Source organism: Camelus dromedarius, chromosome 12 (genome assembly GCF_036321535.1).
Source record: "Camelus dromedarius isolate mCamDro1 chromosome 12, mCamDro1.pat, whole genome shotgun sequence".
Taxonomy (NCBI): domain Eukaryota; kingdom Metazoa; phylum Chordata; class Mammalia; order Artiodactyla; family Camelidae; genus Camelus; species Camelus dromedarius.
This window is the reverse complement of record NC_087447.1, coordinates 29,752,635-30,329,350: the sequence shown is the minus strand read 5'-3', so window position 1 is coordinate 30,329,350 and position 576,716 is coordinate 29,752,635. Positions and strand designations below refer to the sequence as shown.

At 35.9% G+C, this 576,716-nt stretch overlaps 3 protein-coding genes and 1 pseudogene across 10 annotated transcripts; 2 read left to right on the top strand and 2 right to left on the bottom strand.

Annotated features, from left to right (window-relative positions):
- Window positions 1-88,923: 88,923 nt before the first annotated feature.
- On the top strand, window positions 88,924-90,093 carry LOC105106909 (NEDD8-activating enzyme E1 regulatory subunit-like; annotated as a pseudogene).
- Window positions 90,094-168,924: 78,831 nt separating this feature from the next.
- ANO3 (anoctamin 3) lies at window positions 168,925-529,337 on the top strand. Of its 7 annotated transcripts, none has more exons than XM_064492495.1 (28): window positions 168,925-169,136; window positions 272,478-272,552; window positions 343,230-343,424; window positions 344,637-344,708; window positions 362,801-362,919; window positions 403,851-404,009; window positions 414,983-415,083; window positions 422,992-423,036; window positions 428,515-428,646; window positions 429,217-429,323; window positions 433,036-433,091; window positions 436,531-436,652; window positions 441,214-441,348; window positions 448,680-448,776; window positions 454,919-454,979; window positions 482,954-483,036; window positions 483,451-483,591; window positions 484,099-484,263; window positions 494,201-494,237; window positions 498,534-498,645; window positions 499,461-499,518; window positions 505,008-505,105; window positions 507,750-507,883; window positions 508,776-508,928; window positions 512,716-512,863; window positions 516,644-516,724; window positions 516,908-517,013; window positions 524,582-529,336. In XM_064492495.1, the coding sequence occupies exons 1-28, from the start codon at window positions 168,983-168,985 to the stop codon at window positions 524,648-524,650; spliced, it is 3,015 nt and encodes a 1,004-aa protein (XP_064348565.1). In that variant the 5' UTR covers window positions 168,925-168,982; the 3' UTR covers window positions 524,651-529,336. The 7 variants fall into 7 exon arrangements, with proteins under 7 accessions (XP_064348565.1, XP_031315724.2, XP_064348567.1 ...); XM_031459864.2 differs by having other exon boundaries at window positions 168,926-169,136; window positions 521,731-529,337; XM_064492497.1 differs by lacking the exon at window positions 168,925-169,136 and adding an exon at window positions 266,462-266,608 and having other exon boundaries at window positions 521,731-529,337.
- MUC15 (mucin 15, cell surface associated) lies at window positions 454,263-467,905 on the bottom strand. Its single transcript, XM_031459862.2, has 4 exons — window positions 467,488-467,905; window positions 460,504-461,232; window positions 458,405-458,554; window positions 454,263-456,519 (listed from the first exon to the last, which is right to left on the bottom strand). Exons 2-4 carry the CDS (start codon window positions 461,189-461,191, stop codon window positions 456,359-456,361), a joined length of 999 nt encoding a protein of 332 aa, XP_031315722.2. The 5' UTR covers window positions 461,192-461,232; window positions 467,488-467,905; the 3' UTR covers window positions 454,263-456,358.
- A 34-nt stretch (window positions 529,338-529,371) lies between the features above and the next one.
- Window positions 529,372-570,838, bottom strand: SLC5A12 (solute carrier family 5 member 12). 2 transcript variants are annotated; one of them, XM_011000198.3, is made up of 15 exons: window positions 570,174-570,838; window positions 565,573-565,638; window positions 564,327-564,378; window positions 563,157-563,224; window positions 558,316-558,470; window positions 558,057-558,197; window positions 553,095-553,224; window positions 552,028-552,116; window positions 546,362-546,474; window positions 543,982-544,049; window positions 540,463-540,549; window positions 537,851-538,017; window positions 536,320-536,423; window positions 533,940-534,067; window positions 529,372-532,066 (listed from the first exon to the last, which is right to left on the bottom strand). In XM_011000198.3, the coding sequence occupies exons 1-15, from the start codon at window positions 570,510-570,512 to the stop codon at window positions 531,914-531,916; spliced, it is 1,860 nt and encodes a 619-aa protein (XP_010998500.1). In that variant the 5' UTR covers window positions 570,513-570,838; the 3' UTR covers window positions 529,372-531,913. The 2 variants fall into 2 exon arrangements, with proteins under 2 accessions (XP_010998500.1, XP_064348572.1); XM_064492502.1 differs by lacking the exons at window positions 529,372-532,066; window positions 533,940-534,067 and having other exon boundaries at window positions 536,336-536,423; window positions 546,358-546,474.
- Between the last annotated feature and the right edge of the window lie 5,878 nt (window positions 570,839-576,716).

Genomic DNA, 576,716 nt, shown 5'->3' with positions numbered 1-576,716 from the left:
CTCAAACATAATACAAAAGGCCATCTTTTTAACATGATTTTCTGAGTAGAAACTACCTGCTAAATAGCACTTCAGCAGCAAAAAAGTCCTTTGTGGTAAAAGCAATGCTTGTAGTCTCCCTGGAATCTTCTCGACAATGAATGCAGACGCAGTTCAGTCTCTTCCCTAATCACTTCCTCTAGCAGTCATAGGCTTTTCTAGGCAGGATGTAAGCATCATTAAAATAATGAAAACATCCCAGAATTCTGTTCCCTTATAATGAGTACTAAAATGAAGCTCTCCAATGGCAAGACTCAGCTTCCTGAATAATACAATTCCCTTTAAATATGAAAATCATTGTCTATTCAGAGTTTCAACATGAACAGAAATGCATTTTTTAATGCTGCCATTGATTTTCGTTTTAAATCAGAGGAACTTCTTTTTTAGGCTTTCCACCTGATCTAATCCTGATCTCTCTCCCTTATCTAATTTCCTCAGAGATGAACACTTTCAAAAATTTGGAGTTCTGAGGTGCATACCACTAACCAAAACATTTGTGATATTGTCCCAGTCAATATGAAACTGTGGAGGAACTCCCCAGTGCTACAATTTCCAAAGTGCCTAGAAGGTAGTTGTGATTATACTTGGAAAATATATGAGAATATGTGTCATGTGTTATTCAATATGGCTTCCGTTTTTTAAGGTCAGTTACCCAAGACTGCTGTGAGAGCATCGCATCTTCACATGTTGAATGGAGATCAAATAAGAATAGAAAATCAAATAAACTGCATGGTACCATGGTGAAACAAATTAATTCCTTATTGTTAAATGAAAACAAAGGGCAAAGTGACAAGTACATAGACAAAATGAGATTCTGCAGCATAAAGATAAGGAGATTATCTTCAAACATCATTAGCCACAGATCATTTTAAAGCTTAAATAGCACTATGACAAAGCACAGTTAGTTGGCTGGACTGGAAGAGGACCATTGCTACTGTCCCATGTTTTCTCTACTGTAGTGGAATTTGAGACATCTATGCTTGTTCATGTGACCACCCAACCTTCTCTGTATGGATCTTCATTCTTCACTGGGAAAGTAATTTAACTCCTTTTATGTTTAGTGAGTACTTAAAACATATGTACCATTGTGGAATACCACTGAGCGATATTACAAAGATTACTAAGACGGTTACCTCCCTGTAGGAACTCAAGATGTGATGGTATTTGTCTGGGCACATGCAAGAATGCATGTTGTGACTTTTTTAGAGACCAAGTTAACTTCAGTTTTCTTTTTCTTTACAAAAACCAAAACCAAAAGCACAACGACATAGTACTTGGTTTTGCCAACTATCTTTCTTCTTTTTATTAAAAATCTTCATCTTTGGTAATGCCCAGAAGCCACCATGAAAACAGGTTTATTTTTTGAGACAGACGCAGAAGTGTTATATCCCCTGCCAATAAACAGACCTGAGGCAGGTGCTGGTTGTTGCTGGGGGTCCTCCTGAGAGGTCCATTTGGGCTGCCTCCTCCATTGTACTATTATTGGAAACAAATCACTGATATACTGAAAGTCAGAGTTTGGATACCAAAGCTTTAACATTTCTGATCTTTCACAAGCTGCTTTATTACCCATGTCTCAACATTTATTGCAGAAGTATTTTGTGGACAAGTTAGAATATTACTCAGTAATCTGAGTTGTTTCTAGTGTTTACCATGAACATTTCTATCTGCATTGGATGGGATTGTACACAAGGTGAGGAAATGCAGCTGTCCTGACAGAATGATGAATCTTTCAGTACTAGACATAAGGTTTAGTGCATTTCACTAAACTGAAAACATTTATCTTTTTGCTTTTATTCAGTGAATGATAGAAAAGGAATGTTTCCCAGGTCTTTCACTTCTCCTGAAACTTTTGTAGATGGTATGTTCAGAATCAACCTGAAGAGCTTATTATCTTTCAAATCCATTCTGTCCTCATTTCAATCATGATTAGCAACAGTGAATATTAAGCAAAGATTTAAAGTCAAAGCCTCATTTCATATTCTTCAATAATTTCTGAAAATATTGGCCAAGGGAAGACTGATCACTACGAAGATACAGAGGTAATACATTTCCTTCCCTAATACTGCATTAGATTTCTTTCTTTCTTCTCTTCCTTTTTCTCTCCATCAATCTAAATTTTAAATGACTTCAGTCAGTATTATCCCAGGTTCTACCTCCTCCAGGGTAGCTTCCAGCAGAAATAATGTGATTTAAAAATTGGCTCAGAGTTTTCCCTGTTCTAACTCATCCAATCAGCCTCAGGAATCAGATAGACCTTACTGAAATCTTGACTTCATTTATCACCAGCTGTGTGACTTGAGCAAGTTACTCAACTTCTCCTGTCTCACCTGAAATTTTGGCCTTCAGAGGTGCTCTGATAAGGTTTTTCTGAGATGTTTTTTATGCAAAGCACATAAAATCGTGCTTATCCTATTTATAAAATGCTCAATATATCTTAGCTGTCATCATTATCATTATCACTATCACAATTCTTAAATTTTGTCTTTATCTCTTATTATTTCTACCACTCTTTGGTTCTTTCTTGCACTATTTAATTCTCATACAGGCCTGTCTTTTCAACACAAGTATAACATCTTCAAATGAAGAAACTGGATTTTCATATTGTTACATGTCATGAATACAGAAAAAAATTATATAAACAAGTAAATGTCTGAGAAGTCACTAGGCAAGTCTTCAAGTGAATATAGAAGTCGCTCTTTCTTTAAAAGAAGAAATTTGCAAGTGCATGTGTCTACACATGTGTGTATGAGAGGGAGAGGCAAGCAGTGGGATACAGCAATTATTGAATTATCCTCTCTGGCTAAATGAATTTTATAAAGAGAAAACAATTAGTACTATAGAGGATTGTTTAAGGAAAGAGAAATAAATATAGTGATGATAAAATTTAAAGGTGGGTGCTGATGATGTTGACAAAATAGACTGAAGCCGTATTATGTGGTTGTAGTGGGGTATGTCGTGGTGGACTGCAGTGAGATGGTTCTTGAATGCTTTGGCGAAGATCATTCACAATTGAGATTGGGACTGGAGGCTCATTTCTGAGTGGACATTCAATCTGTACACTACCAGTGTGGAAATATCAATTAATTTTAATATGATAGGTTTGACTCCAAAACCCAGAGCCATTATTTATTAGTTGTGATATTCATTTACTTACTTAACTTTCTTGAATTTTATTTTTCTTAACTCTACATAAGCAATATATTATAAATGACCTCCTGTGATTTTGGTGAGGATGAAATAAAATTCAGGATTTGAAAGCACTTTAAAAAAGTAATATATAGGCTTTCAATATGCTAATAACAAAGTTATTATCTTTTGGTGCCATCAATCCTGTTATTATTAGACCATGATAATTAATCTGAGAATGAGTGAAAAGATGTATTGTACAGGATAGTAAATGGAGACAGAAAATCAGTAGAAACTCTTGGAGTTTTGTAAATGTGAAGAAAAAATGGCTTTGATTGAGTTATCAAACCTTAAAGGAGCTAGCTTGAAATTATCATGCACTTCAACTGTACCACTCCAAGATCAAATGCTCTGAAAGACACTAGCCTCATTTATATTATTAGCATATCTAAATCACAGATTTACATGTAAGAAACCAGTTAGTATTTCCAGAGTGTATAGTTCAATATCTGGAAACTTTGCAAGTCTTCAAACAAATGCAAATTAATACAGGAGTATTTATTTAGTTCTTACTTTATTCAGCAAATATTTATTGACTACTTGGTCTAGTTACACTTTGCCAAGCACTGATAGGTTCTGCAGTAAAATATACAGCAAATGCACTATCCTTGCCTGTACAAAGCCTAGAGTGTTTTGGAAGACACACATACTGTAATTAAATACCTATGCAAGTACACAATTTCAAACTATGTTAAGTTATAGAAGGAAAAGATACACGTGTTACGAACATGTATGGCATTCATGGCACATGCATGTCGTGTAGGAGGCCTGTGAAATACGAAAGTGAATAGGAGATGACCTCATGAAGAAGGCAGACAGAACAGTCTGTTGAGCCGTAGTCTAGAAAGAAAAAGAATGTGTTCAAGCAACTTAAGGAAGGTCAGAGAAGCAGTAACAGAAAGTAGAAAGTAATGTAAGATGTTTCTAAGGGACACTAAAGGAATCTTTTCTCCTAGCTTCATGTCTTTATGAAAGAAGACATCAATTAGAGTATTATGGGATAATTACGCTTGCTCTTGCAAAAGGACAAAGCAACAGGCATGAAACAACTCCTTTTGTTCTCTTTTTCTCTGAAAATTGCTCTCAGGAAGGGCACAATTTCCTGTACTCCTCCATGCTGAAAGTTTCATAAGCCAGCCTTTTTGGGGTTTGGCCTGACACTGTATAACTGAGCACATGACCAAATGGTTAAGTCTACTTCTGGAATAAAATATTTGTAAGCTCACTTGGCTAACAGATCCAAGCCATTCTGGACAATCTAGGCATTATCAATAATAAAGGTGATATTTTAATTTCCTTTGTACTTACCTCGTCTCTCTTTTAGTTGCTTTGAACCTCAGCTGAAGAAAAAAGTAGAGTGTTACATATTGACCACTCATATTCAAACAGATATAAATCAGACTGGGTGCATGTTGGGTCTTTTAGGCCACAGTAGAAATTCCAGTCTTAACTATAGTTGCAATGAAAAATGTTGACGGTTTATAAGAAACAAAATGACATGATAAGTTATTATATAATTATTAATGTTTACTCTGGATGATCTGTGGAGAACAGTTTCAGGACAAAATAAAATCAGTAACATTACAGGGTTATTAAAATAATTTTGGTAAGATATGTTTGTTGTGAACATATGTAAGAGGAGTGATATTCTAGAATTTAAGATTATATGGATACATATCAGAGTTGCCCATAATTATCATGCTTACCCATAAGGCATTTTAAATCCAGGTGAACAATGTGTGGCTCGTAGAAGGCTCTCAGTAGATACTGATGAATAAAGAAATGACAGTTGAATATCTGCTGGGAAAAGAGCAAATATATGCCATGAAATGGTCAATTTAAAAAAAATCTTTGAAAATATATTGATGTCTTTTTCATTTTTCATTCTTCATTCCATAGGATCATCCTATTTTCAGACAAAACGATCCCTAGCCTTCAGTTCCAAATTATTATTGCAACAGTGTATGAATAAATAAGTAATTAGTTTGAGAATTAACTTCCAAAATGAAAAAAACAAATCCTCAAATATTTGACAGTCCTGAAATTACAGTATTATTGAATAAGTCAAGTATTCCTGAATTTCAAAAGCTCTGTATCAAGAGCTATTTAAATGGTATAATTGCACTATAAAGAACAGTGTCGAGCAGACAGGGGGTTGGTAGAAGGAAATTCCCATCAGATAGGGAAAGGAAGTAGATGAAGTGGGAAGGAGGGGAGAAATTCGAAGGTGAGAATGCTGACAGCTTGAGAATAGATCTAATATCTTCCTCACTTCAACCTCTGTCAAAAGAGGGTTAAGATTCTTGAGACCCTGTGGGTTCTGCCTGGCAGAATTCCCACTGAGACGGAATGAATTACTCGAGACTCTGTGGAAAGTCAAGAGAGCGAGAGGGAGTCGGGGACCAACTCACAGAGCCTCTCAAACGCTCCCGTATTTATTGTGTACAATCAAAGGAAAAATCACTAACAGTTGTGTGATGGAATGCAGGAATTCAGGGAAAGACAGGATGGGATCGAGACTGTAGAAGTCACAAGGAGTATGAAGGCTTAGTTTATCTTTAGGGAAGTCATGGGGAGAGGGGAACAAGATACATTCTTTAGATATGTTAATTACAAAGCTGACCACCAGACCAGCCAGTTCCTTGTCTTGGAGATAACAGACTAAACAGCAGGCATGCCCAACCTTTATAGCTGAGGGCCTGGGTCTTTGCAAAGAGCAGAGTGCTATCTAAAACCTTAACTATGCAAGCAAGTTATTGTCTCTGCAAGGAGGCAGGAGTGCCTTCGCACAGGCATCTGCTAGCAAAGCAGTTACTAAGCACTTTTGTTCTTCTTAAAGGTGACAGGCGGCTGGGGTCTGTTACAATTTGTTAACCCAATCATGGGCTCACACAAGACCCAAATAAAATTGCTAGATGTGTTGAGAGAATCACAGACCATTCAGATACTGCACTTCCTTACTATGTTCAACATTCACAGAGCTGCAAATTTCATAACTGTGTCATGAACAATGAACATATGATCTGTTCATGTCTTGCACTGAGTAAATGATGAAGAGATACAGAGGTGCCAAAAAGACTTGGCTTGATACACCTGTGGGGTATGTGAGGGGGTCACAGAATTTACAGAATTCAAGTGTTACAGAAATGCCAGGCCAGCCAAGAAAAAAGCACCTCTTGGAGGGTTGGAGTCCTCAGGTTTATTACGCCGGTGGGCTCCGAGGGGCTATGGCTCTGGAGCTCTGAGCGCCTCCAGGAAGTGTGAGTGAGGTTTTATAGGGTGGCTTACAAGCTCGCGGTCCATCAACCAATAGGGTGAGTACAGCTAGGCAGTATGATAAAAACGGAAGCAAGGGGTCGCTTGCAGTAACCCGAAACCGATCTAGCAAGGTGAAACTTAAAATTCATGAGTTAGCCCAGCCCAGTCTTGGCCCAGCCCAACCTTTTCCTTCTCACAAGCATCTCGAGACCAAGACTAATGAGAGAAAACATAATCTCCATCCCACTGGGGCTAGCACAATGCTCCAAATGGTATGTGGGGTAAAACATAAGTTGTCAGACTTTAGCACAGGGCCACAGAGTCAGGTCACATCAATCTCTTTACTGTGGGAATGTCAAGACCCAGAGAACAGCCGCCAGAGTAAAGGTCTATACTTCTGTCTCTTGAAGGTACATAACCTACTGTGCTCATAGGACCTCACAGGCAAAGAGAAGAGAGCAAGGGGACACTTGAGATAATAGAAAAGAGCCCTGATCAGGAGTCTAGGTTTTGAATTAACTGAAAATTTACTTCATATTGACTAAACTGGCCAGAAGTTGTTTCTTTTACACCTAAAAAGTTGAGTTTACATTTCACTTTTGAGATCATTTATTTTTTCCTATGGTATTGAATAAAAAATGGGGTCCCCAGAGTTATTTAACTATTTCTTTTTTCTTCCATCTGAGGTTTAGTGACAATTATTCAACATTCATACATTCCTACAAAAAACCAAAACATGGCAGTCACAATTAAATTCATTATATGCAGATAATAAGTGTCAAGATTTCAGAAGAAAGTTCTCTATGAGATTGCACCTTGAAAGTGGGACTTGGGAGACAGAAATGAATATGCATATGCTGAGTACTATGAGTTCACAACCAGGACAGAGCTGATGGATTTTGCAAAGCTAAGAAATAGAACACTGGATATTCAGTATGCCAGTCAGTAAATCACTAAATGCCAACCTGAGAATTTTAAAGTTCATGTAATAATAAAGTGAGATTATTCATGTGGGGTGTGGGCAAGGAGTGGTGTTTCAAGTCTATTTAATGATATATTATTTGAAATATCCTTATTTATTCTTTTCACTGCCAAACTGTATACTCAAAAAGTGATTTAAACACTCCAGGAAAAGTTGACTTTTATGAATTTAAGTGAGTGTATTTCTAATTTTATTCATTTTCATATAATATTCATTTTATTTTAAAAAGATCAAATTTCCCTTTATCTTACCTTATGAAGACTTCATAAAACTTAATAAGACTTGAGATCTGAGAGGTTCAGAGGCAGTTATATTTCTTAAATTGATTTCTTAAAATAAGAGGCAACTTATTTTCCTGAGATCAGTGTTTCAAATCCCAAAAAAAGAAAAAAAAAAGTAAGGCACTGTATTTGGTGGGGGAGACCAAATGTTTGAAGTTGTCTCTTCTTCTTTAAGGATGTTTTCAGACTTAAGTGCTAGTGAGGGACGGGGCAATAGATTGCTTATAAATTAACATATAAATATTTTGACATCTGAAGTAATTTGAAGAGGAAGGATGTCTTAAGACCAGTGAGAATCTGTTATCTACTTGAATATATAAATATCATTAATGAAACATTCTACAATCATAAGAAGTTTGGCTCTTCCACAAAGTATAGAAAATATGAATCACTGAAGAAATTATGACCAATTTTCACTCTAGCACCACAAAATATCTGTCTTAGCTATAGAACTTCGCGTGGGTAATTTTATGTACTAAAGACATGGTATACTCTGGAAAGGGCAAAATCAAACAAACTATATCTAACTGACTGATTTTGGTTAGGGCATTTTCATATAGTGTAGCCTAGTAATAGCTCTTTATACAGACAAATTTGGTTGCTCTCTGATGCACTTGCTTCCTAAACTGAGAAAATTGCTTTCTTAGTCCCTCTGTTTGATTCATCTGTGGAATATGAATATTAATAACAGTACATCTCCTAATCTTGTATTAGCCTATGTAGATTGGTTACCATAATACAGTGGTTCAAAAGCATCCAAAACAGCTAGTTATTATTATTAGTAGTAGTAATTATTTAAATAATGTGTGCTAATCAAGCTAACACAAACCAAATAAAATTAATTATCCTTTGGAAATAAATAATTGGCACTCAGGTTTCTACTTCAATCTTGGTTTGGGCACAATCCCATCATATAGCACTTTGAGTTCTGCATACTATGTTCACAGACTCATCAGTTATTCTGGAAAATTAAACATAAAACTGTGATTTAAGCAGAATCTGGAAAACATAGAGATACAGTGCAGGAAATAAGAATTTTATCTCACTCCTAAATTTTCCAAGTTCATAATATTAATACATGTACTACAGTCAAAGATGTGATAGTAAAAAAATAACTTTCATCTAAAAGGAATGCATTAGCTGACTTTCAGGAGATGACTGTGTGAATTTTTAAGGATTAATCATTTCTGAATGAGAACCAGTGAGTTTTGCACAAAACCACAAACAATCTTTAACTCTGACCTTGATACTGCCCGAGAATATACTGTGGCATCTCTGCCAGGTGGGCACAAGGTGATTCATTGTAGAAATGCTGATGGGTGCATAAACTTTTTTTTGTTTTTGTCAATTTGAATTTTTTCCTGGCATAATTATTTTACTTTGTTGAAAGAACAACTTTATGTTCTCATTTTGAAGCGGGTAGAAAAAAAGATCCCAATATTTAAGGATGATTTAAGAAATCATTTTCTACAATGAACTTAATCCTCATTAGCACTGTAATTTGTCACATCCAGAAAATTCTGCAGCAGTTGGGTCATGCAAATCCAGTGAGAATAATCACAACTTATATATGTCAATGGCTACAAGGAAGTCATGCATGAGTTAATAAGAGTGACATTTTATGAAAATCCTCAGCACCATTGACAGAGTCTGCAAAAAAGTTAGTAAAACAAATAAATGAAAAAATAAATAAATAAACAACAACTCTATGGCAATAGTGAAGTAAATATACTCTAACAGAGCGGAATTATACAAATCTCCAGAGCAGTTCACATGACCCCAGACCTCAAGGGATTTTATGCCTATTTTCAAATTTAATAAGATGCCTTTGGCCACATTTTAAACATTTAGCTCTCTAGTGATCATCTTTGCCACAGAAATAGTTCTCTGTTAGAAAACTAGACATGCATTATTAAAACAGAAAACTTTTTATCTGAATGTTCATTTTGGTTACTCAAACAGAAAATGCATTTCTTCCTTCTGATGGATATTTTTAATTGTTTTATCTTGGCTTACTGACATGTTAATGCAGGCCATGCGTTTTCAATTAGGCCTATGATTTTTGTATGACTATCTCAGAAACTGGAAGACTTTGAAAGCAGTAAACGCAAATAGAAGCACACCAGCTAGAAGACATTTAGACCTGTTGGGGATGGCATTCCTGGCCACCAATTTTTGTGGCACTGTGGCTTTCAATAAGATACAATATTTGAAGGATGATTTAAATACAGGCAATAGATAAAGGTTTCTCCCTCTTCCAATCCATCTATGGTAATTATTTAGTACTTGTATTTCCTGCCAACCCCTTCCCCCCAAAGAATTTGTTTCCATCTTTCTTTGGAGAAATTACTGCTTCCATGTTGTGTTGCCTCATGGGGAGAGGTAGGGAGACCAAAGGTGCTACTCACTATACAAGTCAAGGATCTAATTTCTTGATCTCATTATCTTGTCAGAGAAAGGAGATGAGCTCCTGCTGTAAGCCTGCTTAATTCTATCCTCCCTTCCAGGAATTTAAATCTTGAAACAGAAACATGCAAACATGGAAGACGTATTTGGAATCCATTATAGCTAGTTACACAACCATAGGCAGACAATTTCTTTTATGAAGCCTTTTCTGTAATTTCTGTTTTCTGGAACTGATTTTGCTTCTGATCATTTCTCCAGCCTTTATGTTGATATTGTGAGGCCCCAATATCCTTCTACTATAGTCCTTATTGCATAAGGCGTGTTTCTCCCAAAAGTGTATTTCTCTGCTAATGTAGTAAGATGATGGGGAATTTTTGCTATCACAGAATTAGTAACAACACAAAATTCTGAAAATAAAAAGTCTGTAAGAACCTCACATTATAAAGAGACCTGTCAACATTTGCCATTTATACACTTCCCTCTGGGTTTACTGAAAAAATGAACTATCATTCTATGATCAAATAACTTTCAGTGCTTATGTCTTATAGATGTATCTAAGAAAGCTGGAGAGAAAAGAAGAGGAAAGTTAGCAGTGTCTTTGGACTGTGCAGAGACCAGGGTTCACGGTAAACAGTTCTCTCCTACTTTCCCCATGGTCCCTGCAATTCCACAAAGTGATGTAAGAAGGTACTCAAAAACATTCATTCACAGAGGTTAGACATCTGTTTTATGTGCTGAATTATTCCACCCCTGCCAAATTCATATGTTGAAGTTCTAACCACCCCCCTCAGATCCCAGGATGTGATTGTGTGTGTTTACATGAAGAGGAAATTTGGACCTAGACACATACAGAGGGAAGACGATGTGAAGACACAGGGAGAAGACAGCCATCTACAAGTCAAGGAGAGAAGCCTCAGGAAAAAAGCCAACCTGACAACACCTTGATCTCAGACCTCCCAGCCTCTAGAAGTGTGAGAAAATACATTTCTGCTGCTTAAGACATGCAGTCCGTGGTACTGTGTTACGGCAGCCTCAGAAACAGTCTGTAAGAAGGCAAAACCATCAGCCCACTCTCTAGCTGATCACTGGGTGAGCTAATAACCTGCAGGGTCACACTAGTCACGCTGCTGAAGCATCTGCATCACGCTGGGGGAGAGCTCAGATCTGATGTATCTCCAAGTTATTGTAGTCACAAATAAACATAAAGACCGAAGCCTGCTCTGCATTTGAAGTTCCTATCAGGTAGGAGACTTATAATATTAAATTACAGCATAAAAATGGTAAGAAAATGTATATATATTTGAGAGAAAGGTGCCCTTGCATGCTTCGGTCATACTCTGCAAGCCTCAGAGATTTTCACGACTCCTCCTGAGGAAGCACAAAGGTTAAGAGGAAAGTCAGAGTAGAACACTAACATCTCTCTTGGAGCTGGTATGGAGTATGTGGTTCTGGTAAGGCTAATGGTAAATACAGCTACTCTTCTTGGAATGAGTCATAAATGTTGTCAGGGAACACGGCATGTCCAAATGCCACCTCCTAGAGAAAAAGCAAACCTACCATCTACACAGGGACCATCACACCAGAATAGATTAGAGAAAGGTTAAGAACAAATGGTCTGTAACCCATCACTAGCACGTGGTAAGTTGCATAAAATAGCCTTTGTTTTTCCTATTTATCCTTTCTTCCCCCAACAAGGAAAATCTTGTTCAAAGAGAAAGAGAGGAGACATGGCCTCAGACCCATACTCTACACACACATACAATCCCAGGCGGTAGGAGTAAGTGGAAGAATAAAAGAGCACCCATTCTTTCAAAGCCCCAAAGCCTGATGGCAATAGAGAATTAGATACATGACATTTAAATTTGCTATGAGATTGGAGTTTTGGATTTCTAATACAATGTAGTAAAGGTAAAACTACAGGCTTTGTGTAGCATATTTTTAAGCAACATATAAAGGAATTCAACAAAACAAAATTGAAGGTAACAAGTTTTAGAAAATTATACTCCACCTTAATAGAATCCCAGTACCATTTCCACACAGTCCACAAGAATGATCTTTCTTTAAAAACAAAACAAAACAAACTTCATTTGTTTCTGTTACCTACAGAATAGAGCACAACGTTCTTTGAAATCTTTCTTAAGTTGTCCTCTCTACACTTATAATTCATATCCAAAGATCCACCTTACAATTTATTATTACCCAGAAATACTAACTTTAATGATGCTTTCCCACATATATACCTTTCTTTGGCCATAACAGGCATAAATTATAAATTAAAAAAATTCCACCTTGGTTCAAATTGAAGTATTCTGTAGGTCATATTGGTATTTGCAATTTTAAAAAGAATCTTGCTGATGTAAGTACTTTGAATCCTTAATGCACTAGATGGTAAGATAAAAGAAAGGCATGGTTGAAAGTTGTGACAAGAAAAGAAATGGCATATTTAATTCACATCTACAAAGGCTTGATCTCTTTTATAGTTTACCAAAATATATAAAATTTTCAAATTCTATGAGTCAAAAAGTGACAGATTTTCCAGGTATTTGATTACTGATTTCAGATTCACCAATAATAAAAAGTACCTACCAGAGAATCATCACTAAAATATATAAATTCTGATTTAAGTAATACCTACCTACCCAACTTCCACTTCCTAAGCCTTGGCATACAAACTACAAAACATGGAAAATTTCTAGCAGCCTACAATACTGTGTTGTTCAGAGTAGTTGTAGCATTTCCATATCCCTAATTTCTTTATAGAAAAGAAGTAAAGTAAAATAAAATAGAACAAAGTAGGATCTTGCCATTAGGTAGGTAAGGACTACAATGGTTACTACAAGACCAATTCATAATTACTTTTAACATAATAGGTTTTGTGAAATGCCAACAAGAATATAAAAATTGGAATAAAGGATTATACACAGATGAATGATGAACACTAATTTCTCAGGCGAAGATGAATGTTCATGTTCAGGTGGCAGTGAGTTAAACGCATCTGACCAAAAATAAAAAACCAAACAAACAAAAAGACAAGAGTCACCAAGAGATAACAGTTAAGAAGTCTGCTGAGCTGGTTAGTCCCCTGGGGTTAGAACTCAAACAAAACAGAAGCAGGGGAGGTGGAGGGGAGAAGCAAGAAACATGACATGGAGAGGAACACGCCTGCAGTTTATATGGATGACGATGAGGTCAATAATCAGGGCGGCTGGGGACTCCTTATGCTTTTCTTTGTATAGATCAGCCAAAGAAACGTTTTTTCATATACACAATTTATTGTGAAACGTAATTATGCAGAACAAACCATAAAATATATGCTTGGTTTTAAATAAGTATACAGTAAATACCAGTATAATAACCACACAGCTCAAGCAATAAACATAAACACCAGCACATCAAAAGCCCCACCTTCATGAACTCTCTCCCCAGTTATAACCCCAATTCTCCCCTGTGGTAATAACTAAATTAAACCAAAGGGATTTATAAATTCATTTTAAAATTTTACTTTAATCGAACTAGGGTATTCATATTAAAATACTCATAGCTTATCATTATAAAAATCAGTGTCCTTCCACACCACTTGGCAGAGGCATTATTAAATTTACAACAATCCCATCACTGATTCAGACAAAATCTTCCAAGTCTTAAATTCTTCACAAAACAACTCTATCAGGTAATCTGTTAGTTGTTGTTGTTGTTGTTGTTGTTGTTATTATTATTACTATTTTCCCATGGAGAAACCCTTCCCTGAATTCTTTAGCAATATAAATGATTACTCTCTAGACTGGCTGTCTACCTGAACTGGAAAAATTCTTGTCATTCTTCTTTGGGTAGGTTCCTCATTTTTAGCATTATTTTCAAGAATACTGCTGGGAAAGTGAATATTAACTCCTTGCATGCCGAAAGTACTTTTTTAAATTCTACATTTATCCTTCAAAATTAGGGGAGAATAAGCTTCTAAATTCAAAACATTGTCCCTAAAGTTTCAGGCTTCCTCATTGTATTCTAGCTTTTAATATGGATGTTAAAAAATGCAATGCCATTTGTATCCTCCATTCTTTGTATGTGAACAAAATTTTCCCTCTGGAAACATGTAGGGACTTCTCTTTATCCCTAGTTTCCAGCAGATTTTTAAGTATGTGGCTTATTGTGTGCCTTTTTGAATTCATTGACATGTATGTTTCACTCTGAAATGCATGCATGCCCTTTGGTCCTAAATTATATTCATCCATTCATTCATCCATCCATTTATTCACTCATTCAACATGCACTACTGTCATATATGGTGTGCACTGTCTTAGATATCAATAATATCTCAACAAAGAAAGCAGAAGAAACATCTAGAAATAAAGCATGATTTCTCTTATTTTTCTAATAACTTAGCTCCTGCCATTTTCTTTTTTTTTTTAATTGTTTTTATTTCAGGTCTCCCATTAAGAGAAAGCTTAAGGTTCTGACTTTATCTTCTTCTTTATTTTTTTAACATTCTTTATTGAGTTATAGTCATTTTACAGTGTTGTGTCAAATTCCAGTGTACAGCATAATTTTTCAGTTATACATGAACATACATATATTCATTGCCAAATTTTTTTTTCACTGTGAGCTACCACAAGATCTTGTATATATTTCCCTGTGCCATACAGTAAAACCTTGTTTATCTATTCTACATATGCCCATCAATATCTACAAATTTTGAACTCCCAGTCTGTCCCTTCCCACCCACTTGGCAACCACAAGTTTGTATTCTATGTCTATGAGTCTATTTCTGTTTTGTATTTATGTTCTTTTTTTTTTTTTATAGATACCACATGTGAGCGATCTCATATGATATTTTTCTTTCTCTTTCTGGCTTATTTCATTTAGAATGACATTCTCCGGGAATATCCATGTTGCTGCAAATGGCATTATGTTGTCATTTTTATGGCTGAACAGTATTCCATTGTATAAATATACCACCTCTTCTTTATCGAGTCATCTGTTGATGGACATTTACGCTGTTTCCATGTCTTGGCTATTGTAAATAGTGCTGTTATGAATATTGGGGTGCAGGTGTCTTTTTGAAGTAGGATTCCTTCTGGATATATGCCCAGGAGCGGGATTCCTGGGTCATATGGCAAGTCTATTCCTAGTCTTTTGAGGAATCTCCATATTGTTTACCACAGTGGCTGCACCAAACTACATTCCCACCAGCAGTGTAGGAGGGTTCCCTTTTCTTCACAGCCTCTCCAGCATTTGTCATTTGTGGACTTTTGAATGATGGCCATTCTGACTGGTATGAGGTGATACCTCATCATAGTTTTGATTTGCATTTCTCTAATAATTAGTGACACTGAGCATTTTTTCATGTGCCTATTGATCATTTGTATTTCTTCCTTGGAGAATTGCTTGTTTAGGTCTTCTGCCCATTTTTGGATTGGGTGGTTTGTTTTCTTCTTATTAAGTCATATGAGCTGCTTATATATTCTGCAGATCAAGCCTTTGTTGGTTTCATCGTTTGCAAAAATATTCCCCCATTCCGTAGGTTGTCTTTTTGTTTTACTTATGGTTTCCTTTGCTGTGCAGAAGTTTGTAAGGTTAATTAGGTCCCATTTGTTTATTCTTGCTTTTATTTCTATTGCTTGGGTAGACTGTTCTAGGAGAACATTTTTGAGATGTATGTGAGATAATGTTTTGCCTATATTTTCTTCTAGGAGGTTTATTGTATCTTGTCTTATGTTTAAGTCTTTGATCCATTTTGAGTTGATTTTTGTGTATGGTGTAAGGGAGTGTTCTAGCTTCACTGCTTTACATGCTGCTGTCCAGTTTTCCCAACACCATTTGCTGAAGAGGCTGTCTTTATTCCATTGTATGTTCTTGCCTCCTTTGTTGATGATTAGTTGACCAAAAGTTTGTGAGTTCATTTCTGGCTCCCTATTCTGTTCCATTGGTCTATATTTCTATTTTTGTACCAATACCATGCTGTCTTGATGACTGTAGCTCTATAGTATTGTCTGAAGTCTGGGAGAGTTATTCCTCCAGCCTCTTTCTTTTTCTTCAGTAATCCTTTGGCAATTCTAGTCTTTTGTGGTTCCATATGAATTTTATTATGATTTGTTCTAGTTCTGTGAAATATGTCCTGGGTAATTTGATAGGGTTGCATTAAATCTGTAGATTGCCTTGGGCAGTATGACCATTTTAACAATATTGATTCTTCCAATCCAGGAGCATGGGATATCTTTCCATTTTTTAAAGTCTTCTTTAATTTCCTTCATCAGTGTTTTATAGTTTCCCACATATAAGTCTTTCACCTCCTTGGTTAGATTTATTCCTAGGTATTTTACTACTCTGGGTGCTATTTTGAAGGGGATTGTTTCTTTACTTTCTTTTTCTGCTGATTCATCATTAGTGTAAAGAAATGAAATTGAATTTTGTACATTAATCTTGTAACCTGCTCCCTTGCTGAATTCTCCAATTAGTTCTAGTAGTTTTTGTGTGGACCTCTTAGGGTTCTCTATATATAGTCATGTCATCTACATATAGTGACACTTTTAACTCTTCTTTTCCAATTTGGATCCCTTTTATTTCTCTCTCTTCCCTGATTGCTGTGGCTAGGACTTCCAAGACTATGTTGAACAGGAGTGGTGATAGTAGGCAGCCTTGTCTTGTCCCAGATTTTAGTGGGAAGCTTTTGAGTTTTTCACCGTTGAGTACTATGCTGGCTGTTTGTCATATATAGCTTTTATTATGTTTAGATATGTTCCCTTTATACTCACTTTGGTGAGAGTTTTTAATCATAAATGGGTGTTGAATTTTATCAAATGCTTTTTCTGCATCTATTGAGATGATCATGTGGTTTTTGTCCTTTCTCTTGTTGATGTGTGACTTTATGTTCTTTATACAAACACAATCCTCATATCCTGAGTTTCGGGGTGGGGTATAAATTGTCTTAATAATCTTTGTAGCATAACATAGTAGTGCCTTACCCTGCTGCATACAATGTAATTGCTCAGTAAATGTAAAATTAATGAAATTATTTCCCCTGAGAAGGAGGATCCACACAGAGTACTGATAGTGATTTTGACAGACCTATAAAACAGAAATCTGCAATAAAAAAAAAAAAGGAACACTTCAAATTGCAAAGAGGAAAAAACATATAACTTAAGATGAAAATAAGCAAATGATGTAACCTAATTTTATAGAGAAATATAAATAGCCAACACACATAAAAAGATGCTTACGTTAAATAAAAGATAGTAAATGCAAATATAAAAAGCAGTGAAATTCATTTTACATTTATTATGGTAAAAATTTAAAAGTAAATATCTAATCATCATCAATAGAAATGGGACCAAAATAGTACCCTCGTACATTAAATATATAAATACTAGAAAGTATACCAACATAGAATTGTCCAAAAATTAAAAACAGGATATATATGTATATAAAATTACTCAAGTACTTAAGTACTTAAAAATTAGTTAGATAGGAGAAAACGAAGTAATTTAAATAGCACTTCTTTGATATCTGAGATAAATGACCTACAGTGTATTTGTTGTCTTTCAGTTTCAAGTGTAAATATGTGGTGGAAAAAATAATTCTGACTATTGTGACATATTTTCAACTCAAGACAATATAATTTATAAAATGGCTAGGGAAAATAATATAGAAACAAAAATATAAAGAAGTTTTATGATACAAACATTAATATAACTATGATTAATGTGTATATTAGTGTTTCTTATTTTAAATATAAAATAGGGATTGAATGAAAACACACACCATACAGACATACACAAAGATTTAACTAACATAAAAGAATGAAATATCCCAGGCAACTGCTGAGATACATTCTACCCATGTGCTTTTTCAACTTTGAAAGGTAAAACAATTAGATCAGTAAGAAAAGAATCTGCTATACAATTTTTGTCATGTAGTGGGTTTTCAGGATGTCAATAGTGGTCATAAAAAAGATAGAAAGAGGGGGAAATTTTCTTTAAAAATATGTGAGAATAGAATACTGTAATCTTTGAGATGTTTGTGTTTGTTTTCCAATTATCTTTATACTTTGATTCATAAAGTAAACCACAAGCAAAGCATTTTAGTATTAATGTAACAATTAAATCAGTGACTTTTTGAGTGACTGGGAAAGTTCATAACTCTATATCTACATGTATGGAGAGACTATAAGCGTATGTGCGCATGTGTAAGTGTATGTGTACACTTATGTATCTGGTCTGCTTTCTGTATGTCAATGAATATGTAACTGTCTATGTGTATAACTCATACGAACATACACATTAACACACAATTCTTTTTGTTTTGTGAAAATATCAGAAGCTAGTATTTGAACATGCCAAAATATTTTCAATTTGGGTCTTTATTATTTCTGGTTATGTATTTATATATTTTTATTTATATTCTTAAATAAGCATAGATCATTTCCTAAAAAGAAAAAAATGCTAAATTCATTTATAATAGCCTCAACATTATAACGCCATGTTTCTTCCTGCCATCTTTCCTTATATTGACTCTGAACTAACATCTGATTAAATCACAAAAGTGTTTACTTCAAAGTTAAGCGTATCAACTACTGGTTTCTGGTTCTGACTTAGTTCCTAATAACCTGAACTACCTTGACCTTTAAAATATATACTTAATACACTTAATATGGTGTTAACCCAGAAAGACTGCTCTGTAGGTTTATACTGTTAAACTCTGTTAAACTTTGCAGCATCATTCAAAACTAGAGGTTCAATAAACACTAGATACAAATTTGTGAAGATTTTGGTTCTGTTTGCCTGATTATAAGCACTATATAGTCTTTACAGATTTGCAGATTTCCTACAGATAGGAAACTATCACTATTTCTAACCCTTTGAAACACAGTAATGGGAAGACAAAAGTAAGATAAAAATTTCTATTAAATTTAACAGAAGACAAAAAGAAATTGAATTTCATTTAATGCTACCTAATAAGGAAGTTACCTTCCAATCTGATCTCTGTTTTTAGAGTATGTTTAGCTACAGCCAAATTTAAGCTGACTAGCACTGTCCAATTTTTTAAGAGGATTAATAAACCAGAAAATTATAAACATACTTCCATAATCATAGAAAACTGAAGATAAGTAGTGAATGCAAATGAAATATCTAGGACACTAATACATAAATGAGGACTAACAAGAGTATTAGCAACTGTGCACACAGAGAAAAGATGATTCTCCAGATAACACATGTACCCCTTAGCATCAGGAGAACTGGAACTCAGGCTTTGCTCTCAGCAAGTCCCTTTCCCTCTCTGGCCCACTGCATCTTCATCCATGTAGTAAGAAGGCTGATATGCATGTCTGCTCTCCGTTCTGACATACTACATGTGGTATCATAGAAAGATATTTGGTCTCTGTCCTTAGCTCCTGGCACAGAGCTCCTAAAACCCTTGGAATGTTCTGAGTGATAAGGGTGACAGAAGCACCTCTTATTCTAATAAGCCTGCATCTAAGAGCATCTAGATAGCTTCAGAATGAGGGCTGGTCTCCAGAAATACCAAGGCATGATTAAAGGGTTGGAACTTTCAGCTTCATCTCCTGACCTCCAGGGAGGAGAGAGAGGCTGGAGGCTGAGTTAATCATTAGTGATCATGATTTAATCAATCATGCCTGCTAAATGAAACCTCCATAGAAACTCCTGAACTTCAGGGTGCAGAAAGTTTCCATGTTGGTGAACACACTGAGATGCTGGGATGGCAGAGTACCTGGAGAGGGCATGGAAGCTCCATATTCTCCCTCTCCCCCCGTGCCTTGTCCTATGCGTCTCTTCCATATTGCTCTTCCTGAATCATATTTTTCAAAATAAACCAATACATGTAAATAAAGTGTTTCATTGAGTTCTGTGGGCATTTTAGCAAATTACTGACCCTAAGGAGGGGATTGTAGGAACCTATGATATGTAGTTGGGCAGGGCAGAAATGTGGGTGGCCTGGGCACTCTATTTGTGGATAGCATCTGAAGTAAAGGCAGTCTTATGGGACTTTGCCCTTTAACTTGTGGGGTCTGACTCTGGGTAGTGTCAGAGATGAACTGAATTGTTGGACACTTGGTGCCAGAGAACTGAAGAAGTGAAGAATAGGTGATTGGTGTCAAAAAAAAACCCACTCTAGACTATGAATCTTATACTAAGGAAAATATTTTCAGAAGAGCTATAGTCTATCTTTTAAAAAGCAGTTTCAATGAAATTGCAATTTATTTTGTTTCTTGATTCTTTTCCTTTCATATGTTTTGCTTTTTTATCCCTGTTAGTCATTTTGAGTATAGTCAATAAGGCAGCTCTGGATGACAAGCATCATACAAACTCTAAACAAGCTACAGAGAGTTTTCAAGTTTCCCAGTCATCTATCAAATATGGAGTCAACTTGTCATGACGTTCCACTCATCTTAATGGATGCACCAATGTTATAAGTAAAAATGACAAATTGAACTTAAAAAATTTTTTGTAACCAATTAGTAAATAAACACTAAAAAGAAGTTCTATATTTAGCGCTAAATTGTTAAAAGTTTAATGAATGCAAAGAGGTCAATTAACATTGAATGAAGGCAAATAAATATGCTAAGAAAATATTCACCCTTATATGTGATCCAAAAATGTTTATTAAAACAATCTTGAGTTAACAATTTTAAAATTAAAAAATACTAGCAAAGAATATAATAGCCATTGCACAAAAGCTGCAATAAAACTGAAAAGTAGGTATAGCACTATTGATATTGTAAAGTTATGTAAACTTTTCAAAACGTAAGAAGGTACTCTGTAGCGAAACCCATGAAGACATTACCCCAAGGAATTTGTTGTATGGTTATAATTCAACGATATCCAAATATTTAATGCATGCAGATGTTCATCAATGTATTGTCTACTGTTAACAGGGAAGGAAAAAACCTGGAATCACCAGAGTACACAGTATTAATAAAATGGTGCACTGTAACTTATCACCATATAGTTGATGCAGGAAAAACAGATGTGGGGCGTGAGAAGAGCCATGTCCCAGGCTTCAGTTGAGCCCCTGGGACATGCCCCACCAAGTGTGGGTCCTTGGCTTCAGGCAGGAAAGAATTCAAGAGTGAGCCACAGTTGAGTAAAGGTAGATTTATTCAGAGAAATACATTGAAAGGCAAGAGAAAGGCCATGAGGTGTGCGGGTTGGGTGCTCAGATTAAAAGTAGGAAAACAGTCCATAGACTGAATGTGAGCCATCTCTGAAGAGAGAGAGAGGCAGTGGCCGCGAGGCATGTGTTGCCAGTTTTTATGGGCTCTGTGGCTTCATATGCTAGTAAGTGGAAGGACCAGTCTAACTAGTCTGGGGAAGGGGCTTGGATTCCCAAGAAGTTGGCCATTTCCCACTCTTTGACCTTTTGTGGCTAGCCTTGGGACAGTCATGGTGCCTGTGGGCATGTTATCCACCATGTTAATATATTACAATGAGTGTATAATGAAGCTCAAGATCTACTAGAAGTCAAATCTCCCACCATCTTGAGCCTCTAGGCCTACTGGGGGTCGAGTCTTTCACCATTTTGATGTTAATTGTTGTAGCGTTCCTTGAATGGCTGTGCCTGCCCACTTCCTGTCTCATAGTCATTAAATGTGGAGTGTTATGAAAACTAAAGGTATTATCAGGGAAGAAATCATGTTTTAAATGTTACCAAAAAAATCACAAAATAATGTAATTATACAACAATCACATCTATAGAGGCTTACCGAGATCTGTTCTGAGCACTTTATGTGGATTATCCCAATTGATCCTCATAACCTGCTATCATGTCAATATTTTGTCCCTATTCGTCAGATACTAGCTATTATAGCTGTTCCTGGTGTGGACTGAACTAAGCCAATTTCCTTTTCCCAGCTGTCGGGTTCTTTTTGATCGAGATTGGTGACTTCTTATTTTTCTGCCCCCACAGCCTCACTACCATGTGGTAGGCTTTGATGAGATTTAAATCTTTCTGCCTGAATTTTGCTGCACATGGAGACATTTATCATCAACAAGGCACACATTCATACACAAATGTATATACATAAAAGTTCCATGGTCTCTTCTTGTAAAATAGGTAACATCTCAGTTCTTATTCTCATAGAAAATTTAAAAATTCCTTTTAGGTAGATATAACAAAATTATAACAGCAAGTTTAGCAAATTTTCTGGCCCAATCAGGGGAGAATCATCTCTTGGGTATAAGGACCCAGGACCAAATCTGAGCCCAGAGCTCAGAGCTCTACTGATAGTAAGGTGGTTAAGCATTTTGAAATTTCACTAGGGCATTTCTAAACAATCCACATTCCTTGACTACCAGCATTTTCTCTAAGAAAAAAATCATTTCTAATGTCACTTAGTAATTAAAAAATAGTCCAGGGAAGATCATATGGTCCAGATGGAAGCACTTTCAGTATTTCACCCTAGAGAATGCGTAACTGATTAAATAGCTTCAAATATTAACTAACTGTCCTGATGAACACAGTGGAACTAACACATATATATACATTATACTATGTATACTAAAGTGTTTGCAAGCAAATTAGAGACAGCATATTAAGACCATTGTTTTGGTTTGCAATTATTACTGTATGTACGAATATATAAGACATAATTATACAATCCAATCCTGGGTTGTTGCTGTAGGGAAAAGGGAGTGTACCGAATTGCAAAAGTAATAGAATTGTTTCTTTACAATTTATGATACTTATAAATCCCTGCTAAAAGTTTTCCTTTATTACAATTCTGACTCTGGGGAACTCCACGCACCTCCTATGGGCATTTTTAAAGAAAACTCTTTTAAGTTCCAGACTTACACAAAGCTATACAATATCTCACATGAGCTAGAGTAAGTAGAACAAGAATATACCTAGTGAGCTATTGTAGACACAGAGATTAAGATAATGAGTTGAAGGTACAAAAGATAGCCACTTCAACGAGAAATGATGCAAGAATCATAAAATTAATGGACAAGTTTTAGACAAAAGAATCTGGATGCTGTCACCTCCTAGCTATTTGCCTTTGCCGTATTTCCATATGAATTTCACCATTTCCCTTGTGAGGAAACATTTTATACAATTCTCTCATGAGGAGTATATGTAAAATGCATGCTTTCATTGACTGTAGTTCTAAAAATGCGGATTTGGCTATTCTCATGGTCCTTTACACTGATTTTAAATGTCAAGTTAAACAATTTCTTCTGCATATGAAAGATATATATTTAAATTACTGCCCATCAATGGCATCAGCATTCCTGTGACTCCAGAGACAGGTCAGTGCATTCCTTGAGGACCACTGCTATACCAACTTTCCTCCACTTTGGTTCTGCCTTTTATTACACGACTGAGCAAATAAGAATATGAACAGTGAAGCTCAACAGGCATCTTGGTGACTTGTGGGGCTTCTAAACCCTGCACGTGTTCTTTTTTCTCCTCCTCCCCTTCTGAGGTCCAGGCACCTTACTCTATTGCCAGTGAATGGAGGCACAGGGGAAACATAATAAAAAGCTGAGGTACCCCTGTGAAATACGACAGGTTAGATAAGCCTCTAAGCCTTGTCCTCATTCTCACTCATTATTATTCTGACTTGAGACTGATTTAACTAACTTGGTTAAAGAGAAAAGACTTGAGTTAATTTTGTCTTTAAAGTTTTTGTTTTTTCTCATTTATAGAGACACAATGATAATATTATTAACATTAAACAGCTCTCTGCCGTGGAAGACAGAAAAGCCATGATGTCCCAAAGATTCTGGCACCACTTACATAAGTTTGCAGATGGTTTTCCATGTTAACGGCAAGTTGCTTACTGGGCAACACAGTGCGATGTTAGGAGCAGAGGATTTGATGGTAAAGGCTGGATCTGGAATCCAGGCTCTGCCACTTACTAGTCTAGGGGAGCTATTTGTTGAGTTTTTGCCTTGATTATCATTTGTAAATTGAAGACAGCAATGATCTCTATCTCATGGGGACGTTGTTAGGATTAAATGAGCAACAATGCATGTAAATTTCTTAGCTACATAGTCATTGTTTCTAAATAATAGTTTAATGCTATTTGATTAGATTGAATACATGTTATATGTATAGCAAAATAGACATATTTTGTAGTGCTTTACTCTTTGTGCTAAAAAATACACTGTTCTAGTTTATTTACTAATGTAATTATTGTATCTAACTAGCCTTATCAGTGACATTAAGACCAAAGTGATTAATGATTTGAACTCTGTTTACAGACTGCAGAAATCCGAAGGTAACATTAAAGACTTGGTGGCAAAATGTGAAATAATGAATTAATCATCAAAATTAATTAAAAATAATTTTAGTAGGTGATATTTAATAACAATGTAAATAAAAATAATAATGATCTGTTCATGGAGATAAGTCACTGTACCTAAAATTAATGCTAACAAAACAGTTAATAATTAATGTTCCAAATGTATCTAAAAATCAATAAAAAGTAAATGCTTTACATTTTGTGTTGTTAATAGTTGTTCCTTTAGTTGGTGCAGTTGCAAAGCACATATATAATCATATTAAAGATATTGTCATTCATTTCAAAATATTTAGTGGGAAACCCTTTTTCAGTCCTTGAATCTTAACTTCAGAAAGTACAGGAGTAACGCAGAATAAAGCTTGAGTTTTCATGCCTCATTAGCATTCTTCTCAGGACAGTGCTACAACTCAAAGTGTTCTGCTCAGCAATTCCAGAAAATATGAAACTTCACCCATTTCCCATTTCAAATATAATTTGTATTTATTAATGTATTTATTTTGGATTCATATTCCATTTTCTCCAAATCAAAACTATTTGAAGCAGCTTACAAAGCAGACATGATGCAAAGTAGGACTATCAGGGACAAAGGTCTAAGGGAAAACATTGAACATGAGCTAGAGCATGGGAGGTGCTGCCAGAGCCCTTCCCGGGGACAGGCCATGATTACAGGGTTCATCACAGAAAAGCCGCCTCACAGTTTCCTGGCAGTTAAAGAAAGCAATGGGCAAAACTGGAAAATACCGTTCTAATTTCCTAAAAAAAAAACATGATTTAAGTAGGCCATTTAATACATACATACAAAAGTAGAAAACTGATCAGGTTAGGGTAGGAGTGGGGGTGTATTGCGCCCTAATGAGACTCACCCTTCTCTACCATACATTTGCTCATCTGATTTCAAGTTCATAACCTCTTATCACTGTTCTATGGCTTTAGTGATGGGGGATTATAGCAATTGTCCATTCTGCCTTTAGTATGTGTCAGAAGCTGAGTGTCACTGCATAGAGTCATACAGGGGTGTACTGCACAACATTAGAGGCACTGTTCACTTCACAGTACTATATATTTTATGTAGAATTTATTTTCCTGAAACACAGCAGGAAGACATCTTGAAAAAAGAAACCTTTCCTAATTCACACCAAAAAACACCATATTGGAAAACGGTGGCTCTGAACCATGCTTAGAATGAGAAAGACATCTATTTTGTTCTCATAGCAACCCTTTATGAAGGATTATCCTCATTACGCAGATAAAGATGTTGAGGGTTAGAAAGACTAAAATTTGTCCAAGGTCATAGAGCTAGTCACTAACAAACCCAGAAGTGAAACACAGATCTGATTCCAGAGTTAATACTTTTTTTTTTCACTTTTTCTTATCAGAAATTTTACATCTATAGAAAGTCAACACAATATCCATCACTTCAACAGCTATCAACGTTCTGCCATTCTTGTTTCATCTGTATCTTCACCCATGTCTCACCTTTACAATCAACTATTTTATAATCTTGGTTCTGTACTGAGAAGCTGAATGTTGACTGGTTATCAGTCATTTATTTATACGGCAGTGTGAATAAACATTCATGATTACATTTAAATCATACTTGAGGCACTAAATGAAGGGACTGGAGACTTGAGGAACAGTTAGCAACGTTCATAATGCTTTGTTACACATGTAGAACAGCATTATCACCAATAAAGCAGGGCTGTCAGCAAAGATAATATTATGAAGAGGTTACATTCTCAATAGAGGTCAATGTGAAAATGCATGTCATGTTTGCTTATACAAAATGATTACTTATTTTTAATTTACCTAGTTGGATTAGTCCTACAGTTCTGCTGATCAATACAATATCCACAGCATCTGTAAAGGCCAATTTTCTTAATAGAAGAACATATTTTGCTGATAGGCAAAATAGTTTTGTTGGCAGCATGCAATGCCCAATGTTTATTTTTAATGCATCTTCATTTTTATATCTTCATCTGTAATTGGCTATTTTCAACTTATATTAGCTTAGTATTGAACACCTGACGACTCAGGTTGCCAGAAAACTTTTGCAAGCACAAAGTGTGTATTTAACACCAAGAATCATCCCTAGTAAGTATAACGTATTGCCCTTGAAGATCTGTTCTTGGAGATATGAGCCCCATCATTTGTGACCTAACTGTCAAATGTACGGTGAGTATAATTTCATAATCTACTGTTCTATGGTTGTTGTATTGTGTATAAAATAAGAAATCTAATCACCTTTCCTTAAAAAAAAACAATAATCCTATTGAAAGAGCCGTAGCTATATTACACCACAGACTTGAGCACGTGTGCACACACACACAGACACGCACACACACTAACATCTACTAAGCCTCTCTGATGGTACATTTAAACTTCACAACAAATCTAGAAGCATTTTGTTATAATCATTCAATTTTACTGATGAGGAGTTAAGACTAAGAAAAACATATGACTTATTCATTGTCATACACCTATTAAATGTTAGACTCAAGAAAACAACTCAAGTCCTTCTAAAGTCAGACCTCTTTTTGTGATGCCTCCCTTCCCTTTTTTTTTCTATCTTTCATTCTTGTAGCAATTAAATTATAATATACATTGAGTTCTGAAATATACCCGTACCTGTGTACTACTATCCATTTCCATTGTAACTGTTCTACTTCAGGTCAATATCATCTTTACTTGAACTATATACATGGCATCCTAAATGGTCCCGGTGGTTCCTGTTTCTTTCCCTCCAGACTATTCTAAATATGTCCAGTTCCTAAAGTATAGCTTTGAAGGCGCCATTCGCCTCTTCAAAAAATGTCTGTCTACTCACTGCCTTTTCAGTTGTCAGTGCCACGGGTGACTGTTAGAATTAAATAGCCCCCAACAATTCTTAGTCAAGAAATGAACTTTTTAACAAATATCCCTGTTAAACACTGTCATTCTATGACATTAAAACTTTAAAAAAAAGTTTTACAATCTTTCCTTCACATACCAGAAAAACTATCCATAGTTTCGATTATCTACTTTTTCCCCCTGAACTTGCACTCAGCAAAACTCAAAAGAGACTTACAGGCATCTGATATTACCCATCCAGCAAAATGAATCTATCTATTCTTTCACTGCTCATTTCTCTTTCTCCATTTTCTTCGTGTAGAAATGTCCTGGCGAAAGGACACCATTGTATTTCAGGTATTTAATGCTCCTATCTTCAAAGACAGGCAATGAGGAGTATGGCTCTTGGCCAAAAAACCTACGTGGAACTTTTCAAGCTTGCACTACATAGTGAATTACAAAGGCTTTCCCTGGCAGGCATCGTCGGAGAAAGCGTCCCTCCCCACACCAGACTTGGTGCATAGCCACCGCATTACAGTCTTTAAGGGCAGCTGTTGTCAAGGACATTTGCATTCCTAGCCCAGATGCCTTCTATAAATATAAAACTCTGTCTTATCGCTCTTTTTTGTCCTTACCCCTCCACCATAAAACCAAACACTTCTCTTCCTGTAGCATTTATTCACTCTGATTTTTTCCGAGTACTTTTTGTACTACTCTCATAAACAGTAGTATAATATAGATTATGTCACCACCTCCTAGAAGCACACACACACACACACACACACACACACACACACACACACACACTACATGGAGCAATAAACACAATTTAAGTGTGTGAAGCTGACAGACTAGGAGACATTTTAATAGCTCATGCTCTGCCATGAAAATCATGACATCTCTTCTGCAAAAATTTAAATTCCTCAAAGCATTCTTTAAGAATGAGAATCTATCTATAAGAAAATCAGTAGTAGCTGCAATTCTATTACCATAAGCCTTCTACGGAGCTTTAAATCTCGAAATATATCACCTCTACTGCACAATACACCAAACTATTGAGGGAAAGAGTCAGTGCTCAGTGACATGTATAACTGTTAAGACTACATCAGGCCACTGAACCAAGGGATCCCTAAAAGATACAGTATTTAGTAAGGTGACCTACCAACCCACTGAGCCCTTTTTACCAGTGACATGGATGGTATGTCAAAATGCAAACCCACTTATCCTTACTGGAAATGAAAAAGAACCTAGAATCAGATGAGTGATTTCCCCGTCTAGCTTGCAGCTGTTAATGCTCTGCTTTGTTGCTTGTTAAAAGCCCGAAGCATCTTTGACAACAGACAGTCACCTCTTCTCTAAGAGATCTAATGACCGTGTGGCAGTCTCTTCAGATTTCTCCCTGCCTGACATGCTGATGTGACAGCCTGAAGATTGACGTGGAAACACAAACTCTATATGTGTACAGGACAGAAACAGAATTGAAGAAAAGCTCTGTGCTGAAGGCAAACTGAACAATAACATGAACCTTCTTCTTAAAGCACCTATCTTACCTGACAAGTGCAGCCCCCGTGAGAATCTGAAGTCTAGAATGTCTGTCCTACATTCATTCCCAAACTTGCACCTCATCCTGTATCTGTGGGGAACATTCACCCATTATTCTCTATAAACACTTGATATTCTTTGCATTGAGAGAAGATATTTTACCTGCTTCATTCTCAAGCAATATTTTCTCTAAACACTAAGTACCTCAAGGAAGTTGCCTGAATTTGAAAACGATGTGTTATTCTTGACAGATGGCCCGACTATTCCTTTGTAGTAACTGTTTTCTCCTTAAAGATAGATTGTTCCTATAGTATCTTTACGAAAAGCAGGGATGGGGGAGGAAACAATCTGATTAATTCAATCTTAAACATCTAGTAGCACATAACACCTACTTATCATGTTTTCATCACTTGAGAATGACTTGCTCTACTAATTCAGTTATTTTTGGAACACTTTCTACTTGCTAGATGCTGTTTTTTCACTGTGATCGAGTAGTAAATAAAAGAGATAACTTCTGCCCTTATGGACCTTGAGGTAGAGATAGGACTACAGAAATATGACAAATCATTTAAAAAGTAATTTGTTAGTTACAACTTTAGAAAGTTATCTGCAGAAGTCGAAGAAGCATCAAGCTTATATAATAAATTCCCATTCTAGAATCTAGAGTCAAAGAGTCTTCTGTGAGAAAGTGAAATTTAAGGAGTATGTGAGATGTACATTGGGAGCAATGACCCGAGCAGGGAAAACAATGTTAATTAAGATCCTGTGGCGAGAAGAAGCTTGAGAAAATTGAGAAATGAGTAATGCTGTGATTAGATCACAGACAGGGAAATCAGGGCAGGCAAGGGGGCCTGTGAAGCAATGTTAAAGATTTTTCACCTTCAGCAGAAAAGCCATGAGAAACTCTCAGGGCATCTAAACAAAGAATCTATGCTGTGGAGAGTGGATTGAAGGAGGATGACTATGGGAACAGAGAGACATGGTAAGAGGCTATTACAAGAAACTCAGAAGAGATGATGGTGGCTTAACCCGAGGTGACAGTGGTAGCACTGGAGAGAAACAAACACATTCAAGACATATTTAGAACTAAAATTTATTAGCTGTGATCACTGCTTAGATATGGGGATGAGAGAGACAGTACCAAAGGAAACTTCAAGGTTTCTTAGCTTGAGTGACCACTGCTGTTTAAAACCACTTGTTTCTATCTGTGTGAGAAAAAAAAAAAAAAAAAAACTAGATTGTCAAATAAGATACACAAGAATCAAAGATTTTGCTCACTATCAAGTGTTACTGTAATTAAAGAACAAAGTCACCATTTAACAGGGGGAAGTAGGTCTTCTAATTCTGTCCAGCTCCTTTCTTTTGCATCAGGGTACTCACTGCATTCACTGAACATAAGCAGTCTCTAGTAAATGCATGTTTTAAGCAAAAGTAAGCAATGCCTCATAGATTCATAGATTCAGACTTATTTACTCCACACTTAGACAGATCAGGTAAATCACGCTAAAGGACTCCCACAGTAGTAAATACCATTAGAGTTTTGTCAGAGCTATTATTCCCATGTTTGCAAGAAGATTTGACCAGGTTACATTTGTTTCCTGGGCTTCCCACAGGAATAGGAGAACATGGATTGCATTCCTTTTGTTATCCCTTTCCTTCTCACTGGGCACAGAAATGTATGCAAAGTACCTATTTTACTTTATAAAGAATATATACTGGAAAAAAAACACATTTTCTTTAAATTGTCTATGGTATCTTATAATTAGACATTTTTTAGAAATATCATCAGTAATTCTTGCAAAAGCCCTAAGAAATAGGTGGTATTTTCATTTTAAAAACAAAAGCACTGATGTCTACAGAAATTATATAACTTACCAAGAACAGTTCTGACTCAAATGTCAATATTCTTTTCCCTGGACCACCTTGTCTCCCTCAGTACTTCTTAAATGGTAACTCTGAACAAAAGCTAAATGCAAATGTAAAATTGCATACTTTCCTCCAGTTTGAAATAGATACATATGAAAGAAAAATAAGTGCTTGAATGCATGATTTAATTTTATTTTTAAGACCATTTTAAGAATCCAGAATCTGCTATTTCCTTGTGTACTGAAAGGAGCAATTATTTCAACTTTGAATCGACACTCTTATGAACTGGGCATTTATTAAGTGGGTTATTGGCAAAGGTATAAAAATAGCAAAAAAGCCGAGTGGCCATCTTATTCTGATGTATTGAGAACTACATTAGAGTGCTTTCTGCTGATAGTATCAATTGCAAAAAGACATGCAAAAAACCTGTGTTCCCCATCATTTGTAATGCCTACTGACAGGGAATTTTGAAGAATAAATACTCTCTATATACTAGTGGATATATCCCCAAACCATATGGTTTTACAACACTTTTAGGCCAATATACTGACTCACAAATTCCAGAGACAAAAGTTAATTATGGATCATGAATAAGCCCTAAATCACAGAATTCATGTAGTGTAGAGATTTGTTCTAAGACTCTGGAAGATGCCAGCGATTCTTCAATGACACAAGTGCTTTTCTCAGAAACACCTTCCCACAATACAAGGCTTTATCCATCTCCAATATCCTTAGTAATGGCAGCCCCCAGGGTTCCAAACAGAGGAAGGTGCTTAAGTGGAAAGATTCCTGTGTTCTTTACAGAAGAAAGCACAACTTGTTTTTCTTCCCTATATATCTATACATTCACTCTCTACTGTCGACCCTACCAAGCTAACAGACACGTACATACACACTTGTTCCTCCCAGTGACCCCTGTGCTCCACTTTCACACTATAAGTAAGATCATCTGTGAGGCCAGCACTACTGTCTGTGTAGTTTATTTGAGATTGTTTGACATAGTCAAGTTATATTTTTGGTAAGTACTACTATCACTATGTTCTTAACATCCAGGATTCTGGATTTTCTTCAAGTATAAGCATAGAGAATGAGAAGAAAATACCACTTTCTGCTTATATTTTTGCTCCTTATAGTATAACTCATACAACAAAATAAAACAGTTATAATCATTACTAATAGTCCCAATATTTAAATAATAAACAACAACAACAAAAAAACGCCTAAACTGAAAAGAAGCACTAGAACTCAAAATTCCTCAGTGGACTTTGAGGTAATTTCTCTTTTGATGTGAAGAATTCCCTGCAAGGATAGTTTAAATGTGATTCATTCAGTAACATTATTAATCTCTCCTTATCCGATCCCAGAGCTTCTCCTCTCTGCTTCCCTGCTCCAGAGGTTTGGAAAACACTTTACAAAAATCCACTATGGAAAAGGCTGCCATCTACCGAGGGATATACAGAGCTAGAAGGTGAGTCATCTCCCACCTTCATATGAAAAAAAGAAAAAAAAAAAGAAGAGGACTAATTTCAAATGCAGGACTTTTCTATAAGATGAATAAGGTCTGAGGATCTAATGTCTAACTTGGTGACTATAGTTGATAACACTGTCATGTATAACTGAAATTTGTTAAGAGAATAGAATTTAAAGGATCTCACAAAAAAAGAAAGAAGAGATAAATATGTGAGGTGATGGGTATATTAACTCAATGGGGGCCAAATCTTTTCAAAATGTATATGCATATCAAATCATCACATTGTACACTTTAAATATCTTACCATTTTATTTGTCAATTATATCTCAGTAAAGCTGGAAAAAAAAAGAAAATGATATGTCAAGTTGTTACTTGATTAAAGTTAAACCATTTGTATTAATTTCTTAGGGCCACCATAACAAAGAACCACAGACTGGGAGGCTAAACAAAGGACATTTGTGTTCTCACAGTTTCAGAATCTGGATGTCAAAAGATCAAAAAAGGTTTGTTTCTTTTGAAGCCTCCCCCATTGGCTCTGTTTTCACATGGTTTTCTTTGCATGTCTGCGTCCTAATTCCCTCTTTTATAAGGACTAAGGACTAATAACCTCACGTAACCTTAAATAGCTCTTTAAAGACCATATACTGAAGTCCAGGGAATTGGGACTTCAATAAATGAATTTTGAGGGTACACAGCCACCCACACGCTGCCCATAATACCATATATAACATAGGAGACCTCCTATTCATCTTGTCCTGCTATCTAACTGCTCTTTTCCATCCATGCTTTTAAAACAACAAAAGTTACATATTGTGTCTAGTGATATAAGCAAAGATGTTTAAAAGATCAGATATTTGATAATGCTGACATTAGCCTCCCTCCACCTCTGCCTCCTTCTCTCTTCTCCCTCTCCTTCTTTCTTCCTATTTGTTTTGGCATTTCAATTGGTTTGAAATAACACAAATGTCTTCTTACATATCATTTCATCTATTTTGTTCCCTTTTAAATGAGAACATGGCTGACCTATCACTTTCTTAAAAGGTATGGCCAGGTATAAAGCAATTTTCTATTTTTATAGAGCTGACGTAAAGGGCAATGCACAAGTTCATACGTTTTCCTAGATATAATTCCTCAACTGGAACAATGCCTGGAAACAGAGTTCTCCTACATCTTGTGTTAAACTGAACTCTCAATTAACTTTCTTAAAGAACAGGAGATTTTCAGATCCCACTGTTCTTTGTTCAAATAAGATGAAGTCATACGCTCATGCAGCATAATGATCATAATTAATGGTCAACTTTCAGGCCTGCTGCTTTCTCGCTGTATGATCTTAGACAATTTGCTTAACTGCTTTGGATTTCAGTTTTTATCATGAGTAAAAATCAGGATAACAATATGTAACTTTTATTATTTTAAGTGATACAAACAAAGATGTTTAAAATATTAGATATTTGACAGCCTTTAAGTTCAGCCTCCCTCTCCAATTAACAGTCATTATGTTGCATGAGGCAAAAGAGGGTTTAACATGCAGACGCACTCACACACACACACATACACACACACAGAAGGCAGAGAATAATTTAAAGATGCTGGTCTTGAAGACTGAAGAGATGAGGCCACAAGCCAAGGAATGGAGAAAGCCATGAGAAGCTGGAAAAAGCAAGGAACTGATTGTCCCTTAGAGCCTTCAGAGGGAGGTTAAACCTGAAGCACCTTGCTTTTGGCCCAGTGATACTGATTTCAGAAACTGGCTTCCAGCATTATGAGAGAATGAATTTCTGTTGTTTTAAGCCACCAAATCTGTGGCAATCTGTTATAACAACCACAAGAAGCCAACACAGGTTTCTTAAGATGATCAGATGGGCTAATCTGATATCAATGTCTTAAGAAAGGTTGGAAGGGAGTAGAAGAATAGTAAGTCTTCCTCGAGGTCAACTTTACCCAAGAAGGCTGGAAGGTTTCCGTTCTGATTCATGGCTCTGTCTTCAACACAAACATCCCATTAAGAAATGACAAGGCTGAACACAGACCTTCCCCTTTCGCCTGAACTTGCTGATAAGGTCAGGCACAGACCCTCCCGTTTCACCCCAGCTAATTCCCTATTCTTTGTCTCATGAGCAATTAACTAAAATGAGAACTCGGCCCCCTTGAAACTGGCTAATGCAGAGATAAACATGTCCTATTTAGTTAAATGAATGAGATGTCCTCTGATTGTAAAACAATCACAACTTTAATCACTACACCTACCATTTGTTACCTGTCCCTACGAAAGTTTAAGGCAAACCACTCAGCTGACACACTCCCACCTCGGACTGGCAGGCTCTCTCTATTGCAATAGCCTGAATAAAATCTATTCAATTGTCTGGTGCATTTTGTCCAACAGAAAATTTTTTAAACAAAATAACACTTGTAATTAGAAGGGTCTGTGTCAAGGGGCCCTGGGACTGAATTAATAGCTTTTAAAGATAAAGTAGATGGACTGGTTTACAGTTATTATTGGCATCTATTGGGGTTTGATTCTGTGCTTCCTGCCTATTGTCCTAACTCCGTTATTGGATTCAATCACTTTGCTCTACATTGCAAGAGAGATCAGTTAGAATTACTATGACCTTTTCCTAGCACATTTAAAAAACTTAGCATAATTATATAGAATGCATAATTGGGCAACCAGATATTATGACAGCAAGAACTATCCCTGACACATTAAAAAACAAAACACAATAAAACAAAACAAAAAACTCTGTAGTTCTCTCTGTTCATCTATTTGCAAGATGGATGGGATCTGCAGTTAAAAACAAGCACAATTTATTTCAAAGGGAAAAACTGGAATTAGGTATTCTACTGCTTAGAGTACTTTTGCAAATAAAATCAGTATTTAACAATATCACCTTTTATACATGTATCAAAAATTACTGCTTTAATATTGTGTAACTATTAAGAAAAAGTCATAAATTGGAAGATAATAGGAAGAAGGAGATTTCAAAGTGGAAAATAAGATGCTAAATGATAGCAATGACTCTGAACCAAGTTAAGAACCAACAGTGTGTTAGACTGGGGAGGAGCAGTTCATGTCAGTTCTAATAAGGATTCTTCACCAACTGCCCCAGTGACTGCAGAAAGGTCACACTTTTCTGAACCTTGATTTCCTCATTTGTAATGTGAAAGAGCTCATCTCTGATGTCTCTGGGTTGAAAATGCAATTTTATTCAACAAATATTATTGAGTGTCTGCAAGGGCAAAAGCATTTATTGGTAGGTACTGAAGTGAATACACAGATTCTTATAGCTCATGTTTTCAAATTTCTTCAATCTACTTTGAGTAGAAAAACCTTATATAGGTAGTTGAACACATAAAGTCTTACAGAAGCAAATAAAGTACATGATGATATCACGTATAATACTTGGATAAACTAAGTAACATTCAAGACACAGAGGAGGAAGCCAATGAGTATCTTGGTTAAGTGAGTCAAGGAATAATGGATCAGATTAATCTATGAGTGTGTACATTTGCACTTTGCACAATTACCTTAAACTTGCCTACAGTTTGCCATGCTTTTATTCCCCCAAATGAATATGAGTACTATTTTTAAGCTATCGATAAGATTTCTAAGATCATAAGAACACAATCACATCACTGCATGCGCTAAATCCGTATGTTACAGGAGGGTAGATGTGAAGAGTGATACTTGATGGAAAAAGCAGCCACTTCATCTAGGGACCTTAAAACTATCCATCACGCCTGCAGTCTCTGAAGACAAGGTTGCCTCTTCTTGAAAAATACTGTGGAAGTGAGAATGCTGTGTAATAAGCCAATCTTTCCAGATGACTTGATGCACTGATGCATTTTAGCCAGAGGACAATGGTATGTGGTCTCTGTAGCCAATAGAGCAGGAAATGAATGGCTTAGAGATTTTTTTAAAAAGTCAAATATCTGCCAACAATTCGTCTTATCCTGTAAATGCCACACAACAAAGACGGAGTAATAGCAAACAGGATTTTCATAAATTATTGCCAAATTCAGTTTCAATTTGAAGAAGCTGGCAGTAGTTTCTCTCCTCTGCTCTAGGACTCATTTTCTGCTCATTCTCTCCTCTCAGTCTTTCTAGACAATGCCATGCTGTTAAATAAACTCCCCCTGGTAAGAAATGAATCAGCAAGTATAACATAGGAAACTGAGCGTGAGGTCCCAGTGCTAATTAAAAGCCATTGCTGCTTTTCATTTCTTCAGTACCAAAAAAAAAAAAAAAAAAGTAAGAAATGTTTTTACTTCTCAGAGTTGAAAACATTGCAAAACCCATTTAAATCAAACATCAAAGCTCAATTTCCAAATTAAAAAGGATTGCATAATTACTTTAATTCTTGCTACACTATTGAACAATCTGAGGCTCATTCACAAAGTGGAGGAGAATGGGTTGGGGCAGGTACGCTCTTTTCTTTCTCTGTGTCACTTCACTGTTGTCATTTAAGCAATATTGCTGAGACTATCCTTCTATTTCAGAGTAATTTCAACATACGCAAAACTGAAAATTTGATATTCCCTTAAGCCTTTGTTGATCCATTTAAAGCTTTTTCCAGCTATTAAAGATAACCACAGGTAAGATCATGTTCTAAATTGCTCTGCCAGGGTTCCAGAAGTTACAGACAATATGTGGAACCCATGAATACATCTAAGACTAGGCATGTCTTTGATACCAACCTAGGAACCTTCTCCATACCTCAGATATCTTAAATGTTAATATCACTAAGCAAACTTTCTTTGAGATGAAGCTAATAACCAATAACAATCATAATGTTTTGAAAGAAGGCAACACACTTGCAAGTATCTATCACTAATCGGAGTATTCTGGATTAACTGAGACAAACCAAGAAGCAGTAGTTTTCATAACTCCCAACAGGTTTTCCACTTGCTCTCTGGGGGCTAGAAGAAGACAACAGAATTAGCTTATTTCTATTGGGAACACATAGGAGGGAACAACAGGGTTCCCGGGTTTAAGAAGACTCGTACTCTGTGCTGCTTAGCTTGGGACTGTTATGCAGAAGGCAGAGACTTGTTAAAGGAGGACTCTGCCTCAGAAAACACTTAGTCAGGGCCCAGTTCAAGGCACGTGCAATCAGAAAGTTGTGTCCTGTGTGCACCCCTCCTACACCCCTTCCCCACAGCTCTTGAAGTGATCTCTATGGAACACAAATCTTATCATACTGCTCATCTGCTTATAAGCTTCCAAAGCCCCTTCTGCATCCTATTCAGTTGTCAATACAAGTTTTGTATTTAATGTGCATCATAAAAAAGAAATAAAATTAGCATATCCAACTCAAAATGTTTCATTTTAAAATAAACATATTTAGGTAAGAATTGAGACTACAGTTTAAAATACTGCATAAATAATAGTACAGACAGTACAAAGACTTAGCAAAAATTTGATGGTGGGATATATCTTACTAAAATGGAAAACAGTGGTCTAGAATAAAAGCCCAGCTCTTCATTGGGAAGAAGGTATCACATCTATTTCCCTCTCCTTCTCACTTTCTCTTTTTTAGGGCCTCATTCCCCTGTTCCCTGCAATCTACAACCTTAACACGTCTCCAGGAGTTCCCCGGACCTGGCAGACCATTTTCTTTCTTTCTGATTTCTCTGGGATTTCTCCCTAAGCTGTGTCGTCTCTCTAGAAAGCCATTTCCTTGTTTGGAAGCTTCCCCCTTCCTTCCTGAGAGTGCATTTATACTAAAGTGTATTCTGCAGACAATTTCTCATAGTTTAATACTTCTTTTAAGGGTTACTTCCCCTAGAATGCCTTTCCTAGTCCCTCCTCCAATTCTCCCCATCCTATAAAATTGGCCAATTCTTCTGTGCCCCCACATGCACTTTGACCTTCTTTGTCATAATACTGCTATTACCTACTCCATTCAATTATTTTTACATTTATCTCCTCTGTTAAACTGTATCCCCAGAACTCAGCACTATTAATGATACATAACTCCTACACAATTATGCTGAACAAATGAATTGTGTCCATCTCTAATTAGTAACTCATGAAATGCTTCTATTCTCCCAAATAATAAGAACACTGTTAGATTTTTATCATTTTGATATTATCTTACAAGGAACAGTGAGACTTTTTTTTCACAATCCATCCCCAATACATAATATGATATTAAGTTATGTTAGCTCCTGCTGTTAATAATTTAATCCTTTTGACATATACCCACACATTCTTTGATATTCTTCTCTTTAAGAGGTGAACCTTGGAGGGAGGGCATGGTTCAGTGGTAAGAGTTCGTTGCTTGGCACGCAGGAGATCCTGGGTTCAATCCTCAGTTAAAAGGAAAAAAAAAAAACTAACTACTCTCCTACAAAATAAATAAATAAAACATTAAAAATTTTAAAAAGAGGTGAATCTTTAAATCCCCTCCTCTTGAATATGGATTGGACTCTCTTGTACTGAATAGAATATGTGAGAAAAGATGTCACATTCCCCCTCAAGATTGGGTCATGAAAAACTGAATTTTTATCTTGGGTTTGCTCTCTCTTCCTTGGATCTCATGTTTGAGCAAAAGCCATTTCAACAGAAACACATGCCAAGGAAATTAAATCTCCTGCCAACAGCCATGATGTGAGCCGGGAAGTGGATCCTCCAGACCCAGCCAAGCTTAAAATAATTGCAAACTACTTGACACCTTGATTGTAGCTTTGGGAAAAACTCAGAGCCAGAACCACACAAATAAACTGTAGCTGTTTCCAGATTCCTGCTCCTACAGAAGTCTAGAAGTAATTTTAAGCATCTATTTTTGAAGAAGAGTGTTATGTATAGACAACTAACACCAAACAGATGACCTTGGGCACATTGCTCAATCTCTTTGCACATGAATTTCCTTTCATCTAAAATTAAAATAATACAAATTTTTTAACATTTTTTTATTGATTTATAATCATTTTACAATGTTGTGTCAAAATAATACAAATTTTAAGGATTATCATGACATAAAGGGACCTCTGTGACTTAAGCAGCAAAATGCCCAGTAATATGCAGATATGTACTAAGTAAGAAGCTCCAAATGTCTTGTGGCTTCTCTTTCTAAATATATTTGTCATTAAATTAAAGACCACCAAACTATAGTGCTGTGCTGGGCATTATACAAAACAAGACAAAAGGACAAATGTAACTGTTGTGTTGAAAGTACCATCATCACTCCAAACTGGATTTTGTTTCTCAAGTCACTAGTCTATTAATAAATAATGATTCTTATGGTGAAGGTATAAATGATGGGATCCCCCATCAGCTTTGTGATGAATTTCATAACTAGCCAAGTATATAGTAGTTATATAATGGATAAAGGCTGCAGGGATAACTCCCATCTACTTATAAAAAAAAATGACCAAGTCTACGATTTTCACCAGAAAACCCATAGTTAGGAAGCCTAGTTAAGGCTTTCATTTTTTAAAATGTAAAATATCTTGGAAGAAGAAGCAGAATCACTGATGTTTGTTACACTAGAAGAGATTTGTTCATCTATATGTCTCAAATTGTGGCCCACAAACCACCCGCCTCTTAGTGTGTGTGTGTGGTGGGGTGGGGTGGACGAGGAGTGTTTTTGTTAAAAATAAAGGTTTCTGGGATCCACATAGCTCTTATTTTCATTTATTATTCCTTGCCAATGATTGGGAATATTCAATAACAAACCAATAACAACAACAAAAAACACACAAAATCTCCCCAGTGAGTCTTCTGTGCACATACATTTGAGAATCCTGATTTATAGTAGTTCACATTCAAATCTTAGGAACGTTTCAAAGCTCCAAGGTGATATTATGTTGCAGCTAGCAAAAGAACTGCTGATCTTGGGGGGAGGGTATAGCTCAGTGATAGAGTGAGTGCCTAGCATGCACAAGGCCGTGGGTTCAATCCCCAGTACCACCAATAAAATAAATAAATAAATAAATAAACTTAATTATCTCCTCCCCCCAAAACAAAACAAAAACACACACACACACACACACAAAAACTGCCAATCTGTCCTAGGAGATCCAATGAATCTAGTTCATTTTGCTCATTTGCATTATTCACTTGGCACATGAACATATTTACAACCTTTGAATTACAAACGCTACTTACACTAAAAAGTATAGTTTCTTGAAAGTAGATGGCACAGATGTCAGAACCCTTTAGTTGCAAAGAGTGGTTAGAGAGAGAGCTTCTGATTGGCATAGGTTACTAAAATGATCAGAGTGGCTTGTGGGAATTGGCAATAGGTGGAAAGTTACCAGAGAGAGGAAAATGTGCTGACAGAAGAGATTGAGTTACTTGAAAATTAAAACAAAACTCCATGATTTTATCAAGTCCTATTCTGGACAAGAAAAACAAACACTTTTTAAAGTCATTTAAATACATCAATAGCAGAGTACATAGAACTTTTAAAATATTTCCTCTCATAGGAAACATATATGATGATTTTTAAAATTATTTCCAGGTAAACAGGCCATAAAGCAAATCTTAATAACTCCCATTATCTCCTTAATTAAGTACACACCCCATAGTTTGCTATTCAGTGCCCTCCACAACCTACTTCCAAACTCTCTTCTTCCCAGCAATTCCCTGATGCATCCAATACTCTAAGGTATGTTGAATTCATTTCCCCTGTGTCTTATATTTCCTGATGTTGCATATTTGCTCACATGGTCATCATAAACTTTTAAAATACAGATCAAATGTTAAATCCTGCTTGAGGATTACATGACTTCTATTTTTCTCTGTTGAAAGTTAATATACATGAAGTCTTTAAAAAATCAATCTACTATCCCCTGAAACTGTGAAGCATTTTATGTTGATTTTTATGAACCATGTTATGTTCTATCTTGTATTATTTTTGTACATATTTACATATTTTAAATTGTAGGACAATTTCAATGGGTAATTCTTTTTGCCCTTCATCATTTTGGTGGCCAGGAAAAGAGACAGTCTTAAATGATTAAATTATTTTTGTATACTGACTTAATTTCTTTTAGCTGCAGCCTGAATTCTTCTCAAATACAATGTTTCAGCACTCTTCCAAATTTGTTACCTGCATTACAAACCTGATTTCATGTTTATTTAATGCTGTTTCTCATTTCTATGCAGAGTAGAACTGAAATATTCAGACAAAGCCCTTGAATGAAATGTTAGTAATGTTTTTAGATTGTTAAAAAACACAGAGCAAATTCTCATACTTTAAAAACCCTTACTGATGCGACTGACAAGGGATTGATTTCCAAAATACACAAACAGCTCATATAGCTTAATATAAAAAAAAATCAAAAACTGCACAGAACACCTAAACAGACATTTCTCCAAAGAAGACAGATGATTAATAAGCACATGAAAAGATACTCAACATTCCTAATTATTAGAGAAATGCAAATGAAAACTACCATAAGGTATCACCCCATACCAGTCAGAATGGCTATCATTAAAAAGTCTACAAATAATAAATGCTGGAGAGGATGTGGAGAAAAGGGAACCCTCCTATCCTCTTGGTGGGAATGTAAATTGGTGCAGCCACTATGGAGAACGGTATGGAGGTTCTTTAAAAAACTAAAAACAGACTTACCATATGATCCAGCAATCCCACTCATGGGCATATATCTGAAAAAGAGGAAAACTCTAATTCGAAATGTGCACCCCCAATGTTCATAACAGCACTATTTATGATAGCCAAGACATGGAAGCAACCTAAATATCCACTGACAGATGACTGGATAAAGAAGATGTGATATAAATGGAATATTACTCAGCCATAGAAAAAAAAAAAAGAAATAATGCCATTTTCAGCAACATGGATGGACCCAGAGATTGTAATACTAAGTGAAATAAGTTGGACACAGAAAGACAAATATCACATGATATCACTTATATGTTGAACCTAAAAAATGATACAAATGAACTTATTTACAAAACAGACACAGACTTAAAGATGTAGAAAATAAATTTATGGTTACCAGAAAGGGAAGAGGAGGGGGAAGGATAAATTAGGAGTTTGGGATTAACAGATACACACTATTATATATAAAATAAATAAATAATAAGGACCTACTATGTAGCACAGGGAACTATATTCACTATCTTGTAATAACCTACAATGGAAAATAATCTGAAAAAGAATATATATATAATTTATATATATGTTTAATATATATATATATATCTAAACTGAATCACTCTGCTGTACACCTGAAACAAATGCAACATTATAAATCAACTCTGTTTAAATAAAAAAAATTCGCTAATGTTTCATTTCAGAGCAAAACTTTCCCTTCCTTTAGTATTTGATGTCTATAATACTAGTGAGGGATATTGATACTAAAGGAGGTTATGCAAGTGTGAGCCAATAAGTTTTGGGGAACTCTCTGTATCTTCCTCTCTATTTTGCTGTGAACCTAAAACTGCTAGGAAAAAGTCTTCTAAAAAATCAATCAAATAATCCTTATTCAGCTTTTACTGGGAATACACAGTGGGACTATATTTCAAGAGAAATTACTGTTATCCTAGGATAGCAAGAGTTTACATAAAATTTCTCTGCTCATTAAAGTAGGGTTATGTCTTTTTCTTGAATCCTCAGAATAAGACATAGTGAGTGCTCACTTAAATTCTTCCAATGCAGAGAGACTACTTTATCCCCTTCATTGTGATACACACTAACTTTCACAGTCATCCTGGTGTTTCAGTAACTTTCCAAGCTGTCATTTACCATCTATAATGATATTCTGTAGAAAATACAAGATGTTATTAAAAATGCATTCTTTAAGAATCCTTTGATGTCATCACTATCATCATCAAGAAACAATCCTTCAGTTTTGTCTAGGTAAGACTGTGTACGTCATCACTGCTGGATGATCGTATCCTCAGTCTTGGCAGGTCCAGTCCTATTACAAACACAGCATGACTACTTAATTTAGTGCTCTTGCTCCTTGGGCAGAGCTGGTTTAATTATGACATCATGCTCATCAGTCGGCAAAGTTATTGAACGCTAAGGAAAAATAAATTCAGTGAATGCTAACACACTTGTGTATAAAATTTTGTTTGGAATGTACATTAGGGGGTAGAATCAGAATGTGAATTGGGCCCACTGACATGAAAACTTACCCAGGCTTGCCCAACTGTGCTATTTTCCATGCACAACTGACTTTTTTTTTTCCAAGTAACTATATACCTTAGCAGGAGTACTGGCTATGAAATTGATGTCTGTAATAAAATACAATGAGGTCTCTTAAGAAAATAATTTAAAATGAATTAATCAAAATATTCAGATAGAAGATAAAATAAAGCACCATATTTCACTAATATATTTCTTCAATTGACACATCCAAGCTGCTTAATTTGGGGTGCACACACACATGCACACATGGAAAGCTATAACTCTTTCTTTTTTTCCCCCTTTTTTAATTGAAATATAGTTGATTTACAATGTTGTATTAGTTTCTGGTGCAGAGCATAGTGACTCAGTTAAACATATATATCTATACACACACACACACACACACACACACACACACACATATATATATATATACACACACACACATACATATACACATACACACAGACACACATAGATATATATATACACGTACATATTCTTTTTCATTATGGGTTACTGCCAGTCACTTAATATAGTTCCCTCTGCTACAGAGTAGGACCTAGTTGTTTATCTATTCTATAGATAGTAGTTTGTATCTGCCAATCCCAAACTCCCAATTTATCTCTCACTTCCCCTTCTCCCCATAACTGTAAGTTTGTTTTCTATATCTGTGAATCTCTTCCTAGTTTGTAAATTTATTAAAGTTTAACTTACATCTTAGAAGGATGTACCCTCTCTCATTCATCTTTCTTTCCTTTCCTTCCTTCTGTAGGATCCATTTGTATCTTTTCTCTGAAACGTAAAAAAACAGTTAAACAGGAAATAAAAATTTATACCCTCTAATACTATAAATTATTTTCAACAATTTTGGTGTCCTCCTTTAATTCAAGAGAAAAACCAAGCTATGGCTCTGTGCTAAGTGTTGCAGGTGGATATCAGGATGGAAAAGGTGTTATACCTGTGCTCACAGTGTGACCAGTCTAATCACTATTTAGAGAAAAATAAAACATTAGGTGTTGCAAAAATGGACATGTGTAGAGTTCGATTTGTCCTGAAAGAAAAGAGATCAAATCTACTTGGAATAACAACAAAAAAAAAATGATAAGATGGGTAATTGTTTAAACATTTCTTCAATGATAGGTAGAAATTTGATTAGGCCCAGAATGGGAGAGCATTCCAAGTAAAGGGGAAAAAATAAACACATGAAGAAAGATGTAGGTAGTAGAGTCAGTTATGGGATCCAGGAACAGGAAGTCAGCCAGTTTGGTTTACAGGGTAAGAGAAGGATAGTCCTGAAAAATAATGCTACAAAACTGGGTAGGAGTTTGAGCTACTGAATTTGTACTTCAGTAATGCATAGGGAGTCTTTTAGAGGTTTTTGAGCAGAGATGTGGTTTTAGTTGGTCCCCATCCAAAGGATGTAGTAGCAGTGTGTAAGTACAATTAGAGCAGAAAAAGTAGGTTGAGCAAAACAGTAAAGCACTGTTAACAAGACAAGGTGGGTGTTGATAAAAAGCTGGAATAATATGTTTATAGGTGATGTCAAAATCTACAGAAATTGGTCACTGATATTACATTTTGAGAAAAATGTTGGAACTTGCACAATGTGGAGAATTCTGCACAAATAGAGTATCCAGGAGAAAGAGATTTTAAATGAGGATAAATTTTTTTCTGTTTGGATAAAGAATTTGAAGCATTTGAGACTCCTACATAAAGATGCGCTATTGCAGAGCAATAAAAAATAAAATTTTTAAAAAACACCACACATTAGCAAGGATCAAAAGCAGCCATTATTCTAACTAAAATCTACTGGACCACTGACATATTTCTTTCCGTAGCCCCCAAAGAACAGTTGCTCCCAGGAAGCAAAGCCAACAAGAACTCATGAGGAATAAAGACTAACGCAGAATGACAGTGTTCCCAGGCATTCAGAGCAAAAACCACAGCTGTAAGTTAAAGAATAGAATTAAATCCCAAGAACAGATAAGGGAGCAATTTTAGAATATTTTGTTGTTGTTGCTATTGTTGCTGAATAACGAGAAAACTGAATAAATAGTCCTAACTTTTCCCTATAAATTTATTACATAACCATTTATAACAGCCTAAAGGAAACTGAAAAATAAACTCCTCTATTTTTCTAGCAATAAACTGTCATCATTTCTCTGTGTTGTCTCCAAGTCTTTTATACAGTCATACACATTTACATTTTCATAGTCATAATTTTATATAACCATACTATTTTGTACTTTGTTTTTAATGTTTCCAGGTTGTCATATAAGCTCCATGTTTATACTTACTGTGTGAATAATACTCCATAGGGGGTAAGTGCACTTAAGACAATTTATAAAATTATCCCCTTGTGATGGAAAGTTTGGGCTGTTTTCAGTTTGGGTTTACTTTAGCTGATGTGTGATGATTATCAGTCTTCTTGGCACCAGTCTCTTTGATAACTAGCATCACGGGTCATTAGCCTACATAACTCACTCTCCTTATTAGCTGGGAGCCCCTACATTAAGACATTTCGCCTTTTTTCACCATTGTATGTTCTGGACCTAGTGCATATTTTGAGCTCAGTAATTTTTTGATAAATTGTTTTTCTTCTTTTGATCTTATTTCAAGACACACAATTAGGATAAAGAGAAAAATGAAAACCAGTTGCTGAGGAAAATGCATTTTTTTTAACGTTTATAACTGTGTTATGAAAATGTGTCAATTTAACTAACTCCACCCCTAGGAGTCAGTAAATCTTTATTAAGCTTCCACTCTGACAGTATTATATTTGGAACCTAGAATCAAAGACAAGGACAAACATACAAACATGATGAGTGAGCTCAAGATTCTCACAAAAACAGTCAAAGGACATCTCTTCTCATTGTTCTTTCTCCCCTCCTACCAGCAACTGATTTCCTTCTGGAGGGTAGCCTCTCCCCAGAGAGACACAGAATGGAGCATCCCACATAGAGTTTGGTGCATCACATGCCCAGCTCTACTCAACATATGGACTCAAGGGGGAGGGGGGGTGGGAAGGGACAGACTGGGAGTTCAAAACTTATAGATACTGACAGGCATATGTAGAATAGATAAACAAGATTATACTGTATAGCACAGGGAAATATATACAAGATCTTGTGGTAGCTCACAGTGAAAAAAAATGTGACAATGAATATATGTCTGTTCATGTATAACTGAAAAATTGTGCTCTACACTGGAATTTGACACAGTATTGTAAAATGACTATAACTCAATAAAAAAAAATGTTAAAAAAAAATATGGACTCAAGATATGAGTCTCCCTCCCTAGAATTTAAATCTTGACCTGAGGATGGAGTGACTAAAAATGGCTGGATATGCTCATTTAAGTACAGTTCTCTGCTACAAAACCACTCCGACCTAAATGTTCCTTGGCCTTGTGGGGTTGCTCTTTCTAGTCCATTCTCAGGCCTTTTTTCTCTCATTGTCTCTTTGATGTTGTGAACTCCCAATGTTTAGTCAATAAACTACCTGTGTTCAAGTTTACCAAAGTCAGAGTTTGTTGTTTGTAACCAGAGAGGCATAGATTAAATTAATAATTAAAAACTGAGAAATGAACACAAATGGTGGGATAAAGACTTATCCCACCTAGTGTGAAGAGGGAAAGGGAGAGGGGAAGGATGACGATAGAGTATTAAGAGGTACAAACTTGTATGTATAAAATAAATAATTTACAGGGATATATTTATTATATAGCACAGGGAATACAGCCAATGTTTTATAATAATTATAAACAGAGTACAATCTATAAAAATTCTGAATCACTGTGTTGTACACCTGAAACTAATAAATATTGTAAATCAACTATATATCAATAAAAATAAATTAATTAAAAAAATTATACTGGAAATCAAGAAGGATAACTGACTCAGCTAGGAAACCAAGAGATTAATAGTAGCCTCACCAGGATGGATAGATGGCTGATCTACTTAAAAATATTTGCTAATCATATATATTCCATAAGCACATGTATATATATACATTTACATTTAAGACTATGTGTATGTTTTAGGTATATGCATGTATGTATGTACATACACACATATGTATTTTAAGTACACATGTGTAAACTTTAATTAGCATGTCTCTGATTACTAGATATTTCTCCACTCATATGTTTACTGCTTTCTTAAAAAAATGTGCATTTTGGAAATAGCCCCCATTATCAATGGAAAGTTAGAGGCAATGAATATGCCCAGAATATAAAGAGCTATGTTTAAAGAATTCTGTGTTAGGGATGTTGAAATGAGCCTTTGCTACTTAGAAATAAGAATAATAAGAGGGTGTGATTTAATTATTTAGTGCACATGGCATAGAAAGAAATGACAAATTTCCCTCCTCCAATAGTTCGTTGAAAACTTTTTTTTAGTGTTAATCTATCAAGTAGCTGGGATCCCTAACTTGCCAGCTTATATGTTAACTCTAGTTACCTCAACCCATTTCATTTTAGGAGAAATGCAAGAATTAATGCTAACAATAAGAAGAAATTACACATCACTGCACCAGTGCATTGATCACAGCTTAACGCTCCTCCTTGGGGAAAGAAATCAGTGCCATCTGGCTTTTACAAAGTGTTTCTGCCTTTTGAGTAGAGTGATAGAGGGAGAACCATATAAGCCTAGAATGGTTAAGCATTTTAGACATTTTGCTAACTAGGCAGTGATACCAAAAACAAAATCGCATATGTTGACATATTTTATCACAATCTCCCTAGCTATGGCTGACCAGTTCTCTGCAAAGATCTCATGTCCTGATCAGCACAAAGGAATCACATAACCAAGATTTCTAGTAACACCATTTTAGGTTGAAGACTTTTGCTACAGCTATCCATGTGCAGTAAAATTCTGAGCAAATTATATCCCCTCCCTACACACAAAAATACTTTTAAGCTTGTACTATTAGATATTCACTAAGAACATGTCTTTCTTCACATCCTTTATAAGCACAATATAAAGGAGAGTTTTACTGACATTAGGATAATTTATTTCCCTGTTTCATTGCTAAGAAAAAGTATGCAAATAGGTGTTTCAGTAGTGTTCCAAACTCCCACTGGTTTATTAAATTTACTTTTACCTTTCAAATAATTAACTTCAAATAATTAACTAGACTTTCATCATGCATCAGATATAGCTACTGTGATATAAAATGCTGGATTAGACATAAACTTAGCCCTTTTCAAACTGTTCAAGAGCTAGTAAAGGAAATAAAACAGAAAAATAATCAGCATAAAATAAGTGCTGTGTCAGACATATAAAAATATTACTTTTAATAAATTTAGCTATGCAAGTTAAACTTTCCAGTTCCCTTACTAAAGAAAAGAGGTACAAAATATAGAGAAGGGACTGGAATAAACACACACACACACACACACAAACACACACATATTAACTAACAAAAAGGAATAAAAGGAAGAAACACTAACATATTACAAAAGGTGGTGGAACATATGCCAGTAGATATATCAGTATCCACAATAAATATAAATGGATTAAATATGTTAGTTCTAAGTCCGTGTTTAACTAATTGGATAGGCAAGTTAAATTCCAACAATATATCTTTGAGATATACATATGGGCAGATTGGAAGTGAGGGGGAAAATACAGGAAAAACATTAATGAAAGAATACTGGTATGGCTGTATCAATATAAGACAAAATGCATGTCTAGATAATAAAAGACATTTTTTTAGGAGAGTCACAGCACAAAGCTGAAAGGTTAATTATGAGGAAGATAAATTCTAAATGTGTGCTTAAAATAATGGTTTCAAAATATATAAACCAAATTTTACATAAATGCAGGAAAAAATTCACAAAGATGGCATTAGGTAAAATGATTTTAGTGCATGTCTTTCCAGGATTAACATGAAAAAAAATACAGTAAATATTTAGAATATTTGAATAGAACAGTTTGCTACTAGAGAGCTAAATTTATTTAGCATATATAAAATTCTGTATACAAATTAGATAATATACATTCTCCTCAAGAACTCAGGGAAGTGTAGCATACATTTGGCCATAAAAGAAGGCTCAACTTATTTTTAGGAGTTTATATCCTACAACTCATATCCTAAGATTAAAGTAGAAATAATGGGACTATTCCTCATGTATTTCTAAATGTAAAAATACACTCCTAAAAGAACTTAAATACCAAAAGGAAAACTAAATGAATTTTTAAAAATGCTCAGGTTTCAAATTTTTAAACTGTATCTATGGTAACCTGCAAAGTAAGATGCACAGCCTCAAAATGTTTATTTTTAAAAGAGAAAAAGACAAAGTAATAACATGCTGAGCATCCTGCTTAAGAAGCGGGAAAGTAAAACCAAAGACAACTGAATGTTGTTGATTATAAAGCTGAGAGGACAAATATTCAAAATAGAAGAGAAAGTTAGAATAAAGAAGACAATAAAGCAACAAGGACTGATAAAGGAAAAATGAGTTAGCACAAATAAACACTAACAGAAATGAGAACAGCACTGTAATTACACTTAGGGCAAAGTTTCAAAAGACAAAGAGAATACTCTGAAAATCTTTAAACCAATAGATTTAAAATTCTAGATAAAAAAAAATACTTAGCAATGATCACTGAAGATAAAAAGAGGAAACATAAGGCAAAGCTAAGAATGTAATTCCTTGAGAAAATTACATACAATTCAATAAATGTTGTAAAAAATAATGATTCATATTGAAATAAATTAAGACCCCCAAATAACAATATACCTTAAAATAATCTCAAATTGATTCATTGTTGACTGTGAAAGACAAGCCTACAAAATTTTGGGAAAAAAAAGTAGAACATATTTATGACATCAAAATTTTAAAAGAAACAAGCACTAACTATAAAATAGATTGAAAGATTTACTTTACTACATTAAAATTTAGAACTACTATTCATCAACTGACTTCTTAAAGAAACTAAAAAGAGACACAGACTGAGAGAAAAACAATTGCAAGTCAAAAGAGGAGTACCTTGGATTATAAAAACAACTTCTATAAATCCATAAGAAAAGGTAAGAACTCAAGACAAGGGGCATATTACATAATCAGGCATGTTCTAAAAAAAACAAACAGAAAAGTGAAAAAACTTAGGAAAAGATGTTCAATCTCATTAGTATTCATGAAAATGTATTTAAGAACATCATAAGCTACCATCAGCACCAATAAAATCAGAAAAATTAATGAGCTATATATACAACAAAAGGTGTAGGTGATGGTGTAAGGAACAGTTACACTGCCCCACTAGTAAATAATTTAAGACTGTTTTGGAAAACATGTGGGCAACAGATTATAAAATTCAATATGCATATAGTCTTGGATCCAGCCATTTGGCTTCTATGCTAGGTATACACTAGAGGATTGTGCTGTCAAAATGGTAGTCATGAGCTTCACGTGGCTTTTCTGCACTTAGAATGTGAGAAGCTTGGGTTGAGATATGCTTGCCATACAGGTAAAATACACACCATATTTCAAAGACTTAGTGCAAACAATATAATAAAAACATACCACTAGTAATTTTATAGTTTTATACTCTAAGAAAAAAATGTTCCAGACAAATTAAATAGACAAGAAAAACTTTATTCAAGACTATTTCTACAGGAAAGAGATTGAACTCAACTATGCTGAAACAAAAGAAACCGGAAAATGGAGAGATTTTAAGCCCTGGGGTGAACTAGTGGAAAGTACTGGAGGATGTAAGTGGGGAGGTTGGTCAATGTGATTACGCCATCTGTTTGCTAACTGGCACTTTGTAACACTCCCACAGAGACTGGGAGGATAGGGCACAGTTGCAAATCAAGGCATCTGCAACCAAGAAAAGTAGTATTTCTTGGATTTGAAAGCAGGCTGGATAAATTGTGTTTGAGTGGCTGCTGTATATAGTTTTAAATGGTTTATTGTACCTTAAGTTGCACTTATGTAGCAGGGGAGAATTGATAGAAATTTTTAATCAAAAAGTCACAGGACTTTCTTTCTTTTGTAACTAGAGCTAAAAAGGACTGCTCCTTGGTGGGGGCAGATGAAGGCTCAGAGGAGCCCCTTCTTTCAGAAGGGACATGTACCCTTCCTCTATTTCCTTCATTTGAGAAATGTATTAAACAACAGCTGCAGTCTACTGAAATGCTACTGAAATTTAAAAACTTGACTGTTTCTTTGTTTCTTTCTTTCTTTTTTTTTTTTTTTAAACTTACTTGCCCTTCTTTGGGAAGCTGGTTTTTAAGTAATAGCAAACAATTGTTTTGTGTGTGTTTGTGTTATCATTATTTCAAAGTGGCATGTATTATTAAATTACAAAATAATATATAAAATATTATATAATTAAGCTTTACTGCAAATGCAAAAATAAACCAACTAACGTAAAACTTATTCATATACTAAAACAAAATAATCTAGCACTCAGGATGCATAATATAATTTTTTGTAAAAATATTTAAATATGTTTATGTACATATTTGAGAGAATATATACAGAAGGAATTATTTTCATGTAGGGAGGCATTTTTGTGGGAATTTTTGTGTTCTTTTTGAGTATGTATTTGCTGCTTTCTTTTATTTCTGTAATAATATTGACAATTTTTTGTGGTTAAAGATTGCACAATTGACAATTTTGGAAATTTGCTTTTAAGTGAAAAATTATTCTTTTTGGAAGAGTCTTAAGAGATGCAGGGATAAGAGATAAAAACAATGAATCTAAAAACTAGATCTTATCTTAAAAGATCTGTGAAAATTTAGACCTGATAAAAAGAATATTTAAGGTAGAGGAATTAGTTTTTGATATAAACTAATTTTAGCCATAAAATGGAAGGGATAATAGAAAAGAGGTTGGTGGGAATGAACAAATAGTACATGTAGTGTTCTAAGCAGACAGTTTCAATAGTGGAAGGCTGTGTGATATAAAGTTGTTGATGAGTTTGGCCTATAGTCAGAGGAATGTGCATTTCACCTTTTAGGCAATGGAGAATAAAACTTGGTATCTAAAAAGTACTTTTTAAATTAGCATCACAGCCTCAGACATAATTATTCATAGATTTGCTATTTGCAACTCCAGTCACTGTCAAAAAAATTGTGTTAAAATTTAAACCACAGTTGAAAAGATTCAGAAAAAAAAGTCTTCATAGAAGTTTCTAAACTCCACTGCTAAAGTGCCTAAAAGCAGTTTAAAATTATGAGGTAAAAGTAATGTAATTAATACATTATATATTCAACAAGAGAATGACCCTATATTAATCATAAGAAATAGAATACTAATGCTTTCAAAAAATTTTGAAGATGGATATTCCTGTATTAAACTGAATTATTAACCCCTACATAATTAATGAACATTTATGAATATAATATGAAATAAATCTGTTTACATGAAAATAAGTTTAAGGAATTATTTCTAAATGTACTGCTTGTACCTAAATTGCTGTTTGTGATATTTTAAATAATTTTAAATAATTCACAGATTTTTTTATCACACATATGCGTGTGGCTGATATGCAGAAAGAGGTTCAACTGCAGTCGGCATTGGAAGAGGGAACAAATAAGTATGTTTAAAAGCCAGAAAATGAAGTTTGCTTGTAGGGAAGGGATTATACCAATTTAGAGGTGTAGACTAATACATCTGACTTTTTTAGGGAGTAGTAAAGGGCACAGTGATATTAATTACTGCTTAAGAGTTCTTACTATGTGCTCGAAAAATGTAGCTGTATTAATGCAGTTAGCTTACATCACACCTCCCTATGTTATCATGAATTAAAGATAGACTAGATCAAAGAAGTGAAGTAACTTGCCTTAAGTTATGCAGCAAGTAAATGAGAGTGAAGAGTCTACTATCCACTTTCTTTACTACTGACAAGTGAATATCAAAGATAAAGCTTTGAAAAATTAAAAGAAAAAAATCATACATATATAAATTTTTAATTACCTACATCACTTCAAATCGAACTTCCAGGAAGCACCGTATCAACTTATCTCCATAGGAAAATGGCTGATAATTACCTTTAGCTAGTCAATCCAAATGCCATATCTGAAACTGTCCTGTTAAAATTTAACTTTAGCTACTTCTGCGTCATTTTCGGAGAAATATCAAGAAATTGGTACTGTCAATAATATTCCTTCAGAAGCAGTTTCCTCATAACTTTCAGCTTCTAAATCTACATTCAATTATGTAGACATTTTCATATATGTATGAAAATATGTATAAACATACAGATAAACATGTGTATATGTGCTTCTTATCTGTGTGTGTGTATATATACATTTATACATCAATGAGAGAAAACATTATGTAGCTCTTAGAGAATACAGCAGAACAGACTTGATCCATCTGGAGGCTGGCTGAAGAGGCTTTCCAAAAGAAATGGCATTTTAACAGAGCTGGAAAGGATGACTGGTGATTACTAAGGTGAAGGGGTCCAGAGAGACACTATCAGGAAAAGAAACTAGAATCTGTAGGACTGGGGAAGGAGGGAACTTGATGTCTTAAAGAAACTCAGAGAAAGCTAGTATGTTTGTAGAAAGGGGAGGAACAGAGTAAGATCTAGTTGGAGAGAAATGCATAAATGTCTCATCATTGTCCGCCTTTTCTCTTTTACAGTTTTACACTAGCTTCTGCCTCAGCACTCTCCCAATTAAACTGAAACAGCTCAAAACTGGTCTGCATGCAACTGGCTCTGTAAGTTATCCTCTTACTTGTTCCACTTCTTGAAAGCAACAAAAAAACAACAGTCTCAGGTTTCTTCTGGCAATGTGGCCCTTAACAATTTTCTGAGTAATTTTCAATAGTAACTTACTCTTAATTCAGGTGATGTTAATAATACATATACATATACATGTAATAACGCAGTCACCAGGAATGGTTCTTGCTTTTTAGGTGGTTTGCGTAAGGTAGTTTTAAAATGTGTTCACTATTGAAATATATTATTATTTAAAATTTTTTACAAATCATAATAAAGACTCAGAGATATGAAGGGAACTGCAAAAGGACATCCAGCTGGGAAGAAAAACTGCAGTTAAGACCTAGGAATTCTGAGTTTCAATATTATATATACATTTTTCCACTAAAACATTTTGTTGTTAATTTCCAAAAGTTTCATAAATACATCATCGATTTCAACAAACAATATTTCAGAACAGGATAGTTTAAGAGTCCTCGTATGGATGATATTAAATTTTTTGAAAACACTTAGGAGGATAATATATTCAGAAGTGAGGTTTTTATTTCAAAAACAGGAAGCCAGGCATGGAATTTTTATTTCAGGAGTAATAAACCTGTTTTATATTTTATGTAGTATAGACAACAAAGTCCAAGGAAAAAATAATAAGTTTGAAAAAACTTTAAGAAAAATTACCTACTCAAGAGGCCCTAATATATCACTATAATGTATAAGGATTCAAAAATAAATCCATGTGTTCCCCATTTTTTTAAGTTCATATATATGGGAGAAAAACTAAGTTGAAACATAATATTTATGGGTAATTAAATGTTGAATAAAAGCTAAGCCATTTGATAAAGACACAAATTCATACATTGCCATAAACACAACATCTTGAACATGTCTTCTGAATGATGATGACATGAAGAAAGATTTTACCAAGGATAACATACAAAGATGCACAGTTCTCCAATAGAACTGATTATGTAAGTGAAGAATATAGTTTTGTTCTAAAACCCTCAGAGTTAGCGTCAACAAATGTGGTGTCTGAAAATAGACATAGCTATAAGTTCTCAAAGAAAATTCTAATTACAAAGAGAGAGATAAGTAATCATACTTTATTAAAAGGTAGTAAATGGAGGGAAGATATTTGCTAAAAAAATTCTTTACTTTTACAAAAAGCTCAAAAAATTGCTTGCATGGTATTAAAGTAGAGGGGCTGAGCAGTTTTCTAATTTCCATCCAAAATAAAATTCTTTACATCACTCTTTTTGTATACATCACATTAAGGCGACTGTGAAACTATTCCCACTTGCAGATTATTCAATTCATTTATGCATTTTTTATATATATATACACAAGTCAACAGAAAATGCACTGAACTCTCAAAAGGGTGTGGAACCTTGCTCATGTCATTGCTGCAGTGTGGAGATGGTAGTTAGCATAGCCGGAATCTTAAATATTCAAAAATTAAATGAGGTTTCAAATAATACTCTAGAAAAATACACTTCAGGATGAAAAAGCCTGAAGACTTGCTAAGCGTGAATATGTTAGCACGTACAGCATATCACATTGGATCAAATCAAGGTGCCGTTCTGCTCCTATTTCTGATTCTGGTAGTGGCCACAGGAAACCCCAGAATTTGGCTCAGGAAATCCTAGTATGTCAGTTTCATCCATGTGCTTGACAAAATCCTAAGCTCAGTAATGCAGTGGTTAATCAATCATTCCATAAGAATTATTGATCACCTACTATGTGTGTTTAAGCCACTCTATTAAATACTGTTGATTGAAGGGGATAAATCAGAAAGGAGAGCTTAACAAATGAATCACACAGGGTTTTTTCCTTCAAGAAACTCATTTAGTAGGAGTGGATTTCCAACTTGTATATATAATGTTACTTAAATTTCTATAAAATAGGAAAAAACTGGAAAGATTTTCAGAATTAGTGACATTGCAAATTATAGTATAACCATGTAATTATATGATATGGAAGTTTTAAAGTATGTCTAAAATAAACTAATAAAATGTGAGTTACTTCCTATAAAATGCTAATTATTATGTGATTTCTGCAAATTACTTAATTTCTCTGTGCTTCTGTTTATACATGTGAAAAATGAAGATAATTTATACTCTACATAAGTTGTGAGAGGATTAAATAAGTTCATGTAAGAGCATGAGTTTCATGTGAAAAGTCTTGTCTCTCATTAAAATGAATATAATTCCTTGATAGAATGCCTTTATAGGTGGGGTAAACTGACTAAGAAAGAAGCAGCCTTTCATATGCACATCAGAAGTTGACCATCCAGAACCATTTCCTCTTTCATTCCTTCAATTTTTATTTACTTTTTTCTAATGCATCAAACATTCATTGATCATCACTTTGATAAACATTAAAGGCACTAAAATAACTAAGACAGTTTTGACATCAAAGAGCTTGCTGTTCTGAATGAATCCCTCAGCTATAATATATTTACACATAACAGCATCACTATGAAATTTCAGAAGTGTCAATCAGTCTAACATTGGTGTGGAATATGAAAATAGACTTAACTGACAGAATATTACTACAAACAAATATCTGTTGTTGGGGGATGCTTTCAATGCACTATTTTAGTCAATCCTTTTTGTTTAATGTAAGTTCTATTATTTTACCCATTTTTAGAGATGAGCAACTGAGAGTTAAAGATTATCATGGAGTCACCTCAAAGGCCAAATCACTAGTAAGCCACAGTGAAGAGATTGAAATTAAAGTTAAATAACCCCTAAATGCTTAGTCTCACCTATCTACGTGCCTAGAATTTTTAAAAATACAGTTTATGTTAGTAAAGTTTGGGAAAGGTAGCAATGTAGGTATTTTCAAAGTTGAACACTGTTAAATAATGGTCCTGGAAAAAATTTCCCATACATTTAATATATTTCCAATAGTATTTGAGTGAGAAATAACAAAAAACTATAACTCAAGGTAGACTGAAATACTCTTAAAAGAGTCATAGTGAGAATAACTATGGAGATGAGAAGAACAGGTATACTTGGGAGCAGGAGCTTAAAACGGTCACTTTCACTTTGTGGAGTAGAGCAGGCCTCTCCTTTTGATGAATTCTTAAATATTTGAGCCATGTGTATGGAAAATTTGTTTGAAATTTGGTTAGCGATGGATCTCTTAATCATTTTTTTCCAAATCAATAGTAATTTTTAAAGAGTCATTTTGGGGATTCCTAATATTTCATTAGATATAATGATCTGCTCACCTCTACACATATTTAAAAGGAAATTGAACCCCAAATAGGTTAAATTAAGATCTCTAAGTTTTATGGAAATCCTTGTATGAAGGGTTCTATAAAATTATGAAATATTACTATTAATATTCTGAAAAATGCATATGTTAGATTTACATCCCAACTGTTACAGGTCTTAGATTTGAGTGTTTGGCACCTCAAAATATGTGGGCTGCTGATTTGTAGGTAAAATATATATCTCATGGCCAGTGGGTCACACTTGCACTGAATTTAATTGCTAGTGGCATTTGTGGGAAAAAAAAATTATGGCATGCACTTTTCTGCTGAAGGTTAAAGGAAATCATTTAATTCACCTGTCTCATGGCTCTTTTTGATTTAAATCTTAGCATGAACAAGTGGCTGAGCTGAGCTATCCTGTCATTGAAAGTCATAGCACTCCTTCATGCCTCCCCCCACCCCCAAGGAAATCTGATCCAAAATTCCAGATGTTTACATAATGACGAAGATTTATAGATACATACATTTTTGTTCATCTTTACACATCTTACATTTCAAAAACAGTTTTTGAAAACCTATACTGGTCCATTTCATGTGTTAGATACTGAAAAGCACATGGATATGCCGTTGAAAGAAACTGCCTTTGCTTGTAACTGGGGAGGGGCATTTAGCTTCATAAGAAACTGTAGGAATTCTTAGCCAAAAGTAGTTGTGCCCACTTATATTTTTATATGTATATCACATTTGTAATGTTCACATCCATTCTATTTCTCTGGAGAACCTCGACTAATACACAGTTAAAATTTAAAATTATAAAAGGAGGCAAATAGTATGGTGGTGGAGACTGAAGATAAGCAGTTGGAAGCAAAGGGGACAGGTGGGAGCCAGGGTAATAATCCATGTGATTATTTTTTTCCTGTTTACAATGCTTTTCAGTAAATGGTCAGAATTTTGAGGGTAAGAACCATAATTTGATCCTTCCACATACCTTGTAATATGCTTTCTAGTGTGACAAGAGCTAATATTTATCATTAAGACAAAATTGTTTATTGTTATAATAGCTGTTTAAGAAACGTCACATTTTGTGATCTTTATAAGAAATAAAAACATCTGTAATGAAAGCAGCTACTATGGTCTCTAGAGATGTGTTAGAAATAAGACAGCCTTGCTATTTCTTTGGCATTGACCTCATCTTCTCAAGTTGTTTACCACAGGACGAAAGTCTAAAAGAATGAGGGTAGGGGGTGGTGGAACGTGGGGAGAACGGAGCTGAATGCATAAAATGTAGGAAATATGTACACATAAACACTTTTTTTCACATCTGTCACTTTAGATTTGCTTGCTAAAGTCCTTGGTTCCCTCACCTTCATCACCCCTTTATTCTCTATAACCACACTTTGATGGTTTTCTTCATATAATCTATTATTGATTTTAATTTTAGTATATTCATATACCAATGCATAAATTATACACACTGCTTAGCATAGTCCCTAACACAGGAATGATACTCAAGATAATCTTCAATACGTGAACTTAAGTAACGCAATAGGAAAACTTTTCTAAGATGACAGCGAAAAAAGTTAAAAGCAATTTGATTTTAGAACAGGAACACAGATAAAATGGCTCTTTCTATGGGTAATTTGTAATCAACTTGGCTGACTCTTCACTTCTCTGTCACCATAGAATAGGAGGTCATGGAATCGAATGTTGTGTCGTGAGTGAAATTAGCCAGTTGGCACTGAAAAATTTAAGCATGATCCATCCCTCTTTTGCGTATGACAGTGTGACAATGAGAAGACAGCCAATGTAACAGGATTTGGAGTGTCTTGGCCCAGACCCAAATCCTATCTGGCTTTGAAACATAGACTTGAAATGCTCAGATTGGGCAGGAAGCAATGATGGTTATTGTCTCTTGAGCCAAGGACCACATCTCTATATTCATATGCTGGTCCCTCTTACTCTAATGCATATCAAAACACTGTCTATAGAGATTAAAGGTACATGCTGACTTAACTGCCTTATCTCAGTAAAGCACATTTCTTAAAAATAGAATCTAGATGCTAAAAAAAATGGATCTCTGCACTTACATTAATGGTTTTAAGCTTTTTTGTTTAGCAGATGCCACATAAGCAAAGATATATTTTAGTGCTAACTGGAATTTACGAAAAATTTTCATAAAAGAGCACCAGTCATTCCAGAGATACATATTCTCTATACCCCGTGCTTCCTTTCATATGGTGCCCCACAAGAAATAAAACACCAAAAACAAAATAGTCATTATTTTAGGGAGAGGCACAAGCGAAAATTCCATATATGTCTCTGGATACCCAAAACCAGAGGTATCTTACCCTTTAGAATTTACTTTTAGACGAAAATACAAGTGGCTACCCTATAAAGGAAATCCTTTCCCCTTCTTTAGGTAGAAATGTTCTCTTTATATTATTAATTTACACACTAGCAAGAAATGAAAACTCTATTACATAATTTATATTCTTTCACTTAATTGGAATGCCTCCTAACTCTTCAAAAGATTTTTTGAAACCAAATTACATTGCTAGACTTTTATCTTTATTTTGCTTTTATGAGAACTATGCTTTAAGACCTGAACTGATACCTTTCATAGCACCTATATACCATAGCATGACCTTCATGTGCCTAGGCTGGCTTCGGTCTATCTCCAGATCTATATCTCACCAAACCTAAATCACAGTAGCATTCTTGTTTTCTAATTATTCAGAACATTTCTCAAGCCTTGTGATCATTTTGCTATTTCCTCACAACCTCTACTTCTTCACTGATTGAAATCTTACTAAATCTTCAAAATCTAGCTCAATGTCAATATTCTTATGAAGTCTTCCTGGAATTCCAGGTACATATTAATGAATAGTTTCTTCCAAGATTGGAAAGTACTTCATCAGTTTTATCATGACACTTATTATGTCTACAAACACATCTGCCTTCTTTAATGCACTGCTGTATATTTTTAGACAGTATAGTATCTTCCCTCTTGCTCTGTTCCTCTTAGCTCCCCAGCACGGTTCTTTGCGTACATTTGCACTCAATAAACAATTTTTCCACCAGAAAAAATGTTGTTTTATTTTACTAAATGTGTCATTCAATATGGAAGATATTTTGCTTCTGAAAATAACTCTTGGACAGTTTCCCCTTGGAAAACTATATTTCAGGTTGATTTTTATGTCCCACCCAAAGTAAAATAACAGTAGTTACTGTGGGATACAATAAAAAATATCGCTAAATTTGCTTCCTGATAGGGTTGTAGGAGAGATGATTGCCCCATCATATTATTCAGTTCTGCCTGAAATTCTGTTGAAGTTTTTGTTATGAGGACAGATAGGTGAGAGATGAAGATAGAGGAATACTCATGATAATTTGTAAAGAAGAGCTAAAGGGAAAAATACAAAGGAGTATAAAGAGTACATCCTTCCACAAGGCCAAAAAGGTAATAAGAATAAAGAATATAAAAATATTTAGGTAAGAGCAGGGAAGATGTGCCATAGAGCCAACTAAGTACAAAACAAGATGCCAGTAGGAGATAACCTCAGGTAATTCTTGATAAAGAGCATTAGAGCTAAAACCTACCATGCCTATGCCACCTATTTTTATATATGAGTCAGTCATATTTAAAAGAACTAGGGTTGTCCTACACTACTGGTGGGAATGTAGTTTGGAGCAGCCATTAGGGAAAACAGTATGGAGATTCTTTAAAAAACTAAAAACAGAGTTATCATATGACCCAGCAATCTCATTCCTGGGCATATATCTGGAGGGAATTCTAATTCAAAAAGATACATGCACCCCAATGTTCACAGCAGCACTATATACAATAGCCAAGACACAGAAGCAACCTAAATGTCCACTGGCAGATGACCGGATAAAGAAATCGTGGTATACTTATACAATGGAATACTATTCTGCCATCAAAAAGAATAAAATAATTCCATTTGCAACAACATGGATGGACCTAGAGACCATCATTCTAAGTGAAGTAAGCCAGAAAGAGAAAGAAAAATACCATATGATATCACTCATAAGTGGAATCTTAAAAAAAAGGGGAGGCCACTATGAACTCATCTACAAAAGAGACAGACTCACAGACATAGTAAACAATTTTATGGTTACTGGGGAAAGGGGGTGGGAAGGGATAAATTTGGGAGTTTGAGATTTACAAATGTTAGCCACTATATACATAAAAATAGATTATTTTTTTTTTCAATGAAAGAACTAGGGATGGAAAAACAACAAAAAAAAAATACGTGAAGTAACATAAAATTTCTTATAAAATAACCACTATTTATTAAATATTTACCATGTTCAGACATGATACACAATCTTGTATAAACACTATTACAAATATTTAAGGTAGATAAAATTATCCTCATTTTATAGATAAGAAAAGTAAAGCAGTAGTAACAGCAAAAATGCTAGTGAGTATTAGTAAACACTGAAGAAGCACTTAACCTCATTTTACATGCAAGGTTTCCTGAGTGGTTACACCCCAATTTTTGAGGTAATAAAACTAGTATGTGGCAGACTAGGATTTAAACATTGGTTGAGTCAATTCAGAAATCTTTGCTTTTAGACACTGCACCAGGCACTATGAAAATATGAACAGGAAAACAAAAACAAAAACAAAAAACAGAACATGACCTTCACAAACTACTTACCATATCTGACCATCTGGATAACAGGGGAGAAGAAGATATGAGAAGTACAGAAAAGCAACATGGAATGAAATATGTAAGTTCTGTAATGAGCTTCTCCAATGAAGGTATACACACACACACACACACACACACACACACACACACACACACACACACAAAATTCCATGTAACTCAAAGTCCCTCCTTTTCCATGAAAACTTCTAATACTAACCTAGACATTACTAAACTTGGTTTTCATTGATTTCATGTTTTACTATTGCTGGGTAAACATATAGTATAAATGGTCCACACTTCCATTTGTGCACATATGATCTCCATAAGAAAATCATAAGCTGGAAAGGGGGTAGTGGGCCTAAGAGTGAGAACAAAAGTGAATTGGGACGGGGGTAAGTAGGGTGATGGGGATCAGTAAATTTTGACTGCTTAGAACAGGACCAGAATGCCTCAGGCCCCTCGAGATTGACTGCATTCCTGGCAGTTGTATGGGTACAGGGGAATCAGCTTCCTTCAAAGACTGAATGTAGAGTTAGATACTGAACATCAAAGTGCTCAGAAGTCCATAACAAACTAAATAAAATTTATTGAGTTCTGCTGTTATGATTAATACTTCTTAAATGTGTCATATCTCGATAATATTTGCATTTCAAAATTGGAGTGGGGCAACTCAAGGAAGAAAGCCCAAAGATGAGATTGCAGATGTTGGTCTGTGCTATTGTGGAAGCCATTTCTTTTTAAAAATTATCCCTTGCTTACTTGTTTGTCTTTCACCCCTGCCCAAGTCCCCCTCTATCCTACAGTGTTACCTCTCCACCACTCAGACCACATATTATCCTGCTTCTCATGGGGCCATCCTTTCATGTGAAGGCTACAAGGTTCCCAGACTTACTACAGTTCAGAAAGCTAGGATGTAGAAATCTTTTCTAATTCAATGTGGGTCTTAAAAGTACCATTCATTTGTCAACAACTCTTTTTATATTTCAAACTGCTCTTGTTGAGACAGTTAACCGAGGGAGCTCTAAGGAGCAATGCGACGTTATTTTATATTCTATTTTCTGTAGGTATGATGATAAAGTCTACATAGAAATGTCCTCCCCCAGTGTGAAAGGATAAAAGAGATCCACTTCGTTCCTGCAAGTTACTTGAGTTGCCTTGGAAACGATTCTGCAGCCTGACAAAGTTTTATCTTTAGAGAGTGATAGTATCTCTCAATACAGCAGTTATAATTTATCAAGGGGAAGAAGTAAGGCAGAAAAATGAATTATATTTTACATTCAGGAAAAGGAACAAAGCTTATATAGTAAAATTCAAATTTCCAAAGAGAGGAAGAGGATGATTATCTAAGGATGGGTTCGTGAAAATATGCTCAGCAGATACCCTGGGAGAAGGGGCTCTCAGAGGATATACCAAAGTCAAACTAGAAACTCCACTGGATACAGAGAATATGGAAGTTTTTGTTCCATTAGAGGTACCATATTAATAGTGGCAACAATTCCAGTTTTTGAGACTCCTTGGTGAATATAATAAAATTTAAGAGTCCTGCCTCCAGAAAAAAAAAAAAAAATATATATATATATATATATGTATAGTACCTAACTATAGAAACTATTATATAACCCTAAGAACTAATATGTAAATATTAGCCTTGCTTTAACATTCACAACAATTCTAAGATGTAGGTCAATCAGCCTCAGAAGGATAAAGTAACTTATCCAAGGACACACAGCTGGAACAGAGCAGTGCCAGGATTCCAACTAAGTCAATCTGGCTACTGAAAGCAAGCTCTCACTGCACTATAATCTACAGCCTTGTTGGTATCATATGCAGGGAGCCAGAATTTGCCTTAATATAAGGAAAATATTTATTTCAACTCAACTGTCTCAGCAAAGAAGGGAAACTATTTAAAAATGAATGCACCAACACTGGAAGCAGTTCAACAAGAGGCTTGATGCTCTACATCAAGATCTGGCAAGCTTGCTCTGTACAGAGCTTGGTAGTACATATTTTGGGATTTGCAGGACATGCATTTCTGTCACAGCCTTTCAGTTATACAGCTGTAGTGTAAAAGCAGCCATAGGTAATGCATAAATGAAAAAATGTGACTTTGTGCCAGTGAAACCTTATTTATGGAAACTGAAGTTAGAATTTCACATAATTTTCAGGTGTCACAAAGTATCATTCTTCTTTTGATTTCTTTCAACTACTTAAAAATGTAAAGGCAATTTTTAGCTAGAGGGACATACGAAAACAGGCAGATGGCCAGATTTCTATATCTGAAAGTTGATGCTTTTATGCTAGAGCAGAACCTCTTTTAGAAGCCGTGATTCTCATTTTTCTTGAAAGAAGAGTGAAAAAACAAAACTATGGTATGAAGCTTCTAAGTAAGGAATTTCAAAATGATGGCACTATAAAGCTATAAATAACTATAAAATATGTCAAATATGTTATATTATTTCAAACTCCATTCACTGAATGCTTACCATAAGTTACAGACTATAATAGGAATTTAACATCTGTAGGTGAATCAAATACAACTTCTACCATTTTGGACTTTACAGTCTGGTGAGGAGTGGTTGTAGGTGGGTGCCTAGACATTAAACAACACACACATGCACATACAATTACACATCAAGCTAATGCTAATAAAGAAACAGCACACCGGAAGGAAATCATTCTCTCTGTTAACTGGTTGCCTTTCTCAAATGGCTATGTCAGTGGTATGATGGTAAGCCAGTTCTGGGAAGGGAGGAAGCCTTCATTTGTAGTTTTTGCCAATTTCCTTGGTGTAAATACTCCCACCATGGTTGATGTCAATCTCCTAACATGATGTCACTGAACGCATAACTGACAGAAGAGGTGCATGCATAATCTACTTTCACTAGGAGTATGAAACCAGCTCCAGCTAACTCAGGCTATGTCCCAGTTAGTCAATGATCTTGGACAAGGGCCCTACCTGAGTCACAATTTCCTTATCTGTTAAAAATAAAAAAGTTACAGTAATCTGAACCATAAAATAACATAATTCATATCAATTTCACAAGGTAGTAGGAAAACAGTTTGTAAAATATCATTACAGTAATGGAGTTATTATTGCTTTTATTAATAATAGCAAAAACACACTTATTTGGGAGGATCAAATAGTCCTGCATTGTCTTGGCTCTACTACATACTGGTGATTTAATCTTTTTAACATTTTTTATTGATTTATAATCATTTTACAATGTTGTATCAAATTCCAGTGTAGACCACAATTTTTCAGTTATACATAAACATACATATATTCATTGTCACCTTTTTTTCTCCGTGAGCTACCATAAGATCTTGCATATATTTCCCTGTGCTATACAGTATAATCTTGTTTAAGTATTCTACAATTTTGAAATCCCAGTCTATCCCTCCCCACCCTCCGCCCCCTTGGCAACCACAAGTTTGTATTCTATGTCTATGAGCCTATTTCTGTTTTGTATTTATGCTTTGTTTGTGTGTGTTGTTTTTTTAGATTCCACATATGAGCAATCTCATATGGTATTTTTCTTTCTCTTTCTGGCTTACTTCACTTAGAATGACTTAATCTTGAGAAAATGATGTACATTGTTCTAAGTTTGGTTGCATGTTAAATGAGAAATATAAGAGCATATAACATACTGAATTATGGTACAGAAAGGGCTTTTTGAACTATATGACATTTATGTGCTTAATTAATATTAGCTATTACTATTATTTGACATATACAAAACCACAAAACTGTATCTTCAGTCTAATTTCTTGATCAGAAAAGGTAGGTAACTACTCACAGGGGTATTATGGAGATAAAACACAAACACTCTGATAACTGGGAAGCACAATGCTAAGTTAGGGAGCAATGGAGAGAATTAGAATACATTGAGTACACATTACTGAAAATTCAAAGTAAATCTTGTGACTGGCATCTGAAGTGGGGACAGTTTTTTGGGACTGAATCTTTAACTTGTGGTAATCTGATGCTAAATCCAGATGAATTAAGTGGCAGAACACTGAGCTGGTGTCTGGACTGTTGAAAAATTGTCAGTGTGAGGAAAAATCCTATACATTTGTTGTCAAAAGTGTTCTGTGGGTAAAACAGATCTCATTAGCCTCATGAGCTCATAAAATATACCCATTTTACAGATAAGAACATTGAGAGGTTGAGAGTTCGAAAACCTGCTGAAGTAACAAGGGTTTATAGGTGGCAAAGGTGAGATCTAAAATTTGATGTCTCTCTCTTCAAGTCTTGAATCTATTTGCTGTGAATTAGCTGCTATTGTTTTTAGCTGGATAGATTTTCCAGTACGAGTCTTTCCTCACATGTTGTTTAAAGAATGTAGAGCAGTTGTCATTCTGATACTTTTTATTTATAATCCTGATGATTATCTCTTTTGTCCTCATTCCAGATGTCACCCATTATTGATGGCCTTCTTTTAACAGCTGTCTCAGTGTTAAGATAATCCATGAATACAAATTGAAGATGTACTCTGTGTCTTATTCATTCAGAGGCTTAAACAAGATCCCAATGCATCTTAAGTAATCACTACTTGGGCAGGCAAGCCTAGAATTATCCTAGTAGTTTGTGCTGCCAAATACAAACCTTTTAAAAATATTACTTAATATACCATCATTTGGCAATTTATATTTTCTATGCTTAGAGCACACATACACACTCATTAAAAAAATTAAAATTTGGTGCAAAATGACCAGAAATCTCTATTATATTTCAGAAAAGGTAGGGGTCAAGGTGGATAAGTTAGGAAACAGATATAAAACAGGTGGAAGGAAGGGTAACTTAAAACACCAAGGAATTTAAATTCTGCCCATAATCCTTGAAAATATCGAAGGCTTTTAAAGATGTCTTCTTTTTCTTCTGCTTATCCTGCTTCCTTTTCCTCCCTTCCTCCTCCCCACCCCTTCTCCTAATAAGCTCAAACATATAGTAGTACCCCCCCCCCCAAAAAAGCTCTGCTTTATCCTGGACCATTTGAGAGTACAGTGCTCTGCCTTATCACCCCAAGGCAGCGAGCAAAGACTTTAGTGCAGAATTCCTATGAACAAGAGCAGATGGGTTTGATTTCTTTTTGCTTTGAATATTTATAGATACTAAAGTTAAAGCTCCTCCAGGGCAGACACACTCTTAATTTACTCATTCATTTACTTATTTGTTCAGCACATATTTATTTAGCATGCGTGTGTGTATGGAAACATCTAGAATGCTGGTAGTGCATCATTACTTGACACGGGTCCTGGTTGCATGGTTATGTTCAGTTGGTGAACAATATTCAAGCTGGATACTTACATGTGCACTTTTCGGTATGTATTTAAGTGTTCTTTTAAAAGTTCTAAAAGTGTGATACAATGAAACTGAAATCTCATATGATGGTTGTACAACAACGTTAATGTATTTAATGCCACTGAACTCTGCACTTAAAAATGGCTGCACTGGTAAATTTTAAGTTATACATGTTTTATCATGATAAAAATAAATAAATAAACCTCATGAGTGCCCTACAAAACAGAAAAACAAAGAGAGGATGATTTCCAGCTCTTCTGTGGAGCTTGTGAAAAGATGTGTAATAAGGGACAAATAACTATAGAGCTACAGTAATCAAGACAGCATGGCATTCATACAAAAACAGACATATGGACCAATGGAACAGAATAGAGAGCCCAGAAATGAACCCACAAATTTTTGGTCAACTAATCTTCGACAAAGGAGGCAAGAATATACGGTGGAATAAAGAGTCTCTTCAGCAAATGGTGTTGGGAAAACTGGACAGCAGCATGTAAAGCAATGAAGCTAGAACACTCCCTTACACCATACACAAAAATCAACTCAAAATGGATCAAAGACTTAAACATAAGACAAGATACAATAAACCTTCTAGAAGAAAATATAGGCAAAACATTATCTCACATACATCTCAAAAATGTTCTCCTAGGGCAGTCTACCCAAGCAATAGAAATAAAAGCAAGAATAAACAAATGGGACCTAATGAAACTTACAAGCTTCTGCACAGCAAAGGAAACCACAAGTAAAACAAAAAGACAACCTATGGAATGGGAGAAAAATTTTGCAAACAATGAAACTGACAAAGGCTTGATCTCCAGAATTTCTTACGACATAGTAAGAAAAAAACACACAACCCAATCCAAAAATGGGCAGAAGACCTAAACAAGCAATTCTCCAAGGAAGAAATACAAATGATCAATAGGCACATGAAAAATTGCTCAGTATCACTAATTATTATAGAAATGCAAATCAAAAACTATGATGAGGTATCACCTCACACCAGTCAGAATGGCCATCATTCAAAAGTCCACAAATGACAAATGCTGGAGAGGCTGGGCAGAAAAGGGAACCCTCCTACACTGCTGGTGGGAATGCAGTTTGGTGCAGCCACTGTGGAAAACAGTAAGGAGATTCCTCAAAAGACTAGGAATAGACTTACCATATAACCCAGGAGTCCCACTCCTGGGCATGTATCTAGAAGGAATCTACTTCAAAAAGACACCTGCACCCCAAAGTTCATAGCAGCACTATTTACAATAGCCAAGACATGGAAACAGCCTAAATGTCCATCAACAGATGACTGGATAAAGAAAAGGTGGTATATTTATATGATGGAATACTATTCAGCCATAAAAATGACAGCATAATGCCATTTGCAGCAACATGGATATTCCTGGAGAATGTCATTCTAAGTGAAGTAAGCCAGAAAGAGAAAGAAAAATACCATATGATATCGCTCATATGTGGAATCTTAAAAAAAAAAATGAATATAAATACAAAGCGGAAACAGACTTATAGACATAGAATACAAACTTGTGGTTGCCAAGCAGAAGGGGGGTGGGAAGGGACAGATTGGGAGTTCAAAATTTGTATATACTAACAGGCATATGCAGAATAGATAAACAAGATTATACTGTATAGCACAGGGAAATATATACAAGATCTTGTGGTAGCTCACAGTGAAAAAGAAAAAGAATGTGACAATGAATATACATATGTTCACGTATAACTGAAAAATTGTGCTCTACACTTAAATTTGACACAACATTGTAAAATGACTATACTCAATAAAAAAATGTTAAAAAAAAAAGGAATTCAGTTTATTCTTTAATTTTGTAGAACTAAATGAGTTATTTGTTTGGAGGCTTACCTGCTATTCCCAAGCTCTGCTTTCTGCTTTATCTTAAGGGATAGTCATGTTGTTACTTGGAAAACATCTGGAATAATTAATATATTCACAGTATATGTCAGGGATACTTCTTTGGTAAAGATATACACTATTCCTTTCATTCCTTTCTTCTTGTTTTGATTTTTTTAGTGATATTTTCAAGAAGGTAACTGAGGGACAGTCCAAAGTTTCTTCCGTAGTTAAAAGTCCATTTATTCTCATGAATGATGCCCACATTTTGGTGTTCACATGACTTTCCTGCCCTGTTACATCCAACCTCTCTCAACAATGTTTAAAGTTGAATCTCTTCTTGGAGCTAAAACTCTGTTCCAGACATTGTGTTACACTGGGACAACAAAGCTGAGCCAGACACTATTATTCTCTAGGAGTTTTTATTTGTCCAGATAATAGACAACAAGTAACTTCAGTATAGAGTGGTAGTTATAAAATGCCAGTCTTTAGTTTCTTCATTTTTTTCATTAGAGAAACAGTAGAGCAAAATGGTCAGCAGGTCCTGAAACATACCTCTTGAGTTTGACTTCCAGTCCTGCCTTTATGTAGTAGCGTGGGATCTGGGCATGTTACTAAGGTTTCTTTATCCCTAAAAAGGGTGAAAAATAGTATCTCCTAGGATTTTTGTGCGGATTGTATCGTGTAATGCATGCAGAGATCTTATATGTGGCATATTGGGCACATTCTATATATGCTAATTATTCACTCATTCATCTGTAAACGTTGAACTTTGCAGAAATTCATCTCAATTTCATTGCAGTGTCCAGCTTAGGTATGAACCTGTCACAGCAATTGTCTCAAGGGGTGAATGTTCTCTTTCTAGCATCATTCCTCTGTGTAAGAACAGGAAGATACTAAAAAGAAAAAACTAGCCTGTTTCCCATTATCTGTGAATATTTATATATACTATGATGAATCGAGCATTTTCACCTGCTGACTTTTTAACTTAAATTCTTCTCTTGGTTAAAAAGACACCTAAGTTTCTTGTGCCATTTCTATGGTTTATTCTTCTCAATCTGGAGTTTCCCGTTTACTTCTGTTGGATAGAAAAAGCTTTTCCTGTACCCTGTTAGGTTCATATTTAGAGACTGTGAATGAAACTGACAAAAACAGATTTTTTTCAAGAGAAGAGAGAAATTTAGTCAATTACATATGGAAGTTCACAGAAAAATAGGACTCAACGATGTGGTTAGAATTTGGGACTTACATACCATCTGGATAAGGGAAGAGGAGGGCAAGAAGGACACTTAAAGGCAAACAAATGACTTCTGGGAAAGATTTGGTCATTCAGGAGAATAGATGGGAGATGAGTCTGTGAGAACAGCTGTGTGGTTTATGCTTCCCATCTCCAGTGATGAGTCAACCTTCTTTGGTTTCTCCTGGGGAGGGCATTTGTAGAAACTGAATTCTTTTGAGTTCTTTTGGGAGGCTCTGCTTTTAGGCAGATGGGAAATTTCAGGAACTCAAATGCTTTCTGCTTAAAATAATTTTTGTGCCACACATATTCTGGACCCCTCCACTTGCTCGTCTAAATTTACTGACACACCACCACCTTTCTTTTTCTGGTGGTCACCCTCCCATTCCTTTATCTCTGCTCCAGTCTTGGTAAGCAGTCTCTCTAACCAGCATCTTTCTCAGTTCAAATCTCCTCTTCAGGTTGCCATTCCTTCATTACCTCCCATGTGTCTGCCCTCTGGAGCAGACCTCTCAAGCATACCTGCCTCCCTCTGCTCTTCTTTTCACAGGGAATGCAAGAGTTAGTAAGGAACTTTTTCCCCCTCAGCAGTCAGCTACTTCTTTCTGAAGGAAATTAATGGGGATTTATCATGTCAGGGGCTCTCTTTAAAAAGGCACAGGAGGGCACATCGATTTTCTTGCTCTTTCTCTTTGATCTGAAGTTGAAAGCCAGGGCCACTCACTGTCTGTCTTCTTACCTACAGGGATCTTAAGAGTTCCATCTCCCTCATATTTGTTGACTTTGTATTAATCTGAACGTTTTCCCCCAAAAATGAACGCATTAAACTAAAAATAAGAAAAGATCAAATTGACTTGACCTTCATGCCCACCTATGGGTTTTCCAGCACAACTTGAAGGTCTCTGGACAGCTGCCTTCCCACTTCCTCCGGCTTACGGAAAATAATGCTGGACTGATGCTGACACATCATAATTTTGAATTTTGCTCTGCTGTTCACCCAGGTTATGACACATCACTCAGAAGCTGATAAAAATTCATCAAATTACCAAACAAGACAGGCAATATTAGGGGACATTTTTTCTGCTTCAGTGATGATAACTAGGAACAGTACCTGCTGAGCAGGGGATCAAAAATGGGGATACCAATCATTGTTTCCCTTCAGACATTAAGAAGATGTTTTATTTTAAGGATTTTTTTGCACTCCAAAAACTTGCACATGATAATTTTTATCACTTCAGTAGGGCAGGAAAAATAGTGAAGTTATATGAAAGCAATTAAAAAATAATCTTAAGCTTCCTGCAACTGGATGTCAGGTGCATGTGATGTTTGTTTAACAGTGAAAAGCACATTGGTGATTCCAACAGAATGTATTCACTATGACCCAAATGCTGCCATCACTATAGGAGATAGGGGGCAAATGTGACCTCCAACAAGAGAGCAGACAAGGAAAGAGCACTGCTGTGGACTCGGGCCTTGGAACCCAGCTGTATAGTGAGAGATACATCATTCTAGGACGTTTCCTATGGTCTGGAGAATGGCCATCACCACCCAGAAGTATTCCTTCCTAGTTGCCCCCAGTATTAATGGGTTAGCCACCATGCCTGAGTTTCTAATGACAGTCACCAAGAGTATTTCACAGGCCAGAACTCTTGAACTCTAATTAATATAGATAAGAGCCACTGGAATATTTGTTATAAATGCAGACTCCCAGACCCCATCCTCAAAAACTGTTGACTGCGAGATAGAGCCATGCCATGACCCCAAGCCCTTGCACAGTTGAGCCCCTGCCCGACTCTATCCCTTCAACTTGCCCCAGGCTCCCCTTTCCTCTTTCTGCTCCAGCCCTTCCTTTTTGCCTGTAATGTTTCCTCCTGCCAAAAGTACTTGGTATATGCTATTCTTTGTGCCTGAAGTACATTTTCCTTCCTGTTTCACCTAGTAAATTCCTAGCTCTATCTTAGGTATTACTTAAAACTTTCCCTTCTATGGGAAGTATTCTCTGGCTTTCTAGGCTTAATTATAAATTCCCTGTCACACTGTATAGCTTCCTCCTAGTAGTGATTTTATGTGTGTTTACATAATTATTTAACTGATGTCTGACTCCTCTTTCAGATATAAACTCTATGCAAGCAAGAAGTTTACTTTCTCCAAGTTATCACCAGTGTGCCCTTGATAGAGCTTAGTACATAGTAACTGTTCAGTAAATGTTTGTGTAAATGATTAATACAGGTTTTATATCGGTTTTTTTTGGATGATTCTCTGAAAGTGGTCTATAAATAAGACTTCAAGATAAAATGTATTAAGAAAGTAGTAGGTTGCTTATAGGTTGCTCCTCTAAGAACAACCTATAAGAAAAAAACCCAATATACTTTTTCAGGAAATAATTCTACTCCCTGAGCAAATTCAGAGTCACAGACAATTAAAAACACAAGTCCAAGGTGCCTGACTGATAAGCTACACTACATAAATTAAGAAATTGGTCATCCATTATTCTGTATCCTTTGTCTTGTGTGCTCAAGTTAATCAAGACTAAATGCCTTTCCATGCAGTTTATTTCATATTGGATATTCTTCTCAGACTTCTTGTTTTATTTGAAAACCAAAGCTACTGTCATTACCAAAGGGGAAAAGTTGGGGAAGGATAAATTAGGAGTTTGGGATTAACAGAGAAACATTACTATGTATAAAATAGACAAACAAGGACCTACTATATAGCACAGGGAACTATATTCAATTTCTTGTAATAAGCTATAATGGAAAAGAATCTGAAAAAAAATGTATGTATATGTATAATGGAATCACTTTACTGTACACCTGAAATTACCACTGTAAATCAATTATATGTCAATAAAAAATAAAATTTAAAAAAGCTACTGTTGTTTTTAATAGATGATCCCACATGCTTTGACACCATCATGCCAACATGACTTTAATGATACAGTGAGACATCTTCTGGGCTCCTCACATAAGCATCGTATGTGTGCCAGAATGAGACAATAAGTCAGCTCCCTTAAGCAGTGTTTTATTCTACTCTAAGCAATATTTAATTCCTCTATTTTTAATTAACTATTAGCTCAGAAAGTATATTATTTAACTGTCTTAGAATACATTTTAGTATCCAAGTTTCACAGGCTGGGCATTTTGGTTAGGATACAGAGATTGGGCAACATCTGCAGCAAAATCCCGGGCCTCTCCAGGGCCGGATACATAATTTGCAGGACCCAGTGCAAAATGAAAATGTAGAAGCCCTTTTTAAAAAAAACGTGGAGGGGGAGGATGTCATTTAGTGGAGCATTTTCCTTTCTCCATAGTCTGCCTCTCAATGTGTCATGGTATTTTTAATTGGCTATTTAATGTTCCAAGTAAAGAAAAATAAAAATTTTAACTTACTAGCATATTTTGCTTTACTATTCATCTATATTATGCGAGGCCAGTTTTGAATGAATATAACATTTAAATTGCATTTGGAATAATTAAAATTAACAGAATTCCTATATTTTGGTTTGACCAGGGAGGGTGCCTAAAACTGGCCAGAATAACAAACACAAATCACACTCAGGAAGATTGAAAAGAGGAAGAGAGCATCCCCTGACTCACAGAGCTGGTGAAGAGAGTTCTCCTGGGCAAGTGACATTCATGAGGTAAGTGTAAACACTCAAAGGAACCAGGAGCCCCAATCTACCAAAAGCCTGAGAGTTCTAGTTCAACTTTTCCTCCAGCCGTCAGAGTGATGCGCCATGCTCTGATGGGGTGAGTCACATGTCTCTCCTTTCAATGAACCAACATTGTAACCCATGCCCCCCACCACACACACAGGGTTTTTAAACCTCTGTGGCAAGACACAGTCAGCATCTGGATTGAGGATAAGGGAGAAACTCACCACTGCCAGGAGGCTGCCTCGCTGACCACTCACCCTACATACTCCGGTGAAGTAATTCAGCAGGAACCTATGGGGCCTTCCTGGAACAGATTTCCACCCTCTCCATCCCCCAGAATGTTCACTGCCTGCCTCTTGTTTGTAGAAAAACTTTAGCCTTCTAGGCTTTCCCCGAGTTTCAAAGAGTAAATTTAATCAGAGGAGTGAGAAAAATGCATAAACAAAGGAAAACACACAAGCAAGACAAAATAATAGTTTACAGTCATTAAACAAAGTCAAGGACCTTTAGTGCCTCCTTGAGGGATATAGATAATATTCTGAGCCGAATCCTTTGAGCTGTTTGGCAGATACTGAAACCTCTACCAGGCAGAAGAAGTTAACTGTATACTGACCACAGCAAGTAGACCTCAGACTTGTAGGAACCAGAAGGTTGATGATGTGGACTCCTGATTACATCACCATCAACCAATCAGAGAAATGTCCATGAGCTGATCACACACCCTGCAGCCATCTCCCTCACACTGTCTTTAAAAATCTTTCCCTGAAAGCCATCATTGAGGAGTTTAGGCCACTTGTTCACTAGCTGCCTGGATTCCTTGTTTGGTGCCCTGCAATAAATGCTGCATTTTCCTTCACCACAACCCAGTGTCAGTAGATTGGCTTTACTGAGCATGTGTGAATGGACTTGAGTTTGGTTTGGTAACAGTTTTAACAGTGCTGCCAGTACAGAGCAGGTGCTGCTCTGTCCTCAGATACTGTGGGGCACAAGAACCAAATTTGACACTCCCCACACCTACATCCAGGCCTAACGGAATTAGATGGTGGCATCAGTCATAGGGTGGAGCTAAGAGGTGCCCAGGGTACTAGGAAGTAGGGGGTGGGAGACCCAGAACCCATGCAGTGGCAGATAGGATCTTATAGGAAACTCCAAGCCTTCTGTGCATGCTCTATTGCCCCATTAGACTTCACTTAGAAAACATAAATTCAAAGATAAAATTACTATCAATTTCAAAACAGCAACTATGGAGCACAAAATTGCAAGTGCAAGGACTTTACTGTGGGACCCTGTGTGACTGCAACAGTTAAACACTTATAAAGACAGTCCTGAATCCTTCCTCTTTAAAAATAGACAGATGCTAAAGATCATATGATGCAAGATAACAGGAAGACAGAAGCAGATCTTCAGGACAGAGGGCAGATACCTTCATGACAAACTAATTTATCCTGTTTTTCTTAATAATGTTGCTGGCATGCACTACTTATCTGAGTAGTTTATAGATTGTTTGGAAAGAGAATGAAATAGGGTAAAAAGAAAAAAAGTGTAATTCTGTCCAAACAGGAAAAAAAAAACCCTTTTGTTGGACTATAAAAGTCTTGATTAATAATTATTCAGAGGCAGGTGTGAGATATCATGGAGATTATTTTCTGTACGATTTTTTGGTTAAAAAAGGATAATAAAATCTTCAAAATTACTGGCATTCAATTTGGTTTCTGCCTTCAAGTCAATCCTGGATTCCAAAGGGATGCAATTATCATAATGCAATCAAGATCTGTAAGACTATCATTCTGCAGTATGAGACTTGGAAGTTCAGTTATGTGAGCTTAAAGAGATATAAGGCAGATCACAGATTCTTTAAATTACTTTCTACAACTTACAGTTTAAGTAATATTTTAAAATGAACCTTAACTTGTATTAGAGATCTAGATGAATTTTCCAGCCATTAATGCAACTGAGTGACATAGACTTCAGTAATTATTGCATATAGGAAGGAAACATTTGGAATCAGCCTGAGGGCCCATCTATGACATAAGTAGATGAAGAAGAATTAAAAGGGAAAAATAATTCTTGAGAAGTGGAAATAATCATCACTCAAAGAAAATTCTTAGTGTTACCTAAATATGTTATTCTATTTTCTCTACAGAAAAATAAATGTCTCTACCCTGATATGACTTTTATCTTGAAAAGACACTGATATAATCTTGTCTATCATTTCAAGGACAGTGGCACACATAGTGCCCCTATAAGGGAGAGATTTATTCAAAGGCTCTAAAGAAGGATATAGGCTGTTCAGACTCAGAGGGAAGGAAGAGAGGATATAGAAAGGTCGGGCTTGCATTTTCTGAAGCTCATTTACTTATCAAAACATTCTTGAGGAAACTTTAATTATAAGTCACATGGACAGTCCTATGCATTGTTGCCCTTAATAGGGTAGAAATCTAGTGGGTATATAAGCTTCTCACATATCTTTCCCTACTTAAAATGTTTCATAAAAATGTTTTATTAGGTTGACTATTTCTTATGTAAATTTCATATTATAATATAAATATTTGAAAAATTAAAATACACTTTTAGAATTTATAACTCTAAAAATTAAAAGACTTCTTAACTTAAAGTTCTGAGTAAGATAAGTAAACTAAAAAACATCCTGCCTTGATGTTTGTGTGTGTGTATATGTGTGTGACTCTGTGTGTTTGTGTGTGGGTTTATACATACATTCACATTAATGTGCATGAATTTTCTAGGTATCAAATTTTCCTTAATTTTTCATTGAGCACAACTTAGATGAAGGATTGAGCTTACATTTTTTTTTTATAAACAAATAGAGAATATAATAAGCACAGATTTTTGCTTATACATTTAAATATAAGACAATGTGCAATTGCAACCTATTTTGTTGATACTAAATTTTAACAATTCATAATCATTAATCCTTCATATCATTTTAGGGGGTGTGGAAATAAAGTGAGGTTTTTATGAAAGAACATAATTCACATATTGAAATACAAAAGTAAATTATTTTAAAGTCAGAAAAAGATATTTATGAAAAATAAACGTATTGAATACTTTTAGAGGAAATCTACTAGACTTTATTCAATTACCATCATATCATCAACTGAAGCAAACTTTAAGAGCATCTAAATGAAAATCCAAACATATTTTACATGAGGAAAGTGAAGTCCAATGAGTTAAATGACTTATTCCTTGGGTCACCATTCATTAGTGACAAAGCAACAGTCACAATGCTGGTTTTCTAAATTTCACTCCAGTGGTTTTTCTCTAACGAAACATGTTTTTCCAAATAATAATATTGTCAATTATTCTTTAACATTATAAATGGAAACGAAACATCCAGTTGTTCAATCTCATTTTTTTTGCAGGAAAGCAACTAAACTTTATTAAGGACCTGCCATGTACATGGTGTTTCTGTTTACACCTGTTTAAACTTTTTTGGACATAATTATAAATTTATATATAGTCCTAAGAATGACATAGAAAGATCTCATGTACTTTTGAACTATTTTACCCAAAGGTAACATCTTGCAAAACTACAGTGCAATATCAGAGCCAGGATATGAGCTCTGATAGTCAAGACTGAGAATCCCTCCATCACCGCGTGATCCTTCCTATTGCCTTTGCAAAGCCATATCCACTACCCTCTCCTACCACATTCCTGAGCCCTGGCAATCACTAAGAAGTTCTCCATTTCTACCACTTTTATCATTTCACAATTGTTATATAAATAGAATAATATAGTATGTGAACTTTGGGGGTTGGCTTTTTGAACTCAGCATAATTCCTTTGAGTTTCATCCAGGTTTTTGCATGAATAAATAGTCCACTATCATTTACTGCTGAGTAGTATTTCATAGTGTGGATGTACCACAGTTTATTTAATCATTCACTCACTGAAGGGCATATGTGTCGTTTCCAGTTTGGTATTATTACAAATAAATTTGCTACGATTTTGTATAAACATAACAAAGTTTTCATTTTTTCATGTGTATTATATAGTGTATACAGTACAGATAGCAATGCAGTATATAGTATAGTGGATATTGCATGTATATATACATATATAATATACATTGTAACACACATGTCTACATTTAATGTATGTTTTATATTGTATTAATTTCCTATTTACCACAATTTTAGTGATTTAAAACAACACAAATTTAACACTTTATATTTCTAAAGATTAGAAGTCCTAAAATAAAGGGTCTGCAGACAGGTTTCTTCTGGAAGCTCTTGGGAAAAATCTGTTTCTTCCCCTGTCCATTTTTCACAAAGCTGTCCTCAATTATCACCTCTCCCCTTTCTTCCATCATCACTTCACCTTCTCTCTTACAATGACTATTGCTTCCATCTCATAGGAACTCTTGTGATTACACTGGGTCCATCTAGGTAACCCAGGCTAATCACCCCACCTCAATATCCTTAACTAAACCACATCTACAAAGTCCCTTTTGCCACAGAAGGTAACGTATCACAAACTCCAGGGTTTAGGGGCTGTACATCTTTGTGGGAACATTATTCTGTGTACCATATATAGAATAACATATTATATGGCATATATTACATGTAATATAGCTATCTCAATCTATAGACAGATTGCAAATATATAATATGTACACATTCATACACATACTTACAGGATAATGCCTGTCTTCTTCACTGCTGTACTGCCAGATCTAAAATTATTACCTCACACTGAACCTCACTCAATAAAATAGTTGATGAATAAATAAATAAGATCCTGTATCTTCTGTAGCTGGTGGAGAATATTTACCAGCAAGTTTCCCTTATTTAAAGAAAAAGAGAACAAGAATTTTGAAATACATATATTAAAGCTTGTTTAGAGGCAAACAATAATTATGGTTTTTGGAACATCAAACATCATTAAATCTACTGCGAAAATCTTCCAGCTAAATTTACGTATCGGAAAATGTGTTGATTTTGCTTAGAGCTTTGTTTCTCCAAAAGAAAGGGAAGTAAGATGAACGAATACTGCCCCAGGTCTAACTGCAATCACTGAGGTATAACAGTCAGTAAGGTAGACAGCTGAGACCACTGACAATGGCCCTTGATCCACTGAGTGTGGTCATTATTGAAGACAAGACAACATGGTTAGATCACACATATCTCTTGGATCCTAAGTTCCTAAAAGCCAACACAGATACAAAGAATAAGAAAGGATGAAAGGGATGTTCTGACATTACTATTAAAAACTAATGCTCTCTAGCGAGGTGGTGGATGCATTAATTAACTCAATGGTAGGAATACTTTTACTATATATGTATATCAAATCATCACGTTGTATACTTTAAATACATCACAATTATATTTGGCAATTATACCTCAGTAAAACTGATGAACAAACAAACACTCTTGAGTCAACTGGGTGTCACTGAAAGAAAGGAAATAGGAATCGAGCACACTACCAAAGGCCAAAGTATTAAGCCCAAATTGTATAGCCTATTTTTCCTGCTAATATTAACTCAGGAACAGTTTATCCTGTCACTAGAATCTTTCTCTACATAATTACTTACATATAACTACCCTGCTTCCTGTATCTGCCTTGCAGTAGAAAAGGTTTGGAAACATTGATCTCTGTTACCCCTCCTTACACCCCACCTACAGTTCTCATCATCTTCTTAACCATTCAGCACTTACTGTACATTCAAGTAACCTCAAAACGTGTGCTCTCTTCTTACTTAACTGTCTTTTGCAAACTTAATTTTTTGACACAAATAATACAAGGAAGAAACTGTAAGAAAATTAGATTTGTTTTGAATTTTAATTTTTCATGAAAGCCAGTTATAGGTTCATGGGAGCAAACAGCTAGTGTCTTACTAAACAAGAGCAAGTCTGTAACACAATCCTGTTTAACAAAACTATCAAGATCTGGTGTCACGTAAGATATGAGAACAGTTTCATTATTAAACTAGTGACTGTTTGTGTTTATAGAGCAGCAGAGTGATCTCAAGAAAACAGCGTTACAATTCCTAACAAGCTTACTGGTCTGACCTCGTTTGCCAGCTTACAAATGCCTTATAATTTACTTCATCTAGGCTAGCAGTTAAAAAATTCTCAGAGCAACTTTATAAAGCAGATCTCATTGTTGCAACTTTGCAGAGAGGGAAACATAAGCTGAGAGTTTATTTGAAACTGGATCCTTACTATCTGGGATTTTTAGCTCAGAAAACATCTACTTAAAAATGTCTTTCCTCTTCAAATTATCCATCACTACGAACCTTTTTTAAATCTCCATCATATAACTCTATTCTATTTTTTGTTACAATCCTTTTATATTAGATTTAAAATTCTCATTTATATTTTTGGTCTGTCTCTACCATACAAATATATAAACTCTTTGAGAGTACAGAATGCATTTGTCCTGTCTTATGTATTCCCAGAGCCAAGAATGATAACTGTAACATAATCATCCCTCAGTATTTATTTTGGAATGATCAAGCACACAGGTCTTGTGGGCGGCAGAGATGTGATATATGCATAACAGGAAAATTCAGAAACATACATACGTTTAGAATCAAGCATTCAACTTTGCCTGATATTTCTTTTATGGGAAAATCTGATATATTTAGGGGGAATGTGTAATTTTTAAGAGACTGAATTTAAGGAATAAAAAGTTTAATAACAGTAATTTTTTTTCCTGTACTTATGTGGCAATTTTGTCTAATTGCAGAGCGAAATGCAGTAAAAATCATTGTTCCAGAAATGAAATTAGCAAGTACATCAAAATTCCTCGATCTTGTTATTTATTACATTCCAAAAATGCCACTTGTCACAAACTGCAAAATATCTTCATGTAATATGAAGACATCTTCCAGGTCATTTTTGCGAATGTGGACAAAAAAATTCATTGTTTTCCTTTTTGCTCCTCGCAACATTGGGGCTTTACAAAATGTCAGACATGGGCCAGGTTGTAATCAAATAAAAATATTTAGGCTAGACTAGATACTTTAGGTAATTTAGACTAGGCTAGATGGTTCCCCAAGCACTTTAAGTGGCTCCAATTTAGTTCTCCTAAACTGCATTGGCTCAATTTCCATCAACAGATTGGCATAGTAGAGACATTTGTCAATAGGAAAAATTTCAGAGAATCCTTTCAGACATTGACAAGATGGACGATTTGTCTTGCACGTGGGCTATGTTCATGTCCAGGTTCTTTGTGTCAAATAAACAGTCAACGCAAGTGGTTTCCTGTCAGGCAGATGCTAGTGGAAAATTTCTTTTGTCTTTTTGAGAATAGGTAATTCTATTTATTAGCTAAGCAGGAAAATATCAGGCCCATTTTTGTTTCTACACCATAGCTAACAAGTGGAGTTTTAGTAACGAGCATCGTTCTAGGGTCCTGACATAGGATACGGCCCTTTAGATTTAATAACCAGTGTCCAAGGGGGTAAAAAGTGGCATAACCACAGCCATTAGAAATGGAAAATATTTGTTTTAAAGGGATAATTTTGATTCCTTTCCAGGAAGTAACACATAAGCTTTAAAAAATAAATTTCTTCTGAAAAGTATCAGGAATTAAAGAAGCATATTAAAAATTGAGAAAACTTAGTTTTCATTTGTTTTATTCCTCAGATCTTTATTGAATACTGGCCGGATGCTATGCTCTGTATCAGACACTTTCTACTGAGTCTTTCTGAGCTACTTCTTTCCCTTCAGGCCTCAGCTGAGGCATCTTGTCCACAGAGAAACTTTCCAAGAATAGACCTTGTATTATTTAATTCCCTAGTCATATATTCCAGTATCTATCTTTATAAAGTTAATTATAAATATTATCATTATTCATTTAGGATTTGTGTCTTTCTCAATTCTCTGTAAGGTTCCAGAGATTAGGAACTGTGCTAACTGACTTTCGGTATCTATTACTGATTGATATATAATAGTTGATCCATAGTTTTGATGTACACACTCTGAATAAATGCAAATAATAAAGAGTAGAATAATAATACACAAAATGGAGATACACTAAAAGATACAACAGGAGCCCATGACTTAGAGAAACCCTGATATCTGTAAAAGTCAGGAAATTTTTCACAGGGAGAAGACAATGAGGTAAAATTGAACTCTGCAAGGAAGGTAATCAGGGCCAAGCAGACATACGGGCAGCTGAAAGGAAAAAAGGGTCGAAGCAAGCACAGAATGTATGGGAATCTACAAACTGGAGCACAGACTGTGAGGTGCAGAGTGCCAGGAAATGAATCCAGGGAAGCACCGCTGTCTAGTAGTCCAGCAGCAGTGGCGCCGGCAGCTGCTACACCAGCATCCACACATTCACACATGGTGCCGGTAAGGAAACAACGGGGCAAATGGATTTCAACAGCTTAATATTCACCAGGCAGCAGGCAACATGAGCTTTGCATTTCTTTTCCCCTGCCCCTAATTCCCACGGGGAAGACATGGAGTAGACCCAAGTGGTCAGTGCACACACAGTGGATCTACAGCACAAGCCAAGGAACCCAACCTTAGACAACCCCCCAATTTTATAAAGAAAACCTATCAACCTTTGCCTGGCAGGGATGCATTATCTTTATTATCCTGGTAAGGAGACATATCTGCCTTCTGACCAAACCTATCTCTAGTTTCCAAGGCTGTTTGCTGTGCAAACCCTCTTATGAACAAACTGTCACAAGTTACGCAGAAATGTCTTAGAGAATTGCCTCCCAACAGTTGTGAGAATACATTTTTGAAAAGGCTTCTTTATTAATGAAAGCATTCTTATTTCTATTTTTCTTTTGATGGGGAGATAATGAGGAACTGTATGTGAGTAAAAATGAGGACCATATTTCTAGATGAGAGAGTAAAAAAAAAAATGTCCTGACCATATCTCAAATATTCCAACACTACATGCCTTGGTTATCCAAACACTTTAGTCATTGGATATACCTTTTGAGATGTATGCATAGAAACTCTTAGTGGAATGTAAATTTATAGTTATGACTGGAGATTAAAACTTTTCTGGGGTTTCTTTAAAATTTCGTCTGTGTCAGTTCACAACTTTGAATTACTCTTCACATTTTATAGCACATAAAATCTTTATGGCATATAATGAGATTCTTTTGTTAACCTGATTCACATCACCTTCCGAAAAGCCAGATTTTCTTTCTTTTTCCAAATTTCATAAAAATATATATTTTTTCTCCTGGAAATGATTTATTTCAGAATGGTAACTTTTTATGGACAACAATGTCTATTACAAAGCTAAGTTTCAGAATTGCTTTACACTTAGATCTTTCTCTAGTAGAAATGTTTCCCTAATGAGGTTTTTCCCTTTGAAACACTAATAAAGCTGAGAGGGTGATGTTAGGTGCAGAAAATGAGAGCTATATTCTTCGCTTTCTAGAAAGGTATTAAATTAAAATTAATCATAAATTTAATTCACAGAAGATGGTGACTATTTGAAGGAAAATGAGAGTGAAAATGTATCTCATTTGAAATTTATTAAGTGTTTCATACAGTTGAGGCCTTCTCATACGTTTCTGTGGAATCACAAGAATAACTCTTGGTGTATACCCTCAAGGAGCTTTCAACATAGTGAGAGAAACAAAAGGAAGAAACTCTTATAAAAAAAAGCATGGAATCCTTTACAATAGGTTACTGCACACAGTGGCTTGAGAATTTTCTCCCCATGGAGTTTATATAAAGTCTTAGCAGGGAATCAGTATGACATCTTGACCTTGAGGCATGAGTCGAGATTAATAAGACAGAGTTGGAAAGAAAAGACAGAAAAAAAGGTATGTCACATTAAAGGAGATATGTGAAAGTATGTATCATTTTAAGGAAAGCTTAGAATGTGGGTGAGGTATATGGCTGGGATTACAAACTGAAGGAGTCACAGGAAGGGATGGGATATGAGGCCACAAAGTTAGGCTGGAGGAGGTCACAAATGGCCTTGGATGCCTTGCTACAGAAGAGTTTAGATTTTATTTTTTACAGGTAATATAAATCAACAAGAAATTCTTGACCCTCGTTCCAGAGAGGGTAATTCAAAAATCACGTGGGAGTGTATTGGAAGGGGACAAAACTGGATGCAAGGTAGGACTTCAGTTGAAATAAGAACATTAGAAGTGAGAACAGTGTAATAATAAGGAGTTGAGATAAATTTCCAAAATTGACATTTGGTAACTGGTTAGGTTATGGGTATGAAAATAGAAGTAAGAAAGATGATAAGATATGGAGTGCAAACCCGAAATATATTAGCAGTTTGGGGAGAATGAATATGATTTGGAGGGTAAGATAACACGAAACAGAACTGAGAGGTCATCCAGATGCCTTAATGTACTCTATGAAGTAGAAACCTTTATTTAATGTGGTTATGCATTAGTAACTTCACTGGAAGATCTGGACCTAGAAAAAACTATGGACAGTCTGCCAATGAATCTGCAAATCAACAAACTGGAATGTAAATAATCTGGCAGTTTTCTAACAGTGTCGTAAGGCTAATTATCAATAAAATCAATGGATCATATACCAGAAATATCCTATCTTGAAGCTGTGCAAAATCAAAATGACAAATAAATCACGTGTTTATTTTCTTCCCTTGTGGAGTAGGAAATGATTGGTCAATGTAACTGACATATTAATAATTAACATTCTTTGTAAAATGTAATAACAACAAATATTTATTTTCCCAGTGCTGGAAAGTGTTTTCTTTCCCAGTGCTGGATGGAGTACTATCCAGATAACAGTGTGACTTTAATAAATATTAGCATGCATCCATACAAGAAAGGATAACTCAGTTTTCCACATATTACCTGCAGCATGTAGTATGTCAATAGAACTTAAAAGTCTACACACTAGCCTTTAATAATTCAAGCTAGCCTTGTGTTAACTCTTTTAAGAACATCATAAAATTTAAGCTGATATTAAGCTTATAATCAAGTGAAAATCTTCAAAAGTGTTCAATGACTTTTTGTTTGATGTCATGTTTCCCAATAGCTGAACTTAGCCCCAGCCCAGGAGAATTCAAGGATCATAGCAGTTAGTGTGTGAGTGAAGAGACAGGTGCCCCTCTGTGAGTCTGGCACTGTCTAATCTGGGTTATAAATTAGCAAGGCTCAGAGAAAAAGTGCTTTCCTTCCTCAGACTCAAATCTACTCTGAGAATGTGCCTCTACCTTAAATATGAAAACTCCTGGTAATTTCTCACCATTAGAAGGCCAGGTTCATTCTAAACTGGTAAAACAATTTGGCATTTGGAGAGTGTGAATTAGGATGAGGGCAGATCTATAACCTTGAGTTTTGAGGTCATGATATATTGAATACTGATAAAGGATCTTGGCTCCAGAATAAGTAGATTGATTTCCATCCTGGTTCTGCCACTTACTTACTGTATAACTTTGAGCACTGTAGTATTCAAGATACTTGTTTGATGATTCCAAAATAATATTTAATGCTAATTAAGTGCTAATTATCCTTCTTGGTTCCAGGAATATGGAAAAAACAAGACAAATGTCCCCTCAAGGAGTTTACATTCTTATGGTAGAGACAGACAGCAAAAATAAATTAAAAGCTTAAATGAAACAAACAAACAAAAAAAGAGAACTGTAACAAAGACAATTGAGTTACATGATGGAGTAATACAGGAAAGGAAACATATTGAAGGAAAAGGCCGTTTTAAGTCTTTACTGCAAATGTCTACTAGGTTTACTAGGAGCAGGGCATTCAAGGAACACACCAGGACACATCAAGATAATGAGTTGGGAGGCATCTGTTAGTCCAGGGTTGCTCGAATAATCATTTACTGGAGACTAAAGATAAAATAATCTGAATGGAGTAAATTAATGAGATCTCAAGTTTAATTTTTATTGCATGCTCTTTTTCAGTTGTACATGCATATGCACAGCATTCCTGACTTGCTGACAGAACACAGCCCTGGTTTTGGACAGGACCTAGTGCTTTAGATTAAAGGTAACATTTCATCATTATTACACAGCTATGGGGAGATAAGGCAGATATACCAGTAGAAATTCAACACCACTCTGGAATACAGAACTCAACATGCCCACCATCCTGATGTAGGACACAACCTTTCCCTGTGCAGCACATAGGAAACAAACACTTAGCTATGACAACACTTAGCTATTCAGATTTTACATGCAACCAGTCTATATACCCTCTGGTTCTATTTGATATTCAATCTGGGACAGAAACCGAGGTACTAGTTTCCCCTCTATAATTTGCAAATATATTTTGATAGTTCATACTGAAATTAATTATATAAAATATTGATGGTCTTGAAGGGTGACTGAGCTGAATGGCAGTTAAATGATCTGGAGGCTGAAAATAAACCCATATGTCCTTGACTCAAGACAGTTTGTTTTTATTTTTAAGTTGCTCGAAGATGATCAGGAAAAAAAAAAAGCAACTATCTCCTTGAAGCCATTAGAGAAGAGGTTCTTTTATGGAAAATGGTATGGAGGTTTCTCAGAAAAACTAAAAACAGAACTACCATATGATCCAGCAATTCCACTCCCGGGTATATATTTGAAGAAAATGAAAACATTAACTTGAAAAGATACATGTACCCCAATGTTCATAGTGCCATTATTTACAATAGTCAAGAAAGGAAAGCAACCTAAGTGTCCATCAACAGATGAACAGATGAAGAAGATGTGATTTATACACACAACAAAATATTACTAGTCATAAAAAGAATGGAATTCTGCCATTATCAACAGCATGGGGGAGACCTAGAAGGTATTATGTTTAGTGAACTAAGACAGAGAAAGACAAATATTATATGTTATCACTTGTATGTGGAATCTAAAAAATGAAACAAACTGATAAAACAAAACAGAAAGACTTACAGATATGCAGCACAAACTAGCAGGAAGAGAAAAAGGTGAAGGGGCAACGTAGGTGTGGGGAATTTAGAGTCACAAAGTCCTACGTATAAAATAAGCTACAAGAATATATTATGCAGCATAGGGAATATAGCCATTAATTTATAAGTTTAAATGGAATGTAATCTATAAGAATACTGAATCACTGTTACGCACCTGAAACTAATAAAATACTTTAAATCAACTACGCTTTAAGGAAAACATAAAGAAAATAAAGAAAAAATTTGCATGTAAGTAAACCAATGTAATCCATGTTGTTCAAGTGTCAGCTGTAGCTAAAAAAATAAAACCAAGCATTACTCTCTCATTCTCAATTTACGGAATCAATATGGTTCAGAAAATACTGATGAACAGTCATTAATATTGCTTCTAAGATTGTAGCTATAAGAGCAGAATGAAAAATCTGACATATTTCAATATAAATCTCTCCTATTGTTCTTCCCTAGTGTGTAACTGCCAAAAGTTATCTGGAATTTTTTGCTGAACAAATCCTTTTGGCTTTTTGGGTCAATAAAGAAGTCAGTTAGTTGGAAACAGGGGAAGAATCTTCTCAGTTAAAATTGAAAGGAAAAGGACTCTTCTATATTATGTATTCATTTCACAATACTAGGAAAGAGAACACCCATATGTTTGAGGAAAACAATTCTCCTAAGAATTACAGAGCAGCAATTCTTACTGAACCTCCCAGAAGCATTTTCTGACAAACCCCTCTTAACTGTATTTTTCATTTATATATTCAACATATTTATCAAGCATTTATCTCATGACAGGCCCTATCTATAACAAAAAGGGTGAATAGAAAAATAAACAAAAGCCTGGGCCCTCACTTCAAGATTCACAGTCCAATGGGCAAGACTGATGTATCATACCAATCGTTAGCAAGTGTTATAAGATGATTTACAGAATATAAAAGATTGGCACAAAAAAAGAGAGTGAATAATCCTACTGGTAGTAGAGGTATGTGGTAGAAAAGGTTTCACAAACAAACAAACAAACAAAAAAATAAGCAAACTGGAACTTAAACAAGGGATACACTGGAATTGGTCAACATAAAACAACATGTAACAGTATCAGTCATTGACTATATTCACAGCCTAGTACTAAGTGCTTTCCATGCATTAATTACCTTATTTGTACCTCATAAAAACCCTTAAGGTAGGTGACACTGTTATTATTACTGTTATTAATACATCTCCATTTCAAGATGAAAAATTGAAAGATAAAGAGTTTGAAAATATTGTCCAAGGTCATATGGGTAAGAAGGGATGACATAGGACTTGAAGGCAAGCATCCAGCTTCCAAAATCCTGGCTCCTAACCACCACACTGTACTGTGACCCCTGCAGAATGGCATTCAGTCAGAAGTCGCATGTGCTAGGCTAGAGTGCGAAAGGTATTTTCAGAAAACTGTTTTTCAGCATGATTAGAACAGAAATCCTATTTGGGGAGCTGGCAGAGTATAGGTTTGATAGAATGAAGAGAGATCATATAAAAGATGAACACATATCCCACGAATACGGAGAGTGTAAGGGAGAAACATAATAATGAAAGTGAGAAGACCAGACATGAGGTTATCACAATATTCAAGGTGAGAGGATCATGGCAGTCTGAAGTAAAGCAGATTAATGAGGATAAAGAAACACGACATGGTTAGTAAAATGTGGAGGAAGAGCAGGCAGGGTGTTGAAGTTCAGGTTGTATGTGGTAAATAAAGCAAACTATAATGTCTCCTGTTTTATATTATGAGTTTATAATCTGGGAAACTTGGTAAACAGTAATGTCATAAAACCGTTCACAGCGAAGAGACTTGCTTTCTCAGGAATCAGAGTCCTCAAGTTTTCTGTCTTTGAAGGTTTTATCTGCATCTTTCAGAAATGCACGTGCCTACTCTACATTTATGAAAGCATCGAGTCATCAGAGACTTCTCAGAGACAGTCCACCTTTGGCAACTGTACATTATTTGATCTCTTTTTGCAGGAAAGACTCTCCCGTTATTCCGAACTCATGTAAAGCTGCAGGCATAATCTAATTTCATGGGTTTATTCTTAAGAAAGGAAAAATCCATGTGGTTTTGAAGTCATATGGCAAGTATTCTGTGAGATAATCAAATTGTCTCACAAATCTTGTATCATGAATAGTCACATCGTATCACTGAGGTAAGTCAAAGAGCAACTTTTTCTTATTTTTAATAGTAAAGAATATGATATATATATATATATATCTCAGCAAGAATCAAGCTCAAGTTTTCATGAAATTGTTACAATGAAATGACAATGTGTCTGTAAGTTTGTGGAAGAGAGTTTAGAAAACCTTATAAACAATGACTTTTCTTTTTTCTGTAGCTTTACCACTGCAGTTGCAACCAGACTCCCTGAAAGTACATTACCCCATTTAGCTAATGTCTTCTGGAATTCTCAAATCGCTCTTTTAATCTGTAGAAGATATATGGCTAGTTGGCTATAGGAGGGCTATTATAAAAGAACATCCAGTAATGGAATTTCACCCAGATAATGCATTGGAAGATCTACAACTATATAAACCATTTCCTGAGCTGAGAGAACATTCTCAGTCTTATGAATTGGATCATAAGGAGAAAAAAAGGTCCACTGCTACATTCCACTAAGATCATAGCTAAACATTTAGCACAATGGAATAGTAAAACAAATGGCTGAATTCCTAAAATGTATACAGAGAAAGAAGACTTCAGATAAGACTTAGATAAGGAATTCTAAAGGATGAAGTTGGGACTCCAGAAGATAGAGTTTTGAAGAAGCTATTAAAAATATAAACACAGCAATAAATACAACTCAGACCCCAGTCAGAACTGAAGATATAATGATGATTGCTCCATAAATATTAGCAAACAAACTCCATCTTTTTGGGTTTCAGTTTATGCTGTAAAGGTCTTTGTGGCCGACAAGGATCAAGGATACTTATGTTTTTGAGGCACAAACTCCCATATGATTGCATATTTGAGTGTGTATACAAAACTGTAAAACATTTATAGTGTTAAAGTGAAGAAAGATGCTTCTGCTATGAATGACTGTGTTGATAAAGTGCTGCAGTCCATAGGACAGGCAACAGAGGCCATTTCAGAGAAAGAATTATAATTACTCTGCAGTAATTCTTTATTTCCTCAAGTTGTTAAGATGTTGATATTTAATGGAAAAATGTGGCTTGGACACAATTAATTAGTATTTACAGTATGGCCATTCCAGATAATGAGACGATATTGTACTTAATGTTAAGGGTTGTTCATGGATTTCATAAATAACATGGTAGACATCCAGGGGTATCTAAATATTAGGTTGAAGAAAATATAAGAAAGTCTGTTGCACTAGTTTCCATTTGGAATATAGGTTATCTGTAATTGGTGAAAGATGATTAGGTCCACAGATTTTTCTGTTACAGAGCTGAATCACACATGATTACTGCTGCTCAAGAGGTTACCACCAAACATTGCCATTTTTTATAAGACATTTATATCGGCACATCACAAACCTCAGGAACTTCCTGGTTACAAAATAAGCACCCTATGCAGTATATTAATAATTGAAATTTTAATTGTCTTCAGATTGTGCTCAAGTCTATAAAATTCAAAGGGAGAACCATTAAATTGTTCTTTCTTGGTGTCCTTGGCAAGTTCCTCCTCACATTCTTGACATCAAAAAAACTGGGGTGCCCTGGGGCTTCACTCTTGGACTCTTTTCTCTCTTCTACTTACATGCACACCTTAGGTGGTATAATCCGATGGCTTTAATCTGTGTACTACCTCCAAAGGAATAAATCCAGGTGTATACTTTTAATCCATTCTGCCTCCCTGAATTCTAGGTTTACTGTGTAACTGCCTAGTATTGGTGGCTTTGTACTGTGTCAACCTGGCTAATCTGGAATATTTCCCATAATTCTCTTCTTTGTGTATTTCCAAGTTAGGGTTGATCACAGGGAAAGATAAATGAGATTTAAAAGTGAAGCCATGGCCACTAAGCACTGAATGTTGATGCAGGGTGCCTGGTGCTGTTACACCTTACACACATTTTCACTAATCTGCTAGCTCACCTTGTTAACGAGGAACATCACAGTATCTAATCCTTTCTGGCTGTCCTTACATTTTCTCTTTTCAGCTTCTCTAGTTTGGGCCAAACCCATCTGTATCTCTGTAGCAAAGCGATCCAGCTTCTTCTGCAAGCCAATCCTCATCACTGAGGCTAGAGGGAGTGAGAGATTCACAACAGTCCTCCATGCTGTTTTGGGTTTTGATTTGTATTACTCACTTTTTTTCACTGTATTTTTTCTCCCCAGCTGCCTACTCTGCTGCTGAACAGTGATTTTGGGGCTATCATAAGATGCAAAGGTTATAGCTTTCCAAAAAAAAATAAGTTCCAACAATTTTGGAAGTCTAATCTCTAGAATAAACATCTTCTTTCATAACATTGTTATCGACTCTGATTCCCTAACTGGATCCTAACTGATGCGTTATTTGACACTCAATACCTATGTGGCCTCTCAAATGCAATATATCCACAACTGAAATTCTGACATTCCTTCCATCACAAACTTGCCCTTCCCACAGTCTTCTCTAACACATTTATAGCAACTTTATCCTCTTTCTTATTAAAGCCAAAAATCTTGGTGTCACTCAATCTCTCTTTCACTCACATTCATATTCTGATTTTCAGGAAATATTTTCAGTCTACCTTTAAAATACATCCAGAATCCAACCTCTTTCTATCCTCTATCTGATACCCTCTTCTATCCCAAGTAAACCATGTCTCACTGTGATGATTATATCAGCCTCCTAATTTGCCTTCCAGCATCTATCCCTGCTCCTAAATCTATTCCCAATCCACTAGACAAAGTAATGCTGTTAGAAAACAAAACAAAAGAAAGGATAATATTACTTCTTTGTTTAGAGCCTTCTAAGGCTTCCCATCTTATTTAGAGGAAAAGCAAAAGTTCTCACTCTAATTCAAAGGCTCTAACTTATCTGGTGTCATAATTTTTCTCATCTTATTCATTATTTTTATGTCTGGCTTACCTTATCTACAGATATTGACTTCCTCACACCAGACATTCTCCTGTCTCAGGATGTTCAAGCTTGTTTTTCCCTCTGCCCTGAATGCTTTTCTACAGACAATAACATGACTTATCCTTCACTTCCTTCCAGACTTTATTTTTTCTCAAAAACTTTCAGAACAACTATGTTAAAATTACCACCCCTACTCCTTCACAAAATATCTTCACTTCCTACTATGTAGTTTTGTTCTTTGTACTTAAGCAGATTCAAATAGTATACTTACATTTTACTTGTTTATGTGCTATTCTATTAGATTGTAAATTTGATAAGGGTAAAAGTATTGGTTGTTCTGTCCAATAGTGTGACCTAAGTCCAAGTACCATATCTGCCAAATAATAGGCCCTCAACAAATATAGTTAGATGAATAAAAGAATATTAATGTTAGAATCAATACAGTGGCATAAGTCTATTAGGTCCTGGCAAACAAACAAACAAAACTACTGTCATGACACAGCTACATGAAAAGACCTGCGTCATTCTGTCTGTTCTGTTGAACTATATGAGTTTTTAAGATTTAACTCTTTGGTTTATATAAATAGAAATTCATACAGTTAGAACTGTATATGTAAAATGAGATCCTAAATAATGCAGGGCAATCTATGTAAACTGTCTATGAATAATATTAATCAGTGGTCGGCTTTGTTTTTTCCCAATGATTGTTTTACACTGCTGATAGTTTACAAATATAGTTCCCAAGTTCTAAAGTTTACATACTAAGTGGATATCAATAACTTTAATGATAAACGGGTTGCCAAATATTCAAACCCAGTCACCTGTGATTCAGGCACCCCCCTGTAATTGCATATGAGTTAAATGCTGGCATTGATATTCTAATGGTACAAAGCTTAACTCTGGCATCCATGGGCTTTTTCAGCATCATGAAAAGTGATCGTTAAATGTCCACTTTTCTTCTATTGTAGAAATATAAAAAGAAAAACAATCAACGCCATTTACTGAAGATTTTGAAATACTGAGTCCTGTTTTCATTTTCCCTTTATAGTTCACTTTTAAGTACATGTCCATTGAACAGATCAGATTACTTACTATTGAACAAAACTCCACAGTCTGTCTCTTTCATGGGGTAAAAAAGAAAGTGACAAAGATTCAGCTCTTTTACCTTTCAGTGGACAATGATTAGTAGACAGTTTGATACTCATTAAAAATATTTTTTTAAATAGCAGATTAATAGTGACATCTTCATCCTTCATTTTCAATCTATTTTAACATAAGATGTGTCCATTATATCCAATCTATTTTTTTTTTATTTGATTTTTTTTTTATTGGATTAAAGTTGATTCACAATGTTGTGTTAGTCTCTGGTGTATAGCATAGTGATTCAGTTATACATATATATATTCTTTTTCATTATAGGTTATTACAAGAATATAGTTCCCTGTGCTGAACACTGGAATTTGCTGAACACTGGAATTTGACAATCTATTTTTATGAGGGAAGGAATAAAACTTCAAGTAAGATAAACATTTTTAAAAGTGGAACATCAATGAGGAGCTCTTTGAGTCACTGAGGCAGAAGAAGAGCCTCATGGTAATTCGAGGAGGAAGTTCTAGATGGGATGTTGAATTGATAATAGAAAACAAAGAGATGATAAATGGGTGAGTAGCTGGAAAAAAAAAAAAAAACTACATGTTGATCTCCTGTGATGTGGTCAGCCAAGTATTAGTTTTTTTCCCCTGGCAAATCAATTAGGTGAGTTTTCCTATCCCCATTGTTCACCTGAATAAACTAAAGGTAGTAACTTGTCTGAGCTAGCATGTGTACTATATATATAATATGCATATTTCATATGTTTATACCTTGTCACAAAAATGATTTGAGATAATTTTAAGAAATTGCAGCTAACGAGCAATGGAAGTTAGAACACATCTCTGATATCAAAATGTTTGCCCTGTTAAGCAAATTATGTCAAATTATTTAGGCAGATGAAAATGTGTTAATGACCAACTAAACATTATGTGTTTTTCTTTTCTCTACTCAAAAGAGCTTAAATTCACTAGTTTGAAAATGTAGTCAAGGAACTAAGGCTGAAATATCTATCTTCAAAATTAAATTAATGTTAAGTCATAAAAAAGCTGTTTGAATCTCTAAGTAATCATAATTTTAGGATGACACCATTACCACTCATAAAATTCTTCACAGAGAAACATGTCTCCTCAGCATTATAATTTCTTCAATGGCAAATCTATTTCAGTATTTCACAAATTTCAGAATTCTTTATTTCATTAATTTTTGATGGAAACTTCTTACCTGACCTGGCTTGGCTACTCTAAAGACATTGCAGTGCCAAATCAGAAAGAAAATCACCTTCTCTCAGGTTTTAGCTACCGTGGTCTATGGCTGTCAGGCATTTTATAAAAAAGTCTTCTCTTTATATATTTAAATTCATACATTTGTTTTCTATAGTTATTCAAAATAAACCAAGGCCCCATCTCCCTTTAGCTGTAGGGGAGAGGGAGTCTCATGTCAAAACAGTTCTATTGACAGAGGTCTTCCTGGAATTATTTATCAAGTAGAAAGAAACCTATATAATTGCAGTTATTCATTACACATTGACTACAACATTGAATACTAAAACAGTAAGTATACATTTTAGATATTAAAATTATGTTATGAACTGATTATATCATAATTGTAAAAATAAAGTGCACTACTCTAACACATGCGTCTATTTTAAACATTTTAAACACTTGAACTATTTTAAAACTGATCATCTGCTATGAGAATGTGGTGTTGGATTTAGATTCAGTACTTAGGTTAGTGTCCTGGCTCTAGTGATTTACAGATTGGCTATTCCTGATTAAAGAACTTAAAATTTCTTAGTCTCGTTTTATTAGATAAAGGATAATGGATCTGCCAGTAATGGTTATTGTTGGTACTGAAATTTACCGACCTTGAGAGTGAAGTAGATTGCACTTGTAGTAAAGAGCATCTTGTTAATACACAGTGGACACAGTCATGACCTTCTCAAGGATATAAATTATACTTTTCTTCTCTATACTTAAGTGTAATTTGAAGTAGTTGGGCTTAAGGATATGGCAAAAGTACCCATATGGACCTGCTCTCTCTCTTGCAAGAGAAACCTGAATTATTTGAAATTGAGTAATATTGTATGAGTGAATGCGCTCTGCAAATGGCGAAGGGCTAAACATATATATTACATATTTGTACTGTTACTATCATGGTAATTTGTTTTAGAGTTCTTTCAGCAATTTGACAATGCAGCATCCCAGCTTCTGGCCAAACATTTCCCGAAGTATTTCTGGCATGACTTAAGTTCCATTTGATGTCTGTGCTTTTATTTCTCTTCTGACCTCAGCCACATCTTGCAGGGCTACCCCTGTGACCACTGGGCTCTCTGGCCAGTATCAACTGTGAAAATGGCCATAACTAGAATGTGCCCTGATGTAAATTTCCCCAGAATAACAAGTCTTCAGCCATTATCTAAGGGAAGTTGGTATGTAAATACACCAGCTTCCTCACCCCTTGGTGGCATTTATTGTTTGCTTAGTAGGATTCAACTTTATTTGTCTTTATTGCCTGCTTGAAATCATACCCTTTATTGGCTGCCATCCTTTCTTTCTCTCACTTCTTCACTCTTCATTGGTATTTCCTCCAGCCTCAAATACACTACTTGCATTTAGAGCTTTCTTAGGGTACATTTCTTAGAGGAACCTAAACTAAGATACATATCTGGCTAGATGGTCTCCACGGCCACATCCAGCTTTACTTTTAAATTTGCTAAATACCTCAAGACAAGGTGTCTGATGGTCTGACTCAAATGAATTGTCTAGTAAATGTTTTCTGAATAAATTTGTTGCCCTTGAGAGCTAACAATAGATACTTGGGGGGAAAAAAAAGCCAGTTGATACCTTCTGTAATCTTCATAGTTTGAGGTAAGCGTAGTAGACATTTAGACTTTAACTGAGTGTCCTGGTTATTTACCCACTGCCTTTTCAGTTGACCAATACACCGATACTTAGCTGTCTCTTTGTCTCCTCCATGGAACTTGCCTTCAGTAATTTGAACACTCAACACCATGCTCTATTCTTTTGCTTATTTTAGTTTGAACACTACCTACCAAATATTTATTCCCTAAATCCTTGAAATTCACCTTCCGTGCTGGGAACAAAAAGCTCTCTTTAAATTTAATAACACTGCCAGTTTTGAGTCTGCTCTATGCACTGTAGTGAACATTTTATATATTTTCCATTTTATGTTAAAGAAAGATATAGTATTATATACATTTTGGAGAATGGTAACAAACCTAGGCAATTTAATAATTTTCCATCAAATGAACCATCAAATGTTATTCAGTGACAGAGTTAGGTTTCACAAACTTAAGTATATATAACCTAGAGCCTTTTCAATAAGCCTTTCCTTAAAAATAAATATAATTATGCATATGTACACAAAGTTAAGAACAATTTATCAACACTTCATAGCAGGTATTCAGTATCAGTGGCCTTGTAAATTCTGATAAATAAATACCCAATTAAGGGGTCTCCCAGTTTTCCCAGTCACAGCTCCATTTTCCATTAGCTGTGTTATATCGAGATACTTACGTAATTTCTCCAGGTCTCAAACAAAACAAAACAAAACAAAGCAGAGGGCAAAACAGTACCCACTTAATGGCACTGGTGTAAGGATCCAATGAAACAGCAGATCTAAACTGCTTTACATGATTCCTGAAGCATAATGCATCGCCTAAATCTGGAAATAATTATTGTTAATGATCTGAGTGAAAATGGTTTAATAGCACATCAAGAAGGCTTTAAAAAGACAAAGGGTGTGAGTTATAAAGGTAAGCAGTTCTATTTCTAGAACAGAGAAATAATATACCCCTATTATCCTTGCTTAATAAAATTTAGGCTCTTGTTGGAGATATTTCTAGAAATTCTCTCATTAATACCTTTAAGGTGGTGAGTAGTATGTTGATTCAGCAAAAGCAACACTCCCTTTGGAGATGTGAACCTACAGAGAATATTGTATTATAAACAGAGGTCCTTTTCACAATTTAAATGCTGGAGCCAAGCAAACTAAAAATAGAAACAAAACCAGATTTCATAATGGAGCATGAAACAAAGTGTTATTAAGGTTAGATCTACTCTGAACTTTTTTCATTCTGGTGGCAAATGCAAATAAAATTCACAATAGTCTTTTGGTGATAACGTTAGACACTAACACTGTAACCATAAAATAAGCGCAGATAAAGCAAAAAAAAAAAAAAAAAATTTACAGAATTGTCCTTCCAGTGGAGAATCTGGGAAGGCATTTTAAGAAAAGTAAAGTTGACTTGAAACAGAAAATGGCTTCGATACTGCATTTTTAAAAATTCCTCTTGTGTTTTGGAAACATCCCAACTGGGCCCTTAGTAAAATTTACATGCACTGAACATCTGCCTGAAATCACAGAGAATAGTCTTGTCAGATGCTACTCATTCTCCCAGCATGAACAGTGAATTGGAGATGACTGAGAATATGATGTGGAAAGAAATGGCACATTAGTTTTCCTAGAGTCACTGCTGGGCTGCATGTGAATGTGACACGGGCAGGCTGGACGTGCATGCACTTCACCTCTGACTATTCAGCACCCCTTGCATGAACTGTTGTCCTGCATCTCATCCATTCAGCAGATTCTGATGGTAATACAATGTCACAGTCTGGTTGATTTTGTTAACTCAACTGAATTTAAAGTTAGTGTGTGGCAAACATCACAGTATAAGACATGGTGTCACAAGGTTGAAAATACTAACTCTGTTGTGCAAGACAGGAGGGTGCCTCAAATCTCCTTCACAAGGATCTCCACTTCCCAGGAAGTCTGCAGCAGGGGGAAATCTTTCAGTTCTATCATCTTTAGAGTTTCTGATATGTGTCTGGAAAGGGTTGGGGGAGAAGAGCTGAACTGTCCCCTCATTCCCAAGATCATATATAAATACAGAACTCTGACCTATAACCTGCAGCAATCAGCCCAAATTTGCAGCCTTTGCAACCCAAAATGGACAAAGCTAAGTCAACAATTGAAAGCTTCCCTAATCTTTGTCCCTATTCCCTTTACTTAGGAACAAATATGCGTCCCTTAACAGTCACATAGGATGCCCAGCATCTAGTTAGCTAGCCTTCAACTTCACCATACAAACAACTGCCAATCAGTGCATGTCTGAAACCTGCCCTGTTTGTCCCCCACTATAAAGCTTCCCAAGTCTCCTGCCTGCCTTTTAGTCTCTGCCAAGTGATGGTGGCTGACTCCTTTGTCAAGCAAACTCTGAATAAATAACCTTTGCTTGTTCTCATTTGGGTAGCATCCATTTATTTTCACAATTTTATTAAAAAGTCTCCTTGATTGTAGCAATCAGTCAACAAGATTTTTACCAGTGCCTAAGCTAGATAGTAAGAGAGTATTAAATTTCATTAATTCTTTCTCAAACAGTTTAATAAAATTTTGCTTTGGGATACTGACTCTCACCTCCAGACATTTTATTTAATATTCATGATATCTCCAAAAGGTAAACATTATTTACTCCATTTTATGGATGAGGAAACTGAGGCTTAGAATGTTAAGTAACTTTACTTTGGTTGATTTTTAAAAAAAGCTCGGATTTGGCAAAGCTAATATTTGAACACATTTCAAACTGACTCTAGAGCTAAGATCTAAATTAATCTGAGAAGACAATACAATGCAGTGATTAAGAGAAGCCCTCTGGAATCAGATGGCCTGGACTGAATTGTCTAGCTGTAGATACTAGAATAAGCTGCTTCCCCTCTTGGTTCTTCAGTTTTCTCATCTGTAAAGTGAGGATAACATAACTGCTATCAAAAAAGAACACTGTGATAATTGAGCTACTGCATACAAGCACTTAGAATAGTGCTTGAAAGTAGAAAGAAATCGATTTGTGTTAGTCATTATGTGGAAAGAGAAGGAATCTGAGGAGGAGGAGGAGGAGAAAAGGTAGAATAATGTTCTGCTTTCATCCTCTTCTCATGGGTAAACCTTCCACTTCATGGAGCTAGTTGTATTTCAGATTGAAAATAGATTGTTTAAAAAATCTTAGATAGGGTTATATTCGTGATGAAAAGGTTAGCCTTGGCCAAAATAAACCTGTTGATTTATATTTCATACACCAGTCATAATTCTTCCACCACCCCTGATGGCTAACTGCAGTGCCGTTTTCACGGGAAAAGTATCCTGAGGTCCACTACAAAAGCAGGAAAATGCAGCTTCTTCTCTACCTCACTCCCACTTCCTCAGCTCTAGGGAATCTCTTTGCTTCTAGGGCAGGGAGGATGCGGTTTGCAGGATTGCCCAGTGTAGGTACAACGGTTCTTTATATTCTTGAACAACCTGTTAAAAGGCTAGAGGGAAGGCTATGTTTATCTTAATCCTCAAAACTGATTCTCCCTTATGTGTTCTGCTTGGGTTGCCTACAGGGTAGATGAAAATTTAGAAGCATCTACTCTAGCACACCGTTCTGGTTTGGGATTCTTTGCAAATCTCTCAACTTACAGTAAGCTTTGAGCTTCAAAGAAAGAGGCTAGCAAAATACTTTGATTTTTCACTGTGTTTTATTGTGAAACCCCTCTGTGTTTCAGAAGCATCAGTGTTAAGAAATGACTTAAAAATAGTCTTTGTATTGTTATGGCTTATCATCTTTGGAAAATTCGTCCTTTTATATCTCCCTTACTCTGTCTTTCTTAATACCATTTCAGAAACCATCCCTTGGGAATTCCCTTCACAAATAATAAAGTCTTTAAAATATTTTTAAGGAAACAAAGAGGAAAATGTATAATTCAGTAGCGTATTTTAAAATTTAATCCAAAACCCTCAATACCTTGCCAGCAGATGTTGTAATAGGCTTTGGCCAATAAATAGAGCTCATGATCGATACATGTTCTGTAGATTTTCTGTGATAAATCCTGAGAATAGTTGTTACCTTGGCAATCTGAAATTAAAGAACTAGTGAACAACTGTTTTTCACCCATGTGATTAAAAAAACTATCTATGAATAGACAAGGAACATCTTCACTGTATTTTTTAAAAAAAGACAAATTGGGAAAAGAAAAGACTTTGATGATTGAATTTTGGCTACACTACTTGTTTGTTTTGTGACCTAGAAGAAAATATTTAAACTTCTCAATTTTAAATGGAGGAAATTAATAATTAACTTGAAACATTGTTTTTAGAATTATATGATATAATGTTCCTATCACACTTACAGAGTGTATGCCAAATGTAAGTTTCAGGAGAATGGCCGGCTACACCAGAACGACCAACTAAGTGATTAGAGGGCTGGGAATTTCAGGCTTACCCACTCCCCCATCTCCACTCTGGAGGAGACAGGAACAGGAGACTGAGCTTAAGTACATGGCTTGTGACATAACAATACCCCAACAAAACTCTGGACATCCAAAGCTCAAAAATCTTGGACGGTGAACGGTACATATTAATGAGTGTGCCTGGAGGGTGACACACCCTGGCAGGGGACCCCAGCTCTAGAATCTGCTCAGATTTTGCCCTATATGTTTCTTTCATCTGGCTGTTCCTGAGCTGTATTCTCTAGTAAAACTGGAATTGTAAGTATAGTGTTTTCCTGAGTGTTGTAAGTCATTTGATGATATTATTGAAACTGATGGGATCGTGGGAACTCCCAAATTTATAGCTGGATGTTCAGAAGTGCAAGTGGCTCTGAGACTAGTGGTTGGGGTCTGAAGTGAGAGCAGACTCCTGGATGACTTGACTTTTAAACCTGTGAAGTCTGGCACCAACTCCAGATAGTTAGTGTCAGAATTGAAATGAATTGCAGAACACCAGCTGGTGTTACAGAATTGGGATAATAATAAAATACTAATATGATACTCAATGAACTCCCCACCAAATAAAGAGTTTCTGTGTCAGAGAACATAGCCAAAGGGGAACATGTGAATCAGGTTGCTCAAAAAGACAAATCAGTGTGATTCTGGAAGAATGCATCTTACCTTACATGTATAGTTTGTCTAAGGTTTCAAGACACTGAAACTCTTTCACTTCTAAGAAATGTGACTCTACTTAGTCATGAGCTTCATTCACCAGACTTGACTCGGAATGAATTGCAATTGTTTCCAAGAACAAACTTGCACTTTAAACACAAAATTGTGCCATATTTGAGAAGATTCAAAACAATTTGCTTAAGGGGAAGCTGGAGTTTGTGGAGGGAAATGCATCTCCTAGGCATCTCTAACCAGCAGAAAATGGGGCACGGATCATTAACCTCTCCCAGATGATGAGAACAAGGCCACAGTCAACACAGGCCAGTGCTCACTGCAACTTCCAGTGTTGTGCTGGCACGTCCAGAGCAGACTGAGAGGCAGTAACTCTTGATGGAGCTCTTAATGGAGGGGTGGACAATGAGTTCATTTAGTCTCAATATAGTTTACTTCACTGTAGTTTTTCATGTGTCTCTAACCTCAAAGTCCTAAATCTGAATTAAACGAACAACTGTACAAACAGAGGAGGGTAAAGGCAGCCAGCTCAGACTGCTGGAGCGGCACCTATAGTCCTGGGAAGCACTCGGGACTTTGTGAGAATTATAAGGTAATTTCAAGTTACTACCACTTGTTAGTAGTGAGCTTTGTCTTACTAAACATTCTAAAACAATATATATTAGTGAAACACATAATATGTCTTCCTTTTAGGATTCCACAAGTGAGCCATATGTTATAATCTCTTAACAGCCCTGAAACATTTGTGAGAGCTTAGACTGAAAAGGAAATCATTTCCCAAGTGTCAGTGGGTGACAAATTCTCCCACCAACTGAATACAAATTAAATGCAAAGATGTGCTTGGTGCCACAACTCGCAACTTCAACTTGAAGACCCAAACTTAAAGTTTAACTACATTTGGAGAACGTGTAGAAGAAATCGTTACTATAGTTTCTGTGGGTAACAGCTAGTGCCAATTCGAAATGAGGCATTTGCGGGGAGAAATCGAGTTCTCATGAAAAGAACTTTACTCTGTAAGCTGAGGACATCCCATCTGTGAACGGAATAGGTTGGACTAAATGTTGTCTGAGGTCTCCTCTAGGTCTGACCATTTAGATACTATCACTTAATTAGAACCTTAGCCACAATTTTATTACCAAACACAATGACTTGTTTGTTTTAAATGAGTTATTTTGTCTTTATTATAGTCATAATGACATACTGTGAGTGAAAAAGGCCACTGGGGTCTTACTGTCAAGCTAAGTAAAACACCTAATGAAATGTCAAGCTCTTCTACAGCTCTATCATTAACACTCTTAAGTTAATCAGTCTTTCTAGTTCACAGGCTGATTAAATTACTTAGCTATATATTTTCAAGCAAGATTCACACGTTATTTAATAATTCACATACTGACAATTAAGTTAAATGATTACTTAATATAACATACCTTTATCCACCAGCCTACCTACATATTAAATCTAAGTTCCTTCCTTGCTTCTCTTCCCCTCCTTCTCTCCTACTCTTCCTTCTACTTCATTCTTTCCCAACTTAAAATAATAGTATAATTGATTATACATATTTACGTGTTACATATTTCATGTATCTTTATATGTAAATATACACACACATATATGAGCTGTCAGTATAGTGAATAAAACAGTTACATTTACAGAAAGTAGAAAGCAGTTTAATAAACTTTTTCTAGAGACCCAATTTTTCCTCTTTCAACATCACCTAGAGTATTTCTACTGGTTGTCTACTGGTTGTACAGTTGAATATGGCCAGCATCACCTGGTTACATGCCCCCGATTGGCAAGGAGAGACAAGAAGTGGATGACTAATAGCATTCTGTTAAGAACACGACTCCGAGATTGTGCCAATCATATCTGCTCAATTACAGCTGACAAAATTTAACGCATGGTAATACCCAATTGCAAGGGAGGATAGAAGGCTGATAATTGTAGTCTCTAGCTAAGTTATATATTATTTGCCCAGCTAAAACCTGGATGTTCCATTGCCAAATGGAAGACTAGGAGAATGGACACTAGTGTAAGTTTAGCTGTCACATCACCATATTTTAAAGTCAAGTGTCTGGGATTCAAGGGAAGAAAGGGATGGCAGGAAACATGTAAGCACCCTTTACAAAATTCTAAGTAGCAGTAATTTTAGAATTTTGCCTTATAATTTACTTCTTTGGGGCAATACAATATATAAAATCTTTTCTTTTTTTTAACCTTGAACCTTCTGTGCCCCTGAAATTATATCTACAGGCTTTAATTTGAGAAAAATAATTTTATTAAGCAAACATTATTTTAAGAAAAAGTATTTCATTTGTCAATTATCAATGCACTTTTTTAAACTAGAAAAATGTTATCATGCATATCAAGGCAGGGTGATCATTTTAATGAGAACCAACTTATCAGAATTAAAAATTAACACACCTCTATTTGGAGATAGAGTATTAGGTGGCATCTGGAGTCAAAAGAGGTTTGACTTCTATAACAAATCATATCCACCTACATTCCCCAGATAGAAATGAAGTAAGAAAAACATTATAAAATCAGTCTGATCTTATTTGGAGCAAAAGGCTAAGTGCAATTTAATAAAAACTCCAGAGTTGCAGCTCTTCACCATGCAATAGCAGTATACTCTTATCTAGAAAAAAAAGGATTCATGGGAAGATGGGAAGAGTAGCATTCAACATGTCAGATAATTCTTTATGTAGAAAACAAGGAATGCTTTCTTTTCCCTCAGCTGTGGTAAGAGTGAGTTCCAAACATGGACTCTGCCTGTTAAAAATCTTTATGTTATATTCACCAGAACTACAAATCATTTAAGTCCCAGTGGTAATATATGAACTGTGCTGTATGATCAGACCACCCAAGATGGCTGTTCTCTTGCTCTCTGTACATCCCCTGCTTTACCAGTGCCTTCTTCACCTACACCCTACTCACATGACTGTCCTTCCTACATACTCGCCCCAAGCCCCAGCTAGTGATTGTTCTAATCTTAAATCAGAACATATCTGCCATGATAGCTCATCAAAGGGGTGGTAAGGGGTGTGCCCATCTGTTAGTTTCCCTGGTAACCGATGAGCCAACCGGATGTCAATTCCCCATAAAATTGATAACCTGCCCTTTTCTCCAGGAGTGAAGACTGCCTGCAGTCTGCCACACATGGTGGGGTGTCACTCCAGGACCTTCCTTTAAACATGTAGGATCCCCCTATCCATTAAACCGCTGAAGTCCCTGTCACTGACTCTGGGCTCTTTCTTCAGCCTCGAGATTGGACAAGTACAGGCCTTGCAGGCCTGTGGGGTTCAGGCCAACAATGCTTATTTGTTGTCCCTGACCATTAGCCTTCAGTCCTAATACCCCAATTAGTAGTAGAGAATTGTCTCTTTCTCACTGGATACTGTCTGATAGGACCAATTAATCATAAATCCTTCCTTAACTTGTAGATCAAAAGAATAAATGATGCACAGACAAGACCAAGGATGTTCTTTTTCATATAAAAATGAAGTTGACTGGAGGTACTGTAGCTGTATTCATAGCTATACTTACACTAGACTTTATTTGACCACTCCAGAAGCTTCTTATCAACCTTTCAGTTAGGTTGCCAGCCTTCTCATCAGTTCTATGAAATCTTTACCCATACAGTGAAGTCCCTCTTACCTAGATTTAAAAAGTACAGATTCTCAAGTCCCAAGTTAGTCCTACTAAGGCAGATCATTAAAGAGATTTTAGTACTCTCAATATTACTGCATATGATAGGTGGTACACAGTCAGCCCCTGGCCACTGACCAGCATTTGGCATTTTCTCCTTAAGAGCCTCCTACTCACCTTAATATCACTTGGAAGTTTTTAGAAATTTAGAATCTGATTCCTCACCCAGGATCTACTGAATTAGAACTGCATTTTCACAAGATTCCCAGGTTCGAGAAGCAGTTTTAGGGACAAAAGTTTCAGGAAGGAAAAAAAAAAATGTTAGGGTTGGAGTAGCAAAAAGTAAATGACAAATACTATATCCAGTGCAGAATATATGGTTTTAGATATGCTCAGAGTTCCTTGGTATGTGAAATTTCCATAAAATGGCAACTTCTTTATAACTTCCATTTTTGTTTTAGTGAAAAGTTTGTTGTTGGTTAAAAAAGAGAAGAAAGAAAAAAAAGAAAAACAGAGCAAAAACTACTGAGAATTTCCCCTTGCTCAGAACTTTAAAAAATCTTGAAGTTCAAGTTTCACTGACTAAGGAACTAAAAAGCTCCATGTGATGTTGCCTTAGACATAGGTCAAAAGGGTCTTGAAATGGTTTTGAAGACCTTGTACAATAGTTCAATCTATTTAAAAAATGGCAGAAAGTTTACTTTAGTGCAGAGTTCAAAACATCACTAAGTTCCTTTAAAGTTGAAAAAAATATGTGTTTTAACCCGAGAAAGCATGGAGAGTTGTACACACATGAGGGAAAACAAGAAAAGGTGAGAACAGGAAGAAATATGGGCAAGTGTTGGACAATGACTGAACTTACATTCAAAGGAGAGGGGAAAAATGTGTTGAACCCTCTATCAGCCTTAAAAGTAAAAGAATCTGGAAGCGAAATATAGTGACTTAAATTCCCAGTATTATTTTCACTTGACAGAGCATGAGCTCTGTAGACAGGCAGCCTGGGGACAAATCCCAGCTCCAATGTTTTCTGGCTTTAGATACTGGGGAGCTACTTCACCTCTATATCTTTCGATTTCCTTATTTAAACTGTGATTTAAGAGTACTAAATGGAACTTGGGGAGGTCTTAGCCTAAACTGGGGCTTAGCATTTTATTAAAATATCTAAATGAAAGAGAACAAGGCAGAACTGACACTGAAAAAGTGCCATGGACTAAGGATTATGATTAACCAATGTAATTATGGGTAACAGTTATCTGTCCTTGCAAAGTAGAGCTTTATTGTTGTAGTTACATTTGATAGAGAAAATTCTTAGACTTATTTTCTGCATATTGAACTCTTATTGTATTAATACGGACAGGCTGCCTACACGAGTCCTTAAAGCAGATACTCACAGCATTTAGTCGGAGACTGCTAGGACAGTCTTTGCAAACAAGCTGGTCTGAAACTGTATTCAGTTATACAACCATCAAACATAACTGTCTTTGTATCATAAACAGATCACAATTTTTACACTGATAAAGGAATTTTTGAGGTATCAACCCTGTATGATTTGGCTTTCTTGTTTGTGTGCAATAAGTATAAGCTTCTCTGTTATTACTTTCAAAGGCCACCTTTTTCATGAAGCTGTCAGTGGTCACCATACCTGGATAGGATGTTGCCTCTTGACCATGTACAGCATTTTATTACATTTTATTTTATGAAGATACTTTACCAAATCTGTTTTATATTGAAGTAACCGATATGCATTTTGTAAATACTATCGTATCATGCTATATTTTATTATGTGTATAACATGTTATGTATGTAACAGGTAAATATTAATCTTGACATTCACAAAGAACAGGGATTATTTTGTATATTTTCAATTTAATAACTTTTATATTCTCCTGCAGAATCTAGAAAAGTGCTGGGGAAATACTAGGAATTCAGTATATATTTATTTTGTTAAACGTCTGAATATATAACCTTATTATATGTATATGCTAAATAAGAAATTTTAATGGAGCATCCCATAGACCACCTTTCATCTAATAAAATGTTCCCTATTTACCTATTTATTAAAATTGCTAAGCAGTTTGCCTAAAATACACAATAAGATGTGTTAAGGTAAATTTTAAATACTATATACATTATTAACCAAAGCAATCAATTAACCAGAACTTTTCAAGATTCAGAATTTATGATGGGCAAAAAATGAAATAAAGTAAATTACAGTAATAAAATTATTCACACATCTTCAACATGTCTTGGACTCAGTATGTAAGTGACTCATACTCCTACCCTTATTTTATCTGCAGGCAGGCATGAGAATCCATTTCAGAATGATGACCCTCAAGCACTCTGTCACATTATGAAATACCCCATCATCTTCACTTCAATGTATTAAATGAGACAAGAAGATAGGATAATTTACTGCAGAGATATTTACAGTCACAAGATTTGGACCAAAACTGCTTTTCTTCTTTAAACTCACTAGAGTTCTGTCTAGATCGGTGGTTAATAAACTTTTTATTTTTTCAGCCATCTCCCTTTGAGGATCTGATAAAAGCTCTTAGTTATCTCATCTGAAAAACAGACATACACAAATATAACTTTCCTTTTTATCATTTTAGGAGTTCCAGTACTCCTCTTACAACCATCTTACACTATTCACACTACTGCGAACCTCTCTTCTGTACTATAGCAAATTAGGAAAATCAGCCTTGCTGTCCAATTTCAGGCCTAGATTTCTGTGTTTCCTTGATATATGTGTGTACTAGTGGAAGAGAATGTGTTTCTGCTATGTAGTGCTAAAAGAGAGTTCTGTTTCACACACTGTGTGCAGAGGTCTGGGACCTTGTGCTATGTTTCTGGGAGGATTCTAAATCCTCACAGGATCTTAGGGTAGCAAAGTCTTTAACACTTATTCCTCTTGTCTATGGAAGGTTCATGTACTATACATGCTACTTCCCAAACTTTTTGAATATCGCTTCTAAAATTTGATAGTCCCCACAATGTTAATGCAGTATTTCCAATAAAAATTTCAAACTAACTATACCCTGCCCCCACTTTTCCAAGACCTCTTGCAACTATAGGGGAGACACAACACTGGCTTCGTTTGTCAAATGTACATCCTTACAAAATGTAGATATGAAAGTTAGTTACATGAAAAACGGTCCAGCTAGTTATCATCCATCTTGCTGGTGCACAAAGCCCTGAATGCAGTCAAAAGAAACACACTGTGCGGCCAACTCTATAGAGTTACAGCCACACAATCCCTCCAATCCCATCCCTAATTTTTGGCAACTGCTAATCTATTCTTTACCTACATAATTTTGTCATTTCAAAAAGTTACATGTACCTTTTGATATTGACTTCTTTCCATTTAGCGTAATTCCTTTCATATACACCCACATTGTTTATCAACAGTATGTTCGTTTTTCTTGCTGAATAGTATTTCACAGTATGAATGTACCCCAGTTTATTTAACCATCCACCCAATAAAGACATTTGGGTTGTTTGCAGTTTTCAGTTATTACAAATAAAGCTTCTTTGATAATTTGTGTATAAGTTTTTGTGTGAATGTAAGTCTTCATTTCTCTGGAATAAATGCCCAGTAGTATAATTGCTGGGCTGTATGGTAAGTACATAATTAGTTTTATATGAAATTGAAAAACCATTTTCCTGAGTGGCTATACCATTGTACAGTCTCACCAACAATGTATGAAAGGCCCAGGTTCTCTGCATCCTTGCCAGCACTGTAATTATCTCTTTGTATTTTTGCCCTTTAATAGGTGTCTAGTGATATCTCAACCTGCTCTTAATTTGCATTATTCAAAGGCTAATGATACCAAATATCTCTTCACATATTTATTTGTCATATGACTATTTTCTTCAATGAAACATCTGCTCATGAATTTTACCAGTTTTATAATCAGAGGATGATGATGATGACTGTCTGTTGCTGTTGATTTTTTAAGGGTTTTTATATATTCTGGAAATAAGTTTATGTTACATACGTGGTTTGCACATATTTTCTCTTAGTCTGTAGCTTTTCGTTTCAGCCTCTCACCCTGGTGGGCCTTTCACAGAGTAAATATTTTTAATTTTGATGAAATAACATTTATCACATTTTCACTTTATTTGCCATGTTCCTAATGTCATGTCTAAGGAGTCTTCACTCAATCCAATTGCTGAAGATTTTCTTTCACATTTTTTCTAAAAGTTTTTGTAGTTTTATATTTTAAATTCGAGATCTATTCTGAGCTTTTATTCTCCCCCAATCCCATATCAGTATCAATCATTGAAAGGGTATCTGAAAAGCTACCTGTCCTCCAATGAATTTTAAGAAAGCAAATACGGATTTTACACGTATGAAAAACAAGTTTAGGAGTAGAAATATTTAAAGAGAATGGTTGTGTTTGAAATGCTTGAGAGCCCTGTACTATGACAGCTAAAACCTCAGAGAACATGATATTTTTAGAATATCCTTTGGGGACAGAACCAGGTCAGACCAGAAACTTCCATTAATCAAATTAATGAAACAAAAAGAATCTTGTAATTTGTGAGCTACAGGATAGAAAATATAAAGAACAGCTGGTAGATTACATACAAGTATTTTTTTTTAAGTCAAGAGTTTTCCTAGACGTGCCACACCATCCTCAAACATTCTAAAATTACTATGGTTTAATTTATATCTAAGACTAGAATATCAATGACTTATAGGCATTTCAGATTCCCTTGGAAGATACATTATGTCACCCTAGGTATCTTTACCTTATTTTCACTAACTACTTTATGTTCTTTATGACAGAGGAAGATAAATCCTCAATAAATATTTACCTGCCCACTGCCATTTTTCATATAAGTAAGAGATTACAGCTTGGTTTAGCAGATAGAGCAAAAAGTTTGATTAAAAAGGGAATTGAGATTCAAAATTCATTAATTATTAGCTGTATATTCTTGAAGATTTCTCAAATCTCCTGCCACAAGGCAAGTTATAAATAAATAAAATAAATAAATAAGCAAGCACATTAGCTTAGGTGTGTTTATTAACTTGAGGTTACTCATTTGTACAATGGAGATAGGAAAACTTAGGTGGTAGGATTGCTATGGTGAAAGATTAGGAGTCTGGGGACCACATAATAGGTAATCAATATATTAGTTACATTTTTTAAACTGCCCATCCATTTCAGCATCCCATTTCCATTTTATCATCTCCTTTGGGTCTGGCTTCAGAGATTCCAAGGACACTTATTACTCATGTAACACTACGAAAAGAAGTCTCATTGTTCTCTTTATTTGAATACTGATTGTTTAAAATTTTTTGTTATCTGGGATAAATATACTGGTATAAATATCTGGCACAGTAAAGTAAGATAGGTAGGAAAATAAAAATGGAGGGTCATGTAGTGGTTTTGTTTTGTTTTGAAGTGTCCCTGATAGTACTGACCACTCAAGGCCAAAGTAACTATATCGCTTCTTTTTTTTTTTTTTAAATCTTATTTTCCTCTTGATTTCTGTGAAAGGAGACAAGCTGCATGATTTGGCTCAATGTGCATTTGCTGGATTTGATCAGGGGAAGATTACATAAAAAGGAATGATAATGATAGAAGACAAAAAACAAACAAAAAGAAATCTTGGCTGAGTATTTCAAAATCTTTAGTAGTTGATATCGATTTTTTCGTATTTTTATAATGATTATCTTTTCATGATGCTGCAATATCACAGTGGATTACAGAGCTTTTCTCCACTAAGTTTTCTAGTGCCATTATTTAACTTGCATATAACCCCAGAGAAGCAGCTGAATCCTGAGTAGATGGGTTCTAGGATAAGGGACAGCCTATTTTTCACTGAAGTTAAAATACTGAAATATTTAGTTTGTGGATTTCAGAATATGTAAACTGTACTTCTGAATCATCAGAAAGTCAGTGGAAAATTCAATTAGACCATCATTCTCTCATCTTAACTAGTGTGATGGTCTCTTATCTGGCTTCCTTCCATTCATTCTTATATTTATAAGTCCTCCAGATACATGCTCTACAGAGTCCTCTTTGATCTTGTTTCCATTCCTTCTAGATTACACTCACCATGCCATTCCCCCAAATAGAGCTTTTGCTTCAGTCATGTTGAAATCCTTATGATTTCCTGAAGGTACAATTTTCACACTTTCAGCTTTTTCACATCTGATTTCTGCCAGAAATGTTTTCCTTACTTTCACATGGGAGACAGCAGATTTGAGTAGACAGGGGTAAAGTTTTGGACCATGGATACCTGTGTTCAAATCCCAGTTCCACCCTCTTCCTAATTCATGTTCCAAAACACAGTTTCTTATCTTCAGAGCAGAAATAATAAGACCCACTTTGACAGCTTCTGTGTGGATGAAATATAATTTTAACATACATAAAACACTTAGAATCATGACCAGCACATGGTATGAGATTTATATTGTTAACTATTTTTATGTTTTATATTTTGGCCCATTTCAACTTCCGCTTTTTTATAAGGCCCATCTTGCCTCTTCTTTTCCTGTGAAACTTTTCCTATTACGCTTCTACTTCTACCACAAGAACTAATGGCTCCCGACGTTACTCTCATTGTCTGGCTTGTGTATATAGTATTTCAACACTGTCATGATTAGCATCATTTGTTTACGTATCAGGATTGCTTACTTGGGAGGGTGTTTTGAAGGTAGGACTTAGGGCTTATTTATATGCCAGATTTAGGCATACAGCAGTGTATAATCAATATACTGACTAAATGAATGAGTAGTACACTCCACTGGACTCTGTCAGGAAATAGCCAAGGGGGATGAAAGAGAAAGCCTCTTCTTTACTCTTCAGAAATACGCAGCCAACAAGAGCTTCCTACGAGAAATGGGCTTCTTTTTTGTGTGAATGCTCCATTTCCCTATGTTCTGAGATGAATTTTCTAGGGAGAACAGGCCTTTTTTACTCAGTTCTACCTTTGGAGAAATTTCTTTCCAACTTCCTCACTTCATGGACACAACAAAGTTAAAACTATTTTTTAGCAGAAAAAAAAAAATGATGGCTTGTAGTAGTTACACCTTAGCAGGCCTGAGCAAAGATACACATATAATGAAATATGTGTTTTTTCACTGTGTAGGCACAATTAGTGTTGACTGTACTTTGATCATTACTAGCCTGTCTTTCCTATACAATATTGATGTAATAGCTCAAGATTTCAATAGGTCTTATTTAAAACTGTATAGGAAAACTTTTATTGGATGTTTGTTTAAATATCCATATTTAAGTACCAGCACAAACTTCTCTATAGAAATGCCAATGTTAATGAATCTACACCCTTTATTTCTATCATTTTGTTACAAGTAACATTAAAATTAAAGCTATGAAAACCACATCAATATTTAATTTAAAATCAGTGAGGTTGTTATATATATGCTTTTTCTGAAAGCACATTCTCTATTGACTTTGACACATGTTAGAATTAATACTAAAACCTACATCTCTGGAGATGATCATGAGTGTAGCTTTAGGCATTTTGGAGAATCTTGAATTGGATTTCCTAGTATCTCAACACTTACTCTAAGCAATTGAAAAAAATCATCAGTAATAAATTGTGTTTACATCAGTAATAAATACTGCCCAGCACAGTGGGACCAAGAATAAAAATAGAGATCTTTTCTGATGGTTACTTATGTTGGGGAGGAAACATTTTTCCCCTACCCTTTGAGGTTCTTCTTACTGGTATAAGAGTTAAAATGGCGTGAGACAGAGTAACAGAAGGAAATCGAACAAAAGTTTAGTAACTTGTATACGTTGGAGAGACCCAGGAAAACTGAGTAACTCTCCCAAATGGCTTAAACCCTCACCTTAAATATCATTTTCAGCTAAAAACAAGAGAGGATGTTGAGGGTAGTGGCTTGAGACGCCAAAGAGGAGGAAGACAATTCACATAAAGCTGAAAAGCAAATGTTTGGTAAACACATTTTTGCTGGGCCATCTAGAGACAATGGGCACACAGAGAGGAATTTCAACAGACTTTGCCGGGTACCACTCGGTCAAGCACATCTAGCTCATACTACAGCTACCTAAGGTGACAGCTCCCTTCCTGTAACAGGCCTTCAATCTAAATTCTTTAGGCAACTAAGGGGGAAGGTCAAAATTTCTTCCTGAATCTTTTGAGTCTTAACTGTTTTCAGTTCAAAATAATCTGCCTGCCAAAGAGATATTTTGTGGTGGCAATTTTTGTTCTACACATACAAACGAATCTACAGTAGAATCTGTTTGCTGTACAGACTCCTGGGCTCCCACAATCTGAGATTCTGATATAGTAAGTGCAGGATACAGAGCTTTAGAAAAATACATCAGGGACATTTTGAAGCTAGAGATGTTAAGATCCACATTGTAGATGGTTCTCCAAAACTGGCTGATAGATAACCTGAAAAGCTATTTTGCTGTTGTTTTTTAAGTGCATGAATTAATAAACCGCAGTCAACCCTACTAAGACTCTCCAGAATGATATCTAGGATTTCTGTTTTAAAAAACTCCAAGAAGTAAAAACAATATAGCAAACAATCTCTTAAACCCTTATGAGATTTTGATTCGGGAATCAATAATATGTGACATTTTATGCTCATTAAATTTCTTTGTAGCTTCCTGTCAAGCAAAGCATAGTACGGTTTGCTTGAGGAAAGTTATAAATCCCAAGAAGTCAGTCTAAATTGTATTCTCAAGAACAAAAGGTAAATTCCATCGACAACATTCAAGTGAGTCTTTGTTTCAACCAATAACTTCAATTTCACCTGCACTGCTACTATATAGATTTATTAGTAGTAGTAATATTACAGCAGTTCCCTTGTTCTTTATAAAATAGTTTTTTGTGTTGTTTCTTTTTTTTTTTTTTTTTTTTCCCAATGGAGGCACTGGGGATTGAACCCAGCACCTCGTGCATGCTAAGCACACACTCTACCACTGAGCTGTTTCCACGCCGCCTCCTTGTTCTTTATAAATCAAACAAATAAGCATGAAGAAATCTGCACTTGCAAGATACACATAATTTGAGTAGCTACTGTGTGAAGGCAAAAAAAGTGGCTTTTTCCCCTTTAAAGAGGAAACAAAAGAATTACACACCTGCTGGCAGCATGTGGAGAGAGAATCATCCCACTTTTCCAAGTGAGAGTTTCCATGCTATTTCATGGGTAAGAGGATGGCTAAGTGACAGTTCCTCTTAGACCATCTGCAATAACGTCACCTGGGGGCTTGTTAAAAATGGAGCTGCTGCATCACTACCACATTTGGCAGGGCTGGTAGGAGAAACAGCAAATACTTCAGTGAGCACAGGGTGATAAACACAGAACTGGGGATACAGAAAACACAGGACTGAGAATTTAGATTGAGCACGTGTTATAAAGGGTATTAAACAGCAGCTAAGTGAATTCAAATGCTATTTAGGTAGTGATGCCGAGATCTGAAAGGTCTGAAATGCAGTCATCCTAGCGGTATGAGTATTATCTCACAATTCTGATGTATATTTCTCTAATGAGTAATGATGTTAAGCTTCTTTTCATGTGTTTATTAGCTATTAGTACATCTTCTTGGAGAAAAGCTTATTCAGATTCTTTGTCCAGTTTTAACTGAGTTATCCCTGTAGCATTAAGTTTTAAGAGTTCTTTATATATTCTGGATTCAAGTCCTCTATGAGATTTCTGATTTACAAATATAACAGTTTCTTTAAAGGTTAAGAAATATATCTTGAGAACAAATGGATAAGTCACTTAGAGAAGTAACGTGTAGTTAATTAAAACTTGGTTAAGGTTGGTGAGGGTTTTTTAGGGAGAATTAGAGTAAAAAATTTACAGCGATGCTTAACATTCCAGAATGAATCACCAGTATGAGAAGTTAGGCTTAAGTAGGGAGGTATTGTGTAAGTCCTACACTACACAAATTGTCTCACTGTCGAAGCCAGAGCTCCTGTCAACTCTTGTATCTCATAAACACGCTTTATTAAGGAGACTAGAAAACTTAACACAGGATATCGGAAGTAAGTCTTTCTGCACATACTGCTGCAATTTGAAAATCTTAAATATTAATTCCCTAGGACATTTCCTCCTTCATGAAACATTTTGTTTTCTCTGTTCTGAAGAAATATATTGGTCTTTTGAGGCAGCTTATTTCTGGCTTCCCTCTTTAGATGATGTCATTGAGTCTGACCTCTACTTTTATGAGGGGAATTAATGGAGACATCTGAAGTCAGAGCAATCTTACAGACATTTAGGAGTAATGAAGAATGTTTCTTTCCCAAAGGAGTACCCGTTTAACGTAAGTTTTGGAGATTGTCTATGCCATGAGAATTACTATGTTACCATCATACTTCTAAGTATGTTGAAATTTGACTTAAATTATTACTTAGGTAGTCAAAATATTTTTTGTTCAAAAATTTAGAATAAATAATGAGAAAGAATACTTACAGAACATATCTTAGCAAAGTCTCATTGTTGACAATGAGTCTCTGAGGATGCTTTTCAATGAAAAAATACTCCCACAGACACATTACAGGACTGAAGAACATCAGAAAAAAAATGCATTTCAGAGGCTATATACAATCTGCAGCAAATACAGATTTCAGAAGTCACATATTCAGCAGCTTTGAGATGGCCCATCTTTACACAACATTTTGTTTTCTGTAATTTACCAACTAAATGGGTTTCTGAAAACAGCTATCTCTTCAAGAGAAGTACTGGTTTGGTTGAAAATGCAATTACCTATTATCTTTGGCCACAGCTTCTCTGTATCATGTCATAGTTACTCTTTGCTCTTTTAATCACATGCACAGGGACAGCCACAAAAATTACCGTCAACCTATAAAATTGTTTTAAAAATAACAATAATCATTTAAATAATTATTTTAAAATAACAATGATTATTTTATATTAGGTATTTTCCCAAGAATTTTGTCTTATAATTTGTCTTATAAAATTTTGTCTATGTCTTATACTCTCATGGCTATTATTATTATCCTCATTTTACAGATGAGGATATTGAGGCAAGGAAAGGTAAATTTAATTGGCCTAAGATCACAGAAAGATTAAATACATTTGGCAAGATCAGTTCTAGAATTTGAGCCCCCAAACCCTCTATTTTAACTACTAGAATAAACTAGACTCTATAAAATGCATTACTTCCTGAACCAAGAGTCAAATTTAATTGTATTTATTCTAGGACGAATAATTTAACTACAGTGAAAATACTAAAGAGAAATGTAACCTGACTAAATATTTTAACCATCGGCCAGTAGGGACAGTCGTTATTCATTCAACAAATACCTACTTAGTAACCCCTCTGTTCCTGTGCTGGGACTGCAGTTATAGCCCTGAATGAGACAGACCCCACACAGGCTCTCAGAGAGGTCAAATTGTGGAACAGGAGGGCAATAAACAAGGAAAAAGAAATAACTATTTAACTTCAGTGCTATAAAGAAAATAAAATAGTATGACAGAGAACACCAGAGTGGAGTGGGTGATTTAACTAGTTTGTTGGAAAGGTTTCTCTGAAAAAGTGGTATTTGATTTGAGACTTTGTTTGTAAAAAGGAGCCAGACTAGGGCTAACCTAGTGAAAACACTTCAGACAGAGAGGACTACAAGTAGAGAGAAACGAAGAGTGGAAAATGCTTGGTGACAGCACTGAACTCAGGTCACAGAACCATTTTCACAGGTTGTACATTCATGATGACACAGGTTTGTCCTGCTTCTTATCCCAAAAACCAAGAAGCAGCATAAATTAGAGGTTACCACCTTTTGGTCCCATATGAATTGGAATTTAAGGCTCATAGGGAAATGTCAGATCATTTAGCTAAACTCTCCTTGAAAACCAGTTAAGAGTGACTTCTGAATTATAAATAAAAGATCTTTAAAAATTACACTATATTCTTTCTGTCTATGAAAGCAACTTTACTATAGAGTAAACAGTTAAACAATATCTATATGCATTTCTGAATATAAAAATAAGATAACATTAAAAATTAATATTCGCACCCACTGTCATCCTTACTCTGCTCTACTTTTTCGCTCTCCCATCCATCACCTTGCAATATACCAGGTAATTTACATATGATTATATGTACTTTTGTATGGACTGACTCACTGTAGAACATAAGCTACACAAGCACGGAGAGAGCGGTCTGCTTTGTTCACTGATATAGAACCTTGAACAGTGTTTAGTCTATAACATATAGAAGGCAGGGAATGAGTAATCAAATGAATGGATTAATTTTTAATTGTGTTTAATGATTGAAATTTTAAAATAAAAAATATTTTTTGGCCATTTTTTGGCATACTTTATTCCAAACTAGTCTAAGGTTGGACCAGCTCATCTCTCAAGTTATTTTTCGGCCTCATTCATCTATGATTTGAGTCAAGATCTAACTTTGAACACTGTAAAAAATGCCATATGAAGTAAATATTTTGTTAATAATTTTTTACATTAAAAGAGATGCTTTTACGTTCCATGAATCTATAAAAATTGTACAGGCATACAGGTGAGTTTTATATTTTTATTACCCTGTTTCCTCTTTGGGACCAAAGCATGTCTATGGGAATTCAGCCTTGAAAAAATAAGTTTAATTTGGCTAAATGTAGAATAAATGCTGGAAGTCTCTTCTGTGTTTATATTTACATCCACATCCACATAACTATTTCTGCAATACACAGGGGTACTTCGATAAAGGGAGATAAACATTTTCAGAGACTCTGAACTATTTAAATGTGGAAACCTGGGTTTTATATGGTTAATATACAGTTTAAGTAACAGTCTGTGTAAACTGTTCAGATCTTGACTTCAAAACCATTCACCAGGAAGGGAATATTTATTTTAGAATCATGGAATTTTTCTATTAATGTGTGATATATATATCACTATATGAAATAAAGTTTTTAACAGTTCAAGACTACATCCCTAGGATGATGACTCCAGTCCCCTTCAATTCCTGTCTTGGAAAGCTCAAGTCTGCCAAAAATAACTGCTGTCTATTTCAGTCAACATCTGAAGATAGGGCCTCTATATAACATATAGCATTATATATACTATATATATAATGTATTTTAACAGCCAACATAAAATGATTGATAGTCATAACAGGAAATGAGATAAAGCTTGTTAATTATTAAAATAAAACAGAACAAAAACAAACAATGCCAGACACCTCTGCACAAATTTATGTTGAGTTCGATTCAATGGATTCTTCTTATTGCAAGAGTCATTATTGATCAAAATCTGTCTGTAACACTTTAACTCAATGATTTTATCTTTGACAGTGAACAGAATGGTATTAGTATCTTGATTTATTCACTTCCTGTTGCACATCTGCACTTCAAAGTAAAGGACAGATTTTAACTCAAAGGAATTACTTGCTACTAGTGGAAGTGGGAGCATCAGAAACAAGCCACTATGAGAAACACTCCCTTAGGCATATCACACAGGCACCACTAACAGTTAGTTGACTTTGCCCAGTGGTCTTTGGTAGGTCATGAAGAAAGTAGGGTTTCTCTGCCAAAACGGTCTCCAATCTAACATAACAGCCTTACAGTTTAAAGTTGCTGGAAAATCCCTGCTCAAGTTTTGTAACTGCAATGCACATGGGTAAATTTTCCAAATACAAATGTCATTAAGTGACATGAGTTGTCATCAAGGGACTTGAGAGTTTATTCACTCTATAGGTCACCACCTTCCACCCCAAGCACAAATCTGATTGTTAACCATGTGAGCACCTTGATTGCAAAATTCAAAGCAAGTGTTAAACATTATGTCTGACACTGCTCACGTTGCCATGAGAAAATATCATAGACTGGGTGGCTTAAACAACAGAAATGTATTTTCTAACAGTTTTGGAGGCTGGGAAGTCCAAGATCAAGGTGTCAGCTTATTCAATTTCTGATAAGTACTCTTTCCTGGGTTACATAACAGCCATCTTCTTGTTGTGTCCTCACATAGTAGAGTGAGAGAGATTTCTCTAGCATCTCCTCTCACAAGGACACTAACTCTATTGTATCAGGACCCCACTCACTCTTACGACCTCATTTAATGTTAATTACCTCCATAGAGGCCCTATCTTCAAGCATAATCATATTGAAAATACACAATTCAGTTCATAGCTCATGGGTTTATAATTAGAAGACCCATGTGATCGGCAAAATCATAGATCTCAGCTTAATAGGAGATTTTGACATTGTGGTTAAGAGTCCATTCCTCCTCCTCCTTCCAGGTCTCTGTAATCAGACTACCTTGATTCAGTCTATAGCAATACAACTTACTTTCTGTGACAAGTGGGCAAACCACCCATCCCTGCTGTGCTTCAGTTTCCTTATTTGTAAAGACAGTTACTAATAATTTATCACAGGGGTTATTGTGTGTATCAGGTGCAATAACCTGTAGAACACTCAGAACAATGCCTGAAGTATAGAAATCAAGCAGTAAATGTTAGGTAATGATTATGATTATGATATGATGATAAGGGTGATGATAATAATAAAGATGATATCCTTTCCTTGTAGTTCCCTGTGGACTTTTCTAAACTCTTTGAGTAAAAATTCTATTTTCTAGTTAGAGAACACTATGATGGAAGTTTAACAGGCATACCAAGAGGAAAAAAAATATCTTTCAAGATTCTGCCAAGTTTTATCTTTGTGTCACAATTAACCCATTAAGATAACAAAACTGAAAGGACTAATTTCAATTAGAGACTTATAACTGTAAATGTATTTAAAGTTATGCAAACATGTAGACTCAAAAAAGAAAGAGAAAAAGAAAAAGTCTGCAAACTGCAAAGACTCAAACTTACAATCAGGTCTAAACAAATACCCATGATTTCCAGAGGTTAGGATGCATTTTGCTTGACTTACTGCAAAGGCAGTTTATGTACTAAGCAACCAAGTCCCTTCTGTGCTAAATCCAGGCAAACAATTAAATTTTACCAACTCGCATCTTTTAAAATTCTTATTACACTATTTCTATTTCCTACTGTTGTATTTATTAGATGTAATGTAAACTCTAATAAATAGTAAGTTTTATGAATTAATTACATGTTAAAAGCATTCAGTATCTTATAGATAAATGACAAACAGATTTCAACCAGTTGATCAAACAAAACTGGGACTGACTGCCTGAACTGCTGTGCTGAAAAGAAGTCCAAGGACTGAGAAATATAGAATACTATGGAGAAGTCGGCCAGAGGGACAAGGAAACCACAACTGGAAACACAAACATATGTAGCAGAAATTGATCTGAGACTTGACTTCATGGAAGGAAATAAAGCTGTGGGGAGGAAGCCTATAGTCCTCATGAACTTTTAATTGTTGAAGGCTATTTTATTTAACAAAGATCTAATAGTTGTACATGAGAAAAATGACTTACATCAATTCTTTACAAAGGAGAATTCTCATTAATTTTATTAGGGCTATTTGGTCCTTTTTTTTTTTTTTTTAAGACAGAAGTAATGTCTTTTTAACTTTCAAACCCTCAACTATTAGATGTCTAGAATAATGCCTAACATGCAGAATTTATAAAACATGTTGTTAGAAAAAGCATAGAATTTCTTTCATTTAAAAAATGGGGAAGTTGGATTCACACAGCAATCACTGTTCCATGGATATCTCTGGGTACAAGTTGCCAATCCTTGGTTAGGGCCCAGACCTACTCTGTGGCTTTTGGCTCTACCCTCTTGGCTATTGGTTCTGTTCTCTGATTCACCCTTCTTCTTTCATTAGGAATTATCAGTTTTTACTGCTGCATAGTTTCCTAACAGCTTTTCCTATCCAGCTTTCTAAGTGTATTAGATCAAGGTCCCAAAGGCCTCTTTTCACGCCTTGTAGTCTCTGTACTTTTAGGATAAGCTGGTGGTACTTCTACCAGAAACGAACAACTTTAAAAATTTTGTAAGATTTCTATGACTCTAATTTGGGTTTACTGGATTAGAGAATAGTCACGGCCACAAATCTTGTTAAGATAAATTCTCTACCTTTGCTTCCTAATGATACTGCTGTGGGACAGCATCCTTATGCTTCTCTGAAGCTTTGCTGTTAATAGAGTGGATCTGTTTGGCATGCACAATCCTTCAAGGATCCTTTTCTGTCTAAATGGTTCTATGAATGATTACCTAAGATTTCTGTGATATCTTTTTTAAAAAAGTCATAATAGTCTCAACTTGGATTTAACCAATGGCCTGAAGCTCTTCTGCTCTCAGAAGATATTGGGAATGAGAAACTTTAATTTTTGTACCCAGAATGTCCTTGCTTCATTTTAAGATCTAATTCCTTAGCACATCTTTCTCTTTTCACATTTTATCATACACAGCAGGAGGAAGCTAGATGGTACTTTCAATTATTTCAGGTCCCTTTAGCCAGGTCCATTAGGAACAATTTCTATTTTCCACATTACTTTCTTTATAGGACAGTGTTGCTAATTTTTTATCATTATATATACAAGGATTCCATTTTCTCCAGCCTTCTATCATTTTCTTGTCTCTAAGTTCAAGGTCATTTAGGCTTTCAATATCACTTTCTTCGATACCCCTAAAGGCTTCCCCACTATCCTTTCAGCTCCGCTGACGTCCACCTGCCACCTGGTCCCAAAGGTACTGCCATCTGTTTTTGGTTACTATGATGGTAGCATAAAATTCTGGGTATTAAATCTGAGTTATTTGCTGCATCACAAATCACATCAAATATTGAAGCCACTGGGTTCCATACAGAATCCTCCTTAGCCCTATAGTCTGGGGAAAAACCCAATATCCACTCTGTAATCAGAGAATCAACAATTCTGGCCAGTGCAGTTAACACCATCTCTACTTTTTGTTTTACAGACATGAGGAGCCCACAAGACCATTCCTCTATTCTGTGATGGACTCATACTCTCTTGGACATAGAGACTTCAAGCTTACTAAACCTAAGATTGTGGGGGACAGGAAAAAAAAATCCTTGTCCAAGTCTTGCATTTCTGGTCTGAGATATGCTGGTATCTTGCTTGTATTGCTCACAGGTGTAGGTCATTGCTAGCATAGAAGCATCATGGGGAATTGGGGATCCAAAATTCTATTAACCAAATGTCCTCATTCCATGTCTCAGGATCCCACTCTGACAGTGTCATTACTTTAGTGCAGAGGTCAGCAAACTTCTTCTACAAAGGGCCAGATAGTACATATTTTAGGCATTTCTGGCCTATGTTCTCTATTGCAACTGCTCAACTCTGTCATTAAAAAGCACCAATTGACAATATGCAAATCAATGGGCATGGTTGTATTACAATAAAACAAATACTTTTTTTTTTTTTTTTTTACAAAAGCTGGTGGTAGGCCAGATTTGGGCAGTAGTTTGCCTGGTTCTGCTTTACTGTATTAGATGTGTTAGGCTGAGCATTTAATTGGTGCTGCAATCTAAAAACTTATATTCAGTACTTAGGATTGATTTTCAGCCATATCAACTATTGGAGATAAAGTATTTAAAAAAATTTTTATACAGACCTTCTAATTTTTCTCTTGTTCTCTTATTTAGACATTCCAAGTTTTTTCTTTGTTCTTTTCTTTGTGTACACTCTTTAGTTTTATCAGAAACTGCAGCACATGTGTCAACCGTTTTTAATCATCATTATTAATCATAATAGTAACTACGTGCTACAGATTCTTCATTTCTCAAAACTTTGCCCTCTACTTGCAATCCATTCAGGGCTGGCTATATAATTGGTGGGGTCCAGTGCAAAATAAAAATGCAAGCCTCTGTTCAAAAAGCTGGAAAAAAGTTTTCTTTCTTCAGAGGTCTCTCTATTCACTGTTACGGAATTTTTAATTTGCTCAGGCATGGGGAAAGTTGTGGCACAAGTGCAGATGTTTACAGGTGTCTGAGGTCCTGCCCAAGGACAGAGGGGGGCACAGATATCAACTCTTCCTGAGCCAGGACCTAGGCTCCCTCTTGGGGCAGAGGGTGGCAGCAGTTACGGGGCACAGGCGGGGGAGCAGGTGGCCAAGAACCAGTCTCAGGAAGGTGGAGAGGCAGGGGAGGTAGGATTGTGCATGAGCTGAAGCTCCAAGCCCCTGGCACATGATCCATTAGCCCATTGGACTTCACTTACAAATTCTAAGATAAAATGTATTGAAAATTTCAGTGATCCCAGAGCATTAAACCCTAAGCATGGAGCCTTTGTGACTATACTGGTGGTATGCCCCTGGTGTTGGGACTGACTATATTCCATCTTTCAATACCACAACCAAGGATAATTTGAATAATGATGCTGCCACTGAAAACCATGGATTACCATTTTCTTAAATTTTCTTCACAAGTAAAATATCCATGAACTCATCAAATATATGAGCAATCCAATTCCAGATTCCCACTTGGAAGACCTGATTCCTGTCCTTTTTTTCTTACAAAAATAATAATATTAATGACAATAATAGGCGAACGAGGCACTAAAACTGAATTAATTCACAGAAATTTTTATGGCAGCAATTTGAAATGGATTGTCAAAGACAGAGTCTACAGACTCTCATATTATACCAGGCAATTTTCATAACTGTTTGGAATACAACTGCATAAAGATAAAATGTAAGAGGTTTATGAAATAAAATACCTTAGCAAAAATATTTTATCTGATACAGATTGTGACTACTTGGTAGAACAATTTATCATACTCAAAGACAATCTCAAGAATGGCCGCTTATTTTAATAACATAAATGTACATTGATTCATTAGTATTTACTCAATATTCACTGAGTGTCCAACACTGTTCTGGCCTGTCTTAAAGTATAGGGAAACTGTTATATACTTCTGCTTAAAAGCTGATTTACTGACTTTCATATTATTTAGAAAAATAACCACCTCTTTGTCAAGTCAGAATTCCTATTTGGAAATAACAGAAGCCACCACATTAGTTGAAGTGGAAAAGCAATTGATTTAAAAGGTATCTCATAAAACTTCAGGGAGCAGGGAAGGGCAACGTGTTAAGTTAAGAGGATATCCATCTAAAGAAAACTCCTAAACCACACTGCAGAAACTGGACACTGGACATGAAAACCCCAATCACTCTACTCCCAACAATAAAGATGTTCTAATCATCAACAGCACTAGAAAAAAAAATGGATTTCTTAATATCTCTATGTCTTTACATTGCTTTCTTCTGAATAGAGGTCACATGCTGGTGCCTCTGATTGGTAGACCTAGGTTTTTGCTTGTCTAGTGCAAGGAAGACTGAAAAATTGATGTTCTGGCTTCTTTCTTAAAGAGCGGATATAATACACAAGTAAAATTATGGCAAATACTCCAAACATTGGAAAGTCATTAAAAAGGGCTTCTGCATGATGAAATAATTTGGGCTAGATTTATTTCCCACTACAGAAAAATCAGAAAATAGGACACTATGTGTGAAACAATTACTTCAGATATTAAATAATAGACTTCTAAATAACCCATAGGTCAAGGAGGATACCACAAGGAAAATTATAAAACATTATTAACTGAATAAAAATGAAAGAACAATGAACCAAAATTTTTGTCTATAGTTAACACAGTTCTTACAGGGAAATTTGTAAGTTTTAAATGTTTATATTAAATAAGAAGAAAGATCTAAAATCAATGACCTAGGCTTCAACCTCTTAAAAAGCTAGAAAAACAAGAACAAAGTAAGACCAAACTAAATTGAAGAAGAAAAAGAAAAAAGAAATAAGAAATAAAAATCGTTAAAATAGGAAATAGATATATACAGAGAAAAATAATTAAAACCCAAAACAGTTTTTTTAAAGATATAAAAAAAAAAAAAACCTCTAGTGGGACTAATCAAAAATAAATAAGTAGAAGATAAAATCACCAATAACAGGAATTAAAGAAGAGCCATCACCACAAATACTACATACATTAAAAACATCAAATACATATATATTATGATAAATCCACACAAATGAATTTGACATCTTATACTAATTAGAATATTTTCTTGAAAATTGCTAATTTCAAACTTGATGCTAGAAGTCAAATTAAATCTTAACAGCCCTATATTCACTAAGGACATTGAGTTTATAATTTAAAACCTTTCCTCAAAGATCATTCCAGGCCTAGATGCAATCATTGGTCAAATCCATCAGATATTTAAGAAAGAAAAAATATCAATCCTTTACTAAGTTTTTTAGAAAAACAATGAAGAAAGAACATATCAAAACTCATTTTATGTGACAAGCATTATGATACAGAAACCAGACCAAGCTATTTCAAGGAGAAAAAACCAGACTGATATTCATCACTAATCTACACAAAAACAGGCTTTACAAAAGATTTAGCAAATAGAATCTAGCAATACAAAAAAAGTATAATACATTAGAACCACGTGAGTTTTACCAGAACTAAAACAGTGCTTTACCAATTAAAAAGTGAAGCAAGGTAATTTACCACATTAACAGAATAAAGGAGAAAAAAATATCATCTTAATAAACCATGTGATCATCTTAACAGATTTTGAAAACATTTAATAAAATTCAATAACCATTCATAACAAAAAATTCTCATAAAACAAGAACCAGGGAGAAATTCCTCAACTGTTCAGGGCACACATCAAAATCACCTATAACTTCATACTTAATGGCCAATGCTTTTGCCCTGTGATCAGAAAGAAAACAGCATGTCCACTCACCAGTTCTATTTAACATTGTATGAGAAGTGATAGCCAAGGCAGAGGGGCAGAAAATAAATGCTAGGGGTTTGGAGGAAAAGAGGGATGAAGAGGTGGAATGCAGGGAATTTTTAAGACAGTGAAACAATTCTGTACTGTAACGGTAGATGCATACCATTAGATATTTATCAAAACTGTAGGAAGTATAATGTAAAACAACTATAACAAATGTATCACACTGATGCAAGATGTTAATAACAGTGGTGAGTATATCGGGGAAGGGAGTTAGGGGGCATATGAGAACTCTCTGCTCAGTTTTTTGGTATACCCAAACTACTTTATAAAATAAAGTCTACTATTATATATACAAATAAATAAATAAATATAAATATACAATAGTGTATAAATATATATGTATGTATTTACATATATATATAAATGTAAAAATGATGGATCTAGTAAAGAGTAGAGATTGTTGCTTTATACTGCTCCACTTTTCAAAATTAGAAATTGTGAGAAATACTGAGGAATATATGAAGTCTACAAAACAATATTTAAGACTATATAAAATAAAGTCTAAATAAATTTTAAAAGAATGTATCATCTTGGAAAAAATCTAACCCTATTATATCCTTGCTTAAAATCATCACTAGCTTTCCACTCTTCCTAGGATAAACAAAACCGCTTACTAGGGTGGATGAGGCCCAGCGTGGTCCTGGAACCTGCCTCTTCTTCCTCACTACCAACCACCTACTGGCTTTCCACAGCCATCGCCTCTGCTCTCTGGGCTCTAACCATACCTAACTGTACCCTAACACATGGGAGAAAACAGCTCCCCCAAAGCTCTCCCTCCTCTTGGCCTTTGCACACGCTGCTGTTTCAAGGCCGACTAAGAGGAGCTGTGAAAGGAATTTTCATGCTGTCTCTTCTCGACTGTTTCCTATATCTCCTTTTGGAAATTTTCTCTGTCTCCCTAAGTCTGGGAACGTGTTTCCTTAGCATACTGTGCTTAGTTCCATATGGCCTTAGCACACGCTTTTGTAACTGCTCACTTGTCCACCTTCTCCGATGCTCTGCACATCTGACGACAGGGCCTGTCTATTCCTCAGCCTCCAGTACTGGGTCTGGCACACAATAATATATTTAATAAAAGGATTCCGTGAAATTTGAAAGTTCAGCTAAATGATCTAGCAGACCTACTGGTAATAACTCACATCAAATAATCCCAACCCCAGGAAATACCTTTTCCTCTGAATTCTCTCGTTCTGGGCATCTGACGAGCCCCCGACTCTGGAGACTCAGAGACTGTAGTTCCCAGGAACCCTCCGGACGTCACGTGCCTGCTCCGCCTATTCTCGCGCAACGTGAACTCCATTTCCCGGCATACCCCAGGGCGCGAGGCCTGTGTCACCTGCAGGAGTCCGGGCCCTGAGTGTGAGGTGATGAGGCAGCGCAGGCTGAGGCGGCGGCTGGCGCTGAGCGGCCCTGTATCGGGGGCCTGGTCTCCGTGGCTGGCTGCGTCGCTCTGTCAGAGGCAGCACGGGATTAGGGGCCGTTCATCTGTTCGAGCAGGCCGTTGGCGTGAAGTTGCAGCACACCGGAGTCCCGAGGTGCCAGAGCTGCGCCGTGAGAGCTGAGGTCGCTCGATCCTGTCGGGCAGCAGGGTGCGTTCCGGCACGGCCATGGTAAGTTTTACGTTGGGGTACTGACCTGGTCCACGCGAAGCTGTCCAAAATGTGGGCCAGGCTGGTCCACGGGCTGCCCATCCATGGGTGCCCCTCCCGGCACGGAACCTGCACGGTGGAGGGATTCGCTGAGGGTGAGGAACCCTGGCCTCGTTCTGCCAGCACTTACTCATCAGAAACAGCAGTTTTGTTAAGGCCAAAGCCGACCCACGGGTCTGGACCGTTCAGAAAGGATTGTCCATTTAGTCTGTGTTTAATGGTGGCTAAGAAACCACCATGGCCTGATGAGTTGGACACAGTCCTGCGTGTGAAAATACAAACGATCATATGAGTTGCAAATAAGTAAACAAATAAATAAGTAAAATTTATACAAGTTAGAAAGAAAAGTTTTCATTCCAGATGGCATTACTCTGTGTATAGAAAAATCTCAATATATATGAAAACGATTAGATCTAATAAGAGAATATATCAATCTCACAATATTCAAGGTAATATACAGAACTTAATTGTATTCCTATATTTGAGCAATGTACAGTTAAAGTTTGAAATTAAATACCGTTAACAATAACATGTAAATATATTACTTTTTGAAAAAATCTAGAAAAAATAGACTGTGGGAAGACAGAGGAGGGCAAAGCCAGTCAGGAAGAATTTACCAGAGATGATGCTTGAACTGGGTGTTGAGGATAACTAGGAGCTACCTTGCCAGGTAAAGAAGCCAGGGGGAGAAGGGGTACATAGGAGGTTTGAAGACAGTTTCAGAAAGTTCATCAGTGTATGCAAAGCCAATCAGGTATGAGAAAGAGAAATCAAAGTGATTCAGTATAGCAAGAGTTTAGGGTATAAGTGAGGGTTCAGCAGGAAATAATGCTGCCAGTATTATATGTATAATGAATTGCAGAAGCTAATTCCTAAGGATCCTAGAATTATAAGCTGAGGTTTTAAGCTAATGGTGTGGTGTATAACCTAACGATTTTAAACAGGGTGCTGGTTTAATTAGATTTTAATTGTATAAACTCATTGCAATACGAAAGTCAAACTGAAAAATGGGAAGACTAGGTGAGAATGTACTTAGAAGAGAAAGATGGCCTAAAACGAGACATTGGCAGTTATAGGAGTGAGACATTTAGAAGGTGATGTGGTTCTGTCACTGAGTAAACACAAGGGTATTAGAAGATGAGTGTGATCTTCAAGTTGGTTAATACCCTGATGATGATGCTGTTTCCTGGGTTGAGAAATATAGCACTGTGATCAGATTTGCACTAGGGAAAGAAGTTAGAGAATCAAAGGTGCAATATTAAATATGCTCAATCTGAAGTACCTGCGGGATAATTAAGTATATAGGCTGATACATTTCCTTTACTCTTTCCTCACAAAATTGTGTTCATTTTGTACTTTATGTCCCTTTAAAACCAATTTTGTCTATAAATCTTGTTTTTAATTTACTTAAGTTTTTTTTTCTTATCCTTACTTCTGCCTTCCTTTGCATATTCTGTAAAATTCTTTCATATGTATAGTGACTGTGTATATAAATATACATACTCACATCAAATGATCTCCTACAAACACATGTGAAAATTGCAGGTCCTCACGTCTTTCTTTAGGCTGCATGTTCTCTAGGGGCAGAAGTTTTAACTTTCTCCTTAAGTTAGTGACACTTGAAAATGTCTCTAAAACAGTAGCTCAAATTCTAGTTAATTATTTAGCTTCTCAATATTTAGACTGAACAGTCGTGAGTCGTGTTTTATTGCTGCTATGCTGCTGCTGTTTATTCATGGCCCGGCTTTTACTATTTTGCTTATTATTGATTTTTTTCAAAATTAACTAAACTTCTATCAGATATTAGGCAAATAAAGAGAGAAAAATATATTATATTAAGATACAATATTTAGCTGCATCCATTTTAGTGTTGATTTGAGCTATAAGATAAACATTGAACTGTTGGAACTCTTTTCTTAGACTTCTTGAAATAGAAAGAAAAATCCTTTCCATAATGATGAGAATGTTTTACTTATTTATTTGTTTATTTTTTCATTTAATTTTTTATTTTCTAATTGAAGTATAGTTGATGTATAATATTATATAAGCTACAAATTTACAATAGAGTGATTCACAATGTTTAAAGGTTATACTCCATTTATAGTTATAAAATATTGGCTATATTCCCTGTGTTGTACAATTTATTTCTGTAGCTTGTTTTATACCTAATAGTTTGTACCTCCTAATCCTCTACCCCCATGCTGTCCCTCCCCCTTCTCTCTCCACACTGGTGACCACTAGTTTGTTCCCTATATCTGTGAGTCTGCTGCTTCTTTTTTTTATGCTCACTAGTTAATTGTATATTTTAGATTCCACATATAAGTGAAATCATATAGTATTTGTCTTCCTCTGTCTGACTTATTTCACTTGGCATAGTAGCCTGCAAGTCCATTCATGTTGCTGCAAATGGCAAAATTTCACTCCTTTCATAGTATTCCACTGTATGTATACACTACGTCTTCTTTATCCAGTCATCTGTTGATGAACACTTAGTTTGCTTCCATGTCTTGACTATTGTGAATAGTGCTGCTATGAACACTGGGGTACATGCATCTTTAGTGTTTTTGTTTTTTTTCTGCACTTCATCTTGAAGATGCAAACAGATGCTTGGCTTCTGGTCTCAGATTAAATTTTTTTTTAATTAAAGTATAGTCAGTTACAATGTGTCAATTTCTGGTGTACAGCACAATGTTCTGATCATGCATATACATACATATATTTGTCTTCATATTCTTTTTCATTAAAGGTTATTACAAGATATTGAATATCGTTCCCTGTGCTGTACAGAAGAAAAATTTTAATCTATTTTTATGTACAGTGGTTAACATTTGCAAATCTCAAACTCCCAAATTTATCCCTTCCCACCCCCCTTCTCCCAGCAACCATAAGACTTTTTGCTATGTCTGCGAGTCTGTTTCTCTTTTGTAGATGAGTTCATTAGTGTCCTCTTTTTTATTTTTTCTTCTTCTTTTTTTTAGATTCCACATATGAGTGATATCATATGATGTTTTTCTTTCTTTTTCTGGCTTACTTCACTTAATATGACGATCTCTAGGAACATCCATGTTGATGCAAATGGCATTATTTTATTCTTTTTATGGCTGAGTAGTATTCCCGTTGTATAAATATACCACAACTTCTTTATCTAGTCATCTGTTGATGGACATTTAGGTTGCTTCCATGTCTTGGCCATTGTATATAGTGCTGCTGTGAACAATGGGGTGCATGTATCTTTTTGAATTAGAGTTCTCTCCAGATATATACACAGGAGTGGGATTGCTGGATCATATGGTAAGCCTATTTTTAGTTTTTTGAGGAATCTCCATACTGTTTTCCATAATGGCTGCACCAAACTACATTCCCACAAGCAGTGTAGGAGGGTTCCCTTTTCTTCACACCCTCTCTAGCATTTCTCATTCGTGGACTTTTGAATGATGGCCATTCTGACTGGTATGAGGTGATACCTCATTGTAGTTTTGGTTTGCATTTCTCTAATAATTAGCAATATTGAGTATTTTTTCATGTGCCTTTTGGTCATTTGTACGTCTTCACTGGAGAATTGTTTGTTTAGGTTTAGCCCATTTTTGGACTGGTTTTTTGTTTTTGCTATTGTTATTAAGTTGTATGAGCTGTTTATATATTCTAGAAATTAAGCCTTTGTCAGTTGCATCATTTGCAAATATTTTTTCACATTTCGTAGGTTGTTGTTTTGTTTTGCTTATGGTTTCCTTTGCTGTGCAAAAGCTTACAAGTTTAATTAGGTCCCATTTGTTTATTTTTGCTCTTATTTCTACTGCCTGGGTAGACTACCCTAGGAGAACATTACTTAGATTTATGTCAGAGGATGTTTTGCTTATTTTTTCTTCTAGGAGGTTTATAGTGTCTTGTCTGATATTTTAGTCTTAAGCCATTTTGAGTTTATTTTTGTGTATGGTGTGAGGGAGTGTTCTAACTTCATTGATTTACATGCTGCTATCCAGTTTTCCCAATACCACTTGCTGAAGAGACTCTCTTTTCTCCATTGTATATTCTTGTCTCCTTTGTCAAAGATTAATTGACTATAGTTCTGTGGGCTTATTTCTGTACTCTCTATTCTGTTCCATTGATCCAGACATCTTTTTTTTTTTTTTTTTTTTTTTTGAAACTGTAGCTCTGTAGTATTGTGTGAAGTCTGAGAGGGTTATTCCTCCAGCTTTGTTCTTTTTCTTCAGTATTGCTTTGGCAATTCTGGGTCTTTTGTTATTCCATATAAATTTTAGGATTATTTGTTCTAGTTCTGTGAAAAATGTCATGGGTGATTTGATAGGGATTGCATTAAATCTGTAGATTGCCTTGCGTAGTATGACCATTTTAACATTGTTGATTCTTTGAATTTAAGAGCTTGAGACATCTTTCCATTTCTTTAACTCATCTTTAATTTCCTTAATGTTTCATAGTTCTCCATGTATAAGTCTTTAACCTACGAGGTCAGATTTATTCCTATGTATTTTACTGTTTTGGATGCAATTTTAAAAGGAATTGTTTCTTCACTTTCTTTTCCTGCTATTTCATTGTTAGTGTAAAGAAATGCAATTGATTTCTGTATGTTAATCTTGTATCCTGATGGTGAGAACATTTTAAAGAAGAATTTCTGTACTCTAGTAAACCCTTCAGATGGCTTAGGAGAATTGTGACAGATATCAATATATCAATGGATACAAATTAATTAGCAGTAAAAGCAAATGAATAAATTTGATGAATTGACACCTGATATGTATGTGTTGTTCTTTCTGAGTTTTGTAGAAGAAGAAGATGAAGATATTTTCACATTTTTAGAATATGTTCTAGTATGCTAAGTTATAAAGCAAATAAAACATTTGGAACTTGCAACATTTTAAAATTATTTTAAGAAATGTAATTTTTCTAGGAATGTGTCAACTTGTAGATGTATGTAAAGGAATGAAAAGTGAGAGGTCTCTGCTTTTGTTTCAGGATGTCAAGCAAGATATGAACTCTAATAGCCATCTTAAAAAAAACTGGCAAATGAAAGGGTGAAAGGGGACTGAAGTGTCTTTGATGGATATGTCAAGCTGGAGGAATAAGTTTTCTGACATGCAAAAACTAAAGTCACTGCTTCCTTTAGCGGTATGTTTTGTAAGAACTTACTTAAATTCCAGCCATGAAGTCCCATCTGGTTTTATTTGGGGCCAGTCTCTCCTTCCCAGCTCTTGAGCTAAGGGTATATCTCTTGATCTTGAAATATCCATGCCCCATCTCTTAGAGTAATGATTTGTGTGTTTTAGAGTTTCGTGGAGTCCCTAGTCCAGTTACACTGATTAACAGAAGTATTTTTGTCACATAATATTTGACTTTTTTTTTTTTTTTCAGAAAGGACCACTTCATTCTTAATACTGCTGCTTTGTTTTAATGAGAGGCTAAGACTGGTTGTCTAGGAAGCCCATGACAGAATATGGGATGCTGTCAGATACTTGTCTGACACTAAGGTACCCATCAGCACTTTTAGATTCCCAGAAAATTTTCTTCGTGAATATTACCAGCTGCCATGACACAAATCACAGCTTTTACTTATTTTGTTCTCATATACTCAATTTCCCCCTTTAAATTATAATCTAACAAAATCGGTACAACTATAATAAAATGAGGCTATATGCAGAAATACCTGAACAAAGGGTTCTTTTTTTCCCCTTTCTGTAGTGTCTTGCTATTTTCTTAAATAATTAGGATTAAAGAGACTAGATGAGAGATACTGGGAAACAGGTAATGCCATTTTAAATCTGTGATACAAGATTATAAAGTTTAAATACTTAAAAATGATACAGGCTTAAGCCTAGACATACAAAATACATGTTTATAAAGTTTTAGAAATAAAACAAAACAATGCAAAACAGAAAGTAACATCAATGTATAGATGACCAAAACACTAAGAATTTTTTTTTCTTGACAAATGAATAATCTTTAGAGAGTGTTGAGAACACTGCCTCTCTTGACCTTGTGTAATTGTACGCCAGGAAAATATCTTTGTATAGAAGCATGGCTACCATTTGAATATTGGTAGTCTAGGGAAGGGATAGCAGTAGACTTCATTGTTTAAAATCAGTCACTTAAGACAGTTTATCATTTGCTGTGTTTTTGATGGTCTGATAACAGTCTCTGTTTATCCACACCTGTTGGTAAGATTCTAAATGCAATGAGTTATGACTGCAGGTGTATGTCATTAATTAAACAGGCAATTAATAAAAAATTGCTGATACTGGCTCAGCATTGCCTAATCTATACAGGGAAATATTTTTAATATTAGGTTAGAAGACTGGTTTTAATACAGTCAAACTCTGGAGGGCAGTATTCCTCAATGTTTTGTCCAAAAATGATCTGAGACAGAATTAACTAAAGTGCTGTTTTCTACACCCCGCTGTAGAACTTCTAAGCTAGAATCTTTGAGGGGATGAAGTGAAAAACAGGAAATTTGATACATGTTTTTAAGTATCTCCCCAAAAAAGTTCCTTTCTGCTAAATATTTTGAAAAACATTGTTACAACTATAATATATTAGGTGAATAATGCAAGTTATTCTTGAATTTCCTCTTCAATTCTCATACCGCCAGATCTAATCTGTCTCCAGTCAGATGGATTGCATCACTTCAAAGTTACTGGCATCTATCCTTTCTTACCAACACCAACAACAAGCTGGAACTCAGAGTCTTCTTATTTCTAAGTGACCAGGTCTGCGCTATTTAATATAGTAGCAACTATCCACACATAGCTTTTAGAGCTTGAAAAAGTATGTCCAAGAAAATGGTTGTAATTCTATTTCATTTAAATTAGTTTAATTATAATTTTATATATGAATACTTAATTCATATATTGGGAAATTTTTAAGTGTGTTTCAACCAATTTTGAAATATGAATCTACTTTTTTTCAAATGCTAATTTTGTAAACCCTCAATATAAATCAAATATTTCTCAAGTTATTTCAGCATCCAAATTGAGATGTTGTGTAAGTTAAAGTATGCAGCAGATCATAAAGATTTAGTATGAAAAAAGGAATGCAACATATCTCAGTAATTTAATATTGTTTAATACATAATAATAACATATTTATTGACAAGTAAAATACATTTTTAACACAACTTTATCTGTTTCTTTTTATGTTTTTAATGTGGCTACTAGAAAATAATTAAATTGTATGCATGACTTTCCTTATATTTCTGTGGAGAGCTCTGTCCTAGAGCAAAGAAACAGATATCATTAAGTGTGAGCAGGACCACCCTAACCATTAGTGAAAGAAACGTACTTTTAGAAAAGCCTAGAAGATAAAAGGTAACAACAACAAAAGACCTGAAAGGTAACATGGAGCTAGTAGGCAGGAAAGTTAAAAATTATAAGAATGGGATGATTCACCTAATTCACTTTTTAACTTAATGAAATAAACAAATCATAGTAAGATTTGTTTTGCTAGCAATTCCTTAAAATTTTTTGTTCAGTAAGTAGCATTCCCACCCCCCTACTCCATGCAAGACTGACACCCAGGAGTAATAATCAAAGAAGCAAGGGCATGCATAAGTGAAAATGACTTTCCTTACAGAGGAAGATAGAGGCAATGTTCCAGTCATTTAATTTTATAATTAAGATTGTAATGAAAAATTCTTCTTAAGAAGTGTCATCCTCATTATTGTTTTTCAGTCTTATGTAACTTATTTAAGGAGAGCCGTCTGAGAGAGGGTGAAAAGTTGAGTGGAAGGCCAATGGAACAAAAGATCCAGTAAACCAATCTCAGTATGTGTTAAAATCATGAGAATTGCCTTCCTCATCCTTTGCCTTCTCTTCTCTTTTTTACCATTTCTGTCTCTTCCTTTCTCTTCCTGAGCAATCCAGTCTTAAAGCCATTAGTTAGGGCCAAGCAAGATAGTAGTCTCTACTAAGTAGAAAAGAGACATGGTGGCCCAAAGCAGGGTTTCAGAACCCTGGGGACTGAGGAAGGCATTCACATTGGAGAGGAATGGGAGTTAGGAATGGAGGTCCCAGCCAAGGAGGAGGGCAATGCAGTATGGGATACGGAACCTCAGTAAGGTGAGCCTGGTGTCCACGTGGGGTAGAGCAAGCACCCTTTTGCAGGTGGTCAAAGCCTAAAATAGGTGCAGAGTCTTCCGTGTTGTTAAATGATTTGGCACAGGGTATTGGAGCATGGGCCGAAGGCGAGTTCTACAGGGGTGGGTGGTACTTGAGGCTAGACACAGGATGTCCAATCTAAAGTTGGGTGAAAAGAACATGTGTACAGAAGAGAAAGTGTGGTGGCTATGGGGATATTGGTTAAAAAAATAAATGTGTTAAAGACAATGGATGATAGTTTCAGAGAATAGAGTTACAAATACGGAGGAGTAAAAAGGAATAAAGAAGAATGATGTTTAACTGATTTGGGAAGCATTAACCAGAAACTCAGATTACATATATATCTACCTCTCAGATTTTGGCTTCTATATGTCATTCTCTTCTCCAAGAAATTAGGGATTGTTGGACAAGCAACTGAATCCAACATTAGGGCAGCCACATTCGAAGATTAGCCTGACACCACTTGTGACAAAAAGTAAGGAAATTTTCAAAGACTAATGTTTAAAGGGCAGAGAAATCAACTTGTTTTCGGATAATTTAAGCACAAAAAAATATGATAGTAATGGATTATGATCTATTGAATAACATGGAAAACCAGAAGCTCCAGAATAATAATAAAAGATATGGAAATAAATGGAAAGATTTGTGAGGAACAGACTATTTATATAATTTCAAAGCAGCTCCCAACAAAATACCTGTGTATTATAAAGGGCAGAAGAATATTATTTTGGAGAATTGATACCTGGCCGTGATCACCCATATCAAGAGATGAAACATCATTAGTAATGGACAAATTGAAATCTTGTGCCCCAATGGCCTACAATGAAAAAAAAAAAATAGTATGATTTCTGCAGTATCTATCTAAAGATGCATAACCTGAATCTACCCATGAGACAACATCAGGTAAACCCAACTGAAGAAGATTCTACAAAATAATTGTCCTCTAACCTTTGTTGGAGAGGAGGGAAATTTTCCCCTGCCTGTCTTGGTTTTTTTTTTTTGGTTGGTCTAATTGAATTGACAGGAGACCAAATTACAGAAAGAAAAAAAAACCCAAAAAACAGAAAACCTCCATACAGATATCCCATAGTTATGGGAGTGAAAGAAGTGGACAAAGCTGGAAGCTTTTAAACTTTAAGACAAGAAACAATAAATTTGTGAAGAGTTGACAAGAAAAAATAAGTTTGGGCTTAGGGTAGTAAATTTGTAGAGAAGTAACCAAGTTTGGTTATATATATAGCCTTTGTGGCTGAAATTCTCTATCTCTGATTGATAAAGATGTCTTGCTCCCTTTTGGTACATGGAGGTTACCTTTCACGTGGGAGAATATTTCCTGCTTTCAAGGGGACAGAGGCAGGTCAGAGTTTTCTAGCCTTGGCTGTTTCATAACTTTAATTCAAAATAATCAATATGCCAAAGCTATTATTTTGAGATGGCCTGCTTTGAACGCCATTATCATCAAACTATTAAGAATATGAAAGTTAATGAAAGACTATGGAACTGTGCCATCTTGAAAATTACTAAAGAGACATGATAATTAAGTACAATGCATGATTCTGAAATCTGTTTCTGGGCTCTAAAGGACATTTTGAGGACAATGTTCACATTGGATTGGGTCTGAGGATTAGATTGATAAAGACTCAATGTTAATTTCTTGATTCTTCTAGTGTTTTGTCGTCATGTAAGAAACCTAAAATACTGAAGTATTTCGGGATGATGGGGCATTGTGTTTTCAACTTACTGTCAAAATAGTTCATGAAAAAATAAGCTATTTTTACTTTTACATTTTGTATACATTTTAGAGAATTTTCAGATAAAAACCAAAAAAAGTCATGAGAATAAAAATATCTCTAACTTGTAAAAAATTATAATCCAGTACACAAATGGCTTTTAAATATTTTCTGTGCAGTTATAGTTCTTTTCTTATTGCTTTCATTTTCTCAGCTATTAAGGACCAAGGACATAAGCTGAAAGAGGATGGGTAAGGGGTTTTGGAAGTTTGAAAAGAAAGGAAAAAAATCAAAATACTCATTTGGAAGAACAGGAGCTAGAAAAGGCTAAGAGGTTATGGTATGGCACTGGACAACATTAAGGGCCCACTTGAGGGTAAAAGTCATCAATTTCAAGTGAAATCAGAGATTTTCTGTTATATTTATCTGCAAAGGTGCAGGCTAGAGTAGAAAAAGAGTTTGATTTAACTTAGATTGTAGTTTTTCCAGGAGACTATGAAAAAAATCAAAAGAAAGACAGTTGAGGACGTTTGCAAGGGAGTTATAATGATTGTAGGAATCTAAGCTGCCATGGGTTTTAAACATGATGTGTGTTATTGAAGAAGTATGTTCTTTTTCTGACTCAGCCATATTAATACAAGTGTTTCTGAAATCCTTCTATTCCTATTTGTAGAAAAGCATAAGTTTGTGTTTTGTAAAAGAAGGAGTAACATATTCTCCCCACATTAACTGTGTGTATGTCTCAATCACCAATGTCACACTGTTCATAATTAGTCAATTTGTGTGTCTGTCTTTCCAACAATACTGAGAGGTTCTAAAAGATGAGAGTCTTTATTTGCTTAAATGCCTGGGACAGAGCCTGATACATAGTAAACTATCAGTCTTACAGGAAATCATAGGGTTTTTTTGGAGCAAAATCACCATCTTGTGGCAAAATGAAGTATTGTCACTGTAAACTTAAAATGCCTTGTTATATCTTAGTAACTATTGGCATAAGTATAATTACTTTCTGGTCTTTGGACTCTAAATAAACTAGATAGAATTAAGTAAAAAACAGTGTCTTACCTGAAGGTGCTCAGTTTTCACATCTCTGCTTTAGTCTCTGTCCATATAATTTGAATATTTGGTTCTATTTAACTGCATTTCTTGTTTTGTTTCAAAGAAAAAAAAAAGTCATACTTTCATGAGAGAGGAAGGTGTTTATTTCAAGAACCTGGAAATTTCCAGAACCCAAATACAGAATAACATAGGGTTAGACTTCTTGAGAACTGAAAAGCCTTCATTCAGCAGCATAAGGCAGTCCTTCATCTTTCAGGGTCAGAAATTATTTTCTTCCCCTGTTTTTATTTTACTCTCTCTCTCAGAGATTTCATCTGATCCCTCAACTTGAAAACATTTTACAATGATTGTCCTTGTCCCCTTTCTAACCAAAATCATTTGTTTTAAATCCTCTGGTTAACTGACACACTCCCTGTGTCCTAATACTAAAATAGAGAGGAGTTATCATGTTAGCCCTGATAATCTTTTCTCAGCAGATCTGTCTGTGGATTGGCTCCTTCTTTGATCATTTTTTTTTCTCCTGGTTCAATTAGTTGTGGTAACAAAATAGGTTGATGGTTTCACCCAGAGAGAAGCCGTTGGCAGGGCCATCAGTCAGGAAATGCATGAACACATCAGATAGGGGATGGGCTATAGGAATTCGACTTTACACTATGTGGAAGGTATAAGGTCTAGAAAGGAGAGCTGAAGGATCAGAGAAAAGCCACTAATTTGCCTCCAGAAGAATTTCCAGCATGAAATCTCTGAAATGCAAATTTGGTCCTAGCAGCCTGGTGAAGAACATCTGCAAACTGAATGGTTTTGTCTTGCTGTTTCTGCTATTAAATTCTCTATCAGCAACATACTTCCTTACACTTTACATTGACATCTTGCTCCTCATAATGTTTACTACCTTTTATGATTTAGCCTGACATTTCTCATGAGCTAGATGCTAAAATCCAAAAATTGCTAGTGAGTTCCATAAAATGATACCTGTTGCTCCAACTTTACATCTATGAGGCAATTACTTTTAAGTCTAATCCCTCAATGATTTGTGTTCACATGACTTTTACCCTTGAACTTTCTTATGAATCTAAGACAACTAAGAGGGTTTTGTTTGTTTCAATGTTAAAGATGGCTGATGTCCTGTGTTATGAATGTAAGAATATCTATAGATATGTTTCTGAGACATCTTCTGATTAATGTAGTCAACCATTGTTTTCAGTATCATCAAGGAGGAAAGTGCTGAATGTTAACTGGATTTTTTTTTTTTAAACAAGATCTTCACAAGGAGTAAATTTTCTAAGGTGTATGGGAAAGAGATGTTATGGGGAAGGAGAGTTCAGCTGTAAACATTTATGGGTGGAATTGAAAGTTTCCAAACAAAAGAAGACAGAAAACCAAAAATAGAAAATAAAAAAAGTCAACTGAATTTTATTGTTACTTAAAGTTGTAGAGTGTTGGGGCAGAAAGACTATAAAAGTTGAATGTCCTCCTCCTAGCCCAATAAGCATTGCATTTGCTTTATTTAGCCAAACAGGGCAGGATGGAATTGAATGGGTATTTGGTGGTATATGGTAAAAAGAAAAATTTTCCTTTAAACCATATAGCACAAGGAAGTTAACATTCTGGAGTAAGCCAGTCTTAGTTTCTGATATGACAGTATTTCCTAAAAATTTGTTCACTAATTTGAGAAAGTTGCATTCTAATCCCACAGCACTCATGCCTACAGCAAGCTCTGTAACGGATAATTTATCAGAAGTGCATTTCTTTGTCATTTTCAATTTACCTTCCTTGAGTATGAATTGAAAGAGGAAATAAACTACAATCCCATGCTTATGTTCAGCCTTGAATGTAATCTAGAAGAAAAAGAGGGTCACATATGAGTGATGTCTCTGTCTAGTCAAGAGATGCTTTTGGATTTTTGTGATCAAACCTATGGTTCTAGAATATGAAACTGCCAGAGAAAACATGTTAATGTAAAAGCAAAAATAATAGAGCACTGATTAAAGTTGGCAATATTTATCATACCAAAGGGCTTATAAAGGCTAAAAAATAAATCTCTAAAATCTGTTATATTCCATAGTTATGTCATGTATACTCAACCTGTCAGAAACTGGCATCAAAATACATGTTGCCAAAATAAGTGCCTCTTTTGTCATAATGTGACATCACTTTAACTTGGGGTATATGAAATTACCTATCAGCTGTAACAAATTGTTGCCCACTCAGTTGTGGGTGCCCTGTTACGAAGGTATCTCTGTCTCAACCATTCCAAATCACAGAAGCTTCCTAGGACAATCTTTTTACCCAGTTCCTACTGTCACTCTATCACGTGCGCTTGTCACCAACATCTGCAATCTCACTTTCATCCCCAACACTTCTGCTCTGATTGATGATTGCTTAGATCTATCAATAGCTCTGTCGTCTAAGTGGAAACTCATTATCTGATGTCAGTGGTCAGAGTATTGTTGGATACCACTCCCATTCCCAGATTGCTACTGATAATTAAACTATAACAATCTACATGGGAATGACTATCAACTGGGATATATAGTCCATTAATCCCAACCTAAATGTGCTTTCTCAACTTTCCTTTAGTCTGATTCTAAAAATGTTAACGGTCACTCTAAAGTCACTGACAAGATGGGAAATATTATAAAGTGGAAGTAGAAATTTTAAAAAAGACAAAATATTTTAAACTGGCTGTTGTTAAACTGTAGTATTTTGCAATTTTTTTAGAAACGTAAATATTTTAATTAAGGCCCCTCTAAAGATGGTGAGGGACTTTGACTGTTTTATTCCATTAGCTTCCCGGTAAATCTGCCTCTGATCATAATCCCAGCACATAGAATATATGGCACATACTAGGTCCGTAAAAATCAGCTGTTAAATGCATGGATGAATATATTAAAAGATAGAAAAAAGTGATATAATATTGAGTATCAGAATGACTGTTACTAGAATCCATATGTCACATTTCTCTGAAAGTAAGGGGTTCCTCCTGGTCTTCAAGCTTATCTCCACCACCTTCTAATGAAATTCAGGGGATTTTTTTTTCCCGATGTGAACATCCCTGAATTCATGCCCAGTCTCAGAATGTAGGCCCTGATATCCTGGAGATCTCTGAGCCTCACAGTCGTCATCATGGCTACCACTTACTAATTCTCTGTCTCCAGGCTCACAATTCGGCTGATAATAGACAAAATTATTTTTATTATCATGTTGAGCAACTTGGCTCCTCAAGATAAGCCCCTTTTTCCAAAGCAGGATAGTAGTTTACTTCTGCATGGAACAGGAAGAGCCAAGTAAAGTGTTCCCTTTGGTCATAACACACATAAAGGAGCATTCTCTCTGCTGCCACTACCCTTCTCTGCTAAAATGATAAACTTCTGCTGGTAGAGGGAGTAGGAAAAAAGCTAAAGACCTTCAAGACTTTAGAAATAGTAGGTACCAGTTTCAAAGTACCCCACTAATCAATGATGAAAGATGCAATTAGGTAAGTGTGCAAAGGGACCTGCAAATCGTAGTGGATGGAATTCAGAGATGAGAGAATCCACTTATACTTGTTTGAATCAGAAATTTGGTGATTGGAACTGCTGCTATAAATGTAGGGCTCCATAAGTGACTGGAGAAAGACTGAAGTCACATCTCAAAGTTTTTGAACATCAGTCTAACAATTTGACTATGTAGGGGAGAAAAAATACTTTTTCTCTATCCTACTAAGTTCTTGGCTAGAACTCCTGTAGTAAAAAGACAGGTTAACAGGAGAAAAACAAACAGGAGTTTAACAATACCTCCTGTATACATGGGAGAGACCCAGGAAAACAGTCACACCCTGAAATGGCCTGAGCCATCACTTAAATAACCATTTCCAGCTAAAGACAAAAGATGTTGGGAGGTGGCGAGCCAGTTATGGGAAGTTTTTAGGCAAACACAGTAAACAAAGCTTGTTAGTCAGATTTATGTCCCTGCCTTCTCCACTGATAAGAGTTTCTAGAGATTTAGTTGTCCTCCTCTTCCAAGGGGTATACCAAGGGAGACACCCTTACAAATGGAGATTTTCCTTATAAATGTAAAAGTTTTTACATGAGGGAGACTTGTACCAGGTTTTCAGAGCTTCTCCTTTGTCTTCTGTTTCTTTAAAATAATCAGCATAAAATAATCTTTATGCCGAATAGGCTTATTTTGGAGTGGCGAATTCTTCTCTCCTTCAAATATTTGGTAGGAAATAAGCAACCCCATAGAGTTTCTGAGCAAACACTTGCCATAATCAGGTCTGTGAATCAGGAAGGTTTGTTCAGATTGAGAAATACTGGTAAGAGGGAGAAGCAGAAGGACTTGTTAAGAAACAGCTGTCCAAGTGAGTCCAAGTCCAAGTGAGAGCAAATCAAGAACAATAGCAAAGGAGAGTATGGGAAGAGTCTGGATACAGTAAGCTTTTGGGTGACTTTCACAAGAAAAGGATCGATGAGGTAGGTATTTGATTGAACAGATAAGCACTGAAGTTACTAGAGTGAAACAGATGGCTACCATGTTCACGTGAGCTTCCACTGGCATGTAGGTACTGTATCAAAATTAAGCTGTGCTTATATTTCTGCCTGCCAAATCATAATTTTGAGTCTCTTTGACTTGCTTTTGTATTTTAACTACATTAAGGCACATTGCAGGAGTTAAGCTTAGTTAAATCTGCCGTAAATTTAAAAAGTAGCAATTTTTTTTTCAAATGAACATATGTAATCATATATAAATTTGAATAAAATATGCAACTTTTGAAAAGGGTCATGGAGATTAGAGATTCTATTCAAAGATAGCAAAGGTCATAGAATGCCTAGTTAAATTATAATAGTTTGCCTACTCAAAAATTTTCATAGATAGCTCTGGGAACTTAACATTTTCCTGGGAAAAATTATTTTTCTCTTTTTCAGAGAATAGAAAGCAAAAGCCAGTAAACATTCAGGCCTCCTGCCAAAGGAAAATTATCTATGCCTAGAATGGTCAAATTCCCAGCACATGAAGATTTTTTTTTTTCTCCATTTCCATGGCATAATCACGTCTTAGAATAAGAACCTCTTGCAGTTGCTTGAAAATTGTTGGTCCACTGAGCATGTCATTAAGACCACCTTCTCCTTTAAAAACAATTGTACATCAGAGTCTTGGCAGTGATTCCTATTGTGCACATGCAGTGAAATTTCTCATGACATCCAAAGTCTGAGAATAATTATGCAGACTATAGGAGAAAATAAATTAATACCTGTTGAGTTGTTGCTAATGCATATGGAAAGTGTGCTTAGTGATTCAAATTCTCACTACTTGAGACAATCTATTGAGTTGTATATTACTATCTTGACTCTGTAAATGAGAGAATTGAGTCATAGAAATTATGAAATTTGTCTAAAATTATAAAGCTACTACAAAGTAGTACAAAAGGCAAAGATTTGGATTTGCATCAGTTGCATTTATAGCACTAATGCTTCTCCTGTAAGAACACGGTTTGAAAATTAACATGTATTGAACACTTCCCCAGGTGGAACTTTAGAGTTAAACATTGCAATTGAGAGAGACTGAATTTGTTTGTTCTCTAGTCAGTTAAAAGGTAGATGAAATACCATAACACTGTTCAGGGTAATATCTGTATTGAAGTTTGTTTACCACTTGATATTCTCAAAATCTATTGGATTTACTGTGTCCTCTGGAGTGTATCCTGATTTCTACCTATTCTCATTGTTTTCACCAGTGGTTCGGTAGTCTAAGTCACTGCCTGCAACCTGTAACACTATTATCTCCTGAAATGGCCTTTCCACTTCCGCTCTCAATCCTCTGCACTCAAATTCCCCAAAGCAATAAGAGCAAGGTTTTAAAAATATAAAACAAATAATATTATACTCTGCTCAGAATCCTCCAAAAATGTCCTGCCAGAGTATGTTTTGGCTCCTGCCTCTCTCCCTGGCCTCGTTCCTTACCCCTCTTCCTGTTCTTCGCTGTGTGACACCCATACTGGTCCTGCTGAAATTCAGACTGAGCAAAGGTCACTCTTGCCTCAGACCTTTTTTTTTTTTTTTTTTAATCTGGAATGTTTTCCCTTTTTCTTGTAGGTATCCTTAGAAAGCCCCTCCCTGATTATTCTGTGGAAAAAAGAATATCCTAGTCTCTGTCTCTTGTCTCTGCTTGGTTTATCTTCACTGCTCTTATTACTAGGTGAAATTGCATTATGTACTTATTTAATGTCTGGCTCCCCAGCAGGGTGTGAGATCTGTAAATATGTCTGTTTTGTTTACTGCTGTATCCTCAGTGTTTACAACACTGTCAGGCACACACGCTCTTAATAAATAATCCTTGTGTGAATAAATGAGTGGATGAATGAAAGAAGACAGGAAACCTGTCACTGCTTTCCCTGTGTAATTTCACAAGCATTCTGAACATCATAGAGGACATTGTGGGAATCATTTTATACATTTACCACCGAGTAACTCCAGGGGTCTTGGCAAATCCAGGACTTTATCAGTCATTTATTTTTGAGAATAGAAAACTACTCACCTTCTATTTTCCATAAAGAAGCTATGGGAGGCTGGGAGGCTGCTTGTAGCAAAGACCAGAGAGAAGGCAGCCTGAGAGAACCACCAAGAAACAGCAGAAACCTGATGACACTGAACCTCACTACAACAGTGAACCCCCATCTCTGCCTTTCTAGTTATATTTATAAATATCCAAGTACTAAAGCCACTGGGATTTTTATAACTTGAAATCAGAAGCAGCTTAGCTAATACATGTTCACTTCATGTATCTGGGTATATAGCAAACAGCTGTTCATGATAACTCCCTTTACTACATATCACTTGTGCGTATTAGAATTTTAAGAAAAGGAATAAATACTAACTTTTATTTTCATTAAAGTTATAATTTTTAAAGACATTTAGAGATTCATTGAGAGACCAGATTATTGGCTGGATTTTTACTGAAGTTGTTTTTACACTTTTGTTTTTATCTTCACTTGTACATATTTTTAGTTTGTTTCAAGGAATTCCGGTTCAAAGATTTTGCTGTCTTTGAAGTGTGATTGTTATCACACACTAACTTGATCTCTTGGTTTTATGAAAAATAAGATTGGTATTTCCAAAGTAAAGATAAATTCATCTGACTTTAAAAATAAATGGCGTAAGCTAAAATAGAAAGCAAAATTTGGAGACGGTATGAAAATAAGAGGAAGGTGAAACAAATGCATAAGTAGTTACAGTTTATTTCTTTCTTCTTAAGGGACCATATCCAAAAAAAAGTGTAGCATAAGCATAACAAGAGATATTCATGGGAAGTAAATGCCAAACCAGCTTCCTCCTGGACTTGAATTCTTTCTAAAGTTCAAACAAGTTATATTGCATAACTTTAGGGAAAAGAGAGGAAAGGAATATTTATTCTCATGGAAAAATTACGTAAGTTAAAACAACATAGAATATAAAACATAAAATCATAAGGGAAATAATACATGGAGGGGAACAAAGAGAAGAAATTTAAATCCCACGTAGGACTATGTAGTACAAGAGTTGGTGATAACATTATATTTGTACTCACTTACTTGACAAATGCGTAAGAAAGATGCCTATTGAATTCTTCCGTAAGCAAAGGTCTTGGACTGGCCCAGGGAATAGTTCTATTTTGATCCTTCCATGAAAGTTGAATATTTCTTTGATAATTTATATTAATGATACCAGGCTGAACATTAATGATACCAGGCTGAACACTTACAGAGAAATGACATTTTGTTGTGTGGTTTCCTCCTACTAGTTTTTAGTTGTATTATTCATGACAGTCTGGTTTAATGAATTTAGCTTTTCTTACACAGTGTCCTGTGGTACACTCAGTTTCCTAAAATGCTAGTAACTGTGAAACCAGAAAAAAAAACTCTCCTTTTGAATACATATATACATATATTAGAGAAATACTGAATTAATGTTAATCTGATTCTTTTCTTAAAAAAAAATCCGATCTTTTAACATGCTAACAGAATTTTATATATCTTCAAAATACTTATTTTCAAATTTATGAGAACACTTTTAACATCAAAAGAAATTAGATTCTAAGGAGCACAATTTGTAATTTGCTTATATATGTATTATAACATCAAGGGATATATGAACTATTTAGGGGCATTTTAATCAATTTTTTAAACCAGTTCACCCTGTAAGGTTGAGGGCACTCTCTCCCTCTTTCTCTTTCAATCCCTCTCTCACTCTCTTGCTGTCTCTCCCACTCCCTCCTCCCCTAAATAACATTTGAAATCAATTTTCACAGCAACATTCTCTGACTGTGCGTTTAGTACATTTATGGCTACTTAATGAAATTTCACTTACCCCTTCTGAGTAGAAGTAGTTTAAAATTCTCTTTCAACGAGTATTGACCCTCAGAACCATTATGCAGTTGAGAGCATCATCAACCGATATTTGTTTGTTACCGGGAGGAGGGAAATAAGAATTACCTCGGTTCTTAGTCACCTGAAAAAAAAAAGAATTTTTAACGAGCGACAGAAATTGTGATACAAACAAGATTTTATTAGTAAAGTAAAAAGGTAATAAAATGTAGTACACTCCCAAGAATTGTGAGCAGGCCGATCCAAGAGGGGAAAAATGACATGGCTCCTTTGCTTTTCCTGTTTTTATATCCTGGCTTAGGTGCAGTTTTGTGATTGATTGATTGGCGGCTCAGGTTCCTTGTGCTCAGGCTGACTGACAGCTCAGGTTCCCTGTGCTCAGGTAAGCCCATCCCCTTTTGTGCATATTCTTACCCATGAAGCACACAGAGATACCCACAGAAGGGGGCTCAAACTGTAATGTTAATTACATTATAATGAGCATTGGGTCAGGTTAAGCCAGCTCCTTCTCTCTATTGCGTGGCTGCAGCATTGGATCCTAGCTGGCTTTTTTGGTAGCCCTCATTTAGAGAAAGTTTTTGGAGCCCCTTATCCTAAGAGCAGGCATACTGTTATTTTCTGGGTTGCTCCTTTCCCCTTCCTTTCCCTCTGCCCGGTGCTCATTTCTATCTAACTGCCTAACATGTTGAGTGCCCTGAAGGTTCAGGAGAGACAAATATTTGTGAGACAGCACTAAACTGTAAGTTTCTTGAAGACAAGGAAGACTATGGGAACTGGACTCAGAGCTGTCATACCTGGCCATAGCTCATGTCTTTTTTCCTTAACTGACCAGCACCCTGGATGATTTTAGTCTGCCAAGACCTTTGATCATATTAAGAAAACTCCCTAGTATAAATCACAGTAGATTTAAAAGTAATTTAGAAATAAGGCATGCTGGTCAAGACCAGTAAAAGTGAAGACTTAGAATAGAAATTTAAAATGACACCGATCAGAATTGTACACTACCAAAGTGCTAAGGGATGGTGTGGGGTTTGTTTTGTTTTGTTTACTTTTCTAAAGGACTGAGCTGGAGGGTTCTGAGGGACCCCCCAACCAAATACTTAAAGGAGAAGTGATGTGTATTTTCATATTCCTTGATGAAAAACATTAGGACAAAATAGTAAACATTTGAAAAGGTGGAAATAGCCTATCAATGAAAGGTTTTGTCTGTGTGATCACCAAAATTTTTGAATTGTTTAATTCCTTTGATGTGATTGAACCAACTGATCCCTGTGGTACTGTGGGGCTCTAGGCAAATATCACTCAGTAAGTCACCCAGCCTTCCACTGATCCTTTCATTTATTTGTATCTCTGGGATTACCCTGTAATAGCTGGGAAAGTACAATAGTTCAGTGTGCACAGAAAGGATTTGATCTTACTCATAGCATCTTGAAGTCCGAAGAATAGAGGAAATATTTATTTTTCATCTACCTAAAGTTATCTGTCCACTGGTGTTTGCTAACCTTTCATGTTTACCCTAAATTCCCTCCTCCTTCATTCTCTCCCTCGCATTTATTTTTTCACCCTATTTACACCAGGAGATTTTGTATTATCTCATAATTGTTCCTTTAATCGTTACTGACATTGCTAAGAGTTGAACATCAACAAGGAAAATGTAAATCTATCTTCTTAATATTGATTTCCTCTCATACATAACATAATTTTTATATGTGCAAATGCCAAAAGACCTCTTTCCTATGAGGCAAGACAAAATGAGACAAAAGGAACACAGACCCCCATTTGGGTAGAGAGCCTTCTAATAAACACATTTGCCATCTTCCTTAGTAACTGAACTCAACTGAATGATACATATCTTAGTCATTTCCTTTCACCTTCTGTGGCCATGCAACTAAGTTCTGGTGAATGAAATAGGAATTGAATTGCTAAGAGGTACTTAGGATTCATTCTTTGGAGAGTAGAGAGAATATCGGTTTTCTTTTTTTTGTTATTGTTAAATGTGATGCTGATGTTATAGCTAGAGCTGCAGTGTTCATCTTAGACAGATAGGGAAGCATGAGGATGAAAAGCAATGGTTGAGGTCCCTGTTGATTTTATGAAGCATTAGATAAATCCACGATTAACTGCCTTTTGACTTGTTTTACACAAGAGAAAAAAACTCTTGAATATTTAAGTCATAATCCAGTATTCACATATACATTTATTATTATTATAATGGAAAATATTGTAAGAAATGATATTTTATGCTTGCTGTATTCAATATATATTCAATAAATGTGATACTTGAAAATAGAGTGTGGTTAATTGTGTCCTGAAGAATGTTGGGAATATAGAGGGAAACATAATGTTAATGCCGATTCAAGCAAAGAAATTTGTGCTGCAGGTAGAAAGAATAAATGGGAAACAGCTAACAATTTAACAATTATTATATGCCTGTTAGGGTGTTAGTTGATTTGCATAGGTTGAACTCATTTGATTTTATAAAATGCTGTGAGGTAAATTTATCTATGTTTAGTAGACAGTTGTTATTCTTTGACGTGAAAGAACTTAACCCTAAATTATGTAGATAATGGGTGCTAGAGCCAGAATTCAGACTCAGGTTTGTCTGCCAGCTACATTACTTTCAACTCTTCAGTTCTTCTAAAGTGAAATATGTAGATTTTCTTACTCTGACTTTTTTTTCTGTAAACAGTGCTTATTAGCTTGTTTCATTTTCACTCAAATGATGCCTTTGGAATTTTGAGGACTAAATACAAAATGTAAATTAAATCAAGGAAAAATATTTTGTTCACTTCTGCTCAAAAGTACTTCCCATTGATGGGCCAATTTAAAAACCATCCATGTTCAATGGATTCTCTTTACGTTCCTTCTCTCTTTCATGTTCCTGAGCATTGCTATGGGATTTCATTGGTCAGAATTTGTTGATTTTCTTTATCTCTCTTGTTCTTTACGAGATCCTTTTTGAAGTTGTGAGTATTAAGTACCAAATGAAATTGTTGCTGAATTGGGCATTGGAGTCACAAAAACATTAACACAAATCCTGGTTCTAAATAAAAATGTTACTGTGTACAAATTATTTAACTTCAGTTTCTTCACCTATAAGATGCTGATATGAACATCAACATCACAAAATTGGTTTTAGAATTATATATATAAAGCTGCAAGCACAGAATGAGCATTAGTAGTGTTATGTGTTTAAACTTCAGGTCACCCAGACCTACTTTGATATCCTGGCGCCTCCATTACTACTTGAATAAAGTGAGAATCTTACTTAACCTCTCTAAGCCTTTCTTTTCTCTCTGTAAACATTAAAAACACTCCTTTTGTGATAGCTGGAAGATTGTAAAAGATAATTCATTTGAAGTGCTTATCACAAAACATGTTACTTACATTTAAGCACTCAAATGTTAGCACTTGTCATCATTCCTCAATGGATTAATAATGAGTTCATATATTAAATAGATGCTTCTGGATCTTAGTAGACAGGCTTTTAGAACCCTGTTAGGAAAACCAATTAGTGCAATAAATCTTGCATTTTGGAAAATTATCAAATTCCACCTAACAGTATACATATCCCCTTACAAAACCCTGCAGTGCTAGTTCTGGGGCTCTTCTGACTTCAAGGGAAAAAAAAGATAGATCTAAAATGATTAAAGCATGTACAGACTTTTTAAGTATATTTCTCTGTTCTGATATTTGAATAGTTGATTATAGAAAATACGTTCAATGTAAAACTGAAAACAGATGTTTTTTCCCATCATTTGACTTAATGTGTTTTAGGTCATAAACTGATTCTTAATTACTTTAAAGCAAAAATGAAAAATTCCATCTCGAATATGAAGTATTCTTTTCTTCATTTGGAGATTTCTCCTTACAAAGTCTTTAATAGATTATGAGTCACTTTAATGAAATCTTCATGAACATTAGATGATTTTTTTAACTGCCACTACTTCAAAAGAATCCACTTGTTGCTCAAGATTAATCAGTATTTCTGTATGACACACAGAGACAAATGAGCAATAAAGAAACATTTATTTTGAAGGATTTTGAAGTTGTTTGATACATGGCAAACCAAATTAATACAGTCTGCTGCTTTCCCTTTCTTCAGTTTAATAGATATCCTGTCTGATCAATTCTGCTACCAAAAAGTCACTGAATAATTTTATTTCTGAGGCACATTTTACCTAAGTTTCCTATCTGGATAAGTCCTTTCTTTTTTTTAATTGAAGTATAGTTGATTTACAATGTTGTATATGTTTCTGATGTACAGCATAGTGATTCAGTTATATATATATATATATATATATATATATATATATATATATATATATATATATATATATATACACATGCACACACACACATATATATACATATATACACTTTTTCATATTCTTTTTCATTATAGGTTATTACAAGCTATTGAATATAATTCCCTGTGCTATATAGTAAGACCTTATTATTCATCTATTTTGTATATAGTAGTTTGTATCTACTAATCCCCAAACTCCTAATTTATTGCTCCCACCCACTTCCCTCCTTGGTAACCATAAATTTGTTCTCTTTGTTGGATTAGTCCTTTCTGCAGGTACCTTATATTCAGTCTATAACCAGTGATGTTGCAATAGGCAAGATTGGAGTTAATTTTGAAATGTAGAAAAACTTCATCAGGAAGGGCTCACAAGGCTAATTTAAAATCAGTAGGAGTCCTGTTATCATTTTATTTGCTGCAGGCCTAGGAACTATGTCTCAGCAGCTTTGCAAAGCAACTACGGTTTTTACTGAGATTTAAGACACAGACGATTGGTCAGTTTGTATCCTGTTGGGCAGATTTACCATTGATAGGATGGTCTCCATAAATCAAAAAAAAAAAAAAAAAAAAAAAATCAGCCAGCATTTCCATACAAATATATATCTATATTATGACTCAAATATCCCAGTTATAATTGGTTGTTTGAAATTCACTCATCTTTGTTTTTCACCATTTGATCTAGTTGATCTAAAAACATCAACTAATTAAATGAGTCAGAGCTATAATTTTGAAATAACTAATAAAACTATAATTTGGATACCTTAATATACAATCATACTTATGCAGCTAGATTTTATACTATATTGGAAGTAATTGCTAGTAACTGCAAAATTACTTTCCTGTTTTCACATTAAAACAATACCCAAAATACTATTGCTTTGGTATCTGCAAGATTAATCAATAAATTAATTGATCATCAATTGATTTTCTACCACTGTATCTTATTCTAGAGTCCAGAAGTTGAAAGATTTTGGCTGGAGTCATATGAAACTTAAAACACAGTAATTCTCTTTGCATCAGGATTTTAAGACTTCATTTCAGAGATATCAACTAGAAAGTCCTTTGCAGAAAGGCATAGTTCACTAATTATTTTTTCTCATCTTGAAGGCAAATTTAAATTTTAAGACTTGTGCATGCATCTTCATTTGATATTTTTACGTTCTAAAACTTTCTACAAAAACAGTTCTCATTCATTCAAGCAGAACATTTTCCTAGTGCTAAAAACTTAATGTCTTAAACAAATATTCTATACCAGGAAAGTTATGAATTCTTTAAATCTGTACCCACCTATGAGTATATTTTGACCTTTTCATTCCACATTGTATATACTATTTCTACTATTACATTGAAAACATTTCTTTAATCAAATTTGAGTAAATTAATACCAAGTTGGAACTTCTTTCTGTCCTTTCTCTCCTTCCTCCGTACCCATTATCACCATTCTTCACCTCTTTATCTAAAATAACAATTTATTGAACCCAGGCTAAAGACCAGTAGCATGCTTCATTCAGCAGGTACAAACATGAAGCTGAAACTGGCTGTGCTTTTCAAATCCTTCACAGACCAGGAGCAAAGGCTACACAAATATTAGTAACACCAAAGAAGTGTGACAAGTTTTGTATTGGAAGTATAATCATGGGTGAATATGGCAGAGAGATGACTGTCTCTGCCTAATGAATAGAGGAGGGCATCCCAGATGCTGTAATATTTTCAAAAGGGCTTTGAATTGAGCCAGATTTTTATGATCAAAGAAGGAAGTAGGACTATCCAGATATAAGTATGCTCTGGAATGGAAAATGCAACATGTTTTTAGACTTGCTGTAGAATTTAATGCTATGGGATTATAGTGCACTACTTTATAAAACTATAGATCCTGAATGGATATGAGAATAACTGTTTTGCCTAAGGGGTTTGAATAACTTCCTCCTCTGAATTTTACCCTAGAAAGAGCTGAGGTGAATGGAGAGAAGGAGTGACATTGGGCCAGTGAAGGTTAAAGAAAAACGTCAGATTTATCTGTAATTATGTATTATTTCCAATAGAAATTATTATTTTAATAAGCAGTAAGTCATGCTCCAGGCATACAGTATATTCAAGAAATGGAGGTGTGTATGAAGGCTTGAGAAACATAACTTGTATCTCCCTTGTTTTCTTAATCTTCACAGAATGTACATCATGCTACATCACATTTTTCTAAATTATGGGACCTAGCTATGACTCTACCTCTCAACTTGCAGTACTCTCTTTATTCTTTCCTCTTTTGAGAGCTGAAACAAAACTGAGAGAAAGACCATTAATTTAGTCCATAACTGAGTGTCAGAATGGAAGAACAAATTTAAAAATTTTCCACCTAGATCTGTCAGAGACGGAATATATTGGATAACTTCAAACCTTGGGGTAAAGAGTAAGAGAAGCGATATTAAACATTGGGTCCAAGAGTACAGAGATAAAGATAGGAGATGATGGATGAGGAATCAAGGTGAGGGTACAAAGCAACAGATTAAGATGGAGTCACTGGATTCAAGATATAGGTTGTAAACAAGGCAAACGTGAAAGCATCTTTACTGGGTGATAGCTGCATTTGTAAGATTAATTTTATTCTTATTTTATATAAAAGGGAAATAAGACTCAAAAGGTTACGTATCTCACCTAATTTTACACATATACACATAGGTATCAAGACTGTTATTCAAATCAAATCTTGCTAATTTTGAAGTCCACCATTTTTGCCTATATCATACTGACCTCAAGCTCTTCAGACATTTTTAAGGCCTTTAAAAATATTTTCAGGTTTGATTTTTGGAAGTATGCTTTTGGCATCGTTTACTGGTAGAGGGTATGATGTAGACCTTCTTCTCCTAGCTAAATATTCTCAATTCTTTTATGTGTTAGACATTTCAGCTCCTCAAGCACCTATTTGTTCTTCCTGTTTTCATTTCAGTTTGACAATAAAATGGTGTGTTAATCTGTTTTCTTCGAGAAACAGTCAACAAACGGTAAAATGTGCAAAAATTATATTAGGGAAGCACCTTTTGGAAAGTAAATAGGGGAGGAGTCAGGAAAGACTGAGAGAGTGAGCAGACTATGATGCAAATCCAACTCTGGTTAAAGAAGAAAGGGAGGGAAGATTGGGTAGAATTGTCCTAGACTACAGTACAGTTTAATAAAGTTTGGGCAAGGTCATAATCCTTTAGGAGTCCCAAGCCTTTCAGGAAGGGTCTACCTTAGTAGCCCTGCCATATTGTCACTGGCTGGGAGCAGCTGGTGGGAAGTGGGACCTTGACAAAGCATTGCAGTGGTTTTCAGATTGCAGTACCTAGGGCTCTCAGTCTTTGTACAGTGTGGATCTGCAAAGTACATCCTTATGGCTGCCACAGTTGACTTCCAAAGCTTTATAAAAATTTTTGAAAATTGCCAGACATCATTCGCCCTATACATTAAGGTGTATAGATTTGATAACTGATGGCATTATATATAAAGAGTTTCTCATGCCTCCCCAATGTCTCTCATATTCTTGGAAGAGATTCATGGGAAAGTCCTTGTAAAGATTATTTAAATGAAAGGAAGAATTAAAAATCTAAATCTGAATTATAAGTGAAATGGAACACAATCTGCTGTTAAGGGTGAAAGGTATATTTTCTTTCTCAAAACTGAATAACTTGAAAGATAAACCAAGAGCATTAATGGTTTTTTGGAATACTAAGTTAAAAAATAAGTTTATTTTTGTTTTGAGAGATGACATACAGTTTCTTACCACAGATGTAGGAGGGTGAGGGGACTAGGAAATGGCCACAGTGTGTCTGGGATCGTGGTGGATGATTTACATTTGAAGGGTAGCAGAATATGCCACCACAAAATATGACTGAAGGAATTCAGCATGTGCCAGCCCATAATATATGCCTTTGATATAGTGATTATTTCAAACTATAGACACTTGAAAAACAGCATTTGCAAGGAGAGGCTTACTCTGAACTCTTCCTACCTGCCCCAAAACAAATCCTTCAAAAAGAACTCAGTTGTCATAAGGCTCCTCTTGAGGACTTTCGTCAACCAGGAAAGACTGACCGTTATTACAAGAGAGGAGACTAGAAGTTGACACCACACCCAGACAAACTTTGTACCCTCTCATAAAAGACCTACATTGTCCCTCCCCTTTCCCTGTTAACATAGTTTTTAAACCAGAATTCTAAGACACCTAGAGAAGCTATTAATTTTCCCCGGGTGTCTCCCATGTTCATGACATATACATATACATCCTAATAAACTTTTGTTTGTTTTTCTCTTATTAATCTGTCTTTTATTATAGGGATCTCAGTTAAGAACTCAGAGTGTACATGAAAAACTATTTTGCTCCCCTATGTATTCAATCCATATAATGACCATGGTAGAAAGAGATTATTAGTTCATTTAATAGGTGAAGATAATAAGGCTCAATATCACTACCAGGATCATAGATCTAAGAAATGGCAAAAGAGTAAATTTCAATCTAAATCTGTGTAGCTTTAAATCCTGTAATCTTTCCAAGTACAGGTATTTTAATTGGTTTATCAAAGATTTTCCAAATAACGCCTATATATCCAGACCCATTTTATAGGTTATGAAAGATGAAATATAAATATAATCTACAATTCTTCTATCAAGGAGTTTATAATCTTTTGGAAGAGATAATCAGTATTATACACAGAGTTATAAAACACAAGCCCAAGTGTGTATTATATGACTACTAAAATCAATAAATACTCACTATGATCTGAAGCCATTTGTGTGAGCTTTGTGGTAGATTGGGTGCATGCTAAACTAACAGAAAGCAGTAGATGGTCTGCATTTCTATAAGCATAGGAAATTTATTTTGCACAGTGCTGGCGGCTGGAAGTCTAAGATCAGGGAGCCAGCGTAGTCAGGCGAGGGCCCTCCTCCTGGGCCCAGACTTACATCATGGCATGGTGGAAGTGACTAGAGGTCTCTCTGGAGCCTCTTTTATAAGGCACTGAACTCACTCAGAAGGGCTCCACTCTCGTCATTTAAACACATTCCAAGGCCCCCAGCTTCTAATACCATCACTTTTGGAAGGTTTAGGATTTAAACATATGAAGGAGGGATACAAATATTCAGACTATAACGGTAAGGAATAAGTGTTGGACTTAAAGACACCTAAAATTGAATTCTACCTCTAATATTTAACCTCAGAATTATTTTAAGTTAACTCTGTATGATTCTAACTTTTACGACTTCAAAATAGGGGAAACAATACCCACTTCATTGTGTTGTTGTCAGGATTGGACAGGAAAATGCATGAGAAAGCAAACAACAAATTCACAGTCTGAATACAAAGGCATTATTGTAGGCAATACGATCTGCATTTTATTTGAATGCCAAATTCCAATCATGCTTAAAGTAGATAACATCTTTAACCCTACTGTCAAAAGTTTTCAAAAAGAAAACATAAAAACTGTTTGTTCTTGAATTTTAAAATTCTTCTTTGAATTTTATGATTCATCAACCTTCAGAATGTTTATTTATATAGCTCACTGATGTTCAAGAGATAGCAGAACTCTTAAGTAAGCTCTTAGGGTTCTGAAGCTCGGAAAGAAAGAAAATACCAACTCTATCCAAAAGAAACCTAAAAATGAAACAAGAGAAAAGCAGGAAAGACATTTTCAGAATTGACAACACATAAGATTCACACAAATAAAATATATTTCAAAATGTTAAATCTAAAAATTCTCATTGGACTATATTCTTGATAAACAGAAGTTGATTTTCCAATAGGGGAAACATGAGACTCTAGTCTATGTTTGTTATTAATTTAAAAATAAGAGTTCTTTGATGTATACTCAGTGCTAGCACCTTATTATTTATTAACACATTTAGTTCTCACAATAATCCTAGGAATAGTTGTTCTCACTTTACAAATGAGGAAACTGCCAACTAAAGATTGCCACCTTCCATCTGCCTCTACAAGGGCTGAATCATGTTGGTACTTGCCATCTACCTCTGCTTGGATTAAATCAAGAGCTGCTGCAGCCGCTGACCTTCAACACTCCCTGAAAGGAGTTCAGGGTGGAGATCAGGAATGAGGCACTCTGTGCTCTGGGAAAAACTGGCAGAACAGGCCTTCAGATAGATATTTTCAGGAGAAGACTTTATGAGCCCAAATTCTTGTGTCTCCTCATAATCTAGAAAAGCACTAAAATCATTAATGGTGACATCTTCTCACTGTGACTAGCAGCAAGCCTCTGCCTAAATGTGTGCTTGACTGCACGTACCTCCCCTTCACTAAAATCCTATATTTAATAGTTACCTTCCCCTCTGACTCTTTGGAGCAATGACTCAGAGCTATTTGAGATGCTGTCTCTCGGGTTATAGTCCTCATTTTGCCCCAAGTAAAACTTAACTCACAACTCTCATGTTGTGTGATTGTATTTTAGTCAACAAAACCTAAACCCAGAAGTTTAAGTGACTTGCCACAGGACATAGACATAGACAGTCTGACCCCACTGTCCTCATTTTTAGCTCTCGAGTTTACTAATAGATGCTATTTGTGATATTCTCTCCTAGTTTAAATTCTAGGGATGTATTAGGACCTCTGTGAATTTGCTGTCCTCTAACAGATGCAGCACATGGGCTCTTCCCTTTGCCTAGAAGCCTCTTGCTCCAGAGCACACACACCCCTATTTTTCTTCTAATTTCCTTGCAGGCAACATCTCCCAGGAGCCCTTCCTTGATCACCCTTTCAGATGTTGTTTTCTTGTCTGAAATGTTTTGTGCTGTTTTTGTTTTTTAATAATACTTACAACATGTTTTCTATGTCATATTATATATTTATAGGCTTTATTCTATCTTTTCCATTATTTTGATAAACAATGCCTACAGCAATGACTGGTATATTGCGGACTCTTTTTTTTTTTTTTTTATAAACATGTATTGAATGAATAGGTGGTCATGAGCCAGATGTCATGCTTTGAATATGTTATCTCAGTTACTCTTAAACAGTCCTTCTAGGCATAGGTATCATTATTTCACTTTCCACACATGGGGAAGCATATTAAAATATGCCAAATAAATGTAACAGATGCACATAAATAGTAAATATCCAAGACAGGATTAAATTCAGGTCCATATGATTTTAAAGTTCCTACTTTTTCAGTTGCTCTATGTTGCCTGTCTAATTATTTTGAAAGAAAAATATGGGAAATGAATACTTTATCTCTGCTGCAAGTCTTTACTTTCTATCACAGCAACATGTTTTACTGTAAAATATCCATTAAATTAAGCCTGTAGTTCTCCAAGGGTGTTTCTTCATACCATTATAATCAAAGGTCTGATTGTTTTTTCCAGTATGCTTTCATCTATCTTTGTATCTCTGAAGAGATATGCAATTTAAGTTCTTCATTAAAAAATAATGTGCAGTTTCTTGAATCTAGGAACTTTAAGAGGCTCATCTGACCTTAACCCTATGTGCCCTACAGTCAAGTCAGAACTGTAAGGCTTTTTATAACACAGAATTGAAAGTCTACTCCTCAAGTGGCCATGGTTATCTTTGCTCTGTTCCCAGAAAACAAATAATTTGTCCTTTTCCTTTCCTTGCATATTTCTTTTATGAAGCCTCTGTGTTCTTGAAAAATATCATGATATTATCCTGGGACTTTCTTATAATGCCTGATTGCTTAGCTCTAAACTAATTTTTAAGAACACCCATAATGCATCTTTGGTTTAAGATAATAGTCATGCAATGTGATAAGTACAGAGGTGGTTTGACAGAAAGGATTTTTGTGGCTGTAGTTTGCAGTAGGTGGAATGTGCAGCTAATGCATTCAAATAAATAACTTTTCCATTATTACTAATAAAGCTGGTGCTAAGTTGAATATTTCCAACTCTAAGTAGAGTTTTTAAACATACATAGGTGTGTGAGATTCAATCCCATAAGTTAATTTGCAGAAGCTCATTTGAGAAATTTAGGAAGCAAATACCCAAGGCTTTGGGAATATGCATTACTTATGTAAATGTAATGAGATAAGAACACTTTTTCATCTTTCAGTAATTGTTGTTGGTAGGGAAAGTACATTTGGATGTGTAATCATTTTGACTGTTATAGTATTTTGAGCAACTTCAATATGATGTGGGAACCTGATATATGTGAAGTATTGTGTAAAATGATATTTGGAGACTGTCTTAGGTAGGTTAAAATGGTCAATCAGTAGACTTACGATCAAAGGAATGTTAAGATAAAATAACATTCAATAAAATTGAAGTTGGATACCAAGTAAAAGAAGTCTATTTTAATTGTGTTACTGATATTTTCTTTTGTAAAGACCCTAAAAGCATCAGAATTCAAGCTGAACTTTGCCTTGATTTTCTTTTTCATAATTCGTTCTGGAAGTTTAGGCAAATCAGCCTAATTTCTATTGGACTTCTTTTATAGAATAAAATATAAACTTTGCAATAAGATAAGTTGCTTTTATGTTAAATGAATTTCTTGGAGCTAGCCAGTATAATCAGAGATTAGTTTTGGCTAAATTCAGGGGGCAAAAAGAGTGTATCTGTAAAAAGATTAAGAAGGTGTTTCCTTGCTCTTTGTGTCATTTCTATCTTGACTTTTATAGGTGAATATACAAATTTGTGGGTTATCTTTTGAGGGGATATGTTTCTTATCTAAATTGAGTGAAACATAGGCCTTAAAAGTGAAATCTATCACAGGATTATAGAATGCTCCCTCTCCCCCACATCTTACCACCATCACAATAGGGCTCTAGTAATGCAGTACTGGATTCCAACTAAAAGAGCCATAGTATGTCAGCTCTATTTAATCAGGCATTCTTAGGTAAGTCCAAAGACAATTGGGGAGACAAAAACAGGACAACAGAGTAAATTGAAACCTCTGGGACCCACAGGTAGAATAAGCATTAAACACAGATCAATTTCTGTTACCTGATTATGTCTACCTTTCAACAACAACAACAAAAATTTTTTAAAAGCTGTAAGTCAAGAAAAAAAGCAGTATGAAGAGACAAAGTGAATATCCAAACCAGACTCAGATATGTTGTTGCAGTGTAAAGTAACAGATAAGCAAGTGGAAGAGGCTAGAATAATACATATTGTAATGGAATAGAGTTGGAGATATCAGTATGAAGTTATATTTAACTTAATATAAATTAAGATGGTTACTTATAGAAATACTTACAAATATATACACATACATGGGTTATTATGAACACCTCTCTTTGCTTTGTCAGCTAAGATGGCCTATAGGAATTGACACCCAAGGAGCAACAGTATGCCCCAATCTTAGTTTCTAATACCATTCTCCAATAAAGAAAACCTGGGTTCCACAGAGCAATGGCTGATCTAGGACTGGAACAGGAAATACATGACTCTCCAGTATCTAATAGTGCCAGAAAGTAAATACTCAAAACACATACACACACACACACACACACAAACATACACACACACACCCCAACTGAAGGAACCCCCAATGGTCAAACAAAGCTGGAACAATTTCAGCAACAAAATAAGTAATAGTGGATTATAAACCAAAGTATAAAATAAATATTCGTGAATCCATACTGACATACATATATGATTGAATAAATTAATGAATAAGGGAGAAAGAGCAATTCTCTTGTGCAGAAGAAGTACAGACAAATAATTTAAATACTTTGCTCTCAAGGAGGGGAAGCATAACTCCCCACTACTTAAGCATGGGCTATACATAGTTACTTCCTTCCAAAGACTACAGTATCAAGAGAGAGAGGAAAAAATAGTAACATTACAGTAAAGAAACCTGATAAACATCACCCCAGGCAGATCACTACTGTCAACATTAACCGTGATAAATCATGTTGATAGTAAATAACTCTGGTGTCTTGCAATGAAAATACCACTTTACCTCTGGATTTTTCTCTCTAAAACCCATAGCCCCAGTCTGATAATGAGAATAACATCAGACAAATTCCAGTAGAAGACATTTTATTTTATACCTAATCCTCAGAACTCTCAAGTCACTAAAACAAAAAATCTAAAGAAAGTATGGACTTTAGTTAATAATAATGAATCAGTACTGATTCATTAGTTGTGACAAATGTGCTATAGTAATATGAATTAATAATAATAATAGGTGAAGCTCGTTGCAAGATATACAGTAACTCTTTAAAATACCTTCTCACATTTTCTTGCACTGTTCCAAAATTAAAGTCCTTTTTAAAAATAAGTGAGTGAAGATTTGATGAAGACCTCAAGAAGCCAGAACAAAATTTCAGATGATGTAAATGCAGGACACACAGAATTCAAAGACAAGTAAACCCAGATTGTGGCAACTATATATAAGGAATGTATTCTTACAAGAAATTTAGATGCTACAAACATCGGTCAGTCCATCCACCAGGCTCTGTGATACAGGCCTATATGTATAGTATCTTAATAGATTTACAACCATACAAACTTCAGGTAGTCTAGATGAATTGAAGAGGTTGGAAGGAAATTTTGAAAATTAAAAGGATCTTTTAGAAACTCCAAAGTCACTAGAATATAGGAGATTGAACCAATTGCCTGAAAATAGAGTGACATACCTAGAAAAATAAATTAAAATTACTTTTATGAGGCCAGAGGAGATTAACCTAAAATCTGCTTCACAAGCTCCGAAAGACATAAAAAATTTTAATTTCATTGATGTTTCAGTGTTTTTTTACACACGGGAAGGTAGCTTCTTTGTCATTCTGTAAATTTAAGAGAAGGAAATAGATGCTGGGGCAGTTTTCAGGAACCACCCTCCAAATTTACAAGGCAGCATCCAAGCACCAGATGTTAATAACTTTTGGACAAAGAGTGATGTTTGACTTCATCTCCAAAAGATTTTAGTCAGTGGCCCTGTAATTCTGCCTGTTTTTTTTCACTAAATATCTGTCATCTGTGTTATGAAGATATTTTAATTGAAAATATACCCTAAGTAAAATTTAGAAATAATGAATAATTTTAGATTAACAATAAGCGTGGATTCTCATCTCATAAAAACCAAATACACGGTTTTCCTGAGACAAGATTACGCAGAATAAGACAAATTACCCTATATTCACATTTATGCAATTTTTTTCTTCTAAGTCTCTAAGTAGTTTAGCACAATAAGCTTGTTTTTTAATATTATGAATGAATGAATGAAATAGTTTGATAGTTTTCAAATCATGAATAAATCGAATTCTTACGTTAATGAAATTTTTGAAGAATAATACAATTTGTAAGATTTAAATTTGTAAATTCTTGTAAGTTAATACAACTTTTGGTGAAATTGAGGTTCAGAAAAGATTAGTGGCATGCTGTGGGTCACACAGTTAGTTTAGAACTAAAACTCAATTTTGAGTCTGTCCTGAAGGTCCAAGGTTCTGTATGACATTGTTTACAAAATGTATTAGTTACTGCAGAAATAAATACTGTGGGAAAAGGTGGAAGGGTCTACCTTCTAATCAAACACTATATGGGTTCTATAATGGGTTCCTGGGACAGTTCTGGTTTGTAACTGGTGTCCTGGCTTCTCACTCAGTTTAGCATTTGTCCAGGACTTTTCATCTGTTGATGAATGAATAATTAATACTTACTATTAATATTTGTTTCTAACTAAGCCTGGAAGTATTGGAGAAGCCATCACACTATGTTCCCATATGCTGCCACAGACCTGTCTAATAGTGTGAGAGATCGTGTGTACTGAGCAGTCTCCTCATCTTCACACGTGGGTAAAACTCTAATCTGATTCTCTTTTCCATGGGAAAGTGCTTGCTGATAAAACAAAGTTCCCACAGATGAGGTAGCTAGTACAACATACTCCATCCTATACCAGTCACAAGTGGTGGTTGGAAAAATATTTTTGGCTGCTGCCCCTGCCAGCCACTTTTGTGAACAACTGTTAGGGCTTACAAAAATCTATAGTAAAGTAAATAATACAGGCAGTTCTTTAGATAGAAGGATCTGAAAGACATCCTAGAAAAATATGAAATGGCAAAAAGAAGTGAAGAGCAAAGGACGGGGTAAATATTTGAGTAAACTGAAGTGAAACCATGATAATATTTTCTTGTAGGGACTAAACATATATACAGAATTAGAGTTACAGCTCCAAAAGGCAGGAGACAAAGAGAGTTTTGAAAATTCTAAGATTATCAAAATTCATCAAATTGTACATCTGAAATAGGTGTAGCTGACTGTACAGGAATCATACCATAATAAAGGTGTTAATTTTTTTTTAATTCTAAGATTATGTATTTTTAAAGAAGTGGCAAGAGTACCAATTTATTAAACTCAAACAAGCATTGCCATATTACGGTGATCACTAAGCAGAGATTAAAGTATGCATAATAACATTATAGGAAAATAAGAATAGCACAAAAACAAAGCAAGACAAAACTATTGATCTGTCCAAAAGGTGAAGCATATTGGAAAAAAGAATAGTAGATTTAAGCTCAAATATATCAATAACTACCTTTAATGTAAATACATTAAGTACAGTTAAAGCACAAAAACTATCATTGAGCTTTTTAAAAATCTTATTACATTCTCCTTAAAAGAGTCAGAACTGTAATATATAATGTAAAAAGCTTGAAAGTCCACAAACAATAAATGCTTGAAAGGGTATGGAGGAAAGGGAACCCTCTTACACGGCTGGTGGGAATGTAATTTGGTGCAGCCACTATGGAAAACAGTGTGGAGGATCCCTCAAAAAACTAAAAATAGACTTAACCATGTGATCCAGCAATCCCACTCCTGGGCATATATCTAGAGAGAACTCTAATCAGAAAAGATACATGCACCCCAATGTTCATAGCAGCACTGTATACAACAGCCAAGACATGGAAGCAACCTAAATGTCCATCAACAGATGACTGGACAAAGTTGTGGTATATTTATATAATGAAAATACTACTCAACCATAAAAAAGAATAAAATAATGCCATTTGCACCGACATGGAGGGACCTAGAGATCATCATTCTCAGTGAAGTAAGCTGGAAAGAAAAAGAAAAATACTATATGATACCACTCATGTGAAATTTAAAAAAAAAAAAGAGGACACTAATGAACTAATCTACAAAAGAGAAACAGGCTTGCAGACATAGTAAACAATCCTATGATTACTGGCAAAAGGCGAGTAGGAAGAGATGAATTTAGGAGTTTGAGATTTGCAAATGTTAACTACTATATATAAAAATAGATTAAAAAATTTCTTCTGTATAGCACAGGAAACTATATTCAATATCTTGTAATAACCTTTAATGAAAAAGAGTATGTATGTATATGCATGACTGAGACATTGTGCTGTACACCAAAAATTGGCATATTGTAACTGACTATACTTCAATTAAAAAAAAAAGCTTGAAAGTAAAAAGATGGAAAAAGTGTTATGCTATACAAATATTAACAAAAACTAGCCTGGTATTACAAACTACTTTCAGATAAAGCAGACTGTAAGTCAACACATATTATTAGACATAAGGAAGAGTATATAATTTTTTTTAAAAAAGGTTAAATCTGCTTATAACTTTGCACGCACCCTAATAATATAGCCTCAAATTATTTAAAGCAAACATGACAGAAATGAAAGGAAACAGATAAATTCACATTCATAATAAAAGACTGTAATAGATTTTTTTCAATTACTCATGAAACATGCAGACAAAAACCAAGTATACAGAAAGCTTAAACAATATGATTAACAAATGACCTTGCTGACCTATAAAGAACATTACACTCAAGATCTTATGCTGAGCCATAAATAAGCTTAAACTTCAGCAAAAGCCCAAAGATGGAAATCATGGTCCCTGACCATGACGCAACCCAACTTATTAGTAAAACTAACAAATGAAAAAAAGAAGGAAGGGTCCCCAAATTTGTAAATTAAGCAAGTACTAAGTAGTCTGTAATTCAGGGAAGAAATCACAACAATGCAAATTAAAAAACAGTTTGATATGAATGAAAATAATAATATTAATTATAATAACAAGGTATATGAATACATGTGAGATACTGTTAAAGCCATAATTAGAGGAAAATAAGCAACTCTCTCTCTCTCTCAATTTATATTTTAGAAAAGAAGAAAGATTGAAAATGTGTGTATGTCTCCTAGGTATCTAGAAAACAACAGCAAATTAATCCCGAAGAATATAGCAAGACAAAATTTAAAAAGTGAAAGTAGAAACTGAAATATAAAGCAAATAAGAGAAAAAATGGACAGAGCTTACTGCTGGCAACTTAAAAAGGTAAGTAGACGTGAAAATCAAAGGAGTGATCAAATCAAAGAAAGGAGTAATAAACTATCAATAACAGGAATGAAAAATGGAAATAACCTCAGATCCTATATACATCCAAAAATATGGAGAGGATATTATGGATAGCATTATTCAAAAGAACTTTAAAAAGTAAGTAGAAAGGGAAAATTGTTGTTGGGCAAGGCAACATTTTACAACTCACTCAGGGGTTTAAAAAAAAAACTGAAAAACTCTGTATCCACTAAAGAGATTAAATCAGTAATTAAGAATTTTCAAAATAAGAAAATTTCCAAACCCAGATGGTTTCCCTAAATGCATCAAACATTTAAGAAAGAAAATGACCAATCTTAAGAAAAAATTCTTCCAGAGAATAGGAAAAATAATAGTTTTTAACTATTTATATAAGGACAGTATTATCTTCCATACTACATCTTACCAAGATTAAAGAATGAAAATTATATGCTAATCTATCTCATAAACATAGATGCAATATTAGCATTTAAATCCAGTGATACATAAAAATAATCATTACATCAAGGCCAGTGCTGAACTTAATATAGGAGTAAGAATTAATTTTAAATTTGACCATCAATCAATGTATCAAATTAAAAGAGAAAAAAAGGTAATAATCATCTCAATAGACGTTGAAAAGCATTTGGCACAAGTCAACTCACATATATGGTTTATAACAGCAATAAATTCTTACCAAATTATGAATAAAGAGAAATGTCTTCAATCTAATAAAAGAATGTCTACAAAAAACATGCAAAAACTGTATACTTAGTGAATCATTGAAAAATCTCTGCTGAGATTAGGAATGAAATAAGAATATATTCTGTTATTTCAGTCAGCATGTACTAGATTTACTAGCCAATGCAGAAAGGAGTTAAAAGAGAAGCCATAATTATTGGAAAGTTCTCAGGTAGATAATTGTTGTCTTTGTATTGTCCCTTGACCAAAACTGATATAGGAGTCATACGGCTTTTAACATCCTCTTATATATGACCTTAACTATTGTAACATTTTTGGTGATTTATAAATTTGTTTTAAAATGTGAAACAATCTGTCATAAATAACATTTCTGTCTGCAATTTGCAATGTGTCAAGTTTGGAGGGAAGAGAGTAAAAAATAGTAGATAATTCGGAGTCCCTGTTTAATATGATCATTTAGACCACTTTCATTAATATCTTAACGATTTGTTCCCCTTTTTATCTGTTCATTATTTTTATTGCTTCCTTTTGATTAATTAGTTGGCCTTATATTTTCTTTATTGATAAATTTTTCCTTCTATATCTTAACTTCTGTTAAAATAACCTGGATTTTTTAAATTACCAAATTCTCTCCTAATTGTTTGCATTGTTTCAGGACAGAATTTTTAGCAATTGTTTAGTCATAAATATGTCTTACTGGATTATTTTTACTCCCCATTCACTATAATTATTTTTCTTTTTTGAATCCTTCATTCTGATTCTTTTGTTTGTTTTTCTCCCCTTTTTGGCTGGAGTATTTCCTCAAATAATGTTTTCAGAAATAACACTTGAGTTACATAATATTGAGTATAGCTTGTTTTATAATTTTTTATTATTATAATTTTAAATTATGGAGATATGATATCTTTTCATCAGATACCTGTTAACTTTGCTTTATATTCTTTCATCACTTGACATTGAAGCCAAGAAGTCCTCCACTCTGTCAGATTTGTATGACACCCCTCCCATCACGCTCAACTTTATCTTGAAATTTGTTAGATATTATCTTTAACTGTGGAATTAAGATCATGCCAAGATATGTTTGATGTCAAAGTATGTACCTTCCTTCAATATTGGCACCTTTGACTGATACTAATATAGTTCTTTGAATTTAAATAATCAGTATTTTCTTCCACACAATAAACCTATTTGTTTTCATTTTCTTATATTTTCATCATAAGCTCTATTCTTTTTATTTGAGTTTTTGTTTTATACATATTGTATTTTCTATCTTCTCTGTTATAATTTCCAACTTTTTACAGTTTTACTCTATGTTCAAAATAATTCTTCAGGTTGATTTTTCTAATCAATTAATGTGCTTTTGATTTCCAAGCCAGTGAGTATGTCACAGGAACTTGGCTATTTTAACAAAATCTTATTTACAGATGACTGAGGAGTGGCAACTGGCACAGATCATGTGTTGAGTAAAATGAAGGTCATTCTCTGTCAACCCAAGAGTCATTTCTGCCTCCCAGGAAAAGAAAGAAAGAAAGAGAGAGAGAGGGAGGAAGGAAGGAAGGAAGGAAGGAAGGAAGGAAGGAAGGAAGGAAGGAAGGAAGGAAGGAAGGAAGGAAGGAAGGGAAAGGAAAGGAATAAAGGAGGAAAGGAGGAAAGAAAGAAAGAAAAGAAAGATTGAAGAGAAACAACAATTTAAAGAATCCAATTGAGCAATCAAATCAGATGAGCTTTACCATATCATAGTAAGCACAAAAAACAGAAGATACTAATTTTACTTCCTAATTTCAATGAGATTTGAGAGCATATTATATGCATATAATAAAATAAGCTGCTTGGAAAAGGAAGCAGAGTAAAGAAAAAGTTGTTGAAAATAAATAAAAAGAACACTTAAAAGTCAATTCAGTGGAAGCCCTGGATAACAAGGGAATCACTGCTAAAAAACACATTAATTGATTAGAAAAATCAGCTATTTTTAAAAAAATTCTACTTTTACCCCCAGCTTTTATGAGGTATAATAGCATTGTGTAAGTTCTAGGATATACAATGGGATGATTATATATATAGCAAAATGATTACCACAGTAAGGTTTATTAACACATCCTTCACCTCCAGTTATCTTTGTGTGTTATGTGTGTGTGTGTGTGTGTGTGTGTGTGTTGTGTGAAAGCATTTAAGATCTACTCTCTTATCAGCTTTGAAGTAATGCAATACAATATTGTTAATAAAAATTACCATGCTGTACATTAGATCCCTGGAACTTATTCATCTTAAAACTGGAAGTTTGTACCCCTTGACCAACATATCCCATTTCTCCCACCTCCTAGCCCCTGGCAACCACCAATTTGTACTCTCTGTCTCCATGAGTTCAGCTTTTCTAGAGTATACATAACAGTGAGGTGATACAGTATTTGTCTTCCTCTGTCTGACATTTCACTTAGCATAATGCCCTCAGATCTCTTCTATGTTGTCAAAAGGCCAGAATTTCCTTTTTTATGGTTAAATAATATTTCATTGTGTATATACCATATTTTTTTTTATTCATTCATCCATCGGTGGACACTTACATAGCTTTCATATCTTGGCTATTGTGAACAATGCTTCAGTGAATGTGGGAGTGCAGTTACCTCTTCGAAGTAGTAATTGCATTTTATTTTTATATATACCCAGAACTGGTATTACTGGATCATGTCGTAGTTTTACTTTTAATTTTTTGAGGAAACTCCATAGTATTTTCCATAGTGGCTGTACTAATTTACATTCCCCCAACAGTGTACAAGTGTTCCTTTTTCTCCCTACCCTCACAGCATGTGCTATTTCTTGTTTTTTTGATGCTAGTGATTATGCCAGGTGTGAAGTGATATTTCACTGTGATTTTTATTTGCATTTCCCTAATGATTAGTGATGTTGAGCACCTTTTCATGTACTTGTTCACCATCTGTGTTTCTGCTTTGGTGGACACCCAAGTTGTTTGCTCATTTAAAAAAAAATGCTATCAAATGTATGAGTTCTTTGTATATTTTAAATATTAATCTCTTTCAGTTACATAGTTTGCAAATATTTTTTTCCCATTCCATAGGTGTATTTTTTCATTGTGTTAGTTGTTTCTTTTTGCTGTGCAGAGCTTTTTAGTTTAATTCACCTTTTAATCTCCACAATCATATGCATCTTTCAGTAAGCATCAGGATTACAGTCTCACAACGCTGACCCAGGAAATATAATTTAGGATTAACTTCCTCCCAAATTAAGACATTCTTCAGATGAGCTGCCCAGTGGAATAAAGTTTCATTCTCTGACAGTCCTTAGCCCCACCCAGCTGATCTTCTGTATACAGATATGTGAAGGAGAACTTCTAACACCAAGTTACTAAAAGCATCTCTCCGCAGCCTTGCTTATGTTTTCACTTAGCCCATTTTACTTCTCACTGCAGCCTCTCTGAGAAGGGATTAGTTCTGCTATCATTTAAAGGAAGCAAGATATCTTCAGGAAAAACAGCTCTAAAATCCATCCATCCTATTAACATCAATTGCTTAGGAAAGGAGTGAATACAGAAAACTTCTTAAGAGTCAGCTCTGCGTGTTTTGTCTCTTTTGGATTTCCAAGTGAAAATAATACTGGACAGCCTGGGGTTATTACTGATTATAAAGAAGTGATTTTTCCCGTCCTATGATTTTTAAGACTTCAGTAATATGAACTTTGATTTATGTAGCTCTTTAAGAATTTTGTAATGTCAGCTGTGAAGTTTGAACTGGATTATCTTTCTCCTGAAGGTTTCAGATATGAGCATGCTTCCAGCCCAGATTTTACTATAAACTGTTTGAATGAACTCTCTGGTGATTCTAGTCAACCAGGACTTCAGCACTCAAGTTCTGTCCCTGCTGGTAAGCTAAACTTTAGATTGATATTTTTTGAGTATCTTAATTTATTTACATTGGTACTTTCTTAATATCAGATAGGTGAAAAATAAAGGTTGATGTCTTTAGTTTGTAATGGTATAGCTGATGCCAAACTTAGCTTCCTGAGTTATTTTTTTCCTGAAATATATAAATAGATTTTTATAAAAAAGAACAGAGGGTTTTACCAATAGAATGAAATGTCAGAAAACAAATTCAGTGAACTAAAAAAAAATGTTAATAGTGAGGAAGATTTTGTTTTTCTGAATGCTTAAGCCTACTGAAGCTTAGTTTTGTTTGGGATGACTGATGAAATCAGGGGTTTTATTCATAAACTGCAAAGCAAAAAACCAGTTCTCCCATCTTTCATTCCTCTCTTTTGTTTCTCTTTTCTTTTACATAATTATATGAAGAATAATATGTGTTTTACCTTCTCGTAGAGCACAAGATAATACTCCTTTTGGTTATGTTATTTTATGACTTGATTTAGCTTCTATATGAACTGATTGTGTTGACAGAATTCAATGTGAAGAATTTATTTTTGATATCTATGTGTGTTACTTATCCAGAATTGCAGTTTTCATTCTTGCTCTGCACTCTTGAGGAAATAATGCTATACACTAATAGTCTGCATTCATCAAAAAATTCTGAGGCTTTGATGTTTAATGAACAGCTATGACATACTGATAATGAATTATTTGTTCTTTGTTGAATATTTTTATATAATAAATAAATAAATAATATTTAAATATTGTTCTAAAGGAAGGTTCCATTAGGTTTTAGTTGTTTATCTGTCTTCGTATAAAAGGCAGTGTAATGTAGATATAAAAGTTAAGCAAAGCCTTCATAGCCCTGGATGTTACTGGACATTAATCTTGGTCCAGTGAAAAATATTTGTAGAAATAATAAATTTCACCTTGCAACCAGAGGATTATTCCCAAAGAAATTGGCGCATTTATTTATTTTGAGATGTTTAAAGAGGAGTTTTATGTGACTCCCAACTAATCACTGATTTGTTTTTCATAGATTCTTTTGTATTATATAACTTGTTTTATATTATAGGAAGTTCTACAATCAGGAGATATAACGACCTTTTGTAAATTTTCTTTCACCTGCAAGAAAAGAGATCTCCACGCTATTGTTTTGTTTTGTTTTTAATTGAGAGTACTAGGTATTGAACCTACAGTCTTAATGAAGTGAAAAATTCAGTTCCTTACAAGTGAACATAACTTTATACAGGAAACTTATATAGGAGAAAAAGATTTATAAACAAAGTGTTTGCCAGTTTAATCATGGTTTAAATACCCATTTCCTTTTCAATGTATGTTGTCTTCTAGTCAGCTCTGTCATAACACATCTATCCCAAGAGTTCAGCTGTTGTCTTCATGCAGTTGACCTACACATCTCTAGCTTAGGTGTAAACTCTTCCCAGATCCTAGAAGACATTTCCTCATTGATATCCTGGCAGTGCCTCAAATTCAACATATTCTAAACCATTTTACAGTTGTTTGTGCCTGTGCATAATACCCATGTCATAATTATGATTAAATGATTGATCAATTAATACAATTTATCTCTTAATGAATTTTCTGTCATAGGAAGTATTTGCTTAAGTCAAATTATTCATGTATTTTAATAGCCAAAATATTATGTGGAAATTAATACACAATTTGTTACCTGATGATACCATTGCACAGGATAGTGCCAATGTGGAATTTGTTTTTCATTTGAAACTTTTATGGAGCACTGAGCATTCTAGAATCTGTTTTATATGCTAGATCTTTTTGCCCTATTTCCAATAGAGTCAAGTTGTATTTCATCCAAAATATATTGAGTATTCATGATTGAAAGTTAATGACTGGGTGTCTATACAAAAATGAAAATAAAGTGATAGAAGTAGAGAAAGAGCCTGTGTCCCTTTAATCTCAATGGTGTGGCAGTATATTTTCAACATGTGTGTGCATATGCTCCTAGCATGGGAAAATAAAATTAAGAGATGAATGTTAGTCCATAGAAAGTTGAGCCTCTGTCTAAAAAGAAATATGTTCCATTGTCAACAAAAGCAATATTTATACCTTTCACTTATTTAATACCTTGAAGATAACACATTCCTACAGAATTTCAGTAGTTCTCACATCTGTGAGGTAGAATTCATTTATCTTACACTCTATTCAGTAGAAGAAGAATCCAAATTTCAAAGAAGTAATGTAATTGGATCAATATCAAATACCTATAGTAAGTGTGTGTGTGTGTTTGTGTTTTGGGGGTGTGGAGACAGAAGGAAGTTGAAGAGTTCTTAATCTATTTTCTGTCTCTTAAGTTTAGTGTTCTTTTTTTCTTCTCAACACTACTGGGAAATTAAATTTAAAAATAGTCACATGGGGGAAAAAATGCTTTGTCATATTTCCAGAAAATAATTTAATCAGTAATTAATAACGAGAATATAAATGTCCTGTCTGGACTCTGGAATGTGCTCTAAATGACTTGTTAAGCTATGAGCATTTCTTCATATCACGTCATCATTGTCATCATGGTCATCATCCCTATTGTGTTAGTAATGACAAGCATGTGTGTATCATTTCCTGTGTATTAGGGAGTGCTCTAATTGTTTTATATGTTTTATATGTATAATGTTTATACATAAAACATACATGTATACTTAAGTATAAAACATAATTTTATATAAAACATACTTATGTAAATATATATACATATTTACATACTTAATTTTTCATGTTCAGTCCTATGAAGAGTTAGGTAACATTATTATTTCCATATCACAGTACAAGCCAATCAACAAATACTTCCTGAATAATGCCATTTGCAGCAACATGGATGGCCATGGAGAATGTCATTCAAAGTGAAGTAAGCCAGAAAGAAAAAGAAAAATACCATATGATATCCCTCATATGTGGAATCTAAAAAAAAAAAAAGACAAATGAACTTATATATAAAACAGAAACAGACTTAGACAACAAACTTATGGTTACAGAGGGGAAGTGGGTGGGAAGGGGTAAGTTGGGAGTTAGAAATTTGCTGATACTAATTGGTATATATAAAATAGATAAACAAATTTATACTGTATAGGACAGGGAACTACATTCAATATCTTATAGTAGCTTAGAATGAAAAAGAATATGAAAACAAATATATGTATATTCATGTATGACTGAAACATTATGCTGTACACCAGAAATTGACACAACATTGTGGACTGACTATACTTCAATTAAAAAAAAATAGTAAATCTAAAAAAAAAATCAAATACTTCCTATACCTTAAGAAATTTGTAGTGAAGCAATGGCTAATTTCCTGATGTGAGATCAGTGGTACATGTTTGACACATGTGTGACACTCTTTCTTATGACCAACACAAACAATAAGAAGAAAACTATGTGTACATAAATACAAACGGTGGTTACCACTGATTCACAGACATTTATAGATTCTACCAATCTTTAATTTCCTGTAGTAATATATTATGCCATCTATTATTCATGAAAACATCTTTGAACCTAATTATGTCTGATTTCCATGACGTTTTGGTGATTGGCTCTACTTGAAGCTTAGAGGCCTGCAAATTAGGAAGCTGATCATTTGCATGTTATGGTTTGCTGTCATATAGCAGAAAGAAGATACAGCTACTCCTGTCAGAAGCAAACCTGGATGAAATTTTAGAAGGTGTCCTCTCCCCTTGTCTACAGTATCTGCCTCTATGAAAATCTAATTCTTAGTCAGACTGACTTACTGATCAGTTTTTACATCTCTTTTCTGTATCCTTGATGCTTCAGGAATGCTTGCTTTCTTGCCAGCTCCTCAGGAACTCCTACCTATTATTTCTTTTTTTCATGAATTATTTTTCTAGTTCCAAATTACCCTTTTGTTACATGATATACACATGGCATTCCTTTAGAATTTAAGTACTTCAATACAATTAGGAAAGAACCTCTTAACATAAAATCTTATTTTGTTAAAAATGTTATGTCAGTTATCCCAATTATATGAAAACAAACCAATACCAATAAACATCAGATTGGACCAATGGATTACATGTTCAAGCAATATAGACATAATTTGCATAAGTACTGATATAAATAGTTCACAATGGTGGTATGTATACAGTGCTAATTCTAAAGGATTGAAGATCATTTGGCCCTTCAGCTATCATTCATTTCAAAACAGGTATATCCCACAGGTAGTTAGATAACTTCCAGTGAGATAAAGTAACATTTCAATCAGTATGTGATTCCATAGTTCACTTAGCCAACAGTATAATCTTAAAAAAATTTTTCAGTGATCAAAAAGATTTTGGCCATAATAGATAATTTAACTTCTTTTTAGAGTTTCACAATACAGTCTAACATATTCAAGAATGTATGTGACTCAAGTTTAAAGAGGTTTGTTAATTTTATTTAATCTAGAATTGCAAATGTTTATTAGGTCCTGGAACCCTTTTACATAGAACATTTCCTAACATCCTGAAAGATCTGCTCTGTAGATTTGATGCTAAAGAATAAATTATATAACTAATGAAGTAATGGGAAAACACTAATAAAAAGTCAAGATAAGGTTCCACTCAATCACCAACAAGCTATGTCACCTTTGGCAAGGTTTTAACATCCTTCCAGGATGATTATCTCAATTAGTTAATCTTGAAGGTCACTGAAAATTGTGAAAAAGTTTAATAAAAACAGTTAGTTGTAGAACATTTACAATGCACATCATTAAGCTTGGTAAAGTCAATAATAATAAAGATAGATAAAGACAAAGCATCTGTTTACATATAAGTTGTAACAATAATAGTGAGTGCAACATATGTAAATAACTTCATAATTTACAGAGCTCATTTGCATTTGATTTTTACAGCCACTCTGTAGATCATATCATTTTGTTACTCCCATTTTAAAAACTAGACTGTGTATCTAACAGTGATATTTTACAGTGAAATTTTAGTAAGTGATAAGCCAAGGGTTTAGATTCAGTCTTTCTCCAGTTTCAAATGTTACTGCCGCTACACTACACTACTGCCAGTATAAGTACCAGTATTGCTGCTATGACTATAATGAAGACTAACAATAACAGCAACATTTAATATGTTAATTACAATACCAAACACTTGACATTTGACTTTCATTTTCTCTCCCAATACTGTTACGAAGCATGGAGAAGTTAAATATTACTTTAATCACCCATGATATTTCAATTATAGATTTATAGATCACTAATTTACAAATTAATTTGCTATTTTCAATTCAGAAAGGTTGAGCTGATATCTTTGTATAAAAAGACATTTACAAGTAACTTGATAATCTAGAAAAGACTACTTGGCTTATGGAAAAGTAACTGTTAACATGTTGTACTTCTGTTCCCCAAAGAGGGACCAGCAGAGAGCGCTATGAACAGAAAGAGCTGCATTACTTGTTCCTAATATGACTTTACAAAGATGGACCAATTGATAGAAATCTTCACTTCCTCTGTGGAATTTTTTTTAATATAACTCTGATCTCTTAATGGCTCTACCTAGGGGAATTCAGCTCATTCTATCTCACGAAAGGCAATCTAGGTTCATATAATATGCATACTTTGGCTGCCCTGGTAAAATGAAAAGTTAATGCTAATGTGATGTTGTAAAATGAAATAACCCCAACAACTATCATTTCTTTAAATGCTTAGTAGGAATTGAGTACATCTATTATAATTCAAAATAATGACTTAAAAAGTGGCCGTTCTGATAGCATACAAGGGAGTGCTTATGGGAGTAGTGATAAGTGGCCATTGCATTTCTGCATAATACTTGGTGGAATTCACTAAAATGTATAGAGATAAAGATAGATACAGATATATAGATATCTCTCCTCAAACGCTTTCTGCTATCATGTCTTTCTGATACCAGATGAAAAAATTGCATTCTCTTTTTTTTGGAATAAGTCTCAGTACCTTGGCTTACCCAACACATTGTAACACTTCCCCTAAAAAATTACAACTTGTGGTGAAATGCTTATGATAATATTCGTAGGTTGGCATGATGAAATATAGCCACAATCTTTATTCATAAGGCTCTTTCTGGGAAGCAGTTGACAGGGAGCTCTCTCTGAAGTAGTGGGTGTGTTCTCATCTGAAGTATGGAATTAGGCATGCTATCAATAACTTACGAACAATTATAGAATATGGGCTTTACTGCAGCTTGCAAGTATTATTCTCTTTAAAAGTACAGTAGATTCAAGATTCCCTTGTACTTAATCAATATCACTTTAATTTCAGTGCTTCATTTTTTGAAGTGGGGAGATAAAGTAGTGAGGTAAGAGGTATGCACTATGAATTCATCGAACCTTGCATATGAGTGTATGTCCATGTGTAAAGGTAGAAACAAAATTGAAAATCACTATTTTTAATTACATAAGCAGGAGGAAAGAGGTCAACAAGTAAACTCTTCTGGAAAGAAATTTGACTTATTCTTCAAGTGAATTTCAAATCATGTATAGCCTTGATTCAGAAATTCAGCTTCTAGGAGTTTGTTTCAAATAAAATCAGGGATATACACAGATAATGGAATGAAAATGCTCGTTGCAGTGTTGCTTTTAGTAGAAATAATGGGAAATAAGTGTCCAACAATGTGGAAGTCATTAAATAATTAAACTCTAAGATATTCCCCAAGAAGGAATATGTTAGAGTCTTAAAAGACTGATAGTAGAGAAAATGTTATTGGCACTGGAAAGTACTCAGGGCATAGCATTAAATAATGCAGTATGCAGATTTTTTTATACAATTTTTTGTAGGTGTTTATAATTATATGAGATTTGTCCAATAACAATACAAGGGAAACATGTACTGAAATGGTAAAATCTGTTAGTCCTGAGAGATAGGATCCCAATAAAATTTACATCTTGTTTTTTGCTGTGTTTTTACAAATTTTCTTGATGGATCATGTGTTCCTTTTACGATGAGAAAAAATATATGTATTATAGGAGTTTTACATTTTTCTATACTTAAGAAAAATAAGAAAAACTTACAGAAAAATGGGCATAGAAGGAGGTAAATTGTGCCGGAATCCTTGACTAAACAGAGGCTGCTTGACATCTGAGAATTCTCAGGTCTCCACTTGTTTTTCACAGCATTTCCATCACCTTCTTTATTCCAGCCTCATCATCAGGCTGGGGCCATACCATAGAGACCCACATGGAAGTAGTAGGTACTCAGAAAACAATTACTCAGAATATTGAGCACTACTTTTACAGCCATTGTTCTCCCCAGCCCTGCAAACCACTAACCCTATTTCCAACAAAACTCTTCCATATTTAGAAATAGTCCACACACATAAATGGCCATTTATTGTTTCCAACTAAAATTACAGCTATCACTTTTATGAGCTCTGTTATGTTTAATTTCTCATAAAGAGAATTAATTTTACACTATTCAAGAAAGAAGATAATTTAGGAAAAGCAAAGGCACCTAACAAATGGGTGTTCAGTCTGCTTTTTAAAGGTTGGAAAGGAAAGAGAAGATAAATAACAATAGCTGTAGGTATTAGAAAAGTCAGTGGACCTCAAAAAGGTAACTATAGGAGAGAGAAGAAAGGCACGTATAAAAACTACCACAGCAAATGTATGGAAAGCAAAAGGAAGATGATTGTACAATGACTAAAGAAGTTTTATGAATCAGGGTATTTCTGTTTAAACATAAAGAGATTTGTTAGGAAGACATTTTATAGCCCAAAGAGTCATTGCATCAGCATGATAAACAAGCCCTAGGCTAAGTCTCCAGGAAAAAAAAAAAAAAAAAAAGAAAAGAGAGAGATCATAGAACACGCTGATGTTTTGGCATGAAAAGAGAGACATAGCTGCTGCTAACTCCAAAGGCCTGCTGCTTCGGCTTAACTACCAAGCTTTTACCCCTGCTCCCTGCTCTAACCTCAGAGCTACACAAAAGTCACTGAGTAAACAAGAAGAGGATGCAGTGCTACTACTCCAGTCCAGCTCTAGGCCCTGATTGGTTTCTGCTTAAAGCACTGCTGAACCCCTAGCACTGGGGTGGGATGAACTCCACCCAGGACTCATTGCCTGGGAGTAAGCAGTGGGCAGACCCTTAGGAGAAAGCCACTCTGAAATTGTTCCCTCATTTGAAAAACAAGGGACTTAAACAGTTCATTCTCTAAACCTCTTTCAAAGATTCTCTGATTTAACTTTTCCATAGGCATTTGGTTAAAAAATAATATTTTGGGGGAGGATATAGGATGTTCTGCAAGTCGTAAATTCAGATTGCTTACTGCTTAATATAAATTTACCCACTGGGAAATTCATCCTTGGCTTCTGATCTACCAGCTTCCTCTGGCTATGGTTTCACCCAGCACTCTTGGGTCTTTTCAGTTCTCACTGTGCTTCTGACGTGGGGATATTTTTAATATAATTAAAACCATTGGAGAAACCATTATTTGTCCCTTGAGCTAGCCATAGTGGATCCCATTATTGATAGTGGTATTTTGCCTATTTTTATTTTTCTTAAAATTTTTTTTGTTGTATATATATATTTTTATTGAAATTTAGTCAGTTTACAATGTTGTGTCAATTCCTGGTGTACAGCATAATGCTACAATCATACATGAACATACATACATTTATTTTTATATTCTTTTTCACCCTAAGTTACTATAAGATATTGAATATAGTTCCCTGTGCTATATAGTGTGAACTTGTTGTTTATCTGTTTTATATATATTAGTTAGTATCTGCAAATCTCAAACTCCCAATTTATCCCCTCCCACCCCCTACCCCCTGATAAACGTAAGTTTGTTTGCCATATCTGTTAATCTATTTCTCTTTTGTAAATAAGTTTGTTTGCCTCTTTTTTTTTTTTAAGATTCCACATATAAATGATATCATATGGTATTTTTCTTTCTCTTTCTGGATTACTTTACTTAGAATGACAATCTCACAGTCCATCCAACTTGCTGCAAATGGCATTATTTTATTATTTTTTATGGCTGAGTAGTATTCCATTGTATAAATATACCATAACTTCTTTATCCAATCATCTGTTGATGGACATTTAAGTTGTTTCCATGTCTTGGCTATTGCAAATAGTGCTGTTATGAACATTGGGGTGTATGTGTCTTTTTGAATTAAGGTTCCTTCTGGGTATATGCTCAGGAGTAGGATTGCTGGATCATATGTTATGACAAGACACTGTAAAGCTCTTAGAAGAAAATATAGGCAAGACATTATCTGACATAAATCTCAGCAATGTTCTCCTAGGGAACTCTACTTAGGCAATAGAAATAAAAGCAAAAATAAACAAATGGGACCTAATTAAACATAACCTTTTGCACAGCAAAGGAAACCATAAGCAAAACAAAAAGACAGCCTGTGGAATGGGAAAAAATAATTTGCAAAAAATGAGATACTGACAGGGGCTTAATTTCCAGAATTTATAAACAGCTTATACAACTTAATAAGGAAAAAATAAACAACCCAATCCAAAAATGGGCATAAGACCTAAACAAGCAATTCTCCAGTGAAGACATACAAATGGCCAATGGGCACATGAAAAATTGCCCAGTCTCGCTAATTATCAGAGAAATGCAAATCAAAACTATAATGAGGTATCACCTCACAACAGTCAGAATGGCCATCATTCAACAGTCCACAAATGATAAATGCTGGAGAGGCTGTGGAAAAAAGGGAACCCTCCTGAACAGTGTTGGTGAGAATGTAGTTAGGTGTAGCCGTTACGGAAAACAGTATGGAGATTGCCTAGTTTTAGATGACCAATGACCTACCTACGTTTCCCATATTTGTATCTTACATTCATATTCTCATATTTCAGCTTTCATCTTGCTTGTCATTTTCTTTTTCCTGGTCTATAATTTGATTCTCAAAAACTAAATATACTTGTTCATGTTCTCTGAAAATCTATGCAGAAGGTTCGTGCTTCAGTTTATTGGTAGAATATATAAACTACAATGATAATCTTGGATTCAGTATTCTCATTTTCTGTTTTCATGAATAAATTCAAAAGTTTATTTTTGTAATTTTCTGAGCTAAATATTTTTAGCTAAACACTGACTGGTTGGTATAGAAGTAGGAGTTGTCTACCTAGAAATGGAATTTATTGGATAACCCAGTAACATTATGTAAATTAAAATTGTTACTATTTCATAGACAGCAATAGGGTGTCTAGAATCAAGCTAGAGTTCAAAGGTGGCTTTGGTGCTTGTTAGCTGTATGACTTCAAAAAATTCAGTGAATCTGTTTCTATTTCTTCGTATGTAATAAGAATGTAAAAAAAACCTCTACCTCCTTGAGTAGTTAAAGGTATTAAATGAAATATTATTTTTAAAAAGTGTTTAGTCCAATACCTGTAACTAGCAAGTATCTAGGAAATACTTTTATTCTAAATACATTATATAGGGTATATTGCATACTATAATGGTGTTCCAGAATACAATGACTGATCATGTTATGGGGATTATAATCCACATGAGGCAAATTACAGAACCTGTGTAGTGCAAACTGACTTTCTCAATTCAGGTACCGTTGTCCACAGGGATACATGACTGTGCAGAGAATAAAAAAATCACAAACTTCAGGAGCATTTATCTTACTTGATAAGCGATCTTATTAAATGTTAATATTTTAAAAAAGGAAGATTTGGTAGGAAGTGGAATAAATACCTATTCATTTTTATAATAAAATGTTAGACTTCAAAGAAAAATCCTATTAGCCTAGAGATGTTTGTAGGCATTTAGTTTTCTCTAACAAGAAGAAAGTTTGTGAGGCACTGGAAAGAAAACAAACAAAAAAAGGTATTGGCTGCATGAGAACCCTGTTTCTGCGGGTTTCTTGGGTGTTGATGCCCCACGATGACAGTGGGTGCTAAGTGCTTTTTTGAGGTCAGCTATTTGTCTTGAATCCAGTGAGGCTATGTTAGTTTTAGCATTTACATCATTGCATTGACATGAAACAGTGTTCTCTTCTCAAGATACCATGGATTTTTGGAAGCAGTTGGGAATTGTACTTTACTTAAAATGAGAGTTGGGGGAAGGGCAGCTTGAACTTTTTTTCTGTGCTAAGAATTAACCTTGTCTATTTTGTTCCCACTCTAGATGAAAGTAGGCAAAGGAAAGTCCTCCCTGTGTTCATCATTAGGAGATAGTCTAGCTTTTGCAACAACATAGATGGACCTGGAAGGTGTTTCACTAAGTGAAATAAGTTAGACAGGGAAAGACAAATACTGTATTTTATCCTTATATGTGGTATCTAAAACATAAAACAAACTAGTGACTGTAACAAAAAAGAAACAGACTCACAGATATAGAGAACAAACTAATGGTTACTAGTGTGGAGAGGGGAGAGGAAGGGGTAAGATAGGGGTAGTGGATTAAGAGGTACAAACTACTATGTATAAAATAAATAAGCTATAAGAATATATCATACAGCACAGGGAATATAGCCAGTGTTTTATAATAACTATAAATGGAATATAATCTGTAAAGACTGTGAATCACTATGTTGTACACCAGGAACTTACATAATAATATTGTTAATCAGCTTTTTCTCAATAAATTTAAAAAAAAGAGGTAATCTACCTTTTAGAAATGAGATGTCGTCTCTAAATGTTGAATAGCACATTAAACAAGGAAGCAGATATTTGTGACAATCATGCATTATCTGGATTACGTTGACTAAATTATACTTATAACCTTCTCCTGTATGAAAGTATGAGAATGGGACCAAGAGAGCATGGGCAGCTTTTCTGAGATCACATAAATAATTAGATATAGAGGACAGTCTATAATTTTTCTGTATACTACATTGTCAGGCTCTTTAGTATCTTCTAACTCCCAGGGGTCATAGTGAATAAGGGACAAGACATGGGCTTTGTTATAGGACAGCTCTGACTATAATTCAGACATACAGTAGATTTTAGAATTAGTGCAAGTTACTTAACAATTTTCTGCCTGTTCTCAGTGGGATACCTCCTTTGCAGAGTTGACTATGGGATTGAGAAAATGTGTGAAAGAATGCCTTGTGCAGAGAAGGGGCTTACAATACATGTTTAAGAGATATGAGATGTCTCCTCATTTCCTGTTCCCCATGTCCTGCCTACTTATTTATTCCCTGTGGCCTCTCAACTCCCAAATTGCTATACCATTCGTATGAGTTGCTATGAGAACTGGTGATAATCAATCTTAAAACCAAAAAGTGTTCTACAAATACATGTATCACTATGAGTTTCCTGATTAATTTTTGCAGCTACATGACTTTTAGACCAAACTCCCTTGAGAGTGGTCTATGATTAATTCCAAAAAGACAATGATCTGGGACTATTGGTCTAAGTATCTTTGGTAATATAAGAATCTTGATCTTATTATCGGTTTATTTTCCATGAACGTTGAAGAATTTGTCTTTCCTCTCTGTCTGTCCTACAGACGTTTTCTTCATAGTTCTTATCTGATTCCGCAGTATATAAGCACCATTCAGGGTTTCATTTTTCTTCCTATCCACTGAGTGTTTGGCTCCAGCCAGTCAAATTTCAGAATTCAGGCACCATTTTCAAGGCCACAATGGGGATAACTCTCAAAGCAAAATTATTTAAAGAAATGGACAGTTCTGTATCAGAGCCCAAAGTGGGTTTTGGAAGTTGCCTGACTTCTACCTACATATTTCATAATTTCAGTTAAAATACCATAGAACAATCACAGAGAGCATGTTCATTTTTTTTTATCTGGTTTTGTTTTAGAAGTCAAACGAAACTATTCTCAACAGTGTACCTGATGTTCTTATTATAAGGATTTTTTTTAAATGAGTTTTTAAAAAGTAGAGTTCTATCAGCTCCATAAAATACATGCTCAAACACTTTTAAATTTGAATGGAAAGTGACCACTTATTTCATCACAGAGAAATGATGAGGGGAATCAGTGGAAGTTCAAGTCTATGAATTGCTTATTTATGGGTCAACAATATAATGTGTGACCTACTAAAATGTAAGATATTGTGCAAGGATAGGAATTAATTAAAAGGAGGCTAAAGCATGGTGTCTGCTCTTAGTGAGTGTTAGAGAAGACATTCATTACATTGATACTTACTGAGTAACCACATATACATGTGCCAAGCATACATATATACACTATGCAGTGTACCATATTTACATATATACAATAGACAATGCACCATATATACAATGGACTTTGACACATATGCATTAATGTGTGTATCTCTGTGTATGTATTGCCTAGGCTGGTATCAACCCTATTCTTCCTGTTGTCCCAGATATCACTGGCGTCCCTTGCTTCACTCTTAGCCATGAGTATCCAGAAGTAGTTGGAGTCATCCTTTTAGTCACAGGCCCTTGTCCTGGTCTCACCCTGAACATGGGTAGGTATTAGGATCTTCAGTGATTGATGGTTACAGAGAAGGAGAGGGCAACCAACAACAAAAGGAGAGCCTGCATGGAGGATTTTGCAATATAGTTGCTGTGTGAATGTGTTTCTGTCAGTTTAATTTTAGTCCAGTTTCCTGAATGTTAATCTAGAGATGAGTCTCTTATAGTCTATGCCTCTATGTTGTAATGTATCTTTATTTGTGTTAGTCTTCCTCTACTGTTTCTTTCTAATGTATATCCTCCCAGGTCTGGACCTGGCCACTGTTTTAATTCTCATCCGCATGAGACTACTCATCCTCTACAGATACCACATTCTGTTCTGTATTCTCTACCCTCCATCTCACTCAATCCCACCCATTGGAATATCTGTGCCTCACGTATGACTCCAACCTCAGTATTGCTTGAAGACCCTCACAGAATATGGGAGCCATCAAAATGATTGGAAATAAGCACCTCCTTCCACCTCCAGGTCCAGTGAGGCAAGAGGTGAGAGCAGTGTTCTTCCTTCGCCCAATGTAAGTGGCAGGTGTTAGAGAACAGTAAGTCATTTGGGATTGTTTTGGAAAATCAAATTAGAACTTTAATATTTGTACTCCAGTCACATGATGAGTTAATTAAATTTTGCTAAACTATCCTGGAAAGCTAACACTCTACATTATGTCATTTTTCGGGGAAGGGCTTTCTATCTTCTGTGCAGTGTAATTTAGAATTTAACTCTCACAGCATACACAGGTGCTTTTAAGTTGGGCTATTCACTCAGGGGAAAAGTGAGGTGTAACTACCCATTACAGCGTATGCCAAAGGAAAATAATCAATGATCCAGAATACATGTTCTGGACTTTTAGAAGAGTAGATCAGTATGGCCCAAGGAAGATAGTAAAGGAAAGAAATTTAAAGTGGGACAGACTTTTAAAAAGAAAAGAGAGTATTGCTGAGGAATAGAGTGGCGTAGATTGACCACAGAACATGGCTTAAAAAAACATTCACTTGTGTGTCTGTGTATGCCTTTGTTTGTTAGTTTACTTTTTGCCAGCTCTGCAAGCATACCTGTTTCTTCCAGTACAAATAATCTGTTTTTTTCTTGGGGAAAAGGAATCCATTTCCTATTCTTTGGAGATCCAGGTTATGCCTCCGATTTAAGCTGTATCTGAAGTTAGCCTTGCTTCTAAGTATTTAAATTGTTGGGCCAATTAATTCTTTATTTGGTTATCACTCATTTGATTTGGCTCTTCTATCACTTGCAATAGGAAGAGTTCTCAAAGGTAGATGCAGTGATAAATTTCCAGTTTGGGGTAGGATAGTGACAAGACATGATTTGCTTGGCTAGAGTAGATCTGTGTCATGGGAAGGTAAATTAAGTATGGTTAGAATAGTCAGCCTCAGATGCTAACTTAGTAGTATTAAGCAGTACGGTTGATAGACACCTTGCTGTTTGTGGGAGACCCATTTTAGCTTTTCTTTTTTTTCTAGTCAAGACCTGGTAACATTAGGCTGGGCCCAGAGCCAATCATTCTTAACTCATGGAAGTCTAACAAACTCTGGCCTTAACCTCTTCTCTCTAGGTTCCTGACTCTCTATCCTTTTGCAGCTAAAATAGATGAAAATTAAGCCTCATATAGAAGTTTAATGTGTCCCCAAGGCAACATTGAAATGTTCTCTTCCTCCCACTAAAGAGAAAATTTTATTTAATTTGTAGGAGGAGGAGGAAGTGGCTAATCTTAGGCTGTTTACAGAAACTCCTCCAGGGGTCTCAGATTTGCCTAGCCTGACTCAGTTCTATTTCAGGGTGGAATTCATGTGGGTACTTTATGTTCCTGTTTTTTGTTTCATGCAGGCATGGGACCTAGGCATAAAATTATACTCACATAACCACTGAGAGATGTCCTATTTAACCATCTGGTTAGGAACTGGGACAAAGATTCTTTTACACTCTGAGAAGCTGTGGCTATAGAAGTTATTGAAATGAATGATTTCCTGTGTTTCTGTATTTTTAGGTTACCATGGGGGCAAAAATTAATAGATTTTATCTTCCTTATGTGAGGAAACTTTTTTTTTTCCCATTGGATGGTTTTAGGACTAAAAACATAAGGCCTGTCTTGGCAGTTGTGTTCCAGCAGTGCACATGTTCCCTTCTTTATGGAAACTGTTAGCCAAGTTTCTTTTAAGAAACCTTCCTTTGCCACATTCTAGTCAGGATATTGGTAAATAAAGACATGCTCTCTGGGAGTTTGTCTGACTGATTCATGACCATAGAGTATCTTATTAAGTTTGTTCAGTCAGAGTAGACTTGAGGACTTTAGTTAGTAATTCTGGGCCTAATTTCTGGGTTTAGGGAAGGATATGAGCTGGAACAAAGAGTTGAAGCAATCATGAGGTGAGAGCCTGGAGTTGCCAGGAACTATCTGTGGAGACTAACAATAGAAAAAACCCAGAGAAAGCAGAGCCAAGAGATGGATGTTACTGAAATGTTTGAATATGAATCAAATTCTGTCGGAAGCTAGTCTGAACCCAGAGCTCATTTAAATTAAGTTTGTTATGTTTTCTTAAACTAGTTTACATGAGGATTTATGTAGCTATTTGTAGTTTGGTGCTATAGGAAATATTTTCCCTCTCTGCCTCTTCACCTGGAATGCTCTTTTCTTCAAAATTTCCCTCAAGTATCTCTTTCTCTGTGAAGCTTTTATTTTTTCCTTTCACATAGTTTAGTAGTTGGTGAATCTATTATAATCTTTATCATTTAACACAATGATGTGTTTACTTATCTGTATCTTTCATATTGTAAATCACTGTAATTAACTGTACAGTGTTTATTTAGCAACTATTCTGTGCCACATTGTGTTCAGTTTTGAGGATTTAGTTCTGATCAAGACAAATAAGGTTTGTGCTCCAGGTGAACTGTTGAGCTGACAGGTTACTCATTAAATATATGATGTGTTTTAGCCAAAGGAAGAACTAGGGAAGCTGGGGAAGATAAACAAATGATTACATATGTGATATATTTTAAGAGTCACAAAAAGGAGGAATTGCACAGTGCTAGTAAGTATGATGATTCCTAGAGGGCAGGGTTGGCCACAGGATCATGGTGTTTTGTTTTAAATCAGTAAGGACTATTTCCCCAATTGTATGCAACAAAAACTTGAAAAAAAAATTGCTGAATTAGTGCATGATTCAAAACATAGTCATCTCTGAACCTTTTTTGACTGACACCAATCCACAAAAATAGTAATTTTTTTGTTGAAAATTTTATTCAGTATACACTTCAAAGATTTCCCAAACCAAAACCACAGAAATATTTACTAAAGCAGATAAATTCTCTCTGAATCACAGTGTCACCAAAAACCACATATATAATACCATATGCCCACACTTGCATTTTTTTTTCAGTTTTCACTAACATTTTATCATCTTTGTTGTAAAAATGTTACATTAACTAGAGAACTCATTGAAACCATTTAAAAATACTTTTCTTGTTCCCATACATACCATATTGTAGATTATGCTCAAGTGATAGATCAATGCTGAATTTGAGAACTCACTTTTGAGAGTATCTAAAACTATTATGTCCAGGCTGAGAACCAAGGATTTATTATATCTAACATGTTTTATATTTCCTTCTAACTTCTATAGAACTTCTGTAATTAACTTCTAACAGTGTTTTCAATCTGACTTTCATTCTACCCTATGCCAGAAACAATTTTTCTAAAGAAATACTTGCATATGTGACTTTCAAGGGTTATTATTTACCTAAATGAGGAATGGAGAAGAGAAGAGAAAAGGAATATAAATTATGGGCTGATGCTGGCTTTGATAAAAGCCAAGTAAGTTATATACTATTCAGCTTTGTAAATCAGCAAATCATAAGTGAATCATATTGTGGATTTTCAGTGTGGTCATGAATATCAAGTTCATGAATGTTATGATTGTGGAGTAGCAATGTTCTATTCATCAAAACTGTAAGTTCCATGAAAGGGTAATGACTTGTATATTTAATCTATGTAAATAAAACATTGAATATCTCTGAATCTTGGTTTCTCACCTAGAGAATCAATGCATGAGGTTATTTTTTTATATATTTACTGTCCCTCAGGCCTTCCAGGTCTTAAACATACAGTTCATCAAATGAAAGTTTGACCACCAGTAAAACTCCATTGGACTTGTACTAATGATTTTAGGTAGAACACTCTCATTTATGCTTATAGTCTGTTGCTACCTTTACATTCATTTATGGAAAGGTCAGTTTTCCCAGAGTTTGAGATGCAGCTGATGTTGGAACAGAATGAAGCAAACCAATCCCCTGGAAACTGGGTTCAAGATTTTTGCTTCCTTACTATTAATCTTTAACCTACTTAGGTAGCTGGTTGGGTCTGGGAGAGTCAGTGACAAAAATTTCTTAGAAGTATCTTATCCAGAATTTCTAACTGACCTCAAGTAATCTTCTAAGTTATATTTATTTCCAGATTTCTATTCATTAATTTGTTATTTAAAAAGCACTACTTCAGAATCTTACATGGTGGACCTTGATCAATGAAATGGTTTAGTGGGAAGACAGACAAAACCTATTAAAATGCAACGTAATTAGTTCTACAGTAAATTCATGAGGTACTGTTATGGAAACACGTGGTGGGAGTGATAAGTTCTGATGAGAAAGTTGGGATGGAAGCTGCAGAGAAAGTACACAGAGGAGGAGACATTTGAACAGACTTCTTATGAGTAGAATTTTTCCATAAAGTGTGAGAGTGGAAAGGAGTCCAAGGAAAGGGAACATCATGGCCAATCACAGAAAAGCATGAGAAAGCAACCTGTAGTTGAGAAATGAAAATCAGCATTTAAAGCCATCTCTAAAACCCCCAGAGATATTCAACCATTCCTCTGAATTCCTAGAACATTTTTCATATATTTGGTAGAATAGTTTTCTTATGAGTCCCTTAGGCTACTCCCTTTATCACACTTTGCTCTTCAGGGCAGAGACCATTTCTGATTTACTTGGCAAAACATGTGTTCCCTTGGCAGCAGTTCAACAGATAGTTGTTAAAAGGACAGTAATGTAGCTGGACTGTGGGTTGTATGAGACAGAGATTGTGGTGGGGTTTGAATGTTAAAACAAGCAATTTAGCCTTTATTCTTTCAGTGAAGACATGCCACCAAGGGTGTTAAAAAAGAGACTGTAACATAATCCAAGCTGTGCAATTGATAATTCCAAAAGAAGAAAAGATGTTTTCTTTGGTCTCCAAATGAAGACTACTTATCTTAGTAAAAACATTTTAATATGACTACACAAAACTCTTAGGTTTACCAATAATTAAAATAGCCTCTAAATTATTAGTGGTGGGTACAGATAATATCTACTCCTTGTTACCAGTTTATTATGGAATCAACACTTATTGCCACGCACACTCATGAACAGACTAGTGTAAGAGTCATTCTAGTTCTGTAAGCTTCATAAAGTCCTAAAGCCAGTCCTTTTAGGTTCTCTGATAGTGTCTTGAGTGAAAGATTTATCTGAAGTAACACAGCAGTATTCTAAGAACAGGATTCACCTAACTGGAGTCAGGCACTAAAGCACCTTCTGAATTAAGAGTTGTCTAACAGGACTGTTTAGATTTAAGTCTAGGGAACCATTCTTAAGAAATCTGGGTTATGGATTCCTTGATTTGTGCACTCTATTATGTACAGGCAAGAATGCCTCTATACTGTTTCTGCATAAACTACATTTTAAGCATCACTCTTTTCACTAATGAAAAATCATATCTAACATCCATTGTTTTCACTGATAAACAATTTATGTTGACTGCTGATAATAATAGTGAAGAACTGGTTGTAACTGATTCTGGAATGTGAATTAATTCTAACTAACCCAGCCTTTTTAGGGTGTAGCATTGTAGAACAAAGAAGGAGACACACACGTCCCTCACACACACTCAGATGCATGCTCACACTCATCACATCACATTCTTTTTGCAAAGGCATATTAAGGAAATTTTAGACTAGAATATCCTCAAAGAATGTATATGTCATTTTTGTGGTTACTGTGTTAATATTTCTACACATTATTCTATCAGATTTCCCTTCTCTGCTCTTAAACAATAACACAGGCCAATTCTGCTGCTTTTGTCAATCACATTCAGGTTTATAAGAATCAAGTTTTTGGATATTAAAAAGTCCAGAAAATAACATGATTTAAAAACTTCAACTTTTTGTGCAATTCAGTTTCACTCACCTTACCTTCTACTATAGATCCAATGTTTGTTTCCCCCCAAATTCATATTGAAATCTTAACCCCCAACGTGATGATATTAGGAGGTGGAACCTTTAGGAAGTGATTAGATCATGAAGGTGGAGCTTCCATGAATGGAATTTGTGTCCCTATAAAGGAGGTCCCAGAGAGCTCCCTGTTCTCTTCCTCCAAATGAGGGCATAGTGAAAAGCTGGCCGTTTAGGATGTAGGTCCTCACCAGACACAAATCTGCTGACATGATCTTGGACTTCTCAGCTTCCCAACTGTGAGAAATGTGTTGTTTATAAACCACCCAGTTTATGATATTTTTGTTATAGCAGCCCAGATGTACTAAGACGTCTTCTGTGGACTGAGAACAGCAGAACAGCAGCAGTGGGGGAGGGGGAGGGCATGGCCTTGTATTCACTGCTTCTTCAGCTCACTTTTCTGCTCCTCCCCCAGTTTCTATGACTTGTAGGCTCTTACAGTGCTGGTAGATGGTGGGAGGATGAAACATATAGATATTACCTGACTAGTACTGTTGTAATCTGACCTTTGAGTGCTTTGAGTGTAGTGTTCCCCTGCTCCCCCGACTCCCTCTTTTTCTCTTGTGGAACAGTTTTTGAGGAATTTTTGGCAACTCCCTCTGATCCCAACATGCATATATACCTCTTCTGAAGTTTCTACTCCACACTCTCTGGGAAGCTGGTTGCAGTCTCCTGTTCACATTTTATAATGCCTCTTCAGTTCCCACACACAGAACTTGCATGTCACACAGACCTTTTCTTCAAAAAGTTTCTCACCTTGGCAGGCATTCTTCTCAGGCAGGTCCCTTTCGAGGTGCCTGGGGCTCAGTACCCTTCCTAAGTATTTACCTAGAACACAATAATATTACACCTAACACATGCCAGAAGGGCAAGCAGCTAAGTAGCTACACTTCAGTTTTCTCTCTTTGCTTTGTCATCTGGGACAACTCCAGCACCTATGTCCTTCAGAATCTGCCAGGATTCTGGAAAAGGGAAAACAAAAGAAGAAGAAGGAGGAGGAGGAGAGGAAGAAGAGGAAGAGGGGGAGGGGGAGGAAGAAGAGGAAGAAAGAAGAGGAAGAAGAGGGGGAAGGGGAGGAAGAGGAAGAGGAAGAAGGAGAAGGAGAAGAAAGGAAGACATTGATTTCTGTGCCAGGGGAACTCTGCAGGAACACAGCTCAGTTTTTTCTGAGAAGACATTTATCACTTATCACTCTAGTCTCTTGAAACGCTAAGAACCTGTCATTGCAATAGATCATGTGTGTGGGTGAGAAGTCGGTCTTTCCCTTCAAGGCATTTGCACTCTCTGAACTAGTTTTCTTGACTCTGCCACCATTTGGTTAAAGCTAAAGATGAAGCCTCTGGGGGAGGTATACAGCATATACAGCAGGCTAACATTTTTTCTCTGTACAGCAGGCTTCATTCTTCCTTGGTATCTACTGTTATCTCCTGTGTTATCTTATATTTGGAATGGAGCTGAAAGATGGGCTAAGGGAAGCAGCCCTTAATCTATAAATGTGCCTAGCATTTTTCTTTGAAACATAGGAGTAATTTTTACCTATTGTTTTCAGCTTTGGTACCTTATTCTAAACCGACAAAATAGGAAAAAAAAAATCTCGTTTTGCATCCTATTAGACATTCTACAGCTCATTTAATACTTACATTGGCTCTAAGAGTCAGGTACTATTATCCTCATTTTACAGATGTGGAAATTGATGTGGAACTCATTATCTCTCCAAGTGGCAGAACTCAGCTGTAAATCTGGTGTGTCTAGCTTTAAAGCCCAAACACGACCCTGCTCTGAAATGCCTGCTCAGAAGGCTGATGGCAGAATAGACACTGATTTGTGACTGAAAGGTCATTATCTGAACAGTGAATATTTGCTCAAGGAAAGGTGCAATGTTCCAGAAGATTCCTCTGAAAATCTGAGGAGTTTAGGTGGCTTGACTACCAGGTTGTTTTGAATATATCAGTCTTTAAGCATATGTCCCAGTCATTCCTGCAACATTAAATTGTTTGGTCATATTCCACATATAATAATATAATAGCAGTTGGATCAAAGCTACCAGTCTATACTTTAAAAAAAAAAAAAAGCCAATGTCTAGGACCCAAGCGAAAACTTAAGTTTCATATGTGTCCTCTTTGAGTAGTTTTTATTCCTTCACATGTTAAAGGAAAATCCAAAAACCTTTTAAGAAATATGGAGGTACATGCATATAGAAAAGGGCAGAGATAACAAGAAATCTTGATGGTCAATAACAGGATGTTGTAGTTGCCCAGTTACAATTCAACTTTATGGGTTAATTTTCTTTGAACATATCATAGAAACAAACTATTTCTGACCGAGGTGAAGATATTATCAAACATAATTTGATTATCTGTTTGGAAATTTGGTTTAATTAGTAATTTGGAATTTTTTAAAGACAGGCTTATGTGGACATAATACTTTTAATTCTTCTTCCAGTTTATATTACTTGAAGCTTGCATATGCATGAACCATCCAGCTTGCAGTCAAAATGTCTCCGCTCTCTGATTTCCAAACATAATATATGATTCAATCCATCTCTCTCCAAATGCATGTTATTGGAAGTACTACATAGAATTCTTCTTTAAAAAGTCAGAAATATGATCTCTGCTAATAAATTTGGTCTGTGGTTCTGAATAAACTCTATCTTTGTCTCCATTTTCACTACTTTTATAAAAATACCATCAAACTAATTTAGCTTAGTGTATGTCTTAACATAAACCAACTTCCCCAAGGAAAAGATAAGGTGGTATATAGGGGACATCAGCATAATTATTATTTGACAAATGAAAATGATTTCGTGTTCTTGATATAAAGCTGTTTCAAAGACTGAGGAGAAAAATGTGTACAAGGACAAATTAATCAGAGTATTCTTAATCAAATCTATCTAGCTCAAGGTTAGTGAGTTATTTATTCTCATTTAGGGAATAGTTGTACTGACTTGCTGGGGGGTTATGTGCATTGAAACATTAAGTTGAGTATTGAGCAGATGAATGAACATACAGGAAAGAAGCACTCTACTGTGACACAGTATTTTTGCTTTGCTACCTGAATAGTTAACTATTTCAGTTAATTATGGTTGATTACTAAAATAAAGTCAAATTAATGGGGAATGTAGTACCCAGAGAAATCATCTTAAAAGGACTAAGGGTTTAAAAAAATTAAAGCTTATTTTTAAAGTATAAATGCCTTGTAATAAATCAGATTTTTTTAATGCACAGTTAATAGTCTAAGGTATTTTTTTCTATAACATTTAGATGTTTAAAAGAAAGTCTCCAGAAAAAAATACCTCTCTTTTGTGCCTACAGCCTAATTGGTTCATTTAGTATTAAGATGTGGGTTTAAATTCGCATATGTCTCTCTGCCAACCATCTTGCATGAACAATGCCTTTGACTTCTCTGTTCCTCTAGTTTCTTCATCTTTCATACTAATGTTGATGATAATAATAATAAATTCATTATATACTTACTCAGGGCCAGGCATTGTTCTGAATACTTTTTTATAATTTAATTTATTTGATCCTCATAATGTGTCAGTGAAGAAGTTACTATAATCATGGAGATGAAACCACTGAGGCACAGAGATGTGATATAGGTTGCCCATGACCACATACTTCATAGGTGGCAGAGCAGGGTGGGATGAAAAGATGGTTCATTTGGTCTTAATGCCTAAACTAGGTTACAGCAAGGTCAGTAAAATGTAGAAGTAGTAAAAGGGACCTCTGAGCATTTTATTTTTATTAGTATGCTCCATTATAAGTCAACAGTGAAATCCCTCTGAGCTAATGATGTCAAAATCCCTTCTAATGGTGTGTATGATTAAAGACATATAATACCAAGCTTTTTACACTTTATTTGGTAAGCATTGGAAATGGAGGCTCCCCACAGAGAGCCACAACTCTGCAGATCATTTGACTGCAGGGGATTGAATGATTTATCAAGTATAAAATAAATGTCAAAACTAAAAATATGTCCATATATTATGAAAATGTTAGCCTTCATTGAAGGGGGAAAAATCCCAAAGTATCCAAAGTACCTTTTTAAAGACTATTTTAATTAATATTTTTGTTTTACTCAAATGTTTATTGAGTTTTGCACACAAAAGTATTTTTTTAATCAAAGCAGTTAACATGCCCTAGGCTTGGATCCGAATGAAACAGCCATCTTGAGACACAGTAGCCAGATAAGAAGGACACTGAGGTGGTTTTGCTTTTGTCTTATATTTTCAGTCTTCTGATTAAATTTGTTTTGTTTTATAGCATCTAAAGAATATGTGACACTTTTAGTTGATATTCTAACCCTTTTCTTCAGAAGATTTCCTTCTCTAATTTCCTTATTTCTTCTGATCATTGAGGGCAGCGTGGGCTGTTGTTGCCATTGTGGAGGAAAGAACTTGGGAGGAGGTGGTGGGGATGGGTGTGCTTGGTGTGACTCCCGCTTGTTCTTCATCCCCACTTGGAATTTTCCTCAGAGATCAGCATCTTGTAAGAGGATTAGAGGAAGGAGCAATCCATGTTATAGCAGAAGAGGTGCTGAAATTGGAGTTGGAGGAGCTAGGTTCCAGTACTGGCTCTGTCACTTGGTAACTTTTTAACTCCAAACAAGATAAGTAACTGTTGGAGCCACTATAGCTTTCATTTTATAATGGGAATAGCTTTGATCCCACAAAGCTGTTAAGATCATAAATGAGCTAATATGAAAATGCTGGATAAACTGTAAAAAAACTGTTTATATATGAATGCATAATAAGTAAAAAACTAATGAGGTATAGTAGAAGTAGCGATAATAATATTAATAGTGATAACAGTACTTTAATGATATGTAACACTAGATGCATCTTACTTTGTACGAAGATCTTTGGTATTGCTTTATCACAACTGGAGAACAAATTCAATTTCAATGCCATCAGTGGTTTCTCTTCACATTTTATGGAGCAGTTATTATATTCTTGACAAAGTCAAGAGTGGACTTTGAAGTTCAAGTGGAAATGTCCATGATATAAACAAATCAAGTTTGAACTGAATCTTGGGGTGAGTGAATTGGGCTAAAAATATTCTTTAGAAGTCTATGGTACAAAGCCTTTATCAGCTGGACTAGCCAGTTCAGGAGTTTCTCATACCAAGGGAACCTAAAATCCAACTGATCTGTCTCATTAGTGATTTTTAGGCATTTCCACGGTTGTCAGGAAAGATCATCTACCAATCCTCTGGAATTAAAATATTCTTTAAGTGAATATGTTGCTCTCATACTTCCCAACCATTGAACTCTCTGTGATAGTATCACACTATTTTAACTCAGTGGCCACATTACCATGAATAACTTTCTCTGTTAGGGCTGAAAAATTTAAAAATAGAGCCCCACTCAACATGTAATCAGGAATGATCTGGAAACAAACACTAAAAAGGAGCCAGTATGTTAGACTATTGAAATGAGGGGAAAGAAAAACCAATTTTGCCTTCCCTGAGGAGACTGCAAGGAATTTTGGAAAATATTAGACTATTACATCTTATTTACAACTTGAGCCCTCTTTTCTACATCCTAATGTATGAAGAATCATACAAAATTGAAGATTATAATATAATCTCCTTAAGAGTGTGTCTCTTAGTGAATTGCCCTTAGCAATAGCACTAATTTCTTTTAGTGGAAGTAGGTTTATTTTCTACTCACTTTTTGCAATGGAGAATTGATGACCTTGTTTGTTAAGCAACTCCCCACTTACTCCCTAATTTGATGTGGGTTGATCAAGTCCTACAGACATTTTGGTGTGAATAATATTAATGTGCCCTATGTGAATGTGATGGCAGCTAACAAATAGATAAGTTTAATAAATGAATTCAAAACTGTTGCCTCAATCAGTAAATAATATCTTCCACCTAACTACAAAGAGTGAATTTATTTATATTGTTTTTTTATATTCCTCCTCTCTTAAATATAAATCTTCTCCTTGTGGTCAAACATGCTGGTCAAACATGCTGGTCATACACCCTCCTAGTCTTCCTTCACTCCTCCTGGACAATTTCTCTCTTGAGGAAAATCTCTGCTAAGTAATAAGTAGTTTATAGTTTGTAAGTCTTGGATCAGGATTTTTTTTTTTTTCTGAACTAAAGGCTGCTCCCTTGAGCATAAAATTCAGGAAGAAAGAATATAAACTTGTACACTTAGTATATCCTGGGAGTAGCAGGAGCTAAGAACTTGAGTATTAAGTTACATTCTGGCTCAGAATTACTGGTGGGAATTGTAAATAGCAGTTACTACTTCTTCATTTATTTTTGTTGTCTTTTTATACATTTTTCATATGTGTGTGCTTGCCCAAACACATATGTGTGCACATACATACTACTCATGTGATATCATATACACTAGAAAAAAGTTATATCTTAATTCAAACTGAAACCTTTAAATATATGTAACTACACAAATTTCCCCAAAACAATATTTTGAAGTCACCCTTTCTAGACTCACATCCACCTCCATCCAACCATTTTCCAATAGTTCTGAGAATATCAGAAATACACAGCAAGCACCTGTATATTAATCAGCATTAATATAATGGTCGGTATATGAAAACTACAATGCCACCTTTTTCTCTTATATTACCAGGTTTTCTGGTAATAGAAGAGAGTTTTGAAAGGTAATTTTCATGTGTATGACCTTTCATGTTATATCAGCATACTGACGTCCAAACAAATGTTTGTTCCTTGAAATAAGAATTCCAATACAATATACTATGCCACTCTCCTAAATTGGAAAAATAAACCAGGTTACAAATATCATCCACGTCTAAACTATATAAATATGTTTGTGTATTTATGAATGTAAATAAGTAACATAATTGTGGGTTTTTTCTTCTGTTTTGGAGATTAAGGTTGGGCAGTGGTTGTAGTTGTAGGATAGGCTGGCACCTTCCAGTTTCCATAAGTTTACAACTGTCATGCTTCATTATTATTTTTCCCAGTGGAAAATTATTGATTCAAGAGTTAGGCTTGGATTCTGGCAAAAACATTCCACATTATAACAGTAATCACAAAATAGATGGCATCACTGTTAACTAACAGTATTTGGACATGTGCAGCTAACTCTAGAGTCACAATCCCAGAAATTGTTCGATTCCTCTTCATACCCCATCTCTACTCAGTTTCTTCTCCTTCTCAACATACTGTTTTAAAATGAACTTTTCAGAACAGATTTAGATTTACAGAAAAATTCGGGAAATAATACAGGGAGCTCACATATACCCCACACCTAGTTCTGCCTGTCACTAATAACTTGCATTAATATGGTGCATTTGTACAATTAATAAACCAATATTGATATATTATTACTGAAATCCTATATTCCATTCAGATTTCTTAGTTTTTACCTATAGTCCTTTTGTTATTTCAGAATCTCATCTAGTATACCACAATATTTGTATTCCTTAGGCTCCTTGTGGCTGTGGCAGTTTTACAAACTTTCCTTGTTTTTGATAATCTTTGCAGTTTTGAGAACTGGTCAGCTATTTTGTATTTGTCTTATACTTATGTCATGTTTAGAGTGGGATTATGTGTTTGGAGAGGAAGAGCACGAAGTAATATATCATTTTCATTATATCACTTCAAGGTTATACTATTAATGTGACTTATCACTGTTGAAATTAACCTTTATCACCTGGATGAAGTATTGTTTGTCAGGCTTCTCCATTAGAAAGTTTTAATTTTTTTTCTCTTTACCATAACGTACTCTTTAGAAGGAACTCACTAAGTATAGCCCGCACTTAAGGAGCTGAGAGTTATGTTCCACTTCCTTGAGGGAATAGTATTTAGATAAATTATTTGGAGTTTGCATGAGAGGTTTGCCCGTTTTCCCTCATTTGTTTATTCATTTATTTTTATCAGTATGGACATGTGGATACCCGTTTTATACTTTGGGTTTTAACACAGTACTACTGTATTTATTTTTTTTGCTCAACTTCTTCCAGCTTTGGCCATTTGGACCTGTTTCAGTTGTCTCCTGTGTCACTTTGATGTACCACTACCATTCTGAGGTTTTGTTTTTTTTTTCCCTTGTGAAACTTTCTGTATTTTTGGACAATACAAAATATTCCAGGCTTATCTTGTGTATTTCCTTCCCTAGTCCTTCAGTGAGCTATTTTACTGAAAACTCTGGTTCCTTTTATTGAAGAATGGTATTAGACCAAGATCTCGGCGTTAAGTATGCTTATTAGTATTGCAATATCATTGCTTTTCAGCTCTCTCAGCTGAAGAACAGTGAAATGTATGTGTGCACAATAATCTGTATGTATACACCCATCTATAAATATTTCAGTGTCTAACTATGTCTATCTATATTAAGCTAAACATGAGTTCATACTGATGCATCTGACTCTGTTCCATTACCACATGAATCATTACAGCTTCCTCCCTTGTTTATCTATAACACCCAGCTCTTACAATGAGAAACCTGGCTCCCACCATCTACCACCAATTTTTTTTTTCAATTCTAGTGTACATGTATAGTGATATCAGAATTGTTAACCTATACCCCCATCAGAAAGAATTTTATCAACTAGAGAACTGTCCCTGTATATAGTGTCTTGCCTTTAGTCTGACAGATTTCATTCATTTTCAAACTATTTAGGACAGCAGTGTTTTCTCCCACTCCCTTCACTTAGGATGCTTCACACATTGCAATACATGTAGATGACTTTGTCACATTCTGCCTTCTTTCCTGAAGTGTCCTGACCGCCTAGAAGAAATATTTTTAAGTTTGCATGAATTAAGGATTGCTCTTTGTGTCACAAACTTCTAAAGGTTTAAACAAATATGTATTGTCAGGTATCCCTCATTTCAGTATCATAGGTAAAACTTTAACTGTCTTAAATATCACCATGCTCCACGTGTTTACTTTCCCTCACCCATTACTTGGCAACCTCCAATCTTTTTTCATCTTTATAGTTTTTCCACTTAGAGATGTTAAATAATCTGGAGTCATATGCAGCCTTTTTAGATTAGCTTCTTTCATTTACTAATGTATATTTAAGATTTATCCATGCTGTTCTGTGGCTTGATCATTTATAGTTGAGTAATAGTCTATTGTATATATGTGACACAGTCTTTTTAGCCATTCAGTTATTAAAAGATATCTTGAATGCTTCCAGTTTGGGTGATTATGAATGAAGTTACTGTAACTTTCATGTGCAAGCGTTTTTGTGGACATGTTTTCAGTCAGTTTAATAAGTACCTAAGAGCATAATTGCTGGATTATATGGTAAAATTATGTTTAGTTTTGAAATAAATAGCCAAACTGTCTTCCAAACTATATGTACCATTGTGCGTTCCCATCAGCAATGAATGAGAGGTCCTCTTGCTCTGCAACCTGGTCAGCAATTTGTGTTGCCCCTTCCTTTTTTAATTTTAGCTAGTTTAACAGATATGTAATGATATTTAACGTTTGTTTTAATTTACAACTCTCTCATGACAAGATGTTGAACGTCTTTCATATGTTTATTTGACCTGAACATCTTCTTTGATGAGGCGTCTGTTCAGATCTTTTGCCAGTTTTTAATTGTGTTGTTAGTTTAATTATAGAGTTTTTAGGGGTTATTTCTATATTTTGTATATAAGTCCTTTATCAGGTATTTATTTTACAAATATTTTCTCCAAATCTGTGGTTTATCTTTCCCTCCAATTATATGTCTTTCTCAGAGCAAGAGTTTTGATTTTAATGAAGTCCAACTTATCGTTATTTTCTTCCATGGATGGCACTTTCAGCATCGTATCATACAGATATTCTCTTTATTATCTACTAGAAAGCTTACAGTTTTATATTTTACATTTAGTTCTATAATCTAGTCTGGATTAATTTTTGTGAAAGATACAATGGCAATGAAAACTTTGGAGCAGTGCCTGGCTATTGGAGGAGGGGTTTAAAGTACCTCTCTCTGTCTCTGTGTCTACTACTGTCTCTGTCTCTCTTTTTCCTGACCTAAATTTCAATTCTGAATATGTGTACATCTTGCCAACAGACTGAGGTAATGATGGCGTCTGCTGTGTCATATACTTTCAGATAGGAGTTCGGTGGACCGCTAAGTTGGAGAGTCATTGAGAGATCATAGACTCTGGATTCAGACATCCTGATTAGAATTCTGTCTTTTACTAGCTAGTTGACCTTGGACAAGTTTTACATAACCTCTTGTGTCTTAGTTTTTCCATCTGTATGAGGATGATATTAGTCAATATTCACTGATATGATATAAGGTCAAATTAATGTTTGCTAAATGCTTGGAACAAAACCTGGGACATAGTACATACTATAGGAATATATGAAAAGTATTTGAAATATAAATGCAAATTTAAACTCAAATTATCTCTAGATATTTTTAGTGTTTTTTTTTATCATTTTAACTTTTTTTTAAATCCTTAGTCATTAAGGATATTTGGCGGGTTTGTGTGTGTGTGTGTGTGTGTGTGTGTGTGTGTGTCCATACGTGTGTATTCCTCTCTGGATGATTGGAGTTGGGAGAGGTGGTGTCTGTGTCCTGCATGGACCAGAATGTTAAGTGAAGGATGTTATTTCCTTTGTGACCAGTTTGTTAATTATGGACATTGAACTACGGGCAGGAAAATTCAGGCACTCCTATGGCTGTATGCTTCAACTATCCTATGCTATAAGGATATCGTGTATCTTCAACAACTTTAGTGTTTCTGAAATTTAATTATTTATTTTCAGTAGTTGAGGTAGCACTGTTTACAGTGTGCATTAACAGAACTACAGACTTCTTTTCTTGAGGAACAGTGATCCTGGTTTCACTTTAACCAAAGACATCAGACTATGGCTGCCTGTTGCAGCCGGTTCTGAGTGTCGAACCTGTAAAGAAGAACGACCAGAGAAAAGACACTGTAGCTGTGTCTAGAGGTATTAGTGATAAGATGGCCTTTTCCTGGAGCCATTAGAATCCTTGACTGATTGTTTTTTCTGTCCTCTCTGTTTTAAATGTACAATCTCTTGAATGTTTCTCTTCTGTATTTTCTACTTTTGTTTGACCAACAACATGCTAATTTCTACTTTTGTTTGACTAACAACATCTTAATTTACTATGTTATACTCATCTTCCCAACACTTTTCCCTGTTTCCCCACTTCTTCTCTAGATATTATCTGTGTTCAGTCACACCCCCGACCCTTTATGTCCTATCCCAAGCAGTTGCTTCACATCAGTGTTTAGCTTATTGCAAATTTGAATTTGCTGCTTAATATAAAATAATATATAATAAAAAAAATCAAAAAATGGGCAGAAGACCTAAATAGACATTTCTCCAAAGACATCTTGATGGCCAACAGGCACATGAAAAGATGCTCAATATCGCTAATTACTAGAGAAATGCAAATCAAAACCACAATGATTACCTAGCATCAGTCAGAATGGCCATCATTAAAAAGTCTACAAATAATACTGTATATAAAATAGACAAACAACAAGGACCTACTGTATAGCACAGGAACTATATTCAACTTCTTGTAATAGCATATAATGGAAAAGAATCTGAAAAGAAAATATGTATGTATGTATATGTATAAATGAATCACTTTACTACATACCTGAATTGTAAATCAACTACATTTCAATAAAAATTTTTTTAATTTGTATTTGCCAAACAGCTGAACTGATATGAACTCCCTCAAAGGACGGTATTAACATTCAGAATATCTTGTACAAAGTAAACCAAAGTGCAAAGGTTTATATTTCTCTTAAGAGAGAAATAGCAGTAAGTAGAGCTCCAGACTACTGAAAAAAAATTTTTTAAGAAAAAGTATATGTAAATCCATAGCCCCAAAACATGGCACACATGGTTTTTTTCTATGTGAAAATAAAACTGAAATGGTGGAGGAGAGCTGGTATCCTGCAAATTGATGGTTTCAGTCATCATTTGAAAGTTTGATTCTAAGTTGCTATATTAAATCTCGACTCTAGTATTTACCATCTTCTGGATCAGGGTTTCTCAGTCTTGGCACTGCTGACATTTTTTGGCCATAGAATTTTTGTTTTAAGTGTCTGTCCTGCTCACTGTAGGATATCTAGCAGCATCCTTTGTCTCAACAACATTAGCCACTAGTAGAATCCCCCAATTAGTTATGACAGACAAAAATGTCTCTAGGCGTTGCCAGATATCTCATGGGGGCAGAATTGCCCCAAGTTGAGAGCTGCAGCACAAAACATTTAAAAAATTCTTTTCCAAGAGATGTTTAAACCCATGGGAAAAAGATGTGGTGAGATGGAGAACTTTAAAATAAATATGAGTTAGAAACTTGGGCAGAGCTTCAAAGAGTTATATTAGTTTCTGTGTTATCTGAGCCTACTTAATCATTTCATTTTGTACTTGGTGTTTGTTTTATTTGAATAGAAATCTTTAATAACTTGCAGTGTAAAAGGAAATCATATCTTGTTTTTATTATGGTAAAATAAACAAAGCTCTTTTCTTTGTGATCTCTTAGTTTTTTTCATGAACCTTGTCTTAGTGACACGATAATGTTAAACATTATACCGGTTTGTGTGGCTGAGGAAATTCAAAGACAACAAAAGATAGTACCTCATCTAAGACAGCTGACCAGATACCCAGAGTCCAAGATGAAACCTGGAGTGCAACACGTGTGTCCTCTTGATTATGGCTTAAAGCCATTCACTGCTGTTTTTGAAGTTATGTTTTTTCTGTAAATTTTAAAATAGGTTTGTTCTAGCAAAACTATTTTATAGCAAATTTATAAATAGCAACATTCATAGCAAAATTTTAAGATACCCGTTTATTAAACTCTCACTACTGAGGCCATGTTAAGAAAAGATTTCCAGCTTAGAAAGCCCTCTTAACTCTGCGTAATATTTTGCATGAATGTAGACAGTGAACTAGAATAATTAAGCTTTATTCAAGAACATGTAAGTGGCAGAAAAAGATAGAGACCGTAAAAGTCTCAGAGAAAATTCAAATGAGAAATTATTTCTGGCTTGAGAATAAGGAATGATCCAGGATTTGTGAAGCCTGGTGCTTATATAATTAGAAGAAATTCAAGAAATAATAATGCAAAATGTTATATATAGTAGTCGGCAGGAAGGAGAGCAGAGTTTTCAGAGCTGAAAAAAGTAAATTACTACAATTACACTTTTTCTCAATGCTGACAAGTTGCACAAAAGCACAAACTGAAAAAAAAATGTCATTTTTATTAATTAACTGTCTGGAACCCTCTATCACATTTTTCCTGTGTAATTTTTGGATTCATACTCTTTGATACCTGCTTCAGATGGCATTGATTTTGTGATAACTTTTTATATAGCAGGAATTTTAAAAAATGATTTATTTTCTCTCTCATGCTTGGTTAAAGTAGCTTCTTCTCATTTTAAAAAATGTTATTTTCGGCTACACAATAATTTTTGGTAATACCATGTAAATTTTTAGGATTAAGGTCAATTTTGGAAGTACCTCTCCCAAGTTTCTCATCTATGATCTATCGAATTTGGTAGAATTTCTCTGACGTTTTAGGCTTGGTACATTTCAAATGTTATTTCTCCTCTAATCACAAATTTCTGGAGTGAAGCTACATTGGACACATCCATTTCACAATCACAATTACTGTCCTTGTACCTTTGTGCCATATTGGTGAGTGAGTTCACACAGCAAAGGGTGGGAATATTCCTAGAATCCATCTTTACACCAGAACTGCCAGCAATAACTTAATTCTACATAAGTATAAGGTGCTAAGCCCGTAATCATATATCACTAAACCCCAAATAAATCATTCTCTCCCTCAACTCCCCCATCAAGTCGCAAAAGTACTCATGACCACTCAGTGGTCCCACTTGATGAAAGGTGAGGTGTGGCAGAGGGAACTCAGAGTAGACAGAGACAATAGTCCTAGTGCATTATGACTTCTGCAAATTGTACAAAAACATAATTGATCATGGGAATATATTCAGTGAGAGGAACCTTGAACCATGGGCTTAATTAATTCCATTGTCTGTTTCTGTGTGGGGGAGTATCTTCAATAGAAAAGAGGCTTTGTTTTATTGGATCATAATGTAAAAACCATGTCATTGCTTTGGACTGCTTTGCATTCTGATTTTTTTAATAGCTTACACTATGTGGCACAAGCACGAACATGTCCTGATTGTGCAAGGGTTAAGCTGGGACTTGTGTCTGTTCCTGGATTTTTTTTCTGGGAAAGCAGTAGATTATAAGGGTTAGAGATATTGGCTGTGGGCTTGGCAGGCTTTAAATCCTGGCTGTCCATTTACTACCTGTCTGACCTTGGAAAAGTTATGTCACTTCCTTATGCTTCATTCCCTCATCCTCCACTTGAAGAAGATAATGCCTTCTGGGTTACTGTGTCTTTCTCACTAGACTGTAAATTGTCTAAGGATACAATCTGCTGCTGGATCACAAAGGGGCCCCTCATCCAGTGGGCACTCTGAAATGTTTGTTGAATGACAGTGAATGAATGAATAGCTAGTACTTGTTCCTAAGGCCTATAGTCTAATGAAGTGATCAGAGAAATAGAGAATCAATGAGAATTGGATGTGATTAAGAACTCAAGAGTGACAGATCTCAAAAAGCTGGAAGCACAACAGAGGGACAGTTGAACAATTGACCCTCTGGAGAGTCATGTAAAGCTTTTAAAACAGGTGACGTATTAGTGGAGACTTTTGAAGCTTGAGTAGAAATAAGCTTACCGAGAAGAGAGTTTGGCATTCCCAATGGAAGGCACAGGATATGATAAATAAAGCACAAAAGAAAGAAAACACTGTTCTCCATCTGAACATGGAGTGAACATGAGATAATAGCAGGAAATGAAGTGGAGAGATGGGCAGGAGCCAGATCTCTAGGGACCTGGAATTTGTAATACCAAATTATTTATAAATTAATAGAAACCATTGGATGGTTTTAAGCAGAGGAGGGACAAATCCAATCTCTCATTGCTGTAACGACCTCTCACCTCTTGGCTCAAGTGCCCCAGGAGCAATTTTTGCTTGGATCATCCTAGTGCGCACAACCCCGACAGCCCTCTTCTTAACCTCTTATATACATATTTAGTCTTTTAATAAAATTTTGCAAAATTGTTACCCTGCTACATTTTCCTTTTTCGATACTGAACACTTCTTGACCAGATGAAGTTTTCTTTAAGTCACATAGGCAAAGCTGGAAAGTTACATCTCAGTAAGCGGCAAGATGAATAGCATGGCATATCTTATTTTAGTTAAACGGATTTTGCAATACCTAACTTAAATATATTAGCCTTAAATTTTGAGTTATAAAAATTCACACTAAACTCATGAAATCATGAAAATTTACATTACTTAAAAATTTTACTATTGCCTCATGCATTTGCTATATTTCACTTTTTGACGTCAATGATTTTCATAGACACCCGCCTCCATTTAGAAATATATTCCTTTGAGCAACTGCTTTATAACGTGGCAGTCGTGGCTGGATTGTCTGTGTGCTCCTGCCATCTGCTGGTCATCACTGAAAATACATATTTATGTCTTTACTGCTCTTCAGGTGTGATAAATATTGTGAAATTAAATTCATTTGTAAAAAAGAGATGAAGTAATCAATGACTCATCTCTAGTCAGTACTGAGAATTTCTTCCCCCTTGTGTTTTATAAGGTTTCAATTTTCATTTATTCATCCTGAACTATATGATGAAGAGCCTTTATTTGCATAATTCCACTTGTATTTCCCATGTACTCCTGGCAAACATCTTTCTTCAGAAGTCATGCCACTCCTTTCCTCTGATATCTTATAGTCCTTCTCAAAATATAAATGCAAACAGCCAATTGTGCATAACCAAGGAGCTGAGATATTTTGCTACTGGTATATACAATGATGAACTTTTTAAAGAGAATTTTGATTTCTTAACCTACTGTTCACATGAGTGAAGTTGTGGTCATTTTGTTGGTAAGTCAGCCCCAAGAGAAAGGAACACTGTCCAAAGAGTTTAAAAATGTAAGCTTGCGTATAAAACCTCATTATTTACCTCACTTCACCACAGGTAAGAGCTTCTCTGAGCCAACATAAGTTGTCATTTCAATAACTCAGGGATAATGTATCCTAACCTATTGAACTCTCAGGTGTTTAGACTTGACTACAAGCTTGAGATGTTGTGGTTTGTATCTTAGCTTAGAAGAGAGGGCACGATTATTTTTAAACTTATGCGTCTGTACAGTTCTAAACTGATTTAGTTCATTGTGGTGAGATACTGGTCAAATGCAATAATCAGTTCTTACGGTTTCTGTGGCCCACATGCTTTTCAAATGCCTGATCTGTTCACACCAGCTAGCACACTCCCTTCTACCAGTATGCATCCCAGTTTTCCTCTGGTGAAAGTTTTAACAATGGACTGCTACATGATGCCAGGGTGCTGGCTGTGCTCCTAATATAAGGATGAAGTACTCACCGCCTCTGTGCAGCAAATAGTCTAGCACTAAAATCCAATATTATTTTCTCTTTTCTCATTTCATTTCTGGCATCAGTTGCCACAAGTTAGGTCTTGTGGTAGGCAACCCCTGAGACTGACCTACGTGCAGGATATTTATTAAGTATTTATTTTAAAAATGTGCTTGGAATCAATACTCATGGAAGGAAAGCGAAGGAAACTGAATTGAGCAGAGGAAAGAGTTGAACTGCTGTGATGATGACTTGATGACAAAGTTAACACCACAGAGAGCCAAGATAAGAAAGCAAGCTGAATATCCATCAACAGATGAATGAATAAAGATGTGGTATGTGTGTATATTTATATATATATACATATATGTAATAGTACAGAGATAGAGATAACACTGCATGTGGTACCTAAATTGTTGTTATTAAACACTTACTGTATCACATGTGCTGATTTCTATTTTCAACCAATTTAAATATTTGGGTCCAGATTGCCAAATAGGAAATTGCTTTGAAGCCTCCAAATACACCGTGGGGCCAGCTATTCTAGAGCTCATGGAAAAGAAAGATTCCAAGACCCAATCAAATGCTTTATGTACACAATTTTTAAGTCAGTTTAAACAGATAGCCAAAAGCAATGTGAAAGAGGAGGTGCAAGCTAACCTTTGGAGCGTACATACGCTAGATTAACTTTATCAGTGACCAGTAGGCCTCACAGGTGATTGACAGTTAACTGACATACGAGCTATACTTAGCATATCCCTTGAGTTTCTCTTATTTATTAAAATGTAGTAAGTTACAGACATGATGTCCCTTTAGTCCTAATATAAAAGAAGAATGCATATTTTCTTTTAAAAAGGACATTCACCTGTATAATCACAGGGTGGTGATCAAAATCAGTAAATTAACATTGATACAATTTAATTATTAAATGTGCGTATATGCATGAATGTATAATATGTATTTTCATATTGTTATAGATATATTCCTAGAAGTGGAGTTGCTAGATCAAAATGTAAGCACATAAGTAGTTTTGTTGGTTATTGCCAAATTCCCTTCAAAAAGGATTGTACCAATTTCCATTCTCATCATCAACATATTATACGTCAAACAGTCTTTTAAAACTGTTTGTGTTTGTTTTACCTCAAAGAATTTGAAACTTTAAAAAAAATTTAAACAAAATACATGTGCATTTCTCATATCAGTGAGATATGATGGTGTGAAACATTAACTTAAGTGACTTCAAAATCCCCAATCATCAAATTAGTATTAGGTTCACTTACTCTGTGATCCCTGTTGAGTGAGAAGTAAGGATGCATATATCCAGCTCCCAAAAGATTCTGAATTTAGGGAAAACATATATTTTGGCTCAAAACTCAGTTATTCATAAATTTTAAGTATCAAAGTTTCTCTCTCTTGTATTGACCCCTCCTTCCTCATAATTCTATGTATAATAAAGTATAATAATAAATGTTTTGAAGTCTGGCAAAACTGAGTGTGAATTTCAGTTTTCCCTCACGTGATCTTAACAATTTTCTTGTCATCTCTAAAATCCAAGCCTTTAATTCTACAGAATTGTTTCTATTTATATTTCCTATTCTATACATTGCTAGGATTAAATAGGATCACCTATGAAACTTTACATACAGCAACTGAAATAGGGTAACTTTAAATTATATTTTTCCTTTCCCTAAAACATTTTTGATGATTGAGATTCAATTAAATTTTGATTTTTTTAAAGGTTTGCAGTTTTCCTTTTTATCAATGAGTATCATATTTTTAATTATATCTTTTGTTTGTCAAAATGTTTCTAGTGCAACACATTTTACGTAATTGTACTTCAATACTTTGCAAATAAAACAAAGCTGACAGAAATCATAATGAAGAAATCTTAAGAAATTACTGATTTCAAAAATTATTCTAAAAGTATCTGATTTTTTTTCCTTTTTTCTAAAAAAGCATGAGTTACAGGATAACAACAAAAATTTCTTTGTCTCTGGTGTTAAAATGAGAGCTTTATTTGTTACATCTTTCAGTGTAGGTAAAAATATTCTATAATAGCACTTACTCTGTTTGTACACTGAAAAAAAAAATTGAAAAGCTACACATGCCCAAATGTATGTATTAAAGTTTAGATACCAGTCCCTAATTCTAACAAGTATTCTATAGTTTATAACTTAGCATATTGCATGCCAACATTTAATCATTACTTAAACATTCGACTGTGTTTAAATGAAAGTATTAATGAATGTCGTAAGTTAGTGTGAAATTTAAGAGCTGCACTGATTCTAAAATAAAGACTCTTTCTCTTGTGTATAAGTATGGAAGACAAAAACAGGATTGTTTACATGTACTGTTAGATAAACTGTAGCAATTTTATAAACCAAAGTTTCCAACTTTAAACAGTTTAAAGAATCTCTTCACGAAAATACCTATCCCCCTTCCTACTACCATAATCTGTGTGTTGTACATAAAATAGTTGTGCACATGCATGCATATAACACAGAATTAAACTTAGATAATTCGTATCCTGTTAAACGCAGTTAGACTAGTTTGAGAATTTAGCTGTCAAGTTCATAAAGAGGAAGCTTGCTTAGTTATTTATTTTGTCAGCACAACTTCTACAGAAATAATTTCTTTGGGAATCTCTCAAATATAAAACTAAAAAGTGGTTAACTAGTATTTACTTAGGGTGCATAGCATTTTTTTTTTGATGTCTTCAACATCTGTTATTGACTTCAATGCTCTTAATTTACAATCATAAATTAAAGGGGAAACCAGATTAGGAAGTAATCTAGTTCAACAGTATTATTTGCTAAAATTTGGATCCTCAAGATATTTTAAGTTTCAACCATTAAAAACAATTACATACCTCTCTATTTATTTATTCATTCATTCAGTATTTATTGACTGTCAGGAAATGGTCTAGGCTTCACATAATTGAACAAAACAGGCAATAATTTATACACTGATAGTGATTATATTCTACGATAGGTAATATATAATGAATATATAATTATATATAATGAATGTGAAAATTATGTAGTATTTTAGAAGGTGGTAGATGTTATGTGTGAAATATAATGTAAGCCAGAGGAAAGAGTGCTGGGAGTCCCTATGTTGTTACAAATTATTGCAAACATCCTTTTATTTGTCATCTAGAAATTCATTTTAGTCAGGTACCACAACATATTTAATTATTTCTAATTTTTGGACAGTTAAGTTATTTCAAATCATTATCCCAAATTGGGAAAATCTAAATTCAAGTTTCTTCTAACTAGAAATAACTTCTTTCAGCATTTCATGGCACTGTGTCAATTTTATTCAGGCATTTAAAAAATATTTGTATTAATCATAATTTGGATTAAAAGACATTTATGATTTTATGTTCAGATTTTTTTAATGTGAAACTTTTTACCTAATACAAATTGGTTATGCATTCATAAATGCATTAACACATTATTAAACTATTTACATAGTAATATATTGCTTCTTTACACAGAAAAATAATACCCCAGACACATTGTTGTTAAAATGAAGATGTTTCATGTTCCTGTGGTGACAGCAAGCTGGTGACCGCTCACTTATGCTAATTAGAGCTCTGTTTCATAGCACTGGGGAAGAATTGGACTAATTTGCTTGCCTATTTATATTTAGTCACTTGAAAGTAAGTCATGCCTTGTGGCTCAAAGTTTTCCACTGTTTGCTGTAAATACCAAGCCTTCCCTTGCCTTCACAGCTCTTCACTGACTGTTGCCTCTGTTTCCCCAGATCAGCCTAGGATGGCCCCTTCTCACAACTGTGATCTCAAGTGGCATCCCATCAAAAAGACTTTTCTTCCCATGCAATTAAAGTAGCCCTTCGCCTGGGTCACTTTCTCTCACATCACCCATTTTATTTCTCTCATAATGCTAAGGTTGATTTTTTGTTTTCTTGTCTGTTGTCATCTTATTGTCCTGCCTTAGTTCCCTGAGTGCCCAGCTCCTATTTGTCTCAGTCTCTGCTGTAACTCTGGTCTCAGCTGAGTATCTGGCACATAATAAATGTTCAGGAAATATTTGTTGAGTGAAGAATGAAGAATAGGGGTCCTAAGCTTTCCATGATTAAAATGTTCTGGGAAATTAATTTCTCTCCTTAATTTATCATTTTCACTCTAGTTTTTAGTACCAGATTAAGTGGAAATTAGATTAAATTGGCATTAAAAAAGAGCATTGACAACAGAGTGGAATAGTGTAGCATGGTATAGTATGGTAAGTTTAGTATAGTGGTTAAGGTCATGGGCTCTGGGTCCAGATGATCAGAGTTGAAATTCTGGCTCAGCTACTTACTTGAGCAAATAACTTAACCTCTCTGTGTGTCTCCATCTGTAAAATCAAGGTAACAACAGTGCCCACCTCATACAGTTACTGTGAAGACTAAATGAGCTCATTCCTCTGCATGTTTGTGATAGTGCATAATACATAGTAAACGTTTGACAGTATTGACTATCATCATCATCATCATCATCATCATCATCATTCAGTGACCGTAAGTCTCTTTATCCTCATGGCCCCTGAGCATATGATAAGAAGTGCGTAAGGGTAATCCCCTCATCTAGTAAAGCTGTACATAAAGATTCAGGTTGGAGCACTGTTCACATCTTTAATCATATCAAAGCTTCCCTTGATAGTATAGCTATCTTCAGAGACCCATTTTGGTCAATACTGTTAGAGAAAAACAAAACATTGGGCTATTTCAAAGATGCTGAGTATGTGAGTGTTGAAAATTGTGTTTGCTGGAAATTATACAAAACACCAGCATTGCACTTTGTCCCCATGTTCCTCAGTCTTGTGGGATTTTTTTCATTGAAATCAGTCTCCAGAGACATGAAATATCAGAATCAAGCTTTGCTAAAGTGTAGTCAAGTATACTTTCTTTTCTTTACTTTCAGCTTCGTAAGAAAAATATTTTGAATGCCTGAGTAAATATTGTGTGTCAAATTTAATCTAAACTTAATATGCGCTAGCAACTGAATAATTTCCTTGACCCAGGCACTCACCCAAAGTTAAACTACTTCCACATTGTGAAAAAAGGTATCTTATTACTTCTGAATATCCTCTGTAAAATTCCTCAGGCTTCAGATATGGTGATTAAGTTGAGCCTTAAATGCAAAGACCAGATTCAACACCATAATGAAAATTGGAAGACCAGAAAAAAACACTGCAAAAACTCACTATGTTCCCCTAGAACTGAGATAGTTCAGTACCTATCTGTTCAGGCAACAGTGATCTGGGCAATTAAAACTTAAAATTGTTAAATTTCACAATATGTATAAATAAAGTTGCTTATATAAGGCAACTTGTATTAAAATTTCTAATTTATTCTAATAATGGGCGTTTCTGAAATATGACAGTTGACTGTTGAGATTTAGACAGAAAAGTAATCGAGGTGGCGTAGGTCCTAAAAAGACTTCCCTTGCCCCCCAAAATATTTCCTGATTTAGTCTGGGGAGTCTTAAAGTCTACCATAGAATTCTCACTTTCTTACTTTAATATCCTAACACAACTAGCCAACTTTGTACAGCTTTGTACAAATGAGTTTTCTAGATCTTTTCCCCATTTATGCTCGTATATATTTCTGCCTTTAAAGAAATTACTCTTAGTGAAAAACATGTAGACCAATAACTTTAGTACAAACAATAAGTGTTAATATGGTAGCAATTAATAGCTAGTATTTGCAGAACATTTAGTGCATTACAGAAAGAAGCATAACACTTTATAAAGCTTACTGAAGTTAATAATTCCCATAATGACATCAGGTTGTGCTAATAAGGTCTGTGTTATAGAGGACAACTGAGGCACATGGGGTTTGAATCATTTAACTGAGGCTGTTTGGAAAGCAGAGGTGGAGCTAGGCTTCTAACCAGGTGGTATCTGACCCCAGGGCCTACACTTTTAATTACTCTGCTAAAATCAAGGTTTGAATATAATACTAAGAGGACTTAGATAAGTAAGACTTAATCTTTAAGAGGTGTAGAATAAAGAGCTTTCAAGGAAAACAGGAGATATGACATTTGAAGTGAGTTTTGAAAGATGCAAAGTTTTCCAGGCAGATGATCAAAGGAAGGATATTTCAGACCAAGAGAATACCCTGAGTAAAGCAAAGAAAGAGGAACTGACAATACCTGAAGCTTTTGTAAACACTTGTTTGCCTCCTGAATTGTGTTCGAATAATTGAACTAACATCTGAAGCCCAATATGATCTTCCTTCAACCCGAATGTCTAGTCCTGTCTTTTGCTCTTGTCTTCTACTGCCTACTTTGCATATTGTAGTGTGTGCTCTTTTTTCTACCATCCCCGTGCTTTCCCCTCTCTCTTCATGCGTTTTTTTGCATCCACATGAAATATACTCTGTGGATCTCCACCTGTTCATCTTTTACTTAATATTCATGCCCTAATATAGAAATGGTGTCTTCATGACATTCCCCACCCCAGGGCAGAGCTTTCCATTTCTCCTCTATCCTATTTCATGACACTTATTGTCTCTATCATTCCTCATGGCATTCATTACTTCCCTGTATACAGTTTATCTGTGGATATATTTATGCATCATTCCATTCATCTCTAAATAATTATCTATCCATCCATCCATCCATCCATCCATCCATCCATCCATCATCCGCCAGAAAGCTTTATTGAATGGAAAGTTGCATAATAGCCGTTAAGACCCTGGGCTTTGTACTGTAACACAACTGGAAGGGAATACTAGTTCTGAGTTTACTAGTGTACAGACTAACTAGTAACTTAGTTATACACACTGAAGTTAAAATTCCTCACCCCAGAAGTGGACATAAAAATACATCCCTCAGAGCACTGTTGTGAAGATTAAATTGAAAAATAAATGTAGATTGCTTAGCTCAATGTAAGCAGTAATGAAATGCTAGCTATGACTATTACTATTATTAAGATATACAGAAAGTTGTCAGGAGCAGACAAAAATCACCAGTGAAGAATACAGCAGCATTTTTCAATTTTTAGCATTTATCTTTATCATGTATATTCATCACCAACCTTATTAAAATGCAGATTCTATGGCTTTGCTCCCAGATACTCTGATTCCCTAAGTCTTGTTTGGGGCAAGAATCTCTATTTTTAAGAAGAAACCCATTTAACACTACTGCCAGTAGCCTGGGAACGATAGTTTGAGGACTCAGAGGAAATGTCAAAGCAGGAGACATGACCAATGAAAATTCTTAGTTCAAAAAACAAAATGCTTATTCAACCAGATGGACCAGCCAAATGTAATTGTCTCTTATCAAGTTCTTTCCCATTTATCTCTCTTTCTTTTTAGAAGGAAAAAATAGCCTTTTTCTTTGTGCATGATCTTCCGAGATTATATAGTATTTGCAAGAATAGAGGCTCTGATGCTTACGTTTTAAGAATTCTAACATAGTTCTTTGATTTTCAAAGAACAAAGGGAAAGCTGTGATAAAAAAAAAAGAGAGTGAGAGAGAGAATCTATATAGTAGTAGTGATTTAAAGACAAAAGCTATTGCTTATATAAAATATTCACTTTTGTTTTGTTAATAATGTTGTCTTTGTTCCTGAAAGTACAGTTGAAAGTTCTCCATTGTGATTTTAGCTGTTCTCAGAAACAGAACACTTTTTGTTTGCTGAATAGCCAGGAGAATTTATTATGGGCTAAGGACTAACACCACCTATCAGTGAGTCTCAAATCAAAAACTCATGGGAAAATGGGTTTGCTTTGAGTGTGGTATCTAAGTGTAGTTTTTTGGGTTTTTTTTTTAAGTATAGTCAGTTTACAATGTTGGGTCAATTTCTGGTGTACAGCACAATACTTCAGTCATATAAGAACATACATATATTCATTTTCATATTCTTTTTCACCATAGGTTACTACAAGATATTGAATATAGTTCCCTATGCTATACAGTATAAACTTGTTGTTTATCTATTTTATGTATATTAGTTAGTATCTGCAAATCTAGAACTCCCAGTTTATCCCTTCCCACCCCCTTCTCCCTTTGGTAACCATAAGTTTGTTTTCTACGTCTGAGTCTGTTTCTGTTCTGTAAGTAAGTTCGTTTGTCTCTCTCTCTCTCTCTTTTTTTAGATTCCACATATAAGTGATATCATATGGTATTTGTCTTTCTCTTTCTGGATTACTTCACTTAGAATGACATTCTCCAGGTTCATCCATGTTGCTGCAAATAGCATTATTTTATCACTTTTTATGGCTGAGTAATATTCCATTGTATAAATATACCACTTCTTCTTTATCCAGTCATCTGTCGATGGACATTTAGGTTGTTTCCATACCTTGGCTATTGTAAGTATTGCTGCTTTGGACACTGGGGTGCATGTATGTTTTGAATTAGGGTTCCCTTTGGCTATATGCCTAGGAGTAGGATTGCTGGATCATATGATAAGTCTATTTTTAGTCTTTTAAGGAATCTCGATACTGTTTTCCATAACGGCTGCACCAAATTACATTCCCACCAACAGTGTAGGAGGGTTCCCTTTTCTCCACAGCCTCTCCAGCATTTATCATTTGTGGACTTTTGAATGATGGCCATTCTGACTGGTGTGAGGTGATACCTCATTGTAGTTTTGATTTGCATTTCTCTGATAATTAGCGATATTGAGCATTTTTTTTTCATGTGCCTATTGTCCATTTGTATTTCTTCCTTGGAGAATTGCTTGTTTAAATCTTCTGCCCATTTTTGGATTGGATTGTTTGTTTTTTCCTTATTAAGCTGTTTATGTATTCTGGAGATTAAGCCCTTGTCAGTCTCACCTTTTGTAAATTATTTTCTCCCATTCCATATGTTGTCTTTTTGCTTTGCTTATGATTTCCTTTGCAAAAGGTTGTAAGTTTAATTAGGTCCCATTTGGTTTTTTTTGCTTTTATTTCTATTGCTTGGGTAGACTGCCCTAGGAGAATATTGCTGAGATTCAGTCAGATAATGTTTTGACTATGTTTTCTTCTAAAAGGTTTATAGTGTCTTGTCTTGTATTCAAGCCTTAAAGCCATTTTGAGTTTATTTTTGTGTATAGTGAGGGAGTATTCTAACTTCATTGATTTACATGCAGCTGTCTAGTTTTCTCAACACCATTTGCTGAAGAGACTATCTTTACTCCACTGTATGTTCTTACCTCCTTTCTCAAAGATTAATTGACCAAAAGTTTGTGAACTTATTTCTGGGCTCTCTGTTCTGTTCCATTGATCCATATGTCTGTTTTTGTAATCAAAACTGTGCTATTTTGATTATTGTAGCTCTGTAGTATTGTCTGAAGTCTGGGAGGGTTATTCCTCCAGCTTCATTCCTTTTCTTCAGTAATGCTTTGGCAATTCTGGGTCTTTTGTGATTCCATATAAATTTTAAGAGTAGTTTTAATCTACATTTCTAATTTTAATGAGTGAAAACTGAACACTTCATCATGTTTTAAGGGCAACTGTTTATTTTTGAGACTGTCAATGTCTTGTACCTGTTTTTCTCCTGAATTGTAGGTATTTATTTCCTTTATATACTAGAGATAATATCTCATTTTCTTTGATAGATATTGAAAATATTTCCTCCCAGTTTTTAAATTTCTTTTGATTTTACTTATGATTTTTTATGTCGCTAAATTTATTATAAATTCCTTCTAATGTATCAGAATTTTTGACTCAGTTAAAAAAAAAAATTCCTAACACTGAGTTTAAAATGTCATTTATATTTGTTTATAGTATTGTGTTGTTTCATTTTTTCACTTACAGATCTGCGATTCAGTTGAAGTTTATTTTTATGTATAGTGTGAAGTATGGATACAGTGCTATCTTTTTTTCCAGTGATAATCCGGTTGTCCACATAAATGGATTAATATTTGTTTTAATTATAATTTTAATAAATGTTTTAATATTTCATCTTTCCCTGAGTGATTAAAATGCCACTTTTACAGATACTAAATTTCTATATGTACATGGTTCTATTTCTAAATGTTTTCTTTTATTTCGCTGAGTCATCTGTGTGGTACTGTGCCAGTATCAGAGGGGGAATACACTTCATCAGTTACTCAGTGAGTATTAGAATTGTAAACACTTTTGTTTTCATTAGTCTTTAGTTGTTGAAACCAAGAGCCGGGCTATTGGGGGTTGAAAGAAAGGGTATTTGCAGAAACCATTGTTTCAGCTCATTGTAATTAGTGCTGGAGCCTTTTTCAATTACCATCTCTGTCTGTGTTATCTGACTATTTGTTTTGAAGAGAGGAGTATTATTGAAAGATCCAGATGTTTGATTTATTTGGGGATTCCAGTCACTTTTAAGAGGAAGGATTTAAAATTTACATCTTCCAGTGATCTCTTTCAAGTTAGCCTTCTTTTCCAAATGAGAAGGTTATTATATGTGACCATGATACTGGCTTTAATTTTTATTTACTTGGATGAATGACAGCAAATATAGAGACTCTGAATAAAAACTATGTCAAATGGTATTTATTACAACAAAAGACAAAGGCTTTCTTCCAAGGAATCTTTTCAGTTGTATCTGCTTGAAATCAATTAGTGGAGCTAAACTGGATTATATTTGCAGAGACTGTTCACTCAGACACAGTCATTCTGTTGAAATGGTTTATTGAAGTTCTGAAGTTTTTATTTCTTTGTGCTATTCTTTAGCCTATGGAATGCACCATTCTTTTTTATTGCCTTTATCTTTTATATCAGAACGGTAACTTAAGCAAAGATAAATTATTGACCATGACTTACATTCACATAGCTCTTTAAGACGTTCTGTGATGGATACTGATTACCTAGCTTCACCAGTGGGGCATGTGGACATCGATTGCCATATCTGAACAGGACCCACTTAACCCAGATACCCTTCAGTCACACTATATGCCTGCAGGGTTTTGTTTATACAGGACTTTGTGAAGGCAACAAAGGGTTACTTATAAAAAACTGAATTTATCCTGTGGTGTCACAGTTGAACACACTCTACCATGTAGTTAATATAGGAAATAATATATGTAACACATTGACAAGGATACAGTGATGTTCTGATATTAATTACTATTTACTGCATAAAGGAACAAATGAGAGGCCTTAGCAAGCTTTGGTTAAGGGAATTAATTGTTTGCTGTTCTGGTTTCTGCTACTTCTTGAATTGTGCAGTTCTCTGCCTCTTCTGGTGGCCCATGGTGACTGTGCTAAAGTAACTCATGCTTTAAAAAAACAGACTGATCAGAAAGGAAATATAAATATTTGGAGCATCACTATGCCCTTAAATATATATATATTTTAATATCACCTCATTTAATATACTGACTATAAGCTGTTTCTATTTATGAATGTGTAGAAATTTTATATTAAGAAATCTTAAATTGATTCTTATAAAAATAATTTTCCTCTTAAATAGACTAACTTCTGCTGCAGGACAAAGGTAAAATCTTAGTAGCTTAACATAGACGTTACCCCCTTTCTCCCCATGCAAAGTCCTCTGTAATTCCTTTCCAAGCAGTGTCTCAATGACCTAGATTTATGGATCTGAGGGCTCTGTTCCCTCGAAATGTGACCTCCATTCTCACTGCAACAGAAGGAAGAAAGAATATGGAGCACAAATATTTGTTGTTTCCTCTGAGTAGAAGTGGCTCACATCACTATCACTTGTGCTTACAGGCCACTGGCCAGAACCATTTACTTGTCCCCTAACTACAATCTAACTGCGAGGGAGTCAGGGAAATGCAGGCTACAATACAGACTATCTGGTGAGCAGTAACTCTCTCTGCCACTTGCTTTCAAAAGCCTTACTTATAAACTGGTAAAAGTTTCCTTTTCTCTTTACATAGGCTTGACGTTTTCTTTCTCCTGCATCTCTGAGCACTTTATGTTTTCTGGTTGGCTGCCTCTTTATTCTACTCACTTGTGTTGGTGAGTATAGGAAAATAGAGAATGAGTAGACTCTGCTTTGTCTGGAAGACCAAGTAACCATTTGATTGCATTCAGAGCTGGGGCGATGGGCATAGTTCTAGATGCCACAGCACTCCCTGAATAACACGTTTAATCACCACTAGGTCAAAACACTTCTTGTATTCCTGTTTAACCTTTTCATTTCCAATATACAGACTACAGTGAAATAGTTAAACTTCCAAGGGACACTATTTCACAAATTTTCTGCTCCCTGAGGCTTACATATGCTGTCAGTAAGCTGATTTTATGCAAAAAAATATTTCTGTTGGATTCATCTCTGCCATCCTTTAATGTTGAAGCAGTTTACCACCTGAAAGATAGGTCTGAGACACTGAGTTGATATGCAGAAGAACTAAATTATCTTTTTAGTTTTGTCACTAGTTACTTGTTTTCCTCTTTGAGCATTTCACTTCTCCAGACATAATTTTCTTAATCTGTTAAATGAAGGTGCTATAATATGATTCTCTTTCCAAATCCTACACACACACACACACAATTTTTTTAAGGGAAATCTAAGTTTCCCTAAATATAAACAAGAAAACGAAAAAAAATTAACTTAAAAAGGGATATAGGGAGTAAACAAGAGGCATATCCGTCTGCTCTGTGTCAAAATCTGAGGCTCAACTGATCTGCAAGGAATAGCCATTGCCATCTACTGAATCAGCTGTTTTCAGGCATTTTCCAACTCCTAAAGTCTATAATTCTGTAATTCAGAAGGAAGGATGGATTCAGTTCTCTATAGATCAAAGTTAATAATTCACTGCCAACACTAAGCAAATTATGGATTGAGCGTCCCTTCAGTTGAGACAGTGTTTCCCTGCATTTATCTAACATTTAGAATGAAGTGCAGCACAGAGTCGTATTTTAAGTCGGTGAGCTAGTGCCTGTATATTCAGTGCATGCAGTGTTCTCAGGGATTCCTTGATTTGTGTTTTTACCTAGAGAAAAGGATGTGTCCTAAATTTTTATATCAAAGATTTAAACACACAATTAGGAGAATTATTTGTCATGCAACCTACAAGGTGCATTGTTTTCATACAACTAAATTCAACTTTAGCCTTGACTCCAAAAGAAACACAGAAAATCACAGTATTTAATTCAAAAAATTTTAAAAATGATACACTCTTTTAGTTACTGATTCAGTCTTATTCTGGAGTTATAAAATACACAAAAAACATCATGAGAAAAGGTATTCTGGAGATACTGACATCCTAGCAAAGCTATGGGTTACTGGAACCCCAATAGGAAATCCTTCACTCTCCAGATAGTTTTCCTTTGATTTCTGAACTGAAAGTTCAGAGTCTCTTATGCAGTGAGGCCAGTGAGAACCCTGAAGACAGGCATGTGAATTGTTCTTTGGTTTTCTAATATTTGAATTATTTGACTAGTTTTTAAACTCTTCCATGGAATAAGACTTTCATCATCTTCTTAAGAAAAGTAAATCACTTTAGTGAATGGCATTGACCACTTGGTGGTGTTCCTAATTATTTAATCTATTCTCTCTCTTATTAATTTTATCCAAGGCTTTTTACACAGAGACTTATGCAGTAATCTGAACATCTTCCTCATGTAAACCCCCAGTTAGACTGATATACATATGCATTTACACACTTTATGAGTGTTTTCCTTCCTTCACCACTTGCATTTTATTAACGATACATCTTCTTTTGAGCTTTTCATGCTATTTCTAAGGTCTGAACAAAATTCACATTTAAGATAGAATGTTAGTGTACTAGTGCCCAGGTAAATTACTTAAATAAATCCACCTAAGAGACTCTTACATGTCACTGATCCGAAAAGAAATACTTAGACGGTATGAAAATGAGTGCTTCCCTTGTTAGGTTTTAGTTCTTTGAAAGCCAAATTCCACACAGGACAATAAGACTGGGGTCTCAGCCATCCCTTCTGGATAAAGATACAAGAAGCAGAGGGCTTCTTTAAAACTTCACAGTAATAATGACCATACCCACAGAAGGCAAACCCCTTCTCACTACGCTGTCTTTGGTGGAAGCCATTGCTGTGGCCCATAGCACCTCTGTGCACACACTGACCATAGTCAGACTACTGCACCAATGTGCTACAGCTCTAGAAGAGTATACTAAACTATTCAAAAATAAGAAGATACTTAATTGGACATATTTTTGACAATTTGCAATGAGAAAACGCTTTACTTTGAAATAACCTTAAGAAATGAATGAGTCAAATGCCTTTTCTTTTTAGATGAAGAAATTGACATTAAGAGATAATGACACTCTTATCCAAGGCCCAACAGCTAATCAATGGTAAAGATGAGATATGTGGACAGATAATCTGATTGCTAATCCACTCTGCCACTCTACCTTGTGTTTGCCACGTTGAGTCTGTGCCACACTTATCTGGGTTTCAAGGACAAGGCCTCTGACACAAAGAGCTCATTTGCTTTTTCCATCTGTTCTACGGGATGTTGAGTAGATTGTTTAGGGGCCAGGACGGTAGTTTGGAATAATACAAAACACATGCTCAACATTAACATGCAGTGCTAACCAAGCCCTCTGCATGCTGCAGTCTCATTCTGGAAGCAATTGCCAGCATCTGAATTGTGTTTTATGTTGTGGATTCTGCTATCTGGAAACAGATTTAACATGCCAGGCTTTCAGCTTTCACAAGGCTGGAATGTTTTCTTTTTAAAGCTGATGACTTATGAGTGTTTGTAGAGTTTCCTGGAACGGTTTTATTAGGTTACATTGTGCACTAAAGTAAAGGTTGTAACTGCCCCAATTCAGTCAATTTCTTTGGGTCAGAGAGCCTAAATATTTTAAGATGTAGTATATTGCTGCAGTTTCTGTCTTAACTAGAATGACCTTGAATGGTGAAAAGATAAATGAATCTACAAAAGGATAAAAGCAGGGCTGGAGAAGAAAACTGTCTTGGCCAGATAACCAATCTTTAAAATGTCTAAGTTATAACAAATGAAATGACAATCTCTGTCTAAATTCCTCAAAATTACTACAACATTGCAGTTACTTTAGGAGGTTATTACTTAACACATTTGGACAAAAAAGTGCATTTTGTAAACATTCGGTTATTTACAAAGTTTGGAATTAGGCTTTTTGGTGGCTGGCAATATTCAGAATTCCGTTTCCCACTATGCATTTTGTTATGCTATTTTACATCTCTCTCTCTCTAGCCTTTAAATAACAACTGGAGATAAGAAATGTTTTAATACAGAATGACTATAAGGAACATATATCGAGAAAATAGTAAGATTTAATTAAAAATCAGTATAAATATCAGGATTTCGGTATCCAGTTTTGAATAGTGTGGGTTTAAAATTGATGTGAAGCTCTGTCAGTGTTAGTAAATATTTCAGAGGAAGATATTATGTTTCAGGCATTCCTGCCCAGCACTCTCAAAGTGTTTTATCTCATTTGGTCCTCAAAACAACCATTTGAGATTGGCCTCAATATTCCAATTTTATAGATGAAAAAAGAAGTTCTTCATGGTAAAAGAAGTTTCCCAAATTGAGTGATAGGTCCAGAATTCAAATTCAGACCCACAGGAAATCCTACACTATGTCCAGTCCTTTAAGCTATTTCTCTGTAATTATGTGTTCATCCATGTTGTTTATTGCCCTCCATGAGGAAGTGATCTGACAGCTGGATTAGACTTTGGTATATCTCCTTATGTATCTAAAAGAGATAAATTAGGAAATCTCCTGAGGTATTTGTGGGACAATTAGAGTAAACATCTCTTAATCTCATCCTCAGGCAACAAAGGCATTTCGTTTTTCTAATTTTATTCTGTATCCCTCTGTCTGGCATTATCCCCTGGTTTACACTATTACAGAGACAGTGTAGTGTTGTGGGCTATGGGTTTAGACAGACTTGAATCCTAGCACCACCATTTCTAGCAGTGGTATTTCATAAGCTACTCCACCTCAAAGGTAGTTTTTGGTTCCTCATGAGGATTAACTCTGTGCTGTCTATGGAATTTTGCTGGCACATGTTAATCATGGCTAATTAATTGCTTTATATTAGGCATTTTAGTAATCTACTTTAGATTGTCAAAACATTTTCAGACAGTACCATCTTTAATTTACTTTGAATCTTATTAGTAGCAATCAGAACTGAAGATACACAGCAGAGAGGAAGTTGAAGCTACCAGTGAGATGTAAAAGAAAAGAGGGAATTTGGGTCTTGGATACATCAAATATTAGCACATGATACAGAATGTCTCCTGTGAAAATCAGTCTCCAATCCTGATGTTTAATGCTTCTGTCCTTCAGCTCATAAAATCTATTTATGTATCTTTTTTTGAGTTTTTTTTAATTCAGTTGCATTTTTAAATGCTGTTTGAATGTTATAAATGTGATGACAGATTATGCTATAAATGATTGATTCTCTTTAATTTCATGGGTTAGATCAGCTCTGTTTGGCTGATGGAATAGCACTTCCCAGTGGGACTCCTAGGAAGTGGGCAGGAAGAGGGGTCTCCTAACTGCCACAAGCTGAGATGCCTTCTTCACTTAGCTTTGTCTGTGGACCAGTTGTAATCATTAGGAATATCAAATCCAGTTCCATACTGGTGAACCTCAGAATATCACAGGTAACCAGGTGAGTTGAAATTATGCTAACAGCAAAGGACTACCACCTTGATGGGAGGATGAGTCAGAAGTAGGATATTTATAGTGCTCTGAGGTCCAAGCTCAAATGGTTTAAGGTGGGTTTTTTGAAAGTAAGGTACAGATTAGTAATGGGAAAATTTCATGGTATGACTTGAGAATTGGAGGACACAGGAAAGCAAGGGTCATGAAGTAAGCTGTGATCAGTGAAATGTTGTTAATAAGTGAGCTTTTGCCCAGGGGAGCAGATTAGTGACTCAGATAAATTGGTAAGTTTGACTCTTCCTAGAGCCAACAGTGAAATTGTTTATTAGTCTATAGTTTTATCTTTCCCAGGCAGAGTTTTCCTGGAACAAATAACAAAGTCATGATGACATAGGGGCTCTACAATTATATCTAAGGTGTAATGGTGAAAATGCTCTCAATTCTCAGCAGTCACACCATATTCCAGAGAGGAACCTGGCATTCTCAGATTATTGTTCAAGTCCCAGAGTCTTGACTAGAGAATGCCAGTCACACACTGTATATAGACCTCAGCAATCTGATGCTAGGCCCCTGGGAAGATGTTAGTTTGAGTGGGTGACAAAATGTAAAGAGGAGAATTAGGTGACTAATGAAGGGAGAGAAGAATGAGAGGCTGGAGACTGTCAGGCAGGAGGGTAAACACTGAAGCCTGGAGTCAAGTGTTTGGATGCAATTACCTGCACTCTAAGTTAATAGGGCAGGAGGGAAAAAAAAAAAAAAAAAAAAAAAGACTGACCTCCCTGAATCCAAGTCACTAGATAATTTTTAGCAAATGACTTAGCTCTTCAAACTCAAAATTATATGAAACTATATCAAGTATTGGAACTTAGTCTCAAAGAGGTTACGATGAATTCTGTACTAAACTCAGAGATTCCTGCTCTTAGTTGTTGAATGGATCAGTAAAACACCACTGTATCAAGAGATTCATCTAAGTTCCTTGGATATTTCCTTTCTCTGGCTTTTAGAATTCTTCTAAAATTATAAAGCTTATAAATTATAAACATTAAAATTATAAAAATGTTATAAATATTTCTTCTTTGCTTACAGTTATGGTCTTATTTGGCCTCCAGACATATCATAGAATGGTGGACAAAAACTCAAAACTTTCGGTTATTTATATATAGATGCAACCTTTGATTTCACCACTTACTAACTGTACAAGTTTGATCAGCTTACCTTACTCACACAAGCCTTCTTACTTATTGTATAGACAGTATACTTATTACTCCTGTGAGTTTAATATTCTGTAAAATGAAGCTAATAATAATAACAGCTTACCAATTTGTTGAATTAGTCTCAGGAGATAATGTATGTGAAAGCAACTAAGACTACAGTGCCTGTCACAAGGAGACCCTCTGGTATTTTATTTCTTCTTCCTTTTCTCAGCTACCCGTTTTTTCACAGGCTACAGCTAAAATAGACTTATGTCATCTGCTTTTAGCCTGTGCTAGCTAAATAAGTGGTCTCAACTGGAGAGATTTTCCCCTGTAGGGGACATTTGACAATGTCTATAGTTATTTTTGGTTGTTACAACAGGAGAGATGGATGCTACCTTTATCTAGTAAGTAGAGGCCAGAGATGTTGCTGAACATCCTACATTGCACAGGACAGATTCCTTCAAGAATTATCCAGCTCAGAACATCAACAATGCAGATGAAAAGTGTCTGATTAGATGATCATTTTATTCAAAAGAGGTTTGAAATTGAGAGAATTGTCAAAATAAAGACCATTATTAATGTCAACAATATTTATTGGCAACTTTGTGCTAAATATATATATATATATAATATACATGTATTTACATGTGTGTACACATGCATATATATGCATACATACATATAGAATATATATGTTTGCCGTCATTAGCTCATTTTGTTTTATGTCATTCAATAGAGTTAGTTGTTTTATACCCTCTTTATAGGAGGTTTGGTTATGTAATGTGACCTGACCCAAGTACACACAACTAGTAGTTGATGGAGAAAACAAATTTAACCTATGTGTCTCTGATTTCAAAACCTATGTGTTAAATCTCTAAGCAGTGTTTCCTCCAACAGTTAAATCCTAGCCCTGCCACTTAATGGTTTGGATCTTTAACCAAGATTTTATCTTCTTGAATTTTAGTTTCTATTCGAAAAAAAAAAAGAAAATAGAGCAAGTTTACATTTCCATCTCTGTTATGGTACCAGTGTGAGCATCAAAGTTACTGAATCAGTGAAAGTACTTTCAAATTTTAAAGTACTGTGTAACGCAAGCTGCTGTATCTTCTAATTGAGATCCATCTCATCACTGAGTATAGCTGGGAAGTTTCAGCTTCCTGCTGCTGAGACAATATTCTATTGATAGTTCCATGTAGAAAGAGAGAGAAATGAAAATGAAAACTCTGTCCCATCGTGACCTAACTCCCGTTTGGATAAGTGACATTTCTGACAAATCATTAAGAGTAGAGGGACAAAAAATATGACTAAAAATCCAGTATTTCTTTTAAGAATCCAACCTGTTGTATTTACTATTGGGATTAGAGATGCTTGACTGAGATAGTCAATACTCGAGAAGCACTTGGGTGGCCTGTTCACATAGCTTTCACCACCCAACTTCCATGTTTTCTGTGAAAAATAAGTCCAAGAACTATCAACAAATACCAGGACTTTAAGCTCAGAGACAAACATGACATGTGTAAGTATTTTCAATAGAAGAATACCCATTTCTGTGAAGGTTTAAAACTATGTTAATATCACAATATATTTAAATAAAATTTCCTTACTAATGTTACATTTTACAAAGTAAAAAATTGATGTATTCTGGTCCTTGGCAAAAGCAAGTATATAATATACTAGCTAACTTTTTATGAAGTTTTCTCTTGATTAATATCTCCATGGTGTAATACTCTTTGATTCTCTAGCTTAGATCAGGACAATTAACTTTCAAAAAGATGCTTCACTTAATGTTCTTATTGATCGAAAATGTAATACAATGGTATTCACTACACATTTACTAAGCAGTGATATCAGTCAACCATTCAACATGTATTTATGAAATATCTACTCTGTGCTCATCACTGTGCAGCTATGTGCAAGGATACTTGGAAATTTTTTTTAAAGTTCATTTTCTGAAAATGAAATTGAAATAACTGATTAAATAACTTTTTCTTCCAGGAAGCTCAGAGCCAAACTTGAAGCTGAATTACAGCCACTCTGTAGGCCTTTAAGGTCCTCACATCTGAGTTATTCACTGAACATAACAGTTCTTTTCTCTTTAACCCATCTATTTTTACTACTTTTCCTTTGTTAGGTTTCTTTGTTTCACTCATGCTGCTTGGGGACATTTCTGACCTGTTATGAGTCCATTCCTATCAATTTTGAGTCTTAATCATATTAACATGCAAGATTAAACACTAGATTCATAGTAAACCTATATTGTTCAGCCTATAACTAGCATATTTATGACATCAATGCCCAAAGAAAAATCAAAAACTTCGAAATTCCTCTTGTAGGATGGCTCAACTTCTGTATAGAGAAATGGTGTCAGTAAACTAAATATACAGAGACATTCTTTGAGTGAATGGCCACCATGGGCTTTGTAGCTCTCTTTACAACCTCCATCCCTTTGTACCTCCACAGTGACACCTTAATGGAGTTTGGTTTGCATTGACTTCAAAATGAACTTTGACCGAAAATTGGACTTTGTACACTCTTGCCACAGTAAAAGATTCAGGTAACCCAGGCCTAAGGTCAATACATGATATTCCTCTGTCCTCAGGACTTGGTTCCTGGATAATACAATCAATGCAAAGCCCAGAAATTCTATATGGTCCTTGAGGGATAACCTTAATATTTTCTGCTCTCATTGAACATAGAAATCTATTGACTTAGCTGTGTGTGTTTGTATCTTATGTGTATGTCTGTATACATATACACAGTCAGAAAGGGAGATGGATAGACAGAATGATAGATGGAAGTACTCAAAATATTTAGCCATTAATAAAAAGGATACCACAATGGTAGTATTTTGTATTACACCTCTGCAGTGTACAAACCATTTTCACATAATTACTATCTAATCTTCATAGCACACCTATGAGGTATAATTATTATCCTGATTTATGAATGAGGACATTAAAACTTCAAAGAGATTTTAGGATGTATCCTGTGCCATAATTAGTAGATCACCTGAGTACTGCCCACCATGACGAGGTAGTGTATGAAAACAGACAGTGAATGAACAGAAACTCTAGAAAGAGAGAGCCCAGCATACTGCAGTTCTGGGAGAGTCTGAGATTGTCAGAGGAGCAGAATGACAGGTTAGATGGGAAACAATGAAAACAGCCAGAAACGAGATAGATAAGAGACCCTGGGGCTAAACCAAGATGTGTCTGGTTCCAGAGTCCCTTCCTTTGGCGACTCAGGCACTGATTCCATTAACCCCAGGATAAATATCCCTAATACCAGGGAAAGATGGATCAGACACCACCAAAAATTAAATCCACATAACCATTGTGGGCTGTTTTTGTTTCCTGGTTTCAGAGCACTTTAATGCACATAATGCACACATTTCCCTTGGTGATTTTCATTTTTGTTAAGTTTTCAGGCCCGTGGGAGAGCTTCCCCTTAGTGGGTGGATTTACGATGCTAGAAAGGTTCTTTGAAGTGGTTCAGGAGGAAATTACTAAGGCACAGAAACCCATGAAGTGGATGTGCCTTTCCAGAAAATTAGCTTTGAATAGAATAATATGTCAACATAGCAGCCAATTCTACACATCACATCGTTTATCACCAAGCCCTCTAAGATTCTCCGTGCGAGAAGAGAACCTTCCACAGAGAACAAACATGAACTAAATAGGAGAATTTACTTTTTTGGCCTTTCTAAGTGGCCTGGAGTACTTTTTAAAGAACATGTCAAGCTAGATCTATTCAGTTTTTAACAGGCCGTTTTGGAATGGCTTCTCACTATTTTAATTACTTTTTCTTAAAAGTTAAACATTTTTATATGACTTCATTACTGATCTACATACCTAGCTGTTGCATGAGTATCTAAAGAATAGCATTTATTCTTTCCCCTTTCTCTTTCCCTCCATGAATGTGTGCCTGGTTTCTGCACCTTACAGTTCTAAAATCAAACCCAACTGATTTTCCGACCATGACAAAAAGCTTATTTGGAGAGACATCAGAATATTCTGATTCAGTTTCAAATTCACTAACTTACTGCTTTGATCAACACCCCATTTTTCTTACCTGTCCATGTTCCTCTCATTTGTGTCTGTTTCCTTCCTCCTGCATGCACGTATGTCCCACCTTACCCTGCCCACCAGTGGCAGCAGCTACCTCCTTTTGATTACTTGACTGACAGCTGACCATGCTGACCTCAAGCAACTCACTATATTCCACAACAGACAGCTGCTGGGGCTCCATCAAGACAAAGTGTCCCATTTTAGATGGTCCTTAAGATTTGCTTCTTCAGCAACTCAAAAGAAACTTTAACCTTTTGAAAGAAGAGGAGTGGATTTGTTTCTAGAAACTTAAGAGCAATGCTTCAGCTTCATAAAGGAGTTAAGAGCATTTTAATCAAATAAGCTTTGCACATAATTGTATTCTGACACTTTTAGATTAGGATTCAACAAGTGTTTATGGATTTCAGAGTAATGTACCCAGGATATTCTTTCTTACCAAGCTGGCCAGAAGCACAGGCTGTAAAAGGATGGTCAGTAGGATAAGATCTGGGAGACTGTGTGGCTTTGAGTCAGATGTTCAGGTCTAAGTGTCAGCATCACTGTCCATGATGGCAGACTCTCCACATCTACAGAGTGTTCTAGAAGAGCAGGACAGCTGGTCGTGGCCTACGATTGCCTGAAACAAAAGGACAGAGGGAGCTTAGCCCACAGGACCCTTCATGGCACGGCCCATGCTGGCCTTTATAACATCATCCAAAACTACAGGAATATTTTTCTTTATTAATTCCAAACTTCTTATAATTCTGTGAAACTGCTGCATTTTCTCACATTTCTATTTTTATGTATCTACTTTTCTCTCTGATTGAAGCAATTTCCCACGCTCTCAGTACCCTTCTTCAGCCAGCTAAATTTCATTAAGACAAAATCAAGTGGCACATTTGACTTCTACTCTGTCTAGTTGCTATTCCTCTGAGGCCCAATAATCCACTGTGTTTGTGTTTATCAGCCTTTTGGAGCATGTATTAGAATTTGTGTTTCTCCTGTTAGGCTGTGAGCATTTGGAGACCACAGGGGTTGATATTTTACTACATTTGCTTTTCTTGAGTGATGTAATATTTGAAATAGAAAAAGCACTCATTGAATGTTTACTGGATAAATAAGGTACTGAGTATTTTAATTTTGAACTCTGCCTTTATTTCCATCCTCAGTGTTTTTTCTTCTCTGGTTGCCCATCTTCTTCATTCCAATACCAAGCTTTCTGTCACCCAGTCTTTCCTAACCCCCTTCCTCTTCTATTGTTACCGCTTTGTCTTCTGCCCCTACACTTACTTTACTCTCCAGTATACAAAATATAAACTTGTATCATGCGAAAATTATTTGAGATCTAACTTCTCAAAATGCTGTTCAAATTTGGAGTTACATCCACATTCATCCTCCATCCTGCCCTGAGTTACATTAAGCAATATGTCCTTCAGGCTCCTGTGGGCACTGGCTTGAACACTAGGGAGCAGAGGAAGAGAAAAAACCAGGGAATTTATCCCCCTCTTTCTCTGGATGAACTGTGTTCTTTCCTCAGTTCCACTTCTCACTGACAAACTTGTCCTGCTTTCAGATTCTACCCAAGTATCCCATGCCCTGATTTCCAGTAACACTGCTTCATCCTGTTTTCACTCCTGTCCGAGAGTCCTGGTTCCTTCCTGATGTCACTCAGTCCTGAGTAGCTTCATAATCCCTTGTTTAGCTCGTCTGCTTTTCCACAACCTAAGTATTTAGTTCACTGACGAAAATTTTCTTTTAGAATAGTTTTTTGTTTTCCTGCTTGGATCTTCACTAATAAAGTAAATTTAGTGATACGGGCAGAAAGTGGCCACGGTTTTCTTGGTATAGTTTTGAATTACAATGAAAATTCCCTGTTTTTTGAAACTACAGGGACTCTGCATAACTAGTTCACATCATACTGCTTTCAATGATTACTGGAAGCTCTTGAAATAAGAGCAAATGCAAAGGAAAGTTAAAAATGAACACATGATTATCATCTGATACTATAATGACTGATACAGCTTCTTATTTGGTCAAAGGCCTAACTACAGCCAGAACAAGCATTATTTCATTACTCTAGAATCTTAGGGTTATTCTGCTAAAAGTAAACCAATTACGTGTAGTTCATATAAAATTATTCACCTTCATTAAAAAGACTGACATTAAATGCTCTTGGTTCTGTTCTGTGAAATGCCAGATAATATATTTTCTTCAGCTACGCAGGGGCATGTGGGTTGAAATGATAAAAATAGATTTCCTGGAAGATAATGCAAGTAACTCAAAGGAAAAAAATATATAGTTCAGTAGATTTTGTAATGTTTCCAAGAAATAAAACTAGAACATTTAGCTCTCACTTCATCAGGAATCCAATTTATTCAGTAATTTAAATTAAATGAATCAAATGATTATGAAGCTTATCAAGTATTCTTGAATGAAAAAGCTGGCAACAATACTCTACAACCAGGCACCTAGGTACAAATTTGGCCTCGTATAATCCTTGAAAGCAGTCCGGGGAAGTGTACAAGTACCCCAACAGCAGCGCCAGGACTCCGGGACGTGAATGTGCCTGCTGCTCTGGTTGTACTTTTACGATACAAAATGAGTGTATTTTGATACATTTTGTGTGAGAATCTTTACCTCTTTCACCGGTAGAGGAGGGACACCTGTAATATTGTTCATTGTATTAGTGTGGTAGGGCGACCATAACAAAGTACCCTGGAATCCGTGTCTTAAAACAGCAGAAACCTACTTACTCACAGTTCTGGGGACGGCAAGGCCGAGATTACTGTGTTGGCAGGTTGGTTTCTTCTGAGCATTTCTCTCCTTGGGTGGTAGATGGTTGTCTTCTCCCTCTGTTTTCACATGGTCTCCCTCTTTATGTGTCTGTGTCGTCATTTTCTCTTTTCATAAGAAAAATAGTCTCACTGGATTATATATCTCACCCTAATTACCTCATTTTAACATAATTACCTCTTTAAAGGCCCTATCCCCAAATACAGTCACATTCTGAAGTACTGGGGGATAAAGACTTAAAGATAAGAATTTTGGAGGACACAGGTCTATAACACATACAGTAATTTAATTTTTCTTTCGAAGATAATATGTATTGGGCCTGGTGGTGTTGTTGCTAAGGATGACATAAAGCGGGGAAATAGGAGACAAGTAAAAGTAGAAGATAAAAAGAAAAGGAGAATCACTTCTCATTGTGCTATATCCAGACATGTACCAATGTAACGTTCTTTACCACACATGTATACATTTTCTGCCAAAAATAATTATTTCCCCATTTCTTACATGGCTAACTCCTAGACATTCTTTAAGAATTAACTTCAGCACCATCCCCTGTAGGAAGCCTTTACTGTCTCCCACTTTTATTAATCTGAATTCAGTGGTTTTCCTTTGTGCTGCACCTGGATGTTTATCAGCGCTGGTAACGGTATCTATCACCTTGTACAGTGATAGTATACATTTATTTCTTCCATTAAACTGAGAGCTCCTTAAGCACTAGGATTAGCTGTTTCGTCTCATCTTCATATCATCAGTGCCTGACTTGGTACCTGACTGTGGCAGAGAGGATGCAATTCTGAGAAAAATCAGACACCGTTCCTGCTCTACTAAAACAGTTTAATGAAAGAATCTCAGAAGCAGTGCATACCATACACACCCCCACTGTTAACACCGCACTACCCATAACCAGGAAAAGGAATCCTTTATACTGTCTTCTCTAGATAAGTGGATTTTTATCAGTAGCATTATATTCTTTGGGCAGGGATTTCCTTCCATTCTCAAGAATCCTTTCTAGGACAAGTATTAGTGGCCCAAGACTTGAATTTTATAGTGAGTCAAATACTATGAAATGTGGGGCCATTTCTCAAAGCTCAGCAGGGAGAAACAAATTCACATAGGACAAACTTTATCCTTGAATAGAATGCATGGCAAATTATAAATATAAAAACCTAGAGGTAAAATGGTTGCAGTTCAAAGAACGGCAATGATGAATAGAATAAATGTCAAGTAAACCTGAAATTCCAACTGAAAAACCTACTTCACAAGCTATACAATGGAGGGTAAATCCTGGCAGTGTCAGCCCATCTCTACTAGAATCCTTCTGGGAATAAAGAAGGTATTTTAAAGACATTCTCAGTCTCTCATCTCTGGGATGAAATTCATGATTCAATACAATTTCGTAATTAGATGTTTACACTGGGATTCATCAAAACCCTGTATAAATTATCTCGGAGGATTTCTTTAGTCTTACGTCTACAAAGTTGCTCAACTTTAGAAATGAAGCACTTCCAACCTCCTCATTCCCATCACTCAATTACTCTGAAGTCTCTCTCCTCATTCGTCACTTCCCCTTTTCTTATGGTTCAGATTTTAAAGGTTTGTTGATTAGAATTGATTCATTGATACTAACACTGCTATGGGGCACCTATTATATGCCAGACAGTGTATATAATTCCTGCTCTTAGGGAGCTTAAATCCAAGCAGTTAATAATTAATTCAAACCACAAATGTAAATATTTCTAACTACAGAGTATTCAGGGGTTAGTATTTTAAAAAGACTTTCATGTGTAAAGTTCAAGTTGAGCATGTTTAAGGATACACACCAAAATCTGCAGTGGTTCAAACTAAATTAACCTGGGATTTTCCAACACTCTCCCATGCCACCAAAAGCTTTGCGTTTGAAGAGCATGTATAAGAATAGTTGAGGTGACCCTCTAAAATTCTAAATGCTTGATATTACCTGAAATACTATACCAGAAATTCATCACTAATAATTTATACTACATAGCAAATGTCTCCTTCCATAGAGAATTTGTATTCAGAGACCCTTGTATTTTTGTATAAATATTAAGGGAACATATCTTAAGACAATTACTTTTCTGCCATATCAGCTTCCTTTATTTCACCCTTGGTTCAACAGTTAATTTAAATGTCCTTAAAACCATCAACAGGAGCTAAGAGAGTATAAAACAATTATTGGGTACAATCGCAATCGTTTCCATAGTGTTTCCCTCTTCTTTTGAAAGTAAAGACCAAAAATCTCATTTCAACTTCAGAAGCAGATTAGTCAGAGTTATTGTGCCAGTACTTACTAGCTAAGCTTATCAGTTTTCTTGCCCTTCTTTATGGTTTTCCAGTTAATCTTACTGCACCTCTTTACTCACTGTTCCTTCTGCTGGGTCTGCTGGGCCAAAAAAAGGCTGAGATAAAAAGCTTCTGCCTACTCTCTCTACAGAAGTACATAACTCTTTTTGTCTTACTTTGCTCTTTCCCTTTGATTTTTTGGCATATAAACTTTGGATAATATAGTAAAATGAAAACTTAATAAAGAAACTATCTTGGAGCTCTAAAAGAAATATGTAAATAACTAAGAGCAAAATACACAAAGTTAAGCACAGTACTAGTAGCACAAAGACGAATCATTGCTGGTGCAGAACACAAACCTAGATTCTATGGTAAATATCTGAGGAGAGTGGTAGGAGGTGGGAGGGAGGAAAATCTTAGGCATGTAAGAGTCATATTTGGATAAGCAGAATTCACATAAGCCAGGCTGAGGTCGACATGTGGCTCTTTTTCTACTTCCTGTGTAGTCTGAAGCGTTTTAGGGGCGGTACAACTGGACCTGCTGGCAAATGGCTGGCATTTACAGAGTCTTGACATAGGGCATATTATTTATTTTTATGTAAGAAATTCTCTACTGGAGGAAAATCATAACCAAAAGTTTATTTGTAAAGATTTAAGAATTTCAGTTACAAGAAGAGAAGAAAATAGAATTTGATAACTGCAATGCTTTAGTGTTCTCTTTCCTTTTTTCCCTTTAGCTCTTCCTATTGATTTTTTATCACCCTTTATTGTGTTGTCATCTTTCTTTGACTTATTGCATAATTAGTAATTTAGAGGTATAATAGCACCACTTGAAGAAAGAAATTTAGCAGACCTATGTAAGTATTATAAACTTGAAAGATTACTTTTGAATGCCATTTTGAGATTTTGGTGTGAAATTTAATGATGTTTTCCTTCTAAAATTATTTATGGTAAATATTACTTCATACTAGGGCAGTAATTTATAATTCTGACAATTTCTGGGCAATACTTAAATGTGAACATGCTTTCAAAGCTCTGGATAAATAAGGAAGGGCAAATGGAAATATTAAATACTAAGCATTACTCTGTTCTGAGTATTTATAACTTTATCTCATTTAAGCTTCTTAATGCTCTGAAAAGTAGGGATTATTAAGCATATTTTATGGATGAAGACACTAATCATTAGAGATATTAAGTAATTGACCTTTGCTTTATAATTTTATATTACAAAATTTCAGTGTTACCTCAAGCATTTCTGTTGACAAATTCCATGCTATTTCCATTAAACTAAGGCTAATTAGAAAGTGATGTGGGAGAAGCAAAGGGTGATAAACTTCATGATGAACTAGCTTACAACTGAGTGAAACATATCTACAATCATAAAGACTTTTCCCAATTTCAGTTAAATAACATTTTTGTGAAACTGATCGATTTCATTGTTTGGACATAATCAGACTCAGTTTCATATATTTTTCTTTTTTTTTTTCTTTTGTTTTGCTTTTTTATTGTTTTTGAGATACTGCTGGACTAAATTTAAAAAGTTGTAGATTAATCCACTGTGGAAAGAAAAATCATATACCATAGAGGACCTGGTTCATAGTGATGAGCTTCATGAATAGCCAGTGATATTGTTATTTTCGGGATTCTCCATGTTACAGATGGCAAAACAAATGGCACATGAGGTTAATTAGTAAATGCAGGTAACTAATAACTTCAGATGTATTGGTGGGCAAATCCAGTGAGTATAATATCAAACTCTCTTCTTTGTCCAGAACTCCATGCTTTTCCAACTACAATATTACAAAAAATATATATATTTCATTTAAATTATTTTAACAGTGAATATGTGACTCATGTTCCCTCAGTAGAAGCTTTAATGTATTTTTCTGGTTGGGCTCTGATTTTTCTGAACAAATTCTAAGAATAGAGAACCCATAATATGAAAGGCTTCACAGTGAGCCCCACAGACCAGCATATCTGAAAGTAGGCACATGAATTACAGAGTGAAGATCTGTTCTGCATGAAGAATTCATATTTAGTAAGAAAGTGTTCTCAAAAATATGAGAAATTTCATATCTCAAAAAAATAAAATGAAACTGGCACTGTGCTAGAGAAACATCCCAGTCAGGCCCTCCCCACAATATCCTTTAGTAAAATAGCGTCTTGAGAATGTTTGTCTCTTTCTTTGATTCCTGATGACATATGGGTATAAAAAGTTTAGTGACAAAATATATTTATACTTCTATACTCATAGTTTGTGAAAAAGCCTAACATCAGTTTGTTTCAAAGTTTGTAAATATCATTGTATATCTATCTGTCCATCTGTCTGTCTGTCTATCCATCTATCTATCTACCTGGCTGAACCACACTGACTCCATTTTGTCAGCTCCATCTCAGGCCCGCAGTCCTTCCCTCTCCCCTTTCTATGTGACTGAACTTTAGCTACTTTCAAGGATTAAGCCCAAGCCAAATAGATTCCCATCAACTTTTACCCTGGCCTTCAACTGATGGAAACTGGAAGAATGCCTTTTGCTAATGCAGATGGTTAATAGTCATGAGACCCCTGGGGGAAGGAAAAAGCCCCAGTTCCCAGCAGTGCAGACTTGCTTCTCCCTAGTGGTCAGATTCTGTTTTTAGCTCTGGCCCCTTTAACCCCACGTGTACCCCTTTTGACTGTGCAGAGTGCAGCTTCGAATGCCTCTGGATCACTGTCCACCCAATCCTGCCTGTAAGTAATCCACAATAAATTTCATAATTGAACTTTATGGAGTTTCCTGCTTCGTTTTTTAGTCTTAAGTTTCCTTCTCAGTTTGGAGGATATTATTTAATATCTCCACCTCCCAACACTGGCTTTCAGTTATTTTAGCCACTCATAAGAATCTTTCTTTATCCTTAAAATATAGCCACGTAATCAATATATATTTCACGATAACTCATCATGTCATATATTTCCTTGGGACATCATTGCCCTTTCAAACTATATAGATTTTTGTTCAATCCATCTCTCCTCCTCAAAAGAATTCCCTTTCTTAAAAATCTTTGAATATTTATGTTCTATATTTTTTCCAGTTTCTATCAAGAATACCACTCTATGATGTTGAAGTGCTTTTTTATCTTATAGTTTAATATATTTCTCTGTAATCATTTTTCATTTGTTTGTTTCCATTTTATTTCATTGCCTGTCTTTCCTACATTTTTCTCCTTTTAATTCATCTCTTTCTTTGTTGTTTAATTATATTTTCCTGAATGTCTTGGTCACCACTGAATTTATAGCACACAGTACAATGCCTTCCACGCAGTGGAACTTCTGTATTTGTTGAATATATTAAGGATAAAGGAAAGAACAAAAACCTTTTTGTTTCTTTGTCGTCTTCTGTTAATGTTAGTGATTAGTAAAAGCAAGCTCATTTTCATTGGTTTTATGTGTTTAGTTTGTCAACCAAACAGAATAAGCAAGACTGTTTTTTCCCTAGTAAGATATTTTTTGATGGTGTAGATATTTATTGATGTTTTTTGTAGATCATCATGTGTGGTATTTAAAATTGTAGCCTTTTTTGGCAGATAGACTGGTCTCAGGTCACAGCTCTGCCAGGTAATAGCTGGGAGGGTGTGGAACATTCATGTTGTTCTGTCCTCTCCATAACTCCAGCACCTTGTCATGGCATCTTTCACCAAGTAGATCCTCAACAAACATTTTCAGGATGTATGTCAATGAATAAATTTATAAAATTATGGATGTAGTTTTTTTCAGTTTCTCAGATATACTATAATTAATAAATTTATACATCACACAATACCATAAAATCTATCAAAATTACAAGCAAAACTATGGGTTTAAATAATATTTAAAGCCAAATATATCTGTCCATTGATTTAAAAAAATATTACTCACTGTTTGATTGTGTTTGTTCGGTGACATAGGAAAAGAACGGCATTATTTCTTTCAAGTGCCTGAATATCAAGTGTCTCTTAGAGCTTGACGTGGATGTGGAGAAAAAGAAGATGCCCCAGAGTTGACCCAGATTCAGCTAATGATATCCAAGTAGCCAAAAAGTGTACAAAGAATTAATTCTTTATGTAGCATGGGTCTGCAAAGTGGGAAAAAAAAAGATTAAAATAGTGTCAGAGGACAGCAGATCATGCTTCCTGAACAGCTTTTTCTTTTTTTTAAAATAAATGATCAAAAGTAAAGAGGACTTCAAATTCGAGCTTGGTAGCACAGTCAGCTTCTATCAGTATTTTGGTAAAAGGAGAGGCTATTTGACAAGGCAATAATGACTTGTGTTATTTTGTAAAAGAAAAAAAAATTGAGGAAAATGCAGGTGTATAAAGAGAATTGTATGATTTTCACATCTGAAAAAATGTATACAATTTGTATTTGTTAAACCTAGTCCAAAAGAAATGTGTATTAGAGGGGGGTTTATGTTGAAGTATGTTCAGCCAAGAATTGTTCATATTATTGAAAAATTAGACAACATAAATGTTCATAAATAAATTATGATGCACTCATGTGATGAAATAATATAAAATAATGCAAACATTAGATATGGCAGATACTATTACTATTAAAAATACCTATTGTAATTTTTATATTGTTAAAAATATTTGCTCACCTTCCTTACACAGCCCAGATCCACTGATGTCAAGCTTGACCAAATAAATAGAGCAATAAATTGTGAGCAAAAGAGCCGCCTGCCACCTTTCAACAAAAACATCCATTCTTCATGGTTTTCCTTCCCTGTGCTCTGAAACATGCAGTGTCCCAGATAGTGTCTGTTCTGTCATTCTGGTCTCGTAGTGGGGAGTTGATGGAGTCATGGAACAGAGCAGCTGCCCACTCCAGTTGGCTACATATGAGACCGAACCTTCGCTTTTGGAAGGCACTGGGGTTTTAGAGTCATTTGTTATTACTACAGCATGATTTTGTCTCAGATGACACTGAGAGAGTAAATCCATCATCCTGACATAGCTGATAATATGAACATTCTACATTCTCAAATTCTGAACATAAATCAATTAATTCATAAATCAATAGTGGCTATATACAAATGATACATACTGCCATCTGCTGGTGACTCCGTCATTCATACTTTAAGTCAGAATCATTTTGCTGTTTGAAAAAATGTAAATTCCAATATAGTATTCAGAGGAACTTCAGTGATATACTATTTTTTTATTTTTGAAAACAGGACTTTTATTGATCTACTTAGCCTCCTAATTGTCTACCCTTCTTCAAATACTGATTTACCTATATGGATAGATATAAAAGAACACCCAATAAACCATGAGCCATGGTTAGAGATGAGGGGGCAGAAGGAGGAGGTAACATAATTTTTACTTTATATGAATATGTATTAATTTATTCTTTATAAAAATAGCACAGATTGTGGTGATAGTTTCACAAATGAATGCTTATCTCCAAACTCATCAAGTTGTATATATTATTATAGCTTTTGTATGTCTAAAAAATTAATAAAATAAAATGACTAAGGGAAGAAAAACATATATACATATACTTCATAATTAAAAAAATCAAAATAGGCTAACTGAAAATCCTATAATTTATATAATTCATCTTTACTGCTGTGAATATTGTCATGAATTTCAGAAGTATTCTTCTAAGTCTTTTGATTGTTAAGGGTTAACTTTTTTGTGTGTTTGCTGCTTCCTTCACATATTTGTGAAGCTGACCAATATCATATGTGTGTGTGTGTGTGTGTGTGTGTACATATATATACATACATGAAAATCTGGATTTTACCTCTTGGCTGACATATGTAAATGCATGCTACTGAAATGAAATACAATTTACCAAAAGATGTTTTCCTTATTTAATGGGAGTGACCAAATCTACTAAAAAGAAGAGAGAATAAGCCACATTTCACTTTTATGCTACAATATTTTATGACTACACTCTGAGTAGAGTGAATTGGGTTTCTTTAGATAAGTCTAAAAAAATCTGCAATAATTTTTTCCGGGATTATTCACTTTATTTTTGGTAAAGACAAAATGCCTGACCTTTCATTGACTTTAAATGTTGAGGCCCATAGTTTATAAAATGCTGCAACACATCTCTAAACCAAAGAAATCCGTTAAAATGGATTTCAAATGGATTTCCTTTAAGGAAATAGCTTTAGAAGTCTTCTTTACCTCTTCCTTTGGGACAGAGGCAGGAGTTGATGTTTTTCCTAAAGACATATTTCAGGTCAGAGATTAGCTTTTCCCCCGTGTAACTCTGGAGATCTCAGGAAATTGGGTGAATGTTCTAGAAAAGCAGATTTCAATTTTACAAAGGAGGGCTTTCTGACATTTAGTCCAATAACTGAGGATTAGGAAATAAAGAGGAAATTAATACATGAAGACTAATGAACCTTTGAAATGATTCCCTCCTCTTCTTAGCTGAAGAACTTTAACTATATCTTGCTTTTAATTCTGGTGTGTTTACTTTCTAAATGAAGAACCTTGGATGAATCAGTTAATTACTCTGAAGCTGTGTTCTCTCTGATTTGTAAAAGGGAGTAACAATATATTCTTCTCTGATGTGGGGGAGATTAAAATATGATACATACAATGCTTAGTGGAGTATGTGACCAAATGCAGGTGTCCCACACAGGGGAGGCTTTGCCTGCTTTATAACGTGTGTTTGTATCTGAGCAAACAGATGACACTTCACTGCACTGAGCCTGCCCCAACAAAAGTGCCTAACATGGTATCACGCAGGTGTCTTGAGTTATGCTGCACTTCTCCGTCCCCAGATATTGCAAGTGAAAAGAATTGCCTGAGGCTCTTTTCAACAATGTAGATGCCTAGATCTCACCTCGGAAATCCTGATTAGGGCGATCTGGGATAGAACCTAATCATCAGAATTTTAGCAACTATCCCCATGTCGGTGGAAGGTAGCTTGAGGCAGGTAGTCCCCTTTCAAGAAACTCTGGCTTCATTTTCACAGGTGAATTTGATATTATTAAAACTTTTAGCTCTTTCTGAAAAAACACCAAGACTTTTATCTGAGATGAGGCTGTCTGCATACAGGCTATTCTGGGATTGACATTCTTTTATTCATATAGGGGTCAGTTTCCCAAGGAATAAATTCCTAGAAGAAAGATACCCCTCAGGGGTCCTAATTTAGTAATAGATTAGCTATTATTTTTAGATAAAAAAAGCACTTTCCACTCTTCTATTTCTATTAGGAGTACACCAGGTTACAACGTGTTTTCAGTAACCAATTTAATGTGTTTGAAAAATGTGCCCACCTCACTCACGTAAAGGTAAAGTTTGGTGAACCTGACCGCCACCCCCTTCCTCCCTCTGCAGGTCATCTCCATCAAATTTTTCTCTTTGCCTCTCTGGTTTTCATTACCTTTGGGCTTTGATGGGTATAATTGGTCAACTTGGCTTCAAAGTGACTCAAATAATATTTCATCTCTGTCCCTTGATAGACTGACCTCTCTTTTTACAGTAATGGGTTCTTGCTAACCTCTGCTGAGGTCACCTTTGTTGCTCAATCATGCTCTGAATTAAAGCAGCTGGTCGCTAGCTGGTCGCTAGCTGATCGCTAGCTGGTCACAGCACGAATTAAGCTTGCCCTCTAGTGGCCACCGTTCAAATTGCGCTGCCAGGCTTTGGTTCTGCCTTCACTCTTGGGAGGCCCGGCTCGAGCGATTTAAGTTAGAAATAAATTAATCCATACGAAAAATAGATACCTCTCAGTTTCACCAAATAATAATGTTATTAGTATGAAGGTCTTTTCATAGTATTATTTTGGATGAGCTGACGTGAGTAGCATTTCAATAAAAATAGGCCGTTGTTAAGAAATGCCTTAAGAATATATTTGCTTAGTAAAAGACTATTCCTGTCAGATGAATGGAGGAGGAAGCAACTTCAAAGAAGATAGAATTGTTTATACTCTATCTAGACTTTAGCATTGATAGATTATACATGTCACTCTATTATGATTTATATTAAGGAATCAATTTGATTCACAGGCTGTCAGAATTCTCATCTCATCATCTCTTCACTCTGCTAAAAATCCTTCATTGGATTCTTGTTGCCAATATGTTAAAATATAAACTCCCTAGAACAACGTGAAAAAGGCTTTCACAATATGGGTCAAAACAGTTTTTTAAAAACTTTTGACACTCCTTCATGTTGAATTCTGAGATTCAAGCCAAATCAAAATTACGTGTATCTAGTTAAGTTATATCCATTCGTACATCTGTGTTTTTCCACCTTCTGCTCTTCTACTTGAAATACCATTCTTTGCTTCTTCCTTATTTTCCTTTTTCAGAAACTTAACCAAAACACAAAATTCCTTCTTCCTGACTTAGATATTCTCTGTAGAACTTTCCTGATCTTTCCTTTTCCCAGCATGCCTTGAACATTCTACTACATCATCACTTAATATAGTAGACCGAGTTTTTGAGGATTTTCTTAGAGCCTGGCACTGTGCCTGTGATCTAAAACATACTCACATAAAGCGTTTCTGTGAATAAAAGATTGATTTAATATGTAAATTAACTCCACTGTGTTTCCAAGTATGAACTGATAGACATTCTCTGAGCTTAATTCTGTTGTTCTCCTTCTGAGGCACTGCTGGTGGTATTGCAGCCCAGCATCCATTCTCCATTATTTTAGTAATGATTTCCAGTCCCTTTATTGTAGTAACGACTCCCAGATTCTCTTTCTGTACTTTCATGCACTTCCATGTGCATCCAGTGATGTTGACTCCATTTGATTCTGTTTCCATTAATGAGCATGTGGAATGGAACGGACTAATTGAGAGCATCACATTCTTCTGGCCTTGGCGATTGACTCAAGGGTAGACAACTTTAAGACCTTTGCTAATCCTCCTGGAAAAGAGATTCATACTTTCCTACCAACTGTGAATCATGAAAGATATGAGGCATGGAACATATACCACTATTTTGCTACCATATGAAGTATTGTAAGTAATCTAGAGATGATTTAAAGTGTATAGGAAGATGTGCATAGGTTATATATCAAATACTGTGCCATTTTGTACAAGGAATTTGGGCATCCTCAGATTTTGGTATCCAAGAAGGTTCTGGAACCAATCCTGGTGTGTACCAAGGGATGACTGTAGTTCAACATAAAATATAGCTCATAACTGCTACTAGAAATAAGAACTAAAGGATCCCACATCTTCCTAGAAAGAGAAAAGGATTGACATTAGTGAGGGCCGACTCAGGCCAACCTGTGTTGCATAATTATATAAAATGAATTCATTTACAAATCTATTCAATAAATACTTAAATGCACCGATTCTCTGGGACACTCGATATCTAATCGTCAAATCATCAAACAAGACAGACTTGGTATCTTAAATTCTAGTGGGGGAAACAGATAATAAACAAACAAATAACTACAAATTGTATGATCGATCTGAAGGAAACAGAGTGCTGTGAGAAAGAAAAACGAGGGACGGGAGGCCAAATTTAGAGACAGGAATTTCTAAAGCATTATTTAAGCTGAGACCTACAAGATGATGTAGACGAGACACAACAGACAAGAAAAATGAGAAAAGTGTGGTTGGGGGTGGGAGCAGTTTGTGTACAGACTCTGAGATGTGAAGTGCCACAACCTATTTGAGGCCACTTAGAGAAAAGCATTTGGCTGGATGGAGTGGGTGGGTGGGTGGTATGACATGAGGTGAGTGCGCAGGCAGCTCTTAGATCCCTGCAGCCTTGGAGGGTTCTGAGTGCGAGTCCGGAGTGAGTGAAGGCTTGGGTGTGAGGCTGACACACACTTTTCATTCAGCCCACTGTGTGCAGTGTGGAGCACACAGGCAGTGGAGGGAAGCAAGGCGGGCAGGTAGGAGGCCCCCAACAGCGTGGGTGAGAGGGGATGGTGGCTTGCACTACATACAGATCGCAGATGGAATGGAGTGACATGAAATAAGTGGTAACTGCTGATGAGTAGAATGTGAAGCAAAATGGGAGAGAGGATTAGAATTTGATTCCCTGGTTCTGCACACTTTTACTGACATGGAGAAAGGCTGGAGGAGAAACAGATTTCATTTAATCCTTTTACAGCAAGCATGTGAGGTGAGCATCTTTGTATTCATATGGATAATGAGAAAGCTTTAACTTTCCTTCCATCCTTCAATTCAAAAGGAGAAGAATATAAATCATTTTTCTCCTGCCTTAAGAAATGCGCATTTTGAATACTGATCTTCCTTCCTCCCACCTTTTGAATGTTTGGCCTAGTTCGTCTGTTAAGTGTGCTCTTCAGGCCTATGAATGTAGAAATGGCTGTTCTGTTAGAGCTGTCTTACCTTCAGAATGTCCACTAGAGGGAACTGCTACAATGCTTTTTAATTTTCTCTTCATTGTAGTCATGGTTTTTGGTAACTACAGTAAAGTTAGGATCGTCTGGTCACCCACTGACTTAATCTTAAAAGATTACTTTGTTATTTTTTTTAGAAAATTGTATGCGTATGTTATACAAGAGCCTGGAGTCTTGATCGAGAACCTTTTGGAAGGAGAAAATGTAGGAAATGAAGGAAAATATAGGAAATAAAAGGAAAAAGAGGAAATCATTGTTTAAATAATTGGCAACAAAGCATCTAATTTAACCTGTGATGAAGGGAGAATCTGAAAATATTTTAGTAAGTAAGGCATACAGGGTTATATAAAATTTAATAGAAACCATTGTTATTACCTTAATATGTGTAAAATTATATTATTCATTGTGCTGTCTTCATTTTTTATTTTAGGTGACTAATAAATATTTAAGGACAATTGAAAATTACCTTCTACATAATCCCCAAATCTGTTTTTCCTCTAAGGTCATGCATTACTGAATATAAAATTTTTCTACCATAGGAAGTTCTCAGAACACATGAATCATACAGTATCAATATCTCTAATTAAATAAATAACACAAAATATGCATAAGCATAATAATAATAATAATAATAGCAGCAACTATTTGGGTGCCACTTAGTCTGTTAATAACATTACACATAGAATCTTATTTAATCATTTCGATTAGATAGGAAATGATTTCAGATGCAGAGCAAGACAGGCCAACCCTGGGGTGTCCCTTCCCTTTGTCATGTGCTGAACTGTGAAAATGCGGCTTAAGGACGTTCGCAGCGGTGCAGCAGTGGTCCATGGAAGGTATGAGTGATAAAGGCATCACTCAATCCCTAAGGCGCCGGTAGATGAGGCCTGTCCAATGAAACATGTGTTTCTAATTTGGGATTGCCTTCCTCCCAGGGATCTAGCACATCATGTGCTGTGAGTTCTGAAAGGCCCTCAGACTTCATTTGTTGCCTTCTGATGTCAGATAAAGTGGTAAATACCACCTTTTGATTTGGCACTGTTCCATCCTAACAGATGGCCATTAGCTCAGCCTGCTGGGGAATCGACCTTTAGTTGTCTGTCTGAAAATAAGCAGGTCAGCTCTACACAAACTGAAATTGCAACGTGAAAAATAGACCAGGGGGCTCTGAAAACAGCATGTGACAATAAAATCTGGGAAGGAAAACTTTAACCACAAAAGATGTGTATTTGATATATCTTAACATTTTTGTATTCAGAGCACATAAAAGAAATTGTTATAACTTGAAATAAATAACTGGGATGTGTTAATATTTAGTTCAGTGGTTCTGAATTCTGGCTACATGATGAAATAAATCATTTGGGAAAGTGTTAAATGATCTCAGATGTTCAGGCCACACTTCATACCAATTTAATCAGAATTGCTGGGATTAAAACCCAGGCATTAGTCATTTTTGAAGTTTTCCAGGCTATTCCAATGTACGGCTAGTTTTAAAAATCACTGGTACAGTGTTGTGTTTCCCAAGCTTTTATAGGAATCACCTTAGGATCTTGATAAAACACAGATTGTGATTCAGCAGGTCTGCGGTGAAGCCTAAAATTCCCAGAAGATGGCGATATTGCTGTTTACATCCCCCTGCGTAGCCAGGGTACCAGGCAGTGTGGGTGGGCTTTCCTCTCCAGGATAAACAAAGAGCTCCTAAAATGTCAGGACTCTTCGCTCATTTGGTGTTATTTATTGTTGCTTGATGGTGTGGAAGCTCTTGATTATTGAGACAAGCCTCAGTCCATCTTCTGAGAGTGTTTAGCTTTGTTCCAGAACCCACTAAAATTCTCTGCTTAGATTATTTTTTCTTTCAGCAGGAATGAGTTTATAAGCAACAAAGTGTACATAAATTAATGGAAACACAATGAGTTTGCTTTTACATTACCCACCCAATTAGCATATCACTAGCAGAGTAGGTAAAATTAGATCTGTGGATATTTGAGATTATTTTCCACCAAATCAGAAATAGAAACAGAAAAGTTAAGAAACTTAAAGTCACACAGTAAACAAATGGTGAAATCAAGATTTAAACCCAGGCAATGGGCGTTTCTAATAAGCCTTTGTTCCCAACCGCTATTTTATGCAGTTTTACAAGAAACCTAACAGTTAAGAACCATTAATAGATGGGAAAATTAGAGCCCTGAAAATATAAGTGACTTACTCAAATATCAAAAAGTGGTCAATGACCAGGGATGGGTTGAAAATCAGATATATTTTCTTTCAATTGTAAAACCAAGTTGTTTTCCAAATGGCTACTGAAACCACGGGAGAATTTTGTCAAATAGAAACTAGTGACTTCTGATGAGTCATGAAGACCTATAGCTGAAAGATCTGCCCCCGTCCCTGAAGAGCCAAATAACTCAGAGACTAGGTCTTGGAGCTTAGAAGAAAAGTGTCGATTTTATTGCTTTACTGGGCAAAGGGGACTCACAGCAGGCCAGTGCCTTCAAAACTGTGAACCCACCTTGGGGATGGGGTGGGTGGTTATACAGCCATAGCTCAAACAACAAAGCATCCATAACAATCAACGGGATCATTTTCTCATCAAAAGACTTAGAATGGCATCAAGATGCCTCCAGGCGACCGATTCTGTGGAGGCTAGCCTTTCAATCTCTATATCTCCTAAGCACTCAAGGTGTGGTCTTCTTGGTATTTAGCTTGCTTTGTAAGGTTACAATTCTGTGACCTTCTCCTTGGAGGTCCACTCAGAGACCAAGCATGAGTATAGCTTTTGATTACTGGAATAAAGTAGAAGCAGTAAGAACAATAGCTTAGTTTTAACAATGGACCTGGAACTGTGAGTAGCAACTCAGTCAGTGAGATCAGTTGATCGTTTTAAGGGCAAGCATGAGAATAAGCAATCTGTTAGACTAAATGTGACCGTTTCATTAATCCTTCTTCAGACCTTCTGGGGATTCAGTTTCCCTTCCATTTTCTTTTCCATATGTTACGGGCTGTCCACACCACAGAGTGGATTAATGCTGTCATAAAATTAATCAAATAATTATGGAACGCAGAAAGTAGTCTCCCTTCTTTTTGAGAATCTGAATATTGCTGGGCAGGAGGCTACGTAGCCGAGAAGAAAGAGGGTAGACTCAGAAGATGTCTGAAAGGGGCGGCTGACAACACTCCACCCGCAACAGGGCAGGGGGTTTTGAGGAGAAACCATGAGCCTGCCTCTTTCCTAGCCTTCTTTTAAGATCAAGAAGTGAAAGTTTACTTCCAGGGTATCTATTATCGCTGACATTTGAGAGAATGGTTGTTTGGAAAGACACAAGTGGACCCCGTGTCAGTAGCCAGTAAAAGTGGAGTTTTCTATTACTTTTTAGAAAATTGTTCTAAGAAAGTTCCTGCAGGAGAAGACATAAATCTTGACTCTTAATTCGTCACCTTTCTTTGAGTGGGTAGGAAAGGGGTTCCCTTCTTTATTATTATTAGTATTTTTTCCCAATAGTTTCAGAAAAGCTTGTCATTCTAGCTTCAATAGTAATAAACCCAAAGTAGAGTGGATGAATGTGTAGACTTCCCCTGGCTTCTGCCCTCCTTTTAATTTCAGACCAATGTGTATGGCCATTGTGTGCCTGGAGCAGTAAAGAAAGAAAACATCTAAAGCAGACAGTTTCCCCCTGTAGGTCTGTACCATGCCCCAGGAAGCAGCAAGGCAGGAGGAGAGAAGATACTGCTCTGCCAGCTGGATACACTAAAGTGGTCAACATGGGTGTTTCTAAAGTGGAGAAATTAAATGGTGCCATGGATCTAATATGCAATATCTGCCTGCAAATGACCTGGGAAGCTGCCGGAGCAGAGTTACGCCCAATACCCAGACATCTAGTTTATTACAACTTGCCACAAGTTTTGGTTTTCTGCTAGATTTCAGTCCAGTCAAAGTTCAGTAATAAAAATTCCTAGGCAATCAATTATAAATTGCGGTATTACTTTACCCTACTTCATACTACATTTATTCAACAGCTATAAAGTCTCTGCTGTCTGCCAGGCAATGCTTCAAGCCTAATGAATACAGTGGTGAATCACAGTTTTGGTCTCTTTTTATAGACATAACATTTTAATAGGGGAGAAATAAACAATAAATAAGTTACCAAATAAATAAGGTAATTTTAGATACTGATATATGCTACAAAAAGTTAAACAGATTAAGCATATAGTGAATATTGACTGGGAGGAAGCAATTTTTTCTAGAATAGTCAGGGAAGGGCTTCTTTAAGAGCGAACTGAATCATGAGAAAGAGTGAATCAGTGAGGAACTGGAGAAGACTGTTCTTGAGAAAGGTGACAACAGAAACAGTGACCCTGGGACAGGTATGAGCTTACTGCATTCCAAGGACATGAAGTAGGTCACATAGGGAGAGCCCAGCAACCAAGAAGGAGAGTGGTGGGAGATGAGATCTGAGAAGTGAGCGTGCGTCATTCCTGTCAGTCTTTGGAATCCATTGTAAGTAATTTTATTCTAATTACAATGAGAAGTCAATAGAAAATTCAAGCAGTATTATCTGATTTAACTTTTAAAATTATTTTGTAGCTTGTATGCAGGGAATAAATGATAAGGTAAAATCGGGAAGAATAATAAAATTCTATTCAGTCAAGGTCCACCCATCATTGCACCAGAAATGACTTATCATCACGTTTTACAAATAAGCTCCATATTACTAACTACAAGGCTTAGTTTTCAGTTTGTATCTTATTCAGCCCAGCACAATATTTGACATAGATTCTCCATCTTTCCTTCTTAAACATCCTCTTTGCTGGGCTCCCAGGACATCACATTCTATCATTCTATTATCTCACTGGCTGATTGTTCATGCTCAGTCTCCTTTGCTGATTTTTCCTCATTCTTCCAGTTTCTAAATGCTGGAGGGCCTAGACCTCTAGACTTTGCAAAGAACTATGACTTGTGACAATGCCATTGCTTTGACAGATAATGGAATATGAACTTGTGTCATCTTATGTTTTAAAATTTTTCTGTTTTAATTTTAGTACAATAAGTCTTAATAGATATTTCCCATATTAAAAAGGCATTTTAAGTCTTCAGTATTTTTAAGAATATAAATAATTTCTGAAAATAAAAACTTTGAAAACTTCTTACATACATCATCTCCCTCAGTCTCTGGAAATCAAATACTATTTCTTCAATTCTGACCTCTCATTTAAATCCCAGATTTATATATCCATTGTCTACACAGCACCTTCGCTTGGATTTTCAAAATAATTGAGATATAATTCATAGCCATGTAATAAATCAATTTAAAGTATACAGTTTAGTGGGGTTTAGTATTCACAGAGTTGTACAACATCAAAGCAATCAATTTTGGTAGATTTTCTTCACTCTTTTTTAAAAAGACTTCATATCTGTAACTCCCTATGCCCCCATCTTTCCTTGACCTCAACACTAGAAAACCTCTAATATACTTCCAGTCTCTAAAGATTTTTTAATCTAGATATTTCATAAAAAGGGAATTCTACACCATTTAGTCTTTTGTGACTGGCTTTTTTACATAAGATAAAAAATTCAGGGTTTATATATATTGTTTCATGTATCAGTAATTTGTTGTTTTTACTGCCAAATAATATTCCATCATGTAGATATACCACATTTTACCTGAACTTTCTTTGCTTCTTCCTATTTCTAGTTTGATGTATATCCTTACAAAAATTTCCAGAGATTTTAAGTAGTCGATTCTATCTATCTATCTATCTATCTATCTATCTATCTATCTATCTATCTATCTATCTACCTATCTATCTATCCATCCATCCATCCATCCATCTATATAAAATCTCTCTCCATGGAGTGTCTAACACTACCAGTTGAATTTTCATATGCGTCTAGGCATCTGAAACATATAATATATCAAATTGAATTTGTATTCCCCCTCAATATCTTGATCTCCTTTTCCCCTTCTGTATAGATGTTAAGCCATTTATCCAGATGATTAGAGTAAAACTCTTAAAACAATCATTCTCAACCTCCCTTTTCTCCCATATCCCATATCTGCTCCATCAGAAAATTCTGTCAGTATGTAAAAGTGGGATGAATTCAGAGAACTACAAATTGGCTTGGATTTCTATAATAGAACACTTAAAGTAGGGAGTTGTTAATGAGATTTTCTAGGAGCCAAATTATCAAATTAAATTGCAGTGGCATTTGGACAATAAGAGTACATGTGGCACTTAAGTCAATACACATTTTCTCTCCCACACCACTCTCTCTCAAAACAAAACAAAAACAAAACAACTCAGCGTGATGGAAGCTCTATCTAGGCTAGTACAGCCAAGAACACAGCACTACTTCTCCAAACAGCTCCCAAGCTCAAACTGCTGTACCCCCCAGGAGGAAGAGATGCCAGCGCTGTTCCTCCTCCTAAGCTTTGTGTTGAAAAAGCTCTATTCTAGGCAAGAGAAGCTGAGACATTTAGAATTCCACCAGCCCTCACTCAAAGGTCAGAGGCTCTATGCCAGGTGTGACAGGCCAAAAAACCTGGGTCCCAGTCCTGTAAGTGCCAGGGAAGTGAAGAGGTCAGATTTAAATATAAGATACAACATCATAATCACTAGCTGCACGCATGGTTTGAAAGGATTTTATCCCAGATGTAAGGGTGGCTATTGGGTGATTATATTAATAATCCACAAAAATATGGTGAAGTTCTAAGCTAACGTGATGTAACCTAAGCTATATGTGCAAAGAATGAATGAGTTAAATTAATGCATCTACAAGTAATGCCAGCTGAGGATGAGAGGTCGGCGATATGTTTTTTTGGTGCATGTGAAAAAAATGTCAGCGTTTATGATGGGTATTCTAAATAGTTGCTTTCCTAAGCCAGCTAGATTGGGTTGTAAATTGTATAATGTGAGGGCTAAATCTCTGCACTCGACGCAGTGCCTGAAGCGGAGAGGATGAACCACAGATGCCTAAGGAAGTGATTACCAGTAGGGCTCCTCTCCTTTTTGTTCTAGTTTAACCTACCAAAGATATGTGTTACTCTACTTCAAATCAAGGTTAAATTTTAATGGTTTATTTGTCTAGACTCCGGTGCTTACAAAAACAACGTCATATATTTTGAGACAGATTAATGAACCTCCCATGCAGGTGGTTGAATATGAACATTTGTTAAAATCCTAGCCCCCCCTCTGCACCTATGTGTGTTTTTGGACATACTGCATAACTTCCCTGAGCCTTAGCTTTTTTTAGTTAGAGGGAGAGAAAACAAATCTCTCTTTCACAGGTTTGCTCGGGATCAGAAGTAACATGACAAACACTCAGCACATAGCAAATATCTAAGGAATGGTACTTTATTCACTTCATATTTATTGTGTGCATCTCACATTACCAGTAGTTCTTGAAAATACAGGGATGAATAAAAAGTATGGTTCTTGCTGTCTGTGAATGTACAGTCTAATGGCAAAACCCCTACACACAGAGAGAGAGAGAGAGAGAGACTAAGACAAGGGTAAACATAGGATGCTGTTTCTTTATCACTGTGGTCTTATACAGTTTGGCCCCTCTTTGGACCAGGCTTCTTTCTTCACTGTGGGCTCATTTCAACAATTAGCCCACTTAATCCTGAAACCATGTGCTGAGGACCATGAATTACTGGGCCAGATATTGTGACTTATTGGAATAGACTCATGACTGGAACAATAGTATAGCATCAGGTGTCTCACTGGCATTATTTTTACATTGGGAGGGGAGGTCCCTCAACTGATAGTCCAGCCAGATCTCTCTTCTTCCCTGCATAAGGAATTTCTTTTGACTGAAGGGAAAAGGGTGGGATTTCTTATACTTATCGGAATTCTGGTCTACTATAGAGCTTGTTTTGAATATAAAGATTTGTTTCAGTGCAGTCGATATATTAGAGAACAAATGTGAAGTTTGCACTTACTTGTGCATGAGTGTCTGCAGAAAACACTAAGTGAACACAGAAAACTGCACGCCTTTGAATTGGGCACATAGGAATACACAAAACACACACCCCTCAAACATCTCCCGGCTCCCGCAGTCACTTTGTGTGTTAGGAGCCACATCCATCCCTGTCTGCGGTGCGGAATTCCCTTAGGTTTCAGAGAACACTCCTGCTGCTTCAGTCTATAGCACTTCGGTAAGCAAACTTTAGGTCTCCGCGAGGTAAAATGACAATGTTTATTGTAGAATTTATGTATATCTTAACCATTTAATATACATAAAACTATGCTTCCTTTTTTTCTAGGTTTCAAATGTTATGTTAGTGAAGAAGTTTTTTGAGTGCTGTGTCCCTAACCCTGTTTTCCTATAAGCCCTGTGGTTTTAATTGTGCATTTTGTATAATGTGGTGATTTTTATGTGGGTGTATGTCTTGTTATAGCTAAATTATTTGTTTCTATAAGGATTTCAAGTTACTTCAATATTTATTTCCAGCTTCAAAAATTAATATTCTTTTAGAATATCATTTATAGTACTTAAAAAAAAAGTGTTGATGCTTGAGGTGTCAAAGAATTAGATGTGCTTCCTAGATGGAATCTAACTGTATTCGTAAAAATGCTTGAAAGCATTCAAAGTGGTCAGTTGTGTGGTACGTCTATTGATCTTATAAGACTGAGAAATGACGTAAAAGTTATTTTTAGAACTCAGAGAAGGTAGATAGAGCCTCTTTTCCTCCTTCTCAATATCTCACTACATAAAAATAGCAATGCTTCTGTGCTGTTGTCAGGAGGGTAACTGAACAAGTAATCCATGTGCTGTTATTTCATTTCATGTCCCAGCAGCACCTGAAGTGAGCATTTCGCCACATTTATGGATGTGTCTATACTTATTTTCCAGGGAGACAAAAACCTTTCAATATATGATTTATAGCTTTCACTTTTCAAAAATCTGTGTGCTGTATAGCTTCTGCCACATGGTCACTTTGATGAAGTAAATGAAGGAAACATGAACTATATACTAACAGTTACCACTATTTAAAAGGCTTTAAACCCAGAGTAATAATCAGGTAGATTGTATTTTAGGTGTCAGGTTTTAAAATTTTTTTAACATGAGGAAATTTATAATTGTATGTAGCTCATCTGCTGTCATAGTATGCATGATCTCCAGTGCATACTAGTATATTAAACTGATCCAGGGTGTGAAGGAAATATATCTTGTTTCTACATGGCCCAGTTGGAAATAAATCCTTCCTAGACCTTAGGACAAATGTAGACACATAAAAGAAACCAGGCCATGATGAGGAAAGGTTAACTAACATCGGATACAAGATACTATATAATTTTCCATGCAATAATTAGAAGATATCAATTAATTTGTATTTGGCCTTGAAAACAAATCTATATTTTGAATCTATATTTTGATGCCAGTGGAGGAAGGTGTTTTACCCAGAGTCTGTACACCCCAGGAAAAGGCAGGGTGGGCATTCATATAGTAGAATTGAGCAGTAGATGAATTACCTGGAATTGCCAGGATCTTTTCATGCACATGTGTGGTTTTGCACTTTCTTAGGAGAGCATCAGCAGCCGTCATCCTAGTCTCAGAGGGGCCCACGCTTCCAGAAATATTAACAACTGCTAATAGTTATAGGGTGTTGATGCATAGTGAACGCATGACAAACGCTTGCTAGTTCTCACAACCCTTGCTGACCCTGCTAGGACACAGTAATTCCCACCTGCTTGTCACCACGTAATTTGTTGTTACAAATGAAGGCTCTCAGTTACTTCCTCTATTCTAATTACGATATACCAGTCAACTCACTCAGGATGCAGGCTCATGATCACCAGACTTCCATTTAAGCCTGATGTTCTAACTTCTCTTTAGATGCCCTCACACAGGTTAAAATTGCATTTTACTTCATTTCTCTATTTAGGTAGTGAATGAAATGTTGGTGCGCATAAGTGACTACTGGGGCTGAGAAGTCTGTCATGTGCCCTTTGCTCTGTTAGATCCATTTCATCATTTGCCCACTTTCACACACTGGCCTGTCTTTCTCTTTTAATGTTATACTATTCAGTTCTACTACTTTCATTCTGAATTGTTAAGATCACCCACTAGCTTCTAGAATCTTTTAAAATCTTGCTTAACATTTCATATACCAAGTTAAATGTATCTTCTATTCTCACCAAGTGCACTATCATCCTTCTTGGGTCTTCAACTATCATGCATTTATCATTCATTTATTTGACCATTTACTGACCCATTACTATTACCAAATCATATGCCATTCATCTTCTGGAGATTCAGAGAAATTCCTCTTTCAAGTAGTTCATAATCTAATGTAGGATATGGTAGATAACAGATTCCATTAAAGTAAAAAAAAATAATATGAAAGAGGAGTTACAGGGATATTGAGGAGGAGCATGTGGCTTTACCTTTGGTGGAACTTTGCATTAAAGGCTTACCAGAGACACTAACAATTAAGCGCAATATCAAGGCTCTAAGCTCTCATTGAACCAGCAGACCTCTACTGGTCAAATGAACAGCTGTGCAAAGACTATGAGTTACAGAGAACACTGGGGGAATGTAAACAGCTAGGTGCAACTGGGGCACAGAACTTTTGTGGGGAAATGCAAGGGGAATAAGACAAAACGTTGTGTGCATATCTAAGGAATGTTAATCTGTTCTATAGGCATTAAGATATCATTTCAAAACTCTTGAAGAGATGAATGCATGCATGACTGGATTTTATAGTTTAATGAGAGTATATTGACAGAATATGGAGGAACAGTTGGAGGAGCTCTTCTGTTAATGACCTTTCTAGCATGCTGGCCAGGAAGGAGGAAAATAGCTTTCAAAAAATAAATAAAAAAGTAAACGTCTCACTTCACTCAGCATCAATGACTGCATTGTTTCATTGTCTGGTATACTACCATCCTCCCCTATTAGACTACAAGCAACTATTTGCACAGTTAACTAATTCATACCCAACTTTGGATGGAAGGGATAAAGCACATTTTAAAAATTCAAATTTCGTTTAATATGGCAGCAGTTGAAGTGTGTGGTAATGGGGGACCTGAATTAAGTGAACAATAATAGGAGAGAAAGGAAAGGGGGTAACATGCTAGACACATATCAGGGCTACCACTGACAAGATTTGGCTGTTACTGGTTATGAACGACAAGGGAGAGGGAGTCACTGACCTCTGGAAGGCTGTTTTGACTGGGCTCTAGAGATAATAGGAAGTATAGGGAAATCAGTAGGAGGAGCTGGTTTAAGTGTCTAGTCTGTGACTCTAACTTTGGACATAATGTATCAATGTGTCAGCAGACTAGGAAATTACAAATCAAGTTTAGAATGAATAGCCCTGACGTTCCATGAGTCTCTGATGAGTATTTATCAGAGACAAATAATTGAATGTAATTATTACAATTCATTTGAGAAGTGATTCCAGGAAATGAGAGTACGGAAGTGGAAAAGTAAGACAGGGAACAGAAGCTAGTAAAGTAATAAAATCATCAGTGTGGCTATCTGTAACAGTCCTGCTTGGAATCCCAGGTGATTTGGAAATGGCGCAGCACACGTGCCTCAGATTTATCCCACCCCAAAGGTGAAGGACCTGGGGTAACTGATCTACTGAGAGACATAATCATTATTTTAAAGGCTGTTCCCGGGGATGCTGATTCCCTAGAACTCCTAGCCTGCCTTTCACTTGAACAGAATAGACACAGGTGGTGAGAGAAACCCTTTAGGCAGAAACACACAGATACTGGCAGCAAAATTCAGGAAAGTAGGTACTAAAATGGCAAAAGCAGAGCATTACCACTTTGATCTTTAGAGACTATGTGCTCTAAGAATGTCAGATTCAAATATTATAACATTATCTGAAAACACAATTAATACTCAAGTGAAATTGCTTGTCTTTCAAGACATGATAAAGGCATATTTTCATGCTAACACACTAACATCAGCTCTGTTGTTGGCATGCAGGCATGGTAATAACAGTCACTGGAAATAGAGCAAGGAAAACAGCATGCCAGGAAGCAGCATAGAAACCAGAGGAACAATTACATATGGCTAGAGAAAAAGTCAGTGCTTTTGCTGTGTATACCTTATAACCTAGTGTGTGCATTTTGCATGTGTTTAGGTGTATAAATGATACATATTTATGATGTCCAAGTCACTGCTAAAGTAATTGTACCTGATGGTTTACACTTACATCAGAAATTTACTTCTCTTCTTCACTGGTAAACCCTCCTAAAGGCATATTTTTCTCAGATATTCAGCTGTACTCTGCACTGAGCAAGTAGTTAACGATTCTTTTTCATATCCTTATTAAATGACTACATTTCAACTTCTGTCCAAATGTATGTATAACCATTATTACAAATTGACTCGTTTCTTTACTGATGATAAATAATTCTCTCAAAATAAGTTTATCATTGAAATGGTTTACCTTGGGCTTTTCACTTGTGCCATGAAGCATGGCATTGAAAGAAATACAAAATGAAATAAAGTAGTCTGTGCTTGGCCTGCTTGAATAACACACCCTAGCAATAGCACAATTCAAAATTTCAAAAGAAATAGCCTGAATAGAAAACTGGATAAGATAATTAAGAAAAAGATGGTGAGATAAAATTTTAGCCATCACAGTACTACTTACAGAGGCTTCTCCATGCTTTAATACTGGCAGGTATATTTGAGTGATGTGTTTAGACATCTAGGACAAAAATCTTACTTTTCTCAAGAACAGTGCATCTTACTTTTTCTTTTAAAATGATCATTAAATGTATAGTTAAATTTTAATATGAACTTTAAAAATTGAAAGTTTTTTTTACATACACATCTACAGAAATAAAAAATTGTCAGACAGAATGTCAGAAAATTCAAGAAGTATGATCATTGATCCTGTGAAGATCAAAAGCATTTACTGACAAAAATATGAGTCAGAGTAATGGATCCTTGATCTTGAGATTAAGAAATGAGCTCTAAAAATCACTTACATAGAATCACATTCTGATCCCCACTCAACACTCTAATGAATTTTGCCTTTGGGCAGAAAAGAAATATGTCTTACATATTGAACCATGCTAATACCAAATTGAGAATAAATTGATGACATATTTAGGTCATATTGCTTTCTAGATGCCCAAAGCAGGCACAGGTCTTGTGGTGTGATATTTTGCACCAAGAGATTGGAAACAGCTCTGGAGTAGCTCTGTCCTGATTTGTGATTTGTGCATAAGGTGCAGCATGCACTAATTCCTATACACAGAGCTGGCCAGAAGCAGAAGAACAGAGTAAGAAACTAGCAAGAATTTCTGTCCTCCCTGAATTCGCTATTCTGTGCTTCTCTCCTTCCCTCCATTTTGTGTTATTGTGTATTTTTCCCCCAATGAAAACATAATATGTGCTCATTGTATAAAATTTTAAAAATACAAAAATATATCATGAAGAAGCAATCAAAATTAACCATAAGCCAGACATCCTCAAAATCATTGTTAATGTTTTATGATATACCTTCACATTATATTTTTCCTGCATAATTACGTGATTAGAAGTATATCTTTGTGCTCCTAACTATTGTGTTTATTGGATTACTTCCAAAGGATGAATTCTCAGAAAAACATACCCTGTTAAAAGGGTATGAATAAGGAGTCACATTTTAGTGGTAGATTTTGACTATTCGCAAAAGGGTGGCTGCCTCCTTCACCAAAGCAAATGATTCAGTCCTATATATACAGATAATACTCTAGAGCTCTATTTCATAAACCCATTCTACTGCCCATTTTATTTTACTCTTTTTATGGGTAATTTAACAATTTTTTATCATGAATTTTATACCCACTAAAGTATTTTGATTTTTTATTGTCTGATTGTTGCATGGGAGTTATGACTCAGGAGCTTGAAGTTTAGCTGAAAGAACAAATCTCAGTTAACACAGATTAGAATTTATTGACCTTAGTTTTTTCATGACAGACAAATCAATCAGTTAATGACTAAAATGTGCTTTTGACATGTAGAGAAATCTTCCTAAGGTATAGATATAAATATGCCAAAAATGGCTCATGATTATCTTCAAAGCAAAGTCTAATATTTTTTATCTTGGCTTTCAAGGCCCTAGTCAATATGGTCCTTACTTCCAATCCTAAATTTGTTTTAGGATTTTTCATCATTATATAAAATATGACATTTTTGAAAGAATATGGGCTTTATTAGCTCTGATTTCAGCTTCTCCCAAGAATACATGTTTTCTCTGTCATCTTGTTGATTATTTATTTTTGTCTAAATTCTAATAATACCCACTTCACTGAGTTCTTGTAATGATTAAATAAAATTAGATGTTTCATGTGAAATATATAGCTAGGTGACTAGCACTGAAGAACACACTTAAGAATGTTATTTTCCTTCTCTTTTCTTTGATAAACTGAAACTCCAGCCAAACTGAAATTACATGACTTCTGTGCTTTTCTACCCACCTCCCTCCCCCACAGAATTTGCTCATGTAATTCTCTCTGCTTTGGGGGACACAATACCCATTTTCAGAGTTGATAACTTCCTATCTTAGAGATCCAGAGCAAAACATCTTCATGAAGCATTTGCTCACCTTGCCCCTGTAAAAAATAATGTATTTTCTGAAATGCCATCACAGTGCTTTATCTGTATTTCTCTTGTGGTCGTTATCACTTCTTTCCTTCCATTATAATCATATATATACATAGACAAAGTATAAGTTATTTAAAATCATGAGTTTGAGAGTATGAGAAATATGGCTTCTATTCTACTGTTACTATTTGTTGTGTGTCTGTGAAGTGAGTATTCAGCCTCACTGTGCCTCTGTTATCTATCTGTCCTTTAAAATAGTGGTAATTATGTTATCCATTTGTGAGGTTGATGTGAGTATAGAGCTTGATACAGCAGATCTAAATGATGTTGATGATGATGATGAGCTTTGTAAGGGCAGGTCCAATTTAATGCAATTTAGGAATCTCAGCAGAAGCAAATATGTATGTGTTGGAACACAATAATAGGAATCAAGTGGCATGATGCTGTGTCTTGCTACCATATGCGCCACTGTGTTCTCACTGATACTTGTAACATCATGGGCTATCCCACTGTTTATCTCTTAGTACCTTTGACATGCCTTCCTTTGCCAAGATGCCAGGCTTTGTTACACATTTCCTGTAGCTAGGTGAAAAAAAATAATTATCACAGTGTTATCGTACTATAGATGTATATTAACTTGAAAACTTAATACCCATTGCACTAAAAATGTAACATGCTGCATCACTCTCTAATTTACATGAGTAAATGTATCTATTGACTTTTTTTTTTTATAATCCCTAGTTCTTACTTGCCTCATAACTAGTGGATAGAAATTTATAAGCCAGGGATAGATAGACCTTAAAATGTTATATAAGGGAAGTCCCTGCAAGTATTAAGAATAAAAGGAAAATGAGCACTTTCCACTACTGTGATGTGAGAGAGAGAGATAGGAGAGACAAGTAAGAACAAGGTGGTATAACACTAGGATTCAGACTTTCTTCTTCTCTGGCAGGAATCTAAGTTGAAGGGTAGCATAAGTACCTATAAACATACAGAGAGTCTGAGAATATTTGTCCTATTGTTGTACATGCACAAGCTTTGACCAAGGATTCTAGGGACCTCTAGGAAAATGCATAATTTAATTTTGTATCTACATATACAGTACCGGATGTAAAGGGGGTATGCATGTAGGTGGACTTTAGGAAGTGTTTTGTAGTCTGTGGATGGTATGCAGTGGATTTAGAACTTTCTACATGCCCTGCTGAAGTGACATGGAGATTTTAGAAGGTACATTGAACTGAAAATGTCTATGAGGTCATAGTATGCCTAATTTTAAAATTCAGTATGTAAATCTGTTGCCTTCTCATTAATACTGGGGAACTAATACTTATCTGAAGTAAAATATTTGGAAGCCAAAGCATGTTTTGTGTTGTTCTTACTTTAGTTCTACTTAAATCTTAATGTACTTAAGAATTATTGTATGGGTTTCTAAAATCAAAACTACATGTGAACATACAAAGATACTTTCAAGATCAGGTTGGTTCATCTATGATTTGTTTATTTTATAATGATTAGAGGAAATGTGTTCATCTAGGATTCTGCTAATAAACAATTTAAAGCAGTAGCTTGAAATTGTTAGGGGTCCCCAGGCCTTTTGAAAACCTGATGAAAGTTATGGATAAACTTCCCAGAAAAAAATGCATGTATATTCATACACAAAAGTCTTGATAGTTTATTTCTTCCCTTCCAATTTAGATGTTTTTTTATTTCTTTTTCTTGTCTGATTGCTCAGGCTTGGACTTCCAATACTGTGTTGAATAGAAATGGTGAGATTGGGCATCCTTGTCTTGTTCCTATCACAGAGGAAAATCTTTTTCAGCTTTTCACCATTGAGTATGATGTTAGCAGGGGGTTTGTCATAAATGAGCTTTATTATGTTGAGGTATGTTTCTTCTATACCAACTTTGTTGAGAGTTTTTATCATGAATAGTTGTTGAATTTTGTCAAAAACTTGTTTTCTGCATCTATTGAGATGATTATGTGATTTTTATTCTTCAGTTTGTAAAAGTGGCATTCTTCTTGGATTGACCCCTTTATGATTATATAATGCCCCTCTTTGGCTTTTGTTAGAGGCTTTGTTTTATAATCTACTTTTTCTAATATGAATATTTCTATCCCAGCTTTCTTTCATTTTCATTGGCATAAAAGATCTTTTCCCAACCCTTCACTTTCAGTCCATGTGTGTCTTTAGCTCTGAAGTGACTCTCTTGTAGGCAGTGTCTAGATAGGTCTTATTTGTTTATTTATTTTTAATCCACTCAGTCAAGGTGTGTCTTTGGATTGGGGCATTTAGTCCATTTACATTAATACATAAAATGATTGTTGCTAGTCATGTGCTTACTGCTATTTTGTTATTTTCTGATTGTTTTTGTTGTTCTCTGTTCTTTTCTTCTTCTTTTAGTCACTTCTTTTAGTTGCTTTCCATGTGGTTTGATGATTTTCTTTAGTGTTATGTTTGGGATCATTTCTCTTTGTTTTTTGTGTACATATTGTAGATTTTTGGTCTGTGATTACCATGATATATGTATATATGTATATCTTTCAAACTGATAGTTGTTTAAGTTGTAAAACCTTTACATTTTTACTCCTCCCCCATGTTTTATGTTTTTGACATATTTTACATATTTTTGTTTATCCCTTAACTACTGACTAAAGCCAGAGACTGCCACATACCAGGGATTCTCCCAGGGTGAGACAGAGGGGACAGAGCTAGGGCCTAGTGTGTGTTGGGGCTTCTCCTGGGACATGCTGCCTTGGCAGGGGCTTGGAGCTTGAGCTGTGTGTGGGCTGGTGGGTGTGCTGGGATAGCCTTGGCAGGCCAGCTAGAGTGACAGGCACTTTACAACCTGCTACTTCTGTGCTGGGACTCAGTTCATACATGTGCCCTTTCAGAGGGGCATCTTGGTTTCCTCCAGCCTTCTGACTCTTCTGGCCATAGGTCTCACTAGTTTTCAAAACTAGTTGAATGGCTTGTTTTCTAGGTGCTGGTCACAGGGGCTGAGGTGCTTGATGTGGGGCTCAAATCCCTCACTCTTTAGGGAGGATGTCCAGTTTTTGATATACCCATCCTCTTTTGGGTTGCCCACTGTGCATGTGTGTTCTGACTAGATTGCTTCTCTTCCTCTCCTAGTCCTCCCAGTATGTTTTCTTCTTTGTATCCTTAATTGTTTCACCAGTCTTCAGGAAATTCTCAGGGAGAATTGTTCTGTATCTAGCTGTAGTTTTTGGTGTGTCTGTGGGAGGAGGTGAGCTCAGGGTCGTCCTACTCCTCAAAAATGCCTTTTAATATATCTTGGATTTTGTTCTTGCAGATGCTGTTGTTTAGAAATAATCTGATATGAGAAAACAGAGCCAAATGGACACGGAGAGCCAAATTTCTCTCTTTTTCTGCCCTTACCCATGCTTCCACCTTTATATTCTTCATGGAATTGTTTGTCCTCCTGCTCTCAAACTACAGAGCCAACCCTCTCTATATGCATCTGTTTTTTGGGGTTTGTTTTTGTTTTTGTTTTTAATTAGCCTGAAAATTCTCTTGTGATAATTACACCCCAATGCTAACTGGAAAGGGGGATGTAGAAATAACATTTAAACACAGTGTTGTCACTGATCTTCATTACCTAAATATATTCCTTTAATAAGGAAAAGAAAACAAATTGGTTTAATATTCTTTGTAATAAAATGGTTATGGGTAACAAGGTTATTATTTTTTTCTCTTGGTAGCTAATCTTGTGTGCATTAGTTTATATATAAGAATATTCTTGGGACCTAATAAAAACAAGCTTTCATTACATGAATGGGTTTATTAAAATCCTACTGCTTTGGACAAGTTAGCAGTTTCTTTATAAGCCCATGAATGTAAACATCTCTAAAATAAGAAATGAGAAAATGTATGCATGAGATTCTAAGGCTGCTCCTGGCTCTAGATTAATGGATCCTCCCTTTAATACTTTGGAGGGTGACTAATATTAAGCAACATGTCTTAAGTCATTGAAATTCAAAACATTTCTCTTTTACCAATCTAAAAAGGAGGAAAAAAGTTAATATGCTGTCAGCATAGAGTCGTTCCAGTCACTGACACAAGTTGAATTCCTCCTTAAGACTAAGATTAGTTTTACTATGAGACTTGATGTTCTTACTGAGAAGAAAGGGTTTAGGAGAAGAAAAGGGGTTCGTCATTCTTGCTGTTTTTGTGTTAGGTGACAGAAAGTCATCCCATGGGTAAGAAGCTATAGATGCTTCTATTATATTTCACTGCAGTGAGTAAATATCACTGATGAATGGTAGCAAAGGCATTGATTTGACAAGCACTCATATTTCCAAAACCAATAAAGACTTAACAATTTAAAAACGTTTCTATAATATACATATGAGAAAAAAAAAAACAGATTTTACTATGAAAAGTGTTATTAGCTTCCAGGTCACATACATTTAGGTTTGCTCTGAGTCCTTGAGTATCAGGAACTGGACATTGGAACACTTTTGAAGATCATCTAAGATTCCGAATTAACTATTCATGAATCTTCTCTAGGGCTACTTCAGTTAATGACTCAAAATATATTGGGGCACCTCTAGAGGTAGGGACCCATTCCGTATTGGAGAACTCTTAAAATTATGTTGGTCCGAATATTTACAAAGTATACTTTAGAAGTTGGTTATCCTCTTTTTTTACCTTACTGACATCTATAAAGATTATCTAAAAGTTTGCTTTATTAAGGGGATGTTTTAGTAGTGAGTATTGCTGTCAATATCAGAATAACCAGTGAGTGTCACTGTTCTAACACAGACGGATATTTATGGGTTTGTTGACATATAATGAGCAACAACATCCTTGCAGAAGCCATAAATACTTGTAATTATGCAAAGCATAGGCAGTGGGCTGGATGAATCAAGGGTCCTCTTATTCCACCCACATCAGCTATTGTGGAAATTCTGGACAGGTTTCCTGGTGCCTTTTTCTTCTCCACTAGTCTACTTCCTAGTTTTGTAAAAAGATAATTTATTTGCTTTCGCTTCAAAATAAAGACAGATCATTTTCCTCAAAATGGTGTTTCTTCAATTCAGTTGTTTATGGTGTATAAACAGCTTTCTCATGACTACTGGTAAATCTTATTTCTGACTTGATTTCAATCATTTATTGAACAGATTACTGATATAAAGGAGACAATAATAATTCTGAGCATACATTTATTACAGGTTTCCTGCTAGTCATTCCGTGTGTTTTATTTATTTCAACTCCACAACAATGCAATGAATGAGTCATTGTTCATGCCATTGTATAGATCAGGAAAAGAGGCTGAGAGGCATTAAGTAACTTGACTTGAGGTGACATAGTAAATAACACATCCAACATTAGAAGCCAAAACTGTTGAACTCCAGAGCCCCATTCTTTCCACTGTATCCTCCTGCCCCTAGACTATACCTGCAAAAAATGGGAAGCTTAGAAACTAGTATCTCAATCCTTGGACATGTTGGGATTTTAATGGACTCCAGAGATAACACCTCTCTCTTCCCTGCCTGGATTTTAATAAACCCATTGATAAATAGAGCACTAAAATCTGACAGATGGCCATCAAAAGGTCAGCTGTATAACTGATGAAAGCTAGTAGAATAGGACTTTGTTATGTAGCCAAATGAGCTTGGCTACTTTCCTTTCCTTCTCAGTTTGAAACTTTCTCATCAAGTAACCGGCACAACTGGGAAACCTCAGACAACCTCTATAGTGTCAGACCCCATATTATGTGGCAGAGGAGAGGGGAACAGATTAAAATAGAGGAAAAAAATTGCAAACCAAGCATTCCTAGATCCTTTTTCTCAAATTTGCAAATCGCAAAACCCAGACAAAATAGATTTTTCCCCAGTGGAAGGGAGGCCCGGAGTGTACTCAATTGAAGTCCCTCTACATGGGACTTTTTATATGCAATTTTATAATTCTTATTATTAACAAATACAGAAAACAGTGAAAAGTAATATTTAGCTCCTTCTTGCCATGAATCCATGATTTTTTTCTTTACTCAGTTTACGTTTATTATCGATAACAATAAAAATATTTTAAAGACTATTAGTATTCTTTTACAAAGAGTGAAGTAGCATGTTTACAAAAATTTACATTGTATGATATGCAAAAAATTAAATTAGGAAGGAAAGTGAATTAAGACACTAGTAATAGAGAGAGAAGCCAAAAGAATTATTAGGGCTGAAAAAAGGCGAAATAACAGCAGCATTTTTAGAAGAGTGCAAGGTGCTGAGAGTCAAAAGACATAACAAACTGTGTAATCAAATTATATATACTCCATAGTTCCATTATAAGGAAGGTCAGTTGTCGTATTACTCACAAGTAAACTCTGTAAGCATTTGTCAGTGATGTGCTTTGAACTCCTGAAGATGCATTCTCAGAGGAATATGGAAAAACTGTCCCCTAAAACAGATGTATTTTTATATCTGCAATGACAAGCATGATTATTTCAGGCCTTGTTGTCATATATTAATTATAAAAATTTGAGCTTTTACTCTGAGTGAAGTGGGAGTTCATTGAATTTTTTGGTTTTAAGCAAAGGAGTCATAATAGCTGGATTTCATTTTAAACTCTCTGCCTCATTTCTGCTCACTCTCAGTCCCAAACACACCTCCATGCTCGGCAACTGTGATATCACAAAGACCAACTGGGAGACTTGCAGCAGTGGAGATGGTGAGAAGTCATAGTTAGATTCTGGATATATTTTGAAAGTGGGTTGAATGTGGGTTATGAGAAAAAGGAGTCAAGATTTCAGTCTCCAAGATTTTTCTCATCAATTGAGATGGGAAAACTATGGGTTAACTTGGTCAGGGAGTAAATATCAGAAGGTTCATTTGAGAATGTTGGGTTTGGACATGATTCTTTCAGACCCAGTAGACATGTGAAGAAGACAGATACGTGATGTAAATGCCTGGAGTTAGGGAGAGATATCTGATTGGAGATGTGCATTTAGGAGTTATCAGCATATAGATAATGTCTGAAACTGTGAGACATTATGAGATAACCAAGGACAGGGAATAAAGATGAAAAGGAGAAGGGTCCAGAGACTGAGCTGTAACCTGTAAGGTCAAGAGATGAGAGGAATGCACAAAAGAGATTGAAATGGAGCATCTAGTGAGGCTGGAGAAAAATCGTGAAAGTGTCATGCCCTGGAAGCCAAGAGAGGAAATGTATCGAGGAGGGCACAAGCAATTGTGTCAAATGTCTGGAAAATATCAAAAAAGATGAAGACTAAGGACTGACCACTGACTTTGGCAATGAAAAGCCATTGGTGACTTTGATAGTCTTAGTGGTGGTATGGGACAAAGAAAGCTCATTGTGGAAGATTTAAGAAGAAGGTTTACAAATAATAACTATTGACTCTAGTTTTGTGGAATTCTGGAGCAAAAGGGAACAAAAAATTGAGAAGAAACCACCAGGAAAACTGGAGTCAAAAGAGGGTAATTATTTTCTTCCTAATTTTTAGGGACTAACAGCATGCTTGTATGGTGATGAGAGTTATGAGCTGAGGAGTAGGGGTGAAGAAGGAGGCTGAATTTTACTGTGTAAGGAGAGAGCATGGGAGAATTATTGGGCTGAAGTAGGTGAGAGGGATGGAAACTACTGCATAAGTGGAGGAGATGGGCTTAGTTGGGAGTGCAGTTAGTTTCGGTAGAGTATCAGGCAGGAAGTCAGAATATATGAGTACAGTTGCCAGTAGGTGTGTGGGAGCTGTGGAAGTTTTCTTCAGATTGCCTCAGTCCTCCTAGTGAAACAGGAAGCAAAATCATCAGCTGAGAGTGTGAATTGGGGAGGAGGTTTTGGAAGACAGAATTTGAAATGAGGGAATAAAATATGAAATAGTCTTTAGCAGAGTGGGAAAATAAGTTGACCAGGGGAATATATTTTGACTGCTGATCAGCATAAAGGACCCATCTGAGGTTATTGTTACAAATTTTAGGGAGATCAGCCTATATGTTGACACATTTTTTCCTCCAGTTGTGGATTAACTGTCCATGTGTATGCATGGAGTTGGTGTGATGTACACTTGCACATGCACACACACATACATACATACACCTGACTCATTTAAAGGTAAATTGCTTTGTATCTCCCCTATTCTGTTCAAAAGTATCTTTAAAAGAATACCCATGGTCATGTTACAGCTCCCTCTGAGATGGTATTTTTTAAAATAATAATGCAAAAACTTGATACCATGTCTCTAAAATAGTTGCTAATATTTTTCTTCTTTTTTTTTTTCCCCTCTAGACATTGAACCTTATTTTTAAAACGGAGAAAAATACGAACAAAAAGCACTATAGCCCAACTAACATAACCAGCTATGTAAGAATTGAAAATTATTTTAGAGATCAGTCCTATTACAGATGGGGAAACTTAAGCCCAGGGGAGAGGGATTGGCCTACAGTACACAGGATTCCATGCAATTCTACTCAGAATTTCCCAAATCAAATTGTACCTTATTTGCTTTCTTTAGAGCCATATCACATATCAGACTCTGCCTTATGTTACGATATGGCCAAGGGTATTATTTGTTCAGATTTTGGCAGTCACTTAGGAACAAACTGCATGGTGCTTTCGTTACAGATATCTGCAGAACAGGTGTGTAGCAAAAGGTCTATGCTAATTCCCAGCAGATGCTCAACCTGTCTTCTCGTGTGCATGCAGCAGCTCCGCTGAAGCAAAAGTAGCCTATCCCTGCATAATACCCTGATATTATTTTAGGAAAATGGTATTACTGTTGCCTGGTTACCTCTTTATTTTCTTAATTGCATCTTCATACTGTGAGTTTCATAAGCTTTAGCAACCCCATGGAAAATCCAGAATTACAGATGATTACCCCTTTGTTAGCTTTCTCATTTCCATTTGGAATTAAAAGTCTAGAATCCCAGATTCTTGTCCCTATTTCTACTGTAGATTTGTAACCTTGGTTAAGTAGCTGAACTTTCTGGGCTACGAATTTTTTAACCTATTAAGTGAGTAAAATGGACTTGATCAGTGGTTGAAACGTTTTTAAAGTAGCAGTCTCCTCAGGCTGTATGAGAAATTAAAGTGAAGCTTAAAAAAAATAAATCAGAGCTAGAATGGCCCAGTTGACCACACTTTCAGTACCTTCCAGTCTTCTTAGATTTCCTTGAGACAACTATACAGAAGTCAGGTGCTGCGAGGATCACAATTTAAAACTTAGAGGATCTAACATGTCTTCTGGTTATATCAATTTATAAAAATATGATGTTATGCTACAGATGTGTGTGTGTGTGTGTGTGTGTGTGTGTGATGAATGAAGGGTTCAGGCAAAAAAAAAATGTTTAACACCTATAGTTTGTAAAGATCCTTAAATACCTTAGATCATAGCCCATATGCTATTTAATTTTTCCCCCATTGCTGTAGTGTTAAAGTAAAAGAAATAAGGGTCCAAGTGACACTGATGGAGACCTTTGCCTTCTCATCACATTTTTAAGTTCCATAATATAGAGAAACCTGTATCTGTTAGAAGAATTGTCATGGTTAAAAGTGGTGGGGAGTGATCAATGCCACTAACTGCCAAGTTGGGGAGAAACTGGTGATTCAGCCCTGCTAAGCTTGAGGTACTGGGCAGAGGCTGTGAAGTCACCTGCCAGGATCCAGCCAGTCTGCCAGTTATCATGTGGGATCTGTCTCATATAACTCCTTACAGGTAGGCTGAATTTTACTCTCATCTTTGGAGAAGTGAGGAGAAAGGCTTCTTCACACAGAAGTGGACAGGGTGTAAGTGTTCATTTTAGAAAAATGACAAAAGTAAGAATACCTCTGATTGTTCTAATGAATAAGCTAAGGATCTTAACCAAATACTACTTTCAAAATTCTTTGTATATTTATATCACTATAGAAGTAATACAGATAACAAATTACAAATGCTAGAATGTATTTAGTTCAGAGAAGAAAATAACAAGTCTAAAATATGAGTATGAAGGCATTAGCAATTTTAATAATCCATAATATTTACTTTCAGCCTTGTGCATTAATGAAATTATGATGATACTCTGCAGAAAGAAACGTGTTACCACCAGCAGTATATAAAAGTACTTATACTCACAAAATTCTCACAAATATTAAATATTATAAATTTTCATTCTTATAATGTGATGTCATATTCTTGTTTTTATTCCTGTGATTTCTAGTGAGAATTAATATATTTAGCATTTACATCATTTTAAATATTTTAATATTTTAAATTTACTTTTAGAATAGAGCGTGCGCGCACACGCGTGCGCGCGCACACACACACACACACACACACACACACACACACTACTGTCTTTGAGCTAAACAACCAAGTAGTCTTTCCCCATCTCCTAAAAGCTTTCCTGCCTAAGAAGCGGAACTTTTGCCTTCCTGTGTTTCATAAAGTTTTGTACTAATTTTCCACATGGCACATATCTATATTTGGCTTTAAACCTCCCCCAAATATACTTTTTTAGAAACTCTATTTTACTTCAATCTAATGCTTAAATTTAATGCTTTAACCTATATCACATTATGTAACCCATACCTATATCCATATCCGTATTACAGCTACGTGAAAAGTCAGGTTGCAGGGGCTTTGATATGAAACATATTACCATCCTAGTTCAATAATTAGAAACTGCTTAATTATTTTTAAAGAGAGACAGGACTTTAGATCTCCAGTTCAATCTCCTCATTTTGCAGAGACAAAATTAAGGGAAAGTGAACTTCCCAAGGTTATCTTCTTCGCTGATCATGACTCACTTTCACACATGAACTAATTCATTAGTTCTTTGAAAAGAAGAAAAGAAACAAACCAGTATTTCTCACAACAACTTTGTAATTATGAAAAGCAATCATAGGATAAGTTGGGTTTCAGCACTGATAGTATATGACTCAATCTGGTTTAGAGGTCATTACTCAATGGATCAGTGAGTGGTTGAAATCTTTTTCATTTAAACAACTTCTGACACTGGCTGCCCTTCCTTCTCCCATCTCTTTTAAGATTATATGCAGCTCCTCCAGCGATACTGATGTCCAGATTTGTCAACTTATTTAAGCAATTTAACTGGACTAATGTAGGCATTTCCACTGAGTCAGACAACAGACTTAATTTGTGCCTTAGTCATAAATCCTGTTTAAAGGGGGGTTTTCAGAGCAAAAGCAAATTTGACATCTAATATTTAACAAGTACTCTGGAAAGACTTTTACTTAGAAACCAAAAATTTAATGAGATATTTTAATTCACATTTCTGTTTCTGAGGATGAATTAGTCTGATGTAATCTCCTCCTTTCAAAGTTCTTTACTGAACTTTCTATAATTATTTTCATGCGAGATTTGAAACATTTGGCCAGATACACATTTTTGACACAGAAGCTAGCATTTTATAATTGATATGACTATATATAGTGGGCAACCTCCCCAAATACACTTAGGATACAGAATTTTCCCAAGATAGAGCTGAAAATACTGTAGTGTTTTTGGTTTACTTTTGTTTTTGTTCTTGTGCTTGTATTTCAAGTACTCCCCTTTAGCTCTTCACTTCCTCATTGATTTCCTTTCTTTCTTCTGCCAACCAGCTGTAACTATCAGCTAGGAACCTGTCTTGACCTCCTGTATTTTTTCTTTCTATTTTTTTCTTACAAGAGCTTTATCCTCATATAGGTTCAGGTCTCACCTTTATGTGCAAAACATCTCAAATCTAGGTTGCCTACTCCTACCTCTCCCTCAGCTTGTGAACACATGCACTGAATTGTCTCACACTCAACCCAAAGTTAGTATGTCTGAACCTGAACCTGTCGTATGTCATACCTGCCTGACCACCTTCCCTGCATCCCTAATTTCATCAATGGAAAACTCGGGTCTCCTGAGTTTGAAATATTAGCATGAACTATGATACCCTTTTATTTCCATCTCTCCCCTTTATCTACTCTCCAGCCAATTGTGGTTTTCTGATGTTTATTTTGTAACGTTTCTTATGTGTTTTACTTTCTACTGCTATCAGCCTACCTTTAAGGATTACCAGATGGTCTGTGGGGATCTATACTATGACTTTTCCATAATCTTCTACACACAATCGCCAGATTAATCTTCCTAAAACTTGCTTTTAATAATTAAGGTCTCTTCTTCAATGTCCTTTAGATGAAGTTAATGATTTAACGGAAAAGACAAGATGTTTTAATTTTGTTAACCATCACCTGATTGGATTGGGCTAAACGTCTCTCAGCTTCCTTATATCATTTCCCCACATTTGTTGGTCCGGAGTTCTGTGAACATGCTTCCCAGCCCCATCTTCCCTTCCTTGTCTCTCACAGAGCCTTTGTCTATTCTGTTTCCACACTTCTCTCATTATTTCTCACACTTGAAGTAACTTTGTAATCTCCTTAGTCTATCCATATCCTTTATACTCTTGAAGGTCAGCTGAAGTCCTATCATTATCTGATTTATTCAGTTCAAAATAATTACAGCCATTCTGAAAAAAAAATCGGATCTTTGTCTCCCCAAAATCACTTTATCTGTTTTATCATATTGATAACATAATTGGAAAATTGGAAAACTCTTCTGCAAAGACACATAAGTGCTAGATAAGAAAAAATAATGAAGAAACTAGGGCTTAAGCCTCAGCTCTGTGACTTCCAAGCTGCATGTCTCCTAACAAGCCCCTTATACAACACGCACGTGTCTCAGATTGCTCATCTGTGAAATAAGTAAGGTTGGGTTAAATAGTCCCCAAGTCTCTTTCAGTTTATGATTCATAAATTGATATTTAAAGGTATTTTATATAACATAGCATAAACTGTACTATTATGAAACAAATTCTAGTCTTACAGAATAGACTCTATTTTATTACATGTTTATCTGATGATCATTAAATTTCTCAAGTCCCATCCCTTATAAGAATATTCAAACTTCAGAATCAAAATAAACATATTACAGGAGAGCTGCTTTATTTCTATTACTATATAAAACCAATTCTATTCAGTTGAGCTATTAAAATGTGAGATTACCTACTAAAGAGGTTCTGACACTAATTCCCATGTGGGTCATGGGGAGGTTTCCCACACCAACAAGCAACTGTGGGGACACCAGTTGTGTTGCTGGTGCGTAGGTTCTTGTCCTACCTCAGGAAGAATTCAGAGATGAGGGGCAGAGGTTAAGAAAATAAGGTGGGGATTTATTAGGAGATAGATAGTACCTTCTTAAGGGGAGACCAGTCAGGCTCAGATCGGCAGTGTCCTGAATTTCTTTGGTAAGTTGGTTACATAGAGTGTAAAAATGAATGAGCAGAATATTCACCGGGGAGGGAAGGGTTTGGGGTCATATTCCCTGATTTTCACCCCAACTCCACCTTCCCGAAGGGAAGAGGGATTTTTGTTCTTAGTGTGAATCAGAAGCGTCATGGCATGAGTTCATGATGGGTACTTCTAATCTGCAAGGATAGTTTTATTGAAATGAGGGCATAATGAGCAAATGCTTACTTACATTCAGACACTGAAGATTCCTGCCTTTTCCCATCTTTCTTTGTCGGCCTCCAGGCCACTTGTCACCCCAAAATGTGTGACCACTTATCAGCCCAAAAGTTCTTGCTTTTCTTTCTCTGCCCAGGGACCCTTGTTGTTCACAATGATGTAGGGTTTCCTAGATTTGCCTGTGCCCACCCCTTCTTTTTGCCCAATTCCTGTCATTTGGCCTGCACCCCCCCTTTCTCTGTTCATATCTAGCTATCTGCCTGCTCTAACAATTGGATATCCTACAATTCAACTCAGTTCTGACTCTGTCTACCCAGAGATAGCATCAGATTTCACAGGTGATAAGCTCAGTCCTACAAAACTGCCCCTTCACCCCACTTCACATACTTGTCACAAACCCAAGTTGTTACTGGTGCTTCTGACCAACTGGCTATAAATCAGAGCTCCCCATGAGCCCCTCTTTCCTTTGGTTTGGTTTAATTTGCTAGAGAAGCTCACAGAACTCTGAAAAACATTTTACTTACTAGATCACTAGTTTATTGTAAAAGGTTATAACTCAGGAACAGCCAGATAGAAGAGATGCGTAGAGCAAGGTGTGTGGGAAGGGCACAGAGCTTTCATGCTCTCTCCACGCATGCCACTTTCACCAAATCTCCATGTGGTCATCACCCAGAAACGCTCAGAACCCTGCCCTTGTGGGGTTTATGAAGGTTTCATTACACAGCTATGATTGAGCAAATCATTGGCCATTGGTGATTAAATTCAGTCTCCATCCGCTCTTCCTTCCCCAGATGTCAGGATGCCTGGGGAAGGGACTAGAACTTGCAACCCTCTGATCACCTGGTGGGCTCTTCTGGCATTTAAGCCCCCATCCTTAGGCGCTCTCTGGAAATTGTCACATTAACATAACAAAAGGTGCCTTTAGGCTTTTATCACTTAGGAAATCCCAAGGGTTTTAGGAGCTCTGTGTCAGAAACAGGGAGGCATACCAAATACATATTTCTTTTTACAAATCACAACATCATACCTACATAATCTATTAATTGAATAAGCTTAGGAAACTTTTATTGGAAAAAGGAACTTGCAAAGTACTAGGTACTGTGACAAACATCAACAGATTGGGAATGGGGATAAGGAATAGAAATGAATAAAGGTGTGGTATCTACCTTCAAGGAACCAACTATCTAATGAGAGAGATAAACAGATAAAGGAATTGCTACAATTATAGGCATAAGAAGCTGTTGATTGCTACCACTTTTTGAATACTTTCCACGAACTAGACCTATGCCAGGGACTAACATACAAATGCTAATTAACATGCACAAACTCTAATGTTTACAACAACATTCCAAGGCTATTATTCCTGTTTTGCAGAAGAAAAAAAAATGAGATCCAAGATCTTTATCTCTCCGATGCCATATAGCTAGAGTGATGAAAATGTACTGGCCATTATATCTTATTAGGTATCTTTTAAGGCTTGGAAACATTTCTGTAAAAATTCTTAATTAAAATAGAAGACTGATTATTTCTAAAATGGTGGTGTCACTTAAAAAATTGCCTTTGAAAGTAGTCTTAGAGCTGAGTCTTAAAAGAAGAGTAGACTTTCCATTGACTTGGTTGGTAGACAAGGCCTTTTAGGCACAGATAACATATTGAGCAAAATTCCAGAGACAAAGAAGTTGAGGTCACGTTCAGGGAATTCTGGTGATTTAGGCATGGTAACAAGGAGAGCAGGGAGTGAGCAACGACAAAGATTGGTTGAGTGGGCAGGATATTAGAAGAGTGTGTTACTTACCCAGGGAAAATGTAATTGGAAAATCTAGCCATTCTTTCAAAGATGACAGCTCAATCAGCTTGCATAACAGCAAATAGAATCTACCCACCTGCTTAGTTTCTAATGCAATTTACTGAAAGTTGTGTCTTCCTACACACTTCTTCATAACTAATTTGACCTATACCAGATTGTAGTTTTACAGCAGCTATAGTCAACATTAAAAGATCTTTTTTTCCATGATAATTTTCCACTCTTTTTTCTGGTCTATTGATTTTCTAAGCAATTTTTTTTCTTGTTCTTTTGTTCCTTCTCACAGGCTTGCAGAAGTTGTGCTCTTCTAATCCTGGACTTGAGAAGAGTGTGTGGGTTGCCAAAGGCAAATACAATGGAGGTGAGTTTTGAGGATGGTTTCAGGTGCTCCCACCAACTTTGTCCTTCAATGTAATGGAGGAGCAACTCCAGAGTCTTTGTGGGGTGTGAAATTTTAACATAAGTTTGCAGGATCACATTCATATTATAAATTATCAGTGTAACACTTTACTTACCATGCAGTTTGCAAAGCACATTCACATCTGTAATGTATTTAGTTTTATCCTGTTACTGAACCAAACTCGGGTCCACTCATCCTCATGCAGTAAAGTCAATCTACTGACACTAGGTTGTGGTGAAAGAATGTGCAGTATTTTGCAGATGCCAAGCAAGGAGTATGAGCAGCTAATGCTCAAAAGACCTGAACTCCCCAGTGGATTTCAGGGAAGGGTTTTTAAAGGCAAGGTGAGGGAGAGAGTTACAGGGTGCATGATCAGCTTGTACACAATTCTCTGGTCAATGGTGAGGTAACAGGGTGGTTCCCCAGGGGTTAACAACATCAATACTCAGGTTCCAGCTGGTCTAGGGGCTACATGTTGATGGTCATCATGCCGTTAACTTCTTTTATCTGGTGAGGCTTTTAGTATCTGCAAAGCAACTCAGGAATGTGTATCAGACACTGTTATCTTTGTCCTTCAAGTTGGAACTAAAGATTCTGTGACTGCTATATGGCTGATCTATTGTTTAAATTGTTACCAGTTGTTCTGGACCAACTGCTGTTTTGTTGTTGTTGTTACTACATGTTCACATTCTTCTAATCATTAATTCTTTTGGGGGGGGGGGCGGGTGGTAATTAGGTTTATTTTAAGGAAGGAACTAGGGATTGAACCCAGGACCTTATTTATGCTAAACTCCCATTCCACCCTCCCCCTTCAATCGTTAATTCTTGAACCAGCCTTCTGTGGCTCAGGGGAGGCCTGGGAGACTAAAATTTTTCTTCAAACAAGAGGCAGGCAGAGGACATTGAGGGGTCTGACCTGGGAGGACCCCCCCAGGGTTCTACTTGGTTACATAACCTTCTAGTGAAATTACATTTACTTATAAATGTCTAATACAGGATCCTACATACAAAACTCTTTGTGCCATTTATTTTTAAGAAATGCATTTATATTATAAAATAATAACTTGGTAATCTCAGTATTAATAAATTAATCAGTAAAAACCACTGCAAACAATTTGATATACACTTATTTCTTTTATAGGACTTTTAATATAGATTTTTAAATGGTGAGGGTTTAATTTATGTATATGAACACACACATATCTACGTATATAAAACAGCAAACTGCCCTAAATATCTTTAAATGTCAAAAGTAAACAAAAGTTAATAAAAACCAACACACAACAGATAAAATCAGATAAATGCAAAATATACTTAGTAATCAACTTCTTTTTGAGGTTCAGTCATAAAAGGAAAGACCAAAGCTAATGGTTAATGACTTTATTGGTTATTGGTTAATTAAGTTAACCAATTAAATTGTCAGGGTTAGATGGAGAATAGATCACTCAGAAGGTAGATAGTTCAAACAAGAAAGCAAAACAGAGAGGCAAATATTTAGACAACTTAGAAGAATTTACTCTGGTCCAAGAGATCTCCTTACCCCAACAACAAATCCAGATGGGTATATTGAGCTGTGCCCTGGTAACCACCATTTACTGTCTGTTTCTAGGAATCCACATATAAGTGAGAACATACAGTATTTATCGTTCCCTGTCTGACTTATTTCTCTTAGAATAATACCCTCAAGATCCATTCATGGTGTCACAAAAGGCAGGATTTCCTTTTTTATGGCTGAATAATATTCCATTATATATGTATGCATTTATTCCCTTATATATATATTATATATTATATATATCACATCTTCTGAATGTCTTCCATGTCATGTATTGGCTAGTGTGAATAATGCTGCAATGAATGTAAAGGAGTAGATGTCTCTTTGATAATCTGTTTTTATTTCTTTTGGATATATACCCAGAAATGGAATTGCTGGATCATTTGGTAGTTCTGTTTTATAATTTTTGAGGAACCTTCATACTGTTTCCATAGTGACTATGCTAATTTACTTTTCCACCAACAGTGCACAGAGGGTTCCCTTTTTTCCACAACTTCACCAAGACTTGCTATTTCTTGTCTTTTTGATAATATCTATTCTGACAGGTAAAAGGTGATATCTCCTTGTGGTTTTGATTTGCATTACCCTGATGATTAGCAATGTCAAGCATCTTTTCATGTACTTGTTGCTCATTTGTATGTCTTCTTTGGAAAAATGTATTCATTTTTTGTCAATTTTTAATCCAATTTTTTTGCCATTGAGTCATACGAGTCTCATATATTTTGAATATTAATTCTTTATCAGATAACTGATTTGCAAATATTTTCTCTCTTTCATAGGCTGCCTTTTATATTTTGGTGATTTTTTTTTTTTTTTTTTTTGCTGTGCCCATGCTTTTTAGTTTGATGTAGTCCCACTTGTTTATTTTTGCTTTTATTGCTTTCCTTTTTGCAGTTTTTGTCATATTCAAAACATTGTTGTCAAGACCAATATCAAGAAGCTTTTTCCTTATGTTTTTTTCTAGTAGTTTTACATGTACAGGTGTTACATTTAAGTCTGTAACATATTTTGAGTTAAGTTTTGTGAGTGGTACAAGAGTTCAGTTTCACTCTTCTACATGTGGTTATTCAGTTTACCCTACATCTGTATTGATGTTACTAATATACCCTGTGAACTTCCCTACCCTGACTCTATCTTTGAAAAGTTTGTGCTTCTTTCTGTCAAAGTCACATTTCTGCGACTATAACTGCAAATTGGTCTCCCAACATATATAAGTAAAGGCCACTTTTGGATGTTACTTGGCCACCAGTAGATTAGCTTACCTGTGGTATAAGTTTGCTGTTATCTTCTTTCTTCACTATTTAACATCACTCACTGTTTTGCCTCTAAATGGTTTTCTTATATTAAGTAGTATATAGAGAAAATTATCAACAGTTTCTGCATACCCAAAGAAAGATGGATTATGGAATGGAAATAAGCAAGAAGAAGTAGTGAATCAGTGAAAACTCACATGAATAAAAACAGGTTCTTGTATAACATTTATGACAATAAGAATATTAGCAGGAACTGGTATTTATTGAGTTATTCCATGTGCCAACTACTGTTTAAACCCTTTGTGTGGGATCACTGATTCCACCCAGCAACTCTGTGAGACCAAGACTACTAGCGAATACAGATTAGGGAAATGAGGATTGGTGACATCATGTGTCTGTGATCCAGCTACTTCTGCCCTGATAAGGATGTAAAACCAGGTCTGTCTCCTAAAGAAACAGAGCTCTTGAGCATTCACAGATATTGGTGTGATCCTAAGAATTAGTAACTCCCCAAATTTCCTACCAACTGTGGAAATCAGAATTAGAAGTATTGTTGGAAAGGAGTATTGTTTGTCTGTCTTCAGACATATCCAAGAGGAGGATTTCTCACATGATAAATCATCAAAACCCTGTGTATAGATGGATAAATTATGAAAGATGATAAGGATAACTACTAGGCAACTCTAAGTTGATTTTTTTTAATTCCGCAATTCCGCAGACTTTCTTATTTTTATCGAAAATGAATAACTACATTTTTACATTTAGATTCACCTGTGATATTAAGTGACATGTCCTTTCTATCCTACTCTACAAAAATTTCAGGTTGTTTTTTTTAATACCAAAGAATTCCCATTTCTAATGAAGAAATTGACATCCAGGAGCTAACCTGTCTCCTTGTTAGCAAAGCCTAGGCTTCCAAGTTTTTCCTGCTCCAGGACCAAGACCTATTAGAGAAGACCTCTTGCTTCCTCTCTGAAACCTCATGGAAACAATCCTCTGTACATTGTACCTGTTTTTGAATATTTCTTATGGTCAAGCCATTTACTAGTTTGTTTTTTACTGTGAGCAGGGGAGGCAGGTTTTGTTGAATTTGTCTTTTTATGTTTTGTTTTTTTTTAAATCACTTACTGAAGTATGATTGACATACAAAAAGCTGTACTTAATGTATGCAACGTGATGAATTTGGAGATAAGTATACACGCATGAAAACATCTTCACAGTCAATTCCATAAACACATCGGTCACCTCCAAGATTATTCTCCTGCCCTGTTCTTCCTTCCTTCCTTCCTTCCCTGGTTAAGTAGAATGTTGGTTACTAAGTGCTGGGGGAAAGGGGATATGCAAAGGGGAATATGTCAAAGGGTACAAACCTTGTTATGCACGATGATTAAGTTCTGGAGATCAACGGTATAGTTAGTAATATTGTGCTATGTGTCTGAATTTTTGCTAACAAGGTAGATAGGTTTTGTGTTCCATTTGTTTGTTTGTTTTAATCGAGATTGTATTACAGTTCCATCCTTCCCAATTACTCTGCCCAAACTCCTTATGGTCTCCTTGATACTTCTCTTGCTCTTACTCCCCACATACAATTAGTTAATTCATCCTGTGACTCTGTCTTCAAAATGTATGCATAATCCAACTACTTCTGATCACTTTCACTGTCACCACTCTGGTCCAGAGTACCTTCATCTTTCCCACAGGTAAGTGAAACACCCTCCCACCCCTCACACACTCTCTCCCTGACAGAGCAGCTGCAACAAATATTAGCTAAATCAGATACGGTCAATCCTCTGCTGAACCCGCACCCCCAGGGGCTTCCTATGTTGTACAGACCTTACTTAAAATGACCTGCAACACCCAGCTACCCACCCTCTGATTTCATCTCCTACTAATTTCCCCTTCCTGGTAATTCTTCTTACTTCTGGGCTGTTACATTTGTTGTGGCTTCTGTCTGGAACACTGTATTCACCCAAATGTGCATGGCTTCCTGCCTCACTGCCTTTAGGACTTCAATCAAACATCACTTCTTCGGTGGGACCCTGAGTGACCCTTCCCTTGCCATCATATGCATGCCTCTCCCCTACTCTGTGACATTTATTTTTCTTCAAAGCACTTACCCAATATACTATATCTTTTGTTATTTTCATATTATTACATTTATTCTCCAATTAGATTGTCCCCTACATGGGAGAAGGAAATTTTGCTTTATTTTTTTTTTCCGTTTTGATCACTGTCCTCAGTACCTAGAACAGTGCCTGATAGATGATAGTTCTCAAAAGCATTGCTGATGAGATGAACTACAGAGTAGTGTGTCCTTAATATGTAGAATCCCCTGGAGTTTATGCAGTACTGTATTAATTTCCCTGGGGTTAATCGTAATATCAACTTGAGCTCCTTAGAAGGCAGTCTCTGCTTTTGTTATATGTGTTCTTCTGAAGATAATCATTAGCCAAGCCCATGACGACGGTATACGCATCCCTGGTGTGAGGCAGAGCGCTAATTGCCCCCCACACTAGGGACTGGGAGGGCTTCCTGTCTTAATGAAAGCCGGTTTAGTCACTAGTGAGATTCACATGATTCTTCCGAGATGTTGTTCCAGATTTTCCCTTTAATTTATTTCAACTTTCCCTCCTCTTATTCTCCAGCACTTACTCTCCTGGATATGGTAGATGCTTAAATATCAAAGGAATATACTTTTCTTCCATTTTCTTAGGAAAATCTGTTTTAAATTAATTCCAGATTCTTGAGGGAGAATGTAATTGAATCTTCACTGTTACAAACCAGACGCTGTTGTTCCTATTTACCATTTGTTTCTAAACAGCAGCCTCGAAAAGCACAGTCTTAGTACGTAGCCATTCTAATCTATGAATAAGAGAAAGCTAGTAGATCTATACAAAGATATGTGCAGTGGAGTGATCTTCTTTTACTAGGACATGTGCTCACTCACTTATTCATTTATCACAGCATTGTAGTGAGTCTTTTTTGCTACAGACATTAAGCTGGGTGAGAAAGTATATGAAGAGAGGCTGAAAAGAACATTAGATTCAGAATTAGAAGAACCAAGATGGAGTCAGACTGGGGCATATAATAGCAGTGTGACTTTGGCAGCTCAAATTTCTTTGAGGTTCCTATTTTTTATTAAGAAAATGAAGGTGATAATACATACTTCACAAACCTAGATTTTTCTGAGCACTGTAAGAACAATTGAATTATAAAATAATTTGTAAATTGTTATATAAATATAAACTTTTTATGATCAGATTATAACAAGGTTTCATGTTTTTATAAGAAATCAAATATTATCATAAATCATTTCATGTCATAAGAAGGGAGTATGCAGGGAAGAAAGAGAGAGACAGGGAACATGACTGCCAGGGTTATTTTCTCAACATAGAAAATTCAGCAGGAGAAAAATATGTAAGTGTTTACAATAAAAAGCAACTGTGTGGCATAAAAGTCAACTACATGGGCTTTAGAGTCAGATTATCTGTGTTCAAATCTTTGTTATGCTTTTCCCTTAGCTGTATGATTTTGAGTATTTACTTAATCCCCTTGTTCTTCAATTTCCTGATTTATAAATTTGAGATGATAGTATTGACCTCATATGGCTAATGTGAGAGTTGAGATAAGTGTTTAGCATACTAAGCTCCCATTAATGTTAGTTATTGTTATTCTACTCATTAATGTTATTAATATTGTAAGTGAAGCAGCACATAAAATTCCCGTTGCCAAAACTGGATTTTCAGAAATGCCGTGCAGAGATGTGAGCTGGCCCCTTGGTGTGATAAATGAGAATGGCAAGTTGGCCATCTTTCTCTTCCCTCTTTTACTCTTTCTTTGTCTTCTGTATATCGATACCTCCACTTTCCAAAGCTCAGATTGTCCAGGGCCCTTGCTGCAAATCTGTCTGGTGCTCAGAGATCTTGGCTCTTCCCTCTTTGGGACTACAGTGTTCAGGGAACAGGGATTACAGGGAATAAGTTAGATACGTGATAAACCAATCCAAGTCATAGTAGTAATTACTTAATGAGTTTTTCTCTCCATTTTAACAAGAGGTGTTCAGTGAATAAGTAAAGAAGCAAGAAATAATCAACCTCCCAAACCAAATAGTTTTTTCTATAAATGTAGACCCATTATCATCATCAAGGCATTTAACATTTCATATTTGTAATTTATAAATCACATTTACTTATTACTGAGTTTAATTCCAACAGTTTTATGAGTTAAATAAATATGATTGTTTTTTATTTGACATGTAATCTTTGTATCCTTTTTTATAAATTCTAGGCAGGTCTGTAAGTATGTTATTTGGAAAACAAGATCTGTAGATGATCGCACTTACCTATGGTGTTCAGATGATCAGTCCATCTAGCTAGCTATCAATCATAAATAGTTAGGTATTATATATTATTTCCTATCTCAGTCCATAAAGGTCTACTTCAGTTGGGCAGAGTCCACTCTTCTTTCCTAGTCTCCCTTTTAAAATCTCCTCAGTTTCTCTAACTCTCGGCTCTCCTTGTTTGTAGCACCGCTCTGAAAGTCTGCTGCAAGCTGCTGGAAGGGGGTTCACGTGAAGCTCACAACAGCTTAAATCTTTAAGGGTCTAGGCAGGAAGTGTGAGTGAGTTAGGCAGGCAGTTCAAAATATCACAAAGGGAAGGATAAAAGAAACCAAACCTCAACTTCAGGAGAAGTGTGATGAATTGGAGAGAGGAGGCACTGAACAATTCAGTTCCACTTGACCGTTGACAAGTGATAATGAAGTTTCAGTTTTAACACATGTCCCCAGTTTTTCAAGAGAATTTGAAAATGAGGATATTTACCGAAATTCCTCAATTTAGAATATTGGCAATACTTTTGAATCCTTAAAAGAAAAAAAAAGTAAAGTACTATGTAAGCTTAATAAAACAACCCTAAAGCCACATTTGTCCTTTGTCTATAAACCTGATACCTCTGCATTATACCCTTCAGGAGTCTGACAGGGAACTAGATAAAGAAAGTGTAGCCCTGTTAATATTGACTGCCCTTCATCAAGGGGATGATGAGTTATGCTAACACAGTCTGTCTCTTTATTCTGTTTTACTAAAGACCTCTCCTCTCCACTAGGGGCAGTTTTGAGAACAGAAAACGTAAATAGAGAATAAAATTATCTCTTGCTGCTCACAATTGAGGTAGCTGTTGCTCAAATATTTGCTCTAAATGTGATCACCATGAGGTTCTAATTTACCAGGGACAATCCCTGTTTACACTTGTTGTCCCGCCCATCATAATAACTAATAGTTCCCCTTTCATACTAAAAAGTATGCCAGTTAGGGAAATAAATTGTGTGTTACCATTAGTGCTGGTTAGTACGTGTGTCATAACTATCGACAGAACAAAATCTCATGAATGCAGAGAGACAAGTACATAATTTCTGGGTGCTACGTGAGATAAAACTGTTACAGTGTCTAGACTCAAAGCCAGGTTAGCTGACTCTAACATCAGAACTCCTTCCGTAATCCAGGCTATTTTAAAGTTTTGTATTAAGCTTTAGAGACCTATTTTATAGATACTGGAACTAAGGCTAAGAGAAATAAAATGTACTCAGGCATATCCCTTAGGAAATAACAGCACAGATTTTAACTGAGAGCTTTTGAGGTCAAGGCTGCATACTTTCCTGTCTCCCTATTTGGAAACCAAAGACCAAGCATTATACTATACATAGCAATCCCTACACTAAAGGTACAATTTGGTGATGCATCTGTTAAGAGAAATAAACTAAAAGAATAGGACTAATAGTTGGGGAGACATGACTAACTGGCATAAAAGGATCAGAGAATAACTCATAATTCTATATAATAAAGTGCTGAATTACTGAGTAAGGATAGAGAAGTTCAGAAGAGACTTTGTGTGGGCTGGCGTATTCAGGGAAGAGGTGGCACGTCAACTGTGCCTTGGAGGACTTGGGTGATGAACAGCAGGTGGAGAGCATTCCCACAAGAGAAAACAGAAGTATTTTTGGTTGTCTTTGTGAGGCAGATCAAGGAATATATTCTGACCCAAACTGAGCGTTTGTGCTGGGGAATCAAGAGAAATCTGGTGAATAAATTAAGTTGGACCAGATTATAAGAATTTCTTTAATGTTTAATTTTGTTTTAGCCATACATATACACATTTAAATAAATGCATAAATGTGGTTATATACATGCTTTTGAATATATAGTCATTTTTCTTTCCCTCTTTTTTTTTGGTTTCCTTTTCTCCTTTTCTTCCTTCCAGCTATATAAACCCACTTACACCCATGTTAACAACCTAGTATGTAGCTTTGTATATATTTTATCCCTGTCCAAATAATCAGACAGATTTCATGGTAAGATAAATCATAATTTACTGCATTGCTGAGTCTGAGTTTTGTTTCCAGTGTTTTTCCACCAAGATCGATGCTTCCATAAACACCTTGACATATAGGTCATTATTTATGGCTGCTGTGTTTATGCAGGATAGACTTCTAGGAGTAGATTATTGGTTAAAATAGGCACTCATGCTTTACAATTCCAAAGCAATGTATGAAAGGATTCTTTTCTCAACTTCCCCTATAAAAATAGGTATCATGGCTCCTTTCCATTTTTGCTAATGTGAAGAGCTTGAAAATATGCTCTGTTATTTTAACTTATACTTCCCTGATTACCAGAGAAAATATTTTCCCTGTTTTAAATTATTTATGACTTTTTTTAGATTTTGATCTGAGAATGTGGTCTGTAAGTACATTTCTTTCCTGTTACGTTTTTTTTTTCTTTTCCCCTCTCTTTCTCTCTTTCTCTTTTAAATTTATCAGTCAGGGTTTAATCAGGGAAGCCGAATGAGAATACTTTAAGTATTATGGAATAGGGATTTATTTTAGAAATTGTAATTTACCGAGCTATAGGAGATTTTCAGAATAATGGTCCAAAAAGGGATGTTGGAGTATATGATAAAAGCCACTAACCAGCCCTTCTGTAGCACTGGCTTGGCAGACAGTCAGGGAATCTGGAGTGGGACTGTAACAGAGCGCTGGTGGGGCAGCCCAGGGAACAGCTATTGCCTGGGTACCTGGTGGTGGCGGCATTTCTGTAGGAAAAAAAGAGCTGGACCCAGTGCCAGGAAGAACACAGGCTAGCTAGAGTCTGTATGCACCTCTGTGTCATTCTCTCATTGCTTGTAAACTCGGCGACCTTCAAAGTGCAGTGGCTGCTGCTTGCCTTCAGCTTTCCTAGACATGCACAAATTTCTCTCCTGATTAGCTTTAACCTGGAACCACACAGGGAAGGCAATTCTGCAAAACATAGTTGTAGCTTTGTGATGTTGACACAAAAGGTGATGTGACAGTTTGTTCACAAAATACAAAGATAATATATATTCTTATAAACTCCTGTTAAATTAGGTTCATTGATTGTAGTAAGTCATCTAGCTCTTTCTTTGTTTATTTTGGTCTCCTATATTGTTTACATTTTTAGAGAAGTATAGGTAATCTCCCATTACACTTAAAAATTTATTAATTTCTTGATTGTCTAACAGTTTTCCTTTTGTATTAAAAGCTATACAGTTTGGTGCATAAATATATGGCTGTTATATCTTACTCATAAATTATACTTTTATCTTTACATAATATGCCTTTTTAACCTTTTATTTCTTCTAATGTGAAATTCTGTCTTGACTGATATTAATATTGCTAAATTTATTTGCATTTACCTTGAATCACTTTGACCACCACTTTATTACTTTCCCTTAAATATTTTTATTTATTAGAAAGTGCATATCTTGCCTTTAACCCAATACATTTATTTTTTAGTGGGAAAGAAATGAGTCTTCATATTTGGAATATTGGCTAATAGACCTGATTTTATTCATTTCATTTTGTTTTGAATCTATTATTTATGTCCATTGTTGAATATGTGTTTTCCTTTTCCTTGTTTTTCCTGGTTTGATCAAGGTGCAATATATTTCATTTGTTCTCTCCTTGAACAATTCACTATTCTTTGCCCATTCGTTAAATACTACTTTCATTTTCCTTGTTCTCATAATCAGATGCTTTAAACCAAATTATTTTGTCTATTAAGATACATGCTTCTGTTTGCCCCTTTTTTATCTCGTCCTCAATAAAAGAAGATCTTAAGAGTATTCTTAACTTTTCATCTTTCCTTCTTCATTCTCCCTTCTCTCATTAGACTTCTCCCACTCACGACTACCTAGATTCGTTGAGAGAATTAGTAACTAATTAGAATTCATTTAATAGTGTTTCCTTTTATTTCAATACCTTTTAATAGCTTTTATAGTAAGTATCCCTGGAAAGTATACTATTAGTCACTTGAATTTAATTAGATAGATAAATATATAAACGTACGATACTATTATATAGTGTATATTACTCTTCTTTTATCTTGAGGTATCTCTTCTGATTCTTTTTTTTTTTTTGCAGTAGAGTCGTTCCTTAAGTGTTTAATCAAACAAATCATAAAAGTTATACATTCCTCAAATTATTGCAGATCCTTAAGTGTCTTCCTATACTTGACAATAAGTTTTCTCTTATCTAGATATGTGATTCCGGAATGAAGTCATTTTCATCACCAGTCTGGTTTCTAGTTTCCAGCATTGCAGATTAAAAAGTCTGCTGTCAGTCTACTTTCAGTTTTCTTTACTCAGTATTTTAGCGATTCCCAAGTGACAAAACCTAATTTGGGGATTGGAAAATATAGTCACTAGCGTTAACAAACTTTCCTGAAAGAGACCATATGCAGATTTTGTTTTTATTGCGTAAAATGTAACACTGTATTTTTTTTCCAAATGTTCAACCATTATTTTACAATAAAACACCACAAACTTGGAAGACTTGGAACTTCAAACATACAAGGTTTATATAACCATTTGCTGTCTATTCTTAAAGTAATTAGAAAGATGTACTGTTTCTTCTCATGTAAAGCTTGCAAAGACTAAAATTATATATCCTGGCTGAATTTGGTACATTGATTCCAGTATATATTTGTTAAATGTACTGAAAAGAAAATATGTGGTTTTCTCCTATTACATGTAGAAATTATAGAAATGGAGGAAGAAGACCTTTGTTTAATATAAAATATGATTTACTGATTGTTTTCAAGGTGACATGATGTGATCAAGTATTCAGTGATGCTAAAATAGATTCTTTAGATTTACTTTAACGAATACCAGGGCTATTCATAACTGACATATTGATTACTAATACATACATGGTTTCAAGTAGCCAGTATTTATTTTTTAATTAAATTCAATGGTGTCTCATTAAATAATTAATTCAGTAACATTTTCATCCTATAACTTTTGTTTTGGCAAACTCTTTGTCTCTTTATTATACTACAGTATTTAATTTCAGATGCACTCCAGTTCAGGTAGCACAATACTTCTATCTGTAGTTTGCATCAGTGAGGATTTTCTGTACCGTTTCTGCTATTTTCCTTCAGAGGAGAAAGAGGAATAACCCTGATCAAGCTAGCCATATGGATTACATTTCTGAAGTCAGAGCACATGAAATTCTCTTCCAGCAGACAAGAATCCTGGAATATGAGGAGCAGAACAGACCTTAGGGAGTATCTAATCCATCAGTCTTATTATAGATGAGACACCTTGGGCCAAGAAGGCAAAGTGATTTTCACACTGTTAGCATTCCAATTTATACACCAGGATAAGTGTGTGGCCTTGAGACTCCCAAGTAATGCCCTCCTTCTACCTTTTTCTGCTGGGTTAAAAAGTGGGCTTCCATAGCCAAGTGCTGATTTTTTTTTTCAATTTCAAAGCTATACTATTATTGGATCAAAATAGCATAATGACTATTTCTATACAGATTATTTTAAAATACCTGTTATCCGTTAGCATTTTTTTTTTTGCATTTGTTTTTCTGATATAAGTAAAACAGATTTGATGGTTAAGGTGACTACATAATTTACTGTCCAAAAAAGGACTTTTTTTTTATAGTTTGAGGCTGTTAATAATTACACTATGACAAAAGGCAACCCAGAATATAAGGTCACTCTAGGAATAGATGGAGAATAAGGTTAAAATATCAGTAAGTAAAAAAACAAAAATAAACACAGACATTTAATTCATTCATGTCTTCTCCATATAGACTTATCTATATTTTGAGTTTCACCATTATAAATAGATCTTGCATATATAATTTTTTGCAAAAGTTGATCTCACTACAATACTATTTTTAAGTCTGCTTTTGACTAATAAAAAAATGTATCCGGAACATTTTCCAGTAAAAAAAAATTCATACACACTATATTTTTTAAAGGATTGCTTAGTATTACATTGTTAATATCTTTGGACAAATGGCAAGCCAGCCGGCACATTCCTTGCTCCAGCAGGATTGGTTATGTTCAAATAGAGACCACAATTTGTTTACAACCAGCCACCCTAGCTTCTCAGGGGTCAAGCATACATTATCTCTGAAAATAAATTGGTAATTATAAAATCTACCTTCATTTCTACCTTTCTACTGATAAGCACCCAAACAACCAGTTACATAGAGCATAGGCGTGCACCAGTCAGGCAGAGGCATGAAGCTATGAGAAGTGATTCTAGCCACACCCAGAACCAAGACCAGCTGAGTAGCAGCTGTGCTCAAAAGCACCAAATTCACCAAAATATAGTAGAGTAAGTAGTTGATATGACCAGAGTATCAGTTTGAGAGCTTACAAAGATGAGCAGATGTAGAAAATAAATCAATAATAATTACTTTGTTAGATTTTCAACACAACATAACAAAAACAGTTTTTATAAAATTATCCAACTGGAATAAATAAAATCACAAAGAAAGGAAAATCCATAGTCTTGCATGCAAATCTTGAAAGGCAATTAAGGACTTGTATTTGCCTAAGAAAGAAGACAACTGCTCAGGGCACTAAACAAGCATTTTTCTTGAAGTCATCTTACATTTTAAAATTCATTGCTTCCTTTATTATTCATTAGTAAGCATTTATTAAGCTTGTGTGATAGGAACTACGTTGGTGTCTAAAGAAACAGTTATTCTACACTCAGTCTTCTCTGAAGGAGACCATAGTCTTCCACTAATAGGGTCTCCCAGGGAGATCATGCCTTCTCTATTCCTTACGTTTTGCAGATAAACCCACACCAACGTGACTTGGCTATTTCATTTTGCCCATTAGTACCTTAAATAACTGGATTCAAGAAATGGAATAACCACAGAAAGAATTTCTATCTCTAATTCTGTTTATATTTAGACAATAAAAACAGAATTGGCAGTTTCAGTTTCAATTAAGTCTGTGATTCAAGACCCACAGAGGTAACAACAGAACTCTCTACATTCCTGTAATAGAGCACAATACAGGGAAACTCACAATTGACTGAGCTGAGCAGTCATATTCTGGAATTCAAAGGAATACAGCCCTCTCAGTTATGTAAAGAGCAGAGTCCTTTACCTCTCTGGGAGGCAACAGTTAGCATGGGGGCCTGATAAATTAATTACTTACGGAGGACAGGAGACAGGTGGTGAGCTGTGGGAGGGCAAATGCAGCAGAAACCTCAAAAAAAAAAAAAAAAAAGCCAGGATCCAACAATTGGAGTTGTAGTTCTGTCTGTAGAAATAGAGACATGAAGCGATTTTAAAGATATGTGTATATAATCTATATAAAATCTACATTATGTACTTTGTAGAAAGTATAAACATGACAAACATACATGGAGGTATTTAAAAAAAAAAACACTTAATCCTAACTTGCAAAAGTAATTATTCTGGGCATTTTGGTATGTTTCTTTCCAGTCTTTTTTTTTCTTATTTTTCAAAATATAGTCAAGATTATACTATATATGGTATTAATCATGCCTCCTCACTGAAAATTATATAAAATAAATATTTCTCATCATTAAAATTTGAAGAAAGAAGTTTGAAACCAGAAATAGTAAGAAAAACCAAACCAACAGTTTAGCCTTCCCTAATAAGGCCATTTAATATTCATTCCTCAACTTTTTGCAATGGAGATGTCAGTATAAAATACGACTCCTTATCAAATCATAGAAGATTTATTTTTCAGAAAAGTCGTTGCTCAAACCCCTCTTTCTGCACTCCCCACTTCGAAAACACACATACTCTTTCTTTACACACACACACACACACACACTCTCTCTCTCTCTCTCTCTCACACACACACACACACAGAGCCTTTCCTTCTCTTTGCATTGCCTTTCCTGTAAAGCAGATGGTGCTTGAAATTTCCTAGGCCCCTCACAAAGCTGTTCCTCTAGCAACCTTCCTTAAAAGACTGATTTTAAAACAAGCAAAGATGTTCTTTGAATCCCCTGCTAGTCAATCTGTCAGTCCAGCCTAAAATGTTTCTAATTAAAACAATCAACTTTATGAGAAGATAATTTAATCATAGCTATACTACAGAGGTTTGAGTGCAAGAGTGTTAGAAATCATGCCAAACTACTTTTAAAAAAATAATGAGGTTAAAATCTTTCTAATGAGGTTCAGATTCTTACCTCATTCCTATCTCCAATTCACACATGCTTGGCTCCTGCTGTGTTGTGGTTGGACAAAATCAGACATCAGTAGAAAGAAGAGGTTCTAGAAAATGGAAGATGTTACCTATATATGGAAGTGCAGAGTAGAACCAGATGCTTTTAATTCTTTCAGTTATTCTTCCTGGTCATGAACTGAATTAATGCTCACATTTCAAAAATGTTTCTGATTCTGATCCCAGTGATTTGAAAGGATTTTTAAAAGAATATCAAATCTGCAGGGATCATAATCATAATGTAGTATCTAATACGTATTGGGTACTAGTTTCCTGTCATAAATTAGAAAAACATTTTAATTTAATCCTCACTCATGACCATAGAGTTGTGTTACAATCCAGTGAGTTGAGTTGTATCAGAATGACCTATGAGTTGAGTTGTATTAGAATTCTAAGTAAATGAACAAAACATATCAGAAACATTGTCAGGCAAGTCATTTACTGCACTAGGTTTCAGTGCCCTCTTCTGTACAAATTATCTGAAAAAGAAGCCTTTGCGAAAATAGTCTCTAAGTTTTGTTACAAATCTTGAGTTCAAGATAACTTCACATTGAGTTCATTCTTCATAGCCAAGTATTTCTTAAGTGTCTGCATGCTGGGATCTTACTGAATGCTCAACATGATCCTTCTGTAGGACCATTATACTTTGTTTAAAAAAAGGCTGCACATCCTTTGCTATGCCTCCCACTGAGAGTGGAACCCAATTTCTCTCTTCTTGCTTCAGATGGCTTCAAGCTCAGTCACTAAAATCTCGAGAGACTCTGAGTCAGAACCACCAGGCTGAGCCAAGCCAACCCATAAAGTACCATGTGAGATAATAAATTGTAGCTTTAAGCCTCTGGTTTCAGAGTGGTTTGTTATGTAGCCGTATATAACTGGAACAACCTGCTTCTTCAAAGCTCCCATTCCCTTTACTGCCCTTGTATCATGAACCACAGGTAAAATCAAAGAGCATATGCTAGTTGCTCAGCCTACTTGAGGTTTTGAAAATTTCGAATGCCTTTTTTTAGGGGAGGAGATAATTAGGTTTATTTATTTACTTATGTTTTAAGTGGAAGTACTGGGGATTGAACCCAGGACCTTCTGAATGCTAGTCAGGCACTCTACCACTGAGCTGCCCCCTCCCCTAGTCAACTTTCTTTTTGATGGGGGTGCTGGTGATTGCACTTGGGACCTCCTGCATGCTAAGCATGTGCTTTGCCTCTGAGCTATACCTTCCCCCTGAAAATTCTGAAGTCTGTTCACCTTTTTCATCTACCTTTATTTGGCTCTTTCACCTGATTCTGAGTTGATCTCATTAAACTTCTAAACTCAGGAAATGATAGACTCTTCTGCTGTGTGTGTCTGTTCAGTAATACATTACATCTTCCAGGAGGAACTTAAGAAGTTTGAATCAGGCAGCAGTGGTAAGAGGAAAAAAGACTGAACTGAAAAATGTGTTGAGCAGGCTCCTGGTTCCTGTTTTGGCCACTATGGGTTGGACTTCTGAAAGTGACTGTATGTCTCTGGGTCTCAGGCGCCTTTCTCTCTCAAGTAAGGTGTTCTTTTACATGATCTTGAGAATTCTTTGTTGTGCTGGGCTTCAGTGTCTTTTCTAATATTCGTGTAACAATAGTCTACCCACTTAATAGGGCTTTTATGTGGACTAAATTAAATAGCAGATAGTGTTTTTTTCAGCACCTGTTACTTAGTAGCTGAAATGGTCCAGAGTCACTATCTTACATGATTCAAGGTCTCAGTAGCTGAAATACAAGAGGAAAATTCAAGTGCAGTGTGCCAGACATCTAACATTGTTTATCTAATAAAACCATTCTACTGGATAAGTGGAGGTTATCCATATTTTCCATATTCAAGTTTAAGAGGAAAAGACAAAAGCACCTCTGCATCTGCCATTACATTCCTCTCAGAGCAGAAACCAACTTTGCCTGTCTGTGTCGGTGTTACAGACCAACTTTTAGAAAATCAGTGTTTGTGAGGCTATCAAAACTTGCTAAAGAGGGAATTACTAATGGTTCTAGAGATTTGCTCGGATTTACTTACAGTCACTAGGAAAAGCACCTCCCCACCCCCCGCCAGCCCAGCATAACCCGCATAACGCCCACCCACACTGCGGCACTGGACACTCTGGGGATGCGGGGCTATTCCGTGAGTAGCCGCTAAGGGGAGCTGGACGCTGGACCGCCCTAGCCGTTGCCACGACAACGGTGGGCGCGCAGCCTGGGGAGCCAAGTGCCGGCTAAAGCAGGTGTCGGATTGCAGTGCGCTCGCGGATGTTCCGGGATTGCTTTGAGCCCTGGAGCTTCTCACAGAGTCTGGCTACTGACCCTCCGCTTCCCTCTCGGACAGCTTCCTAAACCGGCGGGGACGCACTGAGTGAAAATGGTCCACCATTCAGGCTCGATTCAGTCCTTTAAACAGCAAAAAGGTCAGTGGGAGTATTGGTCCCCCCTCCCTGTGGGCGTCACGTCCCCCTCTGCATGCCCTTGTAGTTGTGTAGGAGCACCCTTTCCAGGCTAACACGACGCAGAGGTGGAGAATTACGTGAAGTTAAAAAAAATTGTTCTTTTTCTTAATGCCTCTTCACTCTGCATCCGAGATGAGTCTGATTTCTGAGCCTCCGCACGGTCTCTGGGAGAAGCGGAATTCGTCATTTCGGGGACTTGATTTAATGTATATCTCTGCTAAGTCTGTTTCAATGCATTGCAGTAAACCAGCTTAGCAGTGTTGTCCTATCAACTCAATCGAGCTTTGAAGTCAGAAATACTGGACAAGGTTTGCCCCAGTCTGTGATTCAAATGTCTAATAAGCTTCACATAAGCAGATTTCCTATTTGAGATGCTTTTACACAATCCTAGGATAAATGAATTTTTGGACAGTTCCAGAAGTTGGCCTGTTGAAGGGGCTCTGAAACTTTCTGGAAAACTTAATGTTTCCTGTGTCCTACGCTTGTTTCTGGGTTCAGGTTTTTGCTATTGTTGGTAGGTTCCTCTTGTAGGGCCTTTATATTATCTCTCTTAGCTTCTTCAAGTTTCTCTCTGGATGCAGTGATGAGTCTATATGTTCATAGTCAAATCAAGATTTTTTTTCCAAGTTATTTTCACCCTTTTGTCCTTGTTCCTTATTTTATTTAAAAGGCTTTTCATAGAGCACATGTATTTTTGGATATATTTGCAGTTTTCTGGAGTTTGTCCAAAAATTATTAAACAACATAATTGCCATCTTATTGAATTAATGGTAATTATGCCGTAGTTCACCATATGGTACCTAAGATATGTGAATTATGGAATGGTAAATTTGCTCATGCAAAGTGAAGTAAATCTTTAAATATTCCTACTCCCTCCACCCAGATGTTATTCATATGTTTTTTGGTCAACAGTTATTTCTATGTAGATCATTGTAGCCTTTTTTGAAGCAAAAACTGGTGAATATACAAGAGGTACTTTAGTAGGGATGTCTGCTTTAGGCAGAACATTGGACTGAGTGAGCTTTGAATTCCATAATTTTATACTCAGTTCAAGTCCAAGTTCTCTAGGTTCTTTTGCAAATATGTTGAAATTGGGAATGCAGTGAGAGACTGTCTGGGTAGACAGAAATTTCAGCTACTATGCAGTTCTGCTTTAAGGTAAATCTAAATGTTCCAAACAAAATTCAGTTGTTCAAGACATTGTATTCTCTTTAATCATTATTTTCAACACATACAGCTTTCACAATGAAGACAATTATAGGAACTTTACATCAGCTTCATACAATTAATATCTTCCTATCATGCATGGCTATGAGTGACTTATTTATGGGACCTGGAATCTTGAAATGGCCCCCACACAACTTACTATGTGTGGGCACATACTGTATTTTTACGAGCAAATAATTGCCAACTTTAGGACCAACTGTCATTGCTCAGAGTGATGAAAAATTATGCAATTCCTGGAACTTCATATTGTTTCCTTTATGATGCATTATGAGCCATTTATTTTCAAATCCTTCTTTACTTTTTGGCACGGAAGGCAACTGTAACAGAAGGATAAGCTGGAGAGGAGGGATGGGGAAGGAAGCTCCATTAGAGTGGTTCTGGTTAAGTGCTTTTTAACCCAGAATGGGCGCTCCGAAAAGACATAACCAAACTCAGGATTAGCTATGTGAATTTTACAACGAAAGGGGAGCGAAATACTATTCTAGATGCTTTCTAACCCAGGAGGCATAGGACAGAAAACTTTTAGGGGTGCTTTTCACCATAACATTATCCTGAAAACTGCATGTTAAAGTGGAGAAAATTCTGTACTGGAACTCTGGAGTCCTAAGTTCTAAACTCGCCTTTGTAACTAGCTTAAAAACCTTGAGCAAATTGTTTAACTTCTTTGGACTTTGCTTCATATATAAATATGAAAAGATTGAACACCTGACCCCTATGGCTTTCCTCTGTTGTATGGGAAGGGTAAGTGCAATGTGACAGCAGAGGTGATTTTTTTTCCTAGATCAGAGGAAAGCCCTGCTTTTAGCTCACTTTTGGGAAATAATTTAGCTTAGCAAACTAGTTTATGGAGATTATTTTTGTTTTGATCAAGTGATATCAATGTCTTTTTTTATTTTAATTTTAACTTTATAATACCTAGAAATAGCCCGAGATATCCAGAAAACATCATTATTATAAAACGTGAAAAACAGATACCCTCAATAATTAAACTCTCAGCAGGCTTGAAGATGTTCCCATATGTGAGAAATGCATAGTAATCAATCATAGACCAAATTCCTTCACTGATACTATTCAGTGTTTTTAAATAAATCAATATAGAAGCCAGAAAAGTTATCTGTGAAATAAAATACTATATTCAAAACCAAATTTCTCCTTAAGTTAATCTATGATTTTATGTTCATTTTTGGCTTTGGATTTTAATTCTACATGTTCTAGTTATGTTCTTTAATATCTCAAAGCCTCAATCATCACCTCTGTAAAATGAAAATAATAGTATGTATGTTGCAAAGTTGTAAGGTACTTAGCAGTTTGGCACACAATCAGGGTTCAAAGATATAGTAAATAATAATAATAGTTATTATTCTTCTTCCCGGGCTTATATCTTTTCTGACTTCTTAGGAGTAAAAGAAACCCTCAGTGGCTTCCTTGTAATTGGTTAATCTTTATGCCTTAGTCTCAATCCATTTGATTACTTTGGGGTTTTCTTAAGGAAAACTGGATCCCAGACTACTGAAGGATTCCTTACAATGGTCTTAAATTACAATCACAAACTACTCAACTCATATGCCCAGCCCTCAGAAAACCTTCCCCCAAATTCCCATAGATTAAATTTAGATATTCAATTCTTTTCATAATTTTAAAATTCCATTGCAAATAAATTGCATTTATTCGCTATCCACTCAACCCAGATTTAGCAGGCTCTTCCTATATGCCAGGCACTGTGCTTAGCGGTGGCATTATCAAGAACACTTTCATTCCTGAACCTATTACTGCAAAAACCTCCTTCTTCAGACAGCTCTGTATGGTAGGAAGTCTGAGAGGTTTGCTAAACACAGCCTTTATGTGAATTATAGGCAACTTTCCAATTTTCTAGGAAGATGATGACGTTTTGTTTCCTGGCAATGCCAGTTAAGTTTAGTTTTCTGAACAAAAGACATACATATATTTTTGAATTTTAATTAAATTCCAGTTGGTTTTATTAAGAGGCATAATAAGCTAGGAAATAAAAAGTAAGAGTCCTCAGCTGGAGTAAGGGGTATGGAGATGGGATTATCCCATACTTTCTTTATTTCTGAAGTCCCCAAGGTAAATTGAAGTGTACTGTGCTTACAGACCACTGGGAGTATGTGTTTGCCTTTGCCTGAGCACATGTTGGAGGAACATATTAGCCAGCAAATCAGCAGTGATTCCTGGTGAAGGTCCGGTTGTGCTCCCCAGCCTGGCTTGCTCTGCTTCACTTGACTTAAAATGGACTCATGTGTCATACAAGAGTGGGCGAGAAAAAGACAGTGTTAGTTCTGGCTTCTGGTGGGTGTTATTTACCAATACAGCTAGTAAGACTTTCAGAGAAACCATAGGTCACATCAAACACAGCCTGCCCCAAAAAGCTTGGGTGTAATGGGATCAGTTGAAGCTGTTAAGTGATTCATCACTGTCCTAAAGGACATTTGGTTAAACATGAAAAGAGTGTTTTTTCATATTTCCATAGAATCAAACAGTTCCTACTCAAATAGTGGTTTAATAATAATAATCGTTACACTTATATGGGAATTTGCAGACCTCAAAGCACTGTCATTCTCTTTTTCTCAAAATGAAGTATTTGCTCTTGCAGAGGCCCACCTGTAGAGCCTCTTAGCAGCCAGCCTGCTGTGTGCTCAGTTCCTACTTCACAAGACCCAGAAGGGACAATGTTGGGGGAAATGCCTAGTTTTAGAATCTCTGATAACCACTCTTTAACCCCTTTTCCCCTTCCCTGATATTTTTAGGATGTAGAATCTTCCTATACTCTTACCCTGGTGAAACCAGAAAAAAGTCCCAAGCCATTTTATACATTGACATGTGCATTCACACATGTGTATTAACTCTCCCTGGTATTTTGAGTCTTTATTTATGACTGAAGAAGAGAAAGCATTGTCTTTTGTTAAAATACTTCCCAGCTATATAGGGAAAAAAGCTGGGTGAGGTATTTGAGGGTCAGAAATTATACTGACTGGTACTCAAGTACTGCTGACTGGTACTGAGGCTGGTACTAAGTATTAACCAGGATCATCAGAAAGGATAGAGTGTCTAATCTGATTGAGAGCCCCTCAAGTCTTCTGCTCCTTCTCTTAAATTTCACTCTTCCTTTTCTTTCCCTCCATAGAGAATTTCCTAGATATTTATAACTCCAGTTCCCCATTGATCATCTCCTAGAAGGTGTGAGTCAACCTATGAAAAGAATATAGAGATATTTCAGTCCAAAAAGCAAATATGTGTGTCTGGGATCATTTCTTTAAAAAAAAAATCCTGTATGCCTTAAATGGCTTGTAGGAATTACTGTAAGAACATTGATATTTAAAAACAATAACTTTGAATTAGCAACAATACTATATATTATGTGATAAATATACATCTTATATTCAAGAATGAAGAGAAGTGATAAAGTTTAAAATAAATTACATCCAAAGAATTATAATGTAAAAATGTGAATATTTTAAAGCTATCTAGAAGTTCATTTATCTAAAACCTCACATTTTCTGAGCATTCTCGAAAGTTTTCATTTGAGTCTATAATTTAATAATATACTATATACATGAATGTTACTGGAAAAAAAATATTGGGGGTTGATGATTACAGTTGACCCCTGAACAACACAAGTTTGAATTGTGTGAGTCCACTTATATGTGGATTTTTTTCAGAAGTAAGTACACAGTACTACACGACCTGCACTTTGAATCCACGGATGCAGAACCACAGATACAGAAGGACCAGATACATGAAGGCCAACTATAAGTTAGATGTGAATTTCTGACTGTGGGGATAGTCAGCACCCCAAACCCTTGTATTGTTCAAGGGTCAACTGTATATAAATCAGCCTATCAAAAGAAACCTTTGAGAAAGCAGAGAAAAACTCAGCCTTCTTATGTTTATTTTTTTATAATTGTTTAGAAGTTTAGAAAGTGTTACTATTTGCAGATTAATATAAAGTAGTTATGCCTTGATGAAAAGAGCATTGACTCAGAGTTCCCTGTGACTGAATCTTGTCTCCACCTCTGTAACTTTGGGTATTTACCTTTCCTGAGCCATAGGTTCCTTATGCAAAAGTCTGGGGTGGTAATCCTCATCTCTCGGGAATGTAGTGAGAAATAATAATGAGGACAACAGCAGCAGCAGCAGCAGCAGCGGCGGCAGCGGCGGCAGCTAATACTGTGGGACTGTTACTACTGCCTGCATTCCCGAGAGCCGAACAGCACACTGCATGACTTCATACTCACTACAGCCTTCGTAGTTAGATACGTAATTTTGCCTGTTTTCAAGGTGAGGGTTGAGGTTTAGATGTTTCGTGCATTGCCAGGTTAACTCTTTTTTTATTTTTACTGAAGTATAGTTGATTGATTTACAACATTTTGTTAGTTTCTGGTGTACAGCATAGTGTTATACTTGTATATTTTCATACATATATATATATATTCTTTTTCATATTCTTTTTCATTATAGGTTATTACAAGATACTGAATGTAGTTCCCTGTGCTGTACACTAGGACCCTGTTGTTTGCCTATTTTATATATCTAATCTCAAACTCCTAATTTATCCCTACCCCCCCTTCCCCTTTTGGTAACCATATATTTGTTTTCTGTGTCTCGGAGTCTCTTTCTGTTTTGTAAATAAGTTCATTTGTCTTTTTTTAGATGTCACATATAAGTGATATTATATGATATTTGTCTTTGTCTTACTTCATTTAGTATGATAATCTCTAGGTCCATCCATGTTGCTACAAAGCCAAGTTGACTCTTAATGATTGGTAGATCTGGGGTTTGAATACAGCCCTCCCTGACTGCAAAATTTGCCTTTCTAACTGCTCTACATTCCATAAGGAAGCCTAGTTGCAGCAGTTTCTTCAGAAGACAAAAAAATGTAAGTAACTTGAAGGCTTCTCACTCCCATCTGATTTTTCACCACAGAGGTCTGTAGCTTGTCCCCTTTTTATACCTCTTCTCTGCAAAAATAGCAGAGTTCAAGGGAGAGTTCTACAATCTGAGCTTGGTCGTAGATCCTTTCTGTGGCCTTAGTGAAATGAAAACCTTAGGCAGAATAACCTCCATGAGCCCTTCTGACACTATAGTTCATCAGGTTACAGAAGTGTGAAATCATATTCTAAACCTGGCAGAGCATTAGTACAACCAACACAGCTGTCCTTTCATTTGTTGCCTTTTCTCCTCCATTGCACCACAAAGCAGCAATTACTTTAAATTCTGGTTGGTTTCAACTCAACAAGCACGTAAGAAGCCTGCACCAGCTGCAGGATGCAGGTTCACCAAACATGAGGCCCCATATTCACATCCTCACTATCGCTGAGATGTAGTTGGCCATGGAGAGGACTTTTCTGCAGGTAAGTTAGGTGGATGTGAAAGTACATTGCTGAAAGTATTTTTGCAAATGCACTGTATTAGTCCTGGTACACTTTATCATTTATCATAGAAAGTTGGTAGGCTGACCAAAAGTCATATCTTAAAAATAACTCCTAAAACTGTATATATTTTACGTTTGGCTTCAGAGCGCTATTAACAGTGATTTGGGGGTGGAGGCATGGCAGCTTTGCAGTATGCACAAGTTCTGGCTTAAACACAGTTTCCATCACTCACTGGTATCTTGAGCAATTTGTTTATCTACCTAGCTCATTTCCCGAATTTGTAAGAGCTAAAGAATCACCTAGAGTTCTTGTTAAAATGCAAATTCTTCAGTGTCTCCAGACTTGTGGAATCTCACCTCCAGGGGAGGAAACTAGGAATTCTTTACAAACATGCATCTTATGGGATTCTTACAATTTCCATTTGAGAAAAAATTTTGCAAAAAAAAAAATATATATATATATAACTGTGTAAGCACAGAGTGAGATAATAGATTTAAGTGAGTGGACTAAAATAAGTTATAAATAGATGATCTCTGGTATTAGTAGAGGCAAACCATATAGATTGACTGAGCTGTATAGATGCATTTAGTACTACAAAAATACAACCTTAGTGTGTTTCTAATACTAATTATGACTCCACAGTTCTCCCTTTTTCAGATTTGATGAGGTTCCTAAATGGGAATTACTGTCTGGTTTCTTACTGGACACCTTAGTAAATGAGTTATTAAACATGTGAGGAAGTGCTCTAAGACTTTGTCTTCAGTTGTTTTATCATGACCTTTGTAAATACCCCAAATGCTGTCAGTTCTTTATTTTTGCTCTAGGTATTTTAGTTCCTATTTTTTTTACTATATAAATTTTTGCAAAAGGAGAAGCTTTGGTGAATACTCTCTCATAATGACAAGTCTCAGAATAGCTTTTTAAAAATTAAAATACATGGTAAAGTTTACTGTTCTCCTAGATATATATATATATATATATATATATATATATATAGGGAAGATGTGTGTTAGGCTTGTTTTTTTTTTTTTAATAATTCAGTGCCATAATTTAATGTCAGTGTGAGAAAGGCAATGTGTGAAATAAGAAGCAGGGATATGGAATCACACAGACTGTGTTTGAATCTTAAGACTATTACATAGTGAGTGATCATGAGCAAACTAATTTCAGTGGGTTTCAATCCCCTTACTTATGAAATCAGAATAATAATAAGTGCTACTATTAAATTTTTATTCTTTACCATATACTGTTTAAAGTGTTTTTGCTTGTAGTGACTCACTTAATCTCCATAAAGAGACATTTCTATTAATGTAATTTCATAGGTGAGGAAACTGAAGGGAAGGGAAGTTAAGCAAGTGTTCAAGGCCACAGGCCTAGTAGTGATGAACCTACAATACCAATCTGTCAGGTAGAAATGTTACGAAAATTAGCACTTCTGTATCCTTAGTTCCTCCTACAGGGACTGCTGTATAGTAGGCTCAGTGCTTTGTAAATAATGTTTTTATTAAACACCATTAACTCTCTACTCTGATTCCAAATCAATGAAGTTGAAGATTGTCTGTTATTCAGTACAGCATTTTTGCTCTTTACCTACGTAGTTTCCACTACTCACTTGGTTGCAGCAACATTTCCCAATTCGTTTTTCAAATAGTTCTCCCAAAGTTTAGCTGATTGCAACTGACATTAGCTCAATTTAGATACATTCAAAAGACATGATAATACATATGATCTATGAACTGGTGGATCTCACAGACACAGTGGTACACTTGCAGTCAGTGGTACACTTACAGTCTACTTGCCTAAAATTACCTTGACTACAGAACTAATACATTAGTGCAAGATGGCCTTAGACTTAAGAGAGAGATAAATGGTCAAAAAGTTGAGTGCAAGAGTCAAACATCTTGGGTTCAAATGATGCTTCTGTATGATTTGCTATGTATGATTGTATGATCTTTGCCATCATTTTTACTTCTCTAAATTGCCCTTTCCCTCTTATATAAATTGGGGCTGATAGGGTTATTTTGAGGATGATTTTTTATAGTGCATCATAAAAAATAATAAATTTACCAATTTGACTCTCCCCTTTTTTGCTACTTTTTCTGATTTTAAAAAATTCTAAGATATTCCAGGATGATTTATGCTTGAGTGTAGATGTTCCTCCAAAATGTAGATTAGGAAAATTCTAATGTAACACACTTCCCTTACAGCTCAGTACTTATGCCACAGTTTAAAAGATATGAACTTATCTATGAATTTCAACATAAGAGGGTTTAAATTTAGAAAACAAAATTATCTAAAATAATCCATATATAGTTAATTTATGAATTTGCATTTATTTCTAATATAACATTAATAAGTTATGATTATTTATGATAAAAATTATAAAATTATAAAAATTATAGAACAATATTATTCATGGAATGAAAATATGGAAAATGTAACTAAAAAGAATTTTACTTGAATAAATAGGGTTCAAATTACATCTTTCTCCTCTTTACATGTTGTGTCTGTTGTAATACAAAATAAAAAGATTTTAGACATCCATAACTGAAAGTAGACAAAAAATTGGGGGTAAAACAGTAAATTCAAAGTTCCTTACTAAGGAAAATAGTCTTTGGCATAATATCTCTTTTGGGTCACTAATATTTTGAATGATACTTCTCTATTTCTCACACATTGCTCCAAGATGAGTGAGTTAGTGGTGTGTATCACATTCAACAGCTTTTATTAGTCATAAAAGAAATGAAGAAATCACCTACTCAAAGGCACTTATGACCATTTAAACAACATTACTCTAGAATTTAGGTCACAATAACAGTTATTTTAGTGTATAGTCCATATAAGTTCATGTTTTGCAAAACATTTTATATGCTATAAAATACTGTATAACTATATGAATAATGAATGTATATACAAAGATATTCTGTCTAAATATTATGTTTAAGACATAATTATTAGAGTTTTTCTCATATAATCTGAGACCTGCATGGTGCTTGAGTACCACATTGTCTTTAAGAATGACCTGTTTTGTGATAACTCACAGAGAAAAAAATGTGACAATGAGTGTGTATATGTCCATGAATGACTGAAAAATTGTGCTGAACACTGGAATTTGACACAACATTGTAAAATGATTATAAATCAATAAAAAATGTTAAAAAAAATAAAATAAAATATACAGAATCAGCAAAAAAAAAAAAAGAATGACCTGTTTTAATTGAAGTATAGTCAGTTACAATATGTCAGTTTCTGATGTACAGCACAATGTCCCAGTTATGCATATACATAAATGTATTTGTTTTCATATTCTTTTTCATTAAAGGGTATTACAAGATATTGAACACAGTTCCCTGTGCTATACAGAAGAAACGTATTTAAATCTATTTTTAAATATAGTGGCTAACATTTGCAAATCTCAAACCCCAAATTTATCCCTCCCCAACCCCTTTCCCTGGTAATAATGGCATGTTTTAATAAGAAGAAGTAAAAAAGGGATGGGGAAATTCTGAACCTTTCTGTGCTTCAGACCTTGTCTTGAATAAAACCTTTCATAGCCAATGGGAAATGTCACAGTAAAGGCTTTCTCTAAAACTATCTGATATTTCTTCCTTTAACCAAGATAAAAATCCCTGACGTGAATAGTACCCAACATATATAAAGCTAAATTTATTTGAATTTTATTTCTGCCAAGAATATTTTGGGCCAGATATAAATCTGTTCTTCATATTCTCAGTAAATGAAGAGATGTTACCAAGTGTTCATTGAACACTTTAAAAATACCTGTCTTACAGCCTTAGAGGATTTGTAATTGAACTTACTATGTGTGAGACGCATCACCATGAGGTTAATGTGCATGAACTCATCTAATTCTCCTTGAAAACCCATCAAAGAAGGTACCGTCATCTTTATTTTACAGATAAGGAAATTGAGGCACAGTGTTTACCCAGTAACATGAGTGTCCAGCACAGCTGAACTTTAAACTAACAATATGGTTGTGTAACTTGTTCTCTAAAACAGTATAAAAGTTTTATTAAGGTGGATAAAAGGAGCTGATAATGGTTCAGGGCCTACTGTGTGTCTGTTGATGTGCTAGTCATTGTATACATGCTATATCACACAATTTATATATTTGAGGCAAAAATCTGTTTTACAGGTAGGGAAACAGACTGAGTAGTTAAGTTGCACATGGCCCCAGAGCTAAAACACGGCAACCCTGAGATAAAATCCTATTGACTTGCTAGTAACATGAAATATATTACGTTTAGGAAGTGTTGTTTCTGCCATAAATTACCCCGAAAAAAAACTGGATTAAGAAAAATAGTTTATTAATGAATAGTTATGGTGAACACTCCAGAATATGACTTTTGTGTGCCATGCAAACTGGAAGGATTATGGGTGCTAATGAAATTCAATCAGTAACAAGGTACAGCAGGAATATCAACAAGGAATCTTTGAGAATTTCTGTTACAGAATATATCTCACTTTTTATATGAAGATTTTCTTACCACGTCAGAATGACTCCCTTCCAATCTCATGCTGTTCTGATGCGCCTTCTCCCAGAATACCCAATCTCCTTTAGTCATATATCCTACACCCTACCCTTTCAAATGTGAACTTGATGTTTGTTACATCATTTCCCCTAAATATGAATATTGACTGTTAAGCTTGTGTGTCTGGGGTGGGAAATAACAGGGAACCAGGAGTCAAAATGTTTCTCACCCTAAGCTCCATGATTATGTGTTTCTGTAAATATGTACTGAATATCTGCTATGTTCCAGGCACTGTGCTAAACATTGAAAATACAACAGTTAATTAGATTTGACATCTGCTGAGGAAGCTCTGCTAAAATATATGTTCCTTTCCATCGATACTCACGGTATTTCAACATAGAGCTCTCTCTTAACCAATCATATTTTTTTAAGAAATAACTGTCTGTCATCAGTTTGGACACCAGCATTAGTCATAAAAGTGCTTTTGTGGTCAAGGAATCATTTAAAATTGTGAAAGCAAGCAAAAACTGCTTTAAGAACAGCTATAGTCAGCCTTGTCCTTGTAATAAACTGCTGGGAGCAGATCCAGCATTGAAATTCAGAATATGCTGCCCATATCAATATTTTGGAAGCATTTTTAATAAAATTTCATAGTACCTAATTCTTATAAGGAGGTGGTACAAAATGACAGTTATATACAGAAACTTCCAATTCTTGCTCTATCACTTACTGGCTATCATCCTAATAACTTCAAAAATTATCGAAAACTTGACTCGTTCATCTACAAAATACTTAATTCATGTGGTTGCTCTGAGAATGAAATATGGGATGTAGATGAGGTAATTAGGACAATTCCTAGTGACTAGCAAAGTGCCTGCCATAGAGATGGCAGTCAATAAATAATTAAGCATATTGAGGTTAACCATTCTTGATCATGAAAAATATGAATCTAGTGTTAATGAATAAACAACAGATATTTACTGGGTCTCTAGCAAGTACAAATGCAATATTGGTGCTATAGAGCCGAGAAAGCAAATATCTGTGTTCCAAATAGTCATGCCCCTCTTCTGTCCAAGTCAGATCCTTACTTCAGAATGCTCCTGCACATGGCATCCTCAGGCCAGAGTTCATGTGGAAATGAAATCTTTCTGTCCAACTTGTTATAGAGTCAGGGATTCATTTCCACGTTTTCCCATGGTGAAAACAAGTCAATATAACTTCTTCCTTTACACTTTTCTAGTGGAATAAGGCCTGCCCTTAAGGACAAGGTGGCACGTTTTTCTACTTTTTATTAGCACTTAGGAGAAGGAGATAAAGACAAAAGGAGGGAGAAAAAGAGGAATTAGAATGGAAGAATGTGGGATTATATTTTATGAATAGCTATGAATATAATTCAGTTTTTGCTTTCTTTATATCTTGAAAGTCCAGGTATTGTTTGGCCTATTTGAAAAGTAGTGGACTGTACAATACCTTGTACACCATTGTGTGTTCTATAGGGAGCAAGAAAGGGGTCCTGGGCCAAAAGATCCTGGTTACAATCAGTCAGTAGTCCTCTCTGGCCCTGCTCATTCAGTAGCATCTGCAGAGATGAAGGAAAAGGTATTAAGTGCTCTCCCAGCTCAGTAACATCCCACAATTCAAAAAATACCACTAATTTCACCTTTTATCCCACATTTTCTTTATTTATTTAACATGTGGCTTACTTTTTAATAATATATTTTATCTTTTCTTTCCTCCTCGCCTTACTGAATGCCTGTCTTGAAACAAACGTAAACCACAAATTATAAACACTTATGTATATTCTGCCTTAAATACTTTATGAAATGAGGTATTATATAATTAAATAATTAAGCATTATTTATAGTACTCATAATACCACTTATTTTTTGCCAATAGAAAACAATTTTCTTAGGTATAAACAAGGGTTAGATGTATTAAACCTCTAATCCTCTGAAAAGCATATGGCATTCCGTCAAGGATCTCTGACATGTCTTTAATGCCACACTCTTGGAGGCTTAGCTTTAGAATCTAAAAGGGATTTATTTTATAAAGTATTGATGGAACTCTTACCAATATTCTATATTCTGAAGTTTAGAATCTATAAGCTGAGTTAAGCTTAAGTATTATAAAGATGGCCAATTTATACCTGTCCTTAAGAGGGTCACAATAATTGGAATAACAAACATTAAATAAAACTTTTGACCTAAACTTCTGTTTATCATATATTTATAGTTAAGTCCTCCCGGTTTTGAATGAATCTTGAACATGACAGAATCACTCATTTTTTCATATTTTAATTTGTTCACTCATTCAGTGAATTTTACTAGGCATTGGGGAAGATACAAAGAATTTAGAGGAAAAAATCTGAAGAGATCTTTACTCTTCAAGATCTGACATTCTTATAAGGAGACAGACAGCTAGGCAAATGTAGATAACAGGGGAGTGGGATAAGAATGCTAATGGGATGCACACCAGGTAAGATGGTAACATGGGAGAAAGGACCCTAACTTAAATGAGGAGATGAAATTATCAAGTTCTTGCTTTTTTTTTCACTTCATTTCAAGACATTTTACCAAGAGGTCCTGTGATTGTTAATATTAGTATAGAGGTTTATGAAACTGAAAGGAAGTCATGAGCTTTTTGTTATGAGAGTGGATTCTTATGTTAAGAAATTCTGTTTTGTTGATTAACAGACACATTATTAATCACTCCCAACTCAGAATTTGTTTTGTTTCATATCATGCACTTAATCCTTAATTTGTGCATCATTTTAGTACCACAGTTACAAAATTACTTTAAAATATCATACAGTTGCTTTATTACTTCTCATTCTTTCATCTTTGCTGCTTTGTTCAAATATCACAATTAATTTTATAAAATCAGGGATATACACCTTCCCAGTCAGTTTATCTTCTCTCTTGTTAGTGTCATCGTTTTTGTTCTTTTTTTTCCCCTATATTCTGGTAGTGCTGCTTAAGATTGTCTTCTCTGTCAATGATTGAGCTTATCTATCCATGAGTAGATTTTGTTATTTCTTCAAAAAGCATTTTAAATGTTTACCAACAAATTATTAGCAACCCTAATTATCTCCTCCATTTACTCTACTCAGTTTTCATTTTTTGAGCTATAACAATTTTTTGAGAGCATTATTTTTATTTAAGGGAAAATTTTAGTTGTTGTCTGTGTTTTATTTGCTTATAGTACCATGTTTTTACTCTTCTTCAACCTTTGAAACATATTATTTCCTCTTGTATTGAAAAAAAGAATAAGCATTTTCATTAGTTCTATAACATAATTTCTAATTCTCATTCTTAATGAAGGAGAGGTCTGAACAAGCCAGGAATTTGACCCAAAGCAGTTGAGAGGATTCTTCCAGTCATTACTCTCTCTTATGCTCCAGTCAGATCTTAAAATGGATGGCTGTTTGCTCTCAGTTCATTCTCCAGTGCAGTGACCTAGAATCTTGAGATGATGTAGGGAAGAAGCAGGTCTTTGGGAGGTTTCCTTTGTGCCATTTTTTTTTTTTTTAAGTGTTTGTTTAGTTAGCTATGCCTCTGGCCACATTGACTAATGAAATTTCTTTTTGGCTTGGTTTCTACTTTAGGCACATGGTGTTTTTGTCTGATTCTTTTCTGTTTCTGTTTCCTACTGTATCAAGGTAAACCCAGTAGGATCAATGGTCTGTTTTGCATACATGCTTTGTATGGTATGGTGTATGGATCACAGTTTGTTTTTCATGTGACTATCCAATTGTTCCAACACCATTTGTTGAAAATAATATATATATATATATATATATTTTTTTTTTTTTTTTAATCTGAACTGCCTTTGCAATTTGTCAGAAATCAGTTGTCCGTACGTATGTGGCTCTGTACTGAGCTATTTCTGTTCCATTGCTCTACCTATCAACCTTTATACCAATTTCACACTGTCTTGATTACTATAGCTTTATAACACATATTAAAGTTCAATGTTACTCCTTATTTGTTCTTTTTTCAGTGTTCCTTTAGCTATCTATACTATGTTATTTGCATTTTCATATGAAGCTTAGAATAAGTTTGTTAATGAAAAAGAATATGAAAACGAATATATGAATATATGTATGACTGGGACATTATACTGTACACCAGAAATTGACACACTGTAGCTGACTATACTTCAATTTAAAAAAATCTGTTAAAAAAAAAAGAAAGGAAAAAAAAAAGAAGTTTGTGAATTTTGACTGTATAAGCCTGTTGAAATTTTGATTGAATCCACAGATAAATTGGGAGAGAAATGGCATGATAACAATATTAATACTCTTGACTTACAATATGGTATGTCTGTTTAATTTTTATAATTTCTTTTTCATTGTTGTTTTTGGGATTTGTTGAACTTATATATGTGAATTTATAGTTTCTACAAATTTAGGAAAAAATGTGGCCACTAGTTTTTCAAATACATTCCCTTCCCTTTTCTGGTCTACAGTTACACATAAATTAGGCTTCATGAAATTGTCCCACAACTCATCTGTGCTCTCTTCATTTAATTTTTTTTCTTCTCCTGTGTTTAATTTGGAATTGTTTCCATTGCTACATGTTCAAATCCACTGATGTTTTCCTCCTTCCATAATTCTTGTTAATCTTATTCAGTGTATATATTTTTTTACACAATGTTGGTTTTATCTCTATAAGTTCAATTTGTGTCTTTTTTGTGATCATGCCTCTACTTCATAAAAGTATGGAATTAAGTTGTAATAAATATTTTAATGTCCTTATTTGCTAATTCTGTCATATGTGTCAATTCTGGGTTAATTTTGATTAATTGAATTATCTTGTCGTTATGTTTCAGATTTTCCTGGTTTTCTCAATGCCTAATAATTTTGGAGTTTTTTGGGAAACCAGACACTGTTAACTTCACATTGTTGAATTCTGAACATTTTCATATTACTGTAAATATCCTTGAGCTTTGTTCTAGAAGACAATTCAATTACTTGGAACTACTTTGATTATTTTATGTCTTGCTTTTAAGTTCTGTGAAGTGGGACCAGGACAGTACGCAATCTAGTTATTTCTCACTATGGAGGCAAAACTTTTGGATCTTGAGGGTTTCTGGTCTAGCTAGTGGGAACAGACACTGTTTCCTGAAATGTATGAGGACTATGTACTGAAATCTCTTACTTATTTTGAGTGGTTCTTTCTCTGGGCTCAGGAAGTTTCTTCACATACACATACTCATCAACACTATCCTGAAAACTCAAGCAGATTTAGCAGGTTTCTGGAGTTCTCTCTTTATGCAGTTCTGTCCTCTGTTGTACTCTGACCTGCAAACACAAAGCACCTTGGTATCCCTAGACTCTTTTCTCTGTTTCTTCTGCCAGGGACGCTACTGAACCCTGATTGGATTCCCTCTTGGTGAAGCCTGTCTTGGAAACTCTCAGGACAATACATTGACAGAATCATAGGGCTCACCTCATTTGTTACCCATTTCTCAGGGATTATATCACTTGGTGTCTAATCTCTAGTGTCTTGCAGACCATTTTTTCAAGTGGGAAACTATATCCAATCCCCATTGGTCTATCTTGATCAGAGTATAACTATATCTAATATGTATGTGTGTATGAATATAGAAAAAATGCATATATACCATAAATGCATATAAATGTAAATTAAATGTGTATATATATATATAACTTTTATATTTAAGCATAAGGAAGTATAAGTTGTATAAATTAAATATGATACAATTTAAGTTCTACTATCTATTTGTTGTTTATTCTTCCTAGCATCCTATTCTTGAATTGAGGATACAAAATCTTTTCAATCTTTTTAAATTTCTCTGAAAATTTTAATTGACTCTTTTTTGGCTTTTTATAAGATACTTTCCTCCCTTGCCCCCCTCTTTTTTTTTTTTTTTTTTTTTAGCATACTGCATTGCTTTTGTTAACTCTGTTTATTTTTTTTAACTATGTATGTTTTCCTTCTGTCTTTCACTTTGCAGACTTTCTTAAATATCCACAGATCCCTGGCTGGACCTGAGGCTCCAAAGAGTCATGTGCAATGTCTGTAGGCTGGGCCTGGTTCTGGTGAACTTTATTATATAGTCATGAATATGTCATGAAGATGGGATGTACAGCCTGGAGGCTACAGTTAATAGTAATATATTGCATATTTGAAAGTTGCTAGGAAAGTAAGTCTTAAAAGTTCTTATCACAAGGAAAGAAAATTTGAAACTATGTATGATGACAGATATTAACTGGATTTGTTGTAATCATTTAGCAATATACACAAGTATTGAATCATTATGTTGTACATCTTAAACTATTACAGTGTTATATGTCAGTTACTCCTCATTAGAGAGAGAGAGAGAGAGAGAGAGAGAGAGAGAGAGAGAGGAAGGTCCTGCATTACTTGTGTAAATGCAACTTCACCTCTAAATTTTATCCTGTTAAGCTTCAAATTCAACATGTGACTACATTTTATACTTGTTTACGAGAAGCCAGGAAATACCATTTTAATTTAACGGCTGTTTTAACTATATCAGAGGTCAGTGCTTATAGCCTAGATGATGAAAAGCTGTTGTTTGAAATGAGAGATATCCAAGTCCTTGTGAGTATTGTTAAGAGTTCCATGGTCTAGAGAAAAAGACTCATGATTGCTTTTGGAAGTGTCTTGTATTTGCAGAGGTTTGGAAAATATTAGATTTATTTTTCATCTCAAATATCTGATGACATTTGATTGTTTCAGGCTTGTCCTCCGCCACAGCAGAACAAAAAGAGACAGAACTTTGAAGAGATCTGTTCTTTATTGTAATGTTTGTGATGAAACATAATTGCAGTTGACACGGAAATGTGACTTAACTGCCTTTTGTAGTATAGCTGATGATGTAATTGTAATGATTTATCTGAACTCTTGTTTGTCCTTCTCCCTTGTGAGTGCCAGGTGAAAAGAGTAGAGATCATTTGCAGTAAATGTATTTATTCTGAAGGAAAAGCAAAGGGATGCTAATTAGACTTTTGGTGTCAGCTGCCAACTCTGGTGCCTGCTATCCAGATGATTTAGAAGGCAAGATTTCTGAAAATGTTTTTCCAACTACTTTAAGCATGTCCTAAGTAGCACAGTGGGAACTACTTACAAAAACATCAGTAAATATTCATCTTTAGTCCTTTGACACTGATTTTTTTTTTTTTACAATAACCCCCTATTTCTTTAAGATTTCCATCTTCTCTCCATAGGTAGTTGCCTTCTGACTCTGCCTGTGGATGGTAGACCCTGTTTCAGATCTTTGTAAAATACCTGTTTTTCTCCTTCCATTTATCTCCATTAGAATTTAGCTGAACTGTTATCAATTATTTGGACTTACTCAGTGACTGATTCACAGATTCAGGAGAGTTAATGGAACTGTACATTACTCTCTTCATTTACCATTCGCTCCTTCAAATAGGAGTTTTTAATATAAGGATGACAAATGTGACTCGGATTGTAGTTTCTCTCACTGAGCCCATAACAAAAATTTCTCATTGACAGTAGGCCATTAATCTTGAGTCAAATCACAGACTCATTTTTCTCATGACAGTGCACCTAACCACAATCAATCATTAAAAATCATTTTTCCATTTTTTCTTTGAAACAAAATAATGATAAACATTTTGTGTTCCTACTGGATGTTGGAGTCGTGTGTATTTCATCTCTAATTCTCACAAAAACTGCACAAGGTAGATTGTGTTTTTCCATCATTCAGTTATGGAAATTGGAGCTCTGAAAGTTTATGTAACTTAAATTCAGATTGTTATTTGTGAACTCTAAAACATCTCTACCTGACCCTGAAATCCCTCTTGTTCCATTAAGCAAGCCAGTTTGTCTCAAAGAAATGACTGATGGCAAACAAAGCCTGCAAGTTTTGAGCAGATGGCTTTGTGATAGTTATGAAATCATGCTAGCTAGGGCTGACCCCAACAGAGGAATCTCACCATTGATTTTAAATGTGTGAATAAATTGTGCTTTCTGTATATGCCTCAGACTATCAGTGCTTTTGGTATATTATCAGATTATCTCCTAAATTAATTTGATTTTGTGGGGGAAGGAAGTACCTCCATGTGAATTCCAGAATAACATTACACTGTTTTTCACTGTTTTTTTTCAAATATTTGTTAAGCAAATATTAACAGATTATTTCATATTTTGTTAGTTGCTATATTTCTGAATTAACTTACATAAGTTTGCTTGTCAGTCTCTTCCTTGAGGGAAGGTGTCATTTGAAACCTCTTTATAATTTTATTCTCAGCATCAATGGTACTTCACACATAGAATATGTTTAAGAAATCTTTTTAAATGACTAGTTAAATGAATGATCTGGAATCTTCCCTCAAGACTCTTAGAGCTCAATTGCTGGACTAAAAGATGCTTGTATCAGTCAAGAACAAATGATAACTGGATATTTGTACTACAGTGAGTAACATAATTTATTAAATGCATTTGTTAAGAGAATGGGAAACCTCAGTGGATTGACATAGTTGGGAATGTCATCATTCCCATTAAATTTAAACTTGTGAATATCTAAGAGAGAGAGTTCTCCCATCATTCAGATGAGGAAAATGCCCTATAGAGATTAAATAACTTCCCATAAATCATTCTATAGTTAATGGCAGAACACAGACTCATCAGTTAATCCATGTGCAAATCTTCATTGGTTTCCATTTTAGGATTTGTATTAGTCAGGATTCTGCTTAGCACTGGCATCACAAAATAGCATAGACTGGATGAGTTAAACAACAGAATTGATTTCTCATTATTCTGGAGGCTAGGAGTCCAAGATCAAGGTGTCACAGATTTGGTTTCTCCTGAGGCCCCACTCCTTAAGCTTATATGTGGCCAATTTCTTTCTGTTTCTACATGGCGTCTTTTCTCTGTACGTGCATCCTTGTGTCTCTTCCTCTTCTTATAAGAACACTAGTTTTATTGGATTAGCTCCTCACTCATAATGCCTTAATTACCCCTTTAACAGCCCTATCTCCAAAGGGAGTCACATTGCAGGTTACAACTTCCTAACAGAATCTTGGGGGTACATGGTCCAGTTCAGTCCATGTGAGGGTCCAAGTCTGTGCTTTCTGAGGATATGTCCTTGGGGTTGTTTTCATATTCTTGAGGCAAACTACACTCTTTACTAATGAATTTATTTTCTTTAAGTATCCCATCAGCTTCAGTTCTTACTGATAACTATATTTCCTTCATGTCCCCCAGTGTAAGTTACAGAAAGAAAGAGAGATGAAGCAAATTGTCTTAACCCATCTCTCAAAGGAAGAAGATATCATAAGTCTGAGAAGAAAAGAGATTGTCTTTTCAGAGTCCAAGTGCCTACTTTTGGTCCCTTCGGCCATGACCAGGACAGTCCTTTTTTAAAGAACTGGCTTTATAGTAGGGATTGGGGCATATTAATTTGTACTGTTACTTAGAAGAGGTGGGCTAGTAGAAACTGTAATTAGTATCTGTGGTACAGATATTTTAATTACATTCTTTTGTGTAGTTTCAATATGACAGTAGATGCTGCTGTCTCATGTGGGTGCACTTAGCTCCAGGGTCTTGAGCTGGAGCTCCAAATCAAATAAGCTAAAAAAAGAGATTTTTAATTGTGTTTCTTCTTCTTCACAGAATGGATCTTTTAGCAAAAGTATTCCCATCTCTATGTGTCTGACCCCTGTTTGCCTTGAGGATCATCCAGAAACATAGAGGTTGGACCTACTTCTTGGGCTTGATAAAATCTCACTGGTTCAACAGTATACCCCTTACTAATATTTTCAGCAATTTCTGCAGTAATTCATTGCCATTGGTCCAGAAAAGCCCATTTCTCTTTAATCATTCCTATTTATGCCTTCAAGACCACCATTTAGAGACAGTCTCTCTTTGTATTGATTCTCTCCAGTTGAGATCCTGAATTTTTTAAGTATTAAATTCCACCTGAGTGAGCAACAAACCCTGGTGACAACAAACTCTTGTCCAGAAGTGCTGAGAGAGCGCTCTCCACCTCATCACTGTGAGTACATATATTAATGACAGATAGCCCTTTGGGTTTTACAGAGTAAGCCAGAAGAATCTATGAGCCGTGACTTTCCTGTGATAATTAAAGATTAGCTCTAACATCAGTTTCTGAGTGATCTTTGTGGTGAAGTTTATATCAAGAACCTCAGTATGAATGAATGTAATTTAAAATAAAATACATTTCCTGGAAATGCAGTTGGCAGAGTTCAGCTTCCTTTATTCTTACCTAATTTTGAAATAGTGGAGCATGCCTTTTCATACGATAACAGGGTTCAAAAAAGCACAAAGATCTACAATCATGGCATAGGTAATTTAACCCTCCCCCAAATTTGCAGGGTCAACATTCATAGAATTAAATAAAGTAAGGCCTCATTTATTTTTCTCTTCTACATCAGATAAATGTAACTCTAAAGTAATACATATATTTTAAAATGACATGAATCTCTGTGTGTGTGTGTGTGAGAGAGAGTTTGTGAAGTGTGGCAGGAAGTAGTGAGAATAAAGATGACAATAGAAGCAGAAGCTAAATTCTGAAATACTTATCAGATTTCAGACAGGAATGTAGGAAATCTTTCAAAATGTGTCCTATCCAGAAACATTTAAATGTCAAAGACACTATAACATTTATCTTTGTCATTTTCTAATTTTCAGCTTCCTCCTTCACTCCCTCCACCTCCCTCTCCGCTTTTAAAAATTTTTGTTTCAATTTGAGAGCTCTTGGGCAAACATGTATAACATAAAGCTGATTTTTAAAATATTTTGTGATTTTTAAAATAGGAAGGAACAACACACTGCCAGTGACAGTTTGCTTTTTTCAGCTTTGCTATAATATACTATTTGAAGCTTTTAGGATACCCACCAATTTTAGCTTTTATTTTCGACATGGTCTGATTCTGTTTCTTTAACAATTCCAAATGATATACTCAACTTTATCCTCACGTTCTCTACTCTATCCCTGTGTAAGGAAAGCATCTTTTTCCATTTTACCTTCAAACAATATTGACTGCTTTCGTGTTTACTGTTATTTTCTAAATTGAAATCCTGCTAATTTGGTGTATCATTTAACCATCAAGTGGAACTTATCCTTTGATCCTCAAACAAATTTCAGTTTGTGAACATCATCAGTTCCACCTCCTGCACCCTGCTAATTGCCAAAGAGAAAATGAAATTGAGCCGGTGAACACCTCATCTTTCCACTCCTTCTGTGTACTCAGACTACTCTTTGATGTGAGGCTTCAGTCTGTTCTTGGATGAAAATTAAATTGACCTATTTAGAACAGCATATAAACTAGGAATGATTAACCCCTTAAAAATGGATTACTAGCCTTTTTGTCCTCTCATGATGAAAAATCAGACTTGGGTAAGAGAGCTTAAATAAATGTTATTTTTATTAAACAGGTTACTGCACATTTATGAAAGATCATCAGTCGATGTATTTTCATTTTAATTCAAGTGTGAATCTTTAAGAAACAGTACTTTTAATACTATTTCAGTTATATTTTTAACAAATACTGACTGGTTTAATAAGTGCACCAGACACTGTCCTAAATCCAGCAGTTAAAAAAAAAAATTCTGATTCTCAGTAACTTAGTATTTGGTGACAGAGAGAGACAATAAGGAAAATGCATAATGTACCAGACGAATAGTGACTGATACCAAAGACATAAAGCGGAACCATGAAGTGGTAGAGAAATAGTTGAAAATTTTAGAGAGGTTGACTAGTTCAGCTAGTTCACTAGTTCACTTTAAAAATTTATATTTATATCATAAACATTATCTTTTTCTATATGTTTTTATGGAAATAAGAGCAGTACATGCTTATTGTAGAATATTCAGAAGATGTAAAAAATATAAAAAATAACATAAAAATCATAAACTACTACCTCAGCATTACAACTTTTACCATACTGGTTTATTTTCTTCCAGTTATTTTTCTAGGTCTAGAAGATTTATACATATAAATATATGCATAAATTTATATTTATATACATGTATGCAAACTCAAACACAAAGATGTAAGGATTTGTTGAAAAGTCATTACTATTCACTGTTGATGGTTATATAATATATTGGGTGAGAATTTGTATTTCAGGAACAAACAGTTCTGGTACAAATCTAAGTTCTGTTACTAACTTTGTGATCTTGGACAAGTTATAGATGTGTGTTGATTAATTAAATCTGTAATAGGAATGATTATGGCACCTGGTTCATAGTGTCATAAAGATTAAAAAAGTATTATGCAAACAGACACAAACAGGCACACACACGCACGCACACACACACACAAATGTATAGAACAGTACACAGCACATAGAACTATATAAGAATGAGTTATTAATATAAATTAGTATAAAATTATTGATGAAAAGTGTTGGTGGAAGTGGTTATGCAGATTAGAAGATGGAAGGGCAAGCATTCTACTTTAACAAGTCTTAGTAATTAAGGAACAAGACCCAGTTAATTTTCTAGGAAAGATGATTGAATCCAACCATCCATAAGTCTATGATTTTTCTGACCTGTTTCTCTGACAGGACATATCGTTGCTTTAAATTTTTCTGCAGGTTTAAATCATATTGGTAGGTAATACTTCACCTACCTCCACAGAGTAAAATATACTAAATGATGTCAGTCATACTTGATTCTAGATTCTGAGATTCTAGATTCTGAGAACCTGCTTCCAGGTTCAGAGCTGTGTCATAGGCACTTGTGTTTCCCAGATCGTATAAACCTGTGTAAATTAAAGTAGCAGTAAATGAAGATATATTGTGGAGTGTCTAAAGATTCATATTCCTTTTAGGCTCTTCTCTGTTTCTGGAATCAATCTTTTCTTTTTTGTGGGAGGGAGGGACTTCATCAAATAACAGTTATTCTTTGTATTGTTGTTGCTATATGAGTCATAAAGAAACAAAGGCATCAAATCTTATTTTAGGTGATAAACATCGTATTTAGAAGTTAAAATATGTTGAACATTCATGATTTTCTGTGGCAACGGCAAAGGGAGATGCTTCTCATTCCTGCATAGGAGGCCTGAGAAATGAAAGGACCCACAAGTAGGATATACGGTAGATTCCTGTACACTTATTTTCCTTCAGTGCTTTTGCCTGCTTCTGGAATCAGCCATTATAACTGATTTCTTAAAGATCAGGAAACTTGGTCATTAGGAAGAAACAAATGAAATTCCAATAGAACCAGAAAAAAGAAAATAATCATTTTTACAAGTTAATTTTATATACTTTATTCAGGAAGGCTGCTGAAATTAGCCACTACATTCAAAATTTGGGTAGTGATAAATATGATAGATTCCTGTTCACTAAGAGTATAAAGAGATTCCTATTCTCTTTTTACTCATGAATATAGTTTGGATACATGCCCAGAAATTTGTCCATCTTCATAATAAGTTCTGAATAAATATTTGGTCTTTGGTGGAGAAATTAATACTAAGTCATGAATGAAGTGAGTGGATTATTGCTGGCTACAGCAAGTCATGTTATTGGTCAGTGATTCTGATGTGTATCTGTTATTTGGTATGATTGTGGATTGAAGAGCTAGTGGTGAAGTTCATACTTTATTCAGCTATACAGTTAATATCTCATGGTAAGAATTTTTTAATTGTGTTGTTAGGGAACTGGTTACTTAATTACGTTGTAGATATTGAGATGTATCCATTTGAGAGCCATGCAAAGCAAAGATTACCTGTGTCATTACTGAAGAAATGGACTAGAAAACTATGTCCTGCAAATGGAGCCAAAAACTCTTGTTTGTCTTGGCTGCTGCTCAGTGAGGAGGAAAACAAAAAGCTTACTCTAAAAATTCATAAATCCATCCTAGATTTTATAAATCACAATAAACTCAATGTGTGCAACAACAAACCACAATGAGCAAGAATTGGCAAAACTTAAACACGCCCAAGGACTTCAGGTTCAAATTATCAAACGTAGAATATTACAGTATTATTTATCTGTAAAGAAATAAAAGGAATGTTTGAAAAGTGTCAGTACAGAGACCACAAATAAAAAGAACATGTCTGAAAAGGAAGCACACAGCGTCTTGATTTATAAACATATAAGCATCGTCTTTAAAGTTCACTGTTAAACTACAAAATCTACATATATGAAGAGGACTAATAAATTGGAGTATAAACCTGAAGATAATTACAAAATATAATGGAAAGCAATGAGTTAGAAATATAAAGAATAGGCTAAGATATGGAGAATATAATGAAAACTTTTAACAGATGTCTAATTGGAAATCTGAAAAAGAGAATAGGGAAAATGAGGGAAGCTTCCAGAATTGTTAAAAGATAATCACTCTTCAGTTTCAGGAAATCCAGTGAATACCAAACACATAAATTAAAATAAATATACATCTAGACATACTGTAGTAAAACTGCAGGATATGAAAAAAGGGAAACTCTGAAAAGCATCCCAAAGAGAAATGATTACCTACAAATGAACAGTAATTAGACAGAGAGCTGACTTCTCAAGAACAAAGGAAGCCATTAGACTGTGGTACATACGTGCAAACTGTAAAGAAATAATAGTGGTGAACTTTACACTCTGTGACAAAGCCATCTTTCAAAATCAGCTGTGAAATAAAGATACTTGCAGACAGTCAAAAACTGAGTTGGTTACCAAGAATTATTCAGTAAAGGACATTCTGTAGAATGATTCAATCAGAAGAAAAATACCCAGATTGAAGGCCTAAAATGAAAGATAAAATGCAGAATAAAAAAAAAAAAAACGTGGATAAATGTAAACAAATAATAATATGTTTATTATCTTGAGTTAGTAAATAAATGTAAATCAAAACTAATGGACAACAATACCATTTGAAGATAGCAGGATCTAGCCCTAGAAAGATGTGAGGAAAGAGCTATTACAATTATCCTAAGGAAGGAAGGACCTGAATTGTTTGCAGAAGTAAAAAAAGGTAGCCTTGGTTGAAGTGAAAAAAGAAAAGATACAGACAAACCACATGAAAATTATAAAGCTGGTTTTCAAGTTTGGATTTTTTCCCCGAATTTGATTGAAACTATTAGATTGTTTTAAATAGAAGAGTGATATGATCTAATTTCCATTTGCAAAGCCCTTAGCTTGATCTGTGGAGAAAGAATACAAGAAGAAAGGCAAATCAGGAGGCATTGCAATGATCTAGGTGGGAAATGAGAATGGCTTGGTTAAGTACTTAAGCAGGAAGAATGGGGAGAACTGGAGGGTTTTGGCAAGTTTGGGGAGCGGAATTGAAAGGACTCGGTGATTAACTGCTTTCAGGAGAAAGCGCAAAGAAGGAATCAAGGAAACCTGGGAAATGTGCCTTAAGCATTTTGTTGCATTCGTGAGCTGTCTTTAAAAGATTTTTAGTTGATTCTATTTATTCTACCCCATGTAGCCCATTCAGAGTTTCTTGATATTTAAATTTCTGAGCTGTTCTGGGCTTTAGGAGCTGATAGGTATGATTCTTGCTAGCTTCTCCATGCACCCTCAGCTTTCCACTGATTTCTGAAGTCAGTTATCAATTGCCTATCTGCTTTTCCAGAATCCAAAATTATGAGAACATCTATTGTAATTGTTATTGGAAGCAAAACACTTAAAAATGCCTGACCTAAAGTATGTGCTATATAAATGTTAGTTATTATTTTGCAATGTTTTTCTAGTTTTTGTGGGTTATCTTTTGGAATACTTTACTGCCTTTCCTTGCCAGTTGTAATGGGAATAGAAATAAAACATGAGTCCAAGTCCACATGTAATCTGAAGTCTGAATTTTGTATCCTTCGTCCCTTCTAATTTAGGCTAAATTCTGGGCTTGGTCCAGTATCATTTTTTTTCCCCCAATGTAGTTCTTCTAAAGGCAACCCAAAGTTGTGAAAACTAAAGCCTAACATGTTAGCAATCAGAATTTAATCATCTAAACTCATCATTTGCAGTAGAGCCCATTGCTTACATTTTTGTCAGCTCCTAAAACTCACAACCCACTCCCCTAACTTGAGTTTATTATCAGGAGCTTTTTAGCATGTGATTCTGGAAGGACGGTCCGTTAAGACACCACACAAGGGTGGCAGAGCCCTTCTCTTCCCTCTTTCTAGGATGTTCTCTCAGAGCATGCATAGTTGACTTCCTCTCATCACTCAGGCCTTGGTTCAGTACTGCTACCTTCAGCAGGCTTTTTTCCTGCTCTGATCACCATTTTCTAAACAGCACTCATGTTACCCTATGTCCTGTCCTATCATCATGTTTTGTTTTCTTTAACCATCTAGAATTATTCCAAGTGGTATTGATTTTATATTAATTGTCTCATCCCATTTGAAAGTTCTAAAGAACCATGTCTGTCTTGTTCACTGGTACAGAGAAAAGTACCTGAGTCATAGTAGGGTCCTAATAAATGTTTTTGACTGAAAGGATGATTTCATTGGCTGCTATACATATAGCTGGTAAAGCCTCATTCCTAAAGGCATCTCCACCCCAACCCTCCATTATTCTGTGTCTGATACAGAATATTGCTAATAATGCCCAGAGATTAATTTATCCAAAAGTTTCCGTGTCAAGGGACTGTGGACAGGGGGCCATTTCCCACAGAGGGTTGATTGTCAGCTATGATTTAGAGGTTAATAGTGACTCTCCAGTAGAATGAAGAATGGACTTTGTATTTTTAGGAATCAACATAAAATGGACCTATGTATAAATACTTTTTTAAAATTTCTTGGAAAAATACCCTTGATGGCAAGAAAAATAATGATTTTATTCTTTGATTCTCAAACTGTGTTTTGAGGATACTGAATTTTTATTAATATATTCAATCTATAGTATCAGAATCTCTAAATTCTAGTCAAATTGGGTAATAATTTAACCTACATACACATATATATGTACATATACACATATATTAAATTTGTGCAGTAGATATTCAATTTGTGCAGAGAGCTTTCTGGGCTGAGCAGTTTCATTAGAAGTTCATCAGTAGATTGCTCAAAGGTAAAATCATAAAATATGTCAGTGCATAAGTTAGAAGTTCTAGACAGTGTTTTGGACACTACTGATGTAATAATAATAATAGTACCCATACAATGAACATACAGCCTTATAGTTTTCAAAATAATAGTCTCTTCATAATTTTTAGTCAAACTGACACCCTCAAAATCCAGTTTGCTGGGATTTCCAGAGATTAGAATGTAATTGGCAAGAACAACCTCTAACACATTATACCTGGCTGCTCTATTCTTCCTCCTTCCTTGTCCTCACCCACTCTGATAATCTCTCAGATAAAAAGAAGTATGAACTCCTACCTTAGAAATTTAATAAAAATGGGTGTTATTTTTTAAAGAAGAAATTGTTATAGAAGCAGGCTGGTTGTCCCCAAATGTTCCTCTATTCTGGAGTTAGTCATCATGTCTTAAAAATTACATAAATATTCCCTCAGAGCCTACTTCTAGCTGGTAACAAGCTTATAACATTTATGAACCTAGCTTTGTAAAGCCCAGTGCTTGCCTCCAAGGTTATGCAAGAATTGCACTGCTTGTGTAATTAGAAGTATGTGTTACCCAAGCTGGGAGATTGCCCTCTTTAGTTGTGAAAACACTGGCAGTATTTGAAAAGAAGTCAAAGAATTGCAGCCCTGAGCCTATTTTTGAGTCATAATAGCTTGCCTGCAGTGGTGAATCCTCATAGGGAAATTGGATTTATCTTAATCTGTGATATCCTGGGCTTTGAGTAAACACATACCTGACTTAGGATATCTATCAATGTCAGTATCACTGTGATCTTCAGTACTCAGTAGAAAAGAGATATTCACTTACAGTTAGATTTCAGCACTTGAGATGAAGTTCATTATATATTCACATTTTCCAAAGTGTGGTTCTGGAAATTCTATTAACTATCCAAAGAAAAAGGAAGTTAGTGATTAAATGAGGTATAAATTTGTTTCTTCATAATACTATCCCCTAATCATGTCCAAGATGGATATTAATAATGAAAATTAGCACATTGAAGAGCTTGTTAGTTTTAACAAGCTCAGCCAAATATATTTTAAACAAACTTGTTTTCAACCAATATTTACTAACATACTATGAAAGAATTCCACAGGACATGCTTTGAAAACTTTTAACCAAAGAGTGGACCATTAAAACTTCATATTCTATCTTGTTTAATTGTGAGTTTAGTGTGAGAATCTTGACTTATTTTCACTTTTGGTAATACAATATCTTATGCACATTTCACAATCAAGTGTTAGAATGCTCCTGAAAAACTCAAGTTAGGATAGTGGACTGGCTGTTTTAGGAAATGACAGCAACTAATACAAAGGGTTACCCTATCCTAAATTAGTTAAGACCATTGAATTGTGACATCTAAAATGTTAAACAATATGTTTTCACAATTTTTCAGGTTATCTTTAGAGAGTAACTACATTAAAAGCAGAAACATCCTAAAACAAGTGCCAGGATTCAGCCTGAACTAGGGGAGAAAAAAATACAATACTCAAACTCCTTATTAAATATGTACATTGACTAATATTTGCTTATTTCTAATCCCATCCAAAACTAGCAAGGATGTGGAAGTAATAAGATACAAATAATAATAGATAACCTTTATATTAGCACATATTTTGTGCTAGTCATTGTTCTCAATCCTTTACATATAGTAACAATTGACAGTAGGTGCCCTCACAGTTTTGGAATCTGGAAAAAGGAGATAAGCAAGTACTAGCTAACTTTAGACTTGAGATAGATGGAAAGCTGGGAGTATATGGAGAAGCCAACAAGAGTCATGTCCATCAGCCCTCAGAATAGCTCAGAAATTGTAAATGTTAAGAACTCTGAATGGACTGCCTGCAGTAAGGCTTAAACAGAATTAACTGAATATCTTTTAAAAAGTAAAGAGAACCTTCCAATGCAAGCAAGTGCTCAAGGCACAACTCCCAGTTTTCCTTGATTTCTTCTTTTCTCTTTCCCCTGAAACCAACGTTATCACTTAGTTCCTCAACTCTCCTCTCAACGTATGCCAGATCTTTCCAGTTCCCCCTGTTAGTCTTACTCCAGCATTGGCAAAGCCACCACCATTTCACCCCCAGATTAATGCAGCAGTCTCCCAATTGGCCTTTCTGCTTATATTTGTACTCTCTCCACCCCATCCTTTTTAAATTTAGTAGCATTTAGAGTCCCTTTCAAAAGATATCAAAACTGGTTAAATATGATGTTTCTAGTTCTCTGAACTTATCTCTTTGATTTGGCATTTCATTCCTTCTGCGAACATCTACCTTGGCAATTGCACCTCGCCTGACTTTATTCTCTAATAGTTCTATCTTGTTTAGTCATGCTCTTCCCTCTCTGGTTTCTTTATCCTTGTGTGCTTAAGATACTACATATACACTTACAAATGTATGTGAAAGATACTTATATATATTTATGTGTATATGTATGTGTAATTTCTTCACTTTCTCTGCTGAGAGGACCTAGAAGCAAGGGGATCCAGTGGTGAAAAGCACAAGTGCTTAGATCTTGGTTTTAAATACTGTCCTTCTGTAAAAAGAACAAGGGGTCCTTTAGAAATGATTAGACTGGGGCAAGGAAAATAATTAGAAATGAAGAGACTGGAACAGCTTATTGTGCAAGAAAGTAAGAATATATGAAAAAATACAGGGATGTAGAAAAGAGATACAGGCCAAACCTGGTGTTATTTTAGCATTAAAATAATGAGAATAGTGGATACAACCCATTGAATAAAATAGTAATCTATGATTCCATATTTATATAAATAATAAATAAATAAATATGTACATAAATTGAGCAAAGAAAGTCTCCTTAACTTATGATGCAAACTTATGAATGTAATAATGTAAAAGGGATAATGGAGATAGAAGGTCATGTTTTTGTAAGCATCATAGTGCTAGTTAATTCAGGTGGAATTTTCAATAGAGGCTAAAGCTGTGGGAGGAAGTTTGATGAGGAATATAATTTGTCATAGTTGTATATTATCTTTCCAGAAAATACTAATCAATTACAAAGGAAAGATGGTGGTTTGATTGTGGACAAACCTAACAGATACCAACGTGACCAGGTGATTTACATTAGCATCACTTTAGTGCAATGGACTGACATCCTGAGCCTACTGATTCAATTCACCAAGAATTCATTTTTGGGGTATTCCTGCCAGGAATTTTTTATAAGAAAATATCAGACAGATTAAGGTTAAAGTTCATCCTACAAAATATAAGGGGTGCAATGTTTAAAACTGTCAAAGAATTAAGAGATGTTCCCGATTAGAGGGCACCAACAAAACAAGACAACTAAATAGGTATTCCTGGATAGTACCCTGGCCCATGAAGGAAAAAGAGGCATTGCTGATTGTAAAATTTTAATCAGATATGTGGATTGCACAGGAGTATTGTATCAATGTTGATTTCCTGACTTGGAATAAATTGAATTTGTTTATGTACAAATGTGTCTGATATCTTTTGGAGAAGAGACATACTCAGGTATTTAGGAGTGATGAGGCAGCATGACAGTAGTGCTCAAAAGGTTTTGAAAAATTCTCATAATAATTAGTGTGGGGGACAGAGAAGGAATGAGAGGGAGAGGGGGAGAGAGAGTGAGAGAAAGAGAAAATGGAAAATAGTGAATGGGTTCAAAGTGGTAGTGATGAAGGTGATCAAAGCCAATCTTAAGATCTTCTAATTTTGTTTTCCATATCTCTTAACCTTTCTCTCTTTTTATCTCTTTACCTCTCTGTCCTGTATTCCATGTAATTTGTTTAAAGCCAGTACCCTAGTTCTTTCTTTAGCTCTATCTAATCTACTGTATAATTTTATTGAGTTTTATATCTTGATAATTATATTTTTCATTTCTCATAATAAAATTTATGTGGAACCACAAAAGATGTAGAATTGCCAAAGCATTACTGAAGAAAAAGAAAGAGGCTGAAGGAATTACTCTCTCAGACTTCAGGCAATACTACAGAGCTACAGTAATCAAGACAGCACGGTATTTGTACAGAAACAGACATGTAGACCAATGGAACAGAACAGAGTGTCCAGAAATGAACCCACAAACTTTTGGTCAACTAATCTTCTTCAAAGGAGGCGAGAATATACAATGGAATAAAGACAGTCTCTTCAGCAGATGGTGTTGGGAAAACTGGACAGCAGCATGTAAATCAATGAAGCTAGAACACTCCCTTACACCATACACAAAAATCAACTCAAAATGGATCAAAGACTTAAACATAAGACGATACAATAAACCTCCTAGAAGAAAATATAGGCAAAACATTATCTGACGTACATCTCAAAAATGTTCTCCTAGAACAATCTACCCAAGCAATAGAAATAAACACAAGAATAAACAAATGGGACCAATGAAACTTACAAGCTTCTGCACAGCAAAGGAAACCATAAGTAAAACAAAACGACAACCTATGGAATGGGAGAAAACTTTTGCAAATGAAACAGACAAAGGCTTGATCTCCAGAATATATAAGCAGCTCACATGATTTAATAAGAAAAAAACAAACAACCCAATGCAAAACTGGGCAGAAGACCTAAACAAGCAATTCTTCACTGCTGAATATTTTTGAATTTCTCAAATCCAAAGTTCTATGACTACTCCTTGCTTGTTCATATTTTTGATTTCTGTTTTTTATTTTTTAAAACATTTTATCCTTAGTTACTTTATGTTCAGTGTATTATTATTCCAGTATCTGAAATCCTGAGGGGTCTCAACCTATGTTTTTGTTTATCCTGATTTTCATTGGTAATGGTTCATTTTCTCGTTTCTTTGGGTGATCGTTGTGTCTTATATTTGCCGAATCATAATTTTTAAGAGTGCCGAGGAATTAGACCAGGGATGCTTTCCTCCAGAGAGAGTTTTTCTTTCTGCTGGGAACCTGAGGGCAATGTGCCTGGGACCACTTTTTCCTGCTTTAACTGCCCAGATTTAATGTAGAAGTTACAATTTCAGCTCCTCACTTTGGAGTGGCCAAAAGTCTGTTCTCCTGGGTAACACAGGCTTTTACAATTACCTCTGTTCTGGTTCCAGATCATGGTCATTTCTTTGTTTAGTTTTTGTTTGATTTGTTTTGTTATGCTATTTTGTCGACCCTTAGAAATTCTCATTACTTCCTTCAAACCAAGAAATACATCAAAATGTTTTAACCAGAATCAGGTGATACTTCAGCAGAAGAACCCTTGAAAATGTCAAGTCTTTTCATTATCTAAAAAGAGGAATATTTTATATATAATACTTTACTATTTTTCCTAAAGTGACTGAAAATCTCTTATGGATAACACCAATGTTGTGTATGCTTATTATCTTGGCTTTAGTGCAGAATTTCACAGAAAATAATTATAAAGTGAATAATAAATGGATTAATGAAGATCTGTTTGAAATTTCTTCACAACAGCCTTAAAATATGTAATAATAGCTAAAATTTACTAAGCATTTAATATGACAAGCAATGTTCTAAGTACATTACGAATCTCATTTAGGCCATCATAATATATGAATGAATAGGTACTAATTGTTTTCTCATTTTACAGATTAGGAAACAGACTGAGAACTAAATGAATTGTTTAAAATCAAATCTTGTAAGTCATCCTGTTATGACTGGCTTTTAATGAATACTGGTCATTGAACCACTTGAAGGCACTGCTGATGACCCCCCTTTGAGATAATGCCAGCTTATACACAAGGCGGGAGACTTTAAGCATATATCAATCAATCATCAAATAAAGAAGTAAATGTTTAACTGGACACACACACACACACCTTTCTATGTAGTCTTCTTTCTTAGATTTCCCTAGTAAGATTCTGCTGTGTAAACTTACTCAAATAGAATTTGTCAGGCATTCTGTACCATGTTAGCCCTTGAAAGAAACATTGGGAAACATTTTATACTTCAGAAAAGCTAAAACTCAAGGCAAATGTAGAGGTGTTCTTGTCTGTAGAATACAAAATTCAGTGTTTAGCGGTAAGATGCACAAAATTTCTCCCTAGGCAGTGAATCCTTAGGATAATTTGTTTGACATGTTAATTTATTAATTCACTTACCTTGATTTATTTTCTACTCCATAGCAACAAGAACAAGCCAATGTCAGAGAGGTATCAGCAACTACTCCAAATGTGATTTTTCCCTCTCTTTATTAGGGAAAAGTAGAGAAGCAAAATGGTACAGCAAGGAATAAGAACATGTATTGAAATTGCCTGGGTTCAAGTCCCAGCTATACCACTTACCCTTTGGTGTTGGGCTAACTTAACCACTCGGTGTCTCAGTTTCCTCATGAATATAATGTGAATAGAAAAGTTTTTATCTTATAAGGATTTTGTGAAAATGGTGAGTGAATAATAAATGAATGAATGATTCCAGGGTGTGACATAATTAACACAATATATGTGTTTTTTTGTATTTCTCCAACCTTAGCCAAGTTGATCTGTTCATTTTCAAATGGGCACTTTTTGCAAATTAATAGTTACACATACTGTTCTTTAGAGCCTTATGAACTCTGATTAACATTTGAAAAGAATTTTAATTCCTATGAAAAGCCTTATTTGATAATCATGAATATGCATTAAGTACCACATGTTTGCTAATTTTGTCTGAAAGTTGAATATCTCAAGTTACATTTTATAGTGCTTTATCTTTTTATCATGCATGCTGAAAAGGTAGTATTTTCTTATTGAATAAAAGACTGAGGAATATTGAAATTCTAATTTTGTATGTACTCTGCAAAATTCAAAACTTTAAAAAAGATTTATGATACACTTGATGTATTTTTGAAATATTACAGTTAAACGTCACTGTGTACCTCTGCTGCCTAACTCAAGAAGTGTGTACTGAGCTGTCTTAGGAAATTCAGTATGTGTAATGGTCTGAATTGGGAGGGAGGTAACACTTGAGAACAGATATAAAAGATAAATTTAAGGAAAAAAAGACAATCAGTAATCAATAAGCCACTCACTGTTTCTTGCCTTCACGTGATTTTGTCTTTTATTAAGTTTCTTCAAACTGTTAGAATTCATAGGATGTAATTTTGTGACTGAAAGTGTAGTGTGCCAGACTCTTGGAATATCACCAGGAGTATCTTTTAAGCTCCTTTTAGAGAAGCTTCACAGAAATATGCATTCAAATTAGACCTCAAGTATTTCTTTAGTACTGGATGAATATTAAGATCTTTCTCAGTAATTACAAAGGGAATTTTTTAATATTTATGTCCAATGTGATTATAAGTGAGAGAGAAAGACACAGAAAGGTGAGAGACACATTTTGGAGGTTATTATAATAAGATGATTAAAGTGCTGATGAGAAAAGAGAGAGACTCCAAGCCCTACTGAAAAACTACCTTCCTCTTGAATTTTGTAGGGATTGGCATGAGGTTGAGAGAGGTGAGAGAGAGGAGAGGGAGAAAGAGAGAGGGAGGGAGGATCTGAATTAATTGGAAAAAGAAATGTGACTTGTAATCGCTGTTTAAATTTTGAAATGATTTAATTATTTTGTCCTGGGCTCAAGCCCTAGCCGTGTTACACATTAGCCGAATAACCTTAGATAATGACTGCCCCTCAATCTTAAAATAAAGATAATGACACTCAGCCAAATAGATTATTTTGCAGTTTAAAACTATGTGGAAATATTTCATAAATTCTAAAACTAAATAGGTGAAATGAAGGAATCCAATATCCATAACTAGCTCTTATGAATCACGAAAATTTGCCTCAGAACTACACTGAAAATATGTGAAGCTGATTTTCTTAACTACTTTCTCCCTTCAGTTATTTCCTTAGAATTAATTCCTACGACTAAAATCATTCATAAGAATAAACATCATTATAACCCTGCTATGTTATTTTCTACAGTGTCTGGACCAATTTTTGAGGCCAGAAGTAGTATATAATTTTACCAGTTTCTCAGCTACCTCATCATACCTTGGTTTTAGTGTTTATGAATGTTTCTCTGATGTTGTGATTAATTATTAGAGTCCCCAGTATTGCTTTAATTTACAGTTGTCTCTCTGTATCTGTGGGTCCTGCGTTTGCATATTCAACCAACCGCGGATATAAATTGTTAGAAAAAACATTTCCAGAAAGTTCCGAAAAGCAAAATTTAAATTTGTTTCATAATTATTTATATAACATTTACATTGTATTTTCAACTACTTCCACAATATTTGCATTGTATTAGGTATTATAAGTAATCTAGAGATGATTTAAAATATATGGGAGGATGTGCATAGGTTATATGCAAATACTGTGCCATTTTATATAAGGAACTTGAGCATCCTCAGATTTTAGTTCCTGTAAAGGGGGGGAGGTGCAAATTTGGAGGAACAAACTATATGTGATTTTGACTGAAAAATTTTACAATTATTTTTAAACTATATGCATTTTTGCTTCCTTGAATTATCTGTCCAGTTTCTTTTCGATTATTTAATAATACATTTTTTGTATATTAATACATGAAATAATTAATGGGTTAATTATTTACATTGATATATTGTTAATTATTAGCAATTTACTATATTTGGCAGCTAGCATTTTATTAATAATGAACTTGTATTAATAAATTATTAATTTAAAATATTTAATATTGGTATTTTCCAATCACATTTGATATTAATAGTATTCTAGTCTATTTTAACTTATTTTGTTACTTTTATATATATTTAATTTTTAATATTTTATATAATTTTATATACATGTATTTATTTTCCTTTGAGATTTTTGTCTTCTGTTTCAAAGTTAAATGTATGTCTTCATGGAGCTGATAGATGTCCTTTTCTCTTTTAACTTGAGTTATTTTTTTTTCCTATGGGTTGTGTTTCATCAATATTTGCATTTTAAAATCATTTGGAGTTTATTTTGAAATGTGGTAGAAAAAATATGGTTCTGACTTAATTGCCCACCCCTCTTATTTAACTTCCTGCCTTTCTGAGCTTCTGTGACTTGCTCTTTCCTCGTTCTCTTTCTCATAATCTGACTTCCTTCCTCCTTCCCTTTTTCCTTCCTCTGCGCATCCTTTTCTCCTACTTTGTCTCCTCTTTCTTCTCTGGCTCCGTAACTATGAGTAGTTACTGTGAATCATTTCTTCTCTTCTTTCCCTACATTATGTTTCTGAAGGACACATCTCCTCACATTTCAGTATTCACCTCCTTTCAGTATTTTAAAATAAACTGAAGTACAGATGCACACTGTTTTTGTGAATAGAAGCATGGATGTGAACACTTATTGAATTGTTATAAAGATTAAATGTAATAATATACATAAAACATTGAGTACCAACAACTGTGAATCTAAGTAATTTGTCCGATACCATGAGACTAGTAAATGTTGAAGCCTAGATACCCAATCTTTGTTAAATCTAAAGCCTTTTTTTTAACTTTGATGCCTTGTTGCCTTGTAATGGTCTCCCTATTAGCCATCAGTGGGGTCATTCTCTCTCATCCTTTCTCTCTCCCTCGCTCTCTCTCTTTCTCTGTGCAGTATCTCTTAACATACAACCTTTCCCCTCTCATTGCCTCTTCTGAGACTGTGTCTAAGGCTTTTTCCATATCATTCCTCACTTCACACATCCCACTAACAGTTCCCTATATATTTGACCAATGCATAGACTAGTATCTGCTCACCACCATCCTTTATATAGAGAAAATATAGAATATTCTAATATTCTTGATATGGTATTTGAGTGTTTTTTGATAACCAAATTTTAAAGTGGTTCATAATTCACTTTCTTCAGTAATAGCTTGTGGACTAAAAGATTTTTAATTTTGTTAAAACTAACCTCTGCCCTTAGTTCTTACTTCAGATTTTACCCATTTGTACCAGTTGCTAAGAGTATATAATTAGCTTGATAGATGCTACATTTTGTTTGCTTGTTTGTTTTTGTTTTTTGTTTGTTTGTTTTAGGGTTTTTTTTTTTGCTACATTTCTGATAATGAACTTGTATTCTTCCTTCTTCCCTCCCTTTCTCAAGGTAAAAGCTACCACGGAAACAATAAATATCTATTTTTTCCACAGCAGTTTATTTATCTAATCGTCTCTATTTAGCCTTGGGAGAAATATTAAATTGTGGATGAACAGGATGGTGATTTAAGTGATTTGTTTCCCTCCTTTTGCTTCTAGCAACTTGATGTAGTAAGGGGATGATGATATGATACCCTTAGAGACAAGACTCAAGCAAGGCTGACTGTTAATGTTGAGTATTTAAATGACTATCTCACGGATAGTGATCGACGTCATAGTAATTTTCTGCACAATTATAAACCTCCTGAAACAGAGTTCTTTTTCGAGACCCCACCACGTTCAATATTCTCCTGAATTCCAAGGATGAATTATAAAGAAAAAATGCCGTTGACATTTATAAATGTAAATAAAGCTTAAAGGGGTAGTACTCAGTATTTAAGTATCCCTCAATATTCACTGAATAAATCTGTATTTAGTAGTCACTGAATATACTTATTGAGTGCCTATTATGTGCCAGGCACTGTGGTTGCCTCAGTGGTAGTGTCACAGGGTAGCTGTGAACAAGACATATTTCCTGCCTTCTGGGGCCTTACCACGTACAGCATTTATGCAGACTAGAATCAAATGATTACAGAGAGAATTATTTAATTACAGAGGAGATACATGCCTGTATCTGATGAGAGTATACGCAGGGAGACCTCATTTAATTGAGTGGGATCACATATGTCCTAAGTAGCTGGAGATAATCTTTGTGCTTTGTAATATCAAGAGCTTGTGAAATGAGCAAAATATAACACAATGAAATTGAGCCCAGTTTAGGATTTTGTTCTGAATCCCAAATCATCACTTTTTAGGAATTGAAGGAAGATGATGTGGTTTGGCAATACCCCCCCCCCCCAAAAAAAAGTTGTAGAAACAAAATCTTTAGAGAATAAAAGGTTTAAAGGGGACGTGATAGTTGTCTGCAAATATTTGAAGAGCTGTCATATGGAAGAAAGATTGTATTTATTTTTCAGTTTTCTGAAGGGCAGAACAAGACCACTGTTAGTAACAATATAAAGACAGATTTTTGTTCTACAAAAAGAAGTTCTTAATAGCTGGAACTGTCTGAATGTGGAACAGTCTGCCCTGGGGGAGCCATTGACAGTTTTAAAGCAGAGAATGACAATAATGTAAGCAGAACTGCACAGTCTAATGCTAGAGCAACATCAGTAGAAATTTCCACTGTTTGGAGGATGGGCACTCTGTGTACTAACTATGCTACTGGCTGTCAGAAGGGGTTTCATCTTTCTGTCCTGGGACCTGAGATTCCTGAGTCTCTGGTAGAGGTTTTATATGGTTCTAGGATACATCTTTGGCTTGAATTATAATAATTTTCTAGAGTTGAAAAAAGAGAAAATTCTCTTAAGTTTAATGGAAACAGAGGCATCCCTTTGTAAAACCTGTCACATGGAAAACCAACTGTGATATATCTGAGGACTGGCATATTTCATTCTTTCATTCAATCATTTACCTGCTCTGAAAAAAATATATATATATAAAAGAGTCTGTTGTCTCATGGTTCAGAATATATAAAGATACGTTAGTTGCAGAGCTTGATTGCAAGTCATTTATAGTCTAAGAGAAAAGACTGATATAAATAACAGCTATAGCCCAAATAAGGAGACATTAATTGCAACAAAAATGTTAAGAATATTTGGATTAGCTAATGAGATGTGAAATCTGCCGGTATGATAAAGGATTTATCATTTCCACTGTTTCCAGTAATTACCACAAGTTAAACTAATATTTCTTTTGTACATATTGCCAGTCATAGTGCAACTATTAGGTGGTATAGAAGTAAACCTTATAAAAAGGAAGTTATCAATTACAGATTTTTAAAAATACATTGATCATCATAATACTATTTTCCATTTCACCAAGTACTGTCTTTTCATGACTCAAGTCAAAACACTCAGAAACATGTGCACAAACTTGAGCCATTATGATCTCCAAATGACATGCTGGCACTTTTGAATGTATGTATTGAATACTTCTGTCCCCATCTCACTTCCTTCTTATCATATCTGTCCAGCTGCTTAATTCAAGAAACCTACACCTATTTTTGCCTTTCTCATATTCTTCATTATTTGTCACTTTACATATTCTATGTTATAGGTACAATTAGTGGTGTGATGCTTTGCACGTCTTTGCATTAGAAGATCTCATTTTGACTTGTCCTTTCTCCTCCATAGAGTCTAAGATTAAATGTTACAATCTCACATTTTCTACTCTCCTTGTAACTTTTTACAACAGGCCCAGTGAAGTAAGTACTTCCCAATATGTGTGGTTGATCCTGAAAATTGGAGTATTAATTGAAAAATTGATAACATGAAATTAGTCATTGTATCTGTTAATTAACATGCTCCCAACAACAAATATTCCCAAGTGATATACTGATCTTTCCTTCAAGTAAGTAAATTAAAATTAAAAAATTCAGAATATTTATATAGAGATAAGAGAGCATTGTGAAAACCCCACAGGATTTCGATAAATATAAATCTGTGTTTGAATATTAGCTCAACTATTTATATGACCTAAAGCAATTTAATTAGACTATCTGAGTCTATACTTTCACCCACCTGTTAGATGAGGTTAATGATACATTTTATGTGATTAGAACTTGTGATTAGAACTATTGTATGTAAATGGTTTAGGATAATGCCTGGCATGTAAAAAGCCCTTAATGAATTTAATCGTCATTATAATAATACTGACTAGAACAAAAGAGAAAAGTCAAATAAAGGATTTGTTTGATAAATAAATAATAGCTCACGAAAACCATAGTTAAAAAATATAAAAGTAAAAAATTTATGAGTAATCATCTCTGTGTGTGTGTATTTTAACAGTTAATATACTTTAAGAATTATATAGTGAAAAATATTACTATTATACAATAGTCTTATAATTGTTTTAGGATTTTTAATCTGTGAAGGTATATTTTAGGGAGTATGGCTGGCTCTTGGTATACTGAAATCTATATAGTGCTTCAAGTTGTTCCATAAATGTAAAGCCCTGAGCAAACGACTGTGGTGGAAATTAGGAAGCATCTGTGGTCCCTGACCTCAAGGGGCCGAGTCCAATGGTAGAGATATAGCTTGCTCACAAAAATTACAATGCAAATCAAAATTACCATTATTAGTTAAGCAGATTAGGTACTACTAAAATTCAAAAGAAAGAAACATTACTTTCAAGGGAAGAATAAAGGCAGATTGTGAGTGCGTGGATGCTTGTGGATGCACTATTAGGTGTATTAAACTCTCCATTAACCTCTAAAGTCATAAATGGAGTCAGTAAAATCTCCATGTATTTCTGGAAATGAATACTATAGGCAGTCCCCATTGTTCCAGAAACCAAGAGTCCTCCTTAGATTCACAAGGCACAGACTTTTTCCATGAGGGCTTACGAGTGGGAATGGGAAGAACACTTTCACCTCATCCTATAACCCCTTGGCAGCCATGAGCTATATTTACACAGCAGTGCTGAGTCCTGCCGTGGCATTTTGCTGCCCGTGCTGCTCTTAAAAGAGGAAGAGGACATGAAGGGAATTATACCTGATTCAGTCACACATATTTGCAAGTTGTCATCCTATCATCCCTGAAGGCCTTTCTCACAAGTTTTTCACTGAAGAAATGATTTTATATAAATTTTTAACTGGAGATAATAATTAGATTGTTTTCATGATATATGTTTTAATCTAAATAAAAATATAAATATGGAGTATTAATTGAAAAATTGATAACATAAAGTGCCATGCATTTTAGGGAAGGCTGTTATCTGAATGTGACTTAAATGCATTTCCTTGGAACTGTCTATCCTAGTATAATTTTTCTATCCTAGTATAATTACTATTTCTATATTTGTAGAGAAATCTCATTATTTTAACCCATATATAGAACTATCATAAATTTCAGTGTATTTTAATATACTGGAGAACCAATTTAAGTTTTGTTTAAAATGAATTTAATATGAAACCAATTTCTTGCCTTAGGAATTACTTTAGAACTTAACCCCAAAACCCTAATGTCATAAACTGTATTTATATACGCCTTTCATTAATTTAATCTTTGAAGGTTTTTGTTGTTGTTGTTGTTATTTCTTGTAAAAACAGAACAAAGGGAGATTGGATTAGTGGAGAGAATTTACACACAATGGCTCCTACCCAAGTCTGTAAAAATATGCTGCCTGAATTTATAGCCTCCTTGCATTTATTGACAGCTTCACAGTGGCAGACTTAAAGAAACTGAAAGGTTAAATATAGTACAGATAGGAATAACCAGAATAAAATTTGAAATAAAGACTTTGAGACTTCTCTTAGAAACAGAATGACAAAATTTAACTATGAAAACTGTGGAATATTGCAGCCTTGGAAATGAAATTGTCCAGAATTTGGAAGTTAATCCAAGTCCAGTATTGGAGTAATCCCCTGTATGGGGATTTTTTTTAATGACATGCAGTACTCTTCCTTATAATTGTCCATGACCATTATGATCAGACCAATTCATTTGTTTTGACTTTGGGAAAATTGATTGTAATTTAGAGGTATGACTTATTTCATTTTACCACACTCCTAATTTCAGAACACACACTTGTGGCTGTGAAGTAGCCATGGGTACCAAGGCAGAGCCACACTGACCAATGTTATTTGGGATGAGGGAGAGGGTATGTGTATGTGTGTGCATCTGTGTACAGGTGTCTGTTTGGAGGAGCATTTAAGCTACTTTAAGGCCTTTATATTCCCAGGTCTATCTAGAATCTCTTTAGCATTGTCCTAAGGTCACTGTACCAACTGGCATATGGAAAAATACAGTAAGCTAGACCTGCTAGGAATTTCAGGAGACAGTATTCCCTTTTGAAATGAGTCCCATCTAAGCTTATTCATTCACATGACAGTATGTCCTCAGAAAGGTCTGTCAAGCCTATCTGAAGATGCTACTTTCAGAGGTTCAATGCCATACCCCGAACTGTGTTTGTGACCTATACCAATTTCAGTGTCATCTGTTTGACTGCTTCTGGCCTCTGACTGCAAAGGGTCTGCAATCCAGTCAGTAGGATAAAAATAAATAAAGTAACCTTCACTGAAAATGCACATCTGAGTAAAAATTATGGTTATAATTTCTGCTAAAAGAGACAAAGCAGCCAGTGGGCTCTTGTCTTTTGAATCTGTTCACATTTCTTCGCTGTTATTTTTCCAGTTGCAGAAGGCAACCCTTCTTTATGCATCAGTCCATTTTCCTTTTTAAGGAGTAGAAAAGAAAATTCCAGGACATTTCTTTGTTCTTTTGTGTGGCACTTTAGAAGAAAACCTGTCAAGGAGCGGTGATTCCTTGAAAACCAGGGAAATAAAGCCAGGAACATGTTCCCTTTTTCTCTGTCTTTGAACTGGGCATGAAATTTCTGCATATCATGAATGATTTGAAAGCATTCTTTTTTATAATGTCAGTCTGTCAATTTAAAATACATTCTTCGTTCTATAGTGACAAGATTAGAACATTTATATTCAGACAGCTTTTAAAAGAAAATTAGGAGGCGATGAAACTCCCTTGAGGTTTTTAACATTAAACTTTGACTGAATTAAATGAATTATTCTTGTTTTTTACTGTTTTCAATTTTGATATAATAATTAAAATGCTCAGCGTTGATTTTGCATAGATTGGCAATTGTTTTCTTAACTTCCATTTTACAGAACAAGTGTCCTTGCTCTAGATATTCCAGTCATATTCTTCCTGAGATCATCCAAACTGAATTCTCCTTCTCTACTTTTTTATATGCTTTTTTATTGTCCCTTAGACATTATTTGAATCTTGATATTTCTGTTCAGTAGGTAAATTCCAATAATGCTGTGGAACTAGACAAAGAATGTGAGCATAGAATCCCTGAGGATTTGTAAATATTTCTTGAATTAAGACAAAGATTTAGCTAAGACCCAGGAAATTTATTTTCAAATCTTAAATTAGATTCATGAGAAAGATATGCAGAGAAGGCACAAGACCGTATATTTTCTTTGTTCTGTTTTGTTTTAACTAGGGCTTTGGCCTCAAAATTCTAGGTGAAATTATTGGCTCTGCTGAACTGGGCTCTACTTTAAGATATAAAGTAAAAGCAGACCTAGTGGTCTTCTAGGTTTCTTTCTTCTAGGCCTGTATCTAATTTTGAACCTTAATGTCACGTTCTTTCAAAGCCTTGATAAACACTGGGAAATCTGAAGGAAGATGAACATGTATCCCTAAGGTGTAGTCTAAACTGGTTAAACCATTGTCCAAAAAACTAGCTGTATGAGCCCTATACTGTTTTTGCTTCACCTTCATAAACCCCAACACATGGAATACAAATATAGTGAAAAGGCAAGACTTATAGAGGCTGTACCTGCCAGAATTTATGATCTCTTCTGTCAGTGTACCCATTGGCTTCACTCTAAAAGCCCTGGAACAAAAATGTCCATATTCTAGCACTTTACCAAGGCCACTTTACCTTGGAAGTGAAGTAGAGGGAGGGGAGGAAGGTCTTTGTTGTCGCCCTGGAGGCTGTCAGTAGTGTTCCTTCTGCATACCTGTGAACAGCAGGGTGCTATGGAAAGAGGCTGGAGAATTACTGGGCTGAATGTCCTTAAGCTAGTTAACCTTAATCTTCCCAGTCTTAAATACGCATCATCAAGCTTTCTTTTAGGATTATTATGAAAATTAAATATATCAGATATCACCTAGGAATGCAAGGTTGGTTCAGTACTCAAAAACCAGTCATTACAATTTACCACACGGACAGACTTACTTTATCACTTGTCTTTAAAAATGGACTTTATTTTTAAACACCATAACAATAGCTAAAATTTCTCATTCTAAACTGGTTGAAAAAATATCCAGAATAAATACTATTTTTCTGAGGTGTTTTTCCTAGCATCAGTAAACATTTTTTCCCATTCTGAAGCTTTTGAAATGAGCTTTCAATGATAAAATATCAAATTATGTTCAAAAGCAGATGTAGAAATTACCAGCCCTTGGCACAGTGTGGAGAAACCTGTAAGGACAACAGCAGCATGTGGCAAGAAGTGGGAAGTTCTGTGGTTACAAATGCTCATGGCAGGCTAGAAATAGAGACCAAGTGGTGCCCCAGTGCAGTACCAGTTAGACTCGTCATGCTTGTGTTTGGGTTCAGAGTCTACACATCAACAAAAATCCTTCTAATTAAGTTATTGTTTGTACCAATAATAATGTGTGGTTGGAAGAGATTGGACCAGATTTTTAGTTTTTCAAAATGTTGTCATAGACCTGTAGATACGTTGGGAGTCTTCAGAACCTCCCCACTTCAAGGACAGGATGTAATCCGAGTTTCCTTGAAGGGTCCATGTACTTTGGCCAAAATCCGAATGGCTTTTTGGGGCCCTTTAGAATGGACAGATCCTGTGCTGCTTTTGGCAATCGTAGAAATAGTGTAACTTTGCAGCTTGTCAAAAGTACTGTAAGACTTTGTGTTATATCCTAATCTAAACCTAGTATTTGTTTTTATTTGGAATTACCTTCTGTGAGACAGGCAAGGATGATCACAAGTTCCAGTTTACCCCTTTACACACACACACAAACACACAAAATGACATTGAGTGTGATGCAAGGAACACCAATATGGTTTTCATAATAATAACTACAAGCTATTTAAAGGTTTCATTTTTACCACTTCCTCCAGAGTGTTGAGAACCCAGAAGATGCCAGTGATTTGATTAGGCTTTCAAAGTCTCCCAGTGGCCATGGTAGTGCTGGAAAAAAACTTTTTTTTTTTAAACCTGACAGCCATGTACTACATATCCATTTGAATAAGAACTTGATGATGAATGAATATTACTGAAATTTAGTTGTGTTTAGCTAATACCAGGCAAGAGACAGCTCAGGAGCCAAAATCCTCAAACTACGTTGCCTTTTCCAGTGAAAAGTTCAAACAGGTGTTTTGAGTCTCAACTGGTCTTAGTAGGAATTGCTGAAGGGGCATGGATTTCAGGCACACGTGATGGAATGAAGAACCAACTGTGAGAATTCCTTCAGTGATCACTACTCGGTGGTTCCACTAAGATCATTACCACCCTTTCCCCCAAGAAATCCACTACCCCCACCTGCATGGAGACCTGTGGTACGTTAATTGGATGATAAAGTTCAAGGTTTCGAAGGTTACCTGGAGGTTATTTTAAAAGGGTATCTGCAACTGTTCATGTTTTTTTGTAATATATTACCTAACAAGACTGCCTCTTACAAGTGTTTCCATGATTTCCAAGCACAAAAGAATTAGATGGCAAATGGAAAACAAAAGAATATTTATGAGTGTTGTTAGAAATTTGTAATTAGGCAGTTCAGGAGGAAGTTTTGATCCCATTTGGGTCCCTACACTAGAACCATTGTCAGTTTGCATGAAATTCCCTTATTTCTGATCATGCTGGTGGAGGATTTGCTCTTGCCAGTGGATTTTAATCTTTGAGAGTGTAGGGGGAATGCACTAACCCTCAGTTTCCCACTTGGGCATTGATGTCATGAATCCTTGTTCAAACAGGTGTTCTTTTGAACATAGAGATCTCTTTCCTTTGAGCACTTTGGCAGGAATTCCCACAAATATTCTGTAATTTTTTTCACCCAGATGCAGTCCTAGACCCTAACTACCAAAACCTAAAACCAGAAGATTAGTTTCTTTATGGTGCTCTGTATCTCTGTGCTACAAGAAATATGAATATTTTGGGGAAGTGACCTGCTCAATATTTTATTGGTATAAAATCTTCAGAAGCTTCCCTTTTGTTATTCTACCTGCTACATACTTATGGTTCTGACTTTAAATTTTGTCATATCTTATGTATGTAGGCATCACTGATTCAGTTTTAATAATAGCAAATACATATAGGATAAACTATGTACCAGGCATTATTCTAGCACTTTATTCAACAATTTAATTGTCACACTCAGAATTCTGTGAGTTAAGTATTATTATTCTTGTTTTAAAAGTGAGGAAACAGAGACAGAGAGACTAAAGAGTTTATCCAAGATCAAAAATTCATATTATGCCAGATCTTGTGCACTAGTAAAACCATTGCTCTTATTTATCCATTCATACGTCTGTCTTTATAAACTAAACATGTACAAGATGCCAGGGTCTCAGAGATGAATGAGTCTTGGCTTCTACCTTGAGGGAGCTGACAGAACAACGCTTAGCAGTACTGGGATAGAAATGCCTCGGGAGTGTGAAAGAAGCCCAGGAAACGTCATAGTTAATACTGCATAAACGCATTAAGGAAGCTTTTCCAGTGTTGATAACATCTGAGTCCCTCTTCGAAGAATAGAAATTTTCAGGACAAAAATAAATAGCATGGGGCAAATGTAGCTTGAGTGAATTATCAGGTTATTGAAGAAATAAGGATACATTGACTATGGATAAACTATGTGTCATGAGCTTATGAACTTGACTACATTGGAAAATTATGGGGAAGACTCTGCTACAGACTTATTTATCTTTTGCTTCTTTCTGTTTTTTTTTTTTTCCTGTGCATTATCAAGAGAGCTCTTTGCATCATAGCACCTTTCATAAATAACAGAAATCTCTATGACTCTCAGGCTCAATTCCTGACAAAATCTATTTGAGTTTTAAAAAGGAAGCAAAGAAATTAATGGCATTTGGGGGAGAGGGAATTTAGAATAGCTCTAATCAATATATGGGTCATTATTTTTGTAATGATAATCATGTATTATTTGTGGCATTACCAAATGAATATTTAATTTAAAGAAAAATCCCATTTGTACTTCAAAAAACGCTAAGGTGATAGATTGTCTGAGCCTTCAGGTTTCAGAACAATGTTGCCATGAAGAGTAAATGTCTCTCGAGGTCTCCTTGAGATTTTAATCTCCATAAGCACAGAGAGTTTTATCTGTTTGTTCACTGTCATATCACCATTGTCCAGAAAGATTATCTAGCATCTATTACAATAAACACTGGCCAAACTAGTATATTAATTAGTAACCTAGTTAATTACTAGAGTCGTTCATCAATCTTTCATTTGGTAAGTATTCACTTGCATACCGTATATGCAGGCCCAGAGCCAGGTGCTGTAGCTGTGACTGTGAGCAAGACAAACGTGACCCTTCCCCTCACTGAACTTCCCTTAGAGTTAAAGAGACTATGTGTTAAATAATATCCTAATAAGTAAATAACTGCAAACACAGCAAGTTCTATTAAAGCCAAGTGTATGTTTCTAGTAGGACATACAGCAAGGAAATGAACTTATTTGGTGTGGGTTGTGTGACTTGGAAATTAGAGAACAATACACAAAGACATAGATTTAAAAAAGGGATACTCATTTCACCTTCAAAACTTTAAAAGTGTATTTTCACTTTTTAAAAGCCTCTTCACAACTCTACCCTTCTTATAGTATTCTGTCTTGCATTAAACTTATGAGGACTTTTCTTACTCATTGTAATAGATTGTATTTGAAGAGATGAATTTTGATTTTGTTAGTTACTCGTTTAAAATCTGACTGTATTTGTTTACCTTTGCCTCCTGCAAAGGCTTGAACATAGCAAGCGAACTCCAAAGTATATTAAAGCCAATAGTTGCCTTTCCCATGTTTGCTAGTAAGCATCTTAAAGTACTTACAGCTTATTAGGAAAAAAAAACTTTAAATTTTATTCTCTAGAGGTAAAAGTGCGTGTGTTGCTTTCTGCTCCCAAAGATTATGCTCAAAGCTCCTCTGAAGTTATATATCTGCACATGTGCAATGGATAATCTCTGCTGATCCCTCCAGATTCATTCTGCACCTTTTTCTACTCTGCCCTTTGCCCCAGCAAGCAGGTATCTCTGTGTTACAGTCACTGGTTCTCATGACCTCTAGCTGCTGTTTAGATTTGACTAGTGGGAGGCATCAGCAAAAGGTTAGAAGTTGATGAAAGGGAAGTTGGGGTATTCTGTTCCCTGGCTCCCTTCATGCCAGTCTGTGGTTTGGCAGTGGCTGCATTCCTCTAAGTACACAGGTTCTGCCAGATTTCCTCTCCCCCAGCTTAGCTATCTCCAGGTTCCATATCTACTCCCTCTCCTTGCTCTGCAGACCCAAAAGTGATAAAGGTTTCTGGGCATTGTTCCTTGTAGGGAGCTTCACTAACCATTTTTTCTCTTAATCCTGCCCACGCCCTTTAAACAATCCCTTTATTAAGCTTTCTTCAGTCATTCTGAGTTAGCCATCTCTGCCCTACTGGGACTCTGTTAAGTAGACATACTTCTTGTTCAAAGTGAGAGCAAACCTGAAAAGTGAATGAAGAGTGAACCATTGTAAAAGAAGTTTCTGAGTAAACAGAGAAGTTGCTTTTTATGTTACAAAGAACAGAGACCTTGAAATCAGATGGACCTGGTTTGTTTCGGGCTCCAACACTACCTGCATGTGGCACTTGAGACAAATTACTTATGTCTTTTGTGTCTCAGGCTTCTCACATGTAAAGTGGGGATGACAAGTCCGAACAGGACTATTATGAGAATTACTGATAACACACAGGATGCACCTCGCACTTTGTAGGCACTCAATAAATAGTGCTTTTATCACATAGAAGTAACTTCCTCCAAAAAGAGCACACTCAAGCCACAAATCAGACATGTTCCTTTGATGGAGTAAGAACTATAGTGATTTTGACAAGGCATGAAAATAAGAAAATTCTGTGCCCATTTATGCTTTTTCCCCCCAAAGCTTATTATTTAGATAAATATACTTTGATTGTATCCACTAATATAGAAAAGTATGTTTGGATTCTATGAAATTAAATGGCATCCTGAGACATCACCTATCCTCAGCTCATCAATTCTACACTATTTCTGATAAAGGTATAAAATTTCAACCACGTAATTCATCTTGAGAATATAACAAAAGACAGACAAATATATTTATTTTTCATTTATTTTTAAAAATTCCCCTCTTGTGGACATAATATAAAATTTATTAATTAACAATGTCATGTTCTTTTGCTACAAATGTCCCAAAATTCTTTTAACAACTTAGTTGGCAGAAATTTCAAAGTTCAATCTGTGAAAAATAACGATTTTTTTTTTCACGAGTCCTTAAGATGAGTTAGTTTTCTTGAAATTTTATTAAAAGAGTGGATCTTTCGAAAAATGTGTATTTTGCATTGAGAACAACCAACCAATTTTTCTTTACTTTTACTTTTCAGTTTTCTCTTTGATGTTTTCTAAGGGCCTATTTTTCCAATTAAACCTTGGTATCAGCTCAAAGCCCATTGAGTTAAATAGTATCTCAGTAACAACTTTACCTCTTTTGATGTCAGATGTCTCATGTGAATGCATTTCCAAAAGACACCTTATTTGCTATGACTTCTTATTTGTAGTTGGACCTTTGTGCATACCCAAGTGAAACTGTCATTTCATAAGATCCTTTTAAATATGTGAGCGTTTACGGAGTGTTCTTAGAGCAGTTGGAAGTAGTACTGATGGTTGCTTTAGAAAAATTTGTTCTAAATATAGAAAATGACACATTGCTACAGTCTACAGGTTTATCCTTGAACTCAACATGTGCTCACCAAAACTGACATGTTACTGCGGTCTTTTTTCTAGTTCTTAGCTTTAAATGTGTGGTTGTCAAATATCATTTAAGGGTACCAGGTAAAGCCATACAAGAAGAGAAATGGAACCTTAGAACATAGAGGCCTGTGTGCTGTGGGGGTAGTTAGTGTTAATTGTGCCAAGCAAAGAACACATACTGCTGATTATGCCAAGCAGAATGTGATGGCATTTGATGTGGAACTTTGAAAAGAAACTTTGTACTCTTTAAAACATAAGGATATCATATTTTCAGCTTAGATTATGTTGGTTTCTAGCAAAGCTGATCTGTATACCAGCTTTGGAAACAATAGTTCAGCAAATGAGAGAACATAGTTTTAAAGATAAATGGGAAGAAACATACAAAGCTGTAGGAAGGATATGTGCGTATCATCAACATGATTTTCTCAATTTTCTTTACATGTTGCATTTGACAAATATTTTCAACAGTTACCTGTTTATGGAGAATTTTATAGAGACTTTCTTACCATATATGCATAATCTTTTGGAGAAAATATGTTAAATCCGAGAATTGTAAATAAATGAAAATGTAGGAGAAAGATCAGCTCAGATTACCTACACAGTCAAGACTTCAAGGCTGCTACCACTGGTTTAGGAGTTCCTCTTTTGTGCCTTTATAATGCCTTATGTATATTTTATTTATTTTTTATAATATAAAGATCTGTTTTTATATATATGCTGCCCTGTTAGCACCGTTTTCACCCAACACTGAGTTAAGGCCTGGCCCAAAGAAAGAACTCAAGAACAGTGAAAATCAAATGAATAAAAATTAGATTTAAAATAGTAATTAATATTTATTTCATATAACTGAGTTATACACATTGTTAACTAAAGGATGGAAAGTGAAAAATAAATATTAGGTTTACAAATAATACTTGATATTTATTTTGTGCAACTCAGTTACACACATTAACTCATAGCAGATTTTGTATTACTCATACCTACCATTTTATAGATTAGCACAAGGAATCCATTCTGATAGATGATGGGTAGACATTCCCAGTTAATTTGTACCAAACAGCCCACATTCATTTTTCATCAATGTATATTTCACAGTTCTCTTAAGATTGTGAATGTAGAATTATAGGTTCTGAGGTCTACTTCAGCTCTGTGGTTTCTACATTCAGAGCTCTCTGCTTAAAATTTGTGTGATATTTTTACCAAGTGGAACCATGGTAACGACCCATCCAAAATTGGGGTTCGTGAGGAGCCGTGGAGCATTCTGAAAGATCCTGGGTTTTGGAATCCAGTAGCTATAAGTTTCACATTCAGTTCTGCCAATTGCTTGATTTATGACCTAGAGTAAGTAAATGTCATTATCTTCCCTAGGTTCATTTCGCATTTGAGGTATGTTTAAAAATATTTTATGAATTTTGGCAAATGCAGTTTTTTTTTTTTTAAAAAGGACATCAGGCAGATAAATTTGTGGAAAATAAAGGGCAAATAAGCATATGCAGAACTCCCCAAAGAACAGTAGCTAATTTTTATCCCCTACCAGGACTGCAGCAGTAGCTCCTTTACACTCTACCTCTTTCTCTCACTCACTGCATCATAAACAGATTTTTTTTTTTCAATTCTGTAAATACATTACAATCTACCTACCTCAGGGCTTTCACATGTTATTATCTTTGCCTAAAAGCACTCTCCACAAACGGCCAGTTTTTGTGCTAAACTATGTGTGCAATTTCTTCCCGGCCTCTTGATCACCATTAGTGCATTATGCGTGTGTTTAAAGGAAGACAGGGTATTGAAAGGAGAGCTCTGGTTAATAACATTAATTTGAATGTTTGTGCATTAAGTTTTACTTATTTTGCTGCTTCAAAACCTAAATGGTTAGATTTACACAAAGGCAGTTCTAGTTATTGTTCTCATAACTCCCCAAATGAATTTAAATGTTTCTTTTTTACAGAACCTAAAAAAAAAAAAAAAAAAAAAAAAAAAGTGAAAGCTCAGACTGGAAGAGGAGCTGTTTATTTCTGATAACTATTTGACAAAAATCTCAAAACACTTCCTGACAATATCAACACAAAACTAATTCAGTTAGCTCTAATCCCTAGGCGGTGCTTTTCAAGAGTAATTTCCTGAAACAGCCATCACAAGAATTAAAAGTATTTGTGGATTCCTACTGATTGTTTCTTATTGCTAAAACTTGCCATTTTGAATTTGCAGGTATGAATATAAGCAAGAGTGAGATAGCAAAAGAAACTTCGTTAAAACCGTCTCGGAGATCCCTGCCTTGCCTCGCCCAGAGCTATGCTTACTCAAAGAGCTTGAGCCAATCTACCTCACTCTTCCAGTCAACTGAGAGTGAATCTCAGGCTCCCACTTCTGTAACCTCAATCTCCGCTGACAAAGCAGAGCAAGGTGAGCTCTGTTCTTGTTTAGCATGTAAAGAGTAGTGTTTTCAAATCCTTTTTCCCTCCCTCCCTCACTCCCTTTTACCCCGCTTCCTTCCACTAATATTTATAGAGTAGGAAGGAGGCTGGCGTAGGAAGGAGAACTATCCTCCATGGCAGTCATTTGTTGGCCAGATGCATGTTCATTTCTTCCTTGCCATGAAGGTAGCCAACCCCATGTAAACATACACCTAATAACTTTCTGTTTGCAGGAGACAGACTAGCCACCTGCATCATTGGCTCATTAGCATTCCTGCTGAGAACTTATAACCAGTAATTAAATATGCCAGCAGTAATAAACTCGGTTTCCTAAAAAGAAAGACCCAAAACTTTAAATAATGCTGACAGTAAAGCAGTGAGTATTTGGTTGTATGAAGATGTGCTGGGACAAGTGTTGGCAAACAAATGCTAATACTGAAGGAAACCTTTTATATAAAAGGACTCAAATATAGGGAAGTGCAAGCTAGATGCCACATTAAAGAGACTTCGTGGTTGCCCAAAGGCTCTGTTCAATACACATCTGTTCATCTGAGATATATCGTAATGCCTTTAAACAGTCCTTTTTCACAAGAGTCAGGAGTCACAATTCAGCCAGGCTCCTTGTCATTCAGTGAATAAGGTGTGCTTTCATTTTCCCATCCCTCTCTAAGAGCTTTTGGGTTATGAAAATGTATTCCCTTCTGATTCCTTAAGGTTACTTCTTCCTCTAAATAACTTAAAAATACCAGTATTCTCTTTTCAATAATATTGGGAAATCACTACCTATTATAAATAGTCAGCTTACATCCATGGCCAAAAAGGAAAGTGGTTAATTGTTCAAGAGAATTAAAATATTAAAATACAATACAGGGGAGGTTACAGCTCAGTGGTAGAGCACATGCTTAGCATAGACAAGGTCCTGGGTTCAATTCCCAGTACCTCCATTTAGAGAAATAAGTAAATAAATAAACTTAATGACCTACCAAAAAAATAAATAAAAATCAATTTGTTGCTTTCATGAAGTGACAGGAAGTAAGTTAAAAATATTTTTTAAAATATAATATAGATACTTCTCTCATTTCATCTCATTAACTTAACATTTCTTCATGTTTGGCCATCATCTGGACATCAGTCATTTTTCTAACTGTTGTTATGTTTTTAATCCCTCAAACTACAAAGTCTTTTTTGTTGTTGTTTCCAGTTAACACTGAGGAGGAGAGAAAAGATTCTGTGCTCAAATGTTCTTTCGCTGACCTCAGTGATTTTTGCTTGGGTAAGTTGATTTTTATTTCCTTCCTCCTTTCCCCCTCTCCAAAAGTAAGGTGTCTTTTTCAAACTTAGAACACTGGTTTTTTTTTAGAAAAAAATTCATGTTTAATCTTTAACATTTGATGAGTGAGAATAATATTCTGAGGTTAAAATATTGTTAAGGTATTTCATGTACAGTTTGAAATTCAAATACAGAAGGTTTGTAATAAACAAAAATCCTATAACTGAAAAAAAATTCTACTGTTAGTCTTTTGGAAATTTTCAATTTTCTGTGAATAAGTACGTTTATACTACTATGTCTAGATTTTTTGAATTTCAGCATTACTTGTTAATCTTTTGTGCTTGATGAAGGTTTAGTTCATTTGTATAACCTTTCATTTTTTTTCATAGTTACATTGCCATGTTAAATTTTAAGCCTCTCTGCTGATTAAATTGATAACATTAGATAGTATATTTGCATCTCTATCATGTTTTTATCACATTTCAACAATATCTCTTGACTCCTCACTTGGCAAATATATTACTAATGGGCTATGAAAATAATGCTTTCTGATGTAGTATCACTTTTTTTCTTATATTTCCAAGTTATGACCTCTGTTGCACTACTGAATAGTCTTTGAATCAAGGTTCATTAAACTCTCCTTTCTAACCTTTCATCAAATACCCAGTCATGTCCCATTATATTTACTTTGTTGTTTACACCATAAACTTTTTTTAGATTTATTTTCCTAGATTATCTAATTTTTTTTCTTCTTGGGAGAAGAAAAATATCCCCTCTTCTAAATACCCCCATTATATTCTGGTTTCTTATTTTTATATCCTTTACCTCATTCTTCTTTAAAGAAATTCTTGGTGTCCACTGACATTTCCTTGGATTACTCGATTAATTCCATTTTCTAAGCCCCCCCACGTACTCTTCTTTCTTAGTTTTTATTCTCATTTTTTCAGATGATAGCCTTAAACAACTACCTCTGAAGGTTGATGTGAGATGCAAACTTTTTTTTTTAATGGAGATACTGGGGATTGAACTAAAGACCTCTTGCATGCTCCTTAGCATGCACTCTACCACTGAGCTATACCTCACCCGCCAAAATGCAACCTTTTTAAGTTATTTTATATCTGATATGACTTCAGTTGGTTCTTATAGTTGGTATTTCCTTGTTTCTAAAATTCTACATTAAAAATAATTTCCCGTGCAATTTGTTGATGAATTCACTGTCATCTAGCATCCATTGTTACTGCTAGAGACCTAATTGCTATCTGATTCTTGTTCCTTTTTTCTTTTCTGTGCATTTTTATTATATTCACTTTTTGTGTTATAAAATTATATGACACTATGTTTATATGTGTGTGCATGTATACATATGTGTATGTGTTTCAATTCATCCCACTCTAGAGACTGTTTGCCCTTTCAGTTTGTTTCATGCCTCCTTTCCATTTCTGTGTAATTTATTCACAATATATGCACTTTTGTTTCCTCCTTTTTTTTCTTTCTAGAAATCCAGCTAAAAGTTCAACATTTTATTTCATCTTATGGCTTTAATTTCTGCCTCAATTCAGGAAGACTCCCTGAATTTTTCTTCCAAATGTCTTTTCATTTGCGTGTGTGTTGTGGTGGGGGTGGGGAAGGTATGCAAAATATATATGTATATTTAGTTTCCAAGACTGTTTTTTTGTTTGTTTGTTTTCAGAATGTAACTTTTTCAGAGCATCCTGTCTTATTTCATGAATACAGTATCTCTGATCTCTCTAATAACACTCGTGATTGTCTTACATTTTCCTTTGCTCTTTAAATTTGAGTCTATTCATCTAGGCATTGTTTTTGCTGACTTTTAATTATTCTCTTTAAGCTGTAGAATTTTTTAAAATTTCTGATGACCTTTGGTCATCTATTTACATTTAAGAATAAAATAACAGAAAGACTGACTCAGAGCTGGGTACATATACACATTTTAGAAATAGAAAGACTCTACTCTAGACTGAATGGCTAAGGAACTGTTACTTAGATGATCCACCCAATGTCAGATGGAAGACTGCACTCTAAAAGTGCCAGTTCCCACATTACTTCTCTCTCATTTTGAATTTCTTTGGAGGAGAAGTTTGTGTTTACATTCTATTATCATAACCTTCGGTTTGCATCATGTTTTCACCCCTGATTCTCACACCTGTCCTCTAGCTGCCATCTTTAAATCTAGACATATCCAGAATTTGGCCAAGGAGAATCACCCTCTCTTCCCACATCTGAACAAATTCTAGGCTAAGCTGCTCCATCGGTTAACACTCTTCCATTAGAATTGTGCCTTCTAGAAAACTGGTGTGGGTTTTTGCCTTTTGAAAATTATTTTATTACCATATTAATGAAGTCTCTAGAGAAAGGGGAAACAAGCACACATACCTGAAAGCTCATTCAGCCATCTTAACTCTGCTTCTTTATTAATAAGTTAACAACTCTTTGATGAGATATTTTATTGTGTGGACCAAAGGAGGAAAACTGTAGAACATTTGTTATAGAAACTCAGTACACAAATTTACATCGAAAAATCTATCCCAAGAAAAATATATCAGAAATGAAAAACATATTTTATTATAGCTTTCTTTATAATAATTATCAAATTTAGAAATGGAAGCAAATTGAGTATTTTTGTAGTTAGGAGTAGTTAAATAAATTGTAAAATATCTACATGCTAGAATATCACAGAGCCATTAATAAATTGTATTATTGAACATTAGTGGCATGTTGCTAAGTAGGGAAAAATTAGCATAATAAAAATGTAGATGTCCTCTGTTTTAGTTAGAAATGATTTGCAAAAGAGCTAGAAAGAAATATACCAATATGCTAGCTAATAGTGACTATTGCTGCATGAGACTATTTGTGGTTGTTATATTTCTTCTTGCTGTCTGTATTTTCTTTCTTTTTTCTCTAAACAAGATGTATGTAAATATTATAAAATAAGAATAGGTACAGAAAAATATTCACATCAGATTTTTTTGTCAGTAGGGAAAAATGCTCATATTTTAGTCAAATGGCATACAGTTCTATGGCTAATTTTCAAAAGTAAAATTTGAAACTGGTTGATAGGCACCCAGATTTTGGTATAATACTGATTTTGAAAGATTCTATCCTGCCCCTCCATTAGTAGACAGTGTAATTCTTAGTTATTTTTTTCTATAGCAGAGATAATTTTGCTCAATCTACTGTTTTGCCTTTTGCTGTTACAGCCTAAGATTCCCTTCATTTGAATGAAAATTTATATTCAAATCTGTAGCTTACAGGACTTGCCTATGCATTGGAACTGGGGCTTTTCCTTTTCATAAATTGAATATAAATAAAATGAAGTCAGAATTTATCAAAAAGTGATACTAATCTGTCCTAACACTTAATTTACAATGTCAGAGTGAATTTATTTGTAATCTGCAGAAGTTCAGCCCTGAGTTTTCAGTAGTGAGCACGTTGGTAGCCTAACTGTATCACCTACATCAGGCATTCCCAGGTTACCTGGGAGCTTTGAAAACTCCCCAGGTCCCAACTCCAGAGAATGAATCAGTATAAATTGGTCTGAAAAGTGAAATCAGGATTCATACTTTTAACTATTCCCCAGGTAAATATTAAATGTAGTCAGAATTAAGAATTTCTAGCCTATGTGGAGAAAAGGGAACCCTCCTTCACTGCTGGTGGGAATGCAGTTTGGTGCAGCCACTGTGGAAAACAGTATGGAGATTCCTCAAAAGACTAGGAATAGACTTACCATATGATCCAGGAATCCTGCTCCTGGGCATATATCCAGAAGGAACCTACTTCAGGATGACACCTGCATCCCAATGTTCATAGCAGCATAATTTACAATAGCCAAGACATGGAAACAGCCTAAATGTCCATCAACAGATGACTGGATAAAGAAGAGGGGGTATATTTATACAATGGAATACTACTCAGCCATAAAAACCGACAATATAACACCACTTGCAGCAACATGGATGCTCCTGGAGAGTGTCATTCTAAGTGAAGTAAGCCAGAAAGAGAAAGAAAAATACCATATGAGATCGCTCATATATGGAATCTAAAAAAACAAACAAACAAACAAAAGCAAACAAAGCATAAAAACAAAACAGAAATAGACTCACAGACATAGAATACAAACTTGTGGTTGCCAAAGGGGCAGGGGGTGGGAAGAGATAGACTGGGATTTCAAAATTGTAGAACAGAACAAGATTATACTGTATAGCTCAGGGAAGTACATACAAGATCTTATGGTAGCTCACAGAGAAAAAAATGTGACAATATATATATGTTCATGTATAACTGAAAAATTACACTCTATACTGGAATTTGACACAACATTGTAAAATGACTATAAATCAATTAAAAATGTTAAAAAAATACTGAAAAAAAAAAAAAAAAAAGAATTTCTAGCCTAAAACATGTATCTTGGTTTCTGAGGACGTTGATGAGATACTTTTTCATAACTATTTAAACAATGAGCTATGTTATTTATATAGCACTCTGAATGATTGCAAATTAGTCATGTTTTTTTATAATCCTCCTTTGTGTGTGTGTGTGTGTGTTGGGGGGGCATAAAACAGTGCTGGCTTATTAAGTTTCCTAATTAAAGGAAGACAGCCACCAGCAGGTTCATTTCACATACAATATCAAGAACATTTCATCCAAACAAACATGCTCAGAGTACAAAGATCTTTCCCATAATAATTAATTCTGAAAGAGGTTATTGTTATTTTCTAATAAGAAAACAAGAACAAGAACAAAATTCTCATCCAAAATACCCATACAGTTATCCATACAGATTTGCACAGCTCCTTTCATTAATACTTCTCCCAAATTAGTACTAGTTAACAGCCTAACAATGACTCCATTCATGCAAACTTTTTTGTTCAATTCCATGCACCTTACTTTTACAGCTTGCCATTCTAAATATTTACACTTCCTCTAATGCGTAATATAATTGAATGTCCAAACTCCTCATTTCTTTCTTCCTCATTCTAGTGTGCCTCAATCATTTGACACACTTGACTAGTATTTCTATCTCTCCAGGCATTGTACTTCATACCCCATATTTTACCATCCCCCAGCATCTGTCTATCATTAATTCAATTTAGAGAAACATTAGAGCCTCTGAATGGGTTAAATTAGCATACAGGAGGTGTTTGCCTGTATCATGAAGATGTGAATAAAGCTCTAACTGACTGTAGTATCACCAAGTATTCCAGGAATCCACCTGGATGTAACACCTGGCTATGAAATGCAATGTGTATGCCTGTATCATCTGTGAGAAGAGGTCAAGCAAAACGATGTCAAATATGCGGAGAATGTAATTTCATCAAGCATGAGTAATTATTTTAGTAAGTCATGATCTCTTTTAAGTTCAACAAAGTTACATTATCCAATTTTGCTGTTGGAGTTCAGACTACCTGCTTCTAGAGTTGGGTTGGTTAATATATGAAAGTTTCCAAGTACCAATAGGCTCTGATACAATTTTTGGAACCTGACTGATGTGGCCAATAAGTGGCTTTTCTTTTGTACAGTGAACTACTTTAAACTGCCCCATGAGAATATTAATTCTGAGGCAGAGTTAACTGCATGTGATCAGTCTTCAATTGAGGATTGATATTTCTCACTGTTTAAAATGAGAGCTCTGGATGGAAGGAATATTCATGGTTCTACTGAGTTAGTACTCCACCACAGCTCCTAACACATTGTCATAGAGGTTCAGTGAGTATTTGTTCATTGCTTTATTCAGTCACTTACTAAACATCTTTCACACCAAACTCTGCTGGGATCAGAGATATCGTCACTAGCCATCTCTTTCTGCTATCACCAAAATGCGATTCCTATGGCAAAGTGGGATAACAATAATTTACTGAACTCTTATTGCACTACTCTCTACCTGTATTATCTCACTTAATTTTCTTAACAATCCTTTGGGTTGGATATTATTATCATCCTCTTGTTACAGGCAAGGAACCTGATTCTCCAAGAGGTAAATTAACTTTGCCAAATGCCATACAGCCAGCCAATGGAGAACTAAGGTCTCAACTCAGAAACGTTAATCCCTCAACTTCTGTCTTAATCACCACAATAGCTTTTAAAGAAATTAGACCAATGAACACACCACCAAGCTAAACTATTAAACTTCTAGAAAGTGAATGCCTTGATTACCTAACATAAACCACTTACTGAGAGAGTTGTTTCATAACATTAACATTCATATCATTAGTTATGCTATGAAACTGATGAAAAGTGTTCCGTGATGTCCAGGGAACACTAGCTCTGCATGATGTCAGTAGGTGTCAGGCTGGGAGCAGCACAAGAGGAGGGGCAACGCTGCATGGTAGAGTGCCTTTGGGAGATGACTGATTAAAGAAAGCTAATCAGTTTGGGAGGTTAGCTTTTGTTGCTTGGCTTTCTTCTTTCATTTTTTAAATTGTCATCTCTGAACTCTTCATTCTACTTTCTACAGAAGACCCCATGCCCCCAGCCACACAGAAAATCAGACAGACAGAAAGACACACACATACACGGACACAAAGAGACACACACTCATTCTGGAAAGTACTGATCCATGTAACAATGAATTTGAAATCCTGTTATGGCAATAATCTTGTTCATCAATCCTGGAAGCCCTGCTACTATCACTCATTCTTTTTTCTTGTTAGTGTGCTGGAAAATGGCAAAGACAGAGAAATCCATATGAATAAGTAACTGATGCTTGATTCTGCCCATGCTTGTGCTATAGTAAAATCAAGTAACCTCAAGTGAAATAAGCAGGGCTCATTAAAACTAACATAATTTGAGTCCAGCTCACCAAAATATATATCTATCTAATCTTGTGAAATCAACATTTTGCTAATGTTATGAAACAACTCTCTCAGGAGGGGTTTATGTTAGGTAATCAAGGCATTTGCTTTGTACGAGTTTAATCGTTTAGCTTGGTGGCATGTTCATTGGTATAATTTCTTGAAACGGTTATGGTCAAATGAGTACATGATGATTTTGCTTTCTTTGTATCATATTAGATAATCTCCACTAATTTTCATTGTTTTTTCCAGGAATTTCATATTAAAATGGTATAAAAAAGAATTTTCTACTAATGCTACCAACCTACTTAAGGATTACAGAAATAAGGGAATTACAGTGGAAGAACATACTGTTTTCCAGTTTTGAAAGCCTCACAGTCGTTGTAAATCTTTTCAATTGTTTATTAGACACATTATGCAAGTCAGCTTGGCTCACTTTTCAAATTATGTTCAGAATGCAACACTGCCCACCACTTGCTGCTGCGGGCTCTGTATCCACTGCTACATCCTGGCCTAGTCTGCCACCATTTCTTGGTAAACTGGTGTAATAACTTCCTAACTGGTCTCTCTTACCTTCTTATAGTCTATTTTCCACACAGCAGTTAGGAATCTTTAATAAAAGGAAATTAAATCTCACCATTTCTCTACTCAGATCCCTCCAGCTCGTCCATTACATTCAATGTGTAAACTTCACACTGTGGCCATTAGGGGCCTTATGGGAAATCCGGGTCCACCCTCTCTAGGCCATTTTCTTTTGCCTCCTTTCACAGTAGGAAATGTTGCAATCAATCCGACCTTCTTTTGTTCCTTGTTCTTCATAACCTTGCTTTTATCCCAGGGCCCTCCACTGAAAAGAAACCACATTCACACAAACTTCCCTTTATGTGCCCTAATCTTGATTTATTTTTATTCATAATACTTAGGAAGTATTACTGGAAATTACATGATTTGTTTTTCTCCCTCTTTCTGCTTCCAGAGGTCAGAGACTTTCTCAGTTTTGTTGTTGCCTTTAGCCCAGAATCCAGAGCAGTGCCAAGAACACAGCAGGTGCTCCAAGAATATTTGTAGAATCAGAGGAATGGATAAAAGACAAAGAGGATATTGACACACATATCTTTGGAGAGTTTGCTGTAGACTTTGCCCATTACTTTTCTCTCCATGATGACATTCTTCACCGTGATTTTTCTCACCTATTAGAAATCATTACCTTGCTATTTTTCCTCACTGAGGGCCTAATCTGATTATGTTCCTCTTTTTTTTTTTTTTTTTCATTTATGTTGTGTTGACAAACCTTTTTGTAGAGCATTTAAAGACCTAATAGTCATCATTCTTCTTAACTGGTAGGAGGCCTTTCTAACATTACTCTTCTGTGAAGTCCTCCCTAATACTCAGTCATTGAGATGCTGCCTCCTTTCTATTATTATAGCACTTTGGTTATAGTTCTATTCATACTGTGTACCAGATGATAATAATTGCTATTTACATCTGTCTTATTCATATTGCCAAGCACATACTGTGTACTCAATGATAGATAGCTAAATAAATGGTGATTGGGTGAGTGTGTGGAAGGACAGATGTGGATAGAATAAATACCGACACACTGACACAGTGGAAAGAGGTTTATCTGCAGAATTTGCTTAGTCTGGGGTTGACTGCGTCCAGCTCCAGCAATGCCCTCACTGTGACTGACTAGCGTCGGGACCTCAGAACCAACATAGTATTAGGGAGAAGTAGGCAACAAAGGAACAGCAAAGAATTACAGTCTGCATCTTCGTTACCACCATGTTCTAACCACTGAATAAACCATGTATGGACCATTAGATTTATTTTTCACAGGAAACTTTTGGTGGAATAATAATTTTAAAAATCATGGAATGTGTTAGCAGTCAGAGATCCACTTTCAGGAACTAACTCTATCCCTAACTAGAAGGCTACACACCATCCATGCCTTAGATACCTGATCTGTGAAATGGAGATAGCAGTATTACAGTCTGATTTCTTCTTGCAATGTCACTAGAGATTATTTGAACAGGATGGAATTAAGAGTTTTTGTGAGATGCAACTAAGAAAATATATGTTGGCAGTGATGCATGAATTATAAATTATGAAAATAAACATTGATGATGATGATGATTGAAGTATAATTGATGTACAATATTATATTAGTGTAAGCTGTACAACATAGCAATTTGACATTTATATACATTGTGAAATGATCACCCCGGTCTAGTAACCATCTGTCATCATTCAGAGTTAATACATTAATGACTATATTGTCCTTGCTGCATATCCTCCTGGTTTATGTATTTTATATCTGGAATTTTGTGCCTCTGGACCCTCTTCACCCATTTTGCATCCCACCAACTTGCCTCCTCTTTGGCAACCACCAGTCTGTTCTCTGTATCTATGAATCTGTTGGTTTTTTTTTTTTTTTTGCTTGATTCATTTGTTTTAGATTCCATATATAAATGTAATTATGTGATATTTGTCTTTGATATATTTCATTTAGCATGATATCAATGTTGTCCATCCATATTGCCACAGTTAACAAGATTTCATTCTTTTTTATGGCTGAAGAATATATATATATATATATCACTTCTTTATCCATTCATCCACTGATGGACACTTAGTTATTTCCATATCTGGGGTATTGTAAATAATGCTGCAATGAACATAGGGGTACATATATTTTTTCAAACTAGTGTTTTTGTTATCTTTGGACAGATACCCAGAAATGAATTGCTGGATATGATGAGAGTTCTGTTTTTAATTTTTTTGAAGTCTGCGTACTGTTTTCCTTAGCGGCTGCACCAATGTACATTTCCAGCAATGGTGTACAAGGGTTCCCTTTTTTCTGAATTCTTGCCAAAACTTGCTATTTCTTGTCTTTTTTGATAAAAGCTATTCAGACAGGTGTGAGGTGATATCTCATTGTGGTTTTGATTTGCATTTCCCTGGTGATTAGTGACATTGAGCATCTTTTCATGTGCCTGTTGGCCATCTGTATGTTTTCTTTGGAAAAATGCTTGTTCAGATCATCTGCTCTTCTTTCAATCAAAATTTTTTTGATGAGTTGTATGAGTTTTTAATATATTTTGGATATTAACCCCTTATCAGATATATGACTTATGAATATTTTCTCCCATTCAGTAGGTTGCCTGTTACTTTTATCAATGATTTACTTCAGTGTGCAGAAGCTTTTTAGTTTGATATGGCTTCTTTTGTTTACTTTTTGCTTTTATTGCCCTTGCTATTGAAGTCAGATCCAAAAAAAAAAAAAAATTGCTAAGACTGATATCAGAGAGCTTACTGCCTGTGTTTTCTTCTAGGAGTTTTATGATGGATCCATCTTAAGAGGGTTTTGTTTATTTGTTTGTTTGTTGCACATGGTATAAGACAATGCTCTAATTTCATTCTTTTATGTGTTTATCTATATAGTATAGGATAATGCTCCAATTTCATTCTTATGTATATAGCTATCTGGTTTTCCTAACACCATTTATTGAAAAGACTCCTTTCTCCATAGTATATTCTGTCCTCCTTTGTCATAAATTAATTAACCACATGTGCTTGAGTTAATTTCTGGCTATCTGTTCTGTTTCATTGATTTATGTGTTTGTTTTTGTACAAACACTCTACTGCTTTGATTACTATAGCTTTATAGTATAGTTTGAAATCAGATAGCATGCATGATATCTCAGGTTTGTTCTTTCTCAAGACTGCTTTGGCTATTTGGAGTCTCTTGAGGTCCCACGCAAACTGGAGAATTATTTGCTCTAATTCTGTGAAAAAATACTGTTGGAGTTTTGATAGGGACTGCATTGAATCTGTAGATTGCTTTAGACAGTGTGACACTTAAAAGTATTAATTCTTTCAATCTATAAGCATGGAAGATCTTTCCATTTATTTGTGTTCTCTTCAACTTCTTTCATTCATGTCTTACAGTTTTTAGAGTACAGGTCTTTCATCTCTTTGGTTTAATTTATGCTTAGGTATTTTTTTCTTTGAGGTATAATTGTAAGTGGGATTGTTTTTTAATTTCTCTTTCTGATAGCTCATTATTAGTGTATAGAAATACAACAGATTTTTTGTCTAGTCATTTTGTATCCTGCAGTTTTACTGAATTTATCTATTAGTTCTAATAGTTTTTTGGTGGAACTTTTAGAATTTTCTAAATGTAGTCTCATGTCATCTGCAAATAGTGACAGTTTTACCTCTTTCTTTTCAATTTCGATGCCTTTTCTTTCTTTTTCTTGCCTAATTACTCAGGCTAGAACTCCCAGTACAATTTTAAGTAGTGGTGAGAGTGGGCATCCTTGTCTTGCTCCTGATTTTAGAGGAAAAAATTCCAGCTTTTCACCATTGAGATACTAACTGTGGGTTTGTAATATATGGCCTTTATTATGTTGAGGTTCATTCTCTCTGTAACCACTTTGTTGAGAGTTTTTATCATAAATGGATAATGAATTTTGTCATATGCTTTTTCTGAATTTATTGAGATGATCATGTGATTTATATCCTTCATTTGTTAATGAGGTTTATTATGTTGATTGATTTGTGAATGTTGAACCTCCTTTGCATCTTTGGAGTAAATCACAGTTGATCATAATATATGATCTTTTTAATGGATTATTGAATTAGGTTTGCTAGTGTTTTGTTGAGAATTTTCACATCTATCTTCATTAGGGAAATTGGCCTATAATTTTCTTTTTCTTTTTTTCTTTGTAGTATCTTTCTCTGGTTTTAGTGTCTGAGTAGTGTTGGCCTTTTTAAATAAATTTGGAAACATTCCCTCCTCTTCAATTTTTGGAAAAATTTGAGAAGGATAAGTGTTAAATCAGTGAATGTTTGGTACAATTCACCAGAGAAGAATGTTTGGTACAATTCACCAGAGAAACCATCAGGTCCTAGACTTTGTATCAGCTGTAACTTCTCTTCTTTTATTTCTGTTTTATTTATTTGAGCCCTTCATTTTTTTATCTTGGTGAGTCTAGCTAAAAGTTTGCCAATTTTGTTTATCTTTTCAAAGAACCAGCTCCTATTTTCATTGATCTTTTCTATTATCTTTTTAGTCTCTATGCTATTTATTTCCATTCTGATTTTCTTGTTTCTTTCCTTCTACTAACTTTTGGTTGTGTTTATTTTTCTTTTTCTAGTTTATTTGGTGTAAAATTAGATTGTTTATTTGAATTTTGTTTGTTTATTTCTTTAGGTAGACATGCATTGCTATGAACTTCCCTCTTAGAAATGCTTTTGTTCCATTCTATAGATTTTGCTCTCATTTGTCTCTAGGTATTTTGTGACTTCTCCTTTGATTTTTTTCTATGACCCAGTTGTTGTTTAGACACATGTTGCTTAACCACCACATACTTGTGGTTTTGTAGTTTTCTTCATGTAATCGATTCCTAGTTTCATACTGTTGTGCATCATCAAAGATGCTTGATAGGATTTCAGTATTCTTGAATTTATTGAGACTGTTTTGTGGCCTAACGTGATATATCCTGGAGAATGCTCTATGTGTACTTGAGAAGAATGTGTATTCTGCTGCTTTTGGATGGAATGTTTTGTATATATCTATTAAAATCATCTAGTTTAATGTGTCATTCAAGGCTGATGTTTTCTTATTGATTTTTTATCTGGATGATCTATCTATTGATACAATTTGGGTGTTAGAGTTCCCTACTATTATTGTATTGTATTATTTCTCCCTTTAAGTCTCTTAATATTTGCTTTACATATTTTGGTGCTTCTATGTTGAATGCTTATATATTTATAGATGTTATATCCACTTGTTGGATTTTCCCCTTTATCATTATGTAATGCCCTTATTTGTCTTTTATTTGAGTTTTTGTTTTAAATTCTATTTTGTCTAATGGGAGTATAACTATACAAGCTTTCCTTTTGTTTTCCTTTGCACGGAATTTTTTTTTTTCCATCCCTTTACTTTCAAGTTGTGTATGTTCTCACTTATAAAGTGAGTCTCTCGTAGGCAGCATATAGATGAATCTTTTTATTTTAATCCATTCAGTCATTCTATGCCTTTTGATTTGAGCATTTAGCCCATTTACATATAAAGTAATTATTGATAGGACATTTTGCTAATTGTTTTCTGGCTGTTTTTGTAGTTTCTCTCTGTTTCTTTCTTCTTCTCTTTCTCTCTCCCCCTGTGGTTTGATTATTTTTTTAGTATTATGTTTAAATTCCTTCTTTTCTTTTGTGTATCTACTACAAGTTTTTGTTTTGTAGCTACAAAGAGGCTCACATATAACATCCTGTGTACATAACTGTCTATTTTACATTGATAACAACTTAAATTTTGGCACATTCCAAAGCTCTACACTTTTGCCCCATTACCTTTTATGTTTTTGATGTCACATTTTATAACTTTTTGTTTTATATTCCTTAATTAATTTTGTAGTTTTAGTTAATTCTATTACTTCTGTCTTTTAACCCTCACACTAAATTTATAAGTGATTAATTCATTACTTTTTCTATATGTTAACCTTTACCAGTGAGATTTTTATTTTATATGTTTCCTTCAAGGGAAGGAATCTAATTTAGTACTTAGTTTCAGGCTGAGTAGAAATCATGCCTTTAGGCAGCATCTTTTAAAGTATGCAAATATATATTATCCCCTGGGGTTGCAATCCTAAATTATACTGCTCTTAAGAGATTTAAGGGTGGCCTTGGGTGACAGTTACAAAAATCAGGGCTCCAGATAAGTGTATAAGCTACTGCCAAGTTGTAGCATGGCCAAGGGAGTGCAAAAGGATGCTATCTCCCTATGTGAACCCCCTCCTTCCCTGAAAGTACTTCCATAGCCTCTAGGTGTGTAGGAAGCCTTAAGTCAGTTGCTCAGGCTGAAGCTCCAGCATAAATAAATACTTTTTTTCACAAGAAGATGGGGGTATGTTTCAGTGTTTCAGTCTGCTGTCTGTGCAGTGCCCTGAGGGTGGTAGTCTGCCAAGAACTGACTCTGATTATTTGTTACAGGCCAGTGGAGACCAGGAACCAGCCCCCTTGGCCACCAGGGTTAGATGATCAGTAAATACCACCAGGGCACCTGCTGGCTTTTGTGAGTCAGCTGGAGAGTATAGGAAGCTGGGCACTCTTGCCGGCTTGAGGAAAAGAGAAACTGCCTTGACTGTGCCTGACTGCAGGCTTCAGTGATGCAGTGAGAAAGTGCTTTGTTTGTACCTTTGTGCTCGCTTTAGAAGAGAGCAGAATGCTGTGACGATTCATGTTCCCTGGCTCCAGATAGCAAGTGAGGGAGTATTATGTATGTGCTTTCCGGTATCAGCAAGGCAGAAGGAGAGTGCAGTGACTTCTTGCCCTACCTGCCCTAGCAAGCAGCAGAAGGATCTGACTTGTGGGCCTTTGCTAACAGGGCAGGTAGAGAGTGCAAAAATGGTGTCTACCAGTGCCTCTGTCTCTGGAGAGCATTTCAGCTATCCCCTGTCCTCCTAGCAGATGCTTTAAGATTAGCAAATGAATCTCCTTCACATATATTCTAAGCACTTTTTAAACCGCTGTTTTTGTGCAGAATCTTGGAGTGAATGAGACTGCATGCAAGCCCTTTAAAAGGTGAATCTCAGTTCCCTGTGGTCCTTTGGGCCCCTTGAATGTCTTCCCGTTTGTTTTCTAAGCCAGATGTTTTGGGGGCTTGTCTCTCTGGTGTAGATCCCAAGTGTTGGGGTGCTTCATGTAGGGCACAAACCCATTGCTCCTCTGAGAGAAATGCTAGCTGAGGAAATCCCTCCCAGTTGGATGTCATTGAGCTAGGAGTGGGGATTTTGGTGAAACTGTCAAATGTGGTCTCTCCTACCTGTCTCAGTGTGGTACTTTTATCTTTTGTAATGGTGGAGCAGTTCATCTAGTTGTCTGAGGAAACTGTTCCTTATGGAGCTATAGATTTGGTGTGTCCCTAGGAAGAGGTGAGTCCAGGGTCTTCCTATGCTTCCATCTTGGACCTGATTTATTGTTCTTATTTTAGTCTTCAGCCTCAACTATTCTGGCAGTCCTAAAACATACTATCTTTAGTAACGTATGGAAAGGTTATACAATTGTAAGTAAGTGGAGACCAACTAATACGATCACTCACACATACTTAAAATTGTTCAAGAGTTACATTATCCATTTCCAGATGCTTAAGCAGTTACAATACAATGTAACAACATAATGAAATAAAATAGCATTATAATGAAAAAGAATGAGCTAGGGATCACATTAAATGATTGATAGGGATCACATTAAATCTTTAGATTGCTTTGTGTACTATGGTCATTTTGGCTACATTAATTTTTCCAATCCAAGAGCATGGGCTATCTTTCCAGTCCACGAATCATCTTTGATTTATTTTATTAATGTTTTATAGTTCTCAGCATATGTCTTTCACCTCCTTGATTTGGTTTATTCTTAGGTATTATTTTTTTATGTGATTTTAAGTAAGATTTTTTTTTTTACTTTCTCTTTCCGATATTTCGTTGTTAGTGTGAAGAAATGCAATAGATTTCTGTATATTAATCTTGTGTACACTGCTACCTTGCTGAATTATTCATCATATGTAAGAGTTTGTGTCAAGTGTTTAGGGTTTTCAATATAAATTATCATGTCATCTGCATATAATGAGAATTTTACCTCTTTCCTTCCGATTTGAGTACCTTTTATTTCTTTTTCTTGTCTGATTGCTGTGACTAGAACCTCTAATATTATGTTGAATAGAAGTGGTGAGAGTAAGCATCCTTGTCTTGTTCTGGAATTTAGCCAGAAGGCTTTCAGCTTTTTACCACTGACTATTATGTTGGCTATGGGTTTATCACAAATACTTTTTATTACATTGTGATGTTCCCTCTATACACACTTTGGAAAGAGTTTTTATCATGAATGAATTCAAATTTTATCAAATACTTTTTCTACATCTATTGAGATGATCATATGATTTTTATCTTCTCTTTTGTTGATGTGGTATATCAGATTGATCGATTTGTGTATGCCTTTTCTCTTTCTTGATGATTTTTTTAAAGCACAACCTTTTAATTTTGATGAAATCCAGTTTGTCTGTTTATTTTTAAGGGTGTATGTCTTCCTATCATTCAGCTACTGAAGAGCAGCAATAGTTCCATTTGTCATAACCAAAATTATCCTGTTATCTTCTGTACCATGAAGTTGTTAGATGGTTTTGTTTTTTAAAAGTGTTTTTTTCTTAATTATTAAACTTCCTGATTTTAGGATACTATCAATTGCAAGAAGCATCATCAAATTAATAAGCACTTTTAGGAAAAATGTGTTGCTACCATCTTAAATAAATACACGAGCTGTTTACCCATCCTGATTTCAGAAATGCTAAAATTTGGGGGAAAGGCATTTTAAGATAAGAAAATATGATATATATTTGGTGTAACTTAGTGTTATTGCTTAAATTACTCAGTTTAATAGAAATTTAATTTATTTTTTAGCACACGGGTTGAATTTTGCACAAATAAAACTCTGTGTGCTTGGTAAGAACCAAAACATATTGGTAGGTTTTGTTTATATTTCAGATGATCCTACTAATGGAAAAGGGTTTAGGTTTCTTATTCAAAATGCAGTGTGGTTCTCTTCATTGTCACTCTCACATGATGATTGGCATTAATACTAACTGCATTTTTTCCTAATTCTGCTATTTATTATACACACAAACTTTTGGCAAGAATAACAGAAAAAAAAGGTCAAGGAAGAGGGGGAAACTCCCATTCCACTACGAAAATAAAGAGTAGTTTTCACATTCTTTTCATACTGTAATTTTTCACTTTGTCTTTAAATTGTTTTATGAAGTTTCACTCAGAATGGAAAGCATATTTAAAATAAAATATATCAAAATAGAAAAAAAACCTAGCTTTTTAGATTACTATTTTATTTTAAGCATTTCTGTATGTTGTCCTCGATGTGTTTCAGCTTTAGATGCACCCTTTACTAATTTGGTGACTTTGCCATGCTACTGAATTTCCATATGCCTTTGTTTATTTATTATTAAATGTAGGTTAAAATTATACACACTTCATAGTGTTGTCAGAAAGATTAAAGGAAATTATACATGTAAGATTTCTAGCTCTTAGTATGTACTCAGCAAATGTTAACTGTCAATCAGTATTAGTTATTATTAATAGGTCTAGGTATAACTCTAAATGCCTAGGGCATTTTAACATAATTAGTAATTAACTACATCCCAAGACATAATATGACCCGTCCAGTCTTAGTTCATACCACTGTTCATAACCTGATACTGCTAGATGTACATGGGCATCATATGTTATAGCAGATTTTAAGCATTACTAATAAAAGAAACTAATGCATGTGATATAAACAAAATTTTTTATTCTGTTATAATATTATCACATGATTAAACTCTTGAAAATGTATGTATAGTTGTCCATGTCAAAATTCATTTTTGATAGGTATTAACAGATTGAATAAAATAACTAAAACATTTTCATTTATTTGAAAAGACTAAATATTTAGGAGTCTGTCTGGTTTTGAATTTGAAGAGTTAGTTGAATCACCTAGAACACAAATTTTGTGACGCATGTCCACAGTTCTTGGTTATGCTTACATCTACCATGGATATTTCCTATTTTATACTCTGTTACATCAATTATTACTTGTTCGTTATTCATATAAATTCTTATGTGTAATTTATATTTCAGTATCTTACCCTTTTTGACTTGGTAATTACTATATTTCAATGTTCTCACTCCTTTTTTGCAGTTGTGGTTTCATTTCAATCTTCTTTTTCGTCTCTTTTGTAATGTTTGTTATTTCTTCTGTGATTTCTCAAACTTCTTACCCTCTTCAGTCAAATTTACATTTATGAAATTTTATAAATTTTAAGAAAATAAATTATCAAAGTCAATATTTTTAATTAAACAAATAAATGTTTTATATTTGCTTTCAAAAGCAAAATTCTATTGAATTCTTATAAATATCTCTATCTTCAAGTTCAAAAGAGATGATGTGTCCAGTAGAGTTTGCAAGATTTTAATTTTGTTTTCAAAAAGTTGAAGTACATTAAATAACAGAGATACATTTAATTCTTATGGAAGTTACTGTAGTGTTGGCATTAATCCAATAACAGGCAAGCTTCCGTGTTATTACATTTTTGTGCTTATTTATTGGATGCATGGGTCATTTAAAATTATACTTGGTTGAAACTTGGGAAAACATGAATAAAAAGAGATTAGTACATTTAAAGAGATAGAAAAGGAAGAAGGATGAAAATGGATGTTATTTTCTCTTTCTCTTTTCTAGCCCTAGGAAAAGATAAGGATTACACTGACGAATCAGAACACGCTAATTATGACCGATCTCGCCTCATTAAGGACTTTGTTCCCAAAAGTAATTCTGAACACAGGACAAGATTGCCTAAGGTAACACAAACTAAACAATCAGTTAGTCATTTGAAGACTCTTATGTTTAAAATCATTCAATTCTTTTCCATTTTAATCTATATTGTGCTGGAGAAAGTAAGAACATCACACAGGTTATATCTTTAAGGCTCAAAAGTGGAAAGTTATATGTAGACATCATATGCGTTTATGTTATCAAACAGAATTTTATAAACAATCTGAAATATAAAAGTATTTAGTAATGTTTTCTTTAGGGGTTTATTGCTTCTTGTGTCTTGTTTTTCTAGAGGCATCATGATTAATGAAAACATGGATTTTAATATCAAATGAACCAAGATTTGAATTATAGTTCTACTACTTATAGTTGTAATAATTTTGGTAGGTTAAACTCACTAAGCCTTGTTTTCATCATCTGTAAAATTAGAATCATGTATGTGCTTGAAATTTTTTTCTTCCAGTTTTATTGAGATATAATTGACATGCAGCACTTTATAAGTTTAATGATTTGACTTACATACATCAGTAAATGATTACCAGAATAAGATTAGTTAACATCCATCATCTCATATAGATGTAAAATCAAAGAAACAGAAAAAATACGTGTATTTATATATTTCCTCATGATTAGAGCTCATAGGATTTACTCAACAACTTTCATATGCAGCATACTGGAATTTTAGTTATAGTCATGTTGAACATTATATTCCTAGTACTTATTTATTTTATAACTGGAAGTTTGTACCTCGTAACCATCTTCATCCAGTTCCCCTTTCATTCCACTCCCCACTTCTGGTAATCACAAATCTGATCTCTTTTTCTACAAGTTTATTTGTTTTTGAAGTATAATTGTCCTCAACTCTATGTTGGTTTCTGTTACACAACATAGCGATTCAGTATTTCTGTATGTTTCAAAATGATCACCCTAAGTCTAGTTACAGTATGTCACCATATAAATATATTACATGGTTATTGACTATATTTCCCTACACTGTATGTTTCATAGCCAGGACTCATTTCTATTGCAACTGGAAGTTTGTACCTCTTAATCTTCCATACCTATTGCTTTCTTCTCCTCATCCCTCTCCCCTCTGGCAACCACCTGTTTGTTCTCTGTATCTATAATTCAGTTTCTGTTTTGGTATATTTGTTCATTTTTTGTGTGTTTTTAAATTTCACATGTAAATGAAATCAGTGTTTGTTTTTCTCTATCTGACTTATTTCACTGAGCAAAATACCCTCTAGGTCTTTCCATATGGTCACAGATAGCAAGATGTTATTCTTTTCATGGCTGAGTAATATTCCATTGTGTATAGATACCACATCTTTATCCATTTAGCTCTTGACAAGCACTTAGGTTGCCTCCATATCTTGGATATTATAAATAAGGATGCAATGAACATAAGAATGCATATATCTTTTCTAATTTGTGTTTTTGTTTCTTCAGGTAAATACCCAGGAGTGGTATTGCTGGGTCATATCCTAGTTTTATTTTAAAATTTTTTTGAGGAATCTCCATGCTATTTTCCATAGTGGCTACACCAGTTTACATTCCCACTGACAGAGTACTAGGGTTCTCTTTTCTCTACATCCTGGCTGACACTTGTTATTTATGTCATTTTGATAATAACCATTCTGACTGTTGTGAAGTGATATCTCATTGTGGTTTTGATTTACTTTCCTGAAGATTAGTGATGTTGAGCATCTTTTCATGCGTCTTTTGGCCATCTGTATGTCTTCTTTGGAAAAATGTCTATTCAGAGCCTCTGTCCATTTTTTAATCAGAATCTGTCATTTTTGATAACGAGTTATCTGAGTTCTTTATATATTTTGGATATTAATCCCTCATTGGAAATATTGCTTGCAAATGTCTTCTCCCATCGAGTAGGCGCCCTTTTTATTTTGTTGGTAGTTTCCTCACTGTGCAAAAGCCTTTTAATTTAATGTAGTTTCATTTGCTTATTTTTGCTTTTGGTTCCCTTGCTGAGGAGACAGATACAAAAAATATTGCTAAGATTGTTGTCAAAGAGTGTACTGCCTATATTTTCTCCTAGAAGTTTCATGGTTTTAAGTCTTACATTTAAGTCTTTAATCCATTTTAAATTTATTTTTGTGCATGATGTGAGAAAGTTGTCCAGTTTGATTTGTGTGTGTGTGTAGCTTTCCAGTTTTTTCAACATCATTTATTGAAGAAGCTGTCTTTTCCCCATTGTGTATTGTTGTCTCATTTTTATAGACTAATTGCCCATATGAGTGTGGATAAACTTCTAGGCCCTCTATTCTGTTCCATTGACGTATGTGGTTTACTTTTGGGCCAGTTCTATACTGTTTTGATTACTGTAGCTTTGTAGTTTGACATCAAGAAGCATGATACCTCCATCTTTGTTCTTTCTCAGGCTTGTTTTGGCTGTTTAGCATTTTTTGTGTTTTCATGCAAATTTTAGAGTTACTTGTTTTAAACCTGTGAAAAATGCCATTGGTATTTTTGATAGAGAGTGCATTGAATCTGTAAATTGCTTTGGGTAGTATGGTCCTTTGAACAATATTAATTCTTTCAATTCATGAACACAATATATCTTCCTATCTGTTTGTGTGGTTTGTGTGGTTTTCAGTTACTTTCAACAGTGTCTTATAGTTTTCCAAGTATAAATCTTTCACCTCCTTAGTTACATTCTGAAGTATTTTGTTCTTTTTGATGCAATTATAAATAGGATTGTTTTCTTAATTTCTCTTTCTGATAGTCCATTGTTAATGTATAGAAATGCAATGGATTTCTGTATATTAATTTTGTGTCCTACAACTTTACTGCATTTATTGATAAGTTCTAGTAGTTTTTTGGTGGTATCTTAAGGATTTTTTTATGTGTAGTATTATGTCATCTGCAAACAGTAACAGTTTTACTTCTTCCTTTTCAATTTGGATTCCTTTTATTTATTTTTCTCATCTAATTGCTGTAACTAGGACTCCCAATATTATGTTGAATAAAAGTGGTGAGAGTGGGCATCTTTGTCTTGTCCTGATCTCAGAGGAAATGCTTTCAGCTTTCACTGTTGAATATGATGTTAGCTGTGGATTTGACATAAATGGGCTTTGTTATGTTGAGATATATTCCCTCTGTACCCATTCTGTTGATCATTTTTATCATAAATGGATGTTGAATTTTGTCAAAAGCTTTTTCTGCATCTATTGATATGATCATATAATTTTTATTTTTCAGTTTGTTAATGTGGCAATATCACTTTGATTGATTTGCAGATTTTGAACCATGCATCCCTGGGATAAATCTCATTTGATCATGGTGTATGATCCTTTTAATGTATTGTTGAATTCTTTGATGATTACATGAAAGAACCATCTGAAAGTATCTGGAGCGTAGTAAAAGATGAATATGCGGAAGGTTTTTATAACAACTTGGAGGTTTAGAATACCTCACTGAAATAATAGTTCCTCAACAGATGAATAACTGGATGGGGTTTAGTTTTAAAAAGCCCTGGTTCCAGCAATCCCACCATCCATCAAAATGATTCTGTGGATTCTTTAAAGCATCTGTCTGAATGTGGTCATCCAACACCAAATACCATCCCCTTTTGATGCTTTCCAACACAAAATCTGACTCAGTCGAAGCTTACTTTTGTTTTTGTTTCCTATTGATTAAAGTGGGAATTCCTTTGTAAAAGAAATTTGGATATTAAGTGCAATTTAACACAAAGAATGACTTAGCTTTTAGTTGTCACTGTATGGCCAATAATCACTTCCTTGGAAATATCTTTTTCTGTGATGTTTGATTTGGTTTGACCTGGATTAATTTTGCAAATCCCCTCATTAGTCACCATCAATGTGTAAGTGAAGAAATATGCCACAGTTTAAATATTACTACTATAATGATTTCAAATTGTAGCAAATAGATGCCAAACTTAATGCTTGTGCCAAATTTATTTATTCATTCCTCTTTGGTTTGGTTTTGTTAAAGAGGGTTACTATTTTGTGCTGGGAATTCATAGGTTATATTCACACATCAAGGGTTTAACTCCCTGTGTTTACTTCATCTGCCTCCCTGTGTCTGTCTGTCTGACACAGCGGATATTTTGAGAGTCTCTGTTACCTATAAAGCATTGTTCCAAATGACCTGAGCCTGAGACAAGTTATAAGAAAAATTGGGAAAAAGCAGATGTTGTTCTTTAATGTGTTTACGGCACCAATGAATAGGAGGACAGACACAAAGTGCTTCAAATAATTAGAAAATGAACTAAGATTAAATAAAATTTGTATTATCTGCCTCTCCAGAATTTACCACATGCCACCAATGATACCCACCATTTCATTTCTGTGCTATGGCAGCCATTTCCCAAGTCTCACTTTGACTAGATGTGAACTTTAGAATGTTAAAGAAGAAATAGTTAAACCTGAGTGCATGTTCTGTTTTTGACATAAAAATAAAAGAATGATGTGTGGTGATGGTAACATACTATAGTTGTTCAATCCAAGAAATCCTAGTCTAATGTCCTGTCAGTCCTATTGCACTTCTACTCAAACTAGAAAATATAATGCCATTACCTCCTTGTTTTTGGATTCACTCTTCTAGCTTCTATCAAAATATGTCCACTTTTATCCATTTCATAGGTTAGGGTGCAGCACAAATCACATTTGAACAAATGGTTCCATTACGAAAAGAAAAAAAAAAGATGTTCAAAAGCCACTTCTTGCTTGCAAAGCTTGCAAAATAATCTCCTTAGATATTTTCTTTATGTTCATTTGCCACAGAGAAACTCAAAAAAGCAATGATCTGTATTTCTGCTGTTCGACCTGGTATCTGCGTGACCTTCAATTTATAACTTTGCTGACATTCCTTTTATTCCATCCCATCATTTGATATGCATATATATATGTGTGTGAGAGAGTATATAAAGTTGGATCTTATAAAATTGACAATATTCATTCATTTGTGACCTACAAAATAGCAACTTTCATATGGTTTATATTAACCATGTATTAATATAAATGTATATAATTGTGTGGTTGAAGCTATGTGTCTCACACATTATTTGCTTCGGATAATGGTGCTGGTTACAACCAGTCCCATGTATATTATGCAATGTAACTGATACGTATTTCTTCACAAAAGTTGCTCGATTGCAAAGGGACCATTTTAGAGATGACAAAGCAAGTTTATTAAGAGTCAACAGGAAAGGAGCAAAACTCACAGAGGAAAATAATTCCTAATGTAAACTACATTGTGAGTCATGACAAGTATTGGAGTACAGAAAGCAAATAGCGCTTTCTAACAGGATTTTCCATCAGCTATAATCTGGATTCATAGGAAATAACTGCAAATCTGCCAAGGCGGTATCTTACGTTAAATTTATTAGGAAATTCTGTTGAGGTCATCAGCTGTAAAAACAAACAAATCTAGAAACCCATCTGACCAGTTTACTGGTTATTGTGTACATAGACTTTACATATACTTGAGAACTTGGTTTGTCAGCCACTGCACAAACATTTCCTGAATGATCTTGAGTCAATGTGGTGATTTTATTTTGATCCTATATCCGTTGCTTATGCTAATTTTGTGAGCCAAATATCTTTGTAAATTATTACAGTTTATTCTAGAATTAATCTTCAGAAAAAGGAATTGTATCTTTAGAATATTTTACTTTAAATCATAAACTTGTAGCATGTGTCATTTATACTAAAATTCTTCAATATTTTAGGAATTAAACACATCTTTGATACTGATATCTAATATGATGAAGTGATGTTGATATGTTAACAGGACTTATTTTTTATTTATTTGGAACCTGCTGAGAGCAAATTTTGACACTACAGGACAGAGAAAGATGGCAAACACGGACAGGTCTTGTTGTCCAGGTAGTGGGATGCAGTTCAGGAGGTGGGCATGAATATAAAGAGAAGAAGCTAAGAGGCTCTAGAGTTTTTCAGTGAGACTTTGCAGCTCCTCCCACCAAGAGGCAGAATCTATTGAACTGGCCTTGGGCCTTACCTTGGCCAGTAGATTGCTGCAGGAGTGACAGCATGCCAGTGCTGAACCTTGAACCCAAAAACTCCTGCCCTTACGTTCTTTCCCTTGGGACTCTGCCTCCACCGTGTGAACAAGTAAGAGCTATCCTGAAAGAGGATAAGGCCTTGTGGGCCAGAACCTGGTGAGTTCAGTTGTCCCATCTGAGACAGAGATGTGAGAGAATCCAGTGACAAAGACCAGAAAACTCAGACCCGTGAGAAGGTCTTGCCGAGACCAGAAGAACTACCCAACTGGGCTCAGCCCACCCACAGAATCATGAGCTAAAGAAAAATTGTTTGGGGACAGTTTGTTTCTCAGCAATAGGTAATGAAGCCTTTACAGCCATAAAGGATAAAGGATAACATATTTGCTGATACAAATAATTGTTAATATAAATTGAATTTTTTCCTCTCAAAAATGGAAAGATTTGCAAAATTGTTCCTAAGTTTTCTACAACATGTTCATATTATCCATTTAACTCGACAGAGCCCAAGTAGATTTCAGATGTTGCAACCTAAATTGCACAAAATCTAGGCATCTATCTAAATTTTCTGAAATTATCTTTTTTTAAACTCTGGTTACAAAAATGCTTTTTTTGGTACCATTAAATCATGCAGAATTCCAAGATTACCTTCATGAACCATATGTGTGTTGTTAGCAGTGTCAAAAACATCCATTAAAATTGGTGTAGATATAACTTTTTAAAGGCAAGTTTATTCCCTTTTTAATATTTTGACAAAAAGGCTGTGTCACACCTGTGTGGACAAGAAAATTGAGGGAGCAAATTTGTAATGTAATGTAGGAAAAGGAACAATTCTATAAATTCATAGACTAGAGCACCTGGGCTGACTGCAAGCAAAGTTCTAGAGGAGAGAGAGATTGTTTTTAAGATAGTTTGGGGACATTTTGCCTTTCTCTGTCTCATTAATATAGAGAGCACTGTGAATAGCACTTGAAGATAAGGTCCTATAACCAGCTGGATGATCTCAGAAATAAAATCCCTTTCTCCATCAAGGAGGCATGTTCTACACATCAGTTGAGGCCTCTAGATGTGGACAATTTACAGGGAATGTCTATAATTAATCTAGGTTAAAAGGGGCAAACCTGTGAATTAGAATCCGTGGGTTTTGTAGTGACATTAATGAAGAGTTTGCAGCTGCTACCATCCCTCAGGATGCTCAGAATAACTACAGATGTTGCCAGTAATGAGTCTGGGAATAGAAGTCTATATTCCAAATTACAGTGACTTCTCTTCTTAAAGGATGCTAGGTATCAAATCAGACAGGAGGGAGGTCATAGACTAGGAAAATCTTGATATGAATATTTTAGAAGCTCATTAAATTTAAATCACAAGGCCATTCAGTTTGACTGTGTCAACTGCATTGGCAGATGGTGTTCATCTTTAAGCTGGTAATGGGAATAATTACTAAGATTGGAGACAGATCATATAATGGTGAAGGGACAAGGGAGGTGGCCCCTGTAGTCTTCTGCAGTGGACCTTTCATGTGGACATTGGCAACTATTTAACTTGTCTCAATGGTTCTTTACCTCCAAATCATGTACAGGTATTAATATTTTGAATTTGCATATTTTCCCCTGCAGTTGTGAGATAACAGCAACTTAAACTACTATTTGCATTTATTGAGAGTTAGTTTCTAAAGAAAATGTTAACATTTCTCTAGCTTTAGGACATAAAGTCATACTTTTTATATTTAATACTATTGTGGGATATAGTACACTAAATATTTCATTTTCATATAAAATATGGGACATACAGCAAGTTATTTTGGTTTATTAGTCTTTTTGGCCAGCGTTGTAAATTTATCTCCTTGCCTAGTAGTAAAAAGAATCCCTTTCAAGCAGCCCAAAGGATGCCTGGTTGTCTGTAGAGTCTGATACTGAGGAGGGCATTATCCTGCCTGTGGCCATAGGAGGCAACTCCCTCCCTTGTGCCATTTAACTGCTTACCCTGACCCTTGGAAGCCCTCCCTTGAAAATGGTGAGGACACATTCTACAGTAATTGATTGCTTGTGTATTTTTTCCAGAAGATTTAGCCAGAATCCCTCTACATTATCTGTGGATTGCTTAAACCCAAATGTCTGTGTGTGTTATGATAAAGGAAGCATTTAAAGTCACAAAGAAATACTGATCTTTGAAGAAATGTGCCAATGTTCTCACAATAACTGGTCAATTATTTGGTAGGAATTGAAATGTTTTCAGATGCCTACCTCACATCTTACACCAAAATGAAGAGCTAAATAGTTAACCAATTCAAAATTAATATGTAAAAATAAAATAAGCAGTTTTTTTTCTAATCACAGACTAGAAAAATAGCTTTTCTAAATGACTCTTCTACACCAACAATAAAATTGATTATGGGCATCTTGATAGGGTTGACTATTTAGACACTAACCAGTTAAAATTATAATAAAATTAAAAAGTAAGAGATAAACTCAAGATGTGGTGAGAAGCTGACATACTGGATTATATATGCAAAGGGTGGTTAATTTCCTTAATTTGCAAAGACATTAAAATAATACAGTTGATAAATGCAAGTGAAAGAATCACGGAAAAACAAGTTTAACATGTAAAATGATTAGCAGTATCAGTAATTACAGAAATGCAAATGTAAGCAATGCCATTTTAAACCAAATTATAAAAAATGTTAAAATAAAATCTGGAATTGACACTAGAAACTGTCACTTTTACTTCTTGCTAGTAGATACGTATATTGATACAAATTTTCTGGAAAATAATTTGACATTAAGGATTAAAAGCCTTAAAATCATCTTTTCCTTTAACCCAATTCTAGGAATTTATCCAGAGAATGTAATTAGATATTAGCCCAAAGAATTATGTTTAAAAATATTTGTCACGCTGTAATTTGTGAGGGAATTGGGAGGAGCAAGGATAAAGCACTTGTATGTTCAAGAGTAAAAGATGAAATTAAAAGTAGTGCTGCCTTCAAACAAGGTGCTACTATGCTGAAAAATAAGTCCCCAAATTATTTAAAGATGAGAAATGATCACAGTGTATGATTATATAATAAGAAAGATTAAAAAAAAAAACCAATCTGTACAGTTTGATACCAATTATATAAAAATAAATAGCTCTTTTTCATAGATAAAATTATTAGAATTGTATGCAACAAGTATTTATAATGTTTACACTGATTGGTAAAATTCAAACGACATAAAGCTTATTTCATGTATTCTTAAATTTAAGCCTATTATCATTCCCACTTTAAAACCTCACACAGCTAGTAAATGTCTGATCCAGGATTTGAAATAAAATGGCTTTGCTTCCCAAAACTGCTTTTCCACTTTGCTACACTGGTGAAATAAGAGAAATTCAGGACTTCAATTTTTCAGTCTGGGAACCATCATTAAATAGCATTTCATTTTTCCCCTGATGTGTGTTGATCACTTATACACCAGAAGCTACGGTAAGCATTTTATGTATGAATTATCTACTTTAATTCTAGTAATAACTCAATGAGAGCAAGTAGTAGTGTAGCCTCATTTTACCCACAGAGAAAATAAGGTCTGAAGAGGTAAGTTTCTTGCCCCGTCTCTGAGCTAGGCAGGAACAGAGCTGGGTTGTACATGTCTCTTTGACTCCAACAGCCTGTGCTTTCCTGACCCCAGTTCAGTAGTTAACTGTAAGAAATAGACTCATCTATATTAATCATACCTTTCAAAAACCCTAAAACATTGCTCTCAAGTAGGCAGTTCTTCATTTTAATACCTGTGTGGCTAACTCACATCCCAGCAGTGAACTGACCTGTTTGTAATTTACTCTTATATCAATAAACAAAGAAAAAGCTTATTACAAACAGTATTACCAACAATAGTAGCCACAAAGGGAGAATGTGTATACTCCTCGGTATTACATAATAGTCAGTGGACTAAATATTTTCAAATGTTTCTACCACACATTATGGGAATTACCCTTGTAAATCGGGGGGAAAGAAACAAAAAAAAAACCCCAAAAAACCAACGCTACACTCCTCTCGTCCACAAAAGCTATGTCTAGAGCAGGAGGCTAGAAAATCAAGACATGGAAGCATTTTCATTATGAGGGTACATTTAGGTGAGGGATGGATTTGTTGGAATCGATGTCTTTGGTTCCCTGAAAGAAATATAGGGAAAACTGTGCCTGTCTATTTAAAAAGTCTTATTTCATAAATAATACTAGAAAGCAAACAAGGTGCCATAAGTGATTTCTTTCCCCTGGAACAAATGTCTTGGTAATGAAGACACACAGTAGGCTTCCTGGATCACCCGCTTACTGGTTTTCCCCATGAGTATTTAACTCATCTTGGGGCATCTCCTAAGCCTCCATAGAGGACTTTAGCTCTAAAATCAGAATTGCAATAACTCGTCTGCAGAAATTTTACGTACGTTTATCGGATGTGAAAGTTAATTTAGTAAATTAATGTGTGGGCATACCAGTTAAATGGTGCAGATAATCTTTCTACTTGATTTTATAGATTCAATTGTTGATAGATTCACATCAAACCAGTTCTCTATCTGCTGAGACTTGAAGGTAGCCAGAGAAGTCAGATCAAAACTAATGTTGTGTGAACACAGTAAAACTCAAGTCTACCTCATTAATCTCCTACGTCCAGGCTCTCCAGGTTATGTGTGTAGCAGAAGAAACACTGGATTGGGAGTTGGAACATTAATAATAATGATAATATTAAGTAACAACAACAGCTAACATTTATTAAGGACCTTTCAGGGATTTTGTTGATGACCTATGTTCATTTATACTTGCAGCTCTAAAATGTAGGGTCTATTTTTGCTCCCTTTTCCTAGGTGAGGAAATGGAGGCTCAGAGGGGCTAAGTGGCTTCCTGTTATCATCCAGCTGGATAAGTAGTAGGCAGGAATCATACAGAGGCCACCACACTGTTAAGCACTGTGCTATACTGTACATAGCAGAGGTATGCACGGGGGCCTATAGAAGCCATGAGGCAGGTGTATCAGGTTGTTAGAGAACATATTCATATTTCTCAGGAATCATCTTATCTGTTACGGACCATGAGTATTGTGTTTTCCTCAGTGTTTTATGTTTAAGAAGAGAATATAATAAAGTTGAGGTTCCTGGGCTCAAATCCTGACAAACTGTAAAATATCCCTTCCCTTCTCTTCCTCATGTCCTCTTCCTCCATTCACATTAGCATGCAGACTTCTTATCTCTTCCCCATGTCTTCTTCCTCCATTTGTTAGCATGCAGACTTCATAATCCCACTAGATGAGTCCATCAAGATATGACTATGTTGAGCAACTATCACTGTTTTCAAAGGGAAGAAAATATCAACCAAAAAAAGTACTGTTGTGTTTGTTAGATAACTTCTGAAGCTTGTGGAATTTTTAAAAACTGTTTGCTGTTGACTTTGCAAGTTGCCCACTCAAGATTCCAGATGAGGGTCCCAGTCACAGAGATCTTTATGATTTTATTACTCTTAATGCCACAGGCAGTTTAGACACAGGGATTACAGGAATCTACCATTTGTTGTTTAAAGGTTTCAAACTACTGTGTGAAGAAGTTAAGGTGTTCTATTTCATGAGCCCACTGGAAAATCAGCTTTTAAGCATGCTGATTAATTCAAAGCCGTATCTGTTAAGTGAGTGCTTCTTAGTGCAGTATCTTGTCAGTCCCAATTACAAGCTATTCTGTGGAGGATTACTTAACAGAAATAAATTTAACTCTCTATTGAATCACATCATGTGACTGTTAACCATAGAGGGGGCAAACAATTTCAATTTTATTTATCCATTACTTTCTTATACGGTAACAGCTACTTCTGTTGCTTTCAGATTACAATCACTTCATTAAATGCGGCCCCGAGCCAATATAATGCAGTGTCAAGTTTAACAGACAAAAGATTTTTTAGAAGGTACAAATGCTTCTATGGTGCCTTTCTCTAGTGAAAAAGAAAATGAGGCAATTTCCATGAAAACTGAAGAAATATATAGGCAATCCTAGTGAACCCCAGCTGGCTATCAAAAAACATTACCTGGTTCACCAATAAAGAAAGTTTTTGTTTGTCAGACGACTATTATTCAGACTGAAACATACCTCCCACCTCTTATATTAATCTGCCCAACCAATTCAGATAACCTAAGACTGTGCAATAGATTAGTAAAAACTGACAGTAAAGTTATCAAAATGTCACTGACATATGACTAAATGCCACTTAGGTGAATCATACATAGACACTATTAACCAATGACACACGAAGGCAGCCCCCTTCCCCACCCCATAACCACCCCCCTTAAAATACAGTAATAAAAGACAGTATGGAAGTTCTTATAAAGACATGAGTTTTTTTTCCTTTTAATCATTATTCTGACTGAGGCATTTATAGAGTTGTCTAAAAACCCTCCAGTCAAATGCTTTGTGCAGCGTTCAATATGTAACTCTCTAGCTAATGGAAAAGCAGGCGGTGCAAGGAAGAACTTTCTGTTGTCATGCTGAAGAGTGCTCCAAAAAAGATTGTCATTTGAAACTCTTTTGTCAGCAATGAAGGATTCCAGATGCAGCTGAACCCAGAATTCTGACTGTGGTATGTTTAAAAGTACCTCAATCTAGCAATTCTATTTTACTTTTCTGTTTTCTTAAAAATATGTAGAGAAGCTAAGAATAATATTGTTGTCAGAATTGAGGATAAGTGTATCTGCTTTTTTCAAAATATTAGAAATGTATTTTTAAAAATAAGAAATATATAATCTAAATTGTTATATTTTAAGCATCAGCCTTTATCTTGCATAACACATGCTGCCTCTCTGAATGACTGTTTTCAAATGTAGTTGATTTTTGGTTTCAGTGCAATATTTATTCACAAGTTCCACTCTAAAATTTATTCTTGATTCAAAAATATATGAAATATAATCACTTGTAAAAGTTTGTATTTTTAAGATGCTCTTAAGGAATTATTTTTATGCAAGATGTTTTAGTGAATAATGTCAAAGAATATCTGAAAAAAATCTGAATTTAAAGAAACATATCTTACGACATTAAATGTTAAACAAATGACACAGCTATGAAATTTATTGTGATTTAAGCTAGGGAACAAAATGTTTTTCAACCTGCTGTCTTAATTTTCTCATGGTTTTAAAGGTGATAAAATGAATTTTGCCTATTATGAAGGCTTTATTTTTATTTATTTGTTTAAAAATGTCAACTGCTTTCCTCTGGAGATCAGAAGTGTAGCTTCTATATCTGTATTCAAGGCTAGATCATCTAATATAGATAATCACCAAAATAAAAATGTGTCCTTTTCTTTAAAAGAAATAAAAGATTCATTATATAATATTTAAAATGTAAAACTCCATGATCAGGAAAGGTTTACTCAAATATATTTCCTGTAAATGACTTTCACTAAGTACATTTGAAGCTCTCATATTAAAGAAATGTTTATTTCATTGAGAACCCAATAGAAAACCACAGTTTATGCTCCATCCACTAGTCTATTTAGAAAGATTTGGCTTTTGGTTTTCATTTAAAAAAACAAAAACAGAAAACCTTTGATTTTGAGCAAATAAAAATGGGTGAAGAGAGAATAATTTAAGATAGTCTAGAAAACAGCCCTTAGTGTAATAACTGTTACATTACAGAAATTCAGTCAGTATTTTGTTTCTCTCGCTCCTTTGGTTCCTTTCTAACTTTTTAAAAGAATATCTACACTTGCTTCATAATTTTTATTCTTTCCTTGGATATATGTTTTATTCTATGGAATTCAGAGTCACACTTTACCTAGTTATGCAGGTCAGATAACTCAGGTATTTTGGATCTAATCTGAAGTCTCATTTTCAGTGATTAATTTTCTGTCCTTGCAACCTCATTGATATTGTGTTGCTCAGTGAACCTCCTCCATTCCATAGGACACTTCAGATATGAAGAACTAATGATTCCCCTTAAATAAAATAACTAAAATCACTAATGGCAAAATTCACCTCAAAGACAGTGTTTGATACATCATTCCGACCAATTCATTGTTTGAACCATCTTAAGAGAATTAGGAAATGCACTTTTCCATAGTTATATCTGATTTTAACTGAATTAGTAATACTCAACCATCAGTAGGAAAGTAGCTTTACATTTGAGGACTCTTTCCAGGGAAGAGTATGTGCTGCATAATTTTACTTAATGCTCATTAGAAATAGGTGTGTTTTATTGTCTTAAAAGCAAAAGTATAAGCAGAACATCAGTAATTGTCATGTTAAAGTATTTTTTAAAAATATCTTTGGACATTTTTTCTCAATAAATTAGAGGTGGCATTTGGTGGTATTTAAGGTTCAAATTTCACATTCTAAGAAATTCTGGCTGTGGCAACTTTTAAACAAAAGATGTGTATTTCTCTTACTAAACACATACCTTACAAATAGCAGTTGTCAGACTGGGAACATCAGAATCACCTGTAGGGCTTGATAAAAAAACCTATGACCGGATTCTACCCCGAGAGCTTCTGACAACAGTAATTCCAGCTGAAGCCAGAGAATTTGTGTTTCTAACAGATTCTCAGATGGTATTGATGCTGCTGGTACTGGTACCATATTTGAGAACCACTGCCTTAAATTTTCCCTTAATATCTCCAGTGCAGTCTGCATTTTGAGAGCCTATCATATGTCAGACCCTATACCAAGTCTGGATGTTTATTGATGATAAAACAGACAAAAATCCTACTCTTGCGAAGCTTGTAGTTATCTAGTGGAGAAGTCAGAAAACACATAAGTAAGCCAACATATAAATATCTGTTTACAAGTTGTTGTTAAGTGGGTCATTAAGTAGTGGAAGAGGAGCTACTTGGTGTGATCAGGGAGGCCACCTCTCAGAAGGTGTTAAAGACAAGAACTGAAAGATAAGAAGTCAGCCAGGGATGAGTGGGAGAAGGAGGCATTCCAGGCAGAGAGGTGCCTCTGTGAGGGCCCCGGGGGTGGTAAGGAGCTTGGTGTGTTTGAGAAACTGATATGTGGCCTGTGTGGCAGGAACACAGAGGCTGAACACCGGGATGGCCGAAGTGAGAGGAGAGAGAGAGGTAAGCAAGTTCACATTACAGGGGGCCTGTGCTGGGGAGTCTGGGTTTTAGTCTAAGTTTAAAGGGCTGTTCAGCAAATTTCTGTTTTCTTAAGATCAGTCCGGATGTGAGAGTTGGGGGACAATGGTGGAAGTGGAGGTGGGGGACAACAGTGAAAGATGATGGTGCTATAGCCAGGAGTTTTGGCAATTGAGGTGGATACATCCGTTTCCAACATCAAAACATGGAAACTACCTAGATGTATTACCACAGAGGTGACAGTTACTAAAAATTCCCAGCGAGGTTGATTATAATGACATGGGAACATGTCAAAGAAGTGAAAAAAGAAAGCAGGTTTGAAAGCAAAATTGATGAGAGAGAGAGAGAGACACCAATTTTAGTAGTGGAATTATAGGTGACTTTTTGTTCCTTTTATTTTTTATGCGATAAGAAAAATGCACATTATTATAAAATTTCTAAATTTACATGTTTCATTGAAAAGAAAAAAAACATGCCTTTGAGAAGACAATCACAGATTAAGTGACTGAGTCACATGTGTGTGAATATATGTGCATGTGTGTGCAGATGCACCCAGGGACTCTATAAATTATAGTGGATACGAAATGAATAAAGTATAGTTCCAATCCTCAAAACGTGTGTAGTTTGTTGGGGAGGCTAAGAATAGGGACATGAGAGCAACTCTGAGTCAAGTGTTAGTCTGCATAAGGATCATCCTTTATGCTTTGACAGACCTTCTAGGTACCAATCTCTCTAACACAACCAGCACCCTAATAGGTCTTGAGTACACTCTCCCATTTCAATGCCTTGTGCCTTTGCATGCAGCTTTCTCCTCCTTCTTCTATTCCTTTTTCATGAGTGAAATAGCATATCACTCTAAGTCTGCTTTTTTAGAACAATTTTAGATTTACAACAAAATTAAGAGGGAGGACAGAGATTTCCCAAATCCCCCTACCCCAACACATGCATAATTTCTCCCATTATCAACATCACTCATCAAAATGGTACTTTTTTTTTTTTTTTTTTACTAAAGATTAACCTACATTGTCACATCATAATCACCCAAAGTCCACAGTTTACCTTAGGGTTCACTCTTGGTTTTGTACCTTTTATGGATTTGAACAAATGTATAATGACATATATACATCATTGTGAAACATAGAGAGCATTTTCACTGCCCTAAAAATCCTCTGGGCTCTGCCTGTTCATCTCTCCCTGACTCCCATGTCTCCCCCAACCTCTGCCAGCAACTACTAATCTTTTTATTGGTGTTTTGTTGTCTTCATAGTTTTGTCTTTTCCAGGATGTCATATAGTTGGTATCATGCAGTACACAGGCTTTCTAGATTGGCTTCTGTCACTGAGCAATATCCATTTAAGGTTCCTCTATGTCTTTTCATGGCTTTATAACTCATTTCTTTATAGTGATGTATAATACTCCATTGTCTGGCTATACCACAGTCTGTTTATCCATTCACCTGCTGAAGGACATCTTGGTTGCTTCCAGGTTTGGGAAATTATTAATAAAGCTGCTATAAACATCTACATGCAAGTTTTTGTGTGGACATAGGTTTTCAACTCCTTTGGGTAAATACCAAGGAGCACAATCTCTGGATCATGTGGTAAGAGTATGCTTAGTTTTATAAGAAGCTCCCAAACCGTCTTCCAAAGTAGCTGTGCCATTTTGCACCAGCAGTGAGTGACAGTTCCCATTACTCCACATCCTCGTCAACATTTAGTGTTGTCAGTGTTCCAGATTTTGGCCATTCTAATAGACATGTAGTGGTATCTCACAGTTTTAAATTGCATAATGTGGAGCATCTTTTCATATACTTATTTGCCATCTGTACACCTTCTTTGATGAGGTATCTGTTAAGTGATCACATACCATTTTAATTGGATTTTTTTATATTGAGTTCTAAGAGCTTGTTTATTTTGGATAACAGTTCTTTATCAGATACATCTTTTGAAAATAGTTTCTCTCAGTCTATGGCCTGTCTTCTAATTCTCTTGATACTGTCTTTTTCCAGAGCAGAATTTTAATAAAGTTCAACTTACGAATTATTTCTGTCATGTATCATATCTTTGGTGTTGTATCTAAAAAGGTATCACCATACCCAAGTTCATCTAGGTTTTCTCCTACGTTAACTTCTATGAGTTTTATAGTTTTATATTTTACATCTAAGTCTATGGTCTATTTCGGATTATTTTTGTGAGGAGTGTAGCATCTGTCTATATTAGCTTTTATTTGCTTTATTTTTATGTGTTGTTTGTTTGTTTGTTTTTGTTTTTTGCATTTGAATGTCTAGTTGTTCCAGCGCCTTTTGTTGAAGAGAACATATCACTTCTGAATGAAGCCTCTTCCTCCTTCTCTGGACAGGCGCTTTATCTTTGTTCTCTTACCACTTGCACTCTCCCCTGGTATAGCATAAATCACCGCAAACTGTAATTACCCATCCACCTATCTGTCTACTGGACTAAATTACTCTCTCTTAAAGGATGAGGATCGAGGGTGGTTTTTCTTTGTAATTACATCGGCACCTCATGTAGCACAGAGCCTGACTCATAGCGAGAACTCACAGTAAACTTGTTAAATGAGTGAACGTGAAAGAGAATATTAGGAAAACATTACAGCAGTAGGTGGAATGGAGTTATTAGAGTGGCCTTAAGAGTTTGGAGAAAGTTTATGAAGAAGGAGAAAAACAAGCTTGTCTTTGAGATTGGATAAAAATTTTTGAGTAATTTTACTTCTAGGAATTTGTACGAATAAAACAATTAGAGAGGCTAACAGGACTGTATGAACAAGAATATTCATTGAATCATGATGAATCATAGCAAAGAATAATTTAGCAAAGTAAGCCAAAATATTCTTCAGTAGAAGGTAAATGATGAGAGAACCATAAAATCGAATACCAGTCAGCTGCTTAGCAGTGCAGTAGGACATGGCCAACTGGCACCAGTAATCCTAAAATGGGCCTGCTGCAAAACAGTAAGTAAAACATCAGAGTATAAAATCGTGGTACTCCCCACCCCTAGTTCTGGGATTCCCTGACCCAGCCGGTCTGCTTCACATGAGATGCTAAGACTACAGAGCTTCAGACGCTCCTTCCTAAAAAGCTAGAGGAAGTTTAGGGAACCCCAGTATCAGATATCCTTGATCTCATTGTATTCTTTGCACTAAAACAAGATGAAAATAACTCATCACTCTCACTTGGAACAGGCTTAGTATTCTGCCTAACTCAGATGAAATTAGATAAAACTGTATATAATGATGTAAAGATGTATAATGGACTTTTCCTGTTGTTTTACCCAAACATCATTTCCTTCCTTTGGGGTTCAGGTGGGACTGACCCTCTTCCCCTTCCCTAAGAATGCCAATCAGAATTCCTCATCCTCTTGTCCATAATGACAGACACAGTGATGGACAAGATCCCAAAGCTGAATTCCACTCTGGGATTTTCTCCAAGAACTGTAGGGAAAGATGCTCTCTCCCCAACTATGTGAAGAAATTTATTTTTAGAGGGAAGAAATGAGACAAATAGGGAAAAAAAGCAAAAAGCAAAGTTAAAAGACAAGAGATAAAGAAGAGAAGTAGTAGTAGAGAGAGTGAGAATCCTGACAGGTGCGTTTGACTCTCTAGAACCAGCTCTTCTTGAAGCTAACTGGCTCTTCTGCTGGACTGTTTAGAGCCAGAGAGCTGAGCACATTTATAACAATAGGCATAAAATTCCATGTATGTGTGCCTGTACTATGTATTTCATGTTATATATCATATAAACATATATGCATACACACATACTGTTACATCTGTATTTGAGGGGAGAGAGAGGAGCGAATGAGAGAAAGGAACTCAGAACTTGTAATAGCAGTCACCTCTCAACTATCATCTCTAGCAATACTTTCACTTTCTCGCTATAGGCATATTACTGGGAAAACAAAAGCAGAGTTGGAAAAAATTAAAAGTGCCATTTTTAGGAGCAGAGGAAGGGTTGGTACAGTTGGAGGAGCAGCATGAGGAAAAGTAGAGTCTAGACTAGATCATTTATGAGCAGTGGTCAAAGCAAGGGACACACCTAGCTATAGCTCCCAGTATGGGGAGAAGCGGGCTGTAGAAAGACTACAGGTCTGGAGGCAATATGGATTTACATAGCAAGGCTTATTCAGGAGCCTTACTGCCTAATACCCACGAACTCGAACCTTTGCGAGATCCTGCAGATTTACAGAACACTTTCTCACACGTGGTGAATTAAAGTTGAGCTGTATTGCCACTTAGCTGGGCAGCATGTGTAATTCCTTACCTAAGTGACAGGATGGACCTCTTAGTTTATGTGATAAAGCCCTCAGTTTGATTCTGAAGGGCAAACATGGCATTGGAGGATCTTTTCTTAACAATGTCAGGATGTGGTCTTCTATATACTTGATGGAGGTAGTTAAATGTAAAAATTTTAAATAATAACAGTAATTATAAAAGTAATTGACAAGTAATATGTGCCCAAGAGTGCACAGGACTTTACATAGTAAACATATGTGAAATAGGTTATGGCCCTTACCCCTTTATAGATGTAAATCTTTCAATATAAGATAAGAACTTAGCTCCTTGACTTAGGACACATGAATCTGGATTTAGTACTACCTCTTACATACTGTGTTGGACAAGTTGTTTAAATTTTCTTTGCCTCAGATTTCGTCTCTATAGAGTAAGGTAGGAGAGTAGTAGCGGTCAATAATACCTATGTCATAGGGTGTTTACGAGCAATCAGTGAATGAATATTCATAGAAAACTGAGAATAATGCTGGCGCCTAGTAGTTTCTCAAGAAGACAAAGTATTCATATTATTATTGAAGGGAAAATTGAAGGTCTGAGAGATTAAATAACTGGTCCAAAGACACACAGTCATGGTAAGTGGCAAAGCTGGCCTTATCCCTTTAGTGGCCTGATTCTGGGCTGAGAAAGGGTGGGAGATTGGAATTAAGGAAAGAAAAAAATCCAGGAGGAGGCAGGTGCTTAGAGGTTTTAGGACTGTAGGAGAAATAAATGTGAAACTAAGAAAAAAATGTTCTGGGAGAAAAGATTTGCGCAATGCACCGTGTGATGTAAAAACCTCTCATGTTCCTCCACACTCTAGATGGCAAATTCTACTTTGTTTACTGTCTCCACAAATGGGCTTTTCTTGGGGAGGGAGAGGAGAGATGAGGATGAGGAGAAGTTCACCAATGCCATGTGTTATAAATGTTTATCAGCTAAGAAGATAGACCTTGAATGTTGAATCTGGAAAGCTAGTCTCTCCCTGCAGCACTAAACAAATGGTAACGAGTCTTTGAAGGGGCTTGATGATGTCTAGGTTGGACCTTGTTGATAAAGTTTGTCTTCAAGTATTAGATGGAGATGAAAGGCAGAGAATGAAATAAGGTACCTGATGAAAATGGGTTACAGGAAGCTGAGAAAGCAAAGAAGGGGAAGAAGTCTCATAAACGAAATAGGAATCTTTTGTTGCTCTGAGAAACTTAAATGGCAAACCAAACCTAAACAATGTATGAAAGAGATCAGCAGCTCCCGTTACCTGTGTAAGTGTGCCCAATTCTCTCTGCCTGCCGAGATTTCTTGAATCGAGGGAGCTTCGTGGGCATGCTTGTGACTTGGGATTGACTTTGTAGACTGTTTATCCAGATTTGGTTTTTTACCTTTTATTTTTCCACTTAAGAAGTAAGTTTTACATATGTATCTAAAAAACCTTCCTACTTAGAAATTATCTGACTTGAGACATTTTCATGTATGTGTATATGTACAGTTCATACATGCTATAATTGAGTTCCATCTGTATTTTTTCCCTTGTAATGCCTAAAACATGTTTAGCATTGTCTTTTTAAGACTAAACATATGTAAATCAATACAGCAAATATCCTTCAGGAAATGTATGTATTTAAAAAGAAAAAACCACAAGGGGAATTAAGTGGTTAGAAGATAATGCTTTTAGGATTCCTGAATAGAGGTCTCTGAACTGACTTTATGTGTACCTGTTTTTCTTTGTGGTGGCACCGCTTTGGGAAGCAATACTCTCAAAAACTATAAAGGCTTGCCAGAGTGCTCAAAACGCTTATGGGTTTATAGATGCAAATTTTCATGTTAGTCCTTCTTGGGTAAGCAGCTCTTCCTTTGGTAACAAGGAGCTATGCAACATACTGCCTTCAAGGGATATCTCATCCTGATGTGAGATCTTAGAGTTTAGCAGATGCTACTGGCATTTTTGACACTGAAATTAAGTGTTTTTCATTAATGAATAAAAAACAACCATCTGTAAAAAGGAAGGGATCCTGGGGCAGGGACAAAGATTAGAGAAACTATTACTCTTATGAAACCTGGACCTTGCATTCTGTCATCTTTGTTTGATAGGGTCTTAAAGTGGTACTGGGTCAAAACAGGCAGGCAGGAGGGGAGACCTTTAGTGAAAAGTGTCACTGTCTAGCCATTTGTTGAGTACTGTTAAGAATCGTCTCTAATGCTCTGTGCTTTTTTGTTCACCATCACTTAATGCAATTGCCACTGCCCTCCAGACGCCATCCTGATTCTCAGGGACTTTTCACTGACTTAGTTGTTTGGCTTTCAAAGTCTCCAGAATATCAATTACAGCAATCCTTTAGCCCACACACCATTGCATTCTTTACTCCTACACCATGGTGTTTCTTACTAGCAGGAGGTTAAAAAACACCAAAACTATGTATAGGTCCCCAAAACCCTGCTCAAAAAAGCAGATCATTTATCCCCTTTAAACTTATTTGCTGTGAGCAACTCCATCCCCCAGTCAGGAGATGTTCTGCCTTGAAGTAACAGAAACTTTATAACATTCACGATTTATTCTGCCTTCCTCTGTATATGTAATTTATTCCTGGGCATCCCCTCCTTATCATAAGGTCATTATGGAAATAGTGGAGCAGTTACTACACAGTTGGGGAATTTTGTGACACAGAGTTATAATTTTAAGGATCATATATATATATATAATTTTGAGAATGAATTATTGAATGGATTTGCTCAGTCCCGTCTCTGATCTGCCTTGCTCGTATACACCCACCATATAGAAGACAGAAGACTAAGCACCACATAAACATTGTAAACAGTGAAGATGTGGTCTCTGCCTTTGTGCAGTTGACATATACAAGGAGTGGTGGTCAAGGGCTCAAAACAACAAACAAAAAAAGATTGTGCTGATTTCCATGGTGAGGAAACAGCCTTCCCTATCCCTTGTCCTGTTTCAAGCTGTCAGAGTGAGGTCACCTGGTTCACAGAGTATTCCAAAGTTCAAAAATTGGCTCTTATCTTGTAATAACCTTTAATGAAAAAAGAATATGAAAACAAATAAGTGTATATATATATATGCATGACTGGGACATTGTGCTGTATACCAGAAATTGACATGTTATAACTGACTATACTTCAATTAAAAAAATAAGTTATATAAAAATTGGCTTTTGTGAGCAGGTACAAGCTGGCTCTGAACAAGGGAAAGATCTCAGTGTATAGAAAGGTATTCAGAAAATGGAGACAGTGTATCAGTAAGGCTTCATTATCAGGAGACCCTAAGAAGCCTCAGGAAAATGGAAGTAGCAGTGTTGTTTGTTCTTCCTCTCCACTTTATTTTTACTTTTGATTATGACAAATAACCAAAAGAAATCCTGATTTTTGACCCAGTTCATACCTAACTTCTCTACACCCAGCGGGGAAACAGGTGAATTTTAACCTACTCTTTCCACATAGCTCCCACCTCTATGTCCATTTCCATCTTCTACCAAATAGCATTAGATTCAGAGAAACTCTATAAGTTTCTGAAGTTTTCTTAAAAACAAAATTATAAAAACTCAAAACCAAAACATTTAATTACCTATATATTATTTATTAAATGGTAACTTGTGCTAAGGATATTTAATTTGTTCATAAGTACAGTTTAATGTCTTTCTCTAAATGTTGCTTAAAGCCAAAGAATGTCACACTTAAATCAATTGTTGGAAGGACAGGTTTGCTTCCACGTCTTGGCTATTGTACACAGTGTTGCTGTGAGTATTGGGATTACTGGGAAAAGGGGTGGGAAAGAATAAATTTGGGAGTTTGAGATTTGCAAATGTTAACCGCTGTGTATAAAAGTAGATAAAAAACAAATTTCTTCTGTAAAGCACAGGAAACTATATTCAATATCTTGTAATAGCCTTTAATGAGAAATAATATGAAAACAAATATATGTATATATATGCATGACTGGGACATAATGCTGTCCACAAAAATTGACACATTGTAACTGACTATAATTTTAAAAAATAGTTAATTAAATAAAAGGACAAGGGTTTTCTGTTTTCGAGGGTTTCTCATTCCAACACGGTTAAGCAAAAATGTATTGAATATGGGCCATGGACCATGGACTATGTACCACGGCACAGGAAAAGCTTAGTTACCTAGAATTAAAATGGTGTTTGATAAAATTGGGTTCTCTCAAGGCATTAGAATAAGATTAAGCATTGGTGTCTTATTAATGAGATAGAGAGCTAAGTGTCTTTTACTCTTCTGTTGCACTTCTAGAGTATTCACAGATGCTTTTGCCTTGTTGGTGATGACACCATCTGATCTATTTTCTTCTTATATGTTGTCTGATACTAAAACCTACCTTTTCAGGAAAGCTACCTTTGGTCAGCACCAGCTACCATGTTTACTTCCTGTATTTAACTTCCTGATCAACAGTTATCTATTTAAACATTTAACTTTAAGTGCTTATTATTTTCCAGTCATTTCTCATTTAATACTTGCCACTTATTCTATTAAAATACTCTTATGTGCATGTAGTCATCATCCTGTCGTCCATTAATATTATGATTATTTAATAATGACAGCAACAAGTCTATTGCATTAACTTCCCGCTAATTACTTTTAGATACATCTATTCATTTATCCCTATGGCTGAACTGTAAGCCCTTATCTGTTTTGTTTACTGTTTTTCACCCATGCCTAAAATAATAACCAGGACAGAAGAAGACCACTAAATCAATACTAGTTAGTGCATATTTAATTTTGTGTTGTAGGGGATATTTGTCTCTACTTTATGAACAAGGAAACCAGTAAACACAGAGATTAGTGCATCTAAGTCAATGTAGCTAAACGAAAGATAGAGCCAGAATTCAAATTCAGGTCTGCCTACTTGCAAAGAATAAGCATTCGATTCTAGGCTGCACTAGCTCCCATATGGTGGAAAGAAAAAACTAAGGTAAAGGAAAAGGCACAGTTGTCAGCACATAATAGGTGCTTAATAAATATTTTATCGTGCAAACTGGAGTGTACAGGACTTCACTCTAGGACTCATTTTATTTTCCTGATTGCTGTTCACCACTCTATCCTCAATGACTGGAACAAGTGTCCAGAACTGAGTAGGCACTAAAAGAAGATTTGTTGAATAGCAGGTGCTTCTTTGTTTCTTCTGTGTATAGATCAAAGTAGTTGCTAAGTACATTGGACGTATGTGTGTGTGTCTTTGATTAAACAAAGTTGCACCTCTGAGTTTGAATCTGGCTGTCATAAGATGTGATTTGTTTCTATCTTTGTTTATTGACATATTTTTTATTGTCCATACAGGAGTTTGCTGGAAAAGACTGCATGTGCAGTTCCAGGCAATACTGGCTAAAATATAAGCAGTACTTTAATGACCTTCCAGATTCTTCACAGAATCACAGCTTTGTGTTTAGCTTCTAGAAAAGGGTGGCATTATTAAGATTTACATCAGTAAATCAGCAGTTAAGAGACATTTTTCCTGCCTTCCAAAAAATGTCCTGACCACTCCTGCCTTGTGCTTTTATTTTTACTTTTTTTAAGTGTTAAAGTATCTGTAAGTTTTTGCCAACTTTAGAATACCACAACCATTAAATAGAGATACAGCTTTTACAGGCTAAAAAATGACACAAGTTGGTCCAGCTCTGGACCTGAGATCAGTAATATCAGTCTTTAAAATTCATGCATCTTGTGTCCTGACCTTTCCTTCTTCTAGCTCGCAGTCCCCAGGGACCGTAACTCACTACCTGAGCATCAGACGCCCACAGCACTGCCACCTGGCCTCGTCAAGGCATTTCCTTCTTTCCTTTCCACGATCAAAACTCCAACCCCCTTGTCTCCAGTCTTGCCCTTTGCCAAGGAAACTAATAAACCTAGATGAGGTTTAATTTAAGCCAAGGTTTAGTGGCTTGCTACAGCTACACGTTTTTCAAAGCAGAGTTTTCAAAATAATTTTTAAGCTGCCCAGAAACAACTTAAAAAATTTAATAGATAGGACCTTATTTTAATACGTGTTAGAAAAAAACACATAACCAGCACACCAAACTTGTTATTTTTAGGTTAACATTATGTTGGCAAAGGCTATTTTTTATCAAGAGTGCAAACTAAAGAAAAATATTAAATAAGTCATCTGTGCTATGGCAAAAAATAAAGATATGTGAGTAAAGTTTGAGAAACAATGCCATATTGTAACCTGTCTAATCACTTCCCAGATGACAGTTGTCACTTATCTAGCACCTAAGAAGTCTGGCACTCACGCTATTTATTTTATACACATCAGCCACCGTCTTCACAATTTTGCAGAGAAATAAATAGACCTTATTTTTACCATTGTGTAAATAAAGATGCTAAAAATGTAATTATTTGTGCACACTAACACAAGATAAGAAGTAGAAGTGGGGCTTCATCTCTGCTGCTCCAGCTTAAAGTCCTGCTGTTGCCACAGTATTAAAGAAATACAACGCCTCCACTTACCTTGGCTTCAAACACGAAACATTGTTGTGTGCTGGTTTCTCATCGTATCCAGAAAGGAAGGATGAGTAGAGGAAAAGAGATATTGGGCACTTTCACTAGCTCGCGTTTCTCTTATAAACTCAAACGGCCACACGGTTAGTTTAGCTGTTGGGCTTCCAAAGTACTCGGAGGACTTGCTGTGAAAGATCCAGCTCCTTTCTGCCAAGGCTTGCCAAGGTGGGGTTAGTTTACAGTCTCAGGTGTTCTTAACTGGGAGGATTCTGAGACTGTTTGATCCAGAAAGTTCTTAGCCTGGTGTCCAGGGAGCCCCATGGGGGCTTCTACATGAGTTATGGGAATCCATGAACTCACTGAAATTGTATGTATAATTATCTTACTATATAAGTATGTGCCTTTTTTCTCAAGATAGTGCCTTTTACCAAAGATGAGTTAAAAACCACTAGTTTTGTCTTAACTCACCCTTCTGTAGGTTAGGTAACTAAACTACCAACACTAGAGAAATCTACACATGAGTCAACAGCCAGGGCCGTAAACTTGAACGACACCCACGGGGGCCTTGGAGAGTTCATCTTTCTACCTCTTGATAAATATCTAAATTTTAGCAGCAAGAGTAACTCTGGTACTGGAAAGAACAAAGCTTATGGTAAAACAGGCATTCATAGTCTCTGATATATTTTCAGCGCTAACTTTCCACAATTTCCAACATGACCTGATTCATTTTTACTCTGAGTAGATTATTTGTAGCCAATGTGAAGGGTCATCTGCTTTATGATATTAGCAAGAAGAGTTGCTTGATAATTCTTTGTCTCGCTGGGTCTCAAGAGATTCTTGTCTTATGGGGATAGAGCTTTTAGGGAGAAGGAAAGAGGAACATAGGACTCCTGGATCATAAAAAATGATTTTCTGCAAATGTGGGGAACATAACCCAGGGCTCCGCTTTTTCTGCAAGAGAATCAATGTATTTCTCATCAGATCAAACCCATCTTGGTGTGAAGGTTATGGGAGATTTTATTCTCTACCTTCTTAGAGTATGTGATTGATGAAAAACACCTAATAGTTTACTTTGGAGCATTATGTGAATTTTCCTAATTGCCACTTGTGATCAAGGACAATGATGATGAAACTAAGCAGTTATTCACTGCCAGAAACTTTGGTCTGCCATTTCAAGTTAAATATTCAAGTGAAACAGTAGCCTTTGACCAGGGCAATGTTCTGGGCCATTCCCGTGTTTCAGAGATAATCTTTTCCCTGTTCTATATTTTGACTTGACACTTGTATTTTGCATTTGCAAAACTGCAAATAAATTCAACCTGCCCTTGTATAATTCGACCTTCTCTGTGTTGAGTTTCCCATTCTTTTTAGTCATCTGCCTGCCTCTCATCTGTTATGAATTCAGAGCCAAAAGAAAGGAGTATCTTAATATTTTAAGTACACTTACTAGTGAGGTGTCCTAAAAATATCTCCACAGACTGGGCTGTCTGGCTCGTTCACCGTTGTGTCCCTCGCACCCACCACACAAGTCAGTGCTAATACGAAAGTCTACATTTGTAGGATCTGCAAAAGTCCTTGGTGGTAAAAGCAACATAAGTTCTCAGGTATGCAGCTTACCTCTCCATTTCTGATTTCTACTCTTGCCTCAACTTGACAGAGCAATTCCTCACTATCTTTTCCAAAGATGCTTTGACCTTCCATATAAATAGTGGGATTAGCTTGTTAAGTTATATACAAATTCTGTTGAGATCTACATTTAAATGATATGAACTTTATGGATGAATGTGAGATAATGGGTATTTTTACAATACTGAGTCTTCCTGTGATGAACAGATGCTTTTACATGCAATGTAGGCAAATTTATTCCTCTTTCTCTTTTTGTGTCCTGTTTTAGAAATATTCGCCTACTCTGAGTTCCTATGTTAGCGTCTAGAAGCTATATTCTTATGTAGTTCACAATCAATAATCCATCTGTAATTGATTTTTAAAGCTTTATTGAGATAAAATACACACACCATATAATTCATGGTCCATTTAAAGTGCACAATTTAATGTTTTTAGTATATTCATAGCACGTATAATCATCACCACAATATAATTTAAAAATATTTTGTCTCCCCCCAAAAAACTCTGTGCCTATTAGCAGTTCCTTTCCATTCTACTCATTTCTCCAATCCTAGGAAATGATTAATCTATATTCTGTATGTATTTACCTACTATTGAATTTTATATAAATAGAATCATGTAATATATGATCTTTTGTTACTAGCTTCTTTCACTTTGTATAATATTTTCAAGGTTCATCTATGTTGTAGCATGTGTCAATATTTAATTCTTTTTTAAAGCTGAATAATATTTTGTTGTGTGGATACTACCATGTTTTATTTATGTATTTATCAGGTAGACACTGCATTGTTTCTTCTTTTTTACTATTATAAATAATGCTGCTATGAATGTTCAGGTACAAGTTTTTGTGTGGATGTGCATTTTCATTTTCCTGGGTATATACCTAGAGGTGAAACTGATGACTTAGTGACTCTACGTGTACACATAAACATTAGGAGTAATTGCTAAACTGTTTCCCAAAGCTTCTCTGCTATTTTACATCCCCACCAGCAATGTAAAAGGATTCCAGTTTCTCTGCATCCTTGTCAATACTGGTTTAATTTTTGTCTTTTTGATTATAGCCATCATAATGGTTGAAAAAAAAAGTATCTCACTGTGGTTTTGAGTTACATTTCTGTATAACTTTCATTGTGTTGAAAATATTTGAATGTGCACATGGCCATTTATGTATCTTAGTGGGAGAAATCTCTATTCAAATCCTTCTGTCTTTTTGTTTGTTTCTTACTTGTGCTATTGCTGTTGTACCTAAGCAATCATAACCTATAAACCCAAGGTCCCCAAAATTTACTCACATGTTTTTAGTCTAATAATTTTATAGTTTTCTCTGTTACATTTAGGTCTATGATCCATTTTGAGTTAGTTTTTGTGTATGGTTTAAGATGGGGGTACAACTTCTTTTGCACATGGATATACAGTTGCCCTAGCATCATTTTTTGAAAAGATCATTTTTTTCCCCCAACTAATTACATTGGCACTTTTGTTGAGAGTCAGCTGATCATAAATTTATGAGTCATCTCTGGACGAGACTTAATGTTTGAATACCAATTCTAAAAGTCTGTCAAATGTAAAGTAGGGTTCAAATTAATCTTTCTCATATGGAATCTGAATCATCTGAATCAGTATCACTTATTAAAGAGACGATACTTTCACTTTCAGTATTTTGTAGCTCTCTTTGAATTTTATTTCTTTACCTTACTAGTTATTTAGATGTTTTATTTTTAATTTATAAATGTTTGTTTCCAGTATCATTGCTATTATTTTTGTTATTAATTTCTAGATCTTACCCAGCATAACCACACTATAGACTTGCCAGCATGTGTTATGGTTTTCTACCTCTTTTTTTCTACCTGGGAGCTAGATTTTTGAGACAGGAGGGAACAGGGCAGGGCATAACCGTTAAAAAAAATGACACAGTAATTGAAGATTTGACTCCCAGTAGACCATGAGCTTCATTATGCGATCACTGTAATATATTAGCATGCTAAATGACACACCTACAGTTGCCATGGCAGTTCCTAGGCTGACTGTAAAAGGTCAAAAAGTGAGTGGGGCCCAATTCCTGGGAATCCCTCCCCATTCCCCAAAGTAGTTGGAATAATCCTCCTGCTTGTTAGCATATGAAGTTACAGAGCCCATAAAAACTAACAATCCTGCCCCTCGTGGTTGCTCTCTTGCCTTCTGAGACAGTCCACACCCTTGTCTATGTGGTGTGTATCTACTTCTACTTTAACCACTCCCACGCCTCCTGGCCGATCTCTCTTTCCTAAACAACCCCATGCTCTGGGGCCGCCCCCAGCCTCTTGCTCTCTCTCGCCTTTAGTGACAGCCCACACTCTGTCTGTGGAGTGTGTATCTACTTTTACTTTAAACTAAACACACACACACACACCCTTCAATGTGTTGTGGACTCTCTGGCCTTCAGAGATGGCCTGCACTCTGTCTATGGAGTATGTATCTCTCTGAATAAATCTACTTTCACTCAGCTGTGTCTCGCTCTTGAATTCTTTCCTGTGCAAAGCCAAGGACTCTGACTTGGCCAGGTGCATTCGCCGGAGACCTGGGACACGACCACCTTCTCGTGCCCCATTTTCCAATATCATCTTTACATGCTTTCCTGTTACCTCCTCTATGAATTTCAAAAGATGTGTGTTTTATTTCATCTGTCACTTCTGGGTGTTTTATTGCATGAAGGTTTTGAAATGATCTGTTTGCCGTGTTGCTGGAATCACAGCCCTGCTTTCCTATTTTTATGCTCTGTTTCTGAAAATAGTGCTAGGTTTTACTAGGAGGATTTTACCTCTCTGCATGTCCCACTTCAGACTTTACTTCCTTGATCAAAAGGGGGCGCTGCATTCCAAAGTGCGCGCTTTGTATTCCAGCTGATTTGTGAAATTTGACGTCATTGAACGGAGACCGCTTTTATTTTGGAATGAGAGCAGCCCTTGTTTCCTGTTTTCTCCTTCATGATGGTAAAGGCGCTCACTCAGGTGGAAGTAAAACAGATCTCTACTGTCATTTAGTTTTCCCTGAAAAGACCTTTGGATCACTTTAGGGATGAATTCGGCTGCCAGGTAGTTATGTGAACATCATTCTGTGTGGAAATAAAAACCCTAGCCAAAGTTAATTGAGAAACCTGGGAGATGTTAAAAAAAAAAAAACCAGCCTCTTGGAGAAATATTTGGAAAAAAAGAAGAGCATCATGAAAGTCACAGCTACAAGGGCGCTTTCTTGTTTTAGCACCACTGTTTGATTCATGGTGGGGGAACTGAGCAACGGAGAGGAAAAGCTGATTGTCTGAAGACACATCAGCAGGGATAGAACCATGAGTAAATCTCGATCCTTTCATTTCCGTAGTTTCCCCTTATTTCCTCCTGACATTTTCCAAACTGATATATTACCCCCCCAGTTGTTCATTGAGGAGTTTGGTGAATGAGACCATAAGCTTTCCTCCCTTCACACTGTCTTTCATAAGATTACTGTTTAAAACCAACCTTTTAATCTTACAAACCCGATTGTTAACTTTTGTCTAATTCACAAACCTTACTTTGGCAGGCAGCCTCTAGGATGGCCTGAATCATCTCCGACTCTTGGTGTTCACACTCTTGTATCATCCCTCCCCTGTGACTTGCTTCTAGACACTAGAGTAAGGCAAAGGAGATGAGGTGTCACTTCTGCGATTCTGCTGCTCTACGTAAGACTCTGCCTTGCTAGCCAGCTCACTCTGCAGACTCTTCTTGTCTGTTTGGTTAAGTAAGCTGCCATCTTGGGAGTGCCCACATGTCAAGGGAGAGTAAGAAGCTTCTAGAAGCTGAGAGTGGCCTCCAGCTACCGGGAAAAAACTCACATACTCATTCCTTAGCCACAAAGATGAATTCTATCAAAAGTCTAGGTTATCTTGGAAGTGGATTCTCCCTAGTCAAGCCTGAAGAGGGGAGTACAGCCCTGCTGACACTTCGCAGCTTTGTGTGGCTGTCAGCAAAAGATCCCACTAAGCCATGCCTAAAATCCTGACCCACAGAAATGTAAGATAATATATCTGCATTGTTTTAAGTGCCTAAGTTTGTGGTAAGTTTTTTATGCAGCAATAGATAACTAATACACTTAGTGTAAGATACAGTATTCTGATACGTTAGAATGCAACCTCTTGCATGAATTTCTGGCATATCAATAATGGACCAGACTGAAAATTCTTAATCTAACTGAGATACACCAGCAGCTGCTTGTTAGCAGGACAAGGAAAAATATAATAACAATATGCTCTGTCTGACTGACCAAAATGGATTTGAAGTTTTGAGTAAAGTAATTTTGTATAACGCATAAGCATTCATTGAATCAATTCAATAAACATTCAGTTAACAAGATGCTCTATCAGCACAATTCCAAGTGTTCAGTTGGACAAAAATTCAATGGCCTAATCTTATGAGTCTCTTTACTTTAAGAAGCTATATTTTCTAAGAACACTTTTTTTGTATTTACACACTTCCCTGGCTACACAAAGGCTCCCCTCTTTAGAATCTTCTCCCTCTCCTCTATATTCTGACTTAATAATCACATAATAATAATATTATTAATAATAATAAGCCTGTTTATAATATTTTGCATAATTTTTACTCCTGTCATTTATGCATTGTCTCATTTAACATACATTCACTGTGTCTTAAGTTCAGTTATGGGATGTTCAAATAAACAAGAGACCATCTTACTGATGCACCTTGCCTTACTTAATCCTCCCTTCACAATAACCATGTGAACTATCGAACCTTTCCCTTTTATAGAAAAAGAAATTTGACCGATATCTGTAACTCGAATCTTATTGCCCCAACTGCAAACCCCACATTTTTATTTCTATCTACTAAAAGAAAAGGATTTGCTTTAGATTATTAAAATAATCTAACATGGCCTTTACTGATGTTCCTTTAATGCACATAACTTAGTTGTGCATAGTGCTTGTCACTCTCTGGATTATATCATGTATTTCTTTACTATATGTGCCTTTCAGGCTATAACCTCGTGTTTTGCCTTGTGCATTGCTGTATTCTCAAAGCCTACAAGCATTCCTATCACATAGTGTTTGTGTGTGTGTGTGTGTGTATATATATGTATGTAAAATAATATTTATTGAACAAATACATTGTCATATTGGAAAAAAAGAATTGTGCAGCTAAATGAAAACAAATATAGTCCTTCGCTTTTATTTTTGATACTTTCTTTGACTTAAAGTTATCTCTTTTTTCCCCCAAGATATAAATTTAACTAATATTGCTAAGGAAGTGGCAATAAGAGACACAAAGTAGCTTGTCAGCTACATGACTTTTAACTTAGCCTTAAAACAACTTTTAAAAACCACATTTTTTAAGCAGTTTTAGGTTCACAGAAAAATCGAGCAAAAAATCAGAGATTTCCCATATACCTTCTTCTCCCACACACACACATCCTCTTTCATTATTGGCATCCCCCACCAGAGCATACATTGTTACAATTGATGAGCCCACTTTAACACATCATCATCACCCCAAGTCTGTAGTTTACATTAGTGTTCACTCTGAGTGATGTACATTCTGTAACTTAGGACAAGTTTATAATATCATGGATCCATGTTATAGTGTCGTTCATAGTTGTTGCGGTACCCTAAAAATCCAGCCTGGCAACCTGTAATCTTTTTGCTGTCCCCATAGTTTTACCTTTTTCAGAATGTCACATTGTTGGAATCGTATAGTATGTAGCCTTTTCAAACTGACTTCTTTCACTTGGCAACTCAGTCATTTCTAAAGCTGAAAACAAAATTAGTATGATTTAAAAACAAGCCATGAAACTGAACTGTGTGAAGTTACCAAGCAATAGGAAGAACAGCAGTCTTTAGTCCTACCCTTTCCCACATGTCTCTTTGCCTCTAAACGTCTTCTCCCCAGGAGAGGGAAAAAGAATTAGATCTAGGTCAAGATTAAAGTCTGGAATGTTTATGGTGCTTTGTTATTGTTCTGTTTTGTTAAATATATAAAATGTGAAGCTACCATTTGGAGCCAACAGCTTTGTCCCAGCAGTTACATATCCTGTGGGCAGAGAGGCTGTGGAACCCATTTGCACCTGCCTCTAGGCCATGGTGGGAGGCAGTGGCTCGCTTCCTACCCTGTCTTCCCAAGAAGCACAAGCAGTGAGAAGGAAGAGGCACTGACCTGCTTCCCCCAAACCTCATTCCTTAATCTGGGGGTTACACAGAGCCACAGCTTGGGCATCCACTAAGTCTCAAGTGAGAGCGAGGGGAAGAGAACCCCTGTGGAATCCCAGGTGGGACAGGTGGCTCTTAGGCTGCCACCAGAGAAGAAGCTGTATGGCTGGCGTCTGATCCTGCTCTCAGCCCACCTTGTTGCCTTAGCTGTGCCTCTGAAAGGACAGTCAACCTAGAATAACACTCCTCTCTGTTTTCTGTGCCTTACGCCCCCTGTATACTGTTATCCACCAGGTCTCAGAGGGAACCTTCTGCACCTGGGCGACAAGGCGCCACTTAGGTTCCTTGAGAGATGTATAATTTTGTGAATCTTAAAATATTGTTTTTTAAAGTCAGTGTGGCATTGCCTGCTAAATAGTAAGCCGATCACGTGTGGAGGCCCTGCTGCCAAGATATCCACAAGCTGTCTCTGGAGTTGATGAAATCAATACCATATTAGTTGTAAATCGATTGAATTCCATGATTAGTAATGACTTTTAATCTGTGACATGCCACAATTATGAAATACACACATGCAATACGGAACAAGAGCCGGGTGAAAAGAGGAAGATGAAAATAGGAATAACGTCTCACTGAGCAGAGGCGTTGTAAAATTCATCTCAGACTGCCCGAATTCTAGTCCACACTCCAGCTGACTGACTCGCTGACCTGGGCGTTGTAACCCGCTGTTACCTAGGCTAATGTCAGAAATGTTAGAAATGACATGCCAGATTCTTACAAAGATTAAATTAGTTGGTATGTATAAGTGCTTGGCTAAACATTCAGCATATAGAAAAGCTGTGATAAGTGTTAGCTGTAGTTATGACTACTGAATCAATCTAGCATTAGATAGAGATAATGTATCTCTGTGGCTAGTAGTACTAGGTTAGAGAGCTAATTCGGCAAATGAATTGTTCTTATAATTTTTTTCATTAAAATTATTAAAAATGTTGTATTTCCACAGGAAGCAACTTCAGTGGTAATAATAAAAATGATATATTATGCATGATGCTTTCCAGGACCTTTTGATTTCATTTCTCAGCAATAGCTGAAAATGTGCAGAATGCAAAACCTTTCCATCTATTTGATAGTCTGCCTCAATTTAAGCATCTGTGAAATGGGAAAAATAGTATCTATCTCTCAGTTTTTGTGAGTATGAAATGTGTTAATATACACAGAGTGTGTATATTACTATGTAGTTGTAGTATTTCATTAAATATTAGTTAGTTACTTTTTTCTTAAACAGCAGTTATTTCTGCCAGATTGAAAAGAGGAGCTGGAATACAATCATTTAGAGATGTATCCTTGTAATAAGAGTACTCTGGAGTTAACTGATTTAGAGAGGATTTGTATTTTTGATGACGATGTGAACTAGAAGTAGAGTTGACCTTCTGTTAAGGAGGCAGTAAGATGAGCCTGGCCAGGTTTTTTCCGGCAGTGAAGCCACACTGCATAGCACTGAGGTCAGATTTTCTGAGGTTCAGCAGACTCATAATTAAAGATGATTTGCAAAGAAAAATTTGAATAGTAATTCGATTTCTGGTATATTTTAAGTTAAGCTACTTGCATTAAAATTTATATATATATATATTAATATACTTTTTATCCCCCAAGACACTTAGAAAATTACAACATTTTTCTTCTATAAGCACCATTTTAAAATGAAAAGTTTACTGATAGAAAAACCAGAATTTTGAGTTCAAGGTTTTCTTGGGCATGAGCTGCCCCTTCTTCCTTTCTCTGCCCTGCAATAAACCTTTCTCTGCTCTAAACGAAAAAAAAAAAAAAAAAGAAAAGAAAAGGAAAACCAGAATTTTAATTAATCTGGTAGCACTTACTAAATTTCCACCCATGTGTGGAATTTCTTCTGAACCACACAGCATGTGATGTATTTTTGTTAGTTTTTTTTTTTTTAATAGGGATTGTTTTGTTGTTGTAAATATGTGACTTTCTTGACAAAACTGCTTTTCATTTGTCTGGAATGAAAAAACATACTAAAAACCTTTTTTTTTTTTCCTATAATAGGTAAGGTCATAATAAGAGCTAATACAAGTGATGGTTTTAACTCTGAAATAAATTATAGTTGCATACCAAGGCTGTTTGGCTGTCTCTCTAATTAAGGAGTACAAAGCTAGAACTTCCAAGTAAAATGTGGCATCAGACTAACAGCATCTAGACTGCCATCTCCTAGCTTTCCATTAGAGATTGCCAGAAAAGGACACAGAAACACAACAGTGAACACCACTGCTGGAAACTAATGGGAAAAGTTTTTATTATTTGGAGATTTGTAGGATAGCGTTAAGGAACACAAGCCTGAAACACAGACACGTGGCCTTATTAACTGAAAGCAGCCTCATGGCACCCACATTATGGAGGAAAATAGAGCTAACCTGGCCCATGGTCTGTCCTTAACTTTGGGCTGCGAGGCCACACAGCCTATGAAACTGAGCATCCACTGTTCTTCTCAAGAGGTGCGGTTTTCTGAGCGCTCCAGAGTCACGCCCTGCTCCCTCTGCCCCACCTGTGCCTCTCTCTGTAAATCTAGACAAAAACCGAAATAATAATGGCAATAATTAGTTGCATCCAAATACCAAAGTTTGGATAAAAGGAACGTTGTGGGTGGGAGCAGATACTAGTAGCACCCAAGACCCATGCATATTGGGATGAGTATATTCTTTCATGCTACATATTATGGCAAAGGAAGTCCAATTTTGACCCTTGATGGCTTCTGGCACCCGTTAATCAGTTTTTCTCTGGCTACCCCCTGTCATTCTTCAACTCTGTAGCTCAGACCTCTATTACTGCACATGGTAGATAGCATTGTAACTAAACGTTTACATGCCCATCATTCCATATGTGTTCTAAAATCTCTGAAAGTATTCAATGTGTTCTTATTTTTATCTCTAGAGTTTAACACAACACCTAGCACACATTAGGTGTTCAATAAATGCTTGTTAGATTGAGAAGCATAAATACTAGAAAAAAATGTGCATCTCACAAACAAGCAGTAATTGTCATAATTTTTTATTTGAGGAACACCCTAAAATATGTTCTCATACAAAGAGGCAGAATTTTGTTGCTGTTTGCAAATGAACTAAAATCTTTGCAAACCTGAGCCATAACTTGCGTATTCTCAAGATATTCTTTAGGAAGACTAGCTTTTCTGAAAATATGTGAGCTTCATGGTTTGCAATGCCTTAAGTAACTGAGTTGTTTTTAAAACTGTTAAAAGATTACATATCTGACGGATGTTCTGCTTCCCAGGGTCTCTGAGAAAAGATAGTTTTATTCTGTCTTCTGAGAACAATAAACAAGAAAAATCTGGTATTAAATTGAATGCATTCCTCACTGTAATTGTAAAGCATTTCACTGTACCAGATAAGAAATGAGTCTTGATTTCATGTGTGAACAGCCATTATATCAAACAAAGAAATTGTTCTTTTGGTGTCTAGATACAATGATATATCTACTAAATTTCCTGTCAATTCTACTTTAGGCAACAGGTTTGAACATGGGTTAATCAACATCCTGGTTAATGGTTGCCATATATGTATTAAAATAAAATATAATACTCAACCTTAAAATTATATGGAACTGATATTATTCTCTTTATACATAATTCAGAGATTTCCAAATCTCGCCATGCTTCTTTATTACCATTTTGATAACTACTTTTCATTTTGCCTGATAAACTGGTAGAACTTATTATTAATAACTTTAAATTGATAGAATAATTATATTATAAATTAGAATGCTAGTTAATAGAGCTTGATTATGAACATGTTTATGCAGACAGAGATGAAATTTGTGAAAAATACCTAAGGTCACTTACTGTACAGAGATGTAGATTTTATTTTAATAGTAAGGCAGCTGCTTCTCTGGGCAAGTTTAACATTTATTTTGCTCACTCAGTGTTAGAGTAGTGGATAACAATAGCTATCAGGGTTTCACTTTCAGTCAATCTCTTAAAATATGAAAAGCATATAAAAATTTTTTTAAATTATCTTATCTTCTATTTCTGGGTCTTCCCACTGAAAGATTTTTGCCCTCACCTGTGACTAAATATATAATTTCTAGTAAAAGATTCAGATGATATTTAATGCTGGACTGGAGAGGATCATTTCCTTCAAACAGAAGAAAATGCAGAGAAAAATTTTATATAATCTTATTTTAGCCCAATCCTTATTTAGATTACCATGGAGATGCCTGGAGGCAGTGGGCCATATGTACAAAACAAGGGGCAAACCATGGCTATTTCAGTTCTGCTATAGTTTTGTGATTATTTATCTTAACTTACTATAATTTGACTTATTAAATATTGGTGAGAAGAGGATGAGAAATGACCATATGATATTTTCTTGGCCTTGTATTTTTGAGGTTAGCCCTACCTGGATACATCTAATTATGGATTTTTCCCTTCTTTTCCTTCCCACCCTCCTTCCCTCCCTTCTTTCCTTCCTCCCTTATACCCTCCCTCCCTCCCTTCTTCCTTCCTTCCTTTTTTTTCTTTCCTTCCTTCCTTCTTCACACATATATGCATTGACACTGACTGTATTTGATCCTGGGTTAGATGTTTGAAATACTCTGTGAAATAAAACAGTAAAAATTGACTACCTTCATAAAATTATATTCCAGTAGAATAAGACAGACCGTAAACAAATGAAAATTAATAAATAATTTAGGGATATATAACATGTTGGAATTTAACAAGTGCTATGGGAAAACAGATTAGGAAAAGTAGAATCAAGAGTGGCCTGGAAAGCAACAAGAGGGTCTTGAGGAGAGGAGTGACATTATGTAATTTATAACATAGAGGAACACTCAAGTGTCTCAACTGTCGTGTTGAGAACAGACTCTAGAGGAGCAAAGATAGAAGCTAGGAGATGAGTCAGAATATTACAACAGTGTAGTCAGTAGATGATCTAGCTTCCACCAGAGGTAATGAAGGTATTAGAAAGTGGTCAGAGTCTAAATCTATCTTGAAGAATTTTCTGATGATTTGAGTGTTAAATGGGTGAAGAGAGGAGATAAAGATGACTCAAGATTTTTGATCCAATCAATTAAAGGGATAGATTTGCAACCAACCAGAACAAAGAAGATTTGGGGAAACAGCTGCTTGGAGAAAATAATGAATTCTATTTTGGACAGTTAACTTTGAGATGTACATTAGACATCCAGGTGAAGAAATCAAGAAGGCAGTTGGATACATAACCCTATGAATATTAATTATGTAGTTGTCAGCATATAGATGTTTAGTTAAAGCCATGAGACTGGACAAAAATCTCAAGGAAGGGAATGCAGATATAGAAGGCCAATGACTGGTCCTTTAACAATTCAGAAGAAGAGAGCAATCATCGAAAGCTAAGAACAATGAACCATCTAAACAAGAGAAAATCCAAATAAATTAGACGTCCTGTGAGTGAAAAGAAAAAATAATTTAAGGAGGAGTGAGTGAGTAGACTACTGAAAGGTAAGGTAAGAACAGGATAGAAAATTGACGATTGAACATATCAATTGAGTATGTCATTGGTGACCTTGACAAGAGAAATCTATGGAGTGGTGGAGGTGGAAGCACTCCTAAGTCTGGAGTTAATTTTGTCTTCTGTGCCCATAAATCCTCATTATCTCTATCCTATAGGAGCTGTAATGACCTTTTGTGGGGTTAACCTTCTAATACTGCCTATAAATACCTAGTATATAGATGAAAGTCCTAGCTTCACTATTATCTTTTCCATGACATCTGGGATGTCATGGCTTCTTTGGCTTCTGTGTACTCAAGTCAGTATCTACCTTAATGAATTATGATAATTAAATTAACCTCATAAAGCACCTGGCATGTTGTCTGGCACCATAGAAAGTGATCAATCAGTGATAGCTGTTATTAAAATTATTATGCAATGACGAGGCCTTGGTGACTCTGCTGGAGTTGGTTACTTAGTCATTTTATGATACCCAATAAAATAATCCTTGGGATCTCAAAACTTCATCATTCACTGAAGAAAATGCTGTGCAAAGTCTTCTTGCCCCTAGACGTGGGAATCTTTAGTACCCTGAATTTACACACTTTGAACCTATTCTTTCTAAAAATCCAGAGTTCCTGAGGCAGCCTAACCTGTCTCTATAGGATGACAGTCTCTCAGATATCTATGACTCCTTGGCCATCAGGTTACTCTGGTCTTCACTTTTTTTACCTTGAGCTGCATATATGTTCCAAGCAAGCTTCTCTAAAGAAGTTTGAGATGCCTTTGTCTGACATTGTCAGATACCTCCCCAAATATTAGGACATTTTTAAAATTTCGAGAATGCCTGTTTGGGAAAAATGGAATAAAGAGCTGGTACAGATGTTCAAATAGTTTGATAGAAAATATGGAGAAAGGAGGACGATGTATATAATAGCTAAGAACACGAACCTGGAATCAAAACTGGATTCAAGTCCTGGCTCATCAATAATGTTGAACAGTATACTGACCAAGTGCCACCCCCTCAAAAGAGACCATCAGGAAAATCTGTTAATCGATAAAACTGATTTCATTAAAGCTATAGTAAATAAGGATACCATCTGAGTCTTTTACTAGTATTTCAAGAAGATGAAGTCAGGGGAGATTTCAAAGGGTTCTAGGACCTGGGCTGTTCTAGAACACAGCTGGGATAGGTGGGCACAGCAAGCTGAGGGCCTTTAAGCAGTCTTAAAAAGCAAGTGATTAGTCTTGAAAAGACGCTATGTTAGTTGAAGCATAGTCTTATATTTTGAGAGCAAGTATTTCTTGGAGCAAGAAGCTCAGAATTATTGTTTGGTTTACTGTTGTTGAACATGGGTTTAGGAAAATAATGTCTGGTCTGAGTATTATTTAATATAGGAAATTATGTTAATTTCAGTTCTCAGTACTTATGTTTAAGTGCCAGTGTCTTTATCTTCGAAGTGCAAGTTTGAGTATTAAATAAGATAAAACATGTAAAGCATTTATGTCTGGGCCTGATTTTGAGAAAATGTTCAACATGTGTAAGCTGGTATCATTTTTATAGAATCTTACTGAGTAAAACATATGCATTTTGATGCTAACATCAGGGGGATCCATGTTCTGTTCTGGTGTCTGCCTGATTTCAAATCCTGGAACATCACTCTTTAGCTTGTCTCTTGCTGTAGATTTTAAATTTTTTAAATGATCTTTCCATATCTCATAATTGGAATGTAAAGACATTTTTATATTGGATTGCCAACATTCAAATGGAAGTCAATGAAACCAAAATGTGTGTGCTTGTCTAACCCACACTGCTAACAACCATTGCTTTGTTTGCAGAATGACATGAATTACATAGCATCCAGTGGACTTCTATTCAAAGATGGCAAAAAACGGATTGATTACATCCTGGTTTATCGAAAGTCAAATATACAATATGACAAAAGAAACACATTTGAAAAGAACCTAAGAGCAGAAGGCTTGATGTTGGAAAAGGAGGTAGGTTCTTTAGTAATATTAGTTATGTGATATAATATACTGGAAGAGATATGATCATTTATGTTTTAGTATGCAAGTGTGTAATGCATGAGTTTTTAAAATGTATAGCGATTTTCTCCCAAATGTAAAAGAAATGCAAATGTATAGTCCCATTTAAAAATGTATTCCTATTTTACTCTATACATTTCTATAAATTTAAATATCTTTCAAAGGGCATAACTATTTTTATAACTGTAAAAATTGAAGAAGGAATGATTATACCAATGTAAAGTACAAAACCCTATGAAAAGAAAAAAAAATGTTGAAAGAAAAGAGTTTGCTTGGAACTGTGAATGGAACTGTTTCTTCCTAATCCTGTTTCTTTAATGCTTTATTAAAAGACTTTATTTTTTAAAGCAGGTTGAGGATCACAGTAGAATAGAGAGGTAGATACAGAGATTTCCCATATGCCCCTTAGCCTCCAACATGCATAATCTCTCCTATAATCTGCATCTCCTACCAGAATGATATATTTGTTACAATTGATGACCTACATTGACACCTCCTTATCACTCAGAGTGCATAGTTTACATTACAGTTCACTCTTGGTGTTGTACATTCTATAGGTTTGGACAAATGTGTAATAACATGTATGCATATTATAGTATCATACAAAGTATTTTTATTGCTCTAAAATTATCTGTGTTCTGCTTCTGAATCTGTCCATCACCCCAACCCCTGATATTTTTAGTCTCCATAGTTTTGCGTTTTCCAGAATGTCATATAAGTGAAATCATACAGCATGGAGCCTTTTCAGATTGGCATATTTCACTGAGTGGTATGCATTTAAGCTTGCTCAATGTCTTTTCATGACTGTACAGCTCATTTCTTTTTAGTGCTGAATAATATTCCATTATCTGGAGATACCACAGTTTATTTATTCACTTACCAATTAAAGGACACCTTCATTGCTTACTAGTTTGGGGAAGTATGAATAAAGCTATTGTAAACATCCTTGTGCAGGTTTTGGATGGACATATATTTTCAGCTTCTTTGGGTAAATACCAAGGATTGAATTGATTATTGTATGGTAATAGTATGTTCAATTTTGTAAGATACCTCCAACCTTCCAAAACAGCTGTACCATTTTGCATTCCCACCAGCAATGAATAGAGTTCTCTGTTGCTTTATATCTTTGTCAGGACTTGCTATTGTCGGTATTCTTGGACATTGGCCATTCTGATAGGTGTGTAGTGGTATCTCATTTTTAAAAATTTTTTTTTATTTTCCTGATGACTTGTGATGTGGTACATCTTTTCATACACTTATTTACCATCTGTGTATCTTCTTTGGTGAGTTGTCTGTTAAAATCTTTGCCTTGTTTTCTAATTGAGTTTTTTTTTATTGTTGAGTTTTAAGAGTTCTTTGTATATTTTGGATAATATTCCTTTATTAAGTGGATCTTTTGCAAATGTTTTCTCCCAGTCTATGGCTTTTCTTCTCATGCTCTTGGCATTGTCTCTTGCAAAGCAGAAGTCCAGCTTATCAATCATTTCTTTCATGTATTTGCACTTAATGTTGCCTCTCAAAAGTCCTCACTGTAAATTATCTCATATAAATTATATGTGTAAGGTCATATGAATTATCTCAAATGTTATCTCCTAAGACTGTTGTATTTTACATTTAGGTCTGTGATCCATTTTTACTTAATTTTTATGAAAGGTGTTAGGTCTGTGACTAGGTTAATTTTTTTTTAACATGTGAATGTCCAATTGTTCCAGCACCATTTGTTTAAAAGATTGTCTTTGCTCCATTGCATTACTTTTGCTCCTTTGCAAAAAATCAGTTGACTTTTATAAGTCAGGTTGATGTTTATGTGGGTCTAATTGTGAGCTCACTATTCTATTCCATTGATCTACATGCTTATTCATTCACCAATATCACTACTGTAGCTTTAGAGTAAGTATTGAAGTCAGGTTATCAATCCTCCAACTTTGTTGTTCTCTTTCAACATTGTATTGGCTATTCTGAGTCTTTTTTCTCTTCATGTAAAATTTATAATCAGCCTGTCAATATTTACAAAATAATTTGTTGAAATTTTGATTGTCCTTGCCTTAAATCTGTAGATCAAGTTGGGAAGAACTGACATCTTGATAACACTGTCTTCTTATCCATGTACATGGAATATCTCTTCATTTATTTAGTTCTTTCTTCTTTGATCACATTCATCAGAATTTTATAGTCTCCCTGATACAGATCTTGCATGTATTTATTTGATTTACATCTAAGAATTTAATTCTTTGGGGTGGTAATTAAATGATACTGTGCTTTTAATTTTAAATTCTATATGGTCATTGCTGGTATATAGGAAAGCAATTGACTTTTATATATTAACCTTGTATCCTTCAACCCTGCTATAATTGCTTATTGGTTTCAAGAGGTAGGTTTTTTGTTTGTTTGCTTGTTTGTTTGTTTTTTGTCTATTTATTTGAATCTTCTGTGTAATGATCATGTCAGTTGTGAACAAAGTCAGTTTTATTCCTTTCCTTCCAATCTGTATACCTTGTAGGTCCTTTTCATGCCATAGTGTATTAGCTAGTACTTCCAGTATGATGTTGAAAAGGAGCGGTGAGAGGGGACATTCTTACTTTGTTCCTTATCTTACTAGGAAAGCTTCTAGTTTCTCAGCATTAAGTATGATGTTAGCTGAACATTTTTTGTAGATATTCTTTATCAAGTTGAGGAAGTTCCCTTCTATTCCTAGTTTATTCCAAGTTTTTATCATGAACAGGTTTCATATTTTGTCAAATGTCTTTTTGTATCTATTAATATGATCATATGATTTTTTTCTTTTAGCCTTTTTGTGAGATGGATTACATTAATTAATTTTCAAATATTAAACCAGCCTTGCATACTTGGATAAATCTCAGTTGGTTGTGGTGTATAATTTTTTATACATTATTGGATTCTGTTGCTAATATTTTGTTGAAAATGTTGCATCTATGTTGATGAGATACATTGGTCTGTAGTTTTGTTTTCTCTGAATATCTCTGTCTGGTTTTGGTGTTAGGATAATGCTGGCCTCTTAAAATGGGTAAGAAAGTATTTTCTCTGCATCTGTACTCTGCAAGAGATTGTAGAGAATTGGTACAACTTCTTTCTTAAATGTTTGGTGGAAATCATCAGTATACTCATCTGGGCCTGGTGCCTTCTGTTTTGGAAGGTTGTTAATTACCAACTCAATTTCTTTAATAGGTATAGAATTATTCAGATATATTCCTTTTGTGTGAGTTTTGACAGATTGTGTTTTTCATGGAATTGGCTTATTTCATCTAGGTTATTAAATGTGGCCTTAGAGTTGTTCATAGTATTTTTTAACTAATCTTTTAATCTCCATGTCTCTTCTTTCATTTCTGATATTGGTAATTTATGTTGTCTGTTTTTCTTAGCCTGGCTAGGGTCTTACTGATTCATTGATCTCTTCAAAGAGCCATCTTTGGGTTTAATTGATTTTTTTTTTCCTACTGATTTCTTGTTTTAAGTTTCATTGATTTCTAATTCTTTTTCTTTTCTTCTGTTTATTTTGGGTTTAATTTGCTCTCTTTTTTCCTATTTCCTAAGATGGAAACTCAGATTACTGATTTTAGTTCTTTCTTTTTGTCTAATATATGCATTCAATGCTATAAATTTTCCTTTAAGCACTACTTTCACTGTCCTAAATATTGAAAATTTACATTTTGATAAATTGTGTTTTTATTTTTATTTATTTCAAAATATTTTTTATTCTGAGATTTTTTCTTTGTCTCGTGTTATTTAGAAGTATGTTGTTTAATCTCCATATATTTGGGGATTTTCAGGTTACCTTTCTGTTATTAATTTCTAGTTTAATTTTACTGTGGTTTGAGAGACCACATTGTATGGTTTCCATTCTTTTAAATACATTGAGGTGTATTTTATGGCCCAGAATATTCTCTTTTTTGCTGAATGGTCCATGTGAACTTTAGAAAAATGTGTATTCTGTTGTTGGATAAAATAGTCTACAGATGTCATTTATATTCAGTTGATTGATGATATTACTGAGTTCAACTATGTCCTTGCTGGTTTTCTGCCTGCTGGATCTATTTCTGATATAGGAGTGTTGAAGTCTCCAACGAAGATAGTGGATTCATCTATTACTCCTTACATTTCTACTAGTTTTGTCTCACATAATTTGAGACTCTATTACTAGGTACATACAGTTTAAGAATGTTATATCTTCTTGGACAATCAACCTTTTTATCATTATATAATGCCATTTTATCCCTCATAACTTTCCTTTATTCAAATGGTTTTTTTTAAAATGCTCTTTAAAGAATTTTTTTTCCAAGTGAAACAATAAAATTAACAACATTCACTAGAAAAAAAAAAGAAAAATAGGAAGTAAAAGCATATCTCTCATAGTCTCATTTTCGAAAAATAAACCACTCTTGCTATTTTAGTTAAACATTCTAGGGTTTTAAAGAAACATATTTATCACATTACAGAAAGAAAAAAAAAACTTACGTAAAAAAAAATCAAAAGTATAAAAATATACAAAATAAAAACTAAAGTATTTACCTTCAGTGTAGATTCCTCATTTGGGCTCTAGACACAAATTTCAAACATTTTTACTTCTATTTCTCAATGTAGCCCAAATGAGGAGTCTACACTGAAGGTAAATGCTTTAGTTTTTAGATTATAGATGGTAACATAAACCGTGGTTATGATGAAATCACTAGAGAGAATGAGGGGGAAAAAATAAACCTAGGAGTGAACCTATAAAAGTAGGAAAGGAAAACAGATGGTTTAAGGAGTTGGACATAGGTGGAAGACGAAGAGATGAGGAGTCACAGGGAAGAGTGGTTACCAGGGCAAAATACTGCTAAGAAGTCAGGTAAGACAAGAAAGAGGCCCAGTTAGTTGGAGGATGTAGAAATCTTTGGTGAAAACAGTGAGTCATTTCTATGAAGACATAGACTTGAAAGCTAGTTTGGCATGAAGGGTGACTGGATAGTGGGAAAATAGAGGCAGCAGCAAACGTCGTCAGCTTGCTCCTCTGTGAATGGGAGGATGAAGAGCGACACCCAGAGAGGGAAACGAGGTCTCATGAGGTTTCACTTCTTTCTGTCTTTCTTATACGACATGTTTAAATGATGACGAGGAAGACCCAGGAAAGAAGGGTGAATGGAGAGAAGCAGGGAGAGAAGGGAAGAGAAGGACAGGGAAGAAAAGGGAGAGAAAGACTGAGGAAACAGAAGATTGATGAGATTTTAAAAATGCCTTCTGGGGAGGGTGACTGGGAAGAGCCAGTATGGAGTTAGAAATAATCAAGTATAGTATCAAGGAATATTAAGATTCTGGGATTGCATTTCAAAGTTCATTTTCTGCAATTATTTATTTTGCTCTCCAAAGGTACATTTACCTATGTTTCTATTCTAAGAATGATGACATTGATTTTTTTTAAATGGTTGAGTTCATTAGACCAGATTAATTATCATAGTGTTAATGTATAAAAGCAACCTGCTATGACAAACACAGTTTAAGGGAACAAAACAGGAATTTTCCCAACCACGTTTTTAAAAAAATCAGTATCATGTGTATTGCCCTTTTAAGCAAGCAAACATAGAAAGAAACGTAACTCTCTAAGATAGAACCTAGATATATTTTTAATTTAAATCTTATGTTAACTGATGACCAACTGGTATATAAATACTTATAGTTATCTCAACTATTACATCCAATGTTTTGCATTATCACAAAGATTTATTTCCTCTTATAGTTTCTACTACTAGAAGCTGTGGACTTTGTTTGCAACTGATTTTAATCAATATTAAATTGAAAATATTTAGGGCTTGTGACAGGAGGAAAGGGAAAATGAAATTGTGAAAATGTCAGCAAGTATTGGATTTGTTAGCTGAAAAAATGAGCATATTCCCCAGGGAACAAATTCCCATTTTTTTAAAATTTACATTTGCCAGAGTTAAGCACTGAGCCTGGCACAGAGTAGATCTCAGATCCTCATTAAATTGCATGTTGATGTGGACAGTTTCTAGATGGTTGCATCACCAGCAGATAATGATGCGTATTTGAAGGCTGTGTGAATGAACAGGTAGATGATCTATAACAGTCAGGACAGATGCTTTGTTATCCAAGTATATTTCAAGATCATATCAGCATTTTGTCTTTATCTTATCTTACACTTAATACCATGAGCTTCCATATTTTATTTATTTTTTTTGGAGCTCTCTGCCACCAACTGGCAGAGTGATCTTGTAAAAACACATTTTTTAATTTCTTTTTCTCTCGAGAATGAATGTTCTACCTCTTGGGAATTTTGGACGGAATAATTAAATAATAATGTGAAGTGTGAAGGCAGTGGGTGTTTTGTTCCCTTGGAAAAGCCTGCCTTCATCAGAGCTAAACAGAATAGTACCAGATTGGGAGCTTTTGATTCCAAGGGAGAAAGTAATCTTTCTCCCTGCCAACACCAGCCCTTCACCAACCCCCTGCTCAGTAGCTGCAAGAAAATAAAACTACTTTTGTTTTTGTTATTGTTGTTGTTTTAAGTAGAGGTATAACAAAAGAGAAATTAAGCTGAGGAAATTATAAGAGAAGACAATTCATGCTGCTTGGAAAAAAATCTATATATGTATAAAGTTAAGGCATACAAAATTAGAAATGTTCTAGCTGTGTGTGCACTTAGCTTCACATTTCACTCATTGATGGTAGAGTTCTTCTAAAGCATCTCCTTTATTTAAGTGTATTAGATTTTTTTTTCACATCTTAAAGGTTGACAGGAATTAATTAATAATCAGTGCTAAGCCAGCCATTCATGATACTAATTTGAATCCTGACATAGTACCTCTTCCAGAATAATTCTGGCTTGTTTGCTTTCTTGTCTTCATCATCTCTTGCTTAGGTACAAGTTTCACAGACTGTGTATTCAAAATAAGTAAACTTATTCATTCATTCATTCATTAAACAAATGCTTAGTGAGTGATTACTGTGCACCTGGCATAGAACTAGGTGCTTGGTACACATAAATGAACAAAGCAAATATTTGTTCTCTCATGGCACACACATAAATAAGCAGATTAATTCATTAGAAGATAATAAATACTAAAGGGGAAAAAAGAAAGGTGAGAATGATGGAGTGAGAGCAGGCAAGTAATAGCAAGTGATCAAATGATGGACTCAGAGTGAGGAAGAGGGAGACTAGTAGGAGGGGGGTTAGCAAGATATTGAGGGAGATAAAAGGCTTTATAGGTCTTTGACAAAACTTTGGTTTTCACTCTGACTGAAATGGGGTTCTGAGAAGTTACATGGTTTGAGTTAGATTTTTAAAGAATAACTCTGGTCATTGCACTGCCAATAGACTTTTGGGAACAAGAATGTGAAAAAAGGCTCCATTAGAAAGCACTGTAGGAATCTCAGCCAGAGGTGGTGGTGACTTAGACCAGGGTGGTAGCTGCAGAGGAAGTGGGGAGCGATCAGATTCTAGCTATGTGTACTGTAAGGGAAAGCTAGTCAGGAACCAACAGGTAGCATGAAACACAGGTTCTCCTGCTGTGGAGGTTAAACCTTCCCAGATCTCTCCCAACACCCACGCCTGTGTTGGTCATTCCTCCTTCATGCTGCTTATGTGTTCTGGCAACCAACACGCCTAAGCTTCAGGAACCATGCTGCTCTGTGGGAGAGTGTGCTCTCCATGCATACTGGAATAAGGCTCAGCTCCTAAGAGACTATTTATTGTCCTGAGATCTGCCTATTCCACAATTGAGATCCTCACTTTCAAACTTGCATGAAACTATTGAAGAGAATGCAATGATCCAACATCAGTACATTTCTCAAGGGCTTGATTTTTGAGTCTGAAATCATCCCACATGTAAAAGGTGTCATTCTGGTATAGACTGATGTTGTCTGAGTCTAGACTCATCAATTTTCATAGAGGTCTCACTTCTAGATTCTAGGGATAATGAGCACTAAATATGTTTTCTGTAATCTTAAGGGTCTCATTTTCTCTATCTTTGAGTAACTGCTGAAAAAGAACCCACATCTCCCCAGGAACAAACAATAACATACAGGCATAGAACAATTTAAATACATACAGATAAAATTTCCAAAGAAACTATAATCTATAGAAATACAGTTTTATTACAATTTATACCCAGGTTATATACCAGAAAAAATATTTAACTCTTCAATAAACACTTGATCAACTCACTCTACTTCAGAGGTTTCCCCAAATCATAGGTTGTTACTGGCTTTATACTTGTATAACTCAAAGCCTGTTATAGAAGGCTTACAAAACCAAAGGGAAGGCTCCACCAAAGATGAATCACATCTCTATTTACTGACCAAAAGAAAAAAGAGAAAGATTCTAGTTGAGCTTGGAAATTAGCCATTATTTTGGCCATGGTCTATCCAAGAGGCATTCTGTCAACTGAGAATTCTAGATAACCTCATATATTTGGGTCCTTTATAGTCCAGTCTCCCCTAAGACTCACAATAACTCTGTAAGTTAAGATCATTCACTCCATTTCTTAAGAGAGAAAACTGAGGATCAGAGAAGTTAGGTATTTCCCCAAGGTCAGAGAACTGCTAAATTGTAGAGATGGAATTTGTCCTTAACTCTTTGTGATTCCAAACACTATGGTCTTTGTACCATATCGTGTGATTTATTCTAAGTAGGCAGTTAGGGTTAACGTATAAATTGTGGTTGGTAAGTGAAAAGTAAGTTGGTATAATACCAGTAGACAACACCATCATTTCAAAAGAAGGATCTTCAGTATCATTTTCAATACAAGAATTCTTGTATGGATAAGGCAGGAAAAACTGTAACAAAGCATGAAATGCTTTATCTTAGAATTGCCTCAGGTGAGAGAATCATTTAAATAGCTGAATGTCTATGCTTTTTTTTTTTTTTAATATTTGGTAAAGCTATCCTTATCTCTACCACTCCTGCACAGAAATCTTTCAACCAAGTCTGGGATAGTCACTAAAAAGAGCCTAGAGATATTAATATCATAATTACTCTTTTTTTTCCTTATACAGTGACAGATTTCTAGCTGGGTAAAGAAAGGTGTATTTTTGAATAAATAGTTATTTGAATGAATTAGTGCTCATTAAAAAAGTATACACATTATTTCCTCAAGCATAGCTAAAGTTTGTAAATTTGGTCTGAATTCAAAGGCCTGTAGATATTTAGCACATACTTTGCCTTCTGTCACTGTCAATTTTTATTTTCATCATTCTTTATCTTTAATTTAAAGCAAACATATTTGAAGAAGGAAAGCCCTTTGTAAATTGCACTGGAAGCCTCTTTTGCTATTTTTCCTATGGTGATTTGCAAAATACTAGTACATCAACAGATGTGGTATGTGTTTGGACCAAGGGGTTTTTTTGTTTTTTTTTTTTTTTTCAAAATTCTAGAAATTCAGTTTATGTATTTACCTTCTTATATATTTTAGCAAACACTTGCATATTAAAGTATCTCACGAGTACTCTAGTAAGAAACCCAAAGTTGTGTTGACCATGGCACATCCTCCCCCATCCCCCCACCTTTTTCCATAATATTCTATGGAACCAACTTTGGCAAATGCTGGTCTGTTAAACTGCCTACCCAGTGAATGGTGGTCAGTCTGAAATCTGCATCTGAATATTAATCCAATGATTGTCCCAGGGCTCTCTAATAATACTATTTTTGAAAGAGTACTATAAATTTAAAAGATTGTTCTGGCAAATTCTTGAAATTAACCATATCTAGAACATAGGGCTTTAAGACTATTTATGAAATTTGTACAATTTAATTTTTAAATATATATGATTTTAAATTTGACTGATAAATTTCTTCCATACTTTTGAGTTTTTAAGATTGGTATGTTTCTTGGGAAGTTCTGTCTAGCTGAAATTTAAAGGAATGATGTTAACCAAATAGAGTCCAGCTATGTGTAACCTGACAGGTGTGCCCGAATAGAAGCAAAGAGCAGTTCTTCCTTCACATAATTCAGCTTCTCTCATCATTTGAGGGGTAAGCTCTGTGAAATTCACTGCTAGAATGGCTGCAAAGTTCTTACTTGCTCTATGAGCCTCAGGTATTGTAGGAACTTCCAAAAATGACCGCCTGTGTTTTTTTTCTTTTCAAGTAGAATGTGAACATGAATGATACATAGTGCCAAAGTAGTCAATTATTTAGTTACTTATTTTAGACCACAAGACCAAATCTAGGACTCTTGATGATTATCTGGTTCAAAAAGTTACAAGCAAAAGTACTCAGAAAGTGGAATTCAATGCTGGGAATTCTTAAGAGTTAGACCAGGGCACTCAATTTTATTAAATGCTTCTTAGATAATTCTGATGCATACTTTATTTCGCCTAAAAATCTCTTAACTAGATCAAAGACACTTAAATTCTTATAATACCTTGCAGGAAAAAGTATACTCACCTTTTAAGGTTAGAGCAAGCGTGCAAATTTGGCAGCTCTGTAAGGCCATGGACTTGTAAGATTTATGCTCTGTTTATCCCCAGGATTCTCCTAGGACCTAGCAAGTAGTAATTAATAAAATGTGCTAGAAGAATAAGTGAATGAATAACTGGTGGCAACTATCAGTGTTGTCTACCCCACGCCCCACCCACTGTGCAGTAATGAGAGGATCATGAGAAAGTGTCCACTAAGAATAACTTCAGATTCCTAATTGGCTCATGATTGTTCTTACTGGGGATTCTGGGTCTTAATAACGATCAAGGGAAGAAAACGCACTCATTCACATGGATGGTTATTTCCTGCACACAGTGGCATTATTACATATTATTAAGGTATTTTTGTATTAAGAATTTTCATTCCTATAAATTCTCTTTAAATCGGTGATAATGATTCATGTGTAGACAAGGGAACAATGTTTTTTTTTTTCTCAAATCAAACTGTGGCATGATATCATCAGTGCTGATTCTAAGTGGTGCTTGTTCTGCTATTGTAGCCGGCGGTTGCAAACCCTGATATCATGTTTATTAAAATTCACATTCCATGGGATACGCTGTGCAAGTATGCAGAGAGGCTGAATATCAGAATGCCCTTCAGGTACTTTCAAATTTTATTTCATTCTGTCTCAGTGTATATTAAGATGAGGCTGTTTTTTGCAAAAACTGAGAGCCATAAAGGTAATTCTTTCTACAGAAAAAAATGCTTTTTCTTCCAGAGTTTACGTTATCTTGAACACTTATTTTCCTTCTAATTTTGCTTGCCTAAAGTGCTAAATTTTCTGGTTCCCTCGACACTTAGTATCATTTCTAGCTGGACTTGAGCAGTGGGAGGGAAAAATAGCTGTTTTCAAATTTTAACTTATAATTCCCAAGATTAGTCTCACATCTTATTTAATATGGGTAGACAGAATTCTTACTATTTTTGTGGAAGGCAGGAAGTGTAAGTGTGTAGCATTCTTATGTATACAGTGTTCTTTTCTGTATAGCAGTTAACAAGGATCATTCCTCAGGTGCATTTCAGCCAGATGGTTTCTTAGCTCTGTCCTCAATACTAAAGGATAAATGATAATGAAAAGCCATCTCAATTTGAAGATTTTTTTGGTCCTTCCTATAGGCAAGCAAAAATTGAATAGTATTGTATATTTTGTGTTCAATGCAAAGTGTATCACTTTCCATCATCATTTCTCAAAATAATATTCAACAGTGTTTCAACTATGTGCAATTTTAACTTATGTTGAAGATACGAACATTTATACTTATTTGAGGCTCAGTATGCTTCATCAACTGCTAAGGAGGTTTTAAAAGGTTCAGGGTAATAAGATGCCAAGTCAAAGAACTGCTAAGTAATGAATATAACTGAACAGTAAAAGTGCAATAAAAAATATGGAGAAATTTCCCAGACCTGATACATGGAAGAAGCCAAGTCTGTAAGAGTGCTGACAGTCAGTCTCAAGTCACATGACAAGCCTCCACACTATTCAAGACAAAATGTGAGATGTTGATCGCCATCTCTTTCAGTTATTTGAAACACCTCAGGCTTTGAAAGATGCAACCACAGTCATTACCCACAAAACAGAAATTGATTAAGCGTTGGCAACTACTGAGGACTCTTACTGTGACAATGTTAGAATTAGATTCTTAAAATGACTCCCATTCCTGCCTGGCTAAAAGATACAGATAATATTTATGAGATAGGCAAATAATACCTTGAAAAGCTTGGCAAAAAAAAATAATAATAATAATAATATAATAACAAAATAAAAAACAAAAGAAGATGAATCAAGGAAAGAAGTCTTTTCAGTTCGTTAGCACCTACACAAATGATCAGTCAGATACCTAGGAGCACCTGAAGTTTGTACATTTTTATGAAACTTGGTCCCTGAAAGAAGCAAATAAGGACCTATGAGGTATTATTGGTGGTGTGATTAGTTTGAAGTCTACAGAGGACTGATTTCAGTTGAGGTCATTCAGCTGAACTAATCTTGAGAGTACAACTAGGTGAATATCCACTGTGCTGCTCTAATTTCTTGACTTCTGAGGAATTTCTCGCTGCTGACCCTGTGTCTCCTTCTAAAAGTCTTTTGACATACATGTGACTTATTACAGTCTGATAATGGGAGAATACTTGCCATTTGTTTCTATCCGATTTCTTTTTATTTGGTCTGTATGTATTCATGCTGCACAAAATCATGCTGAGTTAAAACAGGGAGCTACTTTTTAACTTATGAAATTAGCAAAGACTTGCACAAGTAACAGTCTTCAAACCTAGTACAGATATGGTGAATAATCACCTCTGTTGACTTACGGTAGGAATCAAACTTCATAAAATATTCTGAAACTGAATTTGAAATTATTTTCTGTGAGACTTAAAACTTTTCATAACCTTCACTTTTTATCTTAAGATGCTAATTGAAAAATATGTAAAAACATTCCCCAAATTATTACTTATAATTGTGAAAAATGGAAATATTTTCTATGCTCAGTGGTAGAGGATTTAAATAAGTTAAGTATACCCTTGCAGTGGAATATAATTCATTTATAAAATGAATGGGTACAAGAATTTCTTAATGACGCTAGGTAAATAATAAATAATAAAATTTAAATAAAAATATATAGGATATATATTTATTCATACAAAGTGATTCCAACAATGTAAACTGAATAAAATAAATAAAATCGGAAGAAAATTTAATATGCTACAAATGATTGCTTCTAATGGGTGGGATTGTGGGTCTCTATTATTGTGTTCGTTTACATTCTCACAAAATTGTTTTTAACAAGTTCTAATTTGACCGCAGGATATAAACAAGATTGCAAAACACGTGTGACATGTGAAATAACCTACTTTCTGATATCAGAGAGAAATTGCCAAAAAATTCCAAGTCCAGTCTAACTGGTTTCATGTGCCTTCATCCTTCCCTATTCCTGAGATTCTGCCACTGTTTCTCAGAAGAGTTATAGTTGCATTTATGCACAAACTAATTTCCTTGTAGATCTGAAAGGAAGAAACCCTTAGAGACTATCACAAAACATGTCATTTCAGTGGGTTTCAGTGTTCAGGTGTTCTGTTCAGGTTAAGTGAACATTGTGTTAAAATATCTCATTAAAAAAGGATCGTATTACCCACATACCTCCTCTGGACTTTAAACAAAACACATTTTTGCCAGGAGTCCAAAAGATTGGCTCCTTTTTTGCTATCCAAAGAGGGAATTTGGAATCATTTGATTCTTAGATCCTGGCAAAGACACAGCATTAATTTGAAGTAATACTCTTTTAAATGAAAAAGTGTCAGTTATCATGTTTGCTTTAACACCAGATATTTGACATTCATTATTTCGAAGGTGGTTTTTCCTTTCTTTATCAATATACTTTCAAATATATGTTCCTTCTGCTTTAGTCTATGGGGAAAAAATCTTAGACAATGGCAACTGAAACTACATGTCATACATTTCATGTAGCTCTTTCTACCATCTCAGTTGGATTTTATTAATTTAAAAAACTGAAAGTCTATTAGAGCACGTTGGCCTTTTTTCCCTTCACTTCCCTTACTTTTGACTTTTCAGATAAATTTTGAGGACCTCTAATTGAAAGAATAATCAGTATTCTCATAACTTTGATTTTTAAAGAAATATGTATCGAATTTAATTATTTGTTTCTTTTCCTTAGAAGTTCATTAAAAACAATTACCTTGACAGATTGTGAGTGACCTCAGTTTGTATTAGATCTCCAATCTGTGTGACATAGTGTCTTTTCATTCCAGGGGAGGTTTTGAAGAAGATCCATTCTTCAGTCAACTGGTTTTGCTTTTTATAAATGACATTCATTTTTTTAATTTTCTAGTAAGATTGCATTTGAAAGAGGAGTTCTGATACATCCAAAGAAAAAAATATGAAAAACATGGAATGTGTGCAGTTACTATCTCTTTTTATTGATGTTGTGGCTGAAATTTCTTCCTTATAATATGTTTTTTTCAAAATAATGGTTCCAATGGCCACATTACTGAAACTTTTGGAAAATGATACTGGGATTCTTTTGATTTAAAATATAAAAATTAGAAAATATACAGCTTTTTTCAAAGGAAATTTATTTGTCAGAAATATTGTCAAAGGAGTACTGGTTTCAAAAGATGTAAAAGAAAAATATTCTGTGGCCAAATATGTTTCTGAATTTCTAAATTAAACAATAAGCTTATTTACAGTAGGACTTTATAGAGAAATGGTTCTCAGTCTTCAGAGAGCATCAGAATCACATGAGAAACTGTAGAAATGCAAGTTCCTGGAACCCACACCCAGAGATTCTGGTATATTAGGTCTGGGATAGGGTTGGGTATATATGTTTTTTTTTTACAAGCATCCCAAGTGATTCTGTTATAGTTGGTAAAAAAAATATTGTCTTGGAGATTTTAATATTTTAATAATTCTTATATATTTTTTGTAAATTCCAACAGAGCAGCCTTTCCTTAATTTCTATCTGATGATGGATTCTTTTTTTTAATCTTAATATGATGATGTTCTTGGGAAAACAGTTTGAGAAATGTTCCAAAAGAACTTTATGTTCCAGCATCTTTTCCAGATCAGTTTAAATAATACATGTAACATTAACTAACTCCTTAGTAACTAACTTCTGATTTATTTATAAGGTAACTGAAATTTGGGATGGCAGTCAGCTCATAAAAAGAGAATGCTCTTCAAGCATAAACTAGTGGCAAAGTATTTTCATGATTGCTAATTCAGTTTCCAAATGTCAACACTTAACACATTTAGGAATAAATATATTGTCTTAAATAGATTTATATTGTCTGAAAATTAAAATATACAAGAATAGCAAAGAACTTAAATAGGAATCTTGCATATCTCTTTTCAGGACAAGATTTTTTTAAGGACTGATGCATAAAAATTTGCCTATGCTCAGCTATTCTGTATAACTTATTCAGTGTTGAAACCTATACGTTACACTCCACAAAGAAAAATTGAAAATTTATTCAGAAAAATACTGTTAGATTTATAACCCTTTTTGCAAAAGGTTTCTGCTAACTTATTGCATGAACATGAATCTTTAACATTTTATCTAAATTTTCTACTTGAATATACTGTATGTGTAGAACTTTATATACCTAAACTTTCCAGTTATTTTTTTTTTTTTGATTCTTCTTCCAAAGTAAATATGACCTGCATATTGAACTTGATGTTTTGAAACCAACCAAGAAAAGTTCAGGGAATTAAAATAGCCCACATTTTCTAGTTTTTATCCTATCAGGGAGGACATAGCCTATGTCTTCTATAGTCCAGAAATACCAATTACCGCTTTTCATTATTTTCCTTTTGATTCAAAGGTGATTCCTACTTATTCTTACCCTTCTGTCACATTAAAATGGTCAAACATATTTTAAGATGACTCAGTCATCCTGTAGCTCCTTAAATTGAGTTCCAAGATAGGGTCAACCTCTCATCTTTCCTCCAACCCCTGCTCCCACAAATATTTTAATCGTGACAAATTTGGGGAGAATATTTTTTAAATACTAAGAACAATCTTTTATCACAATTGGGATTAAATTTAGATCACTTTTTAATGCAAAGGATACCGCACTCAAAAATAAAATAACTTAATAACATACAGGGAGCCCAATATGTAGAAGAGATAAAGGTACAGTAGCTCTTCTTGACAAGGAGCAGGGACCCAGAGTCCCACTCACGTGACTTTCCTTCTCACTTGGCCCTGCAGACATCTCCACATGTTGCCAGCCACTGGCTATGTGAAAAACTGGTTGGAAACAGTGATTGAGATAATTATTTACTCATAATTTTGAGCAGTTGTTGTACTAGGTGTGTAGGTAGGTAGGCAGATAAATGCAAGATGTGAAATAGAAGAATCTTTCAAGTGAAAAATTACAGGAAAAATAAAGACAGCTCTGTTGATGAACAATATACAATTGACAAATAATGGAATGAAGATTGTGAGTAGGAAATAATTTGGTCCTAGAGGCTCCTTTATGCAGAAGAACTAAGGAGAATTGCAGGTTATTACTGACTTCATGGATTAAGGGTACACTTGTATATTTTGGGGAAATATAATTAAAAACAAAATTATTCCCAACCTAGAAAATGTCTCCACTAAGGTAGAGAGAACCCTTTTGTTACTGAGTAAGCATTAAATCAGAATGGGACAGGCATCACAGGCAATTTGCTATGAGATTGCAAAGACAGAAAGAAATCTCACCCTTTTATATAGCCAAGCAGACACCCACTACAGACATGTCCTCAGAATAAACAATAAACAGTCCTCAAGTAAGAAGACTCGACAGCACTAATTGTCACACATAGTTCACCCTAGATTTGACTGGTAATTAGTTAATTGGGAAAATAGAGTCTCTTATTTTAATTTTTATTTGTTCTTATAGTATAAGTGATCTAAGAGTATGTGTTCATCTTGTATGACTTTCTTCCTTCACTTGCTCTTTATTTCTTCCAAAGCACTTCAAAATAAAAAGTGTTTAAGAGAAATATTTCAAACTAACAGCACTAAAAATAGAGAATAATATTTTATCCAAATGTTGCCTCATGCTTTTATAATATTCCTTACCATATCCACAACTGAAAATTATAACTATAACCTTTATCTCCTCTTAATCACATTCCTAGATTTTTTGATAATGAAAATTACTTTAAACCAATTTCTACATTTATAGTTTTTATGCTGTTCTTTTTTGTTTGGTTGGTTTTTTTGGTGGGGGAGGGTAATTAGGTTTATTTATTTATTTTTTGATGGAGGTACTGGGGATTGAACCCAGGACCTCATGCATACTAGGCATACACTCTACCACTCTACCACTGAGCTATAGCCTCACCCTACATTTATAGTTTTTAGAAGAGATACCTTATTTAGTAAGTGTTTATTAAATTCAAAGTGCCCTCAGGCACTGAAGGAAATAAATGCAACTGTAAATTAAACAAAAGCTCATTAATTTTTTTCATCAGCCATCAGAATGCTTACAGTTTACCAAAGAATGTACCAAGTATACAGTAAGCAAAGTTGATGAAATGAAACTACTGCCTTCAAGAAACCCAATCTCCTGTAGAAGATAGTCAGTGAACAGTTATATAATGATGTTATGTAATTATGGGGTAAATAGTGCAAGACAGCCTAGATAGAGAAGGTTCAGAGAGATAGATTTATAGTCCAATAGGGATTGAATGATGTATGCACACAAACTTATGTATGTTTGAGAAAATGAAGAGGGTGATATTTAAAGTGTGATAGACATGCAACCCTTGAAACTCCATATTTAAATATAGTGTTGGAGTACGAAAGGGACAACTTAGAAATTATTTTCTAGTAACATGGCTGGTGATGGCAATGAAATACGGTAGCTCAGAAGGTTTTCAGGTGTTCTAAGCAGTTAATGACACAGGACTAAATCTCAACCCTGCTTTATAAATATCACAGCATGGAGTTTTCTGATTCTCTGAAATGGGTTTTGGTGGGTGGGGATAAAGAGGCATTGTACAAGGCAGAGAATGAGATTCTTGAGCTCCAAGATGTGGGGTTAGTGAGAATCTTTTAGGAGGTGAATTAACCTCTGTCACTAGACTATTTAGTTTCTCTAGAATCAGAATGCTACACACTTACTTAAAACACTGAATATCTTCCCATAGCTTTTCACCCAAAAACTTTAGCATCAGAAGTAAGGCCCCTCATCATCTGTCCCTTGTTCGTCATCCCCTCACCTCTTTTATCATTATCCTCAACTTGGAATTTATACTCCAGCAATTACCAAATTAGTCGACATTCCCTGAATATTACAAGGTTTAGTCTTGCTCCCATAACCATTTCATACTCTGCTAGCTCTATTTAAAATGTCATGTCCTAAGTGTTTTATTCACAGGACTACTCCCACTAATGCGTCAAGATTCAGTACAGATAACACATTCTCTGAGAATGCTTCCCTGTCTCCTTTCTTCTCCATCTACAAAAACCAGTTGAGATCCCTTGCTAGGTACTTCCATAGCCCTCTCCGCTTTCCTGCATTATCACACTTTACTATAACAATCACTTGTCTCCTCAACTGTAAAGTAACTCTTTGAGGGTAGAGACCCTCTTTTTTTCCTCTAAATTTTCAGTGGTTATAACTTCCCATTCTTTGCAAAATCAGAAGTATTTATTACGTATCTGTTTAGATAGATGGATGAATGAGTGGATGGATGTTTAGATAACTTCGTATACCATATAAGCAAATGATCTAGTTAATATGAATTACGCAGCAGAAGTTAGACTTCCCAAAAAAGAATTAAAAATCAAATATTCAAAAGTCATCTACTGATTTATGAAAGTGTCTGTGTCTTTGTTACTAGTAACTTAGCTTCTGAAATTAAAACAATGCGAATTCAGAGTTGTTCCTGTTATACTGGCTTATATCATGTCTGTCTTTAGCATGTAGAAGTTGTAGTATTAAAATGCTCAGTATAATTTTTCATATGACTTTCCTCAGCTAATTTCTATTATTTTTCAGGAAAAAATGCTATTACACTGACCGGAGGAACAAATCAATGGGCAGGTTAGTGGGTGATGTGTAATTTGTTTAAGACCAATTTGTCATTTGGGGAAAAAAAATAAAAGAATACATTTGATTACCGATATCAGCAGTCGTAAATTTTAGGAAGAAAAACTTTATTTGTTCAGGAGATTTAGAACATGACTTAACACCAAATTCAACAATGTTTAAAATCCGATTATCTCTTTTTTCAATTTACCATTGCCGTTCCTACAATCCTTTCTTGATATAATGTTATGGAACAAAGGGAAGAAGGATTTTAATTGAAAGTTAGTGTTTTCGGAGATTTAAATTTTAAAAATAGTTTTAAAACCAGGATTGATGGGTAAATGATGACCCACTAGAGACACTGAACAGTAGACCCAGCAGAGGCCTTCTGGATCATTTAATCCAAACCTCTCCTTGATGAGCTGGTAAAAGAAAGACTAGCATCCAGAGTGAGATGAAGTGGGTGACCAAGGCCATACAGCATCTTTTGTATTGTGGACCTACTTTTGTTCCACCAGCTGAAGCTGCTTCTCTCATAGCCAGTATTGAAAGCAAATTTATTTTCAAGAGCTTTATCTCAAAACAACATCCCTTTACCTATTGTGGTAACAGTAGCTATGGCAAAGGAATTCATTAAAACACAACCCTGACACAGAAGAAACCTTCCTTCTTGAATTGCCTTGGCCCCGTTTCACTGGAAGAAATGAGCTTCCATTTAATGAACCCTAAAACAAAGGGATCCTAACACTTGGCTGTTTTTCTGTTCGTTGCAAAAGAATCAAGTAACAAAAACAGAATGTGAATGTGGTAGAGTAGGCCCTATTGAATAACTCTGCAGGATATCGCAAGTCAGAATGACACAAAAATTAGAAAAAATTCTATAGTGTAAATAAATATCTGACCATTTTAGGAAGGAATTTCATAAATCTAGTTCCTCTACCAAAGGAAATGGCTGAATATAATTTAGAACTTTAGAATAGGAAAATTTTGAATTCTAGAATTTTAAAGAGTACAATATTCTCCTATTGTACTCTTTTAAACATTAAACTTAGGTATGGTAGGAATAGATGATAAGAAAGGTAAATTGGGGGGGAAACTTGAAATTTGAATGAATGCTAAGGGAATTAGTACCAAAATGACTCTTTAAACAATTAATGACCTCCCTCAGCCAGGTCAGGTTGTTCTGTTTGTCAGGTGAACATGCTCAGATATACAATGAGTTTTCATCATTTCCCTTGTGCCTATGTTCTCCTGGTCTATATAGCAAATTTCCAAAGTTATTTTTGCATGGTAAGGCCAAATTTGCTGGAATATTATGATATATAAATTTACAACTGCAGATTTTTCATGTTTTTTTTCTCTGTATATGCCTGTTCAATATTGGATGTGTTGATAAAATATGTTTGGATTTGCTTCCATGTGCTCTGTAAAATTAGTGAGATTTTGCCACTGTGTGATTAGTGGGTTTTCTGATAAACAGACATCTTCCTTTCAGAGACTTGAAGAAGGATAAAGTCCTGTATATTAAAATGGCAACAAATGTCTATGTAATACTGTCATAATTTAGTTTTAGATTAAATGTGTGCTTAGAATTCCTGATAAACATGTGTATACTAAATCCTAAAGAAACATTCTTAATAGTGGAAGAAAGTTTTTTTTTTTCTATTTTGGTCAAACAAAAGTAAACTAGAAAAATGACCACTATATTGGTCATTTATGTTTTTTATTACCTTTTGTGTTTATTATTATTTTCTGTTTAATTTTATGAAATGAAAATAAGGTTATCAGTTATTCCAAATGATTGTTAATGTGTCTTAAACTTTACTATAGCCTACAGCTTTACAATTTATGTATTGCAAGTAGTATTCTTTGTTCTTTGAGTTTGTGGATGCATATGGGGTGAGTAACAGATAAATAGGAAAGGCATTTATAAAATTATATGACATTAAACTGAAAAAATGAGTATCATGTTATTTGCCTGAGTCCATACTTTCAATTAAGGAAATGAGTTATTTTGATTTTTTTTAAACTTGACGTTTGGAAAAGAAAAGTATGATGTTTTGTGTGTATGTGTGTGTGTGGTCATCATTGTTATAAAATTATAAAACCCAATTTGTAGACAATTGGAAAAGGCAAAAAAAGTCAAATATGTGCCCTTAGATTCCTTAGATTTCACTTGTACTTTCCCTTTCTTGAAGTGGGAAAGATGTTTTGTGCATGGATAATTTGATGAGTAAACATTAGGGGATAAATATGTACAGGCAATTATCCAACTTTTGAAGATTATCATTTCTCCAGGCAGGTGGATAGGAAATGCCTGGAGTTTTATTATTGTTGCTATCTATCATTTGTTTACAAAGCACCTTCATATTCAGTTATCAAAGCATATTCATAATGACCCTTTGGGAAGGCAGAACAAAGAGTAACTGTTTTTGTAGCTCAGGGAAAATAAATGACTCCATTATCACTACTTCTCACCACCCCACACCTCAATCCCCCAACTATCGCATCTGGGGTGGTAGAGTTTGTGCTCTGACCAAGTTCTGTTGATGCTTTAATCCAGATTTCTTTTCAATTTCTGTTGAATTGTCCCCTTTCCACTGATTTTGACAAAGGAAATTAAAGCTCTGTTAGAAGTCATCCTCACAGTATGCCTTAAAATCTTGAGTTTGCAAGATGGCTAACGTGATAAAGGTTTGGTAGAAGTTAGATAATCCGTTAGGTTCCATTGATGGCATGGTGGTGGTAGTGGTAGTTGTAGAAGTAGTGACACTTCTTTTCCTTGTTGTTATCATAAACATTTACCGAGTACTTACTTTGTTCTCGGCACTGTGATATCAGGCATTACCTATTTAACTATCAGAATATCCCTTCATTTAAGTGATGAGAAAACTGAAGGAGAATCAAATAAATTAATAAGCTAGATCATTGCATCCTGTAATTCAGATTCAGCCTGTCCACTGAAATAAATGCACAGCCTAAAAGTTGAGAGTTATGTTTTATTTGGCGGACATTTCTGAGGACTCAAACCCCTTCGAGCCAGGATTAGATGACAGCCTCTCGGATTGCTCTGAGGGACTGCTCCAAAGAGGTAGGGGAGGAGCTAGGATATATAAGAGTTTTACGACGAAAACCAGGTAGTTGGAACATTAAAGATTACTTGTTATCTAAAGAAAAAACAGGCATCTGAGGTTAAAGAATTTAGTGCTTTTCTATGTATGGGAGGAAGCAAACATTTGGGCTCACTGAATTCATTCCTTTGACAAGCACCTAGCTATCTAGGGCCAGTATCCTGTCCTTTCTTATTCTGAGTCCCCTCAGAGTACGCCATTGTGAGTGGCTGCAGAGGTAGGGCTGCAGGCTTGTCTTCACTGGCCAGTGGCGGTAGCCACTGATGACGTGATGGTTACAGCATTCTTTGTTTACTGATATGGTTTGCAGTATTTTTCACTCACAAGCCTGACCACATTTCATCATTAAACATCATTCATTCCTTCTTAAGAGTGTGTAAAATGTCTAAACTGATAAAATTGTTTATCTTTCTGTAAAAGGTCAATGATGGTTTAAAAATCATTTTATCTCATGTCTTTAATTTATTTAAATTCACATTTATTTCTAGTATGTTTGTAATCTTGTCAGAGATAAAAGGCCCGTGGGTTCTGTGCCTCATCAGCATTTTCTAAATGCCATCAGATGCCAGCTTTTGTTGGCTCCTCCTCACCACCTAATGAAGTAGGGCAGGTAGAATTACTTCCTCTCTTTACATGTGAGGAACCTAAAGCTCAAAGATCAGAAATGTTTGGTTCAATTTCAATGACCCACAAATTCATCTTCCAACTCCTACCCCATTTTTCTCTTCACTAGGCTAAATTTGAACAGCTTGAGAATTGCTATCTAATCCATTCAGTGTTTTTACAGACTATGCACTAGTTGCTGGAATATGCTGATATTCTGTGATTTCAGAGTCTTTCTTTGTAATAAGAGGAAGCAAAATGAACACTTCAGATAATGTTCATTTATTATTTTAGGCTAGAAAGAAACACTCTGGACCCTCTAAAACCAAAAATGACGTGGCACCAAAATGATAACCTTACTTGGCAAAGAAAAGGTCAAAACTCTTCTCACATGCTAAACTTTACATTAAGACTCGATGCTTATTTCAAATTATACGTAGTAATTTTACCGTGAATAGACTTGACTAAAATGATCTCTAAGGTACAATCGCTGCCTGCACATTGGGGTACTGAATTAGTTTTTTAAAGTTGAAGCAGAGTTGGCCAAAGAAATATTAAGATACATTGTACTTGTCTAGGAAAGTATTCTGTCCTGCTACTTTGACTTCTCTATTGCAGAAGGAACCAAAAATTGCCAAAGATAGAACCTCATAAATAGTATATAGATATAACACATTTTTAAAGTAAACACAGCTGTTTTTATAGCAGCTCAGAATTTAATTTTCAGAATCAATCTCTGGAGTCAGTATCTCTTTTGTTTTCTTTTTTGTCTTTTGGAAAAAAAAATGATTCAAGTCAGTATATATACCCATAGAACAGGGTGATGACTGTACTCTAAAGCTGAGGCCAAAGTATCCTGATGTGAGATTTTCTGAAACAGTGTTCTAATATTTATTTATCCAGTGTCTATGCTAAATCCATCAGTCAAAGCGCCATCAGCCCACCCCCTCCCCAGGAACTAATTAGAAATGCAGAATCCCAGACCCCACAGGAGGTCAACTGAATTAACATCTGCATTTTAACAGGGTCTTCAAGTGATTTATCTGCCCATTAAAGTCTTTAAGGTACTGCCAAGGGAACTTGCCTTATTGTTAATAATCAGGTTTAAAGTAAAGCAGCAACTCACAATTCTCCAGCAAGGTCACTATTATTATTTTTATTGTATGAGTGAGGAAACCTAGGCAAGAAATTAAATAACTTGTACAAGTTCCCACAGCTACTATAAGGCAGAGCTGCCTTTGAATCCAATTTTTCTTGACCGCAAAACCCTAGCTGTTTCCATCAGCCCCCGTGGCTCCCAGTGCTGCTAAATTAGTGTGTTGTAGCCTTTTCTTTCTTTTCCATCTCCAGTTTTGAGAAGCCACATTGCTGTAGACTTTTTTTAAGCGGTCTGTAGCTACACATATATAGACACACAGATAAACATATATACACACACAACTTTAATATATCTTGCTAGTTTTATTTTTTTATGCTCTTTCCTACCCCATCTTTGTGTATGATGATTTTTTTTTTTAACATTTTCCACCAAATTTCTCTTACAAGGATAACCTAGTTGCCCTGAAAGAGTTTAAGTAAATGCAGGATTTGGTTTATTTCAGAATTTATGTCTTCTGCTTGCGAACAGGAGTAATGCATGTTGTGTGGGTGTGAGTGTGGGTGTATGTCTTTTGGGAACTCTTTTTAAGAACGGTGGCGGAAAGTAGGCATGGCCCTGGAAAGCAACCTAATTCAATTGTAAAATATGACTTTGTTCCAGGGTGCAGAAGTATTTTAGAAGAATCAAAAAATGGATGTCCCAAAACCCAATGGTTTTGGACAAGTCAGCTTTCCCAGACCTGGAGGAGTCAGACTGCTATACCGGCCCCTTCAGCCGCGCACGGATTCACCAGTGAGTTCCCATCTCCTTTTTTCCCACCACTTCTTGAAATCATCCTTTTGCTTTTTCTGTCACTGGCTCTCATGTTTACTCCTTGCAACTCTTTCTACATGGAGACAGTATAGAACGTGAAGGGGAAGGGAGAAACATCGCTGATCCCTAAAGTACTGAAAACGAGATAAGCTAGCTCGGAAAGTGCAGTATGAGGGGATGACATCAATTTTTAACGTGTTCTATTTGGAACCATATTACTTAAGGTAGTACAGGATTTATGGGAGCCAATGGGAAATCTGTTCTCTCCTTGTTCCATGCTAAACAACAAGCAGGCGGACATCTAGACTCCCTTAAAAGCTGAAAGATACTGAAATGAATATTTGATAATGCCTTGTATTATTTATGTGTGTACTTTTTTCTCTGCCAAGTGATTTTTTTTAAGATGATAGTTTCTCTTCTGATTGGCTGTACTTCACATGCATTCGTTTGAATGGAGAAAACACGTAGATGACGACCCAGGAACTTGTAACTGTTGCTGGACTCTGTGGTCTGCGCTGAGTATTAAATCCGATCCCCTTATCTCACCAGCTTCATAATAAACAACAAAGACACCTTCTTCAGCAATGCGACTCGAAGCAGGATCGTCTACCACATGCTGCAGCACACCAAATATGAAAATGGAATATCAAAAGTGGGTAAGAGCACTAATTAAAGACACAAAGTGGAATTTACTAAGTATACTCAGAAATATTTTTTAACAACTGAAGCTTTGCCTTCATGTGTTACATGTGAAGATATAATGCATTGAACAAACTGTAAACATTCTATTTTTCACCTTTTTGATAAAAAGATAATAAAACACACACACAAAAACCTTTTTTCAAGGGCATTTGACCATATGTATTGTGAATGAAAATACCGCAATGTGAATGAAAATACTGCAACCATATCAGTAAACAAAGAATGCTGAAACCAAGTCATCAGCGGCTGCCGCCACCCCCCAGTGAGGACAGGCCTGCAGCCCAGCTTCTGCAACCACTCACAGTGGTGCACTCTGAGTGGACTCAGAATAAGAAAGGACAGGATACCGGCCCTAGATAGATAGGTGCTGGTCAAAGGAATGAATTCAGTGAGCCCAAATGTTTGCTTCCTCCCATACATAGAAAAGCACTAAATTCTTTAACTTAAGATGCCTGGTTTTCTTTAGATAACAAGCAATATTTTATTGTTCCAAATACCTGGTCTTTGTTGTAAAGCTCCTACATATCCTAGCTCCTCCCCTACCTCTTCGGAGCAGTCCCTCAGAGCCATCTGAGAGGCTGTCATCCCGGCTCGAGTCCTCTTGCCAAATAAAACAACTCTTAACTTTTAGGCTGTGCATTTATTTCAGTCAACAGTATCAAAATATGAAATGTCTGAAAACTTTGGAACAAATTTTATTTCTTGAAATTTATCCCAAAGGAATAATCAGACATTTGAATAACAATATATGGAGAAATTTGTTCACTGTAGCTTTGTAAGCAAAGAATAAAAGAGAGTAATACTGGAGATACTTTAACTATCCATCATTAGGAACTGACAAATAAGTTATGTTATATCCACATAATGCATCCATTAAACATTACATGGTTTTATTCACTCTTAATTCAAATTTATTGAGCATCTATTATACACTACATATTATAGAAAGTATATGACATGGACCCTTTACTCATAGAGATTGAAAATTAGTATTAGTTCTCTACTTACTGATTTTGAAAGATACCATAATGCATTATTAAGTAGAAAAAAAATAAGTTACAAAACTAACTAATATAGCCAATCCCATTTCATAAGCATACACAAATGAAAAGGAAAAAAAAATTCTAGAATATATATGAAACTTTTTAGAGACTATTTCTGGAAGGTGAAGTTAAGAGATAATTTTAACTTTCTAAATGTCTATGTTGTTTTAATGTTTAGCAGTATGCTGCTCCGTGTCAGATGCAAATGAAAACTGAAAAAGTTTCACGTAGGAAAATTACGTATAGTTGCAAAGTTTACACAGAGCAGAGCAGATAACAATGGGTAACAAAGGAGCTTGCCTTTTGTTAGGGTGAAGAATACAAGATGACAGAAGAGATAAAATGTCACTCATGTCCTAAAATCCTTTAAAAAAAAAAAGGTGATAGCCAGTGGAAATTTAGACCAATATCCACTGATTTGCTTTAAAATAGAATTGTTACGGAAACGACAGGCCAGTCAAGAAACAAGCACCACTCGGAGGGTTGGAGTACTCAGATGTATTACGCCGGCGGGCTCAGAGGGGCTTCTGCTCCGAAGCTCTGAGCACCTCCAAGACGTGCACGTGAGGTTTTATAGGGTAAAGTACAAGCTTGGGGTATTTGGCCGATAGGCATGGAACGGCTTTAGCAGCATTATCATCACAAAAGTGGAGGTGGGGAGGCAGCAAACCAACATTCCAAAGCCAAATAACGTATCTTTGAAAACCCAGCTGGCTACCAAAAAACATGAACAGCAAAACAACACTAATTAACCTAGATTTACAAGTTAGTCCAGCAGAACTCAGATCAGTATCCAATACTTAGACTTGTGAGTTATCTTGTTAGCCCAGCCCAGCCTCTCCTTCACATTCCTAGACTTGTGTGTTATCTTGTTAGACCAGCCCGGCTTTTCCTTCACAGAATGCCATATTAGTAAAAGGAACTGTGTTTTCAGTCATTCATTTTTTTAAAGAGGAATGTTCAGACTTTGGTTCTCTTCTGATTAATAATTCATTTATTCTTGAACAGTCAAAATAATTTAAACACTAAATCTTTATAAAACTTTGATACTTAATCAGAAGTTTTCTAAACAAGAAATAAAAATAGAGAAGTCCAGAATGTAAACTAATAATGTATGTAAATGATAGCACTATGTGCTTATGTAGTTTTTCAAAATGAAATTGACATTTAAGTGATTGTAAAGATACCATGCCTTTTGTGGAACCTGCAGCACACACAAAAGAGGAAAAAAAAAATTAAAAATCCCTACGTTCAATTGTCACTGTTAAAATTAATACTGTATATATACATGATATATGTGATACATATATCACATATGTCGACTGAAATAAATGCACAACCTAAAAGTTGAGAATTATGTTTTATTTGGCGGACACTTCTGAGGACTCGAACCCCTTGAGCCGGGGATGACAGCCTCTCAGATCGCTTGGAGGGACTGCTCCAAAGAGGTAGGGGAGGAGCTAGGATACTTTACAACAAAGACCAGGTAGTTGGAACGTTAAAAGATTACTTGTTAACAAAGAAAACCAGGCATCTCAAATTAAAGAATTCAGTGCTTTTCTGTGCATGGAAGGAAGCAAACATTTAGGCTCATTGAATTCATTTCTTTGACCGGCACTTAGCTATCTAGGGCCAGTATCCTGCCCTTTCTTATTCTGAGTGCCCTCAGATTGCACCATTGTGAGTGGCTGCAGAGGCTGGTCTGCAGGCTTGTCTTCACTGGGGGTGGGGGTGGGGGAGCAGCCACTGATGACTTGATGGCTTCAGCATTCATTGTTTACTGATATGATTTGCAGTATTTTTCATTCACAAGTATATCATATATATCATAATTAGAACCATGCAGTGTTTACAACTTTCCATCATTTTTATATTACTACTATGAGTATTTTCTCAAGCCCATTAGTATATCTGAACACATTTTAAATAGCTGTACAAAATCCTATTATAAACGGTCATCAAATCACACTCATTTCCCAAGCACCTGATAAAATTGACTATACCGTAAATAATGAAACAATTCCCCAATTTTGGATGTACAGTTATTTTTAATTCTTTACTAGAATGAATAATATTGCACAAAACTTGCTCTCTAGAAGAGTTTTCCCAATATCTAATCTCACCAGGACTATAAGAGTGTCCATGTCACTACACTCTCACTGAAATGAAGATTTTAAGAAATGTCCCATATTTATGTCTCTTTGGATCAACATTAAAGAATTAAAGATTTCTCAGTACTGATACCTTTTTGAGACATTTTAGGGGTGAGGAATTCCTCTGCTTCTTTGACCAAATTTTGTTATTTTGAGGGGGAAACAAGTTGTTCCTGTCTCATAGGCCCCCAAATAAATGAGTATTAAAATGCCCGTATTTCATGATATGGGAAAGTGCCATATGTTGGAACCTTGCAAACCTCCATAGATTAATGTTATAAGGACATAATTATTAGACTCAAGATCAGTCTCTTTCACAGCCTCACTGTCCTCTTAGGTGATGTGGCTGTGGAAGTCATTTGGGTTATTTTGTTTTCAAAATAATTTATTGTTCCAAGTGTATGTATGTATATTGCTTCAGAGGGAAGTCTTCAATTAAACTAACCCAGGAACTATTCTTCTCTTTCCAGGTATCTGTAAACTTATAAACAATGGCTCATATATAGCAGCTTTCCCCCCGCATGAGGTAATTTTGAAATATAATTTCCATTAAAAATGTTTCTTCTGATCAGTGCTTGATTTATTTTATTTTATTTTATTTTATTTTATTTTATTTTATTTTATTTTATTTTATTTTATTTTATTTTTTGCTTAAATCTGGATGCCATTTTCCAAGAAAATTCAATCCGTGGGTGGCCCTGGGCCTTTCTGAGACTCCACTTTAATCTATGGCTGCACACTGCTCTATACAGAGATAGCCTTCTGCTCCAACAGAGCTCCGTGCTTGACCCAATTTGGGATTTAAACCAGCTCCTAAACAGGACAGGTTCTGGCCTGTGCCAGATACTTTTGGGTACCTGAAAATCGAAGACAAACCCACACCAAAAACCTATACCCCCTATTGACTTGATTTTCTGCTAGGTTATTACCTCTCTTCTAGTTTTAAGTAGGTCATGCTGTGGTGGCTTCTGTCTGCTGTGTCATGAATGACATTTGAATCAGTTTTAGACACCCTCCCCCAACACACACACACTACATTTTTTAAGGCAATTGTGCATTTTAAATTAAGAACAGGGTCTTTAGAGGTTTAATGAGTGCATTTTCAAAGTCCATTACTCTTCTATTTATAAAAAGGCCGAGGACTCGTGGGACATAATCCCAATACCTGAGGAATTCACAGTCTAATATAACTCATAAAATATAAAATGTATTGAGCACTTCCTATTTGGCACTGAACTAAAGGTTTTAAGTGGGCTATCTCATTTAATTTTTGCAACAACCCTTTGAGATAGACATTAATATTAACTCTGTTTTACATAGGTAGATCATTGAGGCACAGAAAGGTCAAGTATAAAAGCACAGTTTTGAGCTCAGGAAGCCAGATTCCAATGCTTACTTGCATCATAGTTTTCCTTATATTAGAAATAGAAATAATGATAACGGATACTATGTTAGAGTTTTCATGCAACAAGTGCATGGATTTTCCCTTTAATCTGACAGTAACCTTGGAGGGGAGGTATTTTTCCATTGTAGAGATGCAGAAACAGCGCTCAGAGAAATTAAACACCAAGTCAAATACGACTTAGTAAGTGGTAGGTGTTTGGAGTGGCGAAGTTCCTGTGAGAGCTTCTGTAGCACAGGAAGGTTTGATTTCTTCCCTAAATAATTTTGTCTACATAGGTAGTCTGTGTTCTGACAGTTTACTTGACAGCTTCTTGTGCGAAATTTGTAACCCATTAGCAATAGGTTGTAAATAGGCATTTTCCCATATATTCTTGTTACTTGGTAGAAATACTAATATATGGGACACATAACACTAAACAACTAGGAAACAATATTATTGAAATGCAGGTAACAGAAATGAAACAGCAAGTCAATAAAATGGACTTAAGAATTTCCTGTTGATTTTAAAAGATACTACTTGAGAGAAACACAAGGCTTACTTAGGGGACAGTGGCGTCAATGGCTCTGACTGTAATTTGATTAAGGACACACAGTTTGTGTCCTTCTTCCTTGATGCAGGGGTATCACTAGTCTCAGTCTCATTTTTTCTACCCATGGTTGAGGTTTACTTTGTTTACAAATGGGACAGTGGTTTGAGGGGAAAAAGAGACATTTCCAGGGGAAATTGGCATGATAAGGAAAAAAGAAAGGGAAGAAGAGGAATATTTGTGAGGGAGTTTGCCTAACATATTGATAGAATTGATAATCCTGTCAGTTATGAATAGTGGAGACAAGAAAAGTGTTTTGGTTGGAGGAGGGGATGGATCATGGAGATGGCGGGGATCACTGAGGGTACCTGGTCCTCTGAACAGGAATGACAATTCGTGGGTGGGCTGGAATCATCACTTTGGTCAGTTTTCTCTTATAACCCACCTCATGTCATTGTCAACCCAGAACATTATGCTTGATTGAGGTTTTTGAGCAGTTAGAACATTGATGTACTAGGGAATTCTAAAGCTTATTACCTAAAATCCAGGAAATGCCTTTTTCTGACCACTGAGGCTGGGAAGGAAAGGCATAAAGTGATATTTTAGAAGAATTATCAGGAATAATTGAAAGAAACCTGAAATATTGATTCACCCTCCTTTACCTACCCAGTCTCAGAGCAGGCGACCTTAACAGTCAGTCCAATGTCACAAGCAAACAAACTCTTCTCAAGTGGATGTCTTAGAGTCTTGATCTTTAATTCCATCTCCTTAGCTTCTAATCTTCAGGGTTTAAACACCTTGGGATCTGTTAGGGAAGAAAACCCTGCAACTGCATTTTAACTGTGCTTCCACCCTTACCTAATTAACTTTTCTATCTTGTTAGAAAGCCAGAGCCAAAAGCCGTATGTGTCTCTTTATTTCAGCCTTGAGGCACCGCAGACCAAATTCAAAGTGTCATATTTCTTGATAGGAACTCTCAGCCCTGGTTGCCTGGGACCATTCAAATGATAGTTTTTCCCTATTCAATGGCCACAGTATAGCAAATGCCTAAAATTAATTAACATTCATTTTGTACCTCTAATGTGCCTGCTACTTTATAGCGATTATCCAAGTGGGCCCTCACAAGACACCTCTCTATTGGGTGTCATTCATATTTATTCTCATCCCCATCATCTAGGTGAGGTAACTGAGGCATAGCTCCACTTGTTTTAAATTCTTATCAACAATTTCATGAAAGTAGAATCACACCCTGGATTAAGGAGAGGGTCTTTGTGAAAAATCCTGTGTCCTAAGTTTGGATTCAGAAAGTAAAGTCACTATATTTATTACCCTTTTTTTTGAAATTATAAAAGAAGAGTAGTTCAGCCCTCGGACTAATTTTCTCTAAAAGGCATATATAGTCTATGTTCCTGAAATTACAGCCCATATGACAGATTTTTGAAGGGGGATATAAAGAATTTGAAAAATAATTCAATTTTTAGAATATCTTGTCTGAGGTAAGTTTTGTGGATTCTAAAGTTTAAAAACATGACTAACACTGGTGACTTAGGCCTCTTACATTTTTTGAATGCTTATATACTCTCTTTCTTAGCTTCTATAAATGAAATAAATATTTTTCTGGAACTGGATTGCTTCTCAAAAGCAGAATTAACTCGCAATGTCTGAACAAAAGATTACAATGATGTATCTAATGTATCTCATTGATGATGAAGATACTCTGTTTATTTAAAAGAACTTAGGTCCCAAACAGTGAAAACTAAAGTCTAGTTTACCTTAAGTGAAAGAGTCCTCATTGGTTTAAAAAAAGGAATTTAAGAAAGAATTTTTAAGGAGCTATCAGAATATTTTCAATGAAAGATAGATATATAAAGTCATCTACAACATCACTCTAGTGATGGGCTTATGTTTACAATTTCTAAAGCTTTCAATAAGGTGTTAAATTATTCTGTAAGGAAAAAAAGCAAAAGCAATTCCTGTTAGTTCAAATTACACTAAAAGAACAGATATCAATTCATCTTATTTTATTTGTTTTAGGGAGCCTACAAGAGTAGTCAGCCCATCAAAACCCATGGCCCTCAGAATAACAGACATCTATTATATGAGCGCTGGGCACGCTGGGGAATGTGGTACAAGCACCAGCCCCTGGATTTAATCAGGTACTGTAGATGGATTGATAATGGAGGACATATTGTACCATTCTGTTGTCATTTTCCTAGATTTGGAATCCTTGTATTTACTCACCAGATCATCTGTATCCATCAGGGTGTAATCATGAAAAAGGAAGACACTACAGGCCTTTCCATTACAAGGAAAGTAATTTAGGGAATTACTAACACAGGTAATGGGAAAGCTGAGAAATCAAACAGGAATAGTGAGGCAACCAGAGAGTAACAGCAGCAGAAAATTGCTAACAACCTTAAAGCTGGAGAGAAAATGGAATAAAGTTTATTTCAGAGCCTCATACCTGGGCCATTGGGTAGGAGCTGTGCCATCCGTGACCAGGACTGTCTGCAGAGAAGTGAAGTGTTGAGAGGAGACCACGGAGATTTATGGAGCCACAGTAAGGTGCGGCTGCTCTGGAGACAGCCCTGAGGACGGCCAGGAGAGGAGAAAAGATAACTGGCTTCTCCCTTCCTTCCATCTGAGTCGTCCAGTACCTCCTGGTGCAACTTCACTAGGAGCAATTTGCAAGACTGTCTGTATAATCTACTTCTCAGTGAAAATAAGTCAAAACAGGGAAAGGCAGAACACAGATCTGAGAGCAGAGAGGGAAATGGCCAACACAGCATCTGTGCACGTACTTATCTTTCAACAAAGATTTGTGGAGTGTCTGTTCTATTCCAGGAAGTATATTCTAGCAAGTAATGGCTCTCAACTGGATTGGTCTTGAAATACAGTTACATTCATGATTTATTTTATTTGGATGGAGGACAATTTGTTCTTATTTTTAAAAATCAGGAATTATGTATTAAAAAGGACTTAAGTCCCTAGTTAACTAGAAACACTTATAGAATAAAAGAAAAAAGAAGATTCATATTAAAAGTTTATATATGTTGATATTTTGAACTGTTTATGAAATTTAAATATCAAGAATAACACATAACTGTATCAGCCATTGTCCCAGCAGGAAGCTGATAGAACTGATAGAATAGAAGGGGTATTTGAAGAGAATTTAATAAAGAAATTTAATATGCAGAAGTATAAATAGGATCGGGGGAGGGGGAAATAGACGCTGATGAAGCTCCCAAGGACCAGCAAAAGCTGGGTGCTGTTATCACACCTGGGCTTGGAGGGACAGGGGAGAGAGCAGTTGGCAGAACCAGTTAAGAGCTATAATCAAAGCAGGAGAAAGTCAGGGTAATAAAAAAAATACCCCAGCATCTCTTTATCCTTCCCTCTGATCTTCTGCTGGTACTGTTGACCAATGAGCCCATCAGGAAGCCAGAGGAAGGAAGGAGCATAGATGGTACAGTCCATAGAGCTGAGCCTCCTGGACATTGAGCAGGAAGGGAAAGGGTAGAACGTGGATCCAGACGCACAAAGCATTGTACCCAACACCAAACCAGTTTTATTTCAAGCATTAAGTACGTGGGTATATCCAAAATCAAGATGCTTTGATTCAAATTCAGTCAGTCACAACAAATGATCTGATTTGTGTTTATGCAAGTGAAAGAATTATTATTTCAGAGCTATATGAACACAGTGAGATGTGTCAGTTCATAAAACCATATTTATTAGGAATTGAAGTTGAGGTTTTCAAGCAAGCATTTCAATGTCAACAGTTCTCCTGTCTATAGGGCACATTGCTATTGCTGCCTCAGGTAATTTCAGCAAGCAGCCTTATTTTCAATAAATACGGTGATTCAGCTGCTATTAAGAATTCTTTGGATGTTGACATAGGAGGGAAATTTTGCTTACAAAAATTATGTATTTTGTGTTCCAGTAGCTGAGAGGAGGGAGATGTGATGAAGGGAAGGCCATAAAAGAGTAGAGATAGCATTTCAGCAGGTTCCTGCTCTCAGGGAACTTGCTTATTACCAAACTCGAGATGGGGACGAGGCAGACAGCGTATTAAACTGTACAATCTCGTGCATGAGTTTTGTACAAGGCCACATTTTATACAGTGAGCAGGAAGATGGCCTTAAAATCGTGCCTTTTTAATTACTTGGAATTAAGTTGTTCTACACACTTTTAAGGACATAGATCTCTTATTGTGTGGCTTTCTATCTGTAGTGAGAGAAAGAGAGTGTCCGGGAATTGGAAGTGTTTAATATATTTGGGTCATGGGTGATGGAGACCCACAGGCAAGGCCTGTATTCTCTCATGTGAAAAAGGCAATTCATTAACAGTGGATGAAAAGTGAGGGGCTGCCAATTCATTTTCTTTTTTATAAATAACCATTTCTGGACATGCATTGGTATTTTGTTTTTATTTTAACAATGAAGTCAAATTTAGTAGCCAAAGCTTATCTTCATTTCAGTTTATTTTTCCATGGAAAATATTTGAATATGGAAAGAATACATTTTAAAAATTGTCAACTACAGCACCTGCTTAACGAAATAGAGCTGTGTGGCATTTTTTTTTTTAATGTTTTACAATAGTCATCTAAGGGATTTAAATTTAAAGACTAAATAAAATAATCCTTTCTGAAGAAGTTCAATTTCACGTTTGTTTATCTGATGATAGAAGTTATTTCAGCAGCAGAACCCTATCATCAAATGAAATGTCATGTAACATCCCAGTATATGAAACAGATATCAAGAGAGTGACTCTGGGTGAAGTGGGAGGAACAGCAGTAGCAACCCCTGTTCTTCCTTGCCCTATCACGGTTTTAAAGAATACGCAGAGAGACTGAAAAATTGTGACTACCCATGTTCTTGGTTAAGAACATTTTCATCAGCCGTCTTGGCCTAGAACTAGCTTCTCCTCACGAAACAGATCTGAAAGCTGCTGTAACTTAGGTAATTATACTCCTGTCAAATATACTGTTACTCCTCTTAACCTTCAACAATGTTTAATCAAAAACCTTGGTATAACACTGCCTGTGTAAGGGAGTCGGTCTGTGCAGTCCTCTATAATCATCACTTTAAAGATATCCCGTTATGTTAGTAATATGCACCCCAAACCCTATTCTGCCCCACAGAGAACACTTGTTTAAAGGAACAAAAGGCTTTATTACAATATTACTGTTAACACAATAAGCTTTCATCTCAAAGTAGAACATTATCATTGTATAAGAGATGAATAGACTATTGATCTATGTCTCCTAGGAGAAATGAAAAAAAACAAAAAAAATTAGATAAATGATGCTTAATGGAGAACGACTCTATGTCTATATCTGGAAGAATATGCACAGATTTTAGTTGGAGAGAATGGAAAAGGAAGAGAATGATTTTCAGGGAAGTCTTGCTGAAGATAAAATAACAAGATAACCTTCTTCCCAACAAGAATTTTTGCCCACAGCAATATTCTCAGATAAACTGTAAAACACCAATCTTTAAACTAGTGCTGCGACAAAACTGTGTTTAAGTCATCATTTTTGGAAGATGGAGATGAAACACCAGAAGTGAATTCAAGAAATTATTATTTCTTACCAGAGCTTTAGAAACTGTGTAACAGTTAATATTGGTGGTAGATTTGGTGGAAGAAGGAGCAACAGAATAATCACTAGATCTACCTTATTCATCTGCTATTTCCACATAAATTATGTTAATCAGCTGAAGGGAAATAAATTACACTTACTCCCTTTGCTTCATTCAGTGAAAATACTTCCTGTGTGGGTGCTAGTGAAACAAGACACAGGTCCACTTTCAACCAGCTTGCAGTCTTAACGGGAGGGAGAGGAGCAGGGGAGTGATGGGTGGTAATGATCATAAAGGTTTATAACTTTGGGACCGTGAAACGTGGGGGAAGGCAGTGTGGCAGCAAGAGCTGGGGCATCTAACCCAGGTTTGAAGTGGACATCATGAAAGGCTTCCTGGGAGACCTGATACAAAGGATAGGAGTATAGTTATTTACAATATTGTGTTAGTTTCAGGTAACCAAAAATTACCCTACATTTTGGAAAGATGGGAGAGGAATGTGAAAAAATGAAAAAAAAAAAAAGGAAAGGATGAGTACAAACCGATCAGGGGTACGGCTTGAAATGGGATATTCCAAAGTGAGGGAACAGCACTGACCAAGGAGAGAATCATGTGCCCCAGGAACTGCGGACTTGAACTTGACTGAGGGAGATGTGTGACATAGTTGTGCTGATTCTGTCTGGCATAAAGGAGTCTGGCCAAGGGTGCAGATGGAGACTGAAATCGAATCAAGCAGATACCTAGAAGGGAGATTTTTTTTTTCTAATTTACGCCAAGGTGATATGGTTTAGCACAGCTCTGTGTGTGGAAAACAAGAAGGGATTCTATTAGGAGGGTAGAGAAGAGCAAGAACGGGCTTATAAAAAAACTGTATGCACCATGTTAAGAAGTTTGACACAGAAACAAACACATTTCATAAAATTATTGCCCCTATATTGACAGTGTTTAAAGACAAACAGTATCACCATTATTGGATTCATTCACAAGAAGGGATGTTATGACACCTTGGATGGAGCTGAGGAGGAACTAAGCCAGCAGCCTCAATTGTCCATCTGAAATTCTGACTAGTTGTGACATCAATACTGTATAGTGTCACTTATGTTGCCTTAAGCTAAGGCTTTGCTTTCTCATGCAGGCTATACTTTGGTGAGAAGATCGGGCTATACTTTGCCTGGCTGGGGTGGTATACCGGAATGCTGATTCCTGCAGCCTTTGTTGGCCTGTGTGTTTTCTTCTATGGAATATTAACAATGAATGCAAGTCAAGTAAGGTAAGCTATTAACAGACTTATTTTAAAAATAGAGACTTTCTTCTGACTGAACAAAAGTTTTACAACAGTGCTGGCTATAAAAACAAGCGATGGGACTACAATTTATTTGCTGTCTTTTGTTTTTGTTTTTGTAGGGGAAAAACAGTATAAAATAGTCATTTCTATAGTTTTATATGCAAATTCTCTTGGATAAGTTTTGAGACTTTCTTTTATTGCCAAATTTCTCTTCCTAGTATATCTCACATAATCAGTAATTCAGCAATGCAATAAACAGTTTTGTGTAATTTATATTTGCATAGTACTTAGTAGTCTGGAATGCCCTCTCAATACATTATTTCAAATATAATAGCTACCATTCTTTAACCACTTACAATGTACAAAGACCTTCCAAATACATTGTTTCATTTAATATAACTTTCACTACCAGCATTGGAGATAAGTAATTTCTTTTTGCAGATGAGGGAAACTTACATAAAGATATCTAAACAAAATATTCATACCATATAAATCCTGCCCTATATAGTTTCCTTTCATGAGAACATAAAATCACTTTCTGCTTTCTTTTTACTCTCTATAGGAATAGACTTGTAAAAATTTTAGCATCAACTTAAGATATCAAAATGGTAGTAAAATAAAATTTGACAAAAATCAAACATTTATCAGAATAGTGATTCTTCTGTTAAAACTGAAATGACTCAAGATTTAGATATAGGAACAATACATTATTATTCAGCAGAGGTAAGATTCACCCTGGCATTAAAGAATCCTCTTAACAAGCATGTGCTATTTAATATACCACAAGGATTTCATCAGGTTCAACCTCGTACCATACAGTTCAAAATATGAGAAAGTACTTTTTTTTCCCCTCCTTCAAAGCTCAGTAATTTTTTTCCCTTTTGTTTCATCTTGCTACTGTGTAGTAATCATGATAGTTAATAGAATCATAAAACGCATTTCCTTGAATTTTCTTAATATATATGTGTATATATAAAGGCTAATATATAATATTCATATGTATAGCAGTTTTGCCTAAAAACAAACATTTTCATCGCTTCACAGTTGACTCCTGTTTCATATCTAAATTATTTGTTCTTCGTGAAGGCCAAATGGTAATTAGCATGAAAACAAAAAACACCTACTATTCAAAAGCGTTTCATCTAGTGGCAGGTTTATTTCAGAATGTTGCAAACTCACTGCCACTCTGGAAGGCAGCATCTTCCTGAACAAATTTGTACCTATGGGAAACATTCATCCCCTTTGGGTCATTTCTCTGTATGATGTTGAATCAGTTACCTCTGAGGCTAAGAAGAAAGGTTGTGATTGGGAATTATAGTGTCTCGAAAAAAAAATGCATTTTTTTTATTACTTCTCTATTCTCTGTTTCTGTGAGTTTGGATTTTTTTAAGATTTCACATATAAAGTGATGCTATAAGTATTTTTTTTTTGTCTGGCTTATTTCTCTTAGCATAATACCCTTAAGATCTATATTGTCACAAGTGGCAGGATTTCCTTCTTTTTTGAGCTTTAATACTATTCCACTGTGCATGTGTGCATGTGTGTGTGTGTGTCTCATGTCTTCTTTTTTCATTTATCTGCTGATGGACACCTAAGCTGTTTACATACCTTAGCTATTGTGAATAATACTACAAAAAATGTACGGGTGCAGATACCTTTTCAAGATACTATTTTTATTTCTTTTTAATATATCCCAGAAGTGGAATTGCTGGATCATATAGTGGTTCTATATTTATTTTTTTGAAGAACTTCCATATTAGCTGCACTAATTTACATTTCCATCAATAGTACACTCTACATCCTCTACATACATACTTTCCTCTACATCCTCACCAATAGATGTTACTTCTTGTCTTTCTGATAATATCCACACTAACAGGTGTGAGGTGATAACTCAGTATGGTTTTGATTTGCAATACCCTGATGATTAATGATTTTGGTCACCTTTTTATGTACCTGTTGATTTGTGTATCTTCTTTGAAAAAAATGTCTGTTCAGTTTCTCTGCCCATATTTTAATCATATTATTTTGTTTGTTTGTTTTTGCTTTTGAGTTGTGTGAGTTCTTTATATTTTTGGATGTTAACCCTTTAACAGATAAATGGTTTGCAAATATTTTCTCCCATTTGGTAGGTTGCCTTTTAATTTTGGTCATAGCTCCCTTTGCTCTGGAAGAACTTTTTAGTTTGATACATTCCCTCTTGATTATTTTTGCTTTTGTTGCTTTTACTTTTGGTATCAAATCCTGAAAATCATGCCAAGACTATTTCAAGGAGCTTACCTACTGTGTTTTCTTTTAGAAGTTTTATAGTTTCAGGTCTTAAACTTATATATGTAATCTATTGGGGGTTACTTTTTGTGTATGGTGAGAGATAGAGCTCTAGTTTCATTCTTTTGCATGTGCATATCCAGTTTTCCTACCATCATTTATTGAGGAGACTATCCTTTCCCTATTATATATACATGGCTCTTTGTCAGAATTGGCCACAAATACATGAGTTTATTTCTGGATTATCTATTCTGTTCCTTTGATCTGTGTATCTGTTTTTAGGCCAATACCATACTGTTTTGATTATAGTAGCTTTGTAATATTGTTTGAAATAAGGAGATGTGATGCCTCCAGCTTTGTTTGTCAAGATTGCTTTGGCTATTTGGGGTCTTTTGTGGTTTTACACAAATTTAAGGATAGATTTTTATATTTCTGTGAAAACACCATTGAAATTATAACAGAGATTGCATTTAATCTTTACATCTCTTTGGTTGGTATGGACACTTCAACAATATGAAATTTTCTAGTCCATGGGCACAGGATATCTTTGCATTTATTTGTATCTTCTTCAATTTCTTTTTCATGTCTTATAGTTTTCAGAGTATAGGTCTCTCACTTCCTTGGTTAAATTTATTCCTAAATATTTTATTATTTTTGATGCAATTGTAAATGGGATTGTTTTCTTCATTTCACTTTCTGATAATTTGCTGTAAGTGTATAGAAACACAACTGATATTTGTATATTCACTATGAATCCTGCAACTTTACTGAATTAGTTTATTAATTTTAGCAGTATTTTGGTAGAGTCTTTAGTGTTTTAGAAAAAAAAATGATCTTTTAAAGTAATTGATGAAGACAGAAAATGATTTTTAGGCAATTAGCTACTGTTAAGTTGGTTCTATGAAGAACATATTCATAAAGTTTTCCCACATGGTGTAGACTCCCTTCTCCACCCTCACACAACTGAAAATGAACAAAGTACAATGAAAGGAATAAATTTTCTGTTCCTATTGATTTATGTACCAATGAAATAAATTAGGCTCCTTTTGTATGAGGTAACTATTCTTTAACCTTTCGTACAAGGAGTATTTTAAAAGGCTTTAGCAAATTCTTTTCTTCAGTGCGTCATGGTATTATATTACTGCTACTTCTGTCACACTATAATTAAGACCCTGTCAGAATTTCTATTCTAAACCAAGATAAGCATCAGTGAATACCTTGACTTTCAAAATTTCATGGAGCTGAAATTTTCCATTCAAGGTGTCAGACGTGGTTAAGTCGTAGGTGTTATCATAGAAAGTGGGTAGAGGACGTAGGGCTTTTATTTTGAGTTCCTTTGTTTTAGTTTTATTGTAATAAGTTCTTTTTATGTTTATTGCAAGGTAACAGAATGTTAAAAAGCTGAAGATTGGATTGTATTTGTTATGTTTCTGCAGCTATGTTCATTTATATTAAGGTCATATTTTTTAATTGCTCTGCATTGTAGAATTATGTAAAAATCAAATTACAGATTGTTTATTGTATGCATATGTACATGTATATATTTACATACATATTGATCTTATATAATCAAAGGTGGTCAGATTTGTGCCTGATAGAACACCTATTATGGGAATATAATAATGAACAAGCAGTTAGATATGGCCCCTGCTTCTCAGGCTTTGGGTTTCTAGTCCAGAGCAGAGTGGAAACCTCAACTTTCTGGCCCATTCTTGCCTCTTCAGCATTAGGACTCACCAAGAAATACATTTGGTCCTCAGTGTTGACCAGCTTTGCAAAAACTGTTGGGTCATAAAGGACCACTTAAAACCTCTTCCAACAGCATTCCTTAGCAATAAGGGTTTCTTCCATTTATCAGGTGCCCATGATGTGCCAGATACATTATCAGTATCCCTTATGTAATATCCCTCTTGCATATTATCTCCAACTGGAGATGAAGAAGTTGATCCTCAGAGAGTTAGGTGACTTAGGGGAACATATCTAGTAAGTTCAAACCTATATCTGATTTTTTTTAAATTGTGATAAGAACACTACATGAGATCTACCTTTCTCACAAAAGTTTAAGTGCACAATACAGTGTTGTTGACTATAGCATAATGTTGTACAGCAGATCTCTAGAACTTCCTTATCTTACATAACTGACACTTTCTACTCATTGAACAGCAGCTCTTCATTTCCCCTTCCCCTAACCCCTAACAGTGACCATTCTACTCCGTTTCTATGAGCTTGATCGTTAGATGCCTAATGAAAGTAGAATTATGCAGCATTTGTTCTTCTGTGACTGACTTATTTCACTTAGCGATGTCCTTTGTGTTCATCCATGTTGTTGCTTATGGCAGAATTTCCCTCTTTTTTTAAAGCTAAATAATATCATATTGTACGTCTATTCCACAGTTTTTTTATCCATTCATCTTTGGATTATTTCCATATCTTGGCTATTGTGAATAATGTTGCTGTGAGCAAGGGAGTGCAGGTATCTCTTTCAGATCCGGATCTCAGTTCTTTTAGATCTATACCCAGAAGTGGGATTGCTGGATTAAATGGTAGTTCTATTTTTAATTTTTTGAGGAATTTGCATATTATTTTTCATAGTAGTGGCACCATTTTGCAGTCCCACCAACAAAATTCAAGTGTTCTGAATTCTCCACATCCTTGCCAACACTTGCTACTTTTGTTTTATTTTCTTTTGTTTTATAATAACAATCCTGTCAGGTACGAGGTAATATCTTGTGATTTGATTTGTTTTTCCCTGATGATTATATCTGATTCTAAAATCCATGCTTTTATTCATGCTTTCATACTGCCTTCCCTTAAATCTACTTTTGTATTTTCACGTTTCCCCACAATGGACATATCCAGGCATCTTATTCTGTGCTTTGTCATGTTGAAGGATCACAGGAAGACCCTGGAGCAGGTCCAAACAACCACCTCCAAATGGAGAAAATGCTCCCCCTTCCTATATCTTAAATGGGTGATAATCATTATTCCCTTCGAATCAGCCCTTGATACATATGTTTAACAACAGATATAAGACAAAGGAAAGGCACAATTCAAGCAGTGGTTTATATTATCAGGTTCTGCAGAAGAAATTAAGAAACCCTCACGTTGGGCACTCTCTCTCCATCTAGTGGTTAAGTCAAAGAAATTTGTGATCATCTCAAATTTTTTATTTTAGGCTAAAAAATATGTCACAAAAACTGTTTAATATTTTTAATGTTACTTGTCAAGTTGAGCTTTGAGCAGCTTTCAGAAAATGAGTTTGATGATTCTGGAAATAAAAATAAGACATAGTCTGATGGCTGGGATGCTAGACTGGGTGCTTTGGTATGTCTTTTTGTTTGATCATTCTGAAGGTGGGAAGGATGATGTGGTATAAACCAAATTTAATACCATTTTAGTATGAGATTTCAGTGTAGAGCACATTATATCATACTTGAAACACAGTGAATTATGAGAGCAAGCCTGTTTTAATAAAAGCTTTCTTCAAGAAGTGTGTTCATTCTTATTCCTATAAACTAGTACCATTACTAAGAGGAGGTATGATCTTCTCTTTCTTTTGAGCTTTTAAAATTTGTGTTTTTCCTGCTTCCTCCTACTTCACATAGACATCCTGATTGCTAGCAAGATGATGTATGTGAAGGTAGGGGAATTACAGCATACATAACATCCATAACACCATCATCATCATTAAATTAATTTTTGATAGGAAGTCCCCTTTAATATGAAATAAACTTATCTTTCTTTTAGTGTGGTATAGTTGATGGAGAACTGGACCTAAAATCAGGAAAACCTACACTCAGCTCCCTGAAATACCTCTTAGCTATAGGACCTTGAGCAAATCACTTACACATCAGTTTCCTCTCAGCTGTGGAGATGATTACCATTGTAGAAGATTGCAGTGAGGAGTAAACTTAATGAACGTGAACCCATCTCTGCTTACTGTAAATTGCTGTATAACTATATAGTATTTATTATTACTTACTATTTATTTCCATTTTGGCTTGAGATTATACACATCTGGCACTTGAAATACACATGCATAATCTTTTGCTTCAAGTGTGTTCCTTTTTGACAGCAGCAAATCTTGCTGTAAACACTTCCAGTTAAACTTTTATTAACAGTTGCTTTTCTAGGTGTATTTTCAAAAGCCTTTATATTACTTTCAAAGTTTCAGAGCAGATTTATTTACGGACAATTTATTTAGAGGAGACTAAGTAGAAAAGGGCCAGGTTTGACAGGTAAAGGCACAAAACATCTTAAAAACAGATCACTGTGAACTCTTAGGCCATGAGGCTTTTTGAGAAATTGTTACCGACCCCCTACTCATGTCAAAATATCTCTAGAATGTAGGCTGAGATTTTTAAAAGATAGTGGACATAAAAGTCAAGAAACAACTATTATAAAGTTACATTCTAATTTCAGTAAATAAAACCTATGTCATGTCACCGTGACAATGTGTGTCATCGCACTGCAAAAAGAAGATCAACTTCCTCAAATTTCCAGTGAACGTAATATACCGATTGATTGCAGTGTGGGTTATAAAGTTGTGTGATTTGTGCATGCTGTTCATTTTGGTATTTCTAAGGCAGCGAGATCCAGGGGAAAGATGGTTAGACCTGAGAAATCAGAATAGTCGGATTTGATTTCAGCTCAGCCATGTCCAAGTCTCTGAGCTTGGTTAAAACACCCTTGGGTGTTCCTCACAAGATTATCCTGCTTGCCATGAAATCAGGTGTAAAAGTGTCTTTGTAATAAAGCCCTACAAGTGTCTCACAAGTGTGAAACATGGCCTGTTATCATCACAATATCTTGGCAGAGGTTTCAAAAAACAAAGAAGCAAACTGAAACCTCTGTATCACAGATGTCGTAAAAATTTGTGTGGGAGCCACTCATCTTAAGTTCTTCTTCCCTTCTCCACCCTTCCCCACTTATTTCCATTTCTCCTCTCCTGCCCTGCCTTGCTGCTTCTCAAAGAACTGGCCTGAGGGGCTAAGCACCTTTCTAAGCATGGAAATTCATGCTTTCTTTTTCTTCTTTGATTCCTCAAGCCAAGAAATTTGCAAGGCCACTGAAGTCTTCATGTGCCCACTCTGTGACAAGAACTGCTCACTGCAGAGACTCAACGAAAGCTGTATCTATGCCAAGGTGAGTGTGGACCCCCCATGCCCCTCCCTGCACTCTACTTAAAAATTTCAATGAAGCAAGTAGTAAAAAGTTCTCCAGTAAATTGCTTTTTACCAATTTTAGATGTTCTTGAGAGTTTCAACAATCAATATCATTGACCACTGAATAAAATGTCACTCTGTGGCAATGACAAGAAGACTATATTTTTATTTGACTATCTTTGTCTTCCTTTGTTTTTATGATTATTGCCATCATAGACACAGAACTTGCACTTGGAATGTTATCTAGGTTATTTTTTGGAGAAGGTGATTATTTCTATTGGTAATGATTAAATCTGTATCTTTCATGAAGACTCGTGAAATTAAAATACCTCTAATTTTATAGAGAAAATGAAACAACATACCAAAATTCTGAAGTTGCTGCCCTTAGAGTCACCTGAAGGGTTTTTTAAACTCCTGAAGCCCCAGGCACACCCAAGAGCAATTAAATTAGAATATTTGAGTTTAGAACCTAGACATCAGCATATTTTAAAATTTCCAGGGGATTCCAGTGTGCACACAAGTTTGAGACATGTGTAGTTGAATTTTATAATTATTATTATTCATTTGTAAAATGGGTTTATTAAAGGATAGTTAACATATAATAAAACATATATATTTTAAGTGTATAAATTAACACATCTTGATTATATGTAGGCACCTATGGAGCCATAACCACAATCAAGATAATGAACATATCTATCACCTCCAAAAGTCTCCTCACGCCCTCCTATAATTTCTGCCCCTCATTCCTTCCAAACCCCACCCCTGTGCTCAGGCAGCCAACTGTTTTCTATCACTATAGATAAGTTTGTATTTTCTAGACTACTCTATAAATGGAACACAGCATGTAATTTTTTTCTGGTTTCTTTCATCCACCGTAATTACTTTGAGATTCATCCATGTCATAACATTTGTCAGTAAATCATCCATCTTTATTGCTGAGTAGTATTGCATTCTATGGCTCTATCAGAGTTTGTTTATCCCTTCTTCTTTGGTCTTTGGGTTGTTTAGTTTTGAGTTGTTACTGTTTTAAATAAAGGTGCCGTGAACATCCATCTACAAATCTTTGTTTAGACAAGTACTGTTATTTCTCTTGCGTAAATACCTAGAATAAAATGGCTGGGTTGTGTGATAGGAAAATGTGTCATCTAAGAAACTTCCAGACTGTTTTCCAAAGTGTCTGTATCATTTTACATTTCCATCAGCAATGTATGAGAGTTCCAGTTTTCCACATAGTCACTAATCCTCAGGGTGGTCGGTCTTTAATTCTAACTATTCCAATAGATGTTTAGAGATATCTCATTGTGGTTTAGTTACTTAAAAATAATTTGATCTTTCTGAATCTTGCTTTTAAGCTTTGTGAGGTGGGCTCACAGTAATGCTCTCTCTAGCACTAATTTTTCCCCACCATAAAAAAAAAAAGAAAATCTTTCTGTTCACTCTATCCAGTGCTCTGTGAATAATGAAGATTTCCAGCCTGGCTGTTGGGAACAGGTGCTTTTCCTGATTCTGAGCTCCTGACTGTTACCTCTGATCCCTTCAGGTGGTTCTTCCCTCAGGCAGTTTCCTTATATCGGTGCTCACTGGGCACTGTCGGGGTTGTCCACCTCTGCACCCTGGTGACTCTTCCAGTGCAGGAACCTGAGGCAATTATAATGCTCACCTCATTTGTTTCCTCCTCTTGGGGAGCATTTTCCTACGTTGCCTTGTGGCCAGTCTTGAAATCTGTTGTTTTATGTATTTTGTATATTATTTATTTCCAGGATGGGGGTAAAATCCATCTCTGTTTACACCATCTTGTTCAGATGTAAAGATCTCTAGACAATTTTGACAAGAGTGGATATAAAATCAAAAGCCATTCAGTAGCTACTACAAGATCAGAACCTAGTGAAATTGGCTTCTGAATTGTCTATCTGAATGTGTGGCATGGAAAAAGTCTGTTTTCTTTATAGTTTAATTTCTAAAATATGCTTAGTGTTGAATTCTTTTAAATGTTCCACAAAGATGTCTTGTTTGGGAAAGCATTTTCTCAACACTTTTTGCAAAAGCCAAGTGTATTAGAGACATTAGATGTATATGGACATGTTCCTTTCTTAGCCCATGCATTTCAAGAACATAGGACAGCCTTAGGGATGCCGACAAATCCATGTATGTGTTACTTCTACTTGGATGGTTCTAACCAAACACACTGCCATTATCAGAACACTAAATGTGAGAATGATCCACATATGTCAGACTGATGAATGAAGGAACTATCCAGGGAAGCACTAAATCCAGGGGACTTTGTCATTAGGCAGTAACTGCATCCCTGCTTTACTCTGTACATAGGGATGGTGTGGCTCAGAAATAATTCACTTAGTAACTATTATAAGGAAGGTGGAAAAGTTAGCTTGGAGAGAGGATTGCCTTATGGAACAATGCGAGAAATAAAACCAACCGGGATGAAATCTTTCATATTCTGTGTATTTGTTCCTCTGGCTAAGATACAATGTGTCTACTTGTTTACACCTTACAAATCAGAATTACCCTTCACTGAACTTCTATTATCTTCCTAAAATCAGTTTATGTGCTTAAACATCTAGAAGGTACTCGATGGGCAGGGTCAGCAAGAAGGGAACAAATGTTTAGCAAAGAAACAAGGCCACCTGTCTAGAATCATCTAGCCAGTTCCTTATGGAATCAGTCACTCTTGTGACAAATAACAAGAAATTAAATTGCCTATTTTATTGAAATATGTATGTACATGTGATTATTCCCTTAATAATTTCAAGGAAGTGTTTCAGGAAAGATGTGGTCCCATCATATAACAAAAATTATATTTAAGTACATTAACACTTTCTTTGATGACTGTTTTTTAATACTTAAAAGTATCAAAATTGAGAAATATTTGCTATGAAGTAATTCAGTGACACATACTCTTTTCAAAGCACCTGACACCACACTGTCAATTCCTGTTACGCTGGGATTTCTCACTTAAGGTGAAGCCATTAAGTACAAGGGTCCTGCATTGTTTTGTAATATAATTCTAAAAATGACTCAACCCTTGAAGTTAGCCTTATTCACAATAGTTATTAGTATCTTGGGTTTTTTAAATTTTTTTTACTTATTCAACAAACATTTATCCAATACCTAGAGTGAGCCTCAGACTGTACATTGATATTGAAACTATAATGGAATTAAGACGTATCATGTTGCTTCTTTGAGAGATTTCATGGAAGCGTCTGCCTAAGACTGTACATCAGAATCACCAAGAGATTTATTAAAGAGCAGATTCCTGGGCCCCACATCCTGACGTTCAGAATCAGTTAGTCAAGGGTAAGGCTTAGAAATCTGTATGTTAACTGGCTTCTCAGGTGATTCTGATTCCTAGGAACATATTTTAAATATGTAAGTGATTAGGGGAGGGAGGTGAACTACTGAAGTTGCCATGTTTGGTGTAGCTTGTGCCCAGGTCCAACCTGTTTGCTCTGTTCAAGAATGGAGAACCAAGGAGCTGAGAGACAGCTGAACTCCAGCCTAAATTCCAGCTCCCTGCCTCTCTCCCCTCTTAATAGCCTGGCCCACAGGGTTGAATCCGCCCAAGAAGCCACTTGTTCTCCTAGCCAAGAGGGGCTCGAATGAAGTATAAGTGGCAGTTTCCAGAGCTTTAAGTTATTCTGAACCCATCAAGCAGTTTTAGAGAGAGATCCAGTAACTAATGTAGAGGAGACATTGACTTTAAGCTTCCAACTTAATAAGAAATGTATCTCCTTAAACAATCCCCACACTCATTGATTTCTAGCCACAGTCAGCTCTCCAAGAGAAATCAGATGTCAAAAATAATAGAGAATTTGCACTAAAAAACAGCTTTGTTTGAACTGCTTCAGTTTTCTTCATATATTATCCCTACTCACATCAATGCTATTGAATGAAATGCTTGTCCGTAGGGCCCCTGTGCATAAAGGCAAACTATTTTTCTAACAAAATAATTCATTGCAAATATACATTTATAGGTCAGACAAGCTGTTTTTTTCCCCCCTTTGAGAAAAGTCTGTTCTTTTTGCTTTGGGATTTTTCTCGAGCCTTCATCTGGAGCTTTCTTTTATAGAGCAAGGGTTTTTATAGAGAGAGGGTTTCCTTTCCTATTCGCCACAAGGGCTCTCCTGCCTTGGCTCTCCTGCCAGTCACTCATGAGCTAAGCTTGAGTCATCCACTCTGTGCTTGACTCTTCCTTCCCCCTCCTCCCCATTTTCATTCAGCAGCTCTAATGCCAGCACCTACAGAGGCCCTTAGCCCCTGAAGCTGGAACACAGGCTTCCAATTGTTCTCTTCATCTCCGCGGGCTCTGCTGTCATAATACACCCCACATGGAGTAGCTGTGGATCTAACATCGAGATTTTATACTTTTACACTCATCCTTAGGGCCAGTTCTGAAGTCTTCCCTAGCTCCCATTCCAGCTTTATCTCCCACTACAAGCGTGTAAATCTCACATTACAGCAATACTGCATAAGTACCATGTCTCATGGGTGTGCTTCTGAAAAGCTGATGTTTCAAGTTAACTGAGTTAAAAAATGCCTGAAACCTTTGTAAGCAAAACTAACAAGGAAAAGAAATGAAGAGCTGTTCGAAGGAAAATATCACATGAACTATGACAAATCATGTCTAGGCAACACAATTGCTGTTAAGTGTGGCTTTTTATGTGTCACTTTTCTGAAAGCACGGCTGTTTCTGGAGCGGTAGGGGAAGCCACTATTTCTTGGTGACCTTTACATGCCCGTGTGTGAAGCCTCTGTTCTAACACTCTTAAGAGGCTGTTTTCTGCACTCGGCTTGTTTATAAAGGAAAGCAGACAGCTGTTCAGCTGCTTGGCAGCTATAGGTGTCTCTATGGGATGTCTGTGGACACAAAAAAGCTGGGTGGAATTTTGTGAGCTCTGTGGGAGAAGTTCCTTGTGGTCCTTTTCTCTGCTGTGCATGATATATACTGATGGTTGTTTTGAAAACTAACTCTTGTTTTTTAAAAGCCCAAGCCTTAACAGTCATAGAAGTTTAGAGCCATCTAGAACAACTTGCACCTATCCACCTGCTTCCAGAAGGAGCACATCTTTTGTATAATGACATTTTCAGGAACGCTACATTGTAGGAAAATACATCCCACCTTTATCTGCTTTACATACTGTTTTGCAGCACGTTCCAGATATTACAACTAAAATACACACTAGTGTTGTTTAATGCCTCCATTGAGCTGCCTCTAGACTGTAGCCTGAGCAAAGAAGACACCATTCTTTTCCCACTTCCCTTGGAATAATGTTCTTTAGCCCCAGATTGTCCTCTCACTCCTGTGAGAACAGTGGTCCTGTTTTCTCTATAGTTTCTCTGGTACTTAAGTGATTACGAAACATGTATTGCCTCGGCTGTACTGGTGTAATCTCCCTCACTAAATGATAAATTGAGCCAGGGCGTTACGCAAATGAAAAGAAGCAAAGGTAAATTGAATTTATACTTTATTAAAATCAAACAAATCTTGAAACCCTGAAATGTATATTTAGTAACATGGTATAACTGTAAACTATAAAATTTCAGGTCATGTCTGATTAAAAAGCACTTGGACTATATCCCAAATGTCCAGTGGTTCATGAAACTTCTTCCCGACCCATGGCACATTCTGAAAGACATCAGAGAGCAGAGACAGCACGGTGACACCTTTCCACTGGAAGTGCTGGCTCACTGGCAGAATTCTGCATTTGGCAACTCCCCCAATCCTGGAAATCTTGCTAACAGGAGATGCAACTTGGTGGGCCTCCCCTGAAAAGCTGCCATATTACAGCTCACTCTCTAGCTTCTATTCATGGCCCACAAATACTTCCTCAGGGGGCTAGAACCACTTCTAAGCATAAATGAAGGTAGAGTCCAACGGGAAGAAAGAAGAAGAGGGGGAAAAATGCTGATTCCTCACCATTCCCCATGAGAAAAATCACGTGAAACAGTTGCAGAGTGCATGACAGGGCTGCATATCTTAGGTTTGCAAGCTATAAGATAATGTGATTCCACTGGGTAAAAAAAAATCATAGTATGTATATGCAAAGAGTAATCACTGGATTATTATAATCAGCAGAGTGACTGGTTTTTTGTTTTCCTCTAAGGTGACTTATCTATTTGACAATGGAGGGACAGTCTTCTTTGCTATTTTTATGGCAATATGGGGTAAGTGTGTCCTTCTATTACTTAATTCCTAGCCCTCATTTTCTGAGGCTGTTGCTATGTTTCTTTTCTCTCTGTCTCTGTCTCTGTCTCTGTCTCTGTCTCTGTCTCTCTCTCACGCACACGCGTGCACACACACACACACACACACACACACACACACACACACGTACCATGTATCAATTCAACAATAAAGTCTTGTTCCATATGCCCTCTTCAAATATTCACTGCTTCTCTGGGAATTGAGCGCTTGATCTAATCCTCTAATCCCTAAAGCCTCAACCTTCCCATACTGCGGAATGTATTTTTCCTGACAAAACAAGCAATAATTAAAGACAAACTGAAACATACCAGACTCCACATTAAGCCTCTTGTCCTTTCCCTTGTGAAAGTGATGCTCAGAAAATGATTTATTTGCTTATTGCTTCCATTCATCTATATTTTAACCTTACATTTTATGCATTCATTGATGCAGAATCTATTCCATATATGATTGAGCAATAATGTCTAATACAAAATAAATCCTGTTCCTAGCTAACATCTTAAAACTATAAAAATTATGTACAGGTATATGAATTGGCTGACTTTTTTCACCATGTTTTTCACTGAGTTTTTAAAGAACCCAATTAATTAAAGTCTAAAGTAAATCACAGATTGGAATCTCCCATGCTTTGAAGAGAAGTGATTACTTTCCTGGTTTGGGTCAGCTTTCATACCATGATCTGTTGAATGCGAAGTCATTGTCAACTTGGCAACTCAAGGGGACTGTGTACCTGCTGATACAGAAAAGTAAAATGCACTAGAATACAAGTCTCTCACTCGCATTACTTTAATTTCCCAAGAACAGAAGTTCTGTACCATACTCTTTCTAGCTTTAGGTCAAAATTAAAAAAAAAAAGAAAATCACCATTCCAGTTTCCCTTCAGGAAAATGCCAGTCTTGATGTATGGCATTGGGACCACAGTGGGGAGCAGTGAAGAGTCAATCCATTGGTTTTTGCCCCCTCCCCCCAAAAAGTAAAGATGTAGTTTTGGGTTCCTATTGTCAATGAAGGATTTTTAAATTACATTATCAGGCAGGGCCGTCATGTGAAATCTTTTAGTTTTACCTGATTCCATAAACATTTCCTACTAAGAAAAAAATAAAAATACAAGTTGCAGTTACTCAGTAGATGATTCAGCACAGTCAGAAATGGTAAGAAAGGAAACCTTTTGGATGATTTATCCTGTCTTTATGTTTCTGCAACTGCCCTCATGCTTTTACAGTTCTCTTTGGCACAAGCCACACGACAGTGGTCTTGCTTCAGCCTTTGGAAGCTGGATTTGAAAAGGCCAGGATGTAGGGGAGCATTTGTCATCTGAAGCCTTTTTCCCCTTAGTTTTTTACACTGAAGTACGAAGTGGAGGTATGTCATCCATAGGAATGCCATCCCGTGCATTTTCTTGGGCTGCCTGCGTAGATGCGTCATTCACCGTTGGGTTGTAATAACTAGAATTCCCAAAGCTCACATCATAAGGCTCCGGTGCATTATCTAACCGCAGAACTGAAAAAAAAAGCGACGGAAAAGAATTGTTTTACAGTGACAGTCCGGAAGTTGCATGCTCAGGCATCTGCTAGACTGTAGGAATTATTCTGTTTGAGTAAGTAACTTTTTTTATATCGGCTTTTCAGATATTAGTTTTAAATTTTTAAATATGTAGATATTTTTCAAGCCAAATTTCTTTTCTATAACTAAGAACAGTTTTAACTTCCAAAATTTCACTGCTGTTAGTCCAAAAATGAAGGAACCTAAGGGAGAGCTCACAACAGAGGTAAAGCTATACTTCATATAAAGCAGTATTGACATCTCATTGACTTTTGAATCTTATGAATTCAGAGTCTTGTCAACATGTTCAGAATTTTTACTTCTGGTGTAAAAGTAAGTTTTAAAAAGTGAAGAGCTTTAATTTTAAAATCAAAGTGTCTTAATATGTTCATGGGCGAGCCACTGAAGACATAGATGAAAGAAAACTGTTTATAAAACCTTATGTTTCCTTCTGATAGATCCAAGTTATCATGTAATTCTGGTTTTCTGGTTAATAACATAGACGATTTTTTTCTCTCTTAACAAACAGCCAACTATTATTTCCTTAATGATCTTGAGTTTATTTTTTAAAAACTTTTGGCATGTACTAGGTATCTGAATACTAAAGCAATGACTAATTACTAATTAGACAGACTAGTCATCTAATTATTCAGCTACGTATTCTCATATCCTACTTTTCCTTAAGCCATCTGTTTACAAACTGGGCTCCCAGGAACCTTTGGAGATTTGGAAGAAGTGTCTCAAAGCTGCATTGAAGGAGTAAGTCAGGTGGTGTGACTGAATTATTTTATTATGCCTCAATCACAACATCTTAGATTGGATCAGGCTGATAGACTGAGCTTTTGCATGTGGTTACATGTGAAGAAAATATCCTGAAACTAGAAGAAAAAGTTTGGAAATGCCTGTTGATTGAAATCCTGTCCTTCAGTTTTGAAAAGTGGCACTTTTTATTTTCTGTGGATTGCTATAAATCCATAAACAGAATTCAGTTAAATTTATAATTAATGGTTCTGAAAATTAACAGTATGTCAGTAATGATCTGAACTTATCAAAAATCAACAAGACTTTATTAGTGGGACCCAACAGGGGCATTTAACTGTTTTTTATGGTGGCAAGAGTCCCTTGTGTACACCAGAAAACAGATTTTTTTTTTTTGTCCTTAAATGTAAAATAAAGAGATGAGTCAGTCATTTGAAGTGATATCATTTCTGTTCTAATCAATATGGTATTATTAAGATCTAACTCAGCACCTCAGAACTTTATTCCTAGCAGATGCATTTCTCATCCATAGATAGATTTTTTTTTTTTACCGTCACATGGCTGAGAACTTTCTGAATTAAAGTGTATTGTAACTGTGTGTACCCAAATATGCAACTCTTGAGCGATTCTGTTTTAGAGACTCATTAAGATAATTAGTAGAGAGCTATTGTAGATATGTAAACTTTGGAAGAGCTCCCAATTAGAATAAATGATTTTTCAAATTACTGCTACTAAGAGATTCAACAATGGTAAAGAATGACTCTTCAGGTACTTGCTAACAAAACTGGCCGTTTTGTTCTTAGTATTATACCCTTATCTTTCAATTATAAGGGTATGTTTCAGGTTCTGGGATTATTAGTTAAAACCAGTTGTGATGTAGTGAGCAATATGGCTTTAAAATTCCACTGACAGGTCCATAATTATTTTGGTTATGTTCTTTGAGAAACAGAGAGTAGATTAGAATCAATCTTTACTTTGTTTCTGTCGAATGAATCTCCACATGCCTTCTAGGTAATGCAGTGACCATTAGCATCCTCAATTAAAACCACTGTGTGCAGGTGAAATTCTGAAAGTTGTGTTTTACCTGGTTCATTTCTGTCATCATAAAGTCGCCGATGGGAAAACGAGTCTGTTTTCCTTTTTCCACACAACAAGTAGCCAACAAGACTAAGTAGCGAAGCACCCAGGATAGCACCTAAAATGGCCCCGAATACTACTCCTGTATTCCTGTTCTCTAGAGAACAAAGAAGAAATAATTTACAGATGAGAAATAGAAAATAATTATTCAGAAAACAGAAATATATACATGTGGACTTTCTGTAAGCAAAGCATGTTTAATACTGTTATTTTTAATTAGATAATGGTTATATATAATACTATATATAGTGTGTGGTGTGTTTATAAAGTACTGAGTATTTAGGATATATTGGAAAATATACTTCCTGATAAAATTGTACTTCAAAATTTGAATTATCTCGAAATACTTCTAAGCCTTAGTTTTATAACCGTGTCTCACTACTTACTGACACCATTAGTACTGAAATGCCAAGTGTATGCTCTGTTAATATCTAATTTCTATGCTGAATTCTGTATTAAGGTTTTAATCAACTCTAAATCTCTGATGAAATTGAATGAGGAAATAAACTTTGAATTTGTCTCTATAATCATTCAAAAGTGAAAAGCTAATGCGAGTAAGTGAGTGATAGAAAATGAATCCACAAACCCCAAGTGAAAAGACTAGTTATGAGGAAATAGAAGTATATCCCGATTGAGGATTTTCCCAAATACAACAAATAGAATGTTTGCAGTGCCTTGCACATTGCAAACAGATGTGTAGGTCTGAGCTTAAGGGAGTCCAAAATGTCACTGCATCATTCCCTTTACCCGGTTCCTTATTGGAAGACGAAGTTGTTAATAAACCACTTAATGCTCCCTGGATTCATACTTAGGGCATTTTATTTTCAGGCTTTAAAAAAAAATTCTTGAGAAGCTTATTAATTAGGTAGGCAAGGGGTCTTCTAGGGTCTCTAATTCAATTTCAGACCCCATTTATGAAAAAAAAAACATGCTGGAAGGTTAACAGCACAATTTTTACTAAAGTAAAAGTGAAACAAAGTTAACTAAGGTTTCTTTTGATTAAAGGCAATGGTAGGAGTAAGTACTCAATATTTTCAATATGTATTTTGTGTTTAGACAAAACTATATTTTTAAAAACATTTTCTGATGGAAGATCATAGTATGTATGAATGGAAGGGTGTCTTAAATTATGAAAATATATGTACATACAATACGTTGGTTTGTAGCACCGTAATAAAGGCTAGATTTCAGAATTTAAAACTATTCCTGCACACTGACAACAACTTTTAAACAGGAATTGGTATATATGATTCAGTGTTTGCATTATTAATATAATCTGTAGGTAGGTTATACTGGAAATCAGTGAGTTCATAGAGGGAAAAAGAAAAATGTTTTTTTTTAATTCAGAAAAGTGTGCTTAGACCTGAAAAAATCAAATATAATGAATTTTCATTAAATATTAGAGATCTTTTCCACTTTATGTTTTGAAGCTTGACTTAATCCCTAAATGAAACAGAAATGTCTCCATAACACAATTTTCTTGTTATACTCACAGCTAAATTCCATTTTTATGGTGTTCAGTAAGTATTGAACTAAAAAATTAAGGAGGATAGCCTTCTGTTGAGCTTACATTTTTTTTTAATATCAGTGTTCTACCTTCCTGTGATTAATATGTGGTTTCAAAATAATTTTTAAATGTATTTATTTCATTCTATTTTCAAAACCCACGTACATATATTTTAAAAGCTCAGTTGTGTTGTATTCCTAGAAGCATGTGAAATTTCAGGTAGTCTTTCTGAGAGGCAGTAAATGTTGTCACCCAGTATCTGAAAACTGTACCACTGCCTGTTTCTGTTTCTTTTCACCCTACTACTCATTTTTGTCCTGCTGTCTCATCACATTCCCACGCAGGAATTACTGGTACATGCTGCCTTACGTCCTGAAATCCCTTCACTGTGCCCTGTGCATAGCGTGGTTGCCCCGCCAAAGTGAGAACTCCCTGTGTAATTGCAGTCTCCTCCTTTTCTTCTAGTACACAGTCCTTAGATGTAATGGCTTGGAGATTCACTTTCACACAAAAGGAAAGTTAAATCCATTTATATTTACCTTCTTGGGGGTCTGATGTATTTGGAAAGATTTTTGAGTTGTTGGTGAATTTCAAGGTGGGCTGTAAAGTTGTTTCTGGATAGGGGGTAAACCCCACCAAGCTGTCTCCGGTTGTGGTAGGCCAGCCGTCTGATTCCGTTATTATGGAGGTCACAGAAGTGGTGTTTGGCGCTGCAGGGAGGTTGCTGACTGTCATGGAACTGTTGTCCGGAGCTTTCATGGTATCATTGACCACAGACCAAGTGAAATTTTTGGAAGATACTGTGGATGTAGCATTGAGAGGTGCTGAGGCTGGCAGAGGATTCTCATCCCCTACAGATGAGTTCCAAGGCAGTTTAGAAACAAAGCTGTGGATCAAGGGAGGGCTCGGGGAAAATGTGGGCGTGGGTCTCGGACCCCTGGAAAGGTTGTCTGTTGACAGATTATGGTAGAAACCTGTTCCGTGGGTTTTATTTGATGGCTCCCCAAGAGAGGAGTTACTTGCCTTGGGGTTGGAGGTTTCTCTGTTTTCTTTATCTGGGGTTAAATTTGCTATACTTTCCAAAGGCACAGATACATTTCCCCTTGTTTTTAAGCCTTCTACAGTGCTTTGTGTTGTGTTCATTTCTGGACCTTCTTCCCCATGGCTTCCAAATAGCAGTGAACTAAACAAAATTGAAATCAGCACAATTTGGGCTGAGATCAACATTGTAGCCTTCCTTCCTTGATATCAGTGTTAATAAGGAGAATCTGAAAGAAAAGAATAACCATTGGAATTATTAAAGTACTGAGGGTTTTTTTTTAAATAGATCTACATGTTTAAAGTGATAAAAAAAAATCTAGAGACATAATGCTGAGATGATAATAGCATACTCTTTATTCCAAAAATTTTCTTTGGATTTTATTAAAAGCAGAGTCACTAAGTTCTATCTCACTGAGTTCTATTTTTTTATAATCTTCTTTTCTTTTCTTTTCTTTTCTTTTCTTTTCTTTTCTTTTCTTTTCTTTTCTTTCCTTTCCTTTCCTTTCCTTTCCTTTCCTTTCCTTTTCTTTTCTTCTTTCTTTGTTTCTTTCTTTCTTTCTTCCTTTCTTCCTTTCTTTCTTTCTTCCTTCCTTCCTAACTTCCTTCCTTCCTTTCTTTCTTTCTTCCTTCCTTCCTTCCTACCTTCCTTCCTTCCTTTTCTTTCTTTTCTTCCTTCCTTTCTCTCTTTCTCTCTCTCTCTCTCTTTCTCTCTGTCTCTCTCTCTGATTCCTTTGTCAAGCCAGACACTACTATTTTACTATTTCAAAGTTCATTTCACTTGGGAAAAGCTGAAATACACATACACACACATATGAAATGCTAAGTAAAAATTTTTAAGTATCATAAATATAGAGCATGTAGAGCTGGCTCATTTCTTCAACCTATTTAAGAAAACATGTTCTTTACAGAGATGTAATTTGAAATATTTGTTATGAAAATGGTGTTACTGATTATACACTAAACGGATCACTTTAAAGTGAATCAATCATGAACTTGAAAACATTTTATTAGTTCCTAATTTGAGTTTCTTTAATTTGAACTCAACATTTTTTTAAACAATATTTTTACTTTATGTTGCACTTTTTCCTATTAATTCCATATTACATAAAGTCAGAAATAGTTTTCGATTTTAGGATTCTTTCACTGTAATTTCTTACTGTAGAAATGAAGAATCTAGTTGGGAGTATGTGTGGAAAAAATTACCTAACTAGACAGTGGCAGAGTTGGGGTTTGAAACCATGGTTCTGACCTCTACTCCAGCCACGTCATTCTGCCTTTTAAGTATGGAAGTGCCACAATTCATAGATAGACGGCTATGGGGAAAAGGTTTTACAATTATATTTATATTGTAATTCTGGCTTCTATCATGAATAATATATGAAAAAAAATCAGTATATTAAGCAGTTGCTTTATCAATATCATAATAATCATACTGACTTCACAGTGTTCTCCAAACTAAATGAAATGATTTAAGTAGAAGTACTCTAAACAATATCTGATCTAAAGTAAGCAGTTAATAGACATTAACTTACATTTCTTATTTTAGACTATAATAATATGTCTATAAATGCCTTACAATTTATAATATCATCTCATTTGATTCTCACACTGATCCTGTGAGACAAAAAGAGTAGCTTGTATTATCCCCATTTTGCAAATGAAGAAACTGAGGTTCAGAGTGGCCAATAATGGAAGCTAATGAATGGAAAAGGCAGCATTGAAACCCAGGTCTACTGACTCCAACCTAAATGAGTGATAAAATTTAAAGTGTTTTTAAATGGAAAAATAATTCTTTAAAAAACATTAGACTATTTCTCCTCAAACAGTAAAATCTGAGAACTGACTTTGTATTCTTTGAATCAGACCTTAGAGCTTATTTTTCACTAAAAGCCTCCAGAATGACTGAGATAAGAAAAGGGAGGAGGTGCAACTGTGATTATTAGATTCAGCGTTACTTGCCATTTCTTAAAAGCTCTCCCAGAAATTTTCACAGAATTTTCTAACTTCATGATTTTTCATTAGGGTCTAAGGAGCCTCTAAATAGTCCTTGTGATTATTGCTTGGTTTTAAGTACCTGCCTCCTTGCTTAATGATTTCTTACATGGTGGTACAACTTAAACATATCTATAACACATCTTAATATAATAGTTTTCTTCAAAAGCTGTAGATGCCTGTGAATTTCTAAGGTTTAAGGAACAGAATAATTTCCATGCCCTGTGCCTATCACTTAAGAAAATTCTACTTAAAAAGCAAGCAGGCAGACATACAAGACCATTCATAAGGGCATTATTTGTAAGTGTCTCCAACCTAAACATCCCATCAGTAACAGACTGGGTGATAAATTGCAAAATATTTGTGCATGAAAAATAAACTAGAGCTAGTACAGTAACACGGGTGATTATCACAGACATAATGCAGAGCTTAAAATGCCAGTTGTGCTGTGTGATTCCATGTAGATAAAGTTAAAAAAAAAAAGGCAAAACAAACTAGAGTGTTAGAAGTCAGGATGTGGTTACTTGTGGGAAGAGAGGAGACAGTATTGATTGGGTGAGCATGAAACAGGTGTCTGTGCTCCTGATAATCTGTCTTGATGTGGGAGGAATTATACAGGTGTTTGTATTTGTCATAATTAGTTTATTTATATTTCATTCACTCTTCTGTGATAATCAAGACAATTCATTTAGATCTTAAAAATTGTTTGTATAGCTGGAAGACATTACTCTTAAGCATCTATTATATCAGATGCTTTGCATGTTTTCTCATTTAATTCTTAAAATAATCAAGTAATGAGGAAGGGATTATTAATCCCATTTTACGGATATGAAATGGGACATAAAAATGTAAACAGTGTATTCAAGGAGACATAGCTAGTGGCTGAAAGATTAGGTTAGGATTCAAAGGTTGGCATTAAAAGCTAGTAATCACTCATCCAATAGAATTTAGTACCCTGTTATCTTTTAGAACTTTTTCCTTCAAGCATTTTCTTAGCACAGGTTCTCCAAACTTTATTATTTTAACCAGAGCAGTTGATAATCTTATATTTTTAAACAGTGGAAAAATAGGGACTTCTAACTTAATTTTTTCTTAAACATACTCAACACATTTCTATCCTACTTTAAAAAATCCCAGTAATTGTCTCCATCGTTTCTGGACAGACACTGTCACTATGCAATTTATAGATTAATAAAACAGGAGTGATTATCCCCAGGACCTGTAGTTCACTAACATTTCTTTAAACTGTTACCTCACATAGCACATTTAAAATACTATTTAGTTTTGTTTAAAAAATACTTACATGTACCTTTTCAGAAACAGCTCTTTCCTGTGAACTCTGTCAAGTTCATAGCAAATTTTGTAGCCTTTTTCATTATCTACTGCCAGTGGTCTGATTCGTTTATTCATTGTACTTGGCCACCTGTCATAACGTTAGGGAGTTTGATTTGCTTTCCCTATACCTAGACTTTCTGGTTATTTTCTCTTCCTAATGAAGTGGTCACCAGAGGGGGTACAGAAACAACCCTCACCTGTTCTAATTTTCTCATAATGTCGCACGAGGAACGTGGCGTAGAGCTTTTGCTCCCTGCATGTAATGGGAATCCACATACCAGGAGTCAACAAAGTGAGTTTTGTTGTTCCTGCTTCACTTTGCCTGTAACATGGAACCACCAGGGGGATCTCTCTACCCTTCACCCAGCTTTTGATTGTAACTTGAAAACCAAAGATACCAACGCCCTCAATGAGCCAAGCATTCTGTTACTGCCTATAATGTATTTCCAGGGAAAAGAGAGAAAAGGAAGAGGGGTAGCACGGTTTGTTGTGAATACTATTTGCAGTTTATTCCAGAATTAATACAGTTGTGGGTAAGGTGTTTGTGGGTACTGATTTGTTCCTGTTGCCCCAGCATGGCAGCTGGGGACCACTCTGCTTCTTCTCTCTGGCTTCTAAGAGAACCAGGTTATGCTTTTTACTCAGATCTCTTTGTCTTAAAGGGACAGAAGCAGAGGAGTTGAAGTCATCAGCTCTTCTGGACCCCAGCCCTAGGTTTTTGCTGGGACAAGGACGAGGCAATTTTGGTTACGTCTGACACTATTCTGAATTGAACAAAGCATGTTGTAAGCAGGGAAGTTTAATGGTGGCGATACAGAAGCTACAGAGGGCAATAAAAGAAAGAAATTTGTATTCTTTACACTTTGCTTTGTCTCTCTCTACCTCTGGAGTTAAGATATTTACACTATGTTGTATATGTGTTGTATAAAGTTATACTGGAGGATGGGTGGCATGCCTGTGAGTTCCCACGTTCATCAGTCAACCAGGTGCCTGGTGGAGGCAGACAGAATATGAGGGTGAAAGAAAAGTGAAATTGTAGAGAAAGAGAGAAAACCAGGGGAACTAGGTTAGCATCATTTCTCCCCCAGTTTTTTGGCTTTTCTTGCCCCTAGGTGGAAACTCCTCAGAGGAATTTTGAGTTCATAGGAACAGAGCCAAAATCATTACAGACTTGAACGATGTCTAAGATTAGAATGATTATAAAGAGAACAGAAGGAGAGGAGGATTTCCATCCACTTTGTGATACCTTAAACACAGATTCTAAGTCTCTCTGTATATATTCTTTTTATTGTTTTTAATACTTAGACTTTAAAAAAGACTTTCAGAGTGTGAATTTCACTATTTTTAAAAAATAATTCCTCTATACAAAGAAAATGAACACTATTTTCTCCCCTGTCTTTGGTGTTGGCACTAAAAAGTGATTTCCTATTACTTCTTTTGTATACGGGGCTGCAGGAGGTGGTGGGGCGGCGGCAGGGGTGGGGCAGGGGAACTGTGGCCATTAAGGGAAGCAAATTCACATTCACTGCGTATAATATTGCTCCTTCTTAAGTTCGTAAAGTTATTATTCTGCCCAGCCTTCCTGTTGTAACTGAGTCATTCCCATTTTACATCAAGCTTAAAAAATAAGGAGGTACCCTGGTCTGTGTCAGATAATCAGCCCACGCCAGAGAAGAGAAGTGCCAGTCTTTCTAAACGAATCAGAAGATTTAAATAAAAACATCAGTTTAGGTACACCGGGGATGATATAAAAACATGTTTCTGTAGCAGAATAACTAAAGAATATACACTGTGCTTCTTCCCTCTCAGCTGCCTGGAATAGTTTTTGGTACAGATCTCTAGCTACAAATTAGGGCAGTTGAATTTTGTTTGTCTTTGTCATAGGAAACTCAGTCTAACGTGGAGTTCTCTGAGTTACTCTGAGTGGCCTTTCCAATCTTGGACAGTATTTTGCTTTCCCTAAATGAAAGGGCCACCGTAAGGGAAGATATAAGGAATTATGCTTCTAGAAATGCCTCTTCTATGAGAGGGTTTTGAAAGGGTGAGAAGACTAGTCAGAAGGCATGTTTATACCTGAGGACTCTAGGCATATCTTTATTTGATTTTAAAAGAAAGAAACAAATAAAAAGAAAAACATGACTCTCCTTCGGGAAATATAACACCAAATATCAAATTTGGTGAGCATCATTCTCATTAAAGGGCTGGGGGATGCATAAGCCTAGGAAATTGTGTAGCATGTCCTACTTCCTGCTAACCTGGGCACTCTCAGTCATAAACATCGGTGCTGAGATAATTAAGTGGAAGAGTGTTAAGCTTAGTAAGACTGTGTCTCCAAAGGAAATATTCTGGACCCAAATTCCCAAACATGGGAATTCTGTCCTTCTATCCTGTTTCACTGTCCATGGAAACAGCCGAATAGCTGCCGTGGATCGACTAGAAAGTGGTAAACAGTAAAACAACATCCCTTTAGTAAAAGAAGCCTTTCACAGCCACAAGTTGAAAATAATTTTAAGAAACTTCACCCATATCTTTATTCTATGGGGTGTCTCCTGCAACAGCTGGCTTAGACTTTCAGATTGCCAACAAGCGCTGTACATGGACACGTAGCATGCAAAGTAAAATAATTATATACACAACATTTTGTCAATTTCTAATTAAGAAAATCTTTAGAAGAGATATATGGGAGCTTGTAATTCATTGTATTAAGTAGATTGTTTTTCAAAAGCTATCATATTATATTGCTCTTTAAGCCAAATGCATAATTTAAATCTAAGTATTCAACTTATATTCATGCAGTCACTTCCACTTTAAACATTTTGAAACTTTTACTAAGATTTGACTTAAGGAAACTCTCTTGTACTCATGTACATTTTAGGCAAGGGTTTTATTTAACTCTTCAGCAGGTTTCATCATAAAGCAAATTTGGCAATAATTCTTAAAGTGAACTCAGTGCAAGTGCTCATTTTGAAGGTAATTACTTGATGAAACAACTACCTGTCTTTACAAGAGTCTCTGCAGATACTTGCCAGACTGTTCTGTCAAAAGTTCAACCTGCTTTGATTTTCTTTGGTACATAAGTGAGAAAGAAACAGAGAGAGAGAGACAGAGAGAGAGGGGAAGAGGGAAGGATCCTATGTAATCCAGGACACACTTACCTTCAAGTCTAGGGAGTGTTTACAAACAGGAACTGAAATACATCACAGCTGTCCTGGCTTGAATGCGTCGCCGTGCATTCAAGAAGGCAGATGGGTTAGGTGTCCCGATGTCCCACTGAGCGTGAGGGTGCCAGAGAAACAAAATTAAGTGGGACTGGCTGTGTCTTGCTTGTGTAATAGAGCGCCCAAAACTTGACTGACCTGCTTCTCAGCTGTCAGCATCACCTCATTCAGACCTTTGAAAAAAAGAAAGGAAAAAGCCCAACCCTCCAGCTTTCATAGGTTGGTTGTTTTGACTTCAGGGCAGGCTAGTTCTCCTGAGTGTTGGCAAACAAAGGACATCCATTTCTTGCCTTAAGTTGGGGGAGGGAAAAAAGACAAAGACTTTAGTAATGGCCCCTGGTATACCAGGAATTTCTGACACATGCCAGGTTCCTCCCTTGCAGGTGAGGAAATCAGAATGAATCAGGTCCTGCACCTGTTGCTCTGTGCCAGTCCCGTGCTGTTCTCCCAACTCATAAACAAGTCTTTCCCGTAGTGGGGATGCCCTGTTTGTGTACTTAAAACCTTCATGGAGAGAGTGTGGTGGGGTCATTTAGTGTCATCTACAGTGCACTGACATCGGTTTTATAGAAAGTCACAGGGGTGGAGGGATCCTAACTACTATACATAAAATAGATAAACAACAAAGTCCTACTGTGTAGCACAGGGAATAATATTCAATACCTTGTAATAACCTATAATGAAAAGGAATGTGAAATAATATATATGTATATCTGAATCACTATGCTGTGCACCAGAAATGAACACAGGGTTGTAAACTGGGTATACATCAATAATAAATAAATAAATAAATAAATAAATAAATAAATAAATAAATAAATAAATAAATAAAATAAAAAGTCACACTTAACACAAAGTGAATTAGTGTGTATTGGATCCTTGAGGATGCTGTGAGACATGTTAAGTCAGAAATCATCATTAGGGCTGAGGTGGGATTTCTTGCTGACTTTCAGAAGTTCAGGGAATAACTGTGCCCTGCCTGAGAGTGGCCGCATGATCCTGAGTAATCCTGGGAGTCGGCTCAGTTAAGTAGTTTCCATCCTGTGTTCCCTTTGTTTCCACTCTCAATTTAGAGGCTGGAGAATTTCTGAGGAGCCCGGGTAATGCTTGATTAAATGCTAGAGTTGAGTAACAACCTGGCATACTTCCTCCACTTCCTTTCATGGCTTTTGAAAGGGATAAGGGTGAAACTGCACTTTCTGGGGTAGTCTGCACATCAAACTGGGGGGAACCGGCGCCAAGGTCTGCTTCGCTCTGTGCTCCTGAGGTTCAGGCTTAGTTTCTGTTGCGCAGAGAGATAGGTTTCCAACTGCTGAGCGAGAAAATGAAACTTTAGCTAAGGTTCAGGGACTTCAACTGAATGCAAAGAATCTGCCCAGTTAATTGGCCCCAAGAAAGAACAAGGTAATTCTATAGTTTTAACTTTTCTGAAGCCCAAAGGCCCTTCAGAGTTTGATTAGAAATTAAGTCAACCCTTAAAAAATATTCACTCAAAGGATATTTAAACTGTGTCTGCACTGGTATGAAGAAAAGCTAGCTAAATTTGATCAAACAACCTGTTACTGAGCAATAGCTTAAAATTCAGTTGGTATTTTTAGATTTGCCTGTTACTAGGAAAGAATCCAACTGAGAGAAGTGTTTTGTCTGTACTTTGAGAACTGAACATGACTTGGCAGGATTGGTGTACCATACCCTTAGGGATTTTCCTAGATACGTGTATGAATATCATTACTACTTTCCACTTGACCACAGTAATTATGGCCTCACAGGCATAGGAATTACAATGCACTTTTGCTACGGATCTCTGCTATCACTGCCACAAGAGTCAGAGTTCAGTGACCCTCTTTTCTGAAGACCCCAGCTTTGGCCTCAGAATCCTTTTCAGTATTGGCCTCCTGACAATCATAACCAGTTGATTAGAACTGACCCTAGAGATAAACCTTGTTTACCCTCCCTGTCATGAGCTCATTTGGACGTCAAGTTGTAAAATGAAAACTATGCATAAATTTAATACCTCACTTATTACTGAGCTTGCTTTAGTTGTGATCAGACAGCTCTGAAAGCACCTGAATTGGAGTTAAAAAGCAATTTCTCACCAAACACACACATCTTGCTGAGATGCATCTCCAGGTATACACCATGTTCTAGGTAAGACCAGTTCCATTTTGGACCTTGTTTCTCCAGAGGAACTCAACAATTAAGGACAATGACTTGACGATTTAATCAGCCGAACCAGCTGAGATGACACATTGTGCAGTGCTTACGTAATTCTGGGGGTATTCACATTCAGTGGAGGCTTTTATTGGACACTCTCCAATTGCTTTACACCCATTAATTAAGCCTCACAATATGTAATGGAAGAAGAACCACCACCTCTTTTTCTGAAACCACTGACCAGTAGAGCTTCCAGAACATGAAATCACATCACTGTCACTAATGGATCTGGAAACAGAACCAGAATGTAGTTTGGGACCATGCCTCAGCTAAAACCAAAACATTGTTCTGGATCCAAAATGGTAACTTCTTTTACAAATCCTATAGCATCACGTGCCGGATACTGATGTCACACACAGGGAATTTGTTTTCATAGGTCAGATTCATTAATAGCAGGTTATGAGTTTGAAACAGGATAGAAATTGAATTTATGTTTTGTTTCCTCTTAGGAGTATGGACACTTGAAGCAATAAAGAAATACTTGGTTAAAAATAAAGTAACATCATGGTTATATTACTTGAGGATATTTAAATGATAGTCTTTATAAATACAATGGAAATTGGTGACTGGAAAATTTACTTAGGGATGGTAGCAGTTTTCAGTATTCTCTTAGAGGACAGTAGAGGGATTGTTCTCATGAATGCTGACAATCATTTAGCACACAAGCTTATCTTTTTACCTAAGTCATATGGTGTTATAATAAGGCCTTCTTCATTTAACTATAACTTTCTAGAAAGATTAAACACTCCATTTTGGTGCTAAGGACATTCTAAGACAATGCTCTTTGTTAAGCAGAAGTTTTGATGTAACATGTACGAGTCATGCATACATATATAACTGGACGTCTAAGGAAGGTTACAGATCTGATAAGTGACACACAGACTTTAATTCAGGCATAGTTCAAAGAGGTGAGTTACACAACTATGACAGAACCTCTTGGACTCTTATCTACACGTTTCAGTAAACGTATTTTCTCACTAAGTATCCTTGTAAAAACCAAAAATTAAAATAGAGTTGATGCTGAAACCTATCTTATTGTAGTAAGACATGGTAAGTGACCTTGGATACCTGGACCAATTGAAAAACAAACAGAAAGCCTGTTGACTTAACATCTTAAGAGACGTGTTTATAGTAAAATCTTAGATTTTATGTTTAATATTCATTAAACTTTGGAATGAATTCTATTATTTAATTCGTTGTAATGATAACTCAATCCAGATTGTTTTTTAAAGGCAGAGTCTCTTGTTCATTCTAATGTTTAAAATTTCTTAAATTATTTCAGTGTCTATGTGTACTTTCTGTTTTGTTTCAGAGAAGTATGGCAAGATAATCAATAAACATTTTTGGGCATAAATATAAAGAATAATATTCTGAGGTAAAAAGAAAAGAAATAGATTTAAAGATAATATGGAACAATTAAAACTTTGCAATATGTAAAGGCGCTTATTGAAAGTATTTATCTTAAAGGGATATGAGTTAGGCATAGAAGACTAATATGAAAGTTAATTTTAAAATGTCAGTTTTTATATTACACTAGAAATTATATCCTTTGACACTATTAACATATCTAATGAAAAGAAATTTTGGATGTAATTGTAAAAATATACAAGAGGATACAGAGTTTCATATTTATGATCACACAAAACTTTTGCATTGTTTTCATGCATTTCTTTTTCACTAATTTCTAAGTGATAGTAAGCCTTCAAGCTGTTCATAGATTCAGAATATTTTACAGGCATGTCTCTGTACTAATTAGGGCCTGGCACAGTAAGAGTTCACTGTACCTTTTTATCTTCCCTTCCAGTTCCATCAAAAAAGAAAAAAAAAGAAAAAAGAAATAAAAGCCAGGAAGGGACTGAGGGCTACTGCTAAAAGGTGATGGAAACATTTCAAAAGTAAACATTACTTTCTTCAGGGGCTACCCATTGCCACCAGTGTACCCATACTCTGCACGTTATAGAGTAGCCTTGTTAGCACAGAGTGGCCCTACTGCGTCTTTATTCAGCGTCAGAACTCTGGGGCTCCTTCTCTGGCTGGGTTCTCCAGGCTTATAGTCACCAAGGGAGCAGTGTGCGTAGTAGAAGGAGCTCAGACTACCAAGTCACAGTTTTCTTGTTGAATCCTGGCTTTGCCACTTACTGGTTTCATAACGTAACCTGAGCACCATCATATCCCAAGACTGCTTTCTCATTTGTAAAATAGGGAAAGTGATACCTACCTCCTAGTCACCAATGGGGAGTCAATGAGATGAAGTAGGTAAAGTGAGTCTGTGTTGTCTGACACTTAGTAGGGCCTCAATTAATGATGATTATAATCATTTTTTTATAGATGATAAAATTGAAGCTTTAGCATCAATGTGAATAAAGGTTGAGATGAATCCAACTAAGTGTAGAAAAACTTATATGGAATTATTTTGACCTTGTGTCTATACCTTAGCACATAGTATTTGCTCAATAAATATGAATCGAATGAAAAGTGAATAATTTCTTCTCCAATTGTAATTAATTTTTTCCTGCTAGGAAAACTTTCCCTGGTCATACTTTTAAAAAACCTATCTTCTTTCTTGACCTATTTCATTCCTTTTTCCTCCATTATTTTCTCCCACAGCACTTACTGCCGTGTAACATACCCTATATCTTACGCATTTTTGTTGCTTGTTGTGTGTTCCCATACTAGAAAGCTCATGGAAGCAAGCATTTTGTCTGCTTTCTTCTTTGCTTTATCCAAAGAGTTCGCATAATTCCTGGCACATACTAAACGCTCAGTTAAAGTACAAATGAATAAATGAGTGAATGGATGTATGAACAAATACATATATTTAACAACAATAGCAAAACGTTAATATACTAATCATAAGATATCCACAAGCTCACTATTCTTCTGCTTAGAATATTCTTCCAATTGTCAGCTCATCAGATCTGAAATCTGCCTTTTTTTTTTTTTTGCTTAAAGATATGCCTTGGACATCTTTGTATGATTGTACATATAGATGTTTGAGTGGTTTCCTTTAGGAGATGATAAAAGATGGGGCTCTAGTACACAAGAAGAATTGATTTTAGCTAGGAATTTGTAAAACTTCTGCAGGTGAGAATATAGAAGCCATGGGTAGAAAAGTGGGTAGATAATGGTTTTGATGAACAATTTCTTCTGAATACTTAATTTTGAATGATGAGGTCGACAGCAGAATTGCAGCTGTGAGTGATAGGAGTGTAGGTGCTGGATGTTAAGAAAGAAGAGAAAGTATGGCATCATGGAAGCTCAAGGGTCTACTCAAATCACGAATTTAAAGTAAAACAAGTCACCCAGTATAGCTGTGTTTTTCTCCAGGGATGATAATGTGCATGAGAACAGATAGATGGTAGATGGAGTGTTGCTCTTAACTAGGATCATGTTCAAACCATAGGTTTATATGACAAACTGAGACCAGAGCTAGAGAGTTGAGGGTATATGCAAGTGCCTGAGTATAATGATTGAACAACAGGATACATAAAGAAGAAAGTGAGGGCACAAGGGGAGAAAAGGACAGTGAAAATATGATGAGGAGAATGGATTGAAAGTCTAGGTCAGAAGTTAATGGGTTGAAAAAAAATCCAGGTCAAGGGATTGTTGGAATTGGAGGTTATAAGGAGTAAGCTGCAAAAATGGGGGTGATAATTGGAGATTATGGAGAGTCTGGAGTCATTGATCAGATGTATGTCATGGGAGGAGAGGGGTAAGGAAGAGTAGGAGGAAACAACTCTGAAGATAAACATCAAAGAACTGAGAAGCCAAGATACTAGAAATACTATCTTTGAATGTTGTAATTTCAAAAAATTATTTCAGGAGTCACGTTGATAAGAGTTACACTTAGCCAAGAGTTAAAAAATCATTAGCTAATATGGGGAAGTGTACTAAGGGAGTGGTAGATGACTTCCACAAAGAAGGAAGTATGGACTGATACTGTGAGTCTCAAATCTGTGAATCTTTAAGGAGGAGGGAGAGAAAAAATAGTCTTGAAGCAGCAATGAGGAGCAAGAAATTCACCACCTGATTTTCAGTACCTATTGATGTCAGAGACTAAAAGCCATCACCCGAGAGTGCCACCAGGAAAGTAAGATTTCAGGGGTGACCCAGGTTTCAGTTAGAGCAAGGAGGTGAGGGAACGTAAAAGACTTTGCTGTTGATGGCTTTGAATAAGAGCATAGTGCAAGTGTCTCAAATAGTTGGGAAAGAGTGGGAGAGGGTCACAAAGGCAACTCCCATTTCCCTAGAACTAGAGGATCAAAATCTGAGGGTGAAGGAATGATGTGGAAATTCTGATCTTGGAGTAACATGTGAACAGAGTTAAGGCGCAAAATTTATTTAGTCCCAATGGACCCAAGTGAGAGTGACGACAGGAGGGAAATGTGTGTGTGTGTGTGTGTTTAGGATACCGGGACAGGGGCTTCCTGTCAAGATGAAGAGGACTGGGCTCTCTCTACACTTCTGAAGGGCAGCCTCTTATTCCTAGCACCCAAAACAACTTTTCAACCCTGCAGTCGCAGCCTGCTGGGAAATGATATTGCTCTTTTCAGCAAGTATGTGATACCCTGTCGTGTGGAAGTACGACTTTCGCAAGTGATTCATTCCCTATGATGGAGTATACTGTTACACAAGTTTGCATCTTTTAGAGCCCTAATTTCATTATAAAGTCTAACCTCTTTAGATAGCTCTTGCCTAATTTATCAACTATGTAATCTATTTTTGTGTGGACTTAATTAAGTGAAGTTACTACTAGGATTAAATACGGTAAAATGGCGAAACTGGCAGATTGATAGTATTATAACTTATTTTGACACCTTTAGGAAAGAATCTAATGATTTATTAATCCTTTTTTTAAAAAATCATGACAAATAATTAGATAATCCTGGCATCTCTAATTTGTCTCTTTCTGGTTTGAAAAGTTATAATAACTATGTAATAACCTAGCAGCAACATAGAGTTTATTTGCTGAGTGTTCTCAGCACTGAGCCGTGACCTGGAGAGGGGCAGAGTGAGGAGAGACTGAGGTGCTGGGCCGAGGTCTGTACACCCTGAAGAAGATTCTGGATTTGTTCCTTGGCTCAGAAGCTGGGGCAGAAGAAAAAGCAAACTTACTCATGACTTGAAGGGGATTTTGAAATCAAGTTCATGGGCACCAGATAACACTGACAAGTGATTTTCTCATCCATTTAGAGAACATAAACATTTTGCAGAGAACAATGAAAACATGTTAGATTTAACTAAGCTCATAGTTCCTAGAAGTTTTCAGCTACAGGAAAAGGAAAACATTTTCGTGCTGAATCAGGAGAGAATCCTTTCTAAAAACACCTAGGGTGGTTGTAAATTCTCTCCTTCGAATAAGTGCTTTAAACCAGTAACCCTGCTTTGGGAGTCAGAGTAACCTGGCTTTCAGAGTCCAGTTCATTTTGGGGCCAGATGATTATGCTTTCTGAACTTTGGTATGATTACCAGTAAAGTAGCAATAAAATCATTTCTTGTACATGAAGCTGTTGTGGGGATTTCATGAGTAAATATGTGTAAGACATTTAGCAGGATGGCTGGCACAAATGTGTTTGCTGTATTGTAGCTGTTCATGGGAAGGAGACACAATTTTGGAAGCTCTCTTTAAGAAAAGAATACAAAATTATGAATATAAAATAACATAGGAAAGTAAACAGAAAATCACAAATTTATGAATTTTAAAAAGCTCCAAATACTACATAGAATCAAAATCTAGAAAAGTAACTGTTTTAATTAATTGGCTGCCTGACACATCTTTGTAATGCTTTTTGTCCTTCATTTTTATCTGTATTTTTTATCTCTGCTTATAATGTTTAAAAAATATTTCTTAGAAAGAATAAGGAAGTAATTTAGTCTTTCCTCTTCCTCTAGCACAGTTCATTGAAAATTTTTATTATTGGTAATTTTGAAAAGCTTATTTCAGCTTTATAATTCATTATTGTTAACGCCACATGCATTTTAAATAGTGTTGTAACTTTGGGAAAATCTCTAGTGTGTTTCATGTATGACTGGAAATTTGTGAATAATTTCTGTAGAGTAGTTTCTGGCTCCATATGTTTCAGATCTTATTTCCCTTCCATTATCAGTGTGGGATACCATACATCTGCATCTCATCACACATCCCCTGCTCTGACATGCAGAAGAGTCAGCATCCAAACTGGAAGAGTTTCCTCAAAATCCATTGCTCCATTAGGATAATTAGCAATAATTAAACAGCACTTGGAAGTGTATGCAGATCACATAAATATACCTCACTCAACCCAAAGTAAAGATTTCCCTGACTCAATATCCCATTAGTCAACTGTCAAGAAAACTCCAGGCCACTCTACCACTCAGTATTTGGAAAACTCAAAGATTCTGGTTCTGTTTAGAGGGAGCTTTTAGACACATCAAAATTGTAAATATAAACAATTCAGTTATTCTGGGACTAATTGAGTATTTGCTTGAATTGTGGACCAAGAAGCATTGTACTTACCTCTGCGTGTCTGTCTCCACAAATTCAGATATCGTGGTTTAATAAAGGAAAAAAAAAATCTTTTCAGACAATTAAGCTATAAGCATGTGACAAAATTTTATTAGTTTTACTGTAAAGGAGAAAATCTTCTAAAAGACCAATGCAAAGACTTCTGTCTTGGTAGAGACATTTACAAGAAAAGAGAATGGTTAGTAGTCATTTTGAGACTCCAAACAGAAAAGGGCATCAGGTCACAAGACTGTAGACTTCTGATTGCTGGGCCACTGGGCATCCAGTGACGTCACAGCTGACCTCCCAGAAGCTCTTCATCTCATTCAGGTCTACTAGAAATTTGCTGAAACATTTTTGTCTATGATGCAGATTTCTTCCCAGAAGGATGTTGCAAATTATGTAGCTCAAAAAGTTCTATTCCAAATCATGTTTAGAAATGATAATTTTTCCTTTGGCGCAGAAGATGGTCAGCATTTGGATCTGGATTTGAATTTCAGCCAAGTGACTTCCTCAGGTAACTTAACCTCCAAGAGCTTCAATTTGCTTCTCTACTGAAGGAGATTAATAATCTTTATTTCACCTGGGTTGTTGTGGAAATGATAGGAGTTAATTAAGAATACCATGCATAAAGTCTGGGATCTCAAAAGTGCTTATTAAATGCTAGTTCTCTTCTTCCTCTCTGGGGCCATGATGCAGCTCATTTTCTTTTCTTTTTTGTATCTTCTCTAAAAATAGACAACATTGTGCTCTCAAAAAATAATTTTGAATTGAATTATTTATTCAAGGGGCAGATTTACAGTTGTAAATACAAAAGAAGAAAAAGGACAATATATGCCATTTTCTGGGTCACAAGCAAAATGGGAAGTATTATATGGAAATTAACTGTATAACTGAACTTTTATAAAAGCAAAACAATAAACATATAAATAATTGACAATAGCCCTATATTTCCTGCAGAAAAATGTCCAATATCTTTATACAATGGAAACCAAGAACTTTGTCTACAAAGTTTCCTGTGTATAACAAGTAGCAGAATGTTTAAAAATTAGTTATGATTTATTATACTCTTAAAATGAATTAAGCATAGTTAGACCTCTTACAGCTTGCGCTTCATTTAATTTGTGCAGCCACCTTATGAAGACAATTTCACTATTTTTTAAGTTGTGGCTGCAAAGGCTTAACATTGTTTAAGTCATTTGTCCAAGGTCACACAATTAGAAAAGAGTATAGGCAGCTTTCAAACCCAGAACATTTGTACCCCAAGCCATGCTGTTTCTCCAGCACCACATTGCCATTCCTAGGTTGTCTTTTGAAGGTCCTTGTAACTTGATGAAGAAGATAAATTGTATTGTGTTTAGTATAAAAATGAAGTTGGTAATTTATTTTATAGTGGTTGGCATTCATCTATGGTGCCAAGTACAGTTCTAAGTATTCAGTTCCAGGGGGATGCTTGAAAAGTGAAAAGGCAAATATTTAACAATGCCCAGGACTCTGGCACTGGCCAATCTGAATGGATGCAAACTCTAGTTCTGGAGCACCTTCCTGGATGCCACAAGCTGTCCAGGGGTTAATTCTGCAGGTACCTCGTCCTGCTGAAGTTTTCCTGGGGAGGGAGGGCCAGCCTGTGAGGAAGGTGAGGTCTTTAGAGGGTTCAGTTATGAGTTTGTTCTTTTATCTGTCATAAATGAACCACCAGTATGACCGTGTCTCTAAATAACAGCAACGTATCAGTCCTAAATGTGCTGCTGAAGAAAAACACTTTGGGTGGAATTACCAAAATTGCAATAGTAATTGATGGTGGGATTGTAGGTGACTTCTGTTTTCTGCTTTACAGTTTAATTCACTCATTCAGCATATGTTTATGGAAAACCTAATATATGGCAGGCACTTGTAGACACTGTATTTCAGAAGCAAGCAAGGGCTGTTCTGGTTATTTTTGTTGGTGGTACATTTGTAATCAGAAAATGTTCAACAGAGTTAAGGAAAGAAAGTGTATCAAATAAGTGAATCATCTTTCTGATGAGGAAAGGGTCTGAGAAAAGTTAATTCTGTACTTTAAAAGCATTACATTTATTTTTAAAAAAAGGAAAAATCTGACAAGTTACTTGTGTAGACACCTCCAATTTTTAGCCATTCATCTGAGAGTATCCATTTCAATATGAACAAATGCTACTAAAATATTTAATATACAAATGTCAATACTGTACTGAGTGACAGGAAAAGTCGGTATTAGGGGATACTTTATATCAAAGTTAAGAGTCTGCTCTGATCAAGACCATGGTGAGAGTTGTATTTTAATATAGCATGATGTTACTTACGTGTAGCTTCTTATTCCTAAATGAAATTTCCTAGGGGGAAAAATAAACAAGTCTGATTTTAGAAATTGGTGAAGATTTTCAGTGTTTATAGTTCAAATACTGGTCTCCCCAGGTTCTTAGAACCTAGGTATTTGTTCTTTTGTTTCTTACACAGTGTTGTTATAGAGGGAGAAAAGGGGGAGGGAAATTGGAAGTAAAGTTGGAGAAAGTAATGTTGAAGAGAAGCCATGTCCTTAGACAAAGAGGAAATTTAGCAAGACAAACAGGTCTTGACTAACCAGTTCCACAACTACCCACTTGTGGCTCTGTCAAGTACAGTTCAGCCCAAATATTTAAAATCTGCCACTTCACGTATTTATAGGCTTTTTATATCGATTAGTTTACTCAATACTCATGCAGCGAACTTCATTAACTGCATTTCTGTAAGGTGTTAGCCAAAAAAATCCCAGTAACTGTCCAAAGGCAGGAAAATTTTAAATGTTCCATGCTCATGGCTCTTCTATTAATTGTAGAACCTGTTTAGTGAGGTTTCTGTTTCTGCCTCATGTACAGGGACATTGCAGTAATGTGTGGGGAGAGCACATTGTGCTGGCAGATGTTGCTGAAAAAAGAATCTGGGGAATAGAGGCGTCTTTAGTAGTGCTTGGGTGTTGTCCAAATTGGCCATGACAGACTGCTTGCTCTGATAAACTCTTGTTTGAGCTGGTCTTCTTTTGAGAAGACTTTCTTTATCTCCTCCGATGAAAACAATACTTGGAATTCATTTCTGGTCTCCATTCAGACATGTTTAACTCCATTTGTGTTTGGAATTGACCTCTTGCCTCTGCTCCCCTCTCATTAGTCACTGCCCTGCCCTGAAGTAGTGTAGTGAAGTGTTTTAAAAACTTCTTAAATAAAAATTGTTTTTCAAAGTGAAATTGAATGTGATTGTCCACACACACACACACACACACACACACGAAGGGGCTTCTCTGGTGAGTGACTCTTTCTTCTTTTGTCTTTAGTGAAATTCCATGGAGCATAATTTGGAATAATGCAAATAACACGACCAGGAGTTAGAGTCAGAATCCCTGAATTCTGTTCAGTAATTCAATCTGACAAACATTTATTGGACATTTTCAGAGTGCTAAGCACTAAAAATGCTAAGAAAAAAAAAAAAAAAAGGCCCTCAAGAAACTTACCTTAGAAGTGAAGGAGAAGCAGGAAAAGCAAAAAGTGTAATAAAGTGTTGTAGATGCTTTGGCAGATTTCTGGACAAGATCATTGATACATGTCAACCACTCTGGGCTTTGTTTTCTACAAATTTAAAATAAGTAACTTGGAACAAATGACACATAGAATCTAATCTCTTTTACATGCTTGACCCTATGATTCTGTTACTCTATGCCATTGACTTTGATCACACAGGAAACCTTTGGAAATAGGCATGAGGAAATGGAAGTACAATGTGCGTCTTTGAAATTTTTGTAAAATTGAAAAAAGTTTGTCATTATAGTCAGAGAGGTAGGAATGAAAAAATAAATACAAGACATCGTCACTAAGGAACAGAATTAGGGGCATCGTCTTCGGCTTTTCCAAAATTCTCTTCTCCCTCCACGATGCATGTGAAACCTGGCATCCACGGTAACAAGATGCCCTCCCCCACTGAGGGCCTCTTATCCTCCAGCTCCATCTCCAGCCCAGCTTCACAGGACCAAGGAGAAGTGCTGATAAACTTTCCACTGGGAATGGTAAAGAGAACATAAGCCACACATACAGCTTGTACCATGCATGCTTTGTAGAATGTGAAAGTGTTTTCTAATCCTCTTTCCCTGACAATTACTGTTCACACTTCGCTGTATATTCTTTTGGGTGTTGTGTATGGATAACTGCAATATGTCTGATTTATCTGTCTACACCCTGTATATGTATATTTTGATCACTTTTGAAAAGTATGTAAACTTGTATCACCATCGCTCCCATTAAAATTTAGAGTATTTCATCACCTCAAAATTTCCCTTGTGTCATCCACCAGTCACCTCACTGGCAGAATCAACCACTGTTCTATTTTCAAAGTTGTTTTTATGATTTATTGTGCTCTTATTAACTTTAATAGGGATTAGTAAACAACAGTTTCCTTCTTTCTCGATGTTTGGCATACCGATAGGTTACTCCGAACACCCTCTTTCTAGTTAACAATTTTTAAAATTGAGACTATGGATTCGCTTGAGAGTTTAAATAAATAATCAGTGAATAAAATGAAAATATCTCAAACTGAGAATGAATTTTTAACACAAAGGCTAGTTCATTGTTAAAATTTAAATTAAAAAATTATGAAAATTTGTGAAAGTTAAAATTACACGAAATCCATTTTTCAGACTCACAAAATCAAGATTACTTTTATTTCTTAGAATTTCTGGGAGATACTTCTAACCCAAGTTTATGCTGAGAAAGTAAATTAAGAAGAGAATATAACATTTAAACTTTAAACCTTGACTGAGATCAGTGGTAATTAGAATTTTATTGTGCATTCTCTGTGTCATGTATTATAGTAAGACTTTAAGTCTCAGGCTTATAATCACTGCATGTTATACCTCCTTACTTAACACAGTGCTTTTTTTAATCTTCAGTTTTCCTTTTTAATACATCCTTTTTCTGTGTCTCTCCTTCAGTTTACTTCCTCTGTATCCCACTAACCCCAGTTCTGGGTTTCCCTGTTAGTAACAGTGATTGTGGCCTAATTTTTAAAAAGCAAACCCAGTATTTGGAGAACCTCTCTTGTCTTGTTGTCAGTGGAGTTCAGCTGCATTGTTTCTTTTAGCCATACCTACTCTTTTAGAACTTTACAGAAAATCAGTACATAGCAGTGCTTATAGTAGACCTGGAAAAACAAACAAATACACACACACACACACACACACACACACACACACACACACACAAGAACAAGAACCCGAGGACCACATCTTCCAGCCAATGTGGGTGCAGAGTAACTAGCAAGAGTTTCAGTCCTGGCTCTGCCTTTTACTGGCCATGTGATCTTGGCCACAATCTGCACCTTTGTTTCCAAAATTCGGTGATAATAATACCTGCCATATCTAATTGTGCAAGTTATAAAAGTGACAATTAAAATTAAACTGTATGTGCAAAAGTGCTTTGTAATTCTAAAGTGTGATAAAATGTAAGATAATGTAATTATGAGTTGTAATTTTTTCTAACCAACTCCGGGGCTGATTTTTAATTATAAACAAAAACAGAACAAAACCTTAGAACCATCTTCTCCTGTCATTCCTTTGCATTGAAGTCCAGAAGAGAATGAAAGCAGACAGGGAGGAAGACCTCACTCCTTCACTTCATCCATTGCTTGCATTTTTTCCCTCCAAAAAGCACTGTGTTTCTCTGCTTGCACTTTAATTTTTCCTTATTATAACTCTGATTACTATGTAAATTAACTCTGTTTAGAAGACTGTCTCCCTCTACTAGTTAAGGAAACCCCTGAGGTTAGAATATCTTGCCCCAAATAGGAGGACAACAGGTCGATAAATGGAAGGACGTTTGGATGAAGGAACGGGTACCACAGATCTTTAAGGATGCATGTGTGAGCTCTTGGTTATGCCCATAAAGTCTTGAATGCTGCAAGGTGAAACCTACTTACCAGAAAGGACACACTCTTTCTCTTAATTGTTTACCCAGAAAATCCAGATAATGTTTCAGGCATCCCTTTACTTTTTCCATTGAGTCTGTGTCAACCATGCTGAGTCCACCTAGACTATGCAACCCAAGAATGTCTCCTCCAGTCTCTGTTTTCCTCTCCTTCTACCAAAATAACCTTGCTCTTTTCTTCCCTCTTCCACTCCCCCTTCTTCTCTGGGTCCTGGAAGAGTAACATCTGGTCTTTTTTTTTAATTTTTATTTTTTAATGGAGGTACTGGGGATTGAACCCAGGACTTGGTGCATGCTTAGCACTGAGCTATACCCACCCCCCCAAGTAGCATTTGGTCTTAATTTTCTTTCCTGGAGAAGGCTTTATTGGGATATTTTAGAAAATTTTGAATATACATGTACAAGTCCAAAAAGACAATAAATATTTAACTCAGTAATACTGACCTTCTTTTGTGGTTTCACTTTGATAGGCTAATGAAAGTCTCCACTTAATTTATTCCAATTTAAAAAAAAAAAATCACTCCCCTTCGGGAGTGCATTCTATTGGCAGTGTACAGAGATAGGGAGGAGACGATAAGGTGAAAAAATTCCACCTGTATAAATTTAATACAAATTTAGTTAATTTTAATTATTTAATAGTATGATATAAATGCATAATTCCAAAGAAGAAAGGCAATAATGACAGAATGTGATGTGGTTGGGTAAAGATTTGTAATAATAATAATGTTATTGTAATTTATAGCCACAGTCTTCTTGGAATTTTGGAAAAGGAGAAGAAGCACACTGACCTATACTTGGGACCTTATTGAATGGGAAGAGGAGGAGGTAAGATGTTAGGAAACCAGGAGACTAGGAAACTGGAATAAAACATGGTAGAGAAAAGTCATTCACTGTTCTTAACGTCCAAGCTGGAAATAGCTGAACACCATTCAGTTTTCCCTTGACATTTTTAACTAACAGGATTCTTATTTTATGAAGATAATAGAAGTCAGTGATGAAACGTGATTTTTTTCAAAGCACTTCTATGATGTTCCCTTAAATTGCATTAGTGGAAAATTGTGCTAATTAAAATATACTTTAGGGTTTATTTGGAAGACAACTTGCATCATTGTTTTTTAAGACTTGTTTCTCAAGTCTTGATATAAAAGTAGGCCAAATTTTGGGAATTTTATATTAACTATTAGATGATTTTTTTAAATTTATGATTTGATACTGAAGTAACTTTAGTTTGTCTCATAGGAAACACTTCGCCCCCAGTTTGAAGCAAAGTATTACAAGATGGAAAGAGTGAACCCCATCAGTGGAAAACCTGAGCCACATCAGCCTTCTTCAGACAAAGTCACTCGTCTTCTTGTTTCCATCTCAGGAATATTCTTCATGGTAAAGTATAACCATCAATTTCAGAATGTTGTGGGATTCCAGGTTTAGAAGGAAGTTTTAGGATACCAACTCATTTTGTGACCCTGAGGTTGTAAGAAACTGTATCCTATTCAATACCTTGGTAATACATATATACTATGAAAACAAAAGGTAATGGAGTAATTACAGAGGGAGTTTGTGCATACCCTTAAATAAAACACTCTTTGGGAGAGATAGAGATCATCTAAGAGAAAATGAAAATTATATGAGCTAATCTATTTTAAAACCAAGCATTCATTGGAAAGTGGAAATTTGAATAGCAAAACACACTCAAACAACTGAAATCTTACACTATTTGACTCTGATGTAACTTAGTTCCTTAAAGGAAAAAATTAAACGGATGTATCCTTTCTTGGAAAAGTAAATTTCTCTAGCTCTTGAGGGGGCAGTGTATTGGATCTATGGTGTTGCTTTTGTTTTGTTAATGATGCCAAGTATGGACGTCTCCTCTGGTCTCCCATACTGTAGATTTCTTTGGTGATCACTGCAGTGTTTGCGGTCGTGGTGTATCGCCTGGTTGTCATGGAACAGTTTGCATCATTCAAGTGGAATTTCATCAAACAACACTGGCAGTTTGCAACGTCCGCTGCTGCAGTCTGTATCAATTTTGTAATCATTATGGCTCTGAATCTGGTAAGTGTTTACAATTTTTTAATAGGTAAAAATGGAGTGGGCAGGGGAGGGATCTATGTTTCCTTTATACTTGAATTAGATTTATAGGAAGCCAAAATAAGGCCAAGCATCAATTCTGGTAATGACAATTTGGTTTAACAGAAAACATTTCTTCTATGTGGTTTACATGATGGAGTCTTCAAAAGTAAAATCATTGATAGTTGTATTGTCTTCCTTTTTTTTTGAGTTTTTAGTCTTGTTTGGTGATAACTTCCACTCATTGAGTGTCTCATGTGTGCTGGAAATGGTGCTATGCTCTTTTCATTCAGCTAAGGGATTGTTTAGACTACAAAACTATTCTAACAAACTCAACCACAGAGAATTTATTGGAAAGATACAGGAAAATCTGTTTAGAAGTGAAGCCTTGTTATTGCCAAGGCCTCATGTGAAATAGAAAACAGGCAGCTACTCCATTTTTGTTTCTCTGGGACTAAGCTTTTTTTTCTTCTTCCTACCTTCCTTCCCCTTCCTCCTTTTCCCTTTTCTTTCCTTTTCTTCCCTTCTCTTTCCTCTTTCTTTCTCTCTTTCTCTCTTTCTCTCTCTTATTTCTATCATTTTTTAAATGATTCTGTTTGCATATCTGCTTTGTTCTATCAAGAAGAGACTACCTGCCTAACCATGACCTCTGTTTCTCTCAGGGCCCAGTGGGCTGTGGCATCGCTATGCTTTTGTTATCTTCTTTGGCTCTACCTTCATGACCATGCTGGTCAGTTTCTGTAGCTTATTTAACTTAGATCGTCCGGTGTTTCAATGTGATGATTTCTCAGAGCATCTAGTTGGTTCAGCATCATGTATACCAGTTGACTTGTGAACCAGCCCTTGGCTGAAAGGGCAGCATTATGCCTAGGTTTACCTCTTTAGCAAGGCTTATGGTTGGGGTCCTGTTTTCTGAGAAGTCAGGAGGCACCAATTGGCACAGTTAGAATAATATCTTTCTTTTAATTCTTCCAACAACACCACAAGGTCAATATTCTCTCCATTATGTAAGTGAGGAAACTGAAGTTCAGACAGCTTAGATGACTTGCCCCAAAGGATGCATATAGGTAGTAAGTGCTACTGCTGGCACAGTTACATGACGAGATCATCTATGTAGAGTGCTGACAATACACAAGTAATGAGATTGATGTCAGAAACAAGTAATATGCATTTGATTCCAAAGATGGATTAACACTGATGTGACATGGTTAGTCAGGAGGGGACTAGGACCATTTGCTATTTAACCTTAAAATAATCAGGGAGATTGCTAAGAAAACAGTGAATAGGGTAAATTTTAGTCAGAAAAGGGTAAATTTTAATACAAGAACATTAGTTAGTATTTTTTACTGGAATCCACTTTCTTCAGGTTTGGTTTAATTTGTAGAAGGAGAATATTTTTTACTGTATCTCCAAATAAGCCATACAATATTTTACTTTATGCTTTTGACACCTAAGTTAAAGTAAACAGTAAACATAGAAAAAATACAGTGCTGGGATTGAGAGGCTCGTATGGTAGCCTATGTAAGGTAGTACAGGGTGTGCATTGTGCAAAGTCACCACGTTGAAGGAGGAGCCATTCACAGCGTGGACATTGTAGATTTTTATATTTATGGTTTTTAAATTAACTCTTCTGGCAGATAGTGAAAGAACTTGTTTCTGTTGAAACCAGTATATTATGATACTTTTCCAGCAGACAGAGTTTACTGTGGTTGACCCCATTATCTAAGGGAAAGGAGGCTAACAGTTGATGCATTTATTTCTAAGGAGCATTAGCAATCAGCTAGTCTGATCTTAAATTGATTTCATTTCTTATCCTTAGTGGGTTGGTTGAACTTTAAATTTTAATATTATTTAAGCACACAACATACAGTTGCATAAGAAGGGTATACAAATTCACTTTATTCCCATTGGAACACATATGCATTCTGAAACTGCAAAGAGTGTCAGTAAAATGTGAATAATGGTTATAGCTCAGGAGTGGGATAATACTTGATTTTTTTCCTGTTCATTCAGGTATTTATCTCAATATGTTGGTTTTGATTTATAATCAGAAAAAAAAAATAACCTTTACTTTTAAAACATTCTACCATGATAAAAATTTTGAAACATATCAGCATTGAAATGTACTTTATTTTTACTTTATGTATGATTTATCCATAAAGCCACCTAGGTAACAACTTTAAGTCATTTTTAAAATTTTGTCTTTCACGAAGTAAAGGAAATGTTTATCAGTGGCTGAGTACATCCCAGCTCGCTCACTTGCGCTCTCTCTCTCTCTCTCACACACACACACACACACACTTGGTTCCTTCTGCCCTCATTTATGCTCCCTCTCTCCCCTGCCCCTCTGAACACTGCCCAGGCCTTCCTCTGTTTGTATTGTCAGTTCCTCAACTTGGTGTCCTGATAAAAAGCAGTGGACTTTGAACATAGGCAAAGCTGGGCAAAGCCGAGATTTGCTGTTTGGCTTGTGACTTCCTGACCATTCTGCATGACATCTTTGAACTTGAATCTCCTGATCTTTCAAATGAGGGTGATAAAACAAAGACATAGAGGTATTGAAAAATGAAATAAGGTCTGCCTCTAGTGAATATAAGGTGTTCAATAAATGTTAACCTTCTTCCTGTTTGCTTGTCTTCAATTTTTTAAAGTTTATTTCTCTTTATAAGTCTGTCTATACTTTCACCGCCTTTCTTGCAAAATACCAACATTTTCTTTATTCCTCCCCATTTTTCTCTTTCAGTAATGTTTGATTATTTATCTCCCTCCAGTCCAAGATACAGAAATGCTGATGATCTTTTCTTTGGTTTTTCTAAATTCTTCAGATCACATCTGCATTTGTATATAAATTTTTACTTTTTTTCCTTTAAATGTTACCTACTACCCATAAATGTTTAAACACTCACAGCTGTCTGTGGAGAGAAAGAGAATCACATATAAGTTGTCATATTATGTCTTTTAATCAAATCTATATCTAAAATAGAAGAATATTTGAAATGTTTACATAGTTCATGCAAAAATCATACCACTGTGCTGATTTTTCAGTAGTCTTACTTATTCATTTTTATGTCTTAATTTTATTTTCTTCCTTTCAAAGTTCATTTTTTAAGCTTTGAATTATGAAATTGGCAGTTATTGTAAAATTTATGACAATATAAACATATTTAAAATATTGAGTAAAAGTCACTTTTCTCAATCCAAAATGCCACTCTTCTCCCTTCCTAACATAAACGCATTGTACCCATTGGGGACAATCAATGTTAATGGTTTCATGTCTATTAATCCCCACCTCCCCCATCAATTATTATTGCCTTCAAAAGAGTACCCTGTGTTCCTGTGTTTATATGACAATTTGTTCCAAAGACCTACTGATCTTCAAAAACATCTTGAGTGATTTAATGAACTGGCCTAATATTTTTGAAGATGGAAAATATTTTGCAGACAAAGACAATGAAGCAGCCAAATGTGGCTAATTAATTTTTGCTTGGGAAAGCAAGCATGACAGCTCTGGGAACAGAACTTCCAGATCCACGGTTCAATCCTTAAGTCCTACCCAGTGGAATAATTATTGTTTCAGTTAAGCTGAGGAGCTTTTTATGATTGGAACTGCACTTGAACGAAATAGGAACCTTTACTCCCATTTTCCCTACAAAAGGATTCTTTATCACTAAAATTGCAAAAAGTGAAATTTGGCTGCCGTTTCCGTTGGTGTACCAGGCTCCATTTTTATATTATTCCAGTTGCTTTTTAATCCCCAGTCCCTTAAGCTCTGATTCTGCCTCACCTCCAATCCCTGTGCTCAGTAACCACCCCTTCCCTAGAATCACAGTTGACCCTCGTATGTGCACTTCTCTCTGTCATAAGGTTCAGATACAACTTCTCACTAAGGCTGTATGTTTGATGAAGCTTAATGTAGTCTTTCTTCAAAAGACTTGCACTTGACAGAAAACAAACACCTCTGTAGACAGGTGAGGATAGTACTGTTTTCATCGTAAAAACCATCTTTTGAGACCCTTAAAATCCCACTAACTCTACTTAATTAAATACGAGAACCCCTGTAAGTGCCTACAGCTGTGAAGCAAGCAGCCACATTTCCCAGGAGAAGACAGAGCTGACTTTTCTTTTTCTAAATGTGTGTTTCTACTCACTGGGCATTTTGGCTTAAAAATCCAGGAATTGTTGGAAGTGGATTAGACCATTTCTCCTTTGCCCTTGCAACTAACTCAGGAGAAGATTTGTAAATGGATTTAGCATAAAGAAAGTGAACTACACAACCAACTCAACAAATGTGAAAAGAATGTTATATTTCTCAGATTCAATCCGGGTTTAAAAAAAAAAAAGCCCTTCTGAATTTATGAATTCCCTTCTTACTCAGGATGCAAAAGCACTTCACAGATTATTAAGCAATCCTTCTGACTCACCTGAACACATAGGATTAATATAAGGGCTTAATCAAATAAGGACAGATTAATATCATTAATACCAAAATATCAGTGTTTAAAGAAATTATACCACCAAAAAGATTCACCTAGAAGACCATATGCTACCCTGTGTTATTTTCAGGCCTAACCCTAAATATACAGCTCATACAAAAGTACTGTGTGTTTCTTAACAGCTTGACTGTCAGTCTCCCAAATGAGGGATTTGGACTCAGTCAAATAGCCCATTAATCTAATACGCTATAAGCCATATGCATGAAATTATGAATTGAAAGCATGGCAAAATAGTTCAACTCAGTCAAACAGTATTTTAAAGTCAGGAGCTTTTAATGTTTAACATGCAGAACCAGAAGCCGTTAAGTCGTGCGTTGCTTTGTCTCTTTCATCTCAGCAGTGACCGTTGTGAATTTCGTGCCCATAACCGCACTCATCTTTCCCCTGCTCACCTTCCTCACTCCTACTTCCTTAGTTCAGCTGCTTGTCCTTCCGAGTGTGGACCCTTGCTGCAGCCTTCTAACTGGTTAGTCTTCCTCTCTATTCTCAACTCTTCCCGTCTCCCTTTCACACTATTACTGATGCAGGGGTCTTTCTAAATTACAGATTTGATCATTTTATTTTGTACTGGAAACTGCGTAACAGGTTCCCACTGCCTCTGATATAAATGGCACGGGATGGACTCCCTTGTCTAAAGCCAGTTTTCCCCTCTCTCCATATCTGAGTTGGATTTCTTGCTCCCTCGTGTTCATACCCTGGGCTCCAGCCTGCAGAACCACCTGTGCTTGCTCCCTGGCATTCTGCTCTTTTCATACCCCTGCCTCTTGGTTCACCGTGCTTCCTTTATTGGCCGTTTTTTTCCTTTTTGTCTTCTTGGAGACTATCTCTTCATCTTTGACAATTCCAGTTAAGGGTCACTTCCTTCATAAAGTATTTCACAACCCCGTATGTGAAATTAAATAATCTCTTCTTTGTGTGTGTGGTTTTTTTTCTCACAAAGTGCTTGGACATATCCTGCCTCCTTATCAGATTCTCCTGGTAGAATTAAGCAATCCCTCTGGAGAGTACTCTTCTGTTACAGTGCTTGGGACATGTCTTCTCTCCCACTGTCAGGGTGTAAACTCCTCGTGAGTAGGGGCTTAAGCTTCCTCATTTTTGTATCCTCAGATCTTTGCCTATTGCCTAAAATGTATTTAGAATATATTACTTGAATATATTTTAAATATTTTATTCTAAAGACAGCCTCACATTTTGAATACTATATGTGCTCAAAATTATTTTTGTTACTGGAGTTTTGTTTTCAGTGTCTTCTAAGTTTTCTGCCCTTGTTATTTTCATTCAAATAATCAAAGAAGATACATTCTCTAAGCTTTTAAAACAGGTGGGTTGTGGCATTCCTAAATAAATATTCAATTTGGGAGCAAAATATGGGTCATGATAATAAAAAGTTGATGACAGTTCCATTTTACAGATCGTAAAAGTAGCTTAAAGATTGTCTCCTGTTTTTATTATGCATCAAACCACCTGAAACACTTTTGAAAAACTACAGATCCTTGAGTCCCATTCAGAATCTTCTTTGTGGGACTACAGAGGCTGTATTTAAAACAAAATATTTCCGTAATTCTCACCAAGTGATTTTGATACAGTCAGACCCCAAAACAGCGTTTGGAAATCACTGATTTAACGGATCTAAGGTAATTTTGATACATAGCCAAGATCAGAAATCATATCTTTGAATTAAATTGCAAATAATTTGACAATAACTGAAACTTCAGGTTATTATCTTTAACATCTTTTACCAGACAAATAGCTAAAAAATTAGAAAGGTAGAATTTGAAGCCAGGAGTTGCCCTTTACAAATCCCTTCTTTATTTTGCTGCCTCTGAAGATATTATGCTACTGGAGGTGCCATAAATAGCATGGTGACTATCACCAGGAAATATCTCCAAAAAGATACTAATAAAAATTTTAAATGTACAATTATTTAAAAAACATATATTCTTGTTGCTTGACAATCAAACCTTAATTAATTTAAGAATTGGTTGCATGACAGCTGTCTAGTTTCATGATTAATGTGTAACGTTTAAGAAAAAACAGAAACATGACAGCAGAAATACTCTCGTAGTTTGAAATTACTGAATTAAGCCATTTAAACCATTTCGGCATTGTCAATAAAAGAATAAGCTCCTTTTGGTATTCTTCCTCTCCTTTTAAGATCCATGTACCACATAGAGCACACCATAACTGACAGAAAATGTAAGTTCTCCATGCTGGTTCTGGACTCTTCCACATTGTCCACTTCCATCTTAGAGTCCAGAGCATCCATTTCTATGTTTCTTTCATGGGCCTGATCCTCAAAGACCTAAAAATGTACCTAACTTTCCCTAACACCTGATTCACACTGGTAGTTACAATTCAAATAGGTTATTATAGAATAGGGTGGATCAAAGTGTTGGACTACATAGCTTAACCTGAAAAGGAAGCAATACCAAATGACTCATCTAATAAGAGGGTTGCCTTTTTTTTTTAATGCATTTGTTTAGTTTGTTCATATGTGTGTCCACAATTCCTAGAAATTCAAAACGGAAGATTACTGGAAAAGTGGAGTCTCTTTTTGCTTCTGCAAGTCTGTTTGGAGCTCCTTTTTTACAGTGAATTAGATTGTGAGCCTCTGACTCAGAGATGAAGAACATTAAAACACGTGTAGAACTCCTTAATTTGCCTCTTCACAACAACCTTGCCCTTCCTTGGCCTTTGCCATTTTAATTTTTCCCCAGCTGATTTCTGCATAACACCCCCAAGCAAAGCGTTAGTGGGGAGATGACGGCTTCCCATCTCAGAATGAATTCTACAGTCCTTACCAGGGCCTATTACCAGGTTCTGAAAAAGTGTTTTCCTCTGCAATCTCTCGGACTCATCTCTTGGTACCTTGTTCCTCTACTACCTCCACCCCTGTCCCCCCAACTTCCTTGTTCTTCGCGAAACACACAGGGCCCATGGCAGGCTCAGGCCTTTGCGCTTCCTGTTTCTGTGTCTCCCAGATACTTGGCCCCATCCCTCCCGGGCTCCCTTGGGTCACACAGCTCCTGCTCAAATGCCGCCCTCTTGGACAGGCTTCCCCGACCACCACCCTAGATAGCACTCTGTGTCTCCACTACGCTCTCTCCACCTACCGGCCGTTTTTTCTCTTAGTGCTTTTCATCTCCTGGCCAGTTACACATTTGTCACATGTCTCTGAGCACTGGAATTTAAGTTCCATGAAAGTGGAGATGATGTTTGGCTCACTGGGATTTGGTCCCCCCAGCCTATTAGAAATTCCTAATAAACATTTTTAACCCAATATATTTGATTAAGAGATTGTCAGCTTATTGAATGCCCAAGTGAATGATGTTTAAAAGCATAGGTTCTCCAACATGGTACTTCATATATTTTTTAAAATTTATTTGATTTATATATATTTTATAGACACATATATTACATATATACATACAATGATGTGTGTGCATATATATGTTGTGTATACATACACCACATCGATATGATGCAGGGTCCAGAACAATTGACCCTGTACCCCCTTATTATCTCCTCCCCCAACTACGTAACCATCCCAACTCACACACACACACCCGCAATTTGCCCTGTCCACGTGATTGATTGCTGTCATATACCATACAGTTGGTTATATTTAAATTGTGGTTTCTTCCTACACTTTGTGGGGGAGTTAGCAAGTCACTCTGCATGGACTGATTTCGTAGCTCATCTTTGCGAGGGTGCCAGTCGGCTACAGCACTTGGGCCCTGGATGATGCAGGCTCTCAAATACCCCAGAGAGCTTTCCAAAAGCAGTATTTGCAGAGCTGGCACAGCATCTTTTGTGACTCATATAACATTCCTCCAGAGGGTATTGTAATCCCTTGGGGCATCAACCATAAATACTGCCATCCCGGGCTGGCAGACAGGTCTGTGTGCTAAGTATTAAGACAAAAATCTGAAATGGCTTATTTGACAAGGCATAGCATAGATGGTACAAGAGAGCTGTGATATGACTTTGCTACTTGTTTAGTAGTATCATCTCAGGCTAGGTACTTAACATTCTAAATCTTAGTTTCCTATTCTGTAAAATGGGCATCATAGTACCTATTTGATAATATTGTTGTAAGGGCAAACTTAAATAATAGTATATATAAAACACTGCCCGGTACCAGCCAAATACTCTAAATGGCAGTTATTTAAATAAAATTTTCTCTCAATCCCCATGAGGACACTTAATTTAGTGCCCAAGGCATGGTAACCATTCAAGTAGTATTTGCTGATTGATAAGGCTATCTTATCAGACTCTTAGGAGACCTTTCTATAATCATCTTACTTGACAAATAGGGCATGGAAAAGAACAAAGCCCAGATAACTTGGGTGCTCATGAATTCAAGCTAATCTGGCCCTAAAATTTGAAAATGATAACTTGTGTGTATAGTTAAAAAAAACCGCACTGGGGTAGAATGAGACTATTGTCCTCAGTATAATCTTTCTGTCTCAAGATAATACTTTAGATCTCAGGAAAAGGTGGGTTGAATCACGGCTAAGATGAATAATCACAATAGTTCTATTGAAAGAACAGTCAGGGAAGGTGAGCAACTTTTAAAGTATCCAGATACCTACTTTTTGATTTTGCATGGCAACAGGCAAGGTTTTTGGGATTTATAATCTAAAGAATATTTTGTTGAATTTTGGGGTCATATAGTCATATTCACATGCACATGCCTGTACCCACAAACACATACCACCCTCTGTCCATAGTAAATATATATTTCTAACTGTGCTTACTTGGAATATAGTGAAATATGTTTTCTTTCCTTGAGTCTGTATGAGTGATGAACAGAGTACGGTGGGGCAGGGAGAAGGTGGCAGAATATGAAAAATGTTATAAAACTCTATTATACATGTGACTTACTTATAGATTCAACAGATTTGACTATGAAGCTTGTTCTAGATAATGACTGAACCAATTTTGTTTTTAGGAATGCAGTTTTACCCACTGTTATGTGTCATAGTTTGGAAAATTCTTTGTCAATAGGAAAGAAGTCACACTTCCATTTAGCCTTCTATTCTAGTAAAAAGCACATATAATTTGATTATCAAATTCCAGGTTAGCCATTGACTAGTTGAATGTCTTTGGGTTTGTTTTTTTTTTTTTTGTCTTTTTTTTTTTTTATTTATTAAATGGAAATAAACATAGATACAAGAAAAGACTTCTTATTGCAGAAATCAAGTGTATACACACACACACGTATATTTGCAACATATTTTTGTTACATACATTTTATGTTTATGTGCATACGTAAAGCACTACATACTGAGATTTAAAACAGGCTTCTGCTTAATTAAAAATGTAGCTACTGTGTAGAATATACTTTAGGTGTTTCTTTGAATACTGTAAATAACAGCCTTTTCTAAAAGAAAATCACATTCAGTATTTGTTTTCTCTTACTACAGGCTTATGAAAAGATTGCTTACCTTCTGACTAATTTAGGTAAGTCCTTCACTTCACTCCTTGTAAGGGAATAGCATGGGAATATCAGTCTGTAGTTGCTTTATGCAATTTAGCATTTTTAATATCAACTTCAGTTACATAATTGTTAATAAAAAGAAGTGGCATAGGAAATTGGACTACATTGCATACTATAGAGAGGCAATGTATAGAGTTACCAAGTCTTCTTACTAGAAAGTAGCCAGCCTAGTTTTCCCTGCCTGAGATTGCTTTTTTCCCCTACCTTTTCAGTTCTTTGGGTTTTCCCCCCTGGTGTTTAGTTTTATCAGTGTTATACTACATGTACACGATTTAAAAGGCAAAAGAGTATTAAAAGATTTATAAAGAATACCCATTCTTCTTTTCTGTATCCCCGGGGACTGCTTTTTAGCAGTTTTACCAATTTCTTTTGTTATTTTCTACCCTCTTTCTAAACAGCATGCTACTACTGCCATTCTTGAATATTCCAGGTTTGGGAAGCGACTGCCTTCCCATCTTAAGAGACAAGAACTTAGGTCTTTATTCCGTGCAGTGTCCTGTCCCCTCACACTTCCCCTTCCATCACGGACTGTTATACACGGACTGTCATTTCTCCTCCTTCCAAAGTAGTTATATCAGCAGTTTTAGCAAAATGAACAGTCAGGGTTCACATCGTTCTATCTGTAGAACTGCTCTCACATCTGAGGCGTGGTGTGTTCTGTGACTGCTTCCTTTCTTATACAGCTTTTATATTTTCATGAAGCGAATAAGAGCACTTTTTTTGCTTAATTGTCTACACGTACTTTCTTTAATTTATCCCAAGCTTCTTGCCGTAACTCTGAATTCTGAGCACGTTCAAAACCACCAAGTATTGTGCTCATTTTACTTTCTTCTTAGAGTTGTTCTTCCCGAATGCACTGTCTGCCCCAATCTCAGTAGCTTGCCCTCTGGGTTTTGCTCGGCTGCACCTGCACTTCCTCTCACCAGCGCTGTGGGAACTCCTTTTACTTTTTTTTTTTTTTTCTCAATTACTTTTTGGATCCTATGTTTCTTCTGCCTTGAGTTACTTTCTTATTTTGCTACCTAGAAAGTCAGTTTCTCAAGACCTTGTATGTCAGAAAATGTCTTTTTTTTTTCTTCCTTCAAACTTAAGTTTTTGTCCGCCAGTTTGGGAAACAGAATTTTTATTATAGAGCTGTTTGAGCAGCGATCTTATATTGTTTGAGAACTCACCAGAGCCCAGGCACTGTGCTAACCTAAACACTTCTTACTCACTGTTTTGTTTCATTGTCATTGTAATTCTGTGACAGTAGGATCCTTAGTTTATAAATAAGAAAGTCAAGATAATTAAGATAAATAAGTAACATTGAAACTCAGATGTGACAGACTCCACCTACTATGGTGCAGTAACTATATCACTCCATTATGATACATTATTTCCCTTGCAATGTATTTACAATTACAGGTAACAACAAAAGTAACATGTGTCGAAGAAAGAACTAGCCCCTAGTTCATGCTCTGCTGCTAAGTGATCCTTTCACTTGGAAATTACATGATCTTGAGCAAGTTTTCTTTCTCCATTCTTCTCTTTTCTCTGCTCCTTCTCCTCCTCACTCTCTCTCTCTCTCTCTTTTTTTTTTTTTTTTTGAGCCCCAGTTTCCTCATTGGTAAAATGAGAATGATAAATAGTTCCTGTTTCATTACTGTTGTAGACTGGCTGCCTGACACATGGCAGGTGCTCCATTAATGGGAATGACCTTTGGCATCTTTCTGTAATACCTCTGAGCTGTAGTTTTCTTCAGTTGGGTAACAAAGCACTTGAACTAGATTGTCTCAAAGCTTTCTTCTAGCTCTGATTTCTTATATTTACTTACTTTTAAGGTACTTTATACCCAAGATGGAAGCAAGTGATTTGGGGAAGGGTGCATAATTAAAAGAAAGAATCAGAACTGTTACCTGTGCTAAGTGTCAGGAGAAACAAAGTTTTCACTTGGTGTTTGATTTTTCCACCTATAACTCATACCATAATGTTTGCGGATTCATATCTATTAACTAATAGTGAATGAACTCTGTTAATTTGAATTAATAAAAATATTGATATTTGTTTAAAATAATATATTATTGCATGTATTTTTGTATAAATGTATGACATTATAGTCTGTATAATTTTTGACTTGCAAATTTGTGCTTCAAATTAGAAATTAGGTTTTACTTTCTAGAAGAGGCCACGCACTGTTTTATTTAAAATAATTTTTAACTTTGTTTTTTGATTTCTTTTTTGTCCAAATATTTTATTTTCAAAGACCACACACACACACACATACACAAATCAAAGCTTCAGTTCTGCCACATTTGAGTTTTTTTAGAGAAGAAATATATCATATTTGATCCAAAATATTTTTTTCAGTTTAGTTTTGTGATTATTCAGGATTACATCAGGATAGTTGTCAGTTGTTCCAAATAATAAATTATCTATAAAAATGAATTGTGATTTATCTATAATATTAATTAACTATAAAAATCAACCTGGATTCCAAGAAACAAATTAAGCCAACTGATGAAAAGAGTTTTTATTCTGTCAAACAAAGGACAATTCAGGAATAAGAGCATCTATACCAACAAACAGTGAATAAAATCAGTTGTCACCATGTTAATATTAGGCAAATTAGAATTTAATATATATTTGAGGGAGACAAAAAGATACTTCATACTAATAAAAGATATACCAGGTCTATAGAATAGTCATGATTTTTATACACCTCACAAATCTTCAAAATATAGAAAGCAAAAAATGATAGAAATACAAAAATGCAGTGACAAATCCATAGTCAAAATATAAGCCAGGATATGGAGTATCTGAACATCATAACTAGCAAGATTCTTTTAAAATGTATATAAACTCTATGCTCAACAGAAAAACAAATATTCTTTTCAGACAGCTGATACAATGACAAAATGTATCCATGTAATTTGGCCACAAATGAGTTGTACCTTTTTTGTCCCAAAGTAGAAATCACACAGGACACATTTGTGGACCATAATGCAATAAAATTAGAAATGGAGAACCAAAAACAATCTTACACATGGGATTTTTAAAAAATCCACATTCTCATTTCTAAATAAGTTTTGTGCTTAATTTACAATTATTTAAAAAGCAACAGTAGTGAAAACACAACCTATCAAAACCTTTTGGGAAATGTTGACCCTCCTGACTGCTCTCAGTGGTGTCCATCAACCAGTGACCCTTTTAGGTGCCCTACGGATCCCTCCTGTTTCTGGCATCCACCTGCTTTGGGCTTGGAGTTCCCCAAGACCTGTTCCTTCTTTATTCTGTGCTTTTTTGCTTTTACATACATTTTGACCTATCTTTTCCTTGGGTCAGATCTCATCTATTTTCTACCTTTCTTAATATTTCAATTACATTAGACTACATATTAGATGTGCATATTTATTTTCTGTCATTTATTTGGATACTGAGTGGGAATAGGGCTGCAGTGCATGCTGTCAATCTCCATCCAGTCTCTCTCCTTAGCTGGAAAAGTCTCTGCTATACTGCAGCCTTACCTCAAGAGTGTAAGTGATGCAGTCGAAGACCTAAAGTTATCAGAAGGTAGAAATGGGCTGTGAACACGTTTGGACGTTAAAACCTAGCCCAGGGATTGCTGTGGAAGCACCAGAGCAGCCCCTGGCCAGTTTTTGTTTTGTTTCGTTTTGTTTAAAAAGTCAGAACCATAAGATGTGAGAGTTGACAGAATTCTTAAAATCATCTTGTCTAAATTCATTTGATAGATTATAAAACTGATTGCAAAATATGTGAAGAGACCTGCCTAAGATTATCAGCAAAATTAGATGTAAGGTCGAGATGAGCACTTGTGGTGATGCAGCCCTCTTTTCTCTTCACCGTTCCGCTTCAGTCTGCATGCAAAATACTCCTTCTTCGTGGAACTCTGTGGACAGTTTCGGTCCCTGTATCAAGTATAGCCAGTTTGGGTGAAAGATTGTTCTACTATTTATGGTTACCGCTAAATGAAAATAGCAGAGAGAATCCTGAAAATATTTATATATTAATAACGAGCATTGTACTTTTGTAGTTGTGGGAGAAGTCTAAAGATTATCTCGTTGAATCGTTTCATCAACTCTGTGGAACAGATGTTCGCCTTTATATTTTTACAGATGCAGACATTAGAACTCAGAGACACTGAGTGCCTCATAGAACTAGTAAATGACTGAACCAGAATTTGAACATGAGAATTTTGATTCTGTATTCATATTTTTTGTCATTCATCTCATCTGTGTTTACACACCCTCTGTCCCTTTTAGAATATCCTCGAACAGAATCTGAATGGGAAAACAGCTTTGCTCTAAAGATGTTCCTCTTCCAGTTTGTCAATTTAAACAGTTCTATCTTCTATATTGCTTTCTTTTTGGGGAGGTAAGTCAACTTAATACGTATTATCTTTGCAAAGTGAAAAAGAATGTCAACTGTCCCACTGCCAGTTTGTTAACACGGTGGCAAAGTCTTGTCCTCTGCCTGGGAAAACTGCCCCAGTCGATCTTCACATGCTTTTTCAAATCAAAACACTTCTCAGTACAGTGCTGGTAGCTGCCACTCTCAATTAAAGTTGGCATAAACAAATAAAACCTATGTGCCATACCTGGTTTGAATTATGACTTTCCAGTCATCGGTAATGGTTTTGTTAAATAGGAAAATAATTTTTGTGTAACCACTTATACCTATCATGGTAATTTTTTTCCCCTAACTTTGCTGCAAAATATGAAAAAGAAGCATGTTAAACAGTTCTACCGTCTATATTGGTTTCTCTTGGTGGAGGTAGCACAACATATGGCAAATCAAACTACTGGCTCTGGTTTGCCACACGCTTAACATTCCAGCCGGTGTCATGGAAACAGACAGAAGCTAGAAACACCTTGAACAATTTGGCACATTATATTAATATTCATTAACCGGGCCAGTAAGACATTAAAACTCCACAAGTGAAAGTGGAAAATTTTGTTCGCTTGGTTTGTCTGTACTTTCTCAGCCCATTGGTATTGGCTTCACACGTCATTTTTCCTTTTCAAGTCAGGGCCTTTGATGTGTAAGCATGGCCTACGTCAACCGTTTGGGGACAAGTTGCACCAGTGAACACTGATGTCTACCCACACATGCACTTGGTGTAATGCATTTGTAAATGTTCTTCAGCCAACCCCATATGAATGCTAATGAATTAAAATTACTTTTTACAGATTTGTAGGCCACCCAGGAAAGTACAATAAACTTTTTAACCGGTGGAGACTGGAGGAAGTAAGTAATCCTGTAAGGGTGGGTGTGGGGATGGGCATGGATACAGACCAGTGACTGTGGGAGGAAGAAAGGGTGGGAAGAGAGAGAAAGAAAAGATGGTACAGGGGATTTCAGATGTGCTGAAGGCATATTTCTGATAAAGAAGACTTCCAATAGGTTCAGAAATTAAGAAACTAAGTCTTTGCAGAAAGAAGATTAAACTTAAAGGTTAAACTGCAAGATCCTGACCTCCACTCTTTTAAATTTTCTACCAAAACCATTTCTTCCTTTAACAAAGTCCAAAAATTTAGCTCCAGGAATTTTTCTTTTCTTTTGGGGGGAATTATTATCTTTCACATGGGTTTTCAAACTTTCAAATATGTGGAGTTCCCTTTTAAGCAGGGAAAATTTAGTCTAAAAGAAATCTTACTTGAAATACCAATTTATAAATATATATGTATATCTTCAAAGTCTTATATTTATTTATGGATTTATAATATATATGTTATGGAAACAAAATGTCTAGGAATAGTGTCACTGTGTCACAGGGCAAGAATATTGTGCATTGTCACTGTCTTTCCAAATGTCAGCCCCTACCAGTAGTGTATGAGTCTACTTCCTCAGACTTCTGCCAAGAAAAACAATTGAATTTATACTAACATATTAATCCAAAGGATATCTCATTTTGATTTCAGTTCCTTTAATTACAAGTGAGTTAGAAAATATTTTTCATATCTTTGTTGACATTTTATATTTCTGTGTGTATATATTATTCCTGTACATTTTCATTAAACTGTTTTTCTGTTTTCATAATTTATAAACTAATGAAATCAGGCCCTAATCTTTCAAATTTGCTGCAGCTATGTTTCCCATTTTCTTGCATATTTAAAATTTTGTTTTTATATATTTCATTTTTTACAAAACTTTGTAGCATTTTCTAATCAAAATATTGCTGTTGTTAATGGTTTTGAGAATTTGTGCCATGCCAAAAAATGTGTTCTCCACTCAGGAAACTAAAACTTACCCTTGTATTTTTAACTAATGTTGTTTTTAAAAATATTAATATTTTCAGTCCATCGGGAGTCTTTGTTTGTTTGTTTGTTTGTTTTGGTGTAAGCAGTAATCAAGTTTTTCCCCCATTTGGCAGCCATATATTTAGTAAATAACACATTTTTTACTCAGCAAAATTAGATTGTGAGATCTATTACATCCTACATCTTGAAATAGTGTCTATTTCTGGACTCTGTGTCATTGTCAGATTGTTTACTTGTCTAGTTCAAAATTGTTTTAATTATTCTAATGTAAAGTCCAGTTTAACACATGGCAGCATTAGTAGGAGGTCATAATTTAAAGAGAGGCTAAAAGAGATTACCTGAGAAATCTGAGGATAGAGGCATTTCCAGCCTCTAGGCAAAAGTCCCCCAAAACTCAGGGGATTGCTTATTAATGTTGTCTCCCCAGAGTCTTATAAAAGTTGTTTGGAATACATGGAGAAAGCCTAAAAGTCTCCAAGAACATGTGGTTTATATCATAGAAAACTGGGCTCAACTATTAATCTTGCTGCTTATTCCTTCTTTGCCCTTAATTTAACCTCTCTGAATATCTGTCTTTTCATCTGTAAACCAGGGGTAGTAATACTTAGGTTGCAAAACCATTAACAGATAAGAGATGATTTGCATAACACAGTAAGCACAACCCCTGGACTGTGGGAGGGACTCTACCATTGTTGCTGGCATTCATCAGTGCTCTGTCTCTGCAGCTGCCTGGGTACCCTTCCACTGGCCAAAGACAGACCAAGGCCTTCTGTAATCCCAGGCCCCTGGGAAGTCCTCCAATCAGACTTGTGGTTTTCTTTCATAGCCCAGAAGTATGAGTGTATCTTCTCAAAGGCGCATCTATACAGTTGGGGTAAAAAAAAGCACGGCTTGCTTTTTCCCAGGAGTGTTCAGCTGCAGTTAGGAAGGGTAGTGTGGGGAACAAGAGCGGTCACAGCAAGTCGACCTGCCTGTCAATGCCGTTTTAGGGGCTGCCAGCACCAATGATTTTGTTTCATTGAGTATTCTTACTCTTAATTGGGAAATTATTGGAATTCATGCTTCTTCTTTGAAAGTCCCAGGGAAATAATTATAATCCTAGTGTCAGGAAAAAATGTTTCATAATCATCTTAGACATTTCCCACAGTATGTATGATGCAGATAGTGGATATATTTTCCAACAAAGGACCATTCAGTTTGAAAAAATCAGTGAAATGAGAAATATGGGTTTGTGATAGACCCTAGAAATCCTAGACATGTAGATATAAAAAGTAGACATGATGGAAAATAAGAATTGACCCTCTGAATTCAAGCATACAGCAAGTATTTATTGACCAATATTAACCTAGGCCTCTGCTGGATAACATGGGGTGTGCAAATGGAGAAGTTCCTTTCTTTTCTTTGATGGTGTTAACAGTCTTGAAGAAAAGAATATAACCATGATATATAACAAATATTCTCTCTTTGGAGTCTGACAGTCTACATTCTAATTTTGCCCCACCTAAATGCATGATCTTAATATCTCTAAGTCTCAATATTTTTTTTGCAAATTGTGATAAGAATAACCATCTCAGTAGTACTGCAGTAGGTGGATTAAATTGGATCATGCATGTAAAATCCTTGGCATAAGTAATGGTAGTCATTATAAATAAAGAAAAAAATACTGCAATTTTATTTAGAACATTCATAAGCTGGCTAAACTGGGCTTCCCTCATACTGTGCTATATAATATCTCATATATGTAAATCTATATAAAAATGTTAATAATAGCTAATATATAATGAGTTCTTACTATATGTCAGCACTTTCCAGCAGTTGTTTCTAAGAATTCTACATACATTAATGCATTTAATCCTCACAAAAATTCTGTTATTATAATTATTTTACAGATGAGGAAACAGAAGCTTAGAGAAGTTATATAATTTGCCTACAGTTATGGAAACAGACTTATAAATTGATGAAGTCATCAGTTTGATGTCAGTTTCACTGAGGTAGTCTAGCTCAAGAGTCTGTGCTCTGATCACTGTGCTTTCCAGCCACCATTGGGATAGCATACAGGCACAATGGCGAACCTGATGGACATTGATTCTGACACGAGGTTGCTGAATGATTGCTGGCTCACACGTGTTACTAGATTTAGAGTAAACATACTAAAATAGGTGAAGTAAAAGGAACAAGGGTATTGGAGTCTGATAGTCCTGTCCACTACTTAGCTTCATTATCTATAAATGGAGACATCAACACCCATCTCACCAGGTTCTCATGAGGAGCAAATGGGAAAACTTTGTGAAGGCACCCAGCTTTGGGTTGTCTCTGGTCACAGGATTTTGACTGGTGCAATGGGACTGAAAGCCTGGGTCTCCTGAACATTCATCCATGCCTTTTAAGCATGCTAAATATAGACTCTTTGCCAAATGAATTTTAGAGTATTGAAGGACAGGATTTAGCTCAAGGGAATCATTATGTGAGGAGGCAGACCCACTGCAACTGTTGTATCCTTTTCTCTGCCCTGTAAGTCACAAAGGCATCAAAGGCTCAAATTTAACAAAATTATAAATGGCCTGTCCTCCAGCGTCCCCACTTTGGCCTAACATTGTGAAGAGTGATCCAGTCACATGGTTCTATGATGATTTTCTTTTCTCTTCCCACATAATAACATGGTTTGCTAAACCAGCCCTTTAAGGCAACAGACACATTTTGGTAAATAGAATTCATCCTTAGCATTATGGAAAAGAGCAAGGGGATTAGGGTACAGGAGACCAAAACTTTCATTCCCACATCACTAGTTAGCATTGCATGACCTTGGACAAGTTAATTTACCTCTTTGAATCTCTCTGTGAAAATGAAGAGTTTCAGCATGCTGTGATCTGTGATCTGCCTCTGTAGCTTAGTAATTATTCTGCCTCAGACATTCTACTGAACCCACTTATGGTATATATATGGCAGAGTTCAGGGGTATCTTAAATTCATCCTAGAAAGAAGGAGCATGCTTGGAACAGAGAATTGAAACACAATGAAAATTACCACTGGCAAACTCTCTCTCTGGCTCAAACTAGGGAGTTTTAAATTACTGGGCTGGAACCAGAAAAGCAGGCTCTTTGTGTCCTAAGTATTTGTTCCTTTTGAAGTCCTACTGGTACTGATTTGACAGAAATAGAAACTGTAGATCAAAGCTTTAGAAACCATCATCCTTACAAGCAGGACATGAACCCATTTCCAAAGAAAAAGACCCACGCTTTTCTACTCGAGGATCTTCTATAGTGCAAGGTTTTCAAGCAAAACACATTGACTGCAATTTTCACTGTAATCACATTTTTGTGTGGGTTTCTAATGCTCTTACTGAACATCTGAAAAAGCAAAGGAGCACAGAGAACGCAAAATTGGGCTCATACTGACAAACTATTTTGTGGGATGCTTTTAGCACTGAAAAATATATTATATTGTATATAGACACTCTTTCTTCAGGAGCTAGAGCTTAACATCTTCCCCTCATCTTGAGAGTGCGCTAGACTTAGTGACTCACTTCTAAAGAAAAAGAATAGGGAAAGGGAAAAATGAGTAACTGTACAGTAGAAACACCTGGCACACACTATATTAACCACATGATGTGGGCTAATACGATAGTGGTGTCACACGGATATTGTGTAGCCCTGTCGGGACATGATGAAAATGGCACTTCACTTCTGTGATCTGCCTCCATGCCCAGAGCATGCAACCCCAGGGCAAACATGTGAAAACATCACACAAACACCAGACTGGGGGATTTTCCACAGGTTGCTTGTCCAGCAATACTCAAAACTGTTAAGGATATGAAAAATCTGAGAAACCGTCTAGACCAGAGGAGACTGGGAGAGATATGACAAATAAATGCTAAGCGGTATCCTGGGTTGGGTCCTGGAGCTGATGAAATCTAAGTAAAAAGTCTGGAGTTTAGTTAATAGCAATATACTAATGTGGGTTTCTTAGCTTTAACAATGTACCTTGGTCGTGTAAGGGGCCATGGAGAGAATTGGGGGAGGGGTGCATGGGCACTCTGTGTACTATCCTTGCAAATTGTCTACAAATTTAAAATTATTCTGAGATAAAATGCTTACTTTAAAAAAGCATGAGCATTTTGTCACAGAATTAAATATTCTTTTCTGTCTCCTGGTTGTTAATAGATATATAGTATTCCAGAGCTTTCTTTGAATGTGATCATGCCTAGCACAGGGCTTGACAGATAGTAAGTGCTCAATAAAAGGTAGGTTTGTTGTTCTTGCAGTTACAATTTTGATCACTATTCCAATATAATTACTGAAAACTTCCCTATCGATATCGAGTATCCTCATACGCACTATTTCTTCCTTGTTTTTAGTTTCCTTTGTGCACTGAAGTAGGGTGACCTGGCTTTAGAATTTGCTATGTGATTTGAAGGTGGGGATGTTTAAACCAACTAAGCCAAGTCGGATCATTATTGCCCGTGTCGTTCTGTTTCAGTGTCATCCTAGCGGCTGTCTGATAGACCTCTGCCTCCAGATGGGAGTTATCATGTTTTTGAAGCAAATATGGAACAATTTCATGGAACTGGGATACCCGTGAGTTCTTAATTTTCAAACCGGCTTTCTGTAGAGTTACAGAGAAGAAAGACAGAGAGGTAGTGCGACTCGTTCTTAGGGGTCGGGACTTGGTGATCAGACAGGTGAGGAGTCACTTCCCACTCTGCTCCTCACTAAAGGTGAGCCCAGGTGTAAGTCAGTCACCTTTTCTGTGTCTCAGTTTTCACTTCTCTGAGAGGGGGTCGGCAGGTCTGTAGGTCTCAAGAACAGCTGTAAGGACTAAAGGAAATAATAGATGTGGAGTAACTCCTAATCAATTCAACATACTAAGACTCTCGGTATTCTTAAAACGTTATTGATGGTACAGGCTTTTGAGGACAAAAATAACTTTCTAGCTTCTTTGGCTACCCAAAGACCAAGGTGTGTTTTATTGTTATTCAATAAAGAGAACCTCCATTTTTACCTGCCCTCTCCAAACACAGAATAAAACAAAGGTAAAATCCTGGATGGGGAGGTTTTGTGCTCTTTCTTACAACAACAATCTTTAGAACAGAATGAATTGTGATAACATCAAAATAATAGCGTTCTATTTTGTCTGAATAGATAAATTTTAAATGTCTGTGAAATGCTGATGTAGAAGGACCCTGAATGCCCACTTTTACATCTATTAAAATATATTATCCTTCAGAATACAGTGAAATACAGTGCATGTTACAATGCAGTGTAGCAGCTTTGAGGCGTAATCAAGTGTAGAAACAGGATTATTTTGAGGAATTTCCTTATTATGGCGGGGGAATGAGTTACTTGACTGATGATATAAATAGCTTCGGCTTAGTCATCAAATTATACCACGAGTCTTTCTCCTCGTTGGCCTGTAAATATTATTAGGACACTCCTGGGCAGAGACCCGAGGGTTGAAGAGGTGATATTAACCCTGAAACCTGCCATAAAGTGTTGTGTTAAATTACAAGCAGTCTTAAAGGGCTGGACTATGAAATTACTGAGATCTGGTTCAGATTCCTTCTCTGCCTCTTGCTAAAGATACTTATAATATCCTTCACCTCTCTGAGACCTTACTTTTTTGTTTATAGAATATGGGATTTATGAAGACTAAATGAGCTTACGCAATGGTATTTAAACGTTCATCAATAAGTGACAGAAGCTTTTTGTGAGGAGATGTTTATACAAATCCTCAACTTTCAAAATAGTTTAAAATGAATCTCTTCTAAATGAAGAGAGAACAGGGATGGAGGATTGGGAAGCCCAATCCTTTCTTCATGCTCCTTTCTATCTTTGGCTCACCTCTTTGAAACATAAAGTTTGAGGAGTGTAATTTGAGAATATCTGAGGAAATCGGGTATCCAGTGCCGAGCACAGGAGCTGACATAGCATAAGATGACTCTAGGATGTTGTGGTAGTCATTATAATATTAGGAATGATACTCACTGCTATCATTATCCACGTGCTTCTGTGCAGACCGTGCAGTTTGGACAGCACGTTTTTACCATGGCCTTGTCCATGCCATCAGCCTGGATTTTGTATAGCAAATCCCAAGGGTACATGGCACATAACATCCTGTTGCGGTTTTTCCAACATCTGGACAAAGACCTTGCTTGAGAAAATCTGGCAGGAATGAATCAGTCCCTAAAGCCATGCTTTTCAAACTTTTAAACCACAATTCTCTTTAAAATATTAAGCAGACTGAAATAAATAAAACAGGAGCAAGCAGACCTTCCAACCCCAAACCTTTTTTTCATCTTCATGAGGCTCCCGGGGCAGCCTCCGTGGAACATACATTGAAGCATTGCCTGATGTTTTGATTTAGCTGTGGTGGTTCTTCCCACTCCCACCGAAGTGCTAGGGCCATGATTCATTAAAATTGAGAGCTGGATACTCTTCATGGAGTCCTGTGAGATTCACCTCATCCTAGAGATAATTTTTATCTAACTCTTAAAATAATTCATTAGCCAGAAGTCTACAATATATACATATCAGGATATTTCTGAGTCATATAATCTTCAGATTGCCCCGGACTACCAGGGGAAGAATGTTACTACTTCCTTTCCAAGGCTGAGAAGTGGACTGAGACACGGATCCATTGCCTGTAAATTATTGTTCAGTATGGGAGCAGAATGTAATTGCTTGAACCCTTCACATTTATGAACTCAGAGAAGTGAAGTGGCTTGCTAAAAGTCACACAGCTAATGTGTTGTAGGGTGGGGACTAGAAACCACACCTCTTGAAACTCTGTGTAGGGCTCAGTTATCTAATGTGAAGGGTGATTTTACTCATGTTCCGAGAGTACAGCCCAAAGGATTTGGAAAGATGACTCGGATCCAATCACAACAGGCAACATAGGAGTCTGAGTTTTTGTCACATAGGTTTGGTGGGGGAAGGAGTCATAGAAATGAATGTTTGTCTAATCAGTATCAGGAGGCACCTAAGTGTATGGGAGAGGATCGACTCCTTGATAAATATGTAGATATTTATAGGGCCTAGAACGTCTGAGTCCTCTTCTTTCTTGCTAAATTTGAAATTGAGACCATGTGAAGACCTCCAATTCCCAGTCATGCTTAGTGTAGTCCCAGGGTAGTTGGTGTGTTTCTTTTCTTAATACACTATAAGTTGTTTACCAGATGCTTGAATAAGAGCTTAAAAGCCCTTTGTCTGCTCTGTGATGTAGGTTGATCCAGAACTGGTGGTCACGACATAAAATCAAGCGAGGAGTACAAGATGCTTCCATACCTCAGTGGGAAAATGATTGGAATCTGCAGCCCATGAATATCCATGGACTGATGGATGAGTACTTAGAAATGGGTAAGGAAAGAACTTTCTGCAGAGCTATATGATCTTCTTGATACTTTTTTTTTAAACTTCACGTAGGCTTTGATTCAAGAGAGAAAAACCATCTCTCTCCTTTCCAACCCCAAGCATTCTAAAACACATCTGCACCTTAGTCTCAGCAGAGCTGGAGAAGATGCTAAAGCATTGTCCTTGGAAGGTTCACATATTTTGTCTTGCCAGCCATAGCATCTGACCAGAAGAAAGGTTTTTCTCATAATAAAGCATCCACCTTTTGAGCAAATATTTTAAAGGAACAAAATAAAGTAGAACCTGTTCCTATGTTAAGATGTGTATCATCCCACCCAAATAAAGCAATAATTCTTTCTCATGACAAACTTTTGCACAGATCCAGTCTGAGTCTTGGCTTCTTTGAGAAGCTTACTTATTTGCATTATGAAAATAAGAATTTCCGTTCCAACTGTTAAGATCACTGTGTGTTGTTTTCACATTTGCTTCTTTCCTCTGGCCCTCAGTTTTCTCATCTATAAAAAGAGAGGACAGGATTTAGTCTCTTGATTCCCGTCTAGAACTAAGCATTTTTCTTCAAGGCCTTCCCTTTGACGTCTCTTTTCTTCCTTCCTGCTGCATGGCATAGAGGTGAAGGTCTCATAGACTTCCAGTCTGTTGAGATCTGAGTTTGAATGCAGATTTTAACATTTTTTAGCTGCCGGCCCCTTAGCAAGTTTACTTAACATGTATGAGCTACAGTTTTCTCAATTGTAGAGTGGGCTCAGCATATTTACCTGGTAGGGACGTAGAAAGGATTAAAGGCAATTTATGTAAAGACATACTATATGGCAGAGAGAAAGCACGCAATAAATGACACTGTTTGTATTACTGATTGTCTAACACTCTCCCTTTACAGTTTTGCAGTTCGGTTTTACCACCATCTTTGTTGCGGCTTTTCCTCTGGCCCCTCTTTTGGCTTTGTTAAACAATATCATTGAAATCAGGCTGGACGCATACAAATTTGTCACCCAGTGGCGGAGGCCTTTACCAGCCCGTGCAACTGACATAGGTAAGATTCAGGAACTAAATGGTCTTTGCATTACTAAGGGCAAGAGGTGGCTTGATCTTACTTAGCACCATGTGGGTTTCTATTGTTGGAGCATTCTTCCAAAACTCCTTTTGTTAATGAAGGAGTGAAATGAACACTTAGTTGAGAGTAGATTCATGCTAAGCATGAAATTCATACATTTGCTTATAACTGGAAAGGATCTCAAATATACCTTTTCCATGTTCATATATATATAACTCTGACTCATTCTTTATAATTACTACACACATCTCTATTATGTGTTGTATGACTTTTTTAAAAAACAGTCCCCTAACTGAAGATGTTTAGATTGCTTCAGTTCTTCGCTATTAGAAACAAAACAACACTGAAGTGAACATCTTCATAAATACTTGATCTGATTCTTTCCTCAGGATAAAATTCTAAAAAGGAAATCGTTTATAAAAGAGCATGTAGATTTAAAATTAATACGTAATTTGTCAAGATGTTGTCCAAAAATATTTTCCCAGTTTATACTCCCACTTTGAGTGAATGAATGTCCATTTCCCCATTTTGTCAACAAATCCAGGTGTAATAAGGGGTTTTAAAATTTTTTTAAATTGTTATTGTTTCATTCTTGACAATCTGAAGGAGGAAAAATGGTATTTTTTAATATTTACTTGCATTTTTATAACTACGAGATTAAATGTATCTGTATTTCTTCTTTATTAATTTTTTTAATGCCCTTTGGCCATTATACCTGATTTGGTAATTTTTATCTCCGTATTAGGACCATTAGCCTTTGATACATATGTTGCAAACATTTTCAAATGCTGGTTTTTAATTTTTCACTTTATTATGAGTAAAGCTTTAGAATGTATAAAATCAAATTGATATCTCACTCTTATAGTTGTTATAATTTATGCCATTCTTAAAAAGGTCCTTTGGAACTCATGATTTTTCACCCATTGTCTTAATTGTAATTTTGTATTTTAGATGTCTGTGTGTTAATTCTGTTTGTTTATCGGCACTTTCTGATTTTATTTAACTTGTTGATCTATGTGGAATTTGTTGTTAATAAAGGAATTGAAATTGAGAGTTAGCTTTTTTTCCTAATGCATAGCCAATTTTTTCAAAAATCATTTATTAAATAATCCATCTTTTTTTAACTTGTTTGGATTATTTCTGTTATACTAATTCTATATAAACTTAAATATATCTCTAGAATCTTCAGTTGTCACATTAATCTGATTATTCTTGGCATATTATTTTAATAAACTGTAGTTTTATAGTAAAAAGTCTAAGTATGTGGGAATGCAAAATATATACTTTCCCCTTTTTTTGAGGAATTTTCTGGGTAATATTCTAAGGTTACCTTTTGAGTTTATTTTACTCATTTATGTATTTTACAACTACCAAAGTCTGTTTAAAATATACTAACCTGTAGAGATTTAATGCCATTCAATTTGTTTCCATTTTTTGAAGCAACTATAATTACTGCTGCCATTTAATTTGGATATTCTCATTACTTCATTATTAATATAAGCACATTCAAGAACATCTGGAAAATAGGTCAAAGAAGTAAAAATAAAACTCTCATGCCAGCTTTAGTGAGTGTTTATTGCACCTTCCAGTGCATAGATTGTTACTTTTTAATCTTGCTCAAGCCCATCAGCACAAAGGTATAAAAACCTGCTTTACCTTTCCCTTCTACCTCGGGGAGTCAACAATATCAACTAAGCGCGTATCCTTTGTCAATGTTTCTCTTCTTCATATGAGTATACAAAAATATTATGCACTTTTTTCCCCTCATTAATATTCTCCAGCTCAAAACATACTGGTCTACTACAGATGGTCATCCTAAGTGAAATACGTCAAACAGAGAAAGACAAGTATCATGATGTCACTCATATGTGGAATCTTAAAAAAAAAATACAGATTTTATTTACAAACCAGAATAGACTCACGGACATAGAAAATAAATTGTGATTACCAGGGGAAAGGAGGAGGAGGGATAAATTAGGAGTTTGGGATTAACAGATACCAATTACTATATACAAAATAAATAGCAAGGACCTACTGTATAGTACAGGGAACTATATTCAATTTCTTGTAATGAGCTGTAATGAAAAAGAATCTAATATATATATATGTATATATATATATATACACACACACACATACACACACACACATATATATATATGTATGTATATGTATAACTGAATCACTGTGCTGTACACCTGAAACTAACATTATAAATCAACTATACTTCAATAAAAAATAATTTTAAAAATGATCTAATTTATGTTCATAGAGTAGTAATATTCATATGTGAATGTGCCAAAAATTTTATAGGCATATACTCAATTTTCCCACTACAAATAGGAATAAACATACATAAATATAGCTATAGATAGATACAGATATGAATACAGACATAGATATTTTATATATTACATATCACATATCCATTTATGTGTGTGTACAGTATGTATATAGTATAGATCACAAACAGTAGGCCTACTGGATTAAAGTGTATTCCTATTTTAATTTTTAAAGATGTCAGATTAATTACTGCAAATATTATAACAAGTCATACTTTAAACAACTATGTAAAGGAGTTTCTGTTTCCACAATTCCTAAACATCACTAGATGGTACAGGGCTTTCAAATCTTCAACAATCTGGTGGACTAAAAAAAAAAATGTTATTTTGTGAAGGACGTGTTTGTGAATATTAGTAATTGAAAACTTTTTAATGTATTCATTGTTTTTTGCATTTCCATGGCAAATTGCTCATTTGTAGTCTTTGTCCATTTTTCTCTTTGGTGTTTTAACTTATTAAAAATTTAGAACATGTTTGTATCTTAGTTATAATAACCTTTTATCTGTTTGGGGGAAACAAATATTTTCTCTCTGGTTATTGTGGGTTTTTTTTGACTGGATATTGTGACTTTTGTAAAAACAAATGTTAATTTTGATATATTCAGATATTGGTTTTCTAATCAATTCTGATTTCTTGTCTTACAATCCCCCCACCAGGTAAATGTTAACATCTTTAAATTTTTTGTTTCATAACAACTCAATGTAGCCACTTTACGAAGATACTGAAAAAACAGAGAAGGTTGGGGGAAGGTGGAGAAAGTTGTGGTGCTCTCTCATTGCCTTCAGCACTTTTGAGTATTTCCTTCCAGGATTTGTTTTTTCATAACAGTATTTTTAAAGTTAACTGTAATCCTATTTAAAACATCAGTTTTGACTATAATCAATGGTCTCCTGATACTAAATACAATTTCAGAAGCTTTTTTGTGTATCTATATGATGCCGGATTGGCCTCTTAAGAAGTAAAAAATGTCAACTAGTGATTTCTAGGTCTTGACAGTAACCTAGTTTTACTTTAAAAAGGTACTTGACAAGAAGGCAAAACCCATAGTGAGTACAGCTATTTCTGAGTTCACACAACGATGTGGAACTTGATGTCCACTGTTTTTAGTACGTCAGCAAGTTGTAAACATAGGCTTTGAAGAATCTAAGCAGCTGTGCTGTATCTCATTGTTACAGACATGAACAAATGCCTAAGGATATTTTAATTTTCAGACACCTCTAGAGGGTGTCTGCCTTCCCTCTGTGGAAAAGTACTCAGTGGCTATAATATCTGTCGTGAGATACACCCCATACTAAGAAAGTAAATAATGGACAGAGCTGTAGTTCCAACATAACTAAAAACGTTTTTTTTTCCAAATTGAGATTGATCAAAGATTTTTAATTTTTTTCCGTTGCATTTGCCATCTTTCCTCTTTCTCCTACTAGGTATCTGGTATGGAATTCTTGAAGGCATTGGAATACTGGCTGTGATCACCAATGCGTTCGTAATCGCTATTACGTCTGATTACATCCCACGTTTTGTCTATGAATACAAATATGGCCCCTGTGCAAATCATTTCGAATACGGTGAAAGGTAAGGTTGAACTTTACACATTTTATGTTTGTGATTAAAATGGGAACCTATTGGGAGGTTTTGTTCTGTGACCATTAAGGGTAATGTTTCTGATCGTTGCGTTTATAATGTGTTTATTACATGAAATCAAGTGGGATATAAAGGTCAACTGTTTTCCACAGCAAATAACTTTAGAGGCTCTCTGTGTTTTTACGTGTAAATGCATCACTCGTTATCAAAATGTTCGAGCCATTATAATTTATTTAGAAGTCAAATTTAGGACTGAGGCCCATACTAGTGAATCAAATTGTTGAGGGGAATTCAGCTAGTTTGTGGGGAGATGCGGAGTATGAAGAAACTGTCAACTATATGACTAGAGATTTTTTCCAAAAGGAATTTACAGCTAGAGATTTAAGCATGCAGAAAACGTTAGCCTAGACCTGTCTCCTCTTTCTTTTTGGTTAAAATCTAAATCAGCACTTGAGAACAGGGGTTTTCAACCTCTGCGCTATTGACATTTTAGACCAAATGATTCTATTTTGGGGAGGAAGAGGTGGCCTTTGCATTGCAGGCTGTGTAGCAGCATCCTTGGCCCAGCAAATCTCAAGAGCAACCTCCCTGCGCCCTAAGATGTGACAGCCAAACATGTCTCCAGACATCACCAAATGTCCCCTGGGGGACAAAAACCACACAGTTTAGAACCACTGCTGTAGGGGATATGGGTGATTTTAGATCTTTCCTTCTTGAAAGCTAGTATTAAGGAAGAATTCAAGGGAGCACTGGACTTGGGGACAGAGAGAAACTGGAGTAGCTAGAGGTTAGCCTTAGGTGTGGAAGTAGTGATAGGAGATAAGGTCGTGACCAGAGAAGCTGCTTCTCCTGCAGCTCTGGGCACACATCCTGTCTAGGTGCGGGACATGTGCCCCAAAGGGCTGAGCTGGGTTTAGGGTGAAATCCGCCATTAGTTTTGCTGCTGAACCGGTGTTTTCTCAGAACACGGAAGTGCCTTTCTAAACACAAACAAATGTCTTAATTTTCCAAAGAAAGGTAATAAAAGCATGAGATTTTACTTTATATTTTGGAGCTTTGTCAAGAGATTTTAACTTGAAGTCAGACACCCTAGAGTTAGGTGCTAACTTTGCCTTTTACCAAAAGGCACATTATCAATCTGGACCTACGTTTCAGAAATGGTGCCTGAGGTAACACTCTATGAATTGTAAAACACTAAATGAATATAAAATGTTTTTAGTATTAATAGTGAAAAACCAAAAAAGTCCCATTTTTCTTAATTCAAAATGGTCTAACGCAGATTTTAAGGGTTTTTAAATATGTAGGCACGCTTGGCAGCTCTCTTCCTTAAAGCATTATTTGTTAGTGTCTTTACTGCCACCTAGTGGCCAGTGAAAATGAAACTGGCTGAATCTGCTGTTTGCATTCAGGTAGATAGCGCCTGATCCCTTTCCCTTCTGCATATGCAATGACCAGGGGTGTGGAATCATTTCAAGAAGAGATATGGAGGACTTAGGTGAAGTTGAAACCACACATTTATAGGGGCTTCCTGGTATTTAATTTCCATCAGGTACACTTAGCAGTTAAATTGGAGTAAATTAATAAGGATTGGAAGTTTTCAGAGTAAGGTGGCAAACAGGCCAGGTGGCAATGAAAAGGACGATAATGGCAAAAGAGCAGCTGAAATGGTAAATTATGAGGTCTAGGGTGAATGAGAGAGGAGTGAAGTCAGTGTAGCCCTCTAATTAAAAACTGGGGGGTTTAGAATAAGAGAGATGGGCACTTGCATCCAGGCTGTAACAGCTGTTCCAGGCAGCGGTTCTCTGCGGCCCGCACATCTTCTTCAGGGTCCATGAGCTCAATACTATTATCATAATAATACTAAGATACTATTTTCTTTTTTCACCATATTGACATCTGCACAGATGGCACAAAAGCAGTATTGGATAAAATCTTCTGGTGGCTTTGCATAACTCAAGGCAGTGGCACCAAAAGGTACCAGTTATGATTGCATATTTTAACACTATACAGTCACCATTTTAAAAATGCCAGTAAGACATTTCAGAATGTCCTTGATGAAGTAGTAATAATGATTAGTTTTATCAAATCTATACCTCTGAATAAATGTCTTTTCAATATTCTATTTTACAAAATGCCAAGTGTGCATAAAGCACTTCTGCTGCAGCCTGAAGTGTGATGTCGTCTCGCAGAAACGTGCTTGTGTGGCTGCTGGAGTTGCAAACTAAAAACAAACTTTTTGTCAACATGAAATAACGATTGCCAAACTTTGAGCATTCAGACTTGGGTTTTTAGCAGGCACTTTTTTTTTTTTTAAATAAAATTCACAAGACTAACTTGTCATTTTAAGGAAAATAATTGACAGTATTTGTTGAGCTTGAAAGATTCCCAGTACTTACAGATTTTTTGTCTGATAAAAATCAGTGATGATGTTAACAATTGTGCTTTTTCATAGTCTACTAAAAAAACATTCAGGGAACTGATGGTTTCCAAATGGCCCCTTTTTGATGTTACAAAATCATGCATGGATAAATGATGAATTCAAAGTACAGGACAGACCTATGAATTCTAATGTAAAATCCATATGAAAGTTCACTGACACTCTAAGATTCCACATTGCAGCTGAGCTTTAAGAAATGACCACAGGTAGAACTTCAGTGTAATATCAAAGAAAAATACTGACAGCTATCTGAAATGATGTTAAAATAGTTTACCTTTTCTCCAACTATTTACCTATATGAGGTCAGATTTTCTATTTACCCTTCAACCAAAACAACATAGTGTAATAGATTTAATGCAGAAGCAGATACAAGTATCTAGCTGTCTTCTATTAAGGCAGATATTAAGGGATTTGCAAACATGTAAAACAGTATCATTCTCCTCACTACTTTTTCCTTTTGAAAAATGTGACTCTTTTAAAATGTGTTATTTATATTATTTGAATGAATTTGATAGTTAATTTAAAATGAATTAACAAATAAATATTTTCTAAATTTCTATTTCGATTTCTAATGTGGTAAATATCAATAGATACACCCCCATGCAAAAAGCTTGGGATCCTCAATAATTCTTCTTAAATGTAAAGGGTATCTGAGATCAGAAATTTTTAGAATTATAGGCCTGGAGAAAGGTATTTAGTCTCTGTAAATGGTAAATGTTAGTTCTTTATATGGTGGAGATATACATGTTCTATACAATATACATATTCTAAGGTTACAGCAAAAGTTAACCCTGGTCACAATTTGATACCTGAGCACCAGAGTAGGGATTTTTGCCTGTTTTGTTCACTGTTGAAGAGGAAGTATCTAGAATTTTTCTAACAAATTATTGATCTTCAATAAAAATATATTGAATAAGTTAATAAACAAACCACAAATAAACATGTTTATCAATTGGCTGCTTAATTTTAATTATCCAAATAGTGTTATATGTCTGTATATTTATAAAGAATATATTTATGGCGTTTCAATGCCTAGGAACTCATTACCACTATGCCTCGTGCATAGAAACACTTAATAAGATGTAAGCCACGTGATAAGGCAAGATAGAAACGATTAGCGGAAAACGGCAGGCCAGAGCCTGTCTCAGGAAGTGATAATCACAGATGTAATGGGAGTTAGAGAACAGAATCAGAGAGCTGAGTTGCTAGGAGTTTATAATGAGAAGGAAAGGAATAATAGCACTTATTAAATCCTGTCATTTGCAGTTGAAGGAATTGAACTGGAAATTTGTGAATCTCTGAACCACATGATGCTTTCTTTTCTCTCCTCCCAGCTGTTTAACAGGATATGTCAACAACAGCCTGTCCTTCTTTGACCTGAGTGAGCTTGGTATGGGAAAGTCTGGTTACTGCAGGTACTGACTCGTAAACGATGGTCATCTTCCCTTTTTACTTTCGCCATTCCACCTCCTCCCCTCAATGTGTTAATGAGCCCATGTAAACTGTCGTTTTGGAATTTGGGCAAATTAAGAACATTTGGAGCCTCCTTTCGCACTTTGGTCTCTGTCCTTCAGATTCTTTGTTTTTATGGGTTTTAGGTACCGAGACTACAGAGGGCCTCCTTGGAGTTCCAAACCTTATGAGTTCACCCTGCAGTACTGGCATATCCTCGCCGCTAGACTGGCCTTCATTATCGTGTTTGAGGTTAGTCACAGGCTGATAAAATTAATATAGATAAACGCTTTTTCCACCTGATATATTAGTCACCTCTTTGAAGTCAGTTTCTCACTGACTTCCAAAACAGGACTTGAGTATGTCCCTATAAAAGGTTCAGATGCAATGAAGCCACTCTAACAAGTGCAAAAAAGGAAAAGCTGAGTAACGTGAGTTAGAGAGTATTTATTACCAGAAAACTGGGATGAAAGAAAGTGCTCAGAGTTGAACTGAAAAAGCTAGTAACCAAATTTAAAAAGGAAAGGATGTTTTTCATCATCTAACAAAAGAATCGGTATTTATTCATCAGGATGGAGAATCTTATTTTCTGAACAATCACGCGTATTTGTACAGGAAACATTGCATAATTCAATAAATTATGGCTGAGAACGTTTTTGTAAAAAGTGCATAGATTTGGATGATCAGAGTCATGCAATAATATTAAATTGTACTCCTATGAAGACATTTTGGAGAAGCTACAGTATTGTTGCCTCGCTTAAAATATAACCATCTTGGTACAGTGAAGAACATAGCACTGGAATACATTGAATATCTATTCTCGAAGGTACCACTAAGGTCTATGGAAAAACTTTAAGTGCATCTGTTTCCTATGGCCAAAATTTCGGAGCGAAAAAGGTAGCCACACATAAGGCTTTTGAAAGAAGTTTTTTTCAAGTCACGTATACCTCTCAACTGATCTCCAAAAAGTGCTTCAAATTTCATAATGAAAGGTCCTTCGCCTGTAAAATGAAATACTCACCTCTAAGGTTTAACTCAGGACTAAATTCTACTATTTAGTGACTCTGTGGGCCTATAAAAATTTCTTTTGATGAAGTGAGACTTTCTACTTTATGACAGGTGGCATAAGGATTTAAAGCATAGTTTCAATCCAGTGATTCCAAAATGTCTTTTTTATTGTGTGTGAGTTTTAATGTACACTTTTTTCTTCTTTTTCTTCACCTTCTTTGGGAACTCAGGTGAAGAGACAAATGCCTCAGTTAACAGCGACCTATCATCATGGCTCCATAAGATCATATGGTTCCTTCTTTATTTTTTCCTCCTCATTCCTCATTACTAATTTCATTACCCACCCACTCAAAAAAGCATCTAGTCTCTTTTCTTCAGTGGAAGTCTTTCCACATCTTTATTTGAATGTAAGTTTGTTTATATATGTGTATGTGTGTGTGTGTGTATATATATATATATACATAGTATATATAATATAATATATAATAATAATAATAAATAATTATAATAATAATTATAAATTATTATATATTATATATATAATATATATAATATATATATTAATATATATATATTATAATATAATTATAAATAAATAATAATAATAATAAAGTATAATAATGTAGTATTATTTTAAGTGTTCTTATTTCAAAATTACTTTAATGGTATTGTGTAAAAACTCATTTTTACCTCTTACACATTAAACTGCTTTAGATTTAGATAAACATCTGTCCATGAGATTTATAATTTCTTTTGTCTACCCAATAGAAGTTAAATACCATATTCCCCTAAGGATAGGTACTTAGGCCTACAGTGATTCTCTCTATCTCAAATGTTTTATTAAGAATCTTGGGCATGTTACCTTGTAAACACACTTAAGGATTTTTAAGGAATATTTTGTGCAGGTGTGAAATTGTTAGTTTATATGCATACTCAGTTTCATATCATACTGACAGATTGCTCTTCAAAATTACTTTGGATTTTCACCAAATTTTCCTAATAGCCAGATTGACTTTGCAGTTGTATAAGAGTAAGGTAATATTTGGCTTTAATTTTTTGGATCTGTTTACTAATGACATTGACCATCACTTGTAGTACTAGAAAGCCGTTTGGGTTTCCTTTTTTGTAAATTTATAACACTTGATCCATTTTTGGTTGAGTTTCCAGTGTAATTGTTACCAACTTTCAAAGTTTCCTGAAATAGTCTATGTATTAATCTTCATCAGTTATGTACATAAGCAGGTATCTTTTCCTTGTCATAACCTATTAATTTCATCCATAAACAGAAAATGTTCGGTTTTGATGTAGTCAAGCCCATCATTGTTCTCCTCTTATGGGCTGTGCTTATTTTGTACAGCTTATTTAGGAATTTTTTTATCTCCAGTTCAAAAGATATTCTACTACATTTTTTACTATTAACTTCATAGTCTTACCTATCACGTCTTTAAGGTATCTGGAGTTTTCCTAGAGTCTGAGGGAAAAGCTTACTTTTCTATTCTCCATGTGGTGAAATAATTTTTGTACTGCTGTTTACTAAATAATCTGTTATTTATCCACTAATTTTTAAATCCATCGTTGTAATATTCCAGTTCCTGTATATTTGTGGGTGTAACGCTGGCTTCAGTATTCTGATTTATCGCCCCATTGGTCTGTTCATGGATCACTACCACACTATTTAAATGCTATACATCTTCATATCTGATAAAGCAAGTCACTCTCCACCCCTGCTACATTTATTCATATTTTAAAAAGTTATCTTAGCCTTTTGGAGTTATTACTCATTCAGATGAATTTTAGAAGCCATTTTTCAGGTTCCCCCAGATATCAAGCTAAGATTTTTGGTTAAAATTACATTTGTAGAAATCAAATTTTGACTTCTTTACAAAATCTGTGCTGTTTCATTAATGAATGTGAGGTTTATTCAAATCATTCTTATGTCCTTTAATAGATTTTTAAATATTCTCTTGCTTATTTCTTCCTTTTTACTTCTGGAAACGTCCTAGATATTTCTGTTGCTGTTGTGAATACTATCTTACCTTCATTATTGATTTGCTTGATTTTTACTACAATGCTAATGGTCTTTCTAAGATGAGCATACCTCCTTGTTTATGTCTCTTACTAGTTCTAATATTCTGTCTATTAAATCTGTTGGACTGTCTTTTCAAATGACAATACCAGTTGCAAATGGTGATGGTTTTGTATCTTCACTTCCAAGGTTTATGCCTCATTTCTTTTGTGTGCCTTACTGTGTTGCTGGAAATTTCAGTATGGAGTTGATCGGCAGTGGTGTGAGCAACTGTGTCTGGTTTCCAACTTCAATGGAAATACTTCTGATTTTCTTTCTTTAAGTATGATATTTGCTGTAGGTTTTTTGCTTAAGGTAAACTCTGTCGGTTTAAGAAAATTCTTATCTACTACTGGTTATAAGAGTGTCTTAATAAATGGGTATTAAACTTTAGCCTTTTTAAAAAATAGATTTTCTTTTCAATATTGAGCCATCCTTGTAGATAAGACTCTGTGTGTAAATCAGTTTATAGGTTCATTTATTACCATTGAATAGAACTTGGAGCATATTCTTTTTCACTAATTTAAATTATAACAAGTATTTTGAATTTTTGTTTCTTTGCTCTTAAGTCACATTGCTGGGTATTTCTGTGACTATCAACTATTTGGTCAGGAAAAGAACTCCTGATCTGCTTCCCTATGGAAAATATGCCCTGCTTTCCTACGACCTAACTATGCTGTGCGGTTTCCTGGGGCACGTAAAGCAAGCCCAGTTAACAGTGCCTTGAATTCTTCCCTTCCGCATAACGAGACATGTCAGTAAGTCCTTTAGGTGAATGGGTTCTTTCCTACAGATCACCCTAACTCTATCAGCCAGACTTTTTTTTCTTTTCTGAGAAATTAAAAGACCTATTCTTCATGGTGGCAGGGGGGAGGATGCATTTATAATAGTAGGAGGTAATATTTAAGTAGTGTTTATACTATGCGAAGCACTCCTTTGAGTCCCTCACGTAAATTTACTCATTTAAATTTTATACCAACCTTTAAGGGATACCATTATTAACAACATTTTAGAGAGGAGACATAGAGATGAAAAAGAATCTGAAAATGTATGTGTGTGTGTGTGTGTATGTGTGTGTGTGTGTGTGTGTGTTTGTATATATATATGTAAGTGTATAACAGTTGCTTTGCAGTGCACCTGAAACTAACACTGTAAGTCAAATACACTTCAATAAAAAATAAAATTAAAAAAAAAAGGTGAGACACAGAGAACATGGGTGATTTGCATAAGACTACACAACTAATAAGAGTCAGAGTAGGGTTCAAGCATAGGCAATTTTATCCAGCATCTGTACTTTTAACCACAGGTGTATTACCTTTTGATTTTTGTTCCTGCTTTTTTTTAATTCAATACTTCTATCAGTCTATTTTTAAAAATCTAATGTATTTTTATCACAGAAATATTATTAATAGAGATAAGATATTTTTAGAGCAGTTACAATAATATATGAACTTAACAGAGTAAAAATTCTGAAAAATGTATGTGCTGGAGGTTGAGTCCAATTCCAGCATCACAGGCAGACTGTATTCTATGTGGTTGGTACACTGTGTATTATGATCTGTCTCAACGCAGGTTTTCCCTGGATGTGATCTTTCTCATCTATGTATAACAATTCATGTCGTAATAGTATTTCGTAATATATAAGGATTTTTACAGGTGTGAATTTCATATTCAGTCAGTGTTTATAGAGTGATATCAATCTGCCTTTGTTGGAATACTTATGTGACAGAAGACAACAATAGTTTTCCCAATATAATTTTGAAAATATTAATATTCTAGATGGTAGATACTGAGTTCTGATGCTTGATTGTAAGGCAAATGAAATGTTCATGATTGTTCTCTTTTATAATTTAGAATCTTTGGGAAAAAATGTACTTTCTCCTCTTAAATTTCCAGCACCTTGTTTTTGGGATCAAATCATTCATTGCATACCTGATTCCAGATGTACCAAAGAACCTATATGACCGAATACGACGGGAGAAGTACTTAGTCCAAGAAATGATGTACGAGGCTGAACTAGAACATTTGCAACAACAGCGAAGAAAAAGTGGTCATCCTGTTCACCATGAATGGCCTTAGTTGATACCCGTTGCCCAGCAGGGGCAATACCATTAGTGGGACTGATGGTAGCTTCAGATTCTAGGCATGATCTAAGAGGAGGGCATACCTGCAATCCATGTGTATAGCATGTTACTTAGAAATGTATCACAGCCATCTCTGGGATTTGGAATATCCTAGTTTCTAGGGAAGAAAAAGATGACTCATGACCTTAAAAGATGGTTAGATTGACAAAGCAGGAAGCCAGGATCTAATTCTCAGAACCAGCCTCAGGGAGCTGTGTGTTTGGAAACCTCCACCTTCCATCAGCTGCAGTGTATTAGGAAGGGTGATGGTGAGGTTTGCAGAGACAGATTTCCATGTAAATGTGCACAAGCCAGGCATGACTTAAAGTATCATGTGGTCCTCATTCACATACTAATCTGACTTTGGAACCTTAGGTTGAGTTGAGATACTTACAAAAAAATGACTTAAATCAGTTATTGGCTTTGCTGCTGGAATTCCATGTCCCTTCAGCTTACCGTTTTTTATAGGAATTTCCCTTGTTTCTTGCTGAGATTTTGGATCTGTGCCACAAGGAATTTATGCTGCTTTCTACTGACTATGCAGTTGAAGAGTTGTACGTCACCCTTCGTAGTCAAACCAAAAATCTTGAGATTCCCAAAAGAATACCATTCATTGAAATAATATTCTGTTGCATTGGCTACATTCCAATCTGTTTTATCATTGGCAGAATCAGTGGCACTGTCTTTTCTTTTTTCCTAAATGTCAGTAAAGCCACACACTTATAAGATATGGGTGTTTATTCTCATATCATTTAGAACATGACAAATCTATATTTTAATGTGGAAGGCTGTTTTATAGTATATTTAATTTCCCCTCCCTGATTTATTATAACTACTCTCACAGAATAGCTTGAAGTGCTGTGTATATGTTGGTTTTCCTTGCACCTTTGCACCTTGACAACATGTAATGCAAGTTACCATTTATGCAGCTCTGAGAGCAGTTACACAGTATGCCATTGTGACTTGTTTATTCAGGAAAACAGAAGCCAGATGCTTTGCAACACTTAACACTTTTCCAACAACATGCACTCTTGCTCATGAGCTAATGAAAACAATGCATGAATATAAATTTATATTATTTGTAGGAAAAACACACATTTTTAAAAAATTTACTTTCTTTTCATCACTGAAGGGAGTTTTCTGTTATTATTTCTTTGATAGATTGATTTGGTTTGTTTTTGAAAGCTCACTAGAAACAAAGTCAAATTATTTGTGAAAGACGTCATTTTTGCTTTGTTGTGAAGTTGCTATTTCTCTGTGAGCTCCGTACCTGTGACTATGACTGTTCACAGACTGATGACCTGGGAACGATGGGGCATTCAACTAAAGAAAGTCTGGTGGAGGCATAAACTATGGGGGCAGGTTGGGAAAAAAGGAAAGAGTTGAATTAAGAAAATATGTGGTAGAAATCAAGATACTTTATCTTGTAAAATAATTAAAGCTAATCTCAGTTTTCTTCCCCTGGGAATGGGATGGGAAATACATAATCATATATATGATTCATGCACTTACATGATTAATAATTGTGCAATGAAACAAAGTACAGTTATTTCCAAAATTTATAAAGACCAGATTAAACATAATGGAAATCAGGCTACTTTGTATATATGCACAGATTTCTCTATCAAGAAAATTATACAGTTTCTCTTACTAGAAAACTATTTTTATAATTCTAACACTGAAAATGTTGTGGGTTTTTTTATTTGTTTGTTTTTTGGGTTTTGTTTTTTTTTTTTTTTACTTTTCCTTTTTTCCTTCCAGGGAAAAGCTGGTAGATTATAGTTGTTGGTTGGTTGGTTGGTTTTTGTCAAAATTATTCACTTCCCTAGTTGCCCTCTGATTCCAAGCAAGGAGAAGGACCTCAGACTCTAAATTTCCCTCACATGCCCTTGCCACAAGGGATCCTTCCCTTCAGACTGGAGAGGTTCAGTTTCTGCCACATGCTGATTCTTAGCAACTAGTTCCACTTACTACACAAAGGAGCTTTAACCGCCTCCATTTTTGTAGCATCTGCACTTCCTTTCCTTTGTCAGTTAAATGTATACACAAGCCTGAGAATAAATACTCTCTATGCCTACTGAAGACATAAAGGAATCTGACATTCGTGTCCTTTCTAAATTAGGGACACAAGACAAAGACATTTGCCTTAGTGTGAAGAATAATGACAGCTGTGCCCTTGAGCATTCTTCTCTCTCTGAGTTATTTTTGTGTAATCATATAAAATCACATTGATTACCTAGAGAGAAAAAAATATGAAAAGAGAAAGGTATTTTTAATAAAAATTTATAATGCATTGATTTAGAAAATGCCTCCTCTAATATTTTTTGAAACCGATGGAAAAAGAGAAACAATGAAAAACATCATCTGAAATTTTTCTTTTGTGAAGCAGGGCAGTAGAACCCAGCTCTGCCTTCATCACAGCTGACAGCGGAGTATTCAGTCCCTCACAGTACATCAGTTTTCGATGACTCTGCTTTAGTTGAGAGAAATGTTTTATATCATGGTTTTCATATGAATACAAATGATTTCTCAGAGATTTATATAGCACACACTATTCTCAGGAATTCTGTCTTCCATGAATGCTGCTTATATATTTTCATATTCTGAATGGTTGTCTTTTTCAGCAAATAACTAATATACAAGTGCATGCAGGAGGCCTTGACAACTTGCTCGAAGCTGAAACGTTGTCATAGTACAGTGTGTGGAAAAGCACTCTCGATTATAGGTGAAATAGTTGGCGATTGTCTGAGTCTGCACGCGCTTTGATATACTATGCTGCTCAGTGACTGCATGACGAGATGCCACTTCTGAATGCTGCACCTTCTTCCAAAACGACTCTTAGCACAATCTATTGTAGAATGCAGTGGAAAGGAATGTTCTTCACTCAATAAATGGTCATGCAATACGATATTTTTTTCCTATAATTTGCATGTCAAATTTAACCCTACTTGTTTTTTAAATATTAAGTTGGGGTTTGTTGAGCAGGTATGGGGAGAGGGGTTGCTCGTTCTTTAGCTCTCCAAGATAATAGCGTCCTATTCTTGAGGGCTCTTCCCCACTCTTAAAAAATTTAGACTATTTGTCTTCCGAAAAGCTCATTGTCATCAAGACGTTTGCACAAGACAGTGCAGGTGGAGTATCATGTTGATGCTAATAATGCTTTGTGCTGAAAACAGATGGAAGAGGAAGCTTGATTCATTCTTCCATCACACAGAAGCATATTCTTTTTTTCACACATGTGCTAGCTCTATCAATCATCATCAAAATCTCGGGACAGGAATTTTAGCACAGATATAATTCATGCCAAGGAAGGCAGACATACAGGACCAACTATCAGTAAGAGGCTTCCAAATTGCCCATTTTTTTCTTCTCAACTTGATGGTCACAATTGAAAATCCAGGTTGTGTAAAGAGTTTGCTTAACTGATAAGACTGGATTGATGAGTCTGTCAATAGGGGACAGTAGACAGAGGCCCAGGGTGTGGCGTGTTGGTGTGTGTGCTTGTGTGTGTGTGTGAGCGGGTGCAGGTGCGCACACAGGCATCACTAGGAGTGCTTCCTGTATAAGACCCAGTGAGCACTTCCTCTCTGTGAGATAAGCCCAACTCAGTCCTGTTACGGTCTTCAGGTATTTCCACTCTGTTTTCCCCCAAATCACTGTGTTATAGCAAGCTCCGGGGAGAGTTGTGAGTTTCACCCTGGGACTCAGTTAACATCTTACATCCTTCCTGGTATCCTCAGCAGCTCCGAAGAGAACATTTTGGGAACAGCCTGAAAAACCCAGTTCTGGTGAAAAAGTGAGCATTTCCTTACAGACGTTTCTATTCAAGATGAAATGTGTCAACAAAACAGAGTCCCAGGGGAAGACTGATTGGGCCTAGATACCTGCTAATTAGGGTTTACGCACTTGAGGTCGTGATAAGTTACCTTCAAGAGTACTTCCTACCTGGGTTCATCTCAGAAACCACACCCACAGCCACATTTGATGGTTTTCTTTCTAGAGAACACAAATACCATGGCCACCGCATTGTAGCCACTCCACATTAAGGCTTCTTTTTCAGGAAAGTACAATGAAAGCAGACAGGTTGGGAGAAGAGACTCATATTTGAGACCCGATGCACTTTCTTGGCCCATCACAGTCCCCCCTCAGGGAGAGGAAGTCTATACATCCTACCTTGCTGCTCCGTGACTGCCCCACCGTGCGCTGCAGCACACTGTCCCTAGAAATAGCCTGTTGTTCCCTGAACAACTGTCCCAAGGTGGGAGCCTTGCACACTGGGCCGTCAGCTAGGGGGGTTCTGCTTCATACCTTCCCTACGAAGGAAGGGGTGAGATTTTCAGGCATATACCTGCATTGACTGCTTCAGAATATGTATTTCCATCACAATTCTCACTCTGTGGGAAAAGCAATGTCTTTGCTCTGTTTTTCAGAAAGCAAACATTTCCTAAATTACTAGCTGAAAAACAAAACCTAGTGAGCTCTACTGAGGTATTCCCTACAAAAATAACTGTCACAGGGCTGCCTCGCCCCACATGGTGTTTAAGCTGCCTCCAAACCTTTGGAATGATTTTGTCAATGTCGATGCCTCTCAGTGCTACCAGGTGAACGCTTCAGGCCAAATTTAATATCTTTGCTAACAAGTCATGTGAGCAAATGCTCCCACTGATTCTGAACCATTGAACTTTGGAGGGATGCTGTTCTGTAAGTGAAAAGAAGGGGCTTGAATGGCAAAAAAAATCTGATGGCAAAGATAACTGTGGAAGCAATGTTTTGGGGATGGTGGGGAACAAGGGAGTTTCCTACCAGAGCAAAAATGTCTATTTTGCAGATCCGGTTTCAGTATCCATCCCCATACCCTGCCTTATTTCTGATTGAAAAACAATTGCAATTTAGTTCATCTTTGAACATGAAGAAAAAATAAAGTTTTTGTCTTGTTTTTTTCCCCTTTTTTCCTGTCTATTTTAAGATTTATGAAGCTAAATCTAGTAAGTTTAGATTTCAGCGACTCTAACCAAAGAATAAATGTCTCAATTTTTGATGTTGAAGATGAAATGTACTTAAATGCAATTTTATTCTCCTGGGATGTGTGGTTATTGGCCTCTATATTGTATTTTTCACGTAGGAAAGAACTATTAGACCCTGTAATTGAAGAGGGAATTGGGGGCATACCAGAAGAGACAGAGTGGCATTCTCCAAACACTTCCTTCCATTCTTAAGAGAAATTATGCTGCAGTTGTATAGGACCATATCACATAGGCAGATGATTATAAATACTGATTTTTTTTCTTTTTATTCTCATGTTCCTCTACAAATATTAATATATATATTTATTTATGTATTATTAATCATTAAACATTCCTTCTAACTCTCATAAGAAATTTAAAAGTCAATTTAAGGTAGCTCTTTGCTCTGTTGAAATAGACTGAATCAATTTTTAGGTGGCGTCTTGGGGTCAGCATTCTTGAAAGGAGTGACAGTAAAGATTCCTAAGCCTTTATAATATAGATTCTGAATCAGTCAATAACGTTGTGTGATTGCTCAGTTCTTTCCAAATCCTGCCTGCTTCTATTACACAGTTACAAATAAGCAATTTTGGGATTGCTCATTTATTTTCTTACATGGCAGTTACACTAGGGCCTTAAATCAGTACACCACATGACATTATTCTTGGCTTCTCAAATGTGTCAAAGCAGATTCTATCAGTGGGAACTGTAAGCTATGAATATCTGTGTACACACCTGCTTTAACACTTTCAAAAAACAGATGAATTGTTGTTTCCGAAGATTCCTGAGGACAAATATGTCAAGTTCATAAATGATATCACCATTATGTATTGCTTTTCTTGAGTTATAGTAACTTATGTATTGTCATAAAATCCTCTTAATGTTTACTTCTGTTTGTGTGTGTGTGTGTGTGTGTGTGTGTGTGTGTGTGTGTCCCCTAAGCCCTGGGCAGTCCAAATGTTTTAAGTATTATCCAAAACACTGAAAAAGAAGTCATGTAATATAATATGTCAAACCTTATTTTGACATATGTTTCCTTGGTCACTTGGTAGACCTGCCTTACTCAATTGTTTATGAAAGATTTTAGGGTAGATAACTGTTTTGCATCCCCCTCTTAACCCTGCAGAGAATACTCACATTGATCATTTGAATGCACTTCTAGCTGAACTTACTTTTAAAAGAACTTACTTTTAATATAATCTGCACTTATACTACAGGTGTTTTTTTCCTAAAATTAAGTAGTTGTGTAAAGTATAAAATTTAGTAGCATTCCAGGGCTCTTTGGAAAAGCTTCACACAATTCTGGAAATAAAAAACATATCATCTTAAATATCCTACAAATATACAGATATGTCATTATCAACTGACATTTTCCATCAGAGGGTGGGATCATTATCTAATTCATCGCAAGAGTCTAATAGGGAGGACATTGACATTCTGACACCCCAAGTAAGGGCCATTTTGTGGTTAATTAGCCAAATATTTATAACCTTAAGTCTGTCTTCTGAAGATTGCTGCTATTTCAAACACCAAAATGCAATAATAGATAAGTAAGCTTATAAGTGTTTGCTATTTGCAAAGGTGTTTGCAAATCTAGATTGGTTTGGTCAGGAGATTGGAATGAAGGAGGAAATAATGGCGCTAACTCTTTCCAAGAATTACACATAAAAATAACCCAGTAGGGGATTTACTATCAATTGACTTACACTTGCTTAATTTAAAATTTTGTATATTTTAATATATATCAATTTAGTAGTATCAGTTAAATTTCTTTGAAAACAGATTATACTTTAAGGTTACTAATGTTGGATTAAAAAGGTTAAATCTACAGAAAGCTTAGTTACATTGCAATATTGAGATTTGAGCACATGAGATTTCTAAATACACGAATGTATATAGAGAGCGCTAAAATGTCTGTAATATTTTAAAACAATTTCTTTCTAAAAGAACAATTCAAGGGAGACTCCTCTATTTTTTCTATTTGCCAATCTGATCTTTGTAATAATTTTGATTGAATTTGTAATACCATAAAAATATTTCAGTAATACTCACTTTGAAATACTGTTTGCAAGACCCCTGGTCTGTGGTTCATTTCTTTTCTCTTTAGAATGAAATCGTAGAACCATAAAATTGCAAAATAATGAAATTTATTTTAAAGAAAAATGTATTTGAATTAAATGAAAGGAAAAGTCCCTACCCCCTTCTCTTGTTTAGAGAATCACGGTGGCTGTTAACTGTGCAACGAGTGATAAACGCATTGAGATTCTGTTTACTTATCAAGGTTTACATTTACAGATGTAATACTTAAATCACAAATATGAATATTGCACTTTTCAGTAATAAACTTGTCTATCTTTAAAGCGGTAGTTTTTCTTTTCTTTTTTCAAGAATTTAAGACCTTCAGAAAAAAGTTACTGTCCAGAAAAATCATACTTTATTTAAACTCGGCATTGAAAAGGCTACTGTTTGGGAATATATAATATGACTTTTAATTTATACATTATATTTATCTTATTTCTAATTTCAAACAACTTCAGGAATGCATATACTAAGCTACACAGCAAACGTGGTTTCTACACACGGTGGAAGATGGTTCTCCGGTGGGTTCCCATCTGCCCCCCTACCTCAGGACGGATCCCTGTGCTGACCTCTAAAAGCTCTTGAAATATTACCTCCTAATGCCACGGGTTCCATTACATGAGAGAAGACAGAGACGTTTTTACAACAATGTAATAGTATCTTCCGTTCACAGGTCATGTTCTGCTTTGATAACATTCCAGGTGAAAGAATTAGTGACTGGAAAGGAAAATGGATCTGAAAAAAACTTGCTGGAAAGTACTGAGCTAGTGAAATGTCTGCAGGATAATTTGGGAGTCAAATGCGTGAGAGAATTTGTGAGCAAAATGAAAAATTCTATGGTACATTTTGGTTGTGTGCAATTCCAAGGGAAAGCTGTATTCCAAATTTCATAAATATATATAGCTACTGTTAATCTAATTCTCATCCTCAGGCTTGCGTTTTTGCCTTCTCTATCATATTCACTCAGCCGATGAGGTTTGGCCCAGATTTCAACATTCACTTTATATATTGTCTGACATTCTAAGTGATAAGAACTTCCTAACTCCTAAGTCATTTGGAAAAGAATTGCACTTCTCAACTTGTAAATCCTTAGATCAAGACCTTCATTAGCTTCCTGGACCTCAAAAATACTTCTTGAAATTCTGTTCCTTCTCACTTTCAGATATTTTCCCAAACATACCCCCTTGCCACTTCTTTCCTCCTTTTTCAAAACGTATTTTTCTCATCTCTCTGATAAACCACCTGAATCTCTCTTCCTCTCTCATTATTCTTCCTTCTCTTTGAGGGTGGAGAAGGCAGGCGTTGGGCTGTGGCTTATAAACTCCAGCTGTGTTTTTAAATTCCTCTACTGATTGATTCCCCCTCTTTCTATCTTCCTTCCCTAATAATAAACACTGGCTACATCAATTTTTTTTTTTCTCTTATGCTTCTTTTAATGTTATCTCCTCCTGTTTAACATTTAAACAACACAGCCTTTGAGACTGCTCATCCCTGCCTCTTGGACCATTTCTTCTTACTTTGCTGACATACTCTTTCTAGGTCTCTTGATCTTACCTGGCCACCAAAATAAATACCTGAAACCAGCCCTAATATAGCTGATACTGAGACATTGTTTTGTTTCCTCCTATCTTTCCTCTGATCTAGCCCCTGGGACACCTTTTTTTTTTTTTTTTTTTTTAATCTTTTAAGGATTCGATTTCTTTGCTTCTTCCAGAAAGCTTTCACTGCCTCTCCATTTGTTAACTCACTTTTTGATCTGTGGTACCCTCTTCCTCCAGAGCTTTAAAAATTATTTTCTAGAGCTCAACTATTAAGATCTTGACTTCAGCCACCTTAGCCTGATGGAATGCACTGAGCTGGCAAGTGTGAGCTGAATGAAGGAGTAGAAATCCTATGGACAAGGTATTCAGTGCCAAAGCTAACCCCGTGACCAGGGAAATCCCCTGCAGGCTGGTAAGCTCTGTGCAAGGTTCTTTTACACAATGTTATCCAAATAGCCTCTGATAGGATGTCCCGCTCCTCTTCACCCAGCCCTACAGAAAGAAAGACTCCAGACTTCTCGTTGAGCACAGAGTGAACTTTTCATTGGAAGGTGACAGAGAGAATCAAGACACACGACACTCAGCGCAAACTGAGCAGGGCACTTAGTTATAACTGCTCCCACTTTCCACACCTGCCAGGCTCTCCTCCCATGCTGAGCAAAATTAATTGTCAGGCTTGGTTAGGGCAGCTGTAACAGCAAGAATGCCTGGAAAAGGACTTAAACGTGTATGGGGGTTGATGGGAGGGAGGTAAAAAGCAGTTAAGTGTTCCAACTACACCTGCAGGATGAGAGGATGTGAAATGAGTCTACACATTTGGGAGGTACGGGGGCTGGGCCAGGTGTCATTCCCTTGTCTTACCAGCAGAGTCAGAGAAGCATTTAATATGCATCTCCCCTTCTGCAAACTCCAAGATATTTGATGGTTAAAAAGAGAGAAAACTGTAAAAAACAAACAAACAAGCAAAATCCCTGAAGTGTAACATAATACAAAGGAAGGAGATGGAATCTTGCATTATGATGAAATCAAGCCCTAATTTATTCCAAAAAGTTGCCGGGGCAGTTAAGCCTTGGCTGTTTTTTTCTCACCTGAGAGTAGGGTCTTCCAAAGAATAGCCTTTGGCATATTCTGGGGAACGGTCATTCTATTTGTAGTCATAAATAAGTATAAATAGACATTAGACATCCCTGTCTTCTAGCAGTGGCAACTACACAAATCTACTAACCAATAGGCAAGAAGTATGTGGACTGTGTGTGTGTGTGTGTGTGGACGCTGTGTGTGTGTGGACGTGTGCGTGTGTGGACGCTGTGTGTGTGTGGACGTGTGTGTTGCCTTAGAAATGGGTAATCTTCTCCACCACCATGCTGTCGTGGCTTTTGTCCTTGGGGGCGTAGCCCGGAACGTGGACCAGGCTTTCTCGCCCGAGGCCGTTCTGGAGGACAGGTTCAGCCCCTGGTTTCCAGGTGCTGCCCTGCTCAAGGTTCTCCTGCGGAAAATGGAAAGACACATATGAATGGGGTGATCTTGATGGATTCTAAATCAAAATGAGCACATCTCGCTTAGCACCCCGCCTTGAGAAAAATGACAGATATGAAAGCAACACGGGTCACTCTGACCCCAGGCGCTTCCTGCTGGGTAGCTTGGCTGTCTCCGATGTAGGTACTATTTCTAATGATAGTAAAGACAGAAGGGACAATTTTGTGAGCGTTTACAAGACGCCAGTGCGAGGTGCGAAGAAGCTTACAGGTGACTCATCTAGTGGGGCCTCCTGTGGGCCTGTGGGCCTACCCCTGAGGGGGAACAAAGCCGGCTCTCTCCCGGAGGGTGGAGGCCTCCTTCCTTCCTGTGGACAGCAACGCCTCTGTCACAGCAGGGGTCCCTGCATGCACCCCCCAGGAGGCTGCTCCATGTCACCCTTTGGTGAAGGAACCCAGTTGTGACACCTAAGTGTCCCCTGCCAGTCCCGACTCAGCCTTGAGAACAGAAGCTCCCTGCATCAACAAGGCTTCTCATTTCTGCCAGGAAACGTGTGTCCAGGAAGATAAGTCTGTAAAGCAGTAAATAACTTGATTCTCTCCTTCTAGAACTTCCTGAAAATCCACTTATCTAAACAATACGCTGCTCAGCCAGCTGCCTTCTTAGCAAACAGATGGCCTCCCCATTCTGTCAGGATGGCGCTCTCCTGACTGCAGCCAATGTGACGCTCAGCTTCCCTTCACCTGCATGTTACTGCTGTGTTCGGGGGAAGGTGAGAAAATGGCGAGTTCGATGTCATGACAGGGGTGCAGAGCCCCTCTCCTAGAGTATGAGAAGAGTGAGATGTCTGGCACTGGAAGATGGGGAATAAGCCCTAACTGCAATGATCATGAATCCTGCCCTTAATCAGGCTGAGAGGACAGACACAAAGACCAGTTGCAAACCTAACAGGAAACATGGCTTCTCCCAAGGAAGGTCCTGTAGATCTCACGATGCCAGAATAGCTTACCGAGGGAGTCCTGCTCTTTAACCAGTTATGCCCCAGATGGCTTTACTTTCATTCCCACCTCCCTTACTTAGACTCCTCAGCATCCTTTAGTGGGAATGCAAATTCTACCTTCTTGCTGAGGGTGGCACTCCCTGGCTCCCCGCCCCCTTGCTGTATCAATCAGTAAGTCCGATCTGGTCCAACCACAGGCTATTCCTGGTGGTCTTTGGCTGATGGGACCTTGACAGCACCTGGACAGCGTCTCTAGAGCTTAATCAACCACACCACCAGCCCTGTCTGCCTGAAGCACGATTCCTGGTGGGGAAGGGGAGAGCTGGGAGGTTGTGTGCATCCTGCTGCTTCCCTACATGAGACGTCCTACCAATCAGTCTCCGTGGTACACTAGACATGTTCACGTCAAGATGAGGCCGCCTGATCTACCCCCAGTTCTCAGATAGAAGCTGAAGTTCAGAGAGGTTAAATAACTCACCCAGGGAAAGTTAGACATGGAACCGGGATTAAACCCGGGGCTAACTCAAGCCCAGACTTCATCATTATTCTAGACTGGGCCCCCTATTTTATTATTCCTTTTTTATTATTCCTTTTTATATTTTCCTAGATTTACCCTCCTGGCAGGGGGTGGTTAAAGGGAATTTTGGAACTCGATCACTTGCAATGCCAACAATTTGTCCCAAAGGTGCATTTAACTATCAACATACTTATGTGCTTAAAAACTAGTTCCCCGAGACAACTGAAGTGGAAACCCAGATACTTTCAGGTTCTCATATTCACCACCTTCCCTCCCCACATCCACCTTTCCAGATGGTTTAAACAGGCAGAAAGGGAATCCTTTTGAGCCAATTCATAATTTTCAGAAGCTCAGACGTCAGCTCACCTGCTCTGTTCCACTGCCATGCTGAACTCCACACCAACACAGGGTTCGGTATTTCTTAGACCAAAAGCAAAATAAATTGCAGACTGGTCTAATGAGCAGTGGTGGAACATCCCTGCCGCTTTGGAAACCTATTAACAAAAGGAACAATGGGTTAGATGGTTGCACGCTTCCAGGACTTCCTTTAAGGATTTAAGCATTGTCCACTTGAGAAGTAGGTCAGAAATTGACAGCTGTTCCAAAAGGTGAGAGTTAGCTTTTAAACATCCACGAACTGTCAGGTCAGGCAAGCTCACGGCTATATAGTTAAACCAATGGAGACACATATTTATTTTTTAGTATTTATTATGGAAAGCCCTCCTACTACTCTTTATAGGCCCGCAAAGGAGACTGAAAGAACTGTGTAATTTCTTCTTTCAGGAAAGCTCTCATTTTCAACCAAATTTGGTACATTAGAGGTCAGCAGAGTCAAATTAGTGAAATTAGGGAGATTCTTTTTACTGTTCTTTTTTTTCTTCCTTCCACCCCAGCATCCTGAACAAATGATACTTTCACATTCCCTCCAGCTACTCTAGACTTTCCTGACATCTCCTTCCCTTCCACTAAGATGTCTGCTCAATGTTCGGTTGCTTCAATTCTGCTGTGGAGCCAAAGTCTCTTGGCCAGCAAAGCGTAAAGTATTTACCGTCTAGCTTTAACAGCAAAGGATTCCTGACCTCCGTGCTGGATCTTTGATCTTGTCAGAGGTACTATCTGGATTACATCTTAAATTGTCAGAAGTCGTGTATGTGTGGATAATAAATATATGGCCAGAGGGTCTCTGCTGCAGCTAGCCAACTCCACCTTTGGAAAAGGAAGTCAGCCATAGACAACAGTAAGTGAATAGGCATGACTGTGTGTGTGTGTTCTACAAAATTTTATTTGTAAAAAGAAGTAATAGGCCAGATGCGTTCTTAGTTTGCTGACATCTGACCTAAGAGATACATTTAATGAATTGACAACTAAAGGTCTTATTTCTGAGACCTTCAGCTATATAACAGATGAGAAAACAAAACAAAAAAAAACCGATCAAAATTCGCATGAGTACAAACTACCACACACTGAAAAACAAAATAGCATAAACCTGTACACAGGGTCCTCATGGTGGGAGGTTCCGGTCACTTGATAAGCACAAGACCATGTCACTGCCAACATGCACCTGGAAAGTGCCTGGAATCTGTGATGCTCACAACGCCTGCTTTGGAACCAGGCCACAAAAACTTTTGCTGTCTTCCAAAGGTGACTGACCACTTGACTGATAAGTCTAGGTGTATCCTGTTAGCATCAAGGAAGTCTCCATGTTCTTGGGGTACCAAGGAAAAATCTAAACATCATAAATAACCTTTCACTCCAGTCCACTTACATAAAGAAAGATGTCTGGGGAGTTGTCACTACGTGAACAGCTGGGGTTACAAAAATTATGTTCAAGTCTTTGTCATACCCAAGACTGGCTTAAATTTAAGTGAATAGCTGGTGGTATCTTGCCCAGCATAATAAGGCATTGGAACATGCCTGCAGTGTCTCCAGGCACCAGGAATACCATCATTCAGACCATGTGTTAAGCAAGAATCTTGACTTCCCACATAGCCTGTGACTACCTAATGGTAGTGGGAAAACTAGAACTTTGTAATATTTTAGTCAGCTAAAATGCATGCTTCAAGGAGGCCGAGCAGAAAGATTACAGTGGGCCTAGTCCACAGCATCCTCCCCCACCAACCCCTCATGGGCTTTGGCATAAAAAGGACACTGAACCATCAGAGGGACTATGGCTTAAAGAGAGTCAACACTGGTACCAAAAATGGCTTGGAGCGAAGCCGCTCACTATGGCGCTCCTGGCACTAGAGGGGTGACCTCCAAGGGCACCATATGCAAAAGCAACAGTAAGACTCTCCTCTGCTTACCTAGTGGGTTAGTAAAGGCTAGCCCATGAGGTAGTAGGGGGGTTATGGGGGAAAAAGTGAGATGAAGCGGGGAAGAACCACTCCTAATATTTAACCTTCTTACTGACACATTACACAGAGTTTTCATACTCAGGCCTCTGGGGAACATGCATCAGACACTTTCTGTTCATAATATATGGGGGATATTTAAAACATTTTATATATATATATATATATATACACACACACACACATACATATATATATATTTGTAATCATATGTATAATAATCAGGGGGATGCTTTTGCATGTCAGTTTGGAGAGAGTAGATCTATCTGTCTGGGAAAAAGAGCTTTTCATGGTGGACCCAAAATCACACCCATAAGACAGTCATCTAGTCCACCAGTGCAGAAGACTAGCCCATGCCTTCCTTGGCCCCAACAAAAGGAACCCAGATAACCGACCTGTTATGCAGCTGATGATCACTCCAGCAGCCATGCATCCTAGCCAGCCCACTGCACTGTAGTAAAGGTAGGAGAGCGAATACCAGGTCTCAGCGATTGCAGGTCTGTGGAGGACAACAGCACGCGTCACCAGTCCTGTGAGTGCAGCATTGTGATTCACAGGGACTCAGAGGACTGTAGGGGTTCATTTTGGGGCCTGTTATCTCTCAAAACCCCAAATCTTAACTTTTTGTCATTTGATTATTTTTTAAAGAATCGCCTGTAGACCAGATGTGCTTTCTATTCCACTCAATCCAATCCATCTTAGACTCATTGCTCCTGAACTACAACTGCAATGAGGACCGTGCCTTCCATTTCTTTTGTATTATTTATTCTTTGGACATCAACTAAGCCCAGATTTAGTGCTGCCAGAAATTGTCACAGACATTGAAGATTAAATGATGAGTAAGCCACAAAGACGACATCTAGGAGTTAAGATTCATGAGATGGAGTGGTAACGCCGTGGTCAAGAGGAGCAGAGGATTTGAAGAGGATTCAGAAAGAGCATCAAGCCCAGGCTGAAGTGTGAGATGTTACCTCAGCTTGTTTTTAAAGAATGGTTAGTCGTTAATCAAGCAAAGAAGACCGTCAGGGCCAGGATTTAGCATTCCAAGAAAAGAAGACCAAATAAGCAGAGGCAGGCAGGAAGGAACAACACAGAGGACCTGAAGGCTATAAATTGGTTGATTTTGTTTGTCTGTAAAATGTGTTTCAGGTGGACTTGACAACAGAATGATGCAAATGGACCCCAGACACAGACCTCGCACCTTAGAGCGTGTCTCCTCTCAGAGGCGTGATGCTTTTGTTGTCATGTCACCAGTGTCCTGTAAAGCCACCGCTGATTCTTAGCAAGAACAAGATCCAAAGGCAGCTTGTTTCATTTTATATCTTTGGGAAAACTGTCCATTTATAATAGGCAGGTGGTGAGCAATGTGACACGGAGAGGATTACATTCTCTCAGAGCCAGCGAATCATGTGAGTGCTTTGTTTTTATTTTAAAAATTGGTATCTGAACTTTAGTATCTCAAGTTACTCATCACAGCCAGAAATAGAAAGGGCAATCCTTCGTCAAACCCTGTATCATCTGCTTTAGAAGCTATAAGTTCACAGCTTTTAATTCAATGTGTCCACAGTCAGTCTCCTCACTGCCCACAAACCTAGTCTATGCAGATCCTTTATTTTATTTTTTTAATGACACTCTGATCTTCCTATTTATCGACCTATTTTCAAACCCTCTACAATTTTTTTGGTTTTGTATGGGACCTCCAGTGAACCCTCTTGCCAAGCTCACTCTTGGGCACCGGGATACAGAGGAACGGACAGCTACAGAGAGCTGGAGCCTCCCTGGCTCTCTTCAGTGCCGGGTACCACCCAGAGCAATTCTCACAGGAGAGCAAGATTGGTCTGGTCAGACTGAGCGCTGAAATGCCTCCTTTCTCTAACCTGGTTACCCTCCCTCTGGGACTGGACACCATCTTTAAGGGAGGCATACCTGTTGGACATCCCTGGAGACACCACTTCCGTCACATTTGATGGGGCACACTGGTCTGTCGATAAAGGCAAAGGCCATGTCTTGGAGGCTGGAGCAGGGTAAATGAAGGCCCCAATGGCCACCCAAAATGACAAGGTGATTCCAGTCAGAATGCCTCCAAGTGCACCCTTGATGAAGGAAAAAAGTTAATGAGAGATTTGACAAAATCATTGAAAAAATAATGAGATGAGGAGTCCGTGTCTCAGGGATTCTGGCTTTTCACCCAAGTCTTGGCCACATGTGCTAGAAACAGTCCACTCAAACTGCCCACAATGCGGTTTTATTTAGGAGTAAATGGTTCCTTAAATGAAGACACTGGAGGATTTTATCATGGTCATTATATGTAAATTCCTAGCAGGAATTTTTTTTCTCCTTTTGGCTTCTTCCTCTTATCACTTAAAAATCTGTTAAACCTCGGTTCCCAATAGAAGAGTTTCAGAAGTTCAGGAAAACATCAGATAATGGAGAGATGTGGACATTTTTCACTGACAGTCATTATAGACATTATAGTCCGTTATATGGAAATTTTTACTCCCATATTTCTTCCCGAGTGATTCTGGTCAAGTCCTCTGATTCCCAAGCTTGGAGTTTTTATTTGAGTCTAAATACTAGCAAGTATATTTACTAGTTCTGTCAGTTAAGGCTTCTACTTCTTGATAAAAAGTTAAAAAGTCATTTCTCCTGTAAAGGAAACAGAACAATCTACAGGGATTAGAACCACGGGAAACTAAAATCTGGATGGTCCTGGTCTCGGCCAGAGAGCTGAGCCTTCTCTGTGACAGAAAAACAACTGGTTGGTTTCTTTATCTATTCAGAAAAAAAAGACTCTTCAATTACAGCACCAGAACGTTCTGTTCATTATTGTTTGGGGAAACCAAAGCAATGTATGAGATTTGAACACTTTTATCTTTGTCTAGACCAGGAGTCTGCAGATTTCCATCATAAACAGACAGCTAAGGGATATTTTAGGTGGTGTGGGCCATGACGTGTCTGTCATAACTACTCAGTTCTGTCACTGCAGCACAATAACAGCCATAGACAGTACGTAAACACAGGAGAGTGGCTGTGTTCCAGTAAAACTATTTATGGTCACAGAAATAAAAATTTCCTATAATAGTCATGTGTCATGAAATATTCTTCTTCTAATTTTATTCCAACCATTTAAAAATGTCAAAGCCATTTTCAGCTGGCAGGTCATCCAAAAACTGGGAGATTGACTAGATTTGGCCTGAGGGGTACAATGTGCTGATCCCTGGTCTACCAGTAAAGGGTGAACAGATTTTAACAGGAGGTTCAACCCTTGCCGATCTGTAGTAGCTGCCTGGAGAGCCATGCTGAGAAGGGTTCTGAGGCTGCATCTACGTTCCGTGGAGAGATGGCCATGACTGATTAGTGGGATGGTGAGGGTCAGTGACTAGGGGAGAGGTGACCCAGACTGGTGATATTTACTTTCCTCTACCTGGAACAAGGTGGTTTCCCAGGCTAAACAGAAGGACCATAATTCACTAACATAGATAAACTAATGTTTAGAAATGCGCTGAGATGTTACGTTACCAGTTATTAGGTTTTTTTTGTGGCTAGGACATTGCCTTCCCTCATGGTACCTTCCGAGGATATAACTATCTTTGTCAACCTCAGTATCAGAAAGGTTTATTAAAACAAAGTGTCTCCTAATGAGACCGCAGGGGAAGCACTGTAAATTCCCAAATGTTCCATACCTATCTGCCGTTTTTGTCTAACCCCATGAGATTTATCTAGAAGAGAGGTCAGTAAGGGTCAAGCAGCCACAGAGACCTAATTAGGTATACCACATGACTCGGGTTTTATTGAGAATCGTATAGTATATTTAAAACATGCAAAGAGTCAGGTTTTCTAGAGTCTAAAGACTTTCTAAAAACGTATGCATGTAAGTGTATGGATGGCAATAAGTGAAAAATGACAATTTTATTACATTGAAAAAATTAGGATACTTTAAATACTAAAAAAAAATTATTACATTATTTTTCCAAATAAATTTTCCTTTTGCTTTATGCTCACTACACAATCATGCAACCAACATTTATTTAAAGGTATACTATTAGCTTGTCAGCCAGCAAAACCAAGAAGGTGCGGCTGTCAGAATATACCAGGCTGGTGTCTTCTCCCCTTCTGAAATTAACTTAATTACATTGGTTATTACTTGGGGTAACTAAATATAGAAAAGAAAATTTACATTTTTAAAGTTTTGAAAACTGTATTTTAACTAAACTATTTCTGAGTTCAGAACCTATTTCAAATTTCATTTTGTGGGCTCAATTTAGAGAAGACAATTTAAACCCTAAAGAATCCTTTTGATGCCACGACACATGGTGTTTCATGATCACCTCTTCCTTTTTTTTCTTTCTGCTTCTAAAACAGCTTCACTAAAGTCAGAGACAGGAAGGCCAGGGTTCTATTTAGTTCTACTGTGGAAGGAAGCCCCCATTTTTCCCTGGCAAAGACAAATGGCCTTTCCAAGGGGGAGAGAGAAGAGAGAGGAAGTGGCTGGGGCCCAGTCTCGGCTGGGAAGAGTGAAGAGGGTGTGGGGGCCTTACCTTCCAGTTCACAAAAGGGAACAGGATCCCCAGCGAAAACAAGCCCAGCATCGGTCCCCCACACATGCCATGGATGCTCAGGGCAGCCTGCGAAGCAAAGCATGTCAGATGGATACCCCCGCTCCCCTGCATCTGAGGCCCACCTGGGCCCACCTCTCTTCCCTGGACCTGGGATGAGATACACTCCTGGTCCTGAGTGTGCCACTCATTAGTCATGCGCTTTCTTGGCATCATTTCTCCCTTCCAGGCTCATTGATAAGCACTGTGTAAAAAAACCAAAAATATCTACAAACATGCATTTGTGTGTGTGTGTGTGTGTGTGTGTGTGTGTAATTTGGATTTGGTAGAAGCAGTTTTTCCTCAAGCTGGAACTCATTGATTTGTTTATATTTTCTATCTTATCAAAAAGCTTTTTTAATAACGTACCTAACAAATACATCTATAACTTACGTTGCATGTCTTTTGCATTTGATTCAGCTGTTCTCATTTAGCTTGAGCAATTCTGTAATTTTGATAATAACAATTGTCTGTTACCCCACTCCTGCTCTCCCACCAGATGCCTCAGGGATGTTGAAGCTTTCAGTTTTGACATGATGGGGAGGTAACTAGATGTTCCACTTCCTATCTCCCATTTTTTAAGGCTCTGTCTCCGTTAGAAATTGAGGGAGTCTGACAAAAGCATTTTCATATCTCTTAGCCTCTAAGTTATTGAACCCAGTGAATTGGTGAGGGGCCTTAACCAAACTAATTTGCTGTCAACCTTGTGGCAAGGCTTTGCAAGAGTCGTGGACATACAAAGGCTGATGTGTGCAAGTGAGCACGTACACACATATGTGTGTACACACACGCGCACACACATGCACAGCTACTCTGCAGTGCAGCCCCCTCTAGTTCTAGCAATACAGCCACAGGGCTCCTAGATCAAGGGGCTGCAATAAAGATGCTCTAAAGATCTTACACATGTTTCCTGTTGTCAGGCACCACCTAAGTGTCAGACAGTGGAGATGAACAACCCTAGCACTCTAAACAAATGACCTCATGTCATCCCCACAGTTACCCTGTTTAGCTGGTAGCACTAACTGGATTTTATAGGTGAGAAACTTGGACTAAGAGAAAATATATTAAAGGTATACTTCCAGTTAGAAAGTGGCAGAAGTGAGATTTAGGAGTTCTAAGCAAATTTGTCTGGATCTAAAACCTAAATCCATATTTTTTTCTCCTAAAAGCAGTCCTAAAAAAAAAAAAAAAAGGCGAGGGGAAGAAAGAAAAACAAAAAAGATCAAGAACACAAACTACCATCATGGCCTCTTTTTTTTTTTTTTTTCTTTAAGGAAAAAAGTTCCTGAGAGAGTCCATCACTAATAGAATACTTAGATTCTAATTTTGCGCTGCCACACGTCCCTGTGGTTTGGTTAAACTTCAGTTATTAACTCAGATTCATTTCAGAGAGTCCTCTTTCTCTATAAAAAAAAACAGAAACAGGACCAAGGGGTCTTAAATCCACTCCAGCTGTAATGTAAATTCTTCTGCCCAGAAAGATGAGCTGTAATGCACTGTTACGGTTGTTAATTTTTAGAGAAGTCAATGCCACAGATAGATCTTTCACAAGATGGAGGCAGATGAGATTAAAGTAGATACTTTTCCCCAACATCAATACTTAACTTCATATTCTTGACATTTGCTCTGCTGATTGATAGTATTAATTCATAGTTGCTGTGGTTGTTGAATTTAGAAGCTAATTTACTAGCTATTATACGGGAGAGTCAATAAGTTAGGAAAAAATGTTTTTCCTTCACTGCGGGGAGGAAAAATAAAAAATTTATAAAGTCATTAGCCAATAGGCTCTGGGTTGGGGGGGAAGGTCTTCATATAATAGAAAGAAAACTAAAAGATAGTCTCTGGATTTGAAAAAAAAGTATTTCTATCAGTCACAAAACTAAACTGACCTCAAGTCCTTATCTTTCTTTTTGTCATCCTTAGGGGTGTTTAACTGGAGGAAGATAAAGCTCAACTAATGACCTCCACCTCAGTCTCCCTCTTCATTGTAAGCTCTATGTTTTACACCAGGCTTGCAGGAGTCCTTCTCTACCCTGGAGCCCTTCATAGTGCAAAGGCAAATAAGCTTAAAAGGTAAGTATCTCTGAAGGAAAGCCATTTAGTGATTCAAATTCTCACTAAATTGGACATGGTAATACTTCCATGAAGTAAATAGTGATTGGATAAAGGGGAAAAAACAAAAGGGCACAAAGCATCAGAGGCAACTTGGAAATGGGGAAAAATGAATCTAAAAAAAAATTCCTGAGGTCACTAAAGACAAACCTCACCAACCTGCCAGTATGCTGTGTATATCAAAGTGCTTCAAAAGTTGTAAAGAGATCAGCAAGCATCAGCCATTTGGAGGCGGGGGGGAGGTTCCTACTTAGCAGAGAGGGCACCGAGTTTCCAGAACCACAGTGTCTCTTATATAGGCAAGTGAATTATCATGTCACTCAGTTCTCCCAGACGTAGTTCCCTGAACCTTCAGAAAAGTAACAGAACGTATGTGAGCAGCCACTAGAAGGATCAAGCAAGATTCACTGTTCTGTGAACTAAAACTACATTTTATAAAAGTCAGTGATTACTATTCACCCACTCTTTTTCATTTTTTTTCTTTCATTTAAGCAGCATTTATTGAAAAAACTAAGCCTGGCCAAGAAAATATACAGGATGCTCATATTATACAAAGATACAGTGGGACTGAGAGGGTTAAGTAGAGTCTGAAGATGTGCTTATCTGATGGTGCTTTGAAAGTTGAGCAATTTGGGAGGAAGGAGGGATGGCTCAGGGGACTTGGTTAATAAACCTGGTTTAGCCACAAACTTGAGCAAGATATTTTACTCTTTTATGTAAACATCTACAAACTGGATGTTGGAACAGATTATTCTTGACACTTCTTATGGTGCTGACCTTTTATGGAACTGGGACTTGGGCATCTGGGAGGCAGTTTGGCCTGGATAATAAGGTGAGGAGGGCTCATACCCCAGCTCCACCACTCTTTAATCATGTGAATTTGGGACAATTTATCACCTCTCTACTTCTTAGATTCTTCATCTGTAAAATTAGTACATTAATCATACTACCTCTTACAGTAGTGATGAGGGTTAAATGAAGTAATACATTTGGGACTATTCCTAGAATATCATACGCATTCCATAAATGTTCATTGTAATTATCGTTCTTACCATCATGATGATAGTTCCATTTTTATTTCAGGATCATACATTCTCAGATCTGGACTTTAAAAGGGTTTCTACTTTCATTACAGTGTACCTTGTCGCTGAGTCTCATGACTAGTTTTGAAAAGTTTCCCCTCTTGAAAGTAATTTTGGTTGAAATTTTACATGTATGTGTAATTTGGACCTGGTATCAGAGAGTGTCAGCATTTGGGGATTGGAGGACAAAGCAAAGTATTTGAAAAGAAAGTGGATAAAAAGTTGCTATGAAATCAAATATATATATGCCTTTTGTCTCTTTCATTACCTGGATGACGCCCCCCAAGAGGGACGCAGCCACAGCCATGGAGGTACAAATCATGCCGAACAAGAGACCTGGAAGAAAGGAAACTCATGCCGATCATCAAGCTGGCTTTGAGAGACTCCCTGAGCTTCTGCCCAGGGCTGCCTCTCACGCAAGCTCCACTGAAATGCGGTCTCAGGAAGGTCTGTCCTCCCCACCTAGCCATCAGGAGAGACTTTTCTCCTAAAGACCTGCTTTCCTAGGCCAGGTGGAAAGAGCTAGAATCCAGTCTCAAGGAGCCTTCTCTCCAGGATTCAAGAAGAAAGCTGTCACACTGCTAAATATAAAATAGATAAACAACAAGGGCCTACTGTACAGCACAGGAAATTATATTCAATGTCTTGTAATAACCTAGAATAGAAAAGAGTCTGAAAAAGAATATATATAGATATAGATATATAGATATAGATATATATGAAACTGAATCACTTTTCTGTATACCTGAAACTAACACAACGTTGTAAATCGACTATACTTTAATTTAAAAAAGGAAGAAGAAAGCTGTCATGTGGAAGCAACATGAAAATGTGGAAAGGGCACAGGTCTAGGCTAAGAGAGCCTGAGTTAGCGGAACCCAGTTTGGTCCCTCACCAGCAACCAGCTGGAGAAGTGACTGGCCTCCCTGGGACACAGATAGTTGTTCATCTTTAAAATGGCTAACTCTCTACACATTTTACCTCACAGGTTTTTGCAAATCGGGAGAGTTTTTCTGCTCTCTTCATGCTTTATTCATACCCTCCTAATGGATCCTGGTATATTTCATAACAATGCCTTTTTCACCTGGCTGTGCTGGGACCCCGAGGGCCACGAGAGCACAGGCCCTGAGGCACCATGCACAGCATCCCTCTCACATCGTAGGATCTTGCCGAATGAATCAGCAAGTACGTCTTCACAGTCATTTAAAGCTGTCTTCTTTTAAGCCACTTTTTAAAAATAATTTTTTAATATATCCTTGTTTAAAAACTATCTTAAAAGTCACTCAATTCCCATGATAAGCCATAAACTAAATAAGAGAGGGAGAGAGACAAGGAGTTGGAGACAGATAAAGACAGAAACACAGTGACAGGAGCAGAAAAAATGATTTTTCTCATTTTGTTTGAAATTCTCTCCCAGCTAAATATTTGGCTCAGTTCCCAGTGTGACCACTAATTCAGTTTTATTGTATACTGATCATATGTTAGGCACTTTACTAAATGCCAGTGCTATAAAAGCCACTGCCTCAAAGCTCTCACATTCTAGGAAGGGACTGCACATAAATAAACTAATTTATCCAACAGTGCCTGTTACGTAGCAAGAACTATATGTTTACTATTATTATTATTATTATTATTATTATTTCAGATTTGGTACATGATATTCATGGTACTTATTATCAAGAACTCACTTTTAGGATGAAATCACGCTAGCAACTTTTGATACTATATTTTCCAACTTCTCAATGAAACACAGAAAAATAAGGAAATTCATGCAACAATACTGAATACCAAGTTTGATCAACAAACACATTTCAGAATTCTAAAACTATTCCCACTATCTTTAAAGATGATAGATTAGACTTCAGAAGATAGTGTTTGCCCTGATTGTGTATTGCTTCGTGCATAAGGAAGAAAATAATAGAAGCCATTTTTACTACTAATTACAATCTTGCTGGGCCAACAGTTATGTGTTTCAAATGGGATTCAAGGCAACTACCCCTCAATCCAGGGGTTCTACAATTTTTTGTGAGAATTGATTCAGTCCGCCCGCCTAGTCCTTCCACTAGAATACAAACAACAGCAACCTACAAGGCAGGAAGTTTAGGGGAAACTGATGGGGATCCCATTGAGACCTGGAGTGTGTGGGTCCCCAGACAAAGCAGCAAACGTGGAGGGAGGGGATATATGGTAGGTGCTGCAGTGATTATAAACATGATATATAATAGTGTGATTGAGCAAGGAGCAGTTATTCTCTGAGGTGAAGTTACTGGGAGTTTGATAGTGAAGGATTCTTTAGGGAAAAAACTGGCTCTATTAGACAAATTGACCAGCCATAGTGAGCAGAACACCTTCCTTCGTAGAGGGACTAAGAGGATCAACACAGTCCCTCTCTAGAGGGACTAACATGCGTACTCTAGAGAGGCTGATGTTATGAATGTAAGGTGTAGGATGGGCACAGAAGAATGTTGAACGTGAGGTTGCGAAAGGTAAGCTAGTTGCTCATTCTTTCCTGGTATCTTTGGAAGTGTAAGAATTTATATGTGAAATTCCTCTTGTATCTCCACGTGCACTTGTGCCTGTCAGCGTGCCCTGAATAACCACACGTGCATTTCACTATATGGAATAGAAGATCCACCAGCTGTACCTACATAAGCCTTTACTGATCCAGGTGCTCAGCTTGTCGGAGAGATGGGGAAACCAGCACTTGACAAAATCCTCAAACGTCACAGTTGCTAAGGCATTGATGCTGGCAGCCACGGTGCTACAGGGAGAGAAAAGCAAGACATAGTCCAAGCTAAACAAGGCTGACCAGACTGCCCTGGTGTCCAGAGCAAATAGAAAAGGCAGGGCTCTAGGGAAAAAAAAAAAGACAACAGATATAGATGTGTCCTTAATCTGGGACTTCAGGAAAACTACATGGCCTGTCTACTCACGCTTCAAAGGGGCTTCTGTGCTTAATGCTCTTTGAGAAAGAAATTGTCCTCTAACTCCAATGAAGAAGCTAGGCTTTTGTGTTCTAACTCTTACTAGTTCTCCTTAACAAGACGCTAAATGAGTCAGCATGCAGTACCAGAGAGATTTTGTCTATGTGTGTGTGTGTGTGTGTGTGTGTAGGCTGGATTTGGGGCAGGAAGCAGTGACTATCTTAATCCAGGACTCAGTATAATTTGCCATTCATTCATTCATTCATTCATATCATTTATGCATCCGTTCATTCTAGGTACTAGGCATACAATGGTGAACCAGAAAGACGGAGACTTTACTTAGTGACATCAATATTTAACGACCAATTATACAATTGTGTACAATTGTTATTATGAAGGAACATAACAGGTGCTGTGGAAGCATGTCTTGCCGAGATCTAAACTGATACGGAGTTAGAGGACGCTTCCCTAAGGAAGTGATGGTTAAGATAGGCACTGAAAGGACCCATGCAGACTGGGGAAAAAAAGATGTTTTAGAAAAAAAGGGAAAATTACGATTAAATGCTTCAAGATGGAAAGCTTGTTTCATTCAATAACTAGAAGCACCAGAGTGGTTAGCATACAATAAGCAAGGGAGAAAAAGGGCAAAAATAAGACTGGAAAGTAGGCAAAGACCAAAAGCACATAAAAGCTCCGATATTCTTTCTTTAATTTGCCACTCAGAGTTCAGTCTCATAGCCCTAAAACTCGCTTAGGTGACACAGAGCCTGGAAGTTGGGGGTTTCTTTGCTGAACAGCATGAAAGCTTATTAAATTCCTCATCTTGACCAGAAATATTTTAGCTTGTAGAAAAGATGTATGTATTAAATACATATGATGCAAAGTCACAATCACAAACAGAAGTTCTGGAAAAGAAACAAGCTAATGAACAAAGCCTGGCCAGCTGTTTGTTAAGTTTTCCATTGATGCACATTAGCTAATTTTTTTGTTATCTTCCAATGCTCTCACATGATAACAAGCTATAGCTGTGCCAACAGTGTGGAAGAAAATTCAAACTTTGTCTTCTTTCTCTAATGCAAGACAATACTATTGTCATCAATTTTACCTTGTAGCTTACTTTAGCTAGAATAGTTCCAGGCGAATCTTGTGGAAAATTTTAAAGTTCCTTCCCTAAATGACAGACACAGCAAGTGGAAACTTCCCGAGACCCATTTCTGGGAATTGAAATTTCAAATACTTCCAAGTACCATTCTCATTTTCCTAGGAATCAAGGCGTAGTATTTGTTTCCTATAAGACTCTGCTTCCATCTGCAGCTCCGTGAAAGTCAAATAAGGAAAGGAAATGATCAAATAAAATAAGCTTCCATGCTCCCAACATATAAGTCTCAAATTTATCATCTGAAAGTTTCAAGCATTAGGGCTGACCCTTGAATCCATTGGGAGGGAAGCAGCAAAAAACCGATTTTGGTGCAGAAAGATCAGATTTGTAGAAGCTCTGTTGGGTTGCTTTTGCAGTCAGATGTATTATCCATATGTCGATTTCTCAGATTCTAAAACTGCTATAAGATGGTGCAAATCTTTTGTTCCCTATCACTCAACCACCATCCCTTTATTCTTCCTCAATTCTTGTCTTTCCCTTTCCCTAACCCAATGCCCCCCTTAACATTATAGCGAAAGTAATCTTTCTATAATATGTGTTGCCCAGTGTGTCTTTCTTGGAATATTTGGAATTGAGATCAAAAGAGTCAACTGTTCTTTTATAGGGGAACTAATCTGTTGACTCTGTTCAGACTGGATAGATTCAGCTTTAGGAAAAATAAATAAACCAATCAAGTTCTATAGAGAGGGATAAAGTGAAAGCTACAGCATCTTCCCTACTTATGTTTGATCATCTGGTGTTCATTGCTTCTACCTTGGTTTCCTTGAAATACTAATACCAACACCACAGAACAATATCACTTTGTGTCATAGATGCAAAATCCTAAAAAGACTATTACTAAAAGTAATTTAGCAGAACAAAAAATTACACTATAAGCAAGTTAAGGTCATTGTGAGAATTAAGAGATGTTGCTATTTTGGAAATCTGTCAACATATTAATAGTAATATGCCAAAAGCAAAAAAAGAAAAAATACTCATTTCAAAAATGCCAACATTTTACCAAAATTCAAAAATCTCTCCTGATAAAAACATTTCCTAAAATTTTAATAAGTATATGTATTTTTGTTTTTATAATTTGATTAATTTTATATAAATATTTTAAATGTAAATAATATCATTTAAGTCAAAACCTGGTATCATATTTAATGGTAAAATCCAAGAACTACTTCCTTTAAAGTGCATAACAAAACAAGGATTTCTGTCATCCTTCATTTTTTTTAATCTTTGTTCTCAAAGCACAGTTAAATAAGAAAGTGAACACAGAAGTTTAACTATTAGAAAAGAAGAGAAAACCCCAAAATATTTGTAGATATTATGATTTGAGTACAATCAAGTCTCATAGAAGTAACTAAAAATAATCTGAGAAAAGATGATATCAAGGGAAATTCTGTAAAAGAAAAAGAAGAAATATGTACTAACCTAACACATTTAAAATCATACATTAAAGCTTAGTCATTAGAATTATTAATACTGGCATAGCTGTACACAAATGGATCAAAGGACTATAAAAGAGAATCTAGAAAAAGTTCCAAATACATAAAAGAATGTAAGATGTAATAAAAGTAGCATTTTAAGTCAGTGGTGAAAAACATGGCTTTTTACTAAAAAATAATGGGACAACTGGCTACTAACTTAGAAGGAAAATAAGTCAGGAATTCTACTTTATTTCTTATACCACATATATAGTCTAGATGATTTAATAATTTTAACACTCAATAAGACCATAAGTATATTAGAATGATGTCTGGCTGATTATATACATGGAATGGAGAAGTCTTCACAAGAATGTTAACTCAGAAACCATAATTTTTTTAAAAATTGATTAATATGAAACAGAATGTCCATATACTCAAAACTATCTTTAGCAAATACACAAAATGCAAATGAGACACGTCAATAAACTATTTTTCCTATATATGTAAAGAAGAAAACTTAAAAAAAAAAACCAGGGAAAATAAATTTTCATTTTATAGAAAAAGAAATTCAAATGACTAATGAAACAGGGAAAGGTAGCCAATCCCACTTCTGATCAAGGGAATTCATATTAAATTTAGTTACCATTTTTCACCTATCAAATACTCAAGTGTAAAAGTTTCAGAGTACCTGATATTAATGGCAATATGGGGAAAAAGACACTTTAATATTTTCTATTTGGTGTACAAACTGGTGCAAATTTTTGGAGGTCAACTTAGCAGTGTCCATGAAAACTTTAAATAAATAAATATTTTGACACAGTAATTCCACTCCTTGGAATGTAGCCTACATCCATCTTTGCACAATTTTACAAACATATACATTGTAATATGCTATGAACTGAATGTTTATATCCCCCGCAAACTCATATCTTGAAGCCCAATCCTCAATGTGATGGTATTTGGAGGAGGGGCTTTGAGGACCTGATCAGGTCCCAATGGTAGAGGCTCCACAAATGGAATTAGTGACTTTATAAGAGAGACCCCAGAACACTCCCTCAGCCCTTCCACCATGGAGGACGCAACGTGAAGATGGCCATGTATGAACCAGGAAGCATGTCCTATAGTATCACAGTAGATCAAAAAAGAATAGGGTGAATCTACTGATACTGAAAGATTTCTAAATTATATTAACTTAAAGAAATAACAGTATATATGCAACTGATCTCTGTTTTGCACACTAAAAGGTTTATATGTTCACCTAGGCAAAGAAACGTTCGGGTTTATTGACAAGAAATTATTAACAGTGGTTAACACTGTGCAGTGAGACCAGGAATCTGAGAAATCAGATATAAAGTTCCTACTTTTATCCTGGGGAATCGTTTAAATTTTGACCCTAATCATTTTACTATCTTAACATTAGCCCTTGAGAAATCCTATAATTGATACTTTGCAATTGAGCTCCAGGAAGGGAAAATAAAGCTTTTCCCATCAGATGAACCTTTGATTCATAAAGGCAGAGGGTCTGCCTTAAAAGAAAGTAATGATACATTTTAATGTTTCAGTCCCTTGCTCTCAACACTGTTGCCCTCACCATTCTCCAAGTCACTATCCTGTCTCACCTGGGTTAAGGTAAAAGCCTCCTAAAAAGTCACCTACTTTCACCACGCTGGCTTTTGTCAGAGTCCCTTCCCTCCACATGGAAGACTGAGTCTCCAACTGTATCACATCACTCACTGCAAACCTTCTAATGCCTTCTTACCTAAGATGAAACGCAAACTCTTTACCATTTCGTGAAGTCTCTTCATGATCCAATGCCTGCTCCCCTCTCCAAGCTCCTCCCTGTCTGCTCTCCTCCTGGTTCCTTATCCTCCAGCTCCTCCCTGATCCTGAATTATTCCACACGGGTGATCTCCTCCAGGCTTTGGTATTTGCTCTCTGCTCGGCCTGTAAAAGCTTCTGCCTGTGCTCCCCACAGAGCAGGCGTCTGCTCATCCTTTAGCTCTCAACACAGATGTCATGTATTCAAAGAGGAGTTCCCTAAAACCCCATTAAAGACAGGACTTCCAAGCCTTCCCTGTCTCTAGGATATCACTCTGTCATTTCCATTATACTATTTGCTATTATCAAACAAAACCTTGGTTTTTTGTTTGTTTAGTTATATACTGTCCATCTTCCATGTCTACCAGAATGCAGACTCTGTGTAAGTTCAATGAATATGTCAGTTTTGCTCTCTGCAGTAGCCCCGCTGTCACCAACTGTGCCTGGTGTAATGTAAACCTTCTAAGGTATTTGTCAGAATAAAAGTGTGAGTAATTTTGTATGTAGAATAATGTGTACATTTCAAAGATGGATACTGTTAGCTGCTTGAGTGTGTTATTAAAGCTGGAGAGAGTGGATTGCAAAGGATAGATCTGCAAGAATATACTGCAGCTGAGTGAGAAAGCCAGCAGAGTGAGCTGCCACGTGTAAAGGTGATGCAAAATCGCGGGAACGGCTGGCAGCAGGCAAGGTCGAGAAAACGAAGAGAGGTCTGGTGCCTCTGAGGTTTACTGCCTCTCAACAGGTAAGTTATCTACCTGGCTAAATCTCAGTTTCCTTTTCTATAAACTGATGGTAATTTGAGTAGTTTCAGTCTCACATATTGTGTGACAACTCATGAGCAAATACACACAACACATTCAGCAGGGCAGCTGACACAGTAGGTACTCAATCATACTGGTGGCGACTATCACTGTTACCCTTGTCATCTTGGTTGCTTTGCCATCACCATTGTCACCATCATCATTATCAGGGCAGAGTGTTGTCAGTCCACTAACCTCAGAGTTCCACTGAAGGCACAAGCCACAAAAAGTCCTGGGAGTCCTGGCATGGTGGCAAATATCTCCATGACGAAATATGGCATCAGCTGAAGGGGAGGCAAAACAAAGTAGGATTAGTGGTCCCATCAGCAGCGTCTGAAATGCACGAAGGTAACTTTTAGCAAGAAGAGGTGGGAAAAAAGAAAAACAAAATAAAATAATAATAGAGGAGTTTGCATGGACTACAGTGGTTACAGGCTAGCAGATGAGGTGATGATCAGTCCAACTCCATGGCCCTGAGGTCCGGGTGTAGGGGAGGGAGGGGTAGGAAGGGAGCAGCCATACTAGGAAAAAGGATTGGAGGAACTTTAGAACGTTCAAGAACTTTAAACTTTTTCTTATGTTTGCAATGTAGGCTATTTTCATGCTGGTTTACCATTAATATTAGCAATTCAACCCCAAAAGCAAACACTTAGAACAGGTCTTCAGGGAATGTAGGTATTATGGTTCCACTCTGTGGCCACATTTGTGGGACAGGAGCCCCCATAGGACACAGTGGGACACACGACTATGTGGAGGCAGAGGGGGGGATGACTGCTCCTCCTCAGCACGTTCTCCATAAGTGGAGTTTTAAAATCATGTTGAATGTAGTCTATTGAGCTGACACCGTTTAAGCTATAATGGGAAGACACGAACGGACGCATTACAGATATAAGGGTCATTTTGTTCAATTGGAGATGAAAGCATAATTAGCAAACCTTGAGATGGATATGAAAAAAAGAGTAGAAAGGTGGCACTGACAACCAAAGCTATGGCTTCAAGCCCACCTTCCACTCTCCCCAGCCCCGCCCTGGCTCCAGGCCTGGCCTTCAAGGACAAGGTAAGGTACCTTCCTTTTACACGTTCACTCTCCAGTATAGGAAACTGACATGTGAAAATATCACCCAGGAAGAGAGGAAAGAAAGCAAGTGTTTGGGGCTTGGGAAATAGCTAGAGGCCCGTGCGGGAAAAACAGAAAGGCCTAACACGACTCGGGAAGCACGCGCATCTCCGCCAGTCCCCTCGGGCCCCGAGGGAGCGCGTACCTGGTCTGGTGCTGAGATGATACCGGAAGTCCAAGGGTCACAGTCTCTGAAGTGGGAGTACATGATTAAGCCAGACAAGACAGCACAGACCAAAATGATCCAAAGACCCAGCAAGTTGAAGTACAAGGCTCTAAAAGAGAACACAGGGACCTATGGGTAGCCCCTGTGGCGTATTGCAGTCTGGTGAGATCAAGACTCAAGGTAAAATCTGGGGCGCCTTTTGGCTATAAAATACTTCCACCTTCAAGAATCATTCCATTTTGATATCAAATCACTATGCTGTACACCTGAAACTAACTTAATATTGTAAGTCAGTTATACTCCAATAAAAAAATCACTGCATTTTATCCTTTTGCATATTTTTTTTGTTTGGGAACACTATGTTTTTACAGTGAGAATGAAATTTGAATGAGGTAGAGTTTTGATAGGTTTTCTTTTGAAATCGGGAGTTTTTCTGTAAAGCCTCAACGTGTGGCGTAGGTCTAGTTCCTTAGATGAAATTTCACGTTATCAGTCACTCCTATTACATAACTTCGAGTAATTTCCCCCCAATCAATTCATGAAACTGTCAAAAAGCCAATGTACATTTTAACATCTTTTTTTTTTCCCCAGAGGGATGATGAGATAAATGTAGAAGTAGACACATTTTGGAAATACTCACTTTGGAGATTAATTTGAATGAAATTTAAAGTTCAGTTTTCAAAACGGCAATAGAAAGTATGAAAAACCTGAAGTCATTTTTATCCATATTCTTTGGAGCAATTCTTTTGATTCTACAACACAAATATATTTAATTTCGATTTGAGTGCATTTATAGTATCCTGTGGCTATTTTGTATTTATTTTTGTCCTTTGAAAATTAAAATATTACATATTTTCTAAATCTCAGGGAAGGCTTGAAAGCTGGCTGGCCTCACATTGGTTCTCTGAGAGAACAATCTTGTTCTGGAGAGAGTTTCAAGGTACTAACGGCCAGGAAAGCAACAGGAGGCATTTCCTTGGAGTCAGTCATTATTTGAAGGGATTCCGATGCATCCACACTCCAATGTAAGGACACGTATTCATTTCAAAGTCCCCTAAAACCCCTACTGTACGGGTGTACCTGACTTTGGGAAGACCTTTAAATCAAAGTACTCTTTGAAGAAGCAAATATGTTAAATAACCCATTTGGAAGTTTTTATTTTATGCTACTTACATTAAGAAAGGATTCTATCTGTGGAATTCCTTCCATGGGAGTCTTCCAAGCATGTCTATCCTTGAGTTTTAGTTGTTTGTTTGCTTTTGTTTGGAGGGATTTGATTTAGACATAGCCTTTGGAGAGGACAATTGATACAGGAAGGGATCAATATCTGTGAACTGAATAAGAAGTACTCTTGCTTCTGCCTTTCAGACAAACTCTATTCAAACACAGGGCTGTGTCCCTAGAGCGCACAATGGTGCTGGCATATAGCAGGCATAAAATGATTCTGTTTTTGGTAATGAGTGACTGAATGAATACATGAATGGTAGAAATCCGTTACTGTATGCTTGTAGTCTTTACATCATTTCTTTTTTGAAAGGAGCATTGGATCTGGAATCAGAAGACTATATCTTCAACAACCGTGGGACTTCAGATAAGTCACTAACATTCTGAGCCAGTTACATCATCAGTAAGAAGAGTGTAACACACCTGCCTTACTTCTTATTACAGGACTAATGTGAGGATTGAATGAATTATTCTCTGTAAAAATATATGTAGGTTATACAGTCATATAGAGGATTTATATAAACATGTATATATACACATATGTATGTATTTATGTGTATATATATATTCTTTTTTCCTTTTTAAAAAATACAACTGATGCTATGTTTTAAAATTTTATTTATTTATTTATTTATTTATTTATTTATTTATTTATTTGGAGGGGTGGCAACTAGTTTTGTTTATCTATCTATCTATCTATCTATCTATCTATCTATCTATCTATCAGAGGAGGAGGAGGAGGTACTGGGGATTGAACCCAGGTCCTCATGCATGCTAAGCACGCCCTGTATCACTTGAGCTATATATACCCTGCTCCCCACCCCTTATAGAGGATTTTCATACATTATCTAGAACAATTTTAAAATTTCACCAGTCAACTAGGGGAAATGAGAAATCAATGGCAAAACTGTCTATTAGAATGTTTAAGTCCCTGCATTGTGAGTTTATTTTTCACTAGAAATAGACTTTAATTGTCTCCAGGGCTAATTCTCCCATTTGCCACTTAAGCCACTTCGCTGATTCATTCAGAAAATATTTCTTAGGCGTCACCATAGAGCAGGCTCTTCTAGGTACTGAGGACAGAGCAGTGAGCAACACCGAACCCACCCTCATGGAGATGGTGTTCTGGGATTAGAGGCAGGTAATGGTCACTGCAATGAAATAAACAAGATGATTTTAGATGTGATGAAAGAGATAAAGAAAATAAACAAAGGCAATGGGAAGGGAACAAAAGTGACTGGGTGTGGACGTGCTCTTCTTGGCTGGGAGATGAGAACGCTGATGGGAAAGCACTTGGTAACCTGCACCAGCTACTCCTTCCCTCAGCACCGTTCACCATCAGCAGACCTGAAACATACACTGACGTCCAGAAACAAGAGTCCAAGTCAGCTTCCAGGGAGCACATCTCAAAGGACCTGATAAGTGACACTGTTCCTCGGTGCAAGGAAGACCTGGCTTCAGATGAAGGTGTCTTTGTTGAGTAATCAGCATTCTGACCATGCAATTAAATGCATGTGTGCTGGTTTTAATCCATGGCCACATTCCGTATGAGCTTTATGGGTCTACTTGTACTTACCTATGTTGCAGAGATTTTTCTAGACCCTGATGGAATGTTTTAACTACAACAGGCTCTCAGATAATTGTGCAGAAGTAGTGCATTTAATCCACTTTCTGCAGAGTCTAGGTAAGATAGCTCTGAGAGTCCTCCAGCTGCCCCAGTAGTGCCCTCAACAAATGGGAACTTACACCATATCCATACCATGACAGCTGTCTCCCCTCCAGCTCTGTGCACTTCAAGTGCACTGACCATTTGGGCTGATTTCTCTCTCCTGAATTGTCTCAACTAAATCAACTTGGATTTAGAAAAGTCTTTTCTAAAGACAGTTATTTTTTTCAGCTTTCCTTATTCTAACAAAATTCCTATCACAGCTCTGGTCCCTCCATGGGAACGGAGATGAGTAGAGCCAGCACTTGAGGCAATCCAAAGCGCTCAGGGAATGACATATATGTATTCCTGTCTTCATGAGCATCTTTCCTTCTCTGACAGCTTTCATACCCATCAAATACTAACGTAGCAAATTCCCAATTCCAAGAAACTACTATGAATGAGTATTTCATTTAAACCAATCTACTAAATGAGACTTAAACATACACAAACACAAGTACACATGTAGGAGTCCACATATATAAACTCTTACACACACACACATACACACACATATTTTATATATATATGTTCATTTATGTGCTTCTACATTCACACACACAAGCATGACATTCTGGAAGCATTATTTGTTTAATAAGTAATCAATATTTAATAAGCACAAAGCATTGTTACTGGCCTTGTGGGAAAAAAATGATAAAAAGATACATTTCCTAACTTTTAAGTACTGTTATGGTAATAGAGAGAAACTAGGCAAGTTCTCAAAAAAGAAAAAAAAAGTAATAACACAAGCATATCGGGTTTTTAAATGCCTGGTTTTAACAGAGAATTATTATTTATTTCACCAAAAGACTTCCCTTGACAGATAATAGTCCACTCTATTTTAAGGCAGAATTTTAAAAGAATTTTAAGTGAATTTTAAGATCAAAATCACTTTTGATCTTAAACACATTTTCAGTAATTCAACTACGTGACAAAATGATGTCGTGTGTGTAGAGAGTTTGTTACTGTCACTTATTGTAATAGGATAAGAATATGTTACCAGGGAATTTATAGAGTAATAAAGGATGCTTTCACTTCTTCCTTCTGTGTGGACTCGGTAAGTAATACATTCCCTTTTGAGATTCCTGTTACAAAATGTTGAACCATGTCCAGGCAATTTTATCTTTTATTCAGTTTAAATAAGAAACTGTGCATTGAAAGTATTTTAAGATCCACTGGGGAAATATTCATAGTGGCTGTTTCTCACTCTAAGAAAAGTTAAAGGCATTCTGACAAATCTCTGGAGGCTGGAAACTTGGGTAGCAGCTACGAACGATGAAATGCCCATTTGGAATGCAATTCTAGCTTACTTCTGCCAGTTTTGCAAAAAAAAAAAGGTGCTTAACTTCCTTTGGTCCCCGTTCTAAAGTGTGGGATGACTTCCATGGTTTGAAAAAAGCTTAACCAGTTGTGACTCTGTGGAGTCCTTCAGGGTAAGCAGGTCTGGCCTGACTGGGGACTGGCTGCCCTGGCAAGAGTTGGAGCAGCCAAACCCCAGTTAGGACTTGCTTCACTATCTTGGGTTTTCTTCTTTTAACTCCTCTTTGGAAACTTTTATGATACATCCATCAAAATAATAAAAGACCGCATGCTGAATGAAGATAGTGATAAGAACCATCTCATCATAGAAACTGTAAGTAAGAAATATGGGCTCCTTATCTCTGCATTGCCACCCGCAGAATCTAGTCTAACCAAAGAATTTCTCAGAAAATGAAGGCAGTGAATGATGGCGAGCAAAGGAAGACAGAACGATGTTAAGTTCAAACCCCACTGCTGCCACCTCCTCGTAGAGAAGGGAATGGTAATGCCTTCCTCAAAAAGTTGTTGAAATTATAAATGAATTTTTTTATTTCTTTCTCTCTTTTACACACACACACACACACACACACCCACACACACACCCACACACACACACCCACACCCACACACACCCAAAACATTGGGAAGGGAAGCATATAATAAGTCCCCAAGAAGGGCAGAGAAAAACATTAAAATGTTTATTAACAACTCACAGCTTGGCATGTTTTTCTGTTTTGCAAGAGATGCAGCGCTGGATGGTCGACTGATTGACTCCATAAATCCCAAGCCATGTAAAAGTTCCTCCCACGGAGATGGTCCAGAAAGTGTGCCGCCGGAGAGGATCTATGTCAAAGCTATGAGAGAGAGCAGTGAGTGAACAAATATGGTCCTCTGATGCCCAAATATTATTTTAGGTGATGAGGTCATACAGCTAAATCTTTGTAAAACATGAAAAAGTAGCACTTGACATACTCAAATATATTTAGTCGAGATCCATTTGCAGAGTGCTCTAATACATTGTGTAATCCACCAGCATGAATTGATCCTTGAACGAGAACTGTTAAGAAGCCCACAACCATGACAACCATCTGAAAAGCATCGGTCCACACCACTGCTTTTAATCCTCCCTGAAATGGAGAGAATGTGCGTGAGTTCTTAAAAACGAAACCTGCAACTTTTCCATTTCTGCACAACCTCTCTGCCAAAGCAGTCTCTCTTTTTTCCTCCTTCCCTCTGTCTCCCTCCCTCCTGCCTCCTTCCTTTCTTTCTTCCTTTCTTTCTTCCTTTCTTCCTTTCTTTCTTTCTTTCTTTCTTTCTTTCTTTCTTTCTTTCTTTCTTTCTTTCTTTCTTTCTTTCTTTCTTTCTTTCCTTTCTTCCTTTCTTCCTCCCTTCCTCCCTTCCTCCCTTCCTCCCTTCCTCCCTCTCTCTCTCTCTCTCTCTCTCTCTCTTTCTTTCTTTCTTTCTTTCTTTCTTTCTTTCTTTCTTTCTTTCTTTCTTTCTTTCTTTCTTTCTTTCTTTCTTTCTTTCTTTCTTTCTTTCTTTCTTCTCCCTCTCTCTCTCTTTCTCTTTTTTCCTTTCTTTCCTGGTCACTGAGCACCTTTTATGTGCCAAGTACTATGTTAAACATGAGAATAAAATGGTAAGTGAAAGAGACAGATTCCTTCCTTAATTTCATAAAGTTTATACCCTAGTGGAAGAAGCAGATACTACATAATAATACAGCTATTTACTTAAAACTGTAAGAAAGTACAATAGAGAAGGACAGGTTACTCTGGGAGCATATAGCCGGGAGTCCTGACCTGGTCTTGGGGAAGTGGCATTTGAGCTAAATTCTGAAGAATGAGTAGGAACTGACCAGATACAGAGGTCAAAGAGGAAAGGGGAGCAGCATGTGTGAAGGAAGGTAAGCCTGAAGAAATGAAAGGATGTATGTTCTAGCATTCTTTCAGGATGTATAGAATACCCAAAGGGAGGTTGCTAAACTTGCTAGAGGCCAGGACACAGAGATTTTTACAAGGCCACTTACATGATTTCTCAAGAGTAGTAAGAGCATTAAGGAGATTTATATGATGGGAGATTATGTTTGATTCACAGTAATTTCTGTGATGATTATATGGACAACAGATTGTAGGACCATTGAAGGAAAAGAGTTGGGAGATCAGCTCAGAGTTTTCTTAGCCGTCCATGTCCAAGATAACAGCAGTCAGAAGTAGGACAGAGATGGAAAGAAGTCGATGGATTTGAAAGATATTTGGGAGGTCAAATCAACACAGCTCGTGAGTAACTGAATATAGGGGATGAGGAAGAGAAGGAATTGAGGATAATCACCTGGGTCTGGTTGTACAATTTGAGATTCCCTTTTGTAAATTTAGTGACAGTGAACAAATTTGGGGAAATCGAGATGGTAGCTTACTGAGAAAGAAGAGTACTAGAAAGGAATGATAGATTCCAGACGTTCACGGAGAAAGGAGTTTTAAGAGTGAGGGGATGATCAAATAGGCGAGCAAACCAGAGTTTCAGGAGGATGAATCTGACAGTAGGACTCAGGAGAGAATGATTAGACAAGAGGTTAGTGCAGTGGTTGTGAAACTTGCACCCTCTTTAGAGTCACATGGGGAATTGGAAAACAAATAAATCAAGAACCAGGGTCTAATCTCCCTTCCCAGGAACTCTAAATAAACTGAGGTCTGGGCTGGGACCCAGTCCGAAGTGTTTCTGAAAGCTCCCTAGTGATTCCAGTGTACAATTCGAGGTGAAAATACGTGGGCAAGAAGAAAGGAGGAAAAAACGAGGCTGCTGGCCAATCCCTTACGACCATGGTGAAGGTGGAATAAGCAAATTAGGGAAGATTAAATGAAGTGATATATTTAAAAGGTGCCTTGAAAATGGATAAGCATTCATTTCATGCGAATGAAAGGACATGGTATTTTTAACATTGAAAAATAGAATTATCATCCTTGGTTCCTCCTCCAGAGTGTCAAGAACTTCCGTGAAAAGATGACAGGCTTCATCTTTATCTTGAGAAGAAAGAAGACATGGAGGTTGTCTCATCATTTCTTGTGTAATTAAGATCAGCATGCGACTGAAAGACAGACATTGAAGCCCCTGCCGGATGGTTGTACTAGTAGATTCTGTTCAAATTCTGATTTGAGGAATATTCAGTCTCTTACTCCCACCTCCCAAATAGTGTTATTTTGATTTTCTTTAAAGATGTTAAGCCTTCCAAACCCAAATCACAGCATCAGATTTTAGTGATATGAAGACCAAATGTCAAAGACCTCAGTTTTCAGAGGTGATTTGGCCTGGGGGATGTAAAAATATGCATAAACCTGAACTTCAGCTAGACCTAAGGCAAGAACATAAACCACTTTATTGCTTTATCAACTGTGTATCAAAAGACAGATTATAGCTCTCAGGGAAACTTCTCTGACAATATTACTGCTTCATACAGCAAGATACACACACCCACACTCCACTCATCTATAATCCTGATCGTCCCTTGAGGGCTACTTAGGTAATTAATCAGTCTGTATTTACCTCACTGGACTGCAAACTCCTGGATGGCAAGGATCACTTCTTCTTCTTCTTCTTCTTCTTTTTTTTTTTTTTTTTTTTAATATTTCCTACTAGTTATTTTAACTATGTTACACATCCACAGGACTATGAGTGTAAAAGGACTGCCATATGAGCAAAAGTGTTAGAGAAAGAAGCTGCCATGTTGGTGAGACACTGAAGCCTACAGTCTGGCCAGAGAGAGGGGAGATGGAACAGAGGTGTGATGAGAAGAGATTGGATGGGTGGACTGACTCACAAAGGGCAAGGTTTTCAGCACTAAGCTAAGAAGCTTATACTTTATCCTGTGAACAATGCGAAGCAAAGAGAGAATTAGTTCAGTCAAGTGGCATGAAGAAATGGATGTTTTAAGAAGATTAAGCTGACAGAGGCATGCGAGGTGGAGGGAAGCACTGAAATCAATTGAGGTAGTAAATTTAGTTCATTTTAGTTTATTGTGATGATTAAAATATCCAGACTTGGTTTTTTTTTTGTTATTTTACTTTTTGGTTTCTGTTTGTTCTACTTTTTCTATGCTTTTTTTTTCCTTTTCTTTTTTTGAATGATTTTCTTTTCTTAAATCAGTTGAGATTTGTTTTAATTTCCTTTTTCTACTTTGACTGCTTTATTTAAATTAGTCTCTTTGAAATGTTGCCATGAATTTTTAATTTAGAGCCTAAATTTTCAAAAGGTCTTAATCTCCAACAATTCAAGGATTATAAAATCTCTAAATCAAATTACTCTCTTCCTGATTTACATGCTATTGTTGTCCAAATGAAAGTTATTCTTTTTCTTAACTCCAAAATTACCTATAATAATAATTATTATATTTATAATATTATAAATTATATTATTAGATATTATATAAATTATACTATACTATAAAATTATCATTAATCACCAAAAATCATTTGATTAACCTTACTAAATGTTTACTATTTTATTTTCTTATCATTACTTCTTCTAAGTAAAATTGGATAATTTTCCTTCTTCACAGTATTTCCTCTAGGCTTTTCTTAGGGGAAGATACTTAAGTGGTAAATTCTCTCCATTCTTGACAGTCAGTATCCTAAAGACAGTTTTGCTGAGTGCACAATTATAGTTGACAATCGTTTCCTTTCAGTGCGTTGAAGATATTATTCACTGTTTCTGGCTTCTATTACTGTTGCTAGGAAGTCTGCCTTCAGTGTCCCTAGCAATGCATCTAGTTATCCTTCTATGGAAGGATGCTCAGAGCCACTAATCTGTCACATATAACCAGACATGAAAGACGTAGGAGTATATTTTTAACTTAGGTAGGAGATGTGTGTCTGGGATAGAATTATGGTAGTGAGAATGGAATGGAAAAAAAATAAGATAAAACTTTGCAGTGCAAAGAAATGGTGGGATTTGCAAGTATGAGGAAGAGAGATATGAGCCTATTTAAATCGTATATTATCATGATACATGTTAAAAGAGTAGTTGATAGGCACACAATGCCAAAATACATGGATGGTCTGCTATACGATAATTTATCAATTACTGTATTTTTCTCTATAAAGGAGGAAAGAGAATCCAATCATCTGAGAACCACTGCCACATTCTTCATTGATTACTTACAGCCTCCACAGATGGTACCAATGACTTAGAAGAATAAAGAATCCTACTGCAGAGCATGGCAAATAATAGGTGCTCAATGAACGTTTGTTAAACTAAACTGATTGTAACAATTACAAAAATATATTACCAATACTACCCAAATTTCTTGGTTAAAACCGAGCATGTGTAAAGCCAAATGGTAAATGCAATGCAAGCTCTTCCATCAATAAGAGACAAGTCCAGCTGTGGAAGCCACAAGTTTATAAAATACATGCCATCCTAGACTATTCATTCAGGCAGTTTATACTTCGCAGTCAGTAGACAGTGATGTATAACTGCTACCTATGATTTACAATCACCGTTAATGAGCACACTTTTTTATCAGCAGTTGCATATGGCCACCAATCCTCTGAGCAAGGAGGTATTTCTATCATTAAATCTCCTCTTAGCCATGGCTTTTCCAGTGAGCCCAGAGCCCAAATTCTACCAATGCTTGGTACTGAAACAAAATTTAAAAGAACAACAGCATCTTTCCCAGAAAGCTGTGACAGATAAGCCGGCACATTTCTATTTAATTTTGGAATAGCAACTTCTGTTGTAACTAGATGCCCTGTTGTTGGAAATCTGCCCTTATCCCATATTAGGAAATAGTGCCGGGTACTTTTTCACAGCTGGATACATACCAGGGTGCAGTAGAATGTGCAGACAATTCCTGTCGCAAACACAGAGCCCCAGAGATCAAACCCAGTCACTATGAAAGGAGAAAAAATATTGAAAGAAGTTTCTCTAAGGAAAGTAAAAAAAACAGCTCTATGAGGGAAAAGTCACAATATTTTTGTCTGTGTTCTTTGTGGGCAAATGGAAATCAACTTCGAGTTCTCTTATTACATTTTCTCATCACTAATAATGATTATTTTATTACATTATTATACCTCAATGCAGTCCATAATGTCAAAAGCCAAATTCTTCCTCTTAAGTTCTGAGGCTTCCAACCTTTTCACCAATTGTTTCTTTACTTGTTTTTCTTAACAAAGTTAGACTGAGAACTTTGAAACCACCTAAACATTGACCATGAATACCTATTTCTCAATATCGCACAGTTATATTGACTACTGAGGACCTCTAATAGTGTATGTATAATTATGACATTTCTTTCACTTTTGTTTTTTCTTTCCTTTTTTTCTAGGATTCAATTCTTTCAAAAAGGTCAAGTATAAATCTTAAAATAATTACTACAAGCACCTTTTACTCATGTATTCAGATTATCTACTTCTTGAAATAACTGAGAAAGGATCACATATTATAGATGACCTGTATTTAGTGGTTGTGTGTATATAATACAAAATTGTCAAATGTATGGTTATCAAAGGGGAAAGGAAGGAGGGTACAGATAAATTGGGAGTATGGGATTACTGATATAAACCACTATACATGAAAAAGATAAGCAACAAGGATTTACTATATCTACAGGGAACCATATTCAGTATCTTGTAATAATCTAGAATGGAAAATAATCTGAAAAAAATATATATATTGCTTTGCTGTACACTTGAAACTAACACAATATTGTAAATTAACTGTACTTCAATTTTTAAAACTGCCATCACTTCAGTTAAAAAAACAAACAACAATCAAAATGGATGTTTGCCATGTGGGCAAAATCAAGTAACTAGTTATTTGCATTAATTTCAATGTTCAATTTTTAGAGCTTTATTTTGTGACTACCACAGTAATTCAGAGCACTCTAACCACAGGAACGTCTCCCAACAAGGTGTTGTACGTGTATCTTCAAGGTGGGGATGCAGGTATGAAAATGGTGGAAAGTACCAAGAGAGTGTTGCTAACTCACTCACCTTGATTGAGGGCCAGGGCAGGAGCGTACACCACCACCCCTGTGTAGAGAATCTGGTGGGGACACGAGAGTCAGGGGAACAGTGAGAAGAGTGACATGGAAAGGACACCTGCCTAGAACATTCTTTATTGACCTTAGAACTACATTTCCTTAAACTTGTTCGCCAAACGTTCCATTCCTACGCACTCTGGTTTTGAAGCCCTTGGCCACTGTAACTAATTTGTGAAAGGGTTAATAATAAGCATTAGATGGAGGAAGAGTGTTGCACTTTGAAGATGGCTGCAAATTTTGAGATTTTATTAGTAGATTTGCTATATTAAGGATACAAAACTAGGGTTCAAGTTAAGTTTTTGATTCACTCTTCCTCTACCTTCCCTGCCACATATATGACACACACTCATTTTAGCAGTTTGCTGAAATGCAGATTTTAGAGTAAATGGAAAGAATCTGTGAGGAGAGCACCGTATGGGGGAAATTAACAACATCGGTGATCTGCATGGTGGGTCTATCTTCAAACTCCCAGAACTGCAGCCCAATACACTGATGGAAGTGGGTGCAGTCCAGTTTTATTTCAAGTGAAATTTCACCACTTAGAGATTCAGGTGGGGGTTTTAACAGGCAAATATCTATGGACAGGTCAAGGAACAGTGATTCCTCCTTTTCTCTTCAGTCAGTGAGGGAGAGTTTTGATTAACAAAAGGGAAGAAGGTTCTCTTCTAGAAGAAAGTTCCTGGCGAGCCACGGGAAATGCATTGGCAGTGTGCCACAGGCAAGCTTGAGGCAGCAGGAAAGCACCCCGGACTCTGGGAGGCAGGAAAGGAGTCCACCAGGGAAAAGTGGGAGTATTGGTCTGAGAGTATAGTCTTAGACTAATCTTCAGCAAAATGGGTATTTCTGGTTCAACATAGTTAACTAGTGAAAAAAAAAAAATCAGTTACCAGATCATTTCATATTAAAAGCAACTTGTAGGTTAAATAAAACTTTGAAATACATTTTAAAAAATGCCCTTTTTCCATTGGTGGTTTATGATATACATTTGCTTGTTATCATTTGTACAGATATATGAGGGTCTATGAAACATGGACAACCCTGGATGTAATCACGTATCTTGAAGGTGCTACCCTTGGGAGAAAGTAGCTTCTTATTAGCATTAAGTCTGTCCTTTAATTGTGTTAATTGCCCCTGGAAATAAAGCAAGCCCACACTTGTCTCCACAACCCACCTCTGCAGCAGCCCTCACCCCTTACCGTCTGCACGATGTAGATGACTGTGGCTGCGTAACGAACTGGTTTACTGAATCGCAGTTGCAAGTACTAGAAAGAAGAGAGAAGGACATGCAGAGAAGCAGTGAGTTTGACTCTGAGAACTGCTGAGAAGCTTCCCTTTTCCTTGGTATTTCTCTAAGTTCAGTGCTTGGATTTATAATATGATTTTATGCTATCTATACTTGGGAGAAAAGAAAAAAATATAAGGATTGTTTAAAGTCAAAGGTATATTAAAGATCAATTTTTGCTCAAGCTTCTCATGATGGTCAGAGAAAATAAATACTTTTTATTTTTAAATTGTGATTGCTTCACTAAAAAGCCAGGTCATCTGGCTTTCTACCCAGGGATCTCCCTACTGGATATCCTGAAGCCATTGATTTGTTCATAAAATATCCCCACTTCCCCCAAATTTAGTTCAGGCTTTCCTTTCCTCTTTCCTAAATCACTGCAGTAGCCCCCCTAACTGATCTCTATAATTTCAAGTCTTGCCTACCCATTCCACCAACCACACACCTGCCACACCGATTCTCCTAAAGCAGGACTCTGATCATGTCATGCTTTGCGTCAAAATTTTCCATGATTCTCCATCATTGACAAAACAAAACGCACATCCAGGCTTGATATTCTAAACCATCTACTGTCTGATCCACACCCTTCCTCTCTTAGCTCACGTCACTAAAGCCCACATTGTTTATTCACCACATGAAATCACTGCATATTGTTCAACTGAAGTGCTTTTTAATCTTCGGACTCCTCCTTTGTGTAGGCAGATTTTTCAACATGAGAGAGCCCCCTCCCTCCCAAATTCACCAGTTCTCAGCCATCTTTCAAGGATAGCCCATCGCGTTCTTCCTCCTACCTGTACTTTCTCCTCTGAGCTCTTATGACAATTGTGCTAAACTTCTTCCCGACAGAACAGCACTTGATCACCTGCTGCCTTGTATTTTAGTGTCGGATTCACATCTCTTACGGTACTTGTTTCCCATGGTTACTCTCACAAAATAACCCGAATTGGGTGGCTTAAAACAACAGAAATGCATTCTCTTACAGTTCTGGAAGCCCGAAAGTTCAAAATCAATTTCGCTGGGCCAAACCCCAGGTGTTGGCAGGGCCATGCTCCCTCTGGAGGTCTTAGAAAAGAATTTACTTCTTGCCTCTTGGCGTTCTTGTTGACTGTGGGTATTCCCTAGCTTGTAGCTCCATCACTCCGATCTCTGCCGCTGTGGTCACACTGCCTTCTCTTCTGTCTGTCTCTGCCTCCCTCTTATAAATAGGATTTTCTTATGGCTTACTCAGTTAGACCAAGACAATCTCTCCATTTCAATTTTGCAAAGTTCTTCACCATAGAAGGTAATAGTCACATTTTCCTGCGATTAGAACACTGATTATCTTTTTTTTTTCAGAGGAGGTGGGGAGAGGCATTTTTCAGCCTACCTCACTTACTTTCCCTGATACATGTAAACGGTGTCCCATTTTAAACACTTCACCTCATCTTTCATGTATTCATTCATTTAACAAGTATTTGTTACTTGCCTTCCACACTGCATTCTGGCACACAATGAGAGCAAACATTACGCAGTCCATGCCCCAGAGGATTTTAGAGGCGGCAACCACTAACAGATTTATGCTAATAAAAGTGAAGTTACAGTGACGATGCGTGTTAGAAGAAGAGCTGCAGGGAACTGTGAACACACTAAGCAGATGGGTCTGATTTACTGTTGGAGATGAAGAAAGGTATCCCCTTACCAGTAAGGATTTTAGAAGACATGTTAGTATTTGTCTTCCAGGGCACAATAATCACGTATTGAATGAATAAAATAAATGTTAAAAGTAGCAAATGCCTCGAGGATTTAGTATCTTGGAAGTAGTTTCTAATGGGCAGTAGTTCTTTCTTATCTAATTTAAGAAAAATAATTTCGATGAAGCCAGGCATTAACCACTGATTTGTCGTTTTCCTAGAAATAATATGTAAGTAAGTGTTGTTTGATGGCTTCAGCGGAGCCCTTCTTTGAAACCCTAGAAGGGACTCCTCTTGCCCGAATTCTCATTCAGTTTCACAGTAATCTACTCACTCAACCTTTCCCCCAAGGAAAGAATCACCTTATTTTTGGACCCTCTTTCTTCAGATGATACATTCAATATACCATGAGTCAGGTAATAATCCAGTGGATGTGTGACCGAGGGCACCAGGTAGGAGGAATATTTCTAAAGAAGTAAGGAAGTCACTGAGGATCCAAAAGTCTCGGCTACCATAAGATGAACAACAGAGCAGAACTTTTGTGTTGAGGACAACTTGGGTTCAAATCACACACCCTTGGAAAGATTAGTTTATTGCACTGAATGGTGGCTTTCTCTTTCTAAAATTGACAGTAGCAGGATCTAATGGTGGAGCGTTTGACAAGCCAACTGCAGGGACAGGAATAGAGTAGGATCTCAGTGACTGCTGTAGTCACTGTGGGTGTGACCCATGTAGCTTACTGGCACTCTCTGTCCCAGGACAGGTTGATAGCATCTAAATGCACTGTGATTATCTGCTTGATAATCCCAGCCCTTGCACAAGGCAAGCTAGAAGTGCATGGGGATGTTATCATCGGCTTTCAGCCAATGACAGAAGGAAGTTGGACAGAAAAAAATTCTGGTTATTTTCATCTCAGGGAGGACAGTCCTGATACGTGATCTGTACTGTCTCCCAGAGATCCCCAGTGAGATTCAACCTCCGTTGCTCACAGAAACAAACTGCTCAAAAACACACCTTTTATTTGCTTCCCTTTTTCCCATGTCTTACTTGCCACTTGCCTACCAGAGCTTAATAAAATCATTTCCCTCCAAAATGACTTGCATTCAACTCCGTCTCAGGATTTGCTTCTGGGAGAACACAACTTAAGATGGTGATATTTTTACCAAATATGACACAAGTGGAGACTTCAAAATTGCTTGTGTAATGAGGCCTGTCCTCTTGTTGACAAGGATTCTTTCCTCATCACACGAAGAAACTAGGATAACATACTGGAAGGTGAGACTGCGTGTGGTATAGACAAGCTATCTGAGTTCCCCTAGACCAATGAGCCACTAACCAACCCACTAGCTGATGGCAGTCACATAGATGGTCCCATGGAAGACTGACAGAAGGACCTTATTGTCTTACTAGACCCTACTGAGCTGAGGCCAGATTACTGATCCACAGAATTGGGAGCAAATAAAATTGTTGTTTTAAGACATTTATTTTGGGATATGGTATGTTACACAGTAATAGATAACTGATATAAAAATTGGTATCAGATGTGGAGAAATGTTGTAACAAAACTCAAAATATGTGCTTTTGGCTTTAGGACTAGATGACACAGGAAGGAGAAATTGTTTCTGAAAAAATGGAAAGGCAGCGAGGAAACTGCCAGAGGAATCTGGAAAAAGTCAATGGTTTAGTTCTTCTAAATTCTGTCAATTCAGTCAAACTAGAGAGACAGTATTAATAAAAATATATATGGAAAAAAAAAACTAGATCAGAAGTAACACTTTTTGAATTCTAGTTTGAAATTTGCCACTGTCTCACTCTATTTTGTGTTTGTTTGTTTTTTGCTTGTTTTTTTTGTGGGGGAGATAATTGGGTTTATCTATTTATTTATTTTAAATTTTTTTTTCTTTAATGGAGGTACTGGGGATTGAACCTAGGACCCCGTGCATGCTTAGCACTGAGCTATACCCTCCCCCCACCACTGCCTCACTTTGTAATCTAAGCCTCAGTTTTCTCATCCATGAAGCAGGAGACTATTCCAGCTGCATTCTGAATTCCGATGTAATTCTACATCCGAAAGATGGTAATCACTCACTCACTCAGTGGTCCTCTCTGGTAGGTGTGTAGCTAGTCCTTCAGTCAAAAGTAAAAATGGAAGTCCAGCAGACAAACTGCATGCTTCATGCTTGCTTTTAAAAATTGCACAGGTAACTGAAAATTTAAAAATATGTAAAGGGCCACAGACTTTTTAAATTAAGTGCAATGAAGTCCTGATATGTCCTATACCTGCACTGTCTCACATCCCCTCAGTTACTCCCCTCAGTTACATATTTGCAATTGGTTTACTGTAGTAACTGAACCACCTTATTAAAACCGTACGATCCACTGTACAATCTTAAGTCATTTATCTCTATCTCTGTGTTCTTTGCTGGAAAATGACAACATTTATGGTATAGGTTTCAGAAGGATGTTAATAATAATAGCAGGAATAACTTCAGCTCTCTTTCATTGAGAATCTCCTACAAGTTAGGCAATGCATTAGGTGTTCACCTACAGCTTCTCATTTAATTACCGATGTAGCCCTGTGGGCTTGACTTTGTTATTTCTCTTCTATAGATGGAAGAACAGGTTGTCTGTATCCAAAGCTTAAGCTTTCCTAATAACATGGCCATATTTTTTCCCCATGATGTGTAATTGTCCCGAAAATAAGTGAATGTTATTCAGTTACGATATGTTATCATCATGGTGATTTGTATTATCAGAAAAAAAAAAGCAAGAATAACAAAAAAACATTCAAGAGGAGAGGTAAAAGCAACTCCTCCCGAAGTAAAGAAGAATGTAGTTGTCTTACCTCGTAGGTGCTGGTGATGCCGGACCTGTAGAACACAGGGAGGAAGAGCTCTGATGTGAAAATGACGACAAATGTGTATGCAATGAAGAAGACGGAGAAGGATGCCCCAAAGCGGTAGACGTCGGCGGGGGTGCCCAGGATAGTGACAGCGGACATGAAGCTGGCTGTCAGAGACAGCGCGACGGGGCCAAAGCTCATTTGCCGACCCCCAACCAGAAACTCCCTTGAAGTTGCCTTTTTTCTCTCCTTAATGGCAAAGAACACCCCAATTCCAGAAGAAATGATAAAGAGGGCTGCAAATACGACATAATCCCAAACTGAGAAGGTCTTCACCTCCATGCTGGGAAGTATGGCACCAAAGAGTTGCTTTCAACCAGGTCCCAGGAAGACGCTGTTTCTAAAAGTAAAGCTGAGGACAGCAGATGCTTTGCTGGGAGAAGAGGCTGTGACTCTGTGACGCGAATGATGACCAGTGCACCTGTGTAGCCCTTCAGACACCAAGCTGTACTCAGGGAGGATCTCAAAAGTTGACGGCAAAGAGGAATTCGGTACCAAGAGATGAGAACTTGAAATCTGCCCCTGGCCTGGAGCAGCCTGTTCCTTCACTAAAAAGCATATGCCACAGAGAAAGAATTCAGATGTGTTCTGAAACTAATTACTACTGGAGGTGGAATGGACTCAGCAGATAACACACTCTTTAATCTCCTAGATTTTTTTTTTTTTAACTTAAGGTTAAACATTACTGGGAAACGGAGAAGCGATACAAGTCTACAACCTCAGCATTTTTAATTAGTGCAGCAGAATCTGTAAAATGCCAGCACAACCCTCCTGGGTGTCTTGCTTCCGAGTAAGGGAGGGTGCAGCATGTGGACCTGCAATTCTGCAAGGCTGTGGGTGTGGAGGAAACGGAGCAAAGAACTAGGAATCAGGAGACCTTTGCTCAAGCTGGCTCAGGCTTAAGTGAGCTGCGGTATTGTTGACAAGCCATGTAACCTTTCTGAGCTTCATCTGGAACACTGAATAATAACACCTTAGGGGGTTAGGATGAGTCTTTTAGTGTCTCAAGCTTCCTGACTCTCTTTTTTTCTGGTCAATAATAAGTTGTTATGTGAGCTTACCGTAGGGCACCCCCGAATATAATAGTTGATTTTCTCTGGACTCCAGGACTCAGAAAATGGAGTTATTGTTAATTAATAAATCGTCCGTAGTCCTCAACTTTATCTTCTCTGTCTTTCCTTCATTTTGACCAGTTCACAGCCCTTGTACTCAGAGACTATGTTAAACTTAAGACCAGCACAAATAAGAGAAAGAAGGTAAAAATTTAGTTAGAGATTCCAGACTCTGCTCTTGTTACTCTGTCGGTTGTCCTGAAGTGTCCCCAGCAAGACCCAGGGAGATAATTTCTCTCTGTTGTTCCTGCTTCTCCTCCCTCCTCAGCGGTCTTCCCGAACCCCAACCCTACAAAGCCAGTCTTTTCCACAGGGTCTAGTTCATGCCTGTCTTGCTGTGTGGAGCCTTCCCTGACTCCTGTCCCCTGCTGTCCTCTCTCCCAAGTCCTGCAGGAAGCAGGCTCCCTTGGTACTCTCTTCCCTGCGCGTATCCTCACTTATTTTAAAGAATCTCTACGTGTGTGTCTGGATGCCAGTCAGCTGTTGTAGATGACCAACTCATTGAAGACAGAGGCACAAAGTTCTGTCCGTAGTGCCCAAAACATAGCTACATATTTGTGGAAAGTAAGGATATCACCCAAAAAGCAAAAGGGGAAAGCAAAATTACCCATAATGCCCAAGACCAGAAACATTTCCCATCAAACAGAGGAAACTCTAATTTTGCTTCTGACATCTAGGTAACCACATAAACCTTTGATTATTTGTTAATCTGGGTACTGTCTTCACTCCCTACTTTGCTCCGTGGATTTCAATTAGACCACACGAAGCTCTGATGGCTGAAATATGCTTTTAGTTGCAAATAAGAAAGTAAAAATTGCCAGGACCTGCCTGTGTCCTGTTGTGGAAATTCCTCCTCTATGTTTACAGAGTTGATATAATCAGTGTTAATGGAAAAGTAAGTCTTTAACATTTTTACCTTAACAATGGCTTTTCCTTATTTTATCGTGAGGCATTCTATTCTAATTGTATAACAGATTTTTGATTGCAATGGTCTCAGCAGAAAACCAGAACTCCAATTTTTAGTGGTTTGACTATGTTATGCTTTAATATTAACACCACCTAAGTGTTAATGTTCAATCCAAGACATGTATACAACTTGTACAAGTCAGGTGAATTTTAATTCAAAACACCATTATTGTATCAGTGAGGTCCCGAGGTTACATACCAGAAGCTTGTAAGTGAAGATTTCATGAGTACTGCTGATTTGAATTAACCTTTGTCAAGAAACAGCATTATCTACATGACTTCCATTACTCTTAGATTTCAAAACAGTGGGGAAGCACAGAGGCTAATGATTTGGGATGTGAAGGAAATTTCATGCCTCTCACAGTAAAGTATTCCTTGCTTCCAGCATTTTGCTGATTGTCAGGCGCAGCCTCAGTGTGTTGATTTAATTCTCATTTGTTTTCTATTTCTTTACACTTCCTCCTTTTGGTAGCATCCAATGTCTCCTAACTCTCCTCCTCTTCCCCGTTAAAACTCACTCTATGCAAGGTTCACACCGGTTACAAAGCGTAACATCCGTTTATTAATAACTCCTCAGGGAAAACAAAAGAATCAACATATTCATTGGCTCATCAATTAGAAAGTACGTCCTTATATCAGAAGTATTAACGTGGAGGAAGAAGAAAGGAAAATATGCTTCTTTGTCCTGGAGAAACCCCAGTATCTCCTGTATCCTTTTACAGGTGTCTCGAAGTCTACCATGAGTACTTTATTCCCTTGGTGTAAAGCTAGGACCCTTGTTAGACTGTAAAGACTGTCAGCTGCCATACACACACACACACACACACACACACACACACACACACACACACACTCCCATAACAAGGCCTAACCGTTTAATTACTCTCCTGCCTAACAGGTTGGATTTATAGTTGTGATCATTAACAGTCTCTGTAGTGTACAATAACCCTGCACTTTGCATGGAGCATTTGTAGTGGAAAAGAGGAAGAGACTTGGAGGACATTGAACGCTACCAACGGGGGAGGAAGGGTAAAGAACTGGAAAGATAAGGCATCAGAGGAAAGACAGCGTTGTCACAGTGCAGTTAAGAGCAGCCTGGGCGCACCGTGTTTATTTTGGCCTAGGACAGGAGGGAGGAAAACATGCAAGGACGAGACTTGGGCATTTTGAGACTGTACCACCACTAGACTACCTTTCCATGGCTGTTCTTTTGTTTTGTTTTGACTTGACTCAGGAAGGTGGGAAGATCAGAACTGTGCCTTGGAAAAATTAGTCCATTCTAATAATTTTACATGATGAATGAACTTTTTAATCCAATGCACATCATCAGGGATGGCTCGAAGAACTCCCCACGGAGTAAATAAGCTGCTTAAATCAGGTAGCGGAAGCAGTCCTTCCCGCAGAGCTCTTCTCTCGATGAGCACGCCAGTCAAACAAATCCCTGGGAGACAAACTGGTGATGGGAAGCTTCAGCTGAACAGAAATTATTGCTTGTCTTCAAACTGCAAAGGGACCTTTGCCATTTCTCCCTTCTGAGGGGAACTGAATAATTCCTACCTGGAGAAAGATAATTCCATATAATTACTTCTGCTTACAGAGATTGATGAAGAAGGGACCACATCCAAGACTCTCATCATGAAAAAGAAAAACTGCAAATCCAAAGTTTCTGCTCCTCCTCTGAGCTGCAAAACACATAACCTGGAACTCTGTCATAAAGTTCTCTTGGTTGGCTGGTGCTTTTATGAATATAGGTAGGGTAGAGAAGGGGGAAAATGTAACAACTCTGTTTGCAAATTAATGGGGACTATTTTTTTCTTTGATCCTGGGGAATGATGTTGGAGACTTGGCATAAGAGTGAGGGCAGGGAGATGGTACATGAATCTGGATGAGGGCAGGGACATTTCTCAAAATCAGTGAAAATGTCTCAAATAAGGGGGAGCCAAAGGGATTTTAACAATAATAATATTAATATAATTTTTTGTAGCTTTATTGAGATATAAGTGACATCACAACAATGTGTAAGTTTAAGGGGTACAACGTAATTTGATACACTATATACTGCCAAGTGGTTACTGCAGTAGGGTTGGTTAACATCTCCATCACTTTACATAATTACCTTTCTGGGAGGAGGTGGGTGAGAATATTTAAGACTTACTCTCTTAGTAGCTTTCCAGTATACAATATTGTTAACTACAGTCACCCTGCTATACATTAGATTCTCAAATAAATGTTAAATTGTAGTCATATTGTTTAAAGTGTAGTTTCCTTCTTTTCCCCTAACCTTTAGTGGAAACTTGCTTTATCACTGGTATTCTACTGTTTTATCATTTAATTAAGGGGAAAGAGTTTGTGTTTATCTTTGAGCTCAAAAGTGGGGTGATGATAGAATACTGATGAAGAAAGTAAAACACAGAGTAGATTGAGCACCAAGAAGAAACAAAAATTAGGGAAAGTTCTCCTGAGATTTCTATGATCTTTGAGGTCGAAATAGGGAAGACCGCGTGGTACTCTGTTCTATCAAAGTCAGGATATTGAGCGATCTTTCATGTCTTTTTTTGCCCCTCCCTCCTCATTTCTCTTTCTTTCTTTCTCTCTTTTCTTTCTTTTCTTCTCTCTCTTTCTTCCTTCCTTCTTTCCTTCCTTCCTTCCTTCCTTCCTTCCTTCTTTTCTTCCTTCCTTCCTTCCTTTCTTTCTTTCTTTCTTTTTCTTTCTTTCTTTCTTTCTTTCTTTCTTTCTTTCTTTCTTTCTTTCTTTCTTTCTTTCTTTCTTTCTTTCTTTCTTTCTTTCTTTCTTTCTTTCTTTCTTTCTTTCTTTTCTTCTCTCATTCTTCCTTCCTTCCTTTCTTTTTCTTTCTTCCTTTCTCTCTCTTTCTCTCTCTTTCTTTCTCTTCCTTCCTTCCCTCCCTCCTTCCTTCCCTCCCTCCTTCCTTCCCTCCCTCCTTCCTTCCCTCCCTCCTTCCTTCCCTCCCTCCCTCCTTCCCTCCCTCCTTCCTTCCTTCCTTCCTTCCTTCCTTCCTTCCTTTCTTTCTTTCTTTCTTCTTTCTTTCTTTCTTTCTTTCTTTCTTTCTTTCTTCCTTCCTTCCTTCCTTCCTTCCTTCCTTCCTTCCTTCCTTCCTTTCTTCCTTCCTTCCTTCCTTCCTTCCTTCCTTCCTTCCTTTCTTTCTTTCTTTCTTTCTTTCTTTCTTTCTTTCTTTCTTTCTTTCTTTCTTTCTTTCTTTCTTTCTTCCTTTCTTCCTTCCTTTCTTCCTTCCTTTCTTTCTTTCTTCCTTTCCTTTCCTTCCTTCCTCTCTCTCTTTCTCTTCCTGCCTTCCTTTCTCTTAAATAATAAAGGGAAGAGTGACCCAAGAAGGCTAGAAGATTTAGGACACCCAGCAGTTGACATTTGAATTTCTTTCACATACCCTCACTAGAAAAACGTTTGCTCCCCAAAGCCTGGTGTGATACAGTGAAAAACATCCTTTATCTGCAACCAGAGACCAAGTCTCTTTCTCCAGCCTCTCACTAAACCATCTTATGATTGGACACATTACTAATTTCTCTGGTTCTTAGCTACCACACTTGTAAAAATGATGGTACGTCACATTAATAATTAGATAAGTAGACTAACTTAAGTAACTGAATTATCTTTTCAAGTCTGTTCAAATGTCACCTTCCTTGACCAACCCATCTATTTGAACTGGAAACAACCACCTGCCAAATCTCCCCTCTCCATTCTCTTCATTCTCCATAAAGTCTTGTCTCCTACTAATCTACCATACAAGATTTTAAATGTTAACATCCCCCACTAGACTATGAGCTCCCTAAAAGGCTTTGTCTGCTTTGCTCCCTGAGCTATTATTAGTACCAAGAGGTTTATGTCCCATTGTAGACACTCAAAAATCTAACTTGCATGAACTCTAGGGGGTTCCTTCACTTTTATAATCTATGCTTAAATCCTGTTTTAATGGGAAAAAGAAAAACTAAAAGAAAATTTTCCAAGATTTTTTAAAAAGTTGAAATATTTATCGACCTCAAAACACATTTTCCCAACTAAATAAAAACTGAAATTTATATTCCACACTATCAGATTCTCAGAATTCACTATAGCTAAATCTGACAGCAGTTAAAACTTTATTATTCACTCATTCTACACACGCACTTAGCAAACTTGAAAAGACGGCGACTCACAATTTTAAGAGGCAAATTTCAGAGTCCAGCAGAGAACACTATTTAATATTAAAACAGACTAATGGCATCAGACGTCTACAGTAAACAAGTAAAACATTTAAAGGGAATATCTAGTTGGGAGGGTAATTAAGCATGAGGATCAAGGTCCTTTGCTAAATATCCTAGGTACCAAGCAACTCCTCCATTGTAGAAAGGGAAAGGGAAAAGCCATCAGCATAATCCAGACTAGTTTGATTCTGTTA

What these genes read in the sequence shown, in the direction of transcription:
- MUC15 (XM_031459862.2), bottom strand. Translation starts at nt 461,191, where the DNA reads ATGTTGATCTCAGCCCAAATTGTGCTGATTTCAATTTTGTTTAGTTCA. An exon ending in TACATCAGACCCCCAAGAAG is followed by an intron (nt 458,555 to 460,503) that starts GTAAATATAAAT and finishes TTTGTTCTCTAG; the next exon opens with AGAACAGGAATACAGGAGTA. An exon ending in TGATGACAGAAATGAACCAG is followed by an intron (nt 456,520 to 458,404) that starts GTAAAACACAAC and finishes TTTTTTTTTCAG; the next exon opens with TTCTGCGGTTAGATAATGCA.
- SLC5A12 (XM_011000198.3), bottom strand. Translation starts at nt 570,512, where the DNA reads ATGGAGGTGAAGACCTTCTCAGTTTGGGATTATGTCGTATTTGCAGCC. An exon ending in TCCCTTTTGTGAACTGGAAG is followed by an intron (nt 538,018 to 540,462) that starts GTAAGGCCCCCA and finishes TCCTTCATCAAG; the next exon opens with GGTGCACTTGGAGGCATTCT. An exon ending in GATCATCAGCTGCATAACAG is followed by an intron (nt 534,068 to 536,319) that starts GTCGGTTATCTG and finishes TTTTGTTAATAG; the next exon opens with GTTTCCAAAGCGGCAGGGAT.
- ANO3 (XM_031459864.2), top strand. Translation starts at nt 168,983, where the DNA reads ATGTCAGCTGTGAAGTTTGAACTGGATTATCTTTCTCCTGAAGGTTTC. An exon ending in ACCGGTGGAGACTGGAGGAA is followed by an intron (nt 499,519 to 505,007) that starts GTAAGTAATCCT and finishes GTTCTGTTTCAG; the next exon opens with TGTCATCCTAGCGGCTGTCT. An exon ending in CATTTCGAATACGGTGAAAG is followed by an intron (nt 512,864 to 516,643) that starts GTAAGGTTGAAC and finishes CTCTCCTCCCAG; the next exon opens with CTGTTTAACAGGATATGTCA.